This window comes from Delphinapterus leucas, chromosome 17, assembly GCF_059928025.1.
Source record: "Delphinapterus leucas isolate spDelLeu-1000000601 "Yukka" chromosome 17, BTC_Dleu_Yukka2, whole genome shotgun sequence".
Classification (NCBI taxonomy): domain Eukaryota; kingdom Metazoa; phylum Chordata; class Mammalia; order Artiodactyla; family Monodontidae; genus Delphinapterus; species Delphinapterus leucas.
The window spans coordinates 9,026,416-9,603,131 of NC_143145.1; the positions used below are offsets into that span (position 1 = coordinate 9,026,416).

The 576,716-nt window shown below is 42.1% G+C and overlaps 4 protein-coding genes across 20 annotated transcripts; 3 read left to right on the top strand and 1 right to left on the bottom strand.

Annotated features, from left to right (window-relative positions):
- The first annotated feature begins 17,203 nt into the window (after positions 1 to 17,203).
- On the top strand, positions 17,204 to 81,843 carry KCNQ3 (potassium voltage-gated channel subfamily Q member 3). Its single transcript, XM_089899198.1, has 17 exons — positions 17,204 to 17,263; positions 19,091 to 19,280; positions 21,517 to 21,601; positions 28,082 to 28,172; positions 29,811 to 29,937; positions 33,932 to 34,104; positions 39,150 to 39,305; positions 40,381 to 40,491; positions 42,204 to 42,299; positions 43,200 to 43,298; positions 56,364 to 56,386; positions 70,492 to 70,694; positions 71,598 to 71,700; positions 74,061 to 74,192; positions 76,703 to 76,795; positions 78,866 to 78,950; positions 80,579 to 81,843. Exons 1-17 carry the CDS (start codon positions 17,204 to 17,206, stop codon positions 81,311 to 81,313), a joined length of 2,562 nt encoding a protein of 853 aa, XP_089755324.1. The 3' UTR covers positions 81,314 to 81,843.
- On the bottom strand, positions 77,413 to 265,452 carry EFR3A (EFR3 homolog A). 17 transcript variants are annotated; one of them, XR_002642014.2, is made up of 30 exons: positions 265,208 to 265,449; positions 230,655 to 230,731; positions 228,326 to 228,453; positions 226,932 to 227,082; positions 222,210 to 222,331; positions 217,267 to 217,416; positions 215,391 to 215,528; positions 212,998 to 213,076; positions 210,689 to 210,824; positions 208,775 to 208,942; positions 204,692 to 204,806; positions 203,398 to 203,449; positions 201,862 to 202,034; positions 201,316 to 201,391; positions 196,392 to 196,553; positions 195,619 to 195,750; positions 194,344 to 194,411; positions 193,249 to 193,376; positions 184,533 to 184,624; positions 180,957 to 181,005; positions 177,150 to 177,253; positions 176,589 to 176,638; positions 169,143 to 169,233; positions 128,197 to 128,366; positions 117,771 to 117,995; positions 83,928 to 84,026; positions 83,094 to 83,285; positions 79,708 to 79,762; positions 78,562 to 78,644; positions 77,413 to 77,678 (listed from the first exon to the last, which is right to left on the bottom strand). XR_002642014.2 is itself a non-coding variant. In XM_089898718.1 (24 exons), exons 4-24 carry the CDS (start codon positions 228,430 to 228,432, stop codon positions 175,545 to 175,547), a joined length of 2,445 nt encoding a protein of 814 aa, XP_089754844.1. In that variant the 5' UTR covers positions 228,433 to 228,453; positions 230,655 to 230,731; positions 241,412 to 241,616; positions 265,208 to 265,450; the 3' UTR covers positions 174,961 to 175,544. The 17 variants fall into 17 exon arrangements, 12 of the variants coding, with proteins under 12 accessions (XP_089754848.1, XP_022409754.1, XP_089754846.1 ...); XR_016388280.1 differs by having other exon boundaries at positions 78,562 to 78,675; XR_016388282.1 differs by having other exon boundaries at positions 77,414 to 77,664.
- On the top strand, positions 98,903 to 126,787 carry HHLA1 (HHLA1 neighbor of OC90). Its single transcript, XM_022554050.3, has 16 exons — positions 98,903 to 99,324; positions 100,420 to 100,479; positions 103,425 to 103,484; positions 104,551 to 104,631; positions 105,134 to 105,217; positions 105,588 to 105,671; positions 110,548 to 110,631; positions 112,279 to 112,335; positions 112,440 to 112,532; positions 114,992 to 115,231; positions 117,182 to 117,430; positions 120,141 to 120,209; positions 120,534 to 120,608; positions 122,305 to 122,461; positions 125,101 to 125,183; positions 126,744 to 126,787. Exons 1-16 carry the CDS (start codon positions 99,141 to 99,143, stop codon positions 126,785 to 126,787), a joined length of 1,704 nt encoding a protein of 567 aa, XP_022409758.3. The 5' UTR covers positions 98,903 to 99,140.
- Positions 139,753 to 165,046, top strand: OC90 (otoconin 90). Its single transcript, XM_089899200.1, has 14 exons — positions 139,753 to 139,845; positions 141,825 to 141,948; positions 143,241 to 143,297; positions 145,555 to 145,729; positions 148,901 to 149,013; positions 150,932 to 151,060; positions 151,213 to 151,254; positions 152,517 to 152,585; positions 154,928 to 154,975; positions 156,819 to 156,872; positions 158,539 to 158,655; positions 159,279 to 159,450; positions 162,055 to 162,161; positions 164,653 to 165,046. The coding sequence occupies exons 1-14, from the start codon at positions 139,753 to 139,755 to the stop codon at positions 164,943 to 164,945; spliced, it is 1,593 nt and encodes a 530-aa protein (XP_089755326.1). The 3' UTR covers positions 164,946 to 165,046.
- Positions 265,453 to 576,716: the final 311,264 nt, after the last annotated feature.

Sequence of the window (576,716 nt, forward strand, 5' to 3'; positions counted from 1 at the left end):
AGGGTAAATGGTCCTATTGCCCAGAGATGGAACGGATATAAGGGGGAGGAAGCTGGCCAGGCTCCAGGGGGGGACAGACTGCTGCTTACCCTGTCCTGTCAGGTCCTCACTGTGGCTGATGAGTGGAAACTTCACCAAGACAAGAGGAAGGACTGAGAACTAACCCCAAACAATGGGGTGAGCTCAGAATTGACTAAGCGGTTGACCTGGGAACCTTCTCATCAAAGGTGGCCTGAGACTTCGGCATCACCTGGGGGCTTATCAGGCCCCACCCCAGACCTGCTGAATCAAAATCTGTATTTAGTGAGGTCCCCGAGTAATTCCTGCACACACTAGAGTTTGAGAAAACCGTTAATGGAAAAACACTTTCGTGACAGATAAGCCTGCGCTAGATTCCTGGATGTTCCATTTACTGGTGTGGACTTTAGCCAAATCAGCCGTTTCTGAATTTTCTCATCCACGCCATGGAGGCGATAATACTCCCCTTACAGAGAGTTTTGTGGAACAGAGATGCTGTAAGTAGAGTTTGGCACCCGACTCACTATTGAAGCAAAAGTTGATGATCAGGAAAATAAAGGAAAACAATAATAACACACACACACACACACACACACACACACACACACACACACACACACACACCATTCCTCTGTGGTCCAGGACAGAAGAAAGGAAGTGAGGAAGGGGTGCTAGGCCACCATTGTGTTTCTGGTGTGAGTTTTCAGTTTTCGATTTTCTCTCTTCTCCAATAAGGGAAATTCGTCATACTTTCTAGGGAGCAGGGGAAAGATTTTCTTTTTAAATTGATTATTTCCAGGAAGATTGTCACCATTTCATAATACATAGAAAGAGCATGGATTTTAAATTGAAACGGACCAGATTTTGACCTCCCTCTGTGCTTCCTACCTGTGAGATACTGGGTGCACTGATTACCCTTAGTTTATCTCATCTGTAAAATGGGGAGAATAAAACCTTGCAAGGATTAAATGAGATATGATATGAAAAGAGTCTAACTCTTTTTATAAATCCCCCTTTCTCCCTCCTTTTCTTCTATGATTTTTTTCTGTCTACCATTATTAGAGAACCCTTCTCATCAAAACTGTGGTTAGAATTATGGCATGGGAACACCTATTCAGTCAACAAAAATCTACTGGATGCTCACCATGTGCCGCATGCTATTTAGATGCTAGGGATGCAACACAACTGGGTTTGTTCATTTTTCTATTATGTGCCTCACCTGTGGGTTACACCTATGCTGGGTACTGTGCTAGGTGGGAGGCATGCAGCATGCCTGGAGTTTATTCATTTTTCTCTTTTATTCCCCGTCCTGTAGGTTACACCAGGGCTATCTGACCTGAATGGGGCAGATACTTATTCTCCTCGGGAAACAGGCAAAGTCTGTGGTCATTTTGACGGCATTCATAAAACCTCCCTCATTTAGGTTTCAAGGATAAGGCTCATTCTGCAAGGTCTTTGCATCCTCTATTAAGAATGCACCCTCAACCACACACTTGGCTAGGCAAATTAATAACACAAGTAAGTCGGAAAATATTTAACCTCCTTAGGAGAACAAACTGTTTTTCAAGGAGACTGGCGAGTCCATTTGCATGCAAACGTTTAATGGGCTGCTTTTAAATGATCTTTATCTATTTATTGAAGCAGGTCTGCCCGGACCCCTCCTTGGCAGTTAGCTCTTAGATGGAGCCGCACATGATCTGGAAATCATCAAAATGCACTTATTGAAAGATGCTCAGTAGTTGGAACTTCCAGTGGTTTGCTTGGACCTTTGCCCCAATTAGCTCAATCAGTCAGCTTTGACTGAGCTCACTGTTACAGCCAACCATGAAGAAATTGTAACTACATGTACATTGCACATAGTAGGTGATTAATAAGCAGTGTTGGATGAATGAATGAAGTCATGTGATTTATTTCCTCTGCACCCTGTCTGGACACTCTTAGATTCCTCTCCAATGGATGTGCTGCTAAACATTTAACAACCAGCCGTGAGCAGGGGAAGGGCGGGGCCCTGTGTTGCAGTGTTTACTGGTTTCTGAGGTGTAAATAATCCCTCTCTGGTGAATTTCAGACTACTAGCATGACATCACTGAACACAGGGAAGAGAAGGGCACCCTTATATAATATTTCTACCAGACAGAAAACAAAAGATGTAAATAACCTCAAGGGCATAGATAACAGTGAAATATAAAATCATTAGGTAGTGATGAGTTTTGAGCATTTAGTACCTTTTTTCATATAATTTATTTCACTATAAGCTTATATAATTTAGTTTTTAATAACAGCTGAGTTTAACCATAGCTTGAAAAATTCCTGAGCATTTAGTCATCGGCTCTCTGGAGTCCCATGAAGGGGTTCCAGTGCACCCCTGTTTCTTACGCATTTCACACGTGCAAGCTCTGGAGTGACACCACCCCCTCTTCCCTCTCTGTGCTCTCTGGGAGGACTGGGGGCTCATAAGTGCTTCCTAAGATGCAAATAACCAGATGATGGGGTGTGCCCTCTCCCTGCTGAAGGTCCAAGAGCGTGCTGCTTGCACCTCGTTAGTGGCATTTTTCACCTTCTTTTGTTTGTGTCAAGAGCTGTTCCTCTACTTGTCCCTTTCACTGGGGTCTGTGCAATCAACAGTGTGAAACCTGGATGTCCTTTGGGATCCAAGTGGAACTGGTTCCAACACTATCGCACGCATGGTGGGAGCCTGCTTCCCTCCACCCAGTCTCCTTAAGCACTGGGCTGTGTGGAGCGAGGTCATGTTTGCCTGTGGTCCTCTGGCTTAGAAATCTTCCAGGATAACATTCTGTGAAGGGCTCCGTACTTCCTCATTGATGCACGTGGTGTCTCCAGGACCTGGAGCACAGCCCCTTTCGCCGATGTCCCTCAGAGTATCATGCACATAAGGCAGTTGTGCATGTAGCAAACGCTCCCCAAGCTTCTGGCCTATTGCAGAGGTGTGTTTTGTTATTGCCGTTGTGTTGTTGTCATTGTTTTTCATTCCCATGTGGTTTGGTCCTCTGGCCCTTTTCTCCTGAAAGCCTCCCATCTTCCACTTCTCTGCCCAGCACTCTTCCATGAAATGCAACTCCTCTGCATGGATCATGAAAGGAGTTTATTATACAGAGAAATGTGGCTATTTATGCTTTTTTGCATATCCTCAGACTCATGTTTACTGATAATCATGGACCCTCTTTTCCCAGTCTCCCCTTTGTCTCACATCAGATTTTCAAGAACCTGACTCTAAGCTATAGAATACAAACAAAGGGACGATTTCAGCAAAGTCCCAAGGAGGGCAGCTTCTACCTGACCCTACCAGGGGTCCCAGAATGTGAGTTACAGCCCTGACCCAGGACCCATCCGTCATTGGCTAAGCCCCACCCGCATCTGGCCATGCATTCTACCTTCTGCTCCTGGCCACAGATGAAGCATTTCCAGCAGCCCATGGGCTACTTCTTCCAAAGAAGAATAGCAGATAAGGCTTGTTGGAGGAAGGAAACTGAGGAGCAGTAAAAGGTACTTGGTTAGAGGCTCTGGGCAGAGCATGGACAACGTCTGCTACAGTCTTTTAGGGCAAAATAGAACTGCCCAAAGCTTTAGAATCCCTGTCTGGCTCCCTTTTTCTTTAATCATCTCTATGAAGAGAAGAAGGCAGGATAGAGATTTATTATTTCCCTCTGCTACGAATGATGGACAGCCTTGAGATACTACGTTGCTATGGTTCAGGGCGTGTGGGGGAGATAGACCTGTCCAACCCAAAATTCAAATTTACAGGGTGGAATTTGCAACTGCTCATATGTTTCCAAGAAAGGAACCTCAGTGCCTGTGAACCAGAAGAGGGAGAAAAGACTTGGAGCTCCAACCCTGGCAGGGATTTGGTTAAGGAGAGTCAGCAAGTCCCACTCCCATTCATTCAATAACTATTTCCGGAGCACCTGCTATGCCCCAGGTACTGTCCCCAGGTGTCTGGGCTACAGCGATGACCAAGAATGACACGTCCCACCTCTCATGCATCTAAGCCCAGTCTCCTCTCCAGTAGCATCAGGTATATCACCCAGCGTGGCAGATTTGCAGAGAAGAGCGATGAGGTAACGACAGGAAAGTGCTTCATTAGCCCTCATGTGGCTGAGTCATTTTTGCTTTCCCAGGTAGAGCATTCATCAAAACAAGGACTCTTTTAAATAGGGGGATAGTTTAATTCAGTGCTCCACAAATGGTGCCAGTTGCATGTGTGCACGGAGAGGGAGGGAAGTGAGGGGAGGGAAGGGGAGCGGAGGGGAGGGGGTGTGGCCAAGGGTGGACAAACATCCCTCCCCATAAAACCACTCTCACTTTTGCAGTTATATTTATTTGACTTCTGCATAAGATTCTTTTTACCTAAGTATAGTTGATTTATAATGTGTTAGTTTCAGTTGTACAGCAAAGTGACTCAGTTTTATATATTTTTTTTCAGATTCATTTCCATTATAGGTTATTACAAGATACTGAATATAGTTCCCTGTGCTATACAGTGAATCCTTGTTGTTTATCTATTTTATATATAGTAGTGTGTCTCTGTTGATCCCAAATTCCAAATTTACCCCTCCCCTCTTTTCCCCTTTGGTAACCGTAAGCTTATTTTCTATGTCTGTGAGTCTATTTCTGTTTGTCAGTAAATTCATTTGTATTATTTTCTAGATTCCACATATAAGTGATATCATACAATGTTTTTCTTTCTCCATCTGACTTACTTCACTTAGTATGATAATCTCTAGGTCCATCCGTGTTGCTGCAAATGGCATTGCTTCATTCTTTTTTATGGCTGAGTAATATTCCATTGTATATAAACCACATCTTCTTTATCCATCATATATTGATGGACCTTTAGGTTGCTTCCATGTCTTGGCTGTTGTAAATAGTGCTGCTGTGAACATTGGGGTGCATGTATCTTTTCGAATTGTAGTTTTCGTCTTTTCTGGGTATATGCCCAGGAGTGGGATTGCTGGATCATATGGTAGCTCTGTTTAGTTTTTTGAGGAACCTCCATACTGTTCTCCATAGTGTCTGTACCAGTTTACATTCCCACCAACAGTGTAGGAGGGTTCCCTTTTCTCCACACCCTCTCCAGCATCTATTATTTGTAGACTTTTTGGTGATGGCCATTCTGACCGGTGTGAGAATGGCCGGTAGTTTTAAAGACTTGTTTTTGAAGAAAGAACTCCACTCCTAAGTAAAGAAGAGGAAGAAGGAGAGAGGGAGGGAGTGAAGGAGGGAAGAGAAAAAGAGAAGGAGATATTGGCCTGGTTTATTTAAAGTCTACTTCAGTTGGGAGCACAAAAGTCTGCCCATATATTTTCAGGAGCACGTCTATTGCTTAAATGATGGTCTGTATCTTAGTATTAGAATGGGAAACGATCTGCAGAAATTATCTAGTTACTAGAGGACATTGTCGCTCAGACAGACAATGTGACTCATTCCCGGTCACCCAGGTAGTTGGCAGATCCAGGACCAGAACCCAGGCCCTTGACTTCAGTCCTGGGTCTTTTCACCACCCCTTCCCTCCACGCCTTGCTTTATCTTTAAAGTGAGGACAGTTCCACATACTTAAAATGCACTAGTCAGGTACCTTGGTTCTGAGTCATTCTGCATATTTTTCCTTCTCTCTTTGTCTTTTTTTCTTGTCCTCATTTCAAGGAGGAAACTTGGTGTCCTCATCTCTAAAGAGAGAGAGAAAAAAACATCCCATTTGAGATGCCACGCTCATGACACATTTCCCATGCAGCCCCATAGCTCGGCGTCAAGGAGCATTGATTACTCAGTCCCCATCAGAGCCCCGTGAGAGCACAGGGACCTTGATAAATGGATCTGGGGTCTTCGTTACTTCGTCTAGGATGGTTTGCAAACCAGAGCTTGCAGTAGCCTACCAAGGCGGTGGCTGGCCTTCGGATCGGCCCACGAAGGATGCTCTCTCTCTCCACATCCTCTGGGTCTGTGACCTGTGAGTAAGAGAGGGACACACCGAGGACAAGCTTTGTCAGCATCTCAGGGTTGGAGGGGATGATGTATGCCTGGCAGGAGCTGAGTGTAACTGGTGTTGATTTGGGTCTTTGAGCCCTTGATGCTGGCATGTTATCAGCAGCTACTCTCAGATACGGAAAGATGAAAAAGCCAAACCCGCAAGCTCTCTCCAGGAGATGGGCTCCGGGGAACAGAGGGGAGTGGGAACCCTAAGCCGGCATCCCTGATCCCCCTGGGAGGGGGAAGTCATGGGAAGTTGTGGAAGGAGAGTGGCCCCTCCATCAATGAAGTCCATGTGCCCCTGGAAGGACTATCAGACGTTCAGATGGCAAGGCTTCAAGGGACAGTTAATGCTCCGGCAGCAGAACTCAGTGTCGAAGATGATCGTGGCAGCTAGAGATACAGGCTGGGTCTCAGAAGATGAAACGGAGCAAAGATAAATGGAAGTGCCTGTACTTAGGTCCAAGAAGACGTCGACTACACAAGCACTGAGAAACGATCTATGATTTTATCATAAATGTGGGGAAAAAAATCTGTGTTTCAGTTCTCCATAAGTTCACTTTGGAGAGTCGACAGTGTCCTGTGCGTGCCCCAAACTCCGATGACTTCAGAAGCTGTCTGAGTACGGCGGTGGTGCGACCTGAAGAAGTCTGCCTTCTCTATCCACAGCTCCAGGCTGCCTGCAGGGCTCTGTGTGGAGAAGAGCATCTCAGGGCTCCTCAGGCCTGGCGGGAGTTACCCCAAGTAGTTAATGCCTATGTAGGGAAGAGCCAACGTCATAGCCCTGGGGGATGGATGGTGACGTCAGTGGAGACAGAGCAGAGAGCGGAGACGAGGACTTGTCAGCATGAGGGATACAGGGTCTGCAGCCTGAGGACTGAAGCCTGACAAGGTTCCCAAGTTGAGTCTTCACCTAAGAGTCTTCTAAAAGAGGCCATGCCTGGACATCCAGAAGGGGGCCTCGCACTTTACATGGTCAGACCAGCCTTGTGTGTAGATCTAAGGACCACTTACTGAGGGCTCGTGGAGAGTGGAACATGTCCAAAAGAGAATGATCAACATGGCAAAGACACTCAAAAGTCTGTCATCAGAGGCCAGGTTTAAAGAGCATGATTCCAAACCAGAGAAAGTTTGGGTGGTGGGCGTGGAGAGCCATTTGTGAATGAAAGGTAGTGTTGTGTATGTTTCCATAGTAGAGAAGCAAGACAACTGGGTAGAATTTATGGGGAGACAGGTGTCAACTCCTTTTGGGGAAGGACTTGGAGGCTCTTGGGACCAAGGCCACTGGTGGGGCTCTTTAAGGGAATTTTGCAGGAACTGCAGGAATCAGATGGACATGGGGAGATAGGAAAGTGAGTGTGGGAGCCTGTGATGAATAAAAGGAGGTCAAGGTCAGCCGGCCAGAGAGGCAAACAAGGCATCAGTGGGCAACCACCCTGCGTGTTGCACTATAGTATACAGTCAAGAATGTGAGGTGTTTTTGTTTTTTGGTTTTTTGCGGTATGTGGGCCTCTTACTGTTGTGGCCTCTCCCGCTGCGGAGCACAGGCTCCGGACGCGCAGGCTCAGCGGCCATGGCTCACGGGCCCAGCCGCTCCGCGGCATGTGGGATCTTCCCAGACCGGGGCACGAACCCGCGTCCCCTGCATTGGCAGGCAGACTCTCAACCACTGCGCCACCAGGGAAGCCCAAGAATGTGAGTTTTGTTGCCAGATGAACATCAATGCTAGTTCTACCACTTACAAGCCATGTGGCCTGGGAAATTTATGTAACCTTTGTTAAAAGATAATTTTTTTAAAAAAGTAAACTCATGACTCCTATACATATATAAAATGAACATATGTTAAAGATTTTCTTTAATTCATCAATTAATGAAGGAACCAGGCAAATGTTACAAAAGACTCAAAAGGGAGAAAACAAACATTCATAGATCAGGACTATTGAAATAAATGGACACCTGGCAACGCTGGGTTTTTTTCACAAGAGGAAGGGGAAAGAAATCAATTGAACCTATACTAGACAGGACAGAATCTGAATGTTTAGATACAAGAATTAGTTGGCTTTGCCTTCTCTTATTTACAATTTACAGTTATAAAGTAGCTCAAAGACAATGAAAGACTAAAGCCCCTAAGGACAATGAAAAACTTAAGATAACCTGGGAGGGTATGATCTAAACAATGCAGAGTTTTCTTATACCTTTTAGAGTCTCTGTTTGCCCATCTTGAAAATGGCAGAGATTGTATATCAGTAGTTAGCTCTGAGGATTAAAGAAAATGATGCATGCCTAGGGCTTCCCTGATGGTTCATTGGTTAAGGATCTGCCTGCCAATGCGGGGGACATGCGTTCAAGCCCTGGCCCGGGAAGATCCCACATACCACAGAGCAACTAAGCCCATGCGCCACAACTACTGAGCCTGTGCTCTAGAGTCCGTGAGCCACAACTCCTGAGCCCACGTGCCACAACTACTGAAGCCTGCACACCTAGAGCCCGCGCTCCCCAACAAGAGAATCCACCGCAATGAGAACACCACTCACCACAACGAAGAATAACCCCCATTAGCCGCAACTAGAGAAAGCCGGTGCGTAGCAATGAAGACCCAACGCAGCCAAAAAGCTAAAAGAAAATGATGCATGCCTTGCATTTTGACCAATGGCTGGCACGTGACAAGATTTTGATGAGGTGCCCGGCAGACCTGATGGTTGGATGGAAGACACTGTAATAGGAGCCATAAGGCAGGTCTGTGCAGAGTTCTGTGGGCCCAGAGGGAGGCGCTGTGATCTCTGATGGGGAAGCCGTGCAGCAGTGGCTTCTGTGCGGACTGTCGATGAAAATTAACACTGAGCATTTATGTGCCATTTTAGTGGGTTGTCTTATTTAATATTCACAACTACCCTAAGGTAAATATAATTTCCCCATTTTACAGGTGATAATAGTGGAATAGTGCAGTGCACAGACTTTGAGGTGGACCTCACCATCCCCTCTACTGATATACATAATAACATAAAAGCTTAGCACCGTCTTGCTAGAGTGCCCCCTGCAACCTTACTCTCTACCTCCCTTTCTCCCTCCCTCCCTCCTCTCTCCATTTCTGGCTTTAAAAAAGCAAGTCGCCATGAATCCCTTTGGCCACAGAGGGAGCTTGGACACAGGTTCATCCCCAGTCGAGCCTCTGATGAGAACCCAACCCTGGCTGACATTTGATACAGCCTTAAGCAGGAAACCTAGATAAGCTGTACCCTGACTTTTTTTTTTTTTTTTTTTTACTGCATTGGGTCTTCTTTGCAGCTCGCAGGCTGTCTCTAGTTGCGTTGAGCTGGGGCTACTCTTTGTTACAGTGCATGGGCTTCTCATTGCAGTGGCTTCTCTTGTTACAGAGCACGGGCTCTAGACACGCGGGCTTCAGTAGTTGCAGTGCATAAGCTCAGTAGCTGTGGCTTGCGGACTCTAGAGCACAGGCTCATTAGTTGCGGTGCACGGGCTTAGTTGCTCCGCAGTATGTGGGATCTTCCCGGGCCAGGGCTCAAACCTGTGTACCCTGCATGGGAGATGGACTCTTAACCACTGTGCCACCATGTATGCTGACTTTTGACCCACAGATACTGTGAGATGATAAATGTGTGCTGTTTTAAGCTGCTAAACTTGTGGCAGTATGTTACATGGCATAGAAAACTCATTCATATAAGGAGATTATAGGTATCAAGTAACTTGCCCAGGGTATATCACTAAAAATTGTTAGAGCTATGATTCAGACACCATTCTTTCTGATTGCACAGACACAGCCCTGATCAAGGCAGGTACCCACCACAAGCTTATGTGCTTCTTTGACTACTGACCAGACAGAGACAGGATTCAAATCCATACGGTTCCACTCCAGAGTCCACAGCGTTAAGTGGTGGCGTATTCCTTCCAGAGAGTGGCTTTCAACCCTGACCTCACATTATGATCATGTGGGGGAAGTTTAAAAACTAGATCAGCATTGGCCCACCCAGAGCAATTAAACTAGGAGATTCCTGGGTTGGGGGTAGCCCATGGTATTTTGTTTTTGAAGATCCACAGTGATTTTAATTCACAGCTAGCTTTACAAACTACTGTTCCAGGGCATAGGGGATGCCCAGGAAATCATATCATCATTACATCTGGGGAGAAGCCCTTTGCTAAAAGATAATTTAGGAAAAGGTGAGGTCACGACTGGCATCATAATTTTTCCATTGAAACACAAACATTGTTTTTAATACCCAGCTCTTCTTGCCTAAGAAGGGGAAAGCCTCATTCAGCTTGTACTTGGCTGGCACCAAATATCTTCCCCAAGTGCTCTGACAAATGCTGCTAGACAGGAAGAAGAAAAGACAGAGACAGGTGACACAAAGTCAGAGAATGAGGAGGATACCTCCTGGAGAGGTCAGAGAGTTATGACAAATGAGACAGACAAGGGCTAATGAACGTGAAACCCCATTGCCGATTATCTTCAATGAATATGGGGTGTGTCTAGAAGCAAAGCACCCACAAGTGGCCCATCTCTCTTCCCACACAGGTAAATCGTTCCCATAGTTCCTGAGAAAGGGCCTGTCTGCTTCCTGCTCATCACAATTCCCCTGTAACTGAACCCCGAGGGCCTGTTCTAAGCCACACTCTGCCTCGTCTGCCTCCTCTCCAGTGGCCTGAAGCCCAGGACATTCCCTGTTGCACCTCCTGATGCAAATAAGAATCACAAATCTGTTCTAGATCCAGAAGGTGTCTTGGGAGGATGAAACGTGGAATGAACATGAGCTGAAGGCCTGCAATGTGCCAGAACTGTGTGTGCTTGTTCTCACTGATTCTCCCAACCCAACTCTTACAATCTCTCTGAGAGGTCAGTTGGTTAGACCCATTTCACAGATGAGGAAATTGAGGCTCAGAGTCAGCTTGTCCAAGATGGCCCAGGTAGTTGGTGGCAACGTCTTAAAATGAGATTTCCTATCCTAGTATTCCTTTTCCTCCCCATCCCTCTTTTCCTACATGTCCAAATACATGCAACTTTTGCTCCACTTTCTCAGCCTTCTCCTCAGATAAATATTGTGGCTCAATTTACAAAGTTTGATGCTAGTCCTAGGAACTGGGAACTGTAGAGCCAGTGAACCCAAGCTTGAGGTAACTCCCAACACCCGTGGCTAGTGAATGGTCTTGCATTTTTCCCTCCAGTGACTGACCTTAGAAATGCGAGGAAGGGGGTCGCAAAGCTCCAAGATACTGTTGGGTTTTGAAATTGTAGCTAATAGCTGGTAACGCCTGAGAACTTATTAGGGTGCTCTTGACTGCCCTCTGTCCCCACACAGTCGCACGTGCTCTGTCCGCTTTAATGTCCACTGGAATAATTGGTTTCCTGATGATGCTGTAAGTATCTCAAAGGCAGACCTGATTCTTGGATCACCTCTGTACCTTGACACGGGGCTCAGTACAAGTAATTGCTCAGTAAACGTGTATTGAATGAAGGACTGAGTGACTGAATATAAAATCCAGGAGCATTTAAAGATGAACACGGTACCCAGGGAAGGAAGGAAATTGCTCAAACAATCAGCCATGATAGCTGTTGTTTCTACAAGTGCAGCTGGGCAAACAGATGTGTCTCCGTCATGCTAACGCCATCATGGGACACACTGTTTAAAAAGTCTCTCTCATTTTGGAAACTTGAAGCCACTAAATGTTTCCATTCTAATGAGATTTTCAAAAGCAGAGAAAAAAAAATCTAGAATAATCAGGGCTTGTGTCATACTGGGGGGAAAACAGCGAGGGGCCCAGATCTTACTTTGTGTCTCTGTGTTTAGCTCTCAAAAGAAACACTAGAGCCATTTGTAGGAAGGTGCTAATGGAATAAGAAAATACAAGATGTTTACACGTTTTGGTCTGGGTTTAAGAGGACCAATTTTTATCTCTGAATGAGAAAAGTCTCCAGGGCATGGTAAGAAAAGTAATATGCCAATTACACACTGGCATTTTTCCCACTGTCTTCAGCCCGAAGGCAGTTGAAAGGCTGGCTTGGCCCCTATGTGAGTGGGAAGGTGAATGCCTACTTGGGACAATTTCACAGCTGTTGAGAAGACTTGCTCCCTTTTCTCCTAAAACCTCTGTTGTTCAGCTGGAGCTCCCACAAGAAGTAACTTAATCCTTGGGCGCAAGGCTTTATTCCCTTTTAAAACGCAAATCCTAGGTGCCATTTTATACCTATTAAACTAGCAAGTCAATTAGCAAGCTGTTTTAAATAGTCAGTGCTGGTGAAATTGGGTGACAGTGGGTGCTCCTGTGTTCCTGGGGCCAGTGCAAAGTGTGTGACCCTTCAGAAAAGTATAAAGAATCCATTCAGAATATCTGACTGTATCATCCATTCAGATGTTCAAAGCCCAGATATTCTAGAGATTTATTATGAGGAATTGGTTCTAAAGAAGAAAAAACTTCATGCACAAAAATATTTACCATCGTGTTACTTATAACAATACAGGATTGGTAGCAACCTAAATCTGAATATCCAGCAATAAGAGAATGGTTATATATATTTCAGTGCACTGATATCATAGAATGCAACTCTTCCATTAAACATGATTGTTTTGAATATTTTATAGCTAAGTGGAAGAATATTTATGCTTTAATAAGATAAAAATGTAGACTATGCTGCTGAGACAAAGCAAATATTAAAAATTGTGTATGCCTGTGTCCTTGGGCTGCAGAAGGGCAGGAGAAAATGAAAATAGTTGATTTATTAGGCTTAGAATTAAATATGAGGATTCTTTTATTTTGGTCTCCATTGTTTGCTTTAGAATGTCTTCTGTGAATTGAGGCTTTTAAACCAAGAAGACTGGAGATGCACAGAGGAAGGTATCTGATGGTAGGCATGCACAGAGACCAAGAACCAGTGAGGAGATGGGATGCTTTCGATCTGCAGGGAGAAATGCAGAAGAGAAGGCTATTATTGGGGCAGCTGTAGAGGCTGGAAGACTATGGGAACAGAGGTGACTTGGAGGGGAAGGGAAGGGATGCCCTAGAAGCACATGCTTAGACTCTAGGCTCTGGATTTCAAGTCCCAGCCAATTCCTTGCAAAATATCCTTATGCCCAGATGGAAGAGACACGAGGTGGGACTGGAGAGAAAATGCTAGCCTCTACTGTGAACCTTTTAAGACATGCCCCTCTCCTTCTGGAAAGTGGGAGGGGTGAAGGGGAACCATGCAGCCTATTTGCCATTCCTCCCATCACCTTGTCACCTTCCACCCTCATGGATCCAACCTGGATCTCTTCCAGCCTGGTCCTTTTGGGTGTTTATGGAGGCTTCATTACATAGACATAATTGATTGAATCATTGGCCACTGGTGATGGAACTCAAGCTCCAGCCCCTCTGCCCTCCCCAGAGGTCTGGGAATTGGGACTGGAGGTTCCAACCCTCTAATCACTTGGTTACCTCTCCTGGTAACAGCCCCCCATCCTGAGGTGGTTCCCAAAAGTCACCTTCACTAACATAACAAAAGACACCTTGATTGTGCTACTCACTAAGGAAATTCCAAAGGTTTTATGAACTCAGTACCAGAAGCTGGGACGAGACCGCAGATATATTTCTCATAAATCACAGGCTCACAGCATAGTAGGTGCTCTGTAACCGATTGTTAAATCAAGCGTCCTCTTAGGGTTCAGTATCATTCCAGTGGCAGAGTGGGCGTCTATGGAAGGATGGATTGAGACCTCGGAAGTGCTACCCGGAGTCTGAAACAAAGAATATTTTGTTCACAAAGCTGACTGGACTTTTAGTTGAGGCTTATGAATTTTTAATTACACCTTTGTTTTTTCATGCCCACTCCTGCAGCAAAGCCAAGGGAGCACCTACTGTTTCTCTTCTGATTTTTCAAGGTTCACTTTCTTGATTTCTTTTTTTTTTTTTTTTTTTTTTTTTTGCGGTACGCGGGCCTCTTACCGCTGTGGCCTCTCCCGTTGCAGAGCACAGGCTCCGGACACGCAGGCTCAGCGGCCATGGCTCACGGGCCCAGCCGCTCCGCGGCATGTGGGATCTTCCCGGACTGGGGCACGAACCCGCGTCCCCTGCATCGGCAGGCGGACTCTCAACCACTGCGCCACCAGGGAAGCCCCACTTTCTTGATTTCTTGATGGCAAGCACCACCCAACCCCATCCAGCTCTCTGATACAATGTGTCCTGTGACAAGGTCTTGAAGAAATTATGAAAAATTCCATAAAAATGGTCCTGGTGAGAGTGGGCCATGTGGGAATGTAGCTTTGTATTTTACCCAATCTTCCAGGATCAGCTGTCCTACATGGGCATGAAAAAATACTGTAACTTTTTTTCTGGGGGTGTATGTGTGCACATGGGAAGTTCTGTACGATGATACACTACTGTCGACATGGTTGAAAGTTGACAGAGGATGAAGTAACGCCATCGGCAGCAACATGGATGGACCTAGAGATTATCATACTAAGTGAAGTAAGCCAGACAGAGAAAAACAAATATCATATAGCTTATATGTAGAATCTTTAAAAATGGTACAGATGAACTTATTTATAAAACAGAAATGGACCCACAGACATAGAAAGCAAACTTATGGCTACCGAAAGGGAAGAAGGGGGAGAGATAAGTTAAGAGTTTGGGATTAACAGATACACACTACTATATATAAAATAGATAAACAACAAGGAACTACTGTATAGCATAGGAAACTATACCCAATATTTTGTAAAAACCTATAAAGGAAAAGAATCTGAAAAAGAATATAGATAGATAGATAATGAATCACTGTGCTGTACACCTGAAACTAACACAACATTGTAAATCAACTATACTTCAACTGAAAAATAAAAGAAAGAAAGAAATTTGACAAAGGAAATGGATGGGAGTCTGTGCTCTGGACACTGGGAATGGCTTGAAGGGGGTTGCAAGTTACCAACTTCCACTGGTGCTTACCCTCCATCTGCACTGGAATAGCAGCCTCTGTCCCATGTTTACACTGGTGTTTTATTAGCCTCATTTTAGAAATAAGGAGACTGAGGTTTCCAGAGGCAAGACAACGAGACCAAGTGCACATGGCTAGAAACGTGATCCAGAAATCGAAACCAGATTCTGCCTCCCCACTAAGACCTTTCTTTTTCTGATAAGCCAAGTTGTCCAAACGATGCTTGGCTCTGTGTGTGTGGAGGTGGGGAGAGATAGTGGGTTAGGAGGAACAGGGTGAGAGGAGACGGGAGCAAAACGGAAAGCCTTTCTGTAGAATTGAAATGAGGAGTTGGGAAGGCAGGGAGGGTGGGGAGTGATGGAAATGAGGCTGGGGGAAGATTGCTCTGGACTTTCCAGGATGGATTGGAGGGACAGGAGTAGAGGGCTGTAGGAGCCAGGTCAGGAGACCACCTGGAGTGATCCAAGAGAAAAATGAGGTAGCCTTTCTAAGGCGTCAGTCCTAGAGATGGAGAGAAGTCGACCAGATGTCTGATATTATTTCAGAGGAAAAATGGGCATAATTTGCTAAAGGATTAGTATTCCTGTAGGGGTGGAGCACAGCTGCAGCATAGGAGTAGGGGGGCTCCCTGTCTCCTGGTGGGGGAGCCGGGATGGGCACCTGGCAAACCTTATCTCACTGAGTACTCGTCAACAACTCTGTGAGCAGCCCTTTGTGCCGTCCTTTCCAAATCTTCCAATAAATGAGCTGAAGCTCGGAAAGATGGGGTATCTTGCCGGAAGTCATACACCCCACAAGAAGGAGGATCCAGATTCAAACCTGGGTGCCCGTTATGGTCATATCCAGGGAGGAAGGGCGTAAAGCCTGTGGCACTTGGGAACACATACAGGATTCCTGACGCTTACCACTCTGCTATCTGAGGTGAGCCCCAGGAAGCTTCACTGCATGAAAATGTGGGAGCTTTAGTTCCTGTGAAATAAAAGATGTGAAATGTTAGGAGATGCAAACAAACTCGGGCTGTAACAGGTCCAATGAAAGCAGAAGGTCTTAGGCCAAATAAACCCTGGACCCACACTAATGCCTGTGCCCTTCTGGTGCTGGGGACACGGGATCTACTTCCAGCCCCTCAGACATCCCCAGAGTCCTATCATGACCCTTGTCCTGTCCAAGGGTTTTTGTCCTAAAGGACTTGGCTGTAAGGCAGCTTTACCTACCTCTGCTTTGTCAATTCTAAATGCATGTTTTTCCCATTTTAACATCTCTAAAATGAGGGTGTGGAATACAATCAATGGCTGTCATAGTTTAACTGCCAGTTTCCCTTTCTTAGTAGTTTATACAATTATAATGGGTCTTACAATTAATTGTGTCTGAGAGATAATGAAATATAGTGTTTCTTGGTAGAGTTACCCAAAGATGATATATGTGAGATGAACTCCAGATGTCTTATAATAATAAGAGTTGCTTCCAGTTATTGAGAAATTACAAATTTCCCAGACACTTTATTTTATGGAATATTAAAAATAACAGTCATAATAATAATACTAATTGCCAACATTTATCAAGCACTAGCCTAAGCACTTTATTAGCCCCATTTTACAGATGGAGAAACTGAGGCACATTTGGTCCTCACAACTCTGTGGGGTGTAATACAGGCATACCTCGTTTTACTGTGCTTCACTTTATTACACTTCACAGATGCTACTGTTTTTACACATTGAAGGTTTGTGGCAGTCTTGCTTTGAACAAGTCTATGAGTGCCCTTTTTTTCAACAGCATTTTCTCACTTCCTGACTCTGTGTCACATTTTGGTAATTCTGGCAATATTTCAGACCTTTTCATTATTATATTTGTTATAGTATCTGTGATCATTGACCTTTGATGTTACTACTGTGACTCACAGAAGACTCAAATGATTGTTAGAATTTTTTAGCAATAAAGTACTTTTTAATTAAGGTGCGTACATTGGTTTTTAGACATAATGCTGTTGCACCCTTAATAGTCTACAGTATAGTGTAAACATAACTTTCATGTGCTGTGGGAAACCAAAGAATTCACGTGACCTGCTTTATTGTGGTGGTCTGGAACCAAACCTGCAATATCTCCAAGGTATTGCTACATCTGCAGTTATCCCCAAAAAGAATGAGAGGCATTGAAGGATCAGAGGTGTTGAGTTACTTGCCCAAAGTCACACAGCAGTAAATAGTGTAGTCAAAATTCAAATTCATTCCATGTCTGATTCCCAAATTTAGGGTCCCAATTATAAATATTTTGTAAATGGGCATGTACGTTGGCAAATCGGGAGGAAAGTACCAGTTGCTGAGTGCTGAGTACTACCAGCCTGTAAGCATCTTATATCTGTTATCCCACTGAATCCTGTTGGCAGGTAGGCACTTCATCCCACTCTTTAGATCAGGGACCAGAAGCCCAGTGGTGAGGCTGGCCTTGAAACCCTGATGTGTTTGGCTCTAGGGCCCAGGCTGTTTCCTGACAAGAGGTGCCCATGACACTTGGTCAGGTCGTGGAGAAGTTTCCTCGCAGCCTAAAGTAACACAGTCGGTGCCATCCACAAATATGCTTCTGGGGCAGCAACAGTGCCTTCAGACAGAGCTGCTGATTTGTTTAAAAAACGTTAGTGGGCTTCCCTGGTGGCGCAGTGATTGAGAGTCCGCCTGCCGATGCAGGGGACGTGGGTTCGTGCCCCGGTCCGGGAAGATCCCACATGCCGCGGAGCGGCTGGGCCCGTGAGCCATGGCTGCTGAGCCTGCGCGTCCGGAGCCTGTGCTCCGCAACGGGAGAGGCCACAACAGTGAGAGGCCCGCATACTGCAAAGGAAAAAAAAAAAAAAAAAACCACATTAGTAAGCAGACAGGACGCTCAAGAAGAAATGCACTGTAACATACCATGAAACTCAAATAGATGTTTCCAGAGACAGATTCACCACGAAACTAATGAAGCTTAAGGTGCAAGCCCGGTACTATTTTTTATCATAACTTGTATTCTTTTCCCTAAATTTGTATTTCTTTTCTTCCACAAACCTGGATGTGACCCTATTTTATTCCTCTAATCTTGTTAAATATTCTGTCATCTATCTCAACCACGGTGAGATTAAGTCCTTTACTTTCAGTTTTAAATATTTTTTTCTGCACTGCAATTAGGCATATCAGACATCTTGAGGTGGTACCGATTGAATTCAGTTGCCCTGGGCTCTTAGTTTAAATCAGAAGTTGGGAAACTTTTTCTTAAAAAGCCGAATAGCAAATATTTTAGGCTTGTGGGCCAGATGGTCTCTCTGCTGCAACCACTCAGCTCCGCTGCTGCATCACAGAAGCAGCCACAGACAATATATAAACAAAGGAGAGTGGCTGTGGTATAAGAAAATTTATTTACAAAAGTACCAGCTGGCTGGACTTGACCCCAGGCCCGCAGTTTGCTAACTCCCGGTTTAGATGGTCAAAACCTGCATCTGCGTTACACATCTGTAAATCTATAGATGGATATGGATAGGATATACATAGATCAAGATATAGATACAGATTTGTCTGTGGTTCTTTGTGAATATGATTTTCTTGCCTCATTTCAGGAACAGGGAAGTTTTTTTAGGACAAAATGATTTTTTCTATATCCCATTGAAGTCATCTTTTTACTCTCCTCTGTGAGCATAAGATGAGAAGGAAGGAGGTAAGAAACTGGCACCTGATGACTGCCTGGTAATTACCAGGGTTCCAGGCGGTTTACATATGTGGTTCTCTTTTCATCCACATGACCATGCCATGAGGCGGGTTTAGAGGGTCCCTTATTCCACAGTTAATAGGAATCAGTGAATATCTACTTAAAGGGAATCTGCTGAAAATGGGGACCAAACTTCATACTAAAGAGTGAAGGAAATTTCTCATTAGTACGTAATCACAAAAATATAATTAAAATACAAAAACGTGTTTATTGTATCTCATAGTTCACAAAATTGAGGTTATAATTCCAACTATGCTCTAATTTTTACAATGAAAACAGACTCAATTGAGTGTTAATTTGAGGTTATATTTTCTTTGCAAAAACTAGATGATAATACAATATAACTTCACATTTTATTTTCTCAACATTCTGGGGGAAGGATTGTATGGTATTTTTCCCACTTTGAAGTATCAGTTGACTTGTCTTTCGTTGTTCCAGTACGATTGTCACGTGTTAATGGCTTTGGTGTATTTAGAACAGCTCTCCATCATCATATCCATCAACTTCATGGAATCCTACATCCTTTGTAAGCTTTGCCTTTTCACTTTGCAGATGGTTCACATTGTACTATTGGACGCTGTACCTGATAGGGAGGCAGAGACTGAAGTTCAAGGCCGTGATGCCCAGGGTATAGGCTGCTGTTAAATCATCGAGGATGTGTGCATGGAGACCTCATTAGAGAAGTGGTTTTTAGTTTTGAGGATTTTTGCTGCCCTGTGCAATCTCTGAGCTACGCAGACTGGGATAAAGAAGAAGTTAAGGCAGATCCCTTGATTTGTCACTCCTGTGCTGTCGATGAGAAACTGAGGTTCAGAAAAATAAACCTGCCCCAGGTCATCTGGTTTCTAGGTGGTGAGCCAAGATTCAGATCCTGGTTAACTGGCACGGGTTATCTATTACTGTATAACAAGCTGCCACAAAACTTAGCAGCTTAACATAACACGCGTTTATCATCTCAGTTGCTATGGGTCAGGAATCCAGGCGTGGCTTACCTGGGTCTCCTGCTCAGGGTTTCTCACAAAGCCTGTGATTAAGGTGTCAGCCAGGGCTGGGGTCTCATCTGAAGGTTTCACTGGGGAAGGACTCTCTTTCAGGCCCCCTTTTGTAGTTATGGGAAGAATTTTGTTCCTTGAAGCCTCTTGGACTGAGGGTCTTGGTACCTTGCTAGCCATTGGCTGAAGGCCACATTGAGTTCCATCCCACGTGGGCCTCTCCAAGATGGAGGTATGAACAACTTGCTTCATCAAAGCCAGCAAAAGAGGGAGTTTCTGGTGGTCTAGTGGTTAGGATTCAGCACTGTCACTGCCGTGGCCTGAGAACAGAGATCCCGTAAGCTTCACAGCGTACCACCCCCTCCCAAAAATACAGCCAGCAAGAGGGAGTCTACTAGCAAGGTGGCAGTCACAGTCTTTTATAACCTAACTCCAGAAGTGACATGCCACCTTTACTGTATTCTGTTGGTTAGAAACTAGCCACAGGTCCCAGCCAACTTTCCGCAGAGGGAATTAACCACAAGTGTGCATAGCAGGAGGCAAGATTCACTGGGGTCATCTTAAGATCTGACTGTTAACACTAGATTCCAAAATCTTTACTCTTCTCCTTTTTGGTACTGGTTACCAGGGGGGCATGGTGGATGCTTGCACCATGAAGAAGCAGCTTAAAATATAACCTCACATCACTTTGTAGCACCACTACCTTGGAATGCTTTTGGATGTTGACTAGAAATGCTTTGTCAATAACAAGGCTTTGCAGATACGCCAGTCCCTAACACAGGGCCTGACACACGGGAAGCACACTGCAGATGACGAAATGAATGCCATTGAATGGGGAGAGGGGATTGGGGGGCCAGATTGACTTTAACATCTCAGGATGTTTCAGAGATATGGCTTGTTCTGGGGAGGAGAAAAGGAAACACCCAGAGATGGACTGTTTCTCTCCATGGGCTTCGTTCAGATTCCCACTGTGTCTGCCCCTCAGCATGGCCCAGGAGTCCTGCTGGAGCCGGAAGTACAGAGCTCATGACTCCTGTCTCTAGCCTATAGGGGGGAAAGAATGTGACCTGCCAGCCCTAGGATAGCATCACCTTTATCAAGAAGTGTAAAATGAAAACCAGGGTACTGGAGAGGGCATGTTGGCGGCACTGTTAATGGGAATGTCGTCTATTTCAGCTCATGATATTATGAGTGTAGAGGGGGTCAGAGGCATGGAACAGAACCGCTTGGTCTGGGGAAGGCTGATAACCCTGTCCCCAGGCAGAAGACTCCAACCCTCCCACGTCCCAAAAATAAATGTGGCCTCCTTTAGGAGGGCTGGATGGATCTGAGAATGCTGACAGCCAGGATCCCTGCAGAAATAGACAAGTGATGACTCAGACTTGGTATAGACGGTGCAGTGCATGGTGGCACTCAGACATCTTCTTGCCAGGGCTTCTTCCAAGTTCTAGTTGATTTCCCTATTCTAAAGAACAATCTCAGGTCTGAAGAGATGGCAAAAAGTTCCATTAGCCACATGGCACTCAGCCATAGGCCCGACCCATCCAAGCTCAAATTCACTCCTGCAGTAGCTAACACGAATTGGCCTCCGTGCTGTGCCAGGCGCGGTGTCACATAGCCTCCGAGCATGGCCTTGTGTGCCTCTCATATGCACAACAGCCCTGAATTAGGAACTGTGGTCATTCCCACTTACAGATGAGGAAACAGTCTCCTAGGGGGTAAGTGACAGAGTTGAGATCTGAACTCCTGAACCCAAGTCTGTGCTTCTGCGAAAGCTCTTCCAGGCCCTCCTGCCAGGGTGGGCTGGAGGCCTGAACCCACAACAACTTCCCTTACAGGCCTGTTGGATCTTGTAACCCACTCATTTCACAGATGTGTACGCTGAGGCCTGGGAAGAGGAAAAAGCTTCTCCAAGTGCCTACAATAAACACACCACAGAGCTAGAAGTAGAACTCAGGTGTGTGTAGCTTCTTCAGAATCGTTTGGGCTGGGCACTGAGATTCTAGGAGGCCTTGGGGCTGACTCGGAGGGAATAAGAAAGCCCCTGACACACAGTGGGTGCTTTACCTCTGGGAATTTCCATGGGGGATCGGTAGGATCCTGATGTGGTCTGAAGGCTGTAGCTTCTGCTGGAGAGCAAGGATCAGGGTGGTAGCCGAAGATCAGGACATGTGGGCTAGCTGTGGCCTCAGCACACCTGCCCCGTCAGAGGGGTCAGTTCTGCTGCGCCTGGCTAGGGAGCGTGATTCTACACATGCCCGTTTCATGGCACACGGATGAGGGGTGTAAGGAGGAGAGTCCAGCGGTCAGCCGCCACCTTCCGCCCTCAGTCTAGGACCTTTGGTGAGCTGCAGGTACTCGACAGATGCCTACCAGGACCCAGGAACCAGCCGCGGTCCCGGGGAACTACCTGGAAATGGAATTGAGCTTTTCTCCCCCAAACTGGAGTCCAGAGGAGAGGGGAAGCTGAACTGTGGGCCTCAGCCCTCCCACTCTCTGGCTGGCTCTAACCTGGCCCCGTTCCCTGCAGAGTCTCACCCAAGTCCCCGTGACCGCTCTCAGCACAGGGTCCGGTCCCAGCAGCGCTGCCCCCCTTCCTTCCTTTGGTGACCCCGCTGCCTGAGCCTGGAAGCTGTGCCCCTCATCTGTAAAATTGGGGCACAGATATAACGGTGACAGTGCCCCTGGCTGGCATTGCTGCTGTCTGGGGTAAAAGAAAATGATGTGCTAAGAAGACGACCAAGTCAATGCTGGAGTTTTCACCCTCCTGGGCTTACTTTGAACGAAGCCTGGGAGAGGATATTTCCAGCAGGTCCGGCTTTGTTCCTGTCAGGGGACGCCCAGCTCGGGTGAGAAGAGGTGGGTAGGGGATGGTGTCTGGCTTAAGGGTATGTCAAGACCCTTGACCTTAACTGGCCTCATTGGCAAAGACAGCCAGGACCCTGCCGACAGAAGGACAGCTGTTGACTCTCCCCAAGACTTCAGCAAGTCCCAGGACGGGGGTCGGGGGGGAGAAGTGCTAGGTGAGGAACAGAGGGGAGAGGAAAAGAAATCAGGGGAGGGAGGGCAGTGACAGAGGAGTGGAGTGTTTGGGCTACAGAGAAGGAAACCACAGTGACAGAGGAAGTAACAGAATAATTGGTGAGGCATGGGGGCGGGGGGAGAGAGAGAGAGAGAGAGAACAAGATGAGAAGGGAAGACCCTGGCTAGCCACACCTATCTGGCTTCCATCTGTGAGACTGATCATTTGGTCCTCCTGTCTGAAATCAAGTTCATATCTTAAGAATAAACTTTACTATGCAAGAGACCAAAGGGTGTTTCCCCTTCTCAGGTGAAAGAGGGCTTCCCTGCTGCTTTTCGCTTTATAAATTAATCATTGTTTTCAAATCCCAGCAAGTAAATTCCCCAGGTTGCCGGTGCTTTTAATTCCTGGAGATGCCAGGAAGTGCCACGTTCCGCCAGGTGTTTGCTGCCCTCTCCTGGCTGAAGCCCGGTTCTGCATGCCCCCTGCAGATGGGAACCACAGTGACACTGCGTTTTGGTGACAGGTTAAGGATGAGTTATCCCCTCACCTGGCTCTAAAATCACAGTTGGAGCTGAAAGGGACTTAGGTCTCTAGCCCCAACCTCTCCCCTAAGCTTTAGACTTGAATTTCGACCAGCCTGCTGAATATTTCCACTTGGACCTCAAACGGCAGGTGCGCAGCGTAGCTTATCTTTGCTGTCGTCCTGGCCCCGGGGCACATACTCTTGAAGTCTGTGAACACCACACGGTCCACCCTGTCACCCACCAACCCCCGTGAGCCTCCAGATGCCCCTCCTGCCCAGCCTACACATCCCCGTAGTCGCAAGTCCCGCTGAAACTTCGGAAGGATTCTGTCTCATGGAACCCCTGTCATCTCTGCAGGTCAGTCCATGACAACAGCTTCCTGACTGCTGTCCTGTCAGAGAGCAGTCTTTCTAGGCATAGGTGATACGGGTGTGGATACTGATGGTGATATAGATACAGATATAGATGACATGGAGGTGGATATAGAAATAGATAAAGATGATACAGATATGGATATGGCTGTACCTACAGATGTAGTAGATATAGATCTTCTGCAGAATAAAGTCCAAACTCTCACTTGGCCAACAAAACTGTTCATACCCTATTCTGGCTTGCCCCTCCAGGCCCATCCTATATCCCTTGCCTTCTATTCCAACCACAGGGCAACTGCTCATCTCTGAAATTGTTTTTATCCATTCTCTAAACACATATGGGTTCTTCCCAAGTGCGAGGCTTTGGGATAGTCACTGGGATACAGAGAGGAACAAGGTAGTCCACCCTCAAGGAGTGGAGCCTCACAGACCAAACACACAAGTGCAGCCCAGACATCGTCTGAAGAATGAGAGGGTGAGGTGGGGCTCTATAAAAACTGGATGCACTTGGTACAGATTCCCATCCACACTCTTAGCTTTCTGTTGCTGCCTAACAGATTGCCACTAACTTAGTGGCTTATAGCAACACATGTGAACCGTCTCACAGTTTCCATGGGTTAGGAGCCTGGGCATGTCTTAACTGGGCCCTCCTCTTGGGGTCTCACAAAGCAGCAGTCAAAGGGTGGGCTGGGCTGTACTCCTTTCTGGAGCTTGGGAGTCCTCCAAACTCACCTGACTGTTGGTCCTTGTGGCTGTAGGACTGAAGTCCCACTTTCATGCAGGGCTGCTTTCAGGTCCTAGAAGCCACCACAGTTTCTGGCCTTGTGACCCTCACAGACCCTTCCCGACATGGCAGCTCACTTCAGGGCCAGCAGGTGATTCTTGCTCTATTCAGCTAAGATGGAGACTTATCTAAAGTAACATAATCACAGACGAGTCTATCCCATTGCCTTTGCCACATAATGAAACCTACTCAAGGGAATGACATCCCATCACCTCCGCCATAATCTCTTGTTAGAACCAAGTCGAAGGTTCAGCCTGCACTCAGGTATGAGGATTATACAAGGGCATGGCTCGTTTGGGGTCACTTTATGGCATGGTCACCATGCACACACCTCGTAGACTCTTCCCAAGATTCACATACATTTCAAGTACAGGACTGTGGGTCGAGTCCCAGAATCTGCTTAAGGACTCTTGTTCCTCCTGAATTAGTTTAGCTGTGGGACATCAAGCTTTCCCTTCTCCCCACACGTATCCCTACCCAGACCACAGGCTCTAGCCCCATGTTCAATGCCCGCTAAAGACAAAACCACTCCATAAGGCCATGGTTGATGATTGTCTTTGCAGGACCACGAACTTGTAATTTTTGCCAGTCTTGTACCTAACACCCCTTCAGCATGTGGCCATATCCTCTCCTCTTTGTCATTCCCGGCCCTCAAGACCAACCCCCGTCTCCAATTTCTGGCTACTTTTTCTTACTGAGAGGTTTAGCAGTCTTGTGACTTTAGGGTTGCAACTTCCACCTCAACTGGATCAGTAAAATGTTTCACTAGGCAAAGGCAGTTCCTGCCCTAGGATGAATTCTCAAGTTGGGTGTTAAGATAGAGTGCTTTATTTATGACACAGTGCACCAACGATTACAAAATGATAATGGGTTAGGATCAGTACTGGAATAGAAATGCCTTAGGGTGCTCTGTGATCCTAAGGGAGGGATCACATGAGGAAACCTACAGGCAGCAGCTGGGAGGCTCTGGAGGCAAAGCCATGACCGGCACCGTCAAGGTATCAGCAGGAAGACGAAGGGGCGTGTGTGGGGAGCGGGCAGGGAAGGGGAGAGTTGAGACAGACACCGGTAGGGTGAGAGAATCTGAGGAAGTGCTGTGATTCAGTACGGCCCGCCTGGGTGTGGGAGAGCAAGAAGAGATGAGGCTGTGAGGAGGGAAAGCCAGATCAGAGAAGGCTCACACCCCTTGCTAAAGGAGAAGATTGAATGGGGTTTTGTGTCCACAGTGCTGAAGGGTCCATACTCCAGGTCAACACATAAAATGGGCGATGTCCTGGATAAACCGAAACATACGGTCAACCCTAGCTAAGCCTCACATATCTTTCCAACCCTTTGGCCACAGCCTCTGGCATGCTTCCAGTGTTGTACTCCCAAAGCATGTGGTGGACACTCAGATCATAACCTCAACCACACTCTCGTGTGATTATTTGTGCTCTGTTTCCCCCACTGGACTAGGAGAAATGACGGCTAGGTTTTATTCATGTTTGTACCCTTAAAGCCATCTCTCTGCCTAGGACAGAAGAGGCATTGATATTAAATCACAGTAAAGTAATAGCTAACATTTAATGAAGGCTAAGTATCTGTGAGACATTCTTCTAAGCCCATGACATGGATTATATCATTGAAAAATTGAGAACACTAGCACTTTTATTGGATCCATTTTACATATGAGAAAATCAGGATGCAGAGAGGTTGTGTAACTTGCCTAAGATGACACAGCATGAGAGGAGGGAGAGGATTCTAATCTAGATCTTATCTCCAGAGCCTTTGAATGAATAAAGTCAAGTCTTGAGAGAACAAGAATATGGATTTCTAGAATCGTCTAAGAGCACGTTTTCCAGAGCCTGTCCAGCCAGTGATGCGTATGTGTCTGGGCAAGCACTAGGCATCATTTGCTTGATCGTAAACAGTGGACTGAATGACTCTCCATCCATTATCTCCTGTGGTCCTCACAATAACTGTGATCTCTAGGCAGGTTCGTTATTCTCGTTCTATGGACGTGATCATCGGGGTTCCCAGAATCAGTGAGCTTCTCAAGATCACATACCAGAGCCTCTTTCTAGTCCATATCTTTGGACTCCAGACTGTATGGTCTTTTTACTGACAACACAGTTGTCCTGGTGGTAATGATTCCTTCTGATGAACTTCTTCATTGCTAAAATGGGAATGATCATATCTACCTTGGGAGGCGGTTGTGTTGTGAGGATAAATGAGCTGATAGATGTAGTAACTGCTCGCTGAAGAGTGGTGGTGGGTGTTGACGTTGTTACAGTTGTCACTGTCGTCATCGTCACCTGAGAAGATCTGGGATGAAGAGTAGGCAGATTCCAGCTATGGATCAGGAGTCATGAATTTAAATAAGATGGCCAAACACAGGAGGGAGTTGAAAATCTTGTTTGGGTTCATAGGCAGGGTTGGAAACATAGATTCAGGTCTGCAGATCAGCGGCACTGTTGATCAGAAAATGTGATCAGGAAGGATCACCAAGGGCCGGAGCCAGGACTCTGGTCCAGTCCAGGGCCAGGAGCAGACATTTCCAAGCCTCCTTACATCATGGTCCTTACCGTCACACCGTGAGATCGCTTCCTGTTTGTCTGAACTCTGAGCTCAGGAGGACGGATCCAGCTTATTCATCATTGAATTTCAGCTCTGTGTCCCCCAGTGCCTGCCATATAAATATTGGATGGATGGATGTATGGATGAATGAATGAATGTATGTACAAGTGGGTACCCACTTACACAAACCAAAAAAGCATGGATTGGAACCTAGCAGGGCACAGAGCCAGATTATATAGAGCAGGAGAGCTTGGAGTATGTGACCAAGACTCCTGCATGGACCCTCTCTTGTAATTTCCCTCTTACACACCCAGGGAACCTGGTGCTGACCATTGAACCAAAGACTCTCCACCAAGGGCAAGGGAGAACGCTTTTTCTTTGCTGAAACAGTGAAGCGTGCACATACACACACTGTCCCTCCACCGCCACCATCACCCCCCTCACACACAGGGAGTTTATAAATATAATAATCTCAAAGGATTGTTTGCAGTTAGCTTCTGCCTGAGGCAGGGCCATGAACCAGATGAGCTCTCAGTGACTTTTCAATGAGCAGCATTGTGCATCACGGTGGCTTCTGTTCTTTCTAGCATGAAGCACACTTGGTAATTTCAAAATCGATTCTGAAGGCCCCCAATTGAAAGACGTTGTTTCCTTTAGTAACCATTGACTGTAAAAAAATAATAATAATAATATGAAGATATGGTGACAGGCGCCATCACCAAATTTATCAGTCGTTGGATGAATTTGTCTTTATTCTAAGAATGTTTTCATATATTTGAAAAACAGAGACCTATATGTGCAGGACACATTATTAACATATTCATATTCCCGTTGATTTACCAAAGCTTGCGGTAACTTTGGTTTTTCAAGGCATCTGCAGCCCTCCAGGGCTGGGACCCGATGATCTAATTCAAATTCTCACTGTTTCCACTAACTAGCTGGTAAAGTAAACGTTATGCACGTTGCCTCACCTCTCTCAGCCCTGTGTCCTTCAACCGGAGCAGTAATTCCTACCTGCCCTTCAGGTGTGTTATGAGGTTAAATGGGGTAACGGATAAAGCACACACCTATGTCTAACGGATGCTGTAGCTTCATCTCGTCTGACACCTTCGCAGTCTTGCCTCGGCGCAATCCAAGACTAGACGCTTCCTTAGTTTCCTTCTTCCTTCCCCTCTAGGTTCCTGATTGTCCTTGGGTGCTTGATTCTGGCCGTCCTGACCACCTTCAGGGAGTACGAGACTGTTTCGGGAGACTGGCTTCTGCTGCTGGTGAGATGGCGCCTGCACCGTGGTGCTGTGCTGTGGGGGTAGATGCTCTGGTGGGACCGCCGACGATGAAGACAAGGAGGCCCTTGGGTGCAGTTCTGCCCAACCGGTTTTGGCTTCCTGGAGTCTCTGGCCAAGTCCAGGCCCAGGAGAAAGCATTGGTGGATCAGTTGATGAGGTCTGCTGGGGGCACAGGTGGAGCAGGGAATGGCTGGCCTGTGTTATTCCAGGTTAGAGATAAGGGGACATAAACAAGGTCAACACAAACACCAATACCCACTGGTTAAATGATAAAATACAGCTTCCCAACCCTCTGACAGTAACACAAAGGCATGTTTCGTCCCAACCCTTCCTCTGCTTTTCCTCCCTAAACCCTGAGGATCTCTTCCTTCAAGGCCAAGCAACAAATCCCGTTTCTGCATGAGCACTCCAGGACCTCCCTTCTGGGCCTCTGCCTGTTTTTACTCTCCAGTCTGTATCCCGTGATGCGGCAGAGAGAGCGTGCAGTTAGAATTCTCGGGCAAGTTACCTAACACCCCGACTCAGTCTCCTCCCACCCTCACCTAAAAGATGTAGCAGTGTACGGTGAGGGGCACACGCCGATAGGCTGGGTGCAGCCTCCACACCGGGCCAGGAGGAGGCTCCCAGGAAGGGCTGGATCCTTCTGCAGCCCTGGATCCTTCTCCAGCTGGCCTTTTGAATGACCACGCCTTCCTGGATTAGGATCAACCCACCTCTCTAGGGTGAGGCCCCACCCTCTGCACAGGGAAGGGATGCCAGCCCCCAGTCAGGGTTTAGGAAATAGCAGAACCTTTGCCTCCCACTGAGCTAACCACGCGTCCGTGGTGCCGGAATCAGCAGGTTCCTTCCAAGGGCAGGTGTTGACAGTCTACAGGGCAGATCTGAAGCTAAGACCTGAGCAGATGACTCCTGGGAAGCCATCCAGTTCCAGGAACTAAGTTTCGAGGATTGCTGCAGCTCCCCAAGGGCCCCAGGGAGGTCACCAAGCAGTGGGGGCGAAGGTATCTCCATCTGACCCACAAAGGAGGCTCAGCAGGGAAGATGCAAACCCGCTGTCCCATAGGTCATAGGGAGACGCCGTAGCATGGTCCTGACGGGCTCAGAGCCTGATCACCTGCCTGGGATTCCTTCTTTGCCACTTTTGGCCTTGAGACATTTGTTCAGCCACTCCTTGCCCAGCCTGGGTTTTTCAAAATACAAGATGAGGGTCATATTATAAAATACTTCAGGTGGTGCCTGGCCCAGGAGCTGTGCTCAGTAACCATTGGCCACGATTAGCAATACCAGGGACCAGACACCGGCTGGGCAATATCATTGCTTCCTCTCCTTCCAACCCAACTGAACTTCTTGGGGGCTTTTAGTACATTAAAGGGATTTTTAAAAAATGATCCATTAGAACAAAAACATAGAAAAAAGGCTTAATGTTAGAGACAGTTAGCACATCAGAGTGAAGACAGGAACTGCCCCAAACTGAATGGAGGTGATCAGCCTGTCCTACTCCCTCTACCACCAAACCAGCAACAACAGAAATCCAGCTCTTCAGAACTTACGGACAGAAATCGCTAGTTCTGGACAACCGGGTCCCGGTTAATGTGTCTCTCCACATGTGCTTCAACGCAGGAAACATTTGCTATTTTCATCTTCGGAGCCGAGTTTGCTTTGAGGATCTGGGCTGCTGGGTGTTGCTGCCGATACAAAGGCTGGCGGGGACGACTGAAGTTTGCCAGGAAGCCCTTGTGCATGTTGGGTAAGCCCTGACCCCGAGCCCGGGGGTGCCTCATCCCCTTCTTTTGGTGCATTATTTCTCTGAGGCAATTTTAAGCAGACGCTGTTCTTCTGGGAAACCATGCCGCATCGTGGGGGCCCGCCCCGCCTCTGACCCTCCCTTCAACCCTCCAGCAGGTGGGATTCCTGCCCCCGTGGCTTCTCCTTATAATGAGCCCACAGGGCAGGAATTCTTAAGGCGGGTGGGAGACACTCTTGGCATTTGGGTCGTGAAGGAGCCACAGCTCATTGCAGGATGCGGGGCAACCCCAGTCCCTGGAGTAGTAGCACCCCAGTCACCGTGACAGCCAAACTGCCCGTGCAGTTCGACTGGCCACGGTGGGGATGGGAGGCGTGACACCATTGCTGGTTGAGAATGACCTCTGTAGGGCCGCAGAGGTAATTCTTCCATCCTAACACCCAGTCTGGAAGAATCTAGCACCTGTGACCCCCCTCGCCACCATAATGCTGTGTCCTGACCCACCTTGCTTTGGGGAGGTGTCATGGAGACCCCTCCATCCAGGTGTAGGCATTTTGATAGCAAAGAAGGTGGAAGCTCTCACACACACCTATTGGTGCACCCCACCATGTTCCCATCTGAAGATCCCACTAAAATCATACAGTGACAGGACGAAATCTACCTGCAGTGATGGTTAGGAGTCTTGGAGCTTCGATTTCCTAGGGATGGTTAAAGTCAGAGGATCATAGAATGTCAGGGCTGGAAGGGACCTTCAAAAGTGTTTGGTTGAAGATGCCCTCCTGTCTGATGCTCCAGCCCCCTTTGCAGCAGCCTTTAAGTGGTCCCCCAGACTCTACTTGCATACCTCCAGTCACGGGGCGCTCACCACCTCTCGAGGGTATTCATTCCATCTTAACTCCTCTGACTCTCTTCAGATATTCGAGTTCAGCCATCCTATTCTTCCCCTCCCCTCCAGCAGTCTCCTTTCATTGGGAGGGATGTGCTTAGCAGCTTCAACCCCATCTTATAACCCATTTTCTTAGCATCATAGACCCTCTCCTCTGAGCTGCTGCTTATTCCTCACTCCCCTTTTAAAAAGTGACCTGCCGGGACTGGACACAGCCCTGTGGGTACGAATGACCCAGCCAGGGAGGAAGAGCTGGACTCCTCCCCCTGTCCTAGGCGCCAAGTTCTCTCCGTGCCTCCTGGGGCTGTGTTGCTGCGTTTGCAGGTTGCCTCACACAAAGGACAGGTACCAGCCTCACTGTCGGCTGAAGCCTCTCTTCCTTCCCATTTGCTGCTGAGGTTGGAAATCTGAGGGTTTTGTTTATTGCTTAGAATTTTGAGTGCAAGGAGGGTGGGTGTGTGTATGCACACGTTCACACGTGCAATTTTGGAGCACTTTGTAGTTACTGATTTTTTTTCACATTTTTTTTCTCTCTTCCTTCGTCCTCTTACCATGTCTATCTACTGTGTCTGAGTTCTTTACAGCTGCTATAACAGTATACCACAGACAGTATACCACAGACAGGGTAGCTTATAAACAACAGAAATTTATTTCTCACAGTTCTGGAGGCTGGACATCTGAGATTGGGGTGCCAGCATGGCCGGGTTCTGGTGAGAGTCCACGTCCTAGTTCCTAGACAGCTGTCTTCTTGCTGTGTCCTCACATGATGGAAGGGGCGAGGGAGCACGCTGGGGTCTCTTTCATAAGGGTACTAATGCCATGCATGGGGGATCCACCCTCATGACCTAATCACCTCCCAAAGGCCCCACCTCCCAATACCATTACACGGGGGGTTAGGACTCAACATATGAATTTGAAAGGACCCAAACATTCACTCCATGGCAGCCCCCAACTTTCCTTCCCCTTCCTCTTTCCTGTCTTTCTTTTAAGTCTTAAGCCGACTTCTTTTTGGGGTGACCTATCCAGTGTGTGTGCGTGTGTGTGTGTGTGTGTGTGTGTGTGTGTGTGTGTGTTGGCAGGGGTTGGGGGAGATGACTTTGTGATCGACGGTGCCCAAATTCAGAGGTTCCTGCCAAGTTAGAGGATGTCATAGCAGGTGGAGCCCGGGCCCCTCTGGAACAGGGGCGTTCCCCGTGGAGCTGTCTCCACTATTCCAGGATTGTACCGGAGCTCCAGATCACGTTCCCCTGCCCGCCTTTCTGGAGAGACAAGGCTGGGCCTCAGCATCCACCATCCTTGCTGGCTTCTTTCCTGATGTTGCTGCATTTTCTGTTCTACTCCTCTCAACTTCTCCCGTAACGTGGCGCCTGTGGGAAATGTTGCTTTTCTCTGTGTGTCTGACAAGAGGCTGGTCATCACGTCCACACACATCATGGCCTCCTTGCTCGAAGCAGCCTCAGACCCTGCCATTTTGGGCGTGGATGGGTCCCTCTGGGCCAGAATTTGCTGTCCTGTCAGAGTGTCGTAGACTTAAGTCACATTTACACTGCACCTAGGTTTTGTTTTCTCTTTTACAAACGTGATAAATGGGTATCTTTGCACAGATAGACCGAGAAGCCTGGCCAAGGATATAGACATATTGGTATCCAGGTGTCTGAGCACTACTTTTTCCCACAGCGTAGGCACACCTGGGAGATACTTAGACATGGTGGAAGGGGTGCCAGCTTTTTTGGCAGACGTACCTGGTGTAGATCAAGGAGCCTAATCCAAGCTGGGTGGCAGCACAAACACAGGTGTAGAGGTGTGAGGACACTGTGGGCTCAGCAAACCACACCTGCTTCTAGAAGGTTCCCAGGGGCTGGATCACAGAGGGTTTTCAGAAGTTTGGACTTTGCCCAGTGGATAAACATTCCTACAATGTGTTCCCTGGAATCCTGATGCTCTTGCAAAACAAAAAACAAAACAAACAAAAACAGTTCAGACAGGTCAAAATCTTTGGAGAAAGGCTGGACTTCATTGGTAAAATTGAGAGCCACAGGGCATATTAGCATATTAAAGGCTCTGAGAAGTCCTGCAGTAGCAAAACCTGTTTAATTGAATTTTTTTCAGATTTACTTGATCATGGGATCCTTTTTACTTGCTTAGCCCCCTGCAGTACAGTGGGGAGATGAACAGATCCGGGAGCTGAGGGGAGGGCATTGAAGGGAATAAGAAAGAGACCAGGGCCCCCTCTTTCTTCCATCCTCAGCCATTTAACTTCAGGAGCCAGCTTGGCCCTTTCAGAAGTGCCACATCCCCTCGGCCTCTGCTTCCACCAGTCACAGCTCCGGTAGACGTTTCTAGGTCACCTCCTGACAGCAGCATCCCACTTCTGGGGTGGGCCCCATGTTTCCCCACAGTCTACCCCAGGGCCTTCTCTGAAGCTGAGGGAGGTCACAGGCAGTGGAGCTGGCGAGTGTGGGGACGTTACGACCCCCTCAGCCAGCAGGGAACAGGATCTAGTGGACAGATGGCCCAGCTCCCATCTTTCAGAGGGACAGTGGTGGGAGGTGTTCTGCCTACAGCTCAGAGGCTCCAGCAGCGGCCTTGACAACATCCCTTGCACTGGCCTTTTCCCCGCCCCCCTCTCCCCTCACTTCTGCTTCCTGAGATCATTTCTCATTAAATCAGCCACAGCCTCGTCCCTGTCTCAGGGGCTGTTTGCAGGGAAAACCCGCAGTAAAGCAGCATCTGAGCTTCAGGCTTCACCTCCACCACCTGGGCAACCCAGATCCCTTCTCGGCCAGAGAGGGACCCCCGAGTGCCACCCCTGGAGGGCCTTGGAGCATCACTTCCCTAGGATTTAGAGTGAGTGTTGGAGTCCAGCAGGCCTCCTGCATCCAATCCCAAGTCGGCCACATCCGGCCGCGTGGCCCTAGGAGGGCATTCACACGCAGAGCTCCTGTTTCCTCACCTGTCACAGGAGAACGCGGATCACGTGCGGTCCACGTCACGATTTAACACAGCAGCGTTCAGCTTGTGTTCGTCTGCCGCCGACTGCCTGTGACGGCTCCCGTGCCTTGGCCTGACCTCCTTTCCCCTCTCCCCTGCCACCCTCTGTCCTCTCTCCAGACATCTTTGTGCTGATTGCCTCTGTGCCGGTGGTTGCCGTGGGAAACCAGGGCAATGTCCTGGCCACGTCCCTGCGGAGCCTGCGCTTCCTGCAGATACTACGGATGCTCCGCATGGACCGGAGGGGCGGCACCTGGAAGCTCCTGGGCTCGGCCATCTGCGCCCACAGCAAAGTAAGTGCCACTGCGAAGGGGCCAGACCGCGCTGGCTTCCTGCCCGCCTAGGCCCATCCGTGGCATCTCCTCCCTGACAGCATCCCCAGAGGGTGGTTGTCCTGCCCACCGATGATGACGACGGTGGGGATGGGGGGAGAAGCAGCAGCAGGAAGGAGAAGCGCACACAGGTGTGCTGCAGCCCGCAGACGCAGATAGACCTGGGCTCAGGTCTCAGCCGCACCAAATGCAAACAACTTTGGCCAAGTCACTCAACCCCCTTTGACCTCAGTTTTTCCTCATTCCTAAAGCAGGGATGATAATGCCTGTACCTCCGGATTGTGGAGAGGATGAAATGAGCCAATGCAAACCAGCATGGGATGGGAGGGAAGGGTTCTGGAATCCCGGCAGACTGGTTTGAATCCAGACTCTATTGATGGGACTTTGGAGATTTCCTGTAACCCCTCTGGGTCTTCTCTCCTGCCGTTTATAAAATGGAAATGATAATGCGCTCACCTCAGGATGAAAAGCCCTTAGAATACACCCAGTTCATTGATGTGGTTCAGTTGCTATTGTTATTATGTAGCCAGAAGCACGGGTGCCTAGAACTTAGTGTTTGATACAGGTTAGCTCGTCCCCGGGGTCAGGCACTGTTCTTACCCCATTTCAGTGCTAAGGAAGCAGATCTGGAAAGAGGAAGTGAGCTGCCCACCAGCACAGACCCAGGCCGTCTGGCTTCAGAGCCTGTGTTCAGTGATTTGCTGCTGGTCGTGGTGGCTCTTGCCTCGCCAAGGGAGATGAGAAGCTAGGATGAGTGGGATTTGGCCTGATCTCTCCCAGAGTCCCACGTGCTTGTGCAGGTGTGGAAACCCAGGCAGGCAGAGTCCAGCGTGTCTGGAGCTGTCTCTGTCGTGCTCCCTGTGTTTCTTTCCTATGGTTAGCCCAGACCTTTGGTAGCACTCTGTGTTAACATCCCTGCCTCAGCTGGACCCTGGAGAAATGAAGCAAAAACCTCTGAGTGGCAGGAAAAACCTCACACTCCGAGGCCAGTTCAGGAGAAATCGGAGTGAAGCACCCCTGGGATGGGTGTTCTTCAGGGGATAAAGCCAAAGCTACCTTTGTCACTACAAGAGCATCTTCTTGTGCCAGGCTTGGTGGGTACAATGGACACGGTTGGTGCCCTGACCAGGCTACCTTTACCGGGAGGATGTGCTCAGCCCTCAGCTGCTATGAGAGTTAGCCTCTAATATTCCCAGCTGTCCCCTTCTCTGGAGACATACAGGAGCGCAGCCTTGCCCAGGAGCTTATACTGCTCTCATCTTCCTTCCCCCACATCAGGGAAGCACACAGCCACGTGGCTGACTGACACACAAGTACCTTTCCTGTGCTGGGACCAGCCCTGTGGCGCAGTTCACCCTCCAGAGCTCCCCGAGGGATCAGGCTGAAGGAGGCTCCAGCAGAGCCTACATCCTTGCTGAGCTATTTCTCCTGCCCCGTCTGGTTTCTTTCACTCCCTCTCTCCGGAGACCCTCCCTCAATCATCACATGCACCTAAGTTTCTGTCTCAGGCTCTGCTTCTGGGGAACTGCACCAAAGGCAGTGATCCTGGGGCAAGTTGCCCTTGGGGAGCTCAGTTTCCCTTGTATGCGTTAACAGCACCATGCCATCCCCACTTGGCAACCCCAGAATGCCTCCACACAGCTAACTCCTGGGTTCTTCCAACTCAGTGCACACCCAGATATGCCGGCATGTCATCGTAGAATACAGGAGCTCAGGAGTCAGACAGCAGCTCAGTGCAAATTTCAGCCCTGCCGCCTTCCAGCCGTAAGACTTTAAGAACATAGTTCTGTTTTTATACGAGCTTCCCCAGTGGTTAAAATGTGAATCCTTCCAGCTGCTCACATAAGAAAAGGTACATGTAAGTGCCTGGTGAATAGTAAGTGCTCATTAATGGTAGCGTGGATTATTTCAAACATGCTTTTCTTCACAAACATACAAGTAAATATATACAGAAAATGAAATACAAATTTAAAACACCCGGAGTCTCTCACTGGAGGATGCAGTTTCTTGCCATACATGTGTTATTCCCCATCTGTGCCACTTCTGGCCACAGGCTCGGGGAGGTCAGGGCTTTCTTTTCAGAGTTCTGTCTTCACCCGACCTTCTATTTTGTCTTTTATCAGAGGACTTGTCAGCAATACCTAAACTTGTCTCCATGGAGCTGAGCTGAGTCACAGCTCCAGTGGAAATCAGGGCTAAAAGTGGCTGCTTACGGTCCTTGTCCTGTGCTCCCTCAGACTAGAATAGATGACAGTTGGATGTTCGCTATGTAATTCCTGGGAAAAGATGGTCCACGCCACCGCCAGACCCCACAACTGATGCCAGGCGGGCAGAACTTCAAGTATGTGGTAGGAGACCGAAGGCAGACAAAACAACTGCTTGGCAAGCTCTGTATCCCATCCTTCCCCCAACAGTCCCACTAGACGAGCCTTCAGCCTTTCACTGCGCCGAAGCTGCAGAGCAGTTATAGGGCTGGCCTTCACTTCCGGGGCAGGCAGTGTGTTCAGGAGGTAAGCGCTTACCTGGATTTGACTCCAGCATTTACTAACTGCAAGAGCTTAGACCAGTTCCTTCTCTGAGCCTGGTGAACAGGCACTTACCAATTCATTTCTTCATTCATTCAGAAAACGTGTTCTCTGGGCCAAGTTCCATGCTTGACTCCCCTGGAGACTCAGAGATGAAGAGTGACGGGCCCATACAGGGTGGCACAGGGTTAGACTTTAAAGTTAACACTCTTACTAAAGTTAGGATCAGCCGGGCTCTGCTTCCAAAACAAATAAGCCCTGGAGTCTCTGTGACTTAGCACAAAAGATGTGGGTGTCTTCTCACTCACACAGTGTCTCATGTGGGCTGGGTGGTCCTCGTCTGTCTTGGAAATGAGCCTTGAGTCACCAAGGCAAGGGAAGGGGAGCCCAGAGCATCCTCTAGAATGGATGTAAGGCAGGAAGTAGCTCCCATCACCCCCCCACATTGGCTGGACCGCAGGCCCTCAGCCCGCACCTGACTGCAGGGGGGCTCAGGCGTGTGTTCTGCCACAGAACTGCTGGTGAAAACTGCCTCCAGGCAGAATTGCCTTGAATAGCCTTTGAGATGACTGCAGGGTACAGAGTGGGGACACATTTCACTCCTCAGGGACGACCTTTATACCAGCTCCTAATCCCACCCAGCCAGTGCTTCTGTGTGCGCATGGACAGCTGTTTCTCTGCCGAAGCACCAGGTGAAACTTCTGACTTGCGTTTGGGGGCCAGAGGGTATGAGAAAGCTTAGGCACGCCAGAATCACACTTACCAGAGCAAGAGGGTCATGCTCATACAGCCACTGGGGAAGGGCGATCCAATTCGTCTTTTCCTTCTCGAACCCCCAGCGGGGCAGACACTCACGGAGGGGAAGGACTGGCTGGATTGCCTACAGCATCTCCGCTAACCTCTCTCTGCTGTAAACTCGCACGAGTGCACTGTGCACGTGATGCTGTGGGGAAGGTCAGGCCTCTAAGCAAATGAGCATAAGAAAGTGTTAGAGATTGAAAGTTTGTTTGGAAAATAGTGAAGGCATTGAGAGAAAGCTAGACATGAACCCTAGCTCTAGTTGGGAGAGCAAACATCCGGAAAGCTCTCATAATGGAGGTGACGTGAGTCTGAAGATGACTCAGTGCTCTCTGGTTGGTCCCATGGGGAGGGACAGGGAGGACAGAGGACCAAGGTGAACAAAGGCACAGAAACAGGCAGAAAGCAGCCCTGTCAGCGCGACGCGATTCACCCATAAAGCCAGCTGACTGGCCGCAGATGGTCAAATAGATGAACTCCATCGACATGAACAGCTTCATTCTCTGTGATGACTCAGCAGGAATGACGGGCCTAATCTCCAGGCGGTGTTCGCCCATGACTTTGACTTTCTTCTGCCCAACCTACCACAGTAACCACAGTAACCCCTGGAACTGGAATAGAATGAGAGACATAGAAAGCACCTCAGGGATTGTCATGGTCAGGATGTTTGAAACCTCAGTGATTTGCCTATCTTTGCCATATCTCTGCACCATCCTTACTATTCCTCAACGTTTTCCTTTAAATCAGCTTTCTCCTGTTTACGTACATGTCCTAGTCTGTCATGCAGGAATATCCACGAAATAATAGGTTTTAGTGTAATCTATGCTAATGTGTAATATGGTCTAAATCAATAGGTGACCACGTCACATAGCAAAACACCTGTCTGCATTTGAAGTGTCTGTGGCACTTTTTGGAACTCTCTGGTCCAGTCCCTTCATTTTAAAAATGAAGAAACTGGGCTTCCCTGGTGGTGCAGTGGTTGAGAGTCCGCCTGCCGATGCAAGGGACACGGGTTCGTGTCCCGGTCCGGGAAGATCCCACATGCCGCGGAGCGGCTGGGCCCATGAGCCATGGCCGCTGAGCCTGCGTGTCCGGAGCCTGTGCTCCGCAACGGGAGAGGCCACAACAGTGAGAGGCCCGTGTACCGCAAAAAAATAAAAAAAAATAAATGAAGAAACTGAGGCTGCGGAGGAGGGGTCATTTGCCCAGAGTCACACACAGTCAGTTAGTGGCAGGGCTGGGTCCCTGTCCACAGCTCCGTCCGCTCTGCTAGGATAGCTCCCCATTGCTGTCCGTCCCTGTCCCAGTAGAAATGAGCTTTGTCCTTGCCCTGCCCAGTCCTGTGTAGGATCGGCTCTCCTGAGTCCCGAGCCTTGTCTCAGAGGCAGTGGCCAGTCTCTCCTGCCTTCTTGCCTCCAGGGGAAGGCCCTTGAGCTGTGATATAGAGATCACAGAAATCTTCCTCTCCTCCTAGAGCTATACACTTGTTTTGTTAATGATGAAAATAATGACCATATTACTGATCCTACTCTACAGTGATGGGAGATGAGGAACAGAGAAAGTAAGTAACTTGCCCATGTCACAGAGCCGGGCAACCTGGACTCCAGCTCCAGTGTGTCTGCTTCCAACCTCCGCCCAGCCTCCACTCATGACCCCCTCCCTGTCTCTGCTTTGCCCTCCCAGGAGCTCATCACCGCCTGGTACATCGGGTTCCTGACACTCATCCTTTCTTCGTTTCTCGTCTACCTGGTTGAGAAGGATGTGCCGGAGGTGGATGCCCAAGGAGAAGAGATGAAAGAGGAGTTTGAGACCTACGCGGATGCCCTTTGGTGGGGTCTGGTGAGTCACCACCTTGAAGGCTGCCCGGTGGGGATTGGCTGTTAGGGACAGAGAGAGACGGAGGGCGTGGCATGGATGCGCTCAGTCGGGCCACTGCGTTCTGCAGCCACAGGTGAGGGGAGGCCTCCTCCATTTCTGAACCTGCCCCTGGGAGGCGCCCCCTGCAGGGTAGGCCCTTGGAAGGGGCTTTTCCGTAGTGTTTATAAGAAGTCACAGCTCTCAACAGTCTCGTCCTACGGTCATTCAGGTACCTTACCTCATTCGTCGTAGGCTGTCATCAGCCAAGCCATGCTGTGCAGACAGACACGGTGGCAGACGTAGATGTGTGTACCCAGACCCTCAAACACACCTGGAGACACACAGCCCCACACCCACAGGACATGTGGCACTAAAGCATTGCTCTAAGCACCTTACATTTATAAATCTATTTTAAGCTGAAATAACTCTTACTATTAGCCCCCTTTTAAAAATAGGGAAACTGAGGCATGAAGTTGAGTAACTAATTCAAGGACAATCTCTGAGCCAGTTAGTGGTTGACTTGGGATTTGAACTGAGGCATTCGGGTTCTAGAAGCCACACTCTTAACTGGTCCGAAAGCCTGCCTTCCACGTTCATAAGCACTTGTGCGCTGATAACCTACACATGTAAACACACACAGGAATATTCAGCTCATACCAGGACAGACACGGGCACAGACCTTAGCCACGCACACATGTACACACAATGCATATGAATACACCCACAAGAGCACATATATTTAGAATCATGGCTATACACAAAATCACACATAGGCAAATATACACATGAATGTATATCACATGCCCGTGTTTGCAATTATTGAAATATTTGTGGACTGATTGACTATAGGGACGAAATCCTTAACTTAGAAACAGGTGTGGTCTCAAGGCTCCCATGTAAATTCGCTGGTACTTAGCACCATCTCTCCCGTGGGAATCTTATTCTAAACGGGAACAGCACCCCGGTCAGCACAAAGGCTTGTAGGTGAAGCTCAGCTGATAACATCATTAATTTCCTCTCCCTGGGAAGCCTCATGTCTGAACTCTTCTCTCTTCAGATCACACTGGCCACAATTGGCTATGGAGACAAGACACCCAAAACGTGGGAAGGCCGTCTGATCGCAGCCACCTTTTCCTTAATCGGCGTCTCCTTTTTCGCCCTTCCAGCGGTGAGTATCTCTGGTGTTCTCCCTAGTGTGATGGGCAGGACCCCTCACCACTTGGCCCCAGCTCAGATTTCCAGCCTCATCTTCCATCGTCTCGTATCTTGAATTCCAGCTCTATCAACTCAGTAACCATCCCCGTAGCGTGGTTTCCTGTCTCTCTTCCGTAGGCTGTGCTGATCCCTTTGCCAGGAGTGATCCCCCCAAACACCTACTCCTCTTTCAAGACCCAGTTTCTTTTTTTTTTTAATTCTTTTAAATTGCAGTATAGCTGATTTGCAATGCTGTGCCCATCTCTGCCGTACAGCAAAGTGACTCAGTTATGCACATAGAGACATTCTTTTTTTTAATCTTTTCCATTATGGTTTATCCCAGGATATTGAATATAGTTCCCCGTGCTGTACCGTAGGACCTTGTTATTTATCCTCAAGACCCAGTTTCAATGCTGCCTTCTTTAGGCTGAGTTAGTCCTTCCCTCCTCTGGGCATAGCTCTTTAAAGGCGTTTCAGACCCCATGCTGGGATTGCACATTTCCAAATCTGCCTGCCCAGAAGACTGTGAGCTCCTGGGGAGCTGAGATTATGTCTTTCACCCACGTATTCCTTGCACGTAGCGGGTCCTTTGTATATGTGAGTTCCCTTCCCTTGCCCTGTCATCTACTGGTTTATATAAAAAATGCATTTCCCTCAAGAATAAGTTTTGACCCCTGATAGAATAACTTCCCCAAAGCCCAGTGCCCATCAGTGTAATAACAGCAATAATAATAGATAGCATTTGTTGAACATAGTGTGCCCTAGATTCACGCCAAATGCTTTACCTACACCATCTCACTTAATCTTTGTGACAACATTAGGAGTTTGGCGCTACATTTATCTCCATTTTCCAGATGAGAAGACCGAGGCTTAATTGGGTTAGTGAAGTTTCCACAGTCACAGGGCTTTGGGTTGTGGAGCCAGGGACCCAGGTCTGCTCATTCCAAGCCTGGCTCTTAATCACAAAACTTGAAGAGAACCTTCTTGTATAACAAACCCTCTTCCCTGCCCTTCACCTCCCATCCTTTTGTGGCTAACGTTCTTTGACCACTGCAGCCCTACCTGGTCTGTTTTTTTTCTAAGCTGTTTGACCTTGAGCACATGGCCTTTTTGATTCTCAGTTTCCTCATCTGTAACAGGTGAGGGCCAGTGAGGGTGCGACTTGGTCTCTAAATTCTCTCTTGACTTGAAAAGGGTGTGTTCCTACCTGTGTAATTCACATGAGAGTCCGACCAGGAAATCAAAACAGATCACAATTCAGAGGGATTCCAGCCAGAGTAAAAGCCTCAAGTGACAATTCAAGCAGCTAAAATATTTTTTAAATTCCCTGAATAGTAACTGGAAATCTATTCTCCATCATACTCCTTACTAGGCAGTTCCTATTACATTATCTCACTTTTTTTCCTAACAGAGTTATGCGATAGGTACCTTTATCCTACTTCCGTGTGGTAGAAAGTGAGATGCAGCAGAGAGGAGGCTGGCCCAGGGTCTCACTGCAGGGAAGTGGCAGAGTCAGGAAGCCCTGGCTTTAAGGCTCCACTTAACCCAGCTCCTACTCGCTGGAAGAGAAAGAAGGGATCTTTCCTCCTCCCCTTGGCTTCAGTGTCGTCCTGCTGCTGGGAGCTGGGCTGGGGCTCTGGGAGAGTCTGGGTGGGGCTGACTTCAGGGCCTGACCTCTCTCTTCAGGGCATCCTGGGGTCCGGGCTGGCGCTCAAGGTGCAGGAGCAACACCGTCAGAAGCACTTTGAGAAAAGGAGGAAGCCCGCTGCTGAGCTTATCCAGGTCTGTCTGCCTGGGGATGAACTGGAATGGAACTCAGATCCTCTGCTTGTGTGTCTGTGTGTGTGTGTGTCTGTCTCTGTGTGTGTGTCTATAGACAGCCAGGCAGTAGTCAGTGTTGGTCTCCTGCCAGCTCTCCATCCTTATCTCTCCCCCAACCGTGGGCTGGGGGTTGGGGACCATCGTGAGAGATGGTGGGAGAAGCAGAGTGTTCCCTCTTTCACTTCAGAGAAAGTTCCTGCTTTGTGGTTTTACGGGCCACTGGGAGCGCAGAGAATAGGAAAAGAGAGCGTTCTGCCTCTAGCTGCCTGGGACTGCATGTCTGCGTGACCACCCACTCGTGAACTTGTGTCCAGTTGCAGTGAGCGTCTCTCTGGGTCAGATACAGGATGTCATCCTCCATACTGTAGTTTCTAGGCCAGTGCTGATCTCTAAGAGTCCGCTCTATCTTCGCAAACCCCAAACCATCACGGTATACAGAAGATCTAGTATATTAGAATCAAAACCTCATCTCCCGGGCTGTCCCTTGCACTGGGAAATGCACAGAAGTGGCACAGAAGACTGTTTGTCTTCCTACCTGTTTGAGAAATCTCAAGGAATCTTGCAACGAGAGTAATCCCTGCTCCTTTCAGGGATCTTCTACCCAGTACCCGCCTCCCCCGTCCACTGTAGTTCACCTCTCCGCACCCCACACCATCAATTATAGCTCCGAGATGATGGGGTCAAGGAAGGTTTTCTTCCCATAGGAGCTACGGAAAGCCAAGAATCCGGCTTCTCTGGATATGACCTCACCGTACGTTATACTCTTAGGTGTCAAGGGCTTTCTGTTTTAATGTTGTGGGATTCCATGTGAAAGTTTCGGGTGACACCAGGTCATTCCTGCCCCTCTTTTCTCCTCCCCAGGCCGCCTGGAGGTACTATGCTACCAACCCCAACAGGATTGATCTTGTGGCGACATGGAGGTTCTATGAATCAGTCGTCTCTTTTCCGTTCTTCAGGCAAGTGGCCGCTCATCTGAATGCTCAGCGCGTGACCGACCCTCCCTCCCGGGGGTCTGTATTTGTGCCTGTTGGCTTCACGGTTTCCCGGAGGACGTCCTTCAGCGCAGTGGTTCCCAATCTGGGCTGCATGTTAGAATCATTAGAGCTTAAAATATCCCAATGCCCAGACCATACCCAGGCAGATTCAATCCGAATCCCCAGGGTTGCAGCCCAGGCATCAGTATTTTTTAAAGCTCCCCAGATGACCCCAGGGTGTCACCCAGCATTTCCAGCTAAACAGTGTGGAGTGGCTGAAAAGGGAGGTCGGGCTAGTGTTTGAGCAGATCAGTGGCTGAGGAAGTGAGGATCCAGTGCAATGGGCCACCCTGGCAGTCCTGGAGGCTGCAGCACCTGCCCATGGCCTGCACCGCCAGACCGCTCTGGACAGGGGGAAAGGGCACGGGGAAGAAGCAGCTGGGGGCCCAGAGATGTTGTTTTGTGTTCTCAGAGGTGGGAGATTAAACGAAAGGCTTCAGGAAAAAAAAAAAATTAAAACCTCTTCCTACGGCCAGCACCTAAGTTATTTTTTTATTATTTTTTTTAAAATTTCTTTTGGCCACGCCACACAGCTTATGGGGTCCTAGTTCCCCGACCAGGGATCAAACCCGTGCCCCCTGCAGTGGAAGCGCAGAGTCCTAACCACTGGACCACCAGGGAAGACCCTGGCCAGCACCTATGAAAAGGGAGAGGGAAATGAATACTTATCGGATATCCAGTATGTCCACATTTCATTTAATTCTCACAGGCATCCTATGAAATAAGTCAGAGGTTCTCAAATGTCAAGGTGTGTTAAAATCAGTGGGGGACTGTAAACACCAGATCCTGCATCCACCTTCAGCAATTTCAATGGCGTTAGAGTAGCTAAAGCAGCTCACGCAGGCGCCCCTGTTGATTCTAACACAGTGGCCCATGGTGCATCCTTGGAGACAGGCTGGGTGGTCGTTATCACCAGGCTCCTCTCATGGATGAGCCAACTGGGGCTCAGGAACTTTGGTCATTTTGGCCAGTGTCAGCCACATCTAGAGGCCTCCAAAGCCCATGATCTTTTCACTACTTGGGCTTCTGAAATAGACTGCACCTTGCCAGATTTTTTTTTTTTTTTGAATTTTTGAATTTTATTTATTTATTTTTTTATACAGCAGGTCCTTATTAGTCATCAATTTTATACACATCAGTGTATACATGTCAATCCCAATCGCCCAATTCATCACACCACAACCACCCCACCTCTTTCCCCCCTTGGTGTCCATATGTTTGTTCTCTACATCTGTGTCTCTATTTCTGCCCTGCAAACCGGTTCATCTGTACCATTTTCTAGGTTCTACATATACGCATTAATATACGATATGTGTTCTTCTCTTTCTGACTTCACTCTGTATGACAGTCTGTAGATCCATCCACGTCACTACAAATGACCCAATTTCATTCCTTTTCATGGCTGAGTAATATTCCATTGTATATATGTACCACATCTTCTTTATCCGTTCGTCTGTCGATGGGCATTTAGGTTGCTTCCGTGACCTGGCTATTGTAAATAGTGCTGCAATGAACATTGGGATGCATGTGTCTTTTTGAATTATGGTTTTCTCTGGGTATATGCCCAATAGTGGGATTGCTGGGTCATATGGTAATTCTAGTTTTAGTTTTCTAAGGAGCCTCCATACTGTTCTCCATAGTGGCTGTATCAGTTTACATTCCCACCAACAGTGCAAGAGGGTTCCCTTTTCTCCGCACTCTCTCCAGCATTTGCTGTTTTTAGATTTTTTGATGATGGCCATTCTAACTGGTGTGAGGTGATACCTCATTATAGTTTTGATTTGTATCTCTCTAATAATTAGTGATGCTGAGCATATTTTCATGTACTTCTTGGCCATCTGTATGTCTTCTTTGGAGAAATGTCTATTTAGGTCTTCTGCCCATTTTTGGATTAGGTTGTTTGTTTCTTTAATGTTGAGCTGCATGAGCTGTTTATATATTTTGTAGATTAATCCTTTGTCCGTTGATTCGTTTGCAAATATTTTCTCCCATTCTGAGGGCTGTCTTTTCATATTTTTTCTTTTGCCCTACCCAGGTACGTGGGGAGTTTCTTGCCTTTTAGGAGGTCTGAGGTCTTCTGCCAGCATTCAGTGGGTGTTCTATAGGAGAGTTCCACGTGTAGATGTATTTCTGATGTATCTGTGGGGAGGAAGGTGATCTCCACGTCTTACTCTTCCGCCATCTTCTCTGACTCCCGAGAAATCCTAAAGGGGCTTTTCTAGCTCAAGGTGGCCATCCCTGGTTTCACATCAACATGATCTCAGGCACAGACCTCCTTGTTTTTCCATTTAGTCTTTAAGTTACTTGTTGAAACAACTGGTCCGTGGTCCCAAGGACTGTCGCGGTTTCGGCTGGTGGGGACCCCCAGAGCCGGCAGCCTCAGTGAGGCCGCCCTCCCCTCGGGCTCCGGGGCAGTTCAGCCAGTCTTTTCATCTTGTTTATGGTTTCCTTTGCTTTGCAAAAGCTTTTAAGTTTCATTAGGTCCCATTTGTTTATTTTTGTTTTTATTTCCATTACTCTAGGAGGTGGGTCAAAAAAGATCTTGCTGTGATTTATGTCGAAGAGTATTCTTATGTTTTCCTCTAAGAGTTTTTTGTTTGTTTGTTTGTTTGTTTGCGGTACGTGGACCACTCACTGTTGTGGCCTCTCCCGTTGCGAAGCACAGGCTCCGGACGCGCAGGCTCAGCGGCCGTGGCTCACGGGCCCAGCCGCTCCGCGGCATGTGGGATCCTCCCGGACCGGGGCATGAACCCGTGTCCCCTGCATCGGCAAGCGTACTCTCAACCACTGCGCCACCAGGGAAGCCCCCTCTAAGAGTTTTATAGTGTCCTGTCTTACATTTAGGTCTCTAATCCATTTTGAGCTTATTTTTGCGTATGGTGTTAGGGAGTGTTCTAATTTCATTCTTTTACATGTAGCTGTCCAGTTTTCCCAGCACCACTTATTGAAGAGACTGTCTTTTCTCCATTGTATATCCTTGCCTCCTTTGTCATAGATTAGTTGACCATAGGTGCGTGGGTTTATCTCTGGGCTTTCTATCTTGTTCCACTGATCTTTGTTTGTTTCTGTTTTTGTGCCAGTACCATATTGTCTTGATTACTGTAGCTTTGTAGTATAGTCTGAAATCAGGGAGTCTGATTCCTCCAGCTCCGTTTTTTTTCCCTCAAGACTGCTTTGGCTATTCAGGGTCTTTTGTGTCTCCATATAAATTTTAAGATGATTTGTTCTAGTTCTGTAAAAGATGCCATTGGTAATTTGATAGGGATTGCATTGAATCTGTAGATTGCTTTGGGTAGTATAGTCATTTTCACAATATTGATTCTTCCAATCCAAGAACATGGTATATCTCTCCATCTGTAGGTATCATCTTTAATTTCTTTCATCAGTGTCTTACAGTTTTCTGCATACAGGTCTTTTGTCTCCATAGGTAGCTTTATTCCTAGGTATTTTATTCTTTTTGTTGAAGTGGTAAATGAGAGTGTTTCCTTAATTTCTCTTTCAGATTTTTCATCATTAGTGTATAGGAATGCAAGAGATTTCTGTGCATTAATTTTGTACCCTGCAACTTTACCAGATTCCTTGATTAGCTCTAGTAGTTTTCTGGTGGCATCTTTAGGATTCTCTATGTATAGTATCATGTCATCTGCAAACAGTGACAGTTTTACTTCTTCTTTTCCAGTTTGTATTCCTTTTATTTCTTTTCCTTCTCTGATTGCCGTGGCTAGGACTTCCAAAACTATGTGGAATAATAGTGGTGAGAGTGGATATCCTTGTCTCGTTCCTGATCTTAGAGGAAATGCTTTCAGTTTTTCACCATTGAGAATGATGTTTGCTGTGGGTTTGTCATATATGGCCTTTATTATGTTGAGGTAGGTTCCCTCTATGCCCACTTTCCGTAGAGCTTTTATCATAAATCGGTGTTGAATTTTGTCAAAAGCTTTTTCTACATCTATTGAGATGATCATATGGTTTTTATTCTTCAATTTGTTCAGATGGTTTATCACATTGATTGATTTACATATATTGAAGAATCCTTGCATCCCTGGGATAAATCCCACTTGATCATGGTGTATGATCCTTTTAATGTGTTGTTGGATTCTGTTTGCTAGTATTTTGTTGAGGATTTTTGCATCTCTGTTCATCAGTGATATTGGCCTGTAATTTTCTTTTTTTGTAGTATCTTTGTGTGGTTTTGGTATCAGGATGATGGTGGCCTCATAGAATGAGTTTGTGAGTGTTCCTTCCTCCACAGTTTTTTGGAAGAGTTTGAGAAGGATGGGTGTTAGCTCTTCTCTAAATCTTTGATAGAATTCACCTGTGAAGCCATCTGGTCCTGGACTTTTGTATGTTGGAAGATTTTTAATCAGAGTTTCAATTTCATTACTTGTGATTGGTCTGTTCATATTTTCTATTTCTTCCTGGTTCAGTCTTGGAAGTTTATACCTTTCTAAGAATTTGTCCATTTCCTCCAGGTTGTCCATTTTATTGGCATAGAGTTGCTTGTAGTAGTCTCTTGGGATGCTTTGTATTTCTGCGGTTTCTGTTGTAACTTCTCCTTTTTCATTTATAATTTTATTGATTTGAGTCCTCTCCCTCTTTTTCTTGATGAGTCTAGCTAATGGTTTATCAATTTTGTTTATCTTCTCAAAGAACCAGCTTTTAGTTATATTGATCTTTGCTATTGTTTTCTTTGTTTCTATTTCATTTATTTCTGCTCTGATCTTTATGATTTCTTTCCTTCTTCTAATTTTGGGTTTTGTTTGTTCTTCTTTCTCTAGTTCCTTTAGGTGTAAGATTAGATTGTTTATTTGAGATTTTTCTTGTTTCTTGAGGTAGGCTTGTATAGCTATAAACTTCCCTCTTAGAACTGCTTTTGCTGCATCCCATAGGTTTTGGATCATCGTGTTTTCATTGTCATTTGTCTCTAGGTATTTTTTGATTTCCTCTTTGACTTCTTCAGTGATCTCTTGGTTATTTAGTAACGTATTGTTTAGCCTCCATGTGTTTGTGTTTTTTACGTTTTTTTCCCTGTAATTGATTTCTAATCTCATAGCGTTGTGGTCAGAAAAGATACTTGATATGATTTCAATTTTCTTAAATCTACTGTGGCTTGATTTGTGACCCAAGATGTGATCTATCCTGGAGAATGTTCCTTGTGCACTTGAGAAGTGTAATCTGCTGTTTTGGGATGGAATGTCCTGTAAATATCACTTAACTCTATCTGGTCTGTTGTGTCATTTAAAGCTTGTGTTTCCGTATTAATTTTCTGTTTGGATGATCTGTCCATTGGTGTAAGTGAGGTGTTAAAGTCCCCCACTATTATTGTGTTACTGTCGATTTCCTCTTTTTAGCTGTTAGCAGTTGCCTTATGTATTGAGGTGCTCCTATGTTGGGTGCATAAATATTTATAATTGTTATATCTTCTTCTTGGATTGATCCCTTGATCATTATGTAGTGTCCTTCCTTGTCTCTTGTAACGTTCTTTATTTTAAAGTCTATTTTATCTGATACGAGTATTGCTACTCCAGCTTTCTTTTGATTTCCATTTGCATGGAATATCTTTTTCCATCCCCTCCCTTTGAGTCTGTATGTGTCCCTATGTCTGAAGTGGGTCTCTTGTAGACAGCATATATATGGGTCTTGTTTTTGTATCCATTCAGCAAGCCTGTGTCTTTTAGTTGAAGCATTTAATCCATTCACGTTTAAGGTAATTATTGATATGTATGTTCCTATGACCATTTTCTTAATTGTTTTGGGTTTGTTTTTATAGGTCCTTTTCATCTCTTGTGTTTCCCACTTAGAGAAGTTCCTTTAGCATTTGTTGAAGAGGCGGTTTCGTGGTGCTGAATTCTCTTAGCTTTTGCTTGTCTGTAAAGCTTTTGATTTCTTCATCGAATCTGAATGAGATCCTTGCTGGGTAGAGTAATCTTGGTTGTGGGTTCTTCCCTTTCATCACTTTAAGTATATCATGCCACTCCCTCTGGCTTGTGGAGTTTCTGCTGAGAAATCAGCTGTTAACCTTATGGGAGTTCCCTTGTATGTTATTTGTCATTTTTCCCTTGCTGCTTTCAGTAATTTTTCTTTGTCTTTAATTTTTGCCAGTTTGATTACTATGTGTCTCAGCATGTTTCTTCTTGGGTTTATCCTGTATGGGACTCTCTGTACTTCCTGGACTTGGGGGGCTATTTCTTTTCCCGTGTTAGGGAAGTTTTTGACTATAATCTCTTCAGATATTTTCTCAGGTCCTTTCTCTCTCTCTTCTCCTTCTGGGACCTCTATAATGCGAATGCTGTTGCGTTTAATGTTGTCCCAGAGGTCTCTTAGGTTGTCTTCATTTCTTTTTGTTCTTTTTTCTTTATTCTGTTCTGTGGCAGTGAATTCCACCATTCTGTCTTCCAGGTCACTTATCCGCTCTTCTGCCTCAGTTATTCTGCTATTGATTCCTTCTAGTGTAGTTTTCATTTCAGTTATTGTATTGTTCATCTCTGTTTGTTTGTGCTTTAATTCTTCTAGGTCTTTGTTAAGCATTTCTTGCATCTTCTCGATCGTTGCCTCCATTCTTTTTCCGAGGTCCTGGATCATCTTCACTATCATTATTCCGAATTCTTTTTCTGGAAGGTTGCCTATCTCTGCTTCATTTAGTTGTTTTTCTGGGGTTTTATCTTGTTCCTTCGTCTGGTACATAGCTCTCTGCCTTTTCATCTTGTCTATCTTTCTGTGAATGTGGTTTTTGTGCCACAGGCTGCAGGATTGTAGTTCTTCTTGCTTCTGCTGTCTGCCCTCTGGTGGATGAGGCTATCTAAGAGGCTTGTGCAAGTTTCCTGATGGGAGGGACTGGTGGTGGGTAGAGCTGACTGTTGCTCTGGTGGGCAGAGCTCAGTAAAACTTGAATCCGCTTGACAGCTGATGGGTGGGGCTGGGTTCCCTCCCTGTTGGTTGTTTGGCCTGAGGCAACCCAACAATGGAGCCTACCTGGGCTCTTTGGTAGGACTAATGGCGGACTCTGGGAGGGCTCAAGCCAAGGAGTACCTCCCAGAACTTCTGCTGCCAGTGTCCTTGTCCTCACGGTGAACCACTGCCACCCCCAGCCTCTGCAGGAGACCCTCCACCACTAGCAGGTAGGTCTGGTTCAGTCTCCCCTGGGGTCACTGCCCCTTCCCCTGGGTCCCGATGCACACACTACTTTGTGTGTGCCCTCCAAGAGTGGAGTCTCTGTTTCCCCCAGTCCTGTCGAAGTCCTGCGATCAAATCCCACTAGCCTTCAAAGTCTGATTCTCTAGGAATGCCTCCTCCCGTTGCTGGAACCCCAGGTTGGGAACCTGATGTGGGGCTCAGAACCTTCACTCCAGTGGGTGGACTTCTGTGGTATAAGTGTTCTCCAGTCTGTGAGTCACCCACCCAGCAGTTATGGGATTTGATTTTACTGTGATTGCGCCCCTCCTACCGTCTCATTGTGGCTTCTCCTTTGTCTTTGGATGTGGGGTGTCTTTTTTGATGAGTTCCAGTGTCTTCCTGTCGATGAGTGTCCAGCAGCTAGTTGTGATTCTGGTGTTCTCGCAAGAGGGAGTGAGAGCACGTCCTTCTACTCCGCCATCTTGGTTCCTGATCTCAATAATCTAAGCTTTCACCTTAGGAAACTGGAGGTGCCTGTGACTCGCCGCTAGTTGCACTCAGGCAGGAAACACGCTCACCGACACCATCAGCGAAGTGCCCAAAATCTTTGCTAGATTTTAGACACTGTGGTCCAGAGCTCAGATTTTTAAGTGTGTGGATAGAAGCCTGGGTGGATAGGACCCTTGAGTTGGAAGAAGTAGAGGGACACTCAGAACTCATACCTGGAGTGGAAACCCTGCCCTGAAGCATGTTTCTGCCATGTGTCTGGGTTCATGAACCATAGCATGACCCAGTGCTGGACGGGTGGCTCCCCCCAACCCCATCCCACCTTCCCACACTCTCATTGTGGAACCTGGGGCCAGGCTCTGAACTCGGCCTCAATTTTCCCTCCACTTCCATCCCCGGACTGTGGTAAAGGTTTAAGAAAATTCATGACATCATGACTGACTCATTTCCCTGCATAAAACCTTCCACTGGATAACCATGATGAAGAGAACAAGATCCAAACCCTGACCACGACCTGCAGGGCCCCAGAACCTCAGGGATCTGCTTACCTCTCCCATCTCAGCGTCTATGGGGCTGTTACTCCCAAGAGGGTCTAGTGGCACGTGGCATTTTCTAGTCCAGGCATTCAGTCCACCAATATTTTTGAGCCTCTTGTATATGCTAAGGATTGGACCAGACCATGCAGGTCACAAGTGACTTGTGAAGGACTCTGACCTTGATCCTGAAAGCGAAGAGAAGCCATTGGCTGCAGAGAATGACGTGATCAGATGTGTGTTTCAGGAAAGTGACAGGAGCGAGGATGGATTGGACAGGCTCAGGATTCTACACAAGATCAGCTAGCAAAGGAATGCAGGATTCAGGGGAAGAGGAAATGAGAGCTTAAACCGAGGTAACAGCAGTAGGAAGGGACGATAGAGGGAGGACCTGAAAGGGAATAAGCAAAGGGAAAGAAACTCAGGGAGTGATGACTCGTGGGAGAGTTAATGAGATGAGAAGAAGCAAGCCTTCCGTAACGGAATGATAAATTTTGGTTTAGTAACTGTGTCTTCTTACTTGTGATTAGATTTACTCAGAAGATGATCTCTGTGATTCCTTTTGATTCTAACATTCGATTGTTGCTATAATCATTTTGGGTTTGGGATAGTATCAGCTTTCCTGGGGATAACAAGGGTCTTAGAATGGGCAGGTGGCTTCTCCTGAAGAGAACAGAGTGACCTCGAACTCAAAAACAAGAACTTGTGCAACCACATTGAATTCTGAATCAAGATTCCTGTTTGCTTTGCATCCCAAGGGCTTGGCAAGAGGCCCATTCTTTTGCGTTGATTTATTATAAATAAGGCATTGTCCCAGCTGTCGGAGACTCCAAGGAGTACCTTGTGCTGCAGACAGCAGCCGTGATGCGGGAATGGCTTTTACACTAAGAGAGAACATTTCTTTCCGTTTTTCAAGGACAAAAGTATAAAACCACTAGAGAATTCACTTGGCAACCACTCTGAAACAAAGCCGTCCCTTGGGAGAAGAATGCCGCCCCCGCCCCGCCCATATTCCAACCCACTCCATATGTTTAATGGCAAAAAAAAAAAAAAAAAGTAGCTGATAATACACTGGTGTGTCCTCACCTGCTTCCTAAAGGCTTTTTTCTTTGATTTACTTTTTTGAAAGAACACTTTATTGAGATATATTTCATATACTACAAAAGGATTTCACATTCCATAAAAGGTACCCTTGGAAAGTAACAATTTGGTAGGTTTTTAGTATATTCACAAAGCTGGGCATTGATCGCCACCAGAATATTTTCATTACCCCAAAAAGAAGCCCTGTGCCCTTTAGCAGTTACTCTTGGTTCCCTCTTCTCCCCCAGCCCTTTGCAAACCACTAATATTTTCTCTCTCAACTCTGCCTATTCTGCACATTTCATATAAAAATAAAATCTTATAATGTGATTTCTTTCATTTGTCATAATACTTTCAAGCTGCATCTATGTTGTCTTGTGTGTCAGAACTTTACTTCTTTTATGGCTGAATAACACTCCGTCGCATGTGCCCTCTGCGTTCATCCACTCATCAACTGATGCATATTTGTGTTATTTCCACTTTTGGGCCCATGAACGTTCAGGTACATGTTGTGTGGATATGTGTTTTCAGTGCTCTCGGGTGTATACCTAGGAGTGGAATAGGTAACTCTATGTTTAACTTTTTGAGGAACTGCCAGACTGTTTTCCATGGTGGATGCACCACTTTATAGTCCTCCAAAAGATTTTGAAGGATGAAGTTGTGTAGCCCATTTCTAAGAGTGGTGTCAGGGCTTCCCTGGTGGCGCAGTGGTTGAGCGTCCGTCTGCCGATGCAGGGGACGCCGGTTCGTGCCCCGGTCCGGGAGGATCCCTCATGCCGCGGAGCGGCTGGGCCCGTGAGCCATGGCCGCTGAGCCTGCGCGTCCGGAGCCTGTGCTCCGCAGCGGGAGAGGCCACAACAGTGAGAGGCCCGCGTACCGCAAAAAAAAAAAAAAAAAAGAGTGGTGTCATATCAGTTTCCAGCAAGTGTAGTTCTTTGTTAATTTGCAAGTATATGTGTGTATGTATACACACATGTGTACATATGTGTATGTATATACATGCATATTTTGGGCTAGCAGTGATGAGTGATGGTATTGCCTTTTTTGTTTTTCTTTTATGATTACTTAAAATTATAAAATCGTTACTTTTGAATTGCAAAGAACCTCAGAGAGTGTCAAGTCCCACCCCAATTTTATATGAGAAGAAACTGAGGTCCCCAGCAGCTCAGGGGCTTGCTCGAAGCCACACATCATGTTGGGCATAGCTGGGACCAAACCCAGGTCTTCTGATTTGCTGGCCAATGGAAACTGTGTAGACCTAGTAGAAGTAGGTGGTAGGAGGCTGAGAAGGTACAGGAAGATGCTGGGGGGATGGGAGATTGAACATCCTCATGCACAAGCAGAGAAGAGAGCAGACATTAAAAACCAGATGTTGCTTACCACCAACAAAAACACATGCACACAGATTTGTTCCCTAAAAGTGATAGTAGAATTGTCTATAGCTGCACCGCCCAGTATGGTAACCACTAGTTACATGTGGCTGTTGAGCATCTATTACTAGTGCAACTGAGGAATTGAATTGTTAATTTTCTTTCATTTTAATTTAAATAGCCATATGTGATGATTGATTAGTGGCTACCATTGGACAGTGCAGCTTTGGAATCATTAGATATTAGAACTAAAGTGAAGCTGAGACCTAGGCCCAAGAAACAGAAGTTACGTGAGCAAGAAGACCCAGTTAATTTATTGTAGAACCGGAACTTGTTCTTTTTATGACCAGGGTCAAGATTACTGGAGTGCTTAGAAATGGAGAAGGGGGACTATATGCTGTAACCCTTTGCTACGGCCAAATAATATTGGATCTGTTTTCATACAGGCTATCTCATTTAATCTTTAGAATGTCCTGGGAGATAAGTAGAATGGGTAACTCCATTTTTCATAGCCATAAGCTTATAGGTGAAGAAGCAGAGCATCAGTGAGATTAATCATCTTGTCCAATGTCACCCAGCTAGTAAGCAGTGGAGCGAAGATCGGAACCCAGGTCTTATGCCAAAGCCCATTGTATCTCTGGAAAGAAAGAGTTTTTTGTTTTGTTTTGTTTTGTTGCGGTACACGGGCCTCTCACTGTTGTGGCCTCTCCCGTTGCGGAGCACAGGCTCCGGACGCACAGGCTCAGCAGCCATGGCTCACGGGCCCAGCTGCTCTGCGGCATGTGGGAGGTCACTTGCTTGCGGGGGGTGGGGGGGAAGTGGGGAGGTTGGGGAGTTCTGATGCTGGAGGGGGAGGCATGGCATCATTGTCCTGTAGCATGAGAAGGGAATGGAAGTGGTGCCTCTAATTCTTTTTTTAAATTGAAATATAGCCGATTTACAATATTGTGTTAGTTTCAGGTGTACAGCATAGCGACTCAGTTATATAATTTTTCAGATGATTTTCCATTATAGGTTACTACAAGATCCTCCCTGTGCTATACAGTAAATCCTTGTTGCTTGTCTATTTTATGTATAGTAGGGTGTATCTGATGGTCCTATACTCCTAATTTATCCCTCCCTTTAGCACTGCCCCCCCACCCAGAGCCCTCTGCTCCCATCCTGCCCTCGACGCACTGCCTCGCCTTCTCCTTCTCCTCTTACTGCCGTCCCTACTTTTCCTGGAGCCAAAAGTCAGAGCTTTTTCTGTCCACATGCTTCAGGAGGGGAAATAGGCCCAGACGATGTGTCCAGCTCAAAGCAACACTAGACCCACAGGCTGAGCTGACACATGAACTAGAAATCCTTAACTCTCCAACTGGTCCTTTTGCTCTTCTACCAAGATAGCTCATATTCTCTCCCCATTTCTCCCACCCCTGGATCCCAGTGACAGTCCAGGTATTCATTCAGTATTTCCTGTGTACTTACGAAGTGCCAGGGTATGGGGTGCTCAGATTTTAGAGCTGAGAAAAGCAGAGGCTCTGCCCCCTCACGACCACGTAATTCTAAGACAATGTGAACCAGTCCAATTCCACGTACGAAGATATTAGCTCAGCCTCAACCCTGGGAATTTAGATAGAAACACCAGGAGGAGCCCCTCCAGCTGGAACTTAAAGGAGGAGTAAGACTGTTCTAGGCAGAGCCTGAGCGAAGTCTCAGTTATGAATGTGTGTAGACTGCACGTGGCCTCATGGTTAGAAGTGTGGGCTCTGGAGCCAGATCATCTAGGTCTGAATCCTGACTCGGCTGCTTCCTGGCTATGAGACCTTGAGCAATTTACTGGATCTCTCTGTGTCTCAGTTTTCTCATCAGGAAAATGGGGGTGATAATACTACTTACCTCATAGGGTTGCTAGTGATGATTAAATAAGTGAATCCATAAAAAGCACTTAAACGAGTGTCTGCCTCCTAACTACCGCACAATAAATATTAGTGACATGATGTCGACTGTAATGATGATGGTGGTGACAGAGTGATGGGGTGTGTGGCTGCTAGGTTACGAAATTCCTGGTTTCCTGATCTGTCCCCACCGCTAAACAGATCACCTGAACCCAGCACAAGGTGTGGGGCAGCAACCATTTTGGGGATGAATAAATGAATGAATGGCTGAGAAGAACCTTGGAGTTCAGAGCCAGACCTGTTAGACCACAGGAGGGGTCTGGGGTCTGGCTGGGGAAACCCGTGTCATTCACTGGTTCTCCTCCACATGCACCATCTTGTCCCAGAGCTCCACCCTGCTCCTTGATCTTCATCAAAGGGAAGCTTGGGGACAGATTTTGGGGAGAGGGGGAGCTGTTGCATGTAATTTATGCTGTGTTTATTTTTTTCTCCCCCGTCTCCTCACAGGAAGGAACAGCTGGATGCAGCAGCCAGGTATGTTTGTGATTATGAAGCCTCTTCTTCCCACCACTGTGTCGGGACAGAGGGTCCAGTTGCGTACACTGTAGGGCCCCTGGGCAGTCATGCAGGTCGTGAGATAGAGTTTGGGGGTTCACTGCTGTTGCTGGCTGCCATTTTCCTCTGCCAATTTCATGTTAATTTACTCAGGAACAACTTAATTGTGATCATAGCAGCAGCCACATTTTGAGTGTTTCTCCTCTGTGTCTGGAGTCGTGCATGTGTTATCTCATGTGGTCCTCACATCCACAGTGAAAGATCGACTCTCGTGTCTTCATTTATGGATTGAGGAGACTGGGGCTCAGAGACGTTGAGTTACTCCGCCTGGGTCACACAGCTACTGAGGAGCAGGACCAAAATTCAAACTCAGGTCTGAATATTAAGACCATGTTATTTCCGTTATCTCTTGCTTCGTTTGCTTCTTGGGCTCACAGATGGTTTTTCGAAAAGTGAACCAAGACTATAATTCATGATCCCCAGTGAACCATGCTCACTGCAGGCTGCTGCAGAAGCAGGCTGAGCTTCCGCATGAGTCCTCTCTCTTCCTTTTGGTTCCATCTGGAGAAGGTGTCACAGTATCAGGGAAACTATGGACCCTGCTCGAGATTGTAAAGGAAGACCATCTCTCGCAAACAGTTTAACTGTTTGTATACAAGTCATCCCTCTATATCCACAGGGGATTGTTTCCAGGACCCTCAAGGATACCAAAATCCGCAGATGCTCAAGTCCCTTGTATAAAATGCCAGAGTGTTTGCATATAACCTATGCGTATCCTTCTGTGTACTTTAAATCATCTCTAGATTAGTTATAATACCTAATACAGTGCAAGTGCTATATCAATAGTTGTAAACACAACATAAATGCTCTGTAAATCGTTCCCCGTATGTGGCAAATTCAACTTTTGTGTTTTGAAACTTTCTGAAAAATTTTTTTCGAATATTTTTGATCCTTACTTGGCTGAACCTGTGAATGCGGGACCTGCAGATATGGAAAGCCACCTGTATTTATAAATAGAAATAATTATAAATGTAAATATACATTATGTATATAATATAGATTTAAAGTATTATTGTTGACAAAGTACTTGTAAAGCCTCTCAGTCAATCTCCTGGACACCAACTCAGCTGTTGTCCTTCTAGAGCTGACAGATTGGGCAGAGGAGGTGGTGGGACCCTGGACCATCTGTATGGGAACCACTTAATCCTGCCTGGAAGGAACAGACAGCACCAGTTAACTCACAGACAAAGAACACAGTTTGGACTTTGTCCCTCCTTTATGCAGACTTTCAAATGGAAGGAGCATTTCGTGGTTGGAACCAGTCCGGACTCCAGGGGGCATTTGGGGAGATTGTAAAGGAGGGCTGACCACTGACAGTGACAGTATCAGGAGACATTTGCTAGAGGACCTGCAGCAGCTCATGTCTCACAGAGGCAGAGCGGGAAGACGCCTCAGAGATCCTCCTCTGGATGATTTTACAGAAATGAGTCCCCCCAAGAGGGCAGGCTCACCCCAAGTTACGGAAATCATGAGCTCGAGGGGTTACGTGATCTCAGGACTCCCCATGGAGTTCTCTTTCCCCCTCATCTCATGACTAATGGGGTTTTAAATCATGCAGGTGTTGACACTGCAAGTGAATTACTGCATTGACCTTTATATCCTTCTCTACGGAGACACGAACAGAATTTAGCCAAATTGGAATGTATGAGCAAAATACCGTTGTGTGCTGGACTGGGCAGTTTGGTTTAATTTGGGCTTAGATAGATGCATTTTGCAGCCTTGCTGGGCATGCTTCTCCAGTTATTGAAAATGGGCTCTCTGAAATCTGCTCATCAACTTACTCATGCCTCTGTCAAGAACTCTCCACTCTGCCAGGGGCACATACAGAGGGAAAGGACATTCCATGATTTCTTGGGGTTAGAGTCGCTGGGTGTTTTCTGGCTCATCCTCTTCAGGAAGAGCTAGGTCAGTTACATAAGCCACTCAGCCTCCCTCATCCAGGCTCGGGTGCAGCACTTTTGATTTGAACAACAAATAGGTTTGGCTGATAGATTGGCAGGTGAGATGGCAGGCGTGATTGTAGCCGTGAAGCTTGGAGGCGGTGCCGGAGATCTGGAGGAAGGATGGGTGAATTGTTGACAGAGGAATCAATTCTTTGACCGAAGAAGGCAGGGAGCAAGGAGACCAGAGAATGGTCAGCAATGTACGTGTGCGTTAGATGAATACTCACTGGTATACCATTAGCTTCTTCAACAGGCTGCCAGCTGACTGGTGTTTCTATCTTACTTTATTATTATTTCTAAATAGCCAGAATCAGATTTGGAGTTCATCTTTTTGACACCTTCTAACACAGGTGGCCCACACATCTGTTTGTCAGCCCAAGGAAAGAGTTATATCCTCTTTAACTTAACAGCTCCTGGTTCTCTGTTGGGATAAGGAAAGGAACATTTTGGGCTTCCCCGGTGGCGCAGTGGTTGAGAGTCCGCCTGCCGATGCAGGGGACACGGGTTCGTGTCCCAGTCCGGGAAGATCCCACATGCTGCGGAGCGGCTGGGCCCGTGAACCATGGCCGCTGAGCCTGCGCGTCCGGAGCCTGTGCTCCGCAACGGGAGAGGCCACAACAGTGAGAGGCCCACGTACCGCAAAAAAAAAAAAAAAAAAAAAAAAAAAAAAATTAAAGGAACATTTTAGTCAGCTTGTTGGAAAGAGCTCATACTTGTAGTTTCTTATAAAGCTAGTGCGTGTTCCCACCACCCCCCGCAAAGGGTCAAGAGAGCTGAGCTTCTTTGGTCCCAAGGATGGGACTGTTTTGACTGATTTGATTTTATGCAGGCTTGCTTGAGGAACAGAAGCCCCCTGACTTCCTACGATGGCCGGGAGGTTGGCTTTGATTACTGTGTGCTTCCTTCTCGGGATCTATAACTCTGAGAAGGAAGAGAGCCAACTTCCGTTGTGGGCTTGGTAGGGGCTGAGCAGTTTCCATAGATCGTCTTAACTAATTCTTGTAAAGATGGAGACAGTTGACAACCCACCGCCTCACCCCTTCTCACCTAGTTTAGATGCCCCACTCATGGTGCCCTTAAGTAGGACTCAGCACTTCCCCTAAGGAAGCGTTTACTTTATTTTTTTTATAAAGTTATTTATTCATTTATTTTTGGCTGCATTGGGTCTTTGTTGCTACGTGCAGGCTTTTCTCTAGTTGTGGCACGCGGGGGCTACTCTTCGTTGCGGTGCGCGGGCTTCTCATTGCGGTGGCTTCTCTTGTTGTGGAGCACGGGCCCTAGAGCACGTGGACTTCAGTAGTTGTGGCTCGTGGGCTCAGTAGTTGTGGCCCGTGGGCTCTAGAGCACAGGCTCAGTAGTTGTGGCGCATGGGCTTAGTTGCTCCACGGCATGCAGGATCTTCCCTGACCAGGGCTTGAACCCGTGTCCCCTGCGTTGGCGGGTGGGTTCTTAACCACTGCACCACCAGGGACGTCCCGCATTTACTTCATATACAGTCAAAACTTTTAAAATTCACTCTTCCTCTCTACGAGTTTGATAGGGCTAACACTGTGCCTGAAGTGTAGGATGTGCTCCATAAATTTGCTGAATGTATAAATAAATGATTTAACGAAAGAGATATTGTACAATCATATTCCTTAGGAGGAAATTGAGCTCAAGCGTTTATGTAACTTACACCTAAGCCAAGGACAGAAATAGCCAAGATGAGGATTTCAGATATAGGTCTGTCTGACTGTATCAGACCATACAGGCTGAGTCCCAGCACAGCACAGGTGGTCGTCATGCCGTCCTTGTCCTCCAGGAGAAAAGAGTGAGGTCAGTTAATCTCGCAGACTCTTGATCCTGGCACTTGTTCTCTCTCGGCCAGGAACTCTTATCTCTTTGTTGCGCTTGCTCCTTCACTTCATCTGAGACTCTGCCAAATGTCACCTCCTGTAACAGACCCTCCTTGCCTCTCCGGCTGAGACAGACTCCAGAGTCAGACTATCAGACTTCAAAACCTGGCTGCTCTGCTTATTAGCTGTGTGATCTTGAGCAACTTCTGCAACCTCTCTGTGTCCTCATGTCCTCATACGTGGAAGGGGATAATAATAGCCCTAACCTCATAGGCTGCTTGGAATGACGCCTGTGATCCGGCAGAAGTAAATGCTCACTAGTGATTAGTTCTGCTCATTTGGTGTGTTATTCATCCACGAGATTTGGAAACATGGGAAAAGTAATCCTTTTAGGAAACCAACACAGAAAAATATATAGTTTCTCACTCTTCCATCAGTGTGTGAGTCTGCGTGTCCTCGGAGCACCAGCTGCAAGTGTTCTGGAATTGTGCTCATAGTTCTCCAGACATACTGGATCAGAGGAAACAAATAGATCCTTGAGCTCAGCAGAGCTAACTTTGCAAACCTGTCCAGATGAGAGTGAACCAGATCAATATATCAGGGTTATTTTAAAATCACAATGTTCTTCCTACAGCCCAGGAGTCAGTCCGATCATGACCCTACCTCCTGGTCCCTGCTTTATCCACCGTTTTCCTTCCTCAGTCCAGACAGTCCGTTAGGAACCACCAGCCCCCTGGCCCTCGGCTGCCTCATCACAGAAGTCGGACCAAGGGATTCCTAAGCCACTTCCTGTGTGTTGTGAGTTTGTGGCCACAGTAGCAGAATAGGTCCCGCATTGTTTTGCCACATTAGATAATGTGAATTACAGGCCACTTGGAAGATTTTTTTTTTTTTTTTTTTTTTGCGGTACGCGGGCCTCTCACTGTTGTGGCCTCTCCCGTTGTGGAGCACAGGCTCCGGACGCGCAGGCTCAGCGGCCATGGCTCACGGGCCCAGCCGCTCCGTGGCATGTGGAATCTTCCCAGACTGGGGCACAAACCCATGTCCCCTGCATCGGCAGGCGGACTCTCAATCACTGCGCCACCAGGGAAGCCTCTTGGAAGATTTTTTGACAGTATGATTTGGGCACATTGCCAAACCTTTGTGCCTCAGTTTTCTAATCTATATAATGGTTATATTAAGAATACCTACCTCTTAGGGCTATTGTAAGGATTAGGTGTGAATAGAGCCTTAACCTGGCAAATACTACATAAGGTTTGCTTTTATTATTACTGTCATTATCCTGATTGACACCCACATTTCTGGGTTTTCTGTGCCGAGGATCTTTTCCACATGCTGTAAGGCCAGCTTAGGAGTCAGATCAGCATAGGTTTGAATCTTAGCTTGGCAATGGTTTTCCCCTCCCTTCCTTCCTTCCTTCCTTCCTTCCTTCCTTCCTTCCTTCCTTCCTTCCTTTCCTTCCTTCTGTCCTTCCTTCCTTCCTTCCATAACCCAAACATTAAGAGCCCTGCTTTTCCTCAGGCCCTAGAGATTCCCAGGGAATTGGGACTCACAGTCTGATGGGGGAGGTGGATATGTCAACCAAAAAAGAACAATGTAGTGTGGAGGGTGCTGGTATGGGGATATTATAGACACAGGAGTACAGAGAAGGCGAGCAGAGGAAGGGAAATCTAAGTTCTACCTGGAACAACACATCAGGAGAGGATCCCTGAGGTGCTTTCCTTTGACTTGACTGTTAAGGGCTGAGTGGCTTTACACGGGGCTGAGGGAGGGATTAGGGCTCTAATTTTGTTCCTTCCCTCCTTCGTTCTTTCACCCTTCAAACTAATAAGCATTGAGTCCCTAGGCCTGTAATCTTTCCATGGGCCATCTATTTCTGTATGAGAAATCCCTAGAAACGCCAACTCATTAAAGGTCAGTAAAGAAGAGCATGCAGAGAAAAATGTGCAAAATGCCTAAATAAATGAGTCTTCATTTCTCTATAGAGGAATTTATATCGTAGCTAGAAACAAAGGATGTGAGTTCTCCTAGCTCTACCGTGAAGTACGAGGATGCTGACGACCACTCCATTTTCATTGTCATCTAATTCCCAATTAAGATCTCTCGTTTTAATGAAAAACAAACATAGGCGAGATAGCGACTTTCATTCATAGTTTTTTCTCAGAGAGAAAAGCAGGGCACCAAAGCCTCAAAGGTTTGGCACGTGGATGGTGACAGATTTTTATTCTCTCTGTGCTTTCTCTGCCTTTTTCAGGGTAGACCATGGTGCTGAAGGAGCCTCTAAAAGGGGACTGCTGGTCTTGTGTAGGCTCTACCTTTCCCATGTGTAAAGAGGGAAGGAAGAAAGAATGAAAAAGAGAAGGGACAAAATCAGGGCTTTAACTCCTGTAGGTGGGATTGGCTGCTCTGTGCCGGTTACCCAGTTTGTGCTCATTGAGCTGAACAAACAGAACAAGACAGATTGACCATTTCTTCAGAAGACTCTTCTGTTGGCTGCAGTGACACTGTACTCTTGGTTTATCCATCATCCACCCATCCATCATCCATCCGTCATCCGTCCATCTGTCCATCCATCCATCCACCTATTCAATGAATATTTATTAAGACCCTCCTGTGTACCAGAAGCCCTTTTAGGGAATATAGCTATGAATAAGAAAGATAAGGTCCCCAACTATTTATTTGACAGGATGCCTCTCAGTCTTCCTAAAAGTAACTTGTCCCAAGCTCAAATTTTGTTTTTCTGTTTTTTTAAAAAGACATATTTATAGCTTATTCAGGACACACATGTCCAACAAAGATGGCATAAGGAGGCAGAGAATATAGTCAGGTTGGTCCCAAGCAGAGTTGTTTACTAAGCACTGTTTGCCTCAGGTGTTTTTTAACCTCACCTATCGGGTTGTCTCCCTTCCAACCTCTCTCGATAATCACAGCTTCACTGACACCTCCTCCCCACGATCTCATCTTATTCTGTCTCCTGGATGGGAAGGGCAAGAATTGTATTTAAAAGTACCACTCCTAAGGTTCTCTTTGTATTTTGTTCATATGAACACTTTTATGAGTTTTTAATGTGCAAAAGTGGGCCCAAGAGCTGAGTGTGAGAGAAGAGACAAAAGACAGTTTAATTGAATTGGAAGTGAGAAGAATCGAGATTGGAACAGAGGAGGACTCAACCCTGGAGGGAGTATATAAGGAGGAGAAATGATGGGAAGGGAGAGGAGGATATACCGCAGGAAGGTATAACCACTGAGAAATTTTCCCAATGGAGAGAGTCTAAATGATTTTTTAATTTTAATTTTTTTAATTTTAAGTTTCTTAAAACAAATTTACATGGTTCATTAGTCAAAATAATATAGAGGCAAACAGTAAAACATCTTAGTACAACTTCCATCCCTGTCTACCCCATTCCACCCTCCTACCCCCCATAAATAATCTTTTTCAGTTTTTAGGTATCTTTCCAGTGTTTCTTTAGCACATACAAACCAAAATTTATTTATATTTTTATATTCCAAATTCCAAAAGTATTTTAAGAGTGATGTCTAATATTCAACTTCAGTTGTTTGAGTTGTGAGGCAAATCCTCACCATTTACTAAAATCTGCTTCACACCACAGTCTTGTATCAAGTGTGTGTGTGTGTGAAGACAAGGGACTGCCAAACTCAACTTCTGATTTCTTCTCCAAACCTGTTTTGCTCCTTTTGCTCAACTGAAAAAAACATGGCATCACTGTAAAGAAAAAATCGTGTCCCCACCCACCCACTTGTGTAGCCAGAAACCCGGGAGTGGTGCCTTACCTGCCTCTTGCCTTCATGGCCACCCAGAACCCATCAAGGAAGACTGTTGTGGTTCTGCTCCAGAATAAATGTCCAAGTGCTGGTCTCCTCCTTCCCACTGCAGTCACCCAAGTCCAAGCCACCAGCTTAGGAAACTTCAGTGGCATCTTCTTTGGTCTTTCATTTTTTCCTTGCTTTCTTCCAATCCATTCTCCATGGAGCAGCCACGGTGTTCCCTTTTTTGTTGCTTTTTTGTTTTTGTTTTTGTTTTTTTTTGCGGTACGCGGGCCTCTCACTGCTGTGGCCTCTCCCGTTGTGGAGCACAGGCTCCGGACGCGCAGGCTCAGCGGCCATGGCTCACGGGCCCAGCCGCTCTGCGGCATGTGGGATCTTCCCGGACCGGGGCAAGAACCCGCGTCCCCTGCATCGGCGTCCCCTGCATCGGCAGGCGGACTCCCAACTGCTGCGCCACCAGGGAAGCCCGGTGTTCCTGTTTTTACCGTGGTAACATACACATAACATTTGCTGTCGTAACCATTCTTAAATGTACATTTCTGTGCCGTTAAATATACTCCTATTGTTGTGCAACCAATCTCCTGAACTTCTTTGTCTTATAAAACTGAAAGTCTGCACCCATTATACACCAGCTCCCCGTTTCCTCCTCCCTCCAGCCCCTGCAAACCACCATTCAACTTCCTGTTTCTGTAGGTTTGACTACTTCAGACACCTCATAGGAGTGGAATCATACAGCATTTGTCTTTTTGCGACTGGCTTATTTCACTGAGCATGATATCCTCAAGGTTCATCCACGTTGTAGCACGTGTCAGAATTTCCTTCCCTTTTAAGGCTCCGTCGTACGTTTATACGCGTTTTGTTTATTCATTCATTCTTCCGTCCGCGGACATTTGGGTGGTCTCCGCCTTTTGGCTATTGTGAACAGTGCTGCTGTGAACATGTGAATTCTGTTTAAAAGCAAAGTTGATATCCTCTTCCCTTCTTAGAACTCTTTGGGTGTCTCCAGGTAGACCTAGAATAAAATAGAAATTCCTATTTTCCTCTTCCTATTTTCAAATTCTATTTCTAAAAATCCCTGACCGACCTGGCCTCTGATCCCATCTTGCCCTTTGTCCCCCATTCACGTATTTTTGGTCACGTATTTGCGCTCCCTTCAGTGGCACAAACCAGCCCTCACACCCTTTGCACCCACGTGCGAGTCTTCTGCCTGGAGAGCTCTCACTCCTTTTCTTTGAAGTCTTGCTTCTTCTTACTCTTCCAGTCTCAGCGTCCATGTCTGGAGCCACCGTTATCTTGAACCTGAACCACTGAAACTGGTTCTCTAATTCTTCCCATCCACCCGAGGCCTTCCCTGACCACCCTACCTAAGGTGACCGCATGATATTCTCTGTTACTGCGCTCTCTTTGTTTCCTGGTGTTGACTGAAAAAAAAGGCACAACCTAGAAGTTGAGAATTACTTTTTATTCGGCAGACTTTCTGAGGACTCAAGCCCTGGGTGCAGCCTCTCAGATTGCTCTGAGGGACCGTTCCAAAGAGCATCCAGGATATATAGGAGTTTCTGCCACAAAGACCGGGTGGTCAGAACATCGAAAGTTTACTGTTCATTAAAGAAAACCTGGCATCTCAGGTTAAGGAATTTAGCGCTTTTCTATGTATGGGAAGATGCAAAAGTCTGGGCTCATTGAAATCATTCCACTGATAGGCACCTCAGCTCTCTAGGGCCAGTATCTGGTACTTTCTCATCCTGAATCCCCTCAGAGTGCGCCTTGGGGGGCATCGTGTTTCTATCCTGAGTTCCCTCAGTGTTCACCTTTGGGGCAGCTGTAATGTGATGGCTTGATGGCTGCAACATCCTTTGTTTACTGATCTGACAGGCAACATTTTCTTCATTGACACTGGTCAGATTTCCAACAATACATATATCTGTTTGCCTATTGTGTGATTTCTTGACCTTATTGTAAGCTCACTGGAGGCTGTAAACCACGTCTGTTTTAGTCACAACTATTACCTTAGCAAGTTACTAAGAGCCTAGCATTTTCAAGATGTAGAACACATTTTTGTGGAATAAATACATAACATTAGCTCTATTTTACAGGTGAAAAAAAAAAAAAAAACGGAATCAGAAAGAGTTAACGCCTTACCCAAGTTAAAAAATATTACCTGCAGGGCAGTGATTTGAACCCAGTTCTCTTCTCCCAAAGGCAACACTCTTTCCACTCTACAGCACATCCTCCCTCAGCTGAAGTTGGGTTCGTTTTCTTAATCAGAAGGTCAAATATTATTATTCCTTCCTTCTTTCACTCAACATCATAACAGTGTTTTCAGTGCCTACTATGTGCCAGGCACTGTGTTAGATGCTGGATCATTAGACAAAGTACAGTTTCTGAACAAATAGCTTACGCTTTTGGTTTCTTATGCTCAGCTCCATTGACTTTTTGGGTGGGATAAGTTTTTGCTGTGGGGCCACCCTGTGTGCATTGTAGGAAGTTTAGCAGCATCCCTGGCCTTGACCCACTAGAAGCCAGTAGCACTCTCCAAGTGATGTCAATCAAGTGCGATTCCAGACATGCCACTGGGGGCAAAATGAGAGAGAGAGAGAGAGTCCCTCGAAAGTCAGAGATTTCATTATGGTGTCCAAGCGCCATGGTTGAGAAAAGTCTCTAAGAAAGCACAGTGAACGGATATCTAACTGGACCAAGAGTGGAAGTGTGCCTCGGGACTGATATTTGGACGAAGTTTCAGACAAAAAGTCGGTCTTTTGGATAAAAGAAGGGATGAAGGTTTTCCTAGATACAGGTCACCACTTGTGCCAAGGCTGGGAAGTGTGAAATCAGGGAACTGCGTGGAGCTTAACACAACTTAGAGTTCCCTGGGGCAGGAGCCCAGGGCAGGGGCTGAACAACTTTGCCAGGAAAGAACAGCCTTGACTTTACTTTTGCCATCCTTAGTTTCTATTTCCAGTTTTCCCAATTCGTGTTTGGAAATCATTTGTCTGCACTTAACAAATCAGGGACCCCGGCTTTCCAAGGGAATCTGATGTCAGCTTCAAGGAGAGCTTTTCTTGCGAGACCCGGCATAGCCTCCAAACACACGGCCTGAATCATGCACTAGAAATCCATACGGAGAAGGGCAGAGATGGGTTTTGAGTTTCAAGGATGAACTTTGCCTTGCGTTTGATTATCCTTTGGGGTCTTGGATTTCAGGCGACACAATTAAGAAGTAAGCTGATCACCCACTTTGCTGGAGAAAGAATTCCGTTAAGCCTCTTAGGCTCAATGGCCATAATTCAGAGCCGAGATTCCTGACTTGTGCCCGACACATCTGGATTCCTAATGCTGTCAGAATCCATCTCTCATAAAACGGTCTCTGTGACCAGTGGGGTATTAAGTGAACATAGCCAAAGCAATTCAGACTGTTAGAAGTTGCAGTGAAACATTTAAATGCCAAACAAGCGAATCCTAAATCCCAACAGAGATAGAACCAAGAGAGTTCTTTCATTATCTGATAGTCAGCAGTTATCCTGAGATTTCAAATCAGGACAAAGTGGCTGCCATTACTTTTTTTACTTTTGTCTTGCTTAGTTTAAAATTAAGCTCCTCATACACTTATCTCCTGCCCAGGTCAAGTTCTGTGACAGTGGTGAGTGTTTGAGACTAGCATTGAGAAGAAGTACTGTAAAATAATACATAAATCCTGAGAACTCATCTCAGTTCATTAAAAAAAAAAAAAAAAACACTTTTTTGTGGCTCAGGAAATTTTATCCATCCTTTTCACACATGTCGTTAGCTTTCTACTGCTTCTGTAGGAAGAGGATTATTTACCGAGATAATGGTGACAGCCAGCATTTATTGAAAGCTTCTCACATCCGCATCCCAGACAGTCAGCTAAGCACTTTACACGTATTCCCTCACTTAACCCTTCCACAGCCACATGTAACATGGGTTGGCCCTCATCATTGTGCCCGTGAAGGAGCTGAGGACCAGATGGCATGAGTTCTGTGTCCTAGGTCACATGTTTTTTAGGACGTTTCCCCTCAGGCCAGTTTTGCCCCGAAGTCCTGACCATCAGGCTGTGCTGAGCAAGGCTGTGGGGTGGGTTCAGAGATAAACAGGCAGAGTCCTTTCTTTGCCAGGACTACACAGTCGAGTGGGGCGGGCGGGTGTGGGAATGTACAGCCTCTACCCTGTGTACCAAACACAGAGACGGAGAAAAACACAGCCTGTCTTTGGAACAGATGGGGAGAACTTAGTTTCCAAGAGGGGACCCTTGGGCAGTTTTAAAGGGCAGATGGGAATGAGGTCAACTGAGAAGGCAAGGAAGGGCATGGCTGAGTGCACCAAGGCATGCAGGAGGGGACTTGGGGATGGGCAAGGGGCTTGGTACTGATGGGATGATGGATCTGCTTGGCGGTATAGCAAGACAGGTAGGCAGGGGCCAGGAAGCAGAGGGCCTGAGAAGTGACTGACCTAAAGTCCCCTTTTCCCTTAGCTCATGGCTAGGAAAGCCTTCTCTGTGTGTTCAGTTGACATCCTGCCTTGTTTAGTATTTTTAGCCCCTGGACCCTGATTTATTCTCATTAGTCATTTACCTAGTACTGGTCAGGAAACCACTCTGAAAACTTTGACCAGCTCAGGAAAGATGGAGTCATCTGAGTACTGGCATTTCTCTGAATCTGCTCTGGGCATGTACATGTGTTCATGTAACAATGCCGGGCGAGAGAGAACAGTCCAGAAGGAGTCGGGTGTCACAATTACTCATCCACTTGTTCGTTCATTCATTAATCAAATACTTCTTAGTGGCTTCTCTATGCCAGGCTGAAGACAAGAAGCATTACAGACATTATCATATGTAATGCTCCCCAAATCTCTCCTAAGCAAAGTGTTGTTAGGCCCACCTAACCGATGAGGACCCGGTGCTCAGAGAGCGTAAGGCACCTGCTCGGCACGAGGTGCTCCCACCTCTGCAGCTCCAACGGCAGGACCTCCTCACCACCCCAGGCCCCAGAGGTGGCAGCGGCTTCTGGTGCGAAGCACCAGTCGCAGACTCTAGAAATACTCAGTTATCTCAGGCTGACGCAAAGCTGACTTGACCACCCATAGTCATATTCGTTCGTTCACTCATTTCTCCCACAAGTCCGTGCACACCTGCTGGGTGCCAAGCCCCGTGTGGGTGATGGAGAGAACGCAGCTGAGCTGAGTGTACTGATGTGTGAAACAAGCACTATGGGTCTCTCTGGTCTGTACCACACAAAAGGACTTCCCTCCTGTGCCCACTCAGGTGAGGGGCAGAGGCTAAGAAACAGAGGGAGAAATGACTATTTATAGAGCACCTACTGTATCCCAGGCTCCATGCCAAATCCTTGACAGGCATGATCCCACTGCAACCAAGTGAAGTGGGACGTGCTGATCCCTATTTTAAAGATGAGGTAACTGAGTCTGGTTAAGGTCACAGGTTTGCCCGAGGACACCTAGATGGCTTCTGCACCAGGGCAACTTTCTGTTGGACTCATTAACTGGTTTTTGTGCCAAGAAGACTTTTGGCAGTACAATGAAGTCCAGGGACCCTTTCTCAGAATAACAACTTTGAATCCATAAATAAAAGGCAGACAGTTACAAAAGAAACTGATAATGTTGAAATGTAATGACCAAAATACTTAAACTTTTGAGATGCGGTCGTATACGTGCTTCTTTGTGTTGAATCTAATGGCATGATGTAGTGGCAGGTTGAATACTACCATAATTTCAAAGCAGTGACGAGCATGGCAATACCTGGAGATAACAGGATATAAAATGACCTGTGATTTCTGTTGTGGAAAGTCACAGGACATGGCTGGGGCATTGAGGATATTACTGGGGTTTATTCATACATTCATAATTGAAAGACATGCTAATTTTCAGTTTGAGATTAGTGAATTAAAATCTAATTAGTAAACTAAAAATGCAGTGTTTTTCCCATTCAAGCTCATGGACCTCCCCCAAAGTTCTGTCCATGGCGGGGTGTCTGTGGACACCAGGTTAGGGTACTTGCTTTATGTCATTCAGTTCTGTTCAAGGAACACTTGATAACTCTTTGCCTCTGTGAGTCACTATCTGGGCACCACGGAGCGGTACAAGGGAAGTTATTGATGCAGAGGAGATGGGAGCGGAGGAGGAATGAAGCTTTGCTGCCTGCTGCTACAGGCTGGCATTTTATATCCTGGATCTCGTTTAAGCTGCACTTAAGCATATGAAGAAACTGAAACTCAGAGAAATGCGCCTGAGGTGTAATAGCTAGTCGGTTGCCGAGCTAGGATCTGAACCAAGCCCTGTCCCATTCCAAGCCGCTCAATCAGATTGAGCACTGGAGGCGCGAGTCCCACTCCCGCGTGGAAGAGGATGTGTGCGTCTTTATGGAGAGGGACGGGAAGTTACGAAAGCCTGCACTCAAGGAGGAAAATTGTTCACTTTTGCTTATTTTGTAGCCAAAAGCTGGGTCTCTTGGATCGGGTTCGCCTTTCTAATCCTCGTGGTAGCAATACTAAAGGAAAGCTATTTACCCCTCTGAATGTAGATGCCATAGAAGAAAGTCCTTCTAAAGAACCAAAGCCTGTTGGCTCAAACAATAAAGAGCGTTTCCGCACCGCCTTCCGCATGAAAGCATACGCTTTCTGGCAGAGCTCTGAAGGTAACGCCCTTCCTCTTCCTCACCCTGTCTCCTCCCTGTCACCTCCTCCCACCCTCTTCCTCTCCTCCCTCCCTCCCTCCCTCCCTTCCCTGTGGAAGAACCCTGCAGTCTACAAAGTAGCCCTTTCCTACTGCCCTGCATTAGCGTCTCACTTGTCTTACCCTCAGCCCCCGGGCTGTGATAGGTCCCTGCACTCACTCCAGGAGCAGAGGGCCCACGTTAGCTGTTCTCCTGGGCCAGGGTCACCACATGTGTCTGCACATCCCCTGCAGGGAGCCTTGGGACATACCGCCATGGATCCTAGGGGTGGCCCTGATGAGTGCATTGCCATGGAGGTCACCGTGAAGGATGGAGAGGGGCCGGGTGCAGAGTGATCTGGACACCTGGGGAACTCAGCACCCCCAGGGGTGGGAAGAGGTGTTGGAGAAGTGCCCCATGGGGGCTGTAGGAGCAATACATCTGTGTGCCTCTTTCACTTACGAAAAGGGAGGATGAGTAGGGCTCAGAAAGTGACCACCCCCCAAGCCAAGGTCACAAGGATAATGACTGACAGAGCAAGAATCCAAACCCGGGTCTGTCTGATAAACACCCACGTGTGTCCCTTTGCTGCCTCCAAAGGGCCACTCCGGAACCCTGGGATTCACATCACCTCCATCCTAGCCTTCTCCCCCAGCAACAGTCCTGACCTACAGGCACCTCTGACTCAGACACCTGGATAACGGAAGGGAGATGAGGAGAGGGTCTGAATGACGGAATGATGTCACAGCTGGAGAACGCATCGGGGTTTCTGAAATGGGAACGGAGATTCAGGAGGTTGAGTTTGGATAGCTCTGACCGAACCAGGTCCCCGAGCCTTTCCAAGTACTGCGGCCTGCCATTGATATGTGTCTCCTTCCCTCCCAGAGGCCGGGACGGCCGACCCCATAGCGGAGGACAGGGGCTACGGGAATGACTTCCTCATCGAAGACATGATCCCCACCCTGAAGGCCGCCATCCGAGCCGTCAGGTAACGCCCCCTCCTCCCTACCTGTGGGCTCCCGAGGCCCCAGCTCAGCTCCCACAGGATGCGGTTTTGTAAAGTGCTCTTGGGCTTTGGGAAGGTGGGCAGAAGATCCCTCAAGTAACCCCTGAGTCAAGTCCAGAGACTATGTCAATTCTAAGGGAGCGGCTACATTAGCAGGTCATCCTGGGAGACCCTTGCTCTCCGTTTTATAAAAATGCTTCCACAGGCCCCTGACAGTGTTTCCGACTGTCACCCTCTTGTCTGGCTTCGGCCACCATTTATTTTAAAGGATGTTGGGGAGGCAGGGGTGTATTGACATGGAGTTTTCTTTTATAGGCTTCTTCCTCAAAATAGCTTTTCTTCCGTCTGTCTTCATCCATCTAGTTCTTTTTTAATTAGCATTTTCAACAAGATAATCACGGATAGGATTTTTTTGTCTGCTTCAGACAAGACTGTAATTCACCCTGGCTATTTCTGTTTTGTTTTGAATTCCACAAGAAAATAAAAATATGCTACTACTTCAAGGAAACTTTGACCAGGATATGGGCTTATAAGCACTCCGCGATAGTGGCAGTGAATTCTAGAAACTAAGAGTCTCTGAGAACTAGTCGTGATATTTTCAGAGGATTCCCAGTCCAGTAGATCAGGGAGCACAATAGTTTATAATATGTGACCCTCAGCAAAGCCTGGTTCCTCGTGATCCCATCCTGTATAATGTCCCAGAAATGAGGCTGGATAAAAACACAACTACCTGGATTCATAACTGGTTGAATGGTCTTATTCAAAGAAAACCAATGAATGAATCTGTGTCAAGCTCGAGGGAGGTCTCTGCCGGGATGCTTCACGGTCTGGCTTTTGCCCCATCCTTTTTAGCATTGTCATTGATGCCTTAGTTCAGGGGTTGGCAAACTTTTTCTGTAAAGAGCCAGGTAGTAAATATGTCAGGATTTATGATCCATAGGTCTCCGCTGTATTCAACTTTGATTTTGTAGTGCAAAAGCAACTGTAAACAGTCTATAAATGAATGACTGGGACTGTGTTCCAACATAACTTTACTTTCAAAAACAGGCAGTGGGCCAGATTTGGCCTGCAAGCCATAGTTCCTGATACCTACCTTAGATGGAGCTACGTAAAGGGCAGGCTTAGAAAATGACGTAAAATTGGAAAGGATGGCGAGTTGGATATACAGTCAATAGGCAAAAATAGTGTTTAGGGGCTGACGCCATGGGCTATGACGAACAAAATGAGCCTTGAATGCACCATAAAAAAGACCTGTACGTGGGACTTCCCTGGTGGTCCAGTGGTAAAGAATCCTCCTTACAGTGCAGGGGACTCAGGTTCGATCCCTGGTCAGGGAACTAAGATCCCACATGCTACTGAGCTCGAGCGAGAAGAGAAAAGAAAGAGAAAACCCGAACACCACAACTAGAGAGAAACCCGAATGCCACAACTAGAAGAGAAGAGAAAACCCGAATGCCACAACTAGAGAGAAACCTGTTGCCACAACGAAAGATCCCTCATGCCTCAACAAAGATCCTGCGTGCCACAACTAAGACCCGATGCAGCCAAAAAATAAAAGACCTGTACAAGAATGAGATGGGAGGACCTGGGAAGCTGTGTTTCCTACCTGGCCTATGATTAAAGGTTTTAATTGACACTATGTTCAGCAAGAGTTGAGCTCGTGATGGGAATTTCAAGGAGCATTAATCACCTAGGATGACTTTATTGGTTCCCAGGAAGATGGAGGTGAGGGTTCAGCATCTCCAAGTTCTGGGTGCCCCACTTAATTGAGAACCTGAGAAAACTCGGGGAACAGAAGCTAGCTTTTCTCTTCCAGGAGCTCATAAGCCAAAAGACTAAGGAGGCTATTGAGGAAGAGAGATGTCAGCTGTCCTCAAATAGAAAGCAGTGTGACACAGGATTAGGACCGTGAGCCTTGTCCGCGTACAAACCTGGGTTTGAAGGAAACTCTGACGTTATGAGCTAGATGGCCCTGGGAAGATGCTGAAGCTCTCTCGGCCACAGTTGCAGCACCTGTGAATTGATCTATTAGCAAATTGTTTAAAATGCGCTTAGCTCAGTGTCTGGCATGTAATGAATGTGAAATAAATGTTAGCTCTTATTGTTACTATGAATTTATTATTCAAATGAGTAAAAGGAGGTAGTCATGAAGGAGAGACGCTAGCTAGCCTCATTCAGTGTGTTTCCAAGAGGTAGAACCAGGACCAAGAGTTGAAACTTCTCATCAAGTTGTTTCTCTTTGGATCTTTTATCCTCCCCCGCCCCAGAGTTTGCTCATCTTGTATCATAATTTCCTTTACTCTCCACTCTTGATGTACAAATGTCTCTACTTTGCCTTGCAGAATTCTACAATTCCGTCTCTATAAAAAAAAATTCAAGGAGACTTTGAGGCCTTATGACGTGAAGGATGTGATTGAGCAGTATTCCGCCGGACATCTTGACATGCTTTCCAGGATAAAGTACCTTCAGACGAGGTAAGACACCACACCTGGAAGGATGGTGCTCTCCTGACTGCTAAGGAATCAGAGCCAGGTAGACCTTAGCGCTGAGGGTGAAAGGCATTCAGTAATCCACAGTGCAGGGGAGAGATTTTAAGAACAAACATATTCATCAAACATGGATGTCAAAGCCAACCAACACCAGATCAGACAGGCTGGGAAGAATTTCTATGACATTGACACGGCCAAGATCAACACCCTGATTAGGCCTCAGGGAGAAAAAAGGCATCTGTGCTACTGGCCCCTGACTGTGCTGCTTTGGATTTTGCCAACAAAATTGGGGTTACCTGAAATGAGTCCAGTTGACTAATTCTGAATATAAAATTTCACCCAATTAAAAGTTCATCAGGTGTTATTTATACTAGTGAAAATACGGAAACAGCATTGATTCCCAGTTCCCAGTAATTGCCTCCATTTTTGTTAAGCACTGGTGCTCTACATTTATGTCTCTAATCCCTTATAACCCCCTAATTATTGCATTATAGCTGTCATTTTATCAGCGATGAAACTGAAGCTCATAGGACAATGGATTTGCCCAAAACTACCCAGCTAGTAGGTGGCAGAGCTGGAAGTCAAACCAGATCCAACTGGTTATACAAAACTCCCATTCTCTGTAACATACCACACTGCCTCAATTCTATAAATAGTGATTAAGAAAATAATGGTACCTGCTCTCATTAAAAAGTTATGCAGCCATCAAATGACATGTTAAAAATGTATATAGTGACATAAAAATTTATGTGATTAGTGAATATATATATACATAATATGATTACTTATAGTACACTTAGATGCTTACGTGGACATACATATGTTACATTTATAGATAGTCTACCTAGATCTTGTGATGATATTAACTGTGTTATTTATATACTATGATTACAGAAATGTACACACATAACGTTTATTCAGAAATATACACAACACATACACACTCTCCCTTACAGGAGCCTAAAGAAAAGAAATAAGACTTCCCCCAAGGGGTTACCATAGCTCTACTGATGTGATGAGTCCATGTGTGATTTTTTTTCTACTTTTTAAATTTATCAAATCTTCAATGAATTGTAAAAATATCCTTTTAAAAAGAAAATCATTTAAAACAACTAAAGGACACTTTGATGTCAAGTCATAGAACTGACATCAGGAAGCCAAAGCCCTGAGGCTCATTCTCAGACCTGTGTGAGATTTCAAGTTGACATGAGTCAGGTCCTCTCTGGACCTCAGTTTTCTCATCTGAAATATTTCACCATTGGGTTGTCCTGCAGAGTTAATAGGACCATCATGTTGAATGAGTTGACCATTAATGATGCTGCTGGGTTGGAAGAATGCTTATTTGTGACCTTCCTTTATCCATAAATGGAATACCAACTGTGACGGCCCAGCACAGTGGTGGGCACACAATCGGCGCTCAATACCTGCCGAGCAAAAGGATGCGTGAACGAGTTCTGAGCCTAACATGCAGTTATTTATGCAATATGTCTCTCTGAGAGATGGAAGGAGGGAACATGATGTCTAGGACATACCGGCCTCCAAAAATATCAGCCCATCTTAATGTGCATTGAGTGGACCTTTGCACAGTCATCACGCTTGGTATTTATCAGGCACATGAGTTTCTGAGTCTTAGCGGGAGGCTGACTGCCGAAGTGGGCTAATCACATACCCCCAGCCATGCTGATACTGCAGGAGGCCGGAGAGAAAGGAAGGGTGATTTAGTACATGGTGGGGCCACCGGAGGAGCGGTTGGGTTTGCAGAGAGAGTAAGGCATGGCTTCTTCTGGGTGCATGGTCTTAGCGGTCCTAGGCCTGTGATAAGCCTTCAAGGCTGCTCCCACACCCTGCCCCTGCCCTAGCCCTGCAACTTGATGAGGGGAGGGGGTGGGGGGGGCGTTTGTCTCCTGTTGTGCTCAGGGTGGCGCAGATAGGGAGCTAGTGGCTTGAGCAGAAATGGAATCAAGGTGTGGGAGCCAGTGTTGGATCATCCCTCTAATGGTCGGAGAAGCCTGCAAAGCAGCAGAGAAAAGAGAGCACAGCTGAAAACAGAGGCTAGGGTTTAGGAAGAAAAACTCCCTAACTAGATGTTTTGGGTGGAATAAATGAGCCGGAAGACCACATAGGCTGTAGCACACATGACATTTCCTGTAAGAAATAACAAGACACAACTGTCACCCTGTCTCAGTGGTTTGGCTGCCTCTCTCCCCTGGGATAGAGAGATGCTCCCGGTACCCCTGGACCGAAAAAAGATAATGATACTTTGAGATTATAAATTCTTACTCTCTTTCTGTCCCTCTGTCTCTGTCTCTGTCTGTCTCTCTCTCTCTCTCGTCACCTCTTCCTTTCCCTTTCCCCCTTCCGCTCTCTTGTTTCTCTTCTCCTTTATATTCCAAACCCACAGCTGACTACAGAAGGAAGAGAATGAATTGCTTTCTTCTCTTTTCATGTAAAGCTGTTTTTAATTTAATCCCCTCTCTTTGTGTGCTCTCTTTCAGAATAGATATGATTTTCACCCCTGGACCTCCGTCTACTCCAAAACATAAGAAGTCTCAGAAAGCATTCACCTACCCATCCCAGCAATCTCCCAGGTGGGGCCTATGGTCATGGGCTGACAGGCTGTGTGGTGCCAAAGCCCACAGAGCATTCCCCAAATCTCAGCTGGGTTCCTTCACGGTGGGGTGACGTTGCCATTCCCCTAAACCAGATGAAGAGAAAGAGTTTGAAGCCTATTCCGGCCTGTGGCCATTTGAGAGGTTTCTGTACAAAAGACTTGCAGCCCCTCCACCCAGACCCTGTAGGTGACACTGCTTTTTATGGCTATTAAATATGAAACTAATGGTTTCCTAGTTATAAAATAAGAGGAGACTTATGAGCTTTATTGGAACTGAAAGAATATGTCATGTTGGCAGAGCCCAAGGCACTCCTGGTCAGCTATCTTGGCTTTTCCTGCATCATCACCCACAGAGCCCAAGAAGGAAATCAGATGTCAGGTCCCTGATAACATGGTAACAGGTAGAGCTGTGTCCTTCAACAGAGCAGCTCCGCTGTCCCTCAAAAAATGTTTGAGAATTGTCCTTTGTTAGGTCCTCATGAACAAGGAGCCGTCCTTTATAAAGAACAGCAGTCCCCAACCTTTTTGGCACCAGGGACCAGTTTCATGGAAGACAACTTTTCCACGGACTGGGGGTTGGGGGGGGGGGATGGTTTCGGGACGATTCAAACACATTACATTTATTGTGCACTTTATTTCTATTATTATTACATTGTAATATATAATGAAATAATTATACAACTCACTGTAAGACTGACAGGAGACGGAGCTCAGGCGGTAATGCGAGCGACGGGGAGCGGCTGTAAATACAGGTGAAGCTTCGCTTGCTTGCCCACCGCTCACCTCCTGCTGTGCGGCCCGGTTCCTAACAGTAGCGGTCCGTGGCCCGGGCGTTGGGGATGCCTGCTTTAGAAAGTCCACTGTAAAAGAAGTGTACACTTCTTTATTCCCAAATGTCTTCAAGGCAGGTAACATGAGTGAAGGGAGGCAGGCATAAGAAATGTTATGCACCTTATCATAATAAGGCTCCTTATTATTAAAGAAGGGCGAACATAAGGAGGATAATATACAGCATCTAATCTTTGGCCTCAATCCTGGGGATAGAATAGCAAGGGGTGAACGTGCCCCATCCCAAGGAGGTAATTGTTACTTTGTTCTGCTGTTGCTAATTTTACCAATGAAGATCCTCTGTTTCCAGAGAGTCTGATTTCTCAAGAAAAGCTGCATATCCAGATTTGACGTACAATTCCCCATTTCTGAGATGGCTTAAATGTTTAGAACCCTGTGCAGGCCAACGAGAACACTGGTGGGCTTGGATTCAGCACACAGGCCACCAGTGTTTGACATCTGCTTTAATTCAAGATTGCTCAGCCCAAGACAGGCCAGGGTCTTAGCAGGAGTCAGTAGCCTAGAGAGAAAAACCAACTGCCTAGAAAGTGCCAGACATGAATGGTTTCAAGCAATAGCTAGGTGCCCTGAAAGGTCTCTTCTACATAGAGCAATACTGAAACTAACTGGAATTTAGGCAGATATGAACTGTGCCTGGCCAAGGAGCAAATGCAGCACACGTCTCCATCCTGTTACCTACGAATAGCATCTTTTGCATCATTTTCCAGATTTCACATCTGTTTCCCAGTCTTAACTAAATGAAACAGATGAAATATTGGAATATTGGTCCCCACTGTGTAGAATTTCAGAGATGAGACAACCCCTCCCCCACTCCATCCTCAACCAGTCGTCTGAGACGGAAAGGCCAAGGAACGTAATTTAAAGGAATCAAACACTCTGGGCACAGTTACTAACCTTGACACAAAGCTTCCTAAGAGCAGCTTAATATTCAGCTTCAGGACTTCCCTGGCGGTCCACTGGTTAAACTTCACACTTTCCTGCAGTAAACACGGTAAGCATGAGATGTCCCTGTTGAAGACAGGAAAATGCTGGCCTTTCCTGATGCCCATTTGCCTCCAGAGTTGCGTGGCCTCTTCCAGACCACGTCAGCCTGAACACGAGAAGGATAGTTCCAGGGGCCACAGCCCACCTAGCTGAAATGACCTTCCAAGGCAAAAGTAGCTATCACGATCTTACAGCAATATGGGCTCTTTCCTAGGAATGAACCGTATGTGGCCAGACCATCCACATCCGAAACTGAAGACCAGAGCATGATGGGGAAGTTTGTGAAAGTCGAAAGGCAGGTAGGTCCTTCCTTTCTCTCACCAAAAAACAAGTATATGAAATTTACTTTCAAATGTCATTTTTTTCATAGGGAGATGACATACTTGAGAATCTACCATTCATAAAAGGATCTGGAAATGAAATCGCCGATTCAGCACTTTACTGGTTGGGTGGTCACATGCAAGTGAATAAATTGTTCTGAGTCTTAGTTTCCTCGTATGTAGAACAGGGATTTTAATACCTCATAAGGTTGCCATGAGGACTAAATCAACTGATACCTGTAAATTATCTACAGTAGTAGCTGGCACACAGACAGTAAACACTCAACAAATGGTGGCTACTGTTACCATGAACTTCATGGTGGTGAAGGAATGTTGGTGACCTTCTCCACATTTATTCGTAATTCTCCCCCTTCCCTGAAAGTTTGGGTCATTGTGTGGCCGGTGTGAAGGGGCCTGGAGGAGGGCAGGCTGTGGGTGGGGTTCATTCAGGGCAGAAAGAAACCTATTCAGTGACAGCACCCTAGGTAGCCCACCTCTCCTCTCTGCAGTAAAGCAGCTTATATTTCAGGATCGTTTGCCCAACTTTACACTAGATAAATAGCACTGTCAGTTTCCCTTAGGATTCCTATCAATCCTTTTATTTTATTCAGAACCTAAAATTGGACCTGTGCAGAAGAAGCAAGAGAAAATTTGAATGATTATTCTTTTTTGGTATATCAGGAATATCCTTTTCCATTTAAAATTTTTAATTTCTCATCTCAGCTCTTCCACTTACCTGCTCTGTGATGTTTGATGAGTTACTTCATCTCTCTGTGCCTCTATTTCCTCACCTGGAAAATAGAGAGAATAATAGTATCCACCTCATAGGGCTGTTACGAAAATTAAATAAGTTAATATCTTTAAAGTGCATACTAACTGCTAGAGAAGTATTAGTTATTGTTAAGGCTTGGGTACCAACCCAGCCATGACCTAGTTCTACGCTTTGTGTCTTCATCTGTAAGAGAGGATGGTAGACCTGCCTGCAGTGCTTCCTGGTGAGTTATGAACTGTCAGGGAAAGAACATGCCATGCACACATGAATGCACACTTGTGTCTGTGCACTCAAAGATTTTGATACGTTCTCAATTGTGTGGGTAGGAACAGATGGATGCAGCTTATCTCAGTGTATCTTCCCCTGGCCTCCAAGACCCCTAGGCAGGGTCTCCAGTTCTGAGAGGCTCAATTCTTGCTAACCACTGCCCTTGTATCTTTGGGGCTTACATCACCAGGTAGGGGAAATGTACACAAACAGTCTAGATGCTTCTGTAAGGGGATGTTTGCAAATCAAGATCTCCCGCTCCTAGACCCAAACGCAGCAGCAAGGCCACCTCCTCCTCGGGTAAAACTTGTCCTCCACCCATCTCTCTGCTTCCGGCTTTCTGGAAAGTCCTTGCCCTGTGTTTTTTTTTTTTTTTTTTAGATTAGCACTAATCCATGCGCAAGGCTCAAAATTAAGAGGCACAAAATAATTAGCTGTTATGATAATTACGACTTGCAAGAACCCTCTTCCTTTCTGAAAAGTAAACGCTATAGTTTTTCCTCCCGACCAGTAAAACTACCCGCAGGTCCGGAGAAAGCAGCGATTCACGGTTCCTTGTATTTTCCAGGTTCGCGACATGGGGAAGAAACTGGATTTCCTGGTGGATATGCATATGCAGCACATGGAGCGGCTGCAGGTGCACGTCACCGACTTCCGCCCGACCCAGGGGACCTCTTCGCCAGCTGAGGTGGAGAAGCGAGAGGACCACAGGGAAGCGGATTTGAAAACCATCATGTGTAACGACTCTGAGACCGGCGCCCCCAGCGCTCCCTACAGCGTCCACCAGGTGCCCATTGACAAGGCCGGCCCCTACGGGGTTTTTGCCTACGACCCCGTGAACCTGTCCCGAGGGGCACCCAGTTCTGGAAAGGTTCACGCCGCCCTTTCCTCCTCGGCGACCACCTATGCGGAAAGGCCCACCGTCCTGCCTATCTTGACTCTTCTCGACTCCCGAGGGAGCTACCACTGCCAGGCTGAACTGCACAGTCCCTGCTCGGACCGGGTCTCCCCCCAGCAGAGACGCAGCATCACCCGGGACAGTGACACACCCCTGTCCCTGATGTCCATCAACCACGAGGAGCTGGAACGCTCTCCAAGTGGCTTCAGCATCTCCCAAGACAGAGACGATTTTGTGTTTGGCCCGAGCGGGGGGTCAAGCTGGATGAGGGAGAAACGGTACCTCGCCGAGGGTGAGACAGACACGGACACAGACCCCTTCACGCCCAGTGGCTCCATGCCTTTGTCATCCACGGGGGATGGTATTTCTGATGCGATATGGACCCCTTCCAACAAGCCCACTTAAAAGGGGTTGTGGGCTGGCTCCTCCTTGTAATGTAGACAGACTTTGTATAGCTCACTTGCTCTCACACCCGCCATGTACCTGTGAGATCCCCAGTGGCTGCATCAAACGCGTGCATGTGCGTGGTAGCCCCACCTGGGCTGGGGCTTCTCATGGCCTTTTTCTTCTCCAGGTGACCACAGTGAAGCCGCTTCCTTTCGAGCATGGTTTGCATGACTTTACACTATATAAATGGTACCGCTAACCTCCTTAGGATACACATTTATCCGCTCTTCTTACTTTGAATCATGCCTGGACCAGTACAGGGAGAAATGACTGAGGAGCCGTGCTATGTGTCTGTGTGGTCGTCTGGTTTGGGTTTTGGTTGGGTGAGCAGAGAAGGTCGTTTACGTTGTTTCTAGCGTCACTGCCCCTTTATGTAAAACAGTCCAACAATTAACCGTTTTCTAAAGCAAGCAAATAATTCTCTCAACAAAAATACATTGCGTACCAGTGACGTTGCCTCCTGAGCTAAAAACGTGAGGGCAGGAACGAGATAGTCATCACATCTTCAAAACCAAGAATTTAAAACATTATTTTATTAAGGAAAGCCTGGGAAAACCTTCCAGAAGCTCTCAAAGGGACCTCACTAAGTCTGTCATCGTCAACTATCACGCCCCGGTTTCCTCATCTATGAAGGGTGGTGGCAGGTGTAACGTGTCGGATGAGTTGTGACTAGGCAGGGAGAACACACATACACACACACACACACACACACACACACACACACACACACGCACGTTAAGATCGCTCCCAAATTACGTAGCCAAAGATAACAGACTTTATCAGCAGCGGGGTGCCCCTCGGGGCAGGAGCTCAGTGCCTTCAAAATGAGGTTCCAATTCACATTCTTCCCCGAGATACTTGTATAAAATATCCATCTCAAATAGGAACTAGAGTCAAGAGGGCGCACAGAATTATCCAGTCCACATCCTTCCTTGTAAAAATGAGAAAGCTTAGGCCCAGGTAAAGACATATGTCCAGGGCCACTCCATTGTTCCCCAGAGACCTGAGACTCAAAGCCCGGTCAGCTGACTCACTCCAGGCCCTGGTCCCTCCTGCCACGCCACTCTGCAGTTTACACAACAGGACCGAGATGCCTGTACTCTGTTGTGTGGAAAGCATTCGTGACACTGTTTACCCAGCGGGAGGAGGATGTCTGCTTTTATTGCAAAACATGTTTGCCGGATGCTTTGCATTTTGGATCCAGAACAAAGTAGTAATACAAGTGAGCTACAACATTCATTAATATGCAACTAGACAAAATTTCCACAACCATCCATTTTTCCTCCTCTAGGTTTTTTTTTTTTTTTTTTTTGCGGTACGTGGGCCTCTCACCGCTGTGGCCTCTCCCGTTACGGAGCACAGGCTCCGGACGCGCAGGCTCAGCGGCCATGGCTCACGGTCCCAGCCGCTCCGCGGCACGTGGGATCTTCCCGGACCGGGGCACGAACCCGCGTCCCCTGCATCGGCAGGCGGACTCTCAACCACTGCGCCACCAGGGAATCCCCCTCCTCTAGATTTTTTAAACCACACATAGCCCTAAGACTAGCTGAGCTCACTGTCCTACTATATAAGCATTAATATGAAGCAGAAGCCATCCTGCTAGGAGATGTTGCTATTCTCTGAAACACACTGATGGAAAAGGTTTCCGTTAGGTTTGAGGTAATTAGCTAAATGACTACACTGCAGTGTTATTGTCTCAGTCTTTTCATAAGTCTAAGCACACATTGTGGATGGTTACCTTGATGACAGGATGTTTGAAATGGCCTAAGCGAGTGTCTACGTCCCACCGACGTTCTCCCTCGCAGTCTTGTCAAGAGCCATAATGGCTGTGGCAGACATGATGGTGGATGGTTTCATCGTTACCTAATGCAGGGATCTTGCACTACATTGGAGAGAGGAGCTCCTTCCTCAGAGATTGGTTTCTTTCAACCTATGTGTCAACAGGTACCATGTATAAGGCTCAGAGTACAGTAATAATGAAGGGTCAGCCCCTGACTTTAGGGACTTAAAACCAAAGCCCGAACTCCTTGGCTTTGTGAGGGGTAAAAAAGGAGTTTTACTTGGAGAGTCCCACGAATGGACGGGTGTTGGCTTTGAAGTCCGAGGTAGGAAATACACAAGAGTGCGCACATACATCAGACGTGAAACCCCCTCCCCCATGGTTTGCCGTTTGACTTTCTGGCTATCCGAAGGGCAAAGGGCATGTGAGCCTCCTGACCCCCTTCAGTATGGCTGCAAGTGCCACTGGAGTTGATGACCTAAGAAACCTTATGCCCCTTCCTTAGAGTTCGGTTCTTGATTCTGACCTTCCTGGAATCTTTTGTCAAAAATGATGGAGCCATCTAACATACCAATTATTTTTCTAACTTATTAATGTTCTTGCAGAACCTACTGGCCTCAGTATCTTACAAATAGAGGCATTTTCCAAGAACTCAATGGAGTTCCCAGCTGGAAGAGTGAGACTTTCTCATCCTCAGGTTAAAAATAGTTACCATGGCTCCAAAGTTAGAGGATTACCTTAGGTTCTTTTAGTAACTGATGGGCAGGGATTGGGTTTGTGTCGATTCCATACCTCCAATGCAGCATGTTGTCTTTATCAGTGTAGACAAAGGCAAATTACATCTTCGTGAATGAATAAATGATAAGAATCTTAAGAGCTGTTCTTTCCCATCTAAGAAAACAAAAAAGAAAGAAAAATCATCTAGAATATTCTTTGATATTCCTTTTAAAAAAAAACACATTCCAGAAATGCAAACCAAACCTACTCAAGTTGCCTGCCCACAGACGACATCATCAACATGGCTGGCATTGATGAAGTAGAAATTCAGAGTCTGGGATTAAACATAAGTTATTAGGAGAAACAGTGTGTGCTTCCACAAACCTCTTTTTGTCAAAAAAAAAAACAGCATGATGAAATAATCCAACAGAATTGGCAAATAACACAGCCCAAGGTTATTCTACTTCAGATAAACCAGTGGTTCTGAAGCTTGCCCAGGAAATTGCAGTAGTTTCAGCAGAACTCCATGAAATAATGGCAAATGAAGGATGCTTTTCTCGAGGGAAACTATGATATATGTATTCAGTCTCTGTGTCACAACATGATATATGCAAAATTGAAGAGGTCGTCTTTTAGCAGGATCAACATTAATGAGATAAATACACTTTCCAAATGTTAGGTGAAGGGTGATCCTATTGGGCTGAGAAGAAAATACTTGAGATCAATTTTGAGTTTTGACTATCAGAGACTAGCATACAAGCAAATACTGAAAGGTTTTTTGTGTTTTTTTGTGAGAGGAAAAAAAATCAAATTGAGAAAGTTCTATTCACTAACTGTGTTTGTTCTGGAAACTGAGAGATTAGACTTATTAGACATGGCGTTGATATTATAAAGCTCTAGTTGTCATGAAGACATAGCCAGAAAACCCCAAGGTATATACTGTACATCAAATGAGCTCATTAATCAACAGTATGCATTTAATGCCTATTTTGTGCAACACAGTTCCTAGACACTGTAAGTTGAAAGAATAATTACTTATAGAAAATGTTAACGTAACAGGAGCTACTCAAAACTGGCCAAGATCATTGTCATAATTCCATACCACTCTAATGAGCGCGATCAAAATGTTCCTTTGGTTATTCATTTACAAGATTTATTAAGCACCACTGTCTTCTAGGCACTGCACAATGCACCAGAAATTCAGAGATAAGAAAAATACAGACTGCTATCAAAAAGCTAGGAATCTGGTGGCCTTGAATTATTAAAGGTCCCTTTACATTATGTCTACCAGAAGTGGAAAGAACCTGATTTCATCCCTGCAGACAACTATACAGACAGGAATGCTTCCTAGGTTGGAATCAGTGAGAGACTGAACATGGAAGAAAGTGAAAGCAAAACTTCTGCATCAAAATCGTAATGACCCCATCAGCTCAGGGAAGGCTGATTGGATTGTATGGGGACTTTTGAGTTTGCATTCAATGCTTTAGACATTATAGCTCCAGACAAGCTGTGGAAGAAGGAGTTTCTGGAGTATCTGAGAAGGTTCTTGGAGAAGTCAGCTTTTTCTTCCTCTCCAAATCCCTACCATGATTGAGACCAGGCAAGGAGCTGAGCTACTTCCATTTCATTGTGTTGACCAAGAGAAGCTTATAGTAAACCAATATACAGCATCTCTTTGAAGAGAAAAGCGTCACTCTGCTTCTGGAAACCTGCACATCAGATTCTCCTGGGGCAAGAGAATAAATGTGTCCAGTGTCCTAAGAAGCCAGCAGCACTTTGGAAAGTGCACCCCAGGCTTCCTCCAGAAGATGCCCCATAGCTACTCTTCGTTTTCCTTGAATACATATCCAGGGCACCTAGAACCCCAAGGATTATCTTTGCTTTCTGAACCCTGGGCATCCTGAGGAATCTGCCCATGTCCTCACTTGTCTTTGAAGGCTTGCTTGTTTCAGGATGAACTTTTAAACAGACTGTAAGTCCTTTCTTTGTATTCAAATCAACCCAAAGTTCTTGTGTTACTGATATTACACTATTTAAAACCGAGCCAACAGTCCCCTAAATCAGGTAGCAGGTATCACGATGCCCAGGTCAGAACATGTTAGGAACCAGCCTATCTGCATAGCTTTAGTGCTTTAGGAAACCAGTAATGAAAAATACCAAAGAGCTCGGAAGGATATAGAGATGCCCTGGATGAAAATTTGACTTATATTCAAACGTCTTTGGCTTTTCTGACGTGTTTTGATTTTCAAAGACACAATCCATATAGATAAAGCCCCTACTACAATGACTGCCATATCCGGGGTACTGTTATTCGTGTTCTTTTTTTACAGCATGTATGGACGCCATTGCCTGAGTCTTGGTATTACTCATGAACTCTGAATTTACACTAGAAAATCTTTTTCAGAAAAAGAGTGGTGAAGATACAATCCCAATTTTTACACGACAAAATCAGGCACTTTCACAATTGCTATTTAAATAAGGACATCTCTAGAAATAGAAATGCTTACTTTTTCCATCAAGATAAGGAAGAGCAGGAATGTCGGAATGAGGAGAGCAAGACTGTTGGGTCCCAGTGGTTGGGCTGTGGCAGTTCCATGGGACACACTGTACCAGATACTGCCCCGTTGTCTCGAAGGATGATGTGTACGAGGTAAAGCCAAATAGAAGGAATAATTAAATATAAAGAAATGAGTGGTTTCAATGAGGAAATTCAACCGTGCCATGATGTCTGTCAGACAAATGCTAGCAATGAGTGGAGAACTTCCAAGAAAGAGTTTAAGTTTGCTGAAACCCTCCTCAGGGGGATTGGTTCCCAGCTTTGAACAGCCTCAACTCTGGCATCCCTGCAGGAAACTGTGACTAGTGTTCTGCTTTATTATCATAGACACAGGGAGGTATAATTTCATAGATTCTTAGATGCTCAGAGCAAGAAGAGACCTTAATTACCCAGACCACCTCTCTTTTTATATCAGGAAGCAGAGGCTCAGAGCAAAGGGAGTCACACTTAGTCGATCAGTGATTAAATGAGTGACTGTGTAGCAGAATCTAGAACTCAGCAGAATCTAGACTAGTTAGGTCTCCTAACTCCTGGACCAGATGTTGGAGATCAAAAACTAAAAGTAAAATACCCAGTGAGAATAAAGTATTTCTGTTGAGCCCAGGAGATGAGAGAGAACTTCCTGGTCCACTGGAGAAACTGCGAAACCAGACACAAGTGTCGGGACATCTTCCCATCTCTGGAATATGATTGATGATCCCATGCCTTGAAAGATGACATCGCTCTTTCTTCCAAAATCCTGCTGTGTTCCAAAGCTGTAGACATACCACTGCTGCTGTGTGTGGTTGAGAAAAGGAATGTAGGGCACTCCTCCCCTCCGCTCCCCTGACCTCTCCCCCAAGCTTAGACTGGTTCAGCAGTTTGGTCCATCACTTGGACTCATTCAGCTCCAGAGTGATGCCTCAGGTTATATCCTTACCTATAAGCCAATTTACCAGGATTTCTCCTTGAAAAAAATGTATGGGCTTGATTTTAGGAAATGGGATGTGATTTCTTTGGGGAAGTATATGACCCCAAGTCAGCAGGTCTACTGAAGTTGTCCCTTTGCCCTGGGATCTCTGGGTCCCACCTGGGCACGGCCTGGCTCCTCCTGCTTTGTCCCAGAGAACGTCTGTCTTGGTCATATCACAGCCAGGTATTCTAGTCTTCACCAAAAGCTACAAAGAAGCAAACAGGATTCAACTGAAGATAACTTATGTTCCTAGAAAATTGTTTTAGGAAGTCAACAGGCCTCCATTGGCTCAAATGAGGATTTCCATAGTTGGTTTCCACTTATATTGTGCTTGGGATAGATTTTCCAGAATTTGGCAGGGCTCCCCTTGTTAAAGCTAGTAGCAGGATGTTCAGTTCTCCTGAGTCAGGAGCTCCTAAGAGATAGAAAGGTGGTCAAGTTCTTGGATGGCAATAGGTGACCCACTGACTTTAATGACTGTCATTCTGTCAGCCTTCACATAGCACCGTTCTAAGGTTAAAATAAGTTTCAGAGGGAAATAAGTCAAAAATGGGTTCTATGTAAGAATAACCTGAGTGTGACTTATAATTAAGCGGTCAAAAGCCTTGCCCAGGGGTTAGGAATATATTTGTAATTCCTCTTAGACTTGTCAGATGGACTCTACAATTTGTTGCCTGAGAGTAACTCAAAATGAGAGCACGTTTCGCTTCAGCGTTCTATTCTCTTCCTCTGTCCCCAAGACTGAGTTCAGGGAAGGGGAGGAGAATTCACCCTAAGCTCTCTTTATGGGCAGCATGTGACGTCATAGTTCTCTCTCTCGACTTCATGCAATCCTCATCACAACCCCACTGAGGAGGTATTACTGTTTCCACCTTATAGAAAGCTGAAGCTGAGAGGGAGAAGCCGTTAACCAAAACCCATGTACCTCCAAAGCCCATTCTTCCTCCCCACCCCAAGTCTCCCAGGTCAATAGAAATGCTCCCAAATCATGCCTTGTGGGCTTCCACAAAGCCTTGCCCTCCCACACCCCATCACCTTTAAGTAAAATGATCACAGTCCTGTTGGTTCCCTGGAGAGAAGAGTGATTCTTGCATTGACTGTTCCCCTTGCTATTCGGCGGGTCCTGTCTGCTCCTTTGCGTGGTTTCACGATCCAGCTGTCGGTGGCAGAGAATAACGCCACATAGATTGTCCATCTGGTTCATGTTGGAATCCATCAGCTCTGGGAGTTTGGTGTGGCTACAGATTATCCCACAAGTGCCCCTTGTTCTTTGCCCCCAAGGATTTCCTTTCATTGTTTTAACCAAACAAGTTCAAATGTCCCTCCTGACTAGTCTTTTGTCTCTAGACTGTCCCTTTATTTCAGAGCTGAGAGATCCTGCAGAAACAGGTGAGTCTTCAAAAACATTCTCTGGGAGGCCAAAGGCTCAGAACAGTTGTGTTTCTCTTTCTCGATATGAAAAGATCAAGGTTCCCAGTGGAAGCCAACCTGATCTGATAATTGGGCTCTTCTTTTCCCTCTGAATCCTTTTCCAAGAGAAGGGAGCAAGCACAGCTCCACCCTCCAAAGTTCCTGTGAGAGTTCAGAGTCCAGGTGGGAAGCCAAGATCCAAGACTGGCAGCCACCTTGTTGTCAAGTGTCAGAGGCTTTGCTGTTGGAGATGTGAGGTGGGCCCTGCCCCATCTTGAAAATCCCCTTAGAAAGATGCACCAACTTCATCAGATTTGTCAATCATTCCCTGTTTTAATGAGGAAGATGCCTTCCACATTGCTTCCAATGGGGTATGGCTATTCTTTTTCTTTTTTCTCTTTGTGATGTAGCAGTGATGGAAAACACCAATCTGAAGAGCAAACTGAGGCTTCCAGTGACATGAATCCGTTGTATCTGATTTTGGATTGTATTTTCTTTAACCCCCTTTTACGGCATAGAATTCTGGTGCCTTGCCCCCTGAATTTGCCTCCATGCTACAGTAGGCTCTCTTCACGTTCTGGCTTACATGGGAACACAACTCTTCCACAAGTGGCCTTTCGTGCTCTTTATAATATGATTTCCTGTAATTTTTAAACTGTATGTGTAATTTATATTCTGGCTCTGTCCAATATTTGAACAACTTTAATAAGTTGATTTCCATATATATTATGCAAACAATTCTTACCTGATTTTTTATGTTCTATCTTAAAACAAATAAATACCGCACCACTTACTAATAAATAGACATTTCAATGATTGTGTGGCAAAATGTTCTTTGCTTCATTAACAACACAGAGCGACAAGGAAAGACAGTTCATTATTAGTCACGGGCAGGAGGAATAGGACGGGATTTGGGTATGTTTGTAAGAAGTGGTTGAGACGCAGAGAATAAAGACACAAGAAAGAAAACATAATTCAATGTTTTCATAGCTACAAAGTGCATGATGTGGATTGCACACCTCCTTAGGAACAGCCACTATACAGGTTGTAGATGTACAGACTTTAGTAAAACATTATCTAATCGTTACAGTTTTAAGACATTATTACTCCATTTTTATAGGTGAGAAAATTCAGACCCAGAAACATAAAAGACCTGCCCAAGGACAGACATTCATAAGTGAACAGTCACAAGTAGGGCCCAGGACCATCTACCCCCAAGACTCATGCCACTTTCTTTGGAGAAGTTTCCCCTCCTAGACCATGTTGGGGGGAAGACCACGTGGGTGACTCAGAGTGAATGTAAGTCAACAGAGAGGAAATTAGTAAAGCTCATATCAGATGGCCTCTCTCTGTTGTCAGTACAGCAGGAAGGGATGTTTTCTCATGAGAAAGAGGGAGTTGGAGCAGGGAACCTCGGGAGAGTTACTTAACTTTTCTCTGTCTTGGTTTATCATCTGTAAAGTGGGGAGAACAATGTGTGCCTTGAAGGGTCATTATCCTAGCCAAGGATCTGGCACTCAGCGCACGCTCAGTGAATGACAGCTTCTGACTCCATCCTGTACCCACACGCCTGGCTGCCTTAATTTGGGTTTCCGCAAGAATAGAGACAGAATGTTGGATGCAGGTAGTATATTTGGAAAGTGATCCCAGAAAACACAGCTGAGAAAGAGTGCAGAGACTGGAACAGGGAAGGAGAAAAGCCAGTAAAGAATGAGCTAATCCTTGTGGGTAACTGGGCTCAATTCCACCAGGAACCCCCTGAGAACGCATGTGAAATACACCAGAGAATCATTCCACCTTGGGACAGGCATCTGGGGTATTCATCCACGGAGCCCGGTTCTTCCCTGGTTGAGAGTTGCCCCTGGGATATAAATTCCCTCCTCTGTCCGTTTTCCTGTGCTACAGCTGAGCAAGCTCCCAGGTGCAAAAGCTCTAAGGCAGAGAAGCAGAGACGTAGCCAGAGGAGCTGTCTGCCTGCTGTGACCCGTGTACTGTGACCACAGGTGAGCTTGCAGCTGGGCAGAGGGAAAACAGCATAGCAACATGAGCATCTGGTACATAAGCCCCACTTGAAAACCCTACATACACACAGGGAAGCAAAAACCCAGCCAGGTTGCCACAAATCACTCTGTAAGTCAAAGGACAAAGTTGGCCAACACTGGACAAGCTGGCCGTGGTGCCCATGAACTTGTTCATTATTAAAACAGTGCCTGTAACCACTAGGAAGCAGGGTAGAAGGTCTGCTAGAAGATCAGGTCCACATTTGTCATTGTGAAGACCCGTGGCTGACAGGTGAGATGAGCATCCGCTCAGCAAACATATGTCCCTCCCCCAATAAAACATACCCACCTCCGGTCTCAGATGACTGCATGACAGACAGAAAAAGAGCCTAAAAATTATATCCCTGAGAAAATCCCTTTCCATCTGCACAAATGGAGCAAAAGCCCATTCATAACCTTGCAGATCCTCCTGGGAGCCAGTTACTGTTCCTAACAATGTCGGCTTCCAACAATGAAGCTTTCAACAATGAACAATGTCGGGCATCCAGGTGACCTGAGACCCTGTGGCTTCCCCACACTGAAGACGTGTAAGGTGTCTCCCCTGAGAAGAGTCCAATTGTCCTTGTATCCTGCCTCCACATCAAATATGAAAACATTGCCAGCAATTTATCTTCTGGTTCTGGGCAGGTCAGCCCCAGGCCGGTGGAGGGCAGGTGGAGTTAGCAGAGAGAAGCAGAAATGAAATTAGAGAAGTAACAGAGGTCAGGTCATGAACAGCCTCCTGGGTCATGATAAAGACATTTGCTTTTACTCTGAGTCAGACAGGAAGTCATGCAGGGCTTTGAGGAGAGAGGTGAGAAGATCTGACGGATGCTAACAAGGGGTTCTCTAGCTGCCGTATTGAGAATACACTGAATGAGGCAAAGGCAGAGGCAAGGAGATTAATCAGGGACACGACTGCACTAGCAATAATCCAGGTGAGAGCCAAGAGTGGCTTGGACCAGGGTGATGGAGGTGGTGAGAAATCTTAATATTTAGAATCTAGATACCTTTTAAGAGTAGAAATGACAGCTATATGTATACATATATCCCCTCCCTCTTGGATCTCCCCCCTCTGCTGCCCCTCCCCACCCATATAAGTCACCACAGAGCACCGAGCTGAGCTCCCTGAGCTATACAGCAGGTTCCCACTGGCTATCTGCTTTACACATGGTACTGATTCACTTCCTTGCACAGCAGAAACTAACATGACACTATAAAGCAACTATATCCCAATAAAAATAATTTAAAAAAAGAACCCAGCCACAGACAATTAAAAAAAAAAAAGAGTAGAAATGACAGGATTTTCTGATAGACTGAATGTGAGATGTGGAAGAAGAATAATCCAGGAAGATTATGCAGTATTTTATTTGAGTACCTGGAAGAATGAACGTATCATTAATTGAGATGGGAGTAGATTAGGGAAGGGGCAAGTTTTTGCAAAAGGATGTGAATTTGGCTTTTTAAATGTTAAATCTGAGATGCATATGAGGCATCTAGTGGAAATGTTCTGTAGATAGCTGAGTGTGTAATTAAGATTATTTAGGGCTGAAGGTACCTATCTATCTGTCTGTCTGCCTATCTATCTATAGATTTGACAAGTTATAGATAACCTTTAAAACCATGAGACAAGATGCAATCTCCAAGTGAACAAGTATAGAGAAAAAAGAGGAGACACCTAAGGACTATACCCAGCAACCTCAAGAGGTCAAGGAGACGAGGCGGAACCAGCAAAAGAGGCTGAGCAAAAGCAGTTGATGAAATAGAAGACGATCAGAAGAGTATGGCGTTGGCGATGCCAAGCGCAGACCTCATCTCATGGAGCGAGTGACCTATTGCAGGCGCGGAGTGCTACTGAGAGGTCGAGTGAGCAGAGCAGTTAGCCACATGGGAGTCATGGAGACCTTGACAAAGGCGGTTTGGGTGGGGTGCTGCTGTGATGCCTGATTGGCGTGGCCTTGAGAGAGAGGAGAGGAGAGGAATTGGGGGCATTGAGTAGGGACAACTCGTAGTGACCATCTTAAGCATACAGTTCCATGGTATTGAATAAATTCGTAACAGTGTGCAACTATCCCTAACTCCCATCTCCATAACTCTTGCCTTCTTGTAAAATTGAAACTCTGCACCATCCATTCAAGAGTAACTCCCCATTCTCCTCCCCCTCACCATCCCTGGCAACTACCATTCTACTTTCTGTCTCTATGATTTTGACTATTAGGTACCTCGTACAAGTGGAAGCCTGCAGCATTTGTCTTTTTGTACCTGCATTTTTAAGTACAAGGAAAATGAGCCTCAGAGAGGTCAAGCAGTTTGCCCAAGGCCACACAGCTAGCCAGTCACTGAAGCAGAACCAGGGCTGTGGCTTTTGTTCCTGCTGCTTCATCCGGAAATGTTACTGTTAGCACAGTAGGTATATTTCACAAGAATCGACCGAAAGTTCAGAAATGCAATCTTTCTAGGCAGACAATGGGTAACGATTCTCAAATGTCTACCTTGAACCACGTGCTGTAAGCCCTTTCCTTACAACCATTCTATCCTTCTGACAGCCTTCTGCGGTGGCTACTATTGCGATCTTCATTTCCTAGATGAGAAAAGTAACTTTGAGGTAACTGATCTCCCTAAACTGAAATGTACAGGCCAGGAGGGCAGGGATCCCGACTGGCTTATTTGGAGCTGAGTCCCCAGCACCCTGAAAAGGTCTGGCACACAAACGGCTCTCCTAGACCATTCCCATAGACAGTGTGTGGCCCCTGCCTCGTTTTCCGACAATATCCTCACTGTCCCCCACCTCCTGCGTGGGTTCCAGCCGGCCTGAACCACTGTAGGTGCTGGGGAGGCAGGATGCTTGAGGTACAAGGGTACCTGCCCTGAAGGTACACACATACACACAACCTACTGAGGGAGACAGACAAGCAAAGAGATCATCCCAATAGAGCACAATAAGACAAATACAAAAATATTACCCTTAATGGGATGGGAGGGTATCAGAGAAGGCTTCCTGGTGACGGGGAGGTCTGAGGTGAGAATAAAAAGGATGAGGTAAAGCTTGGGGTGTGGGTAGCTGAAGGGAGCATATCACAGCCAAAGAGATCTTCACCATGTGGATAATGAAATTCAAATTTATATCATTTTTACACATCATGGAATACTCTTCTTCTTTTGCTTTTTTACAACTGTTTAAAAATGTAGAACCATTTTCGGCTTTATAAGAACAGGCAATGGGGCCAGGCTTGCCCACCCTGCTAAAATTCACGAGCAACCCCTAGCCGGTTCTTCAGAAGACTTCCACTGGCTCACAGGACAGGTGATGCTTGGCTCACAGACCTTTACAGCAGGAAGGGGAAATCATCACCCTGTGATCCTGTTCTGCTCCTTCAGTACATGTAATTACTGTCAGAAGAGGTTTCCCATCCCACGCTGAATCAGTGCTTTGTCATTCTGTTCACGGATGCTATTCAGTTCCCAGCAAAGGCATTTTTCTCCGATGGAGGTGATCCGGTTTCACCGCTTTGGCTTCTTGGTACGATTATTATTCCATTTTTTTTTCCAGAGGACTTAAAGCAAAGTTATCAAGCCTTTCCCCACCTCCACCCTCTGTATCTTTCACTAAGAACTCATATAAACCCCACAGCTCTGACTTAGCTGTTAATCTTTCAGGCTGCTTAAATTCTTTGAAGTCCTTTATCCTGCTCGGGAGACAGGTAAGTCACATACCATAGAGATTTGCAAACCCTTCGGTCCCCTCTACTCCCCAAAGCATGAAGCCAGATAAGAAATGCATCTGCTCTAATTCCCAAACTCTGGGCTCCTGGTTGCCGAATGATAGGAGAGGAGTTTCTATCACCCAATCCCTTATGCTGCACTTAAGCTAAAACTCACCCCTTGATCACAGTCTGTTTCTTTCCATTTTTTCCCTTAAGCTATCGATTAGCATCTTAATGCAATCCTCAGCCGGGAGGATGGCTTGTCCTCACATCTGTGATAAAGGAAACATGATCTTTAATCCAAAGAATTGGAATGAGAAGAAAAGAATGCTGTGAAAAATGGCTGGCAGCAAGGCAACAGCTCAGAAACTATACTTTCTCAGAGGCCAATCAATCACGGATTTGGGCGACAAACAGACCGGGATTCCACTCCTGGCTCCTTGAGCTGCGTTCCCAGGGGCCGGTTGCTTGTCTGGGCCTTGCTTTCCTCCAACTATAAAATAAGGATGATAACCCCTAAGTGGGGTTACTTCCAGGACCAGTAGATATCATACGTAAAATTCCTGGCACCTCAGATAGTCAAGAAATAATAGATTCTTTGCTTCTTTTTCTGAATGAACTATTGAAAAGCCAGAACCTCCCATTTCAGTGTCTCCCCCGGGGCAGTGGAGCAGACTGCCGGGGTGTATGGCCTTAGGCCTCTGGATCCTCCTCACAGAGAGGGAGCTGGTCCTCACTAGGAAGGATGCTGAGTGCAAGTGTTATCTCCAGATTCTTGGATGCAATACCATAGACATGAATGTCACTTCCACAAGGCTCTTAGGTAAGCAAAGCTCTCTCTTTTATTGAAAGAGCTTGTGCACAAGGGAGAAGGTGGAAGAGAGTGGCAGCTCCCTGAGAAGGGGCGAGTTGCTTTTGTAACAATAGGGAGGGTTTGTCTCATCATCACTGGTTAATTTCCAGAAATCATCAAACTTCTTTGATCAGCACCAGGTGGCTCCATGGTGGCTGTCGGGAATAGGGAGCTCTTTGGTGAGGGAAAAGGGGTGCATGAGAATTTTCTGCAAGAAAACATCGGAACAGATAAGGTTAAAATTGATAGTTGAGCTTCTTGTCTTGTGGCAACTAGGTATACTCCTTAGTGTAACAGAGATAAAGTTAATCTTGTACTCCTGTGAGCCTGGTTTTTGTCTCTGGGACTCAGGACCCCAGAGCCTTTGTTCTTTTGCTTCCAAGGCCCGTTTGGCCCAAGGTCTTCCCTCAGTCCTTTCTCAAAATGGCTGTACTCTTGACTTCCTGTCTCAAGTGCGCCGTTACAATGTATTGAGAACATGCTGCTCTGACTGTGGCTGGTCCAAACAAGATGGACTTCAGTGTGAGTTTTGACCCTGACACTGACATTACCATTATCCTGTATCTGACTGGCCATCTTTCGGCTGCAAAGTCCAGTGAGAAAGGTAGGTTTTCTTGGCAGGCTAGACTAGTCTTTGTTGATTGGTGAGCCCCATTAATTGGAAGTACTACAATGTTTCATTAAGGCTCCAGCAGCTTTGTTCTGACCACTCACATTTCCAGCTCCAGGGCTACTGCCAGTCAGACACAGACTGTGAATTCATTTCACAAGCCTCTTGGGCTGATTCACGGATCATGGATCCCAACGACACCTCTCGGCGCTTCTCCTGGGAGTGTGACTGGACTTCTTACCCTTCGACCCACCAAAATGCTTTGAAATAATCATCAATTCTGTTTGTTTCCAACCTCAGGTCCTTTTGTGGCACTCTGGGCTGGTATTTTGAAGGGCAGGAGAACAGAGCAGAACATGGTAAAAAAAAAAGGACACAAACTTTAGTATCTGGGAGACCATGGTTCAAACCCCAGTTCTCCCACTTAGAGGCACATGACCACGAGTAGGGGGCTCTCCCACTGATCCCCGGGGCCCTCTCTTGTATAATTGAAATATCAGTGTCTCTCTCATGGGATGCTTGAGAAGGCAAAATAACAGAGATGATAGCCAAAAGTAGAGGTTCAATAAATTATACTGTTGGAGAGGAAAAAATAACTGTTCCCTCCACCCTCTTAGGTTCAGTATCTGGGGCTCTGCAAATTGAAATGATTAAAAGATTAACAGGAAAAAAGGTTTATTTCATATACATATGGGATGGGAGCACCACAGAAATAAATGAAAACCTCAGAAAGGTGGTCAGACCCTGAAACTTCTATACCATTTTAACAGAAGGATGTTAAGTTTGTGGGGAAGTGACAAGAAATAAAAAGGGTTTTGAGTTTCTAGGGTGCTAAATCGTGGAAAGGTAAATATATGGGGAAACTAGAGGAAGATAAGAGTTATTTTAGTGAGGTTTGTTTGTGCAGTCCCATCTTGGTGCCAACTTTCCATTCCCTTCATGGCCATAAGACTCCCCCTCCCGCCAGGAAGGAGAATTTATGGCAGACCTGCTCTTAGAGAGAGGAGGCTCCAAGAAGGCTTCTTTCTGCACCTGTTGATTCTCAACGGGCTTTAGATCAAAATAATCCATATGCCAAAGTGGTATATTTGGGGGCAGCATATTTTGACCCCACTGAGTACGTTATTATTGTCATTGTGTCACTACATGACTAGCTTTTATGCCAGTGTCACTGGCTGTTTATTCAAAAATAGCCATGGGAAAAAACAAGGTCCTACTGTATAGCACAGGGAACTATATTCAAACTCCTGTGATAAACCAGAATGGAAAAGAATATGTATATGTATAACTGAATCACTTTGCCACACAGCAGAAATTAACACAATATTGTAAATCAACTATACTTAAATAAAAAAGAATTAAAAAGTGGCCATGGGAAATGCAGTGAAATAATGATGACTCCGTTTCAGAGGAAATTTTTGACGTCTGATCCAGTCTTTGTAAAATATAACTTTGAAGATTGTAATTCCATCCACATGGGGAATATTGCTGCTCTTTCTTACTCTTAGAGTACCACCATCTTCTTAAGTACCAACGCTTTTATTTATTTGTTAAGAATTTACATAGCCTTTGCCCTGCACCATATACCATTCACTGTATTTTATAAATATAACAGCCTTGGGTGAGGAAACTAAGACAGAGAGAGGTTTAATAACTTGCACAGCAGGAGTGACCAAACCAAGGAGCAAGGCCAGGCAGCTGGGCTCCAGGGTCTGTGCTTGTACCACCAATGCCATGAGCTCAACAAAGATTTTTTGAGGGAATGCAGGTTCAGTATCTAGAGCCAGAGGGCACTCAAGATGCAAATCAAGTGTGTGAAACCCTAACCCCTGCCCTAGTGTCCCACGGTGGCCCAGGCTCTTAAGGGGGACTTTGCCTGCCCATGATGACTGGTGTTATGTACCGAGCACCCATATGTGCCAGGCGCTGGGTTAAGTACTTTAGATTCATTATCTTAAATCCTCACAAGGACCTTATGAGCTATAGGTTCTCTTATCCCCATTTCGCTGATGAGGAAAACCAAGCTTCAAAGAGTAGACAGATTTATGAGAATGAGAGGACTCCAAGGAAGCACCCCCAGCCTTGTGAGGCCTATCTCTGTCCAGGGTGACATCCAGAAGAAACACCACTGAAGTATCTACCGATAATTAAAAAGCAAATTTAAACGTTTACGAGGATCTTTCAAGAAAATTCCAAAGGTGGTTCTATCCCTAATGGGTAGCAAAACTTCTTAAAATATAATTTTCCGTGAAGATGCTCAATTCCTGAGACAATTTTCCCCCCAGCGCACTTTCTCTTGACATTTCTCCTCTTCCCCAAGTCACCTTCCAGATCTATTCCGTTCTCTACCACTGGCAAATTTCTACTCTTTTCAAATCAAGTCTGCGCAGCCCCTATTAAATGGGTAATACATTAATACCTACACATCAAGACTGTGTAGTTATGACGTGACAGTGTGCGTCAGGCAGCATTCTGTGTGGTGCCTGGCACGCAGAAAGCACTCGGTAAATTTTCACCATCCTTCCTGTTAGTCTCAGCTTTGCGGCTTTTAACTATCATACTGATTCTGCACAGCAAATGCCCAGGTGAGAGCCTGGCTCACAGTGCTGCAGTGAAGGAAAGAGTGTGGGCACTCAAGTGTACGCGTGTATTAATATCCTTTTCTTATGTATAAGCAGCAGTGATGCTGTATTTGAAGGGTATTTTCCATCTAAACAGCGGGAAAACCCATGGAAGAGACACTGATTCTCCCTGAATATGCATGCACCCCTCCCAGACTTCCTGCAGTTATTCAGGACCACATGAGTACTTCTGGTGGAGGCTGTAAATGAATGTAAGCGTGTCACTTCCTGCCAGAGCATTTAAGAGTTGGTGCATAATCCTCCAGGTCTCTCCCTTCCCCTGCCACTATGAGTCAATGACTAAGGAGGCCACAGGGATGGAGACCCACAAGAAGGTGGAACCTCCATCATCCAGGGCCCCTGAGTGAGCGTGAAGGGCAGTTCCCCACCAATACGCAGAGGGTACAGACTATCAACAAGAAATCGGCTTTTATGGCTGAATTAAGCCAGTGAGATTGCAGAGTTAATTTGTTACCTCAGCATAACCTCACCTATCCTAACTATACAATGGCTTTCATCAATTGTGTTTCCAATGACTCCCCATGCAGTATTCTCAAGGATATTCTGCATCAATGTGGTTAGTAATCCAGCTGGTTTCCTCCAAGTGCTTGCTTGCTTGCTTCCAGGTGGGCCAGAGTATCCAAGACATGCCAGGCTTCCTGCTACATGGTCCACTGGTAAGGCTGTGCATGGGCCTCGCATGTGTCCTGTCCCTTTACAACACAGGTGGGTCTGGTCGAAGTTCAAGTGTCTGTTCTGTATACTATGTTTGGGTATTCATTGTGCTTTAGAGAATTGTAGCAGCCAGCGTTTCAGCCCAGAATCCAAACGAGTTTGATAAAAATGGCAATAATAAATTCCCCATTTATTCTGTTGCAGTTGAGTCCCATTTATGCAACAGAATTATCTTCACCTCCACTGTTACCATCCTTATCCAAAGCATCATCTTCTCTTTGGTGGGCCACCAGGAGAGCTTCCCAAAGCAGCTCCTTGCTTCCCCTCTTGTCTCTCAGTGATCCATTCTCCACTCACCAGCCTGAGCCATCTTTTCATACATTTCATTAAGCCACCTTCCCAATCCTCCCTCATTTCTCCCTACTCCTCCCCAAAAGTAATCAATGACTTTCTACTTTTCTTTGGACAGTATCCTAAGTCCTTTATGTCCTCTACATGACCCAGCCCACCTCCCCATCGTCTACAGTCCCTCATATCCTTCATTCCTTATGCTCCATCACATTGGCCTTCTTTCAGTTCATAAAATAATACTCATGCCCATCTCAGACCCTGGGCTCAGGCTGTTACCTGTACACAGAATACCCCCTCAGCCAGGTACGTCCTGCTCACACACTACTCGTCTTTCAGATCTCAGCTGAAAGTCACCTCCAGGGACGGCTTTCAGATCCCTGAGATTAGATCAGGCTCCCTGTTCCATACACTCAAAACGTTTTCAAAGTATCTAACATTGTTTGTAATAATATCCATGGGTCTTAATTTCCTTCATGTTGGCCTTCCCAGCTAGACTATATAAGTTCCATAAGGATGGAATCTGTATCTATCTGCTCATATTGTACCAGCATCTAACACACACAACACCTATTCAAGTCTAGACGCTTAGTAACATGATCAACTATTAGTATTATTATAGTTAGTCAATAAATATTTAGTGACTAAATGATCGAATGAATGAGCAAACTACATGTGGGATTTTAAGTAAGTCCACATCATAATTTTCTCATCTTTAAAAGGATTATTTTGGGTTAAATTTTCTCTGATGTTATGTCTGGGTTATAATTTCTCTGATGAAATCTCTTCTTCCTTTAGAGTCTGCCTTTAAAGGGGAAGCCAAGAAGGAAAATGTCATGACCTTCCTACTTACAACATGTAAATGGGCAGGTGGTCCTTCTTAGTTTACTCTGTCTTGGGTAAATTCCTTGGCTTCTCTGAGCCTCACTTTCTCTGTCTGTAAGATGGAGATTGTACCTGTATCTCCAGCTCTAACAGTCATAGCAATAGTTCCCATGAGCTGCTCATTGCTTTATGGTTCATGGTACACCCGGATTCTCATGACCTTATTAAATCCACAAAAACTGTGACCTTCTATTAGCAATAGAAGATTTCATAAAGGGAGATATTGTTATTTGACATCATCACTTTTGTAATAATCCCACCTTTCTTTGACTTTTTTTCTGATGGTATGAATTTGGTTGTAAAGCAAGACAATGAATGCAGGACAAGGTAAAAGACACAGAGGAGTCAGGCGCTGGGTTTCTGTTCCTAACGTTTTGGCAAACAAGCAGGATAATTTTTTTAATACTTTTGAATTTGGGGATGGGGAGTGGTAGCAGGAATCACTCTTTATGCTAAATTTTTTATTTACTTTTAATTAGTTAGTACATTCATATAGTTCAAAATGCAGAAGGTACAAAGGTGTAAAAGTTAAATGCTCTACCAGTCAGCCACTTCCTTCTCCAGAAGACACCAGTTGTACCAATTTCTTCTCTATAAGCAGGGTAATTTTCAGTAAATATTTCCCCTGTTTGGGTCTTTAATTTTCTCTTTAAGTGGGAACAATTCCTGTTTCACAGGTAATCATAAACCATGAAAAGCAATAAAATACTAAGCATGACTAAGTATGAAGAGTGCTAATACCGTCTACCTTAAAGATACTACTATGGTGGTCATTTTATCCAAAAAGAGAACAATAGCTTTATGTTATCTGCCCAGCAATTTATCTGAAAAATGTCTATAGCATCCTATCCAGAAGTCCCTGCTTCTGGGGTATTTAGATCACACTTCAAATACTGTTACCAAAATCCACCCATGGGTTTGTAATTATAAAAAGAAGCGGTGGAAATAATTTTTCCTTAATGAAATGAGCAGTGTTAAGAAAGGCTCTTGGTTAGGAAGACTGCAGCCCAGGGCTCATCATTCGGATTTGACAGGTGTTAAGAATCCCACAAACCCAGCAGCTTATAGCATCCCTGGAGCTTGGCAATCCAGAGCCCAGATGATTCTGGTCCCTCACCCTGACAGAGGGCTCTGCTTCCTGGTCAGGTAACAGGTGAGGTCGGCTGGTACCTCCTACAGATCTCCCTGCAGCTGCTTCAGAGTAGATTGTGGGCGTCAAGGGCCCCTCAGTGTGCCTGAGAGGGGAGAGCCGGACGGACTCTCCCAAGCCGGGGTGGGGGGGGTTGTTTGACAGCTTCAGGCCTGCTTGGTAATAAACATCTGTCTCAGACTTCCTTTAATTGTATCGAGAACATAACCGCCACCTCCAGTAGCCATGTTGTGTTGTAAAGAAGGACATCCACAGACTCCCTCTACCTCTAACCCCAAAGCTCTGATACTTAACCAAAAAACCCGATCATCTGTGAAAGGCCAAACTGACAACAGTTGACTGAACCTAAGTTCCAACAGGGTACATAGAAAGCAGAGGGAACAACCTAAATGTTCATCCACTGGCGAATGGATAAAGAAAATGGAGTATATGCACACAGTGGAATATTATGCAGCCTTGAAAAAGAAGGGAATCCTGCCATTTGCCACAACGTGGATAAACCTTCTGCTAAGTGAGATAAACAGTCACAGAAGGACAAATACCACATGATGCTGCTTCTATGAGGAATCTAAAATCGTCAAACTCATAGAAGCAGAGAGAAGAAAGGTGTTTGCCAGGGTCTGGGAGGAGGTGGACACAGGGAGACTGGGCCAGATGTGGGATTTAGATACATCACGTAACATTCTGGGTCTCAGTTTCTCATCCTTCAAAGGTAGTATTGGATAAGATGAGTTTTAAGGATATTATAAATTGCTGAGGCTCTGCCTCCACGGTACTATTTTATTCATGAAAACTTTTATTTCAGTGTCCGGAAATAAAGAAGTTAAGAAGGAAAAAGATGGGGCTTTCCTTGGTGCAATGGTAACTAGACCGGTCCTAAATGCTGACTTACTCTGTGACACTATAACACATTTTTCAGCCTCTCTGTGCCTTGGTTTTTCCATCTATAAAATGGATATAAATCACCTTCTCCATTGGAATGTGACATGAAAAAATAATCATTGCAACAATAATAGTAACGGATGCAATATAAGTAAATGGCATCTAATCCAAAAGAGCTGACTTTTCAGGTTTTAGCTTCCGTCACTTCCGCAGTGAGGTCTCCTCCATCCCCCAGACCAGGTTGGGTTCTCTGACAGAGGTGCTCCCAGCATCCTGCTGGTCCCTGTTTGACACTCTTCTCATGGGATTACACGTGAATCTCCCTCCTCCCTCTGAGCCACAGACAGTAGGCTCTGCAGCCGTGGAGACTCAGTCCCTTCCTGTTGACCTCTTTATACCAAACACCTACCATACTGCTTAGCCCTAGGTGAGTATTTATCGAATGAATAAAGAATGAATGAACGCCTTTGGTATTTCAAGATTTCCTTTGACACTGTCTTCTTTGGCAGCATGAAATTTGCTGAGTGGGCAAGTGGCCAGATATTCTGGAAGTAGGTTCTGCCCCTTCATTACCAGGACTCAGTTGTGCAAATTTAGGCAAGTTTCTTCTCCTCTCTGAGCCTTGGTTTCCCAACCCAGTAAAGAGATGGGGTGGATTAGACTCCCTGCATGGGAATCACCTTGTCCATTTATTAAAATATGCATTTATAGACCACGTCCAGTTCAAGGAGACTAGAATCTCAGGGGGAGGGACCACAGTGCCCCCGGTGATGCGGACCTTTCCTAAACCGGAGGGCAGCTGCAGTACAGACCTCAAGGCGCCTCCAGCAACGTGGGGCTGGGGTCGAAGGCTCTACTTCTCTCCTGAAGCCTTTTCTCTTCCCAGTGTCTGGCCTCAGAGGAGACGAGAGTAGAGAAAAGGGGGTCGCTTTTCTGGATACCACAGGTGAGTACTGCCGACCCCACCCCCAGTGCTCCATGGGTGGCCTGGGCCGCTGAGATTACTTCTCCCGCCTCTCTGGACCTCCATTCTCACCCCCGCAGCAGAGCAACGGCATCCCTCCAATCCTCAGATTGCTTTAGCCACAATTATCTGAACATTAAGAGATGAAGAAGATAGTGTTTGCCAAAACATGAAGAGCAGCGTCAAGCTCTTATGTCCCCTTTGTCAACTGCTGTTTCCAAGTCTTCAGGGAATAGCTGGGAGAAGCAGCGCCTCTCCACTTGGCTGCACACTACCAGTATCTCGGCAATTGGATGGATGGATTTAGGTAGTAATGTCTGTGACACATCTCAGACCTATTAAATCTGAATCTCTGAGGATGGAGCCCAAGCATCAGAATTGTGGAACTGGAAAAAAAATCTTTCCAGTGATGCCAAGGGCCAGCCAGGATCCGAGCTCCTCTGTTTTTTTTTTTTTCTCTTTTTACGGTACGCGGGCCTCTCACTGTTGTGGCCTCTCCTGTTGCGGAGCACAGGCTCCGGACGCGCAGGCTCAGCAGCCATGGCTCACGGGCCCATCCGCTCCGCGGCATGTGGGATCTTCCCGGACCGGGGCACAAACCCATGTCCCCTGCATCGGCAGGCGGACTCTCAACCACTGCGCCACCAGGGAAGCCCCGAGCTCCTCTGTTAGACAATGTCATTATTTATATTATACGGCACGTTGAGAACTCCTGCAATTTCCTAGGGCTTATATTGTATATTATACATAAGCATCTCCCACCAATCTCTACTCTCTCCAAATGCAGAGAGAAAATATTCCCTAAAATAAGCATTCCTTGTGTTTCACCCAAACTTCTTCTACCTACTCTTGCTTGTCACAGTATATGCCATTAGCTGTCACCTCCTGAGGACAGGAACTGCCTTTTATCGTCCAACTCCTTGTGCCCAGCACAGGGTGTGAGTTCATGTCCAAAGAGGAGGCACATCTTCCTCAATGTCGGAAATGAGGAACTTTTCCTTTTGCCAAGAAAGGCCTGCTGATGACGTTATCTTTGAATCTCTTTCAGAGCTGCCTGCAATGTCGGTTGATCTGTCTGCGCTTAACCTGACAGAGCTGGTGAACGGGATGCTGATCAGAGCTTTAAAAGGTAAACAATTTTTTTAAAAGCACAATCCAGGCCCATTTTTATCTTGTTCCTGCTTCGCCTCTGGACTCTCCACGACCTGGGCAAGACCCGTCACGTCTGTGTGTGTCTCGGGTCCTCTGTGTTCAGAGCAGAGGATGTGTGTCCTGCCTAACTCATGATGAGACTGAAAACATCCAGATGAAGTAGGAGGTTTGCCAGCATTTTGAGAGCAAGGTGCGCTCCAAACACAGCATCTGTGTAGGCATCTCTACTCATAACTATATTATGAGACAATTGCAAGAGTTTAAGGACAGATTAGGAAATATAGCCAAGGGACATGTATTTCTGCCTTTTTTGTTTGTTTTTGCTTTGATTTGATTTTTGTTTATTATTTTCAGTGTTTATTATTATATTTTTATTTGTTCATCGTATTATTAATTTCCATGATCAGTTTGCTAATTTCTATTACTGTTATTATTGTTAGTGGGCATTTACTGTTTCTTTATCTCAATGTTTTTGACAGATAGCAAGAAATTTTTTTCCTTGTTAAGTGTTACTTCCTACAGCTCCTTTGCCTTCCACAAGTTTTCTGTGGCCATTTACAACAGTAAGTGCTGGCTCTCCTTCCTTTTTTAAAAAAAAAATTATTTTATTGAAGTATAGTTGATTTACAATGTTGTGTTAATTTCTGCTGTACAGCACAGTGACTCAGTTATACATATACACATTCTTTTTCATATTCTTTTCCGTTACGGTGTATCACAGGATATTGAATAGAGTTCCCTGCGCTCTACAGTACGGCCTTGTTGTTTATCCATTCTAAATATAATAGTTTGCATCTGCTAATCCCAAATTCCCAATCCATCCATCTCCTATGCCCCCTCCTCCATCTTTTCTCGGTGGCGAGAATGGTAAGCGCTGGGTAGGCAGGCCAGGCCATGTGTCAGGGTTGCTATGTGCTTCTTTTCTCTTCACAGTTTCTAACCTGAAGACTGTGGACCCGGCCAAATTCCCCACACGGTGCTGCTACTGCTTAAACAACCGGACCAGCGATTTATCAGGTGGGTAGAACTCGCTTTGAGGCTTGCAGGCTGCCCTGATTTTGCTTGTGCCCTTTTAAATAAGGTTGAATTATTTGTTTTCTCCTTAGACTAAGATCAGAAAATGAAATGATATCTATTATGCTTAAATATGTGCACATCCATTGTCCTGGGAAGTTCCTTTCTTGGTTTTCTACCCTAGAGCAATAGTTACATCTGCGCAAAGGGGCAAGAACAAAAGGTAGCACTGTTTGAGAGCAAAAGCTGAGAACAACCTAAACATCCATCATTAGGAAAATGGCTGAATAGTCTACGGTACAGTCAAAGCTTGGAAGACAGCCATAGAGAATGCATAAATGCATGCGTGTACACATGCAAAGGCAGAGTGAGGACCAGAAAGGCCAGTGAGTGAGCCAGAGAGCCGTGAGAAATGAGCTCAGAATTGTGGGGGCAAGGCAGGAAAGGTGTTGCAGATCATGTAGAAGTTTATAGTCTGCCACAAGGTTTTCCACTTTTACTATGAATAAGAAGGAAGCCATTGTGATTGTCCACACAGAGGAGTGACGTGATCTAACTTACATTTTAAAAGGAGCCCTTTGGCTGCTTGTTAAAGAATAGTCTGTAAGGGAAGCAAAGACTCAAGGTGAAAAAGTCTTCTGCTTTTTTTTCCCCTCTCTTAACATAATATTAAAAATATTTTCCACGATATTACAAACTCTTTGCAAACGTGTAATGGTTACATAACCTATGAATGTGAGCATTTTCTTAGCTAGTATGCTGTTGAACTTTTGGGTGGATTCTAGGTTTCTCTTAATATAAAAAAAATCCTGTATTAGACATCTTCGTGTCTAAAACGTTTCCCTGTTTTAGATTACTTTCTGAGGATAGATTCCCCAAGGAGGAACTTATGGACCAAATGTTGTGCAAAGAGGATAATGATTATTGTTTAATAAGTACTGGATGCCACACTCTGCAATAAGTACCTAATATCCATCTTCTTATTTAACTCACCCTCTGAATCTCATCAACAAACTACCTTTGGGAGGGAAAATGTTCTTCATAATCACATCTTTCTCACCATCTATTAGCCTCGGCTAGAGGCCAGGTTTTGTCTGGTGTTGAGTCCCTGCCCTGACTGTGTGAAAGATAAAAATAAAATTTAAAAATTGGAGTCACATCTGCTGGGGAATTTTGTAATTCTGTTTGGTGAGCTGAAGTGTATTTTCATACACATGTAATGCTTATTTGAAAAGAATTGATCCATGGATCGTTACCACTGATAAAATAGCATCTTGCTCCCCTGGTAAACCATAGAGATTTTCACAAGGTTTAACATGTCACAACACGCCTAATGCTGATTCCCCTCAAACTGCTACCTTGAGAGGCTGTACACTTTGGCCAACATCTTGCCATGGTTCAAAACCTTTGGGGAAGATGTGTTTGTGGATAATCTTCGGACATGGATTGTTTTCTGAATATTCTCAACTCTGATATATAGCCTTCCTCTGAGTGTGTTTTTCCTTAATGAAAATAGCTTAAATTTTCTTGATTTAAAAAATAATATATTGTGATGATAAAGTATATTGTGATGTTAATATATTGTGATGTTAAATTTTCTTGATTTAAAAAATAATATATTGTGAGCTTAAATTTTTTCTTTTTTTTTTTTTTTTGCGGTACGCGGGCCTCTCACTGTTGTGGCCTCTCCTGTTGCGGAGCACAGGCTCCGGACGCTCAGGCTTAGCGGCCATGGCTCATGGGCCCAGCCGCTCTGCGGCATGTGAGATCTTCCCAGACCAGGGCACGAACCCGTGTCCCCTGCATCGGCAGGCGGACTCTCAACCCCTGCGCCACCAGGGAAGCCCGAGCTTAAATTTTCTTGATTTAAAAATAATATATTGAGATGTGAAAAATAATATATTGTGTTGTATGGAAGGTATAATCAAAATATCAGAGACACCTGATATCCCAACATCCATAGGTAATCACATTACCCAAGGTGATCTAAGCCACCTCTCTCTAATTCATCTATCTAAGCCATCTGTCAACTACATATCTAACCCACCTCTCTAACCTACCTATATACTCCACCTACCTACCCCATTCATCTAGCCATCTATCTACCCATCCTACTGTACCTTCTCTATATTATTTAGAAAACAAGCTAGGCTATTATAACAAATGACCCCAAAACAGGGTGACTTACAGTAGGTAGAAGTTTCATGTGTGACAGTCTAGGTAAGCATACCAGGACTGCTCTGATGGTTTGATGGTTTAGGAGGCCAGGCTCCCTCTAGCTTGTTGCTCTGCCTTCCACAAGGTCTGGCCCTCGTTCTCATAGTCCAGGGTGGTTTGTCACCGCATTCACATTCCAGCTACAAGGAAGGGGAGAAAGGAACTGGAAGGCACGCCCATTCACTATATAAACTCAGTCTGGAAACCTTTCACATTGCTTCTTTTCACATTCTATTGTCTAGAACTGAGTCACATGGCCACACCCACCTGCAAAGCAGGCTTGAAAATGTAATTTTCAATTATGTTAAACTACCATGTGCCCAACTGAAATTTCATGTTTTCTTACTAAAGGAAAATGAGAGGATGGATATTGGGAGACAGCTGTCAGTATCTACCATGTTTTCTATGAAATTTGATATTCCATTTTCAACTAATCAGCATGTCTTAAAAAACATTCCATTCAATGATATAAATATGCTTCATCCTTCATATGAATTCATGGTATTCATTGAAAGAATGTACTGTAATATAATTTATCTCCTCCTGATGGAAACTTTTTTTTTTTTACAATTATCAGCAATGCTGTGATGAGAACCCGTATACAATCACTTGCAGTGTTTGCCCGATTATCACTGTAGGATACAGTCCTCAAAATAGAACTGTTGTCTGACAGGAAGAGGATTTTGTGATGCTTCAAACTGCTAAAATTTCCTCTAGAAATCTTGCATAAGTTTACACTTTTACCAGTAATGTTTGAAAGTGTGTGTTTTTCCACACCCTCGCCAACACTGAGTACCAAGAGACATTCTTAAATCATTACCAATTAAGACAGACAAAAAGGGTTTTTTCCCTATTTTCTATTTATATATGAAAATAGTCAGAAATCATTCATCTGTGTGTTGCTAGTAAATTAGATAGTTCATATTTTCATCAAAACAAAGAATATCTTTGAGGCAGTGATAACTGATATCCTTCCAAGCCTAGGACCCGATTGTGAAAGCAGTTCTAAAAGGAGAGTTGACAAATGTATTGAGTAGGAGATTTGTATGAGCAGTGGTGGAAATTTTGGGAAGAATAGGAGCTTTAGCACAAGGCAGACCCCAGATAAAATTCAAGCCCTGCCACATGCTCTGGGACCTTGGGAAAGTTCCATCATTTCTCTGAAACTTGGGCAGAAACTGGACTCCATGCTTGGTGTCTGGGCTGCAAAGCCATGCTCATAGCTTCTATGTAATATAAATAGTGGATTGCAGTTTCTTGTCTATCTATGAGTCTCTCTCTCTCTCACTAATCTCAGCTTCGGGTAGGCAGAGATGGTGTCTTAATCCTCCAGTGCCTAAAAGATGTCTGGCATACTCCAACACTCCATGAATGTTTATTAGATGAATGAATTAATAAACAAAGGAGACTTTTGAGAATTAGAAAGAAAATAGATGGCATAAGTAATGAAATACTACCCCTCTTCAGTTTCTACAATGTGACTATAAACAGATTAGTCTAAAGAGACATAAAGAAGGATGCCTACATTCTGCATGGCCACGTGTCCACACCTGTACAGGTGGCCCACCACATCTTCCTCTAGGAGACTAACCACGCACCCGTGCAAGTGTGGTAAGGTGGCATGTCACCATGGCTCCGGCTCACATAGGGTAGCGCCCACCTCCTGTTGGCCTTGCATGCTATACATTCCACTGGTTGTCACATCACGTTTTCATGCCTCTCTGGGTTCTATATTTTCAATGGTCTGGGTTCTATATTTTCAAGTCAGCTTGCCCCTGACCCCAGCTCATAACCCCGTTACTGAGTAAAAGAAGCATTTAGACAAGGCATGACGGGAAACTATCCATGGGACCTCAGAAGCTTCTTTAGAAATTCACAGTTTGGGGCTCCTAGAATAAGTACTCCTTGTTTTAGAAGCCAAGAACTTACTGGGTCCTGGAAAACCATAACTGAACAGCAGAGGAGGCAGCAGCTGTGTGGGTAGGAAGTGCATTAGGAACTTTCATTGGTCAATGGCACCCACCATGTCAAGACCTGTTCAGAACGTGCTCAGAGAGAAAGTCCTCAAAGATTTTATAGCTTGAAATGTTGTAAAATTATCTCAATATCCTCCCATCAGACTTCTGAATGTGGAGGGCAGGAGAAGAGCTCCCTTGTTCTATTTTGTGTAAAGTCCTTGTCTCCTTTGATAGTTCATAGTTTATAATCCACCACTAAATTTGGTATCATTTTGAAAATCTGAAGTTATGTAAATTTACATCCCATGTCTGCAGGGCTGCTTCCTATCCAATGAATTTGGTATTCTAAATCAATTAGACGAAATAATGGGGGGGGAACAAATCAGAAAAACCATTATTCAACACTATGGTTTTGCAAAGCTCTTTGGTGCTGGCAGAGAAGGATCTGGGGTGGGGGGAGGGAAATGGAGGAGAAAGGAGATTATGATGGTGGATCCAAAAGTTTTCTGCCTGCCTGAAATCAAGCCTTGAAAAATAACTAGTAGTATTTCTTTTTATGATTGTTAATAATCCCCAATACACCAAACTAAATCAAACTTGTAAAATCTACTCTGAAAAATCCAAATACAATATACATTTCCCTTCAAGTCTCTGAAATTTAAACCAAGTCTCAGAAATTTAAACCTCCTCAATCTGTCTTACAGATTTCACAGCCCTACTGGTGGACATCATTGGAAATTCTACCAGCTACCTCACAGAGATTTTAAAGTCAACCTCCATCCTCTCAGGTGTGCTCATCTTGAAAATGCTTGGCAAATTTGAGATTTGGCATTCATCATGGAATAAAACCTAGTCAACTTCCCACCCCGATCCCTACCATAGGCCAGGCTGCCAGGAACTTTAATGTAAGTTTTACTTAGACAATCAGCGTGGTACAGTTTCAACCACCAGTATAGTATTTGAAGCTTCCATCTTCCTATCAAAGCTATTCCTGGGGTCCAAAGAGTTGGAGGAAGAATCCGAGGCTCAACACTGGAGGGAGTTAGGCAGACTCAAAAAACAGCTTCTACTGGACAGCTATACTCCCATTTTAAAGATGAGAAAACTGAGATTCAGAGAGGTTGAATATTTTGCTCAAGGTTGGCTCAGAATTCAGATTTAGATCTCTATGGAGCCTAAACTCATGTCTGACATACAACTGAGAAAGATACGCTTCAGTTATAAGGTGGCTTCATATAACCCGCAGGCAATTCACACTCCCCTGGGGGCCTACTTTGAAAAGCACAGATGCAGTCAATAGCCCAACTCTTGGTCTCATCAGAAAGGTGGTGCCCTACACTGTGGAGCAACTACTGTTTTAGGAGCAGTGCGGGAGGAAGAAAGAGAAATAATAGATACATTCAGGTGCCCGGGACTCTTCTAAGGGCTTCCCTCATTGGATCCTCACCACAGCCATATGGGGCAGCTACTATATTTATCTCCACTTTACAGGTGAGGAAACTGTGGCACTGAGAGGCTAAGGAACTAGCCCAAGATCGTTCTGCAGAGATAGAATTCTAACCCAGGTGATCTGGCTCTGAAGTCCATGCTCTTGGTCACTATTAATACATATAGTAATAGGGCCACATTAACAAGAACCATTATTACTATGATGCCTATTTACTGAGCTCTTCTATCTGCCAAGCACCATACTTAGAGTTTCACATACATTGTCTCATTGGATCATCATAGCCATCCTACCAGAGATGTCCAACCACACAACCACAGTCCTTTAGGCAGCATCTTCAGAGACAAGTATGCTTAGGATCTCAGAAGTTTTCGGATTTTTGATGGGGTAATAGGGTGTCTACACTATACCTGACAGAACACCTCCAGCAGATCCAGGACAGCTTGCTGTAAATCAGACACATTCATATTCATTTAGCAAAATGGTTCACCCTTTACACTAAGGATAGATAAACTACAATAGCCTCGCATCTGTCAATTCAGGTTTTGCCACTGAATGAGTCGGTACCAAACTCACACAGAAACCTTCCACCTTACGGAGATTTGGGGATTTGGAAAGTGCAAATAAGGTACTGTGGGATTTGAATTTTCCCCATTTTAAAGATAGGTGAACTGAGTCTTAGAGAGGTCAAGCAGTTCATTTATGCTCACTTAGCTAATCAGTGCCAGAGCTAATGCTATAATCCTGGACGCTGACCCCAGGGGCTCTGCCCTTAGCCATTACCTTATACTGCCCCTTCCCTCCATCAAAAAAATGAAAACCAGAAACTCGGGGCTGACTGAAAATCAGGGCTCCTAAATAAGGAGTTAGCTTTATTTTCCTATAGCATCCAGAGCTAGAGATTTCCAGCTTAATTTTCATTTCAACCAAAGACTTAACAGCTTCAGGCCCATTGCTAAGTCCTGTTGTGTCCTGGTCTGTCTTGCAGTGGGTCAAGTGAATGAATCTGACTGCATCTTCATCTGCGTGATGTCAGGAAAGTCAGGTGAACCACCAGCCATTCTCTGACAAGCTCTCTGAGCTGAGAATTAAACACAGCCCTCCAGCAGGTGAGCCCGAGATTTGACCCTGTTGGTGTGGTTCTTGCAGGAAGGAATCTTTCTGACTTCTGGGAGATGGCGGAAAAATCTCCTGTTATCAATTACACATTTACCAGCAGCATGTCTGGTGTTCTGGGTGAGTGTAACCCTCCCAAACTCCTACTATAGAGTCTCCAGACCAGGGTCCCAGCTAGCAAGCTGAAGACTGAATGCTGCCCTCAGGTATTTTATTTAGCTGTACTGTGTTAAAATCAGAGGATTTCATCATTAAAATTTTTTGAATTTCTAGATTTTTTTTTGCAAAATATCGGGTAGCCCTGGACCCTCCCCCTCCCCCATGGCAACTGGGGTTGAGTTGCCATCCTCCCCATTAGGAGAGACACCTTTCTCCTCTTTTCCATAGCCCTCACGTTTCCCTGTTGCCTAGCACTTTCTTCTCATATAAACCGCCTGGTCTTTGTAGGTATTTGAATTTGTGACCCTGTTGTAGACATTGCCACTCCATAATACTCAGACCGTACCCAACCATCCTCTACCCCTCCACACACATCTACCCCTCTTCCTGCCTTTTCTCTGGCATCAGGTGGCATTTTTTGGAACCACCTTAAAGCCATCTCTCTCCCCTACACTTATGGGTCATTTCTAGCTGAATAAAGTTTCTGGAATCTGGCTGGTCTTCCAAGATCATCAACTGTTGCTATGATTATCTTAGTTAAAGTCCTTGTCATCTATCTTTACTATAATAGCCTCTGAACCAATCTCCTTTGACCTAGTCTCTTATTTCTCTGAAATATCCATCATCATAAGAGTGATAAAATAATTAGGTTATGTCTCTTCATTGCTCAGAACTCCTAAGTCAGCAGCAGAGGGTCTGAAGTCCTTAGCATCGAGTATACATTTGTCTGTCATCAAGCCCACCCTACCTACTCTCTTTTACATAAGCCTTCTGCTAAAACTCCACTGAAATCCCTGCCCTTCTTGCAGACGGCATACATCTCCATGCCCCTGCAACTTTGCTCATGCTATTATACCAGAATGGAACCTCCCTACTTCTCCATATTTCAGAATCCAGTTTGTCTGTCAACGGCCAGCTCAGCTGCTGCCTCCTCTTTCCAAAAACTCCCCCGGTCAAAATTAGTCTTCTGTCTTCTATGATTCTACAACACACACTTATAAGTCATTTGGACTGTTACTCCAGGTTGTATCACAGATGGCCTCATCTGTGTGTCTCCTCACTGAATCATACTTGAAGGCAGAGACTGTCTCCTTCATCTCCATAGTCTGCTTTCCCCTCAGTGCCTCACACTGTACTTTGCACATAGTAGGTTCTTTATCCGTGTTTACTGGAGTGAAATGAAGTTTACAATCAACCTCCAATTCCACTCCAGAGGGCTGCCTTCGTTGGTATTTATTGTAGGGCATCTCTTAGTTATGCCGAGGAAGGAACTTCAACTGTATGGAATAAGGCTGCTTGATAAGGAGAAGAAATGGGCATTTGGTGATTTGGTGGGTTCCCCTCACCTACCCAATTCTGAGGACAGATCTGAGGGTTGAGTCAATCTCACTTCTTCAGAGAGTCCTTTCATGACTTTCTGACCCCCAGTCTCAATGATGTCTCCCTTTCTGTGCTCCTGTAAAGTTTTCCCAGCAACAACTGCTTGAGAAGAGAGAACATATGGACAAGTTGACACAAAGTTGATGTGCCTGATAGCCAGTCACCGGCTGAGTGACAGATGGATTGGCAGGCACTCAGTCCCATGTGCATTAATCTGAGAGCTTCTGGTGCATGTGGGGTGATACTGAGCTCAGAAGTAAGGCAGGAGAGAGGAAATGAGGCTGCAGGGCCACCTTCTGCAATTGCACTGGTTGTGCCCGACACACAGTTACCTGCCAAAGGGGCAAGTAGGGGCCGAAATCCCACCTGTCTGCAGGCCAGGCTTTGTCCACCCAGAGGAAGGGACCTTATGGGCTAGTGAGAGCCTGTCCTATCCTAACATGCAGCCTCCATCCCCTAAGCCTTCCCGAGGTAGGCTTCATGAACACTTGGACCGCTTCCTCCTGTTCCTCATGGAGAATCCAAGGGCACTGTGTAGATCTCCTTCTGAATGAAGCCTTCCTTCTGTCTCTGTGGGCGGCCATCTTTCAAATGGGTTTCTTACTGGCAGCCCCTAGTTCCCCCAAATTTCACCTCTGGCCCCTAGTCAGACCCACAGGGCACATGAGCAAACCTAATCCCTCTTCCTGGGACCAGTGCCAGAGCTGTGGAGGGGTTGAGGGTTGTGAAGTGGGCAAGGACCCTGACAGGATCCAGGTTCTGTTCAGGAAACACCTCAAGTGTCTGATGCTTTCTGGCCTGACAGCTTTGCATTCTGTGCACATTGCTTTTGCCCGTGGCATTTTCACCCCTCGATATTTTAGCTTAATCTGTCATTCAAGGAGAAACCCTCCTCTTGGTGACAAAATATACTGCTCCGAGTAAGGTTTGAATCTCTGCATTCTGTATATTTGCTGTCCAGTGACCTTTCAGTGGCTCGACAGTTCTCTGTGTGCAAAGTGTCAAGCATAGTAAAGCTGCCATTGACTGTCTCCTTGAATGTGCAGCTCCCAGGGGGACGGCCCTGACTTCACAGCTCACACCCACAAGCCAGCAAACACTACCAAGGACGAGCCCCCCACGTGGATCCCAGAACGCTGGAGTGTCTGCTCTGAGAAGCTCTCCCAGGACAGAGACAACTCCTCCTTCAGAGGGAGAACAGACCACGAACACAAACAAGCATGCTGAGGGTCACAGCACAGCCCCGGCCGCCCTGGACGGCGCCTCTCCCACCCTCCCAGACTGGGGTGAGATTTCTCACCCCGTCCTCTCCTGTCCTGTTTCTCCCCGCACTTCCCTCTAGGCTCAGATAAATACGTGAAATCCTTCCTTTATCCCTTCTCCACCAACCTCTTTGTTCAGCAGCCCTTTAAGAAGAGATAGATGTGAACCAGTATGGGTATGATACCTATAAGCAAAGGCAACAAATGTCACTGGCATAATGTCTTTCTAACATTTAATTTTATAATTTTTTTTAACATCCTGACTTCTATTTATTTTGCTTTTTTTTAACATCTTTATTAGAGTATAATTGCTTTACAATGGTGTGTTGGTTTCTCCTCTATAACAAAGTGAATCAGTTATACTAGTTTAAGACTCACAGGAAGCTGCAAAAATAGTACAAAATTCCCTCATACTGTGCACCCAGCATCCCCCGATAGTAATATAAATGTGGTATATGGTAACATCAGGTATTTTCATTTTAACAGAGCAGGTAGCAATATCTCTCCTGAAATTCACACTAAATGGTGAAATGCAGCCAACATTTTATGGCAGGCAGGGTTAGGTTAATTTGTAGCTGGCTGGATAATGTTGCCAAGAATATATTAATGACTTGATGCCAGTTTAAAAGGCTGCTGCTGCTGACCTGCTGAGCAGCTCTTCTTTTCCCATCATCTTTGTGGGCACTGATCAGTGGTGTTGTCACTGAAGATGTAAAAGGCATGCTTATCCTATTTGGAATAAGATACAACCGAGCTAACTCTTCATTAAAAGACGGTTATGTCTCAATGAGTTCCAACAATGGACCACAGTCATCAGAAGACATTCATTCATTCATTCACTCATCAATACGTATATTTAATATCAGACCCCAGGCTAGCTGTCAAAAAACACAGCTCTAGCAATGTTCCCTTTCCTTCCTGAGCTCTCAGATCTGGGAGAGAGACATAGACAAGTAAACTGATAATTATTATCCAGCCTACAAAGAGCTATTGTCCTGGAAAGCCCAGAGAGGGGGCTCCCCTGAGGAGCTTGAGAACTGATAAAAGTCAAGCAGACAGGGAAACAAGAACGAGGAAGAGGAATCAGATTCACTAACTAGAAATTTTTTAGTAATATATCCACATCAAGACAATTACACAAAATTAGAAAGCTTTCCAGTATAATATGAAAAAAGATGTGATTGCCAGTGGCAAGAAAAATCATAAAATATCTAGCTATCACTCTGAGAGGGAAAGTGCTAGTCTTGCATGAGAAAAACTACAAAACTTTCAAGAGAGTAATAAAAGCATATTTAAATAAATAAAGGGTTATACCGTGTTCTGGATGAGAAATCGGAATAGTTTTAAAATGGCAACTGTTCCCAACTTAACTTATAGATTTAAAATCCTCCCAGGGGATAAGTTTTGTACAACCTGAAAAAAATGTATTTTAATTCTTAACATGGGAATGAACGAGTGAAAACACCTGGCACTTGTTTAAAAGACCAGTGAGGGAAGACTTGTCTTAATAACCGTCCTGTGATATTGTCAGTCAGGCGTCATCATTATCATCACTGCCATTTCAATGGTAACGCTGAGAAGAGTTTAGTAACTTGCCCCAGAGTTCACAGCATGGAGGAGGTGGGGGCAGAACGTACACCTCCAGGTCCCCTTACCTTAAACCTTTCCACTGTATCACATGACTAGAATCAGTATTTCTTAAATTTGACAGTGTCCACTGTCCTCTGGACACACACCCTAGCTGATTGTTCAGTGTCCTAGGAATTTGGAGAATTTTTTTAAATTAGTAGTTGGGAAAACAAAGTTTAGTGTGGTCCCCTTATTCCAATTCAGGGTAGGGTTGAAGTCCCTGGATTATCTATATTATGCATGCGCACTGCATGTACCCTTTGACTATATGTCAATGTCTTGTCAATTTTACATCTGGATCAAAGCAGTCAAGCAGTAAGTGTACTGTTACTGTCACTTATGCAGCTACCAGGAAGGTGGCTGGAATTCCATGGGTGACAGCCCGCAGGCAGGCATGGGCTTCCACACTACCTGTGCCCTGGGCTCAGGCCACCAGTGAGAAAACACCTGGAGGTCTTCCCTGGGAAACACGTTCCTTCCCGCCGACATCTCCTGCAGAGGCCAAGAAGGCCACGAACACACGGAACTTTTCCGAGACTCCTGCCAGGACAGCGGCCATGCCTGACAGCCCACCAGGGACCAGCCCAACCTCAGGTAAGAGAGGATGCTCGCTCCTACGCCACTAATTACATATACAAATATAGTGATAGGCACATTAAAATGTAATCATATAGTATGAGGAAGGCCTGAGCTCTGAAAAACTGTGATTCCGATTTTGTGTTTGTCTATGTATTTATGTGTGTATGTGTGTGCGTGTGTGATATAGATACACAGAAAATAAAAACTAACCAAAATAAGACTGAAAAGAAATTCACAACATGTTAACCTTGACGATATCTGGGAAGTATCAATAGATAAGATTTGATTTTTCTTCACTTCAGTGTCATGAATTTTCCAAATTTTCTACTCCTAGGATCAGACAAAAATGGTTTACCTGTTTTTAAAATCACTTCCTCTGATCTCTGCAGCCAGAGGCCCTTCTTCTATGCTTCTGTTTTCAATGGATCGTAACATTCATCACTGCTGTGCTGTTAGGGGCCATGAACTTGACCTTTCTCCCCTCTGGACTATGCTCTCTTTAAAGGCCTGTGTCTTTATTCTCCAGTTCCCATGAAACACAGCAGACATCCAGTAAAAGCTTGCTGAATTACCTGAATTTCTGAAGAAGTAGAGAGGAAGAAGTAAATGAATTTCAAAGGGTGCAAATGTAAAGTCTTAACTTTAGGTGCAAAATCTCAATTGTACAAACAGGTCTGGGAATGCAACTGATAGCTTAAATCAGAGAAACACCTGACATAATGGCATCGGCAAAAATACAGGCTAACATACTTGGGTTTGGCCAACAGGCAACAGCAGCCAGCACAACCCTGAGGCTTTGAGCTCTGGCCTTTATTTCAGACACAGTAGCTTTGACATCTTGACTCCACCACTGCTGTCTCCTTAGGCAGTTCTTTTGATTTCTCTGAGTCCTGGTTTTCTCATCTTCGAAATGGGGAAGGTGATGCTTACTTCTCAGAGTGGCTGTGCTGATTTAGTTAAGTGATGTCTGTAAGGTGTTCAGCTCCACACGGAGCACCTTGGAATCATTCAATCAATGGCAACGCCTACTGCCCTGTCCTACTGCCCCCAGGGCGACAGCGTAGCAGCCAGCTTCAGGACACATGCTCAGGAGGGTAGTGGCAAAGCGGATGTCAACCAGAGGAGAGCATGTGTCTGCTTTTGCCCTCAGCCCCTTGCAGCTCTAACCCTCTGTGATTCTGCAGTCATTTAGTTAAACTGTGAACAGTGACCACAGACGAGTCAGCTCTGTGTTTGGGTTAGAGTTAAGGCTGCTCATCTTCCAGAACTACACAGAAACACACCCAGGCAGCGAGCGTCAGCGGTGCCTTCTGTATTCAGGGGCTTACAGTCAGTGCCTGGAGGGGAATCCAAAGAGGATGCTGAGGGCTTCCCTGGTGGCTCAGTGGTTAAGAATCCACCAGCCAATGCAGGGGACATGGGTTCAAGCCCAGGTCGGGGAAGATCCCACATGCCGCGGAGCAACAAAGCCCGTGAGCCACAACTACTGAGCCCATGAGCCACAACTACTGAAGTCCGCGCGCCCAGAGCCCGTGCTTCGCAACAAGAGAAGCCACCGCAATGAGAAGCCCACGCAACGCAACAAAGAGCAGTCCCCGCTCGCCACAACTAGAGAAAGTGCGCACGCAGCAACCAAGACCCAACGCAGCCAAAAATAAAATAAATAAAATAAATAACAACAACAACAAAAAACAACAAAGAGGATGCTGACCGGCTCTGAGAAAACGACCAGGTTGCCCCCTGGAGTTGGGCGTCCTGCCCATAGTTATCTGTTTGTAAATGTGTCCTGCTGCCCATCTCTGCTACTGAGGCAGTTGAACTCAACGTTACCACACCCACCATCCTAGCAGAGGAGCCTAACGAGGAACAAGCAGGACTGCCACACTGCACTGGGTCCAGCCCAGGCTCTGAGACCTCACCCCACCCCTCCACATCTTCCTTCAGACTCCAGCCATAGCAAACGGCCTTCCACTCACTTCTCTGAGTCTTTGCTTATTACACACTTTCCTCTGCTTGGAAGGCCTGTTCCCCTCACCTACGGCTATGCTTTCTCCATCCCAGAGAAGACGTCACCTGCCCCATCCCCCATCCCCACGCCCATGTTGCACTCCCAGCCTCACCCCTTTCCTTTCCGCTTAACCACACGAGGGAAAGTGCCTGTTTCCTCTTCCTCTCCCTCATTTTCTGTAAGAAGGCCGCTTTGCTGGTTTTGCCAGAGGCATTCATCTTGACAGCAGGCTCGCTTCCCAAAGCGGTCCTTAAATCAGGACTTCATGAAGAGGATCAAAAGAATTGTTGAGATGAGCCCACATTCTATCATGATGATGCTGGGCAGTGTATAGGGGTGGGGACGGAGTAAGTGTGCACACCAGACTCAGGCGAATGAAGAGCATCTTGTGTCCTCTTTGCCTAGGAGCACCGTGCTGGGACGTGGCCCATGCAAGTCCACTCCTCTCCCATTTCATACCAGTGTTAGCGGGTTTCCAGTGGCACCAACACACTGTATGACAGTTACTGATGGGACTTGCCCATTTCCTCCTTAACATTGGGGGTGCCTCCATTGTAGAGTCTATTTCATACTCGTTTCTGCATCCTCGGCAGCCCCCAGCTATCTGGCTTGATAAGCAGCAGTGGATGAACAGGGCAGGACTGGTGGCAGGGGGCCTCTTCTGCTCATGCATCCTTTGAAGAAACTCAAGCTCACCTCTCTCTCCTCTCATCCCAGGCCCATTCACCCGTGGCACACAGACTCCAAGTCCCACCAAGGCTCCAGCCCCCAGATATCCACAGGCAGGTAAGAATGTGGCCCTGGAAAGAGGAACCCAATACCCCAGGTGGAAAATATTGTTCAGGGGCAGGGGCGTGACGGGACGGGGGTGCCTATAGGCAGACTAAGCTTGTTATTGTATTTTATTGGTTCCAGCAGGAGGAGAGCAGGAGAACTAAGTCTTGCTGTGCTATTAAATCACCCCAGGATCTTGCATAAATCACTCTCTTTCTTGACTACAATTTCCCTATGGATTTATAGAACTCTTTAAGATGCCATGATTCTCCGCTCGTGTGTATACCCCAGGTCCATTTCATTCAGACCTTTGCGAGGCCATTGTTGTCCTTGCAGGTGATCTCCCTGCTGCGTGGCCCTTTATCCCTGGAGAAGAGCGAGCCCTCGTCCCAGGACCCCACCAGGTTTCAAGTACGTACCAGTGCCCTGTCGCTCCTATAGCTTTTGTTTGTTTTGGACGAAGTTGTGTAGTATAATAAAAAGAGGTTTGTTTGATAAATTTAGATTCAGACTGCTGGGATTAAACCCTAGCTCTGCTATTTACTGGTGAGGTAACCTCCTGCGCTCAAATTCCAGAACTCAGTTTGCTCCGCTGTAAAGCACGAATAATAACATTTATCGTGGGCACTAAAAATGTACTTTCTCTGCAGCGTTTTGTATGGGGTAAGATAATGTGTGGAAGTGGTCTGGAACTGGAGAGCTCCATATAACTTAATTCAATCAACTTTTTTTGAATGGACACCCATTGAGAATGTGCTGTACACCTTGTAAACGGAAGCTGTTCTTACAATGAGCATGATGTTAGCAGAAAGAGGGGAAGGAAAAAGGGATGACTCCAAAAGTCCATCCCCAGCCACTGGGTGCCATTTACTTCTATTCCCTGTGAAAGGACATTCCTGGACACTTCATTCTTACAGAATTCTAGGAGAATCCCTCTCCTGGGCTTGGATGTGGGTTTTCAGCCCCTGACAGAGGCGCATGACTTGGGAGCTTCTCTGGTTTGCGCTGTATTTTTCCAATTTTTGGACGGCAGTCTCTCCTTTTTTCCTGTGGAGCCAGTTTCCATGAGAGAGAAATGGACACAAAGTGAGTCCTTCAAAGCCGGTTGAGTCCTCGGGTCCTTCCCACTCGTAGATGCCTTTCAATATGATTTTCCTGAACGTTCCTGGACCTGAATGTTCTAGTCATATGTCAACGGGGCATTATTAAATTGCTGGACCCTGCACCGTCTCCTTTTTCATATGACCTAAGATCTGCCTCAGCCCCATTCTCAACCTGCAGTGAATGGTGAATGGACCTTTCAGACACAAAGACGTGATTATGCTACCACAGGAAATTATAGCCCTGTTTTCTCCAGGTTCTAAAGAAACACAGGAGTGGTGCAGATGGGGGCAGTCGTCAGACTGAGCTTTAGAAAACAAGTTGACTATATTTATCTGTATCTTTATCTATATCTTTATCTGTATCTGTATCTATACATCTATCTCTGTATGGCTCCATCCATCCATCCATCGTTCCAGCCATCTAATGAGAAATATAAAATTTCTCATTAGAACTTTTATTTTTTTATTATTATTTTTTTTTACCAGCTTTTTATTCGGTAGAGTTGATGTTTCACAGGAGATGTTTTTTTGTTGTTGTTGTTGTTTTTTTGCGGTACGTGGGCCTCTCACTTCTGTGGCCTCTCCCGTTGCGGAGCACAGGCTCCGGACGCGCAGGCTCAGTGGCCATGGCTCATGGGCCTAGCCGCTCCGCAGCATGTGGGATCTTCCCGGACTGGGGCACGAACCCGTGTACCCTGCATCGGCAGGCGGACTCTCAACCACTGCTCCACCAGGGAAGCCCAGAACTTTTATTTTTAATAAAATTTCAGTGAGACCATCTCTGATTTCTTCCAGGAACCAGACCCCCTCCTTTCTCTACCTATCTCTGGGAAGTCTCACAAGCAGCTTTACCAGACATGGTGAAGCAAGGCCATGTTTACCTGTTGGTCTCGAGCTACCTGAGATCAGGGGCAAGACAGTATTCACTCAGCACAGTCCCTAACAAAGGGAAGATGCTTGCTAAATTCTTGTTGATGTGAATGGTCTGGGATTGCATCTTCTAGGGTGTCCTGAGCTGCTCCTCAAGGAGGGCGCCATGACCTCTGCTCCTCTCACGCTGGCCGTCCAGAAGCTCAACCCTTGCCTGATGGAGCTGTGCCGCTTTTTCCAGCAATGCCTCTGCATGAGCCAGAAGAGAGACCCCAGGATGGAGGCAGTGAGGTAACCTGAGCCACTCACTGCTTTTTACATCCAGTATTTACAGGCTTCTGATTCTGCTTGACTCCTCTGCAGGCCACTAAGTGATGAGGCATTAAGTAATACACACACAGATGACAGGGGTACCTCAAGGAATGCACACTCCAGTGAGTCCTCTATTGCACTGTCACCTCCTTGAGAACCAGCATGAAACCTCATTCATTTCTGGGTCCCCAGAGCCAAGGGTGGGCCATGACACAGTCAGTGCTCTCAAGTTGACTTGTGTTGTGTCACATCTGCTGGAATCATTACAGAGGGTTTTGAGTGGTCCCGGAACCCCAATGCCCTCAGCCTGGCACGATTTGCTAGAAGAGACTAATCAGAGGTTATGTCCACCTAAATTCCAGTTTTTTCATAAATCCCTAGCAGTCATTTGCTGACTCAATAATAAAGATGTAAAAGGAAAATTAGAAGGCAGACCTCATCTTATATTAAGAAGGACTAGGTGTGGACGTTTTCCTGCCCAGGAAAGCTGACACACTGTCCTTTCTTCTGGGATTTATCCTTGGCTGTAAACCCAGAGCCAAACAAGGTAGATGAATATTTCTGCTCCAGTAGTAGGAGGCCAATCTCTCAGATCTTTAAAGTTATTTTCAAAGTCTACTTATGAGATCTTTCAGCTTTTTAAATGCCCATTATCCATGGGCTCTGAGCCCCAAGGTCAGGTTGGCAGCCTTTTTCCATCACTCTTTTCTGGCCCTGGTCTTGGATCTCCCAATCAGAGTGGATGCTTCTTCCACCCAGAGAGGGAGATATGCAAGATTCGCAGACCTGAAGGTGTTAGCCAGCAAGGTGGAGGCACTTCTCCACAGCACAGGCTGATCCTAAAGAAGAGGACATTTTGCAACAATACTTTCCTACTTGATCAGCCCACTATTCCTTCCTTCTTTCTCTATCTATCGAGCTCTTTGTATCAATGACAAGTGTCAAGTCTCCACTATGTATCAATTTAACACTGAGCAGAGCCAGCAGGATATAGAGACAAATCAGAAATAAACCCAGAAACTGAGGATTTCATAGTTGGGGGGAATAAATGGTCATAAACACACATTAAAATATGACATAGTAAGTGACAAAAACAAGTCACGCACACAGGCAAAACCTATTAATCTCATACCCTTGGAAGAAAATCAGATTTGAACCATCCATATTCCATATTTGCTGGAAGGATAATGAGGAAGGCAGAAATTTCCAGAAAGAAATTTGAGTTTAAATTTAGAGAAATGAAGCATCTGTAAAGCTGAGCTTAACCCTTCTTTCCCCTTTAAGTTAATAGTGAATTGTTCTATAATCGTATAGTAAGCATTGAATATGGGATAAGAATAACAGAGTAGGAGGCTGGCATTACTCAGTGTGCTTGTTGAATAGGACGGCCCCTGTGGTCAAAAAAAAAATCGTGGTTTGGTGGGGCAGTTGGCCATGTGAAGAGACAAATTACAAAGAAGTGTGACATGCTATAGCAGATACAAGCTCTGCTATACAAGCTCGTATAGCAGAATACAAGCCATGGGACCCCAGAGGAAATAACTAATAGGGCTTATGGAGGAATGGGAGTTTGTTGGGCAAAAAATGGGAGAGGCCACTCCAGGCAAAAAAGGTGGAGAGTGAGAGGCAGACTGGAACATCTCAGGACCACGGAGAGTTCCAGGTAGCTACAGCAAAAACAGGAGGCCACTGTGCTAGCATATGTTCCTATTCAGGAAACCTTGCCCTTCCCAACATCTACTTGGGTCTTGCAAATGAGTTTTGACTTTTCCCAGAGTTCCAGCAGCAACATCTCTGTGCTTCGGTTTCCAGAGTTTTATAGTGTCCTGTAAATTGAGGGTGACAGAACCTGGGAAATCTTCACAGCCAGCTTTACATGAGCAATTGGTTGCTCCCCAGAATACGCGAGAATCACAGAATGATACAGATGGAAGAGAAGTTAGAGAATATTTAGCCCAACCTCCTCATAGCTCAGGCGAAGGACTGAAAGGGAATCGGATTCCCAAGAGTCCTATGTGAAGCCAGTGACACAGCCTGTCCTGAAAACTCTTCTTCCTAATGACATGTGTGGCCTTTTCACTGAAGCCTTTTGAAGCAATCCCTGCGGCCACCAGCCAAGAGCAGGATATTATTTTGCTAAGTATTTGCTACATTGTTGACTATAACAGCCCTGCACTTTTACTCCACCTCACACAAAAATAAATAAATGAACATCATCATTGATCCAGCACCTATGATAAGCCCGGCACCGTTGGGGAACTTTGCAAATGTTATCTCATGTCATCCTCAGGATACCCTATGAGTGTAGATTCTATTATTGCCTCTCGTTTATATATGAAAAAACCAAGGCCCAGAGAATTAAGTAATCAACCTGAAAGTCATACATTCTAGTAAGTAATGATGGTAGAACTAAAAATAAGTCTTTCTGACTCTGAAGTCTAAGCTTTTTCCTACTCAGACTCATTCTCTACCTCTCCTCCCACAGCCTATAAACATGGAGAGGGAGTTCCTTGCTATGAATAATTAGCCATTATGACTTTTTTTTTTTTTTTAGTATGGTTCTCTTCTTATAGCCACAAAGGATAGTAATTGCGTTCAACCCTGATTTAAATCTTTAGGTATTGTCTCGAATACTATTCCTGGTTTCTGAAGAATGCAACATACATCTGTCAGAGGGTGAAAAGGGTGTTCCACTCACACAGTAAGTACACAGCCGGACTGTATTGTAAATCACGTTCTATGAAAAGGTTCTAGAACTCTGAGTGATGTTCCTGCCTTAGCACGGGGTCAGTAGGAGGAAGTATAACTCATCTAGTGATCATGAATCCTAGACAAAAAGAGTCTAGGGTATTTCTGAATCCCCTTCACCTAACAGTTTGAAAAAAAAAAAAAATGCAGGAGTCAGCCCAGCCAAACACTGTTGCTTTCTCTGTGCTCTTGGGCAAGCTTCTTACCCTCTCTGAGTCCCCATGTAAGCCAAAAAGACAAAGACAAATGAAACAGGAGACACTCACCATGTAAGCACTCAAATTCCTGACCAAAGCAAAATGTATACAAATAATTCAAGAAGAAGACGGCAGCTTGAAGTGCTAGAAGTGGATGTGTATGGTACCTCCGTCCTCGTCCTCATGGCATCTGAGCCCCTTTTATTCTCAGAGATGCCAGACATCTTCTTTTTTTCTTCCACTCCTGCCGACAAAAGTGGCTGACGTAGTCTGTCCGTTCCCAAAACCAGTAGTTTGGCCATTGTATTGTGCCACCCTCCTGAACTGTCTGGTCAAGGGACTCTGGCTTTCTGAAAAGCATGGAACCAGGCTGAACTCTGTGAAAAATCCTTTCTAAGTATAACCCAAATATAAGGCAGGTGGTCATACGGCCATGCTTTACATAACAACAAACAAACAAAACACAGTTTAGCTGCCCAGCCCTTCCTTGTGGCTTTTGAAGAATATCAGATGAGATCCATGATGACACTTCTTAGAAACTCTTCTTATTCTTTTTGCCCCTCCATTATCTCTCACCTCCCACAAGCTACCGTCTCAAAACCTCTCTTTAGGCTTCATTTTCCAACGTATCACTCAGTAACTTTCCTAAAATCAAGCTTTCTGGCTCTTTCTCTGTTTCCATATATCTCCTCTGATTATTTTCTTTTCCTTTTGCCTTTCACTTTTTTCTCTCTCAAACACAGCTTCCTTATTTCTTATACAAATCCATCACCCCCCTTCCGCTGTCTTTTCCTTCCACCGTCACCTTTATTCTGCATCATAAAAGCCAAGCATTTGGACTGGGGGTGTTGGAGGGGCTCAGTAGTCAAAAATAGAAATCTATTTACCTGGTGTGGGGAGAGGGAATAGGAAATCTTGCAAACTGCTTATTGACTAGCTCTTCTATTGTCCTCACCACATTAAAATCTCCACACAAACGGCATTTTACATTTACGGAACATCATAATGAGTTCAGATTAGCATTGTGCAAACTGGGGAGATGAGGTTGGTACAGCTGGGTGGTAGAAAAACATCACTGGGCAGAGACTGGGGAAATGAGGCTTTGCTCTCAACACGACTTTCCTGCTAACTAGCAAGGGGTCTTGCACAAGTTCCTTCATTCTCTGACGTTGACTCTGAGTAACACCCTGTCCTGTGCACTGCCATATACTGGCCCCCTGGGAAGAGCCTGAGCCATCGCTGGCGCTGTCAGAATTTATGTCTCTGTAGCATTTCCTTCTCCATACCATGAGTTCCCTCTCTTTTTTTTTTTCCAGCCTTGAAACAAAAATGCCTCGAGAATATCTGCAAGTCTGTTTGAGGTCTTGAAAAAGCAATGGGACCTAACAGTAAGTTGGGCAACATCTGTTCACCCTGGCCCCTGGCCCAAGTTGGCTGCATTTGCAGAATTCACCCAGGCTGCAGCCAGATCGTCAATTAATTGAATGTGGGTCTTTTTGGAAGTAGCAATTCTTTCTCTCCTGTGAATCTGTGTAAGGGATTGAATGTGGAAGACCACGTGTTAGAGCTCTCACAATCAATGCAGTGATGCTGACTCCCTTGCCTGCTCCAAGGTCATGGAAACCTAGTAGCTATGCTCAAGGGACTCCCATGATGACTGAGACTGAAGAAATGGGATGTGGGGTGTCATGCTAGCATGAACAAACCAGTCCAGGCACTGAGACTCTGACATGGCTTAAACTTGGGACTTCAGGAAGGCAACACAAGGATAAATGAGGAAAGCTGAACCCATCCTCTGGAGAGAGTCACATATGAATTCTCTGCACAGTTTATTCAAACTTGCTTATCTACAAATCATCAGACTTGCTGTACTATCGATCCACATAACCTTCCAAGCCCCCTAAACAGGAGGTGATGAGAACCTTCCCTCACAGGGAGGTGGAGAGTGTTGTTTTGTGGATGTCTGGTCTTAATTTCTCTTCTGTGCATCCCACTGTATTTGGGGGTGCCCAAGGGCACTCTCAGGTTTGATGACGTACTGATAGGACTCACAGAAGTCAGAAAAGTTCTTAGAGTCACTTTTACCATTGAGTGCAGCAAAAAGATAGAGATTAAGGTCAGCCAAGGGAAAAGGTGCAGAGGGCAGAGTCCAGGCACAAGCTCCTGGTTGTGTCCTCTCCAAGCGGACTCACATGGACAGCACTGAATTCCTCCAGCAATGACGTGTGGCAGCGTGTATGGAGTACTGTCAACCAGGAAACTCATCCGAGCCATGGAGTCCAGGGGTTTTGCTGGGGGTTAGCCATGCGGGGACATGAAGTGCCCACATGGCTGAGCTTAGTTACTCAGGCTCCAGCCCCACCAGAGGTCAAGCTGACACTGTGTAACTCATGGCGCCCACTACAAATCACCTTGTTAGCTTAGACTACCTGGCATGGTCCAAAGCCCCAGGTATACAAAGACACTTACCAAGCAATATATCCCAAGGGTTTAGAGGTTACGTCCTAGGAACTGTTCAAGGACCAGAACGTTCTTTGGCAGTTGCATGGTTTGAATGCCCTCCTGAGTCAACCCTCTACTGCACACTCACACAATGAGTCATCCCCCTTATGGGATCAGGTCCCTGTACGCTATTTCCATGTCTGTGGTTGCTCCAGTATCTCTGTAAATGCTGAGTGTCTATGCAGAGCATTACTAAGCTCTCTCCAGAGGCCCCATCTGGACCCCTTCGTTCCTCACTGCAGGGACAGCTTCCCTCCACTCACTCACCTTGCACGCTGCCGAGCATCAGCATTCCCTCCTTTATGATCTATGCCCGCCACTTTCCAAGTAGCATCCAAGTGGAGACAGTTTTCCCCCTTCGGAAGACCCTGAGTGTCCTTGCACGACCAGTGAACATCAGGTTCTTTCATGAAGGAAGTAGCTCGATGCTTCCCTGTCTGGTCAAACACAGAACGATTTATTGTTAATCCCCAGGACACCCGAGGGGCCCTCAAAGTTACTCAAATGTCAAGCTCATAAACAGCTGTGGTCGGGCCTCCTAGGGCCTGCGAAGGGCCCCTTGTTTGCAAAGCTGAGGAGGATACAGTAAATTTGCTAAGGCAAAGGGATTCGTACCTGGATAGGAATCAAGAAAACAGCATCATTCGTTAAGTGTGGGTTAATCTGACCCGACCCTCTGTGATGGATCAAATTGATATTAATTAGGGACCTCTGGCAGGAAGTGATCCCTGAGGTTCCACAGAGAGTAATTTATCGTCAGGGAAGGTAGAGGATGAACTGATGTACGACCTGGTCCCGAACCCCGGCTATCTGCTTGTGTGGAACCCGCCAACCATCCTTTAGGGATAATGATTACGCACAACCACAACTTTTAAAAGCCCGAGTGTGGGGGACGTCTGAGGCCCACGCAGCGGGGACAAAGGCTCAGAGCACCACGTGGGACCGGTTTTCTAGGGTCACACTATCCCAACAGCAGCCATGGCGGGAAGTAAATAGGGCCCAAGGAAAACTGGCTGGAGCCTGGAGTCCACGGCCTCCTGGACTGTGAGGGGAGGTTGGCCCCTCCTGGGCTGAATAAGTCCTGATGTGGTGGGTGCTTAGGTCAATGAGGAGGCCTCAGGGGGTGCTTCCACACTGGCGTTCCTACTCATTTGTGCATATGTGGCCACCAGTGGTTTACTGATGAGGTAGAGAGATAGGACAGTTATGGTGCCCCAGCCAATGAAGGAGACCATGCAGCTACACATGTAACATCATTAACATCCTGGCGGCAAAGCACAGGTGCATTTCTGTCTATTTCACTCAAGTCCAAAAGACCAGCTAAACTAGCAAGAGAAAGAAAGGAAGGGGGAAGGAGAGGGGGAGGGGAAAAGGGAGCAAAAGGGATTCTGTGCGTGTTTCCTAGTCCCGTTGAGTTCGTGTGTGCATGTTGCTATGTCCACCTATCCTGAATAGGTGCCCTGTGTTGGGGGCTTGTGTGAGTGAGGAAATAGGGTGCTATCATAATGCAATCTTAAATTTTAAACTCCCATACAACAGCCTTTTTTCTCTTATGTCTGAGTTCTTGTGAAAACTGATTCTCACCCTGTTCCATCAACAGAGAAAGAAAAGGCCAAGGTTCCAGGGATATTGTAGGCCAGTGGTTCTCAATCAGAGGTGATCTGGACCCCCAGGGATGTTTGCTTGGCAATATCTAGAGACATTTTTGTTTGTCACAACTTGGGGAGGGGGACTGCTACCAGTATCTAGTGGGTAGAGCCCCAAGATGCCGCTAAACACCTTAATATGCACAGGAGACCCCAACAGCGAAAACTTATTTGGACGAAAATATCAATAGTGCTAAGGTTGAGATACCCTGTTGTTGGCTATGGGAAGAAGATGAGCTTCTCAAATCCCGAGAAATGTCTAGAACAACACACCTATGCAGATTATTACCCCTTGGCATTGAGCAGAACTTGGGCTCTGGAGATGCTGAAAAGATGAATTTTGCCACATTGATCCATCTACCCCCCTTGACGTAATCGTTTTAGAGATGGTGCGTCTTCTGTATTAGTGAGAAAGGATGGGCACGGCATAGCTTCCTTCCTCTGTGCACCTGAGATACTGAGCAATAATTAATGATATATAAACAAAGCTTCGATGCACAAGGACAACTATTGATTTGAAGAAACCCTCCAGTGGGCTCTGTAAAGGCTCAGCTCTTCCCAGATTTGATCATTGGATGAGCCCTGGTTCTCCAGGAGGCAGTGGTGGAGGGAACAGCTCACAGCCAGGTTCACCTGTAAGCCAAGAACGGTCCCATCACACGTGCGCTCGGACTAACTCCTCAAACCTCGATGACCCCTGTTTGTCTCATCTGTAAAATGGAGCTAGTGCTGTATCCTACCACTGTCAGGATGATGATGACAAAATCCTGTCAAAACATTTGTGGTGCGCAATAGGCTTTCAATAAATGTTCTCTCTCCTTGTTAAATCTGCAAAGGAAACAATTTCCAAGGGGGCTATCAAGGAAAGAGGAAGAACTAGGATTTAATGGGCCCCACTACCATCCATGCACTTTATCTGGCTCACCTCATTCTCACGGTCCTCGTGGGATTACTCCCCATGGATGCGGAGTCAAGGCTGAGCAGTGACAAGCTCCAAGCTCCATATCCCTCTGGTAATGAGTAAGCAGGATGGGCTCTGGAACCTAGGATGTCTGATTTCAAGCCCCATCTCGCCCTACCCCCCAGCTTGTGCAGAAAAGCCCTAAAGGAAAGAGGTATCAAATTCCCAGGCCGGAGGCCAGGCACATAGAAGAAGAATCACCCCACAGATCCTCTTGCTGGAAAATTAACTAGACTAGACAAAGCCAGCCCTTTTCCTGGAGGGAGAGCTCTTGTGAATTTCACTGGAGCTCCCCTGATGACCCTGAGACATAATCTCTGGGCCTCCAAGCCTTTGAGATGAGGTAGGGTATGTGGAACAGGGGAGCCATTGTTCTCTAATTAGAGCCTGGGTCTCCTCTGAGGCTGCAGATGGGCCTCTTAATATGGAGTCTTCACCTGCTCCAAGCCAGAGCGTTATGATGCCTCCTCCCCCTCAGAGGCAGCCCACCTGCCAGATACATGAAAGGCTGTCCTCTTGATGTGAGGAGGGGGAGGGGGACTGCATGACTAAGGGTTTTCCCTGGGGTATAAAGGGCTCAGTCTCCATCTTGTTCAAAGCCAAGCATCGTGCATCCAGCAGCTTTCCAGTGGGACCTTCACGGTAGGCACCCCCTTCTCCTGATTGTGGAGGGGGCCAAAGAGGAAGGAAGGGAGGGATGGAGGGAGGGCGTTAAGAATGGAGGAAGGGGGAGGGAGGGAGAAAAAGAGGGAGGAAAGGATGGAGGGATGGTAAGGATGGGAGGAACAAAGGGAGGGAGGGAGGATGCTCTCAAGGGGTGCCTGAGACCTGGATGCTACTCCAAGATGTAGCTAGAAACTCAAAGGCACTCAGCTCTTGTACAAAGAGATGTAGTGCCAGAGGACAACGTCTGGTGCATTTACCTGGGGAAAAAATCCAGCACAACACATCAATGAGAGTCCTACAAACCTGTGTGGGCCAACGTCTCTCCCTAGGGCACCTGGTGTGGAAATATAACCATCGTGAGTCATGGGCTGGCCTTACTAAGCACCTAGTTCATGCTAGGCAGGCCCCACCTTGAAGGATTACTCCATTCAATCCTCATGACATCCTGAGGAAGATAAATGGGCATCTTACTGGCCAGGAAAATGAGTACAAGACAGCTTCAGTGTCTGGCTCAGGGCACTAATCAAGGGAAAGGCAGAGCCTGAGCCCCCTCCCCTTGTCCCTCCCCCCCCACAACCCGACTCCACCCCAGGTCTGTCCAGCTAGAAAGGCCTTGCTCTTAGAAACATCCTAGATGAGGCGGAATCAGTCTTCAGGGAACACCTTGGTGAGCCAGGCCTCCAGTGCACGCAGACCAAGGCGAGGCTTGGGGACCCTCAGTCCCACAAGATAGCACTGCCGCAGGGTCCCTGACAGCCCTGGAGGCCTCCTTAGGAAAAGGCCGTTCTCCTCCAGGTGGACACAGCCCCAGCTCCAAGGGCACCTGACTCTGTCAGCAGAAGGATGCTGGATTTCAGCAGTGGCCCTGAGCCATCCCACCCCCAGATCCTAATGTGCATGTCCCCCCACTTCAAGTCTCTTTCCCCATTGTTCAAGGCTGAGCCCATGCTGTCACCTCTGGCTGGCACTGCAATTTCCCTTTTCTTGGCTCCCAGCTGGGGATTGTCAACTGCAGTGTCACACCACACCCCAGCGAGTGGCTGGCCACTCTGGGGGCCTCCCAACAAGTATTGCCAAAACTCTCAACAGTTATACAGTGAATAAAATTACTAGGCTGCTTATTTGAGATTTAATGATCAGCATCGCAGTTGAGGGTAAAACACCTTGTTACCGAGTCCAAGCTCGCTCTGCTCGCCGCACAACAGGCCAATGAATTGGGAAGCGAGGTGTTGAGGCAGGGAAGACGACTTTATTCGGAAAGCTGACAGATTGAGAAGATGACAGACTAGTGTCTCCAAAAAACCATCTTATTGGGGTTTGGATGCCAATTTCTCTTATAGCACAGAGCAGGGAGGAGACCAGGAAGTAAAGTAAAAAGGCCATAAGTTTTGCAAATATCCCCTGGAATAGCCAGCCTCAGGGAGGGGATGTGTTAATTTCTTCTTTCCTGTAGCCATTCACACATGGACAGGGTCCGGATGTTTCCCTGAACAAAGGCACTTTAACATTCAGGCAGAGGGGCAGGGTTCCCCGAGGCAGGCCATTACTTATAGACAGTATCCTTTTAGTGAACAAAAGCAGTAGAAAGCAAAGGTTAAAGTAAAGGAAACAGATCCAGCCTGTAGTCAGACTTGCCTCTTCCCTGTTACAACCTGGACCGAAGACTTAAGTCGGACTGGCTGAGCACAGTTTGAATCTTGTGCCTGGTGCTGCCATGGTCCCCCTGCCATGGTGCCTTTTGGCAAAGGTGGCCTTGCAAGTTACTGGACCTCTCTGAGCCTTGGTTCCTCACCTAGAAAGTTCTAGCATGTCCTTATGAGCCAGTATACGGAGATGCTTGGTGAAGACCCAAGACAAAGAATGACCCAATCACTGAAAGCTAGTGTTTAAAGGAATGAGGTCCTGGAGTTTATAACATCACTTTTAATTGTGGTAAAATACACATAACATAAAAGTTACCATTTAAACCATTTTTAAGTGAGCAGTCCAGTAGCGTTAAGTGCGTTCACATTGTTGTGCTAACATTACCTCCGTCATCTCTAAAACTTCTTCATTTTCCCCAAGTGAAACTGTCCCATTAAACGCAAACTCCCCATCACCCCGCCCCCGTCCCTATAACTTACTTTTTATTTATTTATTTTTTTAAAGAGTCAATTTTATTTGTTTATTTATTTTTGGTTGCGTCGGGTCTTTGTTGCTGCGCGCAGCCTTTCTCTAGCCGTGGCGAGCAGGGGCTACTCTTCGTTGCGGTGCTCGGGCTTCTCATTGCGGTGGCTTCTCTTGTTGCAGAGCATGGGCTCTAGGTGCGTGGGCTTCAGTAGTTGTGGCACGCGGGCTCAGTAGTTGTGGCTCACGGGCTCTAGAGCGCAGGCTCAGTAGTTGTGGCGCACGGGCTTAGCTGCTCCATGGCATGTGGGATCTTCCCTGACCAGGGATTGAACCTGTGTCCCCTGCACTGGCAGGTGGATTCTTAACCACTGTGCCACCGGGGAAGTCCCCCTATAACCTACTTTAAAAAAATATTAGACCCGAGTCAAGATTATGTCTATAATAAGGTCACTTCTGCTCATTTGCATTCTAATAAAATATATGCTTGAAAGTCCGATAAACATATTTGCGATTCCTAGAAACACCACCCTCAGCCTGTCCTTCCCTGTGCGTCAGGATGACCCAAGGGAACATCTCCCTGAAATGAGTATCACAAGAGAAAAAGAACAACATCCATGGTGCTCAACTGGATCCTCTCCTGCATTTCATCCAACAGGGAACTGGAGCCTTCATTGTAATAGCTGCTTTTTCTTGAGCCTTTTCTGGTGCCGGACGCTATCATTGTAATTACTGATGATTCTGAGCCATTTCTCTCCATCAGGCACTTGTACGTGCCCTGCATGGATTAACTCATTCAGTCCTCACAACACCTCCTAATTTATATTGTTAATGTGATGAGCACTGGATCTGGAGTGGGGCATTTTTACCATAAATTGCTAGTCTCTGAGCCTCACTGATCTCATTCGTACAAAGAGACTTTGGACTAGATGATTCTGCTGCCTCTTCTGAGCTCAAACAGTTGGCATCCTCTCGCTGTGTGATGGTAACAATTAAAAAATCTGACTCAGTAAGTGCCAGGTAGTGCCACCGGCCTCGGTCATGAGGGTACGACTTCAATAGGGTCCCCTGAAATGCCTTTAGCTGCCACCCACAGAGTTCCCAGGCCATGCCACTTTCCAGCGGGAGAGCCTGTGCCATCAGAGAGTCTGTCTAACCTTGAAAGTTAACCTGCTGTAAGAACTTATGTGGTTAAAAATTGTTATAAGCAGACAGAGCCTCATGTCTGGCAGATAATAAACAGAGTATTAGAGAATGCTTGAGCTGGTGTGAATCTCAAAGCTCTCACACCCTCTTCTCGTGTATTCATTCAACAAACAGGTATCTTCCAGCCAGCAGAGGTGTGCTGGGCCCTGGAGCAAGTTCACAGAGTAGAGATCCTACAACCTACAAATGTCTTCTCCCCTGGGACACCTTCCCCAGTACCAAGCCCTGTCCACTTGCAGAGCGGCCCACCACGGACCTGGGTACCTATGCTGGGCCACCAGGACACAGGGCAGCCTTTGCCTCTGGGAGAAAAAATTGCAGAAATTGACCCTCCCTCCAGGTTGACACAGCCCTGCAGAGGGCAAGCGTGGGAGTTCAGCGCTGGCTGCATTTCAGCCCCTACTTGCCCACTCAGCACAACACCTTTGCAAAGTGCACAACAAGTAACAGCCGTATTCAGCAGCCCTGTGTGTGCCACTGGGGTAGCTTAGTCAATCTGTATCATCATTCAGACTGTGTCCTAAAAACGTGTTCTAAAACTGAGCACGTCTAAGTCAATCCTCCGTCTCACATTCCTTTGGGAGTTAGATTCCCAGGGAGCTAAAACTATTCTATTCTAAATCCCTCTGGTCTTTAAGTTGTTCCTTCCCTATTAAATACATGGTTGACATGTTTGAGGCAATAGACCATAAGTGACTATTGAAGTTCAATATTGACTGCTCAGATCCCAGAGCAGCTACAGTTGAAATGTGGCAGGTTCCTGACCCCACCCACCTCGCCCCTTCCCCCCAGGCCCTTCCAAAGGCACATTCCTTGAACTGCTAAGACTGCCACAAAGTATGCAAAAGCATTGTTTGCTAGCAGGCAGCGCTGCCACGCGATGGCCGGATTTATTCTGTGATGTTGGTACAAAAGTTCAGAGCCAGCCCGCTCAAGAATATCCTATGATATCACTTATGGGTGGAATCTAAAAAAATGATATAAATGAACTTATTTACAAAACAGAAATCGACTCACAGATATAGAGAAAAGAACTTGTGGTTTCCAAAGGGGATGGGGGAAGATAAATTAAGAGTTTGGGATTAACAGATACACACTATGTATAAAATGGCTAAACAACAAGGACCTACTCTACTGTATAGTACAGGAAACTATACTCAATATCTTGTAATACCCTATAATGAAAAAGAATCTGTAAAAGTATACACACACACACACACATCTGAATCACTTTGCTGTACACCCAAAACTAATACAACATTGTAAATTAACTATACTTCAATTAAAAACTGGTTAAAAAAATTTTAAGAAAAGAATGCTGCTCAGAATGCTGGTGGGTCATAACGTATGGGTTGCTCAAAATTCAATTTACAGAAGTCAAACTATAGCGCTTGTTAAATTGCCACCCTTTCCCGTTCGTCTGTGAACCACTCACAGGTAAGGTGTGTTTTCCTCACTTTGCTTTCCTGGATCCTTGCAATGTGCCTGACCCATAATAAATGACCACTGATTTAGTGAATAAATAAATGAGACCAGAACTACGTCCTCAAGGAGCGCACGGTGAGGTGTCCATTTTACAGATGGATAAACTGAGTCTCAAAGAGGGAACATAATCTCCTTACTGTCGTATTGCTAACAAAGCCGCTGGCAAAGCTGGGACAGAGACACTTTCGGGGCTTTCTCTTTTTCCTGCACTGCATTATGGGACAAACAGCTCCTGTGGGGTCTCGTGTCATGGTTTCTGCCATATTACGCTGACTTCTCTCCCAGGACACTGTCGCAGCTGATGCCAGGATCCCACTGTTTGCTCTGCTGCCATGATCGTGCTTCTGCTTGTAGGAATGCTAATGGCCCCGCGTGGCGGTGAGTGACGGTATTTTACTGTATTTCTGGCTTAGTATATAATTACATACAATGAACCCTGGGCCATCTTGTCAAATTCCATCTGATTTGCTTACTAGTAATTTTATCACCTTGCCTAATGAGTAGTGGAAAACAAACATGAATGATAAGCTTGAGGGTTAATACTGATATTAAAGTTGATATTTTGAGCATGGACATGTGGGATGGGGGTAAGTGGGCACCAAGGAGAGCAAAGGGCAAGGGTTAGCAAGGTCCTCTCCACCCAGTATTGCATCTCCTCCCCCGCTGCTCAGGGGCTGCTGTCCCTTGATTTGCTGATTCCCTTGGAGTGTGTTGGCCTTCCTGACATGCAACAGCTCCCTTGCCCCTTCTGGAGGCATCTCTGGTGTAAAAGCAAATACTTCCAACCCCACATTCGAAAGTTGGGGCCCATGCCACCAAACCCTAAAGCCATCTAAGTAAGCTCCTTGGCAGCCGGGGTAATAATTCCGAGTTCACTTGGGATCTTAGCTGTGAATCTGAGTCTTCCGGCTCCTTCCTATGCTCTTTCTTATTTGCATATTTATGCAGCTAAACATCCCAAATCACTTCTTTCCTTCCTGCAACTGCTTGGGCACCGTCATTGCTGAGATCACTCATTTATCTTGTCATTTTTCTCCTTCTTTTTCTATATTCAGGTAAACTCTGTACCAACCCACTGACCCCTCCCCTCTCTGTGGTTCCCTTCCAATCCCAATAGTGACAGTGAAGCAAAGGGAACCCACAATATTATTGATCGTTTATCTTGACCAGGACCTGAGTTAGGAGATAATTCAAGAGGTTTGCATGTTGTCCAGAAGCTTGTAGGTTGAAATTAGAATATAACCACTTTCCATAAGATGCAAAGTCTTCCCTTCAAGTTCAAATCCTTCCAAACACCACCTCGGACCTTTCCTCTGAGACAGAGTGGGTCAACCACTTTCAGAATGTGCTGGGCTTCTATTGATTACTTACTTCCTTCATATGTGGCTTTTTTCTTATTAAAAGGTTTTGGTCATGACTGGGGTCCCATTGCTAGAACAACTGGGGCTGATGTGTCAGCCCCTCAACCTTTCTCAAGAACTTCAGTGGTCTTGATCAAATACCAACTATGGGACTTCCCTGGCGGTCCAATGGTTAGGACTACTTGCTCCCGATGCAAGGGGCACAGGTTCGATCCCTGGTCATGGAACTAAGATCCTGCATGCAGCGCGGCGTGGCAAAAAAAAAAAAAAAAAAGATCCCAGCTACAATCTTGACTCACCTCATCTTTGGTGACAAAATTGTGAAATGTTCTACAGTTTTCCCCTAATTTTTTCCTTTAAATGAAATCTCATTTACCAAAACCCATTTTTATAATTTTTAAACTTCTTTTCTTGTCTAACACTTTCTTCTTCCAAAATGATACATTTCCCTTTGATCAAAATTGTCCTTTTACATCCTCCCACCCCCACTTACATGCCTTTTAAATTTTTTAATTTCTTTATAAAATTGAGGCCACTAAACATTTTTCTATCTGTCCTTCTTGCTTTAACTCTGTTTCCCCTTAGTTTACTACTACATTGTGATACTAAAAATGATAATGATATCCTGTTATGATAACCTGTCACAGACATTTGTGTTTGTCCTGAGAGATTTTATTTTCAAACACAAACACCTAGAGTTAAAAAAAAAAAAAAAGGATAACCATAGAAAGTTTAAGTGCAAACATACCCTTTTATATATGGGTTTAAATGTGCCATGCCTACAGTTCCAGTTTTGCAGGGTTGAGTGTGTGGCCACCATAGAGACTGCCCACCTCCCCAGTTCGCCAATTCTTGGTCGTGACATTGTAGGGGAAAAGGTCTGTTTTTGAGGCCTCTGCCTGCACACTACACTCAAAGAAGTCTGGGTCTTCTTTGATGACAGGACAGGATTAAGTGTGGAAAGGTTTCAACTATGATTAAAAAAATGGAGTGTCAACCAGGAAAGTCTGGGAGAGGTCACACAGCTCTGCAAGTGAAGGAGAGACCAGGGAGGGGTGGTGGTGAACGCATCCTAGAGAGACACAGGTGTGTCTAAGAAAATTTGGCAAGGCCCCCAGGGAGGAGTCCATCAGAAGAGTCCTGTGTCCCCCAGGAACCCAGCCCACCATGAATACCTGCCCGTGCTGAGCTGTTGGCTAGGAGCAGCCGTGAGGGATGCGGGTTGTGGCTTCTGTGCAAACATTGCCTTAGACTTCAGGGCACAGCACTTCCTGGAGTTGGAGTTTCTTAAGGAGCCTCCATAGTGCCTGCACCAATTTACATTCCCACCAACAGTGTAAGAGGGTTCCCTTCTCTCCACACCCTCTCCAGCATTTATTGCTTGTGGATTTTTTGGTGATGGAGGTGATACCTCATTGCAGTTGTGATTTGCATTTCTCTAATAATTAGCGGTGTTGAGCACCTTTTCAGGTGCCTCTTGGCCATGTGTATGTCTTCTTTGGAGAAATGTCTATTTAGGTCTAGAAAGTTTCTTTTCTAAGTGCCAGATCAATCTTCTTGCTATAGTTCACTTCTGGGCCAGTTTCCTATTAGCTCAGAGAAAACATCTCTCTCCGTTATGTTCACTGGTTATAACAATTCCCTGCAGAAAGTAGGGTTTTCTTAAAGATTTTTGGAATAAATATTGCAGCATGTAAAGAAAAAATAAAACTAAATACAATAAAATAAAATCCAGGGTGACTTTTTTAGCTGCTCATGAAAATGCGTGGGCACCGATATCCCGAAAAGTAAGTGGGAGTGTAGGGGGGCAAACATACCTGATAAGCCCATGTCAGTAATAAGATCATTCCCCACCCTCCAGAGCAGAAATTTGATTATCAGTTGCACAAAGGAAATACCAGTGCAGTAATGAACAAGGAGCAGGCTATATATATATATATATATATATAATTTTTTTTTTTTGCGATACGCGGGCCTCCCACTGTTGTGGCCTCTCACTGTTGTGGCCTCTCCCGTTGTGGAGCACAGGCTCTGGATGCGCAGGCTCAGCAGCCATGGCTCACGGGCCCAGCCGCTCCGCGGCATGTGGGATCTTCCCGGACCGGGGCACGAACCCGCGTCCCCTGCATCGGCAGGCGGACCCTCAACCACTGCGCCACCGGGGAAGCCCAGCAGGCCGTATTTTACAATCGCTGCTTAAGTGGGCAGTAGACGTTCTTAGCTGTTGGCTGGTATGCTAATTAAACAGTTACTGAGGCCGCTGTGCCCAGTGTAGAAAGTGCCAGAGCAGTTACACGGGCTCTGTGATAAGGGCTCGAACAGAACTGAAGTTGTGAGTCTCCCTCCTGGTCTGAAAGCCTGCATTGTGCAGAGCACTGTCGCTGTACAGCCCATGGCGCTCAGTCAGGAGGGAACTCCTCTCCCTGGGAACCATTCCGAGAACCTGGCAGAGAGGAGCCGTGGTTGGAACCAAAAGCTGAGACGTGTACGTCAGCTCAAGCCCTGCCTGGCTGGCCTAGGTGGAGTACTGACCCCACCAAGCCCCTCTGCACACACCCAAAGTATCTTCCTTTCACCCTCAAACTAAAGTCAGCCTGCAACCTGCTTTTGTTGCTGTTTTAATTTAAAATTTGAGCCAAGAGTTTAAAATGGGAAGATTTTTCAAAAAATCCAGACTTCCAACAAATTTTTTAAGATCTGGATTGTGGGATTCCTTCCCCAAGGCCTGGGGCTGAGTGACAGCTGTCCTTCCCACTGTGACCTGGGGCTCTCAAGTTCTCCACAGTCTCCACCAATCCTTATTGTTTCCCAGCACTGGACCACTTCCCTTGTTTAAATCATCTGCCTGACTCCTGGAGAGATCTGGGTTTGCAGTCTTGAGTCTTAAGAAGGACTCCTGTTTTCTCTGTCCTGGACAAGTACAGTCAGTCTAAACCTTACTGGGCTCTGGGCCTCCCATCTCAGCCCTTCCAAGTCATTCTTCATGGTTTCCTTTAATCCACTCAGCAAACAGTACGCCAAATGAGGTGCTAGGCTTTGGAACTATGATGAGGTTCCTGCCCTCAGGTGTTCCAAGTCTAATGCCAGAGACCCACAAGTAAGGAGACCCTGAGAATCAGCATGAATAGTACCATGGTAGAGGTCACCAGAAGGTGGGAGTGGGCATGAGAGCTCAGAGGGCAGGCAACTAGCCAGAGTCTTCCAACATGGAGGGAGGGAGAGAGGAAAGACTTCCACATGGTATTGTTAAAGCTAAGCTTAAACGGTGAGTAGCTGAGCCAGGCTGAGTCATGGACAAAGTACTCCGGCAGAGGACATGGCCTGTGCAAAGGCCCAGGAGTCAGGGCACACTCATGGAACTGAGAGCAATTCAGGATGGTTGGAGTGTGGCATCCAAGAGGGATTGATCCCAGCTGTCCCAGCTCACTGCAGTCCCCCAGATATCAACCAGGGGTACAAAATGCACAGGACAGCCACAACAGAAAATTATCCAGCCCGAATATCAATAGTCTTAGGCCGTGAAACCTGCTCTAAGCCAAACAGGGCCAACTGGGGGCATCTTCCTGAATAAATTTAATCTAACCTGCTTCTTTGAAGGCCAACCCTTTGTGGCTTTCAGATTTGCAGGTTTCCAAACAATGTCAAACTTATGGGCCTGACTAAATTGACCACTTTGTGAAGAAAGACAAAAATCTTTCAACATTTCAGGCTACTCACATGCTGCATATAACCAGAGGGGAAAGCAATGTGAGCATGGACAAGTCTGTAAGCCCGCTGAGCCTCTAGGGAGCTGGTCCCTGGTTGAACTAAGATTCCAATTCCCATCCATTTGTCCCCATTGCCCATCCTCCCACCTTGATGAAACACTAACTAAAGTTGGTGGTAATATTTGGGTACTGTAGAAATCATCATTTTTTCCCCAAGCAACATTTCTCAACGTGCAGTTTCTAGGCCATCAACTTTAAAACCAGCTGGGGAGCTTGTTAAAAATATCTATTTCTGAGCCTTACTCCAGACCTGCTGGATCAGACTTGAGTGAGGGCACAAGGATGGCACCTTCTACTGAGCCTGCATCCCAGGTGGGTTTGATGCTGACAGTCTGGGGGAAACCCCTGTCCTCAGTTATAAACTACTCGGAGTTTGGGGTCCTTTCCACATCTGTTTTTATTTCCACCAATCCTTCATCTCAAGTAACTCCAAACAAACATGCAATATAAGTTAAAATTGTATGCTTCATATGCAACAACAGCTTCAAGGTAAGTCCCCAAATCTCCCCATCTTAAACCAGAAAGTCACTCCCTTAAGGCCAACTAATATAAAACACTGGGTTACCCAGCCACTCCTTTATTTTCTTCAAGAGGTGACCACAGAGATCTGGCACATAGCAGGTACCAGAAAAACATGTCTAGAATTGAATTTATGTGCATCCTCATTGCTATCCCGGCCACCACTTCCCAGCTGTAGCCCAGCACTTGGGCAGCGGCAGTGTTGGTGCTAACCCTGCTCTCCTCCTCGATTATAGCGGCCCACCCTCTGGACACCCCACATCTTCCATGGGAGCTGCCTCCAGGACTCTCAGAAAATATCAGTAAGCATCCTTTGATTTTTTTCTTAGGAGACCTAGCTGGATAGAAAGCTGTCTAGGATATCGGCAGAGAAATCGATCCCTTCTGAATAAACCCTAGAGCCATTTACTGCTGTGGCATTTGTGGGTAAAGTGATTTGAGGAAGACTCAAAAGCCTCTCTCTCACAGTTTACTCTGGTGTCTGACCCACTGTTGGTCTCTCCTTTGAGATAAGGCACTAAAAACTCTCATCAAAGACACAGGTCAGCTGAAAGGGGAAACTAGAAGAGGGAAGTAAATGGGCTGATGAATGAGGGTTATGTAGTGACTGCATTAAAAGGCAGGACGAAAAGAAAAATATGATGTATTGCAGTCCTCTGGTTATTAGAAGGGAGGGATCTGTAATTGTTCCTTGGGGAACGGAAGGTTTTCCTGGTGATGGATTGTAAATATTTCTCAGGGTTCTTATACAGGCATCGCTGAAGAATAGAATACATCGTGAACTAGCTGGTGAGGTTAACCCTGAGTTAAGGGTTCGTTTCTGACCTTGCAGAGAGGTGAGCTGAGTCAGCCGAACTATTTGTGCGGGAACCCACGCAAGCTAAGTGATCAGTCCCATCCAGACATGAATGTTAGTGGCCTCTCTCCAAATGGCATCACCCCCATGGAAAGTGCAATGCCCGCTAGGAGGTCTTCTTCAGGTAGATATTTAGACTCACAGGCCACACTTGGCTTTTAGAAGGATCAGGGCCAGGAAGCACTGTGTGCCAGCAGGCCATGCCAGCCATTCTTCTTTATCGAGATAACCCCTGGCAGCAACCTACACAGTAGTCCAGGATCCCCTAGGTAACAACTCAGGTACAAGGGAACGGGGCTCACGTGCAGCAGCCCCAGGACCCGCCCTGGCCTAGAATCTTCACTCTCCATAGGAGTCAGTACCCTTAGTAACCACCGCATAGGTATAATTTCTAGGATGCCAGAATGGATGTGCCCAACTGAATGAGTCGTCACGCTGATGGAGATCCAAAAATGATGACTTCCCACCAGGTGTTTGTAGTTCATCCGATACACCTCACCATCCACGGGCCTTTTTTTTTTTTTTTTTTTACCACGGAGCATTGTTGTCTAGCAACACAGTTCACGGTTTTTATCTTATCAGGTTTCCATGGTAACCTGTGTTACTAGAAAGTTAGCCCAAGGTCAAATCTATCTTTAGAGAAGGGGTTTTACTCACTCTTCCCACAGGGGGTGGACAGGGAAGGGAAAGGGGTAGACCTCAAGCCTCTCTAATTTATTTTCTCTTCCTTCCACTTAGATATGACTTTCCTCAACGGGGTGTTTAAAAATGTGGGAGGAGTGGCCGAAATATTTGGTAAGTTAAATCTGAACTTGCCTTTTATTCCCCCAGGTGTCAGGGCATGGGGTGTGTGTGGGAAATCTAAGGAAATTACCAGGGCCTTGGGCTCTGCCCTCTGAGCTCCCACAGCCTCGTCAGCAAGCTCCCAACAAGGTGACCCAGGTCCTGATGAGAGCAGTGGTGCCCTTTAGCACACGGTGAGTCACTGAGTTGCCAGGTGGCTTCGTTGTCCTTCCTTCATTCATCCTGACCTCAACCTGGCCAGGAGGGGAATGGCATCCCTACTTTACAGGCAAGAAAACTAAGCCAAAGGAGTTAGGGACTTGCCCAAAGCCACACAGCCAGAAGGGACAAGGTCTCCTCTGAGTCCAGAGCTTGGTCCCCTTCCACAAAAGTGGTTTTATTTTTCCTTCTCAACTACTGAATATACATAAAGTTTAAGAAGCATTCCACTGATCAGTTATATATCTATTATTTGACTGTTAATCGCACGGCATTACTATGATTCCCATCACTGATGACTAAAAGTACCCAAAATAAGATTATAGTAAGATGGACATGAGCAAGGTGACTCTGAACTGCTACGGGATTAGACAATGCTGCGCGTAAAACTGCACTTAAAATGTATGTATGACTAAGTGCAGGTGCCCTGGAAGCTCTTGAATGAAAATGCATGTTTCTATACACACATACACATAAACCTTAGGGTGGCTTTTTCCATCAGCGTAGAACCATGTATTCATGTTTCTGATAAGGCTGTGTGGAAACAAAAGGTGGGAAGGGAAGTTTGAATGAGGTAGGAAGAAACTAGAAGAGCAGCGAACAGTCGAGGTGGACGTGGTCCTCACAAACAACTTTGGATCTCCCCAAGCTCCCCACGATGACCCTGTGTGTTTAAATCGGTGCTATGGGGTCACCTCATTAAGCACCTGACGATCATCCAATCAGAAAGGCAGAGAGCAGAGAGGGCGACCATGAGTTGTGGAATCAAAAAGGTGGATACTGTTTTCTTGCCAATTTTGTGTGCAAGAGCATTTTTGTTTAGGATGAGTCATTGTTGCTGGTGGATACCTCCGGCATGTCTCTGACCTTCTAACCCATGAAAGGGAGGTGACAGAATAGCATCTGCCTTACAGGATTAACAAGAAGTTTATGGGGGGGAATTCCCTGGTGGTCCAGTGGTTAGGACTCCGAGCTTTCACTGCCAAGGGCGCGAGTTCAATCCCTGGTCAGGGAACTAAGATCTGGCATGGCCCATGATGCTGCCAAAAACAAGCAAAGCAAACAAGCAAACAAACAAACAAAAAACCCAAGAAGTTTATGGGATCACAGACCAAATGAAAGCTTTATAAAGCATTACTCACTCCATCAGTTTTAACTATTGTGCTATTTAAAGTACTAACACACCATTGTAAAGCAATTATGCTTCAATAAAGATGTTAAAAATAAAATAAAAAATAAAATAAAATAAAGCACTTAACACAGTCTCTGGCACATAGCAGGTGCCCTCAAATGATTAGTGTCTGTACCCCTTCTCTTCCTGCACTGATTTATACTTCTTTATTGCCAGGACTGTATCATTAGGGATCCATTCAGCAAACTAATCGTGACTTAAATAATAAAGACATTTCATGATCTCACATAAGCCATCTGAAGGCACCAGCATTGGTGCAGTAGCTCAACACAGGTATCAGAGACCCAGCAGGTTTGTTCTATATTACCCCACTGCTACCCTGGACATAATAGTTTTTCAGCTTTAGGCTTGGGGCCTCATGGCTGCAAGGTGGTTGCTGCAATTCCAGCCAACATATCCTCCCCATATTCAAGGAAGGAGAAAGGTGTAGCTCAGAAGGACCCTCTTACATGCCTTTATGCTTTATTAAGAAAGAAATATTTCCCAAAAGCTTCTAACAGTCTCACCCTTAGGGTTTTGGGGTCATATTTGGGGTTCATGCTCAGCCCTAGACTAGCCCTTGTCCTGGAAGCATGGGAACCATGATGAGCCGAGAATGACTATTAAACATTCCCAGGGACTTGGGGAGGAGATTACCTTCCTTGAGTGCTTTTCAGTTTTGTTGGTAAGGAAGAGGGATGAATGGCTGTCAGGTGGGCAACCAACAGGGACCACGGCTAGTAAACCTGCTTCCCTTCAATTGTCTAGAATTGTCCTAAGTACACAGTAGGCGCTTAGTAGGTGATAAGGCACCATCCACCCGAGAAGGGGGCTCCCTCCTCAACTCTGGCTCCTGGTGCGACCTCCTCCCCTCCCCAGACTGCCTGGGCTCTCACTTCACCTGGCTGCAGGATGTCTTCACCAACTTCCCCGCACTGCTCCAGTTCGTGAATGGTATGAAGTGTGTGGCTGGTCTCTGCCCCCGGGACTTCGAAGACTACGGCTGTGCCTGCAGGTTTGAGATGGAAGGGCTGCCTGTGGACGAGTCTGACAGGTGAGCACGACCAAAACGTGAGCTCGTGGAGGCCCGGCTGAGGCTTGGGCGGAGCACAGATGTGGAAAACTCCCTTGGCTTCGTTTGTGTCTGCAGGTGTATGTGGGTGTGTGCAATAAAATTTAAAATCTTAGAAGCATCCGGGGTTAGCAAGGATGTGGCAAGTAGCTACTGGTAGCAGGAGGGTCAATTAGGACAAGTTGGTGGTATCTGTTAGAGTTTTATGCCTATCACCTATAACCCAGTACCTCCAATTCTCTGTTCCTAAGGGACTCTGTGATGTTAGGCACGTTCTTTTACTTCTTTGTGTTCCATTTATTCATCTATTAAATGGCGGTAATAATAACACCTACCTCCTAGAGTTATTGTTTAGGATTACATGAGCAAATACAAGTTAAAGTGATTGGGATTTGCCTGGCTTATTAGGTCTGCAAGAGTATTTGCGATTGATAACAATATTAGTAGGGCTGTAGTAGTAGTAGTGATAGTAGTAATAGTATTGTGGGAGTCATAGTCAGGCTGTAATAGCAGTAGTAATAGTAACAACATTAGTACTAACAATTGTCTAGGTAGCTATAGTAGTATTAATAGTAATAGTGGTAATAACAGTAGTGACAGCAGCAGCAGCAGTACTAGTAAACTGGTGGTGGTGGCGGTAGTAGTAGTAGTAACAGTAGTAGTAGACTAGTTGTAGCTGTAGTAATAGTAATAGTAACAATAGTAGTAATAGCATCAGTACTAATAAAACTGTAATGGTGGTGGCGGTAGTAGTAGTAGTAACAGTAGTAGTAGACTAGTTGTAGCTGTAGTAATAGTAATAGTAACAATAGTAGTAATAGCATCAGTACTAATAAAACTGTAATGGTGGTGGCGGTAGTAGTAGTAGTAACAGTAGTAGTAGACTAGTTGTAGCTGTAGTAATAGTAACAATAGTAGTAATAGCATCAGCACTAATAAAACTGTAATGGTGGTGGCGGTAGTAGTAGTAGTAACAGTAGTAGTAGACTAGTTGTAGCTGTAGTAATAGTAATAGTAACAATAGTAGTAATAGCATCAGCACTAATAAAACTGTAATGGTGGTGGCGGTAGTAGTAGTAGTAACAGTAGTAGTAGACTAGTTGTAGCTGTAGTAATAGTAATAGTAACAATAGTAGTAATAGCATCAGTACTAATAAAACTGTAATGGTGGTGGCGGTAGTAGTAGTAGTAACAGTAGTAGTAGACTAGTTGTAGCTGTAGTAATAGTAATAGTAACAATAGTAGTAATAGCATCAGTACTAATAAAACTGTAATGGTGGTGGCGGTAGTAGTAGTAGTAACAGTAGTAGTAGACTAGTTGTAGCTGTAGTAATAGTAATAGTAACAATAGTAGTAATAGCATCAGTACTAATAAAACTGTAATGGTGGTGGCGGTAGTAGTAGTAGTAACAGTAGTAGTAGACTAGTTGTAGCTGTAGTAATAGTAATAGTAACAATAGTAGTAATAGCATCAGTACTAATAAAACTGTAATGGTGGTGGCGGTAGTAGTAGTAGTAACAGTAGTAGTAGACTAGTTGTAGCTGTAGTAATAGTAATAGTAACAATAGTAGTAATAGCATCAGTACTAATAAAACTGTAATGGTGGTGGCGGTAGTAGTAGTAGTAACAGTAGTAGTAGACTAGTTGTAGCTGTAGTAATAGTAATAGTAACAATAGTAGTAATAGCATCAGTACTAATAAAACTGTAATGGTGGTGGTGGTAGTAGTAGTGGTAACAGTAGTAGTAGACTAGTTGTAGCTGTAGTAATAGTAATAGTAACAATAGTAGTAATAGCATCAGTACTAATAAAACTGTAATGGTGGTGGCGGTAGTAGTAGTAGTAACAGTAGTAGTAGACTAGTTGTAGCTGTAGTAATAGTAACAATAGTAGTAATAGCATCAGCACTAATAAAACTGTAATGGTGGTGGCGGTAGTAGTAGTAGTAACAGTAGTAGTAGACTAGTTGTAGCTGTAGTAATAGTAACAATAGTAGTAATAGCATCAGCACTAATAAAACTGTAATGTGGTGTTGGTAGTAAGTAGTAGTAGTAGCAGTAGGAGTAGTAGAAGTAGTAGTCGTAATAGTGGTAATTGGAGCTATAGTAACTGCAGCAGCAACAGGAGTGTGGAACCAGGAAATTGAACCCACATCTCACCCCTACTCCAGGACCATGTCTACACCTCACTGGTATTATATTTGTGCCCAAATCCAGTGTGATAAAGTGTGTGCTTTCATCTACGCAGACTCCCAGGAGCTAGGGAAGGATTCCCATTGGTGTAAGCTGTTTCTGCACCAAAAGGACAGTGTGTCGTTTCTGGGACCATAAGCCAGCCCGCTGACATTCAGAAAGGGGGAGGCTGAATCTGTTCGGGGCACAGTGCCAGAACCATTCCTGGGAATGTGTTTTCCTTTCAGGTCCTCCCTTACCATTTCCTTTAGTTATTAAAACACCCACAAACCTAGAAGTCAAAGAAATGAAGCAGTAATTCATCCCTGTCTGAATGATCAAAGCGTTGATGGCCAGAACTGGCAGAATGGTGGGCCTACCCCATTTCAATTACTTTACACGTTGCAGGTGATGGAGGTGGGAATTTCCAGACTCCTGGAGGATTATTTCCACCTCGAACTTGCACGCCAGATTCCAAAAACAATTGCCATAGTTTATTGAGTGTCAACCACATGACAGGGTCTTTATAGACATTCTCTTGACTCCCCCGAATTCTTATGAGGTGGGTAATGTGAGAAACTTAGTAGCTTGCCCATACAGCTGCCTGTATGTCTTCTCCTTTACACTGGTTTTCACTGCTTGCTGCATGCACTGCGAGCGCCACCTGACTCCCTTGTTTAGTGTCAGCCTCTCTCTGTGATCAACCTTGACCTTGGCAAGTTACAGAGCTTTATGTGTCTCACTTTCCACATATGTAAATGCTCATAAGAATAATAGCACCTGCTGCATAGGTAATACAATTCAAATTCAAATATCGTGTGTGTGTGTGGGTGTGTGTGTGTGGGGGGGGGTGTGTACCCTAAGTATTTGGAACAGGCCACTGCCAGAAACCAACCAGAGACACAGAGTGATCATGTGCTGTCTGCCCCTCTTCTGACCCTAACCCACACTCTCACCCTGACCCTTCCCCATCGTGCCACAGCTGCTGCTTCCAGCATCGCAGGTGTTACGAGCAGGCTGCTGAGATCGACTGTCTGCAAGACCCCGCCAAGCTTAGCACAGATGTCAACTGTGTCAGCAAGAGTATCACCTGTGGTGAGCATCTCCAGGTGTCCCAGGAGGCTGGGCTGAGAAATGACAGTTCAGAGATTGCAGGCCCAGGCTCCCAGGGTCCACCCTCACCATCATCTCCATTGGCAACATCGCTGTGTATACCTGGAGCCCTACAAGGGCCAGATCTATGGCATCTGTACCTTGCATGGAGTAGAGGCACAACAAATTCTTTTTGAATTGAAACAATAGCTGCTCAGCAGATTATCTGATCTACAATTTTATGCTTGTACCAAGCCTGGCCGCTTGAGAAGAGCAAATAGCTTACTACTTATGCATTGTATGATTTAGGGGGAATACCCTGACCTTCTACTTAACAACTGGGAACCTCAAAATGGGGAGGAGAAAACCTGCTTCAGAGATTTGTTATAAAAATTAAGTAATGCTTACATGTAAAACAATGTTACATTTTAAAAATGTAAACAATGTTAAGTGTAAAACAGTTAATATGGTGACTGGTATCTGTTGAGAACTCAGTGACAGAAGTTGAGTCCACGAGGGATGAATAAGGCTGGTGTGGTTGTAGGAATCAGGCACACACGTCGGGTCAAATCTCAGCCCTCCACGTTACTAGCTGGGTGACTCCAGGAATTTTATTTCATGTCTCTGGACAATCCCGGCAGAAGAAGTAGAATAGGCAAAGGCATTGAGGGAAGAGGACCATGGCAAGCTGGGGTAGTATATTAGGGCACCGTCTCTGAGTGCCTGTTACGTGCCATGGATGTTATACACAGCAACTCTGATCGTCCGAACAACCCTATTAGATGGGGGTCATTATCCCCAGTTTTCAGATAAGGTGAGGAAAGCTCAGAGAAATTAAATAACTTGCCCAAAGTCACATAGCTGCTAAGTGGCTAAGGCAGAGTTTGAACCCAGGTTTGACTGGTCCCACAGTCCAGGTCACATGGACTGGCTGGAGTTCAGAGCATCAGGAAGGGTGTAAGTTACAAGGTGAGGAACACAGAGAACACGAAGAAACATGACTCATTCATTCACTCACTCAACTCACGCGCGCTGAGCACCTACACCAAGTGTAAGACAATCGCCTACGTGCTGGGGGTACCCTGACCTTCTGGAATTTCCTCTTGGCTGTCAGACACCGAAAATGTCAGAAACAAATCATACGGTATGTTAGATAATGCTAAGATCTGCGGAAGAAAATAAATCAGAGGAAAGGCATAGGGAGAGCTGGGGTGTGGGTTCCTATTTAAATAAGAAAGTCAAGAGAAGCCTCCTTGGGAAGGTGACAGTTGAGCACAGACTGAGAGAAGGGATGCCAGCCTGTGGCTACTCAGGAGAAGAGCAGATAGAGGAAGCAGCTGTGGTGGACCCCAGGGTCCAGGTGCCTGGTGTTTCAGAAACAAGGGGGACAGTGGGTCAGAAGTGGGGAGATGGGGGAGGAGTGCAAGAAGGTGAGGTCTGAGAAGGAACAGGGGGCAGTGGCTTTTACTTTGAGTGCAGAAGTTGCTCTAAGTTCTGAACACACACACAAAGGTATAGTTTGAAACCTGGGTTTGAAAAGGACCGTTCTGGCCCCTCAGTGAGAAGAGGCTGGGCAGCTGGGCAGGAGGCGGGGGGGGGAGGCCAGTGAGGTCACTCACATCACCTAGGCAGGGGGTGATCGGGGGTGGAGATGGGGACGCATGTCAGACTCAAATAGGTTGAAAGTAGCCGGTAGGATGGCCTGGTGGATCGGGTGTAAATGCGGGGGAAAAGGAGTGCCTATGGCTCCCGGGCTGGGCCCACACGGCTGAAGGCATGGAGCTGGCGTGGATGAGATGAAGAAAACCGCAAGAGAATCAGGGCTTTGGGGGCAGAGCGGGAGTCAGTTTTAGAGTTTGCCTCACCTCTTAGGATTCCCAATGAGCTCTTCCGGTCTGCTCTGCCCTTGCTCTGTGTACAGAGTCCGGGGACGCTTGTGAGCACCTGCTGTGTACCTGTGACAAGGCTGCCATAGAGTGCTTGGCTCAGTCCAATATCAACTCTTCCCTGAACCTTCTGGACACGTCCTTCTGTCTGGCTCAGCCTCCAGGTAGGAAGATCCAGGCCCTGCATCAGCAGTGGGGATGGCGATCTGCGGCAGGAGCTGGTATGGGACCAATCGTAGCTGTGTTTCTTCAGATGCCAAGTCCAGCACCTTCTAACATTCTCCAAAACCACTTCTCTCATGTGCTTTCTCTTCAGAGACAACCAGCAAGAAAGAGCTGCTGACACTTCTGCCCAGAGGTAAGGTCTTCTCGGGAAGCTGCTCTGTTTGGACCACAGGGCTCCGGCTACTGATGGGAGTGGGTGGATACACCTCCCCCACCTGGCCTGCCTCACCGAAGCTGGAGTGACCCATGGCACTGAAGACGTGCCCACATCCCCCAGCCGGAGACGCCATTACTTCTGATAAACTCGGTTCACACCCAAAGTCAAATGGCCCTTTCTACGTAGACAGGTGTGAATTTAATCCAGTTAGGACGGAGACCCCAGGTTCTTTCTCTTGGCCTATAGTTGTAAGCAGGACAGGGTCCAGTGCTCAGACGGGGCAAGGCCCCTCCCGGCTGGGGGCGCTCCTGGCCACTGAGGCCTCCCGGGAACAGACCGGCTGTCCCCCTCCTCTGCCCCCCAGAGCCTGCAGCACAAGGAGCTGCCTGGATCCAGGTGAGGCTCCTTGAAGGGGAAGCTGTTTTCTCGTGTGTCTCTTTTCAGGACAGGGTAGCCTCCTTATAACTGTCTACTGAACTAAGCAAGGGATGATTCTGACTCTAAAACATGCATCTTATGAAAAAAGTGAGAGTTAAGTTTATGCCCATCATTCCTTGTCTGCCAAAGTTCCCACGATCTTTCAGTCCCAATACTGTGGGTACCCGGGGATGGGAAGTTCGAGGTGCACCTCAGCCAACCATCCCTCCTTTCCTGGGGCCGGGCTCTCTTTCTCAGAATTAGCACTGCAGTGTTTGTTAAAGAGGAAGCCGATATGGCTGTGGGTGCGTGGATGCAGGTGTGCCTGTGCCTATGAGTGTGTATGCGTGTGTGCACGTTTGGGTTTGTGTATGGGCACGTATAGGCTGACGTGTGTGTATGGCTGCGTGTGTGCGCGCGGGTTGTATCTCTATGGACGTTCTGAGTCAGCGCCCTTTTCTCTCTGCCATCTGCCTTCCCTTTGAACACAGGTCTTCTCAAATTGGGACCACACTCCATAGGCAAAAACCTTCGGAGTTTGCAGCCCTTTCATCGCCACAGCCTGTGTCCAATGGTGTCGCCTTCCCCACCAGAACCCAGCCCTGGCTGGAGTCCCTTCCGAGGGGGCGCCTTGCTGGGCACCCCTGTGTCCTGGGCGATGTGCGAGAGGCAGAGGTATACCGAGGCAGGACAAGCAGCCCTTCTGGGAACGTCTTTTACAGCCCCCTTATCCTCCTGCCTCATCCAGCCATCCAGCCTGTCCTTGGGGACCCCTGGCACTTGCATTCCTCACTCATTGCTCCTGGGGGCTCTTTTTGCAGTGGTTCCTGTGGAGCCCACGGACTCCAGCCTGACGGCCCTCTCAGGAGAAGATGAACACAGAGGGACCGGTATGGAACCCAAATATCCGTGGGTTGTTTTTTGTTTTTTGTAGAGTAGCTTTATTTTTTTTCTTTTTTTAAATTTTATTTTTTATTGGAGTATAGTCGATTTACAATGTTGTGTTAGTTTCAGGTGTACAGCAGTGATTCATTTATACATACACATATATCCCTTCTTTTTCAGATTCTTTTCCCATGTAGGTTATTACAGAGTATTGAGTAGAGGTCCCTGTGCTCTACAGTAGGTCCTTGTTGGTTATCTATTTTATATATAGCAGTGTATATTTGTTAATCCCAAACTCCTAATTTATCCCCCCTCCACGTTTCCCCTTTGGTAACCATAAGTTTGTTTTCAAAGTCTGTGAGTCTCTTTCTGCTGTGTTTTGATTGTGCCAGCTGCCTGCTTGCTGGGATTATCTCCCTTAAAATGCTCCCTGCCTGGGCTTACAATGGAACTGCCTCAGGAACATTCTAGAACCCCTCCTACTTCCTTTTGACTGCCAAATCTCTTCTCTACTTGCTCAGCTTTCTCCCACACTCCTAGTCCCACCTTAGGAGAATTGTCAGATAAAGGGCAGACCCCGCCCTCGACCATCTGACATTGAACTTCAGATCAACACCACACACTTTGTTAATATAAGTATGTCCCAGGATTTGCATGGGACTTACTTCTACTAAAAATGTATCTTTTGTTCATGCGAAATCCAAATTGAACTGGGCATCCTGGGTTTTTATTTGCTAAATCTGGCAACTCTTCACCTCAGGGAGATCGCGCTGCACACCCACCGCCCTACAAGTTTGTGTATTGCTCTTCTCTGCTGTTGCTGCTTCTGCCAGGTTAAAAGCAGAGGCTCATGTGTTCACCCCCAGCCATCCTCCATGTCCAAGGGCATGTCAGCCCCAACGGCTTCCGGACAGCCCATGCCTTGGAGACCGGTTCCAGAGAAAAGAGGAAATGGCACCAACACCAAACCAAAGCTCCACCATACGCCCTGCTTCCAACCGGCAGCCATTCCCAGCATGACTGGCAGTGGCCATGTCCCTTCTAAATTGAGGATAAGCTGCGGGCTTCACGGCCCCACCAGACAATCACAAAATAACCCCAAATTCGTACATTTTCCACTTTCTTCAGCCTGAACCATCGTCCCATCAGCCCTTTGTGGCACAACCCTGGAAAAGACTCAAAGTAAATAAGGTTCCTCAACGAGTCTAGAGTCCAACGGGAGGAAGTGAGGGGATACACTCTCATCCTCGCTCCCCAACACACACGCACTCACCCCCTCACATCCATGACCTAGGCAGTGACCACAAATGCCCTCAGAGGAGGGGGCAGCCTGAATGCGGGCTCAAAAATCAATCATGCAGGTGCAGGTGGGACAGTCTGTGAGGAAAAGGTCTGGGGTTTGTAGTTGTTCTCTCACCATTATGGGATGAAATTATGTTTTGGAGTCAGGCAGATTTGGGATGGATTCCCTGCTCTCCTAGTTTTCATCTGTGTGACTTGGGAAGCGTGGTTTAAGCTCTTTAAGCTTTAATTTCCCCTTTGCATAGAGCAGATATCAGCATTTTTTTATGTTAAGGGCCAGATAGTAAATATTTTAGACTTTGTGGACCAGAGGATCTCTGTCGCAACTACCCAACTCTGCCACTGCAGCAGAAAAGCAGCCATACACAATCTGTAACTGGATGGGTGTGGCTGTGGTGCCAATAAAACTTTATTTACAAAAATGGGCTGAGGGCAGGGCCATAGTTTACCAATCCCTGGAAAGGGATGATTATCCCGGTCCGTTGTGGTGACCGGAGAATGAGACAGAGCATGGGAAGATTCTGGGCCAGCATCTTCTTCCAAAAATTCTAGTGTGACTATAAAAAACCGCATACAATGTCAAATCACATGCAGGATACTGGACGACTTGCCTAAAATACATAATCTCATTTAATGCTCATACAACCCTATGAAATAATTGCTGTAACCTCCATATTGAGATGGTACACTGAGATGGAGAAAGAAGTTGTCCAAGCCCAGAGCTGGGTGGTAGGGCTGAGATTTGAGGCTTCCACTGTCTCCATCCTTACTTCTAGACCTAAACTCCCTCTTCAGCTGCCTTCCCCAACAAAGCCATCCCAACCAGGGGAAATAATGGCCCTTTCTCCCAAAGAGGTCATTTGCCGGTCTCTTTGCCTAAACACAGGACTGGCCCTTATCTGGCCTCTTGTCCACTGAATTGGGAAGTAATGGTGCAACAACATCCAGACATAGTCTGATCAGATTGCCATGGGCCTTCTCTCCTCTGCCCAGCTGAGGTGCTGAGCTGGGTTGGTAACTGAGATGTGGTGGTTTCCTTTCACAGTGGCAGCTGAGACCAGAGCTGCCCGACTGACCACTCTCTCCAGGACAAGTAAGCAGAGGGGACTACATAGGAGGACAGCAAGAAACCCAGTGGAGAAATGCCATCTAAATATTTGTGTTCAGTTCTGTTTTTGACATGGCCTGGAGGAAATATTATTATACCCATTCTGCAGATTATATCGGAAACTGGGGCTCTGGGAGGTTAAAAGCCCTGTCATTCAGCAGTGACTTGTAGACTGGTTTCTAACCCCAGACTTCATTCAGGCTTTCTGTTATACAATAGGGATTCACAGAGAACAACCTCCTACTTAAAAATATCTAGACCGAGATGTCATCAGAAGAATTAACATATTTACTTTGCTTGCGGTCATTAACAACCATGGCTCCTTTATTAATAAGTATAAATAACTGATAATAACGGTTTACTAATACTAAGAGTGACTAAGTAAACAAATGGATTCCTTGCTTAATACGCAGTGACATTGTTGAGGACCTCCGATGTGTCGGCGGGCTCCTAGGCCCCTAGGCACCTTCTCTGAGTTAATCCTCCCTCACCCTAGAGGCCCGTTGTTATCCCCATTTTACAGATGAAGGAGGAGCTCTGAGAGGTGGGTCACTTCCCCAGGGTAGTACATCTTAGTATTCGTTTAGTTCTGAACCTGTACCTTCTGCCTTTGACGAGAACCATCTGCCCCAGCTTAGAACTGCTGAGATTTTCTCTCTTTGCTGAGCATTCGTGTCCACATCAGGAAATTTCAAAGCCTGATTTTCACATAACATCATCATGAACTTGGTCTCTGGCACATTGAAGTTAAGGCAGTTCCTTCCTTTCCAAAGCATTTTGGAGGTCCCACCTCTAGCTCTCTGGGGTACAGCCACAAGGGAAACAGTAGCCTAGCATAGTGGTTAAGTGGGTCAGCTTTAGCCAGGTGGCCCAGGTTTGCATGTCACCATTTCCTGGCTCCGTGACCTTGAGCAACTGTGTCCCCTTTCTCCTTTGTGAATGAGGGTGAGCATAGTACTAACTCACGGGGTTGTTACTGAGTTAATGTAATCGAAACACTTAGTGCTGTCTATGGCATGTAGTAAGTCTTAGTCCATTCGGGCTGCTATAACAAAGTACCACAGACTGGGTGGCTTATAAACAACAGTCATTCATTTCTCATGGCTCTGGAAATCCAAGATCAAGATGCCAGCATCGTCAAGTTCTGGTAAGAGTCCACTTCTTAGTTATGGCTGGCTGGCTACCTTTTCACTGTGTCCTCACATGGGAGAAGGGATGAGGGAGCTCTCTGGGGTCCCTTTTATAAGGACACTAATCCCATCACAAGGGATCTACCCTCATGACTTAATCACCTCTCAAAGTCCCATCTCCAAATGCCATCCTGTTGGGGGTTAGGTTTCAATATATGAATCTGGGTGGGGGGTAAGCACACACTCATTCTATAGCATACTAGAAGCTTAGTGACTGTTAAACAGCAACAGATTCATTTCACAAAGAGACCAGGGCTCAGCAGCCTTCCTAGAGCCACACCACAAGCAACTGGAATCACACAGTTCTGCTGCCTTATTCTCCTCTGTCCAAAAAATGCGATTTTTATGTTTATTTATTTTCATTCAAATTCTGGAGAAGTCTGCTTTCTCAAAGTATTTCAACAGACTCACCTGCTTCTAGCATGACAAGTTGCGGCTGTGTTTACCAGCAAGCCTGAGTCTGGGGTTCTTTTAGCTCAGCAGGGACCCTGCCCTCACCAGCTCTCCTGGGAGGTGACCAGGGGCAGAGCAAGGAGCACGTTGCCTCCTGGGCTCAGTGGGATGGGAGCTGCCTCTGGAGACCAAGATGGGACAGACTGGAGTTAATGCTTACTCCCTCTCTCTTCTTCTAGGGGCAGAACCAGGCCAAGTCCAGGAAGACACACAAGATGCGAGGGCCACACCTTCTCCAGGTAAGCATGCTCAGCTTTGTATATGTTGTATATATTGTTGTCCCCCATATGTTTATGAAATCAAGTGTGTTCCCGAGAATGAAAGAAATCACTGAAGCCAATTTACTTTTATATCCCCCAGCCCAAAATTAGACAAGGGCAATTAGAAAACAGATCCGTTAGTAGGAAGATACTGAAACCTACCTGCTAAAGAGATGCATTTGGAAAAATATAGAAAACTGTACTTAGTTGTCTATTTAAATCCACATTATAAAAGTAGCTACTTTTAATATTTGAGGATGCTTTCTCCCAGTCTGCCCCAACCCACAGTGAGCACATCTGTGAACATAAATAAAATGAATTTGAGACCACTTGGCAGCCACGGTTTTGCAGTCTGCATTTTATCACTTCATGCAATGAGAAGATATTCCCCTGACATGAAATATTTTTCTGTAACATGATTTTTAGAGGCTGTGCAATGGTTTCTTGTATGGAATCCTATAAACTGTTTAACCAATTATTTCCAACATGTGTTATTATAAATAATAGATATGCACTTGCTTTATGCCCATCCACTTCTGATAAATGCCTAGAAGTTGAATTGCTGGATAAAAGGTATAATCATTTCGGGGCTCTCACTATGTTGCCAAATTGCCCTGGAGAAAAACTGAACCAATTTACATTCATATGCACATGCCAGGGGCCAAGTGTGCCTACTATTATTTGAAAACAAGTAAACAAAAAACCTGTACCCATTTTTAATAGAAAATAAAGGTAGCTCATTATTTTCCACTGTTCCCTCTGATTCACCTTTGTGGGGTTGGAGAGCTGGGCAGGATACTAAACCTAGGAGACTGAGGTTACGACAGAACTACTAAAGGGGTGCTTCTAACCCATCAGGACCAGTGTTGAGCAAGCTGAGACAGAAGCCCAGATGTATAAAGCAAACCAATATGGTGGATTTGGGGAAGGACTGCAAGTCAGAGGCCCAGGTCTTACCCAGAGCTCTGGGAGCTGAGCCGGGGTCAGCAGATGAGTGGGCACGGAGCCTACTGAGGCTCCCTTGGTCTGGACCACACTGGGCTGGAGATCTGGCCTGTGGGTTGGAGACCTCTCTGCCTCCAGCCAAAGGAGCTGGTGGGACTGAGGTCTGAGAGCAAAGGGAGATCCAGACAGTGCCAGGGAGCCTGCCTGGGGCAGGCAGAGCCACATCACGGGCAGCCTTGACGGCCATGGAGAGGACCTTGCACTTAATTCTGAGTATGAGGAGAAGCTGATGCAGTACTCTGAGGAGTTTGCATTACTGAGTACTGTGAGTTGGCTTAATCTCTCCACCATTCTTTTTATCTCTTCACCCGCGAGCATCATCATGGACCTTCGCTCGGCAGGCTCATGATGGTAAACACAGCACAAATATAGGCCTGAGAGGCTATGACTTTTCTCGCCCACGAGATGTCATCCAGGTGGCCTAGCTTGGGGTCCTGTCAGTTTTAATGTTATCGTAGGAAATTTGGAGATTCTCACGTAGTGTCCATGGATCCCCGAGGTTCTGCCCTGATGCCTGCAGACCCAGTTTGAAGACACTCTCCCGATGCTCTGTCTGCATTTGGCCCTGACTACATGTCCATCTGCAAACCTCTTCTTGAACCACTTTTCAGATATGGACCATAAAGGTATGTGTTTTCAGGGTCTGCAGAGATTGTTGCCACAGCTAAAGGTGCAACCATCGTCCCTGCTGGCATTAAATCTCTGGGGTTGGCTGTGTCATCCGTCAGAAGTGGTCCTGAGGAGACATCTGGAAAAGGTGAGCAGAAGCAGGCAGAGATGTCTGTCCTCTCCCGGCCTCGGGATCCTCTGGTGAAGTCGTTAACCAAGCCCCTTCGGCTACCGCATCGTACTGTGACTGTCCCACTTGGTGCCACTGGGAGGCGCCATCCCTCCTGCCGCTTGAGCACTTCGATTCTCAGAGCGGGCAGATGAGCCTGCAGCCATCAGCGGCTGGAGGCCGAGCCGGGGAAAGGAACCCCTGACCGAGGGCTCTTGTCGCTCTTACTGGCCCTGAAGGAAAGAGCTTGGCGTCATGCGCAGCGTGGTTTGCTGGAAAGAATGAAACACTTGGGTTTGGATGGTTCTCCTCCCTCGGGTGCCTTGGCAAAGGCCCCGCACCGGCAAGCAGCCACAGCCAGTGGGACACACAGGAGGACTCTGCTCATGCCTGGGCAAGCCCTCCACGCATGCAAGGCTCTCGAGAGGGGGGCTGGGGAGGAGCCCTGCGCAGGCCTCCGGATTCGTGGTTCTTCCCCCTCTGAACTGAGGACAATGGAGTTTGCACAGTGGACTTTCGCCTAGCTTAGCACAAGTAGCAGGCTGAGGAGGGGAGAGGAGAAGGAGGCCAGAGAGAGAGACAGAGTCCTCGTTTCTCATCAGCCTGTGACAGGTTCACCTTCCTGCACCTGGGAAGCGGGGACAACACTTGGGTGATGCCACAGCTTGGAGAGATGCTCTTTTGTCTGACATCCCGGTGCCCGGAGGAATTTGAATCTTATGGCTGTTACTGTGGGCAGGAAGGAAAAGGCGAGCCAAGGGACGCTCTGGACAGGTACGGCCGGGTGAGGATGGCGGGTGGGCGGTGTTGATGCTGCAGTGAGAGATGACAGCCTTCCTCGATGTCGGGCATCGCTTCGGGCTCACAGAGAGCTCGCCGAGTACCATTATTTCACTCAGGAGGGCTTGTTGCCATTATGGTCCCATTTTCCTGATGAGCAGTTGAGGCTCTGAGGCTGACCTGTCTGAGGTCCTTCAGCCACAAAGGGGCAGAGCCAGGCAGACCCAGATCTTTCGATTTGGTCTAGAGCTCCACCACGAATACTGCCCAGCTGCTCTAAGAGGGTCAATCTGCAAAGACACTTCAGAAGACCCCAAATCTGCCTATTTTGCAATGAGCAGCATGTCGAATTGGGGTCCCTAGTTGATTTGCTCTGCAGGATGACACACTGAAATGAGCTTCTCAACAACTTTTAAGCATAATTGTCAAATTTTTTATCTACTGTTCTTGGAAGAATTTTCACTGACCTCATGCATTCATCTATTTATTCCTTCATTTATATAGGCATGCAGCCTACATTTATTGTGCTTTTGCTCTGTGTTGGGCACTGTGCTAGGTGCTGGAGACATAAAAAGGATTAAACCTAAACAAACTGCCTCTGCCCCATGGGACGTTGCTGAGTGAGAGACATGGACAATTCAACAAAGTACCACCTGCTGTAACAAATGCAGTGGGGACACCGAGGAAACGATGGGGAGCTCAGCCTGGAGATGAGTTAGAGGAAGATGCTGAGCAGAACTGATCAGGCTGAAAGACTAAACTCACCCAGTTCACAGCCAGTTAGAGCTCTAGTGAAATTGTGTATGCCCGCCTCCAGTGCTGGGCTTGCCAGGGGAGAATCAACAACTATAGCCAAGAGTGAAGAAGACGAATCTTACTGTAGTTAACACAAAGGGATACAGTACTGGCAGGAACATGGAACATGTCCACTGCAGGTCACGTGGTGTCTGCGTGGCTGTATGACTCACGCACCCACCTACCTCCACAATAGCTCTCCCGTCTCCACTGCACAGTCATCCCGCCCCATCATGCAACCTTTGCGGGGTATTCCGGGAAATCAGGGGCTCTGCTGCCCAGGCAGACTTCAGAAAATTTACCTCCCACCAGGTGATAGTGAAGAAGGTTTTATTCTAGCAAAGTGTATACCACACTGTGGAATCACTGTGTTTTCATCGTGGGGCTTGACAACATGCCCTCTACTCTCCAAGACAGAGAGCCATTTAAGGATTGTTCCTGAGTCCACAGCACTCAGTGAGATAAGGCAAAATAGAAATTTGGGTAGCAGTAGTCACTGTGTTCTGCTGAACCCTATGGAAAGAATATGGGGGCGCTGTTGAAGAGGTTTCCTGACTACTGACCATATTTCACAAAAAATATGAGATTTGACCAGGCAGCAAGTGAGCTATGATACAGCTTCCTTGACATCCATTAGGAAGAAATGGAAAAATGGAAAGCCATAGCCTTGAACAAGGAAGGGTTAGTCAAAATGATATTATTTTCTGCAACGGTGTCTTTTCCAAACCATGCATACTTTATATCCTGAGACATTTGAATGGTTTTCAAGGGTACTTGGATCATATATGATTTCTGATTGACTGACTTTAGATTTTAACTATTATATTAACTCTCCACCGCCACCCACCCCAGCCGAATGCCACACAAGACAGTGGCTCGGCTGTCGTAACAGCAGAATGGGGGCTGCAGTTCCCATCCCACACAGGCTAATGTGATGTGAGAGGTGGATTGTTCCTCCTCCGACTGCCGGCACCATGCAATGGGTGGTGAAGCCCATACGTGGTCAAGCACAAGCACTACCGAAAAGCCACAAGTCTGCCTGACCCCGCCTCCGGCTGTGGCCTCCAGGACCGAGTGAGAGTGGTTAAAGGACAGGGGAGAGTTGAAGAGAGAGGATTTAAGGAGCAATTGTAGCCTCCTATGGGTTGGAGCCATCACAAGTTCCCTCGGGGTGTCCACCAGCTGGGGGCACACTGTGAGGCTTTATCAGGCCAGATGGGTGGGTCTAAACAGCAAGAACATGACCCATTCTCATCTATTTCCTGAGGTCTTGCTCTTTGCTGGACACCTTCCTAGATGCAGTTCTTTATTTACGTTCGAGATAGTTACTCTGTTCTCTTTTAAGGCTATGGACAAAGGGGGTACCTTATGGATGTGAGATTCTGTTCTATTATGTAAAAGGTTGGAGGCAGTGGGTTATTTTTAGCCCATATGGTATGCTAGAAGTGGTACCCCTTCCTCAAGACTCTTTATTTCCATCTTTTGGAAAATTACTGTAATAAATATGCAAGTCACCCATCTTTTCAGTCAACAGAGTCACAATAAAAACACCAAGTTTTTTAAAGAAGAGTAAGATACATCCGGTGTGATGGACACTGCCTTAGATGTGGCATACTTGTGCAGTCCACAACCTGAACAACCATACATGGTGGCCCTTGGGATGTATATAAATGAGTCCAGTGGCACTGGAAAGGAGGCACTGGCTTCTCTCATCAATATAGGGAGTATGGGATAAGCAGGCCTGGAGGGAGTTCTGGGGACAGCTGGGGGCTCTAGGCAGTAAGCGATTTTCCTTGCTCTTAGGTGCTGTTTGTCCCATCACTGCTGCCTGGAGCAGGTGAAAAGGCTGGACTGCCTGCTCGAGAGGCTTCCTCGATCACCAGTGGTATGCGTGGATGGTACCCCCAAATGTAAGTGCTGTGAGCCAGCATAGTGGGTTGTTCTTTCATTCAAGTCAGCATCAGGACCACAGTTCATCTTATAGATGCTTTCCCAAGCACTTGTTCATCTCTAATGTGATTTAAAACGTTTCTTAACTTTGAGGCACATATTAGTACTCCTATTCCACTGAGGAGGAGACTCAAGTTCAAGAGGCTAAGTCAGCTGACAAAAGTCACAGAGCCAGTAAGAGCAGACGGGGAATAATGTAAATCACTCATGCTTACTGAGTGCTTCCCATGTGCTCTTCTGAGTTTTTCATGTGTATTAACAGAGTTCATCCTCACACCAATCCTATGAGGTAGCACCACGAGACTTCCCATTTTACAGAGGCGGCGACTGAGGTCCAAGACCACACAGGTAGAAGGAGGTGATAGAACTGGGGCTGGAACTGTGAAACCATAGAGCCTCAGGCCCAGAACCGAGTCTTCACTGAGCCAGTGGGTCTCTTTTCCTGAGAAGCAGAACACTTTTCCCAAGTGAGGTCCCCTGAGGAAACCCATAAAAAGGGGAGTGTCTCTGGCTGAAGGAAGAGGTGGGCCTGCATCTCCACTCCTCCCAGGTGTGGAAGCCGGAGGTGCCTCCATGGCCATTCAGGGCCTGGGGGGGGGGGGGGAGGGGGGCTATTTGGAAACAGTCCCACCCTTAGGAGCCTCACTCTGTTGGGCTTGCTTTACAACTGGCTTCATCTCCATTCTCTGGCTGCACCTCCCCATGTACATCAGTGGATGTATTTCCCTTACCCTTTGCAGTTTAAAAGGAAATGGTCCCTATAGCATTTCTCGAGAGCCCTGAGAGGGTTTGTCTCACCCTCACTTTTTATCTGGGGAAGGCCCAGGCTGAGGCTTCAGTGCCACCTCCTCCCTCAGCCTCCAGGAATCCCAGCCTTGGAGGATCGTGTGTGCCTCTCACCTCCCAGGAGGGAGCTCTGTGCTTTACATGTCACTTACTCATTCATTCATTCACCCAATTATCTGCTTATCCAAAAAACCTCCATCGGGACCTAGGAACACAGCGAACAGACATGATCCCTGCCTCAAAATGCTCACAGCCCGCAAGGAAGAGAGACAAGCAAGGGACTCTTCTAGTATCATTAGTATTGCTACGAGGTGGTACAGGTGCCCAGGACCGTGGTGAAAGGGGTTTTGAGCCTGCGGAATACGGCAGCCAGGATGGGAGAATTTGGGAGAAGTTAGAAGGGCAGTGAAGGAGGTTTTCCAAGAGGTTAACAGGTTCCCAGGTGGCCGTGCTGGGTGTGGGTGTTCCAAGAAAAAGGAAGAGAAAGACTGTGGCCTTTGGGGAACTCCTGGCAGTTTGGGAACGACACGTGGTTCTGTATTTCGGGAAGAGATAGTGGGAGTCGCGGGATCATGGTGATGCAAGGTGAGGCTGGCGAGACAGGTACCAGATCACGAATCCAAGGCTGAAACATTTACATTTTGTCCTCTAGGGGGTGAGAAGCCAGGGGTGGGTTTAGAACCCATGAGTAACAGGACCAGATGATCGTTGTCTGTGATGCAATCACGCCTTGAGGTCCCACCTGCTCAGCTAAAGGCGCCTTCATCCCTCTGGTCTCACTGAATCCAGGAAGGTTGTGTGTTGTTCAAACTCCTACAGGGCTTCCGTGAACTGGTTCCGACCCTCTGTGAGCCCTGAGCACCGTGTCCTGTAGCAGCTGCAGGTGTCGGGTTGTGAGAAATGAGGGCAACTCGGAGCCTGCTCCGGGCCACCCCACATAAGGCACAGGGGCCCAAGTGCAGAGCTGCTCTGGGGAACAGGCTCAGGTCTGGGTCCGCTCTGCTCTTCCATGTCTCCTCTTTCTGCCTCCTGCTGTGGAGATGCAACGAGTATGTCTGGGGCTGATGTGAAGGCCAGGGTAGGAGATGTGGAGGGTCAGTGTGATGAGAAAAGTTCTGGTTGACGAATACTTCGCGGTAGGATCAGACAAAAAAACATTAAACGGACCAAATACGTCTTTGAAAGCCACAGACAAGGATAACGTTTGCAGAATGCTTGCCTATGTCCGAGCACCTTCAAATACATTATTTCCTTTGAACCACACGCGTGTTCTGCATGCCAACCCACACTACATGCAATTGAAACTTGCAAGAAATAAAGTAGGGTCACCAGACGGAGCAAATAAAAATACAGATAGCAAAAATACATGTATTTCTGCTGTGATAGTAAGAACCATAGGGTGGGATTCGATGGGAACCCACAGGAAAGACACTCCCTTTAGCCAGAGGGGCTGGAGGAAGCTTTCTGGACGTGGTGGGGGGATGCCGGGTGGATTCCTGACAGACGAGTATGCGCTAACCAGGAGGAGAAAGTTAAGAATATTCCCAGTAGAGGACTCAGTGGACGCAGGACCAAGAGGTTCAGGACGGAGCCGGGGAGTACAGGGCGGAAGGGGCAAGCACCCTGCGGTGTCTCAGGTCTGCTCCCCTGTTCTTGCCCCCTAAGGTGTAGGCCAGAGCCTGTGTGAGAAGCTGCTTTGTGTCTGTGACCAGACAGCGGCTGAATGCCTGGCCTCTGCCTTCTACAACCAAAGCCTCAAGTCACCTGGCAGACAGGAGTGCCAGGGCCACCGGCCATCCTGCGAGGACGGCAGGATTTCAGCTTCGTCCCTTGGCTCCAGCTCTGAGGAGAGCAGTGTGGAGGCCCCGCCGCCCAGGGAGGGCCTGAGAAGAACCAGAAGATTCCTGGGGAAGTCCCTTGGTCTCCTGGGGACTAGGCCACAGCGTGGCCCCAGATAGAGTCCCAGGGAAAATGACCAATCACACCCTATCGTTCTGTCCCTCCTGCTACTGTAACCTCTCTGGGCCCATCTCCATCCTCTCTGTCCTCAGCAGAGGCTCAAAGCGGGGAGAGGCAGGAAGACCCTTGCACATGTGCATTGTGATGTTTGTCAGCTCACATCCAAATGTGTCTTTGGAGAAGGCAAACGAGGGGGCGGTTATATGTTTCCTGGAGTGCACTGTAGGGGCTCAATAAATATTCCCATCAACATTTCTTTGTCTGGTTTGGTTTTGAAGATGCTGGTACATGAATAGATGGCAAAGGTGAGATGGCAGAGGAATGGAGGGGGAAAAGATATCTTCACTCCCCAATCACTGAAATCACAATCTTCTATTCAAAAAATACAGAAGGGAGTATGTTTAATCAATCTTATGAGATCACCTATGGGTCACCAATAACCCACCAAAGACATATGCCAAGGACTGAGATGACAGCTCTTCCGGTATGTTATTAAGAGAATGGCCTCAGCCACCTCCATGAAGAATCACTGATAACCCTGTCTTGGGTCTGGCAATATTAAATTGATTAAAAAAAAAATGATAGGGTTTATCCCAGTGGCTGGAAGTTTGGGGGATGCCAATGCCCACTCAGACACAGACAAATATAATAGTAATTACAAAAAAATGGAAATTATATCCCTCCATCCATCCACCCACCCACCCATCTGATAGTCATTGAGATTTTACCGTGCATCAGGAAAAAGGCAATGTGCTTCCAGAATCCCCTTCAGTATTCCACAAGGATCTGAACTATAGTTCACACCACATCCTTGGTTCTCTATTCCCATAAATCACGTGTCCTGCAGTGAGACAATACAGGGTCCCTGCCTGCTCCACAGACAGGCGGGAAAGCAGAGCCTCTGAAGAGTTCGTGTTCGTGACCTTCTCATGGTGTGGCACTATCCTGACGTTAAAGAATTGAAAACCTTAAGAAACCAAAAGGTCGTGGTGCCAAGCCAGCAGCTGGTACCTTCCCTACCTTCCAGGGAAATCACCTGATGAGCACCTTTTGATGAATCCAACACATTGGAATTTTTTTTTTTTTTTTTGCGTGGCACGTGGGATCTTAGTTTCCCAACCAGGGATCTAACCCGTACCCCCCGTAGTGGGAGCGTGGAGTCTTAACCACTGGACTGCCAGAGAAGTCCCTCACGTTGGAATCTTTTGAATAATGTGACCTTTTAAGTAACAGCTGAAATTTGGGTCCTCCCAGAAGCGGACCCTTACACAAGGACTTGAGAGCAAGTGGTTTATTTGGAAAGTGCAGGAAACGCTGAGGGGAGAACAAAGGGATAAGACGGCAGAGGAACGGTAGCCAGTGAAAGCTGCGTTACCAAGGCAGTTGCCCCTGGAAGTAGAATATGCATAGTGCACGTGCGCGCGCGCGCACGCACGCACGCACGCACACACACACGCACACACACACACACACACACACCGCTGGGAGAGGAGACAGACCTTCTATCAGATCAGTCTTTACTCCCATGGAGAGCGATGTCTCCTGCCTGCTGCACCTGGGGGCCGGAGGCTCTGGAGGCTGAGGAAGCCTTTAGGCCAAGAAATGCAGGTGAGAGTGTCTGGCAATCAGCCCGCAGGCACCACAGCGGTCAAGGCGAGGCGGGCCACCAATGGCACTCCCTTCCTTTAACCCAGCAGGTGTGTGCTAAGTGTCCGCTTCCCGTGGCCGGCACCATGCTAGGCTGCCCACACGTATGGTAACTGCCTGCCTTCTCCACACCTTCACCTGAGGCAGCTGAATGTTGCTGAAGGACAAAAGCAACTGAGCTGACCCACTTCACTTGAAGCTCATGACCACAAAAACCTCAAATGGACACTCAACCTTTTCTTAGTAAGCTGAGTTTTCTGTTGTCCAAGACAACTGTTTGGTCCCCTTCCTCCTCTCCTCAAACCTTCCACACCTCCCCTTGCTCTCAGCTGAGAACTGTCCAGAGCGGAAGGGTCTGAGATTTTACCTTATTTGTAACTTAACAAGTTGGTCTGCATTTCATGGATGCTGGCAGAAGATACGAGATGCTTGGGTCAGAGACAAAGGACTTTATTACTTACAGTAATGGCAGTAGCCTGAGTATGATAATTTATGCTGGTTCCTCAAGCCCTGGGCCAATGCAAAGAGAGTCAGGTAACACCTACACACAGGGTGGGTTTCATTACACAGGGAACCTAAAATATTTATTGGCCACAAGCCTGCCTTTTACCCCAGGAAAGAGATCATCTGTATTATACAGGACAAGAAGCATGTCTGTCCTTGGCTCCAAAGGGAGATGCCATCTCTGTGTTCCAAGTCTGTAGGATGTACTATATCCTTAAAAAAGATAATCCAGAATAAAGATAGTGTCTCTGTTCACAAGACATGCAGAAATGCAAGGCACATGGCTACAATGACCTCACCTAATACTCCATTGAGAAAACTGAAGTTTTCCCGTGGGAATGTCCTGATCTTCTTGCCACCAAAGCTACAAAATTACCGGCGGTCTTTGTCTTCCTTCTTGTTTCAATGAAAAAAGTGTTCCTTATCCATGTCAAAGGTCAACCCCTCCACCTACACTCTGGCTACAGTACCCCCCTATTGCCTTTTCCAGGGCTTGATTCCTGCAAACATTTCCTTTTTATTCTATATCAATTCATCCCTCTCTTCTTCTGTATCATTCTAATCAGCATGCAAACATGCCCTAAAGTCTCCCATCTTTAAAAAATCTCTCCCTTGACTCATTAAACTAAGATGGTGGAAACATGAAATTATAAATCTGATGCTCCTAGATTTAATCTTGTCCTTAAATACCACACTAGGTGGTGCTATATTGGGTATCTTTTGCCTGAACTTCACATCATCCAACCCTACCTTACTCCAGATCCTGCCGTGATAACCAGTTCCACACAGGCTTCCACCTGCCTCGTGCACGGGGGTGGAATCTGACAATGCCTGCCTTCTGCACTTCTACGCTCCGTGCATGGGACACAGGACTTCTCTGAGAAAAAGGCATGGCACGCCTTGGGAAACTGCCCAGCACTCAAGCACACACAATCCAAAAACGCGGGGGAGTTAATGTCAACAGGGCCACCCTTGACCATGAAGAACAGAAGCGGAGCATACATGCTTCCCCAGCTTTCATCAGCTGGGCGGACAGTTCTGAGATTATTTCATGAGACTCCTCAGGCTGTCCAGCAGGATGGATCTCCAGTCACCTATGGTGCTGGTAATTCATAAATAAACCCTCTTAATGAGCTTTTGCTCACTGCACTTCACTGGTCCGGTCCCTCGTTGGGGTTCCCTGGAATCACTTCCCAGAGCAATTCCTACATGTAAGCCTTTGTCTTCGGCTCTGCTTTGGGAGAACCTAGGCTAAGTTACTGGCTTCCCAAGTCTGCCTGTGACTCGAAGTGTTAAGTACAAGGCGAATGTAATATAGCAAAACTAAGAGGCAGGGCTTGATGCTACACACTGGCTCTGCTTTTTCATTCATGTGAACTTATGTATCAGATGAGAGAACGGGACGCAACCAATTACAGCTGAAAAGAAAACGCATGAGAGAGTCTTATCACACAGGTTGCTCATTTTACACCTCCAGAAAACAGGTTCAGAAAACTGGAGTGACTGGCCTAAGACTGCAGAACTGAGACAGCTGCCCAGCTTGCTTAAGACGCTATGCATGGTGAACTCAAGGATTATTAATGACAAACACTGACTCAGTGTCTAGTCTGTGCCATGTAAGCATGACACGAGGAACCTCTTCTAAGTGATTCATTTACCCCTCAACAGATGACCTCTGAGGGCAGAACATACTCGCCTCATTTTACATACTTCAAAGCTCAAAGTTCCGGCACTGCCTAAGGCTACTCGGCCAGGAGTGGCAGGGTGGGGTCTGAAGCCAGAGCCCGTGCTCCTCGTTGCTTTGCCAAACTGCGAAAGGAAGTCCCTGAAGCCCATCTGGCTATGGTGGGCTTTCCTGCCAGCGACAGGAGAGCAGACCAGGTGGCAGAGGGTACTAGAGAGGAGCTATCGTTTTAGAGAGAGGCTTCATGTAACTTACACAGCAAAGGGGTAGGGTTGAAAATACAAACAGTAAGACTAATGCAGGGGTGGAAACCGTGCTTTCACAGGCACACACTAAGAGCTTAATGTTAGCTGTATCTTACCACGACTGCAGTTATGGTTCTGATCCTTCCAATGTATGTGAGGATGAATCCATTTGGCAGCTTGGTTTTCACTGAAGTTCTTCATTTTTAACTAAAGCAAAATAGTGAATACGTTTAATTTAATAAATGCAATGGCTATTACAAAAATGTACGTATACAGAAGTAATTTGATTTTGTTTTATTGCTTACATATGAATTGCACAGTGAATTGTTACATTTCAAAAAACTCAATTCATTACATTTAGTACATATATTGGCATGAATAAAACAAATCAGTACCATTTTCAGAAAGGAAGAAAAGAGATATTGAGAGGAAGGGGAAGTTAACTGCTGGTTAAGTACAGTATTATGATTCTAAAAGATAATGAGTTCAGAAGTATTAAGGAAGTGTGTGTGTGTTTAGGTTAACTCCAATGACTATATAAGCAAAGACAACACAAGTATAGGAGGAACATTTCAATGTTAACTATTCAATGTCAAGGAAAAAAAATGAATGATATAAGCAACAGTATATAGCAAAAAGAGAATGATTAACAGTTTTTATTAAGAGTTTTAAATATCTACAAAAATATAGCAATACAGTGAACTTCAACACATCCTACACTTTCAGTATCCAAACTGGCTGTAATACAGTAGGCATACCTATGACGTGCAGGATCTCCTGCAATCTCCTGGAAGGGACAGAAAGCCTAAGAAAAGACCCCTCATTTCTTGGGAATCGTTGTTAACAAGACCAGTTCAGTAATCTAGGATATACAGAAGTCTACTGTGATTTAAAAACAACTACAACAGGAAAAAAATCCCACAAAACCCAAATCTACAGTTTACAAAACAGACCAAGAGGTGTGATAAACATTAACTGAAATGGTTTTCCTTTACATGCTATACATGCATTTTTAAATCACAGAGAAACATGAAATTTTGTAGAGCAAAGTTTGTTTTGCACGAGTGCAAATGAATATATATCTTCTTTTCTTATACTATTAAATTATATATATTTTTCATACAAAAGCACCCAGTGTTAATCTATAAAACGACATCCAAGTGGATGATTGTTTTTGCATGTCCCCCTGCTTAGATTTTTACACAATCTTTCTTTAAAAATACAGAAAAAAAGGGAAATTAAAAAAACGTAAAACTTGGCCTATTAAATGGTGAAACATTTTTACCTCGTCAAGAGGTAAAGTTACAGTGACAGCTGCAATGGGGGCCATTTAACCCCCCAAGTGGTGACTGCACTATCACTTGGAAAACAACGTCTTGTTTATCAACAGTGAGTAAACCACCCAGGATGTTTGAGTATCGTTTGATAGGTTTAAAAAGACTAGGATCTTCTGCAAGATGTTTCAAGATGCTGTACTTTGGTTTAAATATTCAAAAAATTTTTGAGTATGCTTGTTCTATTATTACTTCCTCACTTTTTTGTTTCTACTAAAGGTGCCCAAATAACTGTAAACACCAAGTAATAACATGCCTTTCTTCACTGCAATTTTTCAAACAAAATCTAAAGCTAAAAATGCAATTATTTTTTGGGTTACAATTTTTGATATGTATATTGTTTTATGTAAAAGGGAATCAAATCTGAAAAGGTAGTAGAATTATAAACAGATTATTTTATTAAAATGTCCTAAAAGAATTTTATGAGTTGCAAAGAAAATTGTTCATTTTTGCCATGTGATGGAATTCACTAAAATGTTCACAATTTTAAGAACACTGTAAGTTTGTCAGCACATGTAATCTTGGTAGCTTAAGTCAATACAAGCTTAAATTGACGATCTATATAGCACACTTGATTGCTAAACCCATAGGCACTCTTTTCAAATGTAATATCACAAATCCTAAACAGATGCATACAAGTTACAGTTCAAATCTTACAAACTGAAAGTCCATTTGGGGCCTTTTTTGACTATAAGGATTTAAAAACTGCACAATATTAAAATGTAAATTAATATGCTCTCAACAGAAATCAAAATGTACACACTCTTCACAGGTGAACTAGTAGCTGTTTTAAATGTCTTTTTTTCCTATACTAAATATATAGCTCATTTAATTAATGGAGCCACAGCAAAATACTACTGTAATTTCAAAGCATAGTCTGTAAACTAATACATCTAATGATGTAAAAAATATTGCACAGTTCAGTACTCCAAGAGCAAGCTCTGAGACTCTCAAGTAGAACGGTCAAACTTTTGGCAGAAAACACAGTATTACAAGAACTAGACACTTTAAAGTCGGAGATTTTAGGGTCATATTCTAGGAATATTACTCAGTAAATGTCATCTCCACAAACAAGTTGAGGAATGACTGTCACATACCGTTACAGCGAACGAACAGAGGGATGCACACGACGACATCTAGAACGTGGGGACCAAGAGCCACAGAACAGTTCTGCTGCTCCAGGATTAGGAATATATTTGTATGTTTTTGCTTTTTCAGATAAAGAAAAACAACAGCAATTCTAATTTTAAGCAGTTGCGTAGATGTCTAAGAAATACAGTAGACACTTGATACATCTTCAACCCTCTGAAGGCTTAATTTTTTTTTAAATTACATGTTTGTGAAAATTTTTAAATATACTATTTAACAATTAATGTGAGACCAATATACGTTCAATTTTTTTTTTATACGTTCAATTTTAAAAGCCATCAGGAACCTCAAAAAAAATTAACATGGCATAAACCTATCTTCAAAAGTACTCTAAATCATATAATATAGCTGCAAAATATCTAATCTGATATGCCAAGCATTCGGTTAAAGATAAATTCCATCATAATTTTCACGAAGTATGTTAACACACATTAAGTAAACCCTGAAAACTCAGCTTGGCCCTAATTTTTAGGCTTTATGCTGAGGTCTTCGTGAGCCACTCAGTACACACACAGATCTGGAAACTTCATCTCGTAGACCGGGACAGACTGGTATTGGGCGTGCCCAGAAGTAATGGTCAGTGTTCCTGATGGACTGGGAGGAGGGCTGTAAAAGAGCGAGGCATCGTCAACAGGTGCATTGCAAAGCTGTTCACTTCACGGAGCACTCTTGCTACTACCTGCCAGCAGCAGAGTGAGGCTCCTTCATCGCAGGGATCAGTGTGACGGAATTGCGGGCCAGCTACAAGGTGGCATGGCACATAGATCACAGTGGTACCAAGCTGTTTTTAAGTCTACACTAGACATTCTCCTCTGAATATATGTATATATAATTTTTACAGTGGGATTATGCTATACCCACTCATGTAAGCTTGCTGTGTTTCACTAGTAAAAAATCTTATATATACATATATTAACTTCTTTTGATGACCATTGCATGGTACTTCAATATATAGATATATTATAATTGATTTACTTCAACGGACAGATGTAGGTTCATTTTCATTTTTCATTATCATAAATAATGCTGACAGGTCTATTCTTTTTTTTTTTTTTTTTTTTTTTTTTTGCCGTACGCGGGCCTCTCACTGTTGTGGCCTGTCCCGTTGCGGAGCACAGGCTCCGGACGCGTAGGCTCACCGGCCATGGCTCACGGGCCCAGCCGTTCCGCGGCATGTGGGATCTTCCCAGACCGGGGCACGAACCCGTGTCCTCTGCATTGGCAGGCGGACTCTCAACCACTGCGCCACCAGGGAAGCCCCTAGGTCTATTCTTATACATAATTTTATCCTGTCTCCTTGGTTTATAGTCTTACACACAGAATTTCTGCATCAAAGTGTATTTACATTTTTGAGACTGGTACACAGTGCCATAATACTGGCAATTCATACTTTCAACATCTGAGTGTAGCCATCCCCTTACACCATTATAAATATTGGCTATAATCATTCTTTCTTGTTATTTTAATCTTTGGCGCTCTGGCAGGCAAAAGGGAATTCTTTCTTTCTTTTATTTTCACATTTCGGGTTACTACTAATGCTATATACCTTTGTAGATTTAGTATCCATTCTGCATTTCTTTTAAAATGAATTGTCTACTTGAGTCTACTGCCTGTATTTCTACTCAGATATTTTTCTTTTATCAGTTTCGGAAACTGATCTTTTGTCACATGATACCAATGTTCTTCCCTCAATTCATTACTTCATTCTTATCTCTACCATAGATAAAGATACTGACACTTCCATCATTCAAAAAAGGTCCTTTGTGTCCTCAACCAATTTCTCCCTACTCCCACATACCCATACACATACACCCACATCCAACAGTAACTATGTTCTGATCGCCGTCACTGAAGGTTAGTGTCACTTGTTCTTGAATTTCACATGGTCTATACAGCCTATAGGAATGGTCCATACAAGCTATACTCGTTTATGTTTGATTTCTTTTGCTCAATGCATTTTTTAAAATTTACCCCCAAAATGTGTTCCTTTTTACTGCTGAATAGTATTTCACTATTGTAAGAGTACCACTATTTGTCTACTCTCTCTCCGTTCTCCTGTTGATGGGCATCTGGTAATTATGAAAAAAGCTGCTAAAACATTCATGTACATGTCTTTTTGTGAATCTAAGTTTTCATTTCTCTGGGCAAATACTGAGATATGGGATTACAGGATCAAGAGCAGGTATATGTTTAACTTTATAAGACACTGCCGAAGTTTTGCAAAGTGTACCAATTTATACTCCTATGAGCAATATATGCGAATTCTTCTATGATGTCCAATATACCATTAAGCCCATCCAATGACATTTTTTTCTTTCAGATATTATAACATTCAGTTCTTGAACTACAATTTGGTTCCTTTTTAGACTTTCCATTTCTCTCCTAAAATATACATATTTTTTCCTTTAAATTCTTTGATATGTGTGTGTGTTCTTTTTAGGTCATTGTCTACTAATTCCAATAATTGGATCAATCATCTGTGGGGCTGCTTATTCTTTTTCTGTATTTTCCTGCTCCTTTGCATTTCTTGTAATTTTTTTCTTATTGTACTAAGGTCAAAGTGAATGAAGGAACAATGGAAACTGAGATATAATATTGCTTATTTTGTTTCTTTTCTCAAGCATACAAACTCTTTTCTCTATCTCCTAGTTAGAATGAGGCAAATTAACAAGAGGAAATATATCAAATAGAAACTGAAAACCCTGAAGGTACACTAAGAAGTCTATTTCATTTCTCTGTATCATGTGAGGTACCCAAAACTACTACTTCCTAACTAGGTGACCTTGGATAAATTACCAAACTTCTACGTGCATCTGTTTCTACATTTGTAAAGTAAAAATAATCACTACATATTTTTAAAATCTGTTGTAAACACTAAATGAAAGAATGTACTTAGCACAGTGCCTAGAACACCATAAGTGTTCAGTAAATAACTATTAGCAGTAAGGCTTAATAAATACAAATTATTAGTAGTAGTTGCAGTACCAATGAAACCGAATTAGTCATGAAACTTATTCTAAAATATTAAATCCATATAGTTATGATAGTGTGATTAAATGTAACATGGTGGCCTCTAGCAACATTTCTTTTAAGAACATGAGTTATGGATTTGAATTTTGATTATTTCCACTCACTAGCTGGATAAACTTCAGCTAGTTACTTTATTTCTCTAAGCCTCAGTGTCTTTACCTGGGGTGGGGGGGAAAGGATCTACCTAACTTTTCAGGCCTGTGGGGAGGATTAGTAAAAACAACAGATATAAAGCAGCAGGTATTTACTGTTACAATTAACAGGCATCAAAGAAGCTGTGGACAGGGAGTGTTGCCTGCCATTCCAGTTCTGCAAGATCAAGCCATCAGCCACCGCAGTCACCTACAATGGTGCGCCCTGAGGGGAAGTCAGGATGGAGAAAAACAGGGAGCATTCTGTTCTTTGGATACTGGCCCTAGACAGTTAAGATGCATATCTAAGGAATAATTTCAATGAACCCAGGTCCTTGCACCTTCCCATGCATAGAAAAGCACTAAAATCATCAACCTCAGATGTCTGCTCTTTGTGATTAGCAGCGATCTTTTGATGTTTGACTACAAGGTTTTCTCCAGCCAGAAACTCCTATATACCCTGGCCCCTCCCTTACCTCTTCCGGGCAGTTCCTCAGAGCTACCTGAGAGGCTGTCTCCCAGGCTATAGTCCTCAGCAAGGTCCCCAAATAAAACTTAACTCTCAACTTTTAGGTTGTGCGTAAATGCCCACACCCAGCAATTTTCTCTGAATCTAAGGTATAGGGTATATTGCGTATTTTAGTCTGATTCTCTGTTCTGAACTTTTATAAATGAGTGATTCTCAACTTAGTCGGTGGGGGGGCAGTATTGGTGGTAAATGCCTAGAATAAGATGTTAAAGTGATGAAAACATGCTTTGCGTATGAAGGCAGAAAAAAGGCTGGGGAAAAAAAAGCAACTGATCTCGAGCATCTACCTGTTTATTCTGTTTATAAGGATATATACAGGGTTTGAAGCAAAACAGATTTAGTTAATCAAGTTGAAAATATAAAAGATACGGCGATGTAAAAAAAAATTTCAGAAGCACAATTTCTGTCTATGGCTCCTTTACTGTGCCACATTATACACAGACCAGTCTCCACACTGAAGTCAACATAAGAATATGCAGAGGTTCTTTCCTTAGGTGGAACCTGGAGTTTTTCTCTCCCTCTGTCATGTGCTTCATTACTTAACAACCAAATGACACAGAAAAACCGATATCAGATACCTTATGTTTCTGGAGCATAAGATACAATCGTTCAATGGTATCCACAGGGGATTGGTTCCTGGACCCTCCACACAGACCAAAATCCTTGGATGCTCAAGTCCCTGATATAAAATGGAGCACTACTGGCATATGACCTACACACATCCTCCCTTATACTTTACATCGTATCTAGATTATTTATAATACCTAATACAATGTAAATGCTATGTAAATAGTTGTCAGCATGCAGCAAATTCAAGTTTTACTTTTTGTAACTTTCTGGGAATTTTTCTTTCCCCAAATATTTTTGATCCACAGTTGGTTGAATTTGCGAATGCAGAACCTGCGGGTATGGAGGGCCGACTATAACTAATAACAGGACACAAATAGACATGACTTAGGGAAACTCAAGTAAAATTTAATAATTCAAGTGAGCCATCTGCATAGGTAGAATCATTATTGCCCTGGAAAGAACTATGAGGTTGAACCATATAAAACTGTAGTTTTTATAGGTCACAATGGTTAAATCTGAGAAATTACTTTTTTAAACATATCATTAGAATAAGAGTCTTCCAATTACTCAAATGTCCTTATAGGACCATTTTAAAGGAATAAATGATCTAAAAAGGAAAGCTAGAAAAGCTAGAAGCCCCCTGGACAAGAAATGGTATCAGACAATCCAGTAAACAGAAAAACCACTGAGACAGAGACCTGTATGATCTTGTGTCTACCCTAAATGAAAAGCACAATTACTTAAAAAGCCACAAATTTATAGGGATCTAATGGTTGCTATTTTGCTGCTTTATTGCTCTTGTAGTACCAAAACTCTTACCGTATGGTGAGTTCCAATATTTGAGCAAGTCTGTCATGAAGGAAATTTGCCTACAAAGGAGAAAAAAAAAAAATGTTAAGAATGGATCTATTATTAAATACCCATATGTAATAATACAAGTGTGATTTAAAGGACAAAGCATAACTCTAACTATTAAACTGATGGTACAGAATGCTTTAATGTTTTGGTTTTATCTGTCTCATACACTGGAATTTAATGTAAAGTTTCTTTTATTCCTCTCCTAGTCTCACTGGTAAAAACAAAATCGATAGACACGCAAAATACCTATAGCAAAATCATAGAAAACCACTGCAAAAACAGTTTCAAAGCAGTAACAATCGTTAACATTTAATTTGGGATCTGCCATTCCCATCAGCTGACATTACACAAAAAAATTATTTAGGCTTCACAGCTATGTCTTCAGCTTTCAGTCCCTATCAAATCCACTGCCTTGTGGATTCTGTTGATCTGCCTGAAGCTTAGAATCTACCTACCAGTTACCAGGACAGCGTCCACGAAGTCAAACCCCACCCCCGCCCCCTCCACCATGTGTTCACTTACTTTGGACTCACACTGTGCTGCTATTTCTTCAAAAGGTGCTTTCTGGAATCTCTCTATCACTAGACGCCTCTTTTCCTTTTCCTGCTCTTCCATTCCACTGGTATCTATATAAGTGTTTAAAAAGACCCATTAAAAGGAATACGAAAATTTCATAGAACCTTGCCAATGACCATAAGAGCAAATGATCTATAAATAAAAAATAAGGGTGATTTATAGGACTACTTGTATAGGGAAAAAAGCAAAAGGTGTGACATCCTTGAAGTGTCTTAGTTAAGGCTAGAAAGCCCGGATATAAAAAAATTTAAAAACTACACAGCACAAAACCCTTTCTCGTAAGACTACCTTTGTCTCTCTTACCAAATAAAAGCAGAAGCATGACAACTTCCTACAAGTTCAACAACTTCAAGGCCCTTCCTGAGGGATGATTCTTTTATTAATAATCATGCCCTTGCACATATGAGGTACTAAATTAAAAGTCTGCTAAACTTGATAGTGAATGGTGTGATTGAAATATAGATAGGGCCGTGCGGAACCATATTGTTTTAGCCTTTTCCATTTATCTTCCACAATTTGAAAAGGGATTTTTTTAAATCTTAAGATGACATGTGGTCTGGCCAAAGTTTGGGAGATAATAAAATAATAAATGTCTGTCATTTTGATACATATAATAACTATGTCTATTTGCTTAAGAATCTGAAAAGGCGGCTAATTAATGGCTTATTTACTGATGGTCTACAGTAACAACTCAGTAACTCTTCAGCTTTTTTATTTTTCCCGGTCAAGAATTTCATAAGATGAAACACAATCTGTTCAAGGTTCTTCAAAAACAAAGCTTCTCTTCAGGTAGACAAACTGTAACAATTAGCTATTTTTAAAAAACGGATATATCAGGTACAAACGAAATAGGTTTATTTTCACCCCTCTGAAATTGTGGCAGGTTAACAAAGTTGTCGAATTTATGTACTTTTTCTGAATGACTATAATACAGAATTATGATCACATCTCTCGTGTTCACTAGATTAGGGTCACAAGCTCAAATGTGCCAGAGGCTAGGCAGGAAACATAAATGTTTTAAAAGCAGTAAGAAAAACAGGACTTGGGCAAGCTGAGCATATATCCCTGGTCTTTATTCAAATCCAATTTCTGAAAATAATACTTCTACCTAAATTTGGCCTGCAGGCAGCAAGTTTCTTTTCCATGCATTAAGTCCAGTAGTTCTCAAACTTTTTGTTTCAAGACTCCTTTATACTCTGAAAAATGATTAAGAAAGCCAAATTGCTTTCTTTATGTATTACATTTGATATTTTCCATATTACAATATAAAAATGAGAGACTTAAAAATATTCATTAAATGCATTAAAGAAATGAAACCACTATATGTTAACATAAATAATTGTTTCATGAAAAAATAACGACATTTTCTAAAATGAAAAGATTTAGTGAAGAGAATGGCATTGTTTTCTATTTTTGCAAATCTCTTTAATGTCTGACTTAATAGAAGCAGTTGGATTCTACATGCAGATGCATTCAATCCACTGCAATATGTTATTTTGGTTGAAGTATATAAAGAAAAACTAAACTCACACAGGTATGGACTGGGAAAGAGTAATTCAATAAATAGCCTTTTCACAGAACTGTAGCTATTTCTTCTTGGACACTACAACAAAACATGACAAACTGTAGTTTCTTAAAAGTTAGTTGCAATATGGAATTTGAAACCTTATTAATGAACTTTTTGTAATTGGTTATATTAACATCTATTGGTCTGTTCTACAGTTTGAATAGAGCTTTACTCATGTATGGTTTTGTAACATCATGCAAGGTCATCTGGAATATTGCTCCACTGATTTATGCAGACCCTCTAAATGTAGACATATTTCACTGTAAAATACTCTTTAAATTCACATTTGTTAGTTATTATCACTGATCTCATTAGAAAAGTCTTTAAATAAATATTGGGGAACTGTCAAACTTGCACTGGCAGACATAAGCTTCAAAACTCTAATTTTGTTAAAAAGTGCTAATTTTATCACTGGGAGCAAATACTGTCACGGTGTTTTTTTTCTCTTGAAGTGACAGCTTCCCTTCAAATACCACAGGTTTTCTGTCTTTTTTTTTTTTTTAAAGTAAAAGTGACGTTCCTTAAAAAAACCAACTAGTTCTGCTTGCAAGTAAAAGCAATCAAAGAAGTGCTTTATATGTGCTCCCCAAAGGCATGTATTCATGGGATGAGATTAATAAAATTAATCATTTATACTGATTCTTCAAAGGCATTCTTAAGAGAAATCTTGCCTTTTAAAAATAACGGGTGGGCTTCTCTGGTGGCGCAGTGGTTGAGAGTCCGCCTGCCGATGCAGGGGATGCGGGTTTGTGCCCCGGTCCGGGAAGATCACACATGCTGCGGAGCGGCTGGGCCCAGTGAGCCGTGGCCGCTGAGCCTGCGAGTCCGGAGCCTGTGCTCCGCAATGGGAGGCGCCACAACAGTGAGAGGCTCGCGTACCGCAAATAAATAAGTAAATAAATAAATAACTGGGGATGTGTGGTGCTGAAGAATTCAATGACCACTAGTACAGTTTGACGCCACTGCCTCCATTCACGTTAATCCATGCAGTAAAAAGGCAAATAATGTCTTAGTATTGTGCTGAATGTACTTTTTGATTTGAAGGATCCCTTGGAAGAGCCTTCCCCAAAGCTCCAGGGGTCCAAAGACATACTTTGAGAACCACTGCCAGACTGTAAGTTCCTCAACATGTCTTAATTTTTAAATGTCTCACAGTATCTTGTACACAATGGGTGTTCAAAAATTGCTTATTAAATTCAATTAATTTTATTTTGGCAAATTTGATATTACAATAAGAAAAAAAATCCTCTAATGGATTAAGCTGAAAAGGGTCAGATTTTATTTCATGTATGATGGGTACTAGAGCGTTTCACTTCCCTCGTTAATGATTTTCTTATTCTAATATTTCTTACAAATTGAGAGCCAATTTCCACTCTCTATCGTGAAAGTCAATTTCCACCCTCTATTGCTTTACCAATTAGAAGTGAATTGAGATCGAGGCATCATGAGCTTAGCAGGAATTTATATTAATACTTAATTGAAGGAATCATTTTAAAATTTTTAAAAGAGGCAAGTTATATAAGGTAAAATTTATTTCCATAAAGGCTACAGGAGAAAAAAAAATCAGAGTACTATTTTATGCAAACATAAGTGAAAAGACTAGAGTCAGTCAGACCTGGGTATGAAATTTGTCTCCAGTATTTACTAGCTCTGTGATCTCACGAGAGTTGCTCATTTCTCTGCCTCAGTGTCCTCACTGATAAAATAGCAAGGATTAATGTGACTCTACTGTACCTGCTGACAATTTCAGCCAGCTCCTTTCTCTTACCCCATTAGAAACACACTTCTAATCACACTGCTACATGCCTACTAAAAATCATTCTATGTAATTCTCTCAGAATTATTCACCTGCCCATCTCCTATAAAAGGAAATACATTCACTATTTCTCATAAATTCACTCAGCCTCAATGTTGGCCACCAAATAAGGGCAGCATTCAAATACATGGTGATATGCTTTCATAATTCTAGAAAAGTCAGTCTACAGAGAGGAAAATAATTATCTATGACAAGACAGGACAATTACAAAAGCCTAAAGAACATAAGCTAATAAATTGATTATATATTTATATAGAAATCGACAGTATATACACTTGCCATGCTGCCTCTGTTAATTCTGGCATTTAAACAAGTACTAAGATCTAGATAAGCTAGAAAATACTAGGAGAGTTAACAAGCAAAATCTCACCAATTGCTTTCTTTAACGCCTCAAAGGTGATTTCTTCAGTGTTACTAACCTAGAGAAAAGTGATTTTAAGTAAAATAAAGAGTTAGGAACGGTCAATATAAATGATACCTGCACCTAGTTACAAGTAATCTAAGAACTTTGACAAATATTTTCTTTTCTTTGTGTTGGCTGGATTTTTGGTCACACTCAACAGTATCAAGTAATCTCCATGTTTTCACTGGACTTAACAATGGCTACCACAGTGGTTCCCCAAAGAAGTCTACAGATTGATGTTAGGCTGGCAGAATTAGCAACCTTTAAGGCAACCCAACCAATATTCAAGGCAGAGATTATATATAAATGCAGCTTCAGCTACGTAATAAATGAAAACTAAGTATTCTATACTCTTTATAATTTTGGTACCACATACAGGTTAAAAATCAAAAATGAAATAATCTAAAACTTTAAATGCAAAAATTTTAAAGCAAAAAATCACTACTTTGGGAAGTGTTCAATGAGTACAGTTAACCAACATTTAAAAGTAATTATATTCTGGATCTCTTAAGGTCAACCACCAAGTCTTATTCTCCAGAAACTCCCTTTAACTTGAAGTTTTCAAATCTCGCTTGCTTTGAGACATGTAAAAGGTGTGAAATCAAGTGCTTACATAAAAAGTCAGTAATACTTTTTGTGGCACTAGCACATTTTCAGAAGGAATAATATATCCAGTTACTATAGTATCTCTGAATAAAAGTTAAGAAATGATATATGAGTACTTGCCTTGGACTCTGGTCATCCCTAATTTTAGCTCATGAGCTTCTTTTTGCTAAGCCTAAGGCAGCAAGACTAGTGAAAGCAAAAGACTTCATGCTTTGCATCTTAGCTCTCTGTACAAAGGATTTAGCTGGAAATCAAAGCAGCAAGAGTTCCACTACCTCAGTTTTTCTACTGAGGGCTCATATTTCTAGTTGAAGTCAGATTAAACTTGGGAATCTTCAGTTGCTTTGTTCTAGATATTTGGAGCAGATATATAAGATTAGGCTCTGGCTGGTCAATTATTTGTACCTAGAAGCAATCTAGTACTTCAAAGTTGTTCTTACAACTGGTTAAGAGCTTTAGACTTTTGAGAAACAACTATAGTATAGGAGAAAGAACATAGGAGAAGCTAGAAGGCCAGAATTCTTATTACGGAGAATTTTTACTTATTACCTGTTCAATCCTGGATAAGTGAAAAGCTAGAGTACTTTATCTAATAACTCTTCTCTGTTTGTTGTTTTCCTTAATTTGGATAATGAGGATGCATTTGCCCAGCATCGAAGAATCATGCCTATGGTGCTTTATTCTATTAGTCAAGCTGATGATTTAATTTCAGGAGGCAGAGACGCCACTGAAATAAATAAATGTTTTAGCCATTTACCTTCTTGAATACCTGAATTTAATTTAGGTATCTTTATACATATATAGTGCAATTTTTAGGAGACGTTCACTAAATGATTCATGGTGGGCTAAAATTTGAATTGCAAATGTTAGAACTCACATACCTCAGAAATGGACCGGGTATTTTAACAGACCATAGTAATAAGCTGAGTTATATCCAGGGAAAACAAAAGTTTTCCTATGATCTCCATCTAAACAACATGACAAGCTCTAAAAGCAGGTATCAAATATACTTGAGGACTAAGTGGGATTATGTATATACAATTTCAAGTAATTTTGATGAAATTACGAGCAATTTTTCAAATGAGCAATTTTTAAATTTGATTCATTGTTAGCAAATATACTTATTCTTAGTTTGATATTTTGTTACACCACTAACTGGTGAATACCTAACTGATGACACTTTCTCCTGTCCACACAATGGAATTAGTTAGTTTTAGCCTGGAAGGTACTGTTATTCTGTCTTCTGGTGTTTCAACGACCATTCCTAATACACAAAATCAGATACCATAATGGTAAATGAGTTTGAAACTCCAATGTGCTCAAGTAAATATTATATACTAAACTGTATTTAACTTTTCAAATACTCAGGGTGAGGCATATTTGACTTAGGATTTATAGTTATAGCAAAGACAAAACAAAAGGATCTTTAGTAAGTTAACAAATGTATTAATGAACTTTTCATGTAAAATTCATGCTCAAGAGTCTTCCTCCTATATTGCCTTCATGCAAATGTTTCTTCAGTTCATTTTATCAAAATAGACTGATTCTTTGCAACCTTTTAAAGTGCTATATATGTATTTTTAAAAGAAATAAAAATGGTTAACAAAGGCAAATGGAAAAATACCAGTCAATAAAATAGACTGCACTCTTGACAAGTGTAAACTAAGGCTCTGGATGAATTTCTTCCCTCAAAAGGTAATAGCAGCAAATTCATAATCACTGAAAGATATAGCTAGCAAGATATCCTTCTTGCTAGTAAGAAGTATAAAAATTAAAATGGCTTTGAAGAGGTGAAATTTAGGGAAGACGATTTTTCCTGAGTCTTAAACTGGTAAGAAACTCTAAACCAACCTTAAAGCCTCAAGTTCCAAAATGAACACTAACTGCCTATTCCAACTACTCTGATGCTCTGCAGATAATTCATTGATAAAACTGATGAATTTTACATAACAGGGAGTTAAAAGCATGAAAGATATAAATTAATTGGCTGTACCCTGGCCACCAAATAATTTTAATTCCTGAAGACAAATTAACTGACAGGGATTGGAAGCAGGAGGGAGAAAGGAGGCTGAGAAAGCATGAATTCAGACAACTTCCTTCCTCTTTTCTTACATGGATATTCTTTTAGTTATTTACATTGTACCAATGAGAAATAATGAAATACCTAGGAAGGCAAACAATGGATAAACCACAAGGAGGAAGCTGACGTGACATGCTGGCACACTGGACTTTGCACTTGACTATCAAAAAACGCTCTGCTGATTTGTGTGGGTAAGTCCTAGAGAACACTGGCTGCTTTTTCTTCCTGTAACTCAGTAGGGTACACTCTTGTGCTCTATTGAAACAGGAGGAGAACATTAAATCTATGATGTTTCAAATAACTCCTTCAAGAGTACACAGGTCACTGATACAGCTTAACCTATGTTAAATTCATTATATTTACTATCCAAAAAGATTAAAAAATTTCTCTCATAGGTGAAATTTTGAAACTTTCTAAAAGTAGTGAGCATTTGGCTTCACATGACAGTGTATAATTCCATTTATTCTCACAACTTATGTTGCATAAATCTTTAAAAATAAATAGGATTAGAGGGCCTATTTATTTAATAACAGGCCTTGTGTAGCATTTCTTACTTATTAAAAAAACATACTTAGTTCTGTCTTATGGTTCCTTTTACTACAATGTGAAATCTAGTGATATCATAACACACAATATTAAGTTTATGTATCTTTATAGGTATATGAAATGAGTTCAGTAAAATAAATTATAAATAAGTTCAAGACTAAATCAGATTAACTTCTACTAACAATTTTGTTGATTTAGGGATAAATGAGAGTTGTATTTGATCCTGTTTAAAAGTGTGGAGGGGCAAAAAGTTCTTTTAAATTGATGTCTATCTCAAGACAGTACTTCATCATAAACTTTCAGCAACTTACCACATCATCTGAAGGATTACTGTTGGGTAAGATATCCACCTGAATGGATACGGTGTCCACAATACTTTTCCTTCTAGAAAGTCGATCTTCATCTAAAATTTAAAAAAATTTCCCCCATTATTTGCTAGTTAGAATGATATGTCATTTATAAACTACACCTATTTCAGATTTAAAAATTTCAGAAAATTAAGACAGTTTGCCTTTTTTGCTCTTACTAAATATATAAAACAGTGTGCTCTCAGACTTTTATATTTCATGAAGCAGATTAAAAAAAAAATTGATGGGTGAACTCAGTTTAATACAGCTGACCCTTGAACAACATGGAGGTTAGAGGTGCTGACACCTGCACAGTCGAAAATCAGCACAGCATTTTACAGTTGGCCCTCCACATCTCCAGTTCCACATCCAGTTCAAATTTCCCAATTCTCCATTAACCAATTCTATTCGACATGTTCTAAACCCAATTTTAACATCTCTAATAAACCTCCTTTATCTCCACAATGCCATATTTATTTTTCAAGAGTGCCATCATTCAAAAATCTTTATCTTTTCTTACCTAGATCTGAGGATAGCTTACTAGCTGGTCTAATACAACACTCCCTCCTATACTACCAGTAGAGTTGTTCTAAAATAAATCTTTTTCACACTAAACTGTAATTTTAAAATAAATCCAGGGACTCCCCTGGTGGCGCAGTGGTTGAGAATCCGCCTGCCAATGTAGGGGACATGGGGTCGAGCCCTGGTCCGGGAAGATCCCACATGCCGAGGAGCAACTAAGCCCAGGCGCCACAACTACTGAGCCTGCGCTCTAGAGCCCGCGAGCCACAACTACTGAAGCCGCATACCTAGAGCCCGCGCTCTGCAACCGCAATGAGAAGCCCGCGCACCACAACGAAGAATAGCCCCCGCTCGACATAACTAAAGAAAGCCTGCGTACAGCAATGAAGACCCAATGCAGCCAAAAATAAATTAATTAATTAATTAAAAAACAAAAAACAAAAACACAAATCCAGCCCGCTGACTAATGCTGAGCTTCGCAAGTTTTTTCACATCAAAGCACATATATATAATTATAATACATGTAAGGCATATGGAGATAAAAGGAAGAGGCTGCTTGCACTGCAAGCTGACTACCCCAGGCCCGACCCAGCTACCTGAAGAACTAAGGAGATAAATATCCAGACACACCTGTAAAGCTCCCAATAACAACTGGGAAGCTCAGGTCTAGAATCTTAGTTGAACAGCACAGTCAGTCACTTCATAATCTGGCAACACTCCATCTTCCTAATCTCATTTTGTATATAGAGTTGACTCTTGGACAACATGGGGGCTTGGGGCACTGACCCCTGCACAGTCAAAAATCTGCATTATAACTTTAGTCGGCCCTCCATATCCATGGTTCTGCATTCACAGATTCAACCAACTGAAGATCATATAGTACTGCAGTAGGTGTTTACTGAAGATTATCTGTGTGTAAGTAGACCCGTGCAGTTCAAACCCGTGTTGTTAAAGGATCTACTGTGCTGTGATTTTTATCCTTCTGAAGGGGTGAATAATGAACTAAAAGAAGGCCAACATAAAGAAACTAGCTCCTTTCCTACTGACTACTCCTCTACTCCAAGGTAGCCTTCCATGACAGTAATTAATGCTGTTGATCAAATACAGCAATTTGCTCTCTTTCTGGGACATAGTAGGATTGCAATTCCTGGCCTCTTTGTGGTCAGGAGAGACTGTGTAACTAGCTCTGACCAGTAAAGTATGAGTAACATTTCCGATCGCGGCGATCCCGTCAGCTTGGATTCCAGAATACGGATGACATGAAGTTATGCACAGTTAGTTGGAGCGATGAGCACATCTTCACTGGTTTAAACTACTAAGAACCTGTGACTGTTCTCACAGCACAACTTAGCCAGGGTTTCTTAGCCTTGGCACTAGTGGCATTTTGGCCCAGGTAATTCTTGCCGAGGGGACTGTCCTGTGCCTCACTGGATGTTCGGCAGCATCCCTGACCTCTACCCACCGGATGCCAGTAGGCCTGCCCCAGTGGTGATAACTAAAAATGCCCCTAGAGTTGACAAATGTTCCGTGGGATGGGCAAAATCACCACAGTTGAGAACCACTGACCCCGTCTATCCTGACTGATAACAGACCTTTCTAGAATTTTCCCTCTATGCCACCATGAGCTTCTTAAACACTAACCACATCACTCTTCCAAGCAACTCTACCCATTGCTTGATGAAGTAAAAAGGCATCTGGGTTCTCTAGTCAGATCTTGCCAACAGTAACTTCAGAGCTGCTCCCTTATTTATCTCGTGTTTAAGGCAAATGTGCCTATTCTCCAACCTCTGAGCAGGCTTTGGCACATCTGCCTTACACACTTTTCTACAAACAGAAACTCCGGCTGGAAGCCCTTTATTACCTGCCCTTTCTTATGTCCTCCCCACTGTAAAGATTCTTATCTTTCAAGCCCTGGTTAAACATTACATGGCTTCCTTGAAATCTTAAATATCACTCTAATTATTTTTACTTATCCCCCTTTCTTCTAGCTACAGAAATTTACTTTCAGTTATGACTGATCCTTCCTTGTCACTCTTCAAGCATCATCACCCTTTAGTCATCTCGTGGGCCGTGAAGTACAGACATATGAATTAATGTCTCATGTCCCCCCGTATACAAGAAATTCAGGGGCAGACTCTGTCTGCATCTAGCACACACTAGTTACTCAGGTTCTGCTGGGTGAAGGCTGGAGGAACACAGACCTATATATCTGTGACAAGTTATTACCTATCGTTTTTCTACAGTTTTCAGGCTGGAAATATTATATCTCCTGCATAGGGCCATTATGGAGGTAGCCTAGATACTGGACTTTTTCTACTTTTTCTTCATGATCATTTGCACTAATATAAATCACCAAAGCTAACGACCAAACATCAGTGGAACTGCCACAAAATAGTATGTGGTGATCACCGCTGACCTGCTTTTTTACCCTCTAATCACACCAACTTTCAATGTCTTACCAGAATTCAAAAGGAGGAATAAATAACAGCCTGCTTCCCACCCACACAAGATTTTCTAGGTTAATATACAAAGGCTGATGGGCTGCAGAGATAAGTCAAACTGAAGCCTAAGACAAAAATAAAAAGGAAAGGAGAAGTACAGAGGCAGGAGAGGGATTACTGAGTGACAAAAATCAACAAGAACAGAAGGGAAGTATAATGAGCAGAGATTAGGGAAGAAAATGAAATTCAGTGGGAAACTCTAATACTATATTCTCAGAAAGTTCTTTCTTTTGACCTATAGAGCAACCTGCTTGTAGGTGACAGAAAAAGCCCAGATACACCTATCATCAGATATCTTGTACATCTACACAAAAGTAAGCTTTCCAAAATAGAGCTTACCAAAGATAACTCTCCTGTTTCCATGGGCCGCCCACATCGGTTCCTGACCTGCCTTTCAAAGTCTGCTGAAATGCAGCATCACTGCAGCCTCTGTGGACCGCACTGTCCTGCCAGTTCGAGAACTACCCTGTCACCATCTCAGTGTCTGATGTTCGCACCCCCTCGGGAGGCCCTTGCTTCCCTTCCTGAAGTTGGTTTGGGGTAGTCCCAGACACTACTCTCTATGCCCTTTCATTTTCCCATCCCTTCTCCCTCTCCACTTCCTATAATCTGCCGTTCACAATGGTAATCACTGTTTCTTCTTTTTGTTTTTAATTAGAACCTGGGTTTTAGAAGTAATACTTAGAGCGAGGCCTAACGTCCTTCAGCGATATTTTGCTGCCACCTGGTGTATCTGTGTGTAATGTATATAACTGCATTCAGATGGCTAAAGAACAGAGAAAACAGTCTGAATACAAGTATAACACAGAGCTACATTAAGTTATTCAATATAATTTTCTATGGCTATATAAAAAATAAGAGGTAGGAACTTACTTAGCTGTATATAATAAATCATAAATGTAATTAGGGCTACTATACCATTCAGATTCAATGAAAAAGCTAACTGGGGCAAAATGAAATTTCACAGATAATTTATCTACACGAAATTTAAAATGTCAGTTTAATGCTGATATTACTTATACAGATATACTTTTTTGGTCTTATAGAAAAACACAAAATTCCATCTAGAGCTAATGCATATTTATAAAATAAAAAGAACCTAAAAAACCATTGTCACCATGAATACAAAGTCAGTGTAGGGCTTCCCTGGTGGCGCAGTGGTTGGGAGTCCGCCTGCCGATGCAGGGGACGCGGGTTTGTGCCGCGGTCCGGGGGGATCCCACATGCCGCGGAGCGGCTGGGCCCAGGGGCCATGGCCGCTGAGCCTGCGCGTCCGGAGCCTGTGCTCCGCAACGGGAGAGGCCACAGCAGTGAGAGGCCCGCGTAACGAAAAAAAAAAAAAAGTGTAATATAAGAGACAATCTTTTATTTCTAAAACAAGCTTTAAAACAAAACCTCTACAAGGAGAGATGGGATATATACGTGAAAATACTTCTATAAGCAGATATTCGTTGGAAAATAATGGAGGTTTTGATAAAGCAGATAAAGACATCCATGTGTTATAAGTGCTTTTAATCAATAAAACAAATTATCAAAATTCAAAATGCCAACTGGAAGATTAAGACACTAAAAAATACTAATACCATTCTTATATTGATATGGCATTTTGCAGTTTTTATAAGCACTTTCATGTATATATCCCATTTGAGCGAAATGGCTTCAGGGCTATGGTCCTCGCTTCACATGAGGATATGGGGTCAATGAGAGATTAAGGGGTTATGCCCAAGGCCACATAGCGAGGGTAGAACAAAGCCATTCTATTCTCTCTTCACGTCTTCACTTTGAGAAGTCATCTTTCCTGAAAGCTCTTGCAAAATTCCCTATACTGCTAATTTCAAAATTCTCATCATAACCTCTAATCTCTCACACAAAACGCAGTCCTGACCCCTACCATACCTGGATGCTCCATTGTCCAAGACACTCAACAAAAGGCTGAGCTCCAAAACTACCCCCTCTTCTCTATTCATTTCTGTTAATAAAAAGTCCATCCTTCTATCACCCAAGATTCAAAACTACTTATAGACAGTTACATTTGAAATGCATACTTCTTTCTTTCTTCACTTAAACCCAGTCACACCACCCGTCCCTCCTAAAACAGAAACAACAAAAAGCAAGCAAATGAAGCAGCAAACAAGCTCTTCCTCCTGGTGCTGTACCAAGCACCCAAATGTCCGTGGTAGAGCCCTAGACAAAATCTTTGCCTTTCTCCCTGTGCCCCCGTATCACTCAACTGCTTATAGATTCTCTCTTGCAGTGTTCTAGAGTCCACCCACTTTCCTGTATTCGCCCTGGGACCTCCTTAGTACAGGTCACTGCCATCTCTCCTGGAGATTACTGAAGAGTATTCTAAATGGTTGTCCCGTCTTCAGTTTGCTAAACTACAACCAGAGTAACATTTCTAAATGCAACTCTTATCATGCCATCCTGTTTAAAATCATTTAATGACTCCCCATTGCTTTTAGGATAGTTCAAACTATTTAACCCAGTTTTACAATTCCCAACCCTACTCTTCCAATTCACTCCAAGCAGACTAACTTTATACTAATTCCTTGAAGAATCATGTTCTTGCCTACCTCCATTCCTCCACATATGCTATTATTTCTGCATGAAACTCAGTTCACTTGCCTAACACCTGCTTCAGGCTCATCATAGGGACTTTTTCCTCTGGAAGACATCCGTTTCACCAAACCTGGACCAAACACTCTCCTAGGTGCTGCCTGAGGACCCCAAACCTCTCTGATCATAGCCTTTAAGGCATATTGCAACTGTCCTGTTAGACAAATTGTATAATGAATTAACTTCTTTCCTATACATCTCGAATAAAACTGGTGAAGTGCCATCTTTCCTATGCATCTCGAATAAAACTGGTGAAGTGCCTATGCATCTCGAATAAAACTGGTAGAGTGCCATCTGGGCCTGTGAGCCATGGCCACTGAGCCTGCACGTCTGGAGCCTGTGCTCCGCAACGGGAGAGGCCACAACAGTGAGAGGCCCACGTACCGCAAAAAAAAAAAAAAAAAGTCATCTTCTGTGTTTTGTGGTCCAGATGAGGAACCCATTAGGAATGACTATAAGTTTTGTGAAAGCAGAAACCTCTGTCTTGTTCATTTTTGCTTCTGTTTGCACAGCAGCTGGCACACTGCAAATACTCATTAAGTACTGTACCCCCTCACAGAGGAGCATTTAGCATACACCTAGACATATGCTATTAACTCAAATTATAGGTTGATTTGAGATAAAAGGAAAATGCAATACTCAGCTAACATTTATTGAACACTTACTATATGTCAGTCACCAACAGTTCAGTAAGCTTTAGGCAGACGATTCTTCTTTCTTTAGAACCAGTTACCATTATATTTCAATCGTTTGTCTGTCTTCTCCACCACATTTTTTTTTTTTTTGCGGTACGCGGGCCTCTCACTGTTGTGGCCTCTCCCGTTGCGGAGCACAGGCTCCGGACGCGCAGGCTCAGCGGCCATGGCTCACGGGCCCAGCCGCTCCGCGGCATGTGGGATCTTCCAGGACCAGGGCACGAACCCATGTCCCCTGCATCGGCAGGCGGACTCAACCACTGCACCACCAGGGAAGCCCTCTCCTCCAGATTTCAATCCTTGAGGGTAGGGACTGAATCTTAACATCTTTCCACCCCCCAAAGTCAGAAAAGTGCTTGATATATATAGTAGACTCTCAGTAAAGGTTTGTGGAATCCATAAAAAAATAAACCTGGGTCAATATGGATGACTGAACAATCTCTGAGCACACAGCTGGCAAAAATCAATTTACTAAGCACCTAACTGAACAGGCAAGGCAGTTAATTCTAGTGGTTTCAGTCTCACTACCCTCATTTGTAAACAAAGACAGTGCTGCCTTCCTCAGCAAACTATGTTACAGATTGACTGAGAACATGCATACAAAGTGCTTATCACAGTGACTGGCATACAGTCCGCGCATAATGAACCGCAGCTGCATTTTGATGATGATGGGGGCATATGCATGATACACAACAAACTATTTTGTTTTTTTCTTTTGATATATTGTTCTTAAATCCCTCATTTTTAAAAATGGATACCTGATGGTTATACAGCAAAAAGAAACTTTAATAACTGATTGATTATCCCATAAAGTATCACTGTATCTTCTGACTCTTTCTGCATTAAGGCAGGACACACATGCCACGGACTGGTTCTAAACTAGCAAAATCTTTATAAATCAGAAAAGCCTTATTTATACTGAGGGATTTCTGTGCAGTTATGTAACTAAGTATATGCTGAAATACTCAGAATTCTCCTAGTCAATGATAGGGAGACATTAAGAAAGAGAATATATCATTTTCAGGGGTGGGAGGAAATGGGAAGAGCAAACCACTTGTTAAAGAAAGTACCATAATTTTCATTAAAAATTGTTTACAGTTAAAGGAATAGGGTAAAAGGAAATAACAAGGGGTGAAAATAAACTACAGCTATGGGGAAGGTAGAGCAAAATAATAACTGAACTCACAGCTATATAAAATATACAGGCCACTGGCTCCATTTTCTAGAAGGCAGGCTGTATTAAGCTATTTTCCTAGAGGACAGGTGAGGGAAAGGGCAAGCCAAACTGACACTTGGATTTACCTTTGCACTTGTGCCTGGGTTTATAAGGTTTTTTGCCGGAAGGAAAGAGAGCTAAATCCAAGTTATAAGAATGAAATAGTTTAAAAGTCTGTTTTAAAAATTCTTTTAAATTACAAAGCTCTACTCATGTTTTATTCTTAGCACTTTTATTTCCCCAAGGAACTCATGAGGAATAGAATTTCCTATACTATGGAATTTAAAAGAAAATGCAAAATCTTTCATTAACATCTCAGACTATTATAAACTATCATTGTGATAAATGTATATATTTTGGATCCACATTATAAAAAGATAGCTATTCCCAAAGATTGTGTTACTTCTAGTGATTAATCCAGAAAACTACCTAACTGAAATCAAACAGTTCTCTTATAGAACAGAGGTATCCCCAAAGGAAGAACTAGTTTTTCTACCAAATTTAATATTTATACAGTCATCAAATGAAAGTGAAGGTATAAGATAAAAATTCTTTGATTTTAGTTTTCAAAGTAAAAACTGAGTGCAAGACACCATGCAGTTTTGCCTTGAAACAAAACAGAATTATCTCAGGCAATGAAAAGAACAGAAGGAAATACATAATGCACAGAGGGAAACATATTCTTAACTTAAAAAGTTTGCAGATTTCTTTACATAGCAAATAGTCTGTAGTCTTTCAAATGACAAAAATTACCTAATTCATTAAGGTCAATAGTCACAAATCACTAACTAAACAATTTTCACCGATTTCCCTAAGTTAAACACAATATTGCTTAAAGAGTAAAGATCTCACTTTGCTTCTCTGTTTAAAGGATATTATTATTCAGTATAGTATCAATAATATATGAAGTATAATAACGATAATCACTTGAGGATTCAATATGCTCATGATAAAATCATATACATGTTTTTAGAGATTTACTAAAGGTTTTCAAGAGCAAAATTTTAAAATAGAAGTAAACTCTCTTAAGCTAGTAAGTATACAAACATAATTAACCTTCTAACTGGGCTAAGAGAAAAACTGCTGACACATAATCACTAGAGTAAGAGTTCTAATTACCTTCCTCTTACCTGTTACTTGTGGTACGTACGGTACTGACAATCTCTCAACACTATAGCCACTGCCACCTAGTGACTCTGCAATCTTGTTGGTCAAAAAGTACAAATTTTTGTCATGCTTCTCTAAAGATTTTGGAAGCCTGTCAAGTTGATCAAAAAAAGAAGTCATTTAGTATTATTTAAATTACTGAGCAAAAATAAGTTAACATATAAACATTTTAGATCAAGGCCTAAATATAAATGCAACTTAAACTGTAATTAGTAACAGAAAAATCAGTGTATTTTAGGTGGCTAATTTGAGCTCTTTAAAAACATATGGTTATGTGGACCCATATATGAAGCATTCTGCTGCTTCTTTCCCCAGTAATGTCCCAACGGTGAAGTCAGCCTTACATGATTCCACTGGTATTCACACATTAAATGATGAAGAGGACTAAATTCAGCTTTAACTTTCATGCTAATTAAAAATCTACTGAGAGAAGAAAATAAAAATGAAGCCCCCTGACTGTTAATGAAGAAGATATTAGCCAACTAAGTGATAGGAAGCACCTGGCTAAGACCTACGATTTCAATTTCCTTTCAAACTGCTTAATATTATCTTATGTGCATGCTTTCAACATTAAACTGGTTTTAGAGCCCAAAAGTTTGAATAAACTATTTTTCATATGTATTTTTTTGTTTGGACAGCAAGAAAAAAATTCAGGGTATAACGCTGATTTTCCGTAATACACTGTTTCTCCTACAGCTTTATTAATATTGTTGTCTATTACTGAGAATCTTGAACAGGATATTGTATTCTCTTAAAGGAGTGTTCACTTATATATCAGAACATGCTATATTTAAGAGATATACTTCCATATTAAAAAAAGGTAAGATAAATTTTTTCATCAAAGATTGATTCCATGTGTTCATGAGTCTACATTTATACTTTACAAGAACTTTTATAGCAAGAGAAACAAGTTAGATGAATTAAATGACAGAAACATAAAACGATGAATATTTTAAAACACCAGAAAATTATTCTAACAGTAGTTTACTCCTTTGTAATTATCACTGATTGGTTTCCCAAGTCAGTGCCCCTCCTTAAAATGTAAAGAATTAACATACATGCACTTATCTCTGAAAATATGCTCTGGTAGAAAATAAGGGGCTTCCATAGTTCGAATTTCAATAACCTGAAAAATATTCAAAAACAAAACAAAATAAAAATCAAAAACCTCACTCCTCAGGACCCTGCCACAAAAGTTTGGAAAACTAAAAATACAGAAACAGAATCTAAACATTTATACGAAATACCATCATTTTATTTTGGAATTTAAGCTACATTTAGAGCCCAAAAGCAGAGTTCATTTTGTTTTCACATTTATTATTTAAAAAAGTCAGCAGGTAACAAAATCGTGATAGTAAAATAATACAGGTTGTAAAAAAAAAAAAAAAAAAAAGAGGATACATTACATTTGATTAAGCCTACTACAGAGGGATTAGAAGCTGTACTTTCTCAAATGCCCTATGTGGGAAATGCCTTCACAAGCGCCAGGTCCTCGCTGTCCCGGCTCCTCTGCACCACCTTCTGCAGCACGGGCAGGTGGTCTCAGCGCTCTTGTGAAGTCTGGCTCCTCCACTCACCTGGGAGCCACTTAGAGGGGGACCCTGCTTTCATAGCATTTGTATCTCTAATGGCAGATGTCAAATATTCACTCAAACATTTGTTTAATGAATGAATGAGTTTTACTTCTTAGAATGTTCTAAAAACCTACATTTTAGCAAGGACTGAGAGATGTGCTTCCAATTTCATAAAAATGAGGTTCTCCCTGAAAGATGTTTTTAAAGAATAAAAACTACAGTGGACTTTTTCTGCCAGGTAAGTTAGGAGCTCTGAAATGTATACTAAATTATGCCAGTAACTATTTAATGAGTCACTGCTGAGAAACCTAAATACAGTTGAATGACACAGGACAAATCTCTGAGAGGCATATTAATTATTCAACTTTTGAGATCTAACTCAAGTAGATTCGTTTAAAACAATAACAACAAAAACAGTATAATTAAAGAAATATTAGATACTAAGATTCATAATGGTTTAAAAGGAAAACAATTATATAAGAAATCACATGAAGTATTTTAGAAGAAAATCATATATTCTACTCAACCATTACACAGAAAAATTCCAATACAACAACAGGCATCAAAGAAAACGTAACACTAGTCAGAGTTAGAGCTGTAGTGTCGATTTTGTCACTATTGAAAAAGTCATGCATACTTTTATAGCATTATCTTAATAATTTGGTACATAATCATCAAAATTAAAAATAATCATCACTGGAAGAAAATCCGCCACTTTTGTATAAAAGTCAAATTCGAGGGCTTTTCTAAATACATTACCTTGCTAACATGCTGGCAAAACGCAGGGACAGCTATCATCTGGCTTACAAAGTTGAGGTATGCGGCAACCAGCGCCATGATTCCACAACGATGGAACATTGACAAATTATCCTCATTGATAATTGCACTGTCCTTTAATAAAAAACCAAAAAACAAACACTGACAGATCAAGGTCTTACGCTTCATTAGCATTTTGTCTATGATTATACTAAAAAACTGCAGGTAGTCTGGAATGCTAACAAAAATGTCCCCTTATAAGAAGCTTTTTTAAAAAAAAATTCTAAAAAGAGAATAAATGCCCATTTATAAGAGACTTAAATCTCTCAATTCAAACAGTTCTTTAGGAAAGCCTTTCCTAAAGGAAACGTGGGCGTGGGCAGGATATATATAAGATATATAAAAATAAATATATATATTCTCGTTGCATACTGTCCTGTGATTGCGTAACACTTAAACTCCAATTAAACAACTACATATATGTAATTCTTATTATTTAACGACCATCTTCCCCGCTAGGATGGGCACAGGGACCATGCTGTCTTTTTCATCACAGTACTCCTGCGGCCTTGAACAACAGTTAGCACACAGTCAATACTTACTCAACATTTGTTAAAAGAATAAATGAATGGGATCATAGCCTTGAGTATTTTAGATTTAAAACTAGACATCTCACTTAAAAAACTCATGTCCTTGGATAAAGGCAATAATATTTTAAAGATGGTGTCTAATTCATGAAAGAATCCTTTCTTCAAGGAGAGGTTATGAAAACATACCTGTAAAGCAATGGCTAATCGAATGAGATCAATAACCACTTCTTCATTGGCCAATTCAATAGTTATAAGGGCAAGAGAAGTATAAAGTAGCTCATAGTTTTTCTGAACATTGTCTTCCTCTTTACAGCCCAAATATATGTGCCGATATAGTTGTTGCCCATTCTGAAAAGGGGAATGACAGAGGAAAAAGATAATTTTGCTTAAAATGTAGCAAGGCAGATTTTACATGCATATATAATAACCTCTTAAAACGTAGCTATCTTATTACATAACTTAACATGGAAGAGATTTAGGCTGATAATCGGAGGGTCAAATTATATTCCAATTATTAACATCAATAACTACACCAATATATAACTATAAACTAATATTGGAGTTGAGGACAAACAAGTAAAAACAGCAAGTAAGAAATAGTTCCAGTGTAAACAATGAAAATGTTTTTAATACTAATTTGAAAAGACAAGCAAATTATAGACTGATTTGAGAAAAACTGAAACGAACGGCAGAATTACGGGAGCTTTGGCAATGATAAGAACATTTGGCTGAGAGGAAATGGACTCAGGCTTTCCCGCCTTATGGAACAACCTCCTGTGAGGTGAGTTAAGAGCTGTCCAGGGAAGAGCATCTCCAGGTTCTGCTACACTTTTGTCTGAAGTGAGGATGGCACATCTATAAGCCCATCTGTAGGGGAGAGGTTACAGACACACCCCAGGGACTGCGAGAGGGTCCCCTGTAAACCAAACTAATCTAAATATGTTAATAAAGAATATAAAAGCCTTGCTGTCTAAAGCATTCCTGGGTATAGGTCTAACTGCCAAGTGAGAGCTAACAGAAATAAGAGAGTTTTTCCCATTTCAAGTTACTATGTGGTAATCAACTCAACGTGTTGCATTGGTTCTCGACACAAACTGTAAGCTACAATCACTGGGAAATGGAAGGACCACCATGCTTCCTCCCCACTAGTCACCACTGCCCACCCCCGATACGATTTAACCCGTCAGTGGTGAAGCCCAGGCATCGGTGTTTTTAAAGCATAAAGCTCCCCCGGTGATTGTAATGTGCAGCCAGGGTAAGGCCTGCTCATTCCCACGTGGAGGGGCTTGAGCTTAACACTCCAAGCTCAAGTTTCTGTTTCTCAGAAGGTTCATCTGCTTCCTCACTTTAGGAGAAAGAAATGAGCAACAGCAGCACAGTCTCCGGAAGCCAGCCTGTCTTTAAAGGTATGCATTTTGCTCTGTCCTCTATTTAACATGCACATGGACCTACCCAGGTGAGGGTGGCCACAGTCCTCCAGCTACGCCAGTGACTGGTTAAATAAGTCTGTTCAGGTCTGTGGTTCAGTATTAGCAAGTGGGGGGGTTTTCTGGCTACAGATACAGAGCTATGTATGCTCTCCTAACAGATTCCTCTTTATTTCTGAAGCTGACATTTTGGTTTCCATCTTTCTGAACCCAGAGTTTGTCTCTCTCTCAAAAGATTCTATACTCTGGTGTATAACAGTCTATGTATTGGGCCCTCTCCAATCCTTTTCTTTCTCTCCTTTTTTTTAACATCTTTATTGGAGTATAATTGCTTTACAATGTTGTGTTAGTTTCTGCTTTATAACAAAGTGAATCAGTTATACATATACATATGTCCCCATATCTCTTCCCCCTTGCGTCTCCCTCCCTCCTCCCCTCCCTATCCCACCCCTCTAGGTGGTCACAAAGCACTGAGCTGATCTCCCTGGGCTATGTGGCTGCTTCCCACTAGCTATCTATTTTACGTTTGGTAGTGTATATATGTCCATGCCTCTCTCTCGCTTTGTCACAGCTTACCCTTCCCCCTCCCCATATCCTCAAGTCCATTCTCTAGTAGGTCTGTGTCTTTATTCCCTTCTTGCCCCTAGGTTCTTCATGACCTCCAATCCTATTCTTAAATCTGACGTTCCTAAACGTCATTAACAACCATTAAAGCAGTGCTTACACACATGAGAGTTTAAACTTCAGGTTCCTTAGTAATTCAAGTTTATTTTTTAAAAATTACCTACTACATACCTACCATATTAGATAAAATTAAGATCTAACATTGCGTATTATAATATTATAGTGCAAATAGACATAATGACTTCAAAAAGTGGTTTGGCATTGTCTAGTAAATTTGAAGAATGCATAACTTATTACTCAGCAATTTCTCTCCTACAGGCATCAGAGAAATGAGAGTTATATACAGCACAATACATGGACAAGAATGTTTATAGCCGTACTGTTCATAACAAACCCAAACTGCAAACAATTCATATGTCCACCAACAGAATGGGTAACTTGTGGTATATTCATGTCATAAAATACTATAAAGCTACACATGTGAATGAATTTCACCAAAATAAAGCTAAATGAAAGAAAGAAAACATAAGAGAATATATAAGGTATGGTTCCTTTCACACAAAATACAAAAACTGATAAAACGACACTGTGCTGTTCAGGGATATACTGATATACTTAGGTGGCAAAACTGTAGGGAAAAAAAGCAAGGAATAATATTCATGAAAGCAAGAACAGTGATTACCTCTTGGGGAGAAGATGGAGTTGTAAACAAGATGGGCATGTGGGATGCTTTTAGCTGTACTGTTGTTCACTTAAAAGTAATTAAAATAATAATGCCTATATATTTTACATTTCATAATAAGAAGTACTTATTTTTTTTTGCGGTACGCGGACCTCTCACTGTTGTGGCCTCTCCCGTTGCGGAGCACAGGCTCCGGACGCACTGGCCCGGCGGCTATGGCTCACGGGCCCAGCCGTTCCACGGCATGTGGGATCTTCCTGGACCGGGGCATGAACCCATGTCCCCTGCATCGGCAGGCGGACTCTCAACCACTGCGCCACCAGGGAAGCCCCAGAAGTACTTTTTTTCTACATAATCCTTAATTGATAAAACACTAACAAGAGCTCTTTCATACAGTGACATTCTGCCAGGAATTTAGCTCTAGGAGAGTAGCCCTGGCAGGTGAGGAAACAGCTGTTTGGAACAGCTGAGTGGAAACAGCTGTTTTCTCTTATCTGGAAATATACCTTCATTAGGATATTAGAGCTGAAAGGGCACCTCCCAATGTAATTTGTAAGGGCACCCTGCCCTGGGACAATTTTTCAAACTTAGATCCAATGTCTAAGATGTCCCTAAAACAGTCAGAAGGAGCAATTTTAGGCTGGGTAGTCATCTGAGACAGAGCTGCCTGGACATAATGCTTGCATGGAAAAGCCAAAGGGACTGTCCATTCTAAACTGCAAGCTTCTCTTAACCAAAGGGCAGTCCACAGTCCCCTGGCTATAGACCTCAATATTTTTTCTTCAGGTCTTCATTGAAACTTCCATAAGTGGCTAGTTAAAGTTGCATATGAAAACCAAACAACATTTTTACTGATAAAATAAATTAGAAAGTAAATGAAAAAGGGTGTCCAATTGTAAAAATAAAATTTGATAAAGGAAAAATGTGAACAGATTGTTCCTAAAGAAAAATATACTAAAGAAATGGTTTATACTAATGGTAACAAATGCTTAGCCAGGTTATTTTAAGTTATAAAATGGAAGGAAAACTAATTCAGAGAACAGTTTAATGATTCAAATTTTAACAAGGAATAAACAGTCTAACCTTTCAGTTAAACCATACTCTTTCAAACTGATTGGCTAGCAAAATTAAGCACAAAGGATTATTTCTATCATACTAGATAAAATAAAATCAATCCAGTCCCAAAGTTCAGGACTGCTTAATGTCAGGATGTTAAAGTAAAAACACGCCAAATTAACTATCAGTAAATTTTTAAAACTCATTCTATCACTCGATTAAAAGTTCCTCAGTTATGGGGCATAATTTCTTTGATTAACTAGATGATATAAAATATCAAAAAAATAAAACTTGGAAAGAGTTAATGTCTTTGACCTATTATTAACCACTTTTTTCATACACAATACAATCAAACTTAAAAGAATTCTTTTTATTCACATTAATTTAGGAACAGTGATAGTTTGTAAATTATTTTTCAAATGAAGTTTTTAAACTGTGAGGCCATTAACTTGAAACACAGCAATCGATATTAACGGATAAGGACAAAAAAATAAAAGACGGTGACAGGAAGAAAGCGGGGTCTGACAAAGAGCCAAAGATGATCAGGGATTATAGATATCTGTACCTATCTTCCTATAGGTCTGTGGTTCTCTGCACCTCTAAAGATCCAGGCTCACCAAAACTGTGATTTATCCACCAGAACTGTGATTATACTGAGGTCAGTTAGCACACATGGCATGCTTACTGTTGTATCTCTCAATGTTGAGCTCAGCGTCTGGCAATACTAGGTGCTCAAGCTTTGGATGAAGAATAACTGCACAGAAAGTTTATTTGGTATACTAAATAACTTTAGATGCCATAATTTTCTAAATTCAGCCATTTGCCAATACGCCTACAAAACTGAAGGGATCGTAATGATAATCTAGCTAAATACTAGTTATACAGGCAGAGATCCTGCCTACCTGACCTTTATACCCCAAATAATGCCTAATACACACTAAATACTCATTATATGTATTTAATCAATGATGATAAGTATTCTCAAAAGCTTGAAGCTGTCTATTAAGGATCCATTAAAAGCGAAAGCAACATTTGTGTTTGGGGTGGGGAGGAGGGCAGGGCAGCAATCACAGACAGACATTTTACTCAAAGGGAGAAATCTGGAACTATCACAGCAGACTGACCACCCAAAGCTTAAACGCAGGCCGGAGGAGACGCCATCAGGACAGTTGTGGCAATGTGGGGAGTTGAAGATGGCTTCAGATTTTCAACTCCAAAATGCTATGGCTTCATTTTAAGGTTATCGATCAATATAAAACTACCTAACAATTCAAATGGCTATAACTTAAGTCATGCATTCTTTTTCAGAAGATAATCTTACCTTTTTCATGAAACTTGTGTCTTGTCTACAAATCTTTTCTCTTTTTATTTTTAGGTCAGCCACATCTGGTATTATTCTAGAGACAATCAATGCATCATTTTTAATGAACAGCACACTTAGTTATATCATATCTTATATGATGAATCAGCTATACTTAGGAGTCTGAACTATTTAACACTCATTTCAATGAGCATTTTAAATAAGCCTATATGTAATGATACTACTGAATTACCAAGTTTAATCAAGTAGAATTGCGTAAAGTAATCTTGACTTCTGATGTCATTCCTAAGTTTAAAGCAAAACCAAAATAAAATTTATGCAACTAGTGATTACTAGTAGATGAGATCTCTGAAAGTACATTAAAAGACCTTCAACACTGACTATCTTAAAACATATTAATAATTAAATTGTCACAATACCAATTAAATAAAATTCTGGATTAATAAAACCTGAAAATCCTAGATTAAAAAAATTACAATACTTAAATACATTAACATAGAAATCTGAAAACATTACCATTAAGCCTATTTTCAAATAGCACATTACCTGATCCCTCGAAGCTTTGCCCTATTGTCATGGCGATCCATGAGATTATGCATTACTTCCAAGACTAACTGTCTCAGTTCATAGTCTTCCATGAGGGATGGTGATAACAAAGGATCCAGAAAAGACCCCGGCAGTGCAGTAACTATTGTCTTTGCTTTGTATCCAGAGGTTACCTGATTATAGGGAGGAAAAACAAAGAAACAAACAAAAAAACCTTTGTCATGAGTCCTTCTTTGGTAAAACTCTCAAGCTGTTTTATAAGAACCATAAGCTTAGAGAAAACAGCAAGTATGGAACAAGCCTGAAGGAAAAACTAAAAGGAAATTTGTGAGATGATGAGGATTTTACTGAATTTACAAAAACATCATTCATAGAGTTAATAAAATTAATAATAGCACACATTCACCATATGCCGGGCATGAATCTAAGCACTATATGTGTATTAACTTCATCCTTACGGTATTCCTTTGAAGCTAGGCATTAGTGTACCCCCATTTTGTAAAAGAAAACTGAGGCTCAGAGAGACTACGAATATATGGAACAGGTAGTCAGTCCTCAATGGATATAAGGAGACCAGGCAGCAAATAACACAGGTAAGACCTGAAATTTTTAAAATGGCAAATAATTCTTTTATTTTAAATTAAGCAATTTAGGTTAATAGGAAAGCATTCTCATTTTGGAAAGCTGTACTTTATTCTTTATTTGATGTGACATTTCTGAGTGTATCCCTATGTCTAAAGTTGGAGCTTTTAATTAGCATATACTTTAATGCTATTAAATAGTTTAACCATACCACATAGAAATTCATTCAGTTGACTATGTAGTACAATTAGGATTAGAGACAAGGTTATTTACTCAGGGAATTTATTTAATAAAAAGGCTTAGGACCAAATGAAATTTCATGTGGGTAATCTCTATTTATATTCAGGATTACTAGCATATATAGAACATCTAACATTTATATTTGGGCACTCATTATAGGATAAAGGTGATTTTATAAGTGAGCAGAAATTGGTGGGACAATTACTACCCACCTAGAAAAATTTAAAATATATCCATATCTTATATCACATACAAAATTAAACCTCAGATCAAAGTTCTACATATGGAAAGCTGAATTTTAAACCTTTCGTAAGAAGATACAAACAAATGTGTTTATATCATCAGAGTAGGCAAGGAGCTCTCAAACAAGATACAAATAAAAAAGCAAAGATCACATAGGAAAGGACTGACAAATCTGGCTCTAGCTGGGCCCAGGCATCTTCATCTATAAAATGGCAATGCTTCCTGCTCTCAGTATGTTTCATCATTATGAAGATCAAATAAGACGACAGGAGAAGTGAGGAATTAAGAATAAAAGTAAAATTTTAAAGAATGAAAAGCATAATATTCAAATATATAAACCACAGAAAAAAAACTTACCGTAAATACTATCTTATAATACAAGAAAAAGAAACTGATAATGTGAAGCTATTCTTTTAACCTCTTTAATAATTTAGGGTTAAGTGTGTTCTTCACCTGTCTTAAATTCCTTACCATAAGTAAAGATCTCAGCAACATTATCTGAATCCGCCTGGTTCCCAAATCCCTAAAATATACAAAATAGTGGTATTATCTTATTAATAGGAATTAACTTCATTTCCTTACATTATTATTTATTGATTTTAAAACTCTATTCATATTAGCTATATAGATTTTATTTTCATACTAGCTAAAGTCAAGGCTCACTTTATACTCTAAAGTAAATTTCACATGAATTAAAGGGTTATATGTTAAAAAATAAATCAAATTTGAACAAAGAAAATTAAAAAGCTATTGGCTCTCAAAGGAAACAGACCTCTACACGTAATGACATGAAAAGTCAGTTGTATGAATACACAACAAAACAACCTCAATTAAAAGATACTATAAATTGGAGAATAGATCTATTGCAAATATAATTGACAGACATAATATCTATTTAACATATATTAATAAGCAGGTAAGAATGTGCCTAAATAATTCTTATATAAATAGTTCTTCAAAAAAGAATTAACAAATGAAGAAAGGGTTCTCTAATTAATGGCCAAATAAATGTAAGTCAAATAAGAGTATCATTACTTATTAAATTAGCAACATACAAACATATTTACAAACTAAGGCTTTAGCATGTTGTAAAATCAAAGCAAATCTATAAAATGAGGGGAGGGGGCCAAGACATATGATCTTTAAAATAACTTTCAGTTCTAGAACTCTAGAAATAAGTAAACATTCCTTCCACAGTGACAAACTTGAAACTTTACCCTAAATAATCTACATATATAGAAAATGCCCAGGCTGAATAGACCTCCCACCTAGCCAATATAAGAAAATTTGAGAATTTATGATATACTGAAAACTGATTCTAAAAGCATGCAATGTTTTTTTTTGTTTTGTTTTTTAATTTTTATTGGAGTATGGTTGCTTTACGATGTTGTGTTGGCCTCCACTGCACAACAAAATGAATCAGCCATACGTATACAGATATCCCCTCCCTTTTGGACTTCCCTCCCACTTAGGTTACCACAGGGCATTAGGCAGAGTTCCCTGTGCTATACAGTATGTTCCCATCAGTTGCCTATTTTATACACAGTATCAACAATGCATATGTGTCAACCCCAGTCTCCCAATTCCTCCCACCCAAGCATGCAATGTTGATTCAACTGCTTAGCAATCTAGTGCCATAACAACACCATAGGACTTTTATTACTGAGTAAAAAGACAAAACATTTTATAGATTTAAGATAAAATTTAATATAAGATTAAATTCAACTTTACAGTTTGAGAACACAGAACAACTACATACACATACCCTAGTTGACTGATATCCAAAGTATGGGTGGATGTTCCAAAGACAGGTACTTTCCCCATAATGAACATCATGATTTCTGACCTCTGATAATCTGGTAGGTTACTTCCAAAAAATCCTATAAAAATATTAAGATAAATTTTGCAAATAGAAAAGTTTATTTTTCCATATAATAAAAAATCATAATATATTTTTAACCACAGCTTTCAATATGTGGTAAAATAATGTCTTTGAGCTACATGTAAGTCTAAAGATATTATAATTTCTTTGGTAAAAATCATTTAATGATGTACATTATAAGATGTGTATAATGGACTAATACTTAGATTAAGAGAAATGTTTGAAAGTCTTTTGCATACAGTTAACAGTGGCAAATCATCAATTTGAACTGACTGGAGTTTTAGAGAAAGGAAAAAAAAAACTTTTGGTAGTATTTCTGATGAAACCCTTGTTCCCATTTTGTAAGCCTAAATTCCTGTTCTAGTAAGAAAGTCAATGATTAGGCCACTACTTTGGCTTCCCCAGGATTGTTGAAATGTTCTAGAATGCCATTATAATGAGCCAGGTTTACAGTCTAACACTGTGGGTTAATTCAGTATTAATTCAATATACATAATTCAAATTATTTACTTATTTGTCATTTTTCTCAAGGAACTCTTGGGTATTGTGCACATTTTGAATTTATCTGTTATAGCTTTGTAAAGTTTACTTCCTCGTCACAGAAGACTTAGGACACTTAATAATCACTTACTCAAACTTTTAACCCTGTTGTTTCTTTGAAAGATCAGAACAGGTATTAAAACCTGGCTATTTTTTGATCATTTCTTAAAATGCAACATAATCATTACAGAAACCTACATTTTCAATATTTCTTTAAGAGTAAATTAGTTTTTCAACTTAACTCTTCAGCCTGTATTACTGGAGTTAATAATCTCTTTCTATAAATTCAAATTGTTCTAGTTATCATTTTGATTAGATCTAGGGGTAAAACTCATTTCTCTTTATAACATACTCTAGCAATCAAAAATCTCATGATCTGAACATTATTCAATCAGCATAAAGTATATTATTCTACCTAACACTTGAGCACATATTTATGGGGTAAGAAGCTACTTTGTATTTGTATCCTTACAGCAACAAATAATAGTACCTTATGAATCTAGGTACTATTATTTGTGTCAGTTTCGTCTTGTGGAAATTAGGATAAGAGAGGTTAGGAATTCATACAAGAAATTACACAGCTAACACTAAGACCTGAGGTGAGATCTAGTCACATTTCCAAAGCCTATGTGTGTTATTATTATGCTCTGCTTCCTCTCTATAAGGTATTTTCAACTTTCCAAGAACCCACTTAGATATGTTCCTCATCACTGTGCAAAACTGGTCACTGATTTTCTGTTCCAAGCAAGCTGGTCATTAACCACAAAGATGGAAATTTTCCAACAAGTCAACTGTGAGGACAGCCAGAAAGTTAACTCATTCTCTATTCCCATTGTTTGTATTTGAACTGCTGAATAGAAGTGCTAATGTGCCTCCCCAAAAGAGCAGAGCATTATTTTAAAAGAGCGAGCTTGGCCAACCGCCTCCTGTCTTCAAGTGCAAAAGCTACAGCAGCCCTGTTCTGTGTCCCACCGATATTCACGTGACCTGATAAAGAAAGAATACTGAGAACTTCTGAAAGAAAATATTGAGGAAAGCAGAAGTGTGATTTAAATAAAAGTCTTATTCACTGTGCCACACTGCACTGTTTTTCTCTCATGTTTTAATTTTCACGTTATTCTGAATGTGTTATGTCACAGAAATATTGCTTGCCTGTGGTATATACGTTTTATAACAACATACTTGAGAAACAATAAATTAAATACTCTAGAGTAAAACAGTGACACTGAATTAACTAGAAGTCACTACAGCAATTTAAATTAATTCTCTGAAAACAAGACTAGCTGATTTGATATACCATCTTAAAATGTCACAGACACCCCGGGCCTTTGCCTAATGAGGACAATTTCTATGCACATGATGAGATTGTGATTAGGTGAAACAGAGGTACTACCCCAAGCAGATCAACCAAAGGCATCCACAAGGTAGGAGTCACGTGCATCAAGAAGCCCAAGCATATGGCCTGGTGTTAAGCGCAATACGTTCAATAAAAAGGTGCTGAATGTGGATGCGTAATGCATGTATGCATATCCATAAAACTTGAGAAATAAACAAAGAAAAACTCTGTATTAAATATTCCAAAGGACTATTATAAACAAGTCGCCCATAGGTAGGATATTACTCAAATAAAAGGCATAAACTGAGCTCCAGAATAAACTTATATGACTCTATTATTAGTAGAAACTATTAGCAACCACTAGAGATTAGGTACTAAACCCAAGAATACAACTCAATTTGGAAATTATCCTAGAAATCATACAGTTACATTAAAATATGATCTGGATACTCTAAAGAAAATATTGCAAGAGGAGGGTTAAAGTAGGAAGAGTTTGATTGCTTTAATTTGTATTTATATATAGTCTGATCATTTAATTTCCCAAAAAATTCCCCATGGCTTTCTTTTTTTTTTTTTAAGTAAGCTCTTTACCCTTTTACCCTGTGTGTGTGTGAGGGGAGGGGGAAGCATATGATATTAAAGCCTGAGTATCAGTACCCAGATCCTGGTCTCTAGTGCCTTTCCCCACTAAAAGGAACCACAGCTCCTTAGAGAAATGACTGATTCTAGGATTGGGGCAGGAAGTATAAAATGAACCTAAGGCTGCGCTTAAAAGAAATGTGGGGGGATATTACAAAGATATAGAAAATAGGGGCTCCACTGGCCAAATCTGGAACAGTTTGACCACCAAAATAATAATAATAATTTAATAAATACAGAATAAATTATGAAGATAAAAATATAAATCCATGAGCTCATACCACTGTATTTAAATAGATAAACACATGTATTCCTACATACATAAGTAGGGAGAAAAAGGGGCTCTTGCTTACAATGAACCCTGAGTGGCAAGTTGATAACCATCATTTTGTAACCATCAGGGTAAAGACTCTGGTTCAGCTAAGAATTTTGAATGGTTGCTACATCTAGGGGGTAGTTTGGATGGAGAGCAGAATATCTGCACAGCCTAAAAGTATCTTCTCAGAGACTGCTTATTATTTGCAAGGGGGAAAATGGAAACTGTGCAGCAGAGAAATAGAACAATACTTTGCGTGATCAAAACTAACATCACCAGCGAGAAGTAGGTGTACTTCTCCGAATGGGATAATCTGAGAAGAACACTATCACTTACGTAGTATCCAGCCAGGAACCCATAACCTGAATTTAATCATGAGGAAAGAGCAGACAAACCCATGTGAGGATATTTTTTTTTTTAAGTGAGGGGTCAGGGGGACCTATAGTCTTAAAAAATGCCCATATCATAAAAGGGAAATGTTCCAAACTAAAGGAACCAAAGAAACATCACAACTAAATGCAACTAAATGATCCTAGACTGGATGCTGGACCTAAGGAAAAACACGCTATAAAGGACATTATCAGGTCAAATGACAAAACTAAAATATGAAAGTTTGACTAAAGTACTGTATCAAAGTTAAATTTACTGATTTGATAACTGTACTCTGGTTATGTAAGAGTACTCTGGTTTATTCTTTGGAAAAATAATCTGTAGTAAAGAGCCATGCACTTACCATCCAGTGGTTAGGGAAAAAATGTAGATGTGTATATGTATGTATCTATGTCTCTCTATATGTATATATTTATATATGTGCTTATGTGTGTATATCTATATATACACACATATACATACACACACAGAGAAATGGAGAAAGGGATGGAGAAAGGCAGACAGAGAGAGAAAGGAAATGATAAAGTAAATGACATAAAATATTAATAGATGAATCTGGGTGAAGGGTATATACAGTGTTCTTTGTCGTATTCTTATGTTTGTTTATTTTCCAAACAGAAAGTTCTTTTAAAAGTCTAAGCTATCATTCACCTTTGACTAATGTCCTGTAAGAGACAAGTACCTTCTGTGAGGGCTTTCTGAATTGCTGTTTTCCAGAATAATTTGAAAAGTGAAATGTACGCACCTATTGTTTGGATGATAGCATTCTGCACAATCTTCTCGTCACTGTCTTTGGAACTTGTGTTTAAGTTGGCACTGCTTATAGATTCTCCCTGTAAATCACGTGCTTCAAATTCCACACTGAGACGCAGATGTTTCAATAGGGTGTTAAAGACTTCCAGCACTGTAGGTCCTGCAAATGAACCCTGATGTAAGCAGATACATTCTTCTGGTAACGTACACTCAAATCCAATCCTCGTACTTCTCAACAGAGATTTCTGCATATTTTCTAAGTACTTGGAAATACTTCATAATTTATGAACTAACTAGCACATTAAAAAAGTAAATGAGAAGTACCTAAATAAGAAAGTCTCCTAGCTATTCCAACAAACATTTACTGGGCATCTCTGAGCAAATCACTGTTTGAATCCTTGGTACAAACCACACAAAATGTGTATATTCATATAAAGATTACCAAAAACTTTCCATCTATCTCATCTTGTCTACTCAGAATAATGTGTACAGTATTGGGATAACCTGACTGTTGGGTCAGAATCCAGAGAACTATAATATAGCTCACTGTGGCCTAAGAAATTTATTTGGCATCTTTTGAGGCTGAAGAAGAAAGAATTTTGCCTCAATTATTAGACAGAAACTAGCCAATTTATCACATTCAGGTAAACTAACTATGCTCTCTGTTTTTAGTACTATAAATACTCTGCCTGTGTTTCTGGCACTGCATCTATCACGCTATACTTTAATCAGTGTTTTTATTTCTGCCTCCTACTCTAGATTCCAACTTTCTCCAGGACAGGCAGCTACGTTCAAATGCTTCTTTGAATGTACGGAACCTAAAACATAGCAACCTCACACATAATAGATATTAGCAGGTGAGACGATTCAGTCAATGCATCATCTGTGTTTCACTTCATATTTCAAGTTAACTCTTCAGTTAAGTAACCTGCTTCCATCTCTTTGAGATAAGTTATGAGTAATGACAAGTCCATATCCAAAATGCCCACTCTCATTTGACACTGAGTGAATATTAGAATATTTCAGCAGCTAATGTACAGTTCCACTTTCATTTTGAAGCAAAGAAACCATAACTAGATTTTCCTCCTAACTTCAGTAATTTTATTAGGGACCCTTCCATTCTTCTAATCCCATGTGAGTGAAAAAGCATGATGTCTGACCTGTCCCTTCTCCTTGTTACCCCTCTAGTCAGTCAGTTATCAAATCCTGCTGGCTTTACGTTCCCATTTCTACTGCTGCCATCAAGGTCAAGTTCTTTCTCTGTGCCTACAATGGTGACAACCACCTGTGACTTCTAATGTGTCCTACGCTTTGCAGCCAGATGAATTACCCTATAACATATCTCTGATGAAGGGTACAGTAAATCTTTAACTCGTGTCAGTCCACTGTAGAATGACACCCGTGGCCTGGCCACAAGTGGAACTTTAAACCGCTTCTCGGGCTTCCCCCACACTACCACCATACGTCCTCGTCAAACGGGCTACATAACACTTCCCTCCTGCTGATCCATTTTCCCTCCCTTCTCTGGACCCTGGTTTTCTTATGATATGTGATCAAATTCTGCCTTGTATTACAGTGTAGGTAAAGGCATCTAACTCCAAGTAAACCATAACTTTCTTGAATCTGTACCCTCCCAATGTTTAGCATATAACTAACTGGTATTCAAGAATCTTTACTGGAAAGAAGGAGGAAGGGAAGAAGAGAATGATCTGGAGGGAAGTGTTTAACTGTAACTAAGGAAGTCTGACAACAGTCACGTGAACCTAACATTTCAAGAGAAATTAGAGCACATTTAACAACATAGCAAATATTTTCAAAGCGTTTTCCACACATTGCTATTCCTACTGAAAAAGAAAATTCTGAAAAAGGTTAATGAATTTTTTTGTGGGGGGGTGCTGGCACTCACCTATGGAACCTTTAGCAGCAATGGCAACAGCCTCTAACAGAACCTGAATAATACCTGCTCGAACTCGTGGAGAATCTTTTTTACGAGCATCAAGGTGTCCTAGAATCTCCTGGATCACATGGTGAGAATACTGAGCCTAAAAGGACAAAATAGTGTAAAAATATATGAACAATTACATGCATCCTGGCAGAATTCATAAGAATGATAAACCATGTGACACTTAATGGAACAATATGTAGCCATTAGAAACCGTTCTTTTTAAGAATAAATAGGGATACCAGAAAATATTTACGATATCCTGAGTGAAAAAAAGTAAGTTGTAAAATACTACGTTAAATAAAATTCTGTTTTTTAAAAAGTATATAAGACTGGAATTATATATGCCTACATATTAACACTGGTCATCTCTGAGAGGGAGATTTATGAGAAATTTTTACTCTCTTTGTACCTCTCTGTAATTCCACAAGGAATATTTATACACTCTTATAACTTGATAATAGGACAAAATGTTGTTAAAAAACAGACAGATTACGACATTTATAGTACTTCTCTCTTACCCAACCAGATACATACTATTTCTTATCGTGGACATCTAACAATACTAAACTGTCAAAACTCTCAGCTAATCAAGGGCCACTGCCAAAATTAAAGTCTTAACAATGTGTACCTGATGAAATTTCTTGATCAGGGCCAGCTAGCTCAATGTTTTATGGACAGAGGTTGAAATATTACCTAAGAATGATTCTTATATCAATTTTATAGTAAATGGCAATTAAAACAATCAAATCTATCAGAAGTTTTGATTGTATCAGGATAGTCTTATTAAACAGAAACTCCCATTCTGGTGGGTACTACCATGTAATTTTTGATTAATGGACCTCAAAAAACATATGGTGCACTTAAAGCTCCTTCTAAAGCAATGCTGTGGACCAGAAGTCATTTCTCAGACATTTAATCAACAAATATTTATTGATTCCTTCAGTTTCTTCAACTTTGTAATTTACTTTACTTTTTGTAAAAAACAATTTCATCTAGTAACTAAATCTGAATGAGGAAGGCAAATGAAGAAAAACAAGGCTACTGAAAACCAGGGGAACAGCCTTAATTATGTCCACAGACGGCCAGATCAACTTCTCACCTACTAAACTAAAATTAAATTAAAAGTTCTCATCAAAGTGGAAAAAAAATGTGCAACTATGTGAGGTGATGGATCTTGAGAAAACTTATTATGGTTATCATTTTGCAATGTTGTATACCTTAATCTTATATAATGTTATAGGTCAATTATAATCTCAATAAAACCGGGAAAAAATTTTTTAAAATTATCCTTCCACATCCAAACCAGCTTTATAATAACTACCATGCATTGAAAACCTACATTATGCTAGGCATGCTATAGTAACCTAAACTTAATGTTTAATTTAGACCAAAAGTTCTAGAACAGAATGACCAGAATTTGAATCCTTACGTTCTACCTGTGTACCCTTGAGTGAGGTGCCTGACCTCTCTAAAGGTCACTTTTCTGATCCGTAAAATGGGGATAATAACAATATCTACTTCATAAAGTAAGGAGGACTAATGAGATAAAGCATATACATAAGGTTACTAGCATATTTAGAGGTATAACCAGCACTTGATAAATGGTACCTTCTATTTTAATATAAAAATGAACCATTCAATGAATTCATTAACATTTCCTTCTCAGAAATGAGGAAATTGAAGCTCAGAGAGGCTAAATAATTTGCCCAAGTTCTATGCAACTAGTAAACAGCACATCTAGGATGAAAATCCTGGTATGACCTATACTAAAAGCTGTACTGCTTCTTACTACCTTATCTCCTTTAAATTAATGATGACTTTTTAGGGCATTAAAAATGTAGATAGTGTTAAAAAATAAAGACCTAAAATCCCACTTGAATTAAGGGCTAACTGGGTCTGTTCAAGTTTTAAGAAAACCCAGGCTGTCCTCCGCAGTAGACGGAGAGTGCCCCATCAGGTGCCTCGATGCATAAAGGCTATAAATATCAGTTCTAATGCCAGCTTATCATAAAATGTAAACGCTCAATAATGTACTTAATAAATGCACAATAAAGACTGTCATCATAAAATCATTTAGTTCTTTTTAATTAGATATTTTTTCATCTTGGCAAATAAGAATAAAAGCGGTAAATAAAGATAAATGAGACAAAGAACTAAATTAAGAACACGTCTTATCTCCTACATTGTTCTCTCTCTCTGTCTGGGGACATGCTTATCGACACAGAACTAAAATCACTTATATATAAATGTAACAGTTAACCAATCCTTACCTGAATGGAATACATTATAACTTTAAAGCAGTGAACTGCAAATTCATTGGGATCCCATAGTCTGTGATGATCTAAATGCCTGTAAATTAACAGTAAGAAAATTACTTTAAGAATTCCTTATTTTTATTACACTTTCTCCTCTAGAACCCTCAACAATATGCAAAGCCTACCAATCAAAATAATATTATCTAAAAGAAAGTCAATGTTTCCATTTCCAGAACAACTGCCAAATCCTTTCATAAAACAGTAACAATAAAAGACTAGAATATATATATATATATATATACACACACACACACATATACATACATATACATATATATATATATATATATATATATATATATATATATATATATATATATATATATATATATGATTTTTCAATACCAACATGAGCTGGCAAGAAAGAAAAGTCCCTCAGTCCAGACTCCACAAGAAGGTGAGAATCTGGAGAGGTAAGTATACATTGAAGCCAGCAGTTGTCTTAGGCACATCTTCAGATCTCTGGTAGCTGATAGCTAGTGGTTTAAAGGGTTGTATACACAGGAGACTGGAGACAAAGTTTAGGGTCCACCCAGGAAAGGTGGCTATTAGATCAGAAACACATGCATCAATTCAAGCCTTAAAAGACGACACCTTCAGTGAATCTGGGGGAATGTTCTATGTTGTAGAAGACTGTCAAAAAGCTTGTCTGTGTTGGCCTTGGCTCTGAGAAGAATCACAAAAATGAAAGTCTCTCTGAAGAATTCAACCATACACCTAGCACCCAGGCTCTCATCTTGGTTGACAGAATTCACAAGTATCACCTTGGTTGACAGAGTTCACAAGTATCTATGTGGCTCAAAAAAACTGAAGATAAGAATGTAGTTCAAAGTGGTGCCTGGATAACATTGCATCCATGCCTTCAGCAGAAGCAAAATAAAGCCTCTTATGGAGTACACACCATTAATCCAAGCCTCAAAGAATTCTCACAAATAAAGGTACAATGAATATGAGCTCAAAATTAAAATTCACAGAACACACAAGGTAAAAAGCCACTAGGAATGCCAATTACCATCAGTCAAGTTTTTAAGGACTAGGACAGTTTTATTCATGTATATATTCCCCCAAAATACCTGGTACCTTACTTGCAGAGGGCATTTAATATTTAATCAACTAATTAACTAAATAGCTAATATATAATTAACTATTTAATTAACATTTAATTAATTAACACATGATCAGGAGGTAAGTCCACTAAGTTCTACATAGAAAAGAATATGGCCCACTTCCAAGTTACTCAAGTAATCAATTATAGTTAATTCGGTAGTTTCTTTCTTTTAGACTAGCTCTCTAGATTTTTAAGGCCTTATAGATTACCTCTCGGTTAACAAGATAAAAGCTGGAATTCTGATATTAAATCAGCTTGTCTGGAAAAAATATATCTGCCTTTAGTTATATTTGACATAATTTGATTAGTTCTTAGTAGCATTTTCATAAGCCCACAGAGTCTTTAAACGGTAAATCTCAGCTTTTTGGTGGTGGTAGCAGTCGGGGGTGGGGTGGGGGGAATCCTTTTGAAAACACTATAATATTTCTCTGATGCTTAATTTTGCGGTTTATAGATTCTTGTAACTAAAGCTCAACTTTGAACCCAAATATCTGCCCTAAATAAAGAATTCTGGATGTTACATTTTGACTACTTTATATATGCTATAAAGACATTATTATAGTCAGGAAGGGGAAAGGACAAGGCAAATGATTAACAAAAGAAAGACTAGCAAAAATGTCCAGAAATTACACAGAATGTTATATAAATCTATCATCTGACAACTGAGTTAGAACTCAGAGGGTTTACAAGGCTTGAGAGATAACGTCTATGTGGAGAAACTCAAGGCTCACAAACGTATTCTGCTTGGAAGGCAGCATATAAGTACCAGCAAGATATTTAATATTCCTGCTCTGCTCAGTCACTCGGTATAAGATAAAATTTAGTCAGAGAAGAGAATGCGACCTAAGGCAGTCCAGCCATGGCAAAAAGAAAGCCAAGAAACAGAAGCCAGGGAATATGAGGAACTGACCAGAAGTTAATAAAATAAGATACATCATACTTGGACATTCGTTTGTTTTAATATTTTACTGGATATATACATTTCAAGGTGTGAATAAAAACTCTAGTGAAATGATGCACATGACTGTATTTCCTATTTAAGGGGGAAAATCTAGCAAAGTGGTTGAACAAGTGTTCAAAGGGATGTTGTCTGACTCAATCCTGTACCCTTCCCAAATTGCTGCACTGGCTCTATTAATAACTCACTCACACAGGTAAGAGTATTTGTCCTCTGCAAGTAAATTAAAACAGAAGGAATGTAGCACAGTCACAAGTAACCAGGGAAACACCAATTACTTACGCAAACACTGGTCTCACAGCATTATTCATGTTCCCAAAAGTCGCTCGGCCCAGCAGTTCTCTGAGGCAGTTTTCAGCCAGCATGGCGGGGTTCTCTTCTTTGTCAGCTGCTGAAGGAGAAGGAGGAGGGCCTATGCGACTGAAAAATAAAGACAAACAAATGAATGCGAGAATTCTGACACTAGTTCTGACAGTTAAACAGAACAGATTTTTACTTCTCGGAACTATTAGAATGATATTTTCTTGTTATCCCAAAATAACTTTAGAGCTTAATTCTACTTCATGAACTCAACACCTTGAAGCTAATCACATAATCTTTCAAAATTGGAGAGCTAAATTCACTTGTATAACTTGTTTCTAACTAATAGAATATCTTTTCTAAAGGCAAAATACTCAGTAGTTGCTATTTTGTTAACTTCCTACAACTTTGCTACATTTATAGCAAAATCCTAGTAAGAACAAGGTGCCCAAAGATCACCCAGTTTAACTGTAAGTGAGCAAAAATAAAATCAAGTAAAAAACTATAGCACAGTCTGAATAAAAAATAAAAATTTAAAAGCTAATTAGAACATTTGTATAAGTAGATATCTTCAATAGACACTATTTGTTCATATTTTAAAACCTTATTGTAGACTAATGTATTCATGTGCAATAATAATTTCAAAAAAGCATGTCTCTGTAGCATTGGGATAAAACCATGAGAAAACACAACTTCTTAAAATTTGGCAACCAATGGTATCAGCATTCCTGTATCCTATTTATGCTAATCCTGTACCTCAAGAGCCATAATTATGGGGAGTCAATTCTCAACTAGCCAGGTACCTTTAGAAGAATAAATATTTTAGACAGAAAAACTAACCTCAGCTACATTGCCAAGAACAGGAAAAATACCCAAGGTGTTACAATATATCGTTTCACATTTTAGGTTTCCAAAGCTGGAGACAATCACATCTAAGGAATCTAGCATAAATACTTGCTGTAATTGCCATAAATTTTGATAAACATATAAGCACTTGCAGAGTTAACCAGTTTCACCTTTTCACTTCTAGACCACTTTTATTTTGATATTGCACACATAATCATCAAAATTACAAATTAAGTTAAAATTTTAGAACTATAGAATTAAATATCTTTTAAATTTGGTTTGGATTTCCCTCTTTACACTGCAAGAATCAGGGAGATCAGCATAATAAGCCAAACTGGAGAATACTGGTTCTAAAAACTTGGTTGCATAGTACCTCTGTGTAAGGCAACAAATTTGGGAGGAAAGCATGCTTACGGCATTTGAAAAAAGAGAATAAAGTACAGAATTCTAAGTTCAACAGGTTACTGGGGTGGGTGGGGGGAAGAAATCAGCATACACCCCAAAACAATATTCCATGCCAAAATATCTTAGAAGAAGAAATAAGATATAAATAGCCTAGTATTTCTGTTGAAAAATATATATACATTGAATAGTAGCTGCTATTATTATTATTATTATTTTGATTAGTACTAACTCCCTACGAAAAAGCATGCTGGATCTCTAAAGAATAACAGAAGTTCAGTTTATAATCTCTATTTCTTACACTTGGCAGCTCTAAGTAGTATTAATTCAAATAGCAATGTGGATGCCCAATAATAAGCAGAAAGTAAAGTGAAAATTTATTCTAAAAGAAATAAAAGCTTAAGTGTCTGGGTCAAAATCTGTCTGCTCAGTCTAATTTGATGACTGAAGCTGATATTTTTTCAGAAAGGATACATATTTAAACTTGCTCAAGTTTACGGGACTACTATATACATAATACTAAAGACAAACGTTCTTACTCTAGCAAGCGAGCACACATACACACATATTAAAGTAACACAGCCCCAGCCCTAACATCTTTATTCAATACCTGTCAACCTCTTCTATCTTTTGCATGTTAAACAGCAGGGATGGAACAATTTTATCCATATGCTGGGGTTCCCAAATGGTAGCCTGAAGTTCATCATTAACTGTTTTGCGAACCACACCTTGAATACCTCTGATTCCAGCAATTCGGATTCTATAAAAAAGAAGAAAAAAATCTGAGTCATGAAAAAAAGCTATTTAAACAAGTCTGCTTACTTTACTAAGAGAATGGATGTCAAATAAAGTTATCTCGAGACAATAAAAATAACATACAATAAGCCTAAGAAATAAAAAATCTCAAAAATCTAAGATGGACAGAGATATGGCAGTTCCAAAAGAGGCTTACTTTTTTTTAAAAAATAAATATATTTATTTATTTATTTATTTTTGGCTGCATTGGGTCTTCATTGCTACATGCAGGCTTTCTCTAGTTGTGGTGAGCGGGGGCTACTCTTCATTGCGGTGCGTGGGCTTCTCATTGCGGTGGCTTCTCTTATTGTGGAACACATGCCCTAGGTGCGTGGGCTCAGCACTTGTGGCTTAGTTGCTCCGCAGCATGTGCGATCTTCCCGGACCAGGGCTCAAACCTGTGTCCCCTGCATTGGCAGGCGGATTCTTAACCACTGTGCCACCAGGGAAGCCCGAGGCTTACTTTTAATACCATCTTTTTACAATCAACATTTAAAGTTAAAAAAGACTTTTATAGACATATTTTGTCTGTATCAGTTTTCAATAAAAAATAATTTAATCAAAGTTCTCCTACATTCTCTGACATAAATCGTACCGATGTTTTCTTAGGTCAGTCTCCCAAGGCAATAGAAACAAAACCAAAAATAAACAAATGGGACCTAATTAAACTCATAAGCTTTTGCACAGCAAAGGAAACCATAAACAAAACAAAAAGACAACCTATGGACTGGCAGAAAATATCTGCAAATGATGCAACTAACAAGGGCTTAATTTCCAAAATATTCGAACATCTCATACAACTCAATAATGAAAAAACAACCCAATCAAAAAACGGGCAGAAGACCTAAACAGACATTTCTCCAGAGAAGACATACAGATGGCCAACAGGCACATGAAAAGACGCTCAACATCACGAATTATTAGAGAAACGCAAATTACAAGTACAATGAGGTATCACCTCACACCAGTTAGAATGGGCATCATCAAAAAGTCTACAAATAACAAATGGTGGAGAGGCAGTGGAGAAATGAGAACCTTCCTACACTGCTGGTGGGAATGTAAATTGGTACAGCCACTATGGAAAACAGTATAGGAGCTCCTCAAAAAACTAAAAATAGAGCTGCCATATAATCCAGCAATCCCACTTCTGGGCATGTGTCTGGAGAAGACTATAATTTGAAAAGATATATGCACCCTAATGTTCAATGCAGCACTATTTACAATAGCCAAGACATGGAAACAGTCTAAATGTCCTTTGACAGATGAATGGATAAAGAAGATGTGGTATATACATACCATGGAATACTCTACTCAGCCATAAAAAAGAATAAAATAATAGCATTTGCAGCAACACGGACGGACCTAGAGATTATCATACTAAGTGAACTAAGTCAGAAGGAGAAAGACAAATACCATGTGATGTCACTTATATGTGGAATCTAAAATACGACGCAAATGAACTTACCTACGAAACAGAAACAGACTCACAGACATAGAGAACAGACTTGTGGTTGCCAAGCTGGGTGGGGAGGGATGGATGGGGAGTTTGGGATTAACAGGTGCAAACTTATATATAGAATGGATAAACAATGTGCTACTGTATAGCACAGGGAACTTTATTCAATATCCTGTGATACACCATGATGGAAAGGAATATTAAAAAGAACGTATGTATATGTATAACTGAATCACTTGGCTGTACAGTAGAAATTAACACAACATTGTAAATCAACTATACTTCAGTAAAATTTTTTTAAAAATGAAAAAAAACTAGGTTTTCCTAAGTGGATGATAATAATTCAAACCAACGTGGACCAGATTCTCTCCCATTTCTTGCCTAGAAGTCTCAGCAGCTGAGTGAGAACAGGATTTCACTGTTCCTGAACACCCTTAATGCGTCCGCAGAATTTTCATGCACTGTTTCCCCCTGAGAACCTCTCACCTCCCTTAGTCCACCTAGATGGAAGACGAGGCTGGTTCCTTAAAAGGTATGACAAAGGAGAACTATCAAAATGCAGTGCCGATAACCTGAGCCGTATACATATACACATATACATCCGTGTGTCCTGATGTATATCCATTACTGTGTGCATATAGGACTTAAAATTTATCCATATTTATCCATACTGTGAGAGAATGCTGCCTTATCCTCCCTTCCCAATTCACAGCCCTCAACTTCCTCAAGCTCTTCCTCATTCTTCTTTAAAAATAAAATCTATCAGTTCAAGGATGAGAAAAAAGGTAACTAGAAAACAGTATATAAAATCTGGGGAAGAACAATCTCACGAGAAGAGCTAACACGGTAGCCCCTCTGCCCCGAAACACCTTCATTCTGGCCAAATTTGATTGTTATTTACCCTCCTTTTTTGTTACTACCTGAAATAGTCACCATTAGAAGTTTACTCAGCATACCCAGCACTGTTTCCAAAAGCTGCGAATAGGGTTAGAGAATGGAAGATGTGGGGAAGGGGGTGATACTGCGTAGAAACCCATCGGGAAGTAATGCAGACATTCAGTAGTAGCAGGTGGAGCATGGGATACGGCGGTAACATGACACTGAACAGGTGAGAAAGTGAACTAGGAGACAAATCTTGCCTTTTACAAAGCTGTGTCTTATTCATGCTGCTTTCTACAACAAAAAGAAAGTCTTGAAAATCTCTTCTGCAGCTATCACAAGTGGGCAAGCCTAACATTACTACAAAGGTAGTATTTGCAAGTCAAATATTTTAAGAAAATCTTAACAGTTATCAGCCCCATTTCCTACTGGCCATGCCCCCTAAGTTTTATTTGACAGTGTATTGCTAAAAAGAGGGATTTATAATAATTATCTAAGTTAGAACCTAAGAAGGAATATAAATAGTCCTGAAGAAAACCAAAAGGGCTTTTACTAAAAACGAAGCCGAAAAAAAAATCAAGCCCTCTAAGTATCTTAAAGCATTTTAGTTTACTCATTTGTTTCACAGTGATTCAAATGGTGTTATTTTGGAATATCAAATGTTATATAATAAAGAATTAAGACAAAATACCACCTTTCATTTGTGTACAGAAAATTTCAAGTTTCTTTTTTGTAAGTTGAAAAATGTTACGAAAATACGTGTTCAAAAGACAAGATTTTTCACTAGGGGGCGCTAAAACCTAAAAATCAGATACCTATGTAAAAGTTTTGAATTTTTAAAATGCATCCTTTCATAGGTACTATAATATCATAAACACTTTTCACCTACATTGGTTTATATGTGAAATTCACCACCTCAACCATAAATTTGGAAATGCCTACGTGAACAAACTAAACAAACAAAAAAAAACCCCCTATCTTCTGGATTATTTTCTGTATTTTAAAAGAAAACAAAATTGTTACAACTTTGAACAAAACGTGCCATTTTATTTAGCTAATTTTTATACCTTTTTGCCCCATTAACAAGTTAATACCAGCTTCTGAGAACAGGGAACAGTTTTATAAAACATTTTTTGAATATCCTTTAGGGAAAAAAAGAGACTTTAGCCGTGATTGGGAGATACAGGAAATTTATTATTATAAGATAGTTATAGTTATCTCTATTTTTCTATAAGGCTTTACACCCGTAATAAAGGAATAACATCAGGATCCTAAATGGCCTATAGTATACCAAGGAAAAATTATACTAACAGCACCTCAGACAGAAATAATTCTTATATCTGAAAACTATTAAATTACCGCTCAGCTTTCTTTCTCCAAGTTAAGTAACTTTTACACTTGTTTTTGTTTGTGTAAAGCAACACTGTAGCTTGCATACTTAAAGCTAACTAGTTACCTTTCTGTATATTCCTTTATTTTAAAAGAAAAGTAAAACTCACAAAACATGCTCAATCTTGACTACCGACTGCTCATGACAACACTGAATTTGGGTTAGTTTCTTTCTTTTTAGGTGTATTATGGTAAAGCTCAAACTACATTTACCAGGGTCATTTTGAATTTAATTTTTAACTTTCATATACATGTCAATCTATCGATTGTGTTTGCAGATAAGTATTTGATTCTAGATTATTACTAGGATGTATCTAGAAGAAATGTTTAAAAATGCCCAAATCAGTTGTCATGACAACCTCAGTCAGACAATGATCCCGTAACATACAGTCATTCATTCATTCAATTTATGTATGTATTCATTCAAAAAGTGCTTATTGAGAGCCGGTAATGTGCTCAGCAATATTCAAAGTACTAGTGATACAGCAGTCCTCAAAACAAAACCCTTGCCCTCCTGGAGTTCATCTTCCATAGAGGAGAGACAACAGACAAGATATGAAAAGATAAAGCTTAACTGGGAGGGTTGATATTAATAAATAAAAGGTGGCTGAGGGAGGATTCTCATGATAAGGTGACATCTGAGCAGAAATCTGAACAAAGTGAGGTGAGGCCGAAAGACCGCTCAGTCCAAAGGCCCTGGGGAGAAGTGTGCCTCATGTATTCAAGCAAGCGAGGAGACCCATGTACTAGATCAGAGTGAAAGGAAGAAGAAATGACAGGATCTAACACTGGGGTATGGTGAGCATTAAAGGGCATTCTGGGTTACAGTAAAGACTCTGCATTTTATTCTGACTGAGTTAGGAAACCACTCTCAATTTTGCTGCTTTAGTCAGTTCTTCTAACAGCAATGAAATTTGTACTTCAGGAATAAAGCATATATTTTCCCATCTCCTTCGGTGATCATTATGTAATATATAAATACAATATTCATCAATAAATAACTCCAAGACTATAAACCATAAAACAATACATACTCTGTTCGTGTTTCTGGATCACTATCACAGGAGTGACACATGGCACTGAAGCGAGACACAAAAAAATCATAACGTCTATGATAGGACGGTGTGTCTTCTTCAATATTTGCAAATTTGACAAACTAAAAAAATAACAATAAGATGTATTATCACCTTTCTGACAGTGTGGAACAAACACATTTACTTTCATTCATTATTTGTTACATCGACAAGAAATATCCAAGTAAAAAGCAAACGAAATATGAAATATCATAAATGCCACATATATACGAAAGGAAGTTTTTGATAATGAACTTTACCTAATCAAGAATATAGCATTATAAACATCAGCTATAACTCTGTGACGCAGCCTCTTCTGAGTGAGCCCACTCTCTCAAGAGCTCTCATTCTAAAGCCCTTCTGCATTTCCTGGATGCTGAAGGTGTTTCCATGACAACCTCAGTCAGGCCCAAACCTTCAGGGAATTTTATTTCTTAAATCTCGGGTAGGAAATCTTGACAGTTGTTACATAACACATGAATGAATAATATTTATACAAATGAGATGGGACAAGAAAAAAGGGCCCTAAACTGAAGAAAACCAACTCAATATAGAAGAAAAAATACTGAGATGGTAAAATTTATTCTACCTCTTTTCTAAAGATTAAAAAAAGAGAGATATCCATATGTTTAGGAAATTTTAAATATCCTACATGAGTCACAGGCCTAGCCATATGATCCCTTAATATGTACTCTTTTTTTCTTATTTGCTTTCTCATTTATTCAGTAATTTATTACTTCTAAAATAGCCTAAAGCTGTCCTGGAAACAAAACTAAAGTAAGCATAGAATAAATTTGAAAAAATAAAATTATGATACTAAAAGTACTTTAAATTAATTCAGCCAGAGCCAAGTCATCTGTTTTAAATTATAATTTCATATGATTCATATTATCTAGAAAAAGACCACAAATACCACACCTGGTAGAGATGAAACTGACATTCATTACCTACTCTGTACCATATTCTGTACTAGGTGTTTTCACATGAGTTCTTATTTAATCATTCCTACAATCCTGTAAAGAATGTGTCATCATCCCCATTTTACAGACAGGAACACTGAAATTCAGAAGTTAAACTGCTTGTCCAAAATGACACTGTGAGTAAATGGTGAAACTGGCATTACAGTTCAGGGGTTTGATTCCAATTTTCAAGATTCCCATACTACACACTGACCATATGAAGAGTTTCAGAAAATATTGAGCCAAATATTTGTATTTTTCATAAAAAGAAACTTTGAATGACACCAGGAAATGCTCAAAAAATGTGAATGATAAAAACACATACAAGTGTATATACAATATGTTCCCCATTTTCTAAAATATATTTTAAGAAGAAATTAAAATATTAAAGGACTACTTCTGGATACTGAAATTACAGGTATCTTTAACTTGTTTACTCTTTCATACTTTCTTGCATTTTCCAAACTTGCTACCAAAAATCACATATTAAATTAGAAAAAAATTAATCAGAAATTTTAAAATTTGGCCATTAAAATGTTAAATGTTCTAGAAATTTTTTAGGAGAAACTTTATTCTCTTTTCACTTATTGAAAGTCACAAATACTCAAGTACAATCTGAGTGATCATTTACAGAAGCGTCTCCTATCACCCTCTGGCATAAAGAACAGGATAAAACATGTGCGGCTATGTTCCAGGGAAGTGCATAAAATATTATCTTCCTTCCCAATTTTATGGAAAAGCTCTTCTAATTCCTGTAACTCTGGGAGCTCTCTAACAAATTCTAAACCTATATACCCTGTGCTAAGAAAAATCAATAAAAAGAAAGGTATTATCATTATAGACTTCTTATCATACGTAGGAGTGGGAAAAAATGAGACAGTATGGCACAGAGATTAGGAATGGATTCTGTTAGATGGCTCTGGATTTGGATCCTGGATTTACTAACAAAATACGTGACCCGTGAAATGGAATATTTAACTTACAGGGCTGTTGAGAAGTTCAAATGAGAACCAAACAAAAGTTAGCACAAGGCCTTGCTACTTTCTCCCCCTCTCAGCTCGGTGCTCTGTGATGACCCAGATAGGTGTGGGAGTGGGAGGGAGGTCCAAGAGGGAGGGGATATATGTATACAAATAGCTGATTCACTTCGTCGTACAGCAGAAACTAACACAACATTGCAGAGCAATTATGCTCCAATAAAAAAAAAATTTAAGTGAAGAGCTAGATATGTTTTAAAAGGTACAACAAAAGGCAGCAGCATTGTGATCTTAGATGTAGTTTCTCACAGTAAGCACTATTAAATTTTCGACCCAATAAACTTTGCCGTGGGGACTGTCCTGTGCATTACGTATAGCATGTTTAGCAGCACGCCCAGCATCCTAGGAGGCACTAGCACTCCCCCAACTCCAGGTGTGAAAAATCAAAAACGTCTCCAGACACTGCCAAACGTCCAGGGAGGGTTAGTGAGGGGGGAGAACTGTCCCTGGTTGAGAATCACTGCTTTAGTGTAGTGAATGGTTTAAATGACTGGGCCCTATGGACAACTGTCAACAATAGTTAAAGAAAAGGTTAAGATTAGCAATAGGCTTCAGAAAAGTGAGATGGATCAATTGAATACAAGAGGAAGAAAAAAAGGAAAGTAACCTCTGCTTTTCCTAGATTTTAATCCACAAAAATGACAGTGTATTTATATAACACAAGCTTTGGAGTAGGAAAGGCCTAGCACTGAATCCCTGTTATATAACACTATTATTTCATTATGTCTTTGGACATGTTATTTAGCTTCAATTCCTCATCTGTAAAATGGGAATAATACTTCTAAGCTTGAAGGGTTTTTGTGAGAATCAAATGATATAATGTATATGAAGTATCTAACATATACTATATTATTTCTTTTAAAAAACATGAACCAATGTTAACATTTATTGCTATTATGTATTATTATTTATAACAATAATTATGTATTATCATTTATTGATATATTAACTACTTAACAATTTTCTTGCCTGAATCTGTGTTTATGCGGGTATGCTATACTATTCTCTATACTTTTCTATATTTGAAATAGCTCACAATTTTAAAAAAGGGTAAAAATACAAAGTACCTAGCACAATTTCTAAAACAAAGGAGAACCTGAATAAATCCCGTCCTGTTATACTGAGTCAGCATCAGCACAGAGTGGCAAATGTCAACAAATTAAAATAAAATGTACAAAGACCACTAATAAATACAAAGAGACTAAATCAGTACCAGTCATGTTTGACAGCTTAGCACCACTAAGAAATTAAAATCAGACTTCCAGGGAATACTATATAAATAATGTTGGTCAAGATAATACAGCATTTCATTTAATACAATTCATTCAAGTCGAAGTAGGCAACTGGAGAATTTTGTCTTTTTCCCAAATGAGTCATTAAAGGAACTCTAGTGGCATTGCTGGCTTGAAGTAAAGAAATGTCTGGAGATTTACACTGAAACTCCTTCCCCCGCAACCATTAAAACACTTCCCCTAATATATAGGATGGATAAACAACAAGGTCCTACTGTAGAGCACAGGGAACTATATTCAATATCCTGTGATAAACCGTAACGGAAAAGAATATGAAAAAGAACATACATATATATATACCTATAACTCAGTCCTTTGCTGTACAGCAGAAATTAACACAACATTGTAAATCAACTATACTTCAATAAAATTTTTTTAAAAATTTCCCCTAAACTTTCCTCACCTAAATGTAGAGGAAATAGGAGAAGCATAAGTAGCTATGTTGCCAGAAATGGAGCCTGTCACACCACCTAACTGCACTTGGAAATAGCCAATATTTTCCCTCTGAAACAAATGGACAAAATCATATTAAGGGCTTTTTAATGAGGATTTTATTTACATACTCTTGCTTCAAAAAAAGAAAAACATTATATTACTACCAACAATAACTAACAGTGCCAAACACTGCTCTAAGAACTTTATTTGTATTAACTCATATCACACAACAGGAGTACCAAGATCGGTCCTATTATTATCCTCATTTCACAGATGAAAAACTAAGGCAAGGAGAGGTTAAATAACTTGCCCAAGATACACAGCTAGGAAGTGTCACAGGCATAATTCAAAGAAAGGCAGTCAAACCCTAGAATCCATGCTGTCAGTCACCCCCTACACTTCCTAACCACAAAACAGTTATCTATAAACAATAGCAGTAGTATATGACTCTGTTATTTGTTGATAAAAATCTGGATGGGAACATATAGATTGGTTGAATGCCTGAAAGCTTCCTCAGAGATGAAGTTGGAACTGAAAGACTGAAGGTTATACAATGAAACTAAAGACAAGAGGAAAAAGGTTATCACTGTATTTTATTTTCTTTATTAGATATGCCTTCCCCAACCCCACACATGTTTAACGAACTATGGTTCTGGATAAAAGAAAATGAATGCTGTTAGCAGAAATAGTTCAGAAGTAGTGTAAGAAGGCCTGGGGGGAAAAGAAAGGCCTTCCATTTATGGCCAACTGAGTTTCTGTTGTTCCTTATGATTGGTTAACATCCCAGATTTCAAAAGCAGCGACAATAAAAGCTAGAGACAAAATGTTCTAATCATCCACCACTGTACTGGTTGTCCAAATGCCCTGACCAGAGCATCTGCTTCTACCAGACAGACACTCTAAAAAGAGTCAATCAAGTTATGCTAATTAAACTTAAAATCAGAGAATAGTTTTACGCACAGAATTTGTTCCAAGAACTTGAAGCTTTGGCTCCCCTGATTCCAGCAGCTTTGCTACCATATGAAGAAAGCTTTCTACAAATGGCTTGATGCTTTGAGAATGGCAGGCCATAAGAAGTTGGTCCAATGCCTCCATAGCAATTAAAACATACCTAAATATAAGAGAAAAATAATGTCAGCACATCTCTAGCTCTCTTAATTCTCCTAATCACTTTCACAGGGATAATTAAAATAAGTTTACTTAAATGCACAGAACACAGAAAGGCAAATTTCACAGCTTCTAAGTGAGACCCTAATCTTCACACAACACAAATGATCTTGAGATTATAAAACAGTCCTCATGTGGAAAGTATACAGAAACTATACTGTACTATCCCATTTTCTCCTGCTCACCAAAAACTCTCCCAGAGCTTCTTTAACATTACCTTCACGTGAATTTTTTTGTAAACACAAATATTCTCCATTTTCCAGGCTTTTAACCACATTTCTTTGCATCCGACCCAAAAGTTATTATAAGAAATGTGCCTAAATTTCTAACACAATCTATTTGTATTTGTAAATATGAGTATATAAAACAGTATCAGCAATATTATAAGGAAAGGTATCATACATTTTACCATATAATTCATCAGATTTTAAAGCTTGTACTAAAAATTAAAATTCAGACTTCAGGTAACTTTGCTTGAACAATCAACTATAAAAACTACTTGTATCAAGACTCACATTTGTATCAAATGCTCTAAATGGTAACAATGCAGAAGTAGAGAAAGCCAGTATAGCACTTGGAGAAAGGAATACTCTAAGAAACTAGTATCATAAAATGACAATATGGAAAAGTATTTATAAACCAAATTGCAAAGTTACTGCTGTTCAAGCACAGAGAATGGATTAAGATGGTAGACTTTTATTTATAGGTGGATGTATAGCTAGCACAGGTCAAATCAGCATGCTTACATATTCTGAACCTTAAGCCTAACATAGCTCTCTTTTATTGCTCCTCTGATAGGTAAAACTGGAGCTGTGATAAAAATCAGTTCGTTAACAGAATTTCCGATAGTTTTCAATTTAGAGACTGATTTTTAAATTACAGTACTGCGCTGACAGACTAAGGGAATCAATTTCTACTATTTCCGTTAGGGAAGTCTTAAAAATTAATGGATACTTAAACAACTCTGTTAAGTAACATGAGTTTATTCTTAAACCTGACCACCAGGAAAGTAATAAAAGCTACAGTATTAGCTATTCGGTATTACACATTTCCTTATATGATATTACAATGTTTTATTCTCCATATGTTATCTTTCCCTGACTAGATGGCAAAATAATTTATAGGGTGATTTAGCCTAGGAAGAATTTTCCAAAGATACTATATTAGCAGCAATTTAGTTTCCTTACCCAGAACGATGTCTGACAACATCCCTGCTCAACCTTTCTGCCAGGTAAGAACCAATTCGATCCAGTTTCTCTGGAGCAGATACAGCATAAAATGTCAATTTCTCCATATCAGCTTTAACGAGGCCATCCTAAAAATAAAAATTAAAAAAACAAGTGAAATAGGTTATATTTATATCTTCATGCTTATTTTTTGTATTTCTAAGTGTTGCCTGCTTCATATTTCCCCTTTTTGGATTGGTAATTAATCCATATTTATGCTGAACCTTCCTGGATATAGCCTCTTAAGAGTTAATAACCATTCTGGATATGTAGAATTTTCAAAAAGTTAAATAAATGCCCCATTTAGGAAAAGCATTTAAATATGCTTTCACAAGCAATGGATTATTCTAACACCTTCCTTTACAGAAAAATAGCTCAATTAACTGCATATAGTATGTAAGGAATAGAATATATTTTAGTCATTATAAGAAAAGGTTTGGTTATTTGTTCCCCTCATTAGAGCACTCTTTGAAAGCACAGACTATGACATGTAGACCTCTGCACTCTGGGTATCTACTGTTGGACGTGTTTTGGATATACCACAAGATTAGTTCATTTAATAAATTGAAAATAAGAAATGTAGTCAATTGGGTTTATGGTTGCCATATGTATGCAAGGTTCATGTAAATCTTTTCTTTTCCTTAAACCTTATTTTACAGATTGCTATTTACGTAAATCTTACCTAAATACTTGGCAAAAATAAAGATTCTTTCTGTAACCATTCTCTAATTTACCTGCCACCACTCCCATGATCAAAAGTATTCAAAGCTCCCTCACTGCCTGTAAGTTACAGGGGATAAAGTAGGTGCCTTGTCTGTCATTCACATTCCTCCCTAATCTGCGCTCCACCTTATCTTCAGTAATCATATGTTCCAGATTCCTTAAGGAAATGATCTGAATATTCAGTCTATTAAATGATACTTCTGAAACTTCCAATCAGGAATTGTGTACAATTATCGCTCATTACACTTCAATTAGGCTATAGGCACCTTCATTTGAAGGCTCTTGTTTGCAAATATATCTCTTACTTTACCATGATTTTTCTCTTGCCGGCAACAAAGAGACTAATCTCTGCTTCTCCAGATGGTGTACATCCTTCAGAGTTCAGCAAATTACGTTTCTTCTGAGAATGCTTCACAGAGATTGCCAACCCATGTGATACCTCCCTGATATAAAGGCAGAAACTTTACCACCTGTTTTACTTAACATTTTTCTTACTGATTTATGCATTGTGATTTAATATTTAGTATGCTTTCGCTTTATATCAGTCAAATGGATGGAAAGCTTCTTAAAGGCAGGTACCATATCTTAGAGTTATTTATATGCCATAAATTATCCAGGATATCTCGCAGCCAAAATATTTAATTGACAGGCCTCCTACAAATAGCTGAATATTTAAATCAGATTTGATTAAAAATGAGGTGTATCTCATAAATTAATATCAAGATAACCAAAAGGTTTCTAGGGTTGGCTACATTTTAAAATAAAGCAACTTCTGGAAGTCAAACCCATGTAACACTTTTTCGTTCCTATCCATTTAACACTAGACTAAAGGAGTCTTGGAAAATTGAAGACAGTGTCAAACAAAATCAATCAAAGACAACTGCTTTGAAACCAGTCATCTTCCACAATAAAGTAACTTTTATAAAAAAGTAAAAAGCACTTAAGTAAAAAGAGAACAAACTCTGCCTGGAATATTCTCCCTTTACTTCTCAATTCTCTTCTGAAAATTGTGTGGCCAACCCTATTTATTCTTTGGATCTTCGCCTAGATTTCATTTCCTTCAGGCCTTTCTTCTCCCAAGCCCAGATTAGATATCATTCCTACCTACTCCAGCAGTACCCTGTACTTATTTCTCTATCACAGCATATTGTTTCACACAATATTGTAACTGCCAATTTACTTGTCTAGAAGCTTGGTGAGAGCAGAAGACCAAGTCTGTATTCACAGTTGTGTTCTTTTGGCATTTCATACAAATGATCTGACACTAGTTCATAAATTTTTGGTAAGTGAGTGTTACTTGAATTTAGGAACTATACAGACTAAAGAACATCATCCGTCCATCATTCTGAATTTATGCTTTAATCTAAGAAAAGAATCTGAAAGTCAGACAAGCAAGCATGGATCATTTAAAGGTTAAAAAAAACAGAGTAGTATAAAAATAGTAGTGTACATGATGAGATTTGGGAGTAAAAGTAGAGAAATGAAATTAGGGAAACCTTTAGGGAGGTCAGCAGGGGGGAAGGATGGGTCAGCAAAGAGAAGGATCAGTAGATGTAGATCAAATTACTTTTGGATCTTCAGGGAATATGTTGTCCACCAGGCGTTTGTAGCGAGGACGCAAAGCTGAACAGCAGCAACACACTCCTGTTCAAAAAGAATAAAATCACAAAGTACAGAGATTAATCGTATTGTAAACTGACCTAGAAATCCAAGTTTCTGAATATTTATGGGTTATTTAAAATAAAGGGGGAAAGTTCAAACAGCCAGAAACAGAAAAAGGCATGCAAATTCAATTATTACTTAAGAAGTGAAAAAGTTAAATTTCTCCTCCCCTCCCCAAAGACACCAGGTCAAAATGAACATGCTAATTAATTACTCCAAAGTTTCAAACCAAACTGTTCAAACTGTTTTGGGGCATGTGTGTGTGTACACACATGCATGCACATTCACGTAAAACCTGCCCCATTCATCCTATAAAGCATATACACAACTGGCACCCCACCTTGCCTCCCTTCTGGTCTCATTTCCTGCTACTCTCTGCAGCCCCTACCCCTACCTCTACCTCCCTCACCCCCACTTTTCCTGCCCTGCCCAATCCACTCAGCTCCAGCTACAATGGTCTTAAAATGGCAGTTCGCTCCTAGTGTAGCTGGTGAAAACAGTTAACACCTGTATCTATATGATGCATCATACAAAGGAACCACAAGAGTGAGGGAGAATCAACATCAAGGGAAAGTCCAGGAATTTCAAAAAATGCTCAAAGGCTGCTCTGTACATTCTCAGTTGTTGGCATCTTGGAAAGAGTCAAGGATTTGGATTAGAAGACCTGGGTTCATTCCAATTGTTTCACTTAAATGGCTACATGACCTTGGATAAGGCACATCAACTCTCTGGAAAGAACTATGTAAGTAGGAGGGATCCATTTTCTTGTCCTACAAACTAATAACTTCATGGGAATGTTGGTCTCGAGCTGTTATAAAATTCTTCCCATGATTTATGAAACTGGGGTATGTGTGTCTGTGTGTAAGTGTGCACTTGTATGTATTTAGAAACCAAAATATGGTATGAGAGAACACTTAAGCTAGAAGTTAAGAGAACGCAGACTTAAGCAGACTTCTATTATCTTATTGAGTAATGTTATTCAACAGACAACTTCTCCAGACCTCACTCTGCTCATGAAGTATACATGACTCATGCATGCAGTCATATATCACGTCAAGTTAAGTGCCCAACAGGCCAAAACATATAAGACTGAGTCCAGATTTGTCATAGAATGGAGCCATTATATTGATAATAACAAGACAGAATTAAGACATGTACAGCATCTTTAGTTACCATAAAGCAGTGTGCATACATTATTTAACATTTCCAGCAAATTTGTTAGGTATTATTATCACTACTACTTTACAAGAGTGGAAACTGTAGCAGAACTGACCAAGTAACTTACTCAACATCAATGGCTGGGTGAGAATCCAATGTCTAACTCTGAAACCTCATGCTCTTTCCACAAACCCAGAGATATTAGTGGTCAAATCAATCAACATCCAAATATTTCATCTGCACCTGCTATGTCCCTAGCCACCATCTGTGGCTAGATGCCACAGATACAAGAAAGTATAAGAGACAAGATCCCTGCCCTTGAGAAGTTCATAAACTTGTTATTAAAAAAAATAGTGAATAATTCAGCAATATATACATAGGCACTACATGCTGATAATGTAAAATGTTATACATTGTTCAGGATGTTTTCTACTTTAATAGAAGAAAAAATTCCAAAGAGTCCATTAGGGAATTTTTTTCAGACTAACACCAAAATACCTGAACTCTTTTTAAAGTCCAAAAGTAAAACACAGGCTAGATTACTAGAAAGAAAAACAAGGGTAAAAGCCAAGTAAGCAAAAGTCATATCTCTGTGTCAACTATACCTAATATAAAAATACTTCAGATGAATATTAATACACTGAAATAAATTAAAATCAAACATGTATCAAGTGGTTAACTTACATAGGGCACTGAGCTAGGAACTGCAATGATGAAAGAAGCTTATAACCTGATAAGAAGATTAGGATGAATACTTTGCTATCACTAACACAAGGCCAAATATAGTAAATTCAAATTGCTATTACGGCAAAGAGAGAATGGAACTGAAAAACAAGTCCCAAAGCTTCAAGTTTCCTGTCAGAATGGTAAATTATGTAATTTTCAATAGGTAAGAAAGAATTCTTAATAAGGTATTATGTCTCACATTGACACTTTCTGATATTATACACTGCTTTTAGTTTAAAGAGGCTTCCAAAAAATGGGGACTTGAAATACACATAATATCCAGTTCCCACTTTCAGGAAGCTTAGGTGTACTGGAAGAGACAGATGAGTAAAAAGACATAGGTAGCATGGGGTTAAAGGGCAGGGGCTCTGGGGTCACACAGACCGTGGTGAACCCAAGGTCTCTCACTGTCCACCTAGGAAGGCACATTACCTTCTCTTATTTTACCTACATTTCCTTATCAGTTAAATGGGTGTAATAACACCTTCTTCATATTTATTGGGAAAATGAAATAAAACTATATGTAAAGTTCTTATTAAGGGTGTAATACACAGTAAGCATTCAATAAAATGGTAGTTATTACTAGTAACGCTGTAAGTACTTATAATCGGGGTAAGCAGAGGTGCTTGAGGGCCCTTGAGATAGTATTGCCAACAACGTGAAAACCTTTGCTGAGAATTAATCATCTAAAAATCCAACAAATTTTACACGTGGTTCACAACAAGCCTTCAATAACAAGAGGAGCACCAGTGGGGTAACTGCTGTTTTCTGAACATGATGTGTGCAGCACTCTACACTAAGTACTTTACGGCATCATTCATCTGTTCCTACCGCAGCTCTCTGAGGTGCTATTTTCAGCTTTGTGTGATAAACGAGGAAACAGAGGCTAAGGGAGGCCCATTTGCCCCATATCATACAGCCAGTAAGGAGAGGAGCTGAGATTCCAAGCAGATCTGATGACTTTAAAGGGTAACTGCCACTCTGAATTCAAGTACCAGACAATTTCTAAATTACTTTAAACATTTTAGCTCTCCACAAACCATTACCCATGAACATGACTGCAGGAATGAGTCTGGCTAACAGATGAGGAATGCACTGCCAATGGAGGGAAATGAACAATCACAGTGAGCTTCCCCAGGAGGTTCAAAACGAAACAAAACAAAAACAACTTCTTGACCACTTACTATGCATGAAAACTTACCAACTATAGAGAAGACAGATGAAACTAGATTTGAAAGCTTCAATTTACTCAGGTTTCTATAAAATGATAACATACTGAAGGTAATACAAGGTGAAAGTGAGTGGTAACAGTAATCACAAAAGAAAGAACTCTATTTTAAATAAGACAATTCTGTACTTATAAACACCACAAGAACAAGTAAAATAAAATCATTGGACCTACTGAGGCACAGAAATGTGGGTGACTCCCTTGCTGAAGTCAGTTCATAAGGCTTTTCGAGTTCAGCTGCAGGTACCTGAACATAGTCCTTCATGTCGTAGGAGACGATTTTCTAGCTGATCTTCCTGCTTAGATCCTTTTACCTACTGTGCAGGAAGCGCCTAGTTCACTTTACTTGTAATTAATTAACAGAAGGTTCTAATACACTGTAACTTAGCTAACGCGTTGACATCAAATATAAAGCTATGGAGAACTTGATAATATCCCTATCAAATTCTGCTGACAAGGCCAAACAGCTTAAACAAGATACTATTAAAGTATTGTATTGCTAGTTTACTAACTATAGATTTTCATATAGTTTGAATAAGAAAATAAACTTATATTGTTTTCTTAAAGCATTCCTTTAATTCCTCTTCATCCTAGCTTCTGATCCCTTCCAACAAACTCCTCAGTTTTCAACTGCTTCCCAACCTCGTCTTGTCCAAAGGAAAAAGGGGCTAAGCATATCACAAGAAAGCCTCAAGCAACTGGCTGGTCTAAGCAATATGAATTCTTCCTTTAAATTTAATTCTAACGCATAAAGGACAAGGTAATTCACCATTCTCCTCCTGCAGCATATGGAATTTAGAACCCTACGTATGATATAGCAGGAGGAGAAACAGGAAGTCTCAAGTAGGTAAGTGAACTATGGGAAAATGGAACTGGGGCATAGCTGGAAAGAAAAATTATGACCCAAAAAAAAGTGCCAAGCTGCATATTACATGGTGTGCACACAGGCTCATGGGGCAACCTGTTCAATAAAGCTCTCTGAGCCTTAGTGAGGAAACAGAAAAATCCTACCCATCTCTCAGGGTTAGGAGTACTAAATCAATATAAAAAATTGCCTGGAATATAGAAGCCACTTTAAAAACATTATATATATATATATATATATATATATATATATATATATATCTCCAAAACCTTTTGGAAAAAAAATTTTTTTTTTGGTAAATTCTGCTCTCCTAAATTAACCATTTCTTCTTTAAAGACACCCAAGACACCATGTGGATTCACCAGCGTCTCCTAGTCCTCGCCTCAGGCAGGAGTGAAATGTATCGACCTCTATCGTCCTCCTTCTTTCATGATGAGGTGTCAGAAATAATTTCCAACCCGTCCTGATCCAACAGGCATTCACAGAAGGACTTGAGTAGCTGCACAGAAAACCTCATGTCTGAGCTGACAGAAGCCATGGATCGGGTACATGGGCATACAGGGATGCTGGGAGAATTCTGCTTAATGGGGCCAATAATCTAAGTGGTTGGTCCACCAGTGAGGACTCCTAGTTTGTGATGACATTTGCTTTCCTATGCAGCTTTGTAAGTCTGGGGGTTTGGATAATTAATTAGGACCCCTTTTAAAATAAGTTACTTATGCTTTCAACTAACTATATTACCAATGATAATTTAAATCTAACTGGAAATAGTAATATCTCCAGTATTAAATTATTAATAATTAAACTATTAATGTCTATTATTAAACACCATCATGGCACTGGGTACTTGGGAAAAAGCTATCCTCTAAAACAAAAATAATGAAGTTGAAGAATGTTTAGATCTTAGGATGGGAACCAACTGTATGATTTTGAATTAGGTTTGTCTCATGATCTATTAAAGGAGAAATTAACAGTATCTATAACTTCTACAAAACAATTATATTATCTCTGTTAATTCTAACATGTAATGCATTAGGAATTCTCTGGCATATTTAGGGCTTACTAAGTGTCATACTTTCCAATGGGAATGGCTATGATTACTGGATTTTGGTCTTTATGATATTTCTATCATTGTATCTATAACAAATTATTGTACTTATACACATGTCTGTCTTTCCCCCATGAAAATGAGTCACTCCAACATAAAGCCCATGTTTTGTTCATTGTTGTGCGTGTCTGGAATATAGCAGACATTCACAAAAAATATTCCTTCACTAAATGAATTTGGACCCAAAGTTCACTGGTAAACAAAATGAATTTAATATCTGTTGACATGTGCTGTAAAAATCAAAATGATAAAGTACACTGTCCACCACAAAATACTAAATAAATGCCAGAACAATGTAAGTTCTCCAGCAAACAGCTGACAGTGTCACATGAATCACTCTAAACAATTCATGCTTTATTTTTAGGCCTAGTGGAAGCTATCAATAATCAAGGTGAAAAGAGACAGCGTGTTTTTCTATTAGAAGATTTTAAAAATTCACTACTTCAAGACCTCGAGCCCAATGGTATCCAAAGCCCTTTAAAAGAGTCTGCATCAGGGCTTCCCTGGTGGCGAAGTGGTGAGAGTCCGCTTGCCAATGCAGGGGACACGGGTTCATGCCCCGTTCTGGGAAGATCCCACATGCCGTGGAGCGGCTGGGCCCGTGAGCCATGGATGCTGAGCCTGCGCGTCCAGAGCCTGTGCTCCGCAACGGGAGAGGCCACAACAGTGAGAGGCCCACGTACCGCAAAAAAAAAAAAGACTCTGCATCACATATATTTTCTTCAAGGTTAAAATTAAAAGTCAAGTTATTCATTCAGTTAGTGTCAGAACAGGACATTCACTTCATACAATTAAAAGATTTAGTAATATTACAGTCCCACTCACACATATCCCTCCCAAGTTCTGAACACTTAATATGTAGATTTACATATACCATACACACACATATAGACACATATATAAAGCCTGTAATACGGGTGTTATTCCTGCACTTCAACACATGCACAAGGTACTGTGTTAAGAGCCACAGAGGATCAAAAAGGTAACTATCTACTTGAAAAGACAAAGGTTTAAAAATTGAAATTTAAAACAAGATTTGGACAACACTGGAGGACAAGGAACATCTAATGTCAAATGGACCACATGGCCATAGGGCCACAGAAGTTGAGAGAAGAGAGAAAGCACTCCCAGGTCAAATGAAGGGAGGTTTTGTGAAGGACATAGGATTTGAGCTGAGGGCTCCCCCTGAAGAACAAGTAGACTGAACTATAAGGATACACTGAAGACAATGGAGGACAATGACAGGCAGATGGAACAGTGCAAGTTTCACTGTGGAGGACGCTGCATGGAAAACCCAAAAGGCGTTTTCTAATGACCCAGAGCTTAGAAAGGAAGGAACATGGAAGGCGGCACAAAGGAAGCATCAAAAGGGTTTGGTGACTAATTAGACAGGGGTCAAAGTAAAATGGGAACAAAATAGTCTTATCTTTAGGAAAGTGTTCCTTTTGAAAGGATTCTAATCCATTAGAGGAGTATTTTATTACATGATTCTTTCCGCATGTAATTCTATACGTTCTCTCCTTTCATTCTCAATTTCACTACTTGTTCTTTATTCCCAGGCACATAAACTTCATGGAAAAGAGGACAACAAAGGCAGTAAATGGAATTAAAGTTCCAACTCTTTTTTAAAAGATGGTCTTTCCACTGCATTGCAATACTTGCCTCTACAAAAGGCATAACATAGACAAAACTCTGCACACTTCACAAAACTACTCTGAGGGCTTCCCTGGTGGCGCAGTGGTTGAGAGTCCGCCTGCCGACGCAGGGTACGCGGGTTCGTGCCCCGGTCCGGGAAGATCCCACATGCCGCGGAGCGGCTGGGCCCGTGAGCCATGGCCGCTGAGCCTCCGCGTCCGGAGCCTGTGCCCCGCAACGGGAGAGGCCACAACAGTGAGAGGCCTGCGTAACGAAAAAAAAAAAAACAAAAAACAAAACAAAACAAAAAACTACTCTGAGATACTCTCTGTAGGGAAAAAACAGCATTTTGCCGCGTCAACTAGTGATCAGTCTGTACTCAACGCATTCTTCCCCCACTATCACAATTTTAAAGGAAAAAAATATATTAGGCATTGTCCTACTTACAGTCAATTTACAGATTTATACATAGACTTTACAGTATACTATCATACTTAACTGAAAAAAAATAAATATTACTCAGTAGAGTTACACAAGGACAAGAGCAATAAAATACAGAATAATCATGGCTTTTAGAAAATCTAATCCTGCAAGATTGCATTTGAAAACCTTTTGGAATCCTCATATAAAAAAAAAATACCACAAACATTAAAATAAGGAAATACAATTCTCTATTCATTTCATCTGATGTTGGCTTAGTTTGCAAAACAAATAAGAAAGGATCCACTGGATGACACAGAAACCAGAGCTGCAACAGGGAAAAAAAAGTACTTACAGCTCTGTCCCCACCACCATTAGGACATAATGTATGGTTCATCCCTACTTCTAAGACCATATGACCAGACGCTGCGTGCCACAGACCTTCTTCAAGTGCACTCAGGGGTGGTCTTGGAAGGGAGTACACAGCGCTCCGGTGTCCCCATCTCCGGAGGTAAGAAATTAGATGAGGCAGAACTGAAAACTGAAATAGTATGTGATTCCCTTTTTTGTTTAATAGATAAAATACTGACTAAAGGTCCTCTATGATAATGTCAGTAGAACTGTTAAGAATTACAAAAGGAATCACATTTTCTCCAGATGTAATTGTTTAAAAAAGCATGTGAACAACAACTTTCCTCTTGAATCCACACCATGGTACTATTATATTGATAATTATTTTGCACAATTAATATGTTTGGGGGGAAGAGAGAATTATGTAATGGTCAAAGATAAATTTAAGGATTATGACCAAGATAGAGGAAGAAGGGCATAAGGCAAATCAGAGTATGTAAAATTTGTAACGTAACTGGGAAGGTAAAATACTAAAGCACAAACGTGTTTTAAGAGTCCTATTTAAAACACAGTCTAACAAAAACTCTAGCGGACAAAAAACCCTTTATCTTCAAAAGAAGATTTAATACCCAGCTAGGGAAACAGTTGGCAAAGTAATTGAGGGCTCTGACAGTTTCCATCTCTGTAGTATATTTCAACAAACCAATCTTTGGAGCTTTGTACAAAAACTTACTTTCTACTTCTCAGAGCAAATCTTGGTAAATATGTAATATGACAAAGCTAGCCAAAGAGTACAGGAGTATCCTACATTAAGAAGGAAATGTGTTCTTCAAAGATAAACAAAAACTGAGATCAGTGTATATCTAAATTCCTTTACTATGAAGAACAACAAAAGAAACTGAACTTACAACTTTCCCTTTAGTTAGAACTTCTTGTAAAGAACCCTTAACGTGAACAAATGTTCATGAAACACCATGGAATATTGCTTTTTTATGTGTTCTTGAACATAGTTTTTCTTATATCAACGCCTAGACATAAGCTAATGGCCCAAGAATTCTCTCTCACCCATTTAGAATCCATTTTGAAAGGGCAAAATTTTCTTGAGACAGCCAAAACCTTCTATTGTATAGTTCAAAAATAAGTTAAAAATTCCACATTTAAAAAACACAAAAATTCTCAATAAAAATAAAGATGCTATTAGTGCTACTTGTTAGAGGACAACAAAACTTCAGGGTCTAGGAATCCTCACATTAGAAATCAAAATACAGAAAGAGCCACTAACATTAACACAGCAAAGACAAACTTGCAGAGCCTCAGAAGGACCTCTATGGATAAGTAAAGGCAAGAACTCCATTTGCAAATCACTGATTCAGATGGTTCTGAGGCCCAGGGATGCTTAGTAATTTAGCATCTCTAGAGTGACTTGAGGATGCTATTAATAATTATGCCAGGACCAGTGATATAAATCTTGGCAGTCACAGGCAACCTAGGACCTAGGATTATCCTTATTCTCTTAGACGGAGTATTGGGACATGTCTAAAGGCATCAAACAAAGTAGACAAGTTTTCAGTTATAGCTACAAAATGAGGAAAAGCAACAACAGTCCAGCCAAGGAAGATAAAGAAAAAGGTAAGGAAAAAAAAAAAAAGAAACATAGAACATTGGTTAAAAAAATAATAATAACTTAAGAGTTTACCTGGCTTTAATTTTTCTGGTATATAATAACTACAATCATAATATATCAAATGATGTAATAATTTTTGTTATTAACTGGTAAATTCCCTGCACATCTGTAATTAATGTTCTATCAAATGCCTACTACAGTCAAGGTACGAAGCTAGGGACTGTGATGGGATGTGTGAATAAGTCACAAAACTGGTTCCTAACATGAAGACCTTTAAAATATAACAAAACTGTTTTTTGTTTTTCGTTATTTTTTAGATTCCATATATGTGTTAGCATACGGTATCTGTTTTTCTCTTCCTCGGGGCAGGGCAGGACAGGAATAAAGATGCAGACGTACAAAATGGACTTGAGGACACAGGGATGGGGAAGGGTAAGCTGGGACAAAGTGAGAAAGTGGCATGGACATATACACACTACCAAATGTAAAATAGATAGCTAGTGGGAAGCAGCCGCATAGCACAGGGAGATCAGCTTGGTGCTTTGTGACCACCTAGAGGGGTGGGATAGGGAGGGTGGGAGGGAGATGGAAGAGGGAGGGGATATGGGGATATGTGTATATGTATAGCTGATTCACTTTGTTATACAGCGGAAACTAACACACCATTGTAAAACAATTATACTCCAATAAGGATGTTAAAAATTTTTTTTTAAATATCAAGCAACAACAAAAAATACTAACAAAATTGTAAGAAATCAATACTACAGAAAACAAGATGAGTATTCCTTTACTAAAAACAAAAGGCAGATGCAAACAAAACCATAATGGCAAGTAACCAAATTCACCCTCAATCTCCAGGTAGAATTATATACATCGAATTATGCTGATTTTTCTACCACTCTTAACACAAACATTATCTCTAGGGAACAGTTAGAACACCCTCAACTTCCCTAACTAAAACAACACTCTCAACTCTTCTGCTTTTATGATGTGAATGTGTTTATTACTCTCTTTTGATAAAAGGTTACCTCATAAGAAATCCTACCTAAGTAAACTGTGTTTCCATAGTACAATGCTTTCCTTAGGGCTCTATGAGCCATCTGAAAAAGAGTCTCCTGGAATATATGTTTTTAACTGAATACTCCCTGGTCCCAGCCAGGACCTTCTGAGTCAGTCTCTAGAGATGGGATACCAGAATTCCTATTTCTAGAAATAACCCCCGCTTCCTACTATGACCATTCAAGTTCTCAAGAACCACTCCCCTTGCATAATGATTTAAAGAACTACGTATATGATTTTTTCTTATTGTGTACTTGAGGTACGCAGGACATTGTACTTACTACCTAATTTACGCAATGGATAAAAAATTATAATACCGGCGGCATCTTAAGTTCATCTAATACATTATAATAAATGAATCATATAAAGCACCATTTATGAGACCAAATGAATGACAGAGACGATAAATGCTAGGGCATTTGGAAACAACGTCACAGAAGATACTGACCTGATAGAACTTTGGAAACAACGTCACAGAAGATACTGACCTGATAGAACTTCACTGCCAACAGTGCACTGGTATTCGTGGCTGAGGTCTCTAGAACTTCCCCATCACTGTGAGATGCCACCACCATACCTCCCTGTGGACTAGATTTTCCAAGCAACTTACGTTAAGTGAATACTTGGCAGACCCATGCTGGAGGTTAAATCAGGGTGAGGCACTAAATGGCCTTTAAAATCCTAAATCAAGTACTGGAGCAAAGGAAAACAAATTATCATGGTCAGACGTCGCACATGATTTTCCAAAATATGACCACAACTTTGAAATTTCCCCTTTTCCTAAAAGACTGCTCTGGTATGCTTCTCTGTATTTCATGCCACTTTATCCTTAAAATTATCAGTCCTTGGAATTTATTTTACATGCAATAGCTAAAGAATGAGCTATACAGTTTGGAAAATTTTTCTATTCTCCCGACCTACCTTTCCTAGAGAAAATTTCTATTATAAGGAGGAAGGGTGACTTATTTTACTGGTGAGTCTGGACAAAGGAACTGAGCGTGCCTTGAAACATAAGCTCCGGATATGTATCCTTAGCACTTACGCAATGCCCAGCACATAGAGAGAGTGCATATTTGTTTGTTGAATGAATGAACAGTGCACTCTCAAAGGTTTCTCTTTCAAATCTGCATTCTGCAAGTCACTCTTTCTGCCTCTACGTGATCAGTATATTTGGTCCTGGAAGGCTGTCTCTACGTGGCCACTAGGGGGTTACCCAGAAGTCTAACTCAGAGTGTCCTCCTTGCAGAAGGCTGGTAAGTGCATTTGCTCTGCCAACCTGGAATGTCCCTTAGACACATCACTGGAAAGTCTAGATTTGGCTGGAAAGTAAGTGGGAAGCCTGATGATAGACAAAAGTCAAACCATATTTTCTGACCCGGCTTTACTAGTAATAAAGCTCATATTTTGACTTTTATCAGTCTGATATTTATATTTCTCTCAATTGGTTCCAAATTCAGAGGGGAACAAGGGTGTAACTGCTACAGTCTTAAAATCAACAGATATATCTAATTGGAAAAATACATACACAATCACATTAATTCTTTTAGCAAGGTTTTCATGAGACCTGCCATGCCCCAGGCACTAGGCTAAATGCAGGGAAGACAAATACAGATCGCAGTCCTTGGCCTTCAGGAACTCATAGTCTGATAAGAGAAGATAATCACATACAAAGAGAATTATAACTCTATGTGACAACAGCTATGACAGAAGAGATTGCTATAGGAGAACAGCAGTGCAGCCCTAACCTTCCTGCAAGAAGTAATAACTAAACTAAGTCTTGAAGAAGAAGTAGGAATTCAGCAAAGGGGGGAGGATTATCATTCTAGGTGGAGAGAGCCACATGTTAAGAACAAGAGTGTAGTTTTAATTTGCAAACAAACATGAAATTCTGCAATATGAGAGAAATGGCTAGACAAACTTGTAGGAAGCCGACTTGGAGACCAACTGAACTTAGAAGGTACAAAGAGGGAGGAGTGAAAAGGAACAGACAGGGTAGTTTGGACAAGTGGTTGGATGGTGGTGTCCAATAAGGAACAGAGGAAGACAAATTTGGGGGTAGGAGGAAGTATCAAAAAGAGAATAAATTTTATTTTGCACATGTTAAACTTGAGGTTACAAACCTGAAAGTGGGACATCCTGTAGTAGGCAAGTGATCTAGACTAGAAATATAAATTTAAGAACCAAAAGCATATAAATGATAGCAAAAGCAACTAGTTTGAGTAGCTAAGGTCGTCAAAGAAAAATAGGATGTAATTGGGGAGAGAATCCTGGGGAAAGCAAACATCTAAATAATGACTGGCAGAGAAGGAAGTGAAAGGGAAGATATTTAAACAAATAGGAAGAAAACTACAAAAAGAATAGTGTTAGAGAAAACAAAGGAGAGTTTTCCAAATCCTATACCTTCTATAAAAGTACCAATTACATAGATAAAATAAGAACTCCAAAAATAAATAAATAAATAAATAAGAAAGACTCCAAGAATGAGGAAACAGCAGAAAAAGAAATTAAGAGCATTTTTAAAAACAAGTAAATTGAAAATCTCAGACTTTACAGTAATATAAATTAAAATTTCAAGATATGTTAAATATTTTAACCCAAACTAAATCAAAGCAGTAGCAGTTTCAAAATATCCAGAATGAAAATCACTGTTTTACAGACTCTACACTTGATGTGGGAAAAAATAAAGAGACTAATCACATAATTTACAATGATTATAGGTTCTTATTAAAAATAAAATGATGGATAATATGAAATATCCCTTAAAAGGATCTAGTAATGTATTTCATTACTATTTTAATCAGTTTTTAGTAAGATACAAGGCTCCTATCTGAAATACAGAACTAGATGATATTCTATAATTTTTAGTAAATAATGAAGGATAAAATAATTGATTAGAATGAGATAATCGCAAAATAAAAGTTCTACTAAAATAAAGATTGGGGCTTCCCTGGTGGCACAAAGGTTGAGAGTCCGCCTGCCGATGCAGGGGATGCGGGTTCATGCCCTGGTCCTCCGGGAGGGTCCCACGTGCCGCAGAGCGGCTGGGCCCATGAGCCATGGCCGCTGAGCCTGTGCATCCGGAGCCTGTGCTCCGCAACAGGAGAGGCCACAACAGTGAGAGGCCCACGTATCGCAAAAAAAAAAAAAATGAATTGCTGTTGGATTTGACTAACTGTAGATAGACTGTGGTGTCGTAGATTTGAAGGCTACCAAATGCAATTCATAATGCTTAACAAAAATTTTCATTCTTTTAGTTTGAAGAAATGTTTAGCACAGAATGTATCATGTAGTAAATGTCAAAATATCAGGTACTACCCAAATACTTAAAACACATCATGTAAAAAAAGGACTAGTCTGTAATGCCCTCAAAGAATAGAACTTCGATAAAAGTAGTCAAAATAACTGAGAACTCTCTGAGAGCTTCCAAACAGGATCATCTGTCAGTTGCTGCCCAGATTCAAACTAGAAGTTAGATTAAGTAATCTAAGATTCCTTCTAACTCTAAATGCACATGACATGCCAACTCAGCTGCAAAACAAATATTAATGAATACCAATTATGTGGAAAGTACTATACAAGGTATTGTGGAAGGTACAGAAAAGACCAGCAATGGAAACTATTATTTAACAAGGACTCATATGCTTTGATACTTCCCGTCTAAATTAACTTGCTTTGCAGGTAATAAGGAAGTCTACTTAACTTCTTGGTAAACAAAACACTTTACACTAAAACGAGATGAATGTTTAAAGTTCAAACCTTGACACCTTCACAGAAAGATAGACAAGATGAAAAGGCAGAGGTCTATGTACCAGATGAAGGAAGAAGATAAAACCCCAGAAAAACAACTAAAGGAAATGGAGATAGGCAAGCTTCCAGAAAAAGAATTCAGAATAATGATAGTGAAGATGATCCAGGACCTCGGAAAAAGAATGGAGGCAAAGGTCGAAAAGATGCAAGAAATGTTTAACAAAGATCTAGAAGAATTAAAGAACAAACAAACACAGATGAACAATACAATACTGAAATGAAAAATACACTAGAAGGAATCATAGCAGAATAACTGAGGCAGAAGAACGGATAAGTGACCTGGAAGACAGAATGGCGGAATTCACTGCTGTGGAACAGAATAAAGAAAACAGAATGAAAAGAAATGAAGACATCCTAAGAGACCTCTGGGACAACATTAAATGCAACAACATTCGCATAATAGGGGTCCCAAAAGGAGAAGAGAGAGAGAAAGGACCCAAGAAAATATCTGAAGAGATTATAGTCGAAAACTTCCCTAACATGGGAAAGGAAATAGCCACCCAGGTCCAGGAAGCGCAGCAAGTCCCATACAGGATAAACCCAAGGAGAAACACGCCGAGACACATAGTAATCAAATTGGCAAAAATGAAAGACAAAGAAAAATTATTAAAAGCAGCAAGGGAAAAATGACAAATAACATACAAGGGAACTCCCATAAGGTTAACAGCTAATTTCTCCTCAGCAGAAACTCTACAAGCCAGAGGGAGTGGCATGATATACTTAAAGTGATGAAAGGGAAGAACCTACAACCAAGATTACTCCACCCAGCAAGGATCTCACTCTGATTCAATGGAGAAATGAAAGCTGCAGTAGCAATACTCATATCAGATAAAATAGACTTTAAAATAAAGAATGTTGGGGGCTTCCGTGGTGGCGCAGTGGTTGAGAGTCCGCCTGCCAATGCAGGAGACACGGGTTCGTGCTCCGGTCTGGGAAGATCCCACATGCCGCGGAGCAGCTGGGCCCGTGAGCCATGGCCGCTGAGCCTGCGCGTCCGGAGCCTGTGCTCCACAACAGTGAGAGGCCCGCATACCACACACACAAAAAAAAGAATGTTACAAGAGACAAGGAAGGACACTACGTAATGACCAAGGGATCAATCCAAGAAGATATAACAATTATAAATATATATGCACCCAGCATAGGAGCACCTCAATACATAAGGCAACTGCTAACAGCTCTAAAAGAGGAAACCGACAGTAACACAATAATAGTGGGGGACTTTAACACCTCACTTACACCAATGGACAGATCATCCAAACAGAAAATTAACAGGGAAACACAAGCTTTAAATGACACAATAGACCAGATAGATTTAAGTGATATTCATAAGACACTCCATCCAAAAACAGCAGATTACACTTTCTTCCCAAGTGCACATGGAACATTCTCCAGGATAGATCACATCTTGGGTCACAAATCAAGCCACAGTAGATTTAAGGAAACTGAAATCATATCAAGCATCTTTTCTGACCACAACGCTATGAGATCAGAAATTACAAGGAAAAAAACGTAAAAAACACAAACACATGGAGGCTAAACAATACGTTACTAAAGAACCAAGAGATCACTGAACAAATCAAAGAGAAAATCAAAAAATACCTAGAGACAAATGACAATGAAAACACAACAATCCAAAACCTATGGGATGCATAAAAAGCAGTTCTAAGAGGGAAGTTTATAGCAATACAAGCCTTCCTCAAGAAACAAGAAAAATCTCAAATAAACAATCTAACGTTCCACCTAGAGGAACGAGAGAAAGAACAAACAGAACCCAAACTTATCAGAAGGAAAGAAATCATAAAGATCAGAGCAGAAGTAAATGACATAAGAACAAAGAAAACAACAGCAAAGATCAATAAAACTAAAAGCTGGTCCTTTCAGAAGATAAACAAAATTGATAAACCATTAGCCAGACTCATCAAGAAAAAGAGGGAGACGGCTCAAATCAATAAAATTAGAAATGAAGAAGGAGAAGTTACAACAGAGATGGCAGAAATACAAAGCATCCTAAGAGACTACTACAAGCAGCTCTATGCCAATAAAATGGACAACCTGGAAGAAATGGACAAACTCTTAGAAAGGTATAACCTTCCAAGACTGAACCAGGAAGAAACAGAAGATATGAACAGACCAATCACCAAGTAATGAAATTGAAACTGTTTCATTAAACTGATTAAAAATCTTCCAACAAACAAAAGTCCAGGACCAGATGGCCTCACAGGTGACTTCTATCAAACATTTAGAGAAGAGCTAACACCCATCCTTCTCAAACTCTTCCAAAAAATCGCAGAGGAAGGAAAACTCCCAAACTCATTCTATGAGGCCACCATCACCCTGATACCAAAACCAGACAAAGATACTACAAAAAAAGAAAATTACAGACCAATATCACTGGTGAATATAGATGCAAAAATCCTCAACAAAATACTAGCAAACACAATCCAACAACACATTAAAAGGATCATACACCATGATCAAGTGGGATTTATCCCAGAGATGCAAGGATTCTTCAATATACGCAAATCAATCAATGTGATACACCATACTAACAAATTGAAGAATAAAAACCATATGATCATCTCAATAGATGCAGAAAAATCTTTTGACAAAATTCAACACCCATTTATGATAAAAACTCTCCCAAAAGTGGGCATAGAGGGAACCTACTTCAACGTAATACAGGCCATATATGACAAACCCACAGCAAACATCATTCTCAATGGTGAAAAACTGAAACCATTTCCTCTAAGATCAGGAACAAGGCAAGGTTGCCCAGTCTCGCCACTATTATTCAACATAGTTTTGGAATTTTTAGCCACAGCAGTCAGAGAAGAAAAAGAAATACAAATTGGAAAAGAAGAAGTAAAACTGTCACTGTTTGCAGATGACATGATACTATACATAGAGAATCCTAAAGATGCTACCAGAAAACTACTAGAGCTAATCAACAAATTTGGAAAAGCTGCAGGCTACAAAATTAATGCACAGAAATCTCTTGCATTCCTATACACTAATGATGAAAAATCTGAAAGAGAAATTAAGGAAACACTCCCATTTACCATTGCAGCAAAAAGAATAAAACACCTAGGAATAAACCTACCTAGGGAGACAAAAGACCTGTATTCAGAAAACTATAAGACACTGATTAAAGAAATTAAAGATGATACCAACAGTTGGAGAGATATACCATGTTCTTGGATTAGAAGAATCAATATTGTGAAAATGACTCTACTACCCAAAGCAATCTACAGATTCAGTGCAATCCCTATCAAATTACCAGTGGCATTTTTTACAGAACTAAAACAAAAAAATCTTAAAATTTGTATGGAGACACAAAAGACCCTGAATAGCCAAAGCAGTCTTAAGAGAAAAAACGGAGCTGGAGGAATCAGACTCCCTGACTTCAGACTATATTACAAAGCTACAGTAATCAAGACAATATGGCACTGGCACAAAAACAGAAATATAGATCAATGGAACAGGATAGAAAGCCCAGAGTTAAACCCATGCACATATGGTCACCTTATCTTTGACAAAGGAGGCAAGAGTTTACAAAGGAGAAAAGACAGCCTCTTCAATAAGTGGTGCTGTGAAAACTGGACTGCTACATGTAAAAGAATGAAGTTGGAACACTCCCTAACACCATACACAAAAATAAACTCAAAATGAATCAAAGACCTAAATGTAACACCGGACACTATAAAACTCTTAGAGGAAAACATAAGAACACTCTTCGACATAAATCACAGCAAGATCTTTTCTGACCCACCTCCTAGAGTAATGGAAATAAAAACAAAAATAAACAAATGGAACCTAATGAAACTTAAAAGCTTTTGCAAAGCCAAGGAAACTATAAAGTAGACGAAAAGACAACAGTCAGAATGGGAGAAAATATTTGCCAACGAATCAACGGACAAAGGATTAATCTTCAAAATATATAAACAGCTCATGCAGCTCAATATCAAACAAACAAACAACCCAATCCAAAAATGGGCAGAAGACCAAAACAGACATTTCTCCAAAGAAGACATACAGATGGCCAAGAGACACATGAAAAGATGCTCAACATCACTAATTATCAGAGAAAAGAAAATCAAAACTACAACGAGGTATCACTTCACACTGGCTAGAATGGGCATCGCCAGAAAATCTACAAACAACAAATTCTGGAGAGGGTGTGGAGAAAAGGGAACCCTCTTGCAATGTTGGTGGGAATGTAAATTGATACAGCCACTATGGAGAACAGTACAGAGGTTCTTTAAAAACCAAAAATAGAATTACCATATGACCCAGCAATCCCACTATTGGGCATATACCCAGAGAAAAGCATAATTCAAAAAGACACATGCACCCCAATGTTCACTGCAGCACTATTTACAATAGCCAGGTCATGGAAGTAATCTAAATGCCCATCGACAGACGAACGGATAAAGAAGATGTAGTACGTATACAGAATGGAATATTACTCAGCCATAAAAAGGAACGAAATTGGGTCATTTGTAGAGACTTGGATGCATCTAGAGACTGTCATACAGAGTGAAGTAAGTCAGAAAGAGAAAAACAAATATTGTATATTAACGCATATATATGGAACCTAGACAAATGGTACAGATGAACTGGTTTGCAGGGCAGAAATTGAGACACAGAAGTAAAGAAAGAAACGTATGGACACCAAGGGGGGAAAGCGGCGGGGTGGTTGGGGGTGGTGGTGTGATGAATTGGGCGATTGGGATTGACATGTATACAATGATGTGTATAAAATGGATGACTAGGGCTTCCCTGGTGGCGCAGTGGTTGAGGGTCTGCCTGCCGATGTAGGAGATACGGGTTCGTGCCCCGGTCCGGGAGGATCCCACATGCCGCGGAGCGGCTGGGCCCGTGAGCCATAGCCGCTGAGCCTGCGCGTCTAGAGCCTGTGCTCTGCAATGGGAGAGGCCACAACAGTGAGAGGCCCACGTACCACAAAAAAAAAAAAAAAAAAAAAAAAATGGATGACTAATAAGAAGAAAATAATAATAAATAAATAAAGTTCAAACCTTGACTCACAATAAAAGCTTTCTATTTCTCCTCAGAAGCTGTCTGACTATGACATTTCCAATTTGTGAAAGTTAAAAAAAAAAAAAAAGAAAACAAAACTGACATTTTCCAAATGCCTCTGAAAAGGCTGTGAGGTTTTTTTAAGGCAAAGTTAACACAGAAAGAATATGACTACAAGATATTTTATTGTATGTCAGAAATATATTGAGAATATAATGGAATATAATGGAAAAGGTTATTAAAATAGTATCCACGATTAGACAAATTATAAGATAGTTCATTCGGAGCATACCTACAAAAACCCAAATCACTTATTTTACAAAATATATATGATAAATTTAATAGTTCATTTTAGCTACACACACACACATTTATTTAAAGATTTAAAAAGTGAAGTCAGTTACACTTTACCAAAATAAAGATCTCCCCAATTTATTTACACTTCATTGTTAGGCTGGTTTTGGAGATGAACCTGGGCACAGTCTCTACCTTTTCAGTCTTACTTCCCAGATAAAAACTGTGAATATTCACAGCTCTTAAATCAAGCTCCAAACCTATTCATCCCCATGCACCTGCTCACACCATTCTATCTGTATAGAATACCTTGTCTTCATAAAAAGTACTAGAGATAAGATGCATTCAGCAGTAAGATAACACACATTCCAGTTACAAAAGGCTCCTGGAATTGCAATCTATTGTAAATTATAAAATAGTAGGTTCAACAATTTCAAACATAACTCATAACACTGAGTTGGTAAAGAAGTATGAGACAAAAGGTACTTTAAAAAGAATTTGCAGCAAACTACTGAAACAGGACAAAGAGCTGAAAGTGAAGCATAATTCTTTACCTGGAAAACCAAGGTAATAGGTTAACCATCAAGGCAGTGGGAGGGTTCTGAATTGTGAGGCTCAAGAACATTAATCTGTGGTAACAAAGTTGTCCATTTACTAGTCAAGAATACTTGGAAGATTAGAGAAGTTAAAAGAAGCTAACTTTTTAAAGCAATGGACAAACGTTGCAGGTTGAACAGTGTTCCCACAAAAAAGATATGTTGAAGTCCTAACCCCAGTACCTGTGAATGTGACCTTATTTGGAAACAGAGTTTTTGCACATGGAATCAAATTAAAAGGAGGTCATCCTGGATTAGGGTGGGCCCTTAATCCAAAGACTGGTACCCTCATAAAGAGAAAGATAAGACAAGTGGATAAGAGAAAGAGGAGACACACAGGGAAGAAGGCCACATTGAAGACAGGAAGAGATTAGATTCATGCTGCCACAAACCAAGGAACTCTAAGGCTTGCCAGCAGCCACCAGAGCTAGAAGAGGCAAGGAAGGATCCTTCCCTAGAAACTTATGGGGGAGCATGGCCCTGCCCACACCTTATTTCAGACTTCTAGGTTCCGGAACTGTGAGAATATTCTGTTGTCTTAAGCCACTTGGCTTATGGTACCTTGTATATGGCAGCTTTGAAAAACTAACACAAGTAAGATTTCATATAACATGTAGACCAGTAAATTCTGTATTTGCTAGATATTAAGATATGTACCATTCCTGAAATCAACTCAAATGCCAAAATGACTTTAAGTCAGCCTTCAGAGAATTTAGTGGCATACCAAATAACTGAGCCATGAAAAGAAAGAACTTTTGTTCAACTCTACTAATTTTCTTCTAGCGCTAGATATACTTCACCCTAAGTTTAAATAAATGAATATTTGGTTTTAGCAAAATAAAAAGTTACTATGCCATCAGCTTACATCAAAGTTTAATAAATAAGCATGGTTTAGAAAATGGAAATATTGTAAGTAAAAAAATCTGTTTCACTTTCATGTCTCACATAGCTATTACGGGTTGAACTGTATCCCCCTCCAAATTCATATGCTTAAGTCCTAACTCCCAGGGCGTCAGAATGGCACCTTATTTAGAGATGAGGTTTTGCAGAGGCAATTAAGTGAGGATGAAGTCATTAGAGTGGGCCCTAATCCAATATATCTGGTATCCTTATAAAAGGGGAAAATTAAGAGACAGACATGCATACAGGGAGAACTCCAGGTGAACATGAAATTGGCCATCTACAAGCCAGAGCAAAAGGCCTGGAACACACCCTTCCCTCACGGCCCTCAGAAGGAACCAACTCTGCCAACACCTTGATTTCAGACTTCTGACCTCCAAAACTGTGAGCCAATAAATTCGTTGCTCAAGTCACTCAGTTTGCAGTATTTTATTACAGCAGCCCTAGTAAACTAATACAACAGCAAATACTAAATGCAAGTTCCCCGCGGCACAAATTCTGGTTTCATGGATATAATGCAAAATATAGTAGAAAACCAGAAGACCTACCCCAGGAATACCCTGTGCTTATCTATTCCTTATCTGCCAGTATGATTCTTTCAGAATGCATTCAACCAATATTTGAACATCTACTATATTCCAGATTTTATCTTCCTTAATGCTCATAACTGTATGAGGTAGGTATCAACATCTATAGGTTACAAATAGGAAATCAGAAAGATAAAAGTAATCTGTCCAAGGTCACACAACTAGAAGTGGTGGATCCACTTAAGAGCCTGTGCTCTTAACAGTTTCTATACTGTACTGCCTTCCTGAGATGGCTTTTTTTTTTTTGAATAAGCTGAACTGTTTAATATGGAGAGTAGAGCAACACAGTCAAAATATTTCACAGCTGCCCAAAGATTATACTCTTGTTACCAAGCTCTCCAACAAGTCAGATGGTAGAGAATGGAGAAGTGACACCCTGCCTGAGAACCTGTCATATTACAAAAGTTCCCACTTCTAGAAAGTGTCTTCTTTTCCTATTGTAGGTTACTCTGAGCTCTAAAATATCCCTAAGAATACAAGAACATCATGAAAGGAAAAATGAGAAGCTTTTGTTAGGCTATTAGACTGCCCCCACAAAAAGTTACTGGTGAATTCCCAGCACACCTGACAACAAACAAGAGCTGTATGGAGCTCAGCCACTGAAAAAAGGGGGAGAGAACCTCATTACTTTACAAAATCACAGCCAAATGACAACCGCTGTTTAGGATGTCTTAAAGTTTCCCTATCCACTGTGCACTGTGAGTTTCAGTTTGTAACAACGAAATACTCCCAAAACTAACAAGGAAAATAACAGAAGCATTTATATGTAAACTTTCACAAAACTCTAGCAGCAAATCCATACTTAAAGCAAGTTTCAGTTTTGAAGCTACAAGCCATTTTTACTTTGTAGAAATAAGGTGGGAATCCTTTGCTTTATTATAATCTGGGCATACAGAGGAAAAAGTCCAGTTAATTCTCCCCTCTACAAATTAAAACACTCGTTTTGGGATTATGGTAATCTGGTACTGGATGATTTCAAATTCTTAAATTTAAAAATATACTGTGTAAGTTTTAAAATCCAGAGGAAAAAATATCTGATTTATAATAAAGAGGTTAAAAAGAACTAGAATTTCAGAATCTTGCCACTCAGTATCTTTAATTTTAGCACGTCTCCTAACACCGTGCAATTTATCGAATTGTGAGTCCTACTGAATCAAAATCTGGGGGCAAGGAAAAGTTGGGCATCTAGGATTTCACATTTATAATCACTGCTCAGGTAATTTGTACAGTTTTTATTTTACATAAAAATCACATCTTTCCATATACTTAAGACAGGTATGCAGATTATATATCTCAATACAGCTCTTTTTAAAAATCAATTATTTCCATCAGTATACTTACTGTGACCTTAGTAAGTATTTGTACTAAGGTCACAGTTTAAAACCCTACTGCTACCCTACTGTCCACAATGAAAACCTGGATATTGAAAAAAGATAAAGGTGGGGTTTTCTGCAGAGTTCTAGCTAAGTTCTTTAAAAAAAAACAGAAACAAAAAAACATCAACACATCCAAATCCAATTTCTGCTTAAACGAGCTAAGGCACTGTAGTGAGGAAAATAAACCCTTAAATCAAAAGATACTAATTTGTCACCATTACAAACATAAAGAATCCACCATAGACAATGACTAGGATTTTTCTCAGTGAACCAGATGTTTGAGTTATTTTTAATTAAAAATTCTCTGAATATTTCAAAAGTAGGATATGAGTTATTTCAGGCAAAATTCAAAACAGCATTAAAATTCCCCGACTTAAATTTTAACAAATTCTTATTTCCTTATTAGTCACAGAATAACAAAAGGGTTAAATCTGGGGTGTTTGTAACTTCCGAAATTACTTTCAGAACAAATACATTCAATATACCAATGGCATTGATTCTTCTTACAGATTTCACAACACCCACGTCTATGCCATATGTTGAAGATTTTCATTTGAATTGAGATGATTAAATTTCCCAATTAAACAGTAAAGGGAAAGATAGGGAACACTCTCATTATGTATCTAAACAGAATATATATTTAATTTCTCTATCCAAAGTTTGAAGATAGGAAAATATAACACAGGACTTTCTGAGTGGGTCTAGCTAAGTACAAAGTTTAATTTAAAAAACATTAAGCTACTAATTTAAACCTTCGAGGTTCAGTGCTTGACATAGTCTCCCCAACACTTCCAGCTAAAGCATAAAGACTCTAAACATTTTGTATTCACTTGGGTAACACAATGTTAAAAGCCTAAGACTTCTTTAAATTAGGTATTCTTTCAATTTATTATACACATTATGGTCACAGCACGCACAACTGACTTTTATGTTAATCAAAACTCTTAAGAAGGCAATCTAATTTTCTCTAATATCTTTTTTAATGAATCATAAACCAAAATCTGATGCTGAAGATTTTGAAATCTGAAGATTTCAATGTATTATTATATCTTCCTCAAGTTCAAAGGTTAAGACTTATAACAACGAATGCATGGAAGAAATAAAGAACAGGGCAACTTTCTGTGGCATTTATACACAAAGGGAGAACCCGGAAATCTATACACACTTGTAGTATTCATGTTATTACTACAACTACAAAAAGAAACTATTCACTCTTGAAAATTAAAACGGAACAAGAGAAAATCATCTCACTTTTGTGTAAATACTCAGATTCTTTAGAAAGGTTGAACACAGTGAAATTTTAGATTTAAAAAATTAAGAATGGTGGAATCAATGACCATTCCAGCAAAAGCTCTGCAGCCAAACGACACTTAATTGTTACTCACCCCTCCCTACTGTTCTTGAAACCACTGGATAGAAAGCTTTTAAAATTTTTCAGCCCTTAACCAGCATGTTGTTGTACCCTATCAGGGCAGGCAGCAAAAAGAGCAGCAATATTTCTTTGCTGCTTTAAAGAGAATAGAGGCTGTCTACTCCATGTCACTGAGTAAATACGCAGAAAGCAATGGATAGGGAAGGGAAAAAAGAGGAGTATCAGCTGTGTGGGGGGAGAATGTGGTGCTCAACACTCAGAGGGCTAACTGATGCTCTCAGGTGACAGCTCCAGTCTCTAAATGCCCCCTCAGTTCTTTGTTTGAAGTAAAGCAGTTCCTCAGCAAGTTTACATAAGCACTGTATCTGCCACGAGCATTCAGTTCTTCCACAAATACACGTAACAGTGAGACTCAAAGAAGACAGCACGGGATGATAAGTTACTAGTAGTTTAGTTCTATATGAAAGTTGTAGATTACATATGTGGAGCTTCCCTAATTTCTACCCGCACATTGCACAATTTAGCTTGTCTACCCAGGAATTATAGAAGAGTTTATATCCTCTCAACCAAGTATAATTTGACAATCTCTCCCCTCAGCTAGGAAGCTGTGACAAGTTAATGACATAAGTACAGGACAGTACATACCACAATTAAGACATACAATCATCTTTAAGGTTTTAAAGTAAGACTTTTTTTCTAACACTTCATAAACTATCATTGTCAAAAGCCTCACATCAAACAGTAAGAGACTGTCCAGCTTCTTTTCCTTGCTACATTGAAATGTTTCCAGCGCTTCTATAAATAAATGGACTGTCGTGGGTCTTACCTAGTTCTTGTCGTGCAAGCATTTGTTTTAACAATGTTCCACCTGCTCCCTCTGCCGATTCCATCCTTAAATGAACACGTTCCTCGAGGATCTGCCTCAGCATCTTTCCTCTCTTTACAACCTATCCTTTAGTAATTTCATCCACTGTTATTCCTACAAATGTACCCTGAAAGTCCTGTAAGGCACCACACACTTAACATACCCTACGACGGACGCACCTGCCATCTCAAGTCTCCCAAACAGCTCATTCTCCAGAAAGTGCCTGTATCATACCAGAGCAGTTCACCCAAATGATCAAGCCTGAAAACTGGGAGTGAATCCTGACTCCTTCTCCCTCAACCCCTCGTCCAATTAATCCTATGAATTGTACTTTCTCAACAATATTCAGATTTGTACACTGCAATCCATCCCACTACTATCATCCAAGTCCCAAAGCCCACCACTCAGACTACTGTATTCTAATAACCTCTAACTGCTCTCCCTCCAACCTCTCTCATGTGTTTCCATAGCAACCTGTTTCTCCTTTAGTAATCTGAGTCAGTCTACAAATATACACCGAATGTGTACCATGAGCCACCTACTGTATCAAAAACTATATATATGTTGGCAAAGAAAACAGGCATTAGGTGCTTGTAATTAGTCTGGTGAGGAAGATAAGTGTCTGGTCAGCACTTGTCTTCCTCCCCAGATTAAGCTTTATGAGAGCAGAGAAGATGGCCGGGGTGATGCCCACGTGTCTAGTATGAGGTGCTGCTGTGGCCTCAGTGCCTGTAATAGCTGGCACATACTAGGCGTTGATAAGTATGTGTTGCTTAAAAGACAGAATTACCAAATATATATATGGCCTTAAAGTCATCACGCTCTCCAGCACCAATGACTTACTCCCGCCAGCTGTTGGTTACTTCCACCTGCGTGACTCAACTTAACTTCCCCAAACACGCACTCTCACCTCTGGTAACTACTCAGGTTGAGGACGCCATCTTCCACTCGCCTTTTCCTTGCAGTCTCTCTGTGAACCCCACAGCACTGTCTCAGGGGGCCTGCATTTCCTTCTTTGTGTGATAGCCATCTACACAAGGTTCTATAGACTGGATAAACTTTTTAAAGCTAGGCACTGCTTTATTCATCTCCATATTCCGCACCTATCACTGCCTTGCACATGTAGGCACTAAAATAATCTGCTGAGTGAATCAATCCCTAAGAGAAATCCAACAGGAAGATGAGAAAGACTGAAAGAGAATGCTTGTGACTCCAAGAGTATACAGACGGCGCCTATGACCGGAACGACTCCAAGGAGAGACGAGACAGCTCCATTCCTAGAGGTCATTAGAGCAAAAGCGGGTGAGCCACCATCAGCTAAATGGCTTTGGTTTTGCCTCTAGGTTCCTAAGCTTTTGATTCTAAAATATCTTACGTTCTTGTCAGAAGGCACATTCTAATGTCTAAGACCATAAATTTCAAACTTTTTAAAAAGGAGCCAATGTTATTTACCTCCTGAAATTGGATGCAGAATCTTACCGTAAGACAGATTAAAAACAGAGCTGGCCCGGCTGAAGCTGGGTCAGGTCGAGAGGCCTACCTGCTCAGTCTCTTCAGCACCCTCTCCACACAGCAGTCCCTATTATATTTCCATGGAAGACATCCTGAAAACTTAGGTCTAGCAGTAGCTCAAACTTCCCTTGTGCCACCCTCCAATACGGATCAAGAACAACACGTAATGCTCAGGAACTCCCAATGAGAATCCTGTGTCAGGGGGTGGAGCTTTAGTAAAGGTCATACAAATAGAACTGACCTGGGGCAGTTTCTTTCCTCAATCTCCTGGACCTGAGCTGTTCCATTTCGTAAAGATGGCACAGTAAGACAAACCTGGGGCAGCTTCCCAAAGGTGCTCCCATCCTTGGAAGACCAAGTGATGAAGCAGGATGGAACCAAGGGAAAAGGTAGCATGGAGTAGACAAATTATTTAAGTCTGTTTCTGATCTGGGCTGTGAACTGAAAAAGAAACTGGACCCCTGAAGTTCACATCGTCCAGCCAGCTAAGAGAATGGGAAAACCCCATAGGAACTTAGACCCAAAATTCTAGCTATTACACATCTGCCTAGACTACCCTCCTCTGTAGATGCCCTTCTGGAACCAGCTGCAGCAAAGGGTAACAATCCAAGAAGCAATTCTAATTCTGATTCTGATTCTAATCACATGCTCATAAAGCATTTCTACCTCTAAAGCACAATTACATAAATTCTACTGTATCTAAATTTCCCTGAGAAGTATTATCATTTTCCATTTAATGGATCAAATAGTTAATAAAAATACTTATAACTAAGTTCAAAAAACAATTTATGTCAGATATCATAAACGGACCACTCCTTTCAACTTCCACACCAGTCCTTTAGCCTGGCCAGTACCTTTTGCCATTTACGAGGCCCCAGGAATTGACCACAGCAAACTTGAACATCTTATATTTCATTTTCCCTGCCCAGCGGGAGTGAGATCCATTTAAAGTTAAGTGCAATCACAGCCCACAGAACTTTGTAGCAATTTGCCAAGACAGCTGTTCAAAAAGCCGATTAAATAGCAGGGGTGTGAAGAACACTTAGAATTATCCAGAAACGTACTGGATACAGTACAGCAGAAATACCCTGGAGGTCTGGTAATGAACTCACCAACTAAGAATAAAACCAAACATAATGGCATTGAGGGGAATGAAAGTCCTCTTCAAGACTGCAGAGCAAAAGGTTTAATGCCCATTTTTTTAGAATATGGCAAACTTGATGCAGAGGTACAATGACAAAAACCTGAGTAGTGATTGCTTCTTTAATGAAAATTAGAATCATGCTATCTAATAATACCTAAAGTTAGCAAGTTATCTAATAATATCTAAAGTTAGCAAGCAGTAAATAAATATACAGAAGGGAGGATATGACAGCCTATACAGAAAGAGGAAAATGAATAGTAGCTCCTGCTTGACTTCAAGCATATGCGAAAGCAGGCTCATTTCAAGAGTGGAATAAACCTGGCAAATACAAATGATGAAAGAATTTTGACAGGGTTGACATATTAATCATAGGAGGAATTGCCAACATTCACTTTGTGATCATACTTCCCTAGAATTGTGTTCATTCTACAATACACAATCATTCAGGGAAAAAGAACAAAACAGCCTACAAACTCCCAATAAACCAAACCCAAAGTGCTTCATCTCAACCTTTCAGGTTTTCACAACTGAAACCACCACTTAATCAATCAGAAATCACTTCTTCCTCCTTTCAGAATAAAACACCAATGATAAGCATTTGCTATCACCCGACAGCAATAGCGATCAGACAGTAAACGCGCTGTGCTCCTCAGCCACATACACACACACACACACAATCAACACCGTCTGATCAGTTACCCAAAATTCTTTCCTACGGGCGAAAGGAAGAACCAGTTCAGGGCAATATTTTGTTTCATTTAGGTTTTGGAAAGAATTATGAAAATGTTGAAAAAATTATGGTAAAGTTGTAAAAAAAAAAATTTAAGCAACTCTTTCTGATTGTGGATTATACGCTAACTGTAGAAACTCTGGAAGACACAAATTACAGAAAAGAAAAGAAAAACAGTTCATAATCCCAGTGCTTTCATAAGTATTTTAAATGGCTGCATGATATTTTGTTGCAAGGATGTTCTATATTCAAATATTCAATGTTTGCACCACTTCCCCATTATTGAATATTAAAGTTTCTGCGTTTTTACTATTTTATAAATTTTATGGTGACAGACACCTCAGGGCAGACATCCTAGTGCAGTTTATGTTTTTAATCATTTCTTAAGAATTCCCCAAAGTGAAATTACTGGGTCAATGAGTAAAAGCATTATCAGAGCACTTGATAAAATATTGCCAAATTACTTCCCAAGAATTGTACCAATTTAAACTTCTGCCTTTTCTACTGCACCTCACCACCACCTTTGCCTATTACTGTTAAAAAGTCTTCGGTAATGCGGTAAACCAAAAATGATTTCAGCTTTTAATTAGCATTTCTTTATTAGTAAAATTGAACCATCTCCCCCCAAATCTTTATCAACCATTTGCACTTAGACTTTGACAAGCACAGGTGTGTGCTTTAACCACAGAGGGTTGGTGGTATTTTGCTTTCCGATTTGTATAAATACTGCAAATACTGATCTTTTATTTGATGTTAACTTTGCATCCTTCTTCAAATCTTTAGCCACAGATTTTTATAATACTTCTATACCATACCTTTCCATCCCCCATAAAGGTAGTATGAAGTATGTAGTTGTGAATACCCACCCAGTATTCAGATGACCTGGGGTCATTCCATACCTAAGTTGAACTATATAATAGGTAAGATGTGGCTTTCTCCTAAGAACTAGTGCTTTCACTCGACTCGGGGGTGGAGGTGGGGGGGAAAGGGCCTCTGCTTCCCAAAACACAGAGTTTTCTTTCCTTTTAGAGAGGTACGTGTGGGTGGGGGAGGGGACAATACTGAAAATCGCATCCTAGGAAACCAGAGAAAGATGGCGGCAGCTGTTTTTCTTTGAAGTTGCCCACCCCACATTACCCGAAGTGGGAGTCCAGGCAGATGCAGTTTCCCGAGAAAGCGGGGCTTCCTCCACCCCCCTGCCCCTCTACTCAGGTGGTAATAGCTTTGGGAGGTGCTTAGAACTGTACCAAACTCCCGAGATGGAAGTGAGGTAATGGGGGGCGGGGGGGACCTTCTCACTCTGGCTCCCCAAAGAAGCTGGACGGGGTCAGGCAAGACCCCACCCTGACCCAACAGATCACTGCTGACGAGGTCAGGCCTGTAGTCTGCTTGGACCTCCAGGTTGAGAAAGTAATCTCTGGGGAGCAGATTGTAGGGACCCTGGATGGGAAAGCAGGCCAGGCTGTGGCCACAGTTTGGTCTATAACATTTAATATTTAGACCAGTGGTTCTCAACCCAGGGACAATCCCCCCCACCATTTTTGGTTGTCACAGCTTTAGGGGACAGGGAGGATTACTACTAGCTTCTAGTGGGTAGAGGCCAGAGAAGCTGCTAAATATCCTACAACGCACAGGAAAGCCCTAGACCTCCCAAACGAAAAATGATCCAGTCCAAGTCATCGAGAGCAAAAACTGAGAAACCCGCATTTAGACTATGATTTGCGGGCCTCCATTTGTATTCTTGTATCAGGTCTTGCAAATATTTCAGGCAGGTCTGCTAAGAATCTAATCATAAACTATAAAACTTTTTATAACACTGTTTTTATGGGGGAAAAAAGTTATTTCAGGTTATAGTATCCAAAGAATAACTTCTCTGACTCCAGTTAGAATTCGTTCTTTTATTCAACATTTACCAAGTACCTATTATGTGATCAGGCATAGCGCTAAGCAAAAGTGACAGTGTTAAAGGAAACTGATAGGATCTGAGGACTGCAGATTCCATTCCTGCCTGGCTCAGACCAGTACAGTGTGAAAAAAGAACTGGGACTGTGAAGTCACACCTATCCACTTCCAATCCCAGCTCCACCACTTACTGTCATTAGGCATGCTACTTTACTTCCCTGAACCAATCTCTTCATTTCTATAATTGGTCAAATAGGACCTTCCTCAATGTCGGAGACAACTAAGTAAGATCATTCCTGTAAAACACCAAGTATATTGCCTCGCACACAATCAATATCTAATAATCAATTTCTATTATTAAGAGCAAATTTTAAGTTTTTAAGTAACCACTAAGTTGGAAACTGCTAATATGCCTACAAAATAGCCACTAACTGTGGCTGTGACAGCTGGAACACAATTTTAGTCACGTTAATTGCACAGCATCTTACATCCTTCAAATTCTGGCTCCTTTCTCCTTCTCCAGCCTCATCTCCCATGACCTACATCGTCTTTAATGCAGCCCCGTGTCCTCATGAGTGGGGACAGATTGAAAGATGAGATCGGGTAGTAACCAAAACATGTCAGGCCAAAGGTCGCTGTGAGAAAGAAAACTCTTCAGCTATAATTCTGGCAGTGTACATAGGTGCTGGGTGGGAGAGGGAGAAAAGGGGGTGAGGGGCAGGGAGGGAGAGAGAATGAACAAACACAAAAGGTTCACAAGCCAGTAACAGGTCAAGTTTACTTGTCATGTGTTTCTAAATGAAAACACTTGCACCAGCATTCATCCCTCACTTCACAATTCACCTATATTCTGCACTTATTTCATAAGAATGGATTGAAAAATAAGTCAAATATAATCAACCTCATCAACGGAAAAAATCCACACACAGATGGACCACATTACCACAGCCTAACAAATGCGGCCAGATATCAATGCCAACATCTAAATGAGAAAAGAAAGCATTACCCACAAATAATTACTGAAAGTATAGTTTAACAGCAAAGAATGGTTAATAGTTGCAGTTTCCCTTAGCCAATATACAATGTTTTCATATATAATAAAAGGGCATATTTTATTGGACCTGCTTTGAGACAAGGTATCTGTCAGCTAACGAGTCCCTTTCATAGAAGTAGTTTACTAAAAAGTTTACGTCTATACCTATATAACCAAGCATCTACCTAGCATACCACTGGAATCCCCGGCAATCTTTGCTCAGATTCCTGTGACAAGACAGAAGCAAAGGCAAAAATGTTAAATATTCTTTTAAGTTCACATGTCTGATGTAAGTTTTGGCCACGCTCACTTTTGCCTTAGTGTAACTCCAGGGAAAATTTTTAAAAAAGATAAACTATTATCAACTTTGCTATGGAAAAATAAACAGGATCTATGCTCAGTGTGATTATGGATAGGAACCCTAACCCAAACCCTAATCCCAGGTCTGTGTTCAAGTCCTGCTTCTACTCCACCTGTGACCTTAGCCGAGTTACTGAAACTCACCGAGTCTCAGTCTCCTGATATGCAAAATAAAATAAAACGACTGGATTGAGAAGCTTTAACGTTTCTTCCACTCAAATTCTGATAGAGAGTTTGGAAAATCTTCACAATCAAAATGTTTCTTAATGATCCTTTGGGTGTAGGAGGATGAAATGAAGGCCTTTAGAGAAATGATGTGACAAACTACAGGTTTGTAGATTTGAAAAGATCGTTTAGTGAAACAGTCTTGAAATCTGTGCTTAGTGATTATTGCAAACTACTGCCTGAAAATATACAGTGACATGACCACAGAACTGTTCCTGTGTCGCAGCAACTTCCTGTCACACATCCTTCCAGGTAGCTGTTTTCTGAAAAAGAGTCTATGGATCTCCTAAATAAGTCCAATGAAGTGACTATTAACATTCATGAGATATGCCATCGTTCAGCCTTCAGGGGTGTGCTATGCCCCACTGGATTCTACTTACCAATTCCAGTTTCAATGACTGAGGGTATCAATATTCCAAAGAAGCAACAAAATAGCAAGAGTAGAATAATTCTATGGCTTGGAATAAGGGTCACTCTCAGAAGTATAGAGTCTGAAAAGACCCTAGTCATCATCTCCAACACTTTCATTTTACAGAAAAGCATTACATTTATTTCACTAAATGCTTAAGGATTAACTGGCTGAGCATGTACATGAGCCTCCTAACTCATCTGACATTAGAAAGAAAAAAAGCTTCGCTTACTGGCGGGGCACGAGGGGTGTTCCTTCCTAAAAAATCCCTAAAGAAAATAATAATGTTCCTGGAAATTACTTATTCTACATGCAGAATTTCTGGGAAGTACTAATATCCATACACTATCACAGCTATTTTGGTGGTTCTGGTCACAAAAGAAGAGAAAAAGGCAATTATGAACACAACTGACTTCACACATGTACCACCAATCGGTACCACACTTTTAAGCAATCACAGAAACTGTACCATAATAAATATTAACAGCAATGATAGATAACTCAAATATTTCACTTGCCCTCCAGTCAGGTCACGGATACTAACTAACTATGCAAAGTACACCATGGCTCATCCTTGTGTCGTTCTGCACTGTAAATCACACAATTAAGGGGAAAAAAAAGTCCTCTATCCACTCTATTGGCCTATATAACCTTAGAACATAACTAAAAAACTGTTTAATTGCCATTTTACCAATAAAGTCCACTTGAAGCCTTAACTTTCAAGAAAGGTGTTCCTCCCCCACCCCCTTTGCTTTCTAAGAAAGTAAAAGATTAGCACAGTGCTAATTCACTTGTTAACATAAATATAAATTTAGGAACAATAAATTGACAATGAATACTGATGATGATATTCCTCCAGTCTAGAAGAATAAAATTAAAATATAAACTGCTGACATACATATGGGATACAAAAATCCAAGAACATCAAGTTTAGGACACACAGGACTGGGTTCAGAGAACAAAATCCACCTTACCCATACATGTATGAGGAGTTATTAGTAATCTTTACATCAAGATTGTTTAAAAATTTGTAACAGCGTTACATAAACCTTTCTGGTATCAGGAAATAATTCCTCTTTATCCACCACTGGACAAAAAAATGCATTTGAGGCTGACCTGGAAATCCAATGTCCCATGTGTCTACAAAAATAAGGACAATCAGGAAAAGTTATGAATTCTAAGAAATATGAATTGGAAACATACAGACAAGTGTTTCAAGATTCTACAACATGAAACGCTTGCAAGAGCCCTACTTGAAAAGAATCTCAAATCAATCATCATCATGCTTGCTCTACGTCCAAAATCAGGAGCTTCCCTAGTCTGCACATATCCAGATAGGTCACCGGGTTTAAAGTCACATGGTGATTCTCTGGGTCGTTTTAAAATTTGTCGTTGGTAGTGTTATAGTACCCTGTTTGTCCAAAACGCCTCCACTATCCAGCGATTTTCAAACTTCAGGGTCCCTCAGTAACAGGCAGGACACGCAGATTCCAGGGCCCAAGCTCCAGAATCTTATTCAACGCGTCTTATTCAAATTGCCTACACCTGCAATTTCACTCAGCTGCCACTGGAATCAGCTGTCAGATCCAGTTGGCTCTGAAGCCGGTGGGTCCAACAAGTTCCCCAAAGAGCACCTGCTTCAACCCCCGGGACGTGTCACAGAGAAAAGTCAGGGCAGCTAGGACTTCGGGCGCCGCGGGGAAGGGCTCTGGGCCAGGACGGAGCGTCCCACCAGGAGATGCCTGGTCCTCGAGCAAGTGAGGAGGCAATGGCGATGGGACGGAGCTATTTTCAGCATTTCCATACAGTGCCATTTAGCTCTGCTGGAGAAAGAGCTGGACTTCCAAGTCCCACAGGTCAAGCTTACTAGCAGCTCTGCCACTTACTAGCCGTGCGCCCTTAGCGCTCGGACCTCGGTTTCCCCGTTTCTACAACGGGCTCCCACGCCACCCCACCGTGAAAGCCTAAGACCAAACGAAACTAACTCGGCCGGTCGCCGGCACTTCCTGGCTCTCCCCGGCCAGGCCCGCCTGCCCCACCGCCCCGCCGGACGGCGACACCTGAGTGCGCGCCCAGCGGGCCGCCGCCTCCCAACGCTCCCCGCCCGATCCGACCCTCGGCCGGCCACTCACGGGTAGGCATGGCGACCCCGAGCCGCGCTAGCCGCCGGGCCGAGGCTCAGCGGGGCCTCGCCAGGCGCGCCGACGGCACCATGACGGACGGGCCGGGGAGACCGGGACGAGGCGAAGGGCGAAGGGCGAAGGGCGAAGGGCGAAAGGCGGAGAGCGCCGACACGAACCCCGCGGCTCACGCAAAGAAAGCTGGCGACAGGAGCTGCAGCCGGCCCAGCTCCACGCCGGACGACGCTTGGGCGTCCGCACGCCCTGACGTCAGCACGTCACCGACGTCTCGGCCCCGCCTCCACAGGAAGCCCCGCTCCGGGCAGGGAGGGGCTGCTTGCTGGGACTTGGGGAAGATGGAGAGGACAGGGCCGCGCATAAGGGCGACTTCGGGCTTCGTTTTATTGTCAAACCCTCCTGATTTGAGTCATATTCATTTTCAGGAACCCTTATGCGAGGTGCATTAGCAATATTTGTTTCTTGCAACTGCACCCGTTTATGAGGTTGTGAGGCTACGCGTGACGGCCTTGAGTGCATCGTGTACCTGTAGGCTTTTTCTTTTATAAGCTCTTGAACTTGCAGTGTGGTCTGTATTCTCTGAAAGCGTGATTTATTTGAGACACACGGAGGTCATCAGGGGCGACGGCTGCGCTTGTTCTGAGAGGACAGCAAATGTAATTTCCTCTTGATCTGCTGGTGACTCAGAGAGATTTCACGCCTCAGGAGTCAGTTTCCTCCAGAGAGGGCGGTTCTATCCACTTGACTGAGTCACTTTTCTTGACTCTCTTAATGTGAGAGTCTAATGGTCACCTAAGCGAATGTGTGAGTATCTAATGGTCACCTAAGCGAATACTTGGAGCCCAGAGCCTTCAGCAACCCACATATGCTTAGCTAGTCCCTGTGGGCTGTGGACAGCCAGTATGGAGAAATCGAAGGAAGCCACAGAGGTCTCAACCGGTGTTTCTCAAAGTGGCTTAAGATCCTCTTGTGCCTGAATCACCTGGGAACCTGTTAATCAGATTCCTGCCTTCCTAGCTAAACCCCGATGGATCACACTTGAGGGTGATTCAAATACCTATTTAAGTTTGAGATCCTTTGTCCTAGTGCCAACATTCTGGTTAAGAAATGATATTGTGCAGTACTGAAAGGAGAAGAAAAAGAAGGTGAAGATAAGAGGGGGGAGGGCTTGAGGGAAACTATCTTGAGATGGACTTGTAAGAAAGCAGAATTTGAATTAGCAAAGACCTGGAGAGCTCTTAAAGAGGCTGTGGGAGGGTGGAGGGCAATTTAGGGTGAGTCAGGGAAGTGTGTACAAATAGTATGTTGGAGGCTGTCTCTTGCTTAAGGGTATAAGGGGCAGATTACCAAATACTTGGTTTTCTTTCAATGCATTGTTGCATATTTTTATCATCTATAACATCTTTCCTGCTCCCAGTTTTCTTCCCCAGACTTTCACAACATCTTGATTTGCCTCTACTGTAGCACTTTTCCCACTGAATCCTAAGTAAACTGTCATACGTGCTTGTATTCTACCACTGGGCTGTACACATTTCAGAAAATGACAAAAACCATATTCTGTTCATATTTCTGTATTCCTGCCTGGCACACAGTAGGGGGACTAGAGCATGTTAATTTAATAACTATGTAAATAAAGTACATATTTATTGACTGGATGTAAAAACAAAACAAAACAGGTACAATGGAACTAGTTAATGAACAACTTTACGTGCAAGCTTGGAACATGTCCTTTAAGAAACCACTCTAGGGTCTTTATAAGGACAGTAGCGTTGAATTATCAGCAACAGGGTTCTATGGAGCCGACAGCATGACAGACAATCCATGGAGGGAAGACCTCGATTTTGATACAGAAGCGAGTGTTAGGTGCATAGTATTGGTGGCTGTGGAAAAGAAAAGGGCTGAGTCTTACTGCAGAAGAAGACTCCCTGGGATTTGCTGGCTGTTGACTTGGGAGCAAAAGCGAGGCATCTGTTAGTTACGTAACACCAAGTTTACGGAATAAGGAAACGGATGCGCTGGAAGAGCAGTAGGCAACTTGGGAAGGAAAGCTGCTTTAGGGAGGAGATGTGAAGAGAGGGTGTGAGTTTCTCTTTTACGTATTAGGCTTGAGATGACGTCCAAGAGAAACATCCGAGAGAATAGATCTGAAGGCAGCTGGGCATACCAGGCTGAAGGCAGGTAGAGGGATCTCAAGAAGAGATTTGGGAGTCTTCGGCCCTGGGACAAAAGCTGAAGGCAAGAGTCAAAGAAAGCCTGCTGAGGGAGGGTGTGGGGCCAAAATGACAGAGATAGAGGAGATCCAGAGGGCATAGTGCCCAGGAAGGCAAAGGAGGATACGGATGCCGAATGACAGACATCTCTGCTTACATTTTTCAAAAAAGATGCAAATCCCAGAGGCCCTGAGATAGTTTGGCCCATAATGGGTTTGGTTTTTTTCATTGTTTTTTGTTTTTTTTAATCCCCTTGGCCTTTTGGTTTTGTACAGTTGCCAGAAATAAAATCAGCATCCAAAGATCCTGAGGAAGGAAGGAAGGACAAGGTCAGGAATAATAATATCCTGATGATTGGATCACATGTACCACACCTAAGTGTTTTCCTAATTAGTACACGTAGGCTTCTGGTAACACAGTTACCGTACAGACCCCCTTCCCCTGTCAAATCCTCTGGATCAAGTTCTGCCTCTGTATCACCCCTCCCCTCACCCCCGATTTCTAGAGGACTGATTCCGCCACCACCTTCTTAGTACTTAGGTTAAGAGTGTTTGCTTCTCCTGGACCTCGGTTGTTTTTCTTTTTGTTTTTTTTTTTTTCCGGCACACAGGCCTCTCACTGTTGTGGCCTCTCCCGTTGAGGAGCACAGGCTCCGGACGCGCAGGCTCAGTGGCCACGGCTCACGGGGCCTAGCCGCTCCGCGGCATGTGGGATCTTCCCGGACCGAGGCACGAACCCGCGTCCCCTGCATCGGCAGGCGGACTCTCAACCACTGCGCCACCAGGGAAGCCCCAGTGCTCCTCTCTTAAAGCCCAGTTTGAACTGGGAGGAATTAGGCTTTATCCATCTCCGTGTCCGCACACTTACCAGCTCTCGTTCGTACACACTGTGTAGGGCCAACACCAAGATGAGCCACTAGATAGATCCCTCTTCCAGAAAGGATGCCTGCCTGATAATATCAGTTAAGATGATGTTAGAAAGATCATTGTCAACATCCTATCAGAGTATTTGCTTTTAGCCCAAATTGCCCAAAATAGCTCTGCTTCATGTTTAGTCCAGTATTTGTTCCAATTTCCAAATCAAGCACTGAGACGATTCACTTTTAATTAGCACGCATTTTCGTGTTCAAAGGTATATATATATATATATATATATATATAATTTTTTTGGCTGAGTTGCGTGTTCGTTGCTGCGCGCAGGCTTTCTCTAGTTGCGGCAAGCAGGGGCTACTCTTTCTTGCGATGCACGGGCTTCTCATTGCAGTGGCTTCTTTTGTAGTGGAGCACGGCCTCTAGGTGTGTGGGCTTCAGTAGTTGTGGCATGCGGGCTCAGTAGTTGTGGCTCACTGGCTCTAGAGTGCAGGTTCAGTAGTTGTAGTGCACAGGCTTAGTTGCTCTGCAGCACGTGGGATCTTCCCAGACCAGGGCTCAAACCCATGTCCCCTGCATTGGCAGGCAGATTCTTAACCACTGCACCACCAAGGAAGTACAGTGTTCAAAGGTATTTGCCAGCAAATTTACAGTTTATAGGAAATAACTGTAAGGTTATTTACTTCTCCCAAAAGCTTATTCCCAAAAGGTCATAATGATGCAACTTGATGCTCTCGTTGCTTAGTTTTCTTTCTCACTAAATATTTATATCAGTAATATGCCCTTCTTGTTTCATTTCTTTCCATTCTATTTCTACCATTGCCTAATACTGACTCAGGGCTTTCTGGTTCTTATGAGGCATCAAAAGTACAGACTTTGGACTTGGAAAACGTGGGTCTGAATACTGCCTTCCCCCTTACCTGGCCTTTTGACATCTTTGACCTCTCTGGACTTAATTTTCCTCAATTTCAAAATCAAGAGACATTCCTGTGTTGTAACATTCTATGAGTCCCCTCAAGGCAGTTCTCAAACTTGACTGAACTTTGGAACCATCAGGGGAGCTTTTAAAAATACCCATGCCGGGGGCTTCCCTGGTGGCGCAGTGGTTGAGGGTCCGCCTGCCGATGCAGGGGACACGGGTTCATGCCCCGGTCCGGGAAGATCCCACATGCCGCGGAGTGGCTGGACCCGTGGGCCATGGCCACTAAGCCGGCGTGTCCGGAGCCTGTGCTCCGCAATGGGAGAGGCCACAGCAGTGAGAAGCCCACGTACCACCACCAAAAAAAAAAAACAAAAAACCCATGCCCGGTTCCCACTCCCCAGATTCTGATGTAGTTTGGTCTGCATTGTGGCCTGGGTGTGGACCTAATTTAAAAGCTCTCCAGATGTTTCTGTGTGTAACCAAAGTGGAGCTCCATTCTCTTAGAAAAGACTTGAAGTATGATGAGACTCTAATCATGTCATACATCTCATCAGGCCGTTTCTGTTGCCATTTAAGCTCATGCATTTGAGATCACTGCACTCTGAATGCCAGAGTAATTTTCTCACTACCGTCCTAGCCAAAGTAGTTGGAAACACACAAGGACAACGAAAAAGAATGAGCCTCTAATCCAGAAGGTCATTCCTAACCCCTCTCTGTGCCAACTAGGACAGCATGCAAGGCACACACTCCTGATCATCCCACGAGCCAAATGTCACAGTCATCTGTGCTTCATAAAGAGAATTGCAAATGGATAGGGAGCAAAATCCTGAGATAATAAGGTTAAGAGTTCTTATTAGGTCAGACAAAACAGCTGGAAACTCTTCCTTAGAAACACTACCATTTTAAACAATTAGAGGAAAGCATTATCTCTCATTGTTATTTACTAAAATGCTAGCTAGCTTTAGCATTTAACACAGGGTGTAGTGGAGCTGCTAAAAGGAGAGAGAGGAAAAAGCTCCTTAAACACAGGGGCATTCCTGGCAGTGAGATCCTTTACAAGCCTTTTAATGACAAATGGAATCACATCTTATGTATTGGGGTATTCCCTCTACATGGAGCATATTAGGTGCTTAATAAACATTTGAGGAAGAGAGGGAGAAAGAGAGGAACAGAGAGGGAAGAAGGGGGAGCATAAACAAAGGACATAAAGACAAGAATAGATAAATCAAAGTACATGATTCTTTTCCAATATAGGTTATTACAGAATATTGAGTAAAGTTCCCTGTGCTATACTGTAGGTCCTTGTTGCTTATCTATTTCATATATAGTTGTGTGTGTAAGTTAATCCCAAACTCCTAATTTGTCCCCCCCTTCCACATTTCCCCTCTGGTAACCATAAGTTTGTTTTCAAAATCTGTGAGTCTCTTTCTGTTTTGTAAATAAGTTCATTTCTATCATTTAAAAAATGAGATTCCACATATAAGGCTGTATTAGAAGAGGCTGTTTATGGTGTATTGGGAAAATATCCTCAATTTCTTCCCCTGGCTGTGTGCACACTCTTGCAGTTGACTTTGGGACTCTCTTTCTCCAGTCCCAATTCTGGACTGGCCTTGCAACTTGCTTTGGCCAATGGGATAGCAACAAACATTGTGCAAGCAGAGGCTTAGAAAATGCGATGAAGCCTGGGCTCCGCTGGAGGAGAGAGGCCCCAATCATCCCAACCATCCCAGACGAGGCCATCATAAGTCAGCCAGCCACAACGGACCCACCAGCTCCACAAAGATTCAACAGTGAATCTAGCCAATACCAGCATAAGAACCGCCCAGCTGAGACCAGCCCAAATTGTCAATGCACAGTGGCATGAGCTAAATAACTTGTTATTTTAAGCCACCAAATTTGAGGGTGGTTAGTTATGAACCCCATAATCCCTATTAATAGTTATCACTATATCTATAGCTAACTAATCCCTGTTGTATAAAATTAATCACGGGGGGTATAATTTATCAAGATCTCAGTATGTGCCAAGTACTGTACTGAGTACCTTACCTCCATTTTCTGATAAAATGCTCACAGAACCTCTGAGTAGATAAGTATGAGTATCCCATTGATTTAATAGAGGAAACTGAAGCTTGGAGAGATTAAATAGGTCTCAGAAGTCATATGTAAGTAATGGCCCTGGAATTTGAACACAGGTCTGTGCATCCCCAAACCCAAGCTCTTAACTACAGAAAATACAGAGTCAGCTGAAGAGCAAATCAGAGCCCAGTAGGAGATGCATATTTAGACCCTGTGGAGTTAGAGACAATGAAGGTCTCTCTTCCAGTTTGTTTTGCAGAAAAAATTGTCAAGCCCTCCAGGGGAAGAATCGTGTTTTCCACCTGTTTCAATGATCTTAAAGGAAGGCAAGGGGTTTTGTACTGATTCTCTTTTTGTAGGATGGGAGCTGAATGACAGTCACCATGTAGTTTCCTCTCACTTGAGAAGAAGATAGGAGTAAGAAATTGTGATGACTGGCTATTGTTTTCAAGTAAGTTCTACGTATGTCAGTGTCCGTCTTTCTCAGAAAAACGTTTTTTAAAATATTTCATCCAGAGCTTCCCTGGTGGTGCAGTGGTTGAGAGTCCGCCTGCCGATGCAGGGGACACGGGTTCGTGCCCTGGTCCGGGAAGATCCCACATGCCGCGGAGTGGCTGGGCCCGTGAGCCATGGCCACTGAGCCTGCGCGTCCGGAGCCTGTTGCTCCGCAACGGGAAGAGGCCACAACAGTGAGAGGCCCGCGTGCCGCAAACAAACAAAAATATTGCATCCAATGGGACATGCAATGCTTATAGAGTTCCTATGAGAAATCTTCAACCATAAATTGTGCCATCATGGTCTTTAATATAGCTAGAGAGGAAGGGAGGGAGAGAGAGGGGGGAGAGGGAGAGGGAGAGGGAGAGAGAAATCGCACACGCAGGAGAGAGCTGCCTATTAAGTTTGCCTCAAATAAGGTAATAGCATTATGGTTAGATAATCACTGCTAATCATATTCACCTTGAATCATGAATGTAGGGGGAGAGAGCAGGGAGGTTAGTGGTTAGAAATAAAGCCAGTATATTTTATGCCTTTGAAGGAGAAACCCAGTTGCAGACAAACCCTACTGTATCCAATGAAATGAGGGAAGGGAGTGGCAGATCTGCTTGGAAACATTAAAAAAAAACCTCCCAAGCAGGTGGCTGAAACCAGTGTCAGTAATATCAGTAATTCCGAATGTAGTGTGTATGAGATTGTTTTTACTAGAGTATAAAGGAGCAATATTGTGGATAACACTTTGAATGGTCTGTAGGTCTCTTTGTATCTTGGATTTTCCACTCCAGCGTTTGTTTTAAAAGAACAAGAATTAGACCTAACCCAGCATTTTAGGTTCTGGACCCCATCTCGTTCCCTCCTTTTCCCCAACCATTAGGGACTTCTTCCAGATAAGTCACTATTATGTCAAACATTTGAAGCATGTCCTGAATTCTCTTGGCCCCAGTTTTGGGTTCACCCAGCAATCTTTTTTTAAAAAAATTTATTTAGTTGATTTATAATGTTTTGTTAGTTTCAGGTGTATAGCACACTGATTCAGTTATACATATACATATATTCATTCTTTTTCAGATTCTTTTCCCATATAGGTTATTACAGAATACTGAGTAAAGTTCTGTGTGCTATACAGTAGGTCCTTGTTGGTTATCTGTTTTATATATAGCAGTGTGTGTAAATTAATCCCAACCTCCTAATTTGTCCCCCTCTTCCATGTTTCCCCTTTGGTAACCATAAGTTTGTTTTCGAAATCTGTGAAACTGTTTCTGTTTTGTAAATAAATCCATTTATATCATTTTTTAAATTAGATTCCACATATGAGTAATATCATATGATTTTTGTCTTTCTCTGTCTGACTTACTTCACTTAGTATGATAATCCCTAGGTCCATCCATGTTGCTACAAATGGCATTATTTCGTTCTTTTTTTATGGGGCTGAGTAATATTCCATTGTATATATGTACCACATCTTCTCTACCCATTCCCCTGTCATTGGACACTTAGGTTGCTTCCATGTCTTGGCTATTGTAAATAGTGCTGCAATGAACACTGGAGTGCATGTATCTTTTTGAATTCTGGTTTTCCCTGGATATATGCCCAGGAATGGGATTGCTGGATCATACGGTAGTTCTACATTTAGTTTTTTAAGGAACCTCCATACTGTTCTCCACAGTGGTTCTACCAGTTTACATTCCCGCCAACAATGTAGGAGAGTTCTCTTTTCTCCACACCCTCTCCAGCATTTGTTTGTAACTTTTTAATGATAGTCATTCTGACCGGTGTGAGGTGATACCTCATTGTAGTTTTGATTTGCATTTCTCTGATAATTAGTGATGTTGAGCATCTTTTCATGTGCTTTTTTGGCCACCTATATAAGCAAACTTGATTTGATTTCTCATCTATATTTACTATAAGAAAGAATGCACTGATAAGGCTGATGTAAACTCCTGGCTTTTCTGACAGTTTCTCATCACGTGGACAACTGATCTATATACCTCTCATGATTTTAATCAAGGTGAATAGGCAGGCCAGGGCATACCAAAGCATACTCACATCTCTATTTTTTGCATTAATTGCCATATGGTATTATATGATCTCATCCCCCTGGCCACTGCTAAATGAACAAGACTTTAATTCATTCATGCATGCATTCATTCATTTAAAAAAATGTACTGAGTGCTTACTATATGTCAAATATCCACGAGGTGCTGGGACATACCATCACCAATTGATGATGATAGCAATGTGGTAAGGTAGACAGTAAATAAGTACGTGAACAAATATGTCATTACAAATTATAAGTGCTGTAAAGCAAATTAATAGGGTTCTGGTGATAAAGAGAAATAAGAGTAGAGGGGAGATCTACTTATTAGATAGAGGGTTCAGAGAAGACCTCTCCATTGGTTTGCCAAAGTCCAGGCACTAAGTGTGGTCCATTGCAGAGGCAGACACTAAAGGGATGCATTCTTAATAGAGAAGTTAACAACAGTAATAAAACCAATTAAAAGTGTGTCTGCTTTTTATTATCACCACGTGCTGGCCATTGTAAACAACGTCAGTGATAAAATAACCTGAAAAAGTCTTTCGTTGGTCTAAGTTCTACTCAATTTCTGGGGTTACTGTGAGTTCTAATAATTTACATGTAATGTAATTTGTATTATTTATCCTTTAACACACATAATATTCTCTGTGAAAGTCACTTTGAAGAACTCCCAATCATAAAACCGAGCCTCGACGCACATGGACACAGCTGTTTTAGAGTTTTAAAAATGCAGAACCACTCTGAACCACTCTGAACTCACTGTCAGATGAAAGTAGTTCTGAATTGTTCCAGCTCTCTTCTGGTTCAATTCCTGTCTGCAAGTTCTGTGGCACAACATAACCCTGCAATTAAATAGTAGAATTGAAATAAACAATGATAGTGCTGTGATTACCAAAACTGAGGAACAGAACTTGAACTACTTCAATTCTATGGGACAACTTGGAGTTTTTATTTGCTCAAATTTTAAAACAGCGAACTGTGAACGTACATAATATTGCTTGGGAGTACAAATTTTATTTCCTAAATGAACTGGTTTATGGGTTTCAAATGATACTTTGATTTGAAAAATGCTTTTTAAAATAATTGCTTTAAAAGTAAAAAATAAATCAATATTATATTTGATTTTTATTATGACATAGTTACTCAAAATATTTTTGACATATAGAGGAAAAGTTTTTTTAAAAAAGGGTCTGTTTCAGATGACAAACACACAAAGTACCACTGGGTCTTCTCAGAGATGGGCATCTGCCCAATAAAAGCCTACCTGTGGGCAGTCCAACACGTCCATCCAGAGAGGAACCCTGGGAACATTGTGTCCTAGATCAGTCCATCTCTTTATCCAGAAGTTTAACCGTAGATACTGGGAAAGAGCCAAAAGCTAGTGACTCAAGCAGGAATGAACCGCCTGTGTGAGGTGTTCTGGGAAGGTAAGGAAAGGGTCACGTAGTAAAGCTGAGAGCCAAGCAACATTGCCCTCAACCCTGTCAGCTTTGCAGTGGTTATGACAAGGAGCCCTGAACCCCCTTGTCCAGGAGTCAAGGGACTCACGATAGGTCCTCATCTTACAAAGGGGAAGGCGAGCTTCAGGAGGACAAGGGTGAGGGCTTCCAAGGCCAGCTTCTCTTTTCATGTGAAGTTTTTCCCTCCGATTGTTAACCTCAGAGGATTTGGGATTTGCTTTTTTAAGGAAGAAGGCAAACTTACTAATTTATAGAAGTCTCCAGTGGGGAAAGGAGTAGGTCTTTCTTTGAGTTGGGTGATTAGGGAACGATCACTAGTAACAACAGAGAGAGCATTTTTAACTGAGCAGTTTATAAATAGATGAAGAACAAATTAGATGGGGAAGAAACAAGGCTACAGGAATAGATGAAGCAAAATGAAGAGGGCTCTACTCTCTCAAAGAAGGGAATTGTTAGCCAAAGGAAACCCCAGTGATTCATGAAATATGGCAAATGGAATTCCCTTTTTGCTATTAAACTTAGTTTCAAACTAATTGTCCAAAACCACAGTGAAGTTTATACTCTTTTAAATGGCATCTGAAAGGGAAAGCTTGGTGGAATGCAGAAGTCTGAACATAAGGGACCATCAGATGACTCAGATAAACAAACACAGCATGAAGAATGAGCTTGCGGGAGGGGGGAAAGGGGGGGAGGGAGAGAAAAAGTGACATCGACTTCTATTGATATGACTGTTCATTCACCATGATGGCAAAATATAACTAAGCAGTTTCCATAGTTTAGACATTTAATAAGTCACTTTTTAGGGACTTCCCTGGTGGTCCAGTGGTAAAGAATCTGCCTTCCAATGCAGGGGATGCGGGTTCGATCCTGGTCGGGGAACTAAGATCCCACATGCTGCGGGGCAACTAAGCCCGTGTGCCACAACTACTGAGCCTGTGAGCCACAACTAGAACCCGCATGCCACAACTAGAGAGAAGTCCAAGCAGACTGCGCACTGTAACGAAAAAAGATCCCGCATGCCTCAACCAAGACCCGATGCAGCCAAAAAAAAAAAAAAAAGTCAGTTTTTAAATTACCTAATTTATATGCAAATCTCTTAAGAATAGTTCCCCCCATGGTTATTTATTCTAATATTCAATACAATTTTCTTACCACAACCAGACCTGCATTACTTGTTTTATAACTGTGCCCACAATAAAATAAAGCACATCTTTCCAATCATATTAAGACATATTTTATTAACTAAGTTGGTATAATTTCCCATAAACCAAATACAGTTTCCAAATGCTATTATAATGATGCAAAGTAGTGAAAATAATTTTGATTGCATTAACCAAAAATCTTTGCAGATTTCAATGATTCTAGTTGTAGAGTAAAGTACGATCTGTCTGGTGGAAAAGATAGGGTTTTAAAAGACATATTTACCAATTCTAAAGAATCTAAAAGATGCAGAAAAGTATAAAGAATAAAAAGCCAGTTAATCTCATTCACCTCACTCTTACTCAGAAATAACATTTTGCTTTAGTGTTAGGAGAAAATAGTGTCAAGACCTCTGAGGAATATAAATGTGGAAAAGACAAGAGAATCAGTCTCAAATGTATTTTCATTATTTGATGAATAGTTCTCTCTGTAGACTGTAAGTTCTCTGTAGGCAGGGACCATATCTACATTTGCTCTCTACTGGTATCTAATAGCATAGCATTTAGTTCACTGTCTGGTACATGGTAAGAGTTCAATTAACAGTCATTGAATGAATGATATTTATCAGTCAGGGCTCAAAGTTTCAATGAACAGAAACTAATTCTGACTGATTTAAGCAAAAATGAATTCATTAAAAGATAACTGAGTAACTCTCAGAATAGTTAGGAAAGCCTGAGGTTTCAGCTCAGAGTTTACAGCCAGGAGCAGAATGCAAATCACGGGAAACTAGCCTGACGTATCACTGCACTGCTGCTGGCAATACTGGTCACTAATGTCCTTGGCACTACTTTGGCCATCGCTGTTTTTGTCTCTGGTGTCACTGCCCATCCCAAGCGTAGATTCAGTGAGGTTCTGCCCTATTTTCTTTTTTCATCGCTGCCTTCCAATTCAAAGTTTCGTGCAGGTATACCTGGTGGGAAAGGTGGAGGTCGGGTACCCAGCTGCAAGAAAAAGGTGGGCAAACAAATTGATGACATTTTCAGATTCTAACAGGAGAAGTGTTTTGCCTTACCAGGGGTGGACTTGCCACACACAAGAAGGGGGTTAGATGCTGGGCAACCAAAAATCATGGCAAATGTTCACTATTTGGCTGTTCTACATCAAAATGTCTGTTTTGTTTTTCCCACATTTATAGTATCAACACACACATACTCACACACACACACACACACACACACTAAACCAGTCAAAAAAACCTCACCTAATAATAATATAATGCAAATAGCCTTCATAAAATCAAAACTATTTTTCATCTCCTCCCTCAAAGAAACCAACACGAAGTCATTTCTTTTTTTTTTTTTTTAAGTCATTTCTGTTACCAGCTCCAGGTCTGGGGGTGTCTATTTTCCATTCTTATTCTAGTCCAGCCACCATCCCATCTCCATCTTCTGTATTCTAGGAAAATAAATTGTGAAATTAACTACCATCAACACATCTTATAAAACGTAGCAGGACAGAGAAGAAAGAAGAAAATGAGTTCATACATTTGTGTACATGCAAGGCAAGGAGGAAGAAAATGCCAGGAGACGCTGAGCACTAAGTGCAGTAATTGTTCATAAGGCTACAGCTGGTATTTGCGAATTTGACTTCTCTTCTGTTCACTTCCTGTTGCCTTTAACTTCAGCCAGCTCCTTGGCCTCTTGAGGTCCTCTAACCGGTTGGGTGACCCACATTTTCATCCCTGTGGAGTAGGGTCCTTTGTGTTCCACCTGCATGGGGTTGCTGTTACCTTCCACTAACTTTTGTCACTAGACAAGGCAGGAATACTAAAAGCCATCACAGGAGATCACCTGAGATCCAGACGTAGCCTTCCATGTCCCCAGCTTCCTTAGCTAGTCAGAATTCATCATCTCAAACAAACACTTACCCCTCACTTTCCCCTGTTCCTCTAACAGAGGCACCTGAATGCATAGGCAGTGGCTCAGCTCCCATTCAAAGAAATCGTGCTGTGTCTCCTAAAGGAAACAGTCTTCTCCGGGACACAGCATTTTCTAAAGCATTAAAGTCCAGAGTTGTGGGCATGGAATGCAATGTATTTTGACTATTAAAGAAACACCCAATGAATTACTGTCTGGCTCAGAGCATATACTACATTTTATATGCATAAGTGCAACTCAGCCTTGCAAGGCGGTCCAACTGGCATCAACACTGAGTTTTCACGAAGCCTTCTCACTCTTCTAGAAGGCCAAGAATTCTCAGGTGATGGGGTATGTGATAAGAGCAGTGAATCCCATGGGCTTAAACTCCTTCTCTCACTGTAAAAAAAGGTTTTTGTTCAGAAACAATGTCAAATGTATTATATCACCATTGTCGATAAATAAATCGTTTGGAAGTTCTACGGATCTGCTGGCAGAAGCTTTGTGGTCAGGGTGATCTTTTATTTTCAGATTCTGCAGTGAATCTCCAGAAGTAGCCTTTCTGGAGTGGAGAGGGCCCTCTTGCTGCAGGGGAGGGTGGCAAAGGATGTGTCCAGGATTTCAGATTCCAGAGTAGGATGCAGAATCTGCCTCCTGTGTGGAGAGGTCAAATGCTAGATGGACAAAGACTAAAGATTGTCCTCTATAGAATGAGGACTTTAAATTTTTTAAGTGGCAGAGAAATAAAGGAGTTTAAAATAGAAAGGTGATGTCCAGAAGCCTCCCTACCTCCCGCCCCCCAGGTTTCCTCTCCCCTTGTCCCCCAAGCTCTTTTTATGCCGGAAGTTGTATGAACTACTTAACAGGGCTGGGTACAAGGCAAGGAATAATTATACCATTTTTGCAAATAATCTACCATCCAGGCTTACCCATCTAGACCAGTTGAAGTTGGAAGCCTGCAACTCTCCCTTGCTTGGGAAAGTTCCTTTCCCACAGGACAGAGGCAGAGCAAGACATATGCTTTCTGTAGGCATCCCAGCAAGGAGGGGGAAATGATTGGCAAAAGGGCCAGGCTGTGCCTTTCCAACTCTTTCTGCCAAACTCACCCAAGTTCTCTCTTGCCTTGGGAAGAGTAAGTGAAAGATGGGAGAATCCAGGTGTATCACTGTGAAGGCGCTCCCTTCACTTGGCAGAAAATGACAGGTGTTGAGCAGAAATGTTCCCCCTTTCATAATAATGGTAAGGCTAATTTTTCTCTTTTGAATGTAGAGCCTAAAACTACCCAGAGGGTGATGCGCCATTTGTCCCATGGCTTTCACACCTGAAACCAGAATTCAAATTCACCCCAGCAAGAGTTAATTGATTCTTCCTCTTCCAGGCAGAAAGAACAGCTGGAAAAAGGGTACTTCTGCACAGAGATCATGGGGGAGTTTTAAGTTATTCAGGATTGCTGAAAAGAAGAGCAGAGAGGCAGGGCGAGGGGCAAAGTTGAGGTAAGGAGTCTGCGTTGTATTCAGTAGTGCAAGAGAGGTCATTTCAGAAGCGTGCAGGGCGCGCAGGGGACACACGTGAGAGAAGAGGGCTGTTGGGACCGTGACCAATTGGAGGCCAGACCCCTTGCCCAGAAGGGCAGCTGTTACTCAGTTCCAGCCAACAGCTGCCATATGGAATCTGAGAGCAAAGGTGCCGGATTTTCCCATCTTTCATGAGAAGCTAGAAATACAAATTCCTGTGAACCTTCCCAATTTTTAAATGTGGCCATCTCAGTTCCTTTTGAATCACTGACTAAACATGTAGTGAGGTTAATTTGCCCCACGGCCATGAGGTTGAATCCCTTGCTAGACCAAGGGATGTCCTGGTGAAATATTTTACACGGATTGTCGTATTTCTTCTTCACAGCATCCCTGTGAGGTAAGTACCGTTGTTACTCCCACTTGACAGATAAGCACTTGAGACTTGGCAATGCTAAGTAGTTTATCCTGTATCCTAGTCCTGGTACCTGGTAAGTGGAAGCCTTTCCAGACAACCCTTACCTCCCCTTTACCCACCAAAGACTATTTACCTGCCCCTGATCTGTTCCACCATAGCCACCTGTCCTATCCTTCCACTGTCATAGTACCATAACCCACTGTACAGCAGGGACCTTATAAATTAGCTGTCGCCTCTACTACTCTTAAGTTCTACAAGGCCAGGGACCATGGCTGCATCCCCTGTGCTTAGCAGCACCCTGGGGCCAAGATAAGCATTAAATATGTGATGTTGAATGAACAAGGTCTATTTCCTTAATCGTGGTGCATTTCAGTTCTCATGACCTTTCTGTTTAGCATTCCCTCATTTGACGTTATTTCAAGGCCCTTCATCATCCTGGTCATCTTCCTCTCCCTTCTCTTTCTCTCCCTCCTGTACCTTCTTCTTTTCCTTCTCTTCTGCTTCTTTCCCCTCCTCCTCTTTCTCTTCTTCCTTTTTCTCTCGTAGTTCTATCTACATTTTGCAATTCCCGTCTTAAAGCATAGCGCCCCAAACAGAATGATCACCCCTAGTATTGCTCTGGACACGACAATATCCAAGGGGACATTGATTGCACAAGGAGCCAGGCACAATGCTTAGGGTGCTACTCACGTTCTTAAGTTGACTTACATTTTTAGGGTTCCCAGCAACCTGGGGAGGTGCATGTTAACATTTTGTCTTTTTACAGGTGAAGTTGCTGAGACCGTGAATGAACTCTCCCTGACCTCACTCTCTCACTGTACTTTCCAAATTGTTCAAGTACTTTTGACCCCCGCTGTCATCAGGTCTTTATGCCAGGCTCTAAGGAAAACAGATGGAAGTCAGTGATTTCAGTGCATCAGACGTGAAGTGGTTGCCTGGAACGGAATTTGTCCTCTGGTTTCACTCACTACGTCTCCTTTGTGACAATCCTTTCTCTGCAAATGGATGGCTTGCTCATTCCTGCCGAGTGAGGCTTTTACAAATGGATGGGGGAAAAGACAGGAAATGGATGCTGTGAGCCCACGTTTCCAGAGCCTCTCTGGCAAGGACTAATCATGTCAGAAAGGATCCAGAGCAACTAAGGAAAACACCTTTAAGTTTCCAAAGTTCAGTTTAAATCGCAACTAAAAGGCACTTACCAATCCTGGAAAAAGCATGAAGGCAGTGTCTGGATGGCTTTTATCTTGAAACCTGTGAGTCAGTAATCTGTCAGGAGTGTGGAGAAGTCAAATCACAAGAGACCTCATGTATCTGCAGACACGTAATCCAGTCACTGCTACACACACAGGCTGATGCACCAGAGAAATGGAACAATGGGTCCCTGCAGACAGCATTTTTTGTGCCTAATCATTTGCTTTCAGTCTTGACAATATGCTATGGATATTTGTGAGAGGTCCCTATGGCCAACAAATAGAGAGCGTTTAATCACACCATTAACATGGGAAAAAAACAGGCATAGAACCCAGAACGGTGTCTCCTGAAGTGAACAGAAGAGGGAAAGGCCCAATGAATCAACAGCAGGGCTCAGAAGTGGTTTTGGAAAAATGAAACAGTCTTGGTATTCCCTAAACATAATTTTGTGTGTATTGGCTTTAAACTGTAGCGAAATTATCTGTGGAGTGTGTAAACAAACAGAAGCAAATGCTTTCTAGAAGCAGTTGTTAGATAAAAATATTTAGTTCAATTTGACATGTATTGCATCCAATTTGTTGTTTTTATTTTATTTAAACCCCAATCTGTCCAAAAAGCGATTTAAATGGGAAAATGTATTAGTATCTCCTCTGTGCGAAAAATAACACTAGTTGCCAGTAAGGGGGTTCAGAGATGCAATGGACCGTCATCTTCTAAGATACTCCCACAGAAAGGAGAGAAGAGGTTATATGTAACAGTCAGAGCTTAGTGGCAAGAACAAAAGTTATTTGTTTTGGTTATCTCTTGCTACCCCAAACTTAGTGGCTTAAAACAATTTACTGTTATCTTTCATGGTTCTTTGATTGAGTGGGCTCAGCCAGGAGGCTGTGGCTTGGAGTCTGTCATGTGGTCATCGTCATTGGCTGGGCTACAGTTATTCGTGGGCTTACTGGGCTGGAGGTCCAGGATGGCTCACTCCTGTGGTTGACACTTGATGCTGGCTGTCATCTGGGACCTCAGAGGAGACTGACGGAGTGTCTACTCTTGGGAAATAGAATTAAAACCAAAATCTTCTCCCAACCTAGAAAACTGCTCCACAAAGGTAGTAGAGAAAGAAAAGAGTTTTATTATCGAATAAACATTAAACCAGAATGTGATGCACACTGCAAAGATAGAAAGAAATCTCACCCTTGTAGATAGCCAAGCAGGTACAGTCTATTATACACATATTCTCAAGATAAACAATAACTAGTCCTCAGGTAAGAGGACTGATGGCACTGTTTGTCACGTATAGTTCATCCTAACTTTACTTGGTAATTGAGGTGACCATCTGGGTTAGCCAATTGGCTTTATCCAGAGGAATAACAAACTTCTGATATCTTCATGATAGGACATTGTCTTGCAACTTGGAGGAAGTTTCAAGAAGAGGGGGGTGTGTTCAGAGCCTCACTTACGTTAGATCCTACCCTCTCGCAGAGACAGAGAGACACAGAGACAGAGAGACACAGAGAGAGACAGAGAGATGCTATTTCTCTTGATGTTTATGTTTCAAAGAAATAGCTCCCAGGTCCTTGAGAAAGACATTCCTGGGTCATAAAGCTGACAAAAGGCCTATCTAACTTTCTAAAGTAAATGCTCCAAAGAAAAGAAAGGATGAAGAGAAATCTCTACTCTTATTTTCAACAGGGACAATTAGGCCTCTTCTTTTAAATTTGATTTATCGTTACTCTATATAGCTTCTCCATGTGGCTTAAGCTTCTCACAGCATGGCAGCTATCGTCCGAATCAGACCTTCTCAAGAGCAAGCATTCCCAGTGGGGCAGGCAGAAGCTGCAAGGATTATTACAACTAGCTTTGGAAGTCACACTGTCTCTCCACCTCATTCTGTTCTGGGGGAGACACAGGGCTAGTCCACATTCAAGGGGACAGACAACACCAGCTTCTAGCGGAGTTATCTTTGGAGACCAGCTGCCATGCCACTGTTGTAGGTCTGAACAGAAAAGTGTGTTAAAGTAACAGGTGACATTCAGACATCCCAGGAAAGCATAAGAATCAGCTTTGGAAGCTATACATTCAGGAACAGTGCTCAAACCACAATGCAAGGCTTATCTAGCAGAACCCACTACTATCAGGCCTGGGCACGGTTGCAGGATGCTAGCCTCTGTATGCTTGAAACTCCACCACCTGACTCGCAAATGTCTCTGGAAAAATAAATTCCATGTGCTGGTGGCCTCCTCCCATTGGTCACTTTGTTTTTGGTGTCGTCATGATTTTATTGATGCTGATGCCTGTAATTTACAAATTTTAGGGAGCCATTACGCTGAGTTGCAGCTCTCTCTCAGGCTCTAAAATTGATTCATAACGTTATTGTTTTTTAAAGCCAATAAAGGCCCATTGCTCCCTTTTGAATAGACATCATGTACTGGAGCATCTGACTGGTGGAGCAGAGGTCACATGGCTGAGTCTTGCGGAAAGGGAGGCTGTGAAAATGAGACGCTGCATTCCTTCTTGGGCTGATGGAACTCATAAGGTGCTTACCTATGTCAGATCACCCAAGTCAGATTCCTGGAAGTCTGCAACCTCTATCTACCTCTGCCCCAACATCTAACCTCATGACCAAGTCATATCAATTCTATTGAAAATAATCATCCTTTTCAGGCCAATTGCAAAAATTTGCATGCGTGAATGAAACTAGTCTACAGAGTAGGATGGAGAATTTGATTTAGAAATTTTTAAATAATTTGTTAATTTATTTAATCATTTTAACAACTAAAAGTGAAAAGCCTCCTTACCATCTTGTGGGTCCATTTTGCTAATTAAACTTAAGAAAATCTTTCTTTGCTTCAGTATCCTCATAGGTTGAAAGAAGAAGGTAGACTGCATGTCCTCTGAGATTCTTTCCCACCATATCGATAAGCAGATTTTTTCTGGAACACCAAAGATGAGAAAAAAACAGGAATTCTGCCTGTGTCCCAACAGACTGGATGTCATGAGGCCGCAGATTTCTTGTGCCTTGCAGTAAATCAGTATTATCAGAATTTCTGATTATCACAACCTTTAAAAATAGAAGCTCATTATTTTCTTCCCATTCAAGGCTCAACAAAATTGGGTCTGATTAAAACTTTATAGGTGGTAAAGGGAGCCTTTAGTAATTTTTATCACCCCTGCCATTTACTACATTTTTCTTCTTAAAAGTCGATTTTAGAGCTTTGTTTTCCTGTATTCCTTAAAAAGCAGTTTGCGAATGTTAGGAGATGGTTGGAATACTCAAAAGATGTTGAAAATCATGTGCTGCAGGAAGTTCAACAACAAAATGTCTTATAATGATTCACCGAGAGCTGTTGAACTCAATGGGAGCACTCTTTGTAGAAGTACAAAAGCCTAAGGGCATCTTTGTCATCAATATGTTCTCACCTTCGTGTGAATAAGAGTAAGGAATAAAACCTCAATAACGAGAGCACCACCCCACAGCATTTTTACTCAGCAAGATATCCCAAAGGATACTCTTGAAGATATCTTTCCAAACCACGCACAGGGTATTTTTAGACTGCCTCTGTATGTATTTGTAGCTCTTACTGCACCATATTATTGCACCATAAACAACAAGCATGGAACAGTGAACATCTCCAAGAATTTAATAAAAGAATAAAGAGAATTTGCTGAGTATGTTGGGATCCAGGGATGGTTCTTAAACATTTCTTTCTGTTCTCTAGCCAGAGACTTGGTGGTGGGGATCAAATTTGTAGGAAGAAGGAGTCCACATCACTCAGAAGTGGTATCAATTTCTTATAGTAAAAATTAGGGTTTTAATATATTCCCAGGAGTCAAGTAATTTTCCAGGAAAGCATATGTTCAAGATTTTAATAGATGTCCAGTAACCTAGTAATTTTTCAGAAAAGCACATTACCTGGGCTTCCTGGGTGGCTCCCTCTGGTTCAGGCTGGTCAAATCCTTTCATAAAAGTGTATTCTCCTTGTATATTTCTCTTTTGGAAGATGTTTATTGAATTCCAATTATCTTCTAGACACTGTTCTAGGTACTAGACATGCAGGAGCTCATAGTCTAGTGGGTGCGAAAGATAGTAAAAAGTTAAGCATATAAATGAAATAAGACAATTTCAGATACTAATAATTACAGCGAAAGAAGGAAAAAGAGAGAGAAAGAAAGAGGGACCTCCCTAACATTGTAACATTTTATCTTCATTTGTAAAACAAGAATTTCACTACCCACTTCAGTGAGGTAATGTATGTAAAGAACCTGCACATAATAAAAGAATAAACACACACACACACACACACAAACTCTTTGTAATAATGAAATTACCTTTGCATGAACGTAAAGCAAAGGGTGAACAAAGTATCAGATTTGTGCAATCCAGTTTTTCTGGCAAGACACAAATGGCTATAATTCATCAGGATGCTGCTAAAAAGAAACAAAAGGATACAACAGAAATGGCCTTTGACCACCTGTATGAGAATGATGTCCTCATCACATTCTTCATTCACGAGGATGGAGACATTAGCCCCTTGACCACAGGCCCAAGAAATCCCCTGCTCTCTTGTCTGTCCCCACCTGTGTACACATAAGGATTGTTTATTGCACAATTACCCCTGAGTGCCAGGCACTATGCAAAGCACTTTATGTGCTTTCTTTTCTTTTCTTTTTTTTAACTGTTTCTATTCTTTATTTTGCTTTTTTAAAAATTGAATTACAGTTGATTTACAATGTTGTGTTAGTTTCATGCATACAGCATAATGATTCAGTTATACATATATGTATTCTTTTCCAGATTCTTTTTTTTTTTTTTTTTCCAATTCTGGGTATTTATTTATTTATTTTTAACATCTTTATTGGGGTATAATTGCTTTACAATGCTGTGTTAGTTTCTGTTTTATAACAAAGTGAATCAGTTATACATATACATATGTTCCCATATCTCTTCCCTCTTGCGTCTCCCTCCCTCCCACCCTCCCTATCCCACCCCTCCAGGCGGTCACAAAGCACCGAGCTGATCTCCCTGTGCTATGTGGCTGCTTCCCACTAGCTATCTACCTTACATTTGGTAGTGTATATATGTCCATGCCTCTCTCTCGTTTTGTCACAGCTCACCCTTCTCCCTCCCCATATCCTCAAGTCCGTTCTATAGTAGGTCTCTGTCTTTATTCCTGTCTTACCCCTAGGTTCTTCATGACATTTTTTTTTCTTAAATTCCATATATATGTGTTAGCATGTGGTACTTGTCTTTCTCTTTCTGACTTACTTCACTCTGTATGACAGACTCTAGGTCTATCCACCTCATTACAAATAGCTCAATTTTGTTTCTTTTTATGGCTGAGTAATATTCCATTGTATATATGTGCCACATCTTCTTTATCCATTCATCCGATGATGGACACTTAGGTTGTTTCCATCTCCGGGCTACTGTAAATAGAGCTGCAATGAACATTTTGGTACATGACTCTTTTTGAATTATGATTTTCTCAGGGTATATGACCAGTAGTGGGATTGCTGGGTCATATGGTAGATCTATTTGTAGTTTTTAAGGGAACCTCCATACTGTTCTCCATAGTGGCTGTACCAATTCACATTCCCACCAGCAGTGCAAGAGTGTTCCCTTTTCTCCACACCCTCTCCAGCATTTATTGTTTCTAGATTTTTTTGATGATGGCCATTCTGACTGGTGTGGGATGATATCTCATTGTAGTTTTGATTTGCATTTCTCTAAAGATTAATGATGTTGAGCATTCTTTCATGTGTTTGTTGGCAGTCTCTATATCTTCTTTGGAGAAATGTCTATTTAGGTCTTCTGCCCATTTTTGAATTGGGTTGTTTGTTTTTTTTTGTTATTGAGCTGCATGAGCTGCTTGTAAATTTTGGAAATTAATCCTTTGTCAGTTGTTGCATTTGCAAATATTTTCTCCCATTCTGAGGGTTGTCTTTTGGTCTTGTTTATGGTTTCCTTTGCTGTGCAAAAGCTTTCAAGTTTCATTAGGTCCCATTTGTTTCATTTTGTTTTTATTTCCATTTCTCTAGGAGGTGGGTCAAAAAGGATCTTGCTGTGATTTATGTCATAGAGTGTTCTGCCTATGTTTTCCTCTAAGAGTTTGACCGTTTCTGGCCTTACATTTAGGTCTTTAATCCATTTTGAGCTTATTTTTGTGTATGGTGTTAGGGAGTGCTCTAATCTCATACTTTGACATGTACCTGTCCAGTTTTCCCAGCACCACTTATTGAAGAGGCTGTCCTTTCTCCACTGTACATTCCTGCCTCCTTTATCAAAGATAAGGTGACCATATGTGTGTGGGTTTATCTCTGGGCTTTCTATCCTGTTCCATTGATCTATCTTTCTGTTTTTGTGCCCGTACCATACTGTCTTGATTACTGTAGCTTTGTAGTATAGTCTGAAGTCAGGAAGCCTGATTCCTCCAGCTCTGTTTTTTCTTCTCAAGATTGCTTTGGCTATTCAGGGTCTTTTGTGTTTCCATACAAATTGTGAAATTTTTTGTTCTAGTTCTGTGAAAAATGCCAGTGGTAGTTTGATAGGGATTGCATTGAATCTGTAGATTGCTTTGGGTAGTAGAGTCACTTTCACAATGTTGATTCTTCCAATCCAAGAACATGGTATATCTCTCCATCTATTTGTATCATCTTTAATTTCTTTCATCAGTGTCTTATAATTTTCTGCATATAGGTTGTCTCCTTAGGTAGGTTTATTCCTAGATATTTTATTCTTTTTGTTGCAGTGGTAAATGGGAGTGTTTTCTTGATTTCACTTTCAGATTTTTCATCATTTGTGTATAGGAATGCCAGAGATTTCTGTGCATTAATTTTGTATCCTGCAACTTTACCAAATGCATTGATTAGCTCTAGTAGTTTTCTGGTAACATCTTTAGGATTCTCTATGTATAGTATCATGTCATCTGCAAACAGTGACAGCTTTATTTCTCCTTTTCCGATTTGCATTCCTTTTATTCTCTGATTGCTGTGGCTAAAACTTCCAAAACTATGTTGAATAAGAGTGGTGAGAGTGGGCAACCTTGTCATGTTCCTGATCTTAGTGGAAATGCTTTCAGTTTTTCACCATTGAGGATGATGTTGGCTGTGGGTGTGTCATATATGGCCTTTATTATGTTGAGGAAAGTTCCCTCTATGCCTACTTTCTGCAGGGTTTTTATCATAAATGGGTGTTGAATTTTGTCAAAAGCTTTCTCTGCATCTATTGAGATGATCATACGGTTTTTCTCCTTCAATTTGTTAATATGGTTTATCACATTGATTGATTTGTGTATATTGAAGAATCCTTGCATTCCTGGAATAAACCCCACTTGATCATGGTGTATGATTCTTTAAATGTGCTGTTGGATTCTGTTTGCTAGTATTTTGTTGAGGATTTTTGCATCTATGTTCATCAGTGATATTGGCCTGTAGTTTTCTTTCTTTGTGACATCCTTGTCTGGTTTTGGTATCAAAGTGATGGTGGCCTTGTAGAATGAGTTTGGGAGTGTTCCTCCCTCTGCTATATTTTGGAAGAGTTTGAGAAGGATAGGTGTTAGCTCTTCTCTTAATGTTTGATAGAATTCGCCTGTGAAGCCATCTGGTCCTGGGCTTTTGTTTGTTGGAAGATTTTTAATCACAGTTTCAATTTCAGTGCGTGTGATTGGTCTGTTCATATTTTCTATTTCTTCCTGATTCAGTCTTGGCAGGTTGTGCATTTCTAAGAATTTGTCCATTACTTCCAGGTTGTCCATTTTATTGGCATAGAGTTGCTTGCAGTAATCTCTCATGATCTTTTGTATTTCTGCAGTGTCAGTTGTTACTTCTCCATTTTCATTTCTAATTCTATTGATTTGAGTCTTCTCCCTTTTTTTCTTGATGAGTCTGGCTACGGTTTATGTATTTAGTTTATCTTCTCAAAGAACCAGCTTTTAGTTTTATTGATCTTTGCTATCGTTTCCTTCATTTCTTTTTCATTTATTTCTGATCTGATTTTTATGATGTCTTTCCTTCTGCTTAAAATTGGGGATTTTTTGTTCTTCTTTCTCTAATTGCTTTAGGTGCAAGGTTAGGTTGTTTATTTGAGATGTTTCCTGTTTCTTAAGGTGGGCTTGCATTGCTATAAACTTCCCTCTTAGAACTGCTTTTGCTGTATCCCGTAGGTTGTGGGCCGTCGTGTCTCCATTGCCATTTGTTTCTAGGTATTCTTTTATTTCCTCGTTGATTTCTTCAGTGATCACTTGGTTATTAAGTAGTGTATTGTTTAGCCTCCATGTGTTTGTATTTCTTACATATCTTTTCCTGTAATTGATATCTAGTCTCATAGCATTGTGGTCGGAAAAGATACCTGATACAATTTCAATTTTCTTAAATTTACCAAGGCTTGATTTGTGACCCAAGATATGATCTATCCTGGAGAATGTTCCATAAGCACTTGAGAAAAATGTGTATTCTGTTGTTTTTGGATGGAGTGTCCTATAAATGTCAATTAAGTCCATCTTGTTTAATGTATCATTTAAAGCTTGTGTGTCCTTATTTATTTTCATTTTGGATGATCTGTCCATTGGTGAAAGTGGGATGTTAAAGTCCCCTACTATGAATGTGTTACTGTCGATTTCCCCTTTTATGGCTGTTAGTATTTGCCTTATGTATTGAGGTGCTCCTATGTTGGGTGCATAAATATTTACAATTGTTATATCTTCTTCTTGGATCAATCCCTTGATCATTATGTAGTGTCCTTCTTTGTCTCTTCTAATAGTCTTTATTTTAAAGTCTATTTTGTCTGATATGAGAATTGCTACTCGAGCTTTCTTTTGGTTTCCATTTGCATGGAATATCTTTTTCCATCCCCTTACTTTCAGTCTGTATGTGTCTCTAGGTCTGAAGTGGGTCTCTTGTAGACAGCATATATATGGGTCTTGTTTTTGTGTCCATTCAGCCAATCTGTGTCTTTTGGTGGGAGCACTTAGTCCATTTACATTTAAGGTAATTACTGGTATGTATGTTCCTAATACCATTTTCTAAATTGTTTTGGGTTCGTTATTGTAGGTCTTTTCCTTCTCCTGTGTTTCTTGCCTAGAGAAGTTTATTTAACATTTGTTGTAAAGCTGGTTTGGTGGTGCTGAACTCTCTCAGCTTTTGCTTGTCTGTAAAGGTTTTAATTTCTCCGTCAAATCTGAATGAGATCCTTGCTGGGTAGAGTAATTTTGGTTGCAGGTTTTTCTCCTTCATCACTTTAAATATGTCCTGCCACTCCCTTCTGGCTTGCAGAGTTTCTGCTGAAAGATCAGCTGTTAACCTTATGGGGATTCCCTTGTGTGTTATTTGTTGTTTTTCCCTTGCTGCTTTTAATATGCTTTCTTTGTATTTAATTTTTGACAGTTTGATTAATATGTGTCTTGTCATATTTCTCCTTGGATTTATCCTGTATGGGACTCTCTGTGATTCCTGGACTTGATTGACTATTTCCTTTCCCATATTAGGGAAGTTTTCAACTATAATATCTTCAAATATTTTCTCAGTCCCTTTCTTTTTCTCTTCTTCTTCTGGAACCCCTATAATTCGAATGTTGGTGCGTTTAATGTTGTCCCAGAGGTCTCTGAGACTGTCCTCAGTTCTTTTCATTCTTTTTTCTTTATTCTGCTCTGCAGTGGTTATTTCCACTATTTTATCTTCCAGGTCACTTACCCGTTCTTCTGCCTCAGTTATTCTGCTATTGATCCCATCTAGAGTATTTTTCATTTCATTTATTGTGCTGTTCATCATTGTTTCTTTCATCTTTAGTTCTTCTAGGTCCTTGTTAAATGTTTCTTGCATTTTGTCCATTCTATTTCCAAGATTTTGGATCATCTTTACTATCATTATTCTGAATTCTTTTTCAGGTAGACTGCCTATTTCCTCTTCATTTGTTAGGTCTGGTGGGTTTTTACCTTGCTCCTTCATCTGTGGTGTGTTTTTCTGTCTTCTCATTTTGCTTATCTTACTGTGTTTGGGGTCTCCTTTTTGCAGGCTGCAGGTTCGTAGTTCCCGTTGTTTTTGGTGTCTGTCCCCAGAGGCTAAGGTTGGTTCAGTGGGTTGTGTAGGCTTCCTGGTGGAGGGGACTAGTGCCTGTGTTCTGGTGGATGAGGCTGGATCTTGTCTTTCTGGTGGGCAGGTCCATGTCTGGTGGTGTGTTTTGGGGTGTCTGTGGACTTATTATGATTTTAGGCAGCCTCTCTGCTAATGGGTGGGGTTGTGTTCCTGTTTTGCTAGTTGTTTGGCATAGGGTGTCCAGCACTGTAGCTTGCTGGTCGTTGAGTGAAGCTGGGTGCTGGCGTTGAGATGGAGATCTCTGGGAGATTTTTGCCATTTGATATTATGTGGAACTGGGAGGTCTTTTGTTGACCAGTGCCCTGAAGTTGGCTCTCCCACCTCAGAGGCACAGCACTGACTCCTGGCTGCAGCACCAAGAGCCTTTCATCCACATGGCTCACAGTAAAAGGGAGAAAAAGTAGAGAGAAAGAATTAGTAGAAGTAGGAAGAAAGAAAGAAAGAAAGAAAGAAAGAAGGAAAGGAAGGGAGGGAGGAAGGAAGGAAGGAAGGAAGGAAGAAAGAAGAAGAAAAGAAGCAAAGAAGGAAAGAAAGAAAGGAGGGAGGGAGGGACGGTGGGAGGAAGGAAGGACGGAAGGAAGGAGGGAAGGAAGGAAAAAAGAAAGAAAGAAGATAAAATAAAATAAAGTAAAATGTAATAAAGTTATTAAATTAAAAAATAATTAAGAAAAATAATTAAAAAAAAAAACGGATGGGTAGAACCCTAGGACAAATGGTGGAAGTAAAGCTATACAGACAATATCTCACACAGAAGCAAACACATACACACTCACAAAAAGAGGAAAAGGGGAAAAAATCATAAATCTTGCTCTCAAAGTCCATCTCCTTAATTTGGGATGATTCGCTGTCTATTCATGTATTCCACAGATGCAGGTACAGCAAGTTGATTGTGGAGCTTTAATCCGCTGCTTCTAAGGCTGCTGGGAGAGATTTCCCTTTCTCTTCTTTGTTCTCACAGCTCCCAGGGGCTCAGCTTTGGATTTGGCCCCGCCTCTCCGTATAGGTCGCCGGAGGGCGTCTGTTCTTCGCTCAGATAGGGCGAGGTTAAAGGAGCCGCTGATTCGGGGGCTCTGGCTCACTCAGGATGGGGGGGAGGGAGGGGCATGGAGGGCGGGGCGGGCCTGCGGCGGCAGAGGCCGGCGTAACGTTGCACCAGCCTGAGGCGCGCCTTGCGTTCTCCCAGGTAAGTTGTCCCTGGATTCCAGGACCCTGGCAGTGGCGGGTTGCACAGGCTCCCGGGAGGGGAGGTTTGGACAGTGACCTTTGCTCGCACACAGGCTTCTTGGCGGTGGCAGCAGCAGCCTTAGCGTCTCCTGCCCGTCGCTGGGGTCCGCGCTGATAGCCGCGGCTCGCGACCGTCTCTGGAGCTCCTTTAAGCAGCGCTCCTAATCTCCTCTCCTCGCGCACCAGGAAACAAAGAGGTAAGAAAAAGTCTCTTGCCTCTTCGGCAGGTCCAGGCTTTTCCCGGACTCCCTCCCAGCTAGCCGTGGCGCACTAACGCCCTGCAGGCTGTGTTCACGTCGCCAACCCCAGTCCTCTCCCTTTGCTCCGACCGAAGCCCGAGCCTCGGCTCCCAGCCCCGCCCGCCCCGGCGGGGGAGCAGACAAGCCTCTCGGGCTGGTGAGTGCCGGTCGGCCCTGATCCTCTGTGCGGGAATCTCCCCGCTTTGCCCTCCGCACCCTGTGGCTGTGCACTCCTCCGTGGCTTCGAAGCTGCCCCCTCCGCCTCCCGCAGTCTCCGCCCGCGAAGGGGCTCCTAGTGTGTGGAACCCTTTCCTCCTTCACGGCTCCCTCCCACTGGTGCAGGTCCCATCCCTATTCTTTTGTCTCTGTTTATTCTTTTTTCTTTTGCCCCACCGAGGTACATGGGGAGTTTCTTGCCTTTTGGGAGGTCTGAGGTCTTATGCCAGCGTTCAGTAGGTGTTCTGTAGGAGTTCCACGTGTAGATGTATTTCTGGTGTATCTGTGGGGAGGAAGGTGATCTCCGCGTCTTACTCTTCCGCCATCTTTCCCCAGAGCCTTCCGCCTTCTTCCCCCGGAGCTATGTGCTTTCTTTCAGTTAATCCCTGCAAGAACCCTGTGAGGGAGGGAATATGAACCTCCTTTTAAAGATGTAAACCTTGAGGCTCATGTATTTGAAAATGGTGTTTCCTAAATACATGATATTTCTAGCATGTGTGAGCCCAAATGAACGTATGTCTAACAGCTGGAAAAGGAAGTAAGATCAGAATTTCTGGAAATAAAATAAAACCTGGCGTAGGGCACAGACATGGTGATGACATGCTGATGTGTGGCACCAAACAGCGTAAGCTCAGAGACCAACAGAAACAACAGTTGTTTTCTGAATGGCATGTATCTGGGGCCACCCTGTGTGGAATTCCACTGCTTTCTTCTCTGTACTTTGTTCAATCTGGAATCTCTCTGATCCATGTTGCCTCTGCCTGCTGAAGATGGATCTCCTTGAGCAAAGTGAAGCAGAGGTGATTCAATAACTTGGCTCTTTAAAGGGGGGATAAGTGGGAGCTGCTCATCTTATCTTTATATTTTAGTGATTGATGAGGGCACAAACATTGTGGTCTGCAGTTTTGCTGTCATTAGAGATAAGCCACATTTGCACGAAAAACAATGCCAGCTGATTGCTATCAGTGCACCTGAGCTATTTTTAAAGGCCTCTATTCCTAGTTGCCTACTCTTCTATTATCATCCAAATGCAAGTGTGGGGCAGGGAGGGTAAAATGAGGGAGAACGAAGCGGGTTTCCATTGGACTTACTATTACAGGGTGTCCAGCAGCCACTGCACAATTTAGCTTTTCCAGCTAATCTTGAGACTCTCTGGTGGGTGTCTCGTGTGCTCACAAATGCAGTCATCTCACTGTCCACGAAGTGTCAGCCATGGTTCTTCCACTCCTGGCTTTGAGCAATGTCTATATGGGGGGCTTTCATTTCAACCCCTGAGCCATGGGAATGATGGGGTCCACTGTGAACCATGTGATGGGAATCACTTGACTGGGAGGAAGCCACAACTTTGTGCTACAGCCATTGGCTCTTAGGAGTCCTGTGGTTGGGTTGGGATGACAAAACTTGATGACATGTCTCAGAGAAAAGTATGGGACCAAGGACACATTTGAGGTTGTTAATCTGGTTTCTAGTCAGCGTGAAGGAAGAGAAGATGAAACAAGCCTCAGATAAAAATAGAAGAAAAGAAAACACGCCAAAAAATCCAACCAAACAAGCCCCCCCAGCCCAGTATGTGTATGATTGCCTTTACATAAAATTATACTTATGTACATTATACATGCATTAAAAGATTAGAAAGCAGATATAAATAGATTGACCACAACTGATTTTTAGCAAAATCCATGTTTTTTATGGCAAAGGCATCTTGCAGAATGAGTATCGTATGACTCTTTTTGTAAAAACAAACAGTGAACTCATGATTATGTGTACATATGTTGTAGGTGTATATGTGAAAGCAAAGAGAAAGGTATGGAAAGGTAGAAATAGGTATGATTCTACTAGGGCTGCCATAATAAAGTGTCACAGACTGAATGGCTTAAACAACAGAAATTTATTCTCTCACCATTCTGGAGGTTAGAAGTCCAAGATCAAGGTGTCAGCATGGTTGGTTTCTTCTGAGGCCTCTGTCCTTAACTTGTAGATGGTTTTCTTCTCCCTGTATCTTCACATGGTCTCCCCTCTGTGTCTGTGTCCTAATCTCTTATAAGGACACCAGTCATATTGGATTAGGGCCCACCCACGTGACCCCATTTTAAATTAATTATCTCTTTATAGAGTGTATCTCCAAAGACAGTTCCGTTCAGAGGTTCTGGGGGGTTGGGACTTAAACACATGAATTTTGTGGGGGGACGACACATTTTAACCCAATAGCAACATCCATCTGTTAATATTGGATATTTCAGAGGATAGGATGAGAAGGAATATAGAAGTTGATTATAAAATTTGTCTTATGTATCTTTTTATTATTTCTTGTGCTTCAACAAACATGTATTACTTTTATAGTTTGACAAATATAAAACTAGCTTAAGTCATAAAGGGAGTTTATTGGCTCCTGAGACAGAAAATGTCAGGATTCTGCTTTAGGCATAGTTTGATCTATGGGTTCATGATGTCATCAGGGTCTTTCTCTGGACTCTGCCATTCGCTGTATGTTACTTTGTCCTCTACGTGCCATCTTCTGTTGTTAACTCTTTAGCTTATGGAAGCAATATTAGCTGCAAGAGTTCCAGAACACACAGCCTCAACCACGCTGTCCATAGGAAGAATGATTTTCTTTTAGCTCCCATGGAAGAGAGAAACTTCTTTCCCAGTAACTCCAGCAAACATCTCTTCCTGCCTTACTGGATCAGGGTGAGTCACATGCACTTCTGAAAACCAGTGTTGGTGGCCGAGGCGTCACGTGTTGATTGCTCAGGTCTATCCAGGCATGTCCCCTCGATCTGATGTCAATCCTGCCCAAATCCTGTGCTGTTGCAAATGGAAAATCTGCATCCTGTTGGGGTGTGTGGGAGGTGGATGCTGGGGAAGCAACAACCCAAGCCCTCTATACCTCGCCTGGCCCTCCCAGGGAGCCTCCGACTTCAGTTCTTGCCTCAACCTTCAGGGCCAGCAACACGTCAGCACAGGCTCCATCCATTCCTCACCTTGGAGTTCACGCATTTCATAGTTAACAAAAATCTCCCATGAGAATGTAGCTTCCTGGAGGGCACACATTTCCATAGCACCTGGGATGAAGTATTTCTGGAATAGATGGACACATTTACTGAGTGTCAACTATGTCCTAGACTAACCTAGATACTGAGGATCCAGCGATAAAAACCCTGTTTTCCTGGCATTTACATTCCAGTGGGGGATGTAATAAACACATAAATATGTGTCAGACTAGCCCTCTGTGCTATGAAGGGAAGTCAAGTCTGGGTAGGAATAGAGTGTGATGGGGGTGTCATTTTATTTTAATTTTTCCAATTTTATTGAGGAATGATTGACAAATAAAAATGGTATATATTTAGGTGGTACAGTGTGATGTTTTGATAAGCATATACCTTGATCCTTGATTACCACAATCAAGCTAATTAACATATCCATTATCTTACAAAGTTACTTTTTTTTTTTTTTTTGGCGGTGAGAACACAGGATCTATTCTAGAAGACTGCTGTTTTAGATAAGGTGGTCAGAGAAGACCTCTATCATAGAGACACCGGAGCAGAAACCTACATGAGGCAGGGGAGCCAGGCTTAAGCATATCTCAGGGAAAAGTTATTCCAGATAGAGCACATTCAAAGGCTGTTCTCTCATTGAATGAGTTAGGCCTTTTTAGTCTGCAAATAGAACAAAAATTAACTGAGGTTATTTTAAGCAACAAAAGAAGAATTATAAAGATGTAGGTGTGTTTCCCAAAAGCCAATGGCAGGCATGTGACAAGGTCAAGAGCAGAGGAACTGTGGAGCTAGATTTTCCAGGACCCAGAAGAGTTCCCTCTCTCTGGCTCCTCTCAGTGTTCACAGGTACTCCACTAATGAATTAATTAGCTTATTAATTCATTGCAATCTCTTTCCCATATTGTAATGAGAGTGGGAGGTGGTGGTGGTCAAAGCCAGACAATAAGCAATATAAATAATGAGAACCTGTAGTATGTCAGGTGGTGGCAAGTTCTGTTTATCCTTCAATAAAGCAGGGGTAAAGAATATTACAGAGTGTTTTGATTTTTAACTGGGCAATCAGGAAAGGCTTCACTACAAATATGATATTTGAGGAAATCCTAAAGGAGGTGAATGAGTAAGTTACATGGATCTCTGGAAGAGGAGCTTCTAGGCTCGGGGAAAGAGCACGTGCAAAGGCCCTGAGGTGGCACATTTGAGCAACAGCAGGGAGGCCAGGGAGACTGGTTGAGGGTATAAAAGGGGAAGACTTAGTAGGAGATGAGATCAGAGGTGTAATGGTGATCCTGGGGCAGGTCATGTGAGCTTTTTAAAAACTATTTTAAACACTATGGCTTCTACTCTGAGATCGAAAGCTATCAGACAATTGAAGAGAGAAGTGACATGGTCTGGTTCAAGTTTTAACCGATCACCCACCTTTGTAAAATAGAGAGGGGCAAGGGCGGAAGCAGGAACAGTTATTAGGAGGCTCCTACAATCGTCCAGGGGACACATGATGGTAGCAGAGTGGTGGTGAACAGGAAGGGAGCTATGTCTTTCTTCTCCTGCAGACTTTATTCCTCTGCTGCTTTATTGACAGCAGATTACGGCTTCTCCACACCTCCCTAGCCTCTCTAAATGATACATCACGTTTCTTCCCAATTGGAATCTGCCCGTTCTCAGTTCTAAACTCCCAGCTCAGTCTGGCTAAGGTGTTCACTCCTAGTCCTTTCAGCCCTGGCTGCGACGGGGAGGGGTATAGTACAAGCTGTGCCCATGGGGGCCTCACCTCATCTGTGATTTAGGCTGAATGGACAATCCCTGGATTTGGTTGACACTCTTAAATATACCTATTAAACCAACAACCTAAACCCCTCTTCCCTTCCTCTTTTAGCCTTTACCTGACTAGCTTTTTAAAGAGACCCCCCTGACCCTATTCTCAGACTCTCAAAGGTGTGTCTTCTTTAGGCCCCTTCCCGCACGCTTTATAAACTGATCACATATTTCGTCATTCTGTATTTTAATTGTCTGTCTTGAAGGTGGCTCTTCGAAGGCAGAGTTGTATCCTCTTCAGCACTGCAGTATCACCAGTTCCTTGCAGTGCTGGGCACAGAGTTGGTGCTCAAATATTATTTTCATATGGAGTTAAATTTAATAACAACACATTCGTAAATGTATTCCTTTGCTCTGATATCTCTCCCCTTGCCCTTCTAACTAGATATAAAAGTCCTCTTAGGTTGAGTGTTGCACTTCCACTTCTTTTTGGCACATTCTGATGCCTAGTTCAGTGCTGATCTCTATTTTTCTTGGTTGGTGAAAGAGCATGTATGGATTTTGCAACATTCCTAAAGGGAAAGTATCTCCTAAGCAGGAAAGCACTTGCTTCAGGACGCTAGGTGGCGCTGTAAGCGAAGCCTAAAGACGCGCAGGAACGTTTTCCTCCACTTAGCGGTGTGGAGGGAAAGAAACCTCATTTTCAGAAGATATATACCTATTTCATCTCACCTGAAGTGTCGCTGTGACTGTTGATCGGACTTGGAAGAATCTGCAAATTCCAAGGTTAGAGATGAGAAATAGTTAAATATGTGTTGCCCACAAGCCAGGAAAACACAGGTGTTACTGAGAAGCTGTATCTTTGGGATAGAATAAGCCCCCTCTTCTCCAGGAACAATGCTTTCTCAGTCCATTAGAGGCCGAAAGGCAGCAGATCGCCCTCCTAAAGCACAAGAATGACCTTTATTGCTGTGATAAATACCTCCCTGACCTGCAGTTTTTGGCCACAGCTTATGAGATAGCCTCAGACACACAGACTCAGATTGGAGGCTCCAGTCTCTACCTGCAGCTCTGCAGGGAAGGGTGCTTGCTATCTCTCCCTGGAGGTAACCTCATTCTTCGGGATGTCTGGGTGACCTGCCTGTGACAGCTGTCACCTACTGACCTCTTGCAATAGTCACATATCTGGCTGGTGGGAGGGAAGGTTGCCTTGGTCCTCACTGTCTTTAGCTATTCCCTCAATTAAGGAGGATAAGAGTTCTTCACCCAAGAAAATGGAGCACTGGCTTCTTTAGGATGTACCTCAAAGGTCACTTTTGAAAAACATTTATTTTATTGAAGTGTAGTTGATTTACAATGTTGTATTAATTTCGACTGTACCGCCAAGTGATTCAGCTATACAAATACATACATTCTTTTCCATATTCCTTTCCATTATGTTTTATCACAGAGTATTGAATATAGTTCCCTGAGCTATACAATAGGACCTTGTTGTGTGTCCATTCTATGTATACTAGTTTGCATCTGCTAACCCCAAACTCCCACTCCATCCTTCCCCCACACCCCTCCCCCTTGGCAACCACCAGTCTGTTCTCTGTCTGAATCTGTTTCTGTTTTTTAGATAAGTTCATTTGGGTCATATTTTAGATTCCACATGTAAGAGATATCATATGGTATTTGTCTTCCTCTTTTTGCAAAGGTTGCTTTTCCAATGAATCCTTCTCTGAAGTTTCTTCTGTAATAGGAAATCACATGAGAATATTTGTAGAACATTAGGCACCACATTAGCCTCTTTCAGATACATCAAGCTCTTCAATCCTTGCACTGTGGTGTGGTCATCATCTCCATCCTCATTTTCACGGAGGAACCTGAGACTCAGGTTTAAGGTAACTTGTCTTAGGCCCCACAGCGAGGAAACAGTAGAGCTGGGACGAGGACCCTGGCTGTCGGCATCTTTTTCTAGTGTCAAGTTAATTGCTCCCTTCTCTGTTCCCACAGACCTTGACGTTTACTTCTACCCTGTGCTCCCTACAGCTTAGTACAATTGATAGATTAATACACGCTTTCTGTTTATCCTTGCCCAGCTGAATGGCAGCCCTCTGCAAAACTAGAAGCCTCTGAGCCCTGCTCTCTGTGTTGACTGCCTCTCTTTGCCATCTCTGCAGGGCTGTATAATTGGAATGCTCAAGCTCCTCGTACCCTCTCTTTCTCTCTCCCAGTCCATCTTCCCTCTCTCAAAGTGTAAAATGAATCACTGGATCATTTGTACTTGGCAATGAACTGTTTATACTTCAGCTCCAAATATGTTTTAGCTGAGAGATTCTCAAAGTCTTTCAGTCCTGAGAAATGTTGAAAGCTAGGTGGGTGCTAATAAGCTTCAGAACACTGGGTGGCACTGCTCCTCTTCAACTAGGACACCAGTGAGCAACTATAGAGCAGCATAGAGCCATGTACCACAATGTTCACTGCAGCACTATTTACAATAGTCAGGACATGGAAGCAACCTAAGTGTCCATTGACAGATGAATGGATAAAGAAGATGTGGCACATATATACAATGGAATATTACTCAACCATAAAAAGAAACGAAATTGAGTTATTTGTAGTGAGGTGGATGGAAATAGAGTTTGTCATACAGAGTGAAGTAAGTCAGAAAGAGAAAAACAAATACTGTGTGCTAACACATATATGTGGACTCTAAAAAAAAAAAACGGTTCTGAAGAACCTAGGGGCATGACAGGAATAAAGACGCAGACGCAGAGAGTGGACTTGAGGACACAGGGAGGGGAAATGGTAAGCTGGGACGAAGTGAGAGAGTGGCATGGACATATATACACTACCAAACGTAAAATAGAGAGCTAGTGGGAAGCAGCCGTAGAGCACAGGGAGATCAGCTCAGTGCTTTGTGTCCACCTAGAGGGCTGGGATAGGGAGGGTAGGAGGGAGACGCAGGAGGGAGGAGATACGGTGATATATGTATAGCTGATTCACTTTGTTATAAAGTAGAAACTAACACACCATTGTAAAGCAATTATACTCCAGTAAAGATGTAAAAAAAAAAAAAAAAGAAAAAAGAAGTATTACAGGAAGGCTTACTTCCTAAAGGTTAATTGGAAGACTGGCTTTCTGGAAACAAAATACTGTCTTCCCCTGGTCACAGACTCAGGAGACGGCCCTGGCCAAATCATTTCGTTACACTGGGAATTTTTGACTTCTGATCTTGAAAATTATGGTCATGAACACAATCTTAACTCTTTCTATATCATTACTGATGATGATCCTGGTATAATACATTCCCATAGAATATATTATTATACCATAAAAAAAGCATGCTGTGTGTAAATTAGTCTTTACGAATATTTTAAGTTTTATTTTCATTTTACAATAAAAAGAGTCTAATTATTGGAAACAGACATGAATAGCTTTTTAAAACCTTTAGTTCTGGTTTTCAAATATAAGGGAGAGTTGAAATGATCATGTTGAGATAATTTCTATACTTGAAGCACTCATTTGGTGAATTTAGGGAGCATTTGACATGTCACACTTTGGAACTTTGCTTTAAATAGTTCCATATTCTCAGGGCTAAGCTCACATAATCCTAAAAAATGTACTACCCTCTGTACTGCTGGTTCTGAAGGACTCTACAACAACGTGAGTATATGGAGAACTCATTTTCACTCTCTCATTATACACCACCCTCACACTTGAGACATGTGTTTTATAGTTTTTTTTTGTTAAGATGTGTTTTCTAACTGTGAAATAATCCTGTTTTATTTTGGCATCATAAAATAAAAATCACAACTAGTTTTTTCTTAAAAAAAAAAGAAGCATGTTTAGCAGAATTTGATCAGTGATGAGGTGACTAGCTACTATTCATTGAGGAATTACTGTGTGCCCTTGCTTAAAGTACTTTCCATATGTTAACTCGTCAGCCTCAGAACAGTCCCATAAAATAGCTACTAGTACGATCCCCACTTACCAATGTGGAAAACAGTTTCAGAAAAGTGGAATAAGCTGCCTAGGAATTCATAGCTGCAAAGTGGAGTTGCTGTAACCCAGACCCACAGAGCTGGGTCCAAAGATGCTCACTTGGATACTTTTGTCCCCAGGAGGAGAAGTGGGGGGAAAGGGAGAGAGAAGAAAGGGAGAGAGAAGAATGGGAAGGAATCCCAGATTCCCAGTGTGAGACAGAAGGTCCACTGGTAGACCCAGTTCTAGAGTATTGGGGTCATCATGTGACATTCTATACTTTGGGTCCTAGTTGAGAACTAAAATATACTCAGCATTAATATACAAAGGCCCTCAACTTTCCTGCCCCCGCCCAGGGTGAGGTCATCTGCCACTGGTTATCTCAAGCCCCTACCTTACAACCTGTGGGCAGTTCTCTGCTTCCCCACCCCAATTTCTGCTAATTTCTGGAACTGTGTAATCTGCCCATTCACTCCTGTCTGAGGTTTTGTTCCGGGAAGTCTCTTTGCCTCAAAATTAGTTTCTCTTTCTGTGGTTGTTGGATTACTCTCTGCCCACACTTACTTGAATCTCCCCAGGTGTGCATCCAGTCACACAGGTCATTGGTGTGACTTTGGAGGCTGGAGGCTGTCCCAGTTACTATTATACTACTGACTAACAAACCACCCAGAACTTAGTGATATAAAACAACAGTCATTTTGTTATGCTCATTGGCTTTTTATTTTAATGGAGAATTCGGACAGTGCACTGTCGAATTCAGAGATGGCTTCTCCAGGCCCTGGCATCTGAGGCCTCTACTGGGGGTGATGCAATTGGTGAGGGCATGGGGGCTACATCATCTGGAAGCATCTTCACTCCCATGGGTGATTCAAAGCATGTGCCCAGCTAGGACAGTCCCCCGGGGTACCTTCCCTGTGGCCTCTCCATGTGGCTTGTGCTTCTCACAGCATGGTGGCTAGATTCCAAGTGGGCATATCCCCAGAACAAACATTTGAGAGAAGCAGTCAGAAATGGAAAGATCTTCTATGATTCAGCCCCAGAAGTCGCATAGCCTCACTGCTGCCATGCTCAAGCCTGCACTTTTTCAAGGAGATGGAAGGTAGACCCCACCCATCTGTGGGAAAATGTTAAAGAATTTGCAGCCTTTTTTTTTTTTAACATCTTTATTGGAGTATAATTGCTTTACAATGGTGTGTTAGTTTCTGCTGTACAACAAAGTGAATCAACTATATGTATACATACATCCCCATATCTCCTCCCTCTGCGTCTCCCTCCCACCCTGCGTATCCCACCCCTCTAGGTGGTCACAAAGCACCGAGCTGATCTCCCTGTGCTATGCAGCTGCTTCCCGCTAGCTATCTATTTTACATTTGGTAGTGTGTATATGTCCATCCCACTCTCTCACTTCGTCCCAGCTTACCCTTCCCCCTCCCCGTGTCCTCAAGTCCATTCTCTACGTCTGTGTCTTTGTTCCTGTCCTGCCTCTAGGTTCATCAGAATGAATTTTTTTCTTAGATTCCATATATATTTGTTAGCATATGGTATTTGTTTTTCTCTTTCTGACTTACTTCACTCTGTATCACAGACTCTATTTCCATCCACCTCACTACAAATAACTCAATTTCGTTTCTTTTTATGGCTGAGTAATATTCCATTGTATGTATGTGCCACATCTTCTTTATCCATTCATCCATTGATGGAAACTTAGGTTGCTTCCATGTCCTGACTATTGTAAATAGTGCTGCAGTGAACATTGTGGTACATGACTCTTTTTGAATTATGGTTTTCTCAGGGCATATGCCCAGTAGTGGGATTGCTGGGTGCTATGGTATTTCTATTTCTAGTTTTATAAGGAACCTCCATACTGTTCTCCATAGTGGCTGTATCAATTTACATTCCCAGCAACCGTGCAAGAGGGTTCCCTTTTCTCCACACGCTCTCCAGCATTTGTTGTTTGTAGATTTTTTGATGATGACCGTTCTGATCAGTGTGAGGTGATACCTCATTGTGGTTTTGATTTGTGGTTTTGATTTGGTTTGCATTTCTCTAATGATTAGTGATATTGAGCATCGTTTCATGTGTTGACCCACCTCCTAAAGAAATGGAAACAAAAATAAACAAATGGGACCTAATGAAACTTAAAAGCTTTTGCACAACAAAGGAAACCATAAACAAGACAAAAAGGCAACCCTCAGGATGGGAGAAAATATTTGCAAACGAAGCAACTGACAAAGGGTTAATCTCCAAAATATATAAGCAGCTTATGCAGCTCAATATCAGAAAAACAAACAACCCAATCCAAAAATGGGCAAAAGACCTAAATAGACATTTTTCAAAAGAAGATACACAGATTGCAGCCATGTTTTTTCACCGCCAAAGAGCAGTGATGCAAATAATAGGACATTTAATTTTATGTGCCTTTGTTCTTAAAATCTTTTGACTTCTCTACTCCCAGGCATTTCTCACTGGTCACTTCTCTCCCCAGGCTCCTTCCTGACTCAGTGCTATTCCCATTACCCACAAATTCCTATTTACTTTCATTAATGCATCTGCAAGTTCATTCTTGCATTCGACAAGTGTGCCAGGCAGTTTTAAGTGCTTAGGATAGATCAGTGAATAAGATACTAAAATTATTTTCCTTTAGGAGCTTATATTCCACGGAGAGGGAAAAAATGAATAATAAAGGTAAGAAGTAGATTTTAGAAAATGTTATGTTGTGGTGCTACAGAAAACAGAGAGTGTAGAACTTGGTAATGTAATATGGCATTTGAGGGGGACCAGTACCAGTTTGGGTAGGGTGGTCATTGTAGAGCTCATGAGGAAGGTGGCATTGGAGTAAAGACCTGCAGGAGATGAGGGACTGGGCTATGCACTTAACTGAAGGAGAATAATTCAGACGGAGGGAACAGCTAGTCCAAAGGCTGTAGAGTAGGCGTAGGTCTGGAATATTTAAAAAAGAACAAGGATGCCGTGGTGGCCAGAAGAGGGAGAGCAAACAAGATCAGGGACATAACAGAGGCCCAGACAATGGAGGGCCTTGTAGAGGGTACTGTAAGAAATTACAAGGAACTCTAAGGACTTCCCTGGTGGTCCAGTTGTTAAGACCTATGCTTCCAGTGCAGGGGCTGCTGGTTCGATCCCTGGTCAGGGAATTAAGGTCCCACATGCCACAGGGCATGGCAAAAAAAAAAAAAAAAAAAAAGGTTAAAGTAAAGAAATTACAAGGAACTCTAAAATTGGGATCTATAGGAGGATTTGAGCAGAGTCAAGATTTAATAACTTAATATTTCAAAAGGATTTTTCTGGATGTTGAGAATAGACTGTAGGGAAACAACTGTAGAAGAAGGAAGATGAGTTAAGGGGCTACTATTGGCATCTAGGTAGCTATAGTCTAAAACATATGATGCTCTTTCTAATCTTGCAGCCTCCTGTGTGGGTAAAAAGTAAAGAGATAGACCAGATCAGATGTGTTCTCTCCAGCACTTCTGGAGCTGGGGTAGAAGTGAAATTCTCCTTGTCAACCGATGGGCTGAGGTAGGAAAGTTGGCTGAGAGGTGTTCAATGTCTTCCTATCTAAAGATGGAAGATATTGAAAACTCCTTTTCCATCTCCAGATGGTGTATGGGTTGGTTTTGATGCCATATTGGTGCCTAGCCCACCTACCGTGCATGTCCTCCATGTTCTTACTGTTGCCCATGCCAACCAACCGCAAACAACATATGAATCACAGAGTCCTGACTATATGATAGATAATCACAGTGATCATCACAGACCAAGAAGATAAGACTGTCCTGGAGAAATGCACACAGGACAGTGGATAGAGGGCCACTCCTGCCTGTACAAGACCAAGCAATATAACATCTGCAACATTTTTCTACTTCAAAAATGATTATGTGTATTCATCTCATTTGATCCCTGTGCCAACACAGCAAGAAAATGACTTGTATTAACCTGTTTGTCAAAATAATAATATTAATGATTATAATTATCAAAGGGTAGAAGGTGAAGGGCAGAAAAAAATAAGAAGGTTGGGACTCAAAATTCCTACACAAAATGACCACTGTAAGATGAGTTTTAATACCACTCTCAAACCAGCATTGTAGAGGTATTTCTTGAGATATAATGCCTTTCCACAAACTATTCAATTGCTTTGTATTCCTGTATAAAATGTAATACTTTATAAGAAGATGTTTTGTGATTTTTTAATGGGTCTTAAAGAAAAGATATGTGGCTACACAAAATGTAGCTAGGAAGTGAAATGGTAAACATAAAATAATGTGGAATTAGCTCAAAAGTCTCTGGAGCTTTGCAAGAATCTGATGTAATCAACCAAAATGACCTTCTTCATTTTCTGTCACTTCCCCTAAGATGCTAATATTTTAGATCTATGTGTAAATGTTACATGGGTTCTGTCATTAGGTAGATATTTGCTCCTAGATAAAAAGGTACTTTTTTCTCCCAAATTTAATTTGATTCAATTGCAACCATGGCCAATGAGGAAGAGTCCTTGGAGATGGGTGTTGTCAAGTGTTCTTAGGAATTTGACATCTGTTATATGGAAAAAATTGACAACAGTATTAAAAGTCTAGACTCAGAAGGGAAAATATGAAAGGCCATTTCTCAGGCTGTAGTGTTTATGTAAAACTCACAAACTCTTTGAGCTTAGAAAGTTGCATACTCCATTTTCTAGTTTTCTCTAGTAGCTTGCAAGACCTCTTTCAGATGTTTAGCTCATACACATAAATACCGAGGTACAAAGTACAAAAGTTTGTCATCTACTATTCTCCATGCCTATGATGGTGTGTCCATCTTGATTTTATCACATGGAAGGGGCCTCGTGTTCAATATAGAGATATAACACAGCAATAACTCTGTGGTTTCTCTTTGCTCCCTTGTGTCAGTGATCAATTTTAGAAAAGGCAGTGGCCAGACCTAGTCTTTCTTCCTTAATGTGTCTGAAATAGTGCTATGTATTCAGCCTAAACCATTTCACTTTTATCTTGGGTGCTGAGGAAGACCACACAGTCTGCCCTCTGTATCCATAGGTTCTGCATCTGCGGATTACAAAAATGGTGGCTTGAAAACATTCAGAAAAAACATTCTAGAAAATTCCAAAAAGCAAAACTTGAATTTCCCAAGCTGGCAACTGTTTACATAGCATTTCCATTGTATTAGGTATTATAAGTAATCTAGAGGTGATTTAAAGTATACGGGAGGATGTACACAGGCTATATGAAAATACCATGCCATTTCACATAAGGGACTTGAGCATCTGTGGAATTTGATATCCGTAGGGGGTCCTAGAACCAATCCCCTACAGGTACTGAGGAGTGACTATATTTCCAAGTTTCCCTTGCAATTAGATTGAGGCTATGTGACTGAGTTATGCACATCAGAATGTGTACAAAAGTGATATATGCCATACTTAACCATATATCCCCCAATCTGTGTAATCCTCTATGCTCTCTTTCTCTTTCTTGGAAATAATTGAAGATGGTTGTGTCACAAGATGGATGAAGCCTGTGTACATAAATGACTGTGAAACAGAGCTCCCTGTCTCCTGTTTTGGACCATGAGGTGAGTAAGCAAACTTGATTTTTGTTGCAATGTTTAGTCAACCCTAATATATTTAATATTGCCTTCTCTCTATTTGTGTTATTTGGAGGAACTACACCTTTGGACAAACAAATTAATTGGATTGTTTCCTTTTGGAAAACCACATAGAGAAGATACAAATCCTGATGGTCTAGAGCTGGGGATTTAACTAATTATAAAGATAAGGTCCTAAAACCTTAGCAGCTACAAATAGATACAACCTCCTACCACTCCCCTTAAGCCTTCACCTATGATTCAGTCATACCCAGTTACTTGGAGCTTCCCCAAGAACACCATAGGCTGTGTGCCTCAGCATCTGAGTTCACACCGTCCTCCCTACTCTCAACAGCCTCCATCCTGACCTGGGTGGCGGGGGAGGGGAGGTGCCTCTTTGTCCTGCAGCACTCCGGTTGGGCATTATCCCCTTTGGGAAGCCTCCTCCGAGCCGCAAACTAACAAAAACACTTCTCTTTGCGCTCTCATGACACCTGTACTTAACCCCTATCATAAAAATTCTTAGTCTGCATGGTAAGTATTTATTTATAGCTTTCCAGTAGACTAGGAAACCCTGGAGTAGATGGTTCCGGTGTTACTTATCTCTGCAGTCTCAGTGCCAGCAGATGCCTGGTATGTTGGAGGTGCTCAATAAGCTCTTATGGAATCTAATTGAACCGACCAGGTAACAGCAGTCCCAGAAACAGAATAATTTTAAATGTCTTCTATAATCTACGAGCAGGGCAGCATATAGGATGGGAGACTAGGATGACACAACGTACAGGTGTAGGTGCTAGTTCTCTATTATTGAATGTAAGGAGGACATGAGCTCGATCCCGAACTATAGTCATTCTATGATGCAGATATATGTGGGCACGTCTAAAGGCCGCTTGAATGAACCCACAAGCATTCTGTTGTCATGACAGACTAGAGGTCTCTTGGGGACAACATCATCCTGAGCAAAGACAGAGTTTGGACAGAGTTTTGTCTGGAATACAATGGTTTGTAAAGAAGTGCAAGGTCGTTCTGAACAGTGCCCATGGCTATTGCTCACGGCCAAACTACTACATTCTCGCCTGAACCTAGGGAGAGGGAACTGAGGATAAAACCTGAAAGAGTTGTTTCAGCAGAAACACTGTAAGATGTGGAGTCCCTAAGGCTTTGTGGCTGCCGTGACAGAGCTGCACAGGAATTGGACATTTTCACATTGTGAGTTACTCTCAAACACGGTGCAAACTCAGCCACCTGGTATCCAGCTACACTGGCTTTCTTCTCAGATGGAAGAGTGGTAGACGATGCCACTCTTTAGTGGGTGTTAACAGAACCACAGAGGACATGAGGCAGCTTCATGATGGTTTCATGACCAGCAACAATAGGACACATCAGAACAGAAGAGCAGGAGAGGAGGAACTTGGTGGGTCCCCATGGCAGCCCAGAGGATGCGTCTGCAAACATCTGAGGCATCCTAAGTGATATGCAGGAGTGCTGGGTGGGGAGGAATTTGAATCAGATGGGAGTCTCAGAGTTTGTGAAGCAGCAATATACTATTTTATTAGTGTTAGGACGACCATGATTTAACCACTGTGCTGGTACGGCCTGGGGAAATCCTGGTTACATTTTACATAAGCGGGATGCTTTTTAATCAGCAAGGTTAAGTTTCCCCAAGGTCCAGTTGGGATATCACAACCACTAGCAATGATTGTAAATGATTCATGAAGATTGGGGGAGGTGGTCAAAGTGAGTGAAAGGAGCAATTTAAAGTCCATTCTCACAAAAGGAGAAACAGGATAGTGTGGCCTGATACGGATCCATCAACGTGTCATACTGCAAAACAAACACACCGAGTATCTCACCAGAAATCAATTTCTAAGCAGCCATAAAAGCACAGGGTTTTGGGTGAAAACCAGCAGGGCTTTGTAGAGAATCAATATCATCAAAGTAGTCTGTTTTCTTTCTGTGACAGAGTGATAGAGAAATTGAAATGCAGTATGTTTTGATTTTGCTAAGGCTTCCAATTTTTCTTGATGAGAATTTCTCTTCAATAAGGAGGATCACTCAATAGATATTTTGGAAGGCCCAGTGCATATGCTAGGTAACAGGTATACCGTGACAACCATTCTCCATCGGTGAGAGAGGGAGACTCTTGTCGGGGCAGAAAGACACATGTTCAGGTAACTAAAAATCAAGGTTAACGGGCTTTAATACAACTATGTGCAAAGTACTATAGTAGCACAAATCTAAAGCTGCTAGAACTTTCTGAGGTGTTCTAGGAAAGTGTCTTCAAATAAGGAAAAGCTTGAGTAATTGTTAGCAGTTTGATCAGAGAGCAAGAGATAAGGACTTGAAAGTTAGGAGAGAGTTAATGACTTAAAATTTGGTAAAGCATGCAGTCCATTGAATTGCCAACAAATGCCTTCTCAACCTAAATTTGTTAAACCTGACCAAAGAGAGTAGGCAATGGGAAAGAATCTAAATGTCTCTGTGGACTTGGGGCCAAATACAGGTTAGCCCTGAATGTATTATTTCAGGGCTGAAAAAAAAAAAGAAAATTGCTTTATAATATTGACCTTATAAGAAATAGGAATTTCAGATGTAAGAATCTTTAGTAAAAAATAGGAATGTCATTGGGCTTCCCCCTGGTGACGGAGTGGTTAAGAATCAGCCTGCCAATGCAGGGGACACGGGTTTGAGCCCTGGTCCAGGAAGATCCCACATTCCGCGGAGCAACTAAGCCCATGCGCCACAACTACTGAGCCTGCACTCTAGAGCCTGCAAGCCTCAGCTACTGAGATTGTGTGCCACAACTACTGAAGCCTGCACGCCTAGAGCCCGTGCTCCACAAGAGAAGCCACCGCAATGAGAAGCCTGCGCACTGCAATGAAGAGCAGCCTCCTCTCGCCTCAACTAGAGAAGGACCGTGCATAGCAACAAAGACCCAATGCAGCTAAAAATAAAATAAAATTAAAAAAAATAGACATGTCAGATGTAGGACTCCTTAGATGAATTTCCCTTCATGTCCATCCCTCTTCCATTTCCAAAGCAGAATATTGATAGTGCCACAATGTTTAGGACTTGTGGTTGGGTCCACTCAACATAGGTGACATTTCTTGAGAGCATTAAGAGTGAGTCAAGTATCACAGGATCCTGAACGGATTGGTGGCTAAGACCTAAATCCAAGAACAAAGAAAAAATAGGAAGAAAGAAAAGCATTAAGGTGCCAGCAGAATTTGGGGCCAGGACATCTCTTCCAGGCGTATTTAGAGGTAGCTCACACAACATTGTAAATTAACTATACTTCCATAAAAAAAGAAAAAAAAAAGTAGCTCGACTGGACCTGCCACACTGCCATTGTCCTTGCCACCCCCATCATTTTCCCACTCTATAAATAAAAATGGTGGACAGGAGGAAGGAGCCCTCAGCATCTTTTAGAAGACAGTGCCAGAGGGGAAGAGAATTTTCCCTTGAAGGGACTGGAGTGTTTACACTCCACCTCCTCTCCTCACTCCAAATGGTACAGGGCTCCAGAGAACCTTCGTAGAAGCAGAGATGCTGGCAGGAGAGGGAGAACGTGGCATCTCATGCCCTGGTTGGATGTCTGCTTAGGCAGTGAGCCTGTTGATCTCGCCTGAGCCTATGAGAGCGGGCGAAAGAGAGCAGGAAAGAACTTCCAGTCAGAGGGGTGGTGGTGCAGTTGCCTCATTCTTCCACTGTTTGGCTTCCAGAGATGTGTGAGTTTCTTTTGCACCACAACCAGATTGCCGCTGTCCCATCCGATGCTTTGTCAGGTGGTCGGGAGGACGCCAGCAGCACGATGCTCTGAGGTGCCCAGTGGTTGTGAGAGCTGAGGAGTGGGGGGCGGGGGACGGTGAACGGAGACAAGAAAACTCATGTTTGTGTCCAACCAAGTTGGAACTGTTCAATACGACAATTCCATGGGATGACAATGGAAGCTTTGGATGGAGCCAGCGATTCCTACAATTTACACAGAATTCAGTTAATGAAATGCTTTCGAGAACAACTCTGTCAACTGAAAAAAATGCACAACCTAAAAGTTGAGAATTACGTTTTATTTGGACAAAACTGAGGACTTAAGCCCAGGACACAGCTTCTCGGGTAGCTCTGAGGGACTGCTCTCAAGAGGTAAAGGGGGGAGCCTGGATATGTAGCAGTTTTTGCAACAAAGACCAGGTAGTCACATCACCAAACGATAACTGTTAATTAAAGAAAACCAGAAATCTCAAGTTAATGAATTTAGCACTTTTCTATGTATGGGAAGATGCAAGAGTCTGGGCTCATTGAAATTATTCCTTTGATGTGCACCTTGACTATCTGGGGCTAGTATCCTGCTTTTCTCCATCCTGAATCCCCTCAGGGTGCACAGTTGGAGGTAGCTGCAGTGGCTTGATGGCTGCAGCATCCTTTGTTCACGGATATGGCAGGCAATGTTTTTCATTAACAACTGTAACTCATGTATTAGATGTGTGTGCACCACATTGTGTAAAGTATCTCTGATTTTCACAAGAGCCTTTTGTAGGACTTTGCTCATTCATTTTCCAGATGAGGAAACTGAGCTGAGAGGTAGTCAGAGATGTGACCTTATGGCACAGATAATAAAAGAGCAAAGCTAGGATCTAAATCTTGGTCAAAGCTGTCTGACTTCAAAGCCCGTGCTTTTCTTGTAATCTTCTCCTCAGCTGTGTGAAGTGGGCAATATTTTATCCCCATTTTACTGACGGAGGAACGGAGTATAATAAAACGATAAAAGATGGGAACAACAAGGACTAAGGCTTGAGAACTTTTACTAAGCTGAATTCCCGGAATGTCTCATCTCTCCTGCCTACCCAAGTCATGCCAAGAACAATTTTATTCTTTCCAATTAATATCGAACTGGGTGCTAAATGAATGCTCAATATTGACTCAGTGACTCACCTACTGGTTACACTATCAAGGGAGAAAGAAAATTCTTTCCTTTTCTGGAGGCTTATGGAAAAGAACAGACAAGGATCTTTCTGGTTTAGTGTTTGATTTGGGAGATGACAAAATGATCTCTTGTGTCCCTTCTTCAGCCCCTAGACTTGATGATTCAGAACCATTTCAGGGAAGTATGATTCCTTTTTAGCCAATTTCTTTAATTAGTAATTCTGCAAGCCTTCTGTGTATCACCTCCAAATTATGAGTCTGTACCAGGGAACTTCAGATTACATAGTTCTTTCAGAAACTTTATTGATTTTTTTAATTGAATCTTTACAGTATTTTTTTTTTTTTTTGGTTCACACACATAAAAACAAGCAATGCAGTACCATTTGTCTTCTCATTTTAATCTTTACCAAGCACTGAAAAGGAAAGAAAAATATTTTATTAATGTAATAAGCTTTCCTGGGGCTCTTGCTAAGGGATTTATTTTTCTATTTTTTCACAGAAAAAGCACATTCCTCCTAATATAACTGGCCATTTGAAGGCTCATTTCAAAGCCAGATCTGTGGACCTTTATTGTACTTTCACCAGGAACTTGAAAGCAATCTACATTTCATTAATCTCTGTGTCTCCTGCCTGCTAGATATCTCTTATCCCCAGGCACAGAGGTAGCAGACATTTTCCTCTGCCTGGTTTCCAGACTTTATGCTGATAGAAACCACGGTTTGGTGCTTTGACGCAGAGTGCCTGTGTCCATTCTCAGGACCATGGAATAGATGCTCCCTGCTGAATCCCGGGTGCCAGATTCAGAGGTAAGAGACTTGGAGACACACTTTAGTAGTTTGTGGAGAGAGGCTGCCCAAGTCTGTTTTTCTAATTCAGGTACGAGACTTTACCACCCACCTGTTTTCCCCCGGACCTGGGGTCTCACCCTGTATTAGTTTCCTGTGGCTGCCATAACAGGTTACCACGGACTGGGTGGTTTAAAACAACAGAAGTGTAGTCACAGCTCTGGAGGCCAGAAGTCCAAAATCGAGGTGTCAGCAGGCCACACTCCCTCCAAAAGCTCTAGGGAAAAACCCCTTCTTGCTTCTTCTAGCCTCTGGCGGCTCCAGGTGTTTCTTGGCTTGTGACAGCATCACTCTAATCTCTGCTTCTGTCTTCACACGGCCTTCTCTCTTCTCCTCGGTGTCTCCTTCTCTTCTGTCTCTTATAGGCATACTTGTCATTGGATTTAGGACCTGCCTGGGTAACCCAGGAAGATCTCATCTCAAAATGCTTAATGTAATTACATCTACAAACACCCTTTTTCCAAATAACGTCACATTCACAGCTGCTGGGGCATGGGCGCATCTTTTTGGGAGCCACTATTCAACCTACAATGCACTTTCAGATAAGAAAAAAGGTAAATATGATAAGAAGCAGGTTATATAAAGACTCCAGGGAAACAGGTTCAGAACTGTGTACTGGCCAGGGAAGAACCTTTGATTCTACTCAGGAGGTCACCTGTTATCTGGTTCTTCATCTTAAAGATGATTCTGTCTTTAGAGACCAAGCTTCAGATGAGGATTTGGCCTGAAAACCTTGATCCAGTAGTGACCATTTCAGGCTTTTTCTTCTCTTCAGTGATTTGAGGTTATCAGGTTTCCTGGAGGGTCGAAACAACACACCCGCACGTTAGAAACTCAATCTTAATCTTCTTAACTATAGCGCTGTGACTATGGACCTAAGGACATTTATTGGCTGGTAAAATAATGTTCTTTAGGTAAACCATACATGGTATTTTAATACCGCTCAAAACAGACTGCATTTGTGTAACTCCTGTGTTGCCCAAATGTCACTTAAACTGCATTGCTAAATTAGAAATGAATGAGATGATTTCATCATGAATAAGACAAATTGTATGAAGCATGTATATGAAAAATTATAGAAAGGGTTGTTGGAACAATATTTAGGACTAGAATTCAGAAAATAAAAGTTATAAACCCTGCATATTTGACAAGATGATGTCTGAGAGGAACCGCGATCCTGCATTCTAACCTTCGCTCAGTGAACTGGACCTTAGTTAAGCTCCTGCTACGCCTAATGAGGAGAAGGTGCTTTACATGGCGCAAGAGGCGGGCGGGGGCGCTTTCTGAGAAATGTAATGTTAACCACAGTTTCCGGGAAGCTTGTGCAGGACCACCACACTCTCAAAGGGAGAGCTCTCACAGCCGACCTTTTCTTCTAGCGCTAAAAGTTGTGTATTCTCTGAATACACTTGTGGTGACAGGAAGCAAGAGGTCATGAGAATTTAAGTCCTAAACAACGAGGAAGCATTTCAATTTAGCAGCATCTCGCTACTTTGAGTAGAATTCAGCACTTGGACATGTTTAGCTTACCAGCATATCCAGGTTATGATGCTGTTAATTCTGTTATTTTAGGTATCAACACCACCCTGACCAGCTGGCATTTAGCTAATGAAAAAAGAAAATAGGTATATTTCTGGTAATAATAACCCATTCCCTTTTTCTCTTCCTCTCTCATTCCTTTTTTTCCCCTTTCTCTTTCCTTCCTTCCTTCCATCCTTCCTTCCCTCTTTCCCTCCCTCCTTCTTTCTTTCTTTGTTTCTATCTCTTTCAACATTTAGAAGTACTTTCTGGTCCATTATTTCAATTCACCTTCAACAACTTGGGCCAGTAGGGCAGATGTCTTTATTTCTAGACTGGCCAAGAGAGATTGGACTTCTGTCCAAGGTCACAGAGATGATTTGTGGCAGTCTACACAAGGACCAAGTCATCTAACTTTTGACTGGTATTGAAAGTAGCAAAGTGTAATGGGAAAATACAAGCAAACCAAAGCAAGCAGAAAACTGGGAGCCAAGAAACAGACATTCTAGTTCTGGCGGAGGCACTAACTTGCTGGGCGACCTTGGGCAAGTCACAGCACCTCTCTGAGTTTACTTTTTTTTGCATCTGCATTTTAAAGGAGCCATAGTAGATGAACTGTGAGTCTCTTCTCTCTTGGTAGAGTCTCAGCTGGTGGTTGAGGATAGACTCAGCGTTTCTCCTATATTCTTTTCCCTTGTCTCAGAGTACACCTGAGCTCCTTACCTTTTTGCAGGGCTCTAGACATGGCTTCTTGGGTGGGTTTGATGGTTGCTGCACCCACTGCAAGGTCTCTGCTGGGTCCCTGGTCCCTCACCCAGCACCTGGCACAGCCTGTGCTTGTACTGTTTTCACAACCTGGTGATTTTTCCTCTTAGATTTAGGGTTGGCATTTCTCACATGTGAAGTCTTAACTCCGCAGGGTATTATTTTTAGACCTATCATTTTAGGAGAAGGCTAAACTCCTGCTCTCTTTGGGTGGATTTCATGAGTCCATAGGAGTATAGGGACAAAAATCACTAAAAGATAGTTCCACTCTTGAGTGATTTAATAGTTTCTTGGCTCAGCAGTTACCTTATTTTGGTAAATTAGGAGGAAAACCTTTTTTCCTGATAACAAAATTAATAATTCTTCCTTGTAAAAAATAGAAAATAGAGGGACCTCCCTGGCAGTCCAGTGGTTAAGACTTCGCCTTCCAGTTTAGTGGGCGTGGGTTCAATCCCTGGTCGGGGAGCTAAGATCCCACATGCCTCGTGGCCAAAAAACCAAAACATAAACAGAAGCAATATTGTAGCAAATTCAACAGAGACTTTAAAAATGGTCCACATCAAAAAATCTTTTAAAAGAATAGGAAATAGAGAAAAGCACAAGGAAGAAAATGGAAACATATATAATACCACCATCTAGAGATAACCAGACTTAAGTCATTGGTGTATATCTTTCCTGTCTTTTTTGTGTATATGTACGTATATATTACTCTTTGATAAAATTGAAGACATGCTGTATATATTATTTTTAACACTTTTCTGTTAGTATTGTATCAAGCTTTTTTCTAATATAACTTTTAATTACTACATAATATTTAGTACATGGATACACTGTAATTTCAATAAATTCAGTACATTCTTTTGACTGCACAAATTCATTATTTTTGAAGGGTGGCAAATATTAATAGCACTCTAAAAATGTGTTATACTCTCTCCCAATGACCATGTGGTAGAGTTGACACTTTGAGTTCAGCAAATCCTGTTTCTTATTCCTCCCTTTTAGGCCTATGGAAAATTATACTTCCCAGTTCCCCTTGAGGTTAGATGAGGCCATGGAACTAGTTCTGGCCAGAAATATGAGTGGAAGTGAAGTTTGTTAGTTCTAAATGATGCAGGAAAAAAACAAAACAAAACACCTTTGAGATTTTCTCATCTTTCTTTTGTTGCCATGGAGATCATGGAGGCCTTGATTTGGGATGGTGAAGTCACAACACGAAGCATCCTTGATCCCTGAGTCACAGCACAGAGCACAGGTGCCTTGTAGAGTTACCCAACCTACAGATAATCCTGGATGAGTGAGAAATAAACTAATAGGGTTTAACTCCTGAGATTTTGGAGTGTATGTTTCTCAGCAAAGGGCTAGCCTATTTGACATAGATCATAGGTAGAAGTGGTCTAAGATGATTCAAAACCTTTCTTCTCTAATGTTTTCAAGATACAGTTATTTACCAATTATCATTCAGCACTTAACTGATTGAGGATCTTATGTGCAGGCAGAGTATCAGCCTCTAAAATGACACAAAATGGAGTGAGACATAGTCCTGGCTCCCCAAATAGCCAAATGAGTATGGCATAGATTACAAAAATTAAAGCAATGGAAATGTTCTTGTAGAGGATGCACAGTTTCTCACGGGATCACAGAGAATAGGATAACTTTGGGGAAGTGTCCCAGGAAAGACCTTTCTAGGCAGAGGAAAGAGTATGTGTAAGTCCCAGAGATGCATGTGAAATGGCATGACATATTTGGAAACCCAGTATGTCCATCGGTGGGGGATGGAAGACAATGAAATATTATTTTTATATTATATATATATTATTATATTATTTATATGTAATATATATCATTATTATTTATATATTATATTGTTTATATTAAAATATAAATTATTATTTATATTATAAATAATATATTATTTCCAATAATGGGAAGCTCTCTACCTTTCAAGACTAACAGTTCTATTGTTAGATGGATCTAATCAGTAGAAAAATCTTTCTTCTGCAAAATGAAACTGTACCATCTTTTAATTTTTCATGACTTGGCCCTCATTTTCCTCTCCAGAAATGTGGAAATGAAAACTATGTGATAGTTCTTAAAATACTTAAGACCCTTTTTATGTCCTCCTGAATTCTGTATTGTTTCTTTTCTTTTTCAAGTGTGAGTTCTAGACTTTCAAAGTGTCTAAAAATTGCACAAAACCTGGCAGAGGGTAGTTACTCAATGTATGCTTGATGCATGAATGTACAGATCAATTCAGAGGATGTTAGCAACACTATTGCTCAGTAAAAAGTTATGCTGGACAATAATTTACTATACTTATTCATTAGCATTTGTCAAACTCCTAAATTTTTGCCAGGCAATCTACCAAGTTCTCTACATGCATATCAGTGTACTTTATCTTCAAAACAACTCTATGATGTAGATACTAATGTTATAACTTAGAGATGAGGATTATCAGGTTTACAGGGGTGAGGTGCCTTTCTCAGTCACGTGGCTAAGAGTCAGGATTCGAACTCATGGCTGTTGAACTTCAGAGCCTGACTTTAACTGTTTTCAAAGTGTCTTTCGATCTCATCCAACTCCTCTGCCAACACTGTCAAGTGAGCGCCTCACCTCACTTTACACTTGAGTGTCATGAAGAGTCAGAGGGGCTGAGACACTTGCTCAAGGTCACACAGCTCACTCAGTTTGGCGCTAGGATTTGCCTGCTTTCAAAACAGATGACTGCTTGATCCTTTCATGCTATTCTATGGAGCATGGAGAGAATGGAGAGAATGATGTAGGTAGTGATTTTGTCAGGAGTTTTCTGATAAAGAGACAGAACTCCAATCTCTCCCTCACCAACTTCTCTTCCCTTTCATTATTTCACTCAGATCAACCTCCGGTGAACAAATTAAAAAAAAAAAAAGAGTGTAGCTGCTTAATGTCATTTTAAATGGTTTACAGATATTCATAGTGATGTTTGGACTGAGGATCGATCACCTTTTCCGATTGCCCTTGGATTTGCTTACTTCTGCGTGGCCCCTGTCACGTTAGGGCAGAAGGATTTCTCCTTGATGCTGGATGAGGTGAAGTGCAGCAGAAATTACCCCTAATTGTTAGTGGGAGACTTGAGATTCAGTCCTTGAATGGTCTTCACCTGGACTTGTGACCTTGGGAAAGTCACATCTCTCTTTGGGCTTTGGTTTCCTTATCTATAAAGTGAAGTAGTAGGAAATTCAGTAGTGGGATATTGGAGTTACCTTTTATTTCCTACTTTATATGTGACACACACTGTGCTAAACTCTTTATGTGTAACCTCTATGATAACCTGATGGAATGGTTATCGTTCCTGACTCCATTTTATAGATGAAGAATCTGAGGATCAGAGGAGATAAATAACTCACCCAAAGCCACATAGGTAGTTGTCTGATGAAATCCAGCCATGTCAGCAGTGGTACCATCGAGTTATCGTTGAAGCAAATGTGGGAGGTGAGGTTGGAACTGCTGGGGTTCTGACCTCCACACTCAGTCTAAGTTCAATCACCTCCTTAATCCTCAGAAAATGGGAACAATAAAAATGCCTACCTCATAGGGTTATTTTTCCAATTAAAGGAGAAAATACATGCACAATTCTTAAGTACGGTACTTGGCACATGTTAAGTAGTCAAAAACATTAATTGAAACAATTAAAGGGTTCTAGAGCAGTGGCTAAGTGGTTACTAACCCTTTTGTTTGTTTCGTCATGAATCTAATAACAAATGTTCAGAGAAAAATAGAGATCTGAAAAAATAACCTTACATAAACATTATGGATTCCATTTCATCTGTAGGCACCAAGGGTTAATAAATCCAAGGTTAATATTTCCTGGGAAAGAATCTCCCAGAAGGGAGATTTTAGAATGGATGATTCTCTAAATGTTTCTCTTTCTTCCTTTAAGGCAATGGCTTAAAACAAAAACAAAAACCAGAAAACAAAAAACCTTTTGTGTTAACTGCCTCTTCCATCACTGAACAACACTCATTTCATCCCTCCGGGGCCTGAAGTCTCCTTTGCTGCCTGGAGCTCAGCAGAATTCTCCCCTCTTGTGTGCTGACGTGTTCAGCAGGCCCTCCTGCCTTGTCTGCCTCAGCTCCTTCAGCATAATTATCTCCATATTTATTTCTACCCCATAAAAATGCACACAGCCTGTCCGTGTTGAGCAAGCAGGGCGTTACTTTGCTGCTGGGGTTTGCTTTACAGATATTTCTTCCTGTTTGTGGAAAAACAGAATGACATGAATTTTATGTTGACATGCAAAGCTGCTCTTGGAAGGAGGGGATGGGGCTGGAATGGAGGGTGAAAAGGAAATCCCATCATTTCTGCTCTAAGGATAGAGGTGGGACATGGCTGAGTTCAATAAGTAATGGTCTTCTGTTTTTTAACATCTTTATTGGAATATAATTGCTTTACAATGGTGTGTTAGTTTCTGCTTTATAACAAAGTGAATCAGGTATACATACACATATATCCCCATGTCTCCTCCCTCTTGCATCTCTGTCCCACCCCTCTAGGTGGTCACAAAGAACCGAGCTGATCTCCCTGTGCTATTGATTGCTGTGCACCTGAAACTAACACAACGTTGTTAATCAACTGTGCTCCAATATAAAATTTTTTTTAAATTTGAAAAAAAGTAATGGTAGAATGAATGAATTTAGTATAATAGGTAAAGGGAATTACCCTCCATTATTCTTTGATTACTCACTTATTCATCCGCTATTTATTGAGCACACGTTATGTATCATCACTGTGCTGTGCATTGGAGGCTTAACTTTGAACAATACATACAGGGTCTCAGCTGACATGAAGCGCATAATCTAGTGTATATATATGTCAATTAAAGAGTATGGATTCAATAGACTCAGTTTTCCTTAGCCAGGTACTGATACAAGGCAGAAGCAAAATATTATCATGATGGCGACTGGTTTTATCCATTCACTCATTCAGTTATCCATTCACTCAGTCACAGACATTTACTGGCAACCTACTCTGTGTTATGTTTGGAACTGTGCCAGGCACAGGGTGTTAGTGTAGTGCAAAGTTTCTGCACCCTGGCACTACTGAAAATAGTCCTGCTTTTTTGTTGTCGGGTGTAGTTCCGTGCACTGGGGAATGTTTGCCAGCATCCCTGGTCTCTACGCACTGGATGCCAGAAGCATCCCTCGTTGTGACAACCAAAAATGTCTTTAGATATTGCTGTATATTCTCTGGGAGGCAAAATTGTCCCCTGGTTAAGGACCACAGCTCTAATGAATAAGACGTTGCCTCTTTCAGCGATATCAAATAAAACTCACTTTAATAATGTCCGTAATCTCCCAAATAATCACAATTTATGACATATTTCCTTCCTGTCGGGTTTTGTGCCAGGTACATCATCTTATTTAATACAACAATCCTATGATGTAAGTAAATATTTATTTATGGATTTCCAAAGATTTATAACGAATGACCATATTCACAATCATTTATTCATATGTGAATTACAAACTTCTAAAAGCAAGAATCCGTGTTTAAAGACTAGAATTATGGAACTTATATTCTAAGAGATGGTAGAGGCTGAAAATAGAAAGATTGTACTTTAAAGAAGCGTTAGGTTATCCAATAGATCATAAATGCCAAAGCAAAAAAAGTCTCACATAAAAATATATATGTAGCTAAACTTTTCCCTTCTTGGTGCTTTTAGTTTATGTTGGCAAACACTTCACTTTACTCTTTGTGTACTTTTTTTTTTTTTTTTTTTTTGCGGTACGCGGGCCTCTCACTGTTGTGGCCTCTCCCGTTGTGGAGCACAGGCTCCGGACGCGCAGGCTCAGCGGCCATGGCTCACGGGCCCAGCCGCTCCGCGGCATGTGGGATCTTCCCGGACCGGGGCACGAATCCGTGTCCCCTGTATCGGCAGGCGGACTCTCAACCACTGCGCCACCAGGGAAGCCCTGTGTACTTTTTTAAAATATTTTTTAGAGCACACATGTTAATTTTTTATGTTTATATTTTAATTGAATAAAACCTTATACTGTATCCTTCCTATTGCTAATAACATGAGTAAAACAGGATGTTTTCTGGGCTTCAGAACAATAATTAATAATTGTTTCGGAGTAGAAAGTCACCTAAGTTGCATCAAAGTCAAACCATCAATTTATTGATGAAGAATCCAAAGCTAAGTCAAGGGAACGGAATTACTCTGGGTCAGTGGTCCCCAAATTATAGCCTGTGAACCAAATTTGGTCTGTTACTTGTTTTTGTAAATAAATTTTTATTGGAACACAACAAGACATTCGTAATGTCCATGGCTGCTTTCAAGCTATGACAACAGGGTAGATTCGTTACAACAAAGACTCTATGTGGCTCAGAACCTAAAATATTCATTATCTGGTCCTTTACAGAAAATATTTGTCCACCCCTATCTAGGTTCAACCACAAGCTAGGGCTAGGGTTGTAGTATCTCTCACTGGGCAGCAGTGTGGTGGAGTGGAATATCCCTGGATTCTAGAATCAGACCAGGATTTGAATCCTGTCTCTACCTTTCACAGCTGAGTGGCCTTGAACATGTAACTTGATCTCTTTGAATCTTGTTTTCAAATAGAATAAAATTGAGATAAATACTCCTGTAATTGCATTATGTGGTTTATGAATATTTGATATTCATGCTCAAATTAGTTATTAAAATATAGCGCCCTTTCTACTTAACAACTGTAACTTTTACTCATTCATTCAATCAATATTTATGAAAAACCAGGTACCTTGGTAGGGACTGAGGGCACAGGAAATGTAAAGACAGACATGACCTCTGAACTCAGTAAATTTCAGCTGAGCAGAGAGCAGGTAGGCGAGGCACCTCACCAGACCATTGCTCAACCATGGTTTCCTGAAAGAGAGGACATTTACTCAAGACCTCAGAGAAGAGTAGGGATTAGCAAGACAGAAGAGGATGGGGTATGGTAAGGAATGTTCCAGGCAAAGGGAAGAACAAGAGTAAAGGACTTAAAATTAGCAAGATGTGGTACACAGAAAGAGCTAAAAAAAAGGTTTAGTAAAGATTGAGTGGGACTTCAACTTTGGGAGAAAGTGGGGAGATAGATGAGCTGAGCACAGTCCAGATCCCCGGAAGTCACTGTAGCAGACACTATTAGCTGCCTTCCCAACAGCCATGGCCCCTTCCTTACTAACAGGATCATGATTTTGGACAAGTGGCACTATGTCCACCTGCGTGATCCTAGGTGAGCTGGTGACTAGGATCTGGCCAATGAGACGCAAACAGATGAATTCTGAGATCTTTCAGAGAAAAGTCTTCCAGCTTAGAAATAATGAAGAGAAGCCTTTTACCTTCCCCCTTCTCTTTTCCTGCTTTAGTTGCAAGTCAAGTCAGATTATGGTGCCTGGAATTGCTGTAGCATTTTGGACCCTGATAAGAAAAGCCAACAGGCTGAAGATGGAGGAGTGAACTGCATGAAGATACAGTTCCAGGGATGTTTTGTTGGATCAGGGCTATCATCTAGGACCAGCCCTGGGTCCACATGCACATGAACTTCCTGGTACAGAAGGCTGGGGCAAGACCAAAAGGGGCTTAAGTACCAGGATAAAATGACACCTAAGGGGTAAAGCAAATGCAACAAAAGGCTTGCTACCCAAAGTCTTCTCAACTGCAAGCAACTGAGCTCCCAATGGGAGAAGTCACTAGCTTTTGGTGGATCCCTCAGTTTCCTCATCTGTAAACTGGAAGTGATAATAGACTTATATAAAGAACCATCTGTGAGGATTAAATAGTGTACAGATGAGGAGCACACGTGTAGGACCTAGTGTGTAGAAAAGTGCTCAAAATGGTAGCTGAATACCATTATTGTTGTATCATTATCTGTAAACTCAAGTGTCTTGAATGACTTTGACATTATTAAGGAGTACCCCATACTGACATGACTCAGAATTTTCATGGGCATTGCATAGGGGGTTGAGTGAGATATTCTCCAAATCAGATTTTTTTTTTTTCCCTAACTACATGTTGTGGTCCATTAGCATCTTGAGATTAATTTATCAGGAAGCAGGAAGAATAGAATGGTTTAGAATAGGCAGCATTAGAATGTTTCACATGGTAAGGACAGTACTTATTTCATAAAAGTTTTATTTGTACATTTATTTATCTATGTGTGTGCATTGGGTAGCAATTATAAAATGTGTTTCTGATTGTGGATTGCATCGAAAAAAAATTTTTTTTTTTTGAAAAAGACTGCTGTAAGATCCCTTGCAGCTCCAGATTCTGTGGTCGTTCTCAGATGCTGTGGCTCATTTTAGCATCATGCCTTCACGTTACACAACACTGTTACCCTGCTGACTCATGGTCATCAGGCAGTTCCCTGCTCCACTGAGAATTTTCTCTCCCTCACTGCCTTTGTTTTCTACATGAGCCCTGCTTTGTTTATTTTAAAGGGGCCAAGGAAGTTGAGCATCTTCTGTGGAAGGGACTCATTGCCCACTAAACTGAAACAGATGTGAAACTGGTATCTTAAGAGGTTTTGGGGGGGCCCTTCAGCTCAGTCCATGGGAGAGTGGACTCATAGCCTGGAAGGGAAATGGGCCATGTCCTAGGAGCAGAGTAACTTTGCAGGTTTTTGGATGGATTTTTCCACAGGTGTAATGAGTTCTAATTCCCTGATCTAATGGTAATCTCCAGTGTTGACATCATGGAATGTGTAACAGGATTTGGGCAATAGATTTTTACTGGGGAAAATATCAGACAATTTTGATGTAATTTTTTTGTTGGACGCAAAGAACAATATGCAAAATGCATCTATATAGATATTTAGATATAAATAAATATGTGGTACCTGTTCTATTTTTGGCACTGTCCATTGCCAGCAATAGACGATTACCTAAGTGCTATAGTTGACACATCCAGAGGAAGCCAGGATTAGAATCAAGAGAATTTAGAGTTCCTGCTTATGTGACCTTGGGCAAGTCACTGACTTATTTTGAGCTTTGGTCAATAAGAAAAGATGCATTTTAGGGAATATTCACCATGTGTCAGGCACATTACAGATATTACTTGTAAACCTGAGAGCAACCCTGAGAGGTAGGTAAATATACTAAGTGATCAGCTTAGGACCACACTGCTAGTCAGCGCCAGAATCTAAGGTTGGATGTAATCTGGTTGCTTCAAAAGCCCACAGTCTTTCCATTTTATTTCTGTTTCCTTTTTCTCTTTCTCTCCCTTTCTTCTCTCTCTCTCTTTTTCCTTTCTTTCTTTCTTTTCTCCTTCCTTCTTTCCTTTCTTTTTTTTAATTGAAGTATAGTTGGTTTACAATATTGTGTTAGTTTGAGTGTACTGCAAAGTGATCGTTATATATATAATAATCTGAAATACCTAATTCTCCATTATAGGTTATTATCTTTCTTTTTTATAATTGAAATACAGTTGATGTACAATATTATGTTAATTTCAGGTATACTCCATAGTGATTTGATATTTGCATACATTATGAAATGATCACCATGATAAATCTAGTAACCATCTGTCTCCATATAAAGTTATTACAGTATCATTGACCATATTCCTTATGCTGTTTATTATATCCTCGTGGCTTATTTATTTTATAAGCGGAGGTTTGTACCTCTTAATCCCCTTCACCTGTTTTGTCCTCACAATGTCCCTCCCCTTTGGTGACTACCTGTTTTCTCTGTATTGATGAGTCTGTTTTCATTTTGTTTGGTTTGTTTTTTTGTTGTTGTTGCTTTTTACATTCTGCATATAAGTGAAATCATATAGTATTTGTCTTTGTCTGATTTATTTCACTTAGCATAACATCCTCTAGATCCACCCGTGTTGTCATGAATGGCAAGATTTCATCTTTTTTATGGCTGAGTAATATTCTATTTTGTGTGTGTGTGTGTGTGTGTGTGTGTGTGTGTGTGTGTGTGTATCATATCTATATATCACACCTTTATCCATTCATCTTTAATAGACGCTTAGGTTGCTTCCATGTCTTGGCTATTGTCAATAATGCTGCAATTAACATAGAGGTGCCTCTATCTTGTTTCCTTTTTAAAGTGGAGATAAAAATAAAAATGCTTACCAACTTCTAACATTGTTTTAAGGTTGAAACCAGCTAAAATAAGTGTAAAAAGTTTGAAACCTGTTAGTAACTGTGATTATGAGCATTATTTGTGTTAACATGGACATTTTTTAGGAGCCTGAATAAGCTTATTGTTACCACAACTCTTATTACACATATACGTTTATTGGGCTCTGTTTACTTGTTGGTCTCCTGCACTAGACTGAACATCTTGGGAGAAGGGATCTTGATGACCTATTTGGTTGTATATTGCTAATATCTGATACAATGCTTGGCACAGAATTAAGTGCTCAATATTTGGCGTACTGCAAGGAAAGTATGGACAATCTTCAGTCTGTCACTATACAGAATATTCCTATATTTAGAGCCATGTCTGTATCTCAAGAATTTGTCTTCTAAATTGCGACATTACAAAAAGATTTGGCAAAATATGTGTCAACATATTAACAAGAATTATGGGTGAATTATCTTTTTCTCCTCTTCCTTCTATTTTCTAATTTTCTTTAATAAATGTATTTTATTCATTCAATTAAGTTTTTTTTTTAGTTTTTATTTATTTATTTTTATATTTATTTTTGGCTGTGTTGGGTCTTCGTTTCTGTGCGAGGGCTTTCTCTAGTTGTGGCAAGTGGGGGCCACTCTTCATCGTGGTGCACGGACCTCTCACTATCGCGGCCTCTCTTTTTGCGGAGCACAGGCTCCAGACGCGCAGGCTCAGTAGTTGTGGCTCACGGGCCTTGTTGCTCCAAGGCATGTGGGATCCTCCCAGACCAGGGCTCAAACCCGTGTCCCCTGCAACCACTGCGCCACCAGGGAAGCCTCTCAATTAAGTTTTTGATTATTTTGTTTATTTTCACTAGAAGGAGTAGCATCAATCCACTGAAAACCAGATACATTAACACCATTCATTTATTAGTTAATTTCTGAGGTCCTGAGACTTGAAAGGGCTGGAATGGAAGAAGAACAAAAGAAAAGGCTTTAGACTTGGTGCCTGAGCTGGGACAAAGAAGGGGGAATTTCCTAGGCTGCACAGGGGTCTTTATAAATTGTAGCATTTCAGATTTCTATGAGGGGGAATTGAGGTTCACTCTTCCATGGCATCACCTTCCAGAAATTCTTCCCAGAGCCTCTCACGATGGCTGCATGTCTTCTGCTTCAGGATTTCCAAGGACAGGAACACAGGCTACTGTGCAGGAAATCTCATTCCATTATTGGTTGGAATGGATGTGACAATGCACCCTAAGTAGAGTTAAACACCTGCCTCTCCCAAGTTTTGACCATTGGTCACATCTAGGTCCTCCAGAGGGAAAGAGAATGCACAAAAGGTGATTTCTATTTCCCTGAGTCTCTTATCTACACCCAGCTGCACACACCCTATCTGTTAAGCTCTCTTCAGATGTACTGGCTCTCAGCCCTCTCACGTCTTGGTTGCTGGTTTCTGGACACAGACTTCATGGGATGATGAAGGGCATAGGTTTGGGAAGCACATGGATTCGAGTTCTAACCTGGACTCGTTCTCCTATGTGCAATGTAAAGACCAGTTAATGCAATAGTAAAAAAATAATAATAATGATAATGATGGTGAGAATAACAACAGCTACAATTTTGGGTGCTTATTATACACCAGGCACTGAGCAGTGGGCTTTACTAGCAAGCTTTCATTTCATCCTCAGACACTGAGTTTTGATTTCTCAACTGTACTATGAGGATAGCAGTAGTAATCCACATTGAGTTGTGGCATGGTTTAAATAACATAATGCATGTAAAGTGCTTAGAATAGAGCCTGGCACACAGTGAACACTTCATAAAGATATAATAATAATAACCATGACACCCACAGAGGGTCATTATGCCCTAAATGAGGTCACTTCTCCACAGAATATGGTGAGATAACAGCTCTTCTGTCAACATTGCAGGGAGTTCATTGGTGCAAGTGGGAGTCAAGTTCATTAATAGCAAGTGAGGCAGAGGGGCAAGAAGAGCGTAGGGCTGTAGTTCCCGATCAAGTTGAACTGTGTAGCCATTCTGTCTGGAGTCAAGGATCTGAAATTGAGTATTTTAATTTGTGGTTGTATTTTGAATTGGTTTTTTTTTTTCAGAATAACCTGCTGGTTTCTGATGTCCGTGTAGATGGGCCCCCAAATGTCTTCTTCCAGTAGAGTGAAGGGATTAAGAGCATGAGCTCTGGAGTCAAACTACCTGAGTTCAAATTGTGTCTTTAGACCATACCAGCTGTTTTATTTGGACAATTTTCTTAACCTCTCTGTGTCTTAGTTTTCTCATCTATAAAATGGTGATAGCAATCATGTGTACCTTCTAGAGTTGATTTGAGGATTCGATGAGTTAATAGGTATAAAATACCTAGGATAAGGCATGAAAAATGTTGGGCATTTTTCTTTTGGCAAAATAAAGGAAAGACAGGGTCAGAGTTATTCTTCCTGGACCAGCCAGCCCTGAAGAAAGAGCTTTAAATAAGTCTCAGTGTAGCGCGCAAACACGTGCATACACACACACACACACACACACACACACACACACACACACACACACACACCCCTCCAGCCTCTGAGCTATGGAACAGCCACCTCTTTTGAAAATGTCATGTCCAAGGCATCCTTGGTCTTGCTGCACTGCAGGACCATTCATTATGAAATTGCCTCTTGCTGCAGGAAAGCAGGATGCAGCAATATTAAAATGCCTGCATGAGATAGAATATGAAGTGGAGGTCAGGGGCAGAGCCCTAGCAAAAATCTACAGGCTGGTGCATAATCAAACTTCAGCCCTTTTATACAGTCTGGTCTTGGATGTGTGTGTGTGTGTGTGTGTGTGTGTGTGTGCTTGTGATACATTTTTCTTTTTAAAATAAATTTATTTATTTATTCATTTTTGGCTGCATTGAGTCTTCGTTGCTGTGCCTGGGCTTTCTCTAGTTGCAGTGAGCGGGGTCTGCTCTTCGTTGTGGTCCGCAGGCTTCTCACTTCGGTGGCTTCTCTTGTTGCAGAGCATGGGCTCTAGGCACATGGGCTTCAGTAGTTGTGGCATGCGGGCTCTGTAGTTGTGGCACACAGGCTTAGTTGCTCTGTGGCATGTGGGATCTTCCCGGACCAGGGCTTGAACCCATCTATCCTGCATTGGCAGGCGGATTCTTAACCACTGCGCCACCAGGGAAGTCCCTGTGATATATTTTTCTTAAATTTATTTTCAAATACCCTTATGATATTGTTCAAGATAATTGATGGTGAAGGTATAGGAGATTTTTCAGTAACACACAAACAAAGCCAAACTCAAATCATGTAAATTGCTTCATTCGTGGGGATAAAACTAAATTGCTTGGCAAGGCAGTGAGTCAGAGAGAACAGAAAAGATCCAGAGGGAGCAGTGGAGGAATGATCAGTACATTTTCCTTATTATTTCTGCATTTGTCAAAATGGAATGTACCCTTCTCCTATTTTATATTCTTAGCTGTATACACAAGGCAATCAAGGGCTTTATAAATAAGTCTATTTTTACTATGGATATGAGACTTCTCAGGAAAAGGAACAGAAAATCACTTTCCCGTCTAGTCTCAAAATCAGTTGTTTCCAAATTATTTTTCTTACAAAACGTCTATTTGTCTCTTGGAATTTTCTTTCATTTACCACCACCCTTGTCTCTTTTTCAGAGGTATTCCACTATTTCTTTTGACACTTGTGATCTGTATTATAGAATCAAACCCTTAGATATGTACTATCCTTTTTTTCATCAAGACTGTAAGATCCCTGAAGATAGGGTATGTCTTCTACTTGTCTCTCCCCTATGGAATGTAGCACAGGGTCAGCAGTGTAATAGGCATACAGGAAAATACTGAGAGCCTCACAATTTGCAGAGCACTGTCACACAATAATAGTATATTGAATGCCTATCATGTGTCAGGGAGTGAGCTGATTTCATGTCATTCGATCTGCATCCATAGCAATTGCCCCAGCCATCAAGCTGTATCTCCCTACTCCTTCCCTCCCAAAACTGCTGTCCCTGGGCCATAGCCGATTGGTTTAGAGAAAGAGACAAAGCTGAGCCAATCAGGTGCTTCCTATAGGAATGTGAAACTAGGGTGGAACCCACATTTTATGGCATTGCTCTGAAAGAAAGCCTCCAAAGGGTCCATCGACAGATGAATGGTTAAGGAAGATGCGGTATACTTATGTGCAATGGAATACTACTCAGCCACAAAATGGAACAAAATAATGCCATTTGTAGCAACACGGATGGGCCTAGAGATTATCATACCGAGTGAAGAAGGTCAGACAGAGGAGTATCATGTGATATCAGTTATACGTGGAATCTAAAAAATGATACAAATGAACTTATTTACAAAAGAGAAACAGACTCACAGACATAGAAAACAAACATGGTTACCAAAGGGGAAAGGTGGGGGGAGGGATAAATGAGGAGTTTGGGATTAACAGATACACACTGCTATATATAAAATAGATAAACAACAAGGTCCTCCTGTGCAGCACAGGGAACTATGTTCAATATCTTGTAATAACCTATAATAGAAAAGAGTCTGAAATATATATATCTGAATCACTTTGCTGTCCACCTGAAGCTAACACAACATTGTAAACCAACTATCCTTCAATAAAAATAAAGAAAGCCTCACAGGCCTCCTTTCAGGTGAGGGTCCCTCTCCGATCCATACAAGGGTTGGTCTTACCTGAGATTCTATGAGTTATTTCCATTTTCCAATAATCCCCACTCCACTTTTTCGGAAGGGTTTGATGTAAGCAATTGAGTGATTTGCTCCCAATCCTTCACCACTACACGCACGCGCGCACACACACACACACACACACACACGGCATGTCTTATTTCAGACTCACAACAGCCTCATCAAGCAGCAGTTCTACTCCTCCCCTCTGCTGTGTGAGATCCAAAAGCCCAGAGACTCCGTGAAACTTAGTGTCCCAGGTGTCAGGTGGTGCATCTGGTCTTTGACTAACTTTTAGCTTCTCACAGAATCAGTTTCAGAAATGATTTATTGGCTCTCTGTCATGTTCCAGACCCTTTCAGGTGAACTCCTATGAATTCATTCAGAATTAATGCCTACAAAAACTATCCATTCTGTGAAGATCAAAACCACCCCCATACCCTTCCAAGGGAGCCTGAACCATTGTCCCCCCATCCCCCTGCTATCTTGGCTGCCAGGTCAAGGTGTCTGGGAGTCGGTGAAGTGACTTTGAATGGAAAACCTAACTGGGTCAGTCTGGGTAACTGCCACCAGGAATTTGAACCTGGAAGTTAGCTGTAGGAGCTGAAATGATGGGTCAGGATTTGGCGAGGGCATGGCGAGGTTAGGATGGCTCTGGGCAAGCTGAGGGTATAAGTGAGGGACAACCAAGAATAAGCAAATGAAGCGACTTCCCTGGTGGTCCAGTGGTTAAGACTCCGCGCTTCCAAGGCAGGGGGCGAGGGTTCAATCCCTGGTCTGGGAACTAAGATCCCACATGCCGTGTGGAGAGGCCAAAATTTTTTTTTTTAATTTAAGAAAAGAGTAAGTACATGAATCCTTGTGTTAGAGAAGAATGGAATCCTTGTGCAGAAAGAAGCAGAGAGAGTGAGGGAGAAAGGCAGAGAGATTCACAGAGGCACTGTGACACGTGCACACACACACTTGCACGCACATGTGTCTAAAATAGCCAAGAGCCAGCTCAGCCGAGACATGATTAACTGGAACAGAAACAGGAACACTGGCACATGAACAGGTGCTGGAGAACTTGCACTGCTGAGTTGCAGGAAGGCCTGAAAGCCTATGAAGACCCCAGGGGACACATAAAGGACTTTGGGCTAGGAACATGGGGTGGCTTGGAGGCTACTTATCAACTAGTCTGGAAATTTCTCAATATTTACAACCTGCGTGGTCATAGCAGTGTGTACTGGCAGAATATCAGGCCCATATACTTCGTACACCCCTGTGCTTCCACAGTCACTCCCAGACACACACTTATTCATGACATGGTCCTTGAGAGTTGAGAAAAGTAGCTAACACTTTACCCTAGGGATCCCTAATAACTTTTTACTTTGATGTTTCACTCTGTTATATACAAATCCTTATAATAATACTGTGTCTTTTCCTCCTCCCTCATTTTTAAGGTCTGGCCACATAAAGAAGTTAAGAAAGCTGTCTGATAGAGCTAGTAGGTGATATTTAATCATGGGTCTTAGGACTCCAGCATTCTTGCCTTGAAACCCTAGGTGACTTGATGTGGAACAAAGGTTGGAATTAAAAAATCAAGTGGTAACATTTATAATAAGAATAATAATCACTGCACTGTACCGAGGTCCTCTGTCAGAGCCCAGCTTGATTCTTAATATCCAGGCTGTACAGAGTTTGGGTAATGCATTCACAAGTTGTGTCAGCAGGCATAATTAAATCATCTTGAATTGTGCTGTAAATATTTCATAGGTGTGTCATCTTTAGGTCTCTGGAACCTGGTAGAATCTGAATCTATATGACTTTTTTGAGAATTACTCTGCAGATACTGTTCTAAATCCTGGAGAGACAAATAAGACCTGGGCCCATCTCTGAGATGCTTATAGCCTAGTGATAGAAGTCAAGAAGCAGGCAGAAGAGCTTAAAATGACCAAGTGTGTCATCATGTAGTCCATTAATGAAACATACATATGCTAAAGTATGTGTTTAAAAATTTTTAAACACAAAACACATAGTTGCCCATGGGGTGGGGCGGCACGCGGTTGGGTGAATATGAACAGGTGTAGTGATCAAAGGGAATGCATTAAATAAGCACATTAATAAATTTAGAAAAAAGAAAGGAATGAAGGGCAAAGCTATTTCACTTAACCATGACAGTCGAGGCAAGAGCAACAAAATATCATTTCCTTCCTCAGTTGCAGAAAGCTTGTAAATTTCAGGGCTGACTCGGAGGCAGTTGGACTCTGCACTGACGCCTGGACAGGGTAGCAGTTGGGGAGATGTAGGGCAGCGGCAGCAGCAGAAATAGACGTGGACCTGGGCAGGTTGTGCCCTCCTCATACTGACTAAGGGTACAGGTTCTTGAGGAGAAAGCAGCAGGTGATTCATACCAGGTCCTCATTCTCATATGCTATTTGCAATTTTTAAAGCATATTCATGCTCAAGATTACAGTTTGATCTCTATCTATCTGTCTATCAGCCCTGCATATAGGTTACTTCATCGTGGTTTCTTTCTACAACCCTTGAGCTTGAAAAACTTCTTTAGTGTCAATGGACATTGGGATCAGCTCCATATTGCATGGAATCCAGATACCCTGTTCAAATATTTCATTTGGGTAAGTTAGATGAATAGAGACTCAAAAAGAGCACCAGAAAGAAAAGCAGATATCATATAATAATACATGTATGTGGAATCTAGAAAAATGGTATAGATAATCTTATTTGCAAAGCAGAAATAGAGACATAGACGTAGAGAACAAATGTATGGACACCAAGGAGGAACGGGGTGGGGTGGGAGGAATTGGGAGACTGGGGTTGACACATATACATTATTGATACTGTGTATAGAATAGACAACTGATGGGAACATACTGTATAGCACAGGGAACTCTACCTAATGCCCTGTGGTAACCTAAATGGGAGGGAGGTCCAAAAGAGAGGGGATATCTGTATGTGTATGGCTGATTCATTTTGCTGTGCATTGGAGGCCAACACAACATCGTAAAGCAACCATACTCCAATAAAAATTAATTAAAAAATAGCACCAGAAAGGAATGAACATATATTGAGCGTTTACTCTGTACCATCTCATTCATTCCAAAGAATATTGCAAGTTAAGTATTGCTTTTCTCATTTTCACAAGGGGAATTTGAGACTCACAGAGGTTAATTCATTTGCCTGGCATCATAAAGCTCTTTAGCAATGATCCCAGCATATGAAAACGAGCTTATCTGATTCCAAAATGCATGTTCTTTCTACCAAACCCTGCAGGAAAAACAATGTTGCCCATCTTGTACAACTTCTATTCCCAGAATTTATGTTCACTCAATATTGTGATTTCTTCAATTTCAGTGCACCCTGGACCACAGCTACGGGCAATTTTTATGCATTTCTCTGAGTGCTTCTCAAGCACACCCGCCTCATTCTTGCAGCTGTGTCTTTGTTTAGATAGTGTACCTGGTCACAATTTTCTCATCCCCTTATTTTTTGCCACTCAACTAAATCTTCAAAGCTCACTCATGCTCCCGTCTTTTTACCTTACTACTCCGGCTCCCATACTTCAAATTGTTTTGCATCACTTGTACCTGTCATCAATAGCAGACATATCCTTTTGCAACTAATGTCCTGCTTCAAAATGTCCTCTAATTATGTATACAGGTAAGTTTTTCTTTTCAACTACACAAAAAATGGATTCCTTCATATCCTTATTGATTGATTTCTAACAAAGCGTAAGACAGCCCATGATGGATGAAAAGGACACAGGACTCATCATTTTTCTCTACTCTGCTTCTTCTCCTCTGCTCCATCTCAATGAGAGGCATCACCAAGCCCTAAGTTGCCAGCCCTGAACCTGCTGGTTGCCAGAGCGATAGCCAGGGGTCATCCTTGAATCCTTGATGGTCACCCCCTCAAGGGGGTGAACTAAGAAGAGGCAAAGGGCACTTGAAGGTTATCTTCTTGATTTTCAGCCCAGCTGGCCATGTAGGAAGACATCAGCGTCTAAGGATAGAAGTTGCTCTTGGGTGCAGTTTGTATCTTTGGCAGGAGCTTCTTGCATCCATTCCTGGGAAAGTGAATGAAAGAGAAAGTGCAAGAGAAAGAATAAAAGGGACCCCAGTGGATACCATCACCTGGGCAGGTTTAATACCTGCATTTGCACTGCCCTCTGCCTGGCAAGCCTTGTCCCCGATTAATTGCATTATTGCAAACTCACTTCCTTACAAGTGAGGCCACTTCTGACATGATGTGACATGCCCCCCCCCGTGTGGCAGTCACCACGACACTTGTCCTGCTCTATTTTCTTGCCCTGCATTCATTCACCATTTGTCATTCTATATATTTACTTGTCATATCCTCTGGGAAGACTTCCCTAATCTCAGAATGGTCTATTCCCTCATGTGGGCTTGCAAAATTATCTTGTATTGTAATTGTTTGTTAGTTTTCTGTCCCTCTCCAACATTCTACGATGTAAGTTCCCAAGGGCAGGAATTTTGCTTGGTTCACTGCTGTATCCCTGGTAGTAGATTTCACTACTGCAATTTCACAGGTGAGAAAACTAAGGCAAGAGGTATGAAGAGACTGGCCAAAAGTCATGTAAGTGCCAGAGACATCATTAGAAGGCATTCTACTCACTCAATGGTTTGTTGATTATTTAATTAATTGATTAATTCTTCTGCTCTTTCAACAAATATTAATTGAAGGGCTTCTGTGCTCTGTGTGACATAGAAGAGTGAATGATACAGAGACCCTGCTACACACAGTTCATGGTCGTGGTCTCATGGAAGAGAAATAAGCATAAGCAACTCCAAAACATGGTGATTGTGGAAGTAGAGAGGTAGTGCTAACCCTTTCAGGGTGGGTGGTCCAGGAAAGGCTTTTCAGCTGTGACATCTACAATGAACCCCTCAGAATGAGTGAGAGTAATTCCATCAGTAAGCCGGGAAAGGGGGGCTCGGCAAGCGCCAAGTGCAAAGTTCTCCTGGGGCCTCCTGGGCTGTATTAAGACATCGAGGCGTTGTCTTAAAGGAAGGGAAGCCAATGAGAGCTGGAGAGATGAATAGAATTTCAACAGGGAAGGATAGGGGAAGGGAGTGAGCAGGTGATTTCCTGGAAGAGAGACAGCCCAGAAACCCCTAAAAGCCAGGTAGTGTTTGTGGTTAGCGTGACGGTGGGTTAGCAAACAGGGAGACAGGAATGGAGACACGGCTCAGGAATCTCATTGGATGTGGCTTCCACCCTTTTCCTGACCCTCCCCTTGCAGATATTAATCTGGAAAGTGGGACTCTGTAGAGATAACTGAATTTGGGGAACATTTGTCTGCTTCACGCATGTTTTCAGGAGAGAGGAAAAGTGGCGAGATAGGGAACGGGCAGAGCATTTTGGAGGCGATGTTTTGCACGGCATCCTTCTGTCCACAACCCGTGCTCTTGCACTTATTGTCAGCTCTGGAGGAGCAAGGGCAGTGCCTCTGCTGGGCAGTAGGTGGTGCCATTGCCTCTGTCTGAGAACTTGTGAGGTTGAAGAACCATTTGACAAGTTTGTTTCTTCTTTGCTCTGAGGATCTCAGTCTCAGGAGTGCTATCTTGTAACCTATGTAAGGAGGAAGAAAGGAAAGTTGACTAACAGGTATTGAGATGCTTTTCCGTGCCAGTCATGTGCTAGGCAGGTTGAAATACGGGATCTTAGTCTGCACATCAACTCCATGGCCTTCCTCCTCCTCCACTCCTGTTTCTCCCCACACCCCCTTCTTCTTCTGCTCCGCCCCCCCACCACCTTTCATCTTAATTTTCACCATCACCATTGCAACCACCATCTACCGAGGACTTTCTCGGAGCCAGGCACGAAGCTGAGCCCTTTCAGGCGTGAGTTCATTTCATCTTCACAAGAAACTTCTTTCCTAGGTTCCATTATTGTTTTCTTTTCGCAGATAAGGAAATGGAGCCTCAGAGAGATAAAGTCATCTTTCAAGATCACACAGTAATAAGTGGCAGAGAAAAAGTTTGGCACTAGTTCAGCCTTCCTCAACAGTAAGTCTCTGCTTTTTCTGTTACATCATGTTATTCATTTTTGAAAGTTTAGATTGACAAACACAATTCCTCCCCCAAACATATAGCTAAAAACTTTGGTCCTTTGTTCCCCAACACAGACTAAGGACTGCATTATATCGGGACTCGGGCTTATTTGCATCTTTGGAGTAATGTGAAGGAATGTCAAAATGGCCCTTCCCCATATCACAGATGTTCACATCTGGAATCTTGAGACCAAGGTGACCCTGTGTCTCCTTGTCCTTGCCTTCTCTTGTTTCAGCCGATCCCACTGTTAGCTGTGTACATGCAAGTCCTTTGGTAGATTGCATGCTCATCCGTTATTCCTTTATTCATTCACCCCTTCATTCAGTAGTCATTTTGGCTAACACTTAATGAACAGGTACTATATGCCAGGTGATGTTCTAGAAAGGCACAGTTTAATAAAATAGAATCCTTGGTCTAAAGGAGTTCACAGTCTAGTAGAAGAGACATAGCAGTGAATACACTATTGTAACACAGTGTGGTAAGTGCTATGATACAGGAGGGTCATGTGATGCTGAGGGAGCCCCCAGCAGGGGCACCTCTTGTGTGCTCAGTACAGCGCCTGGCACTTAGCAGGGGAGCAACAAAAGTCTGTCAAGGGACTGAATGAATAAACCCAACCTGGATGTCAGAGAAAGCTTTCTGGGGGAAGAGAAGCCATATCTGAGAGCAGAAGGAAGGGGGAGGGCTAGGCAGGTGAAAGTGGTGGATCAGGGTTGGGATGAAGGGGCACGTGATATAGCAGCACCATGTGCCTCGAACTCTCCTAGGTTCTGGAACACGTGTCCAGCTCAGGATGTTGTGCATAGTAGGTGCTCAGTGAAACCACGCGGACCCTGTAGGGTCTTCTACTCAGGCCTCTGTTGTACAACTGCAGGAAGCAGATTCTACCACTCCCTTGCATTGTGTGCACAGGGCAGTCACAGCCTGCAATGCAGATGCTGCCTTTGGAGTTGAGCAATGTGGTGCTCCTTCCTCGGAATCCAAATGTCTCTGTCTGTCCTTCTTGATGCTGCCTGTTATCTGGTTCCACCATGCTTATTCTCCTTGTTTTCTGGAGTCTTCTCAGTACACACCCTTTGCTCCTGCAAAGCCAGCTCTTCTCTGTTTCCTTTATTTCTTTTCTAAATTGAAATAGAGTTGACTACAATATTATGTTACTTTCAGGTATACAACATAGTGATTCAACATTTAAATACATTATGAAATGAGCATCACGGTAAGCCTAGTTACCATCTGTTCCCATACAAAGCTATTACAGTACCACTGACGATATTCCCTATGCCGTGTCATACATCTCCATGACTTATTTATTTTATAACTGGAAGTTTGTGCCTTTTAATCCCCTTACCTATTTTGCATACCGCACCCCCTCCTCTCTGGCAACCACTATTTTATTCTCCACATTTATGAATCTGTTTTGGTTTGGTTTGTTCACTTTTTTTGTGTTTTAGATTCCACGTGTAAGTGAAATGGTCTGGTATTTGTCCTGTGTCTGTGTCTGACTTATTTCACTTAGCATAATTGTACTCTTTAGGTCCATCCATGTTTTGGCAAATGGCAAGATTTCATTCCTTTTTATGGCTGAGTAATATTTCACTGTGTATATATAACACATCTTCTTTATCTATTCATTTATTGATGGACACTTAGGTTGCTTCTATATCTTGGCTATCGTAAATAATGCTGCAATGAACACTGCAGTGAATATATCTTTTTGAATTAGTGTTTTTGTTTTCTTTGGATAAGTACCCAGGAGTGGAATTGCTGGATTATATGGTAGTCCCATTTTTAACTGAGGAACCTCCATACAGTTTTCCATAGTGGCTGCATGAAGTTACAGTCCCACCAACAGTGCACTAGAGTTCCCTTTTCTCCACGTCCTTGCCAACGCTTGTTATTTGTTGTTTTTTTGATGATGGCCATTCTGACAAGTGTGAAGTGATAGCTCATTGCGGTTTTGATTTGCATTTCCCTGTTGGTTAGTGATGTTGAGCATCTTTTCACGTGTCTGTTGGCCACAGACGTGCTTGACTCCTATGGCCCTGTCCCCCTGCCACCCCTATTTGGAAAAATGTCTCTTTGGGTCCTCTGCTCATTTTTAAATTGGATTGTTTGGGGTTTTTTTTTTTTTTTTTTTTGATGCTGAGTTGTATGAATTCTTTATATATTTTGGATGTTAACCCCTTATTGGATATGTGTCCTTCTCTGCTTTCTGCACATACATTTTCACTCTCCATGGCTTTCCTTATGCAGTCATCTCCATTTAGAGCATCCTTCCTCTCTTCTGTGTGCTTGAGTCCATCCAGTTCTGTAAATGCCACCTCCTCCAGGAAGTCTTCTCTGATAAGCCCAGTCCCAGATGATCTCTACCATTTCTAAATCCCTCTACTGTTCTACAGCCATGACCAGATAGCTTACTAGTAGGATTCTCTAATCTTTTGTTTCCTCCTTTGTAAATTGGAGCTAAAAAGAAATACAAATCCATCTCAAAGAGTTGTCATGATTGGACTCCCTGAACCCCATCTCTCTCACCTCTGATTTGTCTTTCAGTTGGCATGGTGGGCATTCCTTTTACTCCCCTCTTCACCCTGTCATGGCTTCTCATCAACTTCAACGCAAAGCCCAAACTTTCAGCATGGCACACCTGACATTCAACCCCATTCATTCCATAAACATTTATTGAGTACCATGTACCAGGGACTGTTCTAAGTGCTGGGAAAACTACAAGAAAGACCGGTGACCCCTTTTCTAGAGGGATTCACCACTTCTGCCCCTCCCCTACAATCCAGCCACACTGAACTAGTGAGGGTCTCAGATCCCACCATTATGTTTCAACCCCTGGACCTTTGAACGTGCTATTCTCTCTGCCTGGAATTCCCCCACCCACTTCCCCCAGTCTTCCTGGAAGGCAATTCTTAATTTTCTCATTCCTACTCAGGTGAAGTTACTTTTATGAAAAGCCTACCCTGAACCTATTAGGCAGAGTTATCTTCCTCTTCTCTCCCTCACCCCCCCATGCACCCACTGCAACCCCTCCAGCTCTCTACCCACTCCCGGCATTTCTTTGCTTACACTGTCTGCCTGCAGAGGACATGGGCTGTGGTTTGCTCAGTCACCAACTAGCACCTGGCAGAATGCTTCACTCCTCCTCCTTGCCATCAACCATTGTTTCTTACATGGTGCCAAGCCTCATGTAACCTTCAGAGACATTATGTAAGTCCTGTTAGTATACCTATTTCATAGATGAGACAACTGAGTCCAAGAATAGTTAAGGAACTTGTCCAAGGTTACCTAGCTGGTAAGTATCAGAGCCAGGATTTGAACCCATGCAGTCTGACTTCAGAGCCTGTGCTCCTATCACCCAGCATGCCCTCAACCAATAAACACGTTGAGTGAGTGAACTGTGATTTGCAACGATTGTCCCATCATTTCACAATTACGTGTGAGTATCCTCTACCCAGTGCTTTCCAAACCACTTGTAGTGAAGGAATGGGGATTTTTGTTTGTTTGTTTGTTTTTAAGTTCCCATTTTCTCTGGACCAATACTTTTTTACTTTACAATAAAAAATGAATCACTAGGGAAATGATCATACACTAGGATAGTGTGATGGTATCAGATTGCTTTAAATGTTTGTAAATATTGACTCTCAGTTCCTGTCTTTAACATTCGGACTGTCTTTGAACAACTCTGCTCTATCCGACTGCCCGCTCAGGCTAGCATTAGGTTGAAGGTGGATTGCACAATGAATCTGGATTATTTGACTGAGGGTTTTGAGGGAAAAGAATGGAAAGCTGAAAATCTTGTGAATTTTTACCATGAGGCAGATCGTCACCTGGGCTTCTGTGCAAAGAGAAGCATTCCATTCCCTGGAGGGTGGTCCTGACCCGAATCCTAGAGGCCATTTAAAGATGTCTTCTTACAGTTGGAGAGAAAAATTAGGCCATGACATTAAAACAGTCAAAACAGCTATTTAAAATGAATATACTGCTCTTTCACACTCAGACTGGTTTTAGGAAAAGGATGATGAGCTCTTCTACTGATTCAATAAGACAGTGGTATTATTGACGATTTCTCTGGTAGAACATTATATTTTGAAAAATCTCATTTTGAAGTTTTTCATTGCACTTTAACATACTGGTTATTTTTGATGATAAATAGCAGGAGATTATGAGGAAGCAGGGTTGGGGAAATACACTGGATGCAAAAGTATACATAGCATCAGACACTGTACCTTGAAAGGACCCATAGAGGTCTGGCTCAAGGCTTTCATTTTCCAAGTGCGGAAACTGAGCTCCTGAGAGGGTTGGTGCCAGGAGCACAGATACACATATTTTGTTAATAAACGAGCTGGGATGAAAAGCCTGATTCCTGGGCATGCCAGGCAAACATTTGTTGAGTGTTAGGGTCTCTTCAAAAGCTCCAGGGGTGAGAAGGGAGAAGCAGAAGCTTCCTGTGCTGGCCCACCATGTACTCCACTGGTGTTCCTGGATGGGTCTACACCACATGCTTTCACAGTCTTCACGGCAAGTTCCCAAGGAACTAGTGAGATAATACCCAGCAGTGGTTGGCATCCTTCCAAAGTCAAAGTATGGGCTAATTCCTGCACACATAAAGTCCCAATTAATGGCCTGAATACGGAATGTTTCTGACTTAACTGTATGATTGACTATTTTTCAAATACATGTAAATGCTCTTGTGATTATTCATGAAGTTTAAATTATGTACTGTTAGAGTAGCTCTTTTTCATGTATGTTCCTGGTTAATGATACTCAAAAGACAAGTACAATCATATAGGGATTAGCCAAATAATTTGATGTTAAAATAAGTTCTCTTATTTGAAAGACTGTAAACCACAAGTATAGGGGACAGTGTGTTGAAAACCACTGTGAACTTGGAAGAACACAGGTGCTACATTGTTCATCACGCCCAGGGCGGGTGAGAAGCACATTGCAGCGGACAGAGGTGGGGCGTGATGGCTTCTGAGAGCTTAAGATGCACTGAAGCACAGTGATTAAGAGCATTGGTCTTACAGTCAGATGCTCTTGGGTTTAAATTCTTCTTTTTTGTACTTACTACCTGTGTACACTTGGACATGCCGTACGACCTCTCTGAGTCTGTTCCCTTGTCTGTAAAATGGGACTTATAATACCTATTTCATTGGGTTGTTGTGAGAATTAAGTGAAATCGTGGGCTTAATACAATGCGGGGATCATAGTAAATATTTCAGCAATGGTGAATATCACTCCACCTCTACCACCACCACCATCACTATGACAACCACCACCATCAACATCACCAGCACCTTCCAGGCTACAGAATGTAACCTTGCTAATTTCCCTGAAGGTGATCTCAGTGCTTCCTTACAGTCTTACTCATCACTTCCCCCCATTATCCATGTGTCATCTGTGACTGACAGGAAGTGTTCAGGGCATTTTGAGTCTAAATCTCACTTTTTTCCCCTTCTCTTACCTGTTGCTGTTTGGCTACCTCATTGCACAACTGCCGCCTCCTTCTGCCTCTGTTTTCCCACCGTGGGCTTTTGGGGTGGGCGCCATCTGCAATTCTGCTTCGCTCGAGTTCACGAGCTGGACCCAACAGAAAAGCACATCAGCTTCCTCCGTCCGGCCATCTGTTGACGTAAGTCTCTCTGCTCGTGAATCCGATGTGCATATGACAAGAGTAAACTCTGAGTTGTCATCGTCCTCTCCTCTGACCTATGGTACCATCTGCAGGCCTTGGCATCTGCCTCTCTGTCGAGGCCTGGCATTCTAGTTCCTGGTGAGGTGGGGACTGGATATCGTCTGGAAACTAAGTCTGTTTGACTTGGCTTTGATGTCCTGCACAGTTTGGGCCAGACTCATATTCCAGAGGTCTGGACGCTTCCTTCCATGAATGTATATGGTACCACCTGGTAGCCTAGGTAAATGTGCAAAATAACCCAAATTATGTGGCCAGTGCCAGTCTGTATTAGTCAGGACTTTTTGGTGTCTGTGGCAAAACTACATTCAAGCCCACTTAAATAAAATATTGTACTATAGTCTCACATGACTGAAAAAAAGGTTTGCAGATACTTTGAGCTTGGCTGGATCTAGGTGCTCATCCTTTGTCCCTGGGAATCTCTCCATCTCTCGGCTCCTGTCTCTTCTATGTTGGCTTCTTTCTCAGACAGGCTCACCCTAGCGCTGGTCCTGCCTGTGCCCAGCTTCTTCCCTGTCTTCTCAGCAACTCCCAATGGGGGCAGAGATTACCTTATCATTCCCACAAATGTATTGTGATTGATGTCTATTGTCTATTGTGCTGATGTGAATCACCGTGTCCATCCTTGAATCCATCACTATGACCAAGGAGGTGAAGTATATGGTGTCCATCAGTCTGGGGCACGCGGTTATCTCTAGAGCGAGGGGCAGGGGTCAGCCTTTGGCAAACCGCATAGCCAGAGATGGGGAGGGGTGGTCAGAAGTAAGAAAGGAACCTCACAGAGGTAACATCAATGTATTGGCAGGGCTGTGTCTCTTGGGGTGTCTGTAGAGGGGAATCTGTTTCCTTCCCTTTCCCATCTTCTAGAGGCTGCCTGCATTCCTTGGCTGAAGGCCCATCCCTTCATCCTCGAAGTCAGCGATCACATCCCTCTCTCCTCTCTTCTGCTGTCACATGTCCTCTGACTCTTCTGCCTCCATTTCCCTTTTTTAAAGGACCTTTGTGATTACATTGGGCCCATCCAGATAACCCAGGATACTCTTCCTATTTTGAGGTCCTTAACTTAATCATATCTGTAAAATCCCTTTTACTCTTGCAAATTAACATATTCACAGGTTCCCAGGATTATGATGTGGACAGCTTTGGAGAGCTATTACTTTGCTATCACCATCTGTGCTCCCTTGGGAAAGTTGCTAAGTCTCAGTGTTCCTACTTGAAAAATGAGCCTAATAATAACACCACTATCATAAAATTGTTATGAAGATTAAATGTGAAAGCACTCGTGAAGAAATTAGGGCAATGGGTACCACATAGTAAGTGCTCATTAAATCATAGATATTATTATTATTATGCCTTGTGAAGTGATTCTCTTTTCAGCATTCAGGAGGAGTGGTAGGGAGCAAGGGGGCAAAAAGGAGAGTTCAAGACTAGGTCTCTGATCTACTTTTTTGTTTTTTCTAATTCTTCTAGTAAAAGTTCAGACATTGGACTGGTCTACTATCGCCTTTTTCTCAATCTAGGGACTTAGATCGATTTTTCAACAAAGGAAAATAATTGTTTGCCACAATCAGAAATAGAAATTTAATATCACGGAAAGTTTGCATGTGTCAGTGTGTATTTTGGGGAATAAGGGTGTGGAGGAGGATGTACAGAAAAAAGTATAAAATGTCTTCGCCCAAGGGCAAATGGTTAGAACACCAGAACACGAATGCCGGGTGGTTTTGTCATTTTTTTTTTTTTTTTGTCCTCATAAGAAATATCTGAATCTGCCAAAGCAATTTGGTTTTTCATTTAGAGGAACCACAGGTATTACTTCCAAGTATTGCTCTGAATAAATCTTAATTGAAAATGTAATCAAAATGAAAAATTGCTCCGCAAGCTGGGGTCACAGTCATAAAGGGACGTTTGTTTATCCCTCTACCGTGATGGGGTCTTGTGCAGGCACACCTGGGGAGAGTGTTTGTCACATTACTCACTGCCTCTACCGGGAGGTAGCCCCTCACCTCCCGCATCCGGCTGCACTGTAGAAGCAGAGAGCAATCCTTTACTGGGGAGGCCCGCCAAACAGGTCCCTTTTGTTTTCACCTCAGAATCCCTGCTTTCTGAGAGCTCTCATTGCTTGTCAGACAATGGGAGTTTCCCTGCTTCAGAAGACGGCTCTTCCTGTGCTGGTTACGTAAGAATGTCCTGAATGCAGCCGCTAGTCTCTGGCTCTGATATAGCCCCAAATTCTTTCCCCATGTCTCCTGCTTGAAGCTGGACTGTGCAAAGCAGAAATCCAGAATTCTGGGGTGATAATACTGGGAAGGATCGTGCTATTTGGTGTTATTTAAAGAGAAGTAATTATGCCATTTCATGAGATGCTTGATAGAGACAGAAAGCAACATCGATCTAGAACCATAAGACTGTTAGGGATGGAATGATGTCCCCCTAAAATTCATAGGTTGAAATTCTAATCCCCAGTATCTCAGGATGTGACTGTATTTGGAGACAGGGTCCTTCGAGAAGGGATTAAAGTAAAATGAGGTCATTCGGGTGGGCCCTAATCCAATCTGACTGGTGTCCTTATAAGAAGGACACAGCTGCACAGAGGGAAGACGGCCATCTACAGGGCAAGGGGAGAGGCCTCAGAAGACACCAACCCTGGTAACACCTTGAGCTCAAACTTCTAGCCTCCATTCTGAGAAAATAAATTTCTGTTGATTGAACCACCCAGTCTTTGGTGTAACAGCAGACCTAGAATTTAAATGCAATCTCCTCTGTGCAACATTAAGGAAAGCATTAGATTTCTGAGTCCCACTTTTCACATCTGAAAAATGTGGTTAATTATAATCCCTGTTCTACCAAAGTCACAATGTTATTGGTGAGGATTCAATAGTATCTACTGAGGGGTTCTCTTATGTGCATGTCACCCAGCACAAGCAGACGAGAAGTAGATGGTCTTGTGATTTCTGGGCTAGCCACTTTCTAAGCCAGATGGTGAGCAGACTGCATTTCTTGGGCCATGTTTGAACAAGGGGTTGTGACATCTAGGAGTGGTGAGATGAGATGGGTCATAAGAATATGTGAAGATTCAGTGTGAAACGTGGCTCAGTGGAGTTGAAATTGACATACCGAGGGCTTAGGAGAGGGAAGTAGTGAGTATGCTTTTTATTTTTCAGCTTAAGTTGGAGGTCATCTGCTCTATGACATCTTCCATTATGAAATCAGTTGACAGTTAAAAATTTTTTTCTTTAGGGGCCTCCCTGGTGGCGCAGTGGTTGAGAATCCGTCTGCCAATGCAGGGGACACGGTTTCGAGCCCTAGTTTGGGAGGATCCCACATGCCGCGGAGCAACTAGGCCCGTGAGCCATAACTACTAAGCCTGCGCGTCTGGAGCCTGTTCTCTGCAATAAGAGAGGCCGCGATAGTGAGAGGACCGCGCACCGCGATGAAGAGTGGGCCCCACTTGCCACAACTAGAGAAAGCCCTTGCACAGAAACGAAGACCCAGCACAGCAAAAATAGATAAATAAATTAATTAATTAATAAACTCCTACCCCCAACATCTTCTTTAAAAAAAAATAATAATTTTTTTTCTTTTTTACAATTGCTTAATCTTTTTTTTTGCATCTTTATTGGAGTATAATTGCTTTACAATGGTGTGTTAGTTTCTGCTTTATAACAAAGTGAATCAGTTATACATATACATATGTTCCCATATCTCTTCCCTCTTGCGTCTCCCTCCCTCCCACCCTCCCTATCCCACCCCTCCAGGCGGTCACAAAGCACCGAGCTGATCTCCCTGTGCTATGCGGCTGCTTCCCACTAGCTATCTACCTTACGTTTGGTAGTGTATATATGTCCATGCCTCTCTCTCGCTTTCTCACAGCTTACCCTTCCCCCTCCCCATATCCTCAAGTCCATTCTCTAGTAGGTCTGTGTCTTTATTCCTGTCTTACCCCTAGGTTCTTCATGACATTTTTTTTTTCTTAAATGCCATATATATGTGTTAGCATTATTTGTCTTTCTCTTTCTGACTTGCTTCACTCTGTATGACAGACTCTAGGTCTATCCATCTCATTACAAATAGCTCAATTTCGTTTCTTTTTATGGCTGAGTAATATTCCATCGTGTATATGTGCCACATCTTCTTTATCCATTCATCCGATGATGGACACTTAGGTTGTTTCCATCTCTGGGCTATTGTAAATAGAGTTGCAATGAACATTTTGGTACATGACTCTTTCTGAATTATGGTTTTCTCAGGGTATATGCCCAGTAGTGGGATTGCTGGGTCATATGGTAGTTCTATTTGTAGTTTTTAAGGGAACCTCCATACTGTTCTCCATAGTGGCTGTACCAATTCACATTCCCACCAGCAGTGCAAGAGTGTTCCCTTTTCTCCACACCCTCTCCAGCATTTATTGTTTCTAGATTTCTTGATGATGGCCATTCTGACTGGTGTGAGATGATATCTCATTGTAGTTTTGATTTGCATTTCTCTAATGATTAATGATGTTGAGCATTCTTTCATGTGTTTGTTGGCAATCTGTATATCTTCTTTGGAGAAATATCTATTTAGGTCTTCTGCCCATTTTTGGATTGGGTTTTTTGTTTTTTGTTATTGAGCTGCATGAGCTGCTTGTAAATTTTGGAGATTAATCCTTTGTTAGTTGTTGCATTTGCAAATATTTTATCCCATTCTGAGGGTTGTCTTTTGATGTTGTTTATGGTTTCCTTTGCTGTGCAAAAGCTTTCAAGTTTCATTAGGTCCCATTTGTTTCATTTTGTTTTTATTTCCATTTCTCTAGGAGGTGGGTCAAAAAGGATCTTGCTGTGATTTATGTCATAGAGTGTTCTGCCTATCTTATCCTCTAAGAGTTTGACAGTTTCTGGCCTTACATTTAGGTCTTTAATCCATTTTGAGCTTATTTTTGTGTATGGTGTTAGGGAGTGCTCTAATCTCATACTTTGACATGTACCTGTCCAGTTTTCCCAGCACCACTTATTGAAGAGGCTGTCCTTTCTCCACTGTACATTCCTGCCTCCTTTATCAAAGATAAGGTGACCATATGTGCGTGGGTTTACCTCTGGGCTTTCTATCCTGTTCCATTGATCTATCTGTCTGTATTTGTGCCAGTACCATACTGTCTTGATTACTGTAGCTTTGTAGTATAGTCTGAAGTCCAAGAGCCTGATTCCTCCAGCTCTGTTTTTTCTTCTCAAGATTGCTTTGGCTATTAGGGGTCTTTTGTGTTTCCATACAAATTGTGAAATGTTTTGTTCTAGTTCTGTGAAAAATGCCAGTGGTAGTTTGATAGGGATTGCATTGAATCTGTAGATTGCTTTGGGTAGTAGAGTCATTTTCACAATGTTGATTCTTCCAATCCAAGAACATGGTATATCTCTCCATCTATTTGCATCATCTTTAATTTCTTTCATCAGTGTCTTATAATTTTCTGCATACAGGTCTTTTGTCTCCTTAGGTAGGTTTATTCCTAGATATTTTATTCTTTTTGTTGCAGTGGTAAATGGGAGTGTTTTGTGATTTCACTTTCAGATTTTTCATCATTTGTGTATAGGAATGCCAGAGATTTCTGTGCATTAATTTTGTAGCCTGCTACTTTACCAAATTCATTCATTAGCTCTAGTAGTTTTCTGGTAGCATCTTTAGGATTCTTTATGTATAGTATCATGTCATCTGCAAACAGTGACAGCTTTACTTCTTCTCCGATTTGGATTCCTTTTATTTCCTTTTCTTCTCTGATTGTTATGGCTAAAACTTCCAAAACTATGTTGAATAATAGTGGTGAGAATAGGCAACCTTGTCTTGTTCCTGATGTTAGTGGAAATGCTTTCAGTTTTTCACCATTGAGGGCGATGTGGGCTGTGGGTTTGTCATATATGGCCTTTATTATGTTGAGGAAAGTTCCCTCTATGCCTACTTTCTGCAGGGTTTTTATCATAAATGGATGTTGAATGTCGAAAGCTTTCTCTGCATCTATTGAGATGATCATATGGTTTTTCTCCTTCAGTTTGTTAATATGGTGTATCACGTTGATTGATTTGCCTATATTGAAGAATCCTTGCATTCCTGGAATAAACCCCACTTGATCATGGTGTATGAGCCTTTTAATGTGCTGTTGGATTCTGTTTGCTAGTATTTTGTTGAGGATTTTTGCATCTATGTTCATCAGTGATATTGGCCTGTAGTTTTCTTTCTTTGTGGCATCCTTGTCTGGTTTTGGTATCAAGGTGATGGTGGCCTTGTAGAATGAGTTTGGGAGTGTTCCTCCGTCTGCTATATTTTGGAAGAGTTTGAGAAGGATCGGTGTTAGCTCTTCTCTAAATGCTTGATAGAATTCGCCTGTGAAGCCATCTGGTCCTGGGCTTTTATTTGTTGGAAGATTTTTAATCACAGTTTCAATTTCAGTGCGTGTGATTGGTCTGTTCATATTTTCCATTTCTTCCTGATTCAGTCTTGGCAGGTTGTGCATTTCTAAGAATTTGTCCATTACTTCCAGGTTGTCCATTTTATTGGCATAGAGTTGCTTGTAGTAATCTCTCATGATCTTTTGTATTTCTGCAGTGTCAGTTGTTACTTCTCCTTTTTCACTTCTAATTCTATTGATTTGAGTCTTCTCCCTTTTTTTCTTGATGAGTCTGGCTAATGGTTTATCAATTTTGTTTATCTTCTCAAAGAACCAGGTTTTAGTTTTATTGAACTTTGCTATCGTTTCCTTCATTTCTTTTTCATTTATTTCTGATCTGATTTTTATGATGTCTTTTCTTCTGCTAACTTTGGGGTTGTTTTGTTCTTCTTTCTCTAATTGCTTTAGGTGCAAAGTTAGGTTGTTTATTCGAGATGTTTCCTGTTTCTTAAGGTAGGATTGTATTGCTATAGACTTCCCTTTTAGAACTGCTTTTGCTGCATCCCACAGGTTTTGGGTCGTCGTGTCTCCATTGTCATTTGTTCCTAGGTATTTTTTAATTTGCTCTTTGATTTCTTCAGTGATCACTTTGTTTTTAAATAGTGTATTGTTTAGCCTCCATGTGTTTGTATTTTTTACAGATCTTTTCCTGTAATTGATATCTAGTCTCATAGCGTTGTGGTCAGAAAAGATACTTGATACAATTTCAATTTTCTTAAATTTACCAAGGCTTGATTTGTGACCCAAGGTATGATCTATCCTGGAGAATGTTCCATGAGCACTTGAGAAAAATGTGTATTCTGTTGTTTTTGGATGGAATGTCCTATAAATATCAATTAAGTCCACCTTATTTAATGTATCATTTAAAGCTTGTGTTTCCTTATTTATTTTCATTTTGGATGATCTGTCCATTGGTGAAAGTGGGGTGTTAAAGTCCCCTACTATGAATGTGTTACTGTCGATTTCCCCTTTTATGGCTGTTAGTATTTGCCTTATGTATTGAGGTGCTCCTATGTTGGGTGCATAAATATTTACAATTGTTATATCTTCTTCTTGGATCAATCCCTTGATCATTATGTAGTGTCCTTCTTTGTCTCTTCTAATAGTCTTTATTTTAAAGTCTATTTTGTCTGATATGAGAATTGCTACTCGAGCTTTCTTTTGGTTTCCATTTGCATGGAATATCTTTTTCCATCCCCTTACTTTCAGTCTGTATGTGTCTCTAGGTCTGAAGTGGGTCTCTTGTAGACAGCATATATATGGGTCTTGTTTTTGTGTCCATTCAGCCAATCTGTGTCTTTTGGTGGGAGCATTTAGTCCATTTACATTTTAGGTAATTATTGGTATGTATGTTCCTATTACCATTTTCTAAATTGTTTTGGGTTCGTTATTGTAGGTCTTTTCCTTCTCTTGTGTTTCTTGCCTAGAGAAGTTCCTTCAGCATTTGTGGTAAAGCTGGTTTGGTGGTGCTGAACTCTCTCAGCTTTTGCTTGTCTGTAAAGGTTTTAATTTCTCCATCAAATCTGAATGAGATCCTTGCTGGGTAGAGTAATTTTGGTTGCAGGTTTTTCTCCTTCATCACTTTAAATATGTCCTGCCAGTCCCTTCTGGCTTGCAGAACTTCTGCTGAAAGATCAGCTGTTAACCTTATGGGGATTCCCTTGTGTGTTATTTGTTGTTTTTCCCTTGCTGCTTTTAATATGTTTTCTTTGTATTTAATTTTTGACAGTTTGATTAATATGTGTCTTGTCATATTTCTCCTTGGATTTATCCTGTATGGGACCCTCTGTGCTTCCTGGACTTGATTAACTATTTCCTTTCCCATATTAGGGAAGTTTTCAACTATAATCTCTTCAAATATTTTCTCAGTCCCTTTCTTTTTCTCTTCTTCTTCTGGAACCCCTATGATTCGAATATTGGTGCATTTAATGTTGCCCCAGAGGTCTCTGAGACTGTCCTCAGTTCTTTTCATTCTTTTTTCTTTATTCTGCTCTGCAGTAGTTATTTCCACTATTTTATCTTCCAGGTCACTTATCCATTCTTCTGCCTCAGTTATTCTGCTATTGATCCCATCTAGAGTATTTCATTTATTGTGTTGTTCATCGTTGCTTGTTTCATCTTTAGTTCTTCTAGGTCCTTGTTAAATGTTTCTTGCATTTTGTCTATTCTTTTTCCAAAATTTTGGATCATCTTTACTATCATTATTCTGAATTCTTTTTCAGGTAGACTGCCTATTTCCTTTTCATTTGTTAGGTCTGGTGGGTTTTTATCTTGCTCCTTCATCTGCTGTGTGTTTTTCTGTCTTCTCATTTTGCTTATCTTACTGTGTTTGGGGTTTCCTTTTTGCAGGCTACAGTTTCGTTATTCCCATTGTTTTTGGTGTCTGTCCCCAGAGGCTAAGGTTGGTTCAGTAGGTTGTGTAGGCTTTCTGGTGGAGGGGACTAGAGCCTGTGTTCTGGTGGATGAGGCTGTATCTTGTCTTTCTGGTGGGCAGGTCCATGTCTGGTGGTGTGTTTGGGGGTGTCTGTGGACTTATTATGATTTTAGGCAGCCTCTCTGCTAATGGGTGGGGTTGTGTTCCTGTCTGGCTAGTTGTTTGGCATAGAGTGTCCAGCGCTGTAGCCTGCTGATCGATGAGTGAAGCTGGGTGCTGGTTTTGAGATGGAGATCTCTGGGAGATTTTCGCCATTTGATATTATGTGGAGCTGGGAGGTCTCTTGTGGACCAGTGTCCTGAAGTTGGTCTCCCACCTCAGAGGCACAGCACTGACTCCTGGCTGTAGCACCAAGAGCCTTTCATCCACACGGCTCAGAATAAAAGGGAGAAAAGGTAGACAGAAAGAATTAGTAGAAGTAGAAAGAAAGAAAGAAAGGAGGGAGGGAGGGATGGAGGGAGAGAGGAAGGAAGGAAGGAAGGAGGGAAAGGAGGAAAAAAAGAAAGAAGGTAAAGTAAAATAAAATAAAGTAAGATAAAATAAAATAAAGTTATTAAAATAAAAAATAATTATTAAGAAAAAAAATTAGAAAAAAAAACCGGACGGATAGAACCCTAGGACAAACGGTGGAAGCAAAGCTATACAGACAAAATCTCACATAGAAGCATACACATACACACAAAAAGAGGAAAAGGGGAAAAAAATCATAAATCTTGCTCTCAAAGCCCACCCCCTCCATTTGGGATGATTCATTGTCTATTCAGGTATTCCACAGATGCAGGGTACTTCAAGTTGATTGTGGAGCTTTAATCCGCTGCTTCTGAGGCTGCTGGGAGAGATTTCCCTTTCTCTTCTTTGTTCTCACAGCTCCCAGGGGCTCAGCTTTGGATTTGGCCCCGCCTCTGCGTATAGGTCGCCGGAGGGCGTCTGTTCTTCGCTCAGATAGGGCGGGGTTAAAGGAGCCGCTGATACGGGGGCTCTGGCTCACTCAGGCCGGGGGGGAGGGAGGGGCACGGAGTGCGGGGCGGGCCTGCGGCGGCAGAGGCCGGCGTGACGTTGTACCCGCCTGAGGCGCGCCGTGCCTTCTCCCAGGGAAGTTGTTCTTGGATCCCGGGACCCCGGCAGTGGCGGGCTGCACAGGCTCCCCGGAAGAGGGGTGTGGATAGTGACTTGTGCTCGCACACAGGCTTCTTGGCGGTGGCAGCAGCGGCCTTAGCGTCTCCTGCCCGTCTCTGGGGACCGCGCTGTTAGCTGCGGCTCGCGCCCGTCTCTGGAGCTCCTTTAAGCAGCGTTCTTAATCCCCTCTCCTCGCGCACCAGGAAACAAAGAGGTAAGAAAATGTCTCTTGCCTCTTCGGCAGGTCCAGACTTTTCCCCGGCCTCCCTCCCGGCCAGCCGTGGCGCACTAGCCCCCTGCAGGCTGTGTTCACGCCGCCAACCCCAGTCCTCTCCCTGCGCTCCGACCGAAGCCCGAGCCTCAGCTCCCAGCCCCGCCAGCCCCGGCGGGTGAGCAGACAAGCCTCTCGTGCTGGTGAGTGCCGGTCGGCCCTGATCCTCTGTGCGGGAATCTCCCCGCTTTGCCCTCCGCGCCCTGTGTGGCTGCGCTCTCCTCCGAGGCGCCGAAGCTCCACCCCTCCGCCACCCGCAGTCTCCGCCTGCGAAGGGGCTCCTAGCGTGTGGAACCCTTTCCTCCTTCACGGCTCCCTCCCACTGGTGCAGGTCCCGTTCCTATTCTTTTTTGTCTCTGTTTATTCTTTTTTCTTTTGCCCTACCCAGGTACGTGGGGGGTTTCTTGCATTTTGGGAGGTCTGAGGTCTTCTGCCAGTGTTCAGTACGTGTTCTGTAGGAGTTGTACCACGTGTAGATGTATTTCTGGTGTATCTGTGGGGAGGAAGGTGATCTCCGCGTCTTACTCTTCCGCCATCTTCCCCTCGTCCCCCCCAAATTTTTTTCTTTAGTGTTGGACACACTTAAGCATTCATCTTCAATTTTTAAATTTTGTCATTTATGTTAGTTTCCTATGGCTGCTGTAACAACTTACTACAAAACTGGTGGCTGAAAGCAACACACATTTATTGATTTCTAGTTCTAGAGGCCAGTCGTATAACCATCAGTTTCACCGGGCTAAAGTCAAGGGGTCTGCAGGCCAGGTTCCTGCTGGAGGCTCCAGGAGAGGATCCATTCCCTGGCCTTTTCTAGCTTCTAGAGGTTTTGCCTGTATTCCTTGGCTCACGACCCCTTCCTTGAATAACTCCAACCTCTTGCTTTTGTTGTCACATTTCCAGCTTCCTCCTTGACCTTCTTGTCACCCTGGACCCTTGTGATAACAGGATTACATTAGGTGCTCCCACATCAATCAGGATCATCTCCCCATCTCAAGATCTTGAGCTTAATCATATCTGCAAGTCCCCTTTGCCATATAAGGGAACATTCACCGTTTCTGGGGGTTAGGATGTGGACATCTTCTGGAGGCCATTATTCAGCTACCATATTGAAGAGATGCTGTGGAATAATGTAAAGAGCAGGGTCTTTCCCTGATTTTTCTAGTCGTTAGCTTTGTGACCTTGGGAAAGTCACTTAACCTCCCTGAGTCTGTTTCCTCAATTGTAAAATGAGTGTAATATTACCCACCCCATAGAGTTGCAGTGAGAATTCAGGTGCCTGGGAGCAATTAATGTAATTGCAAGGACACAGCATGCTCTTAAATGGTAAATGGTAGCTACTTTGTTTCATTTGATCTTTTGGTTTTCCAAATTTCCCACTTGCCTGTGCCTTGGTTCCTTCCAGCCACGCCTGGCACTCACTGTGGCCCATCCTAGGGGCTCTAAAGGCATGGAGGCAGAGACCTGGATTTCCAGAGCAAGAAGTCTTTCAAGAGCTTTGTCAGCTTCTCTGCCACAGTCAACCTCAAACAGCTTAATACGGCTCCCTCCTTCCACTCTGTGCCTTTGTGAGCACACGCCCTGGATGTGCTCACGTGTCCCCATGGATCTCAAGAACTGAAATACACCCTGACCCAAATAACTCACCCTATCTGAGCCTGCTGCTTCATAACAACTGCAACACACCTCCCCTCAGGAAGAGTGGCTACAACGTTATACTGCGGGAAAAATAAACAGGCACAACACCGTCATCTTTTTTTCTTTTGTAACATCTTTATTGGAGTATAATTGCTTTACACTGTTGTGTTAGTTTCTGCTGTATCACAAAGTGAATCAGCTGTACATATACATATATCCCCATATCTCCTCCCTCTTGCATCTCCCTCCCACCCTCCCTATCCCACCCCTCTAGGTGGTCACAAAGCACAGTCATCTTTTGAGTTGTTGTAAATGAAACCCATTCCTTCTCATCTCTGCCTGAAGGCAGTTGCTAAGGAAGCTGCTAGAGGAGAGGCATGCCCAGTTTCATCATAGTGCGCATGTTTTGAGCACCTGCGGTGTGCTGTGATAGGCTCTGGGGATTCAGGGAAGAGTAAGATACAATCTTCACCCATGAATGAGCCTCTGCCTAAATAAATACATGTAACTCTGTATGCAGCTCAGCAAGAGCTTCCTGCAGTAGGAAAGACCCCTGACCTGCTGAAGCCTCAGTGTGCTGATCTGAATGGGGAATCAAGAAACCCATTTTTCATTGTTATAAAACAACATACGGAAGCATGCCCAGTGCCTTGCGTGGCATATGGGAAGTCCCAATGCTTTCTTGTATCCTATAAATGTGTCAGAGTTAGAGGCAGTGGTTATGAGCATGGATGAGGGTTTGTTTTAGAGGAACTGGGTCTACAGCTCAGCTCTGAAGGGAGCACTGAATAGGACAGTCACAGCCTCTCACACCTTGTCTGCCAAGGTAGATGTACCTGTTTCAAGAACAATCTGGGTGTAGAATAATAACCTGACACTTCCAGATCAGGGAGTTTTGTGATCTCTTGGTTACATTCTACCTGGATTGATTTTTACAGCTGAAAGTCTCTTCTGACTATATGGGCTTTGAGGAGTGATTCAAACCATTCAGTTTAAGATCACTGTAGTATTGTTTTGAAATATTAGGATTAGGAAACAGAATAAATGTGTGATTAAAAACACGACTGAGGAGTCAGTGTTTAAAGTCAAGGTGTGCCCTTCATTAACTGTGTGACCCTGGGATTCTCTCTTCACCTCTCTGAGCTTTCTTTTCATGGTCTGTAAATAACAACAAACAAAAAAGATTATAATACCCAATTAACTGGTTGTCATAAGGAAAACCTTGACATTATCTATGTAAAGTGCATCGCACATGGAACCAGCCCTTCGTCAATGTTGGAAATCATTACTAAGAAGAAAAGAATGGAACAAGAGCTAGAAAGCATAAGAGAAAGAAAAGAGAAGGAAGGATAGAGAAGAAAGATGGACAGGAAGGATGGGGGTGGCAAAGCTGACCATGAGCGCCGTCTTCTCACATTTGGAGAGTTGTTCTAAAGAAAGTGGGACTTCGCTTAGGACCAATTTATACAAGTGGCAGGGAAGCAGATGTTGCCTAAAATGAAGACCAGTTATTCTAGAGGGAGACATTAAGAGAGGGACTGAACAAAGAAATGTTAAAGACATTGAGAAAAGCATCTTTATAGAATACAGAGAATCCTAATACGTGTGTAGTTTCTTATACATAATGTATCTTTATAAATATGTAGTATTGAGTAGGTCCTTTGGTTCTGTGAATAATATCAACAACCAAAACCTGAACCATGTGTCAAGCCAGGGGCTGAGCACTTTTCTTGTAATACATGTATTATCCCCGTGCAACTCTGGAGAAGGTGTTGTCGTCCTCTCTGTGTAGGGAGAGGAGACCCAGACCCAGAGGCCCAAGGACCAGATAGCAGGGCCCAATAGTTGGGTTTTAATTAAAAAAATTTTGAACCACTTTACTGAGATATGATTGACATGTAAAAAATCCATACATATTTGATTTATATAACTTGGGTTTGAGGTTAAGTATACACTTGTAAAACCATCACCACCATCAAGGCTATAAATATAACCATTACCTCCCAAAGTTTCCTCCTGCCTCTATTACTAGTTATTATTATTATCATTATTATTAGTAGTAGTAGTAGCAACACAAAATAAGAGCTACCTTCTTAGCAAATTTCAAGCATACAATACATTATCGTCAGCTATAGGCACCATGTTGTATAACTGACCTTCAGAACCTCTTTATCTTGCATAACTGAATCTTTGTACCCTTCGACAGTCACCTCCCTACCTTCTGTCCCCCCCCAGCCCCTGGCAACCACCATTCTACTGTCTGCTTCTAGGAGTTTGGCTATTTTAGATTCCACATCTGACACCACAAGTTAGGTGTTAAATTATGTAGGAATGCTTCCAAAACCACATGACCTCCATTATACTATTATCTGTGTGCTCTGTGACTTATTTGCTGGCATTACATGTCAGTTTGTCCCTCTGGACTGTGGGCTCCTCAGATGCATGAACGCTAATCTCTTTATCTAGGTATCTTTTGTGCATAACAGCTCCAGGCAGAAAAGTTGCTCCATCAATATATTTTGGAAGAATGAATACCTAAATAAGGTTCAACAGAAAACATGAAAATATGAAGAGAGATATTTTTTTTGAGTGCCCTGTATATGTTGGGCTGTGAGGTGTTTTACTTCCAGTATCCAGCCTCATTCCAAGAGACCTCCCTCTCTTGCAGAGGCTAAAAAGCTAAAACGCTGCAGCTAACATAGATCCATCCAGCAAGATGCACTTGAATGAGATGTGGGAGGTGAAGCTGGGTTTACTAGTCCCTTTATCATGGAGTCCTTTCTTCCCCCTCCAGCTCATCTTTCACTGCTTTTTTCCCTCTGAATTGTCACTCGATCCATCCTGAATTTTTCCCCCTATTCTTCTATGTGCCTAGATAGTCCTTGATTCTTTGCTGGGAACTTTGCTCTCCCTATTATTATTATTATTATTTTTCTAATTCCTACTACTTCTTTATAACTCAGCTCACATGCCGCCTCCTCCAGGCAGACTTCTGTGACTCCTACAGTCTGGGTTAGGGGTCTTGCTGTGGTCAGAATTCTAAAGATGCTCCCAAGATTTCCATTCCCCAGTTATTCAATCAGACACTAGTCTGGGTAGTGCTATGAAGGGATATTATATATATAATTTAAATCCCATATGAGTTGATTTTTAAAAGGGGAGATTTTCTGGGTTCACCCAATCTAATCATAATATTAAAGGCAGAGAAGTTTCTTTGGCTGGTAGCAGAAGAGGAAGGAAAAAGGGGAAGTCAGCGAGACTCAAAGACTCGAAATGCCATTTCTAGTTTGAAGACGTAGAGAACCATGTGAGAAAGAGTGGGAGTGGCTTCTAGGAACAGAACCCCTCATGACAGACAGCAAGGAAAGGGGCACATCGATCCTACCCCCACAAAGAACTGAATTCTACTGTCAGCCTGAATGAGGTTGAAAGCACCTTCTTCCCCTGACCCTCCAGATAAGAGCCTTGCCTGGCTGACACCTTGATTTTGGCCTTGTGAGGCCCTGAGTGGAGAATGCAGTTGAGCCATCCAGATGTTTGACCTGTGGAACCATGAGATTATACCTGGGTGTTGTCTGAAGACATTACATTTGTGGTTATTTGATACACAGCAGTAGAAAATGGAAACCCTTGCTCTATGTTCCTTGGCACTCGGATGTCCACTTATTACCACACGGTAAAGGATTTATTAAAGTATGTTTCCAACCAGATTATGAGCTCTCTTAAGGCAGGGCGTGCTGAGCTAGCTCATTGCATTTCCCAAATGGTAAGTGCAATGCCTGAAACACAGAAGGCACTAAATGAAATGTCCGTTAAATAAGTAAGTGGGTTTTCACAAAAAGGGGCTGAAATCAAGACCTATCCGGACTGATGCCCCTTGGCTTCAGGAGGTGTTTTTAGGGTTCCATTTTGCGGAAGACTGCTTCAGTCTATCAACCCAAGATATATGACTGTCATACCCACTCAGTATCTGAAAAACTGAGGGAAGATGCTTCTCATCCTTCTGTGAACACTGAGGCTCTGCTGCCTTCCTTTGCTTTGGTCTAAAATGTTTCTCTTTCCTGAGAGACGACTTGATAATTCTCATTGGATAACTGGAAAGCTCAAACTTTCCAACCCCAATGTGATACCTTCAAGGAACCACCTTGGTCTTGGTAGTGTGTGCCAAGTTCTGTACCAGGTGCTTTCCTGTTGTTTGTGGATTTTTCCTGAACCTGTCAATATTGCCTGATCTTGATCTCAATAGATGTATATTCATCAGGACTCTTGGTTGCAAGCAGGCTTGGGTAAAATGAAAATTTATAGCTGCCTGGTACTTGGTATGTCTAAGGTTCAGGAATGTGGGTTCAGGAATGGTTGTATCCAGGGGCTCAATCGGTATCATCATGGATTTTTCTCTCCCGTCATATCTTTGTTAAGCTTTCTTCCATGTGTTGGCTTCATTCTCCAGATGGCTCTCTTTACATGGCAGGAAAGATGAGCCAATAACAATTTGTTCCAGGACTATATGACATTACAGGTTATTGTTCCCGAGGAAAACTGGAGGGCTTATTTTTAATTTTTTTTTTTTTTGCAGTGGTCCTAAATCAAATCTTAGGAAAGTCCCTAACCTAGTTTTGCTCACAGAGCTCATTTCTGTGCCAGTGTCTGGTGAGCATGGGTCACCTGGCCATTTAGGTGTGGTGACAGAATTACCAGATGAGGATGGAGGTGATACCAGATGGTCATAAACAGTGGTGACGGCCCCAATCAACAGTCTGCTTCTTCTTCTTTTTAAAAAAAAAAATAAATTTATTTATTTATTTTTGGCTGCATTGGGTCGTTTTTGCTGCATGTGGGCTTTCTCTTGTTGTGGCGAGCGAGGGCTACTCTTCGTTGCTGTGCGCAGGCTTCTCACTGTCGTGGCTTCTTTTGTTGCAGAGCACGGTCTCTAGGTGCACGGGCTTCAGTAGTTGTGGCACACGGGCTCAGTAGTTGTGGCTCGCAGGCTCTAGAGTGCAGGGTCAGTAGTTGTGACGCACAGGTTTTGTTGCTCTGCAGCATGTGGGATCTTCCCAGACCAGGGATCGAACCCGTGTCCCCTGCATTGGCAGGCGGATTGTTAACCACTGCGCCACCAGGGAAGTCCCTTGTTTTGTCTTCTAATATCCTCTTTCTGGGCAGCCCCTCCTCGGCTCTTCTCTCCTCTTGTTTGAGGCCCAGGCAAGCACAGACTTCTGTAACAATCAGGATTGTAGATGTAGCCAATTAATTAAGAAGATTCAGGTAAAGGGTGTAATGTCTAAAAGAGTAAATGTTACTAATTTACCTTGAGAAGAAAATGATAAACTGCTCTTTCTACACCCCTAGGGATGCTAATTAGCAACCCAAAGCTAATTTTCTGATGTCTGTTTTCTTTCCTGGAGAAAAATAAATGAGTTGAAAAGAAGGCTGAGAAGGGTAGGTACATTTTTGCAGAGGAGCTGGTCTAGGAATGGGATGTGGGTTCAGGAGATATAAGAGGAAAGAGGTCGGAGTTGGACAGACGGTCTTCAGAGAGCAGTAGGACTGTTAACCTTCCTGGAAGAAGAGGCAGGTCTGCTCTGAATTTCAAGGAGGCAGCTCTACAGCAGGAAGCCACCTCTAGCCAGCTGAGTTCTCTGATGGATGTATCAGGTGACTCATGAAGTAGGAAACTATATTTAGCGGTATTCAAGCAGGGGCTGGATGTCCACAAGTCAGGGATGCCATAGAGGGGAACCTTACAGTGTGTGAAAGTGATGAATTTCAAAATATTTTGAAACTAGCAAAGTCTGGGATTTTACAGTCAACCTGTCCCCTTCCAAAGTGAAGGATGTTCAGAATTTGTGATTTACCCCTGGGAATGAGCTTAGAGGATCACAGAACAATTCATCTAGAGTCATGTCCTCCTGGGGCAGATCTAAGAGTTACAATTTCCACGCCTGTCAAGAACAATGTAAATGCTTCATTCTGTGACCCGAGGTCACCAGCTTTCAGAAGTTTCCTGCTATAGTTCCAGAATTTCTACCATTGAAAATCTACTCCATTTAAGACTTGGGTCCATTATGCAGCCGGGCACCCACAAACAGTGGGCTTTGGGAAGGAAGTTAACACTACATGACTGGCCTTTCCCTTCCTTATCTGCAATTAGGAAGGTGAACGAATGTCCCCTAAGGTCTGCTCGAGCTCTGAGAATTCGTATAGTTCCATAATTCCATAAATACACAGAAGGAGTTTATATGAATAGAACTTGGCATGGCGCTACTTGAGTCAGCAGGCCTGGGTTGGTAGCAGACTGAGGGATCCTACGTAGACGGGGACAGACAGTGTAACAGCAATGGGTTCCAGGCTGTTACCGTTGGGGCAAGAGGTGAAAATGGGAGAAGAAACAAGTAAATTCTATAAGAGGGCATCGAGATTCTTTTATAGACTTATTGTCTGCTTAGGAACTTAGTTAAGTATCTAGTCCCTACTGGGCATGCCACGAATGTATGTTGAATTGAGTACTATTGAATCCGCCTGTTGCTTCAGCCAAACCAATGACTCATGGTTCCCAGTGATTTCTGTGCTTCTCTGTGATTCTGATTTGGGTTTCGGCATGTTCTTGGCAAACAGACGTCTTTAAAGCCAGACTAGGTCAAGGGGGGGGTATTAGGAGGATGTGATAGGCAAGTTCATGGATGTCAAAGCAAGAAACAAAGTACCATTGGACCACATGGATGCGGGAACTGGAGAGTTAGACACAGAGACTTCTGCCTCTCTCCACGATCATATGGTTCCACATTTTTTTAAATTTCCATGGTATTGTTCCATTCTCCTGCTTCTGTGATTGTGCATCTTTCCCTACTGGGTCAAATACTGTAGGCAGGCATCTAGCATAGTGGTTATAAGAATGTGGGATTCACAATCCTCACTGCAAAGCTGTGAACACTGGCATGCTGCTCTGCTTCTCCGGGTTCCTGTATCTGTGGCTGTAAATTGAAGACAGTACTGATGATGGAGTGTCACAAAGAAGAGTTCAACCTTTTGTCCGTAGCTGGATGCTGGTTTCTTGAGCGGGAGGGTTTCTGTTGTAGGGGAGACCACAAAGACTGGGAATCAGAAAAGGCAAGATATAGGCCCCTAAAATAACCAGGCACGGAGCTACCGGATTCTAACAATTTCAAGATTGAGGAGATCTTTGAGGTCACATGAAGAAATCTTGAAGTCCCAGCACATTCGTTTCTTCCTCCACCCGACAGCTTTTCTCTCTGTCACATACATGAGAAAAGAGCAGTGCCTGCACCTCAGGAATACACGTAGGAGTTTTGTTTCTAAACACCCCTCTCTGCAGGTGTGAGAGCTAGTCACATTTTTATCATTGCTGGGTTTAATCCTGTCACTAGCGCTGGCACATGAGTCACTCTGCTGGTCCTGGGAGCATCATGGTGCAATGGATTGATGGAGACAAAGAGGCCAATCCTGCCTTTTCATCTCCACGATGAATCCAGAACATCGCCAACCAATAGGGGCAGCTGGGATGCTGGTGGAAGTTTCCATTCAGGCAGGAAGCCAAGCTGAGCCACCTGGACCTTCTGAGTCTCTAGCAGGAAACTCCTGTGTTCCCTTTCAAAGACAGTTGCCTGCAAACCTGCTTGGCTCGCCTCCATCAGCATGAGCAAATGTTTACTGCACACCTCTTATGGACCAGACTGTCCTAGGGATTTCATTTAATTCTGACATTAGCCCTGTGAATTAATCACTAATATTCCCATTTTATGTAAAAAAAAACGCCTCACTGAGGTCGCACTTCTTGTCGGTGGGACAAAAACCAGACCTGTTTATCTTCCATGTACCAGCCCCTCCTCTACAACAGGCTGTCCCTCCAAATTACGAATTAATCACTTCCTAGCACAACTGCATTTAACCTTCATCACAGGAGCATAAGGTAGTTGTTACCAAGGAAATTGAGGCTCAGAGAGGTTAATTAAATTACCCAAATTCTCGAATTTATGGGCCCCTGCATTTTTTCATCTTATATTTAATAAACACTCCCATGTTGGATTGAATTCGGTTCAGGTTACAGCTGTGATGAGACCCTGGCGTTCTTGCCTTCATGGAGCATATATGCTATTGAGGGGCTAGGTAAATTCTGTCAGACAGTAACCAGTTATGCTCTAAGAAGTGACATAAAGGGAAATTACGTAGTATTTTGACATTAGAATGAGGCAGCTGTTTGGGAAGCACCCCTTGAAGAAGCGACCTGTAAGCTGAGCCACAGTTACGAAGGGAAAAAGCAAGTGTTCTGGACTGAATGTTTGTGTCCCCCTAAAATTCACACATTGAAACCCTAACCTCTGAGGTGATGGTATTTGGAGGTTGGGACTTTGGGAGGTCATTAGGGTTAGATGAGGTCATGATGGAATTATAAGAAGAGGAAGAAAGACCAGGGCCCTCTCCCCATCTCTCTCTTTGCCATGTGAGGACGCAGCAAGAGGTGGTTATCTTCAAGCCAGGAAGAGGGCTGTCACAGGAACCGAATCTGCTGGCGCCTTGATTTTGTACTTCTAGGCTCCCAAACTGTGAGACGTAAATGTTTGCTGCTTACGCCTCCTAGTCTACGATATTTATTACGGCAGCTTGAGCAGACTGATATAGAGGGACTCCAGCCTAATTCCAGGAACTCACAGGCTCTGTTTCCACCGCCAGCCAGTGAAGTCAGAAATGTTAGTCATGCACAGTTTTCCGAGTTACTCAAATGTTCTGCCTGGACCTGCACAGATCTTTGGAGTAGGTTAAGAACAAGTCTAGGGAAAGTTATTTGCTTTCGCGGGGGAGAAAGCAATAGCCATGGAGCCATTAACTGAAATGTTTTTGGACATTAAGTCAATTTCTAGGGGAAATTGAATCTGGATGAACTGGCACCTTTGAGCGTATCTGACGTTCACTTCTCTTTTGTGGTTCTCAATATGGTTTCACCAGTAAAAATTGTTTCTCAGTGTGGAACCTGCCATTGCCATAGACAAAACCCCTTTGGCCTTGGCTGTTGGGGTGTGAGAAAGAGAGGCCAGGAGATACTTTTCTAGTGTGAATGATTTTTTTCTTTTTGTTGTTGACTCACAGCGTGCTAGAGCTGGAAGGGACCTTCGATTCAGCTAAGTCCAATCCACTCGTCTGATAAATGAGGAAACTGAGTCCCAGAGAAGGAAAGTAACCAGTCTAGGGGAAACCTCTCTGGTGGCAGACCTGGAAAGATATCCCTGGTCTCTCCATCTTGGAACCAGAGACTGACCTGGGTCTTGTAAGTCTGAAGTGGTTTAATAATGGGGATTAATGGCGTATAAAATTATTGAAAGGACTAGATGAGCAAAGGTTAGGAAAGCTGCTGACACACAGTTTTACTGCTTAGCTGTCAATCTGGAATTGCAGGAAACTGCCACCAATGATTATAGTTGCTTACAGCACCGAGGCAAGTGGTTTGTAAGAGCAAGCCTGGAGATTTTTGTAGTCTCTCATCTGCTAACGTCCATGCATATCCTTGGAAAATGTAGAGAAGCTGTAATATGGCTTCTGCCTCTCTTACACCTTGCCAGCCTCTACTGGCAGAAGCTAAACGATAACCCCAGTGGCAGAGAATTTGGGGGAAATGTAGGTCCCAGGCTTCCAGCCCTTGGGAATAGAGGGGAACTTAGGAGGGAGCAGAACTGGTGTTGAGTTGATAAGAGACTTTCTGGTATAGCAGGTCTACTGAATTCTCTCCACACTTTCGCCTATTAGCCTGTCTTGTGTCCTTCCTCTTTTCCCTCATCTTCTTTCCTCTTTCCATTCTTACCGGGACATTTGGTGAGGTGCTTAAGGGACCTCTGTTTAAGTGGAGACCTGGCTTGGGTAGAATGGTAGAGGTTTGGCTTGACAATAGCGTGCGTTTGATGGGGGAGGGCCTTCCCAAATATTTGTGACATGTGAAATTTATTTTAAAGGACATCTGGAAGTGTTTAAACATCAACTAGAAAAAATCAAACACTGCAATAAGAAAATGGAAAAGATGGAGGAATGGGTCAAGGCATAGACTGTAGGTAGAGGCAGATTTGGACTCTACTCCAGATTTCCGTCCTCATGTGGAATGGAAATATCCACGAGGCTCTCCTCCTCATCTCCCTCTGATGCTAAGCATCTGACTTAATCTCTCCGTGGATTAGTGATAGAAGTAATAAAAATATTAATCTCAGAGAGTTCTTGTGAGAATTGCACAAAGTAATACATTCTGCAGGATACTTAGCACATAGTGAAAATTTACTAGTGGTCCTAATATTATTATATGTCTTATTCATTGCTGGGCTGCTATCACAGAAATGCCATAGTCTGGGTGCTTAAACATCAACCATCTATTTTTCAAAGTTCTGGAGGCTGGAAAGTCCAAGATCAAGGACCCACGTCTGGTAGGAGCTAGGATCCTGGTTTGTGGTTGGCTGTCTTATGGTTATGTCCTCACATGGCAGAGAGACAAAGAGCTCTGGCCTCTTCATCTTCTTATAAGGACGTTAGTGCCATCAATGTGGGCTCTGCTTTCATGACCTCATTTAAACCTAATTATCTCCCAAATACCATCACTCGGGCATTAAGGCTTTGACATATGGATTTGGAGGAGTGAGAGAAGGAGGGAAAAACATTCAGTCCACAGCATTATACTTATTTAAAATTATTAGTAGTGACTAACCTTGGATGAAAAGTTAGGGCTCAATTGCAGAGATCAGAATTCTCTCCAGGTTGTATTAGCAGAAATGGATCGATTGCAACATATTAAAGAATCATTAGAGAGGCTGAAGAAGTGGCATCTTGGTTGAGCTCCCAGGAACATCTTAGAGAACTGAATCACCGCAGGAGCTACTGCCTCTTTTCTGATCTAAGCCTCCGACTAAGTTGGAAAGCTGCTGCTCCAATGCTGCTTCCAGAAACACTTGTCTCTGTCATAAACTGGAGGCCACAAAGACCAGAAGGACATCGGCTAAATTGGCAAGCTGCTTGTACATATACTGGCTTGAGGCTCATGTCACTTCTGTGTGGTCAAGAAGCCACCAGACAAAAATCAGACCCGGTGATTGTCCATCGAAAGAGAAGCAGCAGCAGAAAATAGCCTCTTCCCTGTATCTGCCTTCCAAATCTCAGTCGAGTGTATCTAGCCCGAGTCCTCTAGCTGTACTGGAGTCTGGACCACATAGTGTTTAGCTTCTAGACTGCGACCCAGGAAGGCACTCCAAAAGGATGTGCCACCATACGCATCACTTGGAAACCCAATTTTTCTCACTTCTCATGTTTTTGTGGGGGGACTTGCTGGCCACTCTCTCCATTCATTACTTCCTCTCGCCCATGAGAGCAGGTATGAGGTACCCAGTCCTGAGCTTCGCTCAGCCCCTTGCTTTCCTGTTTTGGTTCTGCCCTTCACCAGTGAGGGTGCATTCTTCTCTTCTGGCTGTGTAGTCATCTTAGTCTGAAAGCCCTGCTCCCGTGCAGGGTGACCTGCACCATCCAGATATGATGAAACTGGGTGAATAAATCACTCTCCTTCAGGGACCGAGGGTTAGCAAGCTCACCTGCCTACAGAGCTAAGCCATATTCTCTAAGCAGCTTTCTCAGGAATGAACCTCACATTTTGACTTCCAAAGGCCTGAATCCTGTGTCTCTTCTTCACTTCATAGCAGTGTAGAGCGTTACCTTAATTTTATAAAAAAAAAATCTGTCAGCTATCTAGCTAGCTATGAAAAATGCAGTTATGACATATAGTTTCTAAGTTTTCTACAATGAATAGGAGGACTAGAGAAAAATAGATGAAAGAATGAAAGATTCCTGACTCCTTGGGTTTGGGTACCAGCCTCTTTCCACCACTTTCCAGTCTGCTTCTGGTTTCTGATGCAGTTGCTGTCCACGAGGAGAGATTTTTGTTACCCTGACGCTCTCTCTTTTATAATCAGTATCACTTATGACACAAACAGCATTACGGCCATGTTAACAGAAATGAAAATCTTCCCTGACTATCCTGCCACCCTAATAAGGCAGCTTCCTTTTCTGCCTGTTCCCCTGCCTGTTCTAATCCACACACATGCAGGTATTTATTCTATAACAATGTAGCCTTGTAACAATGATGTTCCTATAACACAGACATAGTTTTCTATGTTTCTTTCAGCTCTCCTTAGAGTCAAAGCATTTTCCCTGTTGCTGCAGGGTCCATTCATCCGCTTCTGCATTAGAAAGAAAAGCAGCGCGAGAGTGCGTGGATGCCTCTGGATCTTCTGGTGCTTTCTTGCAGCCTTTGGCAGCCCTGGCAGCTGTGGATGCTGCAAGGCCAGCTCCGACGCAGCTGCCAACGGCCTGAGTCTGGCTGGTAGAGCGCTCTTGGTTAAGGTGGTACTGATGCGAGGTTGGGTCAGTGACCAACTTCAGTGTTGTTCCCTTGCTGAACAGGATCTGTTCTGTTTCCGGCAGCTTCTGATATTTTCTGGAATCTGGCTTGGACATTGAGGGTGTTGACCTTGGTTTTGCCTTATAAGAATGGGCTCTGAGGAGTAGGAAGGATGCTTTCAGGGGCTCCTACGTTCCAGGCCCTGTGCTAAGATCTTAAGGCACATCATTTCCTGTAGCCCAGGAGACAGGAAGCAGCTCAGGGCATTGGAGTGCAGGGTAGAGAGTGGGGGCCAGGCAGTCTTGCGTTCCAGGTCCATCTTTGACACTTACGTGCTGTGATATGGCTCAGTCTGTGATTCCTTGCCGTGGCTGAGACTTAGCTACCTTAAATGCACAACTGGGATAACAGCAGTCCCTACCTCTCTGAGCTTTGATGAGGATCAGATGAGATAAAATGTGTAGAGCACTCAGACCTGTGCCTGAAACATGGCTTGAGCCTGGTGCACATTAATTACTATATTGCTGTTATTGACAACAATTCCAGGGCACAGGCATTGTCCTCAATTTACAGGTGAAGAAGGTGCAACGCAGAGAACTTGAGTAGCTTAAGTCTATGAAGATAGTCAGTTGGGTGCTTCTCATTGATAGAATATTCAACTCCTTCCTTGGACCAAGAGAAGAAGCCCTAATTACCCAGGGGTGGCCATTGGCCAGGCAACAGACAACAGGGGATACAGGCAGTTAAGCCTGCCAGCTCCCTGCTCAGTGGGTCTCAAACTTGGCTGAATATTTAAATTATCTGGAGAGGGACTGGGACACTCTTGAGGTCCAGCTCCACCTTAAACCGATTAAGGCAGCATTTCTGGAGGATGAGACCCAGGCATCAGTGTCTTAAAGTTCACCTGGAGAATTTCATAGGAAGGCAAGTTTGAGGTGACCAGGTCACTCATTCACAAGGTGATGGCCGATGGCAAGAAAAGGAGAGGGAAGTGCCCTCAGTCAGTTTCTTTGCTCAAATTGGCTCACTTATAAAATGCTCGCGATGGAAGCATTTATTATCAGTGGGTGAAATGGTGTTTTAAGTGATTGATCAATGGCTTTTTATCTAATTTTATGCATTGATATAAGCATCATGCATTGGCTGTATATGCTGACTTTGCCCAAAAAAGTAGATAAATATTTATACTTGGCAAAAATAATTTTTATATTTTACACCATTTTCCAAGAATTGTATTATAAATGCTGGTGTTATTATAAGAAGTCTCATTGAAAAAATCAAACACAATTGAAAATGACATGAAAGGCCAGTGTTTATTAAGCATTTACTGTGTGTCATGTGGTATATATTATGTTCAAAGTCCCGTTACACATGCCGATTGTGTTAGTCTACTCGGGTTGTCATAGCAAAATACCATAGACTGGATGGCTTAAACAACAGAAATTTATTTTCTCACCTTTCTGGAGGCTGAAGTCCAAGATCAGTGTGCCAGCATGGTCAGGTTCTGGTGAAGTTTCTCTTGCTGGCTTGCAGACAGTTGCCTTCCTGCTGTGTTCTCACGAGGGGAGAAGAGAGACAATGAGAGGGAGGGAGAGGAAGAGAGAGAGGGAGGAAGAAGGAGAAGGAGAGGGGGAGAGGTAGGGATTTTGGAAGTGCACAATTCAGTCCATAACACCAATTTTATCTTTTTCCACCACCCTGTGAGTTATTTACATCTTTTTGGATGAGAAAAGAGGTCCAGAGAAGTGACATAACATGACCAAAGACACACAGCTAGTAAATGACACAGTCAAATTTAGAATGCAGGACTGACTTCAAAGCCCATATACTATCACTCTATCCACAATCCTCACTCGTATTTATTCCCAAATGTGTTCTCCTTTTGCCAGTGCGAATTCTACCTGTTTGGCATTTAATTTTCCCACCAAACCCCCTTTTTTTTTTTTTTTTTGCGGTACGCGGGCCTCTCACTGTTGCGACCTCTCCCGTTGCGGAGCACAGGCTCCGGATGCACAGGCTTAGCGGCCATGGCTCACGGGCCCAGCCGCTCCGCGGCATGTGAGATCTTCCCGGACCGAGGCACGAACCCGCGTCCCCTGCATCGGCAGGTGGACTCTCAACCACTGCACCACCAGGGAAGCCCCCAAACCCCTTTTAAGAAATTTGCAAAAGAGACAAGTGATAGCCATCCTTTTAATTCATACTCTTCACATGTATTTGTTCCAAATTAGATATCCAGTAATATCAGATTCATACCCAAGGATGCTCATAATCTAGAGGAAGAGACAGACCAGTAAACAGCAAAGGATCATCCAGTGTGAAAACTGCTCTGATGGGATGCTCCTGGGCTGTGAGGAAGCTCAAATAGGGCAGCCACTCTGGATTGGGATAGTGTGATGGGGGATAGCAACCCCTCCATTTTACCTTAGACAGGGGGAAAATAGGTGAAGAATGGGAAGGAGAAAAGGCATTCCAGGTGGAAGTAATAAACATACAAAGGAGAGCGGCAAGGACTGCCCCAGGGCCGCTGCGACTTAAGCCGGAAGCCAGGGAGGGACTGTGCCTTAGGTATGTATACAAACTTACTTCCCTGACAAGTCTCACTGATGCTGTGGGCCTTGAATGTTATTCAACCACAAGAGCAATAATAACAATGCAACAACAATAGTAACAGAAAAAGTTTATAGAGTCCTTATTTACATATGTAAATATTTCCCACACTTTCTCCCTTGATTCTCATAACAATTTTCATGAAGTAGGTTCTGTCATTTTCCCCATTTTACATCTGACTTAACTGAGGCCAGAGAACAATAGTAAGCTGTCCAGGAAGACTTCCCCAACTGAAAATGCTAAATGCAGATGTGGCTTTGTTTGTGTGTTTCCAGTGGGGGCTATAACTTCTGGAATATATATGTAAAATTTTGGAATTACCAGACACCCTCGTTTCAATGCTGTGAAATTATCGATGTGTCCCAAGTGAGCGCTCACCTGTAGGCATGCCATGTATTTATTTATAGGCCGTTTCATTCCCACGAGGATCTGAGGGAGCTATGATTCTGTATTAGGCCAGGTGACTAGCAGATCGATCTGAGAGCTGGCAGGGCAAAGCCTTTTTAAATGTAGCTGCTGCAACGTTTTCTCCCCTTCCTCTGCTTTGCAGCATAATCTTTTGCAAAAAAGACAAAGATAAAGATGCACACTTAAAAGTAGAAGAATCAACAGATGTCATGGATATTTTTAAACCAATTACTGAAGCATTCCTGCAGAAGCAGGCACATGAAATATAGATGTGTCTTCCTGCACCAAATTTGATTTATTTCTGAGAATCATTCCTTCATCACAGCTTGAGCTGCATTCCAATGTATTCCGAACAAGCCAGTGAGCAATCAGGGCATTCCTGGTTGCTAGCAGCCCTGCAGACAACTTACGAGGCGTATTATTGCCAACGGCTTTAATAACAATTACTACTGAGCACTGTTCTCTCACCAAGGGTTGGAAGCAGGAAGGACTGCTCAGACCCTCCTACGTGACTGGTTAAGCAAGTAAATATCTCCTTTTCTCCCTCTTACCTTCTTCCAGTTTTCACCCAGGGCAGGTCTTAATGGAAATGAACACCCTGGGGCAATGGTGCCTGGGAAACACAGGTTGCAGCTTTGGGGTGGGGACTGTCTGAAATTTTACAGTTCATAACCTCTGTACCTCCCAATAGAAGAGTACGTAATAACATCTCACTGCCTTGTGTGGGGAGCCGAATAGTCCTATGTGACGGAGATGTCCCGTTAATAAGGACAGGTATCCAGTCTAACTCATTAGCAAATGATCGTTGCGCTCCTAATCTGTGATAGGCACTGGAGACATAATTGTAAACAAGATAAACAAGGTTCCTGCTTGCCTGGAATTTTGGGGAGAAACACCATCAACAAGGAATACCAAATGTGCTGAACGTTATGAAAAGGTACTGCATACCTTCTTCTCTTCTTGTGTTTAATCCAGTGGTTCTCAAAGTGGGGTCCCCAGCCCGGCAGCAGCAGACTCATTGGGGAATTTGTTAGAAATGCCCACCCATGATCTACTGACTCAAACTCTGGCGGTGCTGTCCAGCCAGCGGTGCTTCAACTAGCCCTCCTGGTGATCATGATGCATGCTTAAGGCTGAGAATCCTTATTTCAACCCAATCAACTATAAACCAGTGTGGCTGAATGAGGATCAAAGAAACACATTATTCTAGAGTCAAGAAAACGCTCAGGGGACTTCCCTAGCCGTCCAGTGGTTAAGACTCCGCGCTTCCACTGCAGGGGCTCGGGTACGATCCCTGAGAGGGAAATTAAGAGCCCACATGTCATGTGGTGTGGCCAGAAAAGAAAAGAAAAGAAAAAGCTCAGTAAGCCTGTAGCCCATAGCATAGCTTCATAGTAAACTGTGTTGGAGAATGTGGTCTTGAGGCCAGAGTAGGCTAACTAATTCTTTTGGACATCCAGACTTTGGAGCCTACCCGTGGGGAGAGGTCGTCCTCTAATTCAGGTGACTCCCAGCTGCCTCTATGCAGCATTGTCCATATGCCCTACAAGTAGAGAATTTCAGGCCTTCGCTGTGCATCCAAAGGAAGACCTGGGCAGGTGGGCTCACCCCAGGGGAGTGGAAATAGAGGCCCCCCTTTGTACAAGCTGGAGTCAGGCAGAAGAGGAGAACGCACCATGTATTAAGTGGCATCATGTATTTAGCGGCAACTTCTCACACCTTGGTTCCACCCATCAGTGAAACACGGATGGAGTCAGATTGTCACCAATTAGATGAGCTACTCTTTCTGAGGGAGGAGGAGGGAGGGCACAAAACAAGTGGAACAAAGAGGTTTGATCGCCCTTTCCTTCTCTGGAGGAGGGGAGGAATCTCATTTGCTGTGGAAATACGGGATGGGGCTGAGGATCATGGCTCCTCCAAAACAAGGGAGAATTGGAAGGTGCCCTGGGGGGAGGCAAGGTGTTCCAGGTGGAAGGTCAGGAACATGTTGGCGGGTGGGGGGGGGGGGTCACAGGGGAGACACTCAATTTTAATTGATTTGACTGTATTGTTCCCCATGAATTGCATTCTCTCAATTTTTTAATTTCACACTCTTCTCTATTTCTCTATCTTTGTCCTCTTTCTTTTTCTCTCTCTCCTAATTTCTTCCTCTTAAACCATTGTCCTTATGCCAGGCGACTGTTACTGACCGAGGCTTACATAACCTTGAAACGTTGGCTCACTCCATCAGGAGTGTTACAGGGACGTAGGGCTGTGGATATGTCTCTGCTTGGGAGGAGAGAGTGATTATAGGGAGGTAGCTGCTGCATAAGCACAGGCCAGCAATAGCCTTGAAAATTAATCAGAAAAGCGGCTGCTACCCCAGGGAACCTTTGGGTTGAAACCAGGATGCTCTCAGGACTGGAGGAAAGGTCTTCGTCACCTTTTGTACAGGGAACGCTATTTCCTACTTTGGCTGCCATCCTGACACCACAGCACTCACCTATCTCAGGAGATCAAGGGCTGCTTCTCCAGATGCATCCTGTTCCAAACCGGGATCATCCCCCTTTACTCCTAGTCGCCTCTTCTGTGGTTCTCATCACAAGTAGATACCACACAATGGGATAAATGCTAGAAAGGGAAACACAACAGAAACTCTTGGTAAGTCCAGTCTCATACCCTGTAGCTCCAATTTTTCTCTGCAGTTGTTAGAGTTCTTTCAGGTAGTGCAAAATGGAGCCCTCCTATTTCTCCACTTGAGCGCTTAACCAATGGAGAAATGAAACAAAATAGGCTGGCATATGGAGAAACAGAGCATCTCTTCATTAATAAAAAATAAAGGTTGGAAGATGTTGCTTAGGTTAAGAGCCAAAGTGAGCTTGCTAGCTCCTCCCGCCTAGGCCTTGGAACATCCCATCCAAGGGGGAAGATTTGAGTGTCCAACGGAGACACCCGGATCTCTGCTTCCCGCTGGGGATGGAGGAAGAGAACAAATGAGTGATGTTCGTGGCCTTTGATGGGCTACAGCCAGCCTCCTTAGACATTGGACCAATGGATTGTCCACCAACCACATAACTCACTCCACCACTGTGGGGAGGGGCAGAGGCAGAAGACCAATCTTTAGGCATAATCTTCCATACACAGGAATGTTTTAAGAGAAGAGAAGGTTTTCCTCAACAGCAGCCTTAATGCCCTCACTCTCCTTTATCTGCTCCTCTCTTCTCTAAACCAAATAATGCATAATGGGAACGAGAATTCAGATAAAAAGACAAACAACTGTGAGAGCCTAGAGTGGGAAATAATTAATTGGATCTAAGGGTTTGGAGAAAGATTTTGCAGAAGAGGTGATGGATGAGTGGGTCTTGAAAGATGAGCTGCTGTTTATTAGGAAGAGAAAGAAAGTATTCTGGGCAGAAGGAGTAGGTGTGAACGTTCATCTTGTTTGGGTAATAGCAGAATGTCCAGTGTGTCCTGAGCATAGAATATGGGGACAACCAAAGGGAGGGAGGTTTTCTTATTGGATAAAGTACAAAGAGGTAGATATGTGTGGGAGGAAGGATGGCTAAGGACAGAGGGCATCTCCCAGGCATCATCTTGGCAGGGACAAGAATTTGGATCTTTGGAGAAAGTGTTCTTGCTGCTATAGGGACTTATCTCTCTGGCTGTCAGGCTGCTCTCAAACTAGGTACCATATCTAGGCTCCTGGCTTCCACCTCTTGGGACAGAAAAGTCTTATTCCTTTTCAGAGCATCACAGGAATTCACAGAGAGGCTGGGTGAGAGATGTTACTTGAAACCCTTCACGGGCACTTACATTTTCTAGAGAGATGGGCAAGACACCAGAGCAGAAATGAGAATCTTTCGAACCTGTAAAACACTGCTAAGTTTCATTTTTTAGGGTCAAAGGAATGAGTGGCTTTATTTTTTTCAGAAATTCTTCACTAAAGCCACTCTGCAAGGTCTGAAGCGCTGGATGAATCACACTGAGGGCCCCTGTGTTTTTGCCTTGGAAGAGAAAGTGCTCTCATCACCCCCCTTTTGTTTTAAGTAATGGTATCTTTCTGGTGCTGTAAGCACAGTGCTAGGTCATATTCTCCCAGACAGCCCCTCTTTTTTTCCCCCAAAGGCTGTTGGAGATAGAAATTTCCATAAAAGAATCAGGAAGATGTGATAAGGAAGATGTGCATGTTCCTGTTCTTTACAGCAGATGTGGCAATGCTGGCTTAGAGGAAAATACTATAAGGAATATCGCAAATGTGCCAGATGTAGTGCCAGGCACTTTTTTTCAGCCTAAGAAATAGGGTATTGTTATTCCCATTATACAGATAAGAAAACTGAGCCCCAGAACTGTTTATTTGATCATGCCACGATTTGTGCTCTTCCCAAGTTCTTAAGAAGGTTGAAGAGAGTCAGTGTGTTTGCTGGAATAATAAACTGATTGTCTTTCCAGAGACCTACTGACTTTCCATTTAGGGGTTTGGATATTTAAAAATCATCAGTTGACCACAATGTAAGCCCCGTGGGGTAGGGCTCTTGTCCCTTTGATTCACTGCTTGTATTCCCAGAATCTAGAACAATACTTGGCACATAGTACTTTGTCAGTATTTATTGTTGAATAAATGAATGAACAATAGGCACTAAACAGTTTTCTAAAGGGATACACACCATGCCAATATGGTACTTTCCATCTACTCACTTATAAAAATTTAGGAAATATGTACCGTGTTCTTGGCATTATAACACATCACTATTGAGGGGACAGATAGACATTGGGCATGGATCCTGTCCTGGATGAGCTTCTGGACCCAGAAGGGAGATAAACTCCAAGGGAGAAATGACAAATGACCAGAGAGGTACTTAGACAATGTTATATGAGTTATCGGGAGAGAAACATCGCTTTTAATTGATGGAACCAGGGTGGCAATGACATTTGATCAGACCCTTGAAGGATACCTATACAAGTGTTTACCAAACAATTTAGGAAAATAACCAGCCATTCAGTGCATAAATGAGTTAGATTTTTAAAAAAAAAACAAATATGCAAGTAATAGCCAACTGAATTGACCAGTTCTCTAACTTGTCTAGTTGATTCAATCATAAAGCAATCTTGTTTGGGTGCCAGTGCGCCTGAATGTATTTCTGTGGCAAATGAGAAGCCAGGCACAGCATCTTGCATCAACTCTCCACACTGAGCCTTCTCACTTCAACAATTCGTTAAAATTGTTAACGCATCTGTGCCAAGATCCCCCTTGCTTCCTTTTTTCCTCTCTCCTTCATTAAAACAGGACGATTATACAATCCTGTTCCTCTTCCCAGAGCTCATTCTAAAAATGTTCCTCTACAAATGCCTCTGCTTGGCTGATTGGCACCAGGAGACAGCGGGAGATGGTGGGAGATGGCAGGAGCTCTTTTCCTGAGTCTAGTTTGGCAAAATGCTTTGTCTGGGATGGGCCGTGGGTCACTCCTAGCCTCACCCACAGGCACTATAGTGGGAGTTAAAGAGGGAGGGTACAAGGAGGTGGTGAGGGTGAAGCAGAATCTGGCCTCTACCCCAACAGTGAATTAAATCTCGGAGACAGAGTTTTGGGTGAAGTAGGAAAGAACAGCTTTATTGCTTTGCCCAGCAAAGGGGGACCCAGTGGGCTAACGCCCTCAAACCTGTGTGTCCCAACGTGGAGGGGTAGTGAGACGTTTTATAGTAATTGTTCAGAGATGGAGTGATCAGCTCGTGGATGTTCTTCTGATTGGTTGGTGGGGAGGTAAGTGTGTGTCAGCATCATTAACCTTCAGGTTCCAACTGGTCTGGGGTCTACCTGCTGGTGGACAGCATACCGTTAATTTCTCCCACCTGGTGAGGGTTTCAGTGTCTGCAAAACAGCTCAAAGGTGTTGTTCTGTGTATCCCTTGGGGGAAGCCAGGACCCTGCCCCAAGGCTGCACTATTGTTTCTTTTGACTGTTCCTCCCCTGTCTCTGCATCCCTTCCCTTTCCTAATGAGCAACTGTTTGAACCTGCCCCTTGGAACTCAGGGAAGGTCATGGAGGCTGAATGAAGCCTATTTCCTGTGATCAGAAATGGGGGACTCAGAAAAGGCTTTGGTACCCGGGAACCCCACAGGGTCCTGCTTGGTATCAAGGGGAAGGCGAAGGGGCAGTTGAATGGATGACTTAATGAGTCATGGACTATTAGAGCCCCCAAGATGCTTGGCTACAACGTGGTCTGGCATGTTCACGGTGCAGATGGAGAAACCGAGGTCCCCAGACAGAGGCCTGACCTGATCAAGAACCCACGGCTCGCAGCGAGAACACTCCAGCCGTTGGCTCCAGGCTTTGTTCTCCTCATCCCCTTGTGTCCCAACTCCTGGATGGAGCAGAGAGGGCTAAGCAGGTGACTGAGGGAGGCCCAGGACCACTCTGTCCACAGGTGGGACCTCTCTCTGCCTGGCTGCCTCCTGTTGGATGGAACAGAAACACAGAGTTCAGAGGCCGGAAGCAAATGCCAGAGGGACACAGGGAGGGCTCTGTTTTTGCCCTTGTGAGACTAGCTCATGAATAAGAAAGGATGAGTCTAAAGGGACATGGGATCCTGAATGAAGCAGTTCTTCGGTGGTGCAAAGAAAGATGTGAAGGAACCCCCTCCACCAGCAACAGTGGTCACCATCTTGAAGTCTCCCAGGCCTAAACTCTATGTTTTCCAGGCTGAGTGTTGATATAAACTAAACCAAACAGAGCTGCTCCTCAAACTCCGATCTCCTCTGCAAACGTTCAAACCCCTTAATTCTTCCAACTGCCCCAAGCCCCATCCAAATACCGACCTCCCACTTCCCAGAAACCCATGACTCTTACACAAAATGACTTAGAGGAGTTGTCTACAGTCTGGTGATGGCAAACTCTCTTCTCTGTCCTCAGTGTGCAGGATGTTCAGGCCAAAGGGCTCCTTTTTCCCTCCTCACTTTGCCCTCTATGGGCTCCTGGGAAAAATCAGGAAGGGACACCCCCTCAGCTTCTCTGGGGCTGCAGAAGGCCAGCAGGAGCTCTCAGGCCCTCTCCCAGCCTCATCCTGCCCAGCTCTGGCTCAGTGAGGGTGTTTTGAGTGCCTACTTGGGAAGTGAGCACAAATGTCTTGAAGGGAACACAATTTTCTTTGAGATCTTGCCCCATTTTTCCTGCCTCTGGGTTCTATTGTAAACCTCCTTCCTCACCCTTGGTGCCAAATCGAGATGTGGGAGAAGGTGTAGCTGTCCAGTTTTCTCAGCACCACATACTGAAGAGGGTGTCTTCTCTCGATTGTAAGTTCTTGCCTCCTTTATCGTAAAATAGGTGCCCGTATGTGTGTGGGTTTATCTCTGGGAATTCTATCCTGTACCATTGATCTATATTTCTGTTTTTGTGCCAGTATCATACTGTCTTGCTTACTGTAGCTTTGTGGTATAGTTTGAAGTCGGGGAGCCTGATTCCTCTAACTCTGTTTTTCTTTCTCAAGATTGCTTTGGCTATTCGGGGTCTTCTGTGTTTCCATACGAATTGTAAGATTTTTTGTTCTAATTCTGTGAAGAATGCCATTGGTAGTTTGATAAGGATTGCATTAAATCTGTAGATCGCTTTGGGTAGTATAGTCATTTTCACAATGTTGATTCTTCCAATCCAAGAACATGGTATATTCCTCCATCTGTTTATGTCATCTTTGATTTCTTTCATCAGTGTTTTATAGTTTTCAAGTCTTTCATCTCCTTAGGCAGGTTTATTCCTAGGCATTTTATTCTTTTTGTTGCAATGGTAAATGGGAGTGTTTCCTTAATTTCTTTTTCTGATTTTTCATTGTTGGTATATAAGAATTCCAGAGATTTCTGTGCATTAATTTTGTATCCTGCAACCTTACCAAATTGATTAGTTCTAGTAGTTTTCTGGTGGTATCTTTAGGATTTTCTATGTATAGGATCATGTCATCCTCAAACAGTGACAGTTTTACTTTTTCTTTTCTTTTCTGATGTGGATTCCTTTTTTGTCTTTTTCTTCTCTGATTGCTGTGGCTAGGACTTCCAAAACTATGTTGGATGAGAGTGGCAAGAGTGGACATCCTTGTCTTGTTCCTCACCTTAGTGGAAATGCTTTCATTTTTCACCATTGAGTATGATGCTTGCTGTGGGTTTGTCATACATAGCCATTATACATTGAGGTAGGTTCCCTCTATGCCCATTTTCTGGAGAGTTTTTTTTTATCATAAATGGGTGTTGAATTTTGTCAAAAGCTTTTTCTGCATCTATTGAGATGGTCATATGGTTTTTATTCCTTAATTTGTTAATGTGGTGTATCACATTGATTGATTTGCATATATTGAAGAATCCTTGCATCCCTGGGTTAAATCTCACTTGATCATGGTTTATGATCCTTTTAATGTGTTGTTGGATTCTGTTTGCTAGTATTTTGTTGAGGATTTTTGCATCTATGTTCATCAGTAATATTGGTCTATAATTTTCTTTCTTTGTGATATCTTTTTCTGGTTTTGGTATCAGGGTGATGGTGGCTTTGTAGAATGAACTTGGGAGTGTTTCTCCCTCTGCAATTTTCTGGAACAGTTTGAGAAGGATCAGTGTTAGCTCTTCTCTAAATGTTTGATAGAATTCTCCTGTGAAGTCATCTGATCCTGGACTTTTGTTTGTTGGAAGATTTTTAATCATGGTTTCAATTTCATTACTTGTGATAGGTCTGTTTGTATTTTCTAGTTCTTCCTGGTTCAGTTTTGGAAAATTGTACCTTTCCAAGAATTTGCCCATTTCTTCGTGGTTGTCCATTTTATTGGCATATATTGTAGTAGTCTCTTATAATCCTTTGCACTTCTGCAGTGTCAGTTGTGATTTCTCCTTTTTCATTTCTAATTTTATTGATTTGTGTCCTCCCCCTTTTTTTCTTGATGAGTCTGGCTAAGTGCTTATCAATTTTGTTTATCTTCTCAAAGAACCAGCTTTTAGTTTTATTGATCTTCACTATTGTTTTCTTAGTTTCTATTTCATTTATTTCTGCTCTGATCTTTATAATTTCTTTCCTTCTACTGACTTTGCATTTTCTTTGTTCTTCTTTCTCTAGTTGTTTTAAGTGTAGTGTTAGATTGTTTATTTAAGATTTTTCTTGTTTCTTGAGGTGAGATTGAATTGCTATAAACTTTCCTCTTTGAACTGCTTTTGCTGCATTCCATAGGTTTTGGGGCGTCGTGTTTCATTTTCATTTGTTTCTAGGTATGTTTTGATTTTCTCTTTGATTTCTTCAGTAATCTCTTGGTTATTTAGTAATGTATTGTTTAGCCTCCGTGTGTTTGTGTTTTTTACAGTTTTTTTTTCCTGTAATTGATATCTAGTCTTATAGCATTGTGGTCGGAAAAGATACTTGATACAACTTCAATTTTCTTAAATTTACCAAGGCTTGATTTGTGACCCAAGATATGATCTATCCTGGAGAATGTTCCATGAGCACTTGAGAAGAAAGCGTATTGTATTGTTTTTGGATGGAATGTCCTATAAATTTCAATTAAGTCCGGCTTGTATAATGTGTCATTTAAAGCTTGTGTTTCCTTATTTATTTTCATTTTGGATGATCTGTCCATTGGTGAAAGTGGGGTGTTAAAGTCCCTTACTACTATTGTGCTACTGTCGATTTCCCCTTTTATGGCTGTTAACATTTGTCTTATGTATTGAGGTGCTCCTATGTTGGGTTCATAAATATTTACAATTGTTATATCTTCTTCTTGGATTGATCCCTTGATCATTATGTAGTGCTCTTCTTTGTCTCTTGTAATAGTCTTTATTTTAAAATCGATTTTGTCTGATATGAGAATTGCTATTCCAGCTTTCTTTTGATTTCCATTTGCATGGAATACCTTTTTCCACCCCCTCCCTTTCAGTCTGTATGTGTCCCTAGGTCTGAAGTGGGTGTCTTGTAGGCAGCATATATATGGGTCTTGTTTTTGTATCCATTCAGCCAGTCTGTGTCTTTTGACTGGAGCATCTAATCCATTTACATTTAAGGTAATTATCGATATTTATGTTCCTATTACCATTTTCTTAACTGTTTTGGGTTTGTTATTGTAGGTCTTATCCTTATCTTGTGTTTCCTGCCTAGAGAAGTTCCTTTAGCATTTCTTGTAAAGCTGGTTTGGTGGTACTGAACTCTCTTAGCTTGTGCTTGTCTGAAAAGTTTTTAATTTCTCTGTCAAATCTGAATGAGATCCTTGCTGGGTAGAGTCATCTTGGTTGTAGGTTTTTCCCTTTCATCACTTTAAATATGCCCTGCCACTTCCTTCTGGCTTGCAGAGTTTCTGCTGAAAGATCAGCTGTTAACCTTATGGGGATTCCCTTGTATGTTATTTGTTGCTTTGCCCTTGCTGCTTTTAATATTTTTTCTTTGTATTTAATTTTTGATAGCTTGAATAATATGTGTCTTGGTGTGTTTCTCCTTGGATTTATTCTGTAAGGGACTCTCTGCACTTGCCGGACTTGACTGACTATTTCCTTTCCCATATTAGGGAATTTTTCTGGGCTAGAGCCCAGAAGGTAAGTCAGTCCTCAGATCCTGGAGGACCAAACATCACAATCACCACGTGAGATAAAAGACGCAATCTCTCTGCCACTGGCTGACACCTCACAAGGGCTATTCCTCCTTCCATGTCTCAGCCTGTCTCATCTGCTTGACAGAACTGAGGTCAAATGCAGAACCTGGGCCACATAGTGTTTAGCTTCTTAGCCCCTTCAGAACAGAAAGACATGGTAGAAAGGGGTTAGAGTGGATGTTGAAAGAGTCAGTCTGCAGAATCTGGACACACAACAAACACTCTTGAATAAATGAATGGATGTTCTCTGACTTCATTTACTTAATTGTGGTTCCTGATCTCCATAATATTATAATACCAGCTGACACATGCTGACCCTGGCTTTACCTCTGCATGACTATTCATCTCTAATCTCCATCACCCATGGATTACAGTCTCTGAGTCCCCTTAGTCAAAGTACCAGGAGAGAGAAAGATTTTTCACTGGCTAGCCAATAAATTGACTCTTCCTGGGTCAGGTGTCCATCTTAGCTTTAATTTGCTCTAGCTATGGAGGTTGAAATGGTCAAAATCTGACAGCATAACCCTGCTCCTTCTTCTGGGAAGGGGAATTTCTTGAAAGGAAAAGACTTTGAAGTAAGAAAATTACCCCGGAACCTGTACGCCATACTGTCTGAGCTCGGTTTTCAAGGAGGAATAGGCATTCTGAAAATGGACAAAGGACCCTTAGGGCTAGAGCACACAGACATGCAAAGGCATGAAGATTTGAACTATTTTACAAGCATCTTGTGATGAACTGTATCTTTCCTTCCTTCCATTTAGTTCTAAATATGTTTGCTAACATTTGCTTCTCTCAAAACTTTAAAAGCAATTATTAGTCCTCTTTCCACTGCCTACACTCAACTTAAAAAAAAATTAACTCCTATCTCTACCCTCATTCTCTTCATCTTTCTACTTCATAAGCCTCTGACTATTCTTAGGCATGTTATATAATTTCATTGAGCTTCTCCTCCTATAAAGTGGGGACAACAGAACCTACGTCATCTAGGTTATAGTGAAAAGCAAATGGTACGATATATGTGAAAATACACAGTGAACCTAACACCACTGCATAGATGGAAGCGATTCAAATGGTGACAGTCTCTTTAGCCCAGATTTTTTCCAAGGCGTGAAAGACGCCTCTTGACGTCTCCTTATTAATCCCTGTGTGCTCCTCAGCAGCAAAGGGCACGAATGTGAGATGTGGCTCCAGAGAGCATCACTGCCTCTGTTGCACTGGCTCAGCAAGTCTGCTCCAAAGCTTGGCCCGGATGCCAAGGTCCTCGCCTCTCTGCCCTCACTGGGGCCTCATGCACACTCAGACTTTGCTCCTGTGACTGCTGCAGCTGTTCACCAAAGAACAACCTAAAATGCAGGCTAAGCTGGGGACTAGTCTTTTGGCTTCTATAAAGAGTCAAGGACAGTTAAAACCAGAAAGACGTTGGATTCTCTAATCTTGCCCACACCCTAGTTTTTGCATTTTCATGCAATGGCACCAGCAGTCACTCAGTTACACAAGCCAAAATTCTGATCTCCATCTTCCTTTCCTTGACCGTCCACCCCTTGCCTATCAGCAAGTCCTGTTAGCTCTACCTACAAATTATATCCCCAATGGAATCACTTATTTCAAACTCCTTTGCCGCCCCCTAGTCCAGTCAAGTCATAGTCTTGCTTGGGCTGTTGCAATGCCCTCCTAATTAGCCACTCTACTGATATGCTTGTTCCTGTAATCCATTCTCCAAAAGAAGCTAGAGTAGCCTTCTTGAAATAAAATTAGTTCAGAGCATCCTTCTGCTTAGAGCTACAATGCATCCTATTGTAATTAAATTAAAATCCATAATCCTTACCATGGTGGCCCCTGCCTCTCTCTCTGGTATCCATCTTTCCCCACCTTCCAAGCACACTGTCTTTGTTCTGTTCCTCAAACAGGTAGAGCTCATTACAGCCTTAGGCCTTTGCCCTTTGAGTTTTGTGTGGCCCCATCTTCCACGGAGTAGGCACTCAGGGGGCTGTGATAGATGGATGGATGGATGGATGGAGAATAAAATGGCCTCCTATGACCTCTACGGTTTTATTCTCACAAATACCACTGTCTGTGAATGGGAAGCTTTGAGGCACTTGGATCAGTAAAGGCAAGGGAAGTTGGAGGACTGGGGAATCCAATTTTTAGCAATGCTGACAATGAGAGGCCAGACGTCAGGTAGTCCCTCATTTTGCCTGGTAGCTAGAGGGAAAATATTGAGACCTTCCCAACCAGAAACCAGAGCCTGCTCAAGGAAAGAAACTGTTAAAGCCAAGGTAAGGCCCCAAGATGGGCTTGGGGACATAGACCTTCTCCAGAGACAGCTCTTCTGTTCCCTCTTAGTAAACCATTAGATTGTAGCCCTGACAATGACAGAACTTTGGAGCCTCCGAGAAGCCATTATTCACTTACCAATAAAATAGGTAGGGAACACTGATTTCATTTCTCAGTTGCAGAAAGCAGTTCAAAACGAAGAATCATCTTGAGTTTGAGCTTCTACACTCTGTTATTTCTTCCTCTTTCGTGAAGCGGAACTTATGTCAAATTGGAACACTTAATTGCTGTCTAGCAACACCTTGACTTAGGTCATGGACCAGAAAGAATAGTCCAGGATCATAGTAATCATGGGTTTCTGTAAAAAGTGGCTATGACTTCACAAGCTCCCCTGCCCCCACCTCCTCTCACTATCCCTTCCCAAGCCCTTGTGAACCTGGGTTGGACATCAGAGGGGTCCTTCTAATGGCAAAGCACCAGAGTTTCGTATTACCAAATCAACTTCCTGGTTCTCCTTTAGAGAAGGATATTCTTTTTTTGTTGTTTTTTTTTGCGGTACGCGGGCCTCTCACTGTTGTGACCTCTCCCGTTGCGGAGCACGGGCTCCGGACGCGCAGGCTCAGCGGCCACGGCTCACGGGCCCAGCCGCTCCGCGGGATGTGGGATCTTCCCGGACCGGGGCATGAACCCGTGTCCCCTGCATCGGCAGGCGGGCTCTCAACTACTGCGCCACCAGGGAAGCCCTAGAGAAGGATATTCTTTGTTCACTTCCTAGAGTGGAAAGGCAGACTGAGTGGGCTTTGAATTCTAACTCCACCACTGTCTAGCTGTGTGGCTTTGGAAGAGTCAGTTTCCCTTCCAAGAATCATGTGTGAGAAGGGGATAATGGTGGGGTTAAGAAGAAGAAATAGGAAAAACTAAACATAAAGGCACTTAACATGGTCCCTGGCATATAGCAGGTAGTTTATTAACGTAGCCTTATTTTCCGCCACCCTAACACCAAGTCCTCCTTTCAAACCCCAAGTGTAAGCCCAGATATGTGGTCAGGTATAAAAGAATAGCTCTTCTACTCCTAAGAAAGCTTTCCTATGAAACGATCTATCATCGCACTTAGGGCTTTCTGTCCTTCTTTACGTAAGGCTAGTAAGCAGTCATGGGACAGCAACGCTGCTCAGGAGCCAGTCTCCCAGTTTATAGGCTCATATTGGCACTTACTTTCTGTATAACCTGTGACAAGTTACATGACCTCTCTGTGCCTCAGTCTCCCTTCTGTAATAATAATACAACCATCCACATAGGATTGTTGCGAGTATCCAACAGTTATATGCAATCTGCTGGGAACAGTGCCCAGGGCAGAGTAAGCCCCGTGTGAGTGTGAATTGGGTTTATGTGACAGCTTTGCTATAAAGGTCTGCTTTATTGAAATGGCCCCCCACTCTCTCCTCCTGTATTTTGTCTTTCACTGGGATGATGATTGCCTTTCTGTAGCCCAGGGGTATCAGCACACACCTGAGGAGAGGTAAATTCTCCCTTGGGGTGGAGTGGGGTGTAGGGCATAATGATACAGAAGGGAAGTTGGTCTAGTGTTGGAAGTTAAACCTTAAGTGACTAGGAGAAGGAATGTCCTTTCTCGATAGGTCTTGGGCTTTCTTGGAGCTGGATTTCGAGGAGTCCAGAAGCCTGAGCTGTGCTCCTGGATGATGTGCTTAGATGGTACCCGTCACAGAGAACAAGCAAGGATAGGGCCTCAGAGAGCATGCCGTGGTTTAGAATTCAGATTACCTAGTTTGTGCTGTGCTTTGCTTGTATCCGTCTTATGTTTGTTTGTCCCTCCCCTTATGTTTGTTTGCCATAGTAAATGGATTTTGTCTTGTATGCCAACTCCACTCTGCAGGTGGAAGTTGCTTTAATCGCAGAGGATTGAGAAAAAGTCTGAGTCTCCCTCTGGATCCACCAGAAAAAGTGGCCATGATTGATTAGCATCATCTTCTAGATATTAAATGTTGGAGTTTGGAGTTACATGGGCCCACGGGTCTTGTTCTTCCAGCATCTGTCCAGTCCTGCTTCAGTGTCCCTGCCTCAGCCCAGCTGCAGCATCAGAAGCAAAGAAGTAGCCAGACATAAATAATTCGTGTGACCCAGTCTGACCTGATAGGGGCCTGTCTCTTCATAAAATAAAGGTTTTCTCTTACAGTGCTTTTCCAGTTAATTTCTCAAAACGTATATGATGTATTAAATCACTAGACAGGATGTAAAGAGTAACTGATGTCTTTTCCCACCCGGCCTCTACATGCACCTCCTGTTACCCCATGACCTCCACCATTCAGACCAAAAGACTACCTGAGAAAATTGTCGTGGGAAGAATCCAGGGTGTCATATTTTGCCTTCTCAGTTTTAAAGAGCTACAGTGCAGAACCAGCACAGAAAGGTGGAGAGCTCATTAGCGGCCTGTGTTTGGAGTTAGACTGCCTGGCTTCAGGTACTGGCCGTGCTGCTCACCTGGCGCATGGGCAAGTTCCTTAACCTCCCTGTACCTCGATTTTGTCAGATATCGAGTGTGTAATAACAAGAGCACTTCCCTTGGAAAGTTGTGAGCATCATAAGAAATATATAAAACACTTGGCACGGTGCCTGGTGTCTAGTAACCACCCCATCAGCGACTGCTGCTGTCATTCTGGGGAAGAATATGAGCTAAAAGGAGTTTCCTGGGGGGCGGAGTCAAGATGGTGGTGTGGGAAGACGTGGAGTTAGCGTCTCCCCACAGCTAGGACGCCTGCCCGCTGCTGGTGGGGGACTCTGACGCCCAAGGAGATGGGAGGAACCCCAGAGTGAACCAGTAGGACGTAGGGGGACTGAGGGGGGAGGAGAAGTGGAGGCCAGACAGGATCGGCGCCCCTGAGGCCAGGGAGATCAGGAGAGGCAGGTGGGAAGGGCCCTTCGGAAGGAGCAAGAGAGAAGCGGAAGGCGACTGCCCCACCCACTCGAACCCGGGGAGCCTGCTGAGCTCCCAGGCCAGTCCCCTGACCTCCAAGGCCCACCCCCCGAGCCGCATTGCTCCTGGGGGAGATCAGGAGAGGCACGTGGGAGGGGCCCTCCCAGACCCCAGATGGGAGGAGCAGGAGAGTAGAGGAGGGATTTGCCCCGCCCACTTGAGCCCAGGAAGCCTGTTGGGCTCCCAGGTGAGTCCCCTGCCCTCTGAGACCAGGGTGGGGGGCACGGCTGAGCCCCTTCTGTTCCTTGAGCCTAAGCCCCACCCCCTACAGCCCCCAGGGCCTTTTCCAGCCCTGTGGGTCCTGAGCATTGGCCCCGCCCACTGCCCAAACGTCGCCCTGGCTTTGGCTCCGCCCTCCACAGCCAAGGCCCCCCCCCTTTTTTTTCTTTTCCCTCCTTCTTTTTTTTTTACTGCTGTGGTACTGATGTACCTTCCGGTTGCTGATTCGTCTATGTTTTTATTTTTACATTCTTTCTAACATATCTGTTAGTTTCCTAGTCTAATTTTATTTTTTACTTTGTTATTGTTTTGTGTTTTTTTTTTGCCGCCCCACATGGCTTGCGGGATCTTGGTTCACAAGCCCAGGGTTGGGTGGAAGCTCCTGCAGTGGGAGCTCTGAGTCCAAACCACTGGACTAACAGAGAACCTCAGAGCCCAGGGAATATTCATCCGAGTGAGGTCTCACAGAGTTCCTCATCTCAGCACCAAGACCCAGCTCTACCCAACAGCCTACAAACTCCAGTGTTGAAGGCCTCAGGCCAAACAACCAGTAAAACAGGAACACAGTCCCACTCACACACACAGAAAAAATGAGATGGCAAATAAATAGTTCACAGATGAAGGAGCAAGGTAAAGACCTACAAGACCAAATAAATGAAGAAGAAATAGGCAATCTACCTGAAAAAGAATTCAGAGTAATGATAGTAAAGATGATCTAGAATCTTGGAAATAGAACGGAAGCACGGATTGAGAAAATACAAGAAATGTTTAACAGAGATCAAGAAGAACTAAAGAACAAACAAACAGATGAACAACAAAATAACTGAAATGAAAAATACACTAGAAGGAATCAATAGCAGAATAACTGAGGCAGAAGAATGAATAAGTGAGCTGGAAGACAGAATGGTGGAAATAACTGCTGAGGAGCAGAATAAAGAAAAAAGAATGAAAAGAATTGAAGACAATCTCAGAGACCTCTGGGACAACACTAAATGCACCAACATTCGAATTATAGGGGTCCCAGAAGAAGAGAGAAAGAAAGGGTCTGAGAAGATATTTGAAGAGATTATAGTTGAAAACTTCCCTAACATGGAAAAGGAAATAGTCACCCAAATCCAGGAAGCACAGAGAGTCCCATACAGGGTAAACCCTAGGAAAAACACATGAACACACATATTAATCAAACTAACAAAAATTAAATTCAAAGAAAAAATATTAAAAGCAGCAAGGGAAAAACAAAAAATAACATACAAAGGAATCCCCATAAGGGTAACAGCTGATTTTTTTCAGTGGAAACATGCAGGCCAGAAGGGAGTGACAGGATATACTTAAAGTGATGAAGGAGGAAAACCTACAACCAAGATTACTCTACCCAACAAGGATCTAATTCAGATTTGATGGAGAAGTCAAAAGCTTTTCAGACAAGCAGAAGGTAAGAGAATTCAGCACCACCAAACCAGCTTTACAACAAATGCTAAAGAAATTCCTCTAAGCGGGAAACACAAGAGAAGAACAATACCCACAGAAACAAACCCAAAACAATTAAGAAAATGGTAATAGGAACATACATATCGATAATAACCTTGAATGTAAATGGATTGAATGCCCCAACCGAAAGACACAGATTGGCTGTTTGTGGATACAAAAATAAGACCCATATATATGCTGTCTACAAGAGACTCACTTCAGACCTAGGGACACATACAGACTGATAGTGAAGGGATGGAAAATGATATTCCATGCAAATGGAAATCAAAAGAAAGCTGGAGTAGCAATACTTGTATCAGAAAAATAGACTTTAAAATAAAGACTGTTACAAGAAATAAGGAGGGACACTTCATAATGATCAAAGGATCAATCCAAGAAGAAGATATAACAATTATAAATGTTTATGCAGCCAACATAGGAGCACCACAATACATAAGGCAAATGCTAACAACCATGAAAGGAGAAATTGACAGTAACACAATAATAGTAGGGGACTTTAACACCCCACTATCACCATTGGACGGGTCATCCAAACAGAAAATAAATACGGAAACACGAGCTTTAAATGACACAATAGACCAAAAAGATCAAATTGATATTTATAGAACATTCCACCCAAAAGTGGCAGAATATACTTTCTTCTCAAGTGCACATGGAACATTCTCCAGGATAGATCTCATCTTGGGTCACAAATCAAGCCTCGGAAAATTTAAGAAATTTAAGAAAATTAAAATCGTATCAAGCATCTTTCCTGACAACAACGCGATGAGATTGGAAATCAATTACAGGAAAAAAAACTGTAAAAAACACAAATACATGCTGGTTTCCTTAATCTGGGCTTCTGTTATGCTTTTTAACATTTGTTTTTGTTGTGAGGAAAGGAAGCAGTTTTTTTTAAATCACTTTATTGAGATATGATTAACATGTAAAGAGCTGTACATATTTAATGTACACAACTGAATGAATTTGGGGATAAGTATATACCCATGACACCATTTTTTAAAATTAAAATATAGTTGATTCACAATTTTGTGTTAGTTTTGGGTGTACAGCAAAGTTATTCAGTTATACATATATATGTATATTCTTTTTCAGATTCTTTTCCATTAGAGGTTATTGCAAGATATTGAATACATTGAATATGGAAGATTCCCTGTGCTCTATGGTAGGTCCTTGTTATTTATCTATTTTATATATATAGTAATGTGTATATGTTAATCCCAAACTCCTAATTTGTTCCCCCCACCGCATGAAGATATTTGACATCTATTTTTTTCCTCCTCAAACTTAGTGATGATCTAATGGCCTAAATACTTGCTTTAGAAAAATGCCTCCTTAAAAAAAAACTCCTCCGTACTGCTCCTCTTGTTGTTCTGTCCTTTATTCTTTTGGCTTTGCCTTTTCTTCTCAGTATTCATCATTAACAGTTTAAACAAAATTATTTGGCATTTACTTTGAGCTGGAAATGTGAGTGGTAAGCAACTAAGACATCGTCCTTGGCTTCTGGAACCTTCAGCCGAGTGGAAGAGACATAGCACTTGAAGAAGGGAACTGATGGCCACTGTTTGTCTGCCCTGTGCTAGGCCTGGGTTATGTGCAATATTCACTTTTCACCAGAGCTTTCTCAGGTATTATTGATGCTGTAATAGAGATGAGTAGGTGAATTTATTGGTTCAAGGTCACAAATCTGGAAACTGGATGCGGGGAATCAAAATGCATTATTTACATATCACAGAGCCTCAACTCAAATGAGCTCAGATAACTGAGACATTGTGGGCTGTCTCACCTGACTTGGACTCCTGCTGGTAAATTCAAGTCATGCAGCACAGTGCCACGAGGCCTCCAGTCGTTAGGAGCAGATCAAATTCTCTTGGAAGGTGATTTTCCCAGTCTCCCCACAGGTGGTCTCCCATCTTCCCTGGTAACTAGCAGAAGTCAGTGGATCAGAAGATATCTTCACTTTATTCCCATTTGAGGCCTTTGCCTCTCCCGTGAGCTCGTGTTCTGAACAGAACCTCTGGCTCAGCAATGCAGAGAGAGAGCTTCCTCCCTTGCTCCTTCTCTCTTGCCTCCCATGACCGTCAAGTCTTATTCACAGAATATCCTATTTCCTTTTGCCATTTACTTCATTGTACCATTTCATGATAATTAGTTTCATTAGTCAAAGTCTTTATCTTCCTGGAGAAAGGAGATGCAGTTGGCAAATCAGCCGTCCTCTGGAAATGCTTTAGACTAATGCATCGCCTTCTAACCCTTTTTGGAATCTGTTTTCTATCCAGTCTATGTGTTTGACCACTGGTGTTGATGATCAGTCCTTCTTCTTTCAGATACAGCTTCCAATTTCCTGAAACTATCTGGTTGACCCATGATTTCCTATATCCTTTCCCACTTACACAGAGGAGAATACAAATCTATAATATCTATATGTTTATATATCTACTATAGCCTATCTATCTATCTATCATCTATCTACCTGAAGCAGAACACCTATGGACATAGATAAAGTTCCATACTTTACAGAGAGATATGGAATTAATAGGGGGAAGAGAAATGTATATATGACAAAATCTAAGCATGCATCAGATTGTGGTCCCATGCTTTAAGGACTCTAGTAAGATAATCTGCTTGTTCCCTCATTGCTCTTCTCTGCTCCATTTATCCTCACTTGGAGGGAAGACACCCCATTTTATATACTTCCATCTCTGTGACCTGAAAAGAGAGGGTCCTTTTCTTCCAGTTCCAATCCAGACAATCCTAATAAATGATTCTGATTAGCTTTGCTCAGGTTACATGCTTACCCTTGGACCAAAAACTGTGGTCAGGGGAACTGGGTCCTATGTTTGGTTAGACCAAGGTCATGTGTCCTCTCTCTTACCTTTCCATTCACTAGGGAGGTAGAGGATTTTAATTGGGATTACAAGCCTTTAAGGGTGGGGAGAGCAATGTGCTAAAAGAAGTAGGGCTACTGAAAGTGGGACAGAAACAACTGTTGTCCAGTGTCACAAAATTGAGTTTGCCTGTCTGATTCCAGAACATAGGCATACTGTGCTTTATCTCATGCACCCCAGTCCCCAAAAGAAGAGGAATGTGATTGGAGAGCTTAAGGGAGAGCTATTTATGAAAAACAGGATACTTGTTTCTCTGCTTCTTAAAAGTTATTTGAAATTTAGGTTTTCACTTACATGTTCTTTAATTCTAAAAAAAAGTCACTTCACTGTAAAATGAAGAGTTGAACTCATTAATGGTCTACATGTTTTCCTTTAAATTTGTTGAACCAATATTTTATAAATTTGGGGGAAACTATAAAGTTTTTTAGGTTGCCCAAAGGTATGATTTCATGTACTTTTCTAGAGGTCATACCATGGATATCCCTGGCTGCCTATATGCTTAAACTCTTAAAGACTTTGGTGCTAATGCCTGCAGCTTGAATGTCCTCACCTGTGTGTGTTGATGGCATTCTTTGCGTTGCCAGGAACACTATTCTTCAGGCCACTATAAGAAAAAGAGAGACCATTGTATGGATTCCTGAAGGTTGGAATTTTGCTAATCTGGGATGTTGCTAGGAACCACCTGGATGCAGGGACCACTATTTTCCGTATTTCTCAAGAATTAGATGGTCTATCTCTCAAAGTATCTCCATTTCTCTCATGTCTCTGCTCCGTTCTCTTCTCATTTGTGGCTAGTCAATCGATTCTATTAATAACTACTGTCACAAATTTCAGATGGGACTTCAATAGTGGCTTTGCTAATCCTCTCCCTCTTTCAGTCCTTTGCTCTAAGCAACCTCAAAGATCACTGCCTAGCCTACTGATGGGATCTCTTGGGTCAGATTTCCTTCTTAGTTCAATCAGAAACCTCCCTTGAGCAAAGACTTTGGTAGTGCTACTTCCCTGAGCAGGGAATTTTGGTCCAGCCAGTAGTCTGAACCTAAAGGGACCAACACCATGAATGGTGCATTTAGTCCACCAAAACAGAGATAAAGCAGGAGTCTGGGGACATACCCTGAAGAACTGGTATTTGTGTAGCACAAAGAAGGAAACTGGAGCCTCTGCCTCCTAAGTAACTACTTAAGTTTCTTTGTAAGGATGGAGAAATACATGTCTTTTCATAACTTTACTCTCCCTCCTGTCTTATTTCTTGCTTGGCCTCTTCATCCTATGGAAAGGCACTGTAAATTTATGGATAGGCAGCAAATACCTAAGTTAATGGGAAACAAAATGGGCCTAATCTCTTTGCAACAACCTTGCAATTAAACAACCGTAGAATTAGTTGATGGCATTTGGGCTCCTCCTTTTATAGATGAGAACATGGTGGCCCAGAAGGGACAAGGGGCCTACCCAAGGTTGCAGTCAGTTGGTGGCAAAGCTGTGAGTCAAATCCAGGTCTTCTGACTCTTTGGGGTCCTTTGAACCTCATACTGTGGGCATGTTTGGAAGGTTGCATAGCACTGGTGAGGAAAAAATCTTGGCTTGAGCTATTTCCATTCAGCAGACTCTCCTGATCTTCTCTGTTGACTCAGATCTGGGACAAGTCTCCTCCTGCTTTCCTTCATGGTCGGCTGGAGCCAGCTGAGGGTCCCCATTGTGAGGTGGCCACGTGGAGCATGTGGGCCAAGCACTTTCATTTCATAGACCATTAGCTCTTGGAACAGTAACATTTTTTTGTGTGTCCTTGGCTTCCAAGGTCTTATGTCACCTGCTAGGATGGCAGAGGAGGCTATGGTCTGGGAACCTGCATGCGTAGAGCCAGTTAATGGAGCTGGATCTGGCTGGCTGAAAACTTTCCATCAGCTGCTGGGCTGCTGAGAACCTCACCCAGAGACATCCTGTCCTGGTTTTGATTTTTTTGTACACATACTCTTCTTTAAGGTGAGAAAGATACAGGGAGACAGAGGTAGACTGAGGGACAGAAAGGGAAACAGAGTTAGAGAAATATAAGGGGATAAAGAGAAAGAACCTGTGAAACACAGAGACGGTACAAGATGAGAGAGACACCAGAGGGATCAGAAACAGACGAATGCAGAGGAGATGGGAAAAGGAAAAAGAAATATAGCTGGGAGACATGGAGACAGGAAGATGGTGCCATAGAATGGAATTTAGAGATTCTAACCAAACTCTCTTATGGTGTCAATATGGAGATAAATTTCCCCAAGGGTCACCTTGACCTAAGGCTCAGAGCCAATACCAGAAACCAGAAGGTCTAGTTCTTCCTCTGGAAATTATTTAGTTCCTTGCAAGTGAAGATGCCCAACATGTATTTATTGAGTAAATAAATTACAGCTGAGATGGTCAAGGGACTCTAGCCACGTCCAATGAGCCAAGCTTAAAATTGGTAATAGTCTGGAGAAGTCGTCAGAGAATATGACCAGTAGCTCAAATGTTTAAAGGGTTGCTATTTGGAATAATGATTACGTTTGATAGACTTGTGCTTTAGGGATCAAACTAGGACTAGTGGGTGAAAGCTACAAATAGATACATTTGGGGTCAATATAAATAGTGTACACATTCAGAGAAGAGCATTCTCATATCTGGAGGTTTGTAAGAAACATCTGAACAGGAATGTTGGCAGGAATGTTATAGCCAGAATTGAAGAATTAATGTGAAGTGAAGGCAAATGGTTTTGTTGGGCAATTTCCACCTAATTTTGAAGAGTCCTAATTAGTGATCATCTATGGATGGGTGACAAGCCATCCATATATCTCCTGAAATTTGATATGGATGTGTGTGTGTGTGTGTGTGTGTGTGTGTGTGTGTGTGTGTTGGACTATTCTATTTATGGTGTATTTGCAGCACCACCACAACTTCCTTCACTGAATAATTCTGGATGGACTTTACCAATGAGAGGAACTTGGTCAAGATTTGGAATGTAGAAGTAAGAGGGACATTGTTTTCTGGAGATTGGAGTGGCCAGGTTTGATGGATTCACAGACCTCTGCATGAACTCCCACTTCGTAGCTGCTGCTAAAATACAGATTCCTAAGCCTCACTCAATACTTATTAAATCAGAATTTTAAACTTTGAGAATTATTTGGAAGGGAACAGTCAGGATCCAGATTAAGAACTTCAGTATTTGGGGGATGGGAGAAAAGGCAACTCAGGAGTGACATGGAGAATACTGATGAGCACTGGGGACCTGAATTCTGATGCTAAGACTCAGTATTGACAATATTCCCCCAGACTGGGAACTTTGCTAAGAGGCCTGGGTTTGAGCTCTGGGTCCTCCATTTACTATCTATGTAAACTTGAGCAGGTTCCTTAAACTCTCTGAAATGGGGATGGTAGTGTTAATCTCACAGGTTGGTTCCCCACCACCCCATTTATTCATCCATGAAACATTTATTGAACACCTGTGATGTGCCAGGCCATTCAGTGTAAATTACAGGTACCATTGCCTTTTCCTTTGACCTATCACAAAGCGGTTTTTAAGGGTCAAATGGAATGATATTTGTATATTTCCAAACACACTGCTACTTGAAATGGTGAGCATTGCAGATTATTCAGCACATTTTCACATCCCCTTTTATTTTAGAAATAGACCCTGCACCCCAAAACTCAGGGATACACACTTGATTCAGGCTTGGCTAATCCTCAGTACCTTCCTCTTGGACAGAATGATTGGTTAGGGGTGAGCAGGTGACCCAAGCAAGATGAATCAGATATTTTTTCTGGGGTTGTTATATGGACATTGGGAGAAAGATGATCCATTCTCCTGGAGTTGCCAAGCTTGACAGAAAGAAGTCTGGGTCTCTTGGTGCCACATTTTCACCATATGGAGAAAGTTGGACTGTAGAATGTGTTGGAGGGGAAGGTCCTTTTCTCCACTCTTGCTATGAGAAGGAATTTCCCCTAAACATACTTTTGGTCTTTCTCTATCCTTAACTCATTCTGTTCCAGGGAAGTTGGACTGAGCCATGTGACTGGTAGCCTGGAAAAACTACTGGGCAAAAGAAATCTTGCAATGAGGATAAGTTTGAACTCAAGAGACAATTTCTTAAGTATCAATAGTATTTACTAGTGAAAATTGACATAAAACTCCTAGAAGGCAATTTAAATCTAAAAAATGTGCAGATTTTCAAAACTAAATAATTTTAATGCTAGAAACTTGTGTTTTTTAAAAAATATTACATATGCACAGAATTACCCTAAAATATTCAAAGAATTCCAAAATTAAATCTTGTACACCATTGGAGTTCTCATTTTATGTTTTGCTCAGTTCCTTCCTTGCCTTATTATGTACAAAAATCATTGTCTTAATGCTTGCAAGCTTCACTTTCAATAATTGCTTTCTTAACATCTTAAAATAAGGAAGTTTTTGTACTCTATTTGTTAGTAGGTTGGTTGAATATTGCCAGTTTAGTTTGAAAGAAATGTAACCAAAATTTAAAAGTCTTTTCAAACAGTATAAAACCAAATTGATGACAGAAACAAATAATTCTGCTGAATTGTTTTCCTTGCATATTCTTATTAACTCGCAAAAAAAACACAACCCTGTATTTTGGTCACTCTCCCTACGTATATACAATTTTTTTAATTTAGAAAAATACAGCCCTGAAAAAATTGCAAATTTTTTGGTTGCTCTTGAAATGTTTAAAAAGTAACATTGAATTGAAAAAAAGAATGCATCCTTTGGAAAAACATTAAAGTATATGATTACCTATAAAGTATTTATTCTATTTATGTTAATTTTTACTATTTAGGTAGTAAAGAAATTACTTTAATGTATATGGGCATCAATTAGTTTATATTTTTTATAAAATTACTTTTTGAAAATGAGTTTCCTAGAATCATTTTAGGTCTAACATTTTTCATCAAAAATAAATATTTCAAAGCATCAAAGAACAAACAAACCTGTACTGAGCTCCGCTCCTCTGGGGGCAGAGTAGGAGGTTAGCCACTTCTCCCTTTCCTGTCGTTTGTCCTCTGGGAAGCCAGCTGCACATAGAAGACAAAAAGTCTTACTGTCTCTTCCAGCATTGTCTTGCCTGGGTGAATAAATCTACCTAATTCCAAAGTTCACATTCCCATTTGACTTTTGTACTAAGTAACATCCTCCCACCTATAGCCTTTCTCAGTAGTAAAGGTGATATTTGGGTCTCCCTTAGGGCATTTAAAAAAAATTCTTCATTTGTTCAGAATCCTAGGGAAGTAAGAGAGTTGCTATTACTTGAGAGTACCCAGCAGAGACCCCTGTAGAATGAAGATAGGCAGCAGCAATTAGAAATAAAACAATGAATAAAGAGAGAGAAAGAACGCCATTCAAGTCCCTGGAGCTCTTATTCTTGAGACCTCTTCTTGTATTTTATAAGCTACTCAGGTATCCTTTCCAGCAATGTCAGCCTCTCTCTTTCCATTTTACTTTCCCTAGTCTTAGATGAGTTTCCATCGATAGAAACCAAATAGTCCTAAAACAGTTGCTTTTCCCTCTTGAAATAATGTCTGCTATAGCTCCAGATTGGGCAGATGACTGGGATGAGGCTAGCCTTCTGGAGGAGAACTCAGAGAGCCTGGCTTTGGGGAGCAGGAGAGATGAGAAGGGTCTGAAAGTCAGGTTGGTTGAGCTCTGGACAAAGGACTGGTGTTGGGAGACAATTCTCCATGTCTCTCACCTTTCTTCATGTCTTGTGAAAAGAGGCACTAACTGCTTTTGCTCTGGACAATCTTTAGTTGTTAAGAGTAATTATTAAAAAAACCTTTCGTTTAGGTTTTCATTTTTTTTTTTACAAATAATTGATATGACAATGTAATATTCACAGTACTATAAAAATGTGAGATTATATGTGACTATGGGTCTCACAGTTGATAATATAAAATACTGATGAAACTGAAGAAGTTCATTGATAAATGCTTATAAACATGAGGTGTTAAGTTTATGGAGGTTGCTGAGTCAAAGTTGTACATCCGTGCTGGGGCCCTCGTCATAAATTCTGTTTGAGGTTTAAGACAAGAGAGAAGTAGCCAAGTATGTAGTAAATTTATAAAAAGCTGTCTAATAATCTTCTCATGATGCATCTATACTTGAGTTAGTTTTTGTTGGTTGTTTCATAGGAGTTTTATTAGACTCATATTTCCATCTCTTCCCTATGAACTTCTCAAGGAAACTTGGCATCTGGTAGCCCCTGCTTAGAACAAAATCTTCAAAAGTAATTTTTCCATGAGGATCTTCAAGAACGTTCCTTTGTTCATAAAGCTTCTTTGTAAAACTCTCATTTTGATTTTCAAGTAAGCTCTTTGGGTCAACCCAAGTTTCATCTGCTCTTTGCTTTTTCTGTAGAACTTGGGGTTCATGGTACAATGCCTCATCTTCTCCAGGTTCAGTTTATAAGTATTCGGTGGTTTCTAGAGATTCCTCCTACAGTCTAGTTCCTATAAGAAGAAGTTTAGCCCTTGCAACGTATTTAACCCCATGCTGTACTTTAGCTCTGCAGGAACCTGGCTTAGTTTCTTCACACGGTGTATATCACAGCTTGCTTTGCACTGATAACCAGTGTCAAACTGTTTCAGGATGAACTCTTCATCAACGTCCAATTTCCAAAAGTAGCAACCCAGTTGCAGACTCACCACTCCTTTGGTATATTTTTATGAAGCAAAAGACCATTGAGCAACTCCTTTTTCCTTGGCTTCTTTTCATCATAAAGTCTGGATATAACATGAGAGACATCTTGGGAGGTCCCAGGAAAACTTGTAGAATGTTTTTTTAAAGCTTTGTGAGTTTCTTCATTCTTTTCTTGATACCCTGGCCTCATAAGATTGTGTGTCCTCTAGGTTCTTGTCAGAGTTGAGCACTTCTAGCACCTTTTATAGCACTTTACAATAACCAATCCCTGGCAACCACTCATCTATAAGTGTCTCCATAGATTTGCCTTTTCCAGAACATCACAGAATAGGAATCGTATAGCATATAGCCTTTCCAGATGAGCTTCTCTCCCTTAGCAATATTCATTTATGATCCCTCCATGTCTTTTCATCACTGAATTATATTCAATTGTATGGATATACCAGTTTGCTTATCCATTCACCTGTCAAAGGACATTTCATTTGCTTCCAAGTTTTGGCAATTATGAATAAAGAAGCTATAAACATTTGTATGTGGGATTTTGTGTGTTTATATTTTCATCTCATTTGGGTAAATGCCGAGGAGTTTGATTATTGCATCATATAGTAAGAGTATATTTAGTTTTGAAAGAAGTTGGCAAACTGTCTTCCAAAGGGACTATACCATTTTGCATTCCCACAAGTAATAAATGAGAGTTCCTGTTGCTTCATATTCTTGCCAGCATTTGATGTTTTTGTGTTTTGGATTTTAGGTCTCCTAATAGGTATGTAGTGATTTCTCAATTTGCAATTCCCTAATAAAATATGATGTTGGGCATCTCTTCATATGCTTATTTGCCATCTGTATATCTTTTTTGATGAGGTGTCTATTTACATCTTTTGCCCTATTTTATTTTTTATTTATTTTAAAAATTTATTTATTTATTTTTGGCCGCGTTGGGTCTTTGTTGCTGCGCGCGGGCTTTCTCTAGTTGCATGAGCGGGGGCTACTCTTTGTTGCAGTGCGCAGGCTTCTCACTGCGGTGGCTTCTCTTGTTGCCGAGCACGGGCTCTAGGCCCGTGGGCTTCCATAGTTGTGGCTCGTGGGCTCTAGAGCGCAAGCTCAGTAGTTGTGACACACGGGCTTAGTTGCTCCGCGGCATGTGGGATCTTCCTGGACCAGGGCTTGAACCCGTGTCCCCTGCATTGGCAGGCGGATAATCACTGCGCCACCAGGGAAGCCCACTTTTGCCCTATTTTAATTGGGTTGTTTGTTTTCTTATCAAGAGTTATGAATTCTTTATATATTTTAGATAACAGTCATTACTCAGGTATGTTTTCTTGCAAATATTTTCTCCTACTCTGTGGCTTGTCTTTGCATTCTCTTAACAATGTCTGTCTCAGGAAAGAAGTTTTTAGTTTTAATGAAGTCAAAGTTATCAACATTTTCTTCCATGGATCATGTTTTTTTTGTGTTGTTTCTAAAAAGTCATTGCCAAGCCCGAAGTTATCTAGATTTTCTTCTATGCTGTTTTCTAGGAGTCTTATAGCATTGTGTTTTATACTTAGATTTATTGCGAGTTAATTTTGTCAAAGGTGTAAGGTCTGTGTTTAGATTATTATTATTATTTGCATGTGATGTCCGGTTTTTCCAGCGCCATTTGTTGAAAAGTCTGTTTTTCTTCCATTGAGGTACTTTTGCTCTCTGTCAAAGATCAGTTGGTTATATTTGTGTGAGTGTCTTTCTGGGATCTTGATTTCATTCCATAGATCTATTTGTCTATTCACCAATACCACACTATTTTGATTACTGAAGCTTCTGCTTCTGGACTTCAGTTCCCTTAAGCTGTAATTCTCTGTATCTGCCTTTCTCTCCAATTTTGGAAGCTGAAGTTCGTCCTGTGACCTCAGTTTTCTGATGAATCTAAGAATAGTTATTAGTTTTCAGTTTCTTCACTTTGTTTCTTGTTGTGAGGACCAGAGTGATGATTTCCAAGATCTTTACATGTCATACTGGAAATAGAAGTCTGACGTAGCTTCTACAGGATGTCTGTGTAGCAAACAGCCCTGGAAGATGGAGATGGTGTGTCCCTCAGGAGCAACGATCAAGTTTGCTTACAGCTCTGGGAGATACTAATAGTGTCTCTTTCCAGAACAAAGGGTAATCATCTCACTGTTTCAGTTCAGGATTCCTCCCTTGTAACACAACATGTTGCAGGTGCAAGTGTCACCTGGCCCTCTTTCCATCATGCACTGGGAAATATGACTTGAGGAACTGGCCCAAGAAAATTCCGATACTCTAGCTACTGCTATTGCTGTGAGCAATAAAGTCTTTGGTCTTTGACCCAAGGGTCAAGGCTTCTTTCAGCATAAATGAAACTCTCGGGTTAAACTGTTTACTTGTAAATTAGGTAAAATCTCAGAGCCTCCTCTGTTATTGACAATTGGCCTCATATATTTACCCCAAAATAATGGAAAAGTGGAGAAATTCAATTAAATTTCCAAAAATTTAGTTGTTATTAATATTAACTATTTTAGGTATCTTCACCTCTGTGCAAAGCTTTTCTTTCTATGGTAATTGTAAGAAGAGTTGATTATGTGTTGAGCTGGAGACCATTATTTGATGGTCTGTGATGGATTTTGGAAGATGCTTTTCTTTTTCCCTTTGATCTCATGCACGGTTTTATCATCCAATACTTGAGTAGCTACTAGGTGCTAGGCATTGTGTTAGAGGCTTTCATATATGATATAATTTATTGTCATAATGACACTGTGATATAGATACTTATCCCTGACTTACAGATTTGGGGTATTTTGGGAAGACACTAAGGCTAAGAGAGACCACCTGACTCTTTCAAGCTAGTACATGGCAAAGCCAGAACTGGAACTGAGGCCCCTGTGTTCCCAAAGCTCACACTGTTTCCACTGCACTCATGGTTTTCATATGGAGTGCCTTGATTCACTGGAGGTAACACATGGGGTTTATCAAGGGACAAGAGGGAATGCAGGGGGTTGGCCCCTAGATTGGCATCCCCAATTCAACCAGAAAAGTTCTGGGTTTTCTTTTACATAGTGAGATACTGCTTCTAAAGACCAATTTGTAAACCATCCACTCTAGCCCTCTCACCAAAAGAAGGCGCAGCTTCTAGAATAAAGTCCCTGACTCAGGACTGAGGAAGCTGATTTTGGAGCAGAAAGAATGACCTTCACTCCTTCATTCATTTCCCCAGCAAACATTATGGAGTCCCCATAGTGTGCTGGGGAAGAACTAAAGAAAATAGAACAGAGGTTGCAAACTGGTAAGCCACGTGTTGTATTTGTCCTGTAGATTTGTTTTCCCTGAGCAGCAGAGTGTTTTGAGAAATGCTAGCCAGTCTTTAAAAACACAGTGATTTTACATGCAAACACACACATCCAGCTTCTTTTGAAGAGTTGGAAGCTCTGGCAGTACTGGTTGCACGTTCCCAGATGGCAGGGATTGGCTGATGTGGGGTGTGGCTGCCCTATCTCCTCTCAATTTCACAGTGTCACCACCACATTATCTTGCTCCCCAGCACTTGGGGCGAGTGTCGGCTGCCATTTGTCATGATTATCAAAGAGAAATGTTGCTATATACCCATGTCTCTAAGAAAAGGGTGGAAATGAAAGATATATGAGGGCCAGATGACTTTAAAAACTTAACCTGTTACACTTGACTTAGAGTACTTGCCTAGCTCCAGCATTTTAATTTCTGATTTTTGAAATAGATTCCTGCCTTCTGGAAACTTAGAATGGAGCAAAAGATGGAATTTGACCTAAACTTTTCTTTTTTATTAGTTCCCTATTTCTCGCATGAGACCAAGAGGATGAAAGCCAGATGCTTCAGCAGGAGGTCCATCATCTCTTACATATGCCTACTGCTGCAACTGCTTCTCCTGCTGGGTTCCATCTCGGATTTTATGTTCTAGCAAATTGAACTGCTTATGTGGTTCTCTCCATCTATAATGCCTTAGCCCTCAGTGAGTGATACTTATTCATCCTGTAAGACTGAACAGAGCTGTTACCACCTTGAGGGCAACCATAACTCTTTCCCTCTCTTAATTCTTTCAAGCCTGATTTACAGGACCCCTCCTTGAAGTGTGAGTTATTTATCTGAAAGGAAGTTTGTTATATGGAAAGGGTACCGAGGCTAGCTGGTAGGAAAAAAAAATAATTAAATTCATCCATTCAGAAAAAGGTTGTGTGAAATAGCCAAATCTTGGAAAGGCAGAGACAGACAAGGAGAGAAAACGCAGAACTATGGGATGATTTACATTGTTTTTAACCATAGGAGTGAGTTTAGTCAAGATCACCGTGGGATAAAAACAAGTATAGGTAAGATTTCCCATTACAGGTGTATTTTCCATGTCATTATTTCCCTCCCTATTGCCCTGAGAGAGCAAGGAAGCTCTTTGGGTTTTCTTTGATGGGGGCACTAATCCCACTCACGAGGTCTTCACCCTCATGACCTAATAACTCCCAAAGGTCCCACCTCCAAATGCCATCACACTGGGGATTAGGTCTCCATGTATGAATTTTGGGGGGACATAAACATTGTCTATAGCAGTAAGTGTATGTTGCACTTCATTAGAAATTTCCAAACAGCTTTCCAAAGTGGTTGTACCTCAATAAGCCTTAGCCACTAATATCTGCCTCCTTTTCTTCTTTCCCTCCCTAACAGTGGAGAAAATAACTCTCCCTTATGTGCCCATCCATGTCCCACAAATACTTCCCCTCCCAAATTCCTTGGGACTTCGTTTTTCAGAAAAATTTGCATTCTCTTGCCTGTATCATCAATGTCTCCCTTTTCTGAATCCTATCATTAGCATTTAGACATGTTAAAGTCTCTCCCTTTTAAAAAACTTAGTAAGCAAACCTTCCATTTACACCTCCCTCCACCTTCTCTTCTGTCCTGTTTCTCTTCTTCACTGTCTGTGAAACTCAGTATCACATTGGGTGTGCAAAGGTTGGGCAGTTAAACTTCTTGAAAGAATTTTCTACTTTTGGTGTGTTCACTTCCCCATCCCTTGACCATTACTTCAAGCCACTCTGATCTGGGTTTAACTTTTGCTACTTCTCCAAAAATTCTCTTTCCAATGTTACCAGTGACTCTTGTAGGTACTAAGTCTTGATCTTTTATCAACATTTAATGGCAATGATCATCCTTCTCTTGGTTTTTTTACATCTTAGTTTTTTTGTCCTACCATGATCTTCTTTCTTCCTTCCCCTTCTCTGCCTCTGCCCCCTTCTCTCCTTCTCCCTCTTCTCTCCTCTTCCTCTGTTTTCTTCCTCTTCTCCTTCCTCCTCCTCCTCCTCCCCCTCCTCCTCCTCCTTCCCCTTCCCTTCCTCCTCCTCCTTCCCCTTCCCCTCCTCCTCTTCCTTCCCCTTCCCCTCCTCCCCTCCTTCCTCTTCCCCTTCCCCTCCTCCTCTTCCTTCCCCTTCCCCTCCTCCCCTCCTTCCTCTTCCCCTCCTCCTCCTCCTTCCCCTTCCCCTCCTCTCCTCCTCCTTCTCCTTCCCCTCCTCCTCCTCCTCCTGCTTCTTCTCTATCTGTCTATCAGTTAAATAATGCTGTGCCCAAGTTCTGCTTTGGTCTTTTTTCTCCTTTCACTCGGTGAGCTCCTGCTTCCTGCTGACTCCTAAGTCCATGTCTCCATCTACCCCTGCCCCCTGAGTACCAGATGTGCAGCTACAGTTGCTGACTACACATCTCCAGTGCTGTTTCACAGGCATCTAAAACTAAGCATGTGCAATATTGAGCAGAGTGATTATGCATGAAGGTTCTGGAGGAGTCCGGTGGCGCAGAGTTGAATTCCAGCGCTCTCCTTACTCTTTAACCACAGGCAAGTGGCCAACAGCACTATGATAAAACCATGTTCTCTGAAGCCAAGTGGCTAAGGTTCAAATCTCAGATCTACTCATTTGTCATGATTTACCAAATTAAATCAGTTGTCATCTTTCCTTATAATTCCATATTTAATTAGTTTCCTAGCTACTTTGTTAGAAATGAAGATCTGTGAGGGCAGGGATCATAATGTCTTGTTTACCATCACATTCCCAAGGTCAACAATAGTACCTCTCCCATAGTAAGCATTAAAATATACCTGGGTGATGGAAAGGCTGAATGAATAAATAAAGGAGCTGGACTGAGCGGCAGTGGAAGCACTGTGGAGAATTCAGATAGTTGACCCTGTTGCAGTGGACTTGACTATGAATGAAGATACAGCCACATGGCTATATTATTTCTAGGCACTCGAGTTATTTCCATGTTTCCACTAATATTGACTAGGCCGATAGAGGCATCTTCCTACTGAATTCAAATATTTTCCTTTTCCACTTCTTTGGTGTACCATCACTAGCCTGGACTACTTCAGCCAAGAATTCTAATTTCAATCTCTGATAACAAAATCTTAAACATTTTTTTTAAACATCTTTATTGGGGTATAGTTGCTTTACAGTGGTGTGTTAGTTTCTGCTTTATAACAAAGTGAATCAGCCGTACATATACATATATCCCCATATCTCCTCCCTCTTGCATCTCCCTCCCTCCCCGCCTCCCTATCCCACCCCTCTAGGTGGTCCCAAAGCACCGAGCTGATCTCCCTGTGCTATGCGGCTGCTTCCCACTAGCTATCTGTTTTACCTATGGTAGTGTATATGTGTCCATCCCACTCTCTCACTTCGTCCCAGCTTACCCTTCCCCCTCCCGTGCCCATCCTCAAGTCTGTCCTCTACATCAGTGTCTTTATTCCTGTCCTGCCCCAGGTTCTTCAGAACCATTTTTTTTTTTTTTTTAGATTCCATATATATGTGTTAGCATATGGTATTTGTTTTTCTCTTTCTGACTTACTTCACTCTGTATGACAGACTCTAGGTCCATCCACCTCGCTACAATTAACTCAATTTCGTTTCTTTTTATGGCTGAGTTTACACTTTTATCACAGGAGTTTGGCCCATTTTTTCCATAGACATTTGGATCTTGATCTCTAAGGGAGCACTGGCTGAGAAGGCCCATAGTCACTTCCTTCAAGAACGTAAATATTTAGATGCAGGACCCTGAGAATCTTTCTGTCCTTGCTGAATCCAAGAATTGAAAAAAAAAAAAAAAGGCCTTAAATTAAGGTGGTGGGCATCTCTTTTGGAAAAGAGGAATGCAGGCATCCCTCAATTTATTGTGTTTCCCAGATATTGCATTTTTGACAGATTGAAGGTTTGGACAACCCTGCATGGAACAAGTCCATCAGTGCCGTTTTCCCAGCAACATTTGCTCACTTCGTGTCTCTGTGTCACATTTCAGTAATTCTCATCATATTTCAAACCCTCCACCAGCAAAATGATTTCGACTCACTGAAGGCTCAGATGATGGTTAGGATTTTTTAGCAATAAGTATTTCTTAGGGTATGTGCATTGTTTTATTTTAGACATAATGCTGTTGCACACTACAATATAAACATAATTTTTACGTATACTGGTAAACCAAAAAATTTGTGTCTTTTGCCTTATTGTGATATTCACTTTATTGCAGTAGCCTGCAACTGAACGCACAGTATCTCCAAGGTGTGCCTGTACTGGCTTGACTGTAAAGGAAATAAAATATTTGATTTATAATTTGAGATCCCTAGAGAGCTTATATAATGAAATACGGGATTACAGTCTTCTTCTGTATGAAAAGGGGAGCTGAACAAGTTGCACTTTTAAGGTCTTTGAGAGACTGCTTGGTAAACTAGTGATAATGACTCTAATTTATTGTCCTTTATGTTCCAGGCGCTGTGTTAAGTGCCTTTCATGCACTCTTTCATTAAATTCCCGCAAAATGCGTACAAAGTCAAGAGGATTTGTCAGCCATCTTTATCCGTTTGCCTAAGTGACTTCAGATAGGCTTTGCAGACCCTGTCCCATCCCTCTCCCTCTCCTGAAGGCACGTTTGGGCACGTGGGAACCAAAATGTGGATTCTGAATGGGGGCCAGGAGGTCCTTCCTCAGCCGTAGGCCTACATCTCTCTTTAGAATCCAGCTTTTACCCAAATCTTGCTTTAGAGTTCTGGGCACTTACATGGCCATCAGTAATATTTGTGGAATACATGATTTTCCATTTAACTATAGATGGTTATACGTGCTCTTCCTCAACACTGAACCCTGGGGTAAAGGGGTGAATAGTAGGTTTTAGGCATCAAACCCACACCAAGTCCCCCTAATATTTCTGGAAGATCAGTTGTACTTTTGTGCTGATAGCTTGGTTGTTGGGTCCCATTATTAAAAATCAGTTTTAAAATGGAAGCAACATTGAAGATAGTCTAATCTGTATTTTCTATTTTATTAGATGTGGAAATGTGCTTAAAACCACACTTGGCAAAGCTGGGACCAGGTCATAGTCCTTCCAGCTCAAACTCAGTTCTCTTCCTCTCAAGTTTACCCTCTCAAGATCTCTGATCCCAAGAGTCCAGATGTTCTGTCACTTTTCTTTCTTCCCCATGCCTCTTATCTGCAGCCATCTCTGAGTGTAGAAGCTAGACGAATCATTGGAAAGAATTGTGTTTACACCCTCATTTCATCAAACAAATGTGTACAGTACTTGCACCATGCTAGGAACTGTTGTAAGCACATCGCAAATGCTAATTTCTTTAATTCTCAAATAAACCTGGTGGAATAGGCTTTATTATGATGCCCATTTTACAGATGAGGAAACTGAGGCACAGAGAGGTTAAGTGGTTTGCTCAAGGTCACAGAGCTGGTCAGCACCAGAATCAGGATTTGAACTCAGAGATATCATGACACCAGGGTCCCCAAGGTAGATCACTGAGAATGCTTCTTATGTTTTACAGATTAGGAACCAGGCACCCACGTTGTGGAAGTTGCTTCCAGATAACTTTGGTGAGTTGGGGACAGAACAGAACTTCTGATCCCCTGGTCCAGAGCTCTTTCCTTGACATCACGCAGGCCTTCTCAGGTTATTTTCTTTAATTGTTCAGTTTCTATTCTTTAAGTTCCAAATAGGATTCAGCCATCAGGAAACTCAGGATCATTTTTCAATGTCTCACCTTTATTTATGTTTTCAGAGAAGGAGAGTTAAAAAGAAAAGTCAGGAGTCTGGAAAATGAAACATTCTGCCCTTTTCCCCCAAACACGACCAGGCCCAGCTGTAACTCCAATCACTCTTTGTACTGCTTGATCATAAATCCCTGCAAACTGAGTTGGGGTTAAAATTAATGGGAGAGCAGGGTCTGGTCTTAAACCACAGTGAATCAACTAATCTGACCACTGAAGAAACCTCCCTCCCTTTATTTCTGACACTGACTTAGGCAGAGATGAGTTATCGCCACTAAAAGTCCCCACACGTCACGCCACTTGCAGCAGGCTCCTTTGCTGCAGTACAGGACAAGTTGTTTTGCCTTCCTTACTCTTTCCATCTTCCTAATATTGTGGGCCATATAGAAAAGGGGAGCCTGAATGTGATGGAGAAAGCCCAGACCTAGGAGGCCAAAGACCCAGGCTCTCCCCTGGCTCTGCCACTAACTTGCTGTGTAACCAGAGCTGAGGCATTTCATCACCTGCAGCCTTGGTTTTCTCATTAATAGAACTAGACGTATAGTCCTGCAGCCACATTTCTGTGCACTAAGCACTAAAGGGCACATTCTTGGGATTCCTCTTTTGGCTTTTCCAAAATACGGCTCCAGTTCTACTGTTACTATAATCCATGGACTCAAGCTAATCCGTGCTGTATCTCGCCGCTGGACCACAGCATAGGTAGGCCTCATGAAGTGTCTTGGCCAGAACCACTAAGTGGTATGGTGGTGGAATGGGATGAAGTATTAGTTTCCTAGGGCTGCTGTAACAAACTACCACAAGCGGGGAGCTTAAAACAACAGAAATGTATTCTCTCACATTTCTGGAGGCTAAATGTCTAAAATCAAAACGTTGGGAGGGCTATGTTCTCTCCAAAGGCTCCAGGGGAGGATCATTCCCTCCTCTTCGTAGCTTCTGGTGGTTGCTGGCAATCTTTGGTGTTCCTTGGCTTGTAGATGCATCACTTCAATCTCTTCCTTCATTGTCACATGGCTTTGTCCATGCGTGTCTTCTCTGTGTCTCTCTTTCCAAACTTCCCTCTCTGATAGGGACACCAGTCATTGAAATAGGGCCCTTTCTAATCCAGTATGACTTCATCTTAATTTTTTTACATCTGCAAAAGACACTATTTATTTCCAAATAAAGTCATATTCAAATGTGCCAGGAGTTAGGACTTGGGCATGTCTTTTTTTGGGTGGCACAGTTCAACCCATAATAGATGGGAACCCAGTATTCCTGTCTCAATATTTGTGTCAGGCCAGGAGGGATGGAAGAGATAATACAGAAAGCTAACCACTACTGGGCATATACCCTGAGAAAACCATAATGCAAAAAGACACATGTACCCCAATGTTCAATGCAGCACTATTTACAATAGCCAGGTCATGGAAGCAACCTAAGTGTCCATCGACAGATGAATGGATAAGGATGTGGTGCATATATACAGCGGAATATTACTCAGCCATAAAAAGGAACAAAGTGGGTCTTTTGTAGAGATGTGGCTGGGCCTAGAGTCTGTCATACGGAGTGACGTAAGTCAGAAAGAGAAAAACAAATATTGTATATGAACACATAAATGTGGAATCTAGAAAAATGGTACAGATGGACCTATTTGAAGGTCAGGAATCGAGATGCAGAGGTAAAGAATGGACATGTGGACACAGTGGGGGGAAGGGGAGGGTGGGGCGAATTGGGAGATTAGGATTGTCATGTATACACTACCGTGTGTAAAATAGATAGCTAGTGGGAACCTGCTGTATAGCACAGGGAGCTCAGATCGGTGCTCTGTGATGACCTAGGTGGGTGGGATGTTGGGGAGGTCCATGAGGGAGGGAATATATGCGTACGTATAGCCGGTTCATTTCGTTGTACGGCCGAAACCAACACGACATTGTAAAGCAACTATTCTCCAATAGAAAAAAACGTGAGGTTGTTTTTGACTGAAAAACAATCTCCTGATGAGTGTGTTAAGGCATCTTTTTTCTGACCTTTGCAAAAGCATAACGAGGTCGGTACAGCAGGTATTATTATATCCATTTTGCAGATGAAGTTTAGATACATAGACTTACTACAGACTTCTTCCAAACACATTTCTGTGTGAAGCTGCTGCTGGGGAGAGTTGGAATGAGAGAAGAGAGAAGAGCTGAGGGAAAAAATAGAAAATGTCATGAGAGAGGATCCTCGTGGGGACTAATGACAAGTGTGGCAAGACCTGAAGACTGATTACCCCAATTCTCTGATCTTGAATGCCAACCCCCCAAAGAAACCAAGCAACTTTCTGAGACCCAGAGTGATCTATCTAAAGTCAATTAGCTAATAAATAGTAAAGCCAGATTTTGATTTAAAACTACCTATTTTACCACCCCAAGTTTTGCAATTCAAATATGAATTCATGACAAAACCAGACTGGATTTGCAGATACTTCTCTTATGAGATGCAATTCTCAGGTAATTAGATTTGTTTTTCTTAGAGGACTCATCGGGGTGATCGATAGTCACCCCAATAACCAACACATCTGCTTGCGACGTAGCTGGACTCTTCTTTATCAGTGGAGATAGATCCCCAGGGCTGTGTAATTATCTACCAACCCAATGAGGTCAAAGGCCGTGCTGCTGCGTCTGCACTGTTGCTTGCGAAGAGCTTGGGGGGTTTCTGAGACCAGCCTTCTGTGTAGGGGTGATGCTTGTTCTCAGCCATTGCCATCAGCATATGCCCTGTACAGTGGAGATAAGACTGCTGCCCATAGAAAGATCTGCTTGCAAAGTTGACCCTAGGTTGGAGTCTTGGAACATGGCTGGTAAACAGTTTCTTATATTGACCTAAAGCTTTCCATGAATGGTAAGAATGGCTTATTGTGCCTAAACAGTTTGGACAAACAATGTGGTTTACGCTGAGCACCTGCTTTTTTTCCCCCTGGAGCCTGGAATTTTGATATGTGCTAGGCAGAGGGTGCTTCCATGACAATCTCCTATTAAAAACTTTGGGTGCTGAATTTCTAATGAACTTCCCTGGAAGACAGCGTTTCACATGTGCTGTCACAACTTGTTCCGGGAGTAATTAGGCACGTCCTGTGTGACTTCACTGGGAAGGGACTCTTGGAAGCTTGCATCTGATTTCCTCCGGACTTTGCCTTATGCACTTTTTCCTTTTGTCAATTTTGCTTTGTATCCTTTCACTGTAATACATCTTAGGCACAAGTACAGCTATTTCATGAGTCGAGTCCTTCCAGCCAGTCACTGAAACTAAGAGTAGCCTTGGGACCCCCATACAAGGTCCTTCCATCCCCAGTCCTTCTCATCCCTGTAAGAATTTCTTTTCCCTCCCCAGTGCTCTATCTTTCTGGAAGAACTTTGAGGAGAAGATGGCTTAGGCTAGAATTCCATCACTACAGATGGCATCTGACAATTTCTAACTTGTTAGCTCTTCTAGCTAATGGTGCATCCAGGGATTGGTTAGTTCGATGTGTGTTTTCCGTTTTTATGATCTAATGGAGCGAATAGCTTTCTGAGGAAAAAGAAGCCTCTGGTTTTAGTTTGTCTGAGAAGACAAATCTTAAAACATCTGGTGAAAAAATTATTTAAGAAACATTATATCTATCTATCTATCTATAGATAGATCTATCTATCTATCTACCTACCTACCTATCAATCTATCATTTCTCTCATCTGTTATCCTCTCCACCATCTCTATATTTATAACCATCATCTACACTAACACAGTAGCTCCATCAGCATTTGATTCTCAAGGTCACCACCATCACACACGCCTTCTCACCTGCAATCTCTTCCACAAGTATCACCACCTCCGTCATCGCAATTAATAACATAACCGTTGCCACAGTCATTACCAGCTCCATCTCCACCACAAGCTCCACCATCACCACCAGTGCCAACACCCCTATTCAGTTCCATTATTTTCTTACCTTCACCACCTCACCACCAGGCTGGGTCAGCATCCATTCTATAGCATAGTTTGTGCCACATTGTTACTGCTCAGTCAAGTAATCTTTATTTAACAGTTGAATCACCATCACTCCCTTTACTAACAAAGTCACCACTATGACAACCATTAAAAAAATCCAGACAGATAATAACAGTTTTTTTTTTATTCTCAGAAAAATTCCAAATGCTGTGTGGTGATCAGAACTGGCAAATTCTTTGATATGATAGTAGTGGCAGGCTGGTCTCCAGTAACTGATGGAGGAATGGAAAAGTACTGGAGGAAATAGAAAGAAGAAATTAACAGCGCCTCTCAGAATAGAAATCATGTCCAATAATCAGTGCAGTGTCCTTATGCTTGGACATCAAAGGCATTGGTCAGGAGTGTGTTTAAAATCTCACAGCAGCTGGCAGAGAATTTAAATCAACTCCTCTTTTATTCCCCACATCCTCTTTGGTTTTCATGAAAACTGACTTTTTTGAAGGATACTTTTGCACTGTTGCTATTAAAAGATGCTTTTAGCCAGCAGACTGGGAAGAAGAAGTCGTGGGAATGGCTGGGGTGAGGCAAAGCCTGACTGATATACATTTGTCAGATAAATAAGATGGCCTGGCTGTTGTTTTCTCACTACGTGGACTTGGTCCCCTTTAGAATCAGTGGTAGCCTTTTGTTGCCCTGAGTTAGAGTAGAACAGATCTGGCTTACAGAATCTAGGAAAATTTAATTATCTCTCAATGTCCTCTAGCATATGGGATTCAGCCTTGAGTAGCTCAAAGAAGCAAGTACTTATAAAGGGTTTTATGAGGGCTAAGTCCTTTTCCACAGTACACAATTTACACATAGCTCAGTTTTTCCCATTCTACTACATCTCATGAAGAAGTAGCTGTGATGCTCTTGGGAGAGATGAGAGGAGAGAAAGACAGCTGCAAATGTGGCCAGTGCTCTAAATTCAGAGATGTTTGTTGCCAGGGCCTCTCGAGAGTCTGGGTTTTTACCTGCTTCTCTAGACTATGGAAACCTCAGCCCTAGCTCTGAGGTTGAAGAGCTAGGGCTGAAAAGCTTCCATGTGGGCCCAGGTTCTGAATACATCAAAAGGATCCATCCTGCATGTTCACCATCAGCTGTTTGTACAATAATCACCGTTATACTGAGGGAATGGGAAGCAGTGTTCTAAGGTAGGAGGGGTGTGGGCTGTAACTGCGAGGCCTCATCTGACACATGATTAAATGCTGGGTGACAAGTGGCTTGGACAGCGCCTCTTTCTACGGAAAAATGGGGAAGAAATACCAGCCCCACTCCCCCTCCCCAAACCCCACCCGCTTTACCAGGAGGCCCATGACCACGGCTGGACTTCTCTCTGAAATGTCTCCTTTAGTCCTCCCAACACTAATGAGTACAGCCGTGCTGACAAAGCAGGAGGGACACAGCCATAAAAAGTCTTCCCTCTCCTGCTTCCCTTCTTCTGTCTCCTTCTCCCAAGTAATTGAGTTTCCTTGACTCCTAGCTGCAGTCTTAGGGTTTGCAGGAGGAAGTTTCAAAGCTCAAGGTGAGATGCTGGGGCTCAGATCATGTACTTCACATGTTGCTTTGACTTTGGCTATCAAATCTCATGTGAGTTTTCTGCCTCAGTACCAAGACCCAGGCCCATTCAATCTCATCTTTCAATTCAGTTACTTGAGTATCTTAATTTTGCTGTTGTGCCTGAGTTGTTGCCTTGACAATCATCGTACGCCCACTCCTTTGGAACCGGGGCTTGTCCTGCCCTTTTTTCTATACCGAGAGACTGTAGACCATTCATCAAGCATGTATCGTTTCCACTCTGTGCTGGGCATTCTGCAAGGTACTGGGAATGAAAAGAATAATAAAATGCAGCCCCTGCCCTTATGGGACACTCAGTCTATTGGGGAAGACTGACTCTTAAACAGATAATTGCCACAGTATGAGAGAGTTATGTGCGGGGTGACTTGGGAATGAGGATGACTCAAGCAAGAGGAAAGGCTTCCTGGAAGAGAGGACAGCAGACTGTGTTTTGGAGCATGGTTAAGAGTTAGCCAGGTGAGCTAAGGAGAGTAGGTGCATTCTAGGCAGAGGGAAGAGAATGGGCAAAGGCACAGAGCATGAAGGAGTGTGGGTACATGGAGGATTGGCAGCTGTTTGCTAGTATTTGATGGTGAAGAGTAAAAGGAGGAGACTGTCACCTCACTTCTGTCCCCATCACCCTACTCCATCTTCATGCTAGCTGGACTGAATTCCCTTCTTCCTTGAATCTGAATTTTTCCATTAATAGTTTTGTTCATAGTTCTGATATCTGGTATTTTAATCAAGGTGTGTCCATGCTTTAAGAGGAAACAATAAACAAGCAAACAAATGCATGAACAAACAAGGAACTGTTGACCAACAATTGGAAGATTTAAAAAGAAACTCTTTGGATCATCATCAATGTATTGGAATGAAGAAATGGGAGAAGTATCCTCTGTTGACCTCCACAATAGGGACAAAGCCCACTGTGAAAGCTACTCCTACTTACTAACAGTTTACCCTGCCTGCTTTCTAAATATTACCGCATTAATCCCTGTAGATGTCCTGCTGTAACTAGTCACTGGTAGAGTCAGAATTCGAAACAAACCAGAAACACCTGGTGCTCAACCCCATGAATATTTATCTGCACCCCATTGCTTCACAGAGTCATCTCCAGCCTCTGGAGACGTGCATTTAGTGTGGAGGCACATACCAGGGGCCTGCATCCTCCTACCTTTGAGAAAACCAGAACAGCTCCTCAGAAAGAGAGACTAGAACCCTCTCATTTCACCAGCAGTAAAATGGGAGGCACATGAGGCAAGAGTCAGAAGACCTGGGTCGAGTCTTTTGCTGGTCAGAGTGTTGCTTTTGCTGGGATTATACTTTTCACAGTCAGCTTCATACCACCTGGCCTCTCAAAAAATACTAAAGCTCTCCAGCTTCCCAGAATAGCTTAATCTTTTAGTTTTACTGTTTTTTTCCACAAAGGAACTTGGATGAAATTCTCCAGCACCAAGCCTTGGAGCATTTGGAGACACTGGCAGAGCTTCTGTAAGGGTGTTCTCTGTTCACCGAGCTCCCACAGGGCACATCCATTTTGGGGGCCATTCTGGGGCATTCCTATACTGGTCCAATGCGATGGATGGTCCTCGTTTCTCTCAGTTTAGTGCCTGAAATACCTGTGTTTCAGAGACCTGATCTGTTAGCCTGGGGTCTTCATCCCCATTTTCCAAAGCAGGTCTTAGGCATCCCTTGCACATGGGTACACTGAGGTCTCTACCGAAACCCCTGAATTTCTGAGTCAACTCTGCATACTTAAACACCCTCCCTGTTACCCAGGATTCTGCCATTTGAATGCAGGCTGCAGTAGGATGGGGCCAACCACCCACTCTTCCCCATCCAGAGAAATCCCACCTGGAGAGTAGGAGCCAGAGGCAGTAAGATGGCTATTAGAAGATTTCCCTCCTTACACCTCTTCTTGGGAGACAGAACCTGGGTTCTCAAATGCTACCACATGTGAATCTTGGTACCAGTCTAAAGGAATCAAGTTAGAATTCATCCAGGGGAGAGTAGTGTACTTCGGTAGAGACCTCAGTGGACCCAGGAGGATTACAGGGCCGAAGGGACCGAATCATGAGGAAAGGGTAAAAGAGCAAATGATGCTGAGTTTGGCTGAGCAGCCGCAGTGGCTCTGGGTGGTCTGAGGAGAGTTGTCTGTAAACTCAGAGTGGGGCAAACTTTGATGGGGGAAGTGTCTCCTACAAAGTGGAATCAGCGGCAACTGTGTGACTGTGACACCAGACGGGGAGAGCTCTGTGGGACAATAGGACAAGCTTCCAGAAACAGAGAACTTGGGTTATTGATAACAGTATAATTTTGGGGTTTCTAACATGTGTTACATACTTTATTTACATGATCTCATTTTCTCCTTAAAATAATTCTGCAAACATGTTACTGTTTCCATTTTAACGTTGAAAAAGTCGAGGTTCAGAGGAATTTACAGAAGTCCATATGCCTAAGATTTAACAGTCCTGGTTTCTGTTGTTTTGTTTTTTTTTTTTCTTTTCCTCCCTCTCTCCCTTCCTTCCTTCCTTCCCTCCCCCCCTTCACTATGCTGCGCCTTCTCTGGTGTTGGCTTGTCAAGAGAAGATGTTTTGGAGACATTAGGGCACTTTTTGGCTCCCAGTTGCCCAAGGGACTACGTTGAAGAGCCCAGGTTTGACGGACACTTGTCCTGAAAGCTCAGGCCAAGTCTGCCTCTCCTGCATCACCTCACATTCTCATGGGAACCTGTACTTTTGAGTCCCCATGTGACTATCAAAATTTTAATTTTAAAATATTAATGTTAAATATAATATAAAATATTAATATTTTAAAAACATTAAATTTTTGATCATTCCCTAAACACAACTGGTTTATCTCTTCATGATTCCAGGGCTTTTCACATGTTCCTATTGGCTAAAATGTTAAGATACTTTTTTTTTTCTTTTTTTTAAGACTAAAAAATAAAGTCCTTTAAACAAGACAGACCTTAATTTTTCTCTTATGAAACAGACCGTGTGAGTGGTCCTGAGCTGGTGGGGCAGCTCTGCTTCACAAGGACGTCAGCTCCCAGGGCTCTTCCATCTTATTGCTCTGCCATTTCCCAGCTGTTGTCCTCGCTGTGTGGTTGAAGCTGCCGCCTCTTCCACGTCCACAGTGGTTTTGTTTTTAAGGAGATGACCTGGAGGTCGTGCTCATGACTTGGGCGCACATCTCATCGTTACGTGGCCACACTCAGTTGCAAGGGAGGTTGCAAATGGAGACTGCCAGGCAGCCACATTCCCAGCTAAAACCCAGGAGGTTCTATCTCCAAGAGAAAGGAAAGAGGAATGGACGCTGCCGTGGTGGAGGCTGGGCGTGCTTGGGAGAATCTGTCACCTTACAATCGTCTTTATCCACCTTTCTCACTTGCTATCCAACCTGCTGAGATGTTACCTTGATTAAATTAAGCTTTCTCCCCAAGCAGACCTCCCGGCTTTATCTGTGTTCCCACATTGCTCTGTTTCTACCCCTGATATAGCATTTTTCAAACGGCACCAGAAATCACTTGTTTACTGCCCGCCTCTCCCTCCACACTGTGAACATTTTGAGAATAGAGATCTTGCCTTTTTCTCTTTACGTTCCTATTCCTCTTACAGTCCCTGACTACTGTAGGTGGTCAATAGATTTATATGAGAGAGAATGAATCATTTAAAGTTAGCTGAACAACATCATTAAACAGAATACCACTGCAGGATTTCAAATGATAAAATGTGAGTTCAAATGGACTTTTGATAATAATAACTCACATTCATATACTGCTTAAATGGTTCCTAGGCAATTTCCTCCAAATAGTATTTCATTTTGATTCTCAGCCTCACATCAAGCAGTGAGGCTGACAGAGCATGTAATGTCGTTGCCAACCTACAGCTCAGGAAAGTAAGGCTTGGAAAGTTTGAGGTTAGTGCAAGGCGCACAACCAAGAAGTGCGGGGTCATAGACCGGAAGCCAGATTTTCTCATTCTAAGCCCAGTGTCTGTTATCACTGAGGGTCACTTTTTTATTGGTTACATGGGACTCCAAGGTCCAGAGAGTTTGAGTGATTTAGGCAAGACCAAAGGGCTGGAACCCAGGCTCCAGGGCAGTGTTTCTGATTACTTTGAGGCAGTATTCTTAGATGTGGACTCTGGTGAAAGAGCTCTGGATTCAAGGTCATTAGCTTTGTTTCCTGAAGTCGATTATGTAAATCATTTGAGCCTGGATTTCCTTTTATATAAAGTAAGGATGATAATATGATCAAGTTATCGTGCAGGTTAAAGGATATGCAAGTAAAGTGCTGGGGCATGCAGAGTGTACTCAGTTAAGTGTTAGCTATCAATCACACGATTATTAGTTTTCTGAGCGCTGGAATCCAATTTTGAGTCTGTTCAAAATAGTAGTAATTCCCTTTTATAGCATACCTATTATGAACCAGGCACTATATATGCCCCATTATAACAGCTTATCCACTGGTAAACGTGATAGATAGCTGGTGATTCCTGCAACACCCACATCTCCTGATGCAGAACTTGGTCCTTAGCTGTTCCTTGAGCAAGAGGAACTGAATTCTGAACCATGTTTCCCCCTTTCCTGACCACCTGGAGGCAATGGCAGCTAGGTATGATAATCAGATTCTCCCTCTCAGGAGTTTACACTGGAAAATTCAGGGAGAATCGGCAGCTGTTCACAGAGAAAAGGGCAGATATGACAAACAGGCAATCAGAAACCAAGTGTAGCTGCCGTGTTATTGTGCCTCTGGAGGGAAGTGTCATGAGCTCTCGCTCTGGGACAGACCACAGCTACTTAGACCCTGGTGCATTAGGATGAATGGAACTTCCACGGAATCTGGAATGTCCTTTCCATTCTGGTCTTAAAGAGGCTCTGAGGTCCACCGTTCTGCTTGGCTTCCTCTAGAAAGCTGCCTTCCCCTACCCTGTTTTTCTAAGCTTCTCTTGATAGGAGGCAAACTTAACACATCTTGATTGTTTTTAATTGAGAGACAAGCACAGGTAGCCATTATTAATTTTTATAGATAAGGGAATGTGAGATTCACAGAGGTCAGTCATTGTCCTAAGGCCATAAAGCCAGCTAGAGGCTCAGCTGGGATTCAATCCAAGGTTTTCCTGGCATCATGGTTTATTCTCTTCTAATTGCACTATAAATCCAACCCTTGTTGAGTATCTCTGGATGACACATAGTCTATGCATTTTGGGGTTTTTTGTTTTGGTGAATTTTTAAGAATGATAGAACTCATTTTTTTTTTTTAACTAACCAGAAGGGATATAATCTCAGATGTGTGTGAGATAAGCTTTTATGTAAGAGAAGTGCAGGGATGTGTCCTGTGTGTTTTGAAGATGGACTTGCCCTATCAAATATGGAGGCTGAGAAAGCATTATCCATTTTAGCACACCTTGTTTGAAGAAAGTTCCAGGACTTGTGGAGCATAAAGTCCGTCACCATAATTTGGGTGCTAGAAGGGTCTTTAACTGCATAATAGTCAATCCTGGTACTATAATAATACCGCCAAAGAGCTGCTTTTCAGTGAAAGGGATTTGTAATACAACCGACAAGTGTTCGGAGACAGTTGTACAGATAGTACAACAAGTTTATGGAGACGTATTTCTTTTCAAAACTTGAAAGTTTGGATTATTATTCAAATGGAAACTTGTTTATGGATTCAATACCCAATGCTTCTTGACTCCTGCAACTGGATATTCTTATTCAGAGGGTTGGGACTTTGTATTTTAGCTTCAGCCAAGATTGGTCTAAACCTTCCATCACAGTTTGCTATTGCTTAGGCAACTTGTGACGGTTTCAATTATAAAAATAACCCAAATCTTGGCTTTTGGGGAGATTTTGTTTTCTAACGGTGTTGTGTAGGACTTCAATATCATGACACGTATTCTTGTACATTCTTCCTCTTCAACATCTCATTGGTCACCAAGTGATCTAGATTGTTCAATGAAAACCTTACAGACTTGGCATCACTGGGGCTGAGGCACTGGCCATTTCTTCCCTGGCTGCAAACCTTTGGGCTCTGAGAGAACTTGATAAAGGTAAGGCCCTTAGACTCCTTGCTCTGCTTGCCCCACACCACTTGCCAGTCCTGTGTCTCTCTGCAGGGTGGGAATCTCTTCCTTGATACAGGGTTGCTGAGCTTGTTAAGTGGCTCCTCCAGGTTGTCCACGTGCAAGTGGTATCCATAGTCACAGCCACAGTTTCACTTTCCTCCATGGCAGACAGAGATGGCACCAGACCCAGGCCCCTGTCTTCTTTCCTCCTGCCGTGTCCACCCCTGCTGTGGTCATGAACTTCTGTAGTGGGGCTTAATTTCCTGGTTCTTCCTTGATTCAACTTTACTACTCACTTGCTTTCAGACGACAGCCCGGAAATCATGTTCCGTCCTCAAATGGTCATCAAATGATCTGTTGACTGAAACGTTGAGGGGTCGTGTCTCGTTACGTCACCGGGAATTAACCACTGAATGTAAACATTCACAGGCAGTGACATCTATGTCATGTCTGGATCTCAGAGCCAATAAGACTGCTCAGTTCATACGAGTGAGTGAAGTGCCAAGAACTCACACCTCGGTTTTCTGATTTCAACGCACATTCCCTTTTCATTATCCTAAAACATATCCTGCTGTTGAAAAGTCCCTTGGAAGACATCAGCAGTAGGGCTGTGGATGTCTGGAGTAGGGAAGAGATTTCTTTTGGCTGGCAGGATTAGGGAAGAGTTTCCTAGCAGGCTGAATCAGATATGCTACCTGGTCATAGGTGGCAAAGAAAAGAGTTTTGGCCTTTGGTCGTTTGCCAGTTAGGTGAAAGCCCAGGAATTTCCAACCTGTCACACCAAAATGACGTAAGCCTCGTCTCTGAACCCCTGGCCGCCGACAGCGCTCCCATTTATGTTCAGAATTTCACAAATCCCAATTTGGCAAAGGCAAATATATGACTATGTTCTGATTATAGTGGAATTAGTGTGGGAAGTGGCAAATGGCTTCTTTATTATTTTGATGGCCATCCTGAGGGGGAGCCAGAAAATGATGACTTCATACGCTTTGATCTGTGTGCAATTTTAGATGTCTTAATGCATCTCGAATATTTTGATCCAAATGACATTTCCATTTGGAGTCTCTGTGTGTCGAAGGAGTAAGGAAGGAGGAGGACAAGTTAGTACTCTGCAAGATGCTGTCTTTTGTCAGCACAGTGGGAAATCAGATGGACGACGAGCCCCACGTCCTTGGAGGTTCATTCCAGGTTCGCTCTGGCTTAACTGGGAGAGACTTCAAGCAAGTCCCTTCCATCCTCTACCTTTGATCTCCCACACTAGGAATTTGATCCTTGCTTGTGTTTTTGTTACACCGGTATGCTCTGCTATCTTTTAGGTAAAGAGCTATAGGTATGTGTGTTGGTACCCAACTTTATTTCAGTATTAAAAGGAAAGAAAACCTGTGATTTGAATTATTTATGTCTTGAGACATACCTGAAGATCTATAGTCAACATTAAAAGTGTAAGCAAACAAGGTTATTTTTGTGTAGAAAGCATTCTGGCTGCCTCCTTCCCTCCCCCTTTTAAGCCCACTTGAGGCATCTGACTGAGGTTTGAATTCCCATTTCCTGGGTTCTTCGTGATACTGAGACCATCCTTCGTATTTCCCTGGGAGCCAGTTCTGCTCCATCTAGCAAGTCTTGATGGGGTTGTTTTCAGTGACAGAGGGGAGGGCCTCTGTTAAGGGAAACAGGAGGAGGGTGACCTAGGGGGGATTAGAGGAGGAAAGTGGGGAGAAAGAGAGAAGGAGTTTCTGAACAAGTTGAAATCCCAGCCTTTTCTTTGGAGTCTGACCACCTCCTTTTCCCAGAGCTATGTTCACTCTGTACCCATCATTTGTCTTCCTCCAGGGCCGAGTCTCCATCCTCCCCTAGTATAATGTATTCTAACCAGTACCCACTTCAGCTCATCCTACCTGGAGAGCCTCGGGCCCAAAGCACAGAGCATCCTTTGCCTGGAGCTTGGCCCTCTCTCAGCCTCTGAGGAAACAAATTCAGCAGGTGCTGGCAGCTGCAACACTGATAAATACATTCAATACCTACCAGGCCGTTTACCCATGATCTCCGGTAACCTTTACAATACTTCACTATAAGTCTTATCACCCATCCTTTCACAGATGTGGCGACTGACACGCAGGGAGATTAAGCATTTTAGCTAGGGGTTCATTCCAAAGCGAGCAAGTACTGGGACTTGAACTCAATCTTGCCCATTCCCTGAGCATACCTCTTTGTGCTATGCTGTAGCAAGTAGACTCACCTTCACCGCGTGACAAATGGGGAGGGTGCGCAGAACTCTTCTCTAATGTCCCGACTTCTATTGGACTAGGTAGAAGCTTCTCCCAACACTTCTGCCTTTTCAGGAAAGTGCTGTCAGAGGGCATTTCCACTCCTCTCATCACTCCTCACAGGGTAAGAAACTCCTTACAGAGAGTGAAACCTCGAGAAAAAGGATCAGGTCTATAAAATATTTGTTTCAGGTTGGGGAGAGTTGAGCTGAGGGAACGATGTCAGTAGGTCTCATGGGCAAACTTATACATGGGGATCTTGGCCAGGTGTCACTGCTTTAACCATATGAACTCTCCTGTCCATTTTGCATGTGGAAACAGCACCAGGCAAGTTGCTAAGAAATAGAAGCCTTGGAGTAAATACATCAAGAGTTTTCCCTTTCGTTGGGAAGGGACTAATAAGAATGTACAAATGAGAAAGTAACATTAATCTTGTCAGGTGCCTGCCCTCCGCGAAGTAACTGTACCCATCCATCCTGTGTCTTAACTCCTCTGTCTGCAAAATAGACACAATTATTCTCATGTTTATAAATCGCACCTGCCTTCGGCAAAGACAGATGGGGAATATATATGAGAGTCTTATATCCTTAGGAAGGAAGGCAGCTGGTAACTCCTAGGTATTTACGTTATTAATTTTATTCAAAAATTAAAAATGTGTTAGGAAGGCCACAAAGGCATTTTATTGCTCTAAGCTGTTACAAGTTTCCAGCTGAACGGACTCACCCAAGGTTTTCTTCAAATGCGCAGGATTAAGCTTTTACTTTTGTCAATCTGGATGGTTTCTTCACCCTGCACAATTCTTTTTTTTTTTTTTTTAACATCTTTATTGGAGTATAGTTGCTTTACAATGGTGTGTTAGTTTCTGCTTTATAACAAAGTGAATCAGTTATACATATTCATATGTTCCCATCTCTCTTCCCTCTTGCGTCTCCCTCCCTCCCACCCTCCCTATCCCACCCCTCCAGGTGGTCACAAAGCACCGAGCTGATCTCCCTGTGCTATGTGGCTGCTTCCCACTAGCTATCTATTTTACGTTTGGTAGTGTATATATGTCCATGCCACGCTCTCGTTTCGACTCTCAAAACTTAGGCTGAACACCTTTTAGTAGTGAGGCAGGCTGGATTGACATTTTGCTAAAGATTATTTGAAACTGGTTTATAAAGCGTGCAGAAAACAGGGACAGTGGCTAATTTGGTTGAGGTTTGATGCCTATGGCAGAAAGGTCAAGAGTTTGTCTCCTTTAGCGAACAAGCTCTTCCTAAAAAATAAGGAAGTTGTACGTGGAAGACTTGCTTATTCTAATCACATATAAACACAACTTTAGATACATTTTTCTTGTTAGTTTTCAATGTGGCTTATGGCAACGAGCATGGACAGTAAGTTGGCAGCTTTCCATGGATCAGCTTTTTGCACTTGTATGAATTGCTTTATTTCTCAACTTCAGGATCTGCATTTATGCATCAATGGAGGCATTGATCCCACTTCCATTAGGTTTTCATGAAACCATGAGATTTCATCACAGAAACTCTTAAGTGCCTACCTAATATCTATTTTCTTTCTTTTCCTGGGTAAGAAACTTGCTTATATGTTTGGAGCAGCAAGTGCCCAGCTAAATATACTTTCATAGCCTCCCACGTACTAGGGTTGGCACATGGGACCTAGGTAGAGTTCTACTGTGGGTCTCTGGAGTAGTTTTTGATTTCATGAAAAAAGAGGGCAGAAAGGACTGGTGCGTCTTCCCCCCATTTTTTTGCGTTGAATGTGGAAGTGTTGCCTGGAGTTGCGGCAGCCAACTTGCAAGTAAGAGAACAAAGCTAAGGATGGCAGAGCAGAAAGATAGGACACTACAGGGTCCAAATGGTACCAATAAAGGGTAGAAGTAAAACCAGAAATTTCTCACCTATAAAAGCGGAAGAAGGGCTTCCCTGGTGGCACAGTGGTTGAGAGTCTGCCTGCCGATGCGGGGGACGCAGGTTCGTGCCCCGGTCCGGGAGGATCCCGCGTGTCGCGGGGCGGCTGGGCCCGTGGGCCATGGCCGCTGGGCCTGTGCGTCCGGAGCCTGTGCTCCGCAACGGGAGAGGCCACAACAGTGAGAGGCCCTCGTACCGCAGGAAAAAAAAAAAAAAAAAAAAGTGGAAGAAAATAAATCCTATTTGTATAAGCCGCTCTTGGTTGGCTTATACATGTACCTGAATGTATTCTTTACTGATAAAGAGAGTAAAAAACGTAACAGTCATAACTTGCATAGCATGAAGCTTGACTACTGTGCAAACTCATTGTGTTACTTCTGTCTCTTGTGCTGCCCAGTGGGTGCTTTGAGCAAGGTAGGATCAGTTAATATCCCTTCTTTTTAATTATTTATTAATTTAACAAATATTAAACACCAGTGATGGGCTAAATATTTTGTGAAACTCTGGAAATACTGAGCTTGGAGAGGCGGCAGTGAGTGGTGGCGTGAAGCAAGATCTTAATTCCCTGCCGAGGAATTGAACCTGGGGAGCCTGGATGAAAACCAGGAATCCTAGCCAGCCCTGGCTCTTGCCTCCAGTGAAAAATGCATTTCTCACGGAGGCAAAAACTGTAAAAACAGGCACAAAGTGTATCATTAGAGACACAGCACAACAAGCGGGAGAGCACACAGAGAAACAGTTTTAGTTAAGACAGAAGCAAGGCAGAGATGCACACTCAGAGAGGAAGGGTGTGGGTGTCCCCCCAATGAGGAGGAGACCCGTAAAGAGGCGGTTAAGTCATTCATACAGGGCAGTTCTTCTGGGTCTTTGTTTACCTTTGGCCAATTATCTGGTTTCTTTTTCTGAACCTGACCTGCCCTAGGACTCTCCACAACATGCCTGCAAAATGTTTTTCCAAGATGGATTACAGACCAGAGGCCTATGGGACGGTCTTAGCATCACATATTATGGGGTGGTGTCTCCTCCTTTTTGACCCCCAAGGAGCCTTTCTGCTCATGTGCAATGTTTCCCTTGCCCCAAGGATGGGAAATGTATGACCTCTTGATCTTTTAACAAGGTTTAGTCCCACTCTGTCCCTGCCATAAAAATGTCCAGTGTCTGGTTATTTACCCTATTTCAGTTGCTGGTTTTTATATCAAGGTGCAGATCTTGAAATATAGATAGGAGTCCGGTCATAAATATGTAGTTCTGGAGCCCATTTGTCTCTTGCTTCAGGAAGTGTAAACAGGGGGCTGGTAATGAATGTCCAGCCTGGAGCCCATCTTCTTCTCACCCCAGGAAGTGTGAACGGGAGACCAGTTGTAAATGTCTGGCCTGGAGCCCATCTATCTCCTGCCTCAATACAAGGCTGAATGAGACGGAGCGCTTGCCCTGGAGGTGTTCAGAATCTTGAAGGAAGAGAGTCAATTGCTATTCAAGGCAAAGAGTACTGTGATGGAAAAATGTATAGATGCTTCAGGAGAATGGGGTAGAAAACTTAAGTGTCAACAAATGCATGACAAACACAAAAGAGAAAGAGACGTCTTCCATCTTGGGAGCATGTGACCACTGGAAAGTCTACCTAGAGAGGTTGCTATGTCATGGCATTGAGTAGCACGAGAATTTGGACCTAGGTCCTCGAGATATACAATAACAGTAATGATGGCTAACATTTATGGATCATTTCCTTGCTGTCTGGTACCCAAGTATTATATCATTTAATATTTGCAACAAATCTTTAAGCTAAAAGCTATTATTACGTCCCATGTTACAGATGAAGAATCTGGACTCAGTGAGGTTAAGTGACTTGCCAAAAGCCACATGAGTAGTATAACACGTGGAGCTAGGATTAGGATGATGTAGATCCGGCTCTATGCTCTACATGTGGTATCAGTGAAGCCTGTCCCATTAAATATCTTGGCAGTATCTGTGGTATTGAGTACTATGGTTCCCAAGATCTACTAATGATCTAACTTTTGATATTATGACTCTCTTGGTGAGGGGCTGATTTTTAATCTGGTGTCTGCAACCCCTACCTATGCAAAGTGTTTTAAGTGGAGGCTAATAACCTAGTTTTATTTCAGTTTGTCCTATTCTGTCCTGTTTGTTTTTATGTCTCCCAGATACTAGTCACCTCACGGAGAATCCTAGGGATGCTAGGGTTGGGAGTGAATTCAGAGGAGGATGAGAAACCTTCCAGAGTCTTGCTGTTGTGGTGGTTTTGGGGACAGTTCGAATCAGCGAAAACTTCAGGAAAGGGATGGCGCTTGAGCTTCATTTAATTGGATTGGTTCATACTAAGATTGCTTTGGGCTAGGTACCAAATCTAGCACGGTGATTTAAGGTCTGGCTTTGAAAAGCTATTTCAAGTGTCATGGATTCACGTGGGAAAGCTGGTCGAGTCTGAAGAATGAATTATGCCGGAAATCCTTTGTAAAATGAAGGAGTTGTAAAAAGGGAGCTTCCGATGCGATATTCTTGGACTACTATCAAATATTTCCAATATTCTCATCCACAGCTCTGTACAATGAGTTTCAACTCCATGTGTATGCATAGCACTTTGTTGTTTGCAAAACACTACACGTGCAGTATTCATTTGACCTTATCAGGAAGCACGGTGTTTAGATAGGGATTATTTTATCTACTGTATTGTTGAGGAAACCGAGGTTCAAAAAGGTAACATGACTTGCCCATGGCCACCCAACTAGGAAGTAGACTGAGATGGAGTTTGTGAACTTGGGTCTAGTATCCTTTCCAGGACACCATGATGCTTTCCTGACCAGAGCATAGGAATCTGGATTCAACCATGTCTCTTGAGGCAGAGACTCACGGATTCCCTTGACCCTCCACACCCATCAAACTGGCATCTGTGAGGAAGCCAGAAGAAATGAGGATGAGGAACCAGGAGAGTCACGCACAAGATCTAAAAGAGCTGGTGAGAGCGGGTGTAGCAGGCAAGCAGGAAATGGGGTCTGGAAGGTGAGTGAAGCCGAATCCGACCTCTGTACCCTGACACTGAATTAAATCTTGGAGACAGAGTTTTGGGTGAAGTAGGAAAGATAGTGTAACAGGGAAGAGCCAGTTTTGACTCCATGTCGCATCTCTTTCTTTGACTTTAGCCTTTGCTTTTCGTTGCTTTTGTTATTATAATCATGCCTCAGGGAACCCTACCTGGAATGCTGCAAGAAAGAAGAAATTAACACATCCCTCCCGGAGGCTGGCCATTCCAGGAGATGTTTTGCAAAACTGATGGCCCTTTTTACTTTACTTCCTCCCTGCCTCTCCCTCTCTATTCTGCCTTTTTACTTTACTTCCCTCTCTTGATTCTGTAAAAGAAACTGGCATCTAGAGCCCAATAAGATGGATATTTTAGGGACCCTAATACGCCATCTTCTCCGTCTGCTGGCTTTCGAAAGTCGTCTTCCCTGCCTCAACACCTCGTCTCCTGATTTATTGGCCTGTTGTGCAGCGAGAAGAGCGAGCTTGGACTTGGTAACAATAGCTTTATTGCTTTGCCAGGCCGGAGAAGCAGTAACTCACTACAGGATGATTTTTCTGTGCTCTGGGTAGGTCGCTGGACGAGACCTGTCTTGGCTGAGTGAATGAAATTCAGGTGTTATATGGGATCTCTCGATGGCTTGGTCAAGCTACCCTTTGATCTGAATAGCTCTAAGTTTCTGGGAGTGAGGCAACACATTTGCACCGGAGCTGCGTTTGATATTCAGCCAACAGATCTTATTTGATGGCTGGAGATAATCTCCATAGCAGTCTGCCTAGGACAGAATCACCAAAGGGAAGGGGAAGTTCATACAGTGACCGGAGCCCAACCCTGGGTTCTAGAATGGTTGTCTCATGGGGAGAGCTGGTCCTGGCACAGCATGTAGGTGGGGTTGGGTTTCAGTGGTGTTCTGGTAACAGCACCACTCCATCAGCCAATGCCTTCCCTTCCCTCCAGGGGGAGAGAAAACCATTTGTCTGTAGCAACCCCAAGTGGCAGCAACAGAAGCAAGGCAACAGAAATTTTGGTCCCCTTAGTGCCTTTGGAAGTAGAACCAGTTTGTATTGAATAAATAAGGTGTGAGACTCATGGAAAGGGTGGTGTACTCGTTTCCTAGGGCTGCCACAACAAAGTCCCAGAGATGGGGGGCTTAAACAACAGAAACCTATTGCCTCACAGCTCTGGAGGCTGGAAGTCCAAAATCAAGGTGTCAGCAGCGTTGTTTCTTTTTGAGGGCCCTGAGGGAAGGATCCATCCCAGGCCTGTCTCCTGGCTTCTGGTAGTTCCGTGGCTTGTGGCCGCGATAACTCCTGTCTTCACAGGGTGCTCCTCCCGCATGTGTGTGTCTCCTCCAAAGTTCCCCTTTTTGTAAGGACCCCAGTCACATTGGATTAGGGTCTACCTGAGCCCCCTCATTGCAGTTGATTACCTCTTCAAAGACACCCCCCTCCAAACGAGGTCACATTTGGAGATACTGGGGGTTAGGACTTCAACATCAGAATGTTTAGGGTTCACATTCAACCTGTAATGGGGTACTCTGAAGAAATATGATGGAATTTCTGCTGATCTGGGCATGAGTGGGAGTAAGCGATTAATTTGAAGATTTCAGCTGAGATGTCATTTTTATAATCAGCTTTTCACGACTCCCTCCATTCTCAATGTTGGGTTAAACATCCCTCCTGTGTGGCCCCATGCTTCTTGCACTGTCATTATTACCTATCACATTGTATCAATACTGGAGCCTCTTGATACATCTGTCCGCCTTGACAGACTATAAGCTCTGTGAGGGGAGAGACTCCTCCTATTTACCATCCTGAACAGCGTAGTTCTCCATAAATGCATGTCCAGTGTGTCACATAATTTTTATACCTTTGTGACCAACCCTGTTTATAGATGCCCCTTATTCCTTTGGCACTTAACATTTCCAGTTGCCAGCTCTCACTATTCCTTCCCTGAAGGCTCTCTCTGGCCACCTGAGCAGGGCAGGCTAGAAGTGCCAGGGCACAGCACTTTCTGAGTGTAGACCTCAACCAAAGGCTGATGGAACTAGATGGATAAACACCTTGGTGGGGTTGTCTAAGTCTGAGGCATATGTACACTGTCTCCCAAAGTGACCCAGGGGGATTCAGTTCCAGTGGCAATTCACCTGACAATGCACCTTTGACTTGCTTCCTTTTCTTCCTTGTCTCTGCTGTTTCCCTCCCACCTGCTGCAATACCTGCAAAGTGCTTAAAATATAGGTCAACGTGAGCCTCAGGGGTTACCCCAGGAGGATTAAGGGCAACGCCCCTCCCCAATTTCTCCCCCTGGTTCAACACAAGCAGGTGCCCATTTGTCTGTCGGATGTATAAATTGAGTATTGGGTTTCTGCATAGAATTGAATTAGACAAAATATTCCATTGCTGAGAAACTTGAACACGCTTTCAGTTTTAAAGAGGAGCTGAGGCTCTGAGAAGAGAAAAGGATTTTTCTAGTATTACTCTTCTTTTTAATGACAGGGTCAGGAATAGAACTGAGCTGCCACTGGAGCCTTCAGGGCAGGAGAAGTCTGATTCTACACGTGTAGTGTGCGTCTGTTGTTTTGTCTACTTAATGTACATCCCCCTTCCTCTGGAAAAGCACCTTTCATTAGGGAAGCTACCCCTCTCTTACTTACAGAATTATAGGTGAATTCTGTCATCTGATCTCACCCCCGTTACTGGGTGGAGTGCCCAACACTGAGCAACAAGTGTATTTCATGACCCTTGTACAGCTAACAGTTCAAGATGAGCGTATGACCCAAGTCAGTTCAATTACAGCCAGTCCTGAATCCTTTACAGGAGTCATACTCTGCATGAACTATGAGTATGAAGGCCTGGAGTTTCTGGGCGCTCCAAAGGAAAATATCCCTGAGAAGGGGGCCAAAATCAAGGAAGGCGGGACAGAGGAGTGCAGCAAGTGAGATAGCCTGGTGACGTTGACGTCAGGATCCAGCCGTGCCTGAAGACATTCTACCTCCCCAGTTTCATTACGTGAACCAAAAAACTCCTTTTTGTTTCCCTTAATTCAATTTGAATTGTGTCTCTCTTACTTTTGACCTTAGGAGACCTAACTAATATATTATTCATCCCTCAAAGGGAGAACTCTTGAGTAGCTGGTTAAGGAGCTTGGGCTTTGAGGAAACAGTGTTCAGTGATGCATTGTTTATCATTATACCTCCAGTGACAAGTCCATTGCCTACCTTTTCATAGGCCCTAGTTAAGTATCTGGTGTTTGAAAGCCTGAAGCTATTGTTTTGTTAAAATTCAGGCCCACCCTGTTTTTCATGATTAATCGGTGAGCGTTCTCCTTCCTAACTTTCTCTTTTGCCTAGAATCTCATGTTGTCAGATTAAAACTATTTAAAAAACCACTTGGGATGCCCAACATGGTCTCAGGTCAAACTTGCCCAGTACCTTGGCCACGGGTAACACACAGGATGGAGCTCCTTCCCATCTGTAGTGACGTCATCAGTTACAAGTTTCCCCATTTGCTTTCTTTCGCTTCCCCAGGAGGCTTCTGGAGCAGACAGGGATTATTTTTGCCTCAGACCCATCTTGTCAAGCTCGCTTCTAACTCCAATTCCCAGGCTGGCACACGTGGGGCAACTCCTGAAGCCTCCTGCCCAGTGGGCAGCTATTCTGGGATGTTTATTCTTGGCATTCATGAGGGCTTCCTGGATGACTCACTCCCCAGCCGGGCCCCCCGTTGTGCTGGGCCAGGGTGGTTCTGCAGCCTGTTTTTTATGCCCCTAATGAAAGAGCAACACCCCCCAGATCTTGCAGTCAGCCATGCAGACCAGACTGGGAAGCAGTTGCAGGCTGCTGAATCTAAGCACAGCCACTTTAGGAAATGACAGGCTGGGAACACTTTGAGAATGGAAATGGGGTCATCTTTGTCTTTCTCTCTCTTTTATTTTCCTTCTGATGTTTGACCTGGCTGACTGAGTTAAATCCCGGTTCAACTGTTCCTTATTAGCTGTGTGATCTTAGGAAAGTTACTTTTCTACTCTGAGCCCTAGCCCCCTCCCATCAAATAGTAATAACAAAATCCAATTGGTAGGGTTGTTTTAGGGATTAGAAATGTTTTTAAAGGGTCTGATATAGTGCCTGGCATCTTGTTGATAACCGTGGCATTCTTGCTTCTCATTAAATTTTTAGTGTCTAGCAACACAGAACCTACCACCTACTAGCTGCTCATTAAGTGCCGAGGGTATAAATGAATAAAAGAAAGAATGAACGAAGAAATGTTGACATCATAACCCTTGCCCTTTCTCTTCTGTCCTACTTTAACCCTATAAGTGGGATAGATGATCCATATAAATGCATATTGAGGACATTGGGCAATCTCACTTTCCCACTGCTCTGAGGCCCACTTTTTTTGCACGTGCTACGCCGGCACACCCTGACCACCTATGGCTTGATTCTGATGGACTTTCTCTTTCACTCCCCTTCGTTTAACAGTTGCCACTGCCATCCTGGGATAGCCCCGGGAACTCAACTCTCACTCTCCTTCAGGTGAAGAAGGGGCACTTCCTCTGAGCCATGCGCACTGCAGCCTTCAGTTCAGGGTCCTCTGCTGGGTATCGATGCTCTTTATGATGGGGTTCCACCTTCTGCCTCAGCTCTCCTTCACAATGTCCTTTTGGTTCCAGACACCCAGCTCCAATCACTGTTCGTTAAACACGCATGGCTGGGTACACAGTGAACTGCACATAAGTGTCTGTTGTTATTATAGCGTCATTATTAGGAATCATATCAACTTTCTTTCATAGGCTCTGTCTCTGTGTTCTTCCAGATTATACTTTGTTATTTCCTAAAGGTACAGATCAAAGCCCATTCCAATCATTAACAAAAAAAGTCACAACAACACAACAATGACAGGAATGCTAATAGCTGACTTGTAGCAGAGCACTGACAGTGGGCCAAGTTAGGTGTTCAGTGCTTTTCATGCACTGACTCACCTGATTGTCACGGTAACCGAGAGTTATGCACTCACCTCCCCTCTGAACAGGTCAGTAAACAGAGTTTAGAGAGGTTGAGAAGAGCCGCACCTTGTTAGGTGCAGAGCTGGAATGCAGACCCACAAATTCTGACTCCAGAGCCTTAAAACTTGACCTTTTAGACGTCAGATTTCTCATCTCTGAGATAAATATATCTTCTTCTTAAGTGCAGGGAAAAGATTAAATCAGATAATACCTGTAAAGCACTTAGGAAAGTTTCTGGCACATTGAAACATTCAGTAGATATTAGTGAAGGTGATGGTGATGGTGATGATGGTGATGATGGTGATGGTGGTGATGATGGTGGTGATGATGGTGATGGTGATGATGGTGATGATGGTGATGGTGATGGTGGTGATGGTGATGATGATGGTGGTGATGATGGTGATGGTGATGATGGTGATGATGGTGATGGTGATGATGGTGGTGATGATGGTGATGATGGTGATGATGGTGATGATGGTGATGGTGATGATGGTGATGATGGTGATGGTGGTGATGATGGTGATGATGGTGATGGTGATGATGATGATGGTGATGATGGTGATGATGGTGATGATGGTGATGATGGTGATGGTGATGATGGTGATGATGGTGATGGTGATGATGGTGGTGATGATGGTGATGGTGATGGTGATGATGGTGGTGATGATGGTGATGGTGATGATGGTGATGATGGTGATGATGGTGATGGTGATGATGGTGATGGTGATGATGGTGATGATGGTGATGATGGTGGTGATGGTGATGATGGTGATGATGGATGGTGATGATGGTGGTGATGATGGTGGTGATGGTGGTGATGATGGTGATGATGGTGATGGTGATGATGGTGATGGTGATGATGGTGATGGTGATGATGGTGATGATGGTGATGGTGATGATGATGGTGGTGATGATGGTGATGATGGTGATGATGGTGATGATGGTGATGGTGATGATGGTGATGATGGTGATGGTGGTGATGATGGTGGTGATGATGGTGATGATGGTGATGGTGATGATGGTGATGATGGTGATGGTGATGATGATGGTGGTGATGATGGGTGATGGTGATGATGGTGATGATGGTGATGGTGATGATGGTGATGATGGTGATGGTGATGATGATGGTGGTGATGATGGTGATGGTGATGGTGATGATGGTGGTGATGATGGTGATGGTGATGATGGTGATGATGGTGATGATGGTGATGGTGATGATGGTGATGGTGATGGTGATGATGATGGTGATGATGGTGGTGATGGTGATGATGGTGATGATGGTGGTGATGATGGTGGTGATGATGGTGGTGATGGTGATGGTGATGATGAATGATCATCTCAAGTCCACGTTCCCTCCTTAGATAACTCACTAGCTTCTTAGTCTAAAAGGCCCACAGACTTTATTATATTATTGCTTAATTTTCTCTGTATTTATATCTTGTCTCCCTGGAAGGGCTACAGATTCCTTCACAGCAAAGAACACAACCCAGGTCTTTTTCTGTTTGTTTGTTTTTTAAACATGGCTTTATTTTTAAAAAAATTTTACAATTATTATTATTTTTTTGGCCACACAGTGGGGTCTTAGTTCCCCAACCAGGGATCGAACTGGTGCCCCCTGTGGTGGAAGCTTGGAGTCTTAACCACTGGACCTGCAGGGAAGTCCCAGCCAAGGTCTTAAATTCTGTTCCTCATGGGCCTCAGTTTCCTTCTCTAGAAGAGCAGAGTTGATGTTTTCAAAGCTTCTTGGGAATATGACATTCTCTGATTCTATACATGTTTTAAATTCTGGCCTCCCTTACAGTCCATAACACGCCACCTTGCACACAATGATCACTCAGGAACTGAATTATTAACATCTTAGAGGTGAGATCTCAGGTACAGGGGAGGCTCTTTAATTTTGACTCAGGACAAGGAGGAAGAAAAGGTTTGACGGAGTTTTAAGATGCATTACATTTGATGTCTAGAGATCTCAGTGGAAACTGGGGTATTTACAGTAGGGGGAAAATGAGTTTTCGAAAGATCAGGAAATGGCTTTACCAAAGGGGCGCCTGGCTTTCACTCTCTTCTTTTTCAATCAGTTCTGCAAATGCGTCTGCCATGAGGTTTAACAGGTCCTGTTGACTGGCTTTTGCTGAGAGGAAGGGAAAGAGATGAGAGAGGGAAAGTGAGTTAAATTTAGCGAGTGAGCACAAGGCTACAGGCGGAGATTGCAGGCAGTAACTACTTACTTAGCCTCCCTGGGGGATAGAAATAAAGTTTTCCTGAAAAAGAGAGGATAAGGGAAGAGGGAGAAATCATGTGTTGTGACGGATGTGCCAGGTTCCTCTTTTCACTCCCTCTCTTAATTGAGACCTGCAGGTAGCCTCCATAAGGACGTATTGAGCAGCCGCTATGAACCAAGTCCCGTATTAGACGCTGGATGTATAAACCAACAGTGCCCAGTCCCCGCTTGCACCAATCACCATTTGGCCCAGCAGACATACACAGAAGCAATCATCAGAACATATTGTGATGTGTCATATGATGGAGCTGTGTGCAAGGAGTGCTGGCATCAACAAATACAAACAGCTCCACCCGGAGTGGGGAGGATAAGGGGAGAGGGAAGGGGATCACAAGGGAGGGAACAACTGGATCGATTCTTGAAGGATTGGGGGAGGGTTTGGGGCTGGACGAAGTGTGCAAAACCTTACCAGCAGAGGGAATAGCGTGTGCAAAAGCACAGAGATGGGAAGGACCACAGCAAATTAATTGAATGTCGTCAATCTGGGGTTCTGAGCTTTCTACTCCTCTGGGAGGAAGCTGTTTTACTGGAATAAAGGTTTTCTTGCACCTGTGTTTGCTCATTTGCTTCTCCTTGTCCTCCTTTTCCTGTTCCAAGATCACCTGGCCGTTGATTGTCACCCTTCCTGGTTACGGTTCTGTGAAGTCAGGGGATGTGGCTGCCTCACTCATGTTTGTATTCTGTACCCAGCCCATGTCACAGTGCACCTCAGTAAATGCTCCTTGCATGGAGTCAGAGAGAGAATGAGATCCCCCAAAATGAGGTCACAGAGAGAAAAAAAGTACGATAGAGAAACGACTTCCAACGGCCAAGAAATTCTTTGAGAAGAAACAAGGGATTTTATGTCACTAAAATCTCGCCATACACCCAGGTCGGTTCTTCTAAAGACTTTGTTTTTGGTCTTGACCCTGAAATTATACTCCTCATCTTAGGTGGAGGGGTCAGGGAAGATATCCTGAGAACTCCATTGAGGTTAGGGATGTGCCTGTTTCTTGGCTGACCACATGTCTCATTTTCTCAGCACTTAGATTTCTGAAAAACTAACCCCCAGATGGAGTTAATTTGAATTAATGACAACAGCTTAGTCCAAATAAACAAGAGCATCCTTGGGAATTCCATGGCGGTCCAGTGGTTAGGACTCCACGCTTTCACTGCCAAGGATGCCGGTTCAATCCCTGGTTGGGGAACTAAGATCCCACAAGCCTCAGGACCAAAAAAAAAACAAAAACAAAAACAAAAACCTGATTGTTTAAAAAAAAAAGCAAAACAAACAAATGAACAAGAGCATCCTTGACATCACGCAAAGAGTTGACAAATAGAATTTCAGAAACTGTGCAAGGTCATGGAGGGAGCTATCTTTTGCGAAGCAGGGTCGTTGGAAAAATCCTCCGACACAGCCATCTAGGTAGCCACACCGTTGAGCTTGTCCTTTAAGGAAACAAATCCATTGCGAGCTAAATGGATCTTAAGCCCAAACCGTTTCCTTCAATTTTCCTTTGTGTCAGATAGGCTATATAATTATTGATAACAATGAGTGTCCAAATATTTGTTTAAAGAGCAATTTAAAGTCTCTGATTTATATTCATGAGTTATTAAGTAGCTGAACAGTTCCTGTGTATTTTTCCCCCTTAGCATAATGATTAACTGAAGTTTTAATGCAGATTTAAGAGGTAGGTTTCCAATTTTGCCTGGAATGGTGTCTTCTTTCCAGAAATAACAATTATCCTCTGTTGGACTTTGTGAGGGGAATAGAAGAGAGAGGTTTGGAGTTTCTGATCTTGCTTTTTTCTGATGTAACTATATGATCTAAGGCAAATTTCCTAACCCATGTGCTGCAGCTGGTTTGTAAGGGATTGAGTTATTCACATCCTAGACCCTGAAGTACCTGGATAGGACATGTCTGGGGCAACTGGACTCTCTAAGGCAGTAGACTCAACCTTGACTCTGGAGTGCCCCGCAAATATTGTAATTTTAAGTGTGCCATGGCATGAGTCAGGTTGGGAAACACTACCAAGGAACTAATCTATCTTCTCTTCAGAAGAAATCTAATTGATGTCCTGGTGGTGAAAAAAGCTCAAGATACTGGACAAATGGAAAGACATTAGGTGATGGTATTAAAAGCCAAATTTTGCCAGGAAACGATATAATCTGATCAGAATTTAAAAGTCCTAGGGGAATTCCCCAGCAGTCCAATGGTTGGGACTCTGCACTTTCACTGCCAAGGGCCCAGGTTCAATTCCTGGTCGGGGAGCTAGGATCCCACAAGCTGTGCAGTGTGGCAAAAAAATAAATTAATTAAAAAAATAAAGTCCTAGAAACCAAATATAAACATAACACTGAAGATTTCAAGAAACATTTGGTGCTCAGATTCAGCATGGAAATCACCTTTCTCTTGTAAGCAAAGTGGCCTTGAGCAGATGGGGTGACAAGGGGGCTCACTTGTGTGAGCCTGTTATTGTTGAGGGCTTGTCCTGTGGTCACAGGGTTCTTGGTGGAACGTTGGTGGGACCTCCAAAATGGATGACACTCTCTGACCAGTGACTGATAGGAACACATCTAAAGTCAAAAAATTCGATTTCTTTTTAGCACCGTAGAGACATGTAAGAGCATCTCAGCAAGGGGAAATTTGGAGGAGCTTCTTACATGATTTGGACATGTGCTGGATGATTTTTAAGGAGAAAATGGGGAAGCAAGTTCTGGGTTTAAAGCTCTAAATTTGGTGAGTGAATATCTTAGTTTTTTTATTTTTTATTTTTTATCTAGTATGTTAGTCAGCTTAGGCTGCCATAATAAAGTACCAGAGATTGGGTGGTTTAAAGGAAAGGAATTTATTTCTCTCAGTCTGGAGGGTAGAAGGCTGAGGTTAGGGTGCCAACATGGCCAGGTTGTGGTGAGAGCACTCTTCCTGACTTGCACATGGCTGCCTTCTCGTTGTGTTCTCATGTGGGTGGGTGAGGAGAGAGAGAGAAGAGAGAGAAAGAGCTCTCTGGTGTCTCTTTCTACAAGGACATTAATCCCATTATGAGTGCCCCCATTTCATGACTCCATCTAAGCCTAATTACCTCCCAAAGATTCCATTTCCAAATACTATCCCATCCGAAGTTAGGGCCTCAACATACGCATTTTGGGAGGGCATGATTCAGTTCGTAACATCTAGGAAGCAGGAAGATTCAAGCACGGTGTGATGTATGCACCATGGTGGTCATGGAGAGATGCAGCCATCACTCAGCGTAATGGGATGTTACTCAAAACGGAGGGTCTTTATAGTCACTTTTGTGGTTACAGAGTAGCGGCGTCGGGTCTAAATCCTGCTCTCACTCCATATATAATCATAGAGAGGTCTTGTCTATATGTTTTCCTAAGCCTCATTTCTGTTCTTTTGGGAACATCACAGCCTGGTTATCAGAAAGCCTTTTCTTAGTAGATGAGAAACAACGCTGTTGCTATTTACCGTTTTTAGTTGTCTTCATCCTTTTCATGTCTTTGATGATTATGAGGAATATGTAATTGCTTAATATGATTGTAGGCGATACTTTTTTTTTTTTTTTAGGCGATACTTTTTTAGGGGGAAAATACAAGTGAACTTTTATCTTTATAAAAGTAATACTTATAGAAAAATTAGAAAATATGAAAACTCCTCATAATTCTATCTTGCAGAGACAAACTACACTCCTGTGTTTGCTTCCTTTCTGTCTTTTTATTGTATGGGTATTCACATTTGTTTTCATGGTTTGGATCATCCTGCACACACAACGTTTTGTTCTGAATTTCTTGACAAAAAATTTCAAAGTATGCAATCTTAAGGTGTAGGAGGCCCTGATAGTGGAAAGCTTGGGAGCTGCTCACTTTACCTAAATCTTAGTTTATTCATGCAAAAGTAGAGAAAAGAACAACCAATACTGTAGTATCCAAAAGAGTTTTTGGAGAGTTCCATATTAATGTGTAAACATGCTTTGTGAAGAGTAATGTCATGTTGCACTTTTTAAAAGGGATGTAATTCCTGTGATAGAGATTGGAGGAAAGAGACTGGAGGATACCAGTTTGCAAGCTGATTGAGGCAGAATAATAAATGATGTTTAAGTCTGTCTTTACAAATAATTACACCAAATGCTCCAGCCCTCCAGCCCTGAGAGGCAGGCAGTTAACCAATTTCTGTTTTCCAGTCTTGAGGACTGCATTTTCCAGACTTGGGCGAATGGATGAACCTCCATTCGCTAGACAGGAGCTAGTGTCCAATCTGTCGAGGAGGAACTTGCACCTTGATAGACAGTTCCAATAAAATTATATACAATGGGGAAGGATAATTCCCCAAAAGAAAAACAGTGCTGTTACAAAGCAGACAAACTAATAAATGAGGAACAAACCCAAACAAAAAACCCTAGAGAGAAAACAAGAGATGCCCACTACACGGTTTCTATGTCACTGCAAACTATTGCTTTGTCCCTCAGTTTGGATTCTGCCACTACCCTCCAGACTCCGCCATTTGTGTTTGTTACCCTGACGTTGGATCCTTGACTTTCCTTGGCTGTCATTGCTTCAGCCTCATCTGTCTGGATTCTGGAAAGTACAAGACAGAACCCCTCATACAATTATTTGACCTCATCCTATCCTAGCCAGTTCCTCTCATTTTCCCCTTAAAGGTGGTAGGAGTGTGAATTTGTACAAGACTGGGTAGCTCAGGACTGTTTGTGAGGCATAAATATGCACTGGCATATTCCATCTGTAAGGAGCCCAGACATTGTTGTGGCCTCTGGGCTTGGAGAATCTTTGTTAGCCTGAGTATCAATGAAAGAACATTCAGGATTAGGATTTCCAGTCTCATAATCATGCTACCCAGAAAAAACATCTCCAAATAATTAGAATGAAAAATTAGTCTGTTTTATATTTGACAGCTGGCTAAGCGCAATGTTCATTAGAAGGTTAGAAAATTGTTCCCTCTCTGCTTTCCAAGTTGGAGGTTAGTTTACGTGCTATAGTGATTTTTGAGATGATTTTTCTGTCTGAATGTTTTCTCCTTTTGTCATGTGGTTAACTCCTCTCCAGAGGTTCTTGCCAAGTTCTCTTTGTTCTTCAGGTGCACCTGATATGCCAAATTATCATAAGTGGGAGCTTTGAGAAACAGCAGACCTGTATGGATTAAATGAAACCATTGTCTCCTACCATATAGCCTTTTATAAAATGATTATATTTTATATTACAAACTAAGATAAGTAGTCATTATTTTCAGAAAAATTCTATGGTCATTTAATCATTTATCTATCTATCCCCCCATGTGTCCATTGGTTGATCATCCTTCCATCCATCCATCCATGCAGTCATGAGCACATGCTTATTGTGCAATGACTGTACTATGAATGTAGTGGTGCAAGGGCCATGCAGACTCTCAAGGAACTCACAGTCTAGAGGAGGAACTTAAGTCGTTTGTCATATAAACTGGTCTCCGTCGATATTGACTGGGAAAAGCAATGGAACTATTTTCGGTTCTAGACTTGGGTGGATGACAACAACACATGCTTTCCTTGGCATTTCTAAACACAATGGCTGCCAGAGTTTAGAGTTTACCTTCTTAATGAGGAATAATTGTGTTTGAAATGGAAAGAATATAGTAGAAATCAAGAGTCATAATGTGTGGGCTGTAGGCTCTTAGCATGTTAGGGGTACTCTTCTCTATTTGGTGGTAGCCAGGTTTCTGCATTGTTTCCAAATCTCCTGTTCATTATTGGGAGAGTTACTTATGGTCTCCACCCCTGCAGCCCTTGGCTGATGGAGTGTGGCCCTTTATAATAATTCACTTGATCACATGTAGGATCAAATACCTCATATGTAAAATGGGGAACATACCAGTATTTACTGCCTAAGTTTTTTTTTTTAACATCTTTTTTGGAGTATAATTGCTTTACAATGGTGTGTTAGTTTCTGCTTTATAACAAAGTGAATCAGCTATATGTATACATATATCCCCGTATCTCCTTCCTCTTGTGTCTCCCTCCTACCCTCCCTATGCCACCCCTCTAGGTGGTCACAAAGCACCGAGCTGATCTCCCTGTGCTATGCGGCTGCTTCCCACTAGCTATCTATTTTACATTAGATAGTGTATATATGTCCACGCCACTCTCTCACTTCGTCCCAGCTTACCCTTCCCCCTCCCCGTGTCCTCAAGTCCATTCTCTACATCTGTGTCTTTATTCCTGTCCTGCCCCTAAGTTCTTCAGAACCTTTTTTTTCCTTTTTTTTAGATTCCATATATACGTGTTAGCATACGGCTACCTAAGTTTTTGATGAAGAATAAAGAAAGTCAGTTACTCAAGCTAAGAATCTTTACCATTATCCCTCATTTTACAGATGATCAGGTAAAAAGACTTATCCGAGGCCTCAGACAACAGCTAGTGAGTGGCAACAGCTATTAAGAACAGCAAGAGGGAAGAGATATGGGGACATATGTATATGTATAACTGATTCACTTTGTTGTACAGCAGAAACTAACACATCATTGTAAAGCAATTACACTCCAAAAAAGATGTTTAAAAAAAAAAAAAGAGCAGGCGTTCTGACCTAAGGTTAGTGAATATTCCACTCTACGTCTCCACCTTATAGGTAGGCAATATGTTGTTCTCTGCACAGGGGGATGACGGATGCTCTATATAGTTCCTGCATGGTGAGGCTGGAGGCTGGAGGCAGGCAGACTGATTCAGAATCCAGACTCTGCTTCTCGTGGTCCTAGCGGTAAAATGAGAACAGCGTTAGTATTCATTTCACTGGTTAATGATGAAGACCAAATGAGACCACGCACATAAAGTGCTTAGCAGAGGCCCTGGCACACGGCATAACCCTTTTTGCCACTAAACTTTTATTCTTGTTGTTGTTACTCTTATTATTTGTCAGAGGCCACCGTGAACCTGGCTTACTCACCTTAGTTCCTCTGGGATTGGTGTGAGGGGATGTCAAGTGATGTGGCATAATTTGTTTTAGGACAAGGGTGCTGAGCCTTGGCTTTGTATCAGAATTACCTGGGGTACCATATGTTTTATCACTGTTTTATCCTATTCGTAAAGGATTTGGGGAAAGATATTAACACATACATATGAGAAAATTTTAAAAGGGTACACAGTGAAAGGTAAATCTTTTGCCAACACAGATCTTCAGCTTCTCAGACCCCTCTAAGAGGTTACCACAGTAACCAGGCTGGTACCTTTCTGAAATATGGTGGATGCATCCACATTTGACATATCTTGTGTGTACATGCTGTGCACATCTTTTTTTTTTTCCTTAGCAATGTGACTTGGAGAACATTTTCTATAAATACCTTCAGATTACGGCTGCAGTGTGTTCCATTGAATGGATGTTGCAAGATGTACTGAACCAGTTCTCTCCTGAAGGACATTTAGGCTTTTTCCAGACTTCAAGCAACACTGCAAGAGACGTTCTTCTACATAGTTATTTTTGCACATTATAGCTGTAGGATAAATATCCCGAGACCAGATTGCTGGATCAATGGGTTTAAGAATTTTTCATTTTAGTAGACATTTCCAAATTGCCTTTCAAGGAGACCATGCTGATTTGCTCTTTCATCAGTTTACTTCTCATCCAACTTTATAACCTTTGTCCAACAGATAAATAAAAAATGGCAGCTCATCATTGATTTAAATTGCATTTGAAAAACCTATGGCAAACAGTAAGCATGTGTTCATATGGTTAAAGGCAAATTATTTTACTTATCTCTGAAATCTCTGTCCCTTTTTTATGCCTGTTTTCCTACTGGGTTCTAACTTTTTCAGAAGAAACATTTACTTATATAGGCAATATGTTATCTTGGAAATATTTTCTTTCCTTTTTGCCTTTTGTCTTTGACTTTATGGATATTGTTAAATGCAGAGATTTTTAACTTTTATAGGGTCTAATGTATAATTTCTCTCTTTTTTTTTTTTTTTTTTTTTGGTTTTCTGGCTGTGCCATGGGACATACGGGATCTTAGTTCCCCATCCAGGGATCAAACCCTTTCCCCCTGCAGTGGAAGCGTGGAGTCCTAACCACTGGACTGCCAGGGAATATCTGTATTAATTTCTTGATGGTCTGTAGAGTTTATGGCTTTCATAGAAAGATCTACTGAACTCTAAGATTAAAACATCTCTCTCTTTCCCTCTCATTAAGGAAGCACCCCCATACATTTATCACCTTTTTTAGTTTCGTTGCCTTTTTAAAACTATTTTGTGATCGTTGCTTCTCTTTCTATCTTCTGAACTTTTCCACATATTTTTAATTGTAGTCACCAAGCTGTACACTAGATCACCAGAACTTATTCATAGGTTCTGTTACATGTTTTCATTATTATATATTTCTGTTACTTATTTTTATTTTCTTTTCAATTTACAAATTTATTCAGAAAGGTTTACACTTTTTTCCGATGGGATAGAATATTTTTTGGTAGTTTTTATATTAATTTAAAATTTTATTGCCCTGTGGTCAGGGACTTACCTGTATTCTTTATTCCTTTTGAAATTTATGGTTTTCTTTGCATCCTAATATCTGTTTTCACAAATGTTTCATTGACTCTTAGAGGGAAGTGTTCCATTCTCAATTTTGGAAGCATTAAGTTAGTCATAAATGAACAAGCTCTAATTCATTTATTTTGTTACTTAGATAGCCTCACTTCACTTTTGGTCTATTGATCTAATATGGGCCAACGGAGGTGAATTAAACTACTTGAGTAGTGTAATATTTCTATCTTTGTTCCTTATGTTCCTTTAGATTTTTAAATTTGGATGTCATATACTTTGGTTTATTAAAGACTGTTACATATTCAGCAAATAGTGTAATAATTATTTTCTCATAATAACTATTTTAATAAAGTACTTTATTTTATCCAATTTAATGCATTAAATTAAACCTATTATCTATTGTTATTTATGGCAGCTCTCTTGCTTCTTCCTTTGGATCTGCATTTGCCTTGTAGTTTGCTGCCCAATCTTTCCATTTCAACATCCCTGCTTCTCTTCATTTAAGAAGTGTTTCTTGTATGTAGCACAAGATTAGCTTTTGTTTTGTGAACTAACCTCAACATTCTTCTTTCATAGCAAATTTATTCTAATTACATATTTTCGTTCCCCAGTATGCTTCTTTTTGTTCTATCTTCATATATATGTCTTAACTAGTATTATCCTTTGTTTGTAATGCATACTTTTTGTATGAATTAAATATTTCAACATGCTCTCTGTTTTATTTTCTGCATGTCTATGTTTCCACTGTCAGATCAGCCACAGGAGCAGGATAAACAGGTTTTCCAGAAGATGAATGAATGTCTGACTAGTAGCCTAGGACAGAGGAGCTGACCACTGATTACTGATTCTTTTCCCAATAAGAATTGATGGCCTTTATAGATTCCATATATGTGTGTTAGCATATGGTATTTGTTTTTCTCTTTCTGAATTACTTCACTCTGTATCACAGACTCTAGGTCCATCCACCTCATTACAAATAACTCAATTTTGTTCCTTTTTATGGCTGAGTAATATTCCATTGTATTTATGTGCCACATCTTCTTTATCCATTCATCTGTCGATGGACATTTAGGTTGCTTCCATGTCCTGGCTATTGTAAATAGTGCTACAGTGAACATTGTGGTGCCTGTATCTTTTTGAATTATGGTTTTCTCAGGGTGTATGCCCAGTCGTGGGATTGCTGGGTCACATGGTAGTTCTATTTTTAGTTTTTTTTAGTTTTTTAAAGAACCTCCATACTGCGCACATACATGGAATCTAAAAAAAACGGTACTGATGAACCTAGTGGCAAGGCAGGAATAAAGATGCAGATGTAGAGAACAGACTTGAGGACACAGGGGGGAAGGGGAAACCAGGATGAAGTGAGAGAGTGGCATGGACATATATACACTACCAAATGTAAAATAGATAGCTAGTGGGAAGCAGCCGCATAGCACAGGGAGATCAGCTCGGTGCTTTGTGACCACCTAGAGGGGTGGGATAGGGAGGGTGGGAGAGAGACACAAGAGGGAGGGGATATGGGGATATATGTATACTTATATCTGATTCACTTTGTTGTACAATAGAAACTGACACAACATTGTAAAGCAGTTATACTCCAATAAAGATATATATATATAAAAAGAATTGATGACCTTATTTGAGGTCCCAAGGAATAAATAGTCATATAAATCTGTTGCCAAATATTTACTATTCTAGATATTGACAGATATGAGAGTCAAGTAAAACCCAATTCTTGCAACTCATTCTTTGATGATTTACTGGACAAAATGAGGGAATTGAACTAAAAGGCGTGTGAGGTTCCCTTCTAGTTCTCTTCTGTAATCATTACTGCCAGTAACAAATACATGCCTAGCCTGGAAAAATACTTAAATGCTTAAAAATTTTTATTAAAACATAACATGCAAGAAAAACACAGAAATCGTAACTCTACAGTTTGCTGAATTATCACAAAAGGAACACAAAAGGAACCCACTGGCATAGCTATCACCAGGAGAGAGAAACGCCAATAAAATATTATTACTTAAGAAGCCCTCTCATGTCCCCCACAAATGTAAAAACTATCCTGACTCCTTCTGTTATCGATCAGTTTTGTCAGATTTTGGACTTTATACAGAAGGAATCATACAGTGTTGATCATTTTTTATGTCTGGCTTCATTTGCTGAGTATTATGCTCTTGAGATTCCCTTAGGTTATTGCATGTAACTGTAATGTTTTTCACCTTCATTGTTGTATGATACTGCAGTGTATAAGTAGACCACAATTTATTCATCTGCCCTGTTGTTGATGGAATCTTGTTTCCTTCCCCAGTGTTTGATTATTGCGTATTGTTCAAATGCTAATCTGAACAACCTTCTACATGCCTTCTTGTGCAAATGTGCACTCATTTCATTTGGTTAAGATCTAGGAATGACATTTCAGCATTATCGGGGTTATACTGTTCAACCATAGAAATAACACTAATTTTCAAAATGGTTATAACTATATTCTCAACACAAGAGGGGGTGTCCCAGTTGTTCTGCGTTTTCAGTAGCTTGATGTTATCAGAAGATTTAAGTTTGAGTCATTCTGTTAAATGAGATGGTATCTCATTGTGATCTTATTTGCATTTCTCTGATTACTAATGAGGTTGAGTACATTTTCATGTTTATTGGCCATTTGCATATATCATTTCTTTGAAATGTCTATTCAAATCTTTGCCCTGTTTTCTATAAGGTTGTTTATCTTTTTCTTATTGATTTATAGCTTTTCTAATATATATATTCTGAATATGAGTCCTTTGCTAGTCATATATACAGGATCTTCTGCCAGTCCCTGGCTTGCCTTTTCATTTCCTAGAGGAATCCTATGAAAACCAGAAGTTTTTAATACAAATATTGTCTGTATTTGTCATCATTTCCTTTATGTTTAGTGCTTTTCATGTCCTGTTTAGGAAATTTTTGCCTACCTTAAGGTCATATGTATATTATATCATCTTCTAGAAGCTTTATTGATTTATTTTTCACATGTGGATCTACAATGGATCTGGAATGGAGGTTTATAGTCTCCACATGGATTTCCAATTGATCAACACCTTTTATTACAAATAGTCTCTTTCCACATTGTCCTACTTTTGTCATAAATGTATGGATCTTTTTTAAAACTCCTGTTTTAGTCCATTAGTCTATTTGTCTACCCTTGTGCCTCTATCATACAGTTTTATTTACTGTAGCTTTATAATAAGCCTTCATGTCTAAAAGTATAAACAAGTCTCTTTGATCTTTGTGACTCCATATAATTTTGAAATTAGTTTGTCAATTTACACACACACACACACACACACACACACACACCAGGATTTTAATTAGCATTATATTGGTTCCAGACAGTGTGCTATTGGTTCAGAGATAGAAAAAAAAATCAACCAGTGAAAAGAGTAGAGGGCTTTGAAAGCACATGGAAAGACAATTAGGGTGAAGAAAGAAGCAAACTAATATTAATGAGCCTCTCAATGTGCTACCAATTGTGCTTCTGAAAACCATACTGTCATTTCCATTTTGCAGAGGAGGAAAATGAGATAAGTAAGCAAATTGCATAAGCCAGCAAGTGAAAGAGGTGGTTTTTGTATCCAAGCACACTTAATTCTTGCTTTTAATTTTATGGCCTTTCTATCGTACTGGTCAGTCAGCAAAAGAAGGAGGAAAAATGGTCAAGAGTTACTTCCCCGAGCCTCTACCTTCTAATTTAAGTGGTTCTTAAATGGAGGCAATTTTTTCTCCCCAGGTACATTTGCTGATGTCTGGGGACAATTTTTCTTGCCACAACTGGAGGGAGGTATTACTGACACCTAGTGGAAAGAGTCCTGGGATGCTGCTAAATAGTCTACATTGCAAAGGACAGCAGCTCCCTTCCCTAATAAAAAATCGTCCTGAACAAAACGTTAGGAGTGTTGAAGCTGAGAAACGCTGATCTAACCCTAAACCACCTTATTTATCCTCGTTAAACTCAGTCCTGTCACATCCTTTGGGGCAAGTCTGGGTTCCAATGAGGACAATGTACAGAGCTTCACTAACTGTCTAACTTAGTGCATCTCACACATCCTGCTGTGGCTATGCCTTGACCTTTGGAATCCAGTTCCTCAAAGGCTAGATTTCTGTTCTTAAAGATAATGATACATATAATGGTTAATTTTATATGTCAACTTGGCTAGCTGATGGTACCCAGATATTTGGGCAAACATTATTCTAGATGTTTTTGTGGAGGTATTTTTTTAGATGAGCTTAACATTTAAATCAATAGGCTTTGAGTAACACAAATTATCTTCCATAATGTGGGTGGGCCTCATCCAAGCAACTGAAGGCCTTAAGAGAAAAATGATTGACTTCCTGTGAGGAAGAGGGAATTCTGACAGCAGATTGTCTTTGGATTGGACCTGCAACATTACCTCTTCCCTGGGTCTTCAGCCCACTGGTCTACCTCCAGATTTTGCCAGCTTCCATGGTATCTTGTGGCAGTTCCTTAAAATCTCTCTCCTCTCTCTGTCTCTGTCTCTCTCTCTGTCTGTCTGTCTATCTGTCTCTCTCTCTCTCTCTCTCACACACACACCCTATTGATTCTATTTCCGTGATGCTATGATCTGAATGTTTGTGTCTCCCCTAAATTCACATGTTGGAATCATAATGCCCAATGTAATGGTGTTAAAGGATGGGGTCTTTGGGAGGTGCTTAAGTCGTGAGGGTGGAACCCTCATGAGTGGGATTAGTACCTTATAAAAGAGGCTCCAGAGAAATCTCTAGCCCCTTCCATCATGTGAGGATACAATGAGAAGTCAACAACACAGATGAGGACCCTCACCTGACCATGCTGGCACCCTCATCTTGAACTTCCAGCCTCTAGAACTGTGAGAAATAAATTTCTATTGCTTAAGCCACCCAGTCTGTGGTATTTTGTTATAGCAGCCCAAACAGACCAAGATAGCTGAAACACTCTAATACAATACAGAATAGAGGTTAAGAATATTATCTAATGACTTACTGACATGTTTTTTTGTACTGTTCCCTTAACATCTCCATGTTCAGGAAGTGGGGAATCTACGGAGGAGGGGCTGCCAAAGGATGTGGCTCCTAAATATATCTCTCCACCCCAACTTATTCAGTAACTATGCATTGAGAACATGCCATGGCCCAGGTCCTATGCCCAAGTGTAGGGGTAAAGGAGATGCAAGACCTAGGATCCCTGCCCTCAAGGCACTCACACCCTAGTGGGCGGGACACATCACAAACACAGAATTGTTCTACAGGATGATTAGTGCAATGGCCCTGTCTATCAAGGGCAGAAGAAACCCAGAGAGGAGCATCCTATCCAATGTGTTGGCTGGGCTCAGTTTCCCAGAGAACTATAGACTTGAGCTGCAGCTTAAGAGAAGAACAGGCACCAGACAGGAAAGACAGGTGAAGGAGGAGGGCACATTACTCATCAGGAATGGATGAGTAATGGTGTGCACTGGGCACTGTGAATCCCAGGATGCCAGGCTGTTGACGTTCAGAATTAAACTCTATCCATCGGAACCTTCCGAGTTAGTCTCCTGAACAAACCTTATCCTCAATTTTCTTATGCCCAACTCTCAGGACTGTTGTGAGCAGATAGATTAAGTGAATATGTGTCAAAATAATGTGTAAAGTGCAGAGCAAAATAAAAATTAAGCTTTTGACTTTTTTTTTTTTTTTTTTTTTTTGCTGTATGCGGGCCTCTCACTGTGTGGCCTCCCCCGTTGTGGAGCACAGGCTCCGGACGCGCAGGCTCAGCGGCCCAGCCGCTCCGCGGCATGTGGGATCTTCCCGGACCGGGGCACGAACCCGTGTCCCCTGTATCGGCAGGTGGACTCTCAACCACTGCGCCACCAGGGAAGCTTTTGACTTTTCAAGGCAGTTAGTAACAGGGGAGAAACAAAGACTCTAGCATTAGTGGATGGAGTTAGCTAAATCCATTGGTGACTTAACAGCTGAATTATCTCAGGGAAAAATTAGCATTTCAGAGTCTTATCTGTGAAGTAATAATAGCTAAAACATCTCCTTCGGGAGGAAAAAGTATGGTCTTTCTAAACTGTTATGCATTATGTAAATATTTGATGACTTTGTAATCTCTTTCTATTCCCTTTTTTTTTCCCTCAGGCCCTAAAATCTTAAGATAAATTAGATCCACCTTCACATGGGTTATAGAATCTGACTAACGTGTATTTGGTTTCAGTGCTTCAATCCTATGTATATGCATGAAAATCAGAGAGGAGAAAATTACTTCCTGCCTAATATATTCCAATGAGGATTTTGATAAGCAGGACAATCATTTAATTGGTACATTTCTATTTCTACTACTGTCAGGCTGGGACAAGAGGCTCCTTATGCAAATCAAGTAGACTGGGGAAATGGATGCTGATTTATGGATTACCAATGATAAGTCAACACATTTTTTCTGACCTTGGGAACTCAGCTCAAAGAGCAAGGTCAAAGACATCTGCTCCAAAATGAGACAACATAGAGAAGAGTAGGGCCTGGCCGAGCTAATGATACTCTAACCTATTTACTACTGTTATACAAAAATATAACAAAATCTACTATTATACATTGCTATGAACTGAATTGTGTTTCCTCAAAATTCATGTCGAAGCCCTAATATCCAATGTGACTGTATTTAGAGACAGAGCTTTTGGGAGGTAATTAAGGTTAAATTAAATTATGAGGGTGGGGTCCTAATCAGACGGGATTCAGCGGTCTTATAAGGAGAGGAAGAGGCCCCGCCCCTCTCTTTTTCTTTATGTGCACACACCCAGGAAAAGCCATGTGAGCACACAGTGAGAAGGTAGGTGTCTGAAAGCCAGGAAGAGGCCTCTCACCAGAGTTTCATGAGGCTGGAACCCTGATCGATCTTCCAGCCTTCAGAACTGTGAGAAAATAAATTTCCGTTGTTTTAACCACTCAGTCTATGGTATTATCTTATGCTCTCTGTTATTCATGTATCCAGCAAACATTTATTTTTGTGAACACCATCTGTGCTAAAAACTATTCTAGCTCCTGGGTTAACAAAGGTTATTAGAAGCTGATTTTGCTTTCCGGAAATTCAGATTTTAGTGGAATGGGCAAACCTGATTGAATCATTACAAACCAGACTTATAATAGAAATAAAAGTAAAGAACGTTGGTACATACGGGAGAACATATTTTAGTGTTCCTGGGAGGATCGGGGGGTGCTTATTTTAAGAGGTGACATTTGAGGTAAGATTTGAAGGATGTCTTGTAGGGTGATTAGGACATCCCAGGCAAAAGTAATAGCATGTGCAAAAGCTAGAGGCAAAATAGAAATTTTGAAGAAATTTAAAATAGTTTTTATGTATAGAGCACCGTATGGTAAGGAAAAAAGTAGGAGAAAAGACTGGAAGTGTGAACAAGGAAGGGAATATCGCGCATTATCTAGTGATTTAGGCTCAGAAGTTTGGATTTTATCATGAAAAGTAAATTGGGACATTTCCTTCATGAATTTTGGGGTTCTGTTGCTAGGTGAATATATAATTGCTATGTCTTTCTGATAAATTGATACTTTTGCATTACAAAATGTCCTTCTCTGTGTCTAGTAACAATTACAGCCTCGAAGTATGTTTTGCCTGATATGATGGCCACTTGAGCTCTCTTTTCATGATGGTTTCACCATATATTTTTCTCCATCCTTTTACCTTCAACCTATTTGTGTTTTTGTATCTAAAGGATAACTTTTGTAGATAGCATATAGTTGGATCATGATTTTTTGTTTGTTTGTTTTTATTCTGTCAATCTCTGCCTTTTGAGTGTTTAATTTATTCACGTATCATATAATTACTGATAAGCTAAGATTTACATCTGCACTTTTGCTGTTTGTTTTCTATACGTCTTATGTCTGTTTTGTTTATTCCTCCATTACTGCCTTATTTTGTGTTAAATAGATTTTTGGACTGTATCATTTTATTCTCTTGTTATTTATTTATTTATTTTTTTACCAGATTTATTGAGCTGTTTTCTCAGTGATTGCCCTGGGATTTATAATTAACATCTTAACTTAAAACAGTGTAATTCAGATGAAAAATAACTTAATTTAAACAATATACAAAACTTTGCTCCAATATAACTCTATTTCCTCCCCCTTCTTTGTGCTATTATTATCATACAAATGACATCTTCATACATGTTAAGCTCATCAACACATGTTTGTAATTATTGCTGTATGCAGCTCACTTTTAAATCAGAGAGAAGAAGAAACGAGTTACAAATAAAGATAAAATTTGTGCTAGGGTCTTTCATAATTATCTATGTATTTACCTTTAAGAATGTTCTTTATTTCATCACGTTACTTGACTGACTGTCTATTGTCGTTTTATTTCAGCCTGAAAAACTCAGTATTCCTCATAGGGCAGGCCTTCTAGAGAGGAGTTCTCTCAGTTTTTGTTTATCTGGGAAAGTCTTAATTTTCCTTTATCTTTTGAAAGATGATTTTGCTGGAAATAGAATTCTTAGTTGATATTCTTTTTCTTTCAGCACAATAAATATGTCCTCTCACTGCTTTTTTGGCCATGATGGTTTCTGATAAGAAATCAACTGTTAATCTTAGGGAGGATGCCTTGTATGTGATGAGGTGCTTCTCTCGTGATGCTTTCAAGGTTCTCTTTCTCTTTGTATTTTGCCAGTTTGACTATAATGTGTCTAGATGTGGATCTCTTTGAGTTTGTCCACTTGTGGTTTGTTGAATCTCTTGGATGTAGAAGTTAATATTTTGTGTCAAATTTGGAAAGTTTTCTGCCATTATTTCTTCAAATAATATTTCTCCCCCTGTCTTTCTCTTCTCCTTCTGTGGCTCCCATTACACACTATGCATATGCATGTATGATGGTGTCCCACGCGTCCTAAGGGACCCTTAGGTTCTGTTCATTTCTTTTATTTCTCACACTGGAAAAATCTCATTTGACTAAGCTTCAAATTTACTAATGTTTTCTTCCAGCAGATCAAAGCAAAAGACTTTCCCCTGCGGCGTGAGAATTTGAACTCCATTTAGCCGTCCTGTTGTGTGCCCTCATACCTAATAAAGGTGAGAAAGTCAACTATGTTCCGAAGCGATGTTTGTTATGGTAAAATGTCTTTTGAATGGTAAATTGCACCTGAGCTGTAACAGCTACCATACCTGATTGGCTTGAGGCCACGCTGAGTGCAGTGCCTCTGGTAACTGGGCACGTACTTGTGGTGACCCAGGAACCCGTGCCTATGGAATTGTTATGAGATATTGGCTCCCACGGGACACGGCATGTTAAACTCAGGCTCTCATGCCTGCTCAGTGTGGATCTTGCTTTCTGGCATCTGAACCATCATCTGAGGGAAGGGGGAGGCACTCAAAGAGACGCTCTTCTGCAGAGATTCCTGCAGTGCTGCACAGCTGGTAATTTCTTGTTTCTTCCCTGTATCTTTCTAAGTGAATCTGATGTCACGTGTGGCCTAGGGTGGTGTTGCGAGTCTCAGTGTTGAATGACCTTAACAAGACAGCATGGTGGGGTTTGCAGAAAACCTTGTGATATGCTTTGTCATTTATGTAACTGGGAGGGATCTGCATTCTTACCTCTTGGTCGAAACTTGTGTTGTCACAACACTTGCAGACCATCTACAGTGCATCACGTTTTACTTTCCACACCATGCTAACATATCTTTTGTATATATACTCTGTAATCATATTATTTTCATCCCCGTCTACTCTGAAGGTCAGCAATGACACAATCTTATATTTCTATATTAGTGAAATTCCATTGTGTTTGATGATCCTTCAGTGCTTTCAAAGTGTTCTCATGGTTATGACATCATCTTTTTCCTTAAATAACTCTGAGTTGGCATCCTTGCTCTTATGTCATATTGGAAATTTTAGGTTCTAAGATGTTCAGTGCTTTGCTCAGGGAGACAGACAGTTAATGGCAGATCCATGATCTGTAGCTGGGGCCCTCAGCTCTCCATTCAGTATGCTTTCCACTGCCACACAAATCAGAAGTTATTAGCCGTGTCACAATGAGCCCCAGTGTCAAAGGAAGCCAGTCTAAACGGATTTTATTTTAGATCGTCATTAGAAAGTGAGACACTCGCCCACAGAGCCAACAGGAAAACTTGTCAGATCTTTTGAGGGCTTTTCAACCTTTCTGTGGAAAAAGGAAAGTCTACTTCCTCATTGCTTAATACTCATGTCACAGGATTGGTGAGGGCCTTGTCACAACTGGCAAAATTCTTTTTCAGCTGAAAGCTGCTCATGCATATTCAAAAATGCAAATTAGAATGTGTGCCCTCAACTGGAAAGAAGTGAATAACCTGTAAGAACTGCCTCTGGCTCTCCAACCCCCAATGCTCTGGTGTCTTCATTAAGCAGGGGCAAGAGAGGGTGGTTTCTCAGGGAAACCAGTTTTGTCTTTTGACATCTGTGTACCCATAACACTATGGTTTATATTTATGATAAAAAGGACACATTCTTCTTGGGCTTTTATTCTTCATCTGAAATTTAAAAGATTAAAGATAAAATTATATTCTTTAAATGGTAAGATCTTAGAATTGGGAATCATGTTTAAACACTCTGCTCATTTTATCAGCTGAGGAAACTGTGTCCCAGAGAAGCAAAGCAATTTTCCCAAGGTCACATAAAAATTGGGAATTTTTTAGCAAGTGTTTGCTTTTCTTTTCCATGCTACATACAATAATCTCTCTCAATTGTTTTGTATTCTTGCTGCATTATTGTTCATTTTTAATATTTAAGAAACAGTACATCAAGGATTGATTATAAACCATTTACTGGGTCAGCTCTTCAGAATGCTGAGATGCAGAGGCTCGTAATTAGGTAAAGGGAACACAAGAAAGTTAACACAATGTATATATGTTAAGAATGACGGTGTTCATATTGTTCCTTTGGGAGTATATATCCATATGGTTAGTTAATGGAATATCTGATCACTTTCCATTTGTTGAACACAGAGTATATAAATGCAATATGACAAATGCTCTGGGAGATAGTAAACCTAATGAGACATGGTCCCTGCCTGCCTAGAGCCTGCAATTTAATAAGAGCCTGCACTTAATTTGATGTCCATTTATATAGCATTCCTGAAGTAACAAAATTATAGAAATGGAGAACAAATTAGTGGTTTCCACTAATTTGTAATTGTGTCTATAAAGTAGTAGTGTGAGGGATTCTTGTGATAGAACTGTTCTGTATCTTGATTATGGTGGTGGTCATACATCACTACACATGGACAAAATTGCATATAGCTAAATACACAACATGCACATAAACAAATGAATGCATATAAAACTGGTTAAATCTGAATAAGATTGGTGGTTTATATAAACGTGAGATCATAGTTGTAATTTTGTACGATAGCCATGCTAACATTGCAGGTAACTGGGTAAAGGATATAGGGGAATCTCTGTATTATTTCTTACATTTGGTTGGCCTTTACTGGCCTTGGTGCTTATTACTTGGAGATATCTTAAAGGTGTCTTCTGCCTTCTGAGGAGCTGTCCCTTGTAATAAGAGAATTTGAATGTCTCAGTGAGACCCAAATGCTGGCATTAAAACATAATAGATAAAGACAGACGATTTCAGTTTAATGTAAAGAATTATGTGCCTAAATTCAGAACCATCAAATAATTTCAGAGACCATTCTGTATGGTGGTGAGTTCCTTGGCCCTGTTTGTATGCAAGAAGAAACAGGAGGTGTGGGGAGTGCCTTAGAGGGAGTTTGCTGGTGGATAAAACTAGGGGCCATTTAAGGAACCTTCAATTTAAGGTTCTATGACTCCATTTTTCCCAGAAAGGAGAACCTTTTAGCTTATTAATACAAAGTAGGAATTTTATCACATTAAAACATTAGCCAGTGTCATTAAGCAAAGAAGCGAAACCAGACAGAAAGGGTGTGAGGGATACATAATTTTGGGTGTAATTTATTTAGCACCTAGCCACCCTGAGCTTGGCCTAAGAGGAGATTTGAAAGATACATAAAATATGGACCATGCTCACCCAGAGTTTATAATCTGCTTGGAGGGAAGAGCCACATGTAGAAGAAACATGTGCAGAGCAGTAAGGAGATGTCAAATGCTATTTTATGGAAAGAGAATTACTTGTAAATTATTAATTTACAAGTATCACCTTCCTTCCTCTTTAACTCTTCATATTTTCTTCCACTGGTCTTTTGAGGAAGTTTTCATTTTGCCAGATATGATCTTTTTTTTTTTTTTTTTTTTTGCGGTACGCGGGCCTCTCACTGTCGTGGCCTCTCCCGTTGCGGAGCACAGGCTCCGGACGCGCAGGCTCAGCGGCCATGGCTCAGGGGCCCAGCCGCTCCGCGGCATGTGGGATCTTGCCGGACTGGGGCACGAACCCGTGTCCGCCGCACCGGCAGGCGGACTGTCAACCACTGTGCCACCAGGGAAGCCCCAGATATGATCTTAAGACCTGAACATTCATGTATAGGTTTTTGTATGAATATACATTTTTGTTTCTTAATTATGCAAAATTGAGAGAGGGATTCAAAGGTTAAATATAAAGTGGAAAGAAGGATGTGCCTGATCTGGCCCCCAGCTCCTCCTCACGAGCATCTTGTAGACCATGGTGAGGACTTTGGCTTTGAGTAAGTTCGGGGCCTGGGAGGGTTTTGAGCAGAGGAATGACACAGAAGACTCTGGCTGCTGTCCTGGAGAAAAGACATGAGAGGATGGAAAAGACACAAGGCGATCAGGGAGGAAGATACTGCAATAATCCAGATGAGAGGTGATGTGGCTCCTACCAAAGCATGTGTGGTGGCAAGAAGGAGTTAGATGGCATGTTTCTGAAGGTAGAACTGAAGGATTTGCCTATGGATTGGATGTGGTGTTTTAAAGAAAGTGAAATGCCAAGGCCAAAACCAAGGTGTTTGGACTGAACAATGGGAAAACTGAGTTGTCTTTTAACTGAGGTAGGAAAGATGATGGGGGAGCAGATTTTGGAGGAATCAGAGGAGTTTGCTTGAGGGGACAGTTGATTATAGGGCTTCAGAGTCCAGGGGAGAGGTTCAGCTACAGATAACAATTTGACATCTGTCAATGCAAGAGGCATTGAAAGCCTTGGCATTGGCTGAGATCCCCAAGGGGATGAGTGTAGACAGAGAAGGGCAGTGTTCTGAAGTCTAAACTCTGGGACACTTCAAAGGTTAAGGCTTTGGGAGGGGAGGAAGAGCCAGCAAAGGAGACCGAGAAGGAGCTATGAATAATACAGAAAAAGGTGCAAGACAGAAGGCATTTTAGAAGCCAGCTAGAGGGGAGCAGAGAAAGGAAGTGATGGCTGGAGGCGTGTGTAGGTCAAGAATAGGTTTCTAAAATGTTTAGTGATTGACACTGTGAAAGTGTATTTTTATGGTTATGGGGGTGCTCCAATAGAACAAGAACATTGACGGTACAGGGAAGGGGGCAATTGCTGGAAATATATCCTTAGAATGGATGACAGAGGCAGCTACCTAGTTCATAAGTAGATGGTTGATTTAAGATAGAAGCACACGCAGTACATTTATAATAACTGAAGGGAAGGCAGAGTATGTGGGTACAAATGCAGCCAGGTTGTATATAAAGTGATGGTAGAGTGAAGAGATTAGTTTCTGCTTGTTTTCATTTTCTCAGGGAAATAGGAAGCAAGGCCATCAGGTGAGAGTCCTTATGCGGGAGGAGGAGATCTTGCAGATCAGAAGATAGAGAAGGTGTGAAATAGTTATAAAGATAAATAGGAAATGAAGCACCTATAGGGAGATGTAATAGGATCCCTGTTAGGACTTACGAGCCCACTTGAGGAAAGTGACCTTAGAATTTATAAAGTGATTTTTAAATCTACATATTTATATGTTTTTCTTATCATAATCAGCGTAGCTGGATCAGGAACCAGACAACTGGGGAGTCATTTAACAAAGGTGGGGTGGTGTTTTTCCAGGTGAGTTTTGTAAAAGAGCAAAGAAGCAAAGGAGCTGAGAATGTGCTAATAGTGATTTTCGTGATGGACCAGGAATTTAAGCTGAAACAGAAGGAAGTGAGGATGGGGGTAGGAGTAAAAGACAGCGAAAAAATGGTAACAACATGAGTTGTAGATCCTAATGGAGTCAAAGGATTTCCTTCCTTTATGTTCCTTTCCCTTCCCTGCCCTTCCCTGCCTTTTCTTTCCTCCCCTCCCCTTCTCTCCCTCTTTCCTCCATCCTTCCTTCCTATTCTTCCTTAACCTTCCTCCATGTCTTCACAGGGGACTTAGCAACTTTTACATCTTTGTTCCTACAACATGAGGGGTGAGGTGGGAGCCACCTTGGTGGCTTAATAGTTAATTGTTATCAGCGTTGTTTTTTTTTTTTTAACATAAATTGCTTGATCAGATTGCTAAATTTTAGGGCAAATTATCTAGAAATCTGATGGAGGGCAAAGCAAGTTTGGGTGAGGGGCAGAAGTGAATCTGTTCTATCAATCGTACAACCAATATCTACTGAATTTCTACTCTGTGCCTTCATGTATGGGAATGTAAAAATGAATAAGATCTCTGCTCTCAGCTACGTCACGTTGTGAGAGGGAAAACAGACTACACGGTAGAGTGGAATACGCCATTAGTGGACATAGTAATACGCTTACCACGTACTGGGCATTCTTCTAAATGCTTTACTTGAATTAACTCATGTCACAATCATCTCTTTCCATAGGTACTGTGAGCATTTCAATTTTACACAGATGGAAAAAGAAAAAAGGTAAGTAACTTGCTAGAGATCCCACAATTAGTAACTGACAGAGCTGGGGATTAAATCTCAGCACTCTGACTCCAGAGCTTCCACTCTTCACAAAAGGCCCTTTTTCAAAGGGGAAAGTTCTGTTGATGGGTAGGTCAAGGAAGGCTTCGTGGATGAACAGCAGCTCAGCTAGTAAAACAGTATCGCTCAGCGATTAAAAGCAGTGTCTCTGGCTTGCACAGGCTAAATTTAAAACCTGCCTCTGCTCTTTATTAGCCATATTTTTGGTCATGTTATATCTTTGCATGTCTCAGTTTCCTCAACTAGAAAATAGGGCTAATGATACATTCTTTGCAGGGATGTATAAAGATAAATTAAAATGAAGTATGTAGAGTGACTGGCAAAAATGATCAATAAATTACAGCTAAAGATATATCTGTAAGTACAGGTATAGATCAGATGACCCATTCCAGGTAGAAGGAAAGTCATTACCAAGACCTGGATGCAGACAGAAAAGAGGTGCTCTGGCAAGCAAGGCAAAGGAAGTCTCTCAATGGGTCTCTTGAAATGTCCCCAAGGTGAGAGTGAGGTGACTCCAGAGAACATTTACCTGTTTCATAGGTGCCTTGTTGTTTGCCTGGAAGTGACTTTCTTTCTGAAACTTAAGTATTCCATCCTTGAAATTTGCATAGTACTATTGGTCTGTAATAGGATATAAGGGTTATGTGAGATTGAGTAAGGGAAAGAATCTGGCTTAGATGCTCAAGCTATTTTGGAGAATATAATCTGATCGTGGTCATAGTGTTTGGAGGATCTAGGAATCAGTGGCCACGTCATCTTCCAGACTCATATTTTCTGTTCTCCTGATGTCACTCAGGGCTTTGCTCAGTTTCAGAGTTGGCTGGCAGCGAAGGAGGCCAGATCAGTGCCTGTTCAAGACTGGGCAATCACGTCCTTGCTTCCTGTGCTACTCTGTGCTTGCAGGTGGAGTGGCAGAGCTGAGCAGCTAGTTTTAGCGTCACTGTTCCCTGAGACATTAAATATGGATTGAGAGGAGGCCTTAGAAAGTGTGAAGGGCAGACTTCTTCAGAAACTGTCACACAGCAAATTAGAAAAGAGCAGTATTGCCCTTGTTGACCTGCTGTCAAAGGATAGGACGGTCTGTAGGACACTGACTTCCTGTTTCCTGTTTTATATCATTATGCAGAAGGCACAGTGGAGCCCAATACAACCCAGCCTGATTGAGTTTAAGGCATTTTAATTTCACACATACATTGAGCTCTTCAAATATGCTGTGTATTGGGCTGGGTTTCATTAATAGGACAGGTAATACTATTCTCAGTCTTGCCAGGAAAAAAAAATCAGAAAAATCAGTATAAAAGTGTCATGGTAGGGATAATTCTGGGCTTAGAAAACATACAGCAGGGACAGTTAATTCACCTTGAGGGTAGGGGTCTTTGGGAAAGTATCTTTCTTGATGAATGAGTAAGACTTCAAAGGAAGAAGAGGACATACACTAAGATGTATGTCCGGAAGTCATATTCTAAGAGAGCACCGAGGATTTGGGAAAACTTCAGTGAGTTCATTGAGGATTTAGATTTGGATTTTTAAGGACAGAGAGCCAGGAAAAGAGGTTGAGAGTTAAGTACTAGAAAATACAGGATTTCTGAGTCTCAATATGTGATATAATCTCATTGGCTCACTTTTAACAATAGGGATTTAAAGGAGAACATGGAAAGCATACATACTACGTTACCTAAAGCTGGTAGGAACATGCTAAGGGAATCAGTACTAGAAACCTCTCAACAGACTGGAAAGATTTTTCATGCTCTGCAAGATGAACTCTAATAGGGATAAACAAAAAGTCTCTCTGAATTAGAATCTTAGCAGTCAATTGCAGCAACAACTGTAGCGGAGTCTCGGTATGTGTGTACGTACAAACATGCATGTGCACACATGCAGAAAGACCTGACGTTTTATTTGTCCATAAGGAGTCAAATGTGTGACGTGGTGCTTGAAAGAGCTAATGCCATCTCAGGCTACAAAGATAGATGGTGGTCAAATTCATGGATTCTGTATGATGGAAAGAAAGTAACAAAGTCTTAGGAGTCAGAAAGACCTGGTTCCACCACCTATCGCTGTGTGGTCTTGGATGCATTCTGCAGCCTCCGTTTAACCATCTATAAAATAGTCTGATTGATGACTATTCACTCACTTGAAGATTAAATAGGAACATATGTAAAGTGCCTAATATGGTGCCTGACATATTAGTGGTCAAGAAATGTTAATTTTCTTCTCTACGTTAACCTCATTCTCAAATTGACACTGAGCAAATTCAATCAGAACATCAGCAAAGAAAATTAGGAGTAACCCAGGTAAGAAAATGTAAATGATCAGAAAGGGGCCCGGACTTAGCATGCTTTCTTCATTTTGTTAAAGAGAAGACAAACAAACATACATGGGTCTGATAAATGTAGATGTTTTTCAAGGACTTTCACGTGGAAGGGAGGACAAATTTATTTAAAATCGCTTTAGAAGGCAGAACAAAGATCACTCACCCCCTGTTCTCCTTTCAGCCACTTAACCCCTGATTATCCTTCAGATCATAGTTTAAATGTAATTTCTTTCCAGTAGGACTTTCTTTACTACTGTATTTTTTGTTTTAATTAATTAATTTTTTTTTTTTGCTGCGTTGGGTCTTCGTTGCGGTGCACAGGCTTCTCATTGCGGTGGCTTCTCTTGTTGCAGAGCACGGGCTCTAGAGCACAGGCTCAGTAGTTGTGGCGCATGGGCTTAGTTCCTCGGTGGCATTTGGGATCTTCCCGGACCAGGGCTCAAACCCGTGTCCCCTGCATCGGCAGGTGGACTCTTAACCACTGTGCCACCAGGGAAGCCCACTGCTGTATTTTAAAAGAGCATCCCTATAGTCAATTATTATCTTTGCCTGATTACATGTCTGATGTTCATTTCCTTACTCAATTTTCAGCCCCATAAATGCTGGGATCATGCCTATTTTCCAAACGATTATATGCCCAGCCCTTGGCATGGGACCAGATGCATGGAAGCCCCTCAAATATTTGTTGAATATAATTCCTGCCCTCAAGCTTTACAGTCCTGGGAGTAGGACCACAGGAAACATTGATACAGTAAAGGTGCTGCAACCTCAGGATAGGAGGAGGAGACAGCCCCCAGCCAAATACTAGTTATCTTGAGCAGCAGAAGCTAAATCATTAACCTAGAGTAATTGATGCCCTCTCATCCAGTGGTCCAGCCCTCCACTCCCAGTGCTGGCTGCTTAACAGAAGAGTCTCCATCGGAACATGTGGCCATATTGCTGTTAGTTAATGGAGAGAAATGACTTCGCCCATCTGAGGACATTTACAGAGTTAATAAAGTGGAAAATATCAAAGTGGAACAAGGTCACAGCCCAGGAGAGGCGGCTACAGCAGGCGCCGGAGGACAAGGGGCCTCTTTTGATCGGGAGGACATCTTAGTCATGCAAATTAATGAAAAGGAAGCAAGTTGGGTTACCTCGGTGATGAGCAAAGATGACAAGGGACTGGAAACATATGGCAAAGGAGGAGATGCGAAGTTATGTCAGCTTGCAGTGATTCATAACGAACAGCAAGGGGTCTGCAAACGCAGATTGAAGGCATCCAGAGGGTTATGTAATCATGCCCCAGTGATGCGCGAAGGCATTGAGCATTCTAATGTGCATGGTCTGACATGCCTGCTCCGTCTAAGAAGCCCAGGGTTCTGTGGCCCTGGAGATACAGTTAACACAGCTAAAGAAACATTTATTTATTTATTTTTAATTTTTATTGGAGTATAGTTGCTTTACAATGTTGTGTTAGTTTCTACTGCACAGCAAAGTGAATCACCTATATGTATACATATATCCCCTCTTTTTTGGATTTCCTTCCCATTTAGGTCACCACAGAGCATTGAGTAGAGTTCCCTGTGCTATAGAGTAGGTTCTCATTAGTTATCTATTTTATACATAGTACCAATAGTGTATATAGGTCAATTCCAGTCATTTTTAAATGAATTTTCTTAGTGCTCTGAGCCAATTTTGGTTAAATCTCTTTAATACCTCTAGAAGCCATTCCCATTTCCATCCATGCTCATTTATCCATTCGTTTATTAATTTATTTATTCAACAAATTATTCAGTGCCTAGTTTGTGTGAGCCTCTAGGCTAGGTGGTGTGTTACCCCCTACTGTCGCTATACATGTTCAGGTAACAGTCATTTCTCTATGGGATTATCACAAGAGTCTTCAAGTTGATCCTCCCGTCTCAAGTCTTGTCCATGTCTAATCCTTTCTCCACTCTTCAGCCAGGATGATGATTCTAAATTGCGATGCTGAAAATGTTTATCCCACATTGTAACGTAGACTCCTTTCATCTTCTGTAAACAGCATCCACCCACCCGCTCATCTTCTGCCTCATCAGCACTTCTGACAATGTTCCATTTGAGAGTTACTATTTATAAGTTAGCCTTCCTGCTGTGACTCAATTGACTGGTCAAGGGGTGGTCTTATCACCTGTCTGGGCCAATCAGACTCCCTGGTCATAGTGATTGGTGCAGATTTAGGCATATGCCACAAGCTGAGCCAATCAGAGCAATTTTCTGAGACATACCTAGAGCTAGGGCAGAGGCAGGATTCAAGGGGCAGAGGTTCTTGGTGTGAATCTTCTATTGGTGTATAACAAATTACCACAAACTTAGTGGCTTAAACGGCAATGATTTATTAGCTTGCACTTGTGTAGGTGAGAAGTCTGGCGTGGTGTGACTGATTTCTCTGCTCGGGCTGAATAAGGCTGAAATCACAAGGCTGAAATAAAGCTGTTTGCTGGGATGAGTTCTTATCTGAAGGCTCTGGGGAAAATCCACTTCCAAGTACATTCTTGTCGGCAGAATCTAGTCCCTTACAGTTGTAGGACTGAGGTCCGAGTTTCCGTGCTGGTTGTCACCTAGGGGCTGCTCTGAGCTCCTAGAGGCTGCTTGCTTTCCTTGGCATGTGGCCCCCTCCACCTGCAAAACAGCAACAGCATACTAAACCCTTCTCATGCTTTGAATCTCTGACTTTCTCTTTTGTCAACAGCTGGAGAAAATTTTCTGCTTTTAAAGAGCTCGTGTAATTAGGTCAGGCCCACTTGTATATCTCCCTACCTTAAGATCAACTGTGCTAACGTGACCTTATGGAATGTTTGAATTCTGCCTACCATAATCTCCTCCTTCACTGTACAGCTTTTTATAGCTGCGAGGGTGGGGCTTTAAGTGAGCACATCTCCACCATGTGATGAAATGTGTCTACCAAGGAAGAGAAGAAAACCAACAGGCAAAAAGATGAGATGAAGTAAGTAGAGCTTTATGGTCACCTCATGATTTTGATCTCCGTTAAGCCTCTCTATCCGGCTGCCCTCGCAGTTATGTGCACCAGTCACTTCTACTAACCACTCTGAATTGGGTTACTGTCGCTTGAAAAAAAAAGAACCTTAGGAAGAAACACGTCGGAAACCCACAGAGTCTTCATGGTTCTTGGGACAAGGACCAACTACTGCATATACAGGGCCATGTGGGATCTGGTCCCTGAATACCTCTCAACCCTCATCTCTCACTGCTTACTCCTTACATCCCCACATGTGCACACACAAACACACACACACACAACTCTCATGCACACGTCATGAGCACACACAGATATACTGGTCTGTGATCACGTTGAATGCCATGCATTTCCTGGAATGTGCCTGATTTCTCTTCCATAGGCTTTATGTTTTGCCTGAAGAGCTCTTCCAACCCCATTCCACCAAACTGACTCCCATTTGTTGTTTTGCTCTCAACTAAGAGATCAGTTTCACTGAGAAGCTTTCCTTGATCACCCAAGAAATGTTTTGGTACCTTCTCCAGGCTTCCCACAACACCATGTACTTTCGCTCTAATGTCACACAGCATTGTGACTGCAGATTTCTTTCCTGTTTCTTTGAATAAATTTGAGAATGCATGAAGGAAGGGCTCTGTCTCATTTAGTTATATCCCTTGAAGTTAACCCAGTGCCTAGTACATAGTGATCACTGAATGCATGTTTGTGGAATAAAATAATCTGGTTATCATGTAGCTAGCATCTAATGAAAAATAAAAATGTCACCAATTTAGGACAATTCAGATCAGATTTTACCCTGAACTCCCCTGCTATGTCCTACCTCAGATTACTTTTCTTACAGTTTTCTGCTGTTCTTTACTTCTTGCCTGAACCTATGACTGTGGGCTTAAAGAGTCTTTTGGATCCGAAAACAAAGGCTATTCTTCTTTTACTGACCTCTTTGTTTTTGCCTTTCTGGTTAGGACCAGCTCTGGCTTGTCTGGCAAGCCTCAGCAACAACACAGCTGGTCTCTCTGATTTGAAGGCCCAACCTTGGGCTGATTCACATGGCTGCCAACCTGCCAGATTGGACGTGGCTCTGGCTATGAGGGAGCAGGCATCAGCTGTCAGCCTTGTCATCTCCGGCCCCTTTCAACTAGGATCAATAATTTTTTCCTTCCCCATGTTTTCTTCCAACTAATTTCTAGCCAGTTCTCACCAGGACAGCAGTACATTATGTTTAGTCCATTGATGTTTTGTTTTGTTTTTATTTAATATTTTTTTTACATCTTTATTGGCGTATAATTGCTTTATAATGTTGTGTTAGTTTCTGCTTTATAACAAAGTGAATCAGTTATACATATACATATGTTCCCATATCTCTTCCCTCTTGCGTCTCCCTCCCTCCCACCCTCCCTATCCCACCCCTCCAGGCGGTCACAAAGCACCGAGCTGATCTCCCTGTGCTATGTGGCTGCTTCCCACTAGCTATCTATTTTACGTTTGGTAGTGTATATATGTCCATGCCTCTCCCTCACCCCGTCACAGCTTACCCTTACCCCTCCCCATATCCTCAAGTCCATTCTCTAGTAGGTCTGTGTCTTTATTCCTGTCTTACCCCTAGGTTCTTCATGACATTTTTTTTCTTAAATGCCATATATATGTGTTAGCATATGGTATTTGTCTTTCTCTTTCTGACTTACTTCACTCTGTATGACAGACTCTAGGTCCATCCACCTCATTACAAATAGCTCAATTTTGTTTCTTTTTATGGCTGAGTAATATTCCATTGTATATATGTGCCACATCTTCTTTATCCATTCATCCGATGATGGACACTTAGGTTGTTTCCATCTCCGGGCTATTGTAAATAGAGCTGCAATGAACATTTTGGTACATGACTCTTTTTGAATTATGGTTTTCTCAGGGTATATACCCAGTAGTGGGACTGCTGGGTCGTCTGGAACAAGTATTGTTCCTGAAAGCTTGATATCCAATGAACCTGAGACGAATTCAAGTGCATGTCAAACTACAGCTTCACCCTACTCAGTTGTTATTAACTAGACTCTTCAAAAGAATGCAGCTCATTGGTTTGTCATTGCACCGTTATACCCTATTAATAACATATGACAACTTCACTTATATGTGTTTCTTGCCAGGCCCCTGACAGCATGTGAATTTGTTGCTGGGCCATTTTCACACCTCCCAGCAGTTGGATCTAATCCTACTGGTTATGGCCGTGTCTTGCTGATAACAAAGATTTGTACAACTGATAACCTCCTCACTCCATTAGAAATTGACATCGACTTATAGAAAACCTTGGATCACAGGATCTTCTTGGGTGCTATGTATTAGGCTTATAGGTAGCTCTTCACCCCTGCCCCTTCTCCCCCCTACCAAAGTTTCGTATATGTTGACTACCTTCCTGCCTGCATCAAATTTTGTTCCCCTCCATTCCTAGTGGGAAAGTAGTTGAGGACTCAGAATATCTCACATAGAAACTCAAATAAGTTGTGACACTGATTATATTGTTACTATTGGTCAATCAACTTTCTCTTAACTTCAGTTTTCCCATCAATAAAATTAACATGTTTAAACCCAAGAACCTCTTATGACCCTGCTGGTCTCTAATTCCTAAGTTCTACCTGAATCCTGCCCTTCAATTTTCTTAGGTTAGTTTTGTCATCCATTTTCTACTTTCTTCAATAGACTGCTTTACTTCCAATCTTACTTCTTTTCACATAAATGATTTTAGGCTTAAATGACTGAATACCACTTCTGCCTCATTTCACGGGCACGGTTGAATATGTACTGCACTGTCTTACCTTTCTAACAGTCTCTATTTTGGTATTTAATTTCCTTGTTAAGCAGTGGTTCATTTGGAAGTTTTCGTGTGTGCGTATGTGTGTTTTACTTCTCTAAAAAATTACTTTTAATGAAACTGAAAGCTGGCTCTTTGAAAAGATCAATAAAATTGATGAACCTCTAGCCAGGCTGAGCAAGAAAAAAGAGAGAAGAAACAAATGACTAATATCAGAAATGAAAAAGGGGTTATCACTGATGCTATGGACATTAAAAAGATTATAAAGGAATATTATGAACACTCTGCCCACAAATTTGATAATGTAGATGACATGAATCGATCCCTTGAAAGATTCAACTACCAAACTCACACAAAGAAAAATAGATCATCTGAATAGGCCTTTATCAATTAAAGAAATCAAATCAGTAATCAATAAGATTAAAAAACACATGGTATTATGGTCTGAATGTCTGTGTCCCCCAAATTCATATGTTGAAATCCTAACCCCGAGGTCACAGTATTAGGAGGTGGGGCCTTTGGGAGGTGATGAGGTCGTGAGCTCAGCCTTCTCTTGAATAGTCAGGGTTTTTACAAAAGGGACCCCGGAGAGATTCCTCACCCTTTTTGCCATGTGAGAAGACAACAAAAAGATGCTATCTATGAAACAGGAAATGATGTTGCTAGTCACACCGGATACGCATTCCTGAACGTTTCCCAGCATTGTCCATCTTAGGGCCAGTCACAGACTTGTGAGTAGAGCACTCTGTCTCACCCTCTGACGTTCTCCTGCTGTTGAAAACTGCATGCCTCCTCTTCTCTTGGAGTCTCGCTCTAGCACCTTCATCTCTAATCCTTCAAAGTCCCCTGCTGCATGTATAGTGAGGCACTCACTAGGTCGGTTAAGGCCAAGACATGGGGTTACATTAGAAGGTCTACCAGGGTAATGATCACCCAGTCAATGGCTGTCCCAACGACACTTTCTTTAAAGGTTGAAGAACTTGGACTGATGGAGCAGGATATGTTGTGAAGGCTTTGCTTCCTATCGCTTTTGACTCTTCCTCTGCTTGGTTAAAGGCGCCCTGATATTAATCTCATAATGCGCAGTTAAATCATTAATAGCTTGGATACCTTGGAATAAGCTTTACAAACTTTACGTAGTACCCACCCTGTTTCCAGAAGGAGGCCAACTCCACAGTGCAAATATCCTTGCTCACCCCCCGCATTTGTTCACCATGTCCCTAACATACAATTAAAACTGACATTAATCAGAAGGTATGTTCAGACTTGATTTTCCCAAGAACTCGCTCTTCATATTCTCCAAGACAAGGTAATGCTTCCAAATAGTTTGTGTTTCAAGCATTTTTGCTATTAATTGCCGAAAGATGGCAGGAAACCTTGAGAAACTTTGGGACGTTGCTTCAAAGTGATATACCTCCTGTGGGATGTAAAATACTATTTTCCTCTGCTTCCTTTTAGCCAGAGGTATTTAAAAATAACTATTGTACAAAGGCTGCCCTCCAGAATCTTGGCTCTCTCATCAATTTGATGAGGAGTTTTATAGCAATCGGTTTAAGGGCAGGGTTGCTGATAAGATTAGAGTGTGCGCAGGGCCTGCACTCCTTTAATCTGGCCTCAGGTGGTCTCTGGATAAACTTCTCTAGTTCTCGAGGCTATCAAACCTTGACCTTCTCTCTGGAATGAGGATTACTTCATCTTCCATTTATTGGGGGTTTTACTTCTACAAAGGGCTCAAAGATTTTGTTATGTATATCCCTTGAGCGGAACGGGGGGGGGGGGGGGGGGGGGGGGGGCCCTGCCCCAAGGCTGCATTATTGGGTTTTGGCAGCTCCTCCCTTGTCTTTGTATCCCCTCCCTTCCCTGATTAGCAAGGGTTTGAATCTGCCCTTTGGAACTCAAGGAAGGTCATAGAGGCTGGAGTCTGTTCCATACAAGAAACAGGGGACACAGAAAGGCCTCCGAGCCCAGGAAGCCCACAGGGTCCTGCTCAGTTTCAGCTTCTGCACACAGGACAAAATGAGTACAACCTCTGGGTCCTCTGAGCCCCGATGCTGCTGACTGTACTGCACTAGCATCTTAAAAGTAGGAGTTTATCACAATAAATGCCTCCATCCTCTATATGCTTCCTGAATCTGGAAGCTTCCTGAATCTGGAAGCTCCATCCTCTATATGCTTCCTGAATCTAGCTTCCAGATTCAGGAAGCATATAGAGGAATCAATTTCTTTGATTCTAAACAAATACCCACTGGGGAATTGTAGCTAATAATAACAAGCCTAAAACATGGGCAGATTTTATTTTTCAAGCTGCTCCAGTCCTCACGGACAACTCCTGGGACCCACCCAGACATAGGTGAATAGGAGATGGTGAGATAGCTCGCCATGAATCTCTCCTGGCAGGATGCCATCTCTAGTCCTTTGCTTAGAGACTCTCAACCTTTGGGATATTAGGGCTGAGTTCTCTTTCTTATCACAACCCCTTTGCATATGTCTCAGGCTGCTTCCCAGATAGCAGATCAAGGATGCTAGGATCACCTGCTTTCTGGGTTGCTGGGTCACCTTGTCTTGGAAGCTAGCTCTTGAGAAGCATGCAGAGGGGTACCCACACCTTGCTTCCTAGTCTGTAAAACTGAAGTTCAGGATTTACACATCGGGGTCTCTGCTGATCCATGGCTCATGGAAGAGATCTCTTTTTTTCCTGAGTAGCTTCAACTGCTGGAGAAGTTGAGTCATTTGACTCAGCTGAGAAATAAAGACATGTTTTACTCAGATTAGACCCAGATGATGCCTGCTGTAAGTGGTCCTGTGAAAATCTCTCCATCATGAAAATATCCGCTCCAGGAAATAGTGCACATCTGCAATACTCTCATAGGATATAGCTTACAATTTCTTCAAACACTTGTTGGCCAGAGCTAAGGCTGCATGGATTGCTTCCAAGACTGGGCTTCTTTGGTGTTCCATCAGCCATTTTTGTTTCTCTGCCTCTGATCGTGGCATTTGTGCAGCATCTTGGCAATAGGGTAGAAGGTTCTGAAAACAGATTTAAATTTTGATAAAGGACTTCCCTGGTGGCGCAGTGGTTGAGAATCCGCCTGCCGATGCAGGGGACACGGGTTCAAGCCCTGGTCAGGGAAGATCCCACATGCCGTGTAGCAACTAAGCCTGTGCACCACAACTACTGAGCCTGAGCTCTAGAGCACGAGCACAATGACTGAGCCTGTGAGCCACAACTACTGAAGCCCTCGCGCCTAGAGCGTGTGCTCTGCAACAAGAGAAGCCACTGCAACGAGAAGCCCGAGCACCGCAACAAAGACCCAATGCAGCCAAAATAAATAAAATTTTAAAAAATTTTTTGGATAATATTATTTGCCTTCAGTAATAAAAGATGTGACTTTCCTAACAATGTACCCTGATGCTGAAGTGGTCTTTGGGGGCTTGTAGGAAGCAAAACATTGTGAATGTACTAAATGCCATTGAATTGTACACTTTAAAATGATTAAAATGGTACATTTTATATTTTTGTGTATTTTACCGTGATAAAAATGTTGAAAAACACTATAAAAATTTTAAGGAAATTTAAGTAGTATATTTATATATCATAGATTTGGGAAAGGCTTTCGATATAAAAACTCCAGAAGCCATGGATAAAGGATGAAGAGATATAGCCACTTAAAAATTTAAAACTTCTGTTTGGTATAATATACCATAATAATGTTTATGATATATTTGAAATATATTTGAGATCCAAAGTTAATAGCTATAAAATATAAACGTATCCTACAAATCAATGAAAAATTAAAAAAATAATAAAATGGGTAAAGAATATCAAAGGAAATACTCCAAAAATACAAATCCTTTTAAATGTAAAAACAAGCTTCACCTCACTAATATTTTTGTAATAAAAATTGAAACTAAGAAATAGTTTTTACACATATGACTAGAATTTAAGAGATTGAAAACATCCTGGGTAGACAAGAGAGTATGGAAATGGGCACTCATATATGCTGTTGGAAGTTTAAATTGCTACAGTAATTTTGAGAGGGTATTTTGCAATTTTTATCAAAATAAAAAATGTGCATAACCTGTGTCCTTACAATTCCACTTAAATGATGTTATACTCTAGAAATTCACTTTATAGAGTGTCTTAAGATATATATATATGTAATAATTTTTATTGCAGCCATATGTATAATAACAAGAAGAGTGGAAACAACTTAAAGTACTGCCAGTGGAGTGGGGATCATTTAAATTAAATATAGCATTGTGAGCTGCTCTACGTCCATGAAAAATAATGAATAGGGCTAATAAGGAAGTACCGAAATGGAAAGATATCCACTGTAGAGAATAATGAGGCTGCTGAAGACTATTTACAGTATCTCAAACCTTAGTACCGAAAAGCACAGATTAAGGGAGAATTTTATTTCTTATTTATGTACCCCAAAATATAATTTCGTCATCATAATGGTAATTTATTTTTGTTCTTTTTTTTTTTAATTTCTAAAACTCACCATATCATTCTCTCTCTATAACTCTGAAAAAATTTATTTTCTTTCCAGGCTCATCATTGTTATTCCAACCTTGTGCTCTAGGAATGGTAAAGGAGTTTCTATTCTCCCTAGTTGTTCTGCTTATTTGCAGAGCATTCTGTTCTTTCTTGATCTCAAGAGGAATTTGCCTTGTCTTAGCCTCCTCTTTTGGCTTTTGGTAGGCTTCTTGCTATAGCTCGAATTCCCCCATGAGCCTCAAGCCTCTGTTTTCCCGCAGGCTAGTAGGGAGATCAGCATTGGGAGTTTATGAACTGTTCGCTCACTTGCACTGGCCCTCTAGGGCTGAGGTTTGCATTTATAATTTTCTAATTTGCAATGTGCTGCCAGAAATAGCACAAAATATTTAAAAATAATAAAATGGGTAAAGAATATCAAAGGAAAATAATAATATTTATTATTTTAATATTAAATAATATATTAAATATTAAATAAATATATTAAAATAGATTTTAATATTAAATATTTTATTATTTAATATAATAATTCAGGGCACCCAGAGTCTGTTTTCAGGATCTGAAATGTAAATGCACGAAAATAAGTTACCAGGTGGCACACATTCTGTTCCCATCTTCTCACCCTTTGTGCCTGTCGCTCTCTCAGTTGTCTTTCTTCATCTCTTCTTGCGTTGTCTATTACCTTTCTCCTGTTCTTCAGCCTCGTCTTCTTCATACACACTTGGGTTTTGTAAATTTAGGGATTCATTAAGAAAAGTGACTTCTTATTTGTATCACAGACCAACAAGACATCATAGTCAGGCAAGGCTTGAACTCGAGAGGCTGCACAAAATGCTCCGTCAGGCCTGTTATATAGAGTGATGTACAGTGGCCAGAACTGCAGATTTGGGAAGGGAAGAAGATGATCAGTTCCATTTTGGTCATACTCAATTTGAGCTGTCTGTGAGGCATTCCAGTGGGATACACAAGTCTGGGGTATAAGAGAGATCTAGACCGTAGGTACTGGGTAGAAAGTCACCAGCGTACCTAAGATCACCCACTAGTAAGTGGCAGAGTTGGGATTCACAACAAGGCTATGTGACTCCCAAACCCTGAACACAACTAACATATAGTATTGCTGACTTCTTAGATGACCCCAAGGTTCCAAAGTTGAGGTTCTAAAGATGGCATTATTTCCATTGGCTGAGGCCCCTGCCATGCCTCCACCTCCAGAGCCTCTTTCTCGCATCCCACGCCCTTAAAGGACCTCAGAGCCATTCAGTCCTTTGCTCTGCTGTGGCAGTCTCTCTTTGGAGAAGTTGGCTCTAGCCTCCCGCAGCTTCAATCTGACAGCTTTTTGCAAGCACTAAGCTCATGTCAAATGTGAATAGTTTACCACATTCCAGGTCAATATGTTGGATTTTCAGCCATCCAGGAGTCAGGTGGACTGAATAACAAATTAGGACACCTCTCTTTGCAACTCGTGCTTCATTCATACAGTAAGCGTGCAAGATAAGCAAGCTGCTCTGGGTGTTGGGTTTCCTCAGTTGTTTAAGGGGTTAAGCAGTTGGGTGCATCTTTTCAGACGTGGAAGCTCTGAGTCTTGGAGCAGCCATAAGCTGTGGCCTTGTAAGCACAGAAAATCTGAGCTTCAGTTGGTGGGAGCTGGATGGGCCCTTAGGGATTATTTATTCCCAAGGTGTCACCTTGCAGTTGATGAGGAAAATGATGCCAGAAATGTGAAGCGATTTGTCCACAGTCACACGGGCACTGTATGGCAGTGGATCCTGGGCCAACTTTCCCCATCACTCCAAAATGTAGATTGATAGAGCCACAAAGGGAAGAAGAAATCATGGAGTAATTACAGAGTACTCTTAAAGTTAAAACAGTTCTACTTCATCTCTCCACTCACCCTTTAACCTCCTCTAAGATATACCTGATATCCTCAGCCCCAGACCTGCAGTGATAGCGTTTGTTAAATCTACCAGAGCAACCATTTGATGGTAGACCATAGCCCTTGCCTTGGGCAGAACGCAAAGAGTCAAAAAGTCCTTCCCTGCTTTTCTCGTTTTGCACAATTAACAGAATTGGCCGTCCTTTATGCAGGGCAACAGGAAGCTTACCACATGATAAAACTGATTTTATCATCTGTGAAATGTGGTCCATGAACACGATGCTATGAACCTCTTGACATTACAGTGTAGCAGCTTTGCAATCATGCAGACCTTGGTTTAAAGTCCCACAACACCAGTTACTGGCTGTGGGATGTTTGTGCAATAACTTACTCCTCAGAACCTCAGTTTTCAAATTTGTAAAATGAGGATTAAAAATACCTAACACTTGAAGAACAATTGAGGGGATTTAGTAAGATAATGCACAGGTAGCTCTTAGCTCAGTGCTCAGCAAAGAGAAAGAGCTCAATAAATGGTTTTCAGAAAATGCGGTGCCTGGAAAAACTTGCTGGGTTTCTGGGGAACATGTAAAGCTAAGAGAAGAAAGAAAAGCCACTTAAAGAAATTCCCAAGAATGACTAAACTGGATGAGATACTGGCTGATAAAGCTGAACGAGAATTTTGATACTTCATTAGAATATATTTCTTCCCTTCCTGAAATCTACATACCTAGATTAAGAAGGATCATTCTCTTTTCTTGCAGAGATTTGAAAACGTATCTTCCCTTGCTCATACTTTTTTTAATGACTTGAGTCACTATTTACATTTACTCATTAATTCAAAAACTATTATTTAGCACCACTGTATGCCAGGCATTGTCCTATAGCCATTTGCCCACAAGTTTGTTTCCCTTCCTGCCCCAATGACAAGGAAACAAGGAAGAGAAATGGGATTTAGAATCCTACAATCCAAGACTTGGAGTCGACATTAGAGAGCATATAATTCCCAGTGTAGAAACCCACTCTATGCTACCTTGGACAAGTGATCACCGTTCTTACTAGAACTCCTTTGACAAACACTTCAAAAGCAGCCATGTCCGTTGCTGGACTGTTTTAATTTCTACTGTGTTTGTCTTTTATTAAACCAATGTTATCCCTGTAACCCGATTCCATTGGTTCCAGCCCAGCCTTAACTCTTAATTCTTTGTCTTTATATAACGGCAAAAATATAAACAGTGGAGTCAGAAGACACTGTGCAATCTTAAGCTGGTTCTGACACTTACAAACTGTGTGAGTTTGAGCAGGACATTGAAGTCCCTGAGTCTAGGTTTCCTTATCTAAGAATGGGAATGGAAATATCCACTGGGCAGTGTTTAAATGAGGATTAGATGATGTAGCTTAGGGGGTGGCACTCTGCAGTTGCTCAGTAGTTGGTTACCCCCTTACTACTTCTTCTTAATGATGGCCCTTCAGACACTTCAAGAATCATATATTCCCCTTTAAATTCCTCCTCTCTCCTGGTTAAACATCCCTAATTGCTTTAACAATTCTTCAAAGGGGAGGAATTAAGTCTCTTGCCATTCTTTCTCTGACTTCAGTTTGTCAATATTCTTAAAATCTGGAATCCAGAACTGAACTCAATACTTCAGATTTCAACGAATTATCATAGGCCAAATTAAGATTAGCAATTCCATTTTATTGACCTAGTATTTCTGTAAACTTCCTTGTTTTCTGTAAAATATGATTGCTGGTAAAGCAGCTCGTTTTATTTTATCTTGTAAGGCTGAACCTCTCACTGTATTTAAGGTTTAATTCTTGAGATGGCTTAGCTCTTGCCCAAAGATCCTCAGTGCTAGAAAGAGAGCTTGATTATTGGTATTTACGTGTGGAGGGACTAAATGCTGTGGCCTGAATCAGTTGCCGCTCTGCGTCTCCTTCAGCTTTCGGGAGACCACGTTGTTCCACTGGGCATTGAAAGCCACTGAATCATGTCATGTATCTCTGGAGTATGGTACAGAGAAAGAGTTTTAAGCTTTATAAACTAGTAAATAAGAAATATAGGACTTTTTTTCCTTGAAAAGGTGATTAGGAAAGTGAATGTGGTGGCTTATTTTATGTGTCAACTCGACTGGGCCACGGGTGCTCTGATATTTGGTTGAACATTATTTCTGGGCGTATCCGTGAGGGTGTCTCTGGATGAGACTAACATTTGCAGCAGGAGATGGAGTAAAGCAGACTGCCTTCCCTAATATCGACGGGCCTCATGCAATCCATTCAAGGTCTGAATAGAATAATTTTGAGTAAGGGAGGATTTGCTTTCTCTGTCTGTCTTCCAACTGGAACCCTCGTATTCTCCAACCTTCAGACTCAGGCTGGAACTACACATAAGCTCTTTTGATTCTCAGGTCTTCGGACTCAGACTAGAACTAAGCCATTGTCTCTCGTGGGTCTCCAGCTTGCCTGCTGCTGAGCTTGGGACTTCTCAGACTCTGTAACCACATGAGCCAATTCCTTAAAATAAGTCTCTATCCCTATGTCTGTCTGTCTGTCTATCTGTTTATCCATCTAAGTATCTAGCTACCAATCCTTTATCTATCCTCTGTCTATCTCCAGTTGATTCTGTTTCTTTGGAGAACCCAGATTAATACAGTGAATAAACCCCATGTACTTCCCCACCATAAGAATCATCACCTTTTAGTGTTGTTTCTTTTTCCACTGACTGTAAATTCTGCAAGTTTCGGGGAGAGGGCCCTTGTGTCTCCAGAATTTAGCAAAGTGATTGGCACATAGTGGTTGTTCAGTACATATTTAATAAATGAACATATCTGTGTTCAAAACTCAGCAATGAATTAATTGCTGCTTGATCTTGGCCGGTGACATTACCTCTCTGAATCTCAGTTTCATTATCTACATCATCTGTAAAGAAAGATAAGTATCTTATAGAATTGTAAAAGCTGGAATAGTTAATATAGGTAAAACTTGGTATAGGTAAAAACTAGGTGATCGATAAATGTTGAACCTGTTGTTCTATCGGACTCTACATTGGAGGCATTCTTTTGCAATATAGTATTTGAATAAAACAAAGCTTACTGGTATCACTGGGAAAACAGGTGTAAATGCTTATTATGACAAGTGTGTAGACTAATTTGATAGTCAAAGAAGGCAGAGCAATCTGGGAGTGTATTTTATGCCTCAGCACTACAACCTCCCAAACCTGGCTCAATGCTTCCATATCCTGTCATCTGTCACCACTTTGTTGCCCTTCACTGCTCCATCAATGTCCCCACTGGAACAGGGATTAAAGAGGGAAATGAGATGGAAGCAACATTAGTAGGAGATTAATCTTGTTTATTGTGCTTTTATCCTTTAGCCCAAGAGTTTTCTGTTTCTGTCTTCTTCTTGTAACTTCATGAGTTCACCATTAAGTACTGGCTTTCCTAATTGTATGGCAGCTTTGGTTGTGATAACGAAAAATCCGACTCAGATCAACTTAAAAAATAAAGGGAACCTCATTGCTTGTGTTACCGAAAAGTCTTTTGGTAAAATTCCAGCTTCAGGCACAGCTTGATACAGACACAAATAAATGTCACCAAGCTCTACGTGCGCCTTATTTCCTTGGCCTGCCTTCATCTGGGTTGCTTTCAACCTGAATTTGATTTTCCTTATATATAGTCCAAATTGTTGCCAATAATTTCTTAGCACTGTATGCCTTCATTTTTATATCCAGCGGGAAAGAGAGCATCTTTGTTTCAACATTGGTAATATTCTCTAAGATTCACTGTGATTGAACTGGATTAGGTCACATATTCTTCTCTAGTTCATCTAAGTGGTCAGAGGGAAGGAATACACTAATTGGCTTAGGTCAGTTTTCATATTCCAACCCTGGAAACGGAAAGGCAAAGAAATAGAGTGACTTTTCCAAGATCATAAGGCCAATGATCTATTAGGACTTTAAATTCAGTGTTCTTTCTGATACACCACATGCTGCAAGATATCTGTGAATCAATGCCCTCTTTATCTGTGTACCAATAGAGGCGTTTAACTCTTTGCATCTGGTCTACACAGTTATCTCCCTAATTCCAGTCATGGTTCTTCCATTGATCAATTCTGTGATCCCCAAGCAAGTCCTGCAACCTGTGCTAGCCTCAGTTTTCACATCTCTAAGGTAAGAAGGAGAAAGTCTGTCCTGCATCAGGACAAATGCACTAATTCCCACAGAAACACTTGCAGATTTCAAAGGGTTACACAAATACATGATGTTGTTGTGACTAGTAGTGGTGGTGTTAGTTTTACTGGCTGTTGGACAGCTCCTCTAACTGTGATGGGCGCTGATAATCACTGATTCTTTGGCTGCAATCTCTACGAAGTCAAGGATCAGGTCTGTCTTGGGTAACTGTTTCTGACCACAGAGCACAGTTCTGGGCACATGATATAGTGCTCAAGAATAATTCACTGAATGAAGAATTTAGTCCACATTCATTAGCCTGAGATTTAGAAAGCTGGAGCCATCATTACATGTAATGAGCTGGTCATTCAACCACAGTGTCCCTCTCCTTTTTCATCTAGAAACTGGGGATAATAGTAAGTTATGAGGGTCAAATGAAGGAATATGCATAAAGCCCCTAGAACAGTGGATAACACACAGGAAGCACTCAAAAAAGTTGATTATGCTTATTTACGACATGCTGCTGATTTTACACATTTAGAACAAGTCTAAGTCACAAAGGATAGTCAAGCCAAGATTTGCTGAATGCTTCCCGTGTTGCTGGTCCAGTGCTGGCCCAGGGTTAGGCATAGGTAAAAGACTCACATTCCACCTTGAGAAGTTCCTAATTGTTTGGCCACTGGGAGCCAAGCAGGCCTGAATTCTCCTCTGTCCTGTGAGCAGACATTTCAGATTCTACAAGAGGCTGGTTTTCTCTGTCTCAAAAGACAGCTGGGCTTTCAGGTATTGAGATGGGTTGAAACTCAAACATTTGGTGAGGGAATAGAGGGAGCCGTTATAAATAGAAAATAAGTAGGAAGAGATTTTATTGCAGGAATAAAAAAAGCTCCTGGACATCCTTCAAAATAGTGCAGCTTCATAGGAATATACCATTTTGTAGTGCCTTGCTTAAAATGACTTGCCCCTGATTTAGAAAGTTTCATCCATTACAGTGAAGAGAATCTAAAGAACTCCAGTGGCCTCTTCTTTTTGCTTTTAATGGACCAAAGAGCTCAAAGTTTCTATTTTGTTTCCTGTTCAGAGCCAAAGGGGAGAAAACAGAGTATTGCAGTGAGGTCATGTAGGGAACATTATTTTAAGCAGATTTTTCTGGAAATAAAAGTTTCTTGGGGAGAACTGTATTAAAAATGTAAGTAAGTGGTAGACCTAGAAGAAAGACAATACAGAGCTTAGAGTTCATCTAAGTTCGGCTCCATAGCTCAGACACTTTCTAGTATCCTGGCTTAAATATATGAAATCTGGAGGAATTTGTTGAGCATCTATTTAGCTACCAGCACCTATGCAAGAGTAGCCAAGGAAGAGTAAATCAGTGATTTTCCCTAGGAGGCAATTCCAAGCTAGAAGTTGGCCCCAGATACCAGTCTACGGAGAATGGTCTCTGCTGAACCCGTAAAGATGCCATTTCCCCCTCATTATGTTCTTTATTGCCTTGGTAAAAGAAGCATCCTTGGGCTTTTCTAAGGAATGCTGCTATGTGGTTGCAGATTGTGACTCTACTGTAATATCCCCACTTCCTTGATCATTCTGATTTTTTTCATCAGTACTATGACATCTTCACCTTATTTGATGTAAGTCATCACTGTTGAATTCAACAAGGTTGAAGGAGCCAACCAAGCAAATTACTGTCCTCTTCTTCCCAGACCATAATTCTTGAGTTATGGATGAGTCTTCCAACTCAATGACTTCTGTAGTCACGTTTCCCCAGTCCCTGTGGTACATATTAGTCGAGTACTACAATTATTTTGTAGAGGTTATTTGCCCCAGAGTAGGGATTGTGTTTCTTCACTTAGAGGGGGCTGAGGCCTGAACCTTATTATTGGTTTGGATGCAAGGATGAGTAATGGGAAAAAAATCTTAAAGAAAAAACAGTATGCCATCTTGTGAGGCATTTTTTGGCAAGGTCATTGAATGATTCCAGGCAAATGGAAAATGCTGTACTTTGGCAAGATAGACTGGAGACCCTGTGGGTATAGTCCAGCCATTATGCTGGTGTGCCAGTCTCTCTTTTCCAGGTGATGCTACATGTGTGGTTCCTTGTAGTGTTCACTGTGGCAGTTACAGCAAGCTGGACTGCATCCATGGGAGCATAGCAAACCATTGCTAGGACCTCTTTGGCCAGGAGGGCAGCAAGTGTGTTGGTCTGGGGTAGTGGAAAAGTCAAATCCAATAGAAATGCCTCATTTGATATTATGTCAAAGAAATGTTAGCACATCCACTTTTTTTTTTTTTACTGTAAGTCATCCTTAAATCCAGGCATTGAGGAGACATTCATATAAGAAAACTGTCTGCAGTAGTCAAGATATTGAAGTTCAAGTATTGTGTAAGTGCCCACATGCCAGTGAGTTCTCCCCTATCTAGTGTTACATTCTTTTTACCTGGTTTATCATCTGGAAGACCCAGTCCCATCTGTGTTCCTCCACTTTCTCTAGGACATACTAGCTAGATTCTGCAGGTCCTTTAGTGTGTAGCCTTTTCCTGTTAGGGCTCCACTGGACTTGACTCTAGTTATTAGACTAGAAGCAATGAGTGTGATAGGAGATCAAACATCATCTTGCAACCAGTTTCAAACGAATCCATTGCAAGAGAAAAAGGTTCTCACTTGGAAAGATTAAAAAGCTTGCCGTGAGAAGATTTCAGAGGATTAGGGGGTTCAAAGATTTTGAGGCTTGCCTATAGAAATATTCCTATTCCAGGTCTAAATTGTCCATTCTTTCTCCATTAGGGCCCTGGTTTTGACATAAGAGACTTGCTGAGACTGTTTATTTAATCTTCTTTGCAGTTATTACCCCTAAAATTGGATTCACTGCATTTCTTGTCTTCTAGCTTCAAGGGATGAATGTCTCTTTTAATGCATCATAAAGGATTCTAGATTTTAGATCATGCTTTGAGTTGGCAATTAGAAGCCTTGGACTTTTTTTTTGCAAGGTCTCTTGTGCCCACTTTCCCCCAAAAGCCACTCTACTCACATTTTTATACTTTCTTTGCTTTCAAACTGATTAAGTATCACAACGATTCAAAATCCCATAGCCTTGTCCTTATCCCATTAACTACAGATGAAAGTCCCAGTACTCATGATGTCACTGCATCCCACTTACTCCCGGTAGTAGAGATTTTATTGCCTTCAGACCAGTGAGAAAGCCAGTTCCTGTCTGACAGTCTTCTTTGCAGAACCACTCTTGTTATCGGTAATCTTAGTCAGTGTCTCCTAGATGCAGAAACTGAGGGAGAAATTTAGTCTTGATGCTTTATTTGGGAAGTACATTCCTAGGGTGGGGAGAGTGAGGGAAAAGTGAAGTGAGGCAGGGAGATGTAGGAAGCAATGCAAAATAATGCATTAATCACACGAGACAATGCTTCTTCATGTTTGTCACTATGAAGGTGTCTCTATTTAGTCATGTGGGCATTTTTGTACATCTCTGGCTATACAGTAAAGTGCATGGAAACATTCTATTGGAAGGAGTAAAAGAAAATTGACTGTGGGCTCCCTACTTTGGCCTGCCCCACAGTTCAAATTCTGCCCCACAGGAAGTTAATTCCCCTCTACATTCAGGTTGGCACCTTTGGCAGCTGCTGGGGAATCTGTGTTGCGTGACTTACAGTGTGGTTTTTCATCTGAAACAGAAGAGGCAGGAAAAGAGACTCCAAGCATGCAACTGGTCAACCTTGGGTCATGGATCTGCTAAAAACATGGAGTCAGTGGGCCATGTTGACAGCTGAGCGAGAGCTAGCTGGCGTAGGTCTAGCAGATAGCTGAGGGTGAGAGAATGTGAACAGGCATGTAGATATGTATATCACATCAGGTTGTGTAATATCAAGACTGGGTCCCGTCCTGGAAGAACAGGGATGCAATGTAGGTACTCATGGGTTATCAGTGGTTTTTCCTGACTTACATTTGTTAGAAGTTGTACACAATATTAAAAATCCTGAAATGAATAATAATTGGGGTATATATTTACTGAACACGTTCAGTATCTCAAATACTTACATTGCCTCAAATACTTTTTTTTTTAAATTAATTAATTAATTTATTTTTGGCTGTGTTGGGTCTTCATTTCTGTGCGAGGGCTTTCTCTAGTTTCGGCAAGCGGGGGCCACTCTTCATCGCGGTGCGTGGGCCTCTCACTATCTTGGCCTCTCTTGTTGCGGAGCACAGGCTCCAGACGCGCAGGCTCAGTAGTTGTGGCTCATGGGCCCAGTTGCTCCGCGGCATGTGGGATCTTCCCAGACCAGGGCTCGAACCCGTGTCCCCTGCATTGGCAGGCAGATTCTCAACCACTGTGCCACCAGGGAAGCCTGCCTCAAATACTTTATATGCATATCTTCCTCTATCTGCATAACAGCCTATGATGTAAATGCTATTATTAACCCTATTTTCAGATTAGAAAAGTGAAGCTCAAAGATTTGAAGGAATCTTCTGAATCTTACATTGCTACTAAGTGGTAGAACCATGATTCAGACCCTCGATTATGTGACTCTATAGCCTACCTCTTAAACAAAACATAAACTTGCTCAAATGTTTGAACCTAGTATAAGAAATTTCTCCAGGTGTTCTCTTCCTTATATGCAAATATCCTTCTTTCCCAGAGCACTTATTGTCCATAGGGGATCTGATAATTTAGCTTTGGACTGATGTAAGCTTAGCTCCCAAGCCACCCTCAAATAAAGTTACAAGAAGTTCAATTCCTGTCCAACCTAGACCCCTGGGACACTACTTGCTTGGCCTGCAGTGCCCCAGCTTCTCGTAGAAGAAGGATTGATACATACAGCAGAGACCTAGATATGGGATTAAGGCAGAAGCTCATCTTGTGGAACTCTGGTACACTCAAGAGGGAATGGGACCTTTCTTAGTGAGATGCTGGACCAATAGATTTGAGGATTAAGACCAGCTACCCTGTTCCTCTCCCTTCAAGGACACCAAAGGTACATTCTCTGGAACTCTAACCACTAAGACGTATAGAGGAGATATCTGTTAGAGTTAATTTAATCTCAGGACTGCGTGAGTTTGAAATTGATTGCTCTGCATCCATCACACTTCTGCTAGCCCTGGTGATGGATGAAATCATCTCACCATCTTGTTTGGTAGATGTGTAGTTCACATTTGACATTTACTGTCCTTGTTCCTGTTCTTGTATAAGATACACTCAGGTTCCAAATCCTTATAAGTAGAAAACACAGAGGGAAAAAGGGTATTATCTGATGATCATGTTCTGTCTTTCTTTCCCTTTTCTTTCTTTTTCCACCCTAAATAGGTTATTATTAATTTACATAGTTACAGGAAAGGACTTTTCCTTTCTCAGGGAACAATTGAGAAGAAAAACATAACTCAGCAGGAGAAATATCTTCATTGAACAAAAGGTAATAATGAATTGAATGTAGTAAAATTAGCATCAGATGAAGGTATTTTCTTCATTCATTGTTGACTCATTCATTCATTCTTACTAACTCATGGATTCATGCATGCATTTACAAAGGCTAGGTACTGTGCTAGCAGCTGGGAACACAGTGATAAACAAAATATCTATGGTCCATTTTCTCCAGAGCTTACACTATAGACATGAAGAAAAACATTATCGTATGCAATAACTATAAAATATAAGAAATCTTATTATATCAAAGCAACAAGATGCCATAGTAACCTCTAAAAAGTCTACTGTGGTCAAAGAGAGACATATACCAATTTATGACTCATGGAGGTTCCCAATATTTAATCCTATTTTCTTTCTAATTAAAGGTTCAAGAATTCACTTGATTCAGAAGCTGAAGGGCAAATCCCATGTTGAAAATATCAGTCTACAGAAATAAGTCTCAAATATCAACTGAAAAACATTTTAAGTGTGCCTATTCCTGCCCCTCATCCCCAAGCCCAAGACCAGAGATTCTGATTCAGTATGATTGGTGTGGGGTCCAAGAATCTGTATGATTATGGGACACTCTAGCTGATTCTAAGGTTGGTGAAGAGATGATAAGATGCACAGGAACATTTGGTTTAAAGTACCTGCTATTGAATATTTTTAAAAAGTATTCTTTTTTACTTGGAAAATGAATTCTGTATCTTTGCATCCTTTCAGCAGTTCAGCATTTTCTTCTCATCCTGCCCTAAAGGATAATTCTGCCAAGAAATGATAATATTACTGTAAAAATGTTGCCATTTCTTTTATAATTTATAAATTAATTCATTTTTTATTATTCATTCATCAAACATTTATTGACTGCTTAGGCAGCACCAGGTTTTATGATAAGTACTGGAGATTCAGAAAAGAACCGTATGTGCCACTGTCCTGACGTTCATACTGCCTGAGAATGATAGACGTACGTCAGGAAGCAGAGGTAGTGTTGTGTTCCTGGCACTGTGAATAGGAAGAAAGGTGGCATAAATGAGGGAAGGGCCATATTTTTCCTCAGGTATGAGGGGAGATATGCATGTGTCAGGAACAACTTATTAACTTGTTTTATTAGTAGTAGTAGTAATACTTTTATTATCCTTTGGCAAAAGCATAGTCAGTATGGGGGTCACCCTATGATGTATGAGGCCCTGTGTGAATATTTTTGGTGGGATATTTGTCCATACATGCAATTTGATTAAAACATATAATATAAAATGAATGGGCCCATGTGAAGCACCGTGTTTTATCAATGAAGATTTGGAATAATGAATAGAGAAGTGGTACTTACGTATTTGTTTACTGTTTAATCCTTGCACATAAAGATTCTTCATAGTAGCTGGGCACCATCTCTTTATGTTGATATTCAGAAGCCATCCCTTTACATTCTTTATTGTCAAATGTGCCATTATTGTCAAATTTCATATTAGCCACTGCAAGTAAAATGTAGCATACTCATAATGACATGGCGCTTTGGAACCTGTTTGTGTTGGAACGTATAGATCCTCTTGCACCTGCAACTCCCTAACGTCATTTACAACCAGTTACCAGTTGTAACACTACTCATGATACACCATCCTCCTCCAAGGCAGTCACGGATCCTGGATTCCAGTGATTCCTATGGTGGTTGCTGTACTTTGTTCGTGATGATCATACATGTTCATCTTACTGAGAGTATGAAGGAAAGTTTGAATGATAATTTAGTTTATGATCATGTTATATTAACTGCTTAGAATTTTATAGCATAAAGGTAGAACCATACATCTTCCAACCATGCCTTCTCTTGAACTCTTAAGGCCATAATCACTACATTCCTAGAAGGTGCTATCTTTCAATGCTGAGCTCACTCCTGCCTCCCATATATGACAATGAGCAAGGAAGAATGCGGGTGGGGCAAGAAGAGCAGTCCAATTTGTGCAATAAGCATTTGTCTTTTATCCAGAATGACTTAAGACCAGCCCTGGGGAGAGCACTGCACAGATTGGAGACAAAAGATGTAACAGTTGGAAGGGCTCCTTGATGTTGCAGAGCAATGATCTCCAGAGACCTTGCAGGACATAAGCATGTTGATACCTAACACATGACACAGAGCCTGTGAGGGGGATGGGTGGCCACCCTGGGTGTCAGTGGTAGAGGGTGCTTTGGGTAAAAAATATATACCTCTACCCCAGCCACCCTTAGATGCTGTAGACAGGAGGTGGTACTATGGTTGATACATATATGGGTGAGAGCTGATACACGGGTTTACACACGTAGTTCAAGCCCAAGAATTGGGAGAACACTTGTGGTTAACCTTTTGTTAGCCTAGAGCCCTGAACTTGTCCTGCACTTAGCATGAGAGAGAGTCACACCAAATCAGCACATTAGTATCATTCTTGAAGCTCAATCTTGCCCCATCCTATGAGAGAAAAACCACACTGGCCAGTGGGAATGATCTGTTCACCAGACAGTCCTCCTGGAACTGAGACAGGTGCTACAAAGACCTCTTGGGTACAAATCCCAGAGCAACTTGGGACATCTGGTTGACCCCACACAAAGAAGATGGTCAGACAGTGCTCTGAAGGGGAGAAATGCTGACTGAGGTCCACACATGTCCTGGTCTGGGATTAAGCGTCATTTTGTCTGTGTGGCATTGCTGGCCTTAGCAGGTTCCAGGCACTGGTAGGGCTTAGAAAACTGTGAGGAAACACTCCAAAGCCCTGAGCATACTGAGGCACTGGGTTCAGGCAGGGGCTCACTTGTCAGAGTCTAAGGGTGGTACCTGTTAATATTACTACTGTTACTTTACAAATAAAGAAACTGAGGTTTAAAAGGCCACCAACTTGCTCAGAATCATATAAATAATTAGAGAAATAATGAGCTGACACCTAGGTTTCAAAGCTCCAAATTCATGCTTTTTCCAGCCACCAACCAAATTGAACTAATTTAACATCAGTTCAATCTTGCAAAACCTGAAGAAGAATCTATTGCAAACAGAAAATTCTACTGCATGATATAAGCCAGCGACAAATTAAGATGGAATTTTATTTATTTACTTTCTCAGATATGTAAGACTATGTGCCTTTTTAAAGACAAGGATGTTAATGATTCTTCAAACGTATTTTATATCTGTGCAGCCCTTAACTCACAACATCGCTGAGAATTAAGTAGGGCAAGACTTAACATTTTTTACTTCTCAGCTGGGGAACACATAGTTCAGAGAGTTTCACTGCTTTGCCCCAGTCTTGTAACTTTCAATGGAAGGGTTATGATTCCAACCCAGTCTCTTGGATTCTAAAGCTCAGGCTTTGCCTACTAATTCTTTCTGAGGATTTTAACGTTCTCAAACAATTTGTTACTCAGCATTCTTCTGGTTTAACTATTACTGATTACCATTGTCATAGTTTCCTCTATTTGCAACTCACATCCTGTTCATAGTAAGTTACTATAGACACTTGACATATTATTGATCTCTCTGTAGGATAGTGACCTGGGATAGCTAACAATGTTCTGGGTTTCTTAGCAACTCAAACAACATTATCTGTCTTTGCCTCCACAATTTATACTTTTGCTGCAGTAAATGAAACCTGGATCATGGGCTAGTTCCCAGGGATGGTAACAGAGTTTTTAGAAAGGAAGTGAGCATTAAACGTATCAAATATAGACTCTATTCCATCAAATGCCTGTCCCCTTTCTGTTAAAGCAGTTTTGAAAATGACTAGCAATGAAGAAATAGAAAACTAAAGGATTTAGAACCTCTTAAACTTCAATACCTATCACTTGCTTTATCATTCTAACTTTGAATGTCATTAAACACACCCCGAATCTCAGTTTCTTTATGTCTAAAATAGAACTTAAGATTGTAACTACCTCACAGACATTAAAAAAAAAACAAAAGAAAGTCAACTGTGTATGTGAAAATGCTCTGCACATGTTGAAGTCTTGAGTTGCTACTCTTAATGCTCATTCAAGGACTTATTCCTTTATTCCTTTCTTATTTTTTCCAATTAAATACCTGTTTTGTGAAGAGCCCTATGATAGACATCAAGGGGAGAAGGTGATGATGCATTGCCCACCACTTGAGATCTCATCATCCAGTTGGGAGATGAGAGATGAGAGATGGACCAATCAAGTTATTTATTTCAAGGGCTGTGGTGAGTTCAAAGGCTACAGGCAGCTAATGTGTAGGAAAATGCCTAACCCTGCTACAGAAGAGGCGAGTATAACAATGAGTTGAGGTGGCCAGAGAAGGCACCTAGGGATGTCCAAACACATTAGAGGGACATAAGAGGTCCTCTGTGAGCTCCTTCCTTATGTGACTTCATCTCACTCTACTACTTCCCACGCCTACTGTATTCTAGGTATACTATAGTGCTTCAACGTCTAGACTTTTGAACCCAAAATTTATAGGCTCATATCCTAACTCCAGCTCTTCCTGGCTCTGTGACCCTTGGTTTCCATCTCCTTGTCTCTGTGACGGGCATAATAATAAAATGTAATTCAAAGGGTTATTGAACAAGTCACTAGGGCAGTGCCTGCAACTCGGTATGCACCCAATAAATTAGCGCTCATTCCAAGCGCTCGTCCAGGAGTATATTTTGCTTCCTGCCTTTGTGCCTTTACACATCTATTTCCTTCGGCCTTTGGCTTTGTCAGTGTGGTAACATTATTATTCCAGTTTGACGCTTCTGGGAAGCTTTCCTTGATCTATCTTATCTTCTCTTTCAATCTTCTTGAGATTTAACTCTTTAATGTGTGTGTGTGTGTGCCTATCGTATCTTATACAGTCCTCTGTTATAAACTGATGACATTGCATTGTAAATTTCATTGTTCACATTGTGGAAATGAAAACCAACCGAATGAGAGAAGCAAAGACTATTTATTCTGAGCAAGGGGGTCAGCCACCATCACTCTGTTTTGGCAGAGACTCAAAGGCAGGCAGAGGAGTGGGAAAGCATTACAGTGGAGAAAAGGGAAGGCTTCAGGTTTGTCCTGAGCCGAGGCTATTAGCATGAGGAAGCTGTAGGTGGGCTAATTAGGGATGGGGCATCCTATGTGATTTGAAAGCGGTGCATATTTGGCCTTCTCTGCTTGGTCCTAAGTTAGAAGCAGGGACAAAAATTTGCAAAGCTTTCAGTCGTTAATCATGTCTTGGCCATTTTGGGCCAATTATAGAAGTTATTGTTTAGCTTCCTGGGATATCACTAGAGATAGCAATCTGATTTACAATAGACTGGCTTTCTTGATTGTTTAGTGTAGAAAAGAGGTTGGCTTCCTGGGAAGGTTGCTACAGGCTGTGGGTCAGAATTCTACTTTAACATATGGTCTGGCCATTGTTCATTTGTATATTCAGTCTCTCAACATATTTGTTTATTTAAACTTTTTGAAACCAAAGAACAAATCTTAGTTGTTAGGTGCTGGTACCCTTAACTCCGAACAGTGTCAGATAAATGTTTGGGGGTTAGTAGGTGGATGGAAAGAAGTACAGAAAAAAGAAGGGGGAAAATGGAAAGGAGGAAAAGAAGAATGAAGCATAAGAAGGGAGCATTTCTACTGAGGGGATGACATGAGCAAAAGGATGGAAACTGACTTAACCCATATCTGGGGAAAACATTGAGTAAACTGGCTTGACAGGAAGCAATGATTCCTGTAGGCGAATAGTGTTGAACTAAGTCCATTTACAATAACTTTCTAGATGGGCTTCACCCAGCAGAGAATTTATCTTTAAGTGGTTGAGAATCAAGAAAGATGGAGAAATACAGTGAAGGGCAAAGGTGATCTGAAAAACCATGGCTGTGCTGGATCTCAGATATTTCAAAATACAATTGTAGTTATAAAACTAAATTTGTTTTAAAATATATTGTGACTTTATTGAGGTTCAGGGAAATAATCTAATATACTACACTGCCTCTCTTGAGATTTTCATTAGCTCTCTGAAATCCTTTGATGTTAAAACCTGGAAGGATGCTCCCTTTGCTGGATGGAATTTGTTGCCAAATTTCCCGGGGACAGTGTGTCTGAATGGAATCCTTTCCTGTACTTTTTGTCAAAAATATGTTGGAGGTGAGGGTGGGGGCTGGTTTATTAGCTAACTCGTGATCAGTAAGGTTCTCTGGTCAACTAAGTTTGGAGAATCTGCTCACTCTATCACCCCTCAGAGGTGTATGATAATGGCATTGCCATATTGAAGGCTCTGAAGATCTTGCAGTTAAAAAGATTAACTTTTTAAAAAATGCATTCTTTCCAAAATTTAACTAACCACAGAATTCTGTTTCTGTAAAATACCTAGCTTTGTGAAATCCGCATGGATATTGCTACTTTAAATTTTAATTTTCATGTATGCCAAAATTCCATGGATAAAACAATGCCGAAATATGTCTCTACCTATCTGGAGACCTTTCTTACCATAGTGCCTTTTTTTTTTTTTCTATTTTACTCTTTGAAAGCTGCCTTTATAACATTATCTCTTCTGATTCTCAACTTTCTAATAATAGAATGAGAGGAGAGATCATTATTCCCATTTTATAGTTGAGGCCCAGAGTGGTTCACGTGATTGAAAATACACGAGTGAAAAATAAATGAATGGATGTGTGACCGAGTGAGTCAGTGGGCTGGATACTTACATTTCTTTTGGAGATTCTCTAGTTTTACTATATCATTGGTTTGACCAGTGTCTTTTGTGTGCCTCCTTTGAACCAAGCACTTTGCTTGAGAGGACACAGAGATTAGTAAGGCAAAGTCCCCGACCTCAACAAACATACAGGGTACTTGCAGAAATAGAAGACAAATACTAATCAGAGTCCCATGTGCTATAATCAAGGATAGCCCCAAGATGTTATAGAATCAAAAGGAAGGGCTGCTGCTGTTAAGTCTTTGTTTAAATTAGGTAAAAGGTCTCCTTCGGGGAAGACAAACCGTGTGAGTACAGGGTGTGGTGAGCATGCCCCTTTGGGCAAAGGAAAGCCCATGCCAGGGTAGAAGCTAGGGTGGAAAGCACTCGGTACAGTCTCTCTTTTTGCACAGCAGGAGCATCATACCTGTCAGCAGTGGGGTATCTCCAACCTGAGTGCTCAAGGGAAGTGTTGTTTGGAGCAGAATGAAAATCAATAGAGGCTCCTGGAAGATGTATTGTGAGCTGGTTCTTTTTTTTTTTTTAAGATTTATTTATTTATTTTATTTTTAATTTGTTTTAACATCTTGATTGGAGTATAATTGCTTTACAATGGTGTGTTAGTTTCTGCTTTATAACAAGGTGAATCAGCTGTACCTCTTGCGTCTCCCTCCCTCCCTATCCCACCCCTCCAGGTGGACACAAAGCACCAAGCTGATCTCCTTGTGCTATGCAGCCGCTTCCCACTAGCTATCTATTTTACGTTAGGTAGGGTATATATGTCCATGCCAGTCTCTCACTTCGTCCCAGCTTACCCTTCCCCCTTCCCGTGTCCTCGAGGGAGGACAGGAATAAAGATGCAGATGTATTTATTTATTTATTTGACTGCGTTGGGTCTTCGTTGCTGCACGTGGGCTTTCTCTAGCTGCGGTAAGCGGGGGCTACTCTTCGTTGTGGTGTGTGTGCTTCGCACCGTGGTGGCTTCTCTTGTTGTGGAGCACGGGCTCTAGGCACACGGGCTTCAGGAGTTGTGGCACGTGGGCTCAGTAGTTGTGGCTCGCAGGCTCCAGAGTGTGGGCTCAGTAGTTGTGGCTCACGGGCTCAGTAGCTGTGGCTCGCAGGCTCTAGAGTGTGGGCTCAGTAGTTGTGGCGCACAGGCTTAGCTGCTCTGCGGCATGTGGGATCTTCCTAGACCAGGGATCGAACCTGTTTACCCTGCGTTGGCAGGTGGATTCTTAACCACTGAGCCACCAGGGAAGACCTGTGAGCTGGTTCTTGAAGGTTGATTGCTTGTTTAAAAAGTAGACAAGGAGGGACTTCCCTGGTGGTCCAGTGGTTAAGACTTCACCTTCCAATGCAGGGGGTGTGGGTTCAATCTCTGGTCCGGGAGCTAGGATCTCACATGCCTTGTGGCCCAAACCCCCCCTGCCAAAAACAGAAGCAATATTGTAACAAATTCAATCAAGACTTTAAAAATGGTCCACATCAAAAAAAGTCTTAAAAAGTGGACAAGGAGATTGGAGTAGATGGAGGGAACATCACAGGGGAAGGCCCAGTGGGGAGTGGGTGTGTGGCACTTCTAGGATCTGGTAGGAAAGGCCAGTGTACAAGGAGCCAGCGTTGCTGAAGATGAGTGTCCAAGGGGCCAAGAAGCTGATTCAGGGGAGGAGTTAAAGGAACCCTGATTTTAAGAACAGGATGGTGAAGAATCCCCCTCAGCATCTCCAGAGACAGATGCAGTATTAGGCACGGGATTGGCCCTCAAGAAAATGAGTTGAAGGACACTGAAAGGTGGCTGGAAGCCAGACTTGCTCTTGTTAGTCTCAGAAATGTCAGCCAGTGACTGAAATTTCCCTTGAGCTACCTTCACAGTGACAATATTTATGGTGAAACTACGATAAGCCAAGCATTTGAGGTGACCACAGCCTGAAAAAACAGATGCGGTGATTACAGCACTATGGGGTGAGTGAGGAATAGAGGTATTGCAGGCGGAGAGAGCAAGGGTGCCCAACCCAGAGAGCAGTGGCAACCAGCTGAGTGTTGGAGAATGCCTAAAATTGTACCCAAGTGAGGACAGGGACAAGGCTTCCTCCACTACAAACCCTCTTTGGGAACTAGAAAAATTGTTCTCCTTGAGTAGATGAATGCCCCAAAGCGGATACCCTCTGAGTATCCAATCAGGTAAATGTGTCCTTGCCTCCAAGTTCACACATCCCTGGCACAGGCTAGGTTTCATCAACCGGTCGTCACCTTTGCACAGGGAAGACCCAGCACCCAATCATGGTAGATATGAGTGAAGGGCTTTCCAGAGAGAGGGAAGACCAGGAAAAAAAGTACTTAGGCATGAATGAGGATGGGGAGAACTGAGGAACCTGGAAAGATTGGGTTTTGTCTGGGGGTATACAGGATAAGTAATGTAGAAGTGGGAGATGAGGCCAGGTTACAGACATGGTTAGATCATGCGGGTCCTCGCTCGCCATGCTAAGGAATTAGGGGCTTTAAGCTATAAGCTGTTGCAGCATCCAAGACCATACAGTATCTAGGCCACTGTAATAGAATCCCCTGGGCTGCTAATTAAATAAAATAAATTTTACACTCCACCAAATACGCACTATGTTGGAATCATTGAATGTGGGCCTTATGTGTATGTATATAACAATTTCTCCAGGAGATTTCTATACCCGTGAAAGTTTGAGAACCATGCTGTGATAACTGAAAAAGTAGAGGCAGAGAAGCAACTTTGTTTGATTTGTGTTTTAGAAAGATTGCTCTGACAGTTGCATGAGTATGGTACTGGTGTGGGGAAGACTTGTAGCAGGGAGACCAAAGAGAAAGCTGATGAAGTTAACTGGACGAGGCATAAACAAGAATCTAAGCTTGTTCTGTGTGAAGCAAATGTCTTCATCCAGGAACCCTGAACCGCCTCCTCAAATGAAAGCAATTTATGACTAACGTGGACATCCAAGTCTTCTTTTGCATGGGTCCCATTATCATAATTCCATATGTGTATATGGTCCTCATTAAGGTTTTGTTGATAATAGTGGTGACTCAAAAGGGTCCTCTCTTGGTATGCAGGTAATACCCATGACTCAAACATGAGTCAAAAATACTTAGAGGCTTTATTCATGCCTGTTTTCCTACTGTTAATAGATATTTCTCCTGTCCTTTTATTCATGCTCCAGTGGAACTGTTTCTGAGCAATTCAAAACCATATAATTGATTGCATTCAGTTTCAATTGCAACAGTTAATTTATCCAAGCCAATCAGCATCATACCTGGCTGTAATTAGCCACCTAAATGGTAGTTGTGGGCAGATGGTTAGTCATAGAGGAGCTGCAGGTTAGATGTGCTAACTAACTGGGCTAAAAAATCTTGTGCTAAAGATCCTTAGTGGATTGTACCGTAGGGCCAGAGCAGCATTTAATGTCCAGAGTAACATACTGGAAACGTGGATCCTAAATTGCTCCAATTTGACAGACCGGTGGGTCATTTTGCATAACTTACACACATTCTATCCCATAGATCCACCTGCCAGCCCATGAGACTCAGTCATTTGTAGGATGTTTTAGTCAAGGATCACTCCCCTCTCAAATTTAAGGAAAAGAGATTTTGTCAGGATATAGGGGGCTCATTCAGAACTCGAAGGAAAGGAGTTAAGCAGCTTCAGGAGGACTACAAAATCATTAGACATCTGCTCAATGTCTTTGTCTGAGACAGTACATTTTCTCATCTAATTCCTTTTTCCCTGTAGACCAGCTTTCTTGATAAGGCATTTGGTTCTGATTCTCCACAGCTTTGGGTTAATGCTGTGTCAACAGCAAGCCCAAATTCAGCCGCCCTACATGACCTTAGCGTGTTGCTTCACAAACACCAAGTTTTAGTGTTTATCAGTTCAAATTTTCAAGAGTGAGGCTCACCTGTAGGGCTCCAATTCTGTAATTCATCCAGTTATTTTTGTCACATATGAGGCATAATCTGATACGGACATATGGTTCTAGGCCCACTCCTTCAAAAGAGGCAGGGAACTTCCAAGAAGAGGAACTGAATTGGGTATATAAAAAAATTATAAAAACCAGTTAAGGTCATAAGAGCAACTGTCTTAGATGTCTCAAGTACCCACCATCCAACCCATGAAATTTATCCTTTAAGAGAATCACATCTCACCTTCCCTGAACAGTATAAAAAAAAAAAACCCTCTTCTTACGCCTGCCATGATCCCAAAGCTTGTTCATTGGAGACTGGAGAAACTCTAGTAACTTTATCTTGGGGAGGATAGAAATGTTTTCTAGATGTCTCCTTCAAGTTGGACCCTAGGAAGGAGTAGGGAAACCACACATATGTGTGTACGTGTGTGTATATATATTTATTTATTTGTGTATGTGTGTGCAGATACATGTATTTGTATGTACATACAGCTATGCATACATACATAACATGTGCAATTCATGCCCCCATCCTGGCCTTGGGTCGTCCTGCTTCTGCACGGGCTCTGGGCCAGAACTAATCCCTCCACACCTAGCCTGGCCTCTGGGAATGGGAAGCCGCCATCAGGTAGCTGTAGATATTTGCAGAGGACCAATTTGGGCCCCAGAATCCACACCAGAAGCCCAGGTTGCTGTCCCTGGGCATTGGCCTCCTAGAAGGCATAGATGTGCGGCCTGCACATGCCCAGTTCACTCCCCCGTTTTGACCTCCCCAGGTCCCACTTCTGTGCATGGACTTTGGGTGGGAGCTGGTTCCCCAGCACCTTGCAGGACCTCTGGTGTGTTCGGTTGACTGAAGACTGTAGGAGGGTTTCTGAGCTGGAAAGCCATGCAGTAGGATTCTTAGCCTAAAGGAAAACCTCTAGTGATACTCAGTCTTTATTTGCCATTTGCCTAATAGTAAAGCCAAGCACACAGCAGAATCTCCAAGCGCTCTTCAGCTAGGATCCGTCATGAGAAATTCTTGCGTTGGGTATGAAAGCAATTCTGCCCTCCTCCTCTTTGGGTACACACATTTTTCATGAATTTTTAATGGGCTAACTGTCATCTAGTTGGGGTGATGAATAATTCATAGACTATTGTAAAATAATGTGAATGTTCAGCGACAGAGGTATATCTGGAAAGTGTGGCTGAGCTGAGTCCTAAGGAATGCATGGGAGTATGTGTAGAGGAGAAAGGGAATTTCAGGCAAGTCTGGGAGGAGGTGGTAAGACGTTGGCCTGAGCAAAGGAATGGGTGGTGAAGAGCATGATGTGTTTTAAGGGTCCACAAACAATTTGGCGTCAGTGGACCATCACTGCCAAAGTAGGAAGAGATGGGATTTGAGACTGGAGAGATAGTCAAGGACAAAGTAATGGAAGGATATGAATGCCACATTGACCTTTATCATGCAAATCAGTTTTCATACAGGACACCTGGGATCTCCTGCATCAGAATCATCTGATATGGCCCCCAAATCCTATATAAGACTATAATAGATTTAAACCCAGAACAGACTCTCTCAGGATGGGGATTGAGACGTTCCTTAGGGGATTTCAATGCCGACTAATTTGGAGAACCATTGCTGTGAGATATGGAGGCTCTTGGAAGTGCTTTAGCACAGGAACAATATATTGGAGACAGTTGTCACACTTGCCATCATAAAATGCCACGGTCTGTTGGATATAACTGAAACCTAGCAAACTTACATTTCCACCATCCTGAGCTAGTGCTTGCAGTCTTGCTGTTGGAGGAATTTAAAGATTCAGAACCGGATAAGACTGAAATCTAAATTATCAGGCTGTCTTGTGAGCTCTGCTCTGGTCCAGTAGGTGTATCTCCTGTTGATAACAGATTCTGGAATGTGAGAGATGGCGCCAATAAGTATTGCAGAAGAAAAACCACGACATGCAGTGTCCAGGATGCTAGCGTCTCATTTTACTTCCAGATGTGTGAACTTGAGTCAATCACTTCACCTCTCTGAGGTAGAGATGATAAATAAAAATTAAATAATATATGTGCATATTGCCTGTAAGCTTGTAAAATGCTATAAGATACCTGAGTTGGCTTTAGATGACTCCATTTCTTAAATGGATTTTACACAGGAATCAAGATATTAACGCCTACCCTCTATTCAAAACTTAATGTGTACCTAACGCTAAATTGTTTACTTTGTACAAATTAGTTTGTTTAATTTAATTTATTCATCACCATGGAATGTAGGAATGGTATCCCCAAAGTATAGACAGTTAAAAAGTATTAAGTAACTTTCCCTAAACCCCACAGCTAATAAGTAGCAGCTTTAAATCTAAACCAAGGTCTTGCTAGCTCTAATTATGTGCCCTTACTGCTGAACTGTAGCCCCAAGGTAGCCACCTAGCTTCGAAATATCTTCTCTTAGTGTTTGAAGTTTGTCTTCAAGATAGGTGTGTTTTCAATCAACTTTACCTTCCGTTTGTAAAAGATTTTCTGTATTATTATTATTACTACTACTTCTTGGGAGATTGTTCACTCATACCATGAGATACTGAATTGTTTCCTCTGACAGGAAAAAAGAAAGACAGGGGAGGCTGAAGATACTGAAGAATATATGAAACATGATGTGATATCCTAGTTAATTGATGTTGCACTGAAACAAAAGTCTCAGAGAACAGAACAAGCATCCATCATTTCAAAAGCAGTTAGGAGAAAAGTTGAAATAAATGAATTCTGTAAGCCTCTTTCCACATCCTTTAGAAATTTGGAAACATCAGTGCAGCTCAAAAGTGTTTCCCCAATCAATGGAAATTATTGGAAAACTCAGTAATTCACTGGCATTTCCCCATTTTCTAGCCACTCAGCCACCTGATCTCTATAGCCATCTATCTATCTCTCCACCCATCCATCATCCATGTAGTACCAACATCATACATCCAACATGAGTTTATCATATCCAAGATCAATTTAATAAGTATATAAAAATGTTAACTATGCACTTTAACTCAGCTATCCTTATTGAGTGCCTACTATATACCAATGCTATGGGAAGGACTTTTACATATGTCATAGCAGCCTAGTGTCAGGCACTCTGTAGTGACAAAAATAAATATGAACTATCTCTGAGAAAGCTTCCTGCTCTTACGGGATTAAAAAGTGGAATAAACCATGACCATAAAAAACAATGATCTGAGAATACATAGCAGTTACATTCCTTCAAAGATGAAACCGTATTAGCTGTCATGCAAGAAAGAACATAACTGAGTTCTAAACAGATGCCTCTGAGAGCAAATGTCTAAGGGGGAAAATCAAAGCTCTTCATCCTCCAAGTTCTAGTTCAAATATTCCCTCCTCTGAGAAGTCTTTGGTGAAGCCTGATTCTCCAGGGCTGGACTTATTTGTCTCCTCTGCTGTGGTTCATAGCTATTTGCCCCAGCTTCTCTTACAGCACTTACTGTCTTCCACGTCATCATTTTACTTGACTGTGAGGTGAAGTGGAGGATGCAATGACTGTAGTGAAACACACTTTGGGTTAGAATACCAGCACCTTTTCTTATCATATGGAGTATCTAAGATAATAATTTTATGAGTTAACCCTTACTAATATGTTTCACCCATTTTGGTAAACACTTTACATAATAGGATTTAATCCTCAGCACACCTTACCCTGGCTTTTTATGCTATTGGTAATTCCATTTTACAAGTACATAGGGTGAAGCTGAAGCAAATTTCCCAAATTGCTCTCATAAGTGGCTGAGACTAGTTTCAAACGATTGTCTCCAAAATACGTATTTGAAGAAAATATACGCAATAATGCTACCCAATTCACTTAACTGCTTGGCACGTCAGTCTCCTCTCTAAGTTAGGACCGAAAATATCCCATAGTGCTCTGATTCAACACTGTAGGCTGCGAATATACTGTGCAGTACAGCGCTCAGTGCCAACATAAGGTAGTACAACCCTACTTCACTACAGCTTTCTTCCTGTTCCTTCAAGATGCCAAGATGCTTCTACCATTTTAGTTTTCTTCCTTCTGTGTACAATGCTCTATCCCTAGATCTTTGCGGGTCTGGCTTCTACTTACCGATCAAATCTCCACAAAACTGTCATCTCACTGTAAGATCTCTCCTGATGACTCAAAAACAAAAGCTCACACCCATCACTTTCTATAAACTCTAAGCTAATTCGCTTCTCTTAATGTTTCTTAATATTATTTTCGCTGATGCTACTCACTTATTTCATTATTTGGTTGTTTTTACTTGGTTATTAGTATTAGTCCGGTAACTTATTTTTATTTTACCCACCTCCCTTAGCTAGTTATAGATTATTTTACTTTTATTTTAGTGGTTATCTTAGAGACTAAAGCACAAGTGCCTTATGACACTATAATGCAAATGAATAATTTTACTGCTTTCCTGATAAAACAAGGGCCTCAGAACAGTTCAATTCACTTATTCCCTCACTCAGTTTGCATTATTGTTCTGTCAATTTATATTCTACGTATGGTTAAAACTCTATGTGCTATTGTTTCTTTGTGAAGTTACTTTTCATTTATGTTTGATCACTTATTTTCCATTTTCATTTGGGGGACAGACACAGCTCATTTGGCTTAGAGAAGGCAAAGTAGAAATCAACAGTTGAAGATATGAAAGGAAAGGAAAATGGAGGAGAAGCAAATTAATACGTATCAAGTACCTGCATATAGACATATATGGTGGGAATTATACTCAATATTTTGTAATAATCTATAAGGGAAAAGAATCTAAAAAGGATATATATATATATACACACACACACACATATATATCACTTGCTGTACACCTGAAACTAACACAACACTGTAAATAAACTATATGTCAATAAATTTAAAAATTACATATGGTAGTACATATGTATATATAATGTAATGTATATGTATACATGTGTATGATATTATAATCAGAAAGGTAAATAAATGTGGTAAATTAAAGAGCTAGAATTCATTCTTAGAACCTTCAAATTCCAAACACTGTACACTTGAATACAGAGCACTGCAACTCTGTTTTCTCATTTGACTGGTTTTCAAGGTTGTTGGCTTTTTCTAAAGTACTGGCTGTATTGGGGTGGAGTTAAGTGTTTCTTAGAATAGCTTTCTATTCTTGGAGTCCTTTCTGTCTGCCTAAGCTTTTCCGTACTTCTTAGGGGTCACCAAAATCATTACTTTAATTATACATCAATGGTCATTTCCACTTGAAAAAGAGTCCTTTTTAAGGGAAAGATCACTTGATCTCTTTAATGTTCTGAATTTGCCAGCTCTCCATCCAGTATCAGAAACCCCAAAGAGAGGTTATTTACAGCAAAGTAGGATTGAGGATATATACAGTAAGCCAAAAAATTGGAAGATAGTTTTGAAACTTAACTTTTTAACATCAAACAAAGAAAAGGTTGGCCTTCACTGGAGAGTGATTCAAATTCAAGCTCAACATAGAGTGAACATCTCTCATAATAACATAACTTGAATATCAAGATACATTCACCTGAAGCATCATATTTCACAATTATACTTGTGACCTTCAGACTCATTCCCGGGACTGAACTAGCTGAGATTATTTTTCCATCCCACATTCCTCCTGCCTGGGAGCTCTATTCTCTTTGATGCTATCACATCAGGGCCACTGTTTCCCTTATGTAAGTGCAGCTACTTGCACTCTGGCCTCCTCAGAGGAGTGATAGGAGGAATTGTAAACATCCTTATGCAGTTTAACTACCAACGATACCAAATCTTTTGTTTCAGACTTTATTGAAATTTGGGCCCAAAATATAGGGAATAACAATAAAGGGGGTTAAAGGAAACTTGAAACTTGCAAACTATTCTTCAAGATTATGGGAAAAACTAAAAAGAAACCCTTATTACTAAGAGTATTCTCTTTTATCTTAGCTCCTCTGCTTACTCTCTGAGGTTTCCCTCTCCTCTTCTCCCCGCCCCCACCCTCCTCCAATAGAAAGAGCTCCTCTTCCACCCCTGTAGTTTGAATCTCTGTACATGCACATAAACACATGCACACATGTATGTGTGCACACACACACAGAGACACACAGATAAACACATGTGACGCATTAAGCATACCCTATGTGCTATGTCTTTCTTAGCCGTAAGGCAATTTGCAAAGCACAGTAATTTTCTAGTCACACATTTCCCAATGTCAGAGTTATTGGGTCTAACTTCTCAGCAGGAGGGGTTTAGGAGTACAGATCCATGTGTAACTTGATGCTCAAGTCCAGTGGAAGAGTCCAAGCTGGGCTCTGACACTCCAGATTGTAAACTGTCCTCTAAGCCTTCTTAGTTTGTACAAAGCAGAAAATTAATATCTTCATTCTTCTGGAAAAGTTCTGACAGTGCCTTGAGTAAATGATATACCCAGCTTCCAAGAACAACCAAAATATTTCAGACTAGTAAATTCTAAATCTGTATTAATGTAGAGAAACATTTTCCCAATGGAAATGGAATGGAATGGAATATAGTATGAAACTATTTCCCATGCTTTCAACAAAGGTAAAAAAAAAATGTATGTGTAAGGCGAGAGAGAGAGAGAAGAAAAAAGAAAAACAAAGGGGACAATTTAGACACAGATGGATGAACCAATTTAATGAAATTGAGAGGATGGAAGAGAAAAGGGAAGGTAGGAAGGGAACTAACATTTTTTAAGCAGTTATTATGTGCTCAGACCAGATGTATTTATCAATGTTTAATAACATATTTCATATACATTGAAATCCTTTGTGGTAGATACTGTAATTCTCATTTTATATGAGACAAAAATTGTACTACAAAAAAATGTGGATCCTGAGATCAGTTTTGATGATAAATCACACCTTTGTGGAGTGTTTGTTTTCAGAGTGTAGCACCTACTGTCTACAGCCTTTTGTAAGTTGATTCATTGAATTCCCATTGTATACAGTTATTTAACTCCTTTAATTCAGGAATCTTTGGAAGATGAATTCAAATTTGATCATTACAGTAAACCACCAAGATGGGAAATTAATATTTTCTGGAAGCAAGTGGAGAATTCTGAATAAGATTGTTTTCCGATCACATGAGTGAAGACAATTTTTTTTTTTTCTCCAAGAAATGTTTACATTTTAGCTAACAGTTCCATTGAGGGATAATGCTGATCATCTTTGAAAGGAGAAAAATAATCACAGTCCAAGACACTCAGAAGTTATTTGCCATTTCCACCAGTGTGACTATTCCCAGGAGATGTCATTCCTTCATTGGTTCCTTTTTAAACTCTTCATTAATTAATGTCAGCTCCTCCTTCCTGGGCTCTGCTCCTCCCCTGGGTGTCATTAGATCTGTTCTACTAATTTTAAGGCTTCATCTTTTCCCTATTTCCTCCATATTTCTGGTTCCATTCATTGGTTTCAGTTTTTATCTTTATCTATAAGGATAGGAAAATGTAACTGAGATATCTTTTCCCAGCCTAGTTATTGCCCCTGGCTATATCTAAGATTGCAGTTGGATCCAGTTATTTTTATTTTAAATCAATATTCAAAAGAAGGATTCCAGGAGTTCATACACTAGATATCGTAATCATTTTGCAGATATGTGTGGCACAATCTGATTTTCATTCTCACAAATAATTTTTGGATAAATTCATTAACATACGTCGAGCACCTGTTATTTCTCTGTACTGTGCTGGGCATCTTTACATAAGTGATCTTATTTAATTGCATCAAGAAACCTATATGCTGGGAGTTGACATCTTGATTTTATAACGAAGGTTCCTGAAGCTAGTATTTGCCCAAGGTATGTCAGTGGCCAATGATGAGTATAGAATGCAAACCTAGATCTGCCTAACTCCTGAGCCTGTTTACTTTCTTTCTACTATAACCATATTGCTTCAAATTTACGCCATCTTACAAATTGAACCTCCAGCTAACACTTGGCCAAGCTTTCAGTATCCTCAGTACATGGTGATTGTTAGAAAGAGTGAGTAATGTGTAAGAAACAAAGCTTAGTCTCAAGGTGTTATGAGCATTTCCCCTCTTCAGATGGTCAGAATATAACACATAATAAGTGCTCAGTGAATATTAGTTGAGCTCCAGCTCTTCTTGATCGTAGTTACGGTAGCACATTAACTTCTGTATCCAACCCAGTAACTGGCACAGGGCCAGACTCTGGAGAAATACTCAAGAGAGATGTGTCATTGGTTAATGTATTCATATTCCCTTCTAAGTGCAAGTTCTATACAGGACAAGCTCTGTAGCTCACATGCCTGTCTACCCCTTCGAAACTGGACATCTTCCCATTTGTTCAGCTTCATCCTTTAGACCCTCCAACTTTTTCTCTTGAGTTTGTTATGTTCTTTCTTAACTTTGGGTTTGCATATGCAAGTCTTTTGCTGGAAATGCCTTTATCCTCTTTACCCTTTATCCAACTGATAAACTCTAACTCTTTTAAACTAGTAAACTTCACTCAGCTCAGGCCTCAAATTCTCAGGCAGGAATTTTTTGCTCCTTGCAGAGTTCATAAATGGCTCCATGCCACTTTTTTTTAATCTATCATGAACATTTGTTTTCTCATTCACATCTCAACTCAACTATGAGCTTCTCACAGGCACACACCTTAGTATATTATCATTCTATTCCCAGCACCTAGTATAATTCTGGTACAGGATGGGTGCTCAGTGACTGTTAGGTGAATGAGCAATCATATCATCTGTCAGCCATTTCTTTGATATAGTTGAACCTCAATATGTTAGACGTTTTTATCACTTGGATTTATATATCTAATAGTCGAAATCATACCCACTCTTCTCTGACATAATCAATATATCAGTAAATACAGAGGCAATTATATTAATAGCTACATTTATTGAGCACCTATTATATGACACAATTAATAACTATTTTGCAGATAGCATTTAATGTATGTAAAGTTAATGGAGTAGTGCTTTTCATGATAGAGTTATTGTGGCTACCTAAATTAAGAGGAAACATTTACTTGCAAAGACATTTAAAGAAGGTGAAGTGCGGGCTTCCCTGGTGGCGCAGTGGTTGAGAGTCCGCCTGCCGATGCAGGGAACACGGGTTCGTGCCCCGGTCTGGGAAGATCCCACATGCCGTGGAGCGGCTGGGCCCGTGAGCCATGGCCGCTGAGCCTGCGCGTCCGGAACCTGTGCTCCGCAACGGGAGAGGCCACAGCAGTGAGAGGCCCGCATACTGCAAAAAAAAAAAAAAGAAGGTGAAGTGCTACATGTGTGTACAGAGAATTCCTTTTCTGACACCTCCTCTTTTGTATTAGTCTGACAAAAAGAACATGTCTATCTATATCTATCTATAGATGTAGATAGATAAATAGATGATAGATATAGATAGATAGATAGATTTAGGTTCTGTTTAGAGAAGAAGAGAGGGAAAGAGAGGGAGATTTATTATGAAGCATTGTCTCATGTTATTATGGAGGCTGAGAATCCCACGATCTGCCATATACAAGCTGGAGAAAAAGCTGGGGAGAGACTTAGGAAAGCTGGTAGCGTAGTTTCAGTCTGAGTCTGGAGGCCTGAGAGCCAGGAGCAATGATGGTTTAAGTCCCAGTTCCAGGGTAGAAGACCAAGACTGATAGTCTAGCTCAACGGTCAGGCAGAGAGAGAGAATTCTCCCTGCCTCTGCATTTTTGTTCTTTTCAGGCCCTTAATGGATTGTATGATGTCCACTGACATTGGGAAGGATAACCTTCTTTACTCAGCCTACTGTTTCAAGTGCTAATCTCTTCAGGAAACACCCTAACAGACACACTCAGAAATAGTATTTCACCAGATATCTAGGCACCTGGTGACCCAGTCAAGTTGACACATAAAATTAACCATCACAGCCTTATTTACAAAATTTCCACTATTCCCACCTCTGTCCCTAAGTAGAGAATAAGTCTCTGTTTATTTAGGTCATTGTTAAATCTTCCCAGAGCAACCTGAGCTGGAAACTTGACTCTATTACTTTGATTACTTGACCCCCTCTAAGCCTGAGTACTCTGTGTCTAAACCAGGAATAACACTTAATTAACAGTTTACATAAGATAAATTCAGGTGAAACATCCAAGACAATATGTGGCATATGGCTGGATCACAGTAAGTATTTTGTTTCCCCTATATTCATCCTTTTCATACTCCCTGTTACAATTATCTTGATTTATCCTCTGGATCCAATACAGATTTCTTCTTTCCACTTACAGGAAGCTTTGCTTTTATTTTTAACACAGAGTTGTGCACTAATGCATTTCCTCAGGAGAAGTGCTCTGGTTAATATTATCCTGAGTGGTAAGTGTAAGGGTAGAATTGGATTACACAGTAATAATGCATTCAAGTCTTCAATTATTAATAAGTGGCCGAGCAATTAACAAGTCAAGGTACATTTGCTGGGAAGTGGATGATGGCAATGTTTTTATTCACTGATCAGAGCAGCAATTTCTAAATTTCATCTGACCATCCACAAGTACAGAATATTCTGCTCCCAGTGGCATCTCATCGTGATCCATTTTTATACTCAGCGAGGCTTAACAAGTTATTTTGAAATCCCAGAGCTCTCAGATGGTATTTTATTTGCTTGTACTCACTCATTTTCCAGACAGCGTTAACAGCACCATACAACAGGCTTGACACGGTGCAATACTGGCATAACGGGCCGGCAGGTATTCATGAACCCCACACATGCGGGCAGTTGAAGCTATGGCATCTGGGAGCATGCATGTTAAAATTTTGTTTTGTTTTATATGATTAAAGAATCAAAGAGTAGATAATGGTTATCAAGGCTTCTTAACACTGAGTGCATTCAGGACTAGGAAATTAGAGTGAATGAGTGAAGCAGGCCAGGTGTAGAAGACACTAGGAACTAAAAAGGTAGTGGGACAGTGGTTAACAGGAAAGTGTGTGACCCATCTGAAAGGATAACTAGTACTCAGCACTTAGGGGATATTGGACTTCTAAAAGAGAAACCAGACGTCTGAATTTTTTATGCAGCATCTCTCACTTTTTCAATGTTGGCAGCTAATTTGTTTTTAGCAAAACTGTGCAGGGCAAACAAAGTACATTTGCAGGCTTTTAAACTTTTGATTTTAAATGCATCAAAGATCAGATGGGTGTATCTGTTATTGTTTCTCCATAGACTGTGAAGAGAAAAATGACAGAGCATTTTGTTTTCCTTCTTGGTCAATGATTTTATTCTTCTCTAGATGCTCGTGCTTGAAGGTTCAAATAACTACCCAAGAGCAGGGGTTTCTGCTGTTCCACTTCTTTCGGAGACTGCAAAAAACACAAACAAAACAAAACCAAAAAAAGTACAAGACTTTCCCATTATTTTCCTCGCCTCTGGGCATCTTTCTTAGGAGAGTACCCCTGCCTGAAATAGCATTCCACTCATTCTTCTATTCACCCCTTTGTTTTCGAATCAGCCAGTCGTTATTTTCACAAGCCTTCCTTCCTCTCTTCCCCTACAGCTGTCCTCAGGGAGGTAGTGCAGGGTGTTGGGTGAAGAGCTCAGGTTTTGGATTAGGCTGACCTGGGTTTGATTCACAGATTAATCACTTAATAGCTATGAGGGTGGCTTCATTGTCATAAACTCTCTAAGTCTCGGTGTCATTGGCTGTCAAGTGGGGCTGAGTGTGCCCAAACCATGGGATTACTCTTTTAAGGAGAGGATTGTACAGTACCATGCAGAGCTTCTAGCACAAAATTGCTTAGAAACTGTTGTTTTGTGTGCTTATGCACATGTATGATATATGTACATGTATGATATATGTAATTTAGTGCGACAAGTACAATAATATATGTAATGTGTAATATATTATAGTACTTACGCAAAATACCGATTATACCTCTTTTCCCTCTCAGTATCTCCTCTTGGGTATCTGAGAGTATGTCTTATTCAATTCTGTAACCTCAGTTCTCAACAAAGTACCTGGCCCAAACTAGGCATTCAGTGAAAAATGAGACATTTACTACCCTGCCTGGAATGCAAGTCTCTGGGGGCCACTAGGATAATGTCCAGTCTCCTTTCTTGGTACCTATTCATCATTAATTTTTGAAAGTTCTTTTTCTCTATTTTTCCTTTGGGTCTAATTGGGGAATAGACAGAGGAAGATAGGACCAAATCAGTAAAAGAAGAATCAAGAGAAAGAAGAAGAAATAAGAGAGTTTATAGGCTTTGGTAAGAAAAAAGTTGAGTAAGATCTGAAACGATGAGTTGGAAGAGGTTGAATAAAAAGAAAAAGAGACAAAGAAAATAAGAAGTGGGAGGAAAAATGGAGGGATAGAATGTTGGTTAGGATTAGCTAGGTAATAAACCACTTCAAAGCCTCAGGGGCTTATAGCAACTAAGGTTTCTCTCTCACTGCATGTCCGTGTGGGTCACCTACAGCTCTGCTCTACACTTTCCTTCTTTCAAGACTGAGGCTGGTGGAGCATCACCTTCTGGAACATTGCCAGTCTCATGGGGGCAGGGGAGAAATGTTTTAAATAATTAATGGCTTTTAAAGGCCCAGACAACTTAGAAATACATTAGTTTTCTTAAGATTCATTGACCAAAGTGTGTCTTTGTCACTCCTGGCTTCAACATTGTGGAAGGTATAATGATCCCCAGGGAGCAGGGGTCTGAAAAATTTGAAGAGTAGTATAATCTATACAGATGTAGAAAGAGGAAAACATGTTGAACGACAGAAGTTTTAGGAAAGTCAAAGAAATATTTGGGAAGGGGTAGGAAGGTAGATGAAGAAAGATGAAAGTCAGGAGATGAAATAAAAGTTGAAGTGGAAGAGATATAAACCAGGAGAGAAGAGGATAAAGAATAGAGGCCTCCCAGGGTTGAGCTGATGGTAATATTCCTATATTACGTGATGCAGGGAATAAGCACAGGCAGACCTAGGCTAGTGTTGTGCTGAACTTCAAAGCCTAGGTCCCTTTACTTAATCCTCAGGGTCCTCCGTTTATCCACCTGCATTTATGGCTCCTATCTCATAGTTGTTGAAAGAATTTAATAACATAAATAAATGTATAAATAGATGTGGATTGGGGCTTTTTCTGTTACCCTGGGAACTGTGGACTAGGGTTACCAGTTAAGGAAAAATGCTGCTAAGCACGCCACATCCACGCTGATGAGGTGGGGGGAAAATCTGGCTACCAGTGGTCACCATTATAAACCACACCCTTCCCAGCATATGTAGTATAGTAGGGAGGGGGCAGGTAGAGCCAGACCAAGAATGTTTGTCCTTCCAGGAATACAGCTTTCATAGACAGAGACCTTTTCTTTCCTAGGTGCATCTACCCCTTTCCCAAAGTGCCAAAGTTTTCAATGTGATTGAGGGTACCTTGCAAGAAAGGAGAATGCAGGCATTATGTGTCCTGGATAGATGCTTCCCAAGTTGCGGAATTATTATTCTCTTTTCACAGACAAAGAAACTGAGGCTCAGAGTACAAAGATCACTTAGAGTGTAACAGGGGAAACACAATTCCAGCCAAAGTAGACAGATTTTATAGGCCTTCCCGTCACTGTGATGCTTTCTGGCCTTCCTAGCCAAAGGAGGAATGGTAATTGGATCCATCTTCAAATGTATCTGGGTCCACATTACTGAGGCCAACCTGAGAAGGACTCTGTCCGGTTTGAGAAGGATCCTGGTCTTGACTATGGCACCAATGCCTAGTTCTTCTTTTACATTCTTTATATGATGATCTCAGAGTCGTTTTCATGCTTCTGCTCTTTCTAAAAGTTTCAGCTTACCCTGGAAAATAATATAGCCAACTACTAGTCAGCATGAATTTCTCTTTCTCTTTCTGTGTGTGTGCTTATAATATATTAATATATATAGTAGAGTGTGTATAATTAATAATTCATACATATATGTCAGCACAAATTACACACTATATATATCCTAGTTTAAAATAATTAGTATGTGGACTTTGCCAAACAAAAGTGTACTTATTTCTTCAGTTGTAGAGAATGGTAATGTTTAACAATGAAAAGAAAAATCCTTTCTTTTAGAAAACAATTTTAAAATTGGATTAAACTGTACTTCTTGAGTGTTTTAATTTGGGAACAATAAGTGGTTACCCCCAAATTATCTTGTCAGTTTCTTTTCCTTCTCTATCGTTGGTTGTTTTTATCACAGGCTAGTTCATTCACTGGTATGATGGAAATTTTGGGAGAAAGAGTTTGAGATCAGGCTCCCCGGAAATCTCTCTGACCTGGCTAGAAATCAGAAGTCCAAACACAGAAAAAAATATAATCAATGAATCCAAATGTTAGAGACCACTTTCTGCTTTCCCCTAGTCATCTACATTACAAAGGATGAAATTAAATTTGAACCTGTTTTAAATTATTATTTTAATTTAATTTAATTTAATTTATTATTAAATTATTATTTTAAAAGTTTCTTGGCTAGCCAGGGAAAGCTACTTCTGTGAAGTTCTTGGAAAAACAAAATTGTGCTCAGCACCTGCAGTGTAGAGATAAACAACAGGCTTTATGCAGGAATATATTGAATCGAACTATTCTTCGCTGCTTCAGGTTTGGTTTCTATCCCCACTCCTCAAAAAAAAAAAAAAAAAGAAACAAAGAAGAAAATAATTGTGGAGAGAAATGGAAACAACATAATCCCTGAATTCCTTTTTCTTACTAGGCAGGAATAGTTCCTTGAATGTCTGCAAGGTAGGAGAAAACACTCAAACCATATGGCCACTCTTGGTCAGAAATAAATGTTTCTAAAACTTGCAACAAAATGAATCATCTGTATGTTAATTGTGTGAGTAGCAGAGCTGCAAACTGACCGGCTAGGAGGGACAAAGCAGTAAAGTGAGTAATTGAGTGAAGAGACCCTGGATTAAGAAAAATCCTTGCATTCTTTTTAATCACATTATCCCTGACTTTTACTACCTTATGATCCAGCAGTCCCACTCCTGGGTACATATTCAAAGGAAATGAAACTGCTACCTTGAAGAGATATCTGTACTCCCATGTACATTACAGCATTATTCACAATAGCCAAGACATGCATGCAACCAAGTATCTGTCAACAGATTAATGGTTAAAGAAGGTGTAGTATATGTCCATTCAAAGGAATACTATTCAGCCATGAAAAGAAGGAAATTCTGCTAGTTGCAACGGCAGGAATGGACTTTGAGGGTGTTAGGGTAAGTGAAATACGTCAGACAGAGAAAGACAAACACTGGCTGATCTCACTAAAATGTAAAATCTAAAAAAGCCAAACTCATAGAAAAAGAGAGTAGAATGTTGGTGACTTCCCAAAGGCTGGAAGGTAGGGGAAGTGGACCAATATTGGTCAAAGGGTACAAAGATGAATAAGTCCTGGGAACTAATGTACAGCATGGTGACTATAGCTGACACTGTATTAAATACTTAAAGTTGTTAAGAGACTAGATCTTAAATGTTCTCACCACACACACATGGTAATTATGTGAGGTTGATGGATGTGTTAATTAACCTTACTGTGGTAATTATTTCACAGTATATACATGTATCAAACCGTCACATTGTACTCCTTAAATTTACACAATATTGTAAGGTCAATTATATCTCAGTAAAGCTGGAACACATCTCTGTTGACTTTTGGTAGACATAGTACTAACAGATAGTTCTGTACTCTAAAAAAATAATGTAAGTATAGAAATTAACAGAATTTGACACTTGAATGCAGGGAGCGTAGGCAATAAGTAGGAGCACTGTATCAGCTGTTGTTATGTCCCAATCCATTCCCAAAATTAGTGACTCAGTGACTAAACAATCATTAAGTTAGTTTATAATTTTGTGGGTCAGTAATCTGGGCTGGTGTCAGCTGGACAGTTCTACATTTGGCTGAGTTTACTCTTAGGTTTTCAGCCAGTTAACGTGTCGGCTGGGATGATGTTGAGAGGATGATATATGAGTGGAAAATGGGAGATGCAGGTGAAATAGCTTTATAAAATATATATCTTATAAATGTAAAAATATTTTATAAAAATATACTTAGTTATTTTTGCCCATGTACATGAAGTGAAAACTGACAGAAATAGAGAAATAGATAATTCATTAATAGTTGGAGTCATCAATATTCCACTTTTAATAGTGGCCATAACCGTTAAATAGAGGATCAACAAAGAAATAGAAGACAAATTACACTATAAACCCAAAAGACATACAACCATAAGCAAATGCTATGGACAGGTATATGCAAACAAATAGGACAACCTAGAAGAAATGGACCTATGCACCCCAATGTCATAGTGACATTATTCACAATTGCCAAAACGTGAAAGAAACCCGTGTCCATAGACAGATGAATGGATAAAGCAAAGTGGTATGTATATACAACGGAATATCAGCCATAAAAAAAAATGAATTTTTGCCATTTGCAACAACATGGATGGACTTGGAAGGTATTATGCTTAGTGAAATAAATCAGACAGAGAAAGATGAATACCGTATGGTTTCACTTATATGTGGCATCTGAAAAAAAAACAGATGAATGAATGTAACGAAAGAGAAACAGACTCACACATACGGTGAGCAAACTAGTGGTTACCAGTGGGGAGGGGAGTGGAGGATTAAGAGGTACAAACTACTAGGTATAAAATGAGTAAGATACAAGGAAGTAATGTACAGCCCAGGGAATATAGCCAATACTTTGTGATAAGTTTATATGAGTATAATCTATAAAAATATCAGATCACTGTTATACACCTGAAGTTAATATAAGTCAAATATACTTCAATAAAAAAAGAAAACAATGGATAAGTCCAAAATATTGGCAGCAATCAGGTCTGATTTTGGACCAGAAATTCCTCCTAGATCACCAACATGCCAGATTCCTCAATGAAATTTGGAAATCTGTTTTAATTTTGGTTTTTCCTTTTCATTCCTGCAAGGCAGATGTCTCTAGCCATCCTTATGATGCCTATCAGCTGTCAGCTTATGGTGTTACATTCACCTCAATCCCCTGTTCCAGGTCATGCTCACTTCATGTCTGTATGCCCAGCCAGAGATGGACAGGAAGCCTGCTTCCCATGTCGGGAATGGCATTTATTAATTTACCCATTCTGATCTTAACATCTGCCTCCTTCTTTATGTATTAAGGAAATTGAACTTAACTGGATGTGCTGGTCAGTCTTTTCCGATGCAATCTAAACAGGATGGAAGCTGCCATAATTCCTCCTGGTCTGTTTCCAGACTTGTACAGAGTACATTGTCTGCAGCTGACATCTCTTAATTACCTGTGCTCCCACTGGCATTTACTATTATTCTTGTAAATCGTTATCACCTGCTCAGGATCTAGGCCCTCACATTCGTGTAGAAAGGGAGCCAAGAGGATGCCTCACAACTGTGTAGCAGTAATTATCCGTGGTACACAATAATGTCTTTGGACCCTGCTGTTTTTGTGCAGTAATTAACAGGTGGCGAGCTTTGACTGCAACATTTTCCCCAGCAGTTATTGGAGAAAACACTGGCTTCTGGGTAAGTAGATTAAATATTGAAACAACGGCTCTGAGAGGCCTCCTCATCTGACCCTTCCATTAGCTTGGGTTTGCCAGGTTTCAACACTGGCATGATATAGTGGACGATGTGGATGATATAGTTCAGTACAGGGACTGAGCGTATGCCTTTGGGACCAATCTACTTGCAGTCACACCTGGAATCTCCCCCTTTCTGATACATGATGAGACCTATACGAGGGTTAGTCCCATTATTATGGTATTGCTGGAGGCAATGTGACAGTGTCTTTGTTTCTATGCTGATCGGATCCCTTTATGGTCTTACACTAGCGGCTTTATCTCTAGACATTCTGTACTATTCACCACTCTCCAACTATGTCCTGCAAACCAATACATTTATTTTTTAAACGTCATTATTGGAGTATAATTGCTTTACAATGGTGTGTTAGTTGCTGCTTTATAACAAAGTGAATCAGCTATACATAGACATATATCTCCATATCTCCTCCCTCTTGCGTCTCCCTCCCACCCCTCTAGGTGGACACAAAGCACCGAGCTGATCTCCCTGTGCTATGTGGCTGCTTCCCACTAGCTATCTATTTTACATTTGGTAGTGTATATGTGTCCATGCCACTCTCTCACTTCGTCCCAGCTTACCCTTCCCTCTCCTCGTGTCCTCAAGTCCATTCTATACATCTGCGTCTTTATTCCTGTCCTGCCCCTAGGCTCTTCAGAACCTTTTTTTTTTTTAGATTCCATATATATGTGTTAGCATACGGTATTTGTTTTTCTCTTTCTGACTTACTTCACTCTGTATGACAGTCTCTAGGTACATCCACCTCACTACAAATAACTCAATTATTATTATCCTGAAACTTCCCTGGTGGTCCAGTGGTTAAGATTTTGCCTTCCAATGCAGGGAGTGTGGGTTCAATCCCTGGTCCGGGAGCTAAGATCCCACATGCCCCGTGGCCAAAAAACCAAAACATAAAACAGAAGCAATGTTGTAACAAATTCAAAAAAGACTTTAAAAAATGGTCCACATTGGGCTTCCCTGGTGGCGCAGTGGTTGAGAGTCCACCTGCCGATGCAGGGGACACGGGTTCGTGGCCCGGTCTGGGAGGATCCCACATGCCGCGGAGCGGCTGGGCCCGTGAGCCATGGCCGCTGGGCCTGCGAGTCCGGAGCCTGTGCTCCGCAACGGGAGAGGCCACAGCCGTGGGAGGCCCACGTACCACAAAAAAAAAAAAAAAAAAAAAAGGTCCACATCAAATAAAAAAAATCTTAAAAAAAGTTATTATTATCCTAACTACACTTTTCTTATTGCTTGAAACACCCCATTCATTTGCTAGTAGAGCCAGTGGGATGGAGACAGAAGATTTTGTTTTAATTTCCATGGGAGCACAAGAATTCTTCTTTCACACACTACCATAAAAGAGAGTGGGTCAAGAAAAAGAGTCCTTGAGATGACACTGGTACTCTCATAGATGGGGCCCATGTTGAGATCATTTTGGCACCATTATAATTGGAGCCCATAGTTTGGGGAGGTGAAAGTTTCCATGCAAAGGGGTAAGGGGACCAATGTTCCCTTTCCTTCTTGTGAAATATGCTTACTTTTCTCTCTTGCCCCTGTGTCAGCTATGGTAGCATAACCCATGGGGGTGCCTCCTGACTCAAATGTGTCCTATGCTTAGATGAACAGGTGGGGCTAGGGAAGAGCCAGTGCAATGGAAACAGAGAAGGGGAGACTCTTCAGGGACAAAGGCAAAAGAAGTCTCAGGGGAAAGTAGTACATGTTCCAGCTGGGTTCACTAGAGTAGAAGAACTGATGGGGAGTTGAAAACTTCATTGGTTAGACAGAATGACTGTGGTTTCCGCTAGTGTGCACCCTCTACCCATAACATACAGGAACTAAGTATTGACCAGTCAAAATTGGAATGCTATTCATTCTTTCAGAAGGAACAGAGCTCATGCTGTATATCATCCTATGTATCTTTCCAAGAATTATTTGGAAATTATCCAGGAGAAATTAATCTTATCTTGAAGCTGAGAGCACTAAGGCATAGTGCTTAATGTAATTGGAAATTATGTTATTTGATTCTCTCAGTTTTTATTGAAGGGCAGGGATGAACAATTCAACAGAGCAGTTTTAAAGGGTTGAAGTAAGAAAGCATGCAGTTTCTTTCTGCTTACGTCCTACCAAGCCTAACTTTTTACTAAATAACATAAACGTTGTTGATATATTTTTTATTATCAACCAAGTCATTAGATAAATTGGGGTGAGTACCTATGGTCACATGTTACAACAGAAATAGAAAATTGATTAAAATCAGAATGTTGAGTATGGAATTCAAAGCCAGTCAATCTGGGGTCAAAAGTCAATGGGTGTGAATGACCCTTTCTTCTTCAAAGCCATGACTTCCTTCCCAAACAAGGGACGATTGGCCATTGCTTCTTTGTAACCTTTATATCGTCCCATCCGTATACAAGCCTATTTCTGTATTTAACTGTAAGCTCCTCAAGGTCAGGGATCCAAGTTTGGCAATAACAAATATTTTAAAAAAGAATTTGAGACTCAGAGAGGTTAAGGCCATATTTTATGCTCTCTCTCATCCCCTAGCCGTAAAACATGAGACTGAGGCTCAGGGAGTTTTAACTCACTTGTTCCAAGAGCTCTGGGTTAAAATACAAGCCTAGAACTTTCACAGCAAGTCCAGTGTACTTTCAGCATCACATAGGTTAAGAGCTTTGGCAATGCAGTCAGATACCGTGGGTCCAGATCTCGGCTTGACCGCTCACTATCCGTGTAAACTGGGGTATCTGTAAACCTCTTTAGTCTGTATTTTCCTTACATGGAACTGGAGAAAATAATGGCGACTGTCTCATGAGATTTTGTGATGATTTAAATAAAGTAATCTATTTTAAACGTTTAGTACAGTGGCTAGCACATGGATGGCAGTTAAATATTAACTGCTTTTATTATGATTATTTCCTTTTACACCACAGCTGAATCGTGCTGTTGTGAATGATCCCACATGAAGGAAGTACTGGCCCTGTCCACCACTCCCACAACACTGTGATGGAGGTCCGGAATTAGTGGCTTTGACTTTAGTCCAAAGTCAACATTTTCTGTTCTCTACAAATCCACCCTCATTCATTGCTTCTTCTGATGTTCGCCACTGTCCAACAGTAAAGAGAAGATATTTCAATATCCTTGGAGTCCTTGACCTTCAACAATTAACTCTAGTAAATATTGGCATCTCTGCTTGTTTAATCTCTCACTTTTATTCTTGCCTTGTTCTACGACTGAGATAGAGAATCAAATTATGTTCAAGGGTATCCATAATTACAAGAGTAGGAGTAGTGATAATGATGTGTACGATTAATCTCACACATGTAAGTGCCAGATGCTTTATACCCAATACCCATGCAATTAGTTGATACATTTTATGACTAGGAGTATAAATATTAATGTCATCTACTTTGGTTTTCCAGTCAGGCACTTGAAACTCCACTTGCTTTTATTAGCAGAAAATCTAGTCTCTACTACTTGACTGTCCTCCACACCCTGAATTTTCCAATTATCCTGGAACCCTGTTTAGTCCCCAAATGCCAGATTTGTTCCAAACACAAAGCAGGGAGAAAACCAGAAAGTGTCATCATGGAATAACTTACTCATTGTCTTTGGTTGTGGCCACAGGGGTCCTGCTTCGTCTGGGCTGCGGCTCTATTGATACCTGAGCTCACTTCGTTCCTTCTAATTCTCACAATAGAGGGTCACAGTTGAGCCAGATTGTAGCCCTTTGCATTTTCACTTGCTTGTTTAGTGAGTACTCCCAAAGCACTACAGCAAGACAGGGTCCGCAAAAGCTTCTAGCCCATCCTGCATGATGTGACGCTCCTTGCATTGGGGTTGAGTGTGTGTGGTCAGTTGATATGCTGCCTCAGTGGGGACCATAGAGTTCTTTCTTGCTGGTAGACCACATCTGGACCATTACAATTCAAGAGAGAAATTCTTATCATGTTGATTCTTAAAAGGGGATGGAGGTAGATGCTCGATTTCCTTTCTCCCAAGATATTTTTTTTAATCCCTAGGCGCCCCCCCCCCCCATTTACTCCAGGGAATGGCTGAGAATGTGAAAATGCCATTGGGAAGGCACAGATTTCGTCAAGCACAAATAATTCACTTATATACTTTCCCCAGGGCCATGGGGATATTTCACCTTATGTTTGTTTAAAACAAGAGGTGTAATAGCTAAAGCTTCAGGCTCATTTTCCCTTCTAGGCCAGGAAGCAGCTCGAAGCTTCTTCCACTATTGCCTTTTGAGTACTGTCTCATCAGCATCCTCACCAGGACAAGGGTCAAGTCTAGGCAGCCCTTCTTGACGGTTTCTGTTATCTTCATTTTATACCTGATGAAGTAAGTTCAGAGAGCTTACCCATCCTCAGGCCACACTGCTAGTAAGCAATAGAAATGGGATTCTAATTCAGACTGACTTGACTCTAAGCCTCTGGCTTCTCTGCAGTGCTTATACCTGTCTTGGAGCCAAAGGGCAGCCACATCTGTACTCCTTTATATGTGGAATGCTAGAGCTTGGAGGACATTCCTTTCTCCCTCTCAATCTCTCTCTCTCTCTCTTTCTCTCTCTCATACACCACAACACACACACACACACACACACACACACACACACACACAGTCCAAGTAACAACTTTGAGAATTGGGTCTCACTAAAATGTCTAAGACTGATATTTCTTTATGCTCCTCATAGATAACAAATCTACCCTCTTCTGAGACCTGGGAGAAATCCATCCAGGGCTCACACCTCTTCCCCCACAATCACAGTAGTCCATAGCTTTGGTAGAGCTGAAAGTTAATAGGGAAAGCTTCAGATTCCAGCTTCATCCATCCTCAAGGGGCCTTTTGCTATTAATTTTCCAAAAGGCTTCAGATTTCTAGCCACGACTGTCCACCCACAGGTCCACTAAAATAATCTGATGGATGAAGGCTGGTTCTGATGAAACCATAGGAATAACTCTTCATTCTTTTCATGGGAGGTTAAAAAGGTAATTGTATTGACCTCTGAAAGCAAATGCCACCTCCCGTTGGAAGGCAGGTCCATGTCCTAATACAGGGTACCTGTTGCTGAGACTGCTGTGCAGGTTGCTGCCATGCATCATAAATCTTTCACCAGCCTTCCTTGAAAGTTTGTCACTCCCCTGCCCTTTCACTTGATGGATGTGCCTGGATCCCAGTGCTACACATGTTTTGGTAGGTTCTAATTGATTAGCTGTGGCCAGCAACTTTCATAAATGAGAATCATGGGGTGGATTTCCTGAGTGAGTTCTAATTTTCAAGTGCCCTTAAAAACAGAATTCAGGGGATAATGAATATTCAACAGTATCTTTAAACAGGAATACACACTAATAGTAGTGGCCATTATTATTTATAGCATGTCTGCCCTATACTATAATTTTTTAAAACCAATATATATATAGTCATCTCAATAACACTTCGTAATAGATACTAGCTATCATTCCCACTTACAGATAACAAAACTGAGACTCAACAGAAGTTGTTACAGAGAGGCATAGCTAAGGTTCAAACCAGTTTGAATAAGTGAATCCTGTGGTCTTTTCACAAACATACCTTTGCTCTATTCATACACAGTTTGTTCCAGCATTTTTGTTATCTCTTATAACTCACTAATTCATTCCTGTACCTTCAAAATCCTACTGTGTTATGAAGCCTAACTTTTCTATTCAGTTCAACAGTATTTATCAAGTATCTGCTATGTGGAAAATACAATATGGGGTCTTCTGAGCATAAAAAATGATGGTGGACAACATCTTGCATCTTAGGTAGTTTAAATTTTATATCATGTTGTCTTATTTTCTAAATATTCCATCTGTATTAGTTATAAGTTAAGGACACTAATGTGTATTTACCACTTACTATGTTCTAGAAAATTTCATATCGTGTTTTATTTAATCTTTGCAGCAACTCTGTAACACCCGTTTCATAAAAGGAAAACGACTTCCCCCCAAATCGCCAAGGTTGGTGCCTCGGGCACAGTTTTAATCTAGATTTCCAGCTCCTCATTTCAGAGAACATAAACATATGTCACTATCTGGAGGGATTTTTGGTTGTCACAGCTTGGATGGGAGGTGCTATTGGCATCTAGCGGGTAGAGGCCAGGTATGCTGCTGAAATTCTACAGTGCACAAGACAGCCACCCACAGCCAAAAATATGAAGAGTAGAATTTGAGAAACCCTGCACTATACTGTAAGTGTTCCTGAGAACAAAGATCATAGTTTACAAAGGTCTAATGCCAGAAATGACCTTAAAGATTGTTGAGTCTTACTGCTAGTATTTTAATGAATATTTATTGAGCTTCTGTTATGTGTGTGCAAGGTTTTGCTTTACTTACTCATTCATTCAATTATCCAGTACTTATTGGAAACACAGCTTCTAATCATTGGGAATTACACATGTATACACAGTGCTCTAATAAGTCCAAAAGGAGTCTGAATTTGGCTGTTTGCAGAGATAATGTATAGGTGAAGCCGTGTGGTTCTTTTAGCATAAGTTCAATAGGATACTCGTTGTTGTTGTAGTAAAAGAATATTGTCTGAAAATACTGTTTGAATATTTATTCCAGGAGCTTCAGGGAAAGGCAGGAAAGAGAAAGATAGGATGTACTGACATGGTGACTTCCTCCTGTGCAGCAGGTAGAACTGAGCATCTACAAAGTCTGGTGAAACTCAGGGCACAAGAAGTTGTACTTCGCAGCAGAGAGTTTAAGTGTAGCCCTGAGCAGGGAGAGAGAGTTACACTCCCTGCTCCAGAGCACTGCTCAGCTTGACCACCATGAAGGCTCACCATGGTCACCAAGAAGACTCATGAGCTCAGAGAAGTAGGATCTCTAAACAGCTCTGGTGACTAACCACTGTGTCAGTGGTGGGGCCCTCGGCAGGGACTGAGGCAGAGAACTGAGGGGCCGACAGCTCCCGAAGCACTCAAGGAATTTCAGAAGTAAGTGAAGACCACCTTGAGAAGAGATGGTCAGGCTGGTGGCACTGAAAACCATTGTAATCTGATCAGAGATGATAAAGTGATGGTATTGAATTTCAAAGTTTCCTGGAACCTGGGGCGTTTGGATTTCCTAAGTAAAAGACATAGTCATATCCTTAGAGGAGTCCCAGTGTGATTGGAAAGATGTAATATGCACATTCTCTTTCTTTTAGGGGAAAGTGTTGTTTACTCAGCAACTATTCTACACAATCCCTCTGCTAGATCCTTTCACATAATGCATTATTCCACTCAATTCTCTCCAAAACAATGAAAGGTGATGCCAGTGTAAATCAGTTTATAGATGAGGAAACTGAAACTTAGATACTCATTTCACAGACAAAGAAATTGAAACTCCAAGCTCTAATAGTTCCCCAAACTTATCAACTCTTTCTTATTTCTGGGCCTTCACATATTCTTTTTTTTCTTGTTGGAATATTTCTACCCACCACCATTACCTGGTTAACAACTAACCTCAGCTTGAAGGCGTTTCTGACCCTCAAAGCCCAGATCAATTTTCTCTATTATAAGCTCATAGAGCTCTATTTTTTACTTTGTGTAATAGTCATAAACTTAATTATTACTCTTGATGCTTTGCATTTTGTTACATTTGCTTTCTCTGCTAAATTAAAAGCTTCTTAAGGGGAAAGGACCATGATTTCTCTGTTCCTCTCTATATTCACAGCCAGTGATACAGTGTCAGGTACAGAGTAGGTCTTCAATAAAATTTGAAGTCCTCGATTTTTGGGGTCAGCATATTTGGCTGGGCTCAACTGGACAGTTCTTCTAATCTGGGCCAGTCTTGGCTGATCTTGGTTGGATTGACTCACGTGTCTCAGGTTAGCTGGTGGGTAGGGTAGAGCTGATTACTCTGAAACGATGTGGTAGCTAGTCGCGAAGATGGTGCCTGATGAACTATGTCTCCTGGTATCCATGCCTTCCTGCAGTCTCTTCTCACACTGAATCTGAGCTAATCTTGTGACTCACTTTACTAACAGAATGCAGAGAAAGTGACACAGTGCTAATCTGAGATCTAAGCCTTAAGAAAGCCTGAAAGCTTATACTTTTGCCCTTTTGAGTGCCCTGAGCTGCTGTGTAAGAAATCCAGCTATCATGCGGTAAAGGTTACTTGGAGTACAACAGAAAGGTAAACTGGCGAGGCCTTGAGATAAGAAACAGAGAGAGAGGGAAGGAGGGATGGAGGGAGAGAGAGAAGGAGAAGGAGAGGGGGAAAGATAAGAAAAGCATCAAGAAGAGGAAAGGGGATAGAGGAGAAGGAAGAAGAGAGGAGGGGAGAAGAGGAGAAGGGATGGAAGGGGGACTTATCTCTCCTAGCATTTTGGTCTTCCTTATTGAGACATATAACATCCAGACATGTGAGAGGGCCATCTAGGGTGTTCCAATCCAGCAGAGCTCCCAAATGACTGAAGCTCCAGTCAATATCATGGAGAACAGAAGAAGAGCCCGGCTGAACCCAGTCAACCCACAGACATTTAAGAGATCATTAATTTTTTTTAATGTCACTAAGTCTTAGGGTTGTTTGTTTGCAGCAACAGACAATGAAAACATATGGACTCACCCATAAATCTGCGAGATATCTCGCTGTCAGCTGGTGGAATGACGGGGGTGACCATCAACTGCTAGGGTGACAGGGACACTTGCTTCTCAACATCCAGCAGGGTAGCCCAGCTTTGTTCCCATAGTGGCATCAGAGTTCTAGGAGATTAAGTAGAAATATGCAGGGTCTCTTGAGGTTTGGGCTTAGAAATGGCACAAAGTGTATCTCCCTGTGTTCTGTTGGCCAAAGCCAGTCATAAGGCTACTCTGAATCCAAAGCCAAAGAGATAGACTCCACTTCTTAATTAGAAGTGCTAGAAAAGTCACATTAAAAGAAAAAAGTATGAATACAGAGAGAGGTGGAAAACTGCAGTCAGTTTTGCAACCGACCACATAAGACAATGATTATTATAGTCATGTTTGCAAATGATGAAATCAAGGTTTGGTTTGGAGGAGGCCAAGTGACCGGCCCAGGGTCCCACAACAAGTGTGTGATAGAGATTCCCAGCTAAGCATTTATTCTCCTGAGTTCAAATTCTACCTCTCACACATCATGCTGCTTCTATGGTATAGTGATTGTTTTTGGTTTATTTTAGCTCTAGTAATGTTGCCCAAATGAATCTTCAAGTGTAGTCCATGTATTTTGGTGATGCTCCATAATTTAAAAAATGAGGAAATTGGAGGACCTTCAACATGGTGGAGGAATAAGACATGGAGATCACCTTCCTCCCCACATATACATAAAAAACACATCTACATGTGGAAAATAGATGACATTATTTGGTAAGCTACCAATGTGTTCTATGGTTGAGACATTACCCTCCTAGGTACACATCCATGAGGAACTCATGCATATACGCAGGACTATTTATAAGGACTCATTTACAAGGTCGAGAAGATATATTCTACATGGCCATTTTGGTTCAATAATAAAATGAAATATTATGAAGTCTAAATGAATCTACTACAGAGGTACATAATATGAATGATTCCTAGTATAATATTCAGTAAAAACATATTATACTTAGAAATATAATATTGAGTACAAAATAAACTGCAAAAATGGCAAACACTGTAATATTCTTTTCATGAACCAAATAAAGCAAAGCAATAAATTTTTAGAAATACAAATAAATATGATAATTTTGTTTTCAAAAACAAGGGAATGATCAGTACAAGATTTTGAATAGCGGTGTTTGCATTGGATTAGTTGAGGCAGGGGTTTAGAATGGGAGAGGATCAAATAAGTAGATGTAAATGTTAATCAGTGTACTAGTTTCTGTGTCCATGGTAGGCCATAGTAAAACAATTAAACAACTACATATCTAAATAAAAGGGGACCAGATGGTACACGTGGACCAAAAATGAGAGGGGGCCATGACCCAAGGATCATGATTAGTCCAAGACTGTGCACTCAAGTCCAGGCAAAGAAGAAGGAATTACTAAACTCTGCCTCTAGTTTAACCAAGTAATCCCTTAAGTACTTATTATTCTCAGAAACCAAATATTCCAATTTAAATATTATTACTTACTGCAAGAGCTAAGACAACCAATTGAAATTTCAAACTTTTATGGGTTATAGGTTACATTTTATGGGAAATAACAACACTATGAAATTTGCAGTCTTACACAAATTCTTTGTACAAGAGACCCTTACAAAGACAGATTTTTTTAAATTAATTGGTTTATTGAGGCATAATTTACATACAATAAAATTCATCAATTTTAAAAGCTCTAATAGGTGAGTTTTGACAAATATATATATATGAGTGTAACTGCCACCACAATTATGATATAGAATATTTTCTTTACCCCCCCACCCCACCAATTTTCATGCTCTTTTCCAATGAATTCCCCTTCTTTACACTTGACCCCTGGCAAGTAGTAATCTGCTTTCTACGAGTATAGTTTTACCTTTTCTAGAATTTCATATAAATGGAATATGTAACACATAATACTTTGTGTCTGGCTACAGTCACTTAGCATAATACTTTGGGATTAATTCATGCTGTGAAGTATATTAGTAATCTGTTACTTTATGTTGTTGAGTAGTATTCCATTTTACGATATACTGCATTTTGCTTATCTGTTCACTACTTGATAGTCATTTGTGCTGTTTCCAGTTTTTCACTGTTTTGAATAAAGCTACTATGAGCATTTGAGTAAAGATCTCTATGTGAATTTGTTTTCATTTCTCTGGGGAAATAAATTAGTCATGGGATCACCAGGTTTTATGATAAATGTATGCTTAACTTTATAGGAAATTGCTGGCCTGTTTTCCAAAGTGACTGCACACTTTTGCACTTTCACTAGCAACGTATGAAAGTTCCAAATACTCCACATCTTCACCAATGCTTGATTACTGTTAGTTCTTTTTTTAAATTCTAGCCATTCAATTGGGTAGGTAGTGGTATTTCACTATAGTTTTAATTTGCATGTCTTAAGGATGGATAATACTGACCATTTTTTCATGTGCTTATCTGTCATCCATATATCTTTATTGGTTCATTTGTTTTCTTATTGTTGAGTTTTGTGAGATCTTTGTATATTCTGGAAACAAGTCTTTTGCCAGATATATGTTTGGCAAGTATGTTCTCCCAGTCTGATATTTTCATTATTTTACCAGTTTCTTCTGAAGAGCAAAAGTGCTTCATTTTTTTAAAAAAATTAATTAATTTATTTATTTATTTTTGGCTGCGTTGGGTCTTCGTTGCTGCACGTGGGCTTTCTCTAGTTGTGGTGAGTGGAGGCTACTCTTCATTGCGGTGCGTGGGCTTCTCATTGTGGTGGCTTCTCTTGTTATGGAGCACAGGCTCTAGGCATGTGGGCTTCAGTAGTTGTGGCTTGTGAGCTCAGTAGTTGTGGCTCACGGGCTAGAGCACAGGCTCAGTAGTTGTGGCACACGGGTTTAGTTGCTCCGCAGCATGTGGGATCTTCCTGGACCAGGGCTTGAACCCATGTACCCTGAATTGGCAGGCAGATTCTTAACACTGAGCCACCAGGGAAGTCCAAAAGTGCTTCATTTTTATGAAGTCTAATTTATCAAATTTTTCTTTTATGGCCCATGCTTTTCCCATCCTGACTAAGAAGTGTTTGCCTAATCGAGGGTTACAAAGATTTTCTCCTGTGTTTTCTTCTAGAACTTATATAGTGTTAGCTCTTACATCTAGATCTCTGGATCTATTGTGAATTAATTTTTGCGTATGGCATGAGGTAAGCTCAGGGTTCAGTTTGTTTTGGCAAATGGATATTCAGGCATACTAGCAACATTTATTAAATTGAATATCCTCTCTCCAAAGATTTACCATGGAAAATCTGTCAACAATCAACCGACCATATATGCATGGGCCTACACCTGGAATCTACATTTTATTCATTTTCCTATCCTTTTGCCAATGCTGTGTTGCTAAGGTCATTTTTAGTACCAGAGAGAACAAGATTTTACGTATAAGTCTCCACAATGGACTGAAGTGCAATACTTATATGTTGCAAATATTTCAAACCACCACTTTTTCACAACTAGTGCAGAGTAATGTCTTTTGTTTTTCTATAATTGTAGAGGAAGTTAGAATATTCTCTCTTTATAAATCTTCTAATATTTCTCACAGATTTCATACTGGAATACCATTGGAAAGCATTGCAAAGGGAAACAGAACAAGCCTAAGGAAATTAGAAGTGTGGAAGAGAGCACTTAAAAGTACAATATAAATATTTTTTGTATGTACAGTATTAAGATAGTTACTTTTTCCATCTCTTGTTGATGTCCCGTCTTTCTTTCTCTGATACCTCTTGTTTGGTCAAGACATGATACACATATAGATTTTTCTGTACAACTTACTCAGTGAAATTAAAGGATGAATAACTGGTGAAGTGAATGATTTATTGCACTGCTTATGTTCTCAGCATAGGTGCTACTTTTTCTGATGCTGCTAGCTAATTAAACCTTAACATTTTCCCCCGAAGTAGTGGCAGTAGTTTAGATGGGTAGATTTTTTGAAAACTCCAAAAAGGAAAGCATAGGCCGTATCTCAGAGTATGCTTAAAATGTGCTCTTCAAATCAGCGCTGTTTGACTACTGAAATATGAGGGATGTCAACACTAAAATGGTAATTAGAAATCGTGTGGGACACCCCCCTCATTTTATAGAAATTATCAGTAAGGAAGATAATAGCTGTTGAGATGCTCTAATCACTTAAATGTATAAAAATAATAATAAGGGAAGGGATAACACTTTAAATTCACTTAGCACCTTAAAGTTTAAAAAGGAATTCAGTATTCACAACTTTGCTCGATCCTAGTGAAAATAATGTGAAGCTGTATTATTATTTCCATTTTACTGGCAATTATAACAGCTCACATTATTGGGTGTTTACTATGTGCAGGGCACTTTCCTAGTGACTCTGTATGAATCAACTTATCTTCACAGCAGTTCTGTGAGTTAAGCATTGTTAATATTCTCATTTTTAAAGGTGAAGAAAATAAAATATATTAAATAGCTTGACATAGTTGCCTAGTTAATAACTGACAGATTTAATATTCAAACTCATGCAGTCTTACTTTGGAGCCTATATTATTAACAGCACTCCCAGGTGAAAAGAAAACCACAGACTTACTAGCCTAAAAATTAGCTTCATTCTCCTGGCTAGGAAGTAACTGATCTAAGATTTTCAACCTCAATTGGCTGACACCAAGGGGTTGGCTAAAAAGTGCTTTTCGTTTTTAAGTGAAAATAAAAGATACATTTTTCATTTTTCACCAAGAACATTATTGCACAACGTATTCCCCCTTTTGTTCCACTACCTTCTGCCATTTTTCAGGCAACTTCGTAATTCCATCTTCCCCAAACTTTTTGTCTTTTTGAGCAAAGAACTGTTCCAGGTGCCTTTTATAGTCTTCCAGGGAATTAAAATTTTTTCCATTAAATTTTGTAAAGACCAAAATAAATGGAAGTACGGTGGATGAGTCAGAGCTTCCCAGCCAAGCTGTAACAGTTTTTGCCTAGTCATCAATGAAACATGCGGTCTTGAGTTATCCTGATGGAAGGTTGTGCATTTCCTGTTGACTAATTCTGGATGCTTTTCGTCAAGTGCTGCTTTCAGCTGGTCTAACTGGGAGCAGTACTAGTTGGAATTAATCGTTTGGTTTTCCGGAAAGAGCTCATAATAGAGGACTCCCCTCCAATCCCACCATATACACAACATCACCTTCTTTGGATGAAGACTGGACTTTGATGTGGTTGGTGGTGGTTCATTTAGCTTGCCCCACGATCTTTCCCGTTCCACATTATTGTACAGTATCAACTTTTCATCACCCATCACAATTTGTTTTAAAAACGGAACGTTTTCATTATGTTTAAGTAGAGAATCACACGCGGAAATACGGTCAAGAAGGTTTTTTCCGCTTAACTTATGTGGAACCCAAACATCAAAGCGATTCACATAACCAAGCTGGTGCAAATACTTTCAACTCTTGATTTGGATATTTTGAGTATGTCATCTATCTCCCATGTTGTATAATGTTGATCGTTCTTATAATGTCTCGATTTAATCGCTATCAACTTCAACTTGTCTACCCCACCGTGGAGCATCGTCCAGCAAGAAATCTCCAGCACAAAACTTCGCAAACCACTTTTGACACGTTCGATCAGTCGCAGCACCTTCTCCATACACCACACAAATCTTTTTTTGTGTTTCAGGTGCATTTTTACCTTTCTTGAAATAATAAAGCATAATATGCCAAAAATGTTGCTTTTTTCTTCCATCTTCAATATTAAAATGGCCACACAAAAATTCACCTATTTTGATGTCTTTTTTTTTAAATGCATGCTGACATGACAGCTCTCACATGCAATCTAACAAAATTGTATCCAGTGAAGTTAGAGACAGCTAAGTGCTACTAGAGCCATCTTACAGAAGAAACGGAACGAACTTTTTGGCCAACCCAATACCTATTTCTTCTACATTTTCAGGGAGAGAATAATTTCTGTGGTGTAATAAAGTGACTATCACATTGTATTTATATACAAAAACTTAGCAATTTAAGCCAATAAATTTATAGTCCAGTCTTTGATTTCTAAGTTACTATGTGTTTTGTTTTTAGGATATCCATTTAACCTGTCTATGTCATGCTGTGCTACACGTTGGAATCAACAGGTGAGTTTGTTAAGCACAGCAGGTTTACCACTTGGTTTGTAGTGTTCTTCTTGGCTGAACTTTGGCCTTGGCCTCTAAAAGTGCTGAGGTGCCATTGAAAGGTTTCCATCCTAAGTTTCATGGGGCATCTCTATTTTGCTTCCTCCCCCCACCATGAACAAGGACCCCATCATGGCAATAGAAAGGTTTTGCCTGTAACTAAGAGAAAAGGAATTCATGCTGTTCTGCACAGAGAAGAGAATTTACCTCAAGAAACATCTTGATGCTAAAAACTAGATCACTCTTTTAGAGACTCCTACTTATCTATAGTCAAAATTGCTATTTGATTCTGGTTTTCCAGATAAGTCCAAAGAAAAGAAAAAGAAAACAAACAAACAACAAAACAAGACGAATGAAAACTCACCATATCTCTGTCCAAGGATTATTTGCTATTCTCAGGGACAAAAGTATGCCTTATATTCATCTGTGGGAAACCAGCTTCTAGGAGTGTACCTGGTACGTATAAATCCTCAATCAACATTTGGTGATGGATGAGGAAGATGACTTAAGATACCACAAGCTGAGTGCTTGGCATACATTCGGTTATTTAACGCTTACCTCTTGGGCTGGATGGCATTATCCCCATTTTATAGATGAAGAAACCTCAAAAAGTTGACCTTCTCCAAAGCCATACAACTCCTCTAGAAAAAAAAAAAACAAAAGAAAAGAGTGGGTCAAAAAAGAATGAAGAAAGGGTTAAAGGAAGGGGAAGTGGAAAAGTTTGTAGACATTTGTTTTTCAGTAAATAACTATAGATAAATACGAATTGCTGTAGTCATTGTTCTAAATTACTGCAAAGACACATTAGTTATATTCTTTAGGCTATTAGAGTAAAGCGACTAATTAGGTGGGAAAATGGTTTCTTCTTGGCTTCCACAATTTCACCTCTGTGATACTAAACTGCAGAGATTTGGCCCCAATAATAACACTCAGAATTATCTACATACAAATATACACCTTCACACACACACACACACTCGCACACGCACACACTCACACGGGAAAATGAACAAACGTACGTTTACCTCTCAAGCAGACAGTTCACGCCATCTGTAATCGTCACTAAAAGTAGAATGGTATTCGAGTGGGTTTGCTAGTTAAAGCACCGGTTTTGGAATTGCATAGATATGAATCTATTTGCACACTTCTTTGTTCATTCAGTATTTGTTGTTCAATGCCATGTGCCAGGCACAAGAATTGCAGGAGTGAACGAAATGTTTATAGTTCCTGCCTTCAAGAAAGCACAGACAGGTAGTGAGACAATTAAACCTGCAATTGTCATAAAGGCTGTGTATGCTGTGATAATGAATTTTTAGAGAGTGCAGAGATACCCAAGGAAGTGAGAACTGAAATGAAACTGAAGGAGAAGTAGAAGTGAGCCAAACTGGGACTGAGAAATGGAAAAATGTAAATCCTGGGTCCACGAAGAGAGTTAAACTCTGTAACCTCAGTTTTTATGTCTATAAAATGGGGCTAATGGAAGCTATCCCAGAAGGACCTGTTAGGATTAAAAATAATATGAATTTGCTGATCACCGAGCCTGACCCAGTGTGCAGACTTACTGGTGGTTTTCACTGCTCAGTGTGCTGTAGAGGCAAGTCCCATTCTGCTGGCTGTGCTCATGTGATGTTAGATGTTACCGGTAAACCCTGAATTATTATTCCGCTTAATCCACAGCTTTGTGAAATTAGCAAAATTCAATAACTGACAAGCTGTAACAAGGGAAATTTTGCAGAAGACTTTGGACAGTAACAGCTGGGCATCCATAATAAACGTGTGTGTCCCCAGTACATAGGACCATGCCTGACACGCAGGAGATACATCATAAATGCGTGCTGAATAAATTTATACTCCTGTATCAGGAACCCTGATCTGTTACCAAAGAAGAACTCGTTTTAAATTTTTAATGCTCCTCAGTTTTTGTTAAACAATAGACAATGTACACAACTATTTCTAGCCCATCAATTGGGAAAAAATGTAAAGCCTAAGTCTTCTCTGGAATATGCAAATTTTAAAATTATCCAGTTAAATGAATATAATTATTTCCAGAATGGATTGAATTTTCAAAACTGAGAGTTAATATTTGTAGAGAAAAATTAAGCATTGGAAAATGCTACCTAGCATTTTTTTCCCTGCAATTTACTTTTCTTTTAATCCATTTTTGCCTTTTATTGGGTTTGCTTTGCAGAGCACGCCATTATGATTAAATTTTGATTTAAATAACAGAATTACTTCTACCATTGTGTCAAGCCTGAGGGAGGAGTGCATCTACCATATTGATGTTTATGATTTTCTTCGTAGCTGGAATCAGTAGTAATAAAAGTTTATCCCTCAAATGCAAAATGTTGGGTTACTATGCTGTACCAGGGGAAAGACTAGGGAGTTTTGCTTCTTCTTGACTGTTAACGAAGAATCTAAAGGTATTGCAGCTTGATTTGTGAAATATTACACATATATAAATGTACACACAAAACTAGTTATTTATAGATAGAATTCAGTGTCACTCAATTGGATTTACTTAAAATACCTACAATTAGTCAGCTCTAGTTTCCAAATATGCCAGATATTAAAAGATGTAATGGTGGCATGGCCTTTTGTGTCCATATTAGGGGAAATATTTTATATTTGGGCAAGGTGTTTTGTTTTAATGAATTTATAAAGAGATCACTCCTGTCCCTGGTTTAAATAAGCAAGCAGTCCTAAAATTTCCCTGTTAATCTGTCAGTCCTGGTTTATCTCCTTCAACACTACATCTTCAACAATTACTGTGTTCCCTAGTATTTATCTATATACTTCTAAATTATATGCTGAAATTTCTTTTAGAAAATAGTTCTTGGCTCTCTGCTATGAGAAAGGAAAACTAAGCTTTTCTATAGATACAACCTCTTATTTCCCCTCACCAGTACCTCCCGGTAGATAGCTATATCACAATTAGTCGTTAACTTAACCTTCAGAATTTACATAATAATGACTGAACAAATGTTATTCTTTGCTGAGCTGAGTAATGCCATATGATTATATCTCCTCTCTTGACAACCCTTCTTTTACCTGGGAGCTAATGCTCCATCACATCTTCTACACACCTAGTGATATTCCACAGGAAATATTAATAATTTCCACAGACTAAAAGATTAGCCCTCTCTTGCCCTCAGAACAATCTCTAAGCCATCATTTACCATAGGGTCTAATTACTCTGCTGCCTTGTGTCATCTGTCAATTTCTCTGGACCGTCATCATTGGACTTCCCTACACTGCCTTCTAGCCTAGAGCCAAAATTATATGCCTTTTTCTTTCTTTGTGTACTTCCTTAGATTGCTGATTATTTTCTCTAATATATTCCTACAGACAGGTTATAGTAAATAAAGTTTTATATCTTTGCACGCTTGAAATTTTCTTTTTGCTCCTTTCACATTTGATTGTTAGGATGACTGTGTAGAGAATCCTAGATTGAACTTATTTTTATTCAAAATATTGAAAACATTGCTATTCTCTTCCTAACTTACAGTATTATTGTCAAGAAGATGGCTGCTTTGTGAATTTTTGACCCTTTATATGTGACTTGTCTTACTTGTTTGGGAGATTTAAGTATCTCTTTATCTTTGCTATTCTGAAAATCTTTAATGATACGCTTGATGTTTGCTTCTTTTTTTCCCATTCAGTGCTAGTCACACACTGTACCAGAGACTTGTGTTTTCAAAACTGGGAAATTAAAATGTATTTTTTTGGTTATTGTTGTTAATTTTCTCTTTCCTGTTTTCTCGGTTCTCTGTCTCACTTGTTTGTCTTTTTAAACTCTTATTCATTGAATGCTGTACCTCATGGAATGATGCTCTGAGAATGATGCTCTGATTTTCATGTACTTCCTGTGTCTTATCCCTTGGCTTATTTTCTGGGAAATTTTCTCAATCTTATTTTCCAATGTTTCTAATGATATTTTAATTTTGGCTATTGGATTTTTATATCTCCAGTGCTTTTAAAAAAGTATTTGATTGTTTCTTTTTTCCCCTAACATTCTGTTCTTTTTTCATGAAGCAACATCATCTTTTAGCTCTCAGGTTATTGATTCTAGTTGGGGGTGTTGTGTGTGTAGAGGGGTAGGTTACTTTTTCCTAGGATATGATTTCCATTTCTTTCAGTTTCCTTTTTGTTTGATTATTTTGGTCTTTGGCATATGTTGGAGATTTTGAAAAGCGGATTAGAATCTCTGTGTTTATAAGACGGGCTTGTCTACTGTCAGGCTTCACTGTATAGTGATCAAAATCAGTATCAGTTTTCTGCCTATAGAATTTCAGGAGTCTGACAAACTTTCATTTTGTCTAGTCTCTGTCCCTTTGAGTCCAGGCTGGCAGCGTTTCTGCTCACACAACATTCTCAAAAGCCGTATGGATCTCCTGTGTATGTCACCCAGATTCACACCATTAGATGAGAGGGTCCTCCACAGATCCTTCCTGAATGATCCCTATTCCTATTCATCTCTATTCCTGGCTTCTGCTGGGAAGATTTATTGGATTCATCATTCACATACCTAATCTCTTTGGAAAGAGATTCCCTAGCCACACTGGTCATTTCTCCAGGGTATTCTTTTCCAACAGTGAATTTCCTAATTTTAGCATCCTTTGCCGTTTAAATGGGAAGGGAGCCTCTCAAATCATCAAGCTCTGGTTCCTTTTTGCTTAACAGTTTCTTCTGTAGTTTATCCCTTTCCTCTCACGTTTTACTGTAAGCAGCACGGAGCAACCAGGCTGCACCTTCAGCAATTCCAAAGCATCTTTTTTTTTTTAACATCTTTATTGGAGTATAATTGCTTTACAATGGTGTGTTAGTTTCTGCTTTATAACAAAGTGAATCAGCTATACATAAACATATATCCCCATATCCCCTCCCTCTTGCGTCTGCCTCCCACCATCCCTATCCCACCCCTCTAGGTGGTCACAAAGCACCGAGCTGATCTCCCTGTGCTATGCAGCTGCTTCCCACTAGCTATCTATTTTACGTTTGGTAGTGTATATATGTCCATGCCACTCACTCACTTCGTCCGAGCTTACCCTTCCCCCTCCCCGTGTCCTCAAGTCCATTCTCTACGTCTGCGTCTTTATTCCCATCTTCTACATTTTTGAGTATTTGTTACAGCAAATTCCCTCTTTTTGGTGCCAAAATCACTGAAACTGTCCCCATTTATAGCAACCTCTAGCTTTTTTTTTTTTTTCCTCTATAAAGTAATCCACTGATATTACTTACCTTAGAGGAGTAAGAAAAGAAAAACTGTATTGTCATCATTTTGGTGGCAGGGGCAGACTTTTCCCAAATCTCACTTTTTTCAGTCCTGTGCCTCCTCTTCCCCCTTTGCCTGATCTCACTGAAACTCAAACTTCTCATGTCCAGTTTCTCCAGAAAACAAATCTGCAGTCTCCTTCAGGGCCAGTGGGTGTAGGATATGACTGGCTTTGTATATACATTCAAGTTCCTTTCATCGGGTCCCCTACCTCTGTCTTTGGGTGTGATTTGTACTGTCAGATTCTCATCCTTATGAGGCTTTTGGAGGTGAGACGGGGTATCCTTACTTAGTACCCCATTGAGGAGCCACTGGTAGAGTTTGTACTCCTCGGCTCCTGCAGTCACTGCTTCTCTAATCACTATTTTCTTAAATATACAGAGGTTTCTCTTCTACTATTCCCAATCTTCTCTGTCTTTTTGGTACTTTACATTAAAAAAAAATAACTTACATTTAAGGAGCTTCGAGGAGAAGTGGATTATAATAGATGTATTGATATGATTAATCTTGCATATTGAACTAGAAGTCTATACTTTTTAAAAGATGGCCATGAATATACCCTTAGCCTGATAGCACAAAATATTTAAAGAAAGAAATTTATATTTCGCAATTTATCAATCTCTGTCTTATAATGTAATGTGCTTATGTGTGACAATTCTTGTAGCATATCTTATTAACGTCCCCACGGATGAATATCTTTACAGATGAGAAGATAAAAGCTATAGAGATATTTTTTCAATAATTAAATTTTATTTTTTTCTGGGCTACCTGTAGGGATTCGATTACACTCGAGCTCATGCATCCAGGATTCAAAGCTAGGTATGATAGAGGTGACCATTTTTACCTTCTATCGTATCGATGTCTGGTTACCTACAAAGGCAAACAAAATAAGTGCTCAGGGCACCAATGAATCTGGAGGACACACACATACATACATATGCATGTATTAATCTGGGTCCTTTGGGAACAGGTGTGATTAGATGCAAAAGAAATTTATTGGGGAAAAGAGCAGTGACGGCTAAAGAGGAGAGAGGTGGAGAAGGTGGGAGAGCATTCAGACTGGAATGCAGGTCTGATAGCTTAGAAGGAGGGGTGAAGGAAGGGGTAAAGAGGAATCCCAGTCAACAGCGCAGTTCCAAGAAGTGTTCTGTCAAATTGCCGTGAGTCCTCAGACCAAACCTCAGATCACCCACTAGGAGTCCCAATGGGCCTAGGTTAGTATCTCTTTTATTTTCAGTCATTGGCTAAACTTGGTTTTAATACAGATAGAGTGGTGGATCTGTACTAATTAATTAATATAGACACAGTGGGGAAAACAGCTGGGATCATCAGCTATATTTGCTTCCTGTAGCAGGACATCTGAGAGGCATATATTCATGACCACTTGACACAATAATTTAAAAAATGAGATATTTTATTATGTAAAATTTCAATAATTGCCATAAAAATCAGGGATACTTTTGTCTTTCTTACATTTATTCGACAGAATAATAGCTTTAAAAATTTATGTAAAGTTGGGGTGGATCCTGTAATCTATTCAGCCTTTAGGGTTTTTATTAGTCTCTGACTAATAAAGACAAGAAGAATCACTTTGTTTTCTCTCTTTCTTGATGTATTTTGTCTTACTTGACAATATTTCTTATCTCACTTATCTCACTTGGCAATGTTTCTTTGCCGACAGCAATGCCCAGGACTGGGCTGTGTACCTATGTCGCCTTAACAGATGCTGCCAATGTCTGTAAGATGAGGTGCGGAGGACTGACTTGCTGTTCTTATAGCTGATGTTGCTTCTTTCAGAAACTGGAGGGGAAAGTGACTGCTCTTGATTAAAGGAAGAGAGAAAAATTACAGCTTATTCAGGCTGAGAAAACGAAGTGAATAAATTGTGCTATCACAAAGTGACATCTTGCCCTGGACCTCTAAACCTTTCTGAGTCTTCATGTCCTTGTCAATAAGAAGAAAAAGTAGGGGTGTGTATAATCTCTTACATGCCTCCCAGCTTGAATGGTGTGGGACTCCAGTTAAGGCTTGGTTACTCTAAGGGTGAGCTGTTTTTCTCACTGATTGCTTCTATTCTCTGCCTCGACCATACTGTATTTTTTACGTAGTGGTTCCAGTGAGGAGGAACATCTGGCATACTGCTTAACAGCACTTATTTTTAGCCAGTGATAAGCTTCAGATGTTGGATTTAAAAAAAAAATCTCTGCTTCATGCAGTATAAGAATTTGTTCACTTCCCTATTCTTTCCAGTGCCTGATCCCCTTCCCCCAGTGAAACACTATTTGTAAGCTCATATTTGGAAAAGTTTCTCTTTTTTCAATTTTCTCTTGATGGACAATTCGGGCAACACTGTTAGAATTGAAGCCCTGGGAGAAACATCCAGATTGATGGGCTAATTTAGTTGGTCTAAATCCGCACTTTTTAAAAAAAAATTTATTTATTTATTTTTGTCTGTGTTGGGTCTTCGTTTCTGTGCGAGGGCTTTCTCTAGTGGTGGCAAGCGGGGGCCACTCTTCATTGCGGTGCGCAGGCCTCTCACTGTCGTGGCCTCTCTTGTTGCGGAGCACGGGCTCCAGACGCGCAGGCTCAGTAGTTGTGGCTCATGGGCCCAGTTGCTCTGCGGCATGTAGGATCCTCCCAGACCAGGGCTCGAACCCGTGTCCCCTGCATTGGCAGGCAGATTCTCAACCACTGCGCCACCAGGGAAGCCCTGCACTTTTATTTTACAGTGCTGGGAGGGGACAGGATGGGGAACCAGTGGGGCAAAGCATCTCTTCAATAATTTGAAGAGAATCTGTCATTCCTCCTTTGGTGTTGATCACTTTGTATTACATGTATTTGTTTACTTGTCTATCTTCCTAACTAGACTATTAGTGCCTTGAGGTCAAGAACTATGTCTTATTCATCATGCCATTCACATCACTAAGCACAGTGCCTGTCAGATAACAGGTAGTTGGTTATGTTTGCTGAGTAATGACTGAATGGATGAATGAATGAATTTAATGAATAAATGGTTAAAGACTCTGTGGCATTACAGTCTTACAAAGATTCCCAAGAGATCATTCAATATCTTCCCTACACTCAGGCTTGATTTTTTCAATGGGAACTGTTTTGTTATTTTTAAAAGCTTTTTAATCTAGTCTGTTCCAAGTACTGTTAAAGATGCTAAGGATGCAGCAGTGAATTTGAAAGATTGAGTCCTTGCCTGCCTGACATTTAGGTTCTAGCAGGGAATTAGAGAATAACCTCGTTAAAAATGAACAAATATTATACTTATTAATATAAATAAGTAAAATGAATAAATATGAGAAAAAAGATGGAGAGGTAATGATTGGGGAATAAGAAGTTAATTATTAATAAACAAGTCTAGCTATATCTGGTTAATTTTTTTTTTTTTTTTTTTTTGCGGTACGTGGGCCTCTCACTGTTGTGGCCTCTCCCGTTGCGGAGCACAGGCTCCGGACGCGCAGGCTCAGCAGCCATGGCTCACGGGCCCAGCCGCTCCACGGCATGTGGGATCTTCCCGGACCGGGGCACGAACCCGTGTCCCCTACATTGGCAGGTGGACCCTCAACCACTGCGCCACCAGCGAAGCCCCTGGATAATTATTAAAGCTGGTTGATGGGTACATGGAGTCTATAATTTAAAAGTTGAAGTCTTCCAAGAAAGCTCCCCCAAATGTAAGTTCAAACAAAAGAGAAAGAATGTAAATAAATCTAGAAATTTTCAAATAAAAAGGATAAACACTTTGTCTAAAAAAAAGTACACAGAAATATGGAAAAATCCAGATGTGAAGATATTTTATCACCTAAAATCTTGCGTGACATCCTATGATTTTCCAAAGTGATGGCCACATCTCAAATGTCTAAAAGACCAAAGAAAGGATTGAATGAATCCAGCCAGATGAAAGGTGGGAGATGGCAACTGGCTCAGAGCCAACAGAACACAACAAGGATTTGAGGAGACAAATGGGAAAAACCACCCCCTCTATTTAATAGAGGCAATTGTTACACTGCAAAAATATATGCCCATTGTAATCACATCCTCTGATTTGCCAAGGAAATTTCAAAATCTAGATTTTATGTAAATTATCCAACATTTCAAATGTTGGTAAAAATTTACTGTGTGCATAATTATAAAACAAACCTTATGGTGAACAGTCTTGACTTCTGGTCTACACTCTAAAAGTGGTCTGGGAATGATTATATGGTTTACTGTGAGAGTTTTGAGAATTTATTCTGATGGATTTTGCGTAGCACATTGTCTGAAAGTTACTCTTTTGGCTATAGGAAAATGTTTCGGTTCAATTAAAATAGAAATATCAGGTCCTTTGGGGTTTCCAAAGTAAATATAGTTAATGATTGTGTGTGTGTATGTGTGTGTGTGGAGAGAAGAGAGAAAAAAATAGTGTGTCGATGATGCACAGCTCTCTTGTAAATGCTTAATTGGGTGATTTCTGGTGACATATGTAGGATTCTGTTTTTCTTCTACAAGTCAGTCAATAATAGACAAGAAATATCAATAAACAATACAATATTACCTGTTCTCATGAAACAGGGCAGAACTGTGCTTAAAGCAGGTGACTGGGGACAAGTTGATGATTCGATCTTTTGGCTTCTTGGGAATAATATTCTAGAAAACTTTATTCTATTGGAAAAAACAACAAAATATAATTTACAAAAGAGAAGTATATTGCGTTCTTCATGACCTGTGAAAGTCAAACATGGTTGAACTGCCACTGTGAGTAATCATTCAGAGGTTTGCCCTGTACCAAGTCAGTAGTTGAATGAAGACGTTTGCACAAAGGATAGGCGCGCGTGGTAGATGGTGCTTACTAAAGTTGAAGCGCCATTAAAGGTAAATGAATACAATTGCAGGCAGTAGGAAGTGCTGTTAAGAAGACTGAAGAAGACTGTAGTAGTTATTAGTGCTGTTTATCAAATACTTCCAGTTTTCCCTCTGGGCATAAGTTAGAATGGCACCTTCATACTCTCTAGATGTCACATATGCATATATGATTCATTTTGACTGTTTAAGTGTGAACGGAAACGACAGGCATAGCTTCTGGGTGGAAGTTTAAGAGCCAACGCTTGATTTTTCCATGTTCCTGACACAGTGACTAGTGATGTTTAAATGGTGGATAATCTACCAGCCTGATTTCTAGAGTGAGAGAGCAGGGAGCAGAGCCCACCGACAGCCTGTGATGGATACGAGCGGGAACAAGAACTAAACCGTGGATGAGATTAAGCCCCTGGCTTTTGAAGGTTGTTTTTTGTCTGCAGCATAACCTGGCCAACCCTGACCAATTCACAGGGTGATAGGATTGATGACAGGGGCTAATGTAAATGGGGTGATTGGGGGAGGAGCAAGAAAAGCAAGGCGTTTCTGAGGAAATAACATCCGAGCATAATCTGAGTGATGAGAAGGAGTGAGACTTTTGAAGATCTGGGGGAGAGCTTTCCAGACAGAGAGAAGATCATATACCAAGTCTGGGAGGAAGATACAGACTTGGCTTGTTCGGGGAAAAGAAGAAGGTCAGCCTGCCTGGGTACAAGTAGGAACAAGGAAGAAGATGAATGTAGCCAGAGTCATGATCATGTGGGGCTTTAAATGTCGTGTTCAGGAGTGTGGATGAGAAGCCAGTGACCTGCTTTGCATCTGTAAGAGCTCACCATGACATTAGGTGGAGAATGGGTTACAGTAGGTCCCCTACATACGAACCTTCAAGCTGCGAACTTTCAAAGGTGCGAACGTGTGTTCCATCAACGTCAGGCGTGAGTGAAATTGAAATTGCAGCTTGCCCTCCATCTCCTATTGCTGTCGATCCTTCAGCTCTACCATCTCCCACCTCCTCTCCCTCCTCCAGTTAGTAACTCTTCTTGCCTGTTCACGCTGTTGTACCGTACCACTGTACTTTTCAAGGTACTGTGCTGTAAGATTAAAGATGTTTTCTTTATTTTCTGTGTTTGTTTTTTTATGTATTATTTGTGTGAAAACCTATTACAGTGCAGTACTATATAGCCGATTGTGTAGTTGGGTACCTAGGCTAAATTTGTTGGACTTATGAACACACTGGACTTACAAACATGCTCTCGGAACAGAACTCATCCGCATGTACGGGACTTATTGTATTTAGGTGCAAAAGGGTAAGCAGGGTGTCCAATGAGGAGACCGTTGTAGTCATCTAGGGAAGGGAGGATGGGGGCCTCAAGTAAGGTGGTAGTGGGAGAGCTGGTGAGATGAGGTGATTGTCAGGATATTATTTGCAGATGTCACGTAAGTCTGAGATACACCATTACAAATTGGTCTGCACTTTGCTCTACAAACATGACATAATATTGAGGTTTTCTGAGAAAACATTGAAGTCCATTTTCACAAGCAAATATCTTTTAAGTGGATGGGGTCTGCTCTCAGCTCAAATGCATCACCCAATGAATCTCCACAATATATATATAAAGGGAATATAAAAAGGAAGAAAAAGCAGTACCTTGAACTTTTATATTCTAAAGATATTCATCTTATTTTATTTAGCAGGGCACATTTGTGAAATCCATAGGAATTTTTTGTTCTTTCTCTTTTACTTCTTTGTAAACATCATGCTTGAGTGGAGAAAACAAAAATATGAAACTCGAAGTTTGGAAACCTGGGTTTTCCAGTTTTAGTTCTGCCCCTTACCAGCTCTTTGATCTTGAGACTCAGTTTCTTTTTTTTTTTTTTTTTTTTTTGCGGTACACGGGACTTTCACTGCCGTGGCCTCTCCCGCCGCGGAGCACAGGCTCCGGACGCGCAGGCTCAGCGGCCATGGCTCACGGGCCCAGTCGCTCCGCGGCATGTGGGATCTTCCTGGACCCGGGCACGAACCCGCGTCCCCTGCATCGGCAGGCGGACCCTCAACCACTGCACCACCAGGGAAGCCCCGAGACTCAGTTTCTTTACCAGTAAGTGAACCTAAGATGCCTGATGGGGCTAGTGTGATGCTGGCTCTTAAGACACATTCCTGATGCACAGGTGGTCACACATTTTTTAGAAGACCACAAAAATATCTAAATGTTCTAGAACAACCAGTACTATCTTTAGTGACTGGCCTCATTTATGATGACTGAGTTAGGGTCTTTATTTTTAAATTGTCCTGTATCCTGCCCACAATAGCATCTGAGGTAAGTGTAGTTAGCTCCATCTTACACTTCAAGAAACTAAAATCTTTTCTGGAATCTGCTGTCTGTCAGAAGCTTTGGGTAACAAAATGTCAAGTGCCAGCTAGGTGTCAGGTGATATGCTAGGTTCTGGGATACAAAAATAAATATGTGGCCATAATTCTCCGATAATAATGAGAATAATTCTTACCAGATGCCGACATTTATTAAGTACTTAACTATGTGCCAGGGACTGTGTCAACTGTTTTACCTTCATTATCTCATTTCGTCTTCTTAATGATGATTTCTTCAGTGAAGAAATAAGACATAGAGACGTTAGCTTGATCGAGGTCACATAGCCAGTAACTGAGGAGCTGGGACTTGGATCCCAGCTTGCCTAGTTACCTCCCAACTCAAGGACCTCTCAGTAAGTACTTGTGTTGTTGGGTGAATTCCCAAAACCTGCTGGCTCTCTGCCCTGGGAGACTTGGGAAACTTGGAGCTTTATGGGCTCCAAAGCAGAGTTCACGTTTCTCTGCTACTAGAAAGCCCTGTAGTTGATCTGAGTCTGCCTCCAGAGTAAAGAAATGAATGAAAGTGTCAGTCAGATAGGGCAGCTAGATAGACTGGCGGCTGATTTCTGCCAAGCATGAGGGTCGGGTCCCGATTTTTAAGTTTGGGCAGTAGTTTGCTATCTGGTTAGGTCAGTCTCTTCCTCCCAGAAGCCAGTCCAGCGGCAGGTCTATCTGGACACCAAATTGATAGCAAATGACGCTTTGTGTCTAGTCTTCCAGGGAATAAGAATGAAGTACCATAGAATTCGGAATGTCATGAGAGGGCCCACATTGGACATTTAGGTGTTTGGGGTTAGGACATTGATCGAGCTGATTTTGCCACGTACCAAACTGCTCTCTTAAGAAGTAAATGTGTGTTTCCGTCTCTTCTTCTGTATGTCCATTTCTAGCTCTCAAAATGTTCGCTTCCTTCTAAAACAGCATCATCATTTGATTAAAAACTTTCCTAGGTCCTCATCAAGAATTCCCCAGATAAATGGGAAACCTCTTAATATGGAATTCAAGGGTGTCCACATGTGACCTCAGCTTCAGTTCTTGCGATTTCCTCTGCCCACCTTCTTCTCAGATTACTTGGCTGTCCCCAAATGTGTCACACACGTTCATACATTTGTGGCTTTAAACATTTTCTCCCCCTCTGCTTTGAACAGATGCCTTTTCAGTTTTCCAGGACCCTGGAAAGACTCTGAATTACCCCCATTCTTGGCATCTCTCATGACCCCCTAGTTTTCTTCCTCTGGCATTCACTTGTGTGTGCCTTCGACACATGGGCCACATCTTTTTATGTCTCTATCTGAAGTACCTAGCACAGTGTCTGGATGAGAAACTGCTAAATAAACATCAGAGAATAGGCTTGGTCTCCTTGCTAGTTTGAGTCTCTCTCTCTGTTTTGACATCCCTCATCCCTACCACTGCTCCCAGTAAACTTATTATCACCGCAGCCAGTGCTGTCCAGCCACACCTCATATTTGGAAGATGGATCTGTCTGAGATGTGTCAGCTGAAATGACTCATGTCAAGAAATGATTGGTGCATTATCCTCATTGTGCAAATACGTAGATAAGAGGAAGTAAGGCTTGTGAGAAGCCATAAAACTTTGAAGGAGTATGGATCTTGGACTATGTAAGCATGCAACTCCAATTAAAGATGCCATAATTCATTCATCAGTGAAAACTACATTATAAATATTCTGTGTCAAGCACTGTACCAGGTACTGTGGAAACACTGATAAATAACATCCTGTTCTGGCCGTCATGGCTGGAGTTCTGTTCTGGAGTTCACTGCTCAGTTGGCGAGCTCGTCAGGGAAACCAAGCAATTATAACAGTGTGATAAGGTCCATCACAGAAGCTGTTCCAAAGAGGGACATACTTTGCACCAAACATGTCTAGATGTAACATCTAGATACTCAGTACAGATTTTCAAAAAGTCCCTCTGGCTGTCGTCTTCAAGGGAAACTGTCAGACGGCATAGTCTCCCTGCCCAGATCTCCTGCAAATCCCTGAAATCGAAGATAAGTCCTTTCTCCATGAAGTTATTTTGAGAAATTTAACAAGCAGAAAATACTTTGGGCTACTCTATTAAGCGCTAACCCTGCAGATCCTCTGGAGACACTGACAATTTGGGGGTGATTTCAGCCTGCACATCTGTGCTTTATCCTTCCTCCCTAGTGGTCCCAGATATTTGGGCTGTGTTGCCTTGGTGTGCAGAGTCCCATGACTCCCCTCAAAGCACAAAATATTTTACATCACCTGCAATTCTCTCTTCCACTCCATTTCAACCAAAATATCTTCTTTCTTCTCCATCATTCAGGGCTGGTCTCCATGCCCTGCTTCCTGGGTTGCTCTTCAGTGTGACCAGAGGGGAGAAAATGTAACTGTTTATTACTCTGCCCCCTCTTTTTTGCTCCCCCTTTGCTGGAGAGGGATTCTATGTGCCCATTGAGTTTCTAAGACCCACACAGTCCAAGCTCTTGTTCACACATGACTGCTTCACAGTCTTGTCACATTACTTTGTGCTTTGCCACTAACACTGACACTGCCAGGGGCCGAGTGATTCCAGGGTGCACTGCTGGAAGCTGATCAGTGGAGCTTGAGTTGATTGAAATCAAGTACCACATACCACAAGCCCTGCCTTATTGAATATTTAGTTTTTAAGTGTGTAGACTTGGATGCTGGTCCATGAAATTTTAAAAGTATAGAAAAGGATGTAGAAGCACAATAATATATATTCTCAGCAGCCAGAGTAAACTAATATTCACATTTGGCCCATTGGCTTCCAGTCATTTTTTTCTATGCTTATAATTACTTTTTAAATTATGCAACTAATACAGGTGCAGGTTGTATTAACCCTTTTCAAAAACATTTGGAGTATCTTTTTTTTTTTCTTGCGGTATGCGGGCCTCTCACTGTTGTGGCCTCTCCCGTTGCGGAGCACAGGCTCCGGACGCGCAGGCTCAGCGGCCATGGCTCATGGGCCCAGCCGCTCCGTGGCATGTGGGATCTTCCCGGACCGGGGCACGAACCCGCGTCCCCTGCATCGGCAGGCGGACTCTCAGCCACTGAGCCACCAGGGAAGCCCTGGAGTATCTTTATTAGAGCTTGAAGTCCCAGTTGACCTCTGTCTCCATACACTGCTTCTCCCAAACCCACATGTACTCCTTGAGGGATAACACTATTTTGAGTCTGAGTGATTCCTTTCAGTCTTTCCTATACTATACATACATAACAAGAGAAAATATGTAGTATAATTTTTCAGTTCCCATATACGCTTTGTAACGCATGTAGCATTCTGCCACTTGTTTTTTTTTTTAAACTGAAGTACGATTTGAAGATCTTTCACTTATTTGAACCTCTATACCATCATATATACCTATTACTTTAAATCTCTTTTCTTTTGTTAAACATGTAGGGTTTAGTCCAATTTTTCCTCGGTATCAACAACGTTACCAGGAGTAGCCCTATGTTCTTTTTTCTCTAGAAGAGGTATCCCAGAGTACAATTACCAGGCCATAGGGTAATTTTATATTTTTATCTATAATCTGTGAGAAAGTTCTCTGCTGGGAAATTCAACAGTGGACTTGAATAACCTCAAACGTTATAACTCCTTAGGCTATATGTTGGACCTTCCATGTTCACCAGAACAGACAGTTAATACGAACCTCGTGAGAGGCTAAATTTCAGAGCAACTTGGAAATTTTGTGTGGAAACCTTAAAGAACATCAACATTTTCAGCGACGATGTTTAGGACACTGTGACAAGTTGAACTCAGCTCAGACTCCTAGGAGAACCTAAAATTTGGATGCCACTTTCGGTGAAAATTAACATGGCTCTTAGCGACTGTTGAGTGTGATCATTTCCAAAGATGTTTAAAGCAGGCAGTCTTTTTATTCAAGTGAAATCTTACTGGGAGCCCCACAATACAACACAAAGGAGAGTGGAGCTATTTGGTGAAGTTGGGATAGACTACCTTAGCCCCTCGGTCTTTTTGGCCCTGCCTCCATACACCTCCCACCCCCAATCTCCACCAAGGTATCACTGGGGAGCTCCAGTGAGGTCCCATTGGAAAACCAGTGGGTTAGACCAATCTCACAATTTTTCTGATGGAGATGATGAAATTCGGAGAAGTGCAGTGACTTCCTTAAATGTTTTAGAAGTTTCCAAAACGTTGGGCTGGTGTCCCTTTCGCAGCCATGCTTTTCTTTAATTCAGGACATTAGGTGAGAACAATAATGCTCTCAATAATGCATTCCTTATCCAAGACAAAGCAAAGCAGCATTCAGGAGCTATCTGCACTGCTCTGAGCCTTCCACCAAAGGTGGTAGGTTTTTTCATATTCCCATTTGGTTGTGGACCTCAAGCTGACAGAGCTGACTCAGACTTAGGGCAGGCACACTGAGGTTCATCTGAAACTCATGAGTTTCAAAGGGACAGGTATTCCGATCCCTTTCATTATCTCCTTCTGGCACACATGATGAGCTGAGGTGATGTCCAAACATATGTTCATGACCTCACTGGAGCATGGTCAATTACTTAGTCCCTTTTTGTCCATCATACAGGGAATAAATATACCTTTCAGAGAGAGGAAAGGTTTCCCTCACAATGTTTCAAACGTTAAATGATTTTATCCTTTGTTGAAATACAGTATCACAACTTCTCTTTTGAGAAGATCTGTGTGGAGCTTAGTGAGATTTAATTAAGAACAATTGGCCAAACCTACCCTGGAGAATTTGACCCAGGATCTCTGGGACACTGTGGTCATGCAGTTTTCAGGAACAGGCAGCTCTTACTGATTCCCGGCCTCCTTAGTAGCATATTATTCTGCCATTTTTAATGCACAATTTCCTTTCCCTCAGAAGTGCTATGTAGCAACCGACATACTGATAGGAAAAAGCAAAGGCACGTGGACAGTCTATGTAAAGGGAGGCGTCTATTCCTTATAAACTAAAAACTACCTGCTTATTTCCAAATGAAACTCCCTTGACTCTAAATCCTGTATGACAGTGTTTCCCAACTGGGGTCCCATGGCCCAAGTATGCGGCATGAATGGTTGATAGATGGCCAAGTCTGCAGGGGCAGAGCTAGCGGGGGTGGGGTCTGCCAGCTGGAGGTTCTCAGGGCGCGATCAACCACACCCAGTGTGCCACACGGATGTTACCATTTTCTGCACACGTGTGAGAGAGATTGGAAAACTGGAGGAATCACTTAAGAAATCAGTGAGCAGTGGGTTGTACCCCTGCTGGCCGCTCTGCCTTGGCTTTCCTGCCCAAGCCCCGGCCCGGCCTCTGTGGATTAGCTATCTTGTCCTACAACTCTCAGTTCAGACCCCTTCCTTCTTCCCTCATTCCAAAGGCCTGCTTTCCTTCTATGTTTTCAACTTCACTTACAGGAAGTTACCATCTTATAAAGCCGATTTTCAAATTTCAAACTTTTGGATTTATTCCTCTCCCTCAGCCTCTAAAGCCAGGGCATAGGGGTTGGACCCTCAACTGTGATGCGGCTTCCTCCTCAACCTTTCCTCACCGTCTCCTCCCTAGTTCAAGTCTTCATCCTCTATTTCCTAGATACGTGTAACCATCTCCTGCTCTTACATCTTTCACCTCTCACTCACCCTCCATAGTCTGCCAGTTATCTCCCTCAAAGACCCTCCTTCCATAAAAACCTCCCCAAACTTTACATAAGTTACAGAGTAAAGTCCAAATTGTTTAGCGTGATGATCAAGACCCTTCATGATCTTGTCTCAACCCACTATTTTGATGTCTCTTTTCTTTCCATGAGACTCTAAGATGATGACTGTTCTTCTTTACATCCTTCAGTCTCTCCCCCACCCAACTCTGGCTATACTTTCTGCTTATTACTCCTACCCCTCTTCCCACAGAATGAAGATTCTTTTCGTGTTAGAGCCTAAATAAATACTGACTTCACTGTTGACTCTTCCATGACCCCCAATTCTTAAAGAAAAAGTTCTCCTTTTTAGGCATTTCACAACATACAATGTTTGCCTTCAATTAATGTTTACCCTTTCAACTTATTCTATGATTTTCTAGATTGTTTATATCCTATTCACCCTTTTAAATTGTCAGTTCTTTGGATGCAGAGACTGTCTTACATGGTTTTGTGTCCCTACAGTGATACTCCTGGTGCCATGTAACTGGCAAGTGCTCTATGCATGTGACAGCAGTGAAGACACGCATAATGAACCAGAGTCCTTGTGTATGAGACTGTCCACCGTCGCACTGTGGACTCCTTGAGGGCAGGAGCTGGGTTATGTATCCCTGTATCCTCCAAGGTGGCATGGTGGCTAAGAAGATAGGCTCCAGGTATGAATCCTCTTGCCTTTGGATTCCAGCTCTCTCACTTTCTACCTTTGCACCTTAAGGTATTTCATGAACTTCTCTGCATCTTAACTTATTCAACTGTAAAATGGAGACAATTCATTCATTTATTTAACAAGTGTGTGTCTACCAGGGGCTGGTGATATGGAATAGCGGTCAACAAGGTAGGCAAAATTCCTGCGTTAATGAAGCTTCCATTATTTTGAGAAAGGCAGAAAATAGGGGAACAGATAGAATAATTCCAGGTGTTTTTATATGTTCTAAAGGAAACTATAACAGGAAAAGGGGAGAGAGGGTATGATGGAGTTTGTTGTTTCAGATATGGTGTTTGGAGAAAGCCTCTCAGAGACTTGAATGGTATGGAAGTGAGCCATATGGGTACCTGAGAGAGGAGAGCATTTCCAGCAAAGGGAATTGCAAGGAAAGAAACCCCTAATAATATCAACACTGATGTCAGGGGTGCTGTGAATTATAAGAACGAAATGAGTTAGTACAGAAAAAAACCATTAACTGTTATCATCTGGCATGATTTCAGGCACACAGTAGCACTTCCGTAAATGTTTATCAAGTAAACAAATGACTGACTAGGAAGAAAGCGAACATGCCAATACCGGTTGTGTTTCTAGTATGAACCAGTGTGTCGGGTACCTTCCAAGGTCCCCTACAGCATCAGAACTGCCATGTGCTTTGGTTAGTACTCTAGAGCTCCACTTCCAGAGCTCACAGCTCCACTGCTTGTCAAGATCCACTGTATGATCACGAGCGAGTTACTTATCCCTCTGTGACTCGACTTCCTCATTTGTAAAACAGAGCTAAAATACCTTCTTCCTAGGGCTGTTGTAAGAATTAAGAGTTAATGTCTGTGAATCACTTACAACGGTACCTGGCACATGTAAGCCCTCTCAACGTGTTTTTTGCAATCATTATCTTATAGATGAGGATACCTGAGAGAAAATGGGTTGAGAAACTTACCCAAGGCAACCCAGATAAGGAAGAGGGGCAAAGCCCTATAAAATCAGGTCTTCTGACTGCGACGTCCTTGTTCGTTCCTAAGCAGGACCATGGTAGTGGAATATCATGCATGATCATTTGCTTCTCACTCCATCCCCCTGGAAGACGACCCTGATTACAGAATCTGAAGAATAACAATCGCTCAGCAGCATTTTTCTCAGTTGGCTTTTCTGAATTGGCCCTGATCTTCTTTAATTATGCAACACATGCATCCTCTGAATGGAGACTTTTAGGCTTCAGTGGAAGCTGTCTATGTTTAGTCTCATAAAATCTCCAAATGCTTCAGGGCAAGTGTTGTTGATTCCACTCTATCTCCTCCTCAGTCATGTGTGATCTCCCCTGAAAGCCTTCTATTTACTGCCCCTCACATTTATTTTCTGGTTGTCAGAGGATTTAGCTTTTACTCTCTGAACCACACACACCCACAGAGAGGCACCCCAGAATCTTAGCAAAGGGTTTTGTACCAAATCCCTTAATTCTGACATACGTTATTTAACTCTATTCCTGATGACCTTCGCCTTTAAATTGCAGTTTCGCTGTGCCGTTTTGTCTCTGCAGAGGGTAAACAGACCATTCTCTCTCCAACTGGATCTGGTACTGCAGATATTTTTGGCTTGAAAGTTCAACGAGGGGGAAAAGGAAGAGGAATTCAATTTCTGTCGGTCATTGTCTTTCTTGCCTTTCTCCTGTATTTCTTCCCCCTTTGATTCCTTTTTCCTCTCTGATTTGGTCCAATGCATCAACTTTCTATCTCCATAAGCCTGAAATCTGTGTTAGCCCTGAGTTGCAGCTTTCTAGTCATTATTCAGAAACAACAGACCAAAACACAGTGGCAGGGAGAAAGAGAGACAGAGAGAGGCTTTGTGAGTACAGTCGTTTGAGAAAACAAATATCTCATGATAACGTATTTTGCTTGTTCCAAATTGGTTTGGAGTTAGTTTACTCCTCAGAAATGCTAAAAGACAAATGGGGCCTCGTAAAGATGAATGTGGAGTTCGCATGTTTACAAACAGGCTTGTACGTGTTCTGGCTGTGAGGGCACACACTTCCCACCTACTCATTACAACGTAACTTGTCCCAGAAAACTGTCCTTTCTTAAGAGTATTGTCAAATAAGCTGCTAATAGATGGGGGGAGGATTGGTTAGAAAGGCTTGAATTCTACAATAAGGAATGTATCAGGGGACTTAGAGATACTCTAACCTGAGACCCTCATTTTACAGATGAAAACACAGAGCACGATTGACTTGACCAAATTCCCACCAGCTAATGAGTGGCATAGCATTTGCTAAAACCCAGCCAACGATCCAGTTAATTGCTCTGTGTTGGTGGGCTGAAATACAAGTAAATGATACCTAGAATTTTTATTTGATTTTTCAAGTGTTGGGACCTAACATGTAATTTAAGAGAAAACAAAGATTCAAGTGACTTTAGACCCAAAATAGATGTAAGACACTGTCTTATCTACTGGTTGACGAGTTACAGTCCAAAAAGCATTCAGCATGCTGAGAAGGTGCCTGAGACCACAGGCAGGAACGGGAGACTGTGAAGTGGCTGGAACTCTTGCAGATTCTCCCCTACTCCTGCCCCCACCCCTGCCGGCACCCTCTGTTAAATTACAGCAGCTTAGCTTTTATCATTTTATACTTTCCATTTTAGACTTTAGTTTTAAAAATGCGTTCAGCAACCAAAGAACATTAAGAAGTGCTGACTGGGTTCCCCCAGCCCATTTGCGGATGAGCAGAGAAAAGAAGTAATTTTCTCAAAGTCATTAATTGAGTCAGTGGCAAAGCATGAGTGAGGTCACAGATCTCTGAACTCCTCATCCGGTGGATTTTCACTTAATCATGCTGCTGCAGAGGAATGATTTGATGAGGGCTTAAGAGCAGGGGAAGAGATGTAAACTCAGCATCTAGGAGGTTGCCCTCTCTGGCCTGATGCCAGTTGCAAGATAAATCAGGAGTGCCAATCAAATGAAAAAAAACCAAGTTTTAACCAACTCATACAGGGATGGATTTAAAAGTTAACAAAAACCTATAGGGATGAGTTTTCCTTGACTCACACCAAGAGGGGAAAACAAGTCCTAAAGGAGAAGAGCAGACTCAAATTCAACCTAGGATGCATCACATCACAAAGTGATAGGGTATCTGATGCCATGGAGGGGGTGGAATGCAGAAATAGGGGTACCTGACAGCATTGGTCAAGCAAGTGTCAGCTGATGGCAAGGGAGCTGATAAAGATGGCTGATGAAAGCCGAGAGAGGGTGAAAGGGAGAGAAATTGGCTGGCACAGGGCTGGGTTCCTGAATGGTCAGCTTTGGGCCAATTTCCTTAAGCCTATGCACGTACAGAAACCTATTCCCTAGGAACCATCTAAACAACCACTGCCACTAGAGCTGGTCAGTTCACAAATTTTTCTTGTGGGGGGGCATTACTTCTCACTTTTGAATTGTCAGTCTCATATGGACAGCCTGTTATTCTTAACTTCGGCACCTACTTAGATATCCTAATTCTGTCCAGTCCTGTACAATTGCCACCATAATCGCAGAGCCTTTGGCTTTTTTATTGAACTTCAAGATAACACTGTCTAGATCATCCTCAGGGCAAGAGGTTCCTCATCCCAGAGCAGGACCAAAATGAATCAGGAGAATGAATGTGGTTCTTCAGCTTGAGGTGAGGGGTTTGGGGTGAACACTTGTTTTGCCTCCTTAAAAGAAAAAGGGCCTTGGAAGAAGTGCAGGACTTTTTTTTAAAAAAAACTTTATTTTATTTTTGGCTGCATTGGGTCTTCATTGCTGTGCTCGGGCTTTCTCTAGTTGTGGCGAGCGGGAGCTACTCTTCATTGCGGTGCGCGGGCTTCTCATCGTGGTGGCTTCTCTTGTTGTGGAACACGGACTCTAGGCACACGGCTTCAGTAGTTGTGGCTCACGGGCTCAGTAGTTGTGGCACACAGGCTTTTTTGCTCCACAGCATGTGGGATCTTCCCGGACCAAGGCTCAAACTCCTGTCCCCTGTGTTGGCAGGTAGATTCTTAACCACTGTGCCACCAGGGAAGTCCTGCAATGCTTTTTAATCTCACCTAAGACATTGCCAAAGTGTGTATTGTGGTTTTCATTCTTCACTCCTCTCTTTATTAGAATTATATATCAGCACCCTGTGCCACGTGAGCTTGTAGTATCTGTGACTAGAGTACATAAAACCATGGATGCTAGGCTTGGCCATGTGACTTGCCTTGGATCAGACCTTAAATGTGTTTGTATTAAATACATTGTGTTAAACACTTTGGTTCATTGCGTTTCTGCCATTTGTGCTAAGAACAAGCTCTGAGTAGCCACTTGTTCGAGGAGAATGGAGAGCGAAGTGACCTGAACCCAAACTGCAGTCCAGTGCAAGCCCAGCTGAACCTAAATGAGAACCGCAGAATCCCTGCCAACCCACAGATCTGGCAACAAGAAAAATCAGTTTTCGGTGCTGTAAGCCCCTGAGATTTTATGTTTCTTTGTTGCACCTCATTAGTGTTGATTGATATGGGTACCAGTCAATCAAAAGTACCGTATCAGCAGAGACAGCACAGTAGTTAAGAGCTTGGCACTGGAGCCAGAATGTTGGAGTTTAGATTCTGACTCTTACTTATGAACAATACAACCTTGAGAAAATTAGTCGACTGCTCTTTGAGTGTTTCTTCCCCTGGAAAAGGTGGAGATGAGCACTATTGCACAATTGATCCTCATATTCTGCATTTGCAAAGTCACCTACTCGCTCAAATTGATTTATAACCTCCAAATCCATACCTGCGGCGCTTTCGCCATGATTCACAGACACGTGCAGATTGGTGAAAAATTTGAGTCCCCCGATGTGCGTGTTTCCAGCTGAGGTTGTTCAAGGGATTGCTTCCTCTTTTGTTTTAGCGCTTATACTCTAAACAAATGTCATTTTGTGGTCTATTTTGAGCCACTTTTTTTTTTTTCACATTTTCGTGCTTTCTGTTGGTGATTGCACAGTTTAAAAGGCCCCTGGAGTATAGTCTTGGCAACCTCAGCTATTGTTCTGAGTTCAAGAATGCTGTGATGTGCCTTCTGGGGAAATCAAGTATGTTAGATAAGCCTCATTCAAGGCTTAAGTCATAGGGCTACTGACCATGAGTTCAATGTTAATGAACCAACAACATACATTAAATGAGGTCTCTCTGAACAGAAACGCACATAAAACAAGGTTAGGTATTGATCAGATGACAAAAATGTAACCAGAGACTCAGAGGAACTGGGTCCTGTATTTCCCCTAGAAACAGCAGTTGAGGATACGCTAAATCAGGGAATAGCAACTGCCAGAGATAATGAGAATCGACTTTCTAGAACTTAACTACCATCAGTAATAACAATAGACTATACTTACCTCATAAATTTCTTTCAAAGGTTAAATAAGATAAAGTAAGCTATGTAAGGTTCTTAGAAAGGTAGCTAGAGCATAGGAAACGCTCATAAAAATATTACCCGTTATTTAGTCATCCTCAAGACTCCATGTGGTGGTTATAAGAAACTAAAAATTATGTAAGTGGAAATATAGTGAAGTGGGTACTGTTGTTCAAATGTTTATGGATAGAGCTTTCGTGGATTCTGCAACAGGGACAGATTAAGACTACAGGTAACCAACAGGTAAGGCCTATACAGGGATGAGAAGAGAATGTCATCCTGCGACTTTTATCCAGGGATCCAAAAAGGCCAGCAGCTATTTGGAAAGGTATTTAGACCCTGTGACCATTATCATGGATAATCTGAAACCTGAAAGGACTTGGTCCACTGGCTTATTCCTTACACGCTCTGCCACATTGGTTGAGGGATTTTTTTTTAAGTTTTTATTTTATATTGGAATATAGTTGATTTGTATTGGAATATAGTTGATTATTTTATATTGGAATATAGTTGATTAATATAGTTGATGTTGTGTTAGTTTCGGGTGAGGTTTCTTAACCATTGGGTTTTTCTAAGAAGCCGCATCGACTGGAGAGAGCTATGAGTCTTTATTTCTGGTATTTTCTGCACAACATGGAGATAGACTTGTTGCTACAGTCTGCTTCTGGCAGTTCCACAGAGATTGAGGGTAACAACCACCATTAACATCCCCTCAAAGATGACTAATACAAGCATCACCTTGTAAGCTTTCAGAAGCAGTGGATTGAGGGATTCTGGGGAGTCCCAACAAAGACATCCTTTTCTTAAATTGAAATATAGTTGGCATATATTATTATGTTAGTTTCAGGTGTACTACATAGTGATTTAACATTTGCGTGCATTATGTAATGATCATCATTATAAGTGTAAAAGCTATCTGTCCTTGACAGACATTCTTGCAAAAATCTTTTTAAAAAAACTTTACTGAGGTATGACTGTGGTGTAATTTTCTTCGTTTCTTGTGCTTAAGCTTCACTGAGACTCTTGGATCTGTGGGTTTAGAGTTTTCATCAAATTTGGAAAAACTCCAACCATTGATTGATAAAGTGTTTTGTTTTTTTTTTTTCTGTCTCTTGCTTTCTTTTCTCCTTCAGGGATACAAACTAAATGTTTATTAGGATGCTTGCGGTTGTCCAACTCTCAGAGATGCTTTGTTCATTTATTTTTCTCTTTTTCTGTCTGTGTTAGATTTTAAAATAGTGTCTACAGCCCTGTCTTTAAGTTTACTAATCTTTCCCTCTGCAATGTCCAATCTGTCATTGATCCCATCCAATGTGTTTTCTTCTCACTCATTGAAACTTTTACCTCTAGTAGTTAAATTTGGAATTAAAAAAGATCTTCTATATCTCTGCTTAACTTTCTGAATATATAGAATATAGTCATAATAACATTTTTATTTTATTTTATTTTATTTTGCGATACGCGGGCCTCTCGCTGCTGTGGCCTCTCCCGTTGCGGAGCACAGGCTCGGGACGCACAGGCTCAGCGGCCATGGCTCACAGGCCTAGCCGCTCCGCGCCATGTGGGATCCTCCCAGACCAGGGTACGAACCAGTGTCCCCTGCATCAGCACCACCAGGAAAGCCCTTATAATAACATTTTTAATGTCATTTTTAATAACATTTTTAATGTATGCTATCTATAACATCTGTACTAATTCCGGATCAATTTAGATTGAGTGATTTTTCTCTTCATTATGCCTTGTATTTTCTTATTTATTTATTTGCATGGTAGGTAATGTTTAATTAAAGCCCTGGCCTTCGGAATTTTACCTTGTTCGACCCAGCACATTTTTTGTTTTCCTATAAATATAAACACATAAATAAACACATAAATAATAAGTGTTCTGGGACACAGTAAACATATTGGAAACAGTTTAATTCTTTTGTTTCTTGCTTATAAGTTTTGTTAGGTGGCATCAGAGGTGCTAATTACTCTCCACGGCTCAGGCAAGAGCCTTCTGTGTACTCTAACCAATGCCTCTAAATCATGAGATTTTCCAGGCTGGCTGGGGAGTCTACGTAATATTCCCAGACCTGTGTGGGCAGTGGCCACTGTTACCTTTAATCCTTTCAGCTGGTTCTTTTTCTGGCTTCCAGTAATTCCCTCCCACACATGCACTGACAAGTACCTAGCTGAATACTTGATGGGGATCCTCTGCAGATCTCTGGAGCTTTCTCTCTAGTCAGCCTCTCTTCTTTCTGGTACTTTCTCTTGAAAATTCAAGCCACCTTCATCTCTCCTGACTCTCAGCTCTGCCTCCTGAACCCAGGAAGCCTGTATGAACTTACGTTCCCTCTGTTCTTCCAAGAACTGGAAACTCTCTCAAGATAGTAACCTGGGGCACTCATAGACCTATTCATCTATGCCTTCTCTCAGGGATCACTTCCTTCTGTTAGATGTCTTGAAAACTGGGGCGGGGGAGGGGGGTTTCCCATACATTTTTGCCCATATTTTTGGTTGTTTCATGCAAAAGGGTAATTCCCATCTTTGTTATATCATCTTGACTGGGAGTGAAATTTTTACAGAAATCTTTTGAAAGCCTGTTCCATGGTTTCCCACAAAGCAGATACAGAGGTTGAAGATTCACAGGCTTTGCAAACACAAATCTGCATTTAACTTTTAGTTCTACTGTTATGAGGTTTGGGGAGGTAACTACAACTTTGGAGCCTCCGTTTCCTTTTCTGTAAAATAGGGGTAATTACAGGGTCTCTTCCATGGAGATGAATGGAAGATTAACTGTGATAATGTATGTGAAACATCTAGAATAATGGCTGTCAGAATAGATGCGAAAACACTGATATACTCTCCCTTTCCTACAGCCATCACTTCCCCCTTCTCTTTCCTTCATTCTGCCATTACTACCAGCTCAACTTGTTTCATATTCTGCACGTGTCAGGCACTGTGCTAATCAACGTTTACTTATTAACTCGTTAAACTTCACAACAACCTCATGGCACAGGCATTAGCTCAGCTAAGCTGCAGCTACCATTTACACGCAACTGAATGAAAGATCCCAAGCAAGAACCATCCCAACGAAGCCCAGACAACCCACAGAAATGTGAGACATAATAATAATAAATCAATATTCGTAGCCACTACTTTGGGGGGCGATTCGTTAGTAGGCAACCAACAGCTCCTTTTTGCCTGGAATTGAAGGTTTTTGTAGGACTTGGGACTTACGGTGCTTAAAAACTGGAAGGTTTCAGCTAATCTCAGATGGTTTGTTGGCAATAAATAACTAGAACAGACCCAGAAATTTACGGAATTGTCTCACTGATCATCTCTGTTGCATGGTGATTAAGTAAGTAGTAGAGACTGGGTATAAACCCCTGCTGCTTTGACTGCAGTACTCATTATGCTGTACAGCCTTAAGAATCGAATCAGCTCCACAATTCTGTGTCTCATTGTCCTTGAGTGGGAGAACAAGATCAAAGTGCTTTCTGCTAATTCCTCTGTTCTCAGCTGAAAAGGCACATCTTTGGGGAAGGCTTCCAGTAGCCATGTTCCTCCTCTGGACCACTTAGACGATTGTAACACTGTGCACACACTTTGTGATGATCATTTTTACAATTATATTATTAACATCTATTTTGCCTGTTAGGCTGTGAGTTTCACTGTTGAATATGCAGTGTCCAGCATAGTGTTCACTACATAGAAAATGTTATTTAAATATTGGTTAAAAAATTAATTCCTTAAAACTCTATAAACTGATTTTAAATTTTCTTTCAAATGTGAAAGAATTGATTTTGATGCTGGTTCAGTGTCAACACTGTATTTCAGGATTGATGTAGTTTGATTTTATATCTTCCATTGTAGGCAAGATAGATAGGAAAGAATAAACTGGTCAATTTCCTCTCCATCTTTGGAGTATAGACTCGAAAGGAAGGTAATACAAATTTTCATGATATTTGAGTATGTCAAGGAAAAATTGTATATTAAAACATATTTCAAGTCGAACATTTGAAATAACCATACCTAAGAAAGCCTTTCTGTTTCTGTTACGTTTTGCAATTTAAACAAAATTGTTATTTTAAAACTCTAATGCGTTTACTTTAAATTATGTGACATATTTGTGGTGACCTTTTCCAGACAGAAGTATTGAACTCTGTTTGGAATATATCCAATTATCTCAAATCTTGTTTGTAACACCAACATCTCAGTTTTCATGCCAAAAAAAAAAAAAAAAAAAAAAGACGTCTTGGTACCTTGACATCGAGAAAATCCACTGGCTTTTTTGTCTCACTAAGAATCAAGAATCCAATTAAACTAAGCAATTTCAAATGACTTAATTAAAGAACATTTTAAAATTGAGTAACAAAATAGGCTGATAGACCTGAATAGTTTACAAAATTGAGTTGGGAAGATAATGGTGTGACAGTCTCTTATCTCCCATGGATTTTCTGAGGTTTAACAAACCCTGCTTTTGTCTTTCTGTGTAATAGTTTACCAAAAGTAATAGTTTACCAAAATAGGGGATCTCGTGTTCAGATTACATCGATTTTTGAAATGAAATCATATTGCTCTGGGGCCCTCAGGTGTCATGTAGAATCCGTCTCCTTATTTGACAGATGGGACATTAAGCCCAAGCATGGACAGGTCTGAAAGGATCCCTTTCCAGATAGATCCAGATAGTTGATAGCACTGCTGAAACTCAAAGCCAGGTGGGCTACTTTACAGTTTGTTCATTTGTCTGTGTTTTTAGTTTCGAGGATGCCAATAAAAGAAGGGAGACAGGAAAGAGGGTTGAAAAGTTACATTTCTTTTCAGGGTGATTCCCTTGCAGCCTTATTTACACACCTGAGACCATGTTTTATTTGTAATATTCCAGCCCACTTTTTAACTTAATGTGATGATAAAAGCGCTTTTCATGTTGCTTATAAAATCTTTGTACACATCATTTTTAATAGCTATATACTGTTCTTTTGAGCGCATGTGCCACTATACTCGCTTAAACCATGTGGCACTGCCTTTTTTGTAGCTTAAAAGTGATCAATAGTGGCTGAGAGGGTGGAGTGGGAAGACCCTGAGCTCACCTCCTGCCAAGGGCACAGCAAAATTACACTATTTACAGAGCACTTATGTATGATAACAGCCTGAAGACTAGCAGAAAAGATTTTCCAAAACATAAGTATACGTGAGTATTAACTGATGTCATCATAATCATTCATGTACCTGTATGTTTCTGTATCAAACAAATTAGGGAATGGAAAGAAACCATAGATTGAATTCACAAGGCTGAACTAGCTGCGTTGTTTGGCAGCCTAGGCGGCAACTTAAGAGTACTGGGAAGAATGAGGGATTTGGAATGAGATTGCTTGAGGCTGTATTGGCCTCTATCAATGACTAGTTCCACAGTTTAGAAAAAAACCTCTTTTCTTAACTGAGTCCCAGCATTCTCCTCACTGAGCACAGTGTGGCTGAGAAGACTCCTGAGATCATGAATGTAAAGTGCCTGGAGCACTGGGGAAACACTATAAATGCTAGTGAGGGGGCATACCATATAGTGGCTTAAAATCACATACTCTAAGCACACATACCTGAATTCAAATACTATGTCCATTGGATTAATTTTTAAAACTCTCTGGGATTCAGTTTCTTGATCTAGTAAGGTAATCATGCTTACACTTAAGGATGTTGTGAAAGATCAAAGGAGATAACATCTATGTGGTGTTTAACCTGGTGCCTGATATATGGTAAATACAAACTGCTTGATTTATATTATTAGTTTATAATATTGAATTTCCCCCACTCTTCTTTTGTCAAGCACTTAGAATGCAGCCACAGGTTCCTTTTTCAACGCAGATATTAATATGTGCTCCAGTGTGCTTTCCAAACCCTGGTTGCTTGTCAAAAAATGAATACTGTGTGTCACTTTGATCTACCGTTATTTTCATAGTGCCTTCATGGTGGCAGGTTGTTTTTCTGTACGTGTCACAAACGTACTTAATAATAGATGCTAATCCTTAAGGCAGTCTTTCGATTAACAATGTTTAACTGCCTGTATTCTAAAGCTGTAGTTCCTTTTAGATGCCTTAAACACTATTAGGTAAATCCCCCTGTTCACCAGCTGAGTGTTTAACCTTGAAAATGAACGGTTAACCAAAAGAAAGACTGTATATATGTATGTATGTGTGTGTACAAAATCTGATATGTATAAAGAAAGATAAGTGATAAATGGATAGTTAGATAAACAGATATAGATAGATAGATAGGTAGATAGATTAGATAGACAGACATGGAGGTTCACATTTAATTATCCAGAACATGAAATTATTATGCCATAAAGCCTTACTTCTTTTCTCTCTGTTTTTTTTTTACAATTAGGTCTCTATGCAAAAGCATGAACTTTCTCTGCCAACTCCTGCCTAGCTACTAAGAAATTTGGACAAGTCTTAATAATTAACCTGATCATGTCATCACATTTCTATAGATTAGCAAAAACCAAATAACAGTCTCAAACATTTGTCACTTAAATAAGAAATATATGACTATAACTAAAAGGACACTTCTTAGAATAAGAGTTTTATTAAACACCAATCAAAACCAGAGATTTGCCTAGGGTCAGCCTTGACCTTGTTATTCAGTCAAAATCTGTTCTTCATCTTCAGATTTAGCCTTTAGAAACCTGTATGACTGAGTTTCTTCTTTATTTCTTCTGTCCTTGAACTTATTGATTGTATGAAAAAATAATGACATGAAAAACATTAGGAATAAAACTATGAGTAAGGGGCAATCAGCTTAGATCTGCTTCACTCCCAGGATGAGCACTGGCCTCCTGGATGGACTTCATCACAAACATCATGTTCGGAACCACAGCAGCTATAGCACTGGGGTCCTTTGGATATGACCATGGAGACCCTGGGTGCTTCTACCCCTCTCATCTTGTGAGAAATGCCATAATATGGAGCACGAGATATGATTTTCTGAGCAGCTGCCCAAAAGAGCCAGGTGATGAAAATGCAGAAAAGTGCAGTGGGGTCATTGTCTCACTCAGTGCAATTGACCAACTGGAAAGAGAGAATGGGAGACAAGCCAACATGTCAAATATTCTATTCCTCTCCCAGAAAGCCAAACTGGATACCTCCTACATGACAACAAATGGCTGTGTCTCGGGCTTCCCTGGTGGCACAGTGGCTGAGAGTCCGCCTGTTGATGCAGGGGACACGGGCTCGTGCCCCGGTCCGGGAAGATCCCACATGCCGCAGAGCGGCTGGGCCCGTGAGCCATGGCCGCTGAGCCTGCACGTCCGGAGCCTGTGCTCTGCAACAGGAGAGGCCACCGCAGTGAGAGGCCCGCGTATCACAAAAAAAAAAAACAGAATTACTATAGTTGGCTAATATATTTATTTTTAGATTTTGACCTCACTCAGTCTCAACAAATCCTTTGCTGGAATTATTATGCCTTCGATTAAAGAATTCTTCCAAATTTTTATGTAGAAGGATACCTAGAGCAAGCTCACCCACATTGGGGTCCCAGGTAGCTAAACTGTCCCTCTAGAGAAAATGGTTTCATAACAAGAAGATTTTTCAGCCCGAGTGTTCTACATTTCACATATACACTGGTGGAACGGTCCTGATGCTCTCCTAGAGAACAAAGACCATGGAAAAAAATCGTATTTCTTAGCAAATAAGACAGAGCTAGCTTTGGGCACTATAGACTGCATAAAAGGAAGACAGCTTCAGGCTGTACCTTTGCTTTGTCAAAGTTCCTGCATCCCTTATAAAAATAAGCACTGTGCAGCCCTCGTTTTCTCAGAACCGCTGTTGGATCACTGTGGAAGACAGGAGGTGACTAAAAATATAAGTTCAGTCCAGCTGATTTAGCTATCTTATTAACCTTTGCAATATTTGAAAAGGTCCTCCGTTTAAGATTTTTATAAATTACTAAGGGAGGTATTTATATAACAATAAATATCCCTGAGGTAAAAGCATCCTTAGATTTTTTTACATGAACGTATATGAATGCCATACAACAAAAACATTGGAAATACAGTGGCCATGTGATTCTAGTGTTAATTAACAATGCATCCTCACTGTTCCATACCCGTTAGGATGGGCTCATATGAGTGTCTGCAACCCACACACTGCTAAATCCATACAGAGTTGAGTTCTTTACTAGTTCAAAGGCCATGATTATGTATATTCACATTTATTTATTTATTTAATAAATCTCACATTTATTAAGATTTATTCCATAAAAATCTTATGGAATGATGTTTAATAAGGTTTTACCCCATTTTTAAACTAAGGTATAATTTCATGCAGTAAAATTCCCCTTTTTCAGTGTTAGGCAAGTTTTGAGAAATGCATACAGTCTTGTAAGCACCATACAAATCAGGATATAAAAATATAAAACATGTCTATCACCTCCAGAAACATGTCCTCAGCACTCCTCTGTAGTCAATTCCTGCACTCTAACCCAGGGATCATATAAATAGAATATACAGTATATAGATTTCTGAGTCCAGTTTCTTTCACTTAGCACAATGCATTTAAGAATCCTGCACCTTGTATTGCTTGTGGTTCTTTCCTTCTGTTTGGTGAATAGTATTCCACTGTATGGATGTACCAAAGTTTCTTTATGCACCAGTTGAAGGCCATTTGGGTGTTTCCAATTTTGGGTTATTAATAACAAAGCCATAACAAATACTGACATAAAAGTTTTTGTGTGAATACTCCAGAGTGGAATGAAGTTGTATGGTCCATGTGTATTTTATAAGACGCTGCTAAACTTTTCCCAAGAATTCATACAATTTTGCATTCCCATGAATGCTATACGAAAATTCCAGTTGCTGTGCATCCTCGTCAGCATATGGTATTATCAGTTACTTTGTTTTAGCCACTCTAATAGGTGTGTAGCAAAATCTTATTGTGGCTTAAGTTGCATTTCATTAATAACTAATAATGAGCATCTTTTAATGTACAGTGTCTGTTTATATCCTATATTATATATGTATACATATATATATATATTAGATTGGATCATTTGCTTTATTATAGAGTGTTGAGAGTCTTTATATTTGCAAATATTTCCTCACAGTTTGTGACTTATGTTTTCATTCTCTTAATAGCATTTTTCAATAAGTCCAATCCATTAATATTTTCATTATGGATTGTACTTTTGGTATTATATTGAAGAACTTTTGCTTAATCCAAGATGAAAACTATTTTCTCCTGTGTTTTCTTCTAAAGGTTTTATTTTTTAGGTTTTATATTTAAGTATATTATCTAATTTGTATATAGTGCTAGGTCTCCTTGATTGAGACCTTTCTTCTTTTTTAACACTAATATTTAATGCTAAAAATCTCCCTCTAAACACTGTGTTAGCTACATTCCACAAGTTTTGGTAAGTTTTGTTTTATTTTTATTCAGTTAAAGTATTTTCTAATTTTACTTTTGACTCCCTCTTTGACATATATATTATCTAGAAGTATGTTGTTTAATCTCCAAATATTTGAGGAATTTCTAGATATTTCTCCATTGTTTATTTCTAGTACAACTTATATGATTTTAAGCCTTTTAAATTTTGTAACGTTTTTTATGTCTCACAACATGGTTTTTCTTGGTGAACGTTCCACGTGAACTTGAAATGAATGTGTATTCTGTTTTTCTTGGGTGGAGTTGTCGATTGGGTCAAGTTGGTTGACAGTCTTGTCCAGGGCTTCTATATTCTTAATAATTGTTTGTCTGTTTTGTCAGTGATTGAGCTTGGAGTGTTGAAGTCTCTAATTATAATTGTGAATAGCCTATGTTTCCTTTTAGTATTATCATTTTCACATAATTTTATTTTGAAGCACTTATATTAACTGCAAAGACATTTTAAATTGTTATTTCTACTTGGTGAAATGTTCCCTTTATCATTATGTAATGTCCCTCCGTATCTGTTGTGATATTCCTTGTTCTGGGGCCTAGTTTGTGTGAGATTAATGTAGCCACACCAGCTTTGATTAGAGTTTGTATGATATACATTTCTCCATTTTTTCACTTTTAATCTATCCATGTCTATTCTATTTTTTTGAGACATCTGTCTTTCATTAGATTTGAACACAGTTATTTTCACTGTAACTTCAGGTCTATGATAGATTATAAAAATCTAATTTGTAGAGTGTTGGATTTTTTTATTGCTATAGAGGTGCTTGGAACACTACAGTTTTCTGAATTCTAAGTAGAATAAATAAACTTTCAATTTTTACTAAGCTGTACCGTTTTTTGGAAAGAGATTGGAATTGTGATGCTCCTCCAGGTGTGTAGATGCCTGCTATAGCTCTCTGGCAATATTCACACACACACACACACACACACACACACACACATGCACGCACGCATATACATACACACACACACTGACACTGTATATTGAAAGAGCTTATAAATCTCCCTGACACTTAGAAAGAAAAAAATACCAGGATGAATGCCATTTGGGAAAACCTTCCTTATTCACCAGAAGCCCTTGGGTCTTTTGTGGCGAGAATTGCTAGTTTCCCATTACAACTTTGTTTTTAGTAAGGGAACTCCAACTTTAATTTGGACACATCAGTAGGGATAAAAGACCACCTTTTCTTAACTTTTCTAGTAGTTATTCATGTGATGACATTATGAACATAAAGATATAAGAATAATTATTATGTAGGTTTTCCTGAAATCCTGATTAAAGGGAACTGCCTCATCTGGGAGATGCACATTTATATCCTTTAACCTTTCTTTCTCCAGTGGGAATTATGGCAGGAACCCCAGCAGGCATCTTAGGTGATGAAGTGATTCTAAGGATGGAAGCCATGTTCTAAATAGCATTATGGAGCAAAACCAAAGGAGTCCTTCCCTCCCTTCTTTCCTTCCTTCCTTCCTTCCTGCCTGCCTGCCTGCCTGCCTGCCTTCCTTCCTGCCTTCCTTCCTTCCTTCCCTCCTTCCATCTTATACTTTACAAATATGTATTCATTTTTCTATGTGCCAGGGATTTTTCTAACTACTAAATAAGAGTGAATTTAAAAAAAAGAAAATCATTGACTGACTTCATGGACCTTTCCAAGGCTAGAGATAAGCAATAAACAAATAAAATATGTATTTATGTGGATGATAAGCATTATCAATAAAATAATCAGTCAAGTGTGTTAGAGAATACTAGCCCAGAGAGAGGTGGCCATAGAAGGCCCTACTTTCAAGTAAAATGGAGTAAACAAACACTTGCAGGAGGTGAGGAGAGGACATTTCTTGGTGAGAGATGATGGAGGGATTAACAAGATAAGCACTCTGAGGGGGAAGTGCCCGCTTATTCGAAGAATGGCGAGGCTTACCGTGTGGCTGCAGTGACGTGGTAGAGAGGTGGCTGGGGAGTGGAAGGAGTGACAGGGATCGGTGACAACAGTGCAAGAGGAAACTTTAGGGATTGATGGATATACTCACCATTCTGATTAAGATGGTAGTTTCATGGGTATATACATAGTCAAAATTTTAAATTGTATACTTTAATTATGTACAGACTATTTTATGTCAGTTATGCTTCAATAAATTTTTTTCTAAAGAATTCTTTTCTTGTGTGTGTTCTTTTTTAATTTATTTGTTTTATTTATTTTATTTTTGGGTGCATTGGGTTTTCGTTGCTGAGCGCGGGCTTTCTCTAGTTGCGGTGAGCGGGCTCGGTAGTTGTGGCTCATGGGCTCTAGAGCACAGGTTCAGTAGTTGTGGTGCACGGGCTTAGTTGCTCCGCAGCATGTGGGATCTTCCCGGACCAGGGCTCAAACCCATGTCCCCTGCACTGGCAGGTGGATTCTCAACCACTGTGCCACTAGGGAAGCCCCAATAATTTTTTTTTTTTAAAGAGAGAAAACAATAAGGATAAAACAAGGAAAATACAATATAAATTTACAAGATGGAAAAAAAAATATTCACTATGTACAGATCTGACAGAGGAATTTTGTCCAGGATACAGGCAGTCTCTGGCAGCTCTACAAAGATTAAAGAATCACATTTTAAAAATTGGAAGAAGATTTGAACAGGCACTTCAAAAAGAAGATGTATAAATGGTCAGTAAAAAACAAAAAGATATTCAATATCAAGAGTCAACAGGAAAATGCAAATTAAAATGACAGAACACTACATGCCCTCTATAAAGGGTAAACTTAAAAAGCTGATCATTCCAATTTTTGATGACAAATAGTCTCTATGTGTGCAGTTGACTGTCATAGAGAGATGCTCTGAATCAAATACTCTGATGGTGAGAATTAAAAATGAGAGGGCTAGGGAGGGAGGAAGGAGAATGGTCCGAAAGCATCATTGTGAATCAAGAAGGACCTGAGGCCAAGAAGTACTAGGGAGAAAAATTTGTATACTTAATAGTGTTGGAGGCCAAAGTTTTTTCAGGGAAGAGACAGATTTCTGTAGAGCCAGGAGGTAGAGGGAACATTCAGAAAATTGAGTGAGGGTCTGAGGAATTTGTATGATGACTGGCTATAAGTTCCAGCGGGCTCATGGAAGCGTTTCTGGGTTGGAGGAGAGATGAAAGAGGGATGCAAAAAGGAAATAGACAGAGTCGCACAGAGCCAAGGAGTCTTGGTATGAAGGGATGAAGCCATCCTGGCAGCCTTGTCTTCTTGTGGGGCTGATAGAAAGAGGTGGGCAGTGCACAATGAGATTCACTCTGATTGTCTCCAGATTAATAGTGAGGGTAAAGTTGTGAGTGTTGGGGAAGACTGAGGTGGAGAATTCTGCCTGCATCTTGCCGCAGTGCCAGTGACCCTAATCTGTTAGCTCTGGACTTTCATATGAAACATAAACTCTTTTGTTTAAACCTTTGTTATTTTGGACTTTTCTTTTATGTGCAACCAAACCAAACCGCACTTGATACCATTTGCTTTCTGTCAGGCACTCTGAGGTTAGAAACGAGAATTTCGTCTCCTACGCTATGTCATCAGATGTTGAGCTCCGACAGTGAAATAAATCAGCATAAGACAATTCATAGATTCAGAACAAATTTACCTTAGCTTAGTCCCAAGAGCTGAGAATTCCCTTCATAAAAAGTCTTGGACAGTTTTCAAAGAAAGTGGTAAATTTGAACCTTCATAAGATGACCCTGATACCACAAACCACTTGAGAAATTGTTTTGGCTTCTGTTGGGTTCAGGAATATCAATAGGAGATTCGTTCTCTGGTATCTCTGAGGCCAGTCATCCTACTTTCATCGTCAGCATTCCTAGGAAAGAGATTATGTCAAGTAGGTAATTAAGCTGAAGCTTGGTTCCTGAGTTGTTATGTTCAGATAAAGCTGCTCCGCGGGGGTAACAAACGCACACACAAGACGGGAGGAGGAGTGCTTCCCAGCAGTGCTGGGCAGTTGATAGATGAAGGCAGTGGTCCTAGTATCTCAGCACATCTGCTGCCTCTCAACAGGTGTCATCCATCAGTGCATGACTGAAAGGGGCCAAGCACAATCCTGCTGCATGTCTTTGCTTCCAGCTGCCTTGTTAAACATGGCAATCATTATCATGCCTGAGCGGCCAGCCCTCCCGCATCCCAAGCGGGCCTGAATGCTTGATGGATGCTTTAATCTCAGCCTTGGTGAAGAGCAGCATACAGTTCGATTAAGATGTGGCCAAAAATCCCCCCTGAACAATACCTTGGAGGCAGTGAGTATAGAGGACTTATAATTAGATGACTTGACTTCAAATTCTAATTTATTCCTCTACTGATTGTGTGAGCCTGGATGAGTCACTTAGCTGTTAGGAGTCTCTGTTTCTTTTTCTTTTTTTTTTTTTCCCACGTGGCATGCAGGATCTTAGTTCCATGACCCGGGATCGTACCCATGCCCCCTGCAGTGGAAGAACAGAGTCTTAACCACTGGACCGCCAGGGAAGTCCCAAGTCTCTGTTTCTTATACTACAAATTACCTAGATTCACTTAATAGTTAATGAATGCCTACTAAGATCTAGAGATTTTGCTAGGAGGAAGAGGTCCAAGAAAGATGAGATGCATTTCCTGCCTTCAAGGAGCTCATGGATTAGTGAAGAAGACACAGTCTATAATAGATACTTTCTTCCTCATGCCTTGTCGAGGCTGTTCAATGTGTATAAAGGGACTTGAAAGCCTAAAATACTCAATAAATGTAAGCTGATGCCATCTTGAAGATAATGATTTTACAAATACTTAGGGGCACCTGAATACAGTCCTCAACTTTTCCCTTTCACTGTGTTCCCCGAAGTCAGGTAACATGAAAACAATTCAATGTAATTCTTTATGACTTCCTAAAGTCTTTGTGTCTTCAACAAATTGAATGGAGATAATAAAATCTATCTTGCAAATCTACTGGGTGTATCCAGTGAGTTAACTCATGTGAAAGTGCTTCATAAACTACACAGAGCTATAGAGATCAGGACTTTATAATAAAGTTGTTGCAGGTGTTATTCCTGGGATCATCATCTTCTCGTGGTTGAGAAAGTGAGGAGAGCACAGGGGAGAGGGAAAAGAAGCTAGTTTGAATCTGTATCATGATGGCTCTGACATGAGCCTTCCTCCAGCTTACTTCCACCTGGAGGAAGTGGGCATGATGCAAAGAACCCAGAACCTTCCTTGAAGAATATAGAAGCTGCTCGTTTATCTACAGGAAAAAGGGAGCCCTGACTGGAAAGAAGAATCAGGGCTCTCAATGACACAATTGTCTTCTTTTAGTTTTCCTTTCTTCTTGTCCATTCCTGCTTACCCTATACTTCTGAAATGATTATATCTTTATCAGGCAATACGCAAAGAACATATTGTGGTCTCCTTGGTGTGGCCCTCAAATGGGCTTCAAAATTCAATCCAATTCCACTACAGTTTTAAAACCTATTAGATACTCACCTCCATTCACCCCAAGTGTTTTACATGTGCGCAGAATGGCAGGAAAGAGATGGCTTCAGTTATGTGAAGGACCCTTAGTGGAAAAAAAAAACAAACCATCAGGCTTGTTGTGTGTAGCCCTCAAGGGCTGGAAAGGAATCAGTGAGCAAAAGTGTAGTGAGACAAGACCAGATCAATACTGGATTACTGTGGGCTACAAGGTACTAGGACTACAAAGATAAAGCAACCTATTCCCAGTTCTCAAGGAGCTCGGAATAAAGTAGGAGAGGTAAACATGTAAACAAATACATAGATAATAATATGATGATTACAACTCTACAGTGCTATGTAAAGTTCCTGTGCACATCTCAGTAAAAATAATAATGATGTGAAATAACGCTGAAACTACCTTCAAAACACTATGGGCATATTCTGGATTTCCAGGCCACAGCTCTTTTCACCATCTCCATTGCTACCAACTCTGGTCGAAGACACTATAATAGTATCTTCTGGGTTTTTGAAGTATTGGGATTGGCCAAAAAGGTCGTTCTGTATTTTCCATAAGATGTAACATCTTATCGGATGTTTATTTACAGGAAAAAAAACAATAGCTAACTGATTTCCAAAGTCTTACCCAAACAATCTGTTCTCTACAAGGCAGCCAAAGGGATCCTGTTAAAACATAAAGGAGGAATTTAAAATTTAGCTACAGTGGAGGATCCAATACAGATCAAAACCTCTTGCTGGGTAAAATATATGAAATAACTATTTTCCGATGTCACTCCTTTGCTCAAAATCCTGAAATTGGTTTCACACTAATTGAAATTAGTGTGAAAGTAAAAGTTCTTACAATGGTCCATGAGGTTTTGCAGATTTTGACCCCTTCTTATTTCTGTATCCCCTCTTTTTTTTTTTTTTTTTTGCGGTGCGCGGGCCTCTCACTGTTGTGGCCTCTCCCGTTGCGGAGCACAGGTTCCGGACACGCAGGCTCAGCGGCCATGGCTCACGGGCCCAGCCGCTCCGCGGCATGTGGGATCTTCCCAGACCGGGGCACGAACCCGCATCCCCTGCGTCGGCAGGCGGACTCTCAACCACTGCGCCACCAGGAAAGCCCTCCATCCCCTCCTTTTATGTTCTACCTTTTACTCTCTCTGACCAGCCACACTGTCCTCTTGGCTATACTCCAAACGTTAAAAGTATATTCCATCTTGGGAAATTTGCAGTTCCTGTTTCTTTGGCACAGAATGCTCTTCCAAAATATATCTGCCTCAGGTGTTTATTCTCAGTGAAGTATTTCCTGATTTCTTATTTTAAATTGATTGTTCCATCTACTGGCACCCCATATATCTACTGGCACCCCACACATTATTTCTACTTTATTTTTCTCTATGGGGCTTATAGTAACATCACATTCTGTATACTTTGTTTATGGACCTCACTTTTGGATTTTCCCTACTAGAATGTAGGTCCTATGAGAGCAGGAAATAGCTCTACTTTTATCACAAAGAACAGTTCCTGGCAAGTAGAAGGTGCTTGTCTTATTTATTTATGTATAAATAAATGATGTATTTCACTTTAGAAAACCAGTTTCTCCCTAGTGGGAAGTATGATTCATTTATACTTACCATTCCCCGAGGGAACCAACACAGATTTCAGAAGATATATGCTTTAATATTTAGCATTTCTACTCACATGTCACCTCCAAAAGGAGGTCTTCCCTTAATGTCATATCTAAAATAACAACCTCATCACTCTTTGTTCCTTTACCTGCCTTAACTTTGTTCACAGCACTTATAATTACTTTATATTTTGTCACATGTTGGCTTGCTTATTTATATTCTGTCTTCTGTACTAGAGCGTCATATTTACGAAGATAAGAAACATGTCTATTTTGCTCATTGTTACCCCAGTACTGGTATTCATATCTTGCACCATTTAGAAAAAAAAAAAAAGCTAAATGAATGCATTTGTTTTTAAAGTGATCACTAAAAGAAAGAGCTTTTAAATTAATAGCAGAGGAGTGAAGTGATGGCATGAAATTTTCCATGAATCATATTTATAAAAACTGTTTAAAGAAAAAACTAGTTAATAACGTCAGAAAGAATCCAAAAAGCTCTGGGGAGTTTAATTTTGGAAAAATGCAATTGGAAAAGGTAAATATTGTGAGCTGGTGGCTTTCTGACATGAGAGAATTGTCCAACCACTTTGATTACAGCATCGGAAATATAGCTTAATTGGTTAGAGTGTCAGAGATAAAATTTTAGGGCTATAAAAAAAGCAACTGGAAATTTAAAGGGGAATCCTTGCAGAGAGAGAACAACAGAAGGAATAAGAACCAAAATCTGACTATAAATGCCCCCTGAATCCCTTGATGTTAGTTAAATTATGATTGTACAGAACATATCCCAGGGAACCAATACAAATGCAGACAAAAACCAAGGAGAAATCTAATCTAGAATGATAGGGCTATATGGGGGTCTAACCTATGAATTATCTGGATTTTCTTTTTTTTTTTTTTGCAGTACGCAGGCCTCTTACTGCTGTGGCCTCTCCCGCTGCGGAGCACAGGTTCCGGACGCACAGGCTCAGCGGCCATGACTTATGGGCCCAGCCGCTCTGCGGCATATGGGATCTTCCCGGACCGGGGCACGAGCCCGTGTTCCCTACATCGTCAGGCGGACTCCCAACCACTGCACCACCAGGGAAGCTCTACCATTTTCTTAATTGTTTTGGGTTTGATATTGTAGGTCTTTTCCTTCTCTTGTGTTTCCTGCCTGTAGAAATTCTTTTAGCATTTATTGTAAAGCTGGTTTGATGGTGCTGAATTCTCTTAGCTTTTGCTTGTCTGCAAAGGTTTTAATTTCTCTGTGGAACCTTAATGAGATCCTTGCTGGGTAGAGTAATCTTAGTTGTAAGTTTTCCCCTTTCATCACTTTAAATATGTCCTGCCACTCCCTTCTGGCTTGCAGAGTTTCTGCTGAAAGATCAGCTGTTAACCTTATGGGGATTCCCTTTTATGTTATTTGTTGTTTTTCCCTTGCTGCTTTTAATATGTTTTCTTTGTATTTAATTTTTGATAGTTTGATTAATATGTGTCTTGGCATTTTTCTCCTTGGATTTATCCTGTATGGGACTCTCTGCACTTCCTGGAATTGATTGACTATTTCCTTTCCCATATTAGGGAAGTTTTCAACTATAATCTCTTCAAATATTTTCTCAGTCCCTTTCTTTTTCTCTTCTTCTTCTGGGACCCCTATAATTCACATGTTGGTGTGTTTAATGTTGTCCCAAAGGTCTCAGACTGTCCTCAATTCTTTTCATTCTTTTTTCTTTATTCCGCTCTGTGGTAGTTATTTCCACGATCTTATCTTCCAAGTCACTTACCCGTTCTCCTGCCTCTGTTATTCTGCTATTGATTCCTTCCAGAGAATTTTTAATTTCATTTATTTTGTTATTCATCGTTGTTTGTTTGCTCTTTAGTTCTTTTAGGTCCTTGTTGAACATTTTTTTGTATTTTCTCCATTCTATTTCCCAGATTTTGGATCATCTTTACTATCATTACTCTGAATTCTTTTTCAGATAGACTGTCTATTTCCTCTTCATCTGTTTGATGTGGTGTGTTTTTACCTTGCTCCTTCATCTGCTGCGTATTTCTCTGTCTTTCATTTTGCCTAAGTTACCTGTTTGGGGTCTCCTTTTGCAGGCTGCAGGTTCATATTTCCAGTTGTTTTTGGTGTCTGACCCCAGTGGGTAAGGTTGGTTCAGTGGGTTGTGTAGGCTTCCTGGTGGAGGGGACTGGTGCCTGTGTTCTGGTGGATGAGGCTGGATCTTGTCTTTCTGGTGAGTAGGACTACGTCTGGTAGTGTGTTTTGGGATATCTGTGAACTTATTATGATTTTAGGCAGCCTCTCTGCTAATGGGTGGGGTTGGGCTCCTGTCTTCCTAGTTGTTTGGCATAGGGTGTCCAGCACTATAGCTTGCTGGTCGTTGAGTGGAGCCGGGTCTCAGTGTTGTGATGGAGATCTCTGGGAGAGCTTTCGCCATTTGATATTACATGGGGCCGGGAGGTCTTTGGTGGACCAATGTCCTGAACTCAGCTCTCCCACCTCAGAAGCTCAGGCCTGACACCTGGCTGGAGCAACATGCCCCTGTCAGCCACATGGCTCAGAAGAAAAGGGAGAAAGGAAAGAACGAAAGAAGAAAGAAAGAAAGAAGGAAAGAAAGAAAGGAAGGAAGGAAGGAAGAAAGGAAAAAAGGAAGGGAGGGAGGAAAATAAAAGAAAAGAAATAAAGTTATTAAAGTAAAAAATAGAAAAAATTATTAAAAATAAAAAAGTAATAAAAAAAGGAGAGCAACCAAAACAAAAAAACAAATCCACCAATGATAACAAGTGCTAAAACTATACTAAAAAAAAAAGGACAGACAGAACCCTAGGACAAATGGCACAAACAAAGCTATACAAACAAAATCACACAAAGAAGCATACACATACACACTCACAAAAAGAGAAAAAGGAAAAAGAAAAAATATATATATATATACAAAGGAAGAGAGCAACCAAATCTATAAACAAATCTACCAATGATGTTAAGTTCTAAATACTAAACTAAGATAAACATAAAACCAGAAACAAATTAGAAGCAGAAAGCAAACCCTAAGTCTACAGTTGCTCCCGTAGTCCACTGCCTCAATTTTGGGGTGATTTGTTGTCTATTCAGGTATTCCACAGATGCAGCGTGCATCAAGTCGATTGTGGAGATTTAATCCGCTGCTCCTGAGGCTGCACAGAGATATTTCCCTTTCTCTTGTTTGTTCGCACAGCTCCTGGGGTTCAGCTCTGGATGTGGCCCTGCCTCTGCTTCTAGGTCACCTGAGGACGTCTGTTCCCCACCCAGAAAGGACAAGGTTAAAGTATCTGCTGATTAGGGGGCTCTGGCTCACTAAGGCCGGGGGGAGAGAGGGGTACGGAATGCAGGGCGACAGCATGATGTTGCGATAGCCTGAGGTATGCCATGTGCTCTCCCGGGGAAGTTGTCCCTGGATCACGGGGCCCTGGCAGTGGCGGGCTGCACAGGCTCCCGGGAGGGGAGGTGTGGATAGTGACCTGTGCTTGCACACAGGCTTGGTGGCTGCAGCCGTAGTGTTAGCATTCCATGCCTGTCTCTGGTGTCCGCAATGATAGCCACAGCTCGCTTCCATCTCTGGAGCTCGATTAGGCGATGCTCTGAATCCCCTCTCCTTGCACACCCCGCGATAATGGTCTCTTGCCTCTTAGACACGTCCAGACTTTTTCCCGGACTCCCTCCCGGCTAGCTGTGGTGCACTAACCCCATTTAGGCTGTGTTCATGTAGCCAACCCCTGTCCTCTCCCTAGGGTCTGATCTCTGAAGCCTGAGACTCAGCTCTCAGCCCCCGCCCGCCCCAGTGGATCAAAAATACATCATTTATACCTATCTTTGAAATCTTGTACATTTTTAAAATCTCCTCTAAATTGTGAGCTACATGAAAGTAGGGACGGTTTCTATTATGTCCACTGTTGATGCTCTAGTTCTTCTCAGAAGCCTTGCACGTGATGTTGATGCAGAGGAGAAGGAGGTGGAGGGTGACAATGACAGTATATGCTCAATACATATTTGTTGAAAAAATGATGTACTGAGAGACTATCCATAATGGCCCTCTTACAGTGGGATTATGGTGGAGACTGTTTATAAACCTCAGTACCAGAGACCCGTAATGAGGGGAATGTAGCCCAAATGGTATAAGAACACTGGTTTTAAATAAACACTGGTTTTAAATACACTGGAGAAGGTGTGCCTGGAGCAACTCCTCAGCCATGTGTGGATGGGATGGGGACCTTGAGTAACTCTTCAGTGACATACTGGGTTTAAGAAAGTAATGCATGAGAGTGTGGAGGCTAAGACCCATTCCTGTAAGAGGGAGTAAGGCCTGGACGTCTGCAGAGCAGTGACTGTGATATCAGAAACCTGGTATGCCACAATCAATTGTCATGTGTTCTACAAGTAATTTGTCATTTATAACAGTACAGGCTAGATGGATGAGAATGATGCAGTTTGGATGTTTTTAAAGTAAAGTGGACTCAAGGTTAATTCAGTAACAAAGCTGCTCTCAGTCGATTGCCTTCTGATATATATTCTTAAATGGGTCAGAAGTGTTGGGGTTAATGTTGATGCATACTTTGGGTCTACGTGGACTCTGGAGTGCATAGCACAGGAAAATACATTTTGTCCTGTGGTTTGAAACAGAATATAGGTAGAGAAGTGCTGCTCTCGATTTTAGGTGAGTGTTTGAGAAGAGTGGAAGGCCTGAGCTTGGGGTCTCTCAAGGTGACAATGAAGTCGAGATTTCAGGGCTGATAAAGCTTACACTGATGTTGCAATAACCAGTGTGTTCTCCACCTGACCCCAACTGTCTCATAGTGAGTGGCAATTCCTGAGGAGGCAAAGATGAACTAGAAATAAATCCTGTCCCTGAAAGAATTTGAAATATTTCAGAGGGTCTATACCTCTTCCTCAGGCTTGACTTTCATGCCCCCTCCTCAAAGTGTGACTCCCTGAAGGACTTTATGTAGTACTTCTTCCTCATTTCCCCTTCCACTCTCTTCCCCACCATTTGTATTTTGTGTAAGGATAGATCTTGATACTTGTTTATCTAACATGCTCCCTGTCCTGAAAGCTCTAGAAGAGCAGGAACCCCTTCTCTTTGTTCACAAGGCATGAACTGGACTTGATACAGTCCCCAGCACAAATTATTATTATTATATCTGCAAATATTTATTGAACAAATGGAGGTAAGTGTAAACTAATAAAGAGTGAGCAAGTAAATAAACATCTATCTTTTGTAAAGCTCTGTTTGGAGGGGAGAGGTTACTTTCAAAAGCTGTTCTTAGAGGCCCAGGGGAAGTGTTGAGAAGTCTTTTCTGATCAGTATGCATTTGTCCAGCAGCACCAGCTGTGACTGATTCACTCTTGTTTCCCAGGGATTGACTTCAGAGCTTCGGTAATGAATGGCTACGGTGACTTTAATGACAGCACTGCCTGGACACGATGAATGCCCAGCAGGAAGCTCTCAAACACAGCAAGGGGCAAATACTAGATGGCCAATCATTCAAAGCCCAGAATCACTTTGCATCAATCTCCCCACAAACTGCCCATTATTTAGACTGAAACCATCATCAATGTCCTACAAATGCCAAAGGACACACTAATAACAGGATTCCTGATTCTAGGGTATTTACGTGTATATCAGGTGACTTGGGAAAAGAGGTGATGTGTGGTTAGTGACCATGGGGTCACGGGAGAGGTCCTTGGCTGGAGAAAGGTCAGCTTACCAACATATGACTTTGGAAGTTCACTTGTCTACCTTAAATGTCAGTTTGCTCATCTATCCAATGGTGAATACATGCTTTTCCAACAAATAGTGAAGGATAAAATGAAGACACACTCCACCTGTTGGTGTTAATACGTATGTACACATGCAAGTGCATGGATACATACTTTATGTTTACTTGTTTTTTAAAATAATATTTAAGTATTCTATTTTTAATTAAAATGTTCAAAAATTATTTGACATGCAAGAGGATATAAAATGATTTAAGAAGATGTACAATAGAATTTTGTATATATATTTTAGAAAATTGGCATATATTGGCAGTCTAATTGGGAATTTTTAAGGAGACATGCTTGTTGAATAATAATTTTTGATCTACTTTTGCACCTGGACTCTAAGGTTGATAAATGAACTCCTCTGGTCTAATTTATTGCTGGGAATTACAGATCCATTGTGAAATGCAGCTCAGAGTCTTCAGCACCAAGTGGGTGCCACGCACTGCACTGGGTGCTCTCAGAGTTTTGGAGACAAGTCCAAAAGAGTCCTTGCTATCTAGTAAATGGAACAGAATCCATTATTTTCCTGTGTCCTCAGTCCCCCAGAATTAAAAAAGACCCTCTCCCCAGTTTCTTTTTTTTTTTTTTTTTGTGGTACACGGGCCTCTCACTGCTGTGGCCTCTCCCGTTGCGGAGCACAGGCTCCGGACACACAGGCTCAGCAGCCATGGCTCACGGGCCTAGCCGCTCTGCGGCATGTGGGATCTTCCCGGACCGGGGCACGAACCTGTGTCCCCTGCATCGGCAGGCAGACTCTCAACCACTGCACCACCAGGGAAGCCCTCTTCATATATTTTATGATAATATTTTGCTTCTATATAAGGATTCCAGCTGCTTTGAACAAGAAAGTGAGGAAGAAGGGCTTGAAGAAATACAATTTCTATGCACTGAATGTTTGTGTCCCCCCCAAATTCATACCTTGAAACCTAATCCTCAATAAGGTGGGGCCTTTTAGAGGTGATTAGGTCATGAGGGTGGAGCCCTCATGAATGAGATTAGTGCCCTTACAAAAGAGACAAAGAGATCCCTCACCCCTTCTGCTGTGTGAGGACACAGTGAGACCAAATAGAGACCTTGCCAAGCATTGAATCTGCAGGTGCCTTAACCTTGGACTTCTTAGCTTCCAGAACTGTGAGAAACACACTTCTGTTGTTTATAAGCCATCCAGACTATGGTATTTTGTTACAGCAGACGAAGAAAAGTAATTTTAGCCTTAGCATAAACAAGTTAGAAAAGATCTAGAAAGTGGTAATGAGAAGCAGAATGAGCACTTCATTTGTAGGAGCTGCAAAATGAAGTATGTTGCAAAAGTAATCTCTGCAAATGAATCTACCTCAACACTTAGGCTGAGAAAGTGGGACAGGGAAGGTGCGCCAGCATGTGAACAGGAGAAAAAGGGTTAGGAAAATCATTTATAGCCAGATTTCTGCCTCTCTGCCCTGAGCCTGACTGGCATGGATACAGCCTTGTTCCACAAGTTGGCAATAGGTATGGAACAAACCACTATCAATGCAGAGCGCTTTTATGCATTCACATTTAACTTTCTGGAACCTCTCAGCATATTGGGGTTTTTAATTGTATTCATGCCTCTGCTGAAATATCATCTTTATAATGACTTTCCTGACCAATCTATTTAAAATAACACCCCCCCCAATCAATCTCTGTGTTTTTCATCCTCTATATTTTTCATCTTAGGACTTATTCTCACCTGACAAATGTGTCTATGCTTTTCATCACTGTACCATACCTAGCGTCTATAAAAGCACTTCCCAGGCATTTTTGTGCCTAAAATTGAACTAAAATGTCAACTTTTTTGTCATTGGGCCTAAATTTTCTTGAAGTTCTGTCTTAGACTCATTCTGAACTCTATTTTCTTTGTCAAAGTTTGAGCTATTTTCTGAAAGTCTCTAAAATGATATCTCTTCTGCAGGTGTATTGTAAACTGACTAGTACTCTCCACTATCCAATAGACAGCAGAAGAGTAAAAGGCCATTTTCTGAGGCCAGCTCAGAACCCTGGCATTACCCACACAGTGACTACTCTAAATAAACCCCCCCACAAAATAGCTAAGTGACGCTTTTCTGACAATGAGTTTTCAAGAAATATTTTATATTTTTATTTTTCTCTTTGCAATCTGATCCAATTAAGCAGATGGAAATGGGGGGGGGGGGAATCACATTTAATTTTGGTTAAGATTACAGTTAAATTTGCAAGGAAGACCTGAACACTAGCAAAAATGCACAGAAACATGCAAATGAGATACCCAAAGGCTGGTGCTCATAATAAATCAGTTAACAGGCTTTGAAACTTGTCTACCTGCAGTATTCAGATGAAGTGAAGAAACACATCTTGAAAGCTGCAGAAATGGGCAGATTGGGTGAGGCCATGTCAGACTCCCCTGCTCAAGCTGAGAAGCCTATTTTGTAGCCTAGAAAAATACAAAAGGCACAATGCAGACACAAGTAAATTGTATGATTTTGGAATCAGCAGCTGATTTTGAAAATGATGAACGATTCATAAAAAATTAAAATTAAAAAATTGATCAAAAATCTCAACAAACACTGAAGAAAATATCTTTTGGGCAACATTCTCTACCGTAATAAAATATATTGCCAGAAAACAACAGAAAGCTGCAAACAACAAAAACAACAAAAAACACTTGAAAATAATTTCTTGCTACATAAAAAACAATACTCTACTGGAAAATACAAATATTTACAAGTAATTAGAAATAAGTGACCTGGGACTCCCCTGGTGGCACAGTGGTTAAGAACCTGCCTGCCAATGCAGGGCACATGGGTTTGAGTCCTGGTCCAGGAAGATCCCACATGCTGCAGAGCAACTAAGCCCGTGCGCCACAACTACTGAGCCTGCGCTCTAGAGCCCGTGAGCCACAACTACTGAGCCCATGTGCCGCAACTACTGATGCCCATGCGCCTAGAGCCCATGCTCCACGACAAGAGTAGCCACCGCAATGAGAAGCCTGTGCACTGCAACGAAGAGTAACCGCCACTTGCTGCAACTAGAGAAAGCCCGTGCACAGCAACAAAGACCCAACACAGCCAAAAAAAAAAAAAGAAAGAAAGAAGTGGAATCAACATTTGTGGGATAAGCCAAAGTACAGAGAAAATGTGTAGTCTCAATGCATATATTGGAAAATAAAGAAGGTTGAATATTAGTAAGCTAAGCATTGTACAAAAAAAGTTAAAATGAAAACCAACAAAAGTAACAAAATAAGGCCAAAGAAAGTACAAGAAAGGAAATAATAAAACAACGGACAGAAAGTAATCATAGTGAAAACAGTCATAAGAGGTGATCAACTAAACCAAAAGCTAGATCTTTAGAAGGATTATTAAAATAGGCAGTTTGGCAAAATTGAATAAGCAAAAAAAGAGAGAAGTGGCAAATGATATAAAAAATCAAAGTAGGGGAGATGAAGTATAGCTACCTTTGCTATACATCATTAGACCAGGTAGCGAACAATAGATTATAATTTGCAATGAAATGAGAAAAGCTTTGAGGAAAGAGCTTAAAAAGGTTGATCATTGTCTCTTAGAGATGGAATTGGATTGGTGATATCTGGAGAACGAGATGGATTGCCAAAGGAGCAAGTTCATTGCCAGCACCCACTGTCCAGGGCTCACACATCCTATATAAGATGCCTTCTTCGTTGACATCCAAGAAATGCAGAAATCAGGATTTGAAATATATATATCATCTAATCAGCCCCTTGGTCTTTGGCTAAAGTCTCAAGTCTAAAAAATCTCTTCAAGGGTCTGTAGATCTCAGCCTGGCTGATCTGTCTACACACTTTACACCACTTTCCCTAAGACTCTCTTCATCCCAGCCAGGTGGAGTTGATTCGGTTCTTTGCCAGAGCCAGGTCCTCTCCTGCCTCAGGGCTTTGGTACAACTTTTCCCTCTTTCTGGAAGATTCTACTTGCTTCACCACATAGTTCACAGCTCCTCATCCTTCAACAGCACTTACTCAGAGAGGTTTACCTTGAAGTTTAAAATTAGATTAGAGTCCCCTGCCATAGGGACCCAGGGCGTAAGAGTAGGTGTATCAGACAGCTCCTATTTAAGTGCCAACACAGATCCTCTGGCCTCCTCTCTCTCCAGAGCCCTTGACCACTTGTTCCGAATCCTGCACCTCCGTGGCCACAAGCTCCGAATGCCCTTCCAGCTCTCATACTTGGTGGATTCCAAGCAGCCAGTGCAGCGGCAGCCTAATTTCATGGGCTGACCTGGCCCACCGCCTACCATTGGAGCCTGGGGTGTCTGGGTCCATGACAGGACCCAAATAAGCCTCACCCGGAGGGTGGTGACTCCTTGGGCTTCTCCAGAAGCTCCTGAAAAGGCCAGATGATAATCTAGAAGTCAAGGGCATCAGCTCCTCTGGGATGAAAGTTGGCCGGTAGGAAGCAGGAGGGAACAATATTAAAAACTCCCTCCCCAGCTCCTCCATTCCACCAAGACAAGACTGTTGCAATGAACTGTAGCCTCTTACTCTCTGAATTTGTCTTGAGAAAACAGCAAGCAGCTTATCAGGAAACGGTACACAGCTCCTCTGTGTTTTAAACAATCAGGTCAAAACAGCGGGTGTTTAGTAGGGGCTAAGTGCTCAATTTTGTTGCATTTAGAAACCACCTGGATACTGGAACCCATAGTTTAGAAGGCCCCTGTCTGGTCCCACTCTAGCCACACCCCAACTCACAAGGGTGATGACTTCAGTGACAAAGGATTTTCTCACCTGGGTTTTTATCAGAGAGACCCTCTGTAGGTACCCTTGCTGACACTCTCTTTCCCTGGCTTTATTTATTCCTATTTCTTGAACTGTATTTACATATAGATTAATTATATATTTGCCTATGTTTACTCCCAGATTTTAAACTCCAGGAGTTCATGACCTTTCTTCTCCTTTGTACATTATGTCTTATACATGTAATATTTCATTTAATTCTCCAAATAAATTTGTAAAGAATGCACAATTTTGGGCTTCCCTGGTGGCGCAGTGGTTGAGAGTCTGCCTGCTAGTGTGGGAGACACGGGTTCGAGCCCTGTCTGGGAGGATCCCACATGCTGTGGAGCAACTAGGCCCGTGAGCCACAACTACTGAGCCTGCGTGTCTGGAGCCTGTGCTCTGCAACAAGAGAGGCCGCGATAGTGAGAGGCCCACGCACCGCAGTGAAGAGTGGCCCCCACTTGCCACAACTAGAGAAAGCCCTCGCACAGAAACGAAGACCCAACACAGCAAAAATAAATAAAATAAATTAATAAACACCTACCCCCAACATCTTCTTAAAAAAAAAAGAATGCACAATTTTCACCTCTATTTTACAAATGAGGAAACTGGAGCATAGAGGAGTCCAAAAATTTAGCCTCAAGTTCACATAGCTAAGCAATAATATACTGAAGGCAGTAACCACTCCTGGGTACAAGAGTAGCATCACAAGAGGTTGTTTAAGCCATTGGAGAGGATAAGGTCACTGGGAAGGTACATTAGTGGGAACCCACTAGTCCTGGGATTAAACCTGGGAAACGCCAACCTTACAGAGGTGAGCCCAGATCAGGCGGCTGCAGAGGTGACTGAATGGGTTTCCCTTTCAATGACTGAAAACAGAACCAGAAGTCTTGACCCTCTTAGCTTTCCCTGGGCTAATGCTGAGTGTCTGCATTGTGATATCCATGGATGACATGAGGTTCAGCTTTCAAAACGGGACCAAGGAGGGCACAGAGCCACTGGCACCGGAAATTGACGGCCTCCTCTCCAGTCATCTTGGCCTAAACTGCAACCAGATCCATGCACATGTTGCAAGGGTCCCTCCCTCTATGGATTTCCAAGGATGAATAAATAAATCACACAGAGTTGATTTTCATAAACTGTATACACTTATGTATTCGTTTTCTAGGGCTAACATAACAAAGTACCACAAAATGAGTGATCTAAACAACATGACATTGTTGTTTAACAGTTCTGGAGGCTAGAAGTCCAAGATCAAGTTGTCTGCAGAGGTATGCTCCCTCTAAGGGTTTTGTTCCAGGGATCTCGCTCAGCTTCTGGTAGTTCCTTGGCTTGTAGCAGCATAACTCTAATTTTCAATCAGTGTTCTTTCTTTGCACGGTTTTATCTCCAAATTTCCCTTTGGTAAGGACATCAGCCAGATTGGTTTAGGGGCCCACGCTACTCTAGTATGACCTCATCTTAACCAATTATATCTACAATTACCTTATTTCCAAATGAGGTCACATTCTGAGGTATTGGTGGTTAGGACTTCCACATGAATTTTAGAAGGACAACACTTCAATAACAAATATATTTTTCCTCGCATGTCTAAAGGGTCATTCCTATTTAAGCATCCCTTCCTTTCTTTCAATCACTGATGTCAGCATTGGGAGCCATGTAACATAATAGCTAAGAAGATGGGCTCTGGGTCCAGACTGCCTGGGTTCAAGACCAAGCTCCACCACTTATCAGCTGTGCAATTTTAGGCAAGCTGCTTTCCCTCTTTATTCTCAAGTTCCTCATTTACAAACTTGGAATGATAACTTCACTGGGTTATTGTGAGGAATAAAGGAGTTACTGTGAGGAATAATGCAATGAAGCATTAAAGCACCTGGCACATAGCTCTGGATAAGTTTTCTCTTGTTACTATAAATCCACCACCTTGCTTTCTGGCACAGTTTTAATTTACAAGCATGTTTCCATATCTAACATCATTTTATCAACACAGAATCCTCTGAGTTACACGAGGATTTTAAATTCTCATTTCCAAATGCATGAAGGCACAGAGGCGCAGGAAAACAAAGCGCCTTGTTCGAGAAAACCAAGTAGACAACGGCAACACAATTCTAGACCCCAGGTGATATGATTCCCAAACATGTTGTCTTTAACTGACACCAGTCTGCATGGTTAAGCAGATTAAATTTAATTATTAAGACAAATATCATGTGATATCATTTATATATGGAATCTACAAAAAGGGTACAAATGAACTTATTTACAAAACAGAAGTAGAGACACAGATGTAGAATACAAACTTATGGTTACCAGGGGGTAAGGACGGGCAGGGATAAATTGGGAAATTGGGATCGACATATACACACAACTATATATATATAAAATAGATAATTGATAAGGACCTACTGTATAGCACAGGAAACTCTACCCAATACTCTGTAATAGGCAAAGAATCTAAAAAAGAGTGGATGCACGTATATGTATAACTGATTCACTTTGCTGTATACCTGAAACTAACAGCATTGTAAATCAACTATACTCCAATAAAAATTTAAATTAAAAAAAAATATCCCATGAGAAACTTGTCAATTGACCATGACATGAAGCATACACTTAAGTCCAGTCAAACTCTGAGACGAGTGAATCTCATGGCAGTATCACGATTTATAGACGGTGCCCATCTCATCTTTTCTTTGGAAATCCAATCCTCTTTTTAGACTCTGTGGCAGTTCTATTAAATTGGTCTGTAATATGTTATTCCTGAAACCGTTCGAAGGAGAATGACTGCAAATTGCATGAGTTGCTCAGGCCTTCTGGAAATTACGAGAGAATAGAGTGATGGCATTATGTTAGCTTTTGAAATTCACCCAGAAATAAAATGACTCCTTTTTTTTTTCCTCATTTAAGGCTTTCAACGTGGACAACACGAGTGGCTGAGATTGAAATTGCTCTGCATTTGCAATTGGAACTCCTGTGGTGCCCCAGGAATACAAATGGTGGGGAAATCATATAACAGTATGGGAAGCTGTCCTGATCAAAACAGTATTTTACTAAGTTCACTGAAGATTAAGATTGAATAACGCTGAAGTGTGAAATCCTCCATTATGCACTCAGTTCCAAAGAAAGAGGTGCCTCTTTGCCAAATACTTGCAAATTTCTCTCACCCTGGAAATGTTGAATATAACCCTCTGAGGTTCCTGGGAAATGCAGTTCTAAACATGAATAAACAAGATGCAATGATTCTACTATGAGTTCTCTGCCAAGATAATCTTTTTGTCAATTTAAAAGTGTGAGGAGGCGGGCTTCCCTGGTGGTGCAGTGGTTGAGAGTCCGCCTGCCGATGCAGGGGACACGGGTTCGTGCCCCGGTCTGGGAAGATCCCACATGCCGTGGAGCGGCTGGGCCCGTGAGCCATGGCTGCTGGGCCTGCGCGTCCAGAGCCTGTGCTCCGCAACGGGAGGGGCCACAACAGTGAGAGGCCCACGTACCAAAAAAAAAAAAAAAGTGTGAGGAGGTGATGTGGGCAGTGGGCAAGAGTGACTGAGCCAGGATACGTGGGTTCAAGTCCTCACTCGGCATCTCTTTTCTTACCACCTAGCTCTGAGCATGGGTCCAGTTGCCTCCCTGTTAATGCTGTGAGAGCGCTCATGGATGACGAACAGCACGCCCTCTGCACTGTGACTTAACAGTTCT

Excerpts from the sequence above, each read along its gene's own strand:
- KCNQ3 (XM_089899198.1), top strand. The coding sequence starts at position 17,204 with ATGTACGTTGGCAAATCGGGAGGAAAGTACCAGTTGCTGAGTGCTGAG. Across the intron at positions 42,300-43,199 it reads CCGCTGCTGAGCTTATCCAG|GCCGCCTGGAGGTACTATGC; the intron begins GTCTGTCTGCCT and ends TCTCCTCCCCAG. Across the intron at positions 43,299-56,363 it reads CTTTTCCGTTCTTCAGGCAA|GAACAGCTGGATGCAGCAGC; the intron begins GTGGCCGCTCAT and ends CCTCACAGGAAG.
- HHLA1 (XM_022554050.3), top strand. The coding sequence starts at position 99,141 with ATGCAGTATTCTCAAGGATATTCTGCATCAATGTGGTTAGTAATCCAG. Across the intron at positions 115,232-117,181 it reads TCCCACCCTCCCAGACTGGG|CTACCAGGAAGGTGGCTGGA; the intron begins GTGAGATTTCTC and ends TCACTTATGCAG. Across the intron at positions 120,609-122,304 it reads AGGACCCCACCAGGTTTCAA|GGTGTCCTGAGCTGCTCCTC; the intron begins GTACGTACCAGT and ends TGCATCTTCTAG.
- OC90 (XM_089899200.1), top strand. The coding sequence starts at position 139,753 with ATGGCGCTCAGTCAGGAGGGAACTCCTCTCCCTGGGAACCATTCCGAG. Across the intron at positions 139,846-141,824 it reads GGAACCAAAAGCTGAGACGT|CCCAGCACTTGGGCAGCGGC; the intron begins GTACGTCAGCTC and ends TCCCAGCTGTAG. Across the intron at positions 141,949-143,240 it reads AGGACTCTCAGAAAATATCA|ATATGACTTTCCTCAACGGG; the intron begins GTAAGCATCCTT and ends CCTTCCACTTAG.
- EFR3A (XM_089898715.1), bottom strand. Across the intron at positions 217,417-222,209 it reads GATCCAGAAACACGAACAGA|AATCCGAATTGCTGGAATCA; the intron begins GTATGTATTGTT and ends TCTTTTTTATAG. Across the intron at positions 193,377-194,343 it reads ATTTTCAGAGATAAGTGCAT|GCTTCCAAAATCTTTAGAGA; the intron begins GTATGTTAATTC and ends TCAACTTGACAG.